This window comes from Myripristis murdjan, chromosome 7, assembly GCF_902150065.1.
Source record: "Myripristis murdjan chromosome 7, fMyrMur1.1, whole genome shotgun sequence".
Lineage (NCBI taxonomy): Eukaryota > Metazoa > Chordata > Actinopteri > Holocentriformes > Holocentridae > Myripristis > Myripristis murdjan.
Window position 1 is genome coordinate 19,749,051 of NC_043986.1, and position 576,716 is coordinate 20,325,766.

Here is a 576,716-nt window from a genome sequence, read left to right on the forward strand (position 1 = left end):
CCTTGGTAATATACGACAAAAATAAATGATCTGGCTACACATGAACCTTGGCTATCATGACATGCCCATCCTGTTTCACATTAGACACACAGACATACACAAAAACCCACAAGGTGTGCGCATGAACAAACAAGCCTGTGTCATTTGCAAGGTGAGCCGACCTGTTCCCCAGGGGCATTGTGGGCTGGCTCCTACATACTCCTGTGCAAACTCCTATGGAGCACTCACGCAGAGGACGCCAAGCAGAGCGAACCAAGATGAAGGCCCTTTTGTTGCTCCTGTTGATGGTAGGCATGAAATTCTTAATTATCTGCCTTTGTATAAGGAATTATTCTATATAGATGTACAAAAGTTACAACAGCTTAAAAAATTTAATTAAAAAAAAGTGCGCAGTGAACACTATGTAGCCACAGGTGCATTCATACTGTAAATTTCCTGCTCATAGCATGCGAGTGAATTGCGAGAGTGAATTGCTTCTAAATGATCATTTCAGTGCAGAAAGCCTGTAAATATTGAGAAATGCGGGGAAATAATGAATATATGTGCTTGCCATAAAATTCAAGCGTCATTATATCAGCTGAATGGTACTCAGGTGAATGCGTAGTTATGAAGCCATCAAGCAAAACCACTCTGACGCATTACAGTAAATATAAAAATAAATCTAAACACAAACCTGAGGGACCCTCAGCTACCGTCATTAGGCACTCAACTGCTGCTAGTTCAGTGTCTGAAAGCCAATCATTATGGCAATGCTGGATTTTGAATACATTACTTCTGTCATGTTGCAAAAAATCCAAACTATTGCTGATGGACTACAAGACAGTTTCCTTCTATTTTTATGTTCAACTGAAAATCAGCTTTGGATAACTTAATTAAACGTAATAGAAAGAGAAATATGCTTAAACTGTCTATGTTGAACAGCAATGCCTTACAGGACACTGTGTTCCGATAGTGGATAACAAAAACTGGGATAACGATATCTAAAAACGCAATGCACAACACAACACAACACAACACACAAGAAGATGCAGAAGAAAAAAGGAAGAAGAAGTACTAACATGGGTCAAATTAGCACCAGCTGAACTGATCTGGGTATCTACTGCAGGTTGGCAGCTTTTTCACTCCACGCACAGTTGAATGGCTTCCATTTTGTCAGGCCAACATCCTCAGTTACAAAAAAAGTTTTGCTGTCTTAGTAAAATATATTCATTCATTGTTGTAGCCTGGAGGAGACAGCATTTATAATAACTTCTTTACCTCTTCACTTGTTTGATGCCTGATGGAGGTCTGTGAATGAAACATTGCTTATTTGATTTCTAATTATTTTTAAATGCCTGACAGTGTACGGAAGTGCCTCCATTTTACAAGAAAACATCCTTTGTAAATGCAAAGGATTTGCTACATATGTAATGGACCATTTACACTGCTGTTTGATGTGGTTTTGAAGAGTTTTTTGGCCCATCAGATAAACACAGGGTTTTGTCTAATGTGGCTAATGTGTCATAAAAATCAAAATGGGTGTGAATTCACCAGTTATATTAGTTGCTGTGCTCTATTACCACACCCTCTTTCCAAACTCTCGTGCCAAGAATTTAAAGCCCAGTTAAATAGGTGGCTTAAAACAATTATAGTCAAGAACAGGGCACATGACGCATTGACCTTTACTATCTCAGTAGTGTGTGAAAAAAAGCAGTTGGCCTGACATCAAGACACACAGCCGGCTGTAACGGGGCAAAACACACACAATAAACACAGGATATAAACACAACATCAAAGGAGAAACCAGTTGTGAAAATGAAATTAACACGTTCTTTAAATGTTTATGATGATGACAATAATATGAAAATGAATACTGACTTTCCATGTTGTTGTAGGTCGCCATGACAACATCCCTGGCGAAGACCCATGGTGGCAAAACGAACAATCGTGAAAAGCGGGTAAATGTTGAGCCTTTCGGATTTTATAGTGATTCCAAAGACAGAATGTATTGTGTATAAGAGAAGTAGCACAGTCCAAATGTAATGGTCATTTTCCATCAAATAGGGACTCCTGCAACGCTCCAAAAGAAGGTGGGTGTTGTCCACCATTGTAGTAACAGAAGAAGACCCTGGTCCATTCCCCAAAGAAGCCACACAGGTGCTGTAAATATATCCTTGATTTCATAGATAGGTGGCTTGTTGCTACATGATAGATGGAATGCCCAATAGTGTTACCATTACCATAGAAAATATCTAGATGTATTATGTATTGTTATAAAACATTTCCTTGTAATTCAATGGGGTATATTTGATAACAGCTCTGTATCCTTCATTCTGACTTAGAGTTTTTCCTGATCTGGCCAGGGCCAGCATGCTGACAGGAACAGTGGTATTGTGTGTCTCCTCTTTAGATGTTCAATGACAAGTCAGATGCTGAAATGGAAAAACACAAGTTCCGCATAAAAGGCATGGGCGTGACTGAGGAGCCACTCGGAGTGTTTTCCATCAATGACAGGAACGGGTCGGTCTATGTCCACAAGCCCATCGACAGGGAGAAATACAAACTCTTCCATGTAGGTACACACTAACATTGATCTTGTTGATAAATAAATGGTTTGTAGTTATTATAAATTCTTTTCGATGAATCTTTACCCACAGATCGAGTTTGACATCTTGGACAGAACCACAGGCGAATTCATAGACAAGACACTGGCTTTTGATGTGAACGTGAAGGACATCAATGACAACGCACCTTTCTTTAAACCTAATGTCATTGACTCCACCGTGTTTGAAAATATTCAAGAAGGTGAGTGTATCGTGCACTTTGGGAAAATGACTCATGAGTTTTTCAATGATCACAGTCAGATTTGTGACAGGAGCAGGTCAATTTGTTTATCAAATCAAGGGTTAAGTCAATGATTTTACGAATGCAGTTTTTGCATCGATGAAAGGCTTTAGTTAATCAGATCTGCCTGCAGTTACCGAGTGTTTCTCAAGACAGCAAATTCAAACACATACACGTTCACAAAACATTCATGAAAAGCAACACCTCCAAGCTAAAACCTAGGGTGTGTGGGCATGATCAAGAGCTGTAGTCTCTCATTTGTACTTTTTCTTCAGTTCACATTCCCACCTCATTATACCACCATCCCTCATCTCCTCTGCTGCCATTCCTCAACATGCCTAAGGTTATTTGCCATCGCAGCTGCAAGCCTGGGACATGGATGAATATGGCTCCAATAACTCGGCTGTGGTCCTGAGTGTGCTGAAACAGGAGCCCAGCGAGCCCAAGATTGATGTGGAGCAGGTTATTGGCGACAGAAAAGGACAGCTTACCTTCAAAGGATGCTTTGACTATGATGTGAGGCTCACTGACATTTCTGTTTATTAATATATACACACACATGCACACACAAATACACTGGTTTGTCAATATCATCTCAAAGATCCTTTTTTTGACATGTATTTCAGAAAGCAAAGAAGTACAATATCATTGTTCAAGCAAAAGATCTTGGAAGTCCAAGCCTCTCCTCTACAGCTGTTGTCAACCTCTATATCCATGACTCAAACACTCATTTGCCAACGTTTAAAGACAAACAGGTGACACCTGCTTTAAGTGGTTTCGTTTTGATTTCATTTTGATTTTGATTTTTTTTTTTTTTTTTTTTTAACACAGGTCACTCAAGCACAAACTGTTGTTTGGTGAAATGTTTGAGTGACATGCAGTGTTAAAGATCAAAATGTTCTGCCTATTCAGTACCACGGTCAGGTGAACGAAATGGAGATCAATAAGGAAGTTCTGCGAGTGGCAGTGGAAGACAAAGACACGCCAAACACCCCTGGCTGGCGTGCCAAATACTTTTTCATAAAAGGGAATGAGGAGGACCACTACAAACTTGAGACTGACCCCATTACTAATGAGGGTATTTTGACTGTAATCAAGGTAATTCTGCTTTTCTCCCTCTAAAACTCATTTTATTCTTTTACAATGGACAGCTTTTAACCCATTAAAGTTTGAACCATTTATCTTCCTGCACTGCTATAGACTTTACCATTTGTATACTTTCCAGGGGAAGGATTTTGAGAGGACAATGTTAACCAGTCTGCAGATTGGAGTCGAGAATGAGGAACCCTTGTTTGTGTGTAAAGATAATTCACCCAATGCTCCAGTCCCACCTCCCAATTCAGTCAACATCACAATCAAAGTGATTGATGTCAATGACCCGCCTCAGTTTGACCAGGTTGTAGCTGATGTGTATCAAAGGGAAGAGGAGGAGCCAGGGAGGGTGTTGTACACGCCAAAGGCGACTGACGTCGAAAAAAACAAAATCAGGTTGGTGACTGCGTACATGCCACTTTGTTTTTTGTCCCACCTGCATAGGTGCCTCCTGACCTAAGCAAGCCAGCAGCCATTTTGTGCCTAAGCTCTTCTGTGCAAAAGTGAAGACTTTACATAGATTGCAAGGATGTAGTTTACCAGCTACAAAGGCATAATTCTGATTACTAGGTTATAGAGGGCTAAATATATCACCGTAAAGAGTGACCATATGTACTTCTGCACTCTAATGCTGCCATTATTTGTATTTTTTTCCTGTTGTAATCAGGTATGAGCTGATAGAAGATCCAGCTGATTGGGTAACCATTGATCCGGAAACGGGAAAAATCACTTCAGCTAAGAAGATGGATCGAGAGTCACCCCATGTCAATGAGAACAACATTTACAGAGTTCTCATTATTGCCATCGATGACGGTAAGAAAAAACTGCATAGTGTATTGTTCCTGTAACAGTAGGGTCCACTTGTTAACTGAATCTGAGTAAACCTAAAAATCCTCCACGTCTGGCTGTAACACTGCAAATTCTATCTTTACTGTGCTTAACAGGAGAGCCTCCAGCCACAGGTACAAACACCATCCACATCCATCTGGGGGATATCAACGACAACCTTCCTAAGGCCACACGTGACCATCTCTTGTGTGGAAACAAAGACAACAAGATCATGGTGCAAGCAATGGATGATGATGCCCCTCCTTACAGTGGGCCCTTCACCTTCTCCCTTGGAGGTGATGACGAAACTTTGAAACAGCAATGGAAACTCGACCCTGCCAGTGGTTAGTGCATGCTCTCCTTCCTTGCTCATGATTTCATATCTCAATAGGAGCCCACCTCAGTAAAACCATCTGGGTCTGCATTGCTCTCCAGGTAACGCAGGTGGGCTTGTAAGCCTGAAGAGCCTTCCTTATGGAAACTATTCAGTGCCCCTGGTGATTCTGGACCAACAGGGCATGAAGGCGGATGCCGTTGTGGATGTGGTGGTGTGTGACTGTGGAGATGGAGACATGTGCCGCGGGAGTCTGCCAGTCACATCCAGTTTTGGGGCACCTGGCATTGGACTGTTGTTGGCAGGATTGCTCTTAATGCTGTGTAAGTGTTGCAACAATATATACTGAGGAAAGTAGGCAGTTTCACATTATGATTATACTATTTCCAACTACATTTGTGATAAGCCTCCAAAATTTTCAGGAAACACAGTTATTCAAGATTGACAACTTAGTCTCTTTAACTCTGCTGTCCCCATCGGTAGGTTTGTCACTGCTGTGCAGCCAAGCTTTGCTCAAATATTAATTCTAGTGAAGATTCTAAGGTTTCCAAAGATGACAAACATTTCCTGCTGAATTGTGGGGAAATGTGCATAAAATTATACATAAGGCATCTAGATATGTTTCATTTGATGTAATGGTGCCACAAAACAATGGCAGCCTTGGTTTAAGTATTACACTCAATATAAGTGTGATGTAGCTTCAGTGTTGCAACCAGCAGACACAGAATATGTATGCGCCATTGTTATACAATATGGATATAAGCTGTTTAAAAGTCATTTTCTCCTAAATGCAATGGTTTCTATGGCGGAATTGCATATCAGCTGTTAGAATGCTCTGCTGCTCCCCCCTGCTCCCCACCATCGAGGTTTATGCAGAGACTGTCAGTTCTTGTTGCTGAAAACATATTAATACTAGTAGAATGACATGGTAATACCAGTCCTGCATCCGTGAGTACGGAGATTCACAGAAATATTCATTCCCTAAGAAGTGTAAAAACTCATAAGAAAAAATCTGGACTCAGGCTTTCATAATTCATACATCAAAGGGTTAAAGCTACTTCAGAGTTCAAGGAGTTAAACCAAGAATATTCAGTCATATCACAGGGATGAAAAATGAGACTCTTTCATTTACCACCATACCGTCTTTATGTGGAAATGGGTCATGTTTGATGATGTTATTTTTGATGTGTCTGCAGTGCTGCTGCTCGTCTTCATGTGTCAGTGTAAAGATAAGACCTTCCAGCGCATCCCTCTCACTAACGATGAGGGCAACCAGACCCTCATCAAGTACAATGAGGAAGGAGGAGGCGCCGAATGCAAGGTGTGTTTGCTGTGTGCTTGGGGTGGGTGAACAGACAGATGACCGTGGTCTCTCGATTACCTTTAATTTTTATAGACATTTAGTATAATTACTACCCAGTGCGACTTGTAAGTGCAGCCCATAGAGCAAATGCATATTTGTATGTCAGTGCAAGTAGCCCAGTGAGAGAAAAAGTGCAAAATTACCATATCACCATATTTGTTGTTGTCTGTTTCCTCCTCGATCTGTCTCCATGACCTTTCTCCCAGGCGGAGCCCACTCTCCTCCTGACTCCTTCAACTAGTGTGAATGTGACAGATGGATTCAAGCAGGCCACCATGCAGGTAGGTTGAACAATGTTGTTCTTTGCTCCTTCAGTGTCTCATTCTTCTTGTGGCTGACTCTTTTTGTGGTACATCAGTACCTCAGGTGTGTCAGGGTGTGCTCAGTATCGGGGTGTGTTTTGCAGGTGAGGCCCTAAGTGGTGCATATATAATAACCATAGGAGTCATTGAAAGAAACTTATATGTTTCAGAGAAGGAGCTTCCAGTCTCATAGAACCTGTGAAAAAACACCTATCAATCTGAAGTGACAAAAGATGAATTAAGACTTTGACCTGTGCACGGGTTCATATAATGAGTTTTTATTCTCAGTCATACAAATTATTGGAAATTTTAATGCTAGGATAAGTTTACAGGGTTACCCGTTAACACTAATGAGACTGGGACACCATTCAAAGAAATTGTATTTAATAGCTCTAAACATCTGCATGGACTTGGTATGAATAATGCTTGATTTTGCCAGAAGTATTGATCTCAGTTAGCTACTATAGAAATATGATTAATGGCAGAACACTGTGGTGTGCTTTTCAAATGAGCTGATTGAATTGTAATGTCATTACTGTAGTATTTCCGGGTGCTGAGGAATTATATGAAGGATGACTCATTATTTTTTGTTAAAGAGGTTGACCTAAGCCTGAAGCTGTACATCCTTGTTCAGTAATTCCCATTTCCAATTCCCAATTCCATTTCCAATTTCGAGTGCTGGTGACAAAAACACTTCACATTTATATTACACCCTAAACTTGAATTTCCCTATTTTCTCAGCGTGACTACATGGCTCCAGTGATGACCCAGGACACTGACTTTTACAAGAGCTCGCGGACGCATGGCACCATGGTGAGTTACAGGGCCCTGCGTGAAATAGTTTCCTCTCCTTTGCGTCTTCTTTGAGGTTCTACAAGACAAAAGATGAGAGGAGAGAAAGATCAGATCAGAGGAGTGGAGAAGCAACAGGATTTATTGAGATGATCATTTCACAATGTCAATATCTCGAGTTCATATGTCATTAAAAATTAACTGGAGGTGACTATAGTGAGTGCTGATAGAATAAGAAAATACTTTTAGGAGGTAAAACTGATCTGGATTAAAAGGTTTAAAAGGGGTTAAAGAGACACCAAAAAAAAACAGGTTGAAATACATTGGTTGAGGCAGATTCACTCAATATAATTAACCACATCTGAGTAATAAGTTGCAATTGTGGATTAGAGGTTCTTGTTGCATCATGTGCTACGCTCCTTGTCCTTGATTAACCTCACGCTACATACCCTACAGATGAACTCCATGGGTGTCTCCATGGGTGGGCAGCAAAGAGTGGGAAAAGCCAGTGATACTCTGAGAAACCAAGAAGGGCGGGGCTCGGTGAGTGACTACTGCCTCTCTTCCATCCACAAGAGGGCCTCATAACCTTTTCTTTTAACACTATGTGACACACTTATTTCCTACAACCTATAGTACAACACACATGCTGGGTTTCCCATCTGAACAATTCTACAAATAACTCTACTTTGTTCAGGAGTGTGCATGTGTGCTTTGGTCACATATGTACAGATAAGGTAAACATACATTTACTTGTGTTTATTACCGCACTTCCAGTACTCCGTGTGGACCACGAGCAGGATGAACAGCCATCAGGTAAGTGATGCTGTTCATTGCTTTTTTTTTTTTTTTTTTTTTAGCAAGTACAGAAAATATATTCTTCATTAACTGCTCTGTATACAGTACTGATATTCATACTAACATATATTGTGGCAAGCCTATGCATTTGCATTTTCTAACACTAAATTGTGATGCCCGTTTTGTTGAACAGAGTGGTTCATCAAGGTACTCCCGCAACCTCAACCAGATGTCGAGTCAACACATCGCAGATCACATAGGCAGGGTAAGATCCTCTACTGTGCGGGACACAAAGGGGGCTGAAGCTGATAGATGTGTAAAAGGGTGCTAGAACAGTCCTAGGCATGCTATGTGAGTCCCATTATACGGAGCCTTATTTTTTTTCTCACAGTCACTGATTACACACTCAAGTGCATGGGTGGGACTGAGCTGTACAGACCAGAAAGCTTAATGTTCTTATCATGAACATGGGCAAAATGAGGTTGTTTGTCTTGGCTTTCAGCAGTGAGAGAAGAGTTTCAAGGCCAAAACTTTACTCTGACCCATCTACACAGAGCCTGCACAGTGTAATTGTCCCAGCTGCTACAGATTTGTTGTGGCATTACCTGCCTTTGACGAAATTACCTCCCCTTAATTCCACAGAGGCTGTATGTGATTGATGGAAACCACGTGGACCACCCGACATGCCGTCCCCATGAGTATGCCTTCGAGGGACACGGCAGCAGGTGCCAGTCACTGGACCAACTGTCACTGGGCCACTTGGATAATGATCTGAATTTTCTGAATGATCTGGGGCCAAAGTTCAAGACTTTGGGTGGCATCTGTCACCAGAGAATGCAGGAGAAGAACATTCAGCTCTAAACAACCTCGCTGACATGGGATTTCCACATCAATCCGCTCTATCATGGCTCCACGTTCAAAGGGAATAAGGATCGATCACTCTGCTGGGAAAAGGATGTTGTGCAATTGTGCTTGGATTTTGTATTTTAAATTCTGGACATGAGCTGAGCATGTCACATGTTTGGAGACATATATTAGCTTTAATCCATCAAACATGGGTATTTCAAGCCTTTATAATTGTTTTCAAAGCCTTTATAATTGCATAGTTTTGTGAAGACAAGCGGAATTAATGCAGCGCACAGGCTGTGTCATGCTCTGATGTTGTCATATAGCATATTTTGACCGGGAATGGGTGTGTTTCCTTGGTTGCTACTTGCCACTTCAAGGTTACCAGTTGACAGCTCACTGCTTTCAACGGTACATTACTCACAGCTCTACGAGTTTTGTCAGATCTGTTTGTTCTCCAGTAATTCTGTAATCCTTATAATCTTGGATAAGGGACAATTGAGAAGATCAGCTGTCCAGCTTTGAATAATGGTATTTTTCCTCTTGATCTCAAGAATGTAAGATCTGTAAACCTCAGTGGCCTGCTGTTTATTTGGTGGCATGGAATTAACACCTTTACACTGTAGTTCAGTCATTTTTATATTTCTGTCACTGCTTTGTATATTTTACACAAAGCAACTACTTGCATTTCTAGCTTTCATTTATTCCTTTAAGAAAAAACAAACAAACAAACTGACAGCTTAAATGATAGACACTAGTGATGGCTAATCCAGCTTACTCTGTAATTAGGATTTGAAATGGCTTGCAAGCAATTTTTGAGGGTCATAGTGTTATAGCTGACTTGCACTTTTCATTTGCAAAAGTAATCACAGATACACATTATGGTACACACTATGGTATTGTGTTAAAACCACATCTGCTATAATATGACATCTCATCACAGTTTGTTTTTTAAATAGGGTGATTTTTTTAAAATTGTTTTTTACAGTTGGTTTTGAATAAAATTTTGTTCAGGAAGTTGTCTGCTGGCTCTGAGACTGTATCTGAGACTGTATCAGGTCAACTTGATGGTTCAGTTTACATCATTCATAAACATGTTTTGGAGTTTCATGATGCTTAAACAAATGACTTTGCAACTCAGTGCGTAGGCATTTTAATTAACTTAGAGATATTTGAACACAACCTTGATGATTGTGAGGCACATTGCACACTGAGGGAGAGGCTGTGGTTGAGGGAGTGGTGCTGGCAGAAATGTCAGCGAGCCTGTCTTGTGATGGTAACACCTCACCTTGTACAGCTTACTTGTACTTGTGCCAATATTAATGTGGCATTTTTCAAAACTGATGATAGCAGCTATCTGGAGTGTAATAACATCTGACTTTGCATGATGGCTGCCCGATCTTCACCTCAATATACTTTAACACAAGATGGCACTCTCCTCAGTGCAACTTTGCAGCACTATCTTTCACAGAATCTGTTAACTGGTGCACATCCATGCCCCTCAGGACTGTCTGGGTTTTTCCCAATCAGAACCGTCCGGGTTAAGGGAATGCAACATGGCTTTCCAGTCAGGCAACAACCAACAGTATGAGTTGTCCAGTTATCAACAAATCAATCAGGGCAGCAAAAAGGACCCATGCACAAAAACAGGAGCACTGCCATGCTAACAACAACACCCATAGTATGAGGCAGGGCAACCAGGCTGTCACAAACTACAACAGAAACACACTGTCAGCACTTCACACATCACCCTCACAGGAAAAAAAAAAGCCACATACTACCTGCATGAATTCCATTCGTTAGTGCTCACAGCAGTTGTCATGAAGTGCCCAGAAACACTTCACTGCATCATACCTGTGACCACCGACCTCCCTCAGTTTGCCTGAGTTTGCCTGTCAGTTGACTGGGAAAACATATCAGTAGATAATGCTGTGGCCCTTGCTCTCCACTTACTCATTGAACAACTGGACAACCCCAACACCTATGTCTGCATTCTCTTTCTGGACTATAACTCAGCTTTTAACACTGTCCACCCCACTGAGTTAGCAGGCAAAGCTGACAGATCTGGGGCTGTCCACTCCCACCTGTAACTGGATTTTAGATTTTTTTTTGTCAGACACACCTCAGGTGGTTAGGGTGGGTAATAGGGTATCAGCAGTGCTGAAAATCACCACCAGAACCCCCCAGGACTGTTGCCTCAGCCGTACACTGTTTTCCCTCTACACACATGGCCGCCTGTCCAGACATAAACTTAGCTACATTTTCAAATTTGCCACAGGGAACAATGAATTACACTACAGGCAGCTGGTGGATGAGACACTTGCCAGTGGGGAGGAAGACAGTCTTATTTGTCAAGACTGAAATGACCAGGGTGTTAATCCTTGATTTAAGGAAGAAAGCTCCCCCTCCGCAAGCTCTGTTGATTAAAGGTACCGAGGTGGAACTTGTTGACAGCTTCAGGTTTCTGGGCCTGCACATCACCAGCAACCTGAGCTGGTCAGTAAACACCTCGGTGACTGTCAAGAAGGAACAGCAGTGGCTCTATTTCATCAGGTCACAGTTGGCCTGAGCCATCAGCCTCTTACCCAGGCCTGCAGAGGTCTTCACCAGAGGGATTACTGTGTAGTATGGAAACTGCCCACTAAGTTAGAGGAAGACCCTCCAGAGGACAATTAAAACCACAGAGAAGACCTGAGCAAATGTAAAATAAACTCTTGAACTCAAACTTTGCTCTGGCTACACCCCGACCCAAAAAGTTCAAAATTCAAGCGGCATGGCTTTATTTGAACATGTTATAGTTATTATTCTTCTGTAATCCCTCCTTAAACCATTGCTGCGTGGTAGAAAGCCTTCAATCTGTTCTCACTCAAACTGAAGTGGTGGAACTTGTTTTCTTTGTTTGTTTTTTTAAGTCGCTGACAAGCACAGACAGTAGATGTGATCAAGGTACAGCCTATTTAATGCTTTATTCTTTCTCTTATTGCTTTTTCTTTTCTTTTCTTTTTTTTTTTTTTTTTACTTATTACATGGTGTTGGAAATAATTAAATTCTGATTCAGTCAGGCTGAAACTTTATCAAACAGTCATATTTTGTTTGTTGTTCAAGTCATCTCTACTGAAGTAGGCTATATCTTAATTTTTACATGACTTTGCACAGAAACTTGACCCACTTTCAATCAAGGTTAGTTGAGGACATTTCAAAACTTTAACATAGAATATACCTTGCTATTTGTCTCTGCCTTGTTTACTGACATTGATACTTCTTGCACCTTTTGTAAACATATTATAGGAACAATTTCTCTCTCTCTTTCTCTCTTTTTTTTTGGTGAAGTATGTCCTGTCCAAAAATTTTAACTGGACATGTTTTGAACCTACTAACTCTGTCTACTCTTTTAATCTCAAAGATATTATTTGTTACTATGATAATCCACATGATGGTGCTCCTGAATATGTAGTTAATGTCTTTATTCTCCAGGCATCTTTTTATTCACAAACATAAATTTTCTAGACCACTCAGATCTCACATTTTCTGCTGGAACTGAACTCACTACTCAAATCAATCTTCCTCAGTGAGTCTTAAACAACAAAAAGTAATAAGCCACTGGAACATTATGAAACCTTTTCCCTGAAACCTCTGACTATTTTTATATCTGTGTATATGTGTGCTGTGCTATGTTTTTTGTTCCTATTTTTTAATATAACTGACCTTTATTATTTTGTTCTTGTTTACCTTGTTTTATAAAATCCTGGTTGAGGTGTAGCACAGATGGAAATATTAAAATCTGAGAGTGAGACCTGGTTTGACCCACAGTATCCAGATACAAACTGACTCTAGGTCATAAAATCTATGTAGTTTTGCCTCTGATACTCAGTGAGTGTTAGTGATTATCTTAATGAGCTTAAAATCACTGCTTGCCTTCTTTCTCGTCTAAAAAAAAACATATAACAGCTGTCAATCTCCCAAGCTGGGTGTTGTCCAAGGTTTCGCTTATCATTTTGTTGCAGCAAATGATTAGAGAAAAATTAGAGACAAATCTTTGCTCAGAGCTGTATGTGGGCTTTTGGAGCCCCGCCCTTCTGTCAGTTTTGTCTTGGATCTTTAATACTCTCTAAACAATATACTATAAATACTCAATTCTATACACCTGCTGCTGATAGAATAACTGGTGGTCCCACCGGTGGGGTGAAGTAGCCAAGCTCTCACTAATGCCCTGTTGGGAGCAACATAAAGTGACACTAATGAACACAAGGCAGTAACTAATGTACAGACAGTGAGAGGTCTGTCAGGGGCAGTTTACGCTATCGTTTGTAGGGCATAAGTGGGGCCTAGGCTAACTATTACCCACTGAAAATAGTGGCCTGGAATAGAAACGTGGTACTTTAACTGGTTTTGTCAGAACAAACCAATTTACTCCCACATACAGTATTACTCTTACTCTTCCATTTCTGTCCTCCAGCTGCTAGTGGAATAAGCCAGAGTGTGTAATAATATGTGTGGGAGTACAGTTGTCTTCCCAGAAAAATGTTTAAATGTCAAATACTTTCAGATGTGTTTTGTCACATCAAAACGGAAAGCCCAACCCTCTTTAGATACAGTATGCCTGGTGGAACACACAAGTCTTGTTGGACAAGACGCATGAGTCTTTCACCAGCACTTTGTTTTCCGATGGATTAGAGCACAGTAATATGCAAATACTATTCATTCTCACTTTTCCAGTGGGACAGCGTGAGGCTTTCATCACTGCAGATTTCATGTCACCATATTTGGTATAATCCTAATACTGTTGCTCCACACTTTTAATCAGTTGCACATTGAATTTAACATCTTATTTCTACTCTCCTTCACAAATGTGCAATAACTAATTGACTAATTATTGAATGTATTTTGATAACACAATGGTATAGGGTGTTTTTGTGACTACAGCATTTTAAATACATATCATAATGACAACCTTAACTCAGTCAAGATAATCTGCGGATTTAAGTTATCAGTGGAAACCTGCCAGTGTGGTTGCTGCTGTCATGAACCACAAATGAATGATTATGTTCTCAGACATTTGGGATGGTTAAGTGACACTTCCCTTGTTATTTCACCTTCCTTTACTGCTGTAAAGAAGTATTTATTGCTTAAGAGGTATCTAATAATGCAGACAGGTGAGAGAGGTCATACTCAGCCTGCCTCTTCTGGGAAAATTGAAAGCACGCTCCATTACAATAATTCACTATGGTGCAAATAATACTGATTGAGCCTTGACTTTTATTGTCAGTTACCTTCTTGTCCGTCAATGTATCTCCAATACTGTCACACAATAAATCACAATGAATAAATGCTGAAAACATGCTTCCGAATAAGCAGACAACAAACAAGCAAACAAAACATGTAGAGTAAAGACTGACTGACTACCATAAAGACACAAGAGAGCACTGGGGCTCTAAACTGGAATATTCCATGCACAGAGGGGAAAAAAAAAAAAAAAAAAAAAACAGTTCCCATGCTACTGTTAGAACAACATGTGTGTTATGTTAATGTGATTGCATAGTTTGCATTTCAAAATGTCACCATGTCTCTGTGTTAAGTACAAATGTTTCTACAGGAGGATTAAGGGCACATTCTTGCAACTGGTGTAAAATTTCATGATGGGCAAGAATGATGACACCCGTCCTCCATCCATACTGAGTTCCTGACTCTCTCAAAATTTGATGCTTAACCAGCGTATCTAATCCCTGTTGGCATCCAGCAGTCACTTTAGAAACTTTCATTGCCTTAGGAAAGAAGTGGTGTGCCAAGTCTTACCCTCTTGTGTTAGATGTATTAATGCACTAATTAATTTTTATTGTGAGAGGAGTTGTTAACAGGTATCTGTGATGTTCCTTGGGAAAGCTGAGATTTTGTGGGCAGTATGAATATTTCAGGAAATAGGGTGAAAAGATGGGGGATGTGCAAAAATCTTTGTGACTTCTTATAAAATCCACATTCCCATTTAACATTTTTATACACGCACTAAGTGAAGTTACTGCTTCAGCTGATGGGTGGCATGAGCCAACAGTAATTGTGTTTTTTTTTTTTTTTTTTTTTGAGTGGAATAACCCACAAAAGATAACCTGGCCTGTGTGTGTACAGATGAATTTCAGTAATTTTACCTGTCTGTGGCGCCTCACACCAGTTAACAAATAGTCTCCCTACTGAGATGCATGGTAAGGAAATTTATTCACACACACTTTCACACACTTCTTCACAACTTTTGAAGATGTGCTCATACCAGTAGAGAATCAGACAATGACATCAGAAACAAGCAAATAAATAAATAAATAAATAACTGGGAAAATGGAAACTAAAATTGAACTGAATAATTGATGATGCACTCCCATGCACCTTATGTCTCTCTCGAACTCATCACAGCAGGGAACCTATGGTAAACAAACAAGCAAACAACAAACAAACAAACAAAAACATATAGACTGTGAACATACAAGAACATAAACATAGACATACATAAATACAACCTAGTTTTCCCTAAGAAATGCATGTACATGGGCCATATGTCCAGAATTTCCCTGGTTGGGATCAATAAAGTATATCTATCTATCTATCTATCTATCTATCTATCTATCTATGTACATATAGGATAAACATATTCATATAACATACATAAACCTGGGACATAAATTTTGTATATAAGACATTTATACATAAAGGAAGTGTTCAGATCTGCTCATGACAGCAAGGAGCATGCTGTTCTTGTTCTTATTCTTGTTTTTAGTAGAAATAGTAAGTCACATTACTTGTTGTAGTGGCGGTGAATTATTACTATTATTTCGATAGCTTCACAATAAGATGGCCGTCAGCAAACAGAAACCCAACACTGCTTTGTCTCAGATAGACAAAAGTAATTACATGCTACATGCAAATACTTATAGGCAGGAGTTCCCTTCAGGCAACGCAATGAAAGGTTTATGATCCGTTCTTGTTTACTTAGGAGCTACACTTCTGAAATGCATTCTGCAGGAATGATCACAAACATAAACATTTAATAAAATTTATGAAATTTAAGAAAATCACACACAAAGAAACACACCGACTGCAGACAGCTGTGTACACACCCAGGTACAGGTAATGAGGGTTTCTGAGTTTTGGGCTGATCTTATCAGGTGTGTGTCAGGCCATTCATTCAACACCAGAGACTCAGCCCTCCCACTCATACTGTAGTCAAGTAGTAGGTGCATTTCGGTGCCAGTGCATTTAAGGATACGCCACTCTCTGGGGCTTTGGACTAACCTCTTCTGTGACAACCTATCATAATCTATAAGATGGAGAAAATACATATTAGCCTTCTCATGATGCTGGTAAGTACCAATCTGGGATGGGAGCTTTTCTCAACAAAAGGTTTTGCTGATGTATTAAAAAGTATACAATATACTTTGTTCCAAGAGTCTTTTAATTCAGAGACCATCAACAGGACTTTCAGATTATTTCACATCAAGTACCTTACCTTACAGTGACATTTTACCAGGTACCATACTTTTTTAGTGAAGATAATTTCCGTTTTTGAATTCCTAACAATTCAGATAATGTGGAATATTTTTTACTGCTTTCTTATGTGTGTTTAAATTTGTACAGGTATATGGGCAAATTTTCTGTTTAGTAACGTTTGGCTCTACTGTGCAATTAATGCCATTTAGACACAAGAGCTCAAACTAACATTTAACAATGACAATGGCAGTCACTGGAGCAGCCAGTGTTGTTACTGTTACTGACACAAACTGACTCATCAGAGTTTTATTTCAAAAATATATTCAAAAACATACCCAGCTGCACTTACAAACTTAAGCTTAATCAGAATGTTTTGTGCGTGTTCACACTGTCTTTGGATTGACATTGGGTGAATAAAAGCAGTGGCATTAAATATGTATTTGTTTTTTTTTAAAACAATATATTTATTATTTTACATTAAACCAGACAATAGCAAAAGAAAAAAAAGAGAACAAATTATACACGATAATTACAAAAAAAAAATCACACACATACAGAAAGAAAACACACACAAAAAAGAAAAGAAAAAAAAAAAAAAAAAACAGAAACAAAACAAAATAAAAAGCTATGCAATATCCTCCAGCATTATATAGAGAGCCACATCAGTTTGAGGTACTTCCATTGCCATCATCTCTATTCATGTCCAACACATCAACATCCCTTAAGTAATTAGTGAAAGGTCCCCAAACTTTATCATACATTTCAATTTTCTTCTTCAAAATATAGGTTATCCTTTCTATAGCGCAACAACTGCTCATTTCTCTAAGACACTGACCCACCCGTGGTCTTTGATTTTTCTTCCATGATAAAGCAATTGAGCGTTTTGCTTGGAGTAGACACATATCTATAAGAGCTATTTTACTTTTGGGTATGACTAGGGTGTTAGGATATAAGCCCAAAATAAAGAGTTTTGGATATAAAGGCAGCTTTACATCTAGCATTTTATGAATGATTTTCAAAATCTCATTCCAAAATGCTGCAATTTCTGGGCAATCCCACATACAGTGGAAAAGTGTGCCTTTAGATTGCTCACATTTAATGCAAATATCCGAGATATTGTCATTGAACCTGTGTAATTTAACTGGTGTTATATAAATGCGCATCAGCCAATTATATTGCAACAATCTTAACCTGGTATTCGCGATTTGACTATGTGCTTCAGCACATATCACACCCCAGTCATCCACTGAAATATCCTCCTGTAAATCCTCTTTCCATGCTCTCAGTCGATCATTAGAGGATTCGGATGAGCTTGAAACCAACATATCATACATCACTGAAATGCGACCTTTGCAATGACAATTCTCAGATAACAACTTCTCCATTATAGAAAGAGATGGAGTGGTTAATAATTGATTACGTGTTGATGTTAATATAAAGCTTCTTATCTGTAAGTATTTGAAAAAGTCTCTGTTTGGAAGGCCAAATTTATTATATATTTGTTCAAATGACATCATATTACCATCATGATACATATCCCCTACCTTAGTTAAACCTCTAGAAGCCCAATATTGGAAACCTTGATCTGCTATACCTGGTTTAAATTGGTCATTTCCCCATATTGGGCTAAAATATGTATTTGTTTAAGAATATCATGTGTAATATCTGTCAATAGTTCTCCAAAGAGGAGGTTTGGTGGATAAAACAATGACAAGATAATGTTGTTTTATCTCTTCAAAGTCATCAGAATGAACTCTGCAGTTGATTACTATTTCATTTAGTAATAAAATGTTTTTTTTTTTTTTTTTTGAAAATGTAAGTCAGACAAAATGAATTCATAGTCATGTCCAGATTTCATGTATTTATTATTGATTTACTTTTTTTGTGTGTGTGTGTGTGTGTGTGTGTGTGTGTGTGTGGGGGGGGGGGTAACACTTTACAATAACAGTACAACAATTAACGTTACTTAACGTTAGTTAATGTTAGTTAATGCTGTAATGGTTAATTAACTGTTAGTTAATGATTATTATGGCATTTACTAATGTTAATAATATCTACAATAACCCTTAAATAACATATAAATTAATACCTTAGCATGAACAGCATTAGTTAATGGTTAGTTAACTGTTACTTAATGTTTATTACCTGTTACTTAATGTTTATAACGGCATTAACTAATGTTAATTGTTGTACTCTTATTGTAAAGTGTTACCTTTTTTTAAATTTTTTTTTTAATTTACCCCCCCCCCCCCACCCCCCCCTTAATTTGATTTACTTTGATTTTTTTTTTTCCCTCACAAATTCATCTCTCTCTGCCTCTAGTGTCTTGCAATCCACAAATCATCTTCAGATATTTTAAGGCGGCAGAAAAGGAATTGGATCATAGACTCCTTTTCTATTGAGGAAGAAAGTACAGGACCTTTCCCATATGAGCTGGGCACAGTGAGTACATCGTCTGGCTGCTTGGATGTGAACAAAACATAAAGCAAGATGCGGGCATACAGGGATACAAAAATCACCACTGTGTTTTACTCTCTGACAGATTGAGATTGAGAAAAAATTCACAGTTCTCAGACTTCATGGTCAAGGTGTGGATAAGGATCCAATCGGCCTATTACAAATCAATCAAGGAGGAACAGTCACTGTCCATAAAAAAGTGGACTATGAGCAGTACAGAAAACTTAAGGTTAGATGTAAATCATTAAAATGCTATCATTCTGTTCTCATGTGTATCAAAATATCGATCTGCATGTGTGTGTGTGTGTTTGTGTGTGTGAGTGTGTATGTTTGTATGGCAGGTGAGTTTTCCTCTCAGTTTTACTCTTCTCACATCTGTAGAGTATTTATTTTTGATAATCTCATTACAGCTGACATTTGAGGCTTATGATGAGCAAAACGAAAGGGTAGACACGCGACTTGGCATGGAAGTAAAGATTCTGGACATCAATGACCACACTCCCACTTTTGATAAACAAGAATACAAGGTCAGCAAAAAAGAATCAGATTCACAAGGTAACTTTTGTTTTTCACTTTTGCCCTACAACATAGAGTACACAGAAGAAGTAATCTTTTCTTTCATGTTGTTGCAAAAACTCACAATGCCCTGTGAATGAATAACTCTGCTTCTTCCGATGCTGACAGACACATACGTGGTTACTCTTTTGGCAACTGATCAAGACTCTCGTAACACCCCTAATGGCACATTTGATATGAAATTAATCTCTGTCACTCCTCAATCCTCTGACCTGGAGTTCTCCTTAATACAAAATGGGGAAACTGGAACCATTGATTTTAACGGGTGCCTGGATTATCAGGTGAGAGAGGGCAAGACCTTCCTACACATTGGTGGGGTCAAGATCTTAGCATTGCTATTCTTTCAATGGATAAAGAAAAATTATTTGCCCCAAAAATAATATTGTTTGATTAACTGGTTGGATATGAGTTTTTTGTTTGTTTGTTTGTTAAGAGCCTGTGTGCTTTCTCCTTATGTAGAAAGCAGAGAAATACACTATCCTAGTGGAGGTCAAAGATCGTGGAGAAAAAATAAAGCGTTCCAGCACAGGCACTGTCATAATCAATATAGAGGATGAGAACAACTACCTTCCTGTCTTCACAGGACAAAGTGTGAGTAACTAGCTCTTTTCTTTTTTCTAGTATAGATGTAAAATCATGTAACACAAGGATGCATTTTACCTACAGCTGTATGATCTCTTTTACCATTAAATCTCCATTTCCATTTACCTCAGGGTCCAGGAAAGGTGAAGGAATATGAGAAAAACGTGCTGGTTTTGAGACTTCACGTTACAGACAAGGACACAAAAGGTACAGCAGCCTGGAAAGTTAAATATACAATCCATGGAGACACAAACAACAACTTCAGGATTACTACTGATCCTGAGACGAACGATGGACTCTTGTATGTGGAAAAGGTATTTTGTTTTTGATGAAAGATCATACTTGCCATCTTCTCATTGTCAAAAATAATGACAATAATGATAATTATAATACAACATCAGCTTAAAGGGTGTTAAAAGTAAAGTGGACCACCACAAGCTTCATCAGTGCCTTATGTCCTGGAACTGGAGCCTTGTCTCAAGCACAGCTCCAGGATCATGGACTGTGATTTGGTAACTGTGAGCGTGAGCGTGCACAGAACGAGAGCATGGTGCATGTGGACAGGACATGATTGGCACTGAGGTAGCGGTGCTTCCCTGAGGTCACTGGTTGCTTGATTCACACAAAACGAAATTTAACAAATGAGACTACAGCTCCAGAAACAGTGCACTTAGATTGCAAACAGTGCAATTAGAAGCTTCAGTGATTTTCTTTTTTCCCCAAAAGAGTGTTATTGGCCCCACTGACTGGATAAATTGCATCAGCAATGTCAACAAATCATTTTATCTATAAATAAGGATGTTGATAAAGACAAATAAATAAATAAATAAATAAAAACATTTGTCTCTACACTTACATTCAACCCTCATTGCTTTTACAGGAACTGGACTACGAGGTGGATGCTCTGAAGAACCTAACCATCAGCGTTCAGAATGAAGCTCCTTATTCCTCATGCAAAGTTCGCAATCGTCTGAGCTCTGGCAAATGGGATGTGGTCACTGTGAAGGGTGAGCTTGGAAAAGGGCAGGTACCGCCTCCCTCCACCATCCAAGTGACAGTGAATGTCGAGGATGTCAACGACCCTCCCATCTTCACAACTGCTTTCAAACAGGTGAAAGTGAAGGAGAATGTTCCTGTGGGATATTATCTGGAGACTTTCACAGCCATAGACCTGGACGGCACTCATGCAAACCAGTTTGAGTAAGTCATGAGACACTAGCTTGATGTCACAAAACAACAATTTCATCAGCAAAAAGTGTCTTGATTTAAACTTAGGATGTCAATGGATACTACAATGAATGGAAGTTTGTGACAGATCCTAAATATGTGCTCTAGATACTCAAAAGGAGATGATCCAGGTGACTGGGTCACAGTGGACTCCAAGACTGGAAAAATAACCACATCAAAGATCTTAGACCGAGAGTCTCCCTTTGTGAAGGACAACATCTATAACGTCACAATATATGCTGTTGACAGTGGTAAGGCTCAGAGAATCTGTTTACACATACAGCAGATTATGGGTGCTTTCAGACCTGTCCCGTTAGGAGCAGTTGTTCCGAAACAGGGAGCGTTTCCCCCTAAAGATCGGTTCGTTTGGACATATGTGAACACAGCAATCGCGCTCGGATGCGGGACAAAACAAGCGGGCCGAGATCGCCTAGAAGAGGTGGTCTCGGCTCGATTCCATTCGAACCCTGGAGCGGTTCGTTTGCAGTGAGAACATAATCGACACAGCAACCGACACAACTCACTCATAACTGTGGTTCAACCAGCGTCAGAGCCCATCTTCGTCGGCGATTCCTTGTCGCGGCCCGTCTTCTTCTCAGTAGATGCAGTATGATATTATTTTCCCTGCGCACTCTTGATTCCCGGTAGAACGGGATGTTTTCCTCCGTTACAGAACACCGGTACATTCAGTAGCGGTTTTAGGCATGGGCGAAGCGGGCATTTTTTTATGTCATGTGGGGGGTGGCACAAGCGCAAAAAAAAAAAAAAAAGAAAAAAAAAATCATCAGCGCCGCTCACCTGTCAGATCCGGCAGACCTGACCAGGTGGGCGCGGTACCGGCCCGCCTGATGCCGACCAGTGCCATGGCCGGTGGCTTTTTATTCAAACAAGATTTTGTCCATATAAAAAGTAGGTAGGAGTAGTAACACGAAAGGGCGCAAGGCAGTAATTTTGCCTAGGGCGGCAACATGGGCAGAACCGCCACTGGGTACATTAACCACAGAAACACAGAGAAACAAACTCTAGCCACACACGCTGAAGATGCTCCATGGTTTTTGTTTTTTCCGGGTAAGAACGGAAGAGGAAACTTCTTCTTTCGGGGTAATTTCTGACCAATGAGAGAACAGTTGGTTCGCGCATGGCATTTGTTTACAGCTTTGAACCGCTACAGACGGTTGCCCTGTGAACACAAACGCTCCAAACGAAAAACGAAACAACTGTATCGATTTAGCCCCTGAATCGGAACAAAGCAAACGGGCCACAGGTCTGAAAGCACCCTATGACTGAATAAGCAAGAGCAAGCACATTTTTTAGAAGACATTAAAATGCAATCAACGATAAGATGAAAATGTAGGGGATGTTTTTACAATTGCCAGGTACGCCTCCATTGACGGGCACCGGAACACTCGAAATCTATCTGAAGGATGAAAATGACAATACTCCAGTCCTGGCTGTACACACCGTGGACATGTGCATCTCTGACGGACCCTCACAGGCAAACATCACAGCCTTTGACATCGACGGAGACCCCTACAGTGGACCTTTCCGTTTCGTACTCCAAGGAGATGTCAAGGACAAGTGGAGCGTGGTCCCCGACATCGGTGAGCATTAATTCTGAAAAATCCTTTGCGGTTCAAAAGTAGCTGGGATCACCGTAAGCAAAATGTAAAGCACTACCCCTGCTACTGAATCACGCTTTCAGTGACCTCTCCATCATAATTTACAAATCACAATAAAAAAAAAAATAACCTGCCATTCCACTAATTCATTCCTCATGTGCAGGTTATACAGTTAACCTGGTGAAAGAAGACATAGTTTATGCCGGGCACCATGAGCTGCAGCTGGAAGTGTTTGACCTGCAGGAGCAGTCTTCAGTCCACAATCTGTCAGTCACTGTGTGTGACTGCTTTAACCCCATGATGCCCAACTGCCGCATTCGCAGACCCACTGGTTCCTCAATGGGAGGAATGGCGATTGGGATGGTTTTAGTGGCCCTACTGCTGTTTCTAGGTAGGAGGCACGTCCATATCAAATTTCTTTTAATCCAGAGTAATGTGACCATATTGTGAGATGAAACACTGTCTTCACACTATATTTTGATATTTTAGTAGTGAACTATTTAAAGCCTGTTAAATGCCTCATAGTGTTCAACGTGTGGTGAATGATGCTCTTTACATCACAGGTATTCTACTTTTGGGTTTTCTGGTGTCATGTAAGGATAACCATGAATTCATCCCGATTGATGATCCAGGAAACAATCTGATGAAATGCAACACTGAGAACCCAGGAACTGACTGCAAGGTTAGTACATTTATTGTAAGGCTATGGGTAAATAAAATTAAATGATTTCTTTCCATTTCAACCCTCTGCCTGCACAAAAACACTGTTTTGGCCATCAAAAATACACCTTCTGAAAAATGCTCCTCTAAAGAATCATTCTTGGTTAACTCCCATTTTATTTTGTTATGTGGATGGTGAAAACAAAACAAATACAATAATGCTGGTGTCACCAGCACAACTTTGCTCACAGCAGGGATGATGACCTCACACAGGTGTTATTTTGATGATGCAGGCATTTTCAAAAACTTGCATTCATGGTTAATCTTTGAAAGAAAAAAAATTGTTATTTTTTTATTTTCATAAACCATTGTATTCTGAATATTAATTGTAATACAACATTGGTTTGCTGCTGCTTCTTCTTCTTCTTCTTCTTCTTCATAAAAAAAGAATAATATTATCTGAAACTGCATGCAGGTGGTTCTAAACTCCATCATTCAAGAAGACGTTAAACAAGGGCAAACGGCCCCTGCTGATGTTTCAACAGCAAAACCTAGGCCAGTGAGTAAAATGTCCTCCATACAACTAATAACAAGCTCATAAATTCACATCATCAAACAGAAATGAGTTGCAATCACCAGTGTACAAATGTATGTTATAGAGTAATTTAAAAGTTATGAAATGAAATGTGACCATTTGCTCTGATGTTTTGTTTTTCAGTCACTAACAAGGTCAGAAAGCATGGGAATATCACCAACCTACTCCTATTCCATGCACCAATGGCACAGACAGTCCCAGCGAGGAAACACCATCCACAGGGTACTGCAATAAAACACACACTGTCTGTCTCTACCATCTGTGGGATCTTTCTCCACATCTCAGTGCACAGTTTTTACAAGTTTCTTGTCTTATGGCGCGTTCCTTTGGGTTAAAAAAAAAAAAAAAACGAAGTCGGAACAAAAATGTGTTGAGCCCAACTTCCGATATAAATGTGTTCCATTGTATTTGGTCGGAAGTAGTGGAAACAAACATGGACGCCCCCACGAAGCTAATGTTTCTTTGGCTAGTTTATGAACAAAAAAAGACTATTCTGCAAGCCTTTGTGAGTCACCAGCGCGCCATCAAAGACAATAAAGAAACACAATAAAGAAACTGATGCAGAATGACTTTTGTTTTGTCTAGAGCGCCAACATAGGTAGAGCCTGATTCATGTCATACATTTAACAAAAATGGCTGCAACATGCCTAAAGTATACATTGATGTTATATAACATTAAAAGTTAAGGAAATGTGAACATGGGCTGTAATGTTTTGTTCTTCAGTCGTTAACTAGGTCAGAAAGTATGGGAGCCCATTCCATGTACAAGGGGAACAACAGAGGGGGTGGATGGTATCAGCGAGGGAACTCCATGTTCAGGGTACGCCTACTGCAATAAAAAACAAACCAACTGGCCAACACTGTAAAGTAACCAGCATTAATAAACTGTAAATGCATGGTTAATTGTTAGTTTTCACATAACAAGTAATGAATTTATAATTAATAATGTTTACTTATTACATAGTAAATTTTATATGCTATAGTATTTGTTAATGATTATGAAATCATTTGTAAACCTTTAAGAAATCATTTGCAAAACATCTGCAAAAGTTAAAAGAAAATAGATGGAGCACGTATTTGTAACACTTGTAAACGTCTAGAAACATTATTTAGATAATATTAAGGACTTTTATAAAGCCATCCAAACCCAACTCTTGACCAGTCACCATCTAGCTAAATAATGTTTACAACCCAGTTATTAACCATGAATGAAGTGTAAAATATCTGGTCTAGTTCCTAAAAGCGTCACAAATCCTTTGGTAATCATTAACAAATACTTTATATAATGTTTAAAATGTGATAATGTGCACACCAATAAGCTGTTAATAAATACTTTACTATGTTTACTATGTTTTAAGTAAACATTATTATCATTTCATTGTCTGTTAACTGTAAATAATAACTGAAGTTTAATGAACTATCACTTTACCATTTGTTAACGGTTTTATTATACAATGTTAATGTGTCTAATATGATACTTAACAGTGACGTTTTGCAGATCTTGAAGTTCCAGTGTATATCAGATGTTGTGACATATATAATTAACAGTGTTTTCCTAACTTTTCAGCCACTAATTCAGTCAGCAGGAGCAAGACAGACCTATACAGACTATCACATGAACCAAGAGCAGAGCCGTGGAGCTGGATGGTATGAGCTAGGAAACTCCAAGGTACTATCATCCAAACAATTATATTTTCTCTACAAATCTCTTTTCATGTCAAACACTGCACTTATGACTTTTTTCTGACGCTCGGTTTGTGAACTGTTTTAAGTTGTAATGATGAAATTACCATGTTATTTCAAACAGTTCAGCTTTTACTCGGTATGTGACCAAAAAAGTCTCTGTTTCTGATCCCTTAGAGTTTGATGACAAATACAAAATATTCTGCATGGGGAAAGAACGGTTACTCTGGCCTGCTCAGTGTACTAGACCAGGTAGCTACAACAATTTGATCAATTCTACCTATCTGATGTTTGTATTTCTTTTCTAACATTGCCTCTCCTTTTTTATTATTTCCTCGTCTGCTCAGAGAATTTACACTCTTGAGGAAAAGGAAAAGAACTAGGTGATTATGCCCCTCACTTGTATGCTGATGAAGGTGACGAAACCAACACGGAGCTCGAGGCTATCTCCATCTCAGATATCTCCTTTAACACAGACAGTCTCCTCAACTTGGGCCCCAAGTTCAAACCACTGGCCTCGGTCTGCAGGCCTCCTGCCACAACCACCAGAGCAGGTCTTTTGAAATACAAGGACTGAGGACAGGGATAGCAGGGTTTGACAGGAACGTCATCCCAGTGTCCCAGGACAATCAAAAATACATTCCAGATGAAGAGAAATCCTCCCCAGGATGGTCTCGTCACATATGATACAGGTTTAGCTGATTTCACATTCATCACTGGTCGCTGGTCGCTCAGGTGTGAGGTGAGGACAAATGAAAATCTTCATTCTTCATACTCCGGCTTTCCTGCTGTCAACTCCAACTCTCACCGCTGGAGTCCACAGATATTCAGCCCCTGAAGGTAAAAGCCTGAACTTCACGCACATTGTATGAAATATAAAACAAATCTTTATGTCCATCATTTATAACCGCAACCTCACTGCTAGCCTTAGTGACCAGAAACTAACCACTTTTCTGCAGCGTGTCCTTCAACTAGAGCAAACATTTTTGGATTGACAAACTCCTTCAAAGGCCGTGTTTGAAACTGAGAAACTAACACAGTCAAACAAGCAATGGCGATAACGGCTACATGTCCTCTGCTGCACACACGGTTAATGCTCATATGCATTTGTGGGGTTAACTCGGGAAAAATTGGTGCTTTTTTCTTAATTTAGAGTCTCGTCTTATTGTAACTTTTTCTTGAATTGAAATATACAGCTGAAATGTCAATGTTGTCAGTGTTACAGTCAGATATACAGTAACTTGCATTTCGCTGGTCTTGACAGCACTGTGAGTTTCTGGTTTCAGAGAAAACAACAACTTTATAAGACGTTGTCCTCCTTGTACTTAAATTCCAATTATTCATCTCATCCTTTGATTGGTGTTTTATGGTGACGGCTTAACTTATGACTTAGTCTAGCAACAACTATTACTAAAAATGATGAGGAAAAGGACAATATTTACAGTTTGGGATATTGCCCACTTTTACTTTGTGATGGTTAAAAAAAGGATTTTGAGACAATCCCCAGACAATGCTGGAAGGTGAAGTCTTGACCCCCGTTATTTAGATTATGTGAAATAATACCTTTTCATTCCATTATCAATCCTACACTGATTATAGCACAACTTATTTTCAATAATGTGATGTATTTGGTAACAATGGCTAAAAGATATTGTTGACAGTAAAGACATGAATCTCTCTTGACTTGTCTCTGTTGAGCATGCTTGAATGCGATTGATTTGTCACAAGGAATGTTTAAATGTAAAATTAAATTCTCATTATAGGGGAAGAATGTATATTTTATATTGTATAAACTGTTCCAAACAGTTCCAATTCCAAAATATTAAGATCTGTCACTATTAAAGCCAGTAAAAATATTGGAAAATGTAGAACACATAGATCCACAGACCAAATAGTTCCAGGTCCTCTTCCTCAGATGAAAAATTACTCAGCAGCCAACGATTAAAATACTGTGCAGGAGCCTTTTGGTGTGCGGATCTATCTGCTCTACATTTGTTAGTTACTTTCTGGATCCAGCACCCATTCAACAAAAAAAATAAAATAAAAATAAAAAAATCAGCCAACTATAGACAAGTTTAATTTTGACAAGCAGTTGAATAATATGTACATAATAGTTCTGAAGCTGTTTTTTTTTTCTTATGGTGAAAGTGTATTGCATAACATCTGATAAAAATTGAATTGTTTGTGAAAAAATCCATTTTCTGGGATATTCATGCACTGTATGTACTGTACATTGCAATAGGTGTGTTTTAATAAAATTGTGTAGTTTTAAGTTTCAAGACATTTAGTTTTTGTTGTGCTTAGTTTGAACTATACATCATTATATTATCCATTTTGATATTAATTCAGCTTGTTTTAGAGACAGATAAGGACCTTAGGTAACCCCTAGGTAACCCCTCATCCGTATTATAATAAATGTGCCAGTTACTGTTTCTAAAGAGTTTTTAGCTGTTCTGAGGCCTTAACCAAGCCAAATAAGTGTACAAGAAACTGTCAGTGGTTTCGACTAGCTTTGTTTTTTATGTGGTCTCTCTCTGTCTCTCTCTCTGTCTCTCTCTCTCTCCGTCTCTCCTGCTGGCATATTATAAATGTGTTTTGATATTTGATGTGAAACTGTTTTGTTGCTATGGAAAGAAAAGACGCTGGCAGTCAGGGTGGCACATTTCAAGGAAACCACATTAGCAAAAAAAAAAATCATGCAACGCTGGGCACGGCTGTTCCATGGAAGTCTGACGCTCTCCGGTGACACTGGCATAATACCAGGGAAATGTTTGCAGATCATTATAAATCTTGCTAAGCCGGTTTCTGTGTGTGTGTGTGGGTGAGTGTGTGTGTATGTGTGTGCGTCTGTCTACCCGAGTCTGTCCTTGCATGCAACAAGAAAAACATGGAGGCACACTGTGTGTTTACTGTGCAGAGTAACCCATGCCATAATTTCCTAAGCCATTATGGTAGTAAGCCACACTGAAGCACTACTTGACATCTGATGGCTCTCAGCTACTCTCCACGCTACTTCTGAGGACGAGACCGCTTAATGCATTTGAAGTCAGATGCTTTAGAAAATGCACATTGGCGAAAGCAGACACCAGACAGACTGTTTACTTGCTTGAACTGAAATTTTGGGAATGACAGTGCACAGCATACAATACTAAAGCAACTTTAATAAGCACAAGTCAGCGAGATTTAGTCAGCTTCAGTCGGTCATGGCCTGCCAGCATTTTCTCAGAAACAGATATCAACAAGAAATACATACACACCCAACCATGGGAGTTGACAAATCCACACAAGTCCACACAAGCGCCTGTTGGGCAATAACTCCAGGTGATATTAACAACCTTAGCATTAGCTGGAAATGCTAACAGTCTCTGTGTTACTGCCCACTTCTTTTTTTTTTTTTTTTTTTTTTTTAACCAAAAAAGGAGTTTGAAAGACTGTTGTGTTTCCAAATATTGTACTGTATATAATCACAAAAAAAATCTTGATATTTTGATGCTGGTAATGCTGCAAACATACAGGCCATTTTATAAGCAAGTGAATGATATGTCAGCACAAATCAGATTTTGAAACTGTTGAACTTAATGCATTTTATTTTAGTTTTAGAGTTTTTTGTTTGCTGTTTTTTTTTTTTTTTTTTTTTTTTTTTTTTGGTATATTTACACTGCATTTGCATCTTTGTTTAAAGGAAAGCGTAATTGTGTGAGCTCTTTATAGAGATTCCCCCGCCGCTGTTTCAATGAATGAATGCACTGTTTTAAGTTGTTTACTCTGAGCTGAATCAAGCCTCAGGGGGCCACTGGCACAGATGGCAGACAGGGCGCTGGGTGTGAGCTACTGTTCCACCAGGAAGCCACTCCAAGCACAGTGTCAGATGATCTCAACCACACCTGGTATCGCTGTGGAACTGAGAAAGTCATAAGTAGTACAAGTGGAAGTGTCCTGTGTGCCCTAGGTAGTTATAAAGTGTCGCTCCCTTGTTTCTGGAAAAATGCTATCTGGTGTTAGATAGATAGATTTATTTCTGGATTCGGATGATAAAACAACAATCCAAAGGATGACATGCTAAAGTACAAAACTTATTTCCAGCATGGTCCTTGGTGTTACACACAAGAAACAAATAAACAAGAATCAGACAAACTCAGACAAAAGACATACTGAGTGTTGGTGGCCTCAGTTTCCAAAAAGATGCTCCTCCTGCCAAACCCCATCCTCAGCACCACATCCAGAAAATGATCAAGCACTCGCCTGGTCCTGTGAAACATGCACATATATAAATATAAAACTGACTGAAATCTGCAACGGGGGTGTCGAGAGAAAGAAAGAAAGAAAGAAAGAAAAAGAGCCTAATTATTCCATCACCAATTAGGCTATCATATCACTTTGAGAGCAAACAGCATGATACTGTCGGGTCAAATGAAGACAAATGGGTCATGTTAGTTTAAGCAATTATATAATGAGGATATTGTTGTGATGACAGTTTGGATACCCACACTGTCTATGATGTCAAGTGTTATTAAGTGGTAGGCCCATAAGTTGTTGTTACTCAAGTTGCTAACTGAAAGGATTAGGACAATGTCCCAGGAGGAGGTCTGAGATTTATTTTGACCACATAAATGTAGTGTGTAGTTCATGACGTTTGTCTGCTCTTGCCCCTCCAGAGGTTGTTTCAGACACACGTAGTCAATTTTCTGGTCCATCTCTCTTGCGTGCTGAGCTGTGGAGAAAGGGAACCAACTTCAAAATATAAACTGGAGCACAAACATAAAGAGTTCTGTTTTTTTTTTTTTTTTTTTCCCAACGTGAAGCTACATTCAAAACAATTTCCTCAAGCTCAAATGACATCCAGTTAAAGTAGCTCAATAAACAGGAAGAAAATGTGACCCTGCAGCTTCCATAACAACGCAGGGCTGGCATCCAGTTTCCACTTCAAGTAGCCATTCACTCCCTAGTGTTTCTACACATTAGTACAACATATCAATTAGCCCAAGAATGAACCTTTTCTTTCTACCTCTCAACTCCTCCAGCCACTCCGGTGCTCTTCATTTTGTCCCATTTGATTACTGCCTCCTTTGACCACAATGGATTTCACAGCTCAGGGCCCACCAGCCTTACATTTTCAACTAATATAGTTTCTGTCCATCATTAAGTTTAGATTTATCTGATTAGATAAGGTAATACCATTCCTTTTTTGAAAAAGAATTACCTCTATCCTTGTAGTCACTTATCTCAGCACAGAAGTTTAGCCAAATTCATAACAAAAGATGAACTGTCTTTTTTGAAGCCAGGTTCAGGTTTTTATCAGATTGAAACTCAGACCTATTTGTTTGCATAGCATTTTTCTCCAAAAACAAATGTCTACTATAAACAGTGTATGAGCCCTGAAACACGTGGCCAAAGGACTGTGCTTTCACTTTCAGCAAATCAGATTCGCACCGGCAGCAATGCCCTGTGAACATTCACTGTTGGCTCAACACAAAAGCAATAGTTTCAGTCACTCCTACAACTCATTCCGCATGTTTTGTTTCCCTTCCTTGGGCTAAATAGGTAACTGAACAAAAGTGAAAGACTATGGCAAAAGGTAAAACGCCTGTGAACAACAGTGATGTTGTGGCCTTCACTCTACAGAACTTAAATGACTTTCAGTTCTCCCTGACTGAACTGACTACTTTGTTTTTGCTTGGTTTGAAAAGGTGCTCTGTCTTTGATGTATGATGCACGCCCTCTGGTGGTTCATTTTGGTATTACGTCTACTCTCATTTACTAGGCAATGATAAAGTGACAGCTTTATCATTACTCAACTTTTTTTAAGTGTAGCAATTTAAAGTCTGGCATATGTGATAGTCTGACAAGATGCATTGAAAGGTTGACAATTTAATAATTTTCTGTTACAATTACAAAAGTCTTAAACAACCAGTGAATATTGTAGTTCAAATGATTTCTGGTCAATCTACAGCCCTCAAATAGCCCTCAATATGCAGTGCTTTAACTGTCCCTAGTAAATTTTTCATGCACAAATATAAAATATCCTTCCATCATCTTAACTTTATAGTTTAAATGGTGTATCTACCCTTGTCCTCAGTAACTTGTGTTTTAATTTATGCACAAACATCTTTCAGAACATACTAGTGAGAGAACCACATATAGCAATGCGTTTTGCTGGTGGCTTCTTCAGGCTGAAGAAGCCTGAAGAAGCCATTGCTCTGAACTTAAATAAAAGATCCTCATGACACAGTCCAGTGTGCGGTATGCTTCCACTATATGTGCTTCTCTCTACTAGTTTGTTCCTTCGCCACACTACCGTCACCTCAACTGTCGCTGTGCACGGGCATTTTCCTACTTCTTGATCTTTCAGAACATGTAATGAGCACTATGTGGCAAAACACCATGAACAAAAAATAAAAGGCAAACAACTTCCAAAATAATTTATTAACCACAATTTAGACATATTTCATATGTTACAGTCAAAATAGACCAAACTAAACATTTTTTTTAAATAAATCATGAAGAAACTAATAAGGAAACTGTTTTATCACCTAGTGGTTTTAGCTTCCTCCCCAACCCCACCTTGCAGGTAACCATCGTACAGCTCTCTGAGGTGGAGGATGAGCTCCTCTGTGTTTTGTCCTGTGAGAGCCGACACAGGGATCACCCTCTGGGTCACTTGGCCCCTTAGAGTCTCTAGCTTCTCCTGAGCCTCGGGCAGGTCCATTTTGTTGGCGATGATGGCGTGAGGCCGGCGGGACAGACCGGGCTCATACTGATCGAGTTCATAGCGCAGGTGCTGGAGCTGAGTCCATGGCTCTGGACTAGACAGGTCTAGAACAAAGAGCAGGAACCGACAGCGCTCTATGTGTCGCAGGAAAGAGATGCCCAGGCCGCGGTTTAGGTGGGCCCCACGGATGATCCCTGGGATGTCAGCCACTGGACAGAGCGAAAAGACAGAATATTTATAAAACAGAGTAAGAAAATTGATGTTCTGATGTGTTGTGCAGTGCTTGTACAAAAACAGAAATATTCATCACAACACAACTTATCCAGTGCATAAGCTGACTAATTCTTTACAAAAAAAAAAAAAAAAAAAATCAATGTGCCATATCACAATCATCTTGAAATCAAATACCTGCTACTTGCTCATGATCCCTGTACTGGACAATGCCTACATGTGGGTTGAGCGTTGTAAAAGGGTAAGCAGCTACAGCAGGCTTGGCATTGGAGATAGCTCTCAACAGTGATGACTTCCCTGCATTTGGAAACCCAACCTGCAATGGTTAAAAAAAAAAAAAAAAAAAAAAAGTAGGAATTCATTATTTTTACAGTTTATCTGCATATGTGTCAACATTGTCAACATTTGCAGTGCTGACTGAAAGCAATAGGCCAAACTTCTAAAATAGGTAACTAAGCACCAAATCTGTATCTCTGAAGCCTGACCTTTAATGGTGAAAAGTAGGGTGCCTGGTCTTTGGTGGCAGCTGATGTCACCACTTGTACTCTGTGGGTGATGACAACACCTGCCACCAAAGGCCAGGCACCCTACTTTTCACCATTAAAGGTCAGGCTTCAGAGATACAGATTTGGTGCATAGTTACTCTTTTACAACATCAGCTTGAGGAACTTTTTTCTGACCAGTCCAGCGTGGGCCATGGTGCGCAGCTCGAGCTGAAGGGCCCTCTCCTGGCCCTGCATTCCTGGAGTAGCTGTCATCGGGGCTCGGTTCTCGTTGGACAGAAAGAATCGGTTCCCCTTTCCTCCAGCTCCTCCAAACACAGCTACGTACTCCTGGCCATGAGTAGAAAGGTCCACTATTGTCTTGCCATGCTCCTTCACAATGGTCCCTAATGGTACCTTTGTAGAGGAAAAAATATTAGTGTGTCAGATTAAGCACCACGGTTTACATGGTGTAATATGCACCACAACTGTTTGTAGGTTACATTCCATCACTACAGGCCAATCAATCAATCAATTACAGAAAAAAGACCCATGTATAAATCCGTACTGTCAGTGTATAAATCGGCGCACAGTTCATAAATTTAAATTCCAAATCCACGCCAGGGGATCTGCAAACGTAATTCGAAGGCTCTTGGATTAAAAACCATATGCACAGATTTCTAAACAGAGAGAACAGATTTACACGTGGATCTTCATTTCTCAGCTGACCACAGGGGGGCTCCGTACATCACTTAGCAAATGTGATAACTCACAAAAATGTAGGTTGGGCTGGCGTTCCGACCGTAACAGTTCTTGCTGCCGCCGGACTGTCCATCCTCTGCCTTATAAACCGGAGCTACTTGCGCCAAAGACTTCACAAACCTGTCAACTAAAAACATACAAAATAAGGTATAACGTCTTGTGTCTTATGGATCTATATGTCATATCACATGAGTGTATGTTGTTTGTTAATGACAGTGAGTGTCTTATGCCCAACACTTAAGTCATTACAATTGTGTTACAGACTGGCATTTATGGGATCTTTTGTTGGTAAGTGCTGCTTCTTTTTCTTTTGTTTTTTTTTTTTTAAATTATTGATATGACACATAAGGTTTGTGTATGCTTACTTCCAGGGATATGCTGCCTGGAGAACGTCACTTTTCAAGCCCTTCGGGGTTTTTGGGCAATTCTCCCTCACATTTCCCTGTTCATTTTATTTTGCAACTTTTATAAAGTTTCTTATATGTGTGAATAAACAAACCAAACCAAGCATATTGTAGTTTGATGCAGAATGGAACCTATTTAGACTCTGTTAGTGACTATGCCAGCATAAAACTTTTTAATTGTGTTATTTTTTAAGTCTATTAAAGAAAACCAGGGATGCACCAATCAGTTCTTGAGGCCAATATGTATAGATATCTGTTATCCACCTATAACAGCCCACAGCAATATGTATTTTTGTGCGAGATGTAATGTAGGTACAAAACAGGTTAAACTTTGCTGACAGGCCTGTCTTAAGATAAGTGTTCTTTTGCAAACAAACATCAAGCTGTTTTTTTTCACTCTGCCAATTTCACAGTTGTATTAAATGACAATACTCCTAAAAAAATCATGTAGGTGCCAATTTCACAATCGACCAAATATAGACAGTAAAAATAATATTGGATCGATGCTGATATTGCTTAATAAAGCTGGCATCGATCAGTATGATAGTAAAATATAGCCTATTAAACCATTCCCAAAGGAAACATCAACATGGCATTGTTGTCCTCACTAGAGTCCACTTACTTTCCAGCATGCATGTCATTTCAAAATAATGTGTGAGTGGTAATGTGTCAAAACAGGATGGGGAAGATGATGACAAACAGATCAGTGTCAGCCTCAGGACTTATTCTTGGGACCAGTGGGACACAATCCTCACCTTTAATGATGATGTTTCCTCCATCACCTCCGTTCCCTCCGTCCGGTCCGCCCCACTCCTTCCGGGGCTCGCTGTGGAAGGTGCAGGCTCCTTTACCGCCGGAGCCGGCCACCAGCTTCACATTGCGGTGGTCGACAAAATAGCGAGTCTGTGCGCCACAAGCAAAACACAGTGTTAGACAGACAGCTGCACTCACACCAAAGCAACACACTGGGATGTGAAAAACAAATGGTATAATGCACACAGCTCTCTCCCTCTCTCTCTCTCTCTCTCTCTCTCTCTCTCTCTCTCTCTCTCACACACACACACACACACACACACACACACACACACACACACACACACACACACACACACACACACATACCAGTTTCTTCTCAGACAGCTCTTTCTTCCTCTGTTGTCCTCGGACTTTGGCGCACAGGGTCCAGGTGGTGCAGACATTTCTGATACCTCCGGCAGCTGTCCGCCTCCAAGCCCCGGACACCGGAGACACACAGCGGCTTAACAAACTCCAGTCGTTTTTTCGGCACATTTCTCCTAGCATGTATCCTAACACTAAGTCTGGATAAAGCCGCTGAAGGGCTCTGAGTCTACACAACGTTGTCAACATCGTGACATTCGGCACAACATTAATATTCTTCTAAGAGTAACTCGGCTTGGCAGTGTGACCTCCACCGCCTGTCTCGACACAAACACACACAGCAAGCCATGGTTATAAGTCGAGAAAGGCGTCGGTTACTTTTTCATATTACTCAACAATTTTAAAACATCGTCTTGCCAAGTTACAGGTCGGACAAAACTGTTCAAAAGCACACATTACCCACGTTAGCTTGCACGCTACTGCTAATTTTCTATCGCTGCTGTATGATCCATGTGTAATGACAAGTACGGAAGCTGGAAAGGGTCTGGAAGGACGTCGTTGAAACGCGGTTTGTAGTTGTCCCATTAGGTAAGCCTCAGGTTTCCTAGGTGCTCAACTGTAATAGTTGTGTTGTAAAAGTGTCTTTATTCACAAAATGTTATCAGTGCTAACCTGGTTTGGTTAAGAATCAGAGCATATCTTGCACACATGCAGTACTTCATTGTGTTGTTAAACATTTAAAGGGTAGAAAGTAGTGTTTTTAAGGCCATAAGCTGATTTTTGTGGGGTATTTCCTCAACAGTAAGCACTCGCCTAGCATATGCAATTACTGTTACTGGAAAGTTTTGGGAACCCAATCAATACTCCTGCAACCCAGATCCGGATGATTATGATAGTGATGTGTGACATATGCATTTCTTTTTGAAAAAATATACAGCACATAGCCTGACAAAAGGTGAATGTCAGTTTATTTCATATAATAAACAGTAATAAAAGCTGAAAAGAACAGGCAATGCAGTCTTACAGTAGATCAGTAGATAACATTCATATTTGGAGTACTCACGCCAAATCGGTCTTTCATTCTCTCTCCTCCCTCTCTCACATTCTTCTTTCTCTCACGCACATGCACACACACACACACACACACACACACACACAAAACAAGGGCTACCACCCAGAGCAATGATGACACACTACAAAGAACGTGGAAACACTGTCATACACATTCAGTTCACAGCAAAATGAAAGTAACATTGACACAGATACATTGTAGTGTAGAGAAGCCTGTGATTGTCACTTTGGAGTGGCATATAGTTATTTAGCTGTTTGACAGCCAGTTATCCCCGTTTCTTATGATTAACCCTTGTGGAAAGACTGCAATTGTTGAGCTGGCCACCTCTGGGATAAGTTGAGTTACTACAGCATTAACAACCATTCATATTAATAGTTATTACTGAGTTATATTACACATTATTATCCCAAAGCTGGACCCTCACAATCATATAACCCTTATTACAAATCACATTCCCATGTAATAACCTGTGATTAGTATAATGACCAGAGGTGCTCTAAATCATTTGGAAAAAAAAAAAAATCTGCTCATAGTGTAAATGATGATAGATAGATAGATAGATAGATAGATAGATAGATAGATAGATAGATAGACAGAGAGATAGATAGCATTAATTAAATTAAACAATTAAATGAATAAATAAAATAAGGCTAGTGTGCTCTTGTAGGACATTTTCATGTACACTTGTCTTACAGTCGACACTGCATCCCCCTCCATGCTTATGTTCTTGTTATTAAATATTTTTTCCTCTAATACAGAAGATGATGAATAAAAGTTTTCACTGAAAAACGAACACTGAAGTAAGCTTTATGTTTGTCAACAACAACCTTACGTAATCTGTAAATACATCACATACAAAGTACAAAAAAAATACTTTTTCAAAACATAAAAAATCAGTTGATACCTGCAACAAACGTAATAAAACACAAGCCTAGACTTTGCCATCTTTGAACGTCTAGAAACTACAAAGAAAGTCCACAATGAGAACCAACCTCAACATGACTGAGTGTATTGCACTTATTGAAGTAGACATGCAGGACACATTCTACTGTTCTGTCCCTGTGTTACTTTGGCTTTTTGAGGATCATTTCTTAAAAACAGCTTGAATTGCACACAACGACAAAAAAGTACACCATCACTGTAAAAATTTAAATCTGACAAAGTGGCAAAGTGTAATAAAATCATAGCTAAGTGGCATTCTGTAAGGTGTGACACCTCCAACCTCTGCACAATAAAGACTTTTGTGCGTGCAGAACAATGCCATAAAAAAAGAAAAAAAGTTTAGTGTCAGAATACTACCACTATGCATGATTATCATGGTCAATGATACACACGCCTAAGTCTGGATCAGTCAGCTACCTATGGTGACTATTACCTCTGTAAGACATATGCAGATATTAAGACAGAGTGAAAACACAGAATGTTAGACCACACAGTAACACATCACAGCTTGACTAACACAGACAAACTTCCCTGATCAAGTCAGGTATAAGGACCAACATCACCTTCATAAATTAATTCCCCTTATCATGAGTATCTATTAGGGATGAAAGCAAGAGCCGGACCTAGTCTATTAGATAAATATCAAGGAGCATTTCCTTTCGTTACAAGTCTAATTTGCTCTTTTATCACCACCGTCTCGCAAACCCAGGACCTCCCTTATGCACCCAATATCGGACACCCAAGGGAGAAAAAGAAAAACAATAAAATTCAGGGGCTGAGATAAGGATGAGTGAAAGGCAAACTGAGATAATAGGAAAAGCAAGATAAAGGTATACAGAGGCAAGGTGCTGAGGCATACCCCATGTCTCTGCAGTTCCTTTATGTTGCATCCTATTGTAATCTATATGGAAGATTTGCATCAACTGTCTTTACTCGACACACACCCTGACTCTCCGTAGGTTGGCCAGGAACCCTCACACACCTGCAACTAGGACCCTGTAGTGAGCAAAACTGATGAGGAAAGCATCACAGATTATTTTTTCTAGAAGGTTGATGAACATGAGGATAACAAAATGATGCAGCCAGGTCTTCTAATCCACAACTGAGCACAGCCCACCTCTACTGAGTGGAATTTCCAGAGCCAATCCTTTATTGTTCCCATCACCAGGAAAACAAAACGGTACTTTATTGCTGATAGTTTCCATACTGACCCTGAAAGACACAAAGAACATTAACATAGCATCATTACATTGCATTTTATACAATCTGTATGGGTTATTATTTATGTATTTTTGTGGGCTCCACTACTTGAAAAGTATGCAGCAGTTGTGCGTTATGTGTTACACCATTTAAAAATTTGCTTTACCTCAAGTAAAAAAAAAAAAAAAAAAAAAAAGATCAGAACTACCTGGTACCATGAATTTAAATGGCAGAAAGCAATCATCAGGCACTCTTTGGCATTGTACAAGAAGAGTATATAAAATATTGGCAGTTTGAATCATTAACTAGCTGACATGTGTCACCTCAGTTGAGCCTTCATCAGGGATTGTGTATTTTTATGTGTTTTCCCATTATGGGAAATGAATGTTGGGCTGTGATGAAAAATCAATTTAGGAGAAATCTGTGATCTAATGCGGTGATTTTCAAAGTGTGGTTAGAGCTTCGGGGAGTCCCCAGCAAAGTGTAGAAAAGATTTATCTCACTATATTTTAATTCATTACAAATTGTCATTTTTCAAGTATGACATCTATCTAAAATCATTTCAAACTGGGGCCTGCACATTAATGAAAGTCAACTTGCGTATCCGGTACATGAAGAAAATGCAAAAACCTGTGAAATAATGTACCTGTTCATACGCGTAGGGTCTCTGCGTCTGAGCTCCAGGGCCTCCCTGGGACGAGCGGTAGGACCCGTACTGCTGGCCTTGGCCCTGCTGATACTGAGAATACTGTGTGGAGCCACCCTGGCCAGGCCCTGGAGGAAGACAGTGCAATCAGTTTAAGGGTGTGTGTGTATGTGTGTGTGTTCATATGTCAGTGACTGGGTAAATGCACATTTGTGTGAGCTGTCCTGACCGTATCCCTGTGGCTGTCCACTGTAGCCCTGTTGAGACGAGTACTGCTGCTGGCTGAAGGGCTGCTGCTGGCCAGAGCCCTGCTGATACTGGGCCTGCTGCTGACTGTACTGAGCGTTACCTGCAGGTATACATGGACATGCATGCAGGTAAATATTAACCCTGTCAATCAGCAAAATAATTTAGATTCTGTTGGAGGCACTAAAGTAAACACAACTGAAGACAGTATGTTAAAAGCAACACATTTTTGTACACATTGTTCCTAATAGATAAATAGATAGACAAGGAAGGGAATGACAAACAATAACAGTGAACTGGTACCTCCTTCATAATAGTGTTGTGAGGATTCATCGAAGGACCTCTCGTAGCCTTGCTCGCCATATGAGGACGGCTGATATGAATACTCCCCATGACCTGCAGAGAACAGGATTTGACATGCAAAAACAATTCTGCAAAGATAGCAAAACCCAATCCCATACAAAACAGAGATTATTGTTCTCACAGTTTCGAGCGACAAACTTTCGAAATACATGGGCAACAACAAAACGACAAGCACAAACGACATTTGCGAGGCTTCTCAGAAACACACAAAGCACAAAAACACCCTGCAAGTAGTTTGCGCTCTGTCCTCAACACACTGCTATAACACTTTCTGAAATCTGAAATTTCGGCACACCAAAGGGGACAGTATGGACACAGACACACTGGGAGGAAACAGAATTGAGACCAACGTCAGCCCCTTGCAAATTTTTTAAAATACTTTTCAGCTCCCAATGAGGGAAGGAAAGAGAGTGAGAGGAGGAGAGTTTAAGCTGCAGTGATGCTGTAAATCTGGCACAGGCCTATGGGATGGTGCAGGAGGAAAATGGCATGTACATGAGTGCATGATCTGTGAAAGGTGTTGGTGCATTTGAGAATTGTGTGTATAAAGTTTGAGGCTGTGTATGATTACCATCAGGGTAATACTGCTGGTTTATGGGCTCGCTGGAGCTCTGAGTGTGTCCATACTGCTCTCCGTAGAACTCGTCTTGTCCCATGTACTGCTGTGCAGATCCTGCAAGACAGGTGACACCATGATTGGTTAAACAGGTGGTTGGACCAATCGGCCACTGTGTTGGTAACTAAAGGGGCCAGGAGACTTGAGCAATTGGAAAGCCAGAGGCTGTGTGTACGGGTGTGTGTGTGTGTTTGTGTGTCTGTGTGAGATAAGATTATGATGGTCACCTGGTCTGTGATTCCTCATTTAGCGAAGAAGCAAATCAAACAAAATGATATAATGAAAGAAAAAATGAAAATTATTTTGTTTGAAACCAATGCTGAAACAATATCTAGTTTTACTCTTTGACCAATGATGTTCTGCCATGGAAAAGCAATAAATAAATAAAAAAAAGAATGAAAGAAAATCTGAAGGAAGCTGTTTCAGGCAAGCAAAAATTTTGGAAACACTCATTAAAATTGGATAATAACAATGAATAATTCCATGAAAATGATATGAAATGTAATTTTGTGCAGAAAATGAAGACTACAGAAAGCCAATTATCAGGGAGAATCTGATCTCTGCTTGGTGGTGGTGTGCAGAAACTCCAGATTCCACTCCGTCCCTTCACACTCTGTCTGACAAACTCAGAGAAATGACACAACTGTCTGCAAGAGGCACAGACAAACCATGAGCAGCCTAATCTCCTTTACCAAATCACAATGGACAGAAAATTTCCCAATTACAGAGAGGGGCTATGTCACAGAAAACATTTTCATCTGAAGTTCTACAACAATAGCCAAACAATCTCATAGCAGCATATCTTATGATCCCCGATATCATCAAGGAGCCACAACTGATAGATAAGCCCTAGCAACAGCTTCACAACCAATCAGAGAATGGCTGGTGAGCAAGTCGCTCAGCCTAACTTTGGATGCAACAATGCCATAACACAGCCCTATCTCGAAATACTTCAACACCTCATGCAAGGATAATAGAGAACCAGGGTAAATGAGGACTTCCAACCTCAGACAAGAAGCATGGCCGGTTACCCGGGAAACAGTCTCCCATCCTTTTCAAGTATCTGCTGTATGAGTTACATGCCTCATGCTCATCCTTCAAAAGACACAGCGGGACGTGGTGAAGCTATTATTAGGCACATGCTGACACAGCATGAGTAAAATGATTTACAGAGACACGGACCCAATGTGACAAGAGTGATTTATCTCCAGTCTGCCTCTTAAAGTTGCAGGCAGGCCACTTGGACAGTCAGAATTACCAAGCTTCAATATCACTGTCACTTTATGGCCTTCAAAGTCCAACACTGATACAGTGGTAGCATGACAACACTTATCAGGAGAAAATCCGACCCCGTGTAGCATCCAAGCTTTGCCTTTCCATCCACCTGGGAGCCCTGAAAGACTGCCAGGCATAGCCACACTTAATGAAAACCCGTTGAGCATTTCAATCCAAACAATTGCTACCTCTAATCACAGCAATCTACTCAAGCACACACACACACACACACACACACACACACACACACACTACTCATTGAGCCCAAGCTAAATAAACACTGTTCTAGAGGGCATTGCCGGATCGCAGCAGCATGAAGAGAGAAGTCATCACCACCTACCTTGCTGTGAGGAGCGGTAGGATCCCATGGGTCTCTGAGACATCATACTGTTTCCTTGGCTGCCTTGAGCCATCATGCCCATGGTCTGCTGTCCCTGATAGTGTTGGCCCCCAGCCTGGGCCGAGGAGTAGTGTGGGGTGGCTGACTGTTGGTGCATCATGGAGACTGGGAAGGAGGTGGAATTACCGGGGAGAAATCTCATACATTAATACACACAGGCTTTCAGGAAGAGCAATCACCAGCATACACAACATCCTAAGTAGTGAGACTGGCAGAAATAGGCATAATTCAACTGAAAAAATAAACAAATGTAAAAGGGGGTCCATTGCAGTCAGGATTCAGGGAAAATCAGGGGGTCCATGGCAGTCAGGGATCTCTTAAAAAATCTCTTTGAAGAGATGCTTTCAAGATGCTCTGAGGTATAAAAGCAAACAAAGCCAGTGAGGTCAGTGCATAAACAGAGATAAATACACAAGGACATCCAAGGAGAGAAGGGCTGCATCTCAGGGTCAGGGGTCAGAGATTAGGAGAGGTAAGCCTGGAGCAGGGAGGTGGGGAGAAAAACTACAGAAGGAAGAACAGAGGGAGGCAGGACCCCTTTATGATGAACTGAATGTGTTTGGTTTTTGACAGTCATACTGGAGTGTTAACATTCTGCATGTGAGCATAACTTGTGTTCAAGAGCAAGGGGTTATCATGACTGCTGAGCATCTTTGCTATGAAAACATTTCATAAATCACTTAACCATCTATCTTACCTCTTGTTTGAATAAAAAGCCAACAGGAAATGAGGTTTCCTATACCTTCCACCTAACACTTAAGACACATAACTTTTAATATCACTCCCTTCTTCCCTTGTCTTAATGTTAAATCTTACATTATATCTAAGGAACAAATAAGGCTTTGAAAATTATCAGTGCTCAGTATCTACTGCTCAGTATTCCTTTTCCATAGCTAAGCATGGACAGGACAGGTTCCTTGTGGCTGGACTCTTCTATACCTGGCTCACCTTGGTTGGACTGCATGTTGAGGTTGCTGCGGGAGGAGGAGGAGGAAGAGGAGGATGAGGATGTGGAAGAAGAAGAGGAGGAAGAGCCATAGCTGGGCCCGGGGCCCTGGATCATGCTGCCCTGGGAGGAGGGCACAGGGTGGCTGTAGCCGGAGGCTGAGGCCGAGCTACCGTAGCTGCTGGCTGGCAGGCTGAGGGATGTGGAGGGAATAGCCGACTGCACCTGACCAGACTGCTGCTGCTGCATGGGGGCATGGCTTGGGCCTAACGACACACACGCACAGTCAGAGCAGCCAGCACACAATCCCATGCAGTACCACATCATATTCATCATGGAAACACATTCAGTTCATCTTTACTGGAAGCTTGCATGGAGGCTAGAATGATGAATGATTTTAATTATAGGTGCAAAAGAGTTTATGGATTAGGAATAGAAAGGAGGCACAAGTAGCTGGTATGGCACACAAATTTGACGATGAAACCATTAGCTGGACTTCAGACCAAAGGTGCTTGCAAGCAATGTCAGATAATGAGATACAAGACAAGGTATATGCAGACAGACATGCTGTCACGTCAGGCAGAGGCAAGCGACCAAAACAGGGACGGACAACAAGATGGAGCTGTATGTGTGTGAATATGAAGTTTGACTTGGTGTGGGAAAAAACGTGCAGATGGACAAGGGTTTATGCACATTTGTGATGAGCTCTCACCATTGCTCATTTGACTCTGCATCATTGATGTGGGGGGCAGCCCTGAAGCTATGTTGTCATTGAGGTTGCTCTGAGAGTGTGCCCCACTCTGGCCCATACCTCCAGGACCCATAGACATGTTGGGAGTGGGAGGCTGTTAAGTGAAGAGACCAATATGAATCAGTTATTGTGACTGGCAGAATTTATGAGGGTCTGATGACAAAGAGAGACAAAATGAAGAGCATAATGTATTCGGTGTGCCTCTGTGCTGCCATTTATTCATTTGTTTCCTTTCTGTCCTCATAGCTAATTTCAGATACCAGTGACTCAGTCTATTAAATGATCCACAGTACAGTTGTAAGTGATGAGACTCATTTTGCTCTTTATTTCCCATGCTGTCCAACATTTGGTTTGTGAAGAGATCATTTTGTTTGCCCTATCAACTAATCACAGTTGACAAATTAGATGGGAGGCTGCCTTTGTGCCTAAAGTTGGTTTATCCTAATTTAGCATCACACTATGATTTCAAAAAACTTTTAATTGAAGTCATATCCAAGAACTGATCTATTTGTTTCTTTTGTGCATCATTATGATGAGAGGTTACAGACGGACGTGGATCTGCTATGTTGCATGAACTCCCAAGTGTTCTTAAAAGCTTATGACAGACTCACCGCTGGTAGTAGTGACTGCATGTTCTGATTAGAATCTGCTATTGTGGCCAAGTAAACAAGGTTTCTGTGCAGGATCTGCTGATACCTGTCAAAAAGTGAAGAGAGATGCAGATTCCACCACAGTGTTCGCCTTTGTACTTGTTCGCCTCAGTATGACATTTGCAAGCCATCAAACAGAAAACAACACAGGACACCTACTGGGTGCATTCCGCTGTCTTGCCTTTGCTTTGGTAATCCATTATGCATTGTATTAGATGATGATTTTCATCCAGCATCTATTGGGAGGGGGTGGGGGGCAAAAACAAACAAACAGCCTCAGTTCACAGCAGGCCTACAGAGTAAATTACACCATAAAAATGTGCCACATTTAAACATTGCAGAGAAAGTGTCCTGGATTCTCAGACTTTCCACCCGCCTCTAGGAACATTTTTTTCTGGGTCATTTTTTTTTTCTCATAATGTTGTAGAGCACCTGCGTATTCACACTTAAAAAGGTTCTCACAAGCCTTATTTAGGCTATGGCATCGGTCGAAAACTCAATGTGTGGGAGTCAATGTGTGTGAGTAGGCACCCGACAGACAAAACACATCTGTGAGAAGCCCAGTGGTTCAACCAAGGATAAAGAGAAACAGTCTCGGCAGCGTATGGCTCAGGATCGTCCTGCGTTGCTCACTTTCCCTCCATACTACAGTCTTTATTCTCATTGGATGCTTGTATTTTTGTCACAAAGTGGCTGTCCAGCATCAACATTTACACCCAGCCTAATATGGGACATTGCTTGTAGCCAGTAGATAACCTATAACTCAAATCCAACAATAATAACGCTACGCTTTAAAATGACCAATCTTGCACATCAGACGCAAACCACATCGCCTTTATCCGATCCACCTACAAAAACATTAATCTATCAGGGAAAAGCAGCGAGAACAACCTCCTCGCATGGAGAGCAGTGAGTTGAGCCCATGCAGCGGTCCATCAGCATCCTGGCTTTGTTTGGCTCGCACCTTCAATTGACTGTAACGTTACAATACCAGTTGCCATTTCTTCTGATATTCACCACAGGCTACTTTCTCCGCACTGGCGGCGGACCGCACTCTCCCATCCAGACTGGAATAAATTCTATCACAAACGCCCCGACGCACCAGAAAAGCTTTTACCTTCTGAATCGTCTGCTGTGTCACCTCCCCTTTACTCCTGGGGCGCGCCGATGAAAATGCCACCGACATTTTGTCATATGGGAAATAAAAGCGCTCCTTTTATTCTAATATTTATTATCTTGAGCGCAGCCCTCTATTTGGCTACATAGTTTCCCCATTACCGGGAGATAGGGGTATTGAGAATATCAGCGCTTTTACACCTGGAGAACAAATTGGAAAGCTCTCGATTTTTCTTAACGTGGTTAAATATACAATTCTGCTGAAACTGTGTGTTTTTTTCATATGCAAAAAATTTCATAAACAATAAACTAATGTCTAAAGGGGAAAAATCCCTCTCCCTCAGTTTTTGGTATAGCCCGAACAATGAGTAGCCTACCACTTTCCTCACTGTAGAGGGGGTATCCTTTGATTCATGAAAGCCAATGAGTCTACATTTTTCACGCTGCACAGTGCGCAGGAGCTCCGTCAACCAATTGTGAGGAGCGGCTGCAGAAGTTGTTTTCGCCCCAGACAGGCTTTCTTAGGCTAGTAGGCTATCACCTTGAAGTTGTATGTTCATGCATTTTGTGCATTGTTCATGCAAAATACCAGCTGCATGTTCTCACAGGTTTCCATTTGTGTTTACCAGACAGTAGCGGATGACAGCCTGTTATCCGCATCCTCTCAAGCCACTAATCTAAGCATGGTGTCCCAAACTTTCTCCATATTTGTCCAAAACCCATATGAAAAATGATTCTGTTGCGAGTCAGAGGCGGATAATGTGCACATATGAAAGGTGCAAATCAGAAGGTTCAGAATTAAAGGTTGACTATCATCATGGGCATCAGGTCGGAATGATTGGAAGTAGAGTCAGGAAACTTCATTCCTCTGAACGAATGTTTATTTCTTCAAATCAAGGAAATGTATTCATGAATATTAAAAGGGCGGAATAGACTCATAGACTCGCTTTGAATCTGAGAAAAACAATATTGGAACGAAACACAGGAAATCACAGTCTCACAGGTAAATGTTAAAGAAATAAAGTTCTCAGTTCAACTAAAATGGACATGGGATAAAAATTAAAGAGTAAGAAACTATTACCAGAATTGTCACCCCTTGCAAGTGACAGAGTGAATGAGCAGTTCAGTATTTAAATATCGAGTGAACAGGTGAACTTGAGGTAAATGAGTGATGAGAAAGGTTTCAAAAGTGGAAAGGAAGTGAGGTAAGGGAATTGAGGTAGGTACCAAGGTGCATTATGAACTGTGAGGCGCTACATATGGTGGAATAGGGAGTGAAGGCAGTGAAAGAGTTACAAGAATTTGTTTTTCCCTTTACATAAGGGGTAAAGGGAAGTAAAATTTCAGTATAGCCTCCCTCAAGGATCACTGATAGCTCTTCACCCCATGGACTAGATGTTACAAAAGCAAATGAATAGACAAATCTGTGGAAATTACAAAATGAGTAGATATTGAAGGTTTTTTTTTTTTTGCCTCATTTAATACATCTCTATATGGGCACCATTAGTTGCACTAAGCACATCAAAACAGTACTCGATTTCTTGCCATGTTCGCTGTAGCATAGCCTCATCAATGGTGGCAATGGCATCAGTGAGCTTCTGCTTCAGGTCATTGATGTCCAATGTGATTAAAAACTTTGATAACCACTGAGTCCATAGAGCAAATCTGATTAACATATCTCAGTTGCTTTTGTAGTATATATTTTCTTTTAAATTGTAAACAGACTGTGGACACCATGTATAGCTGATTGAGAAGCATGGATGCTGGCTGGAGAGTGAATTCTAATCTTGTAGTTTAACACTCAGATTCTCTATCCAAGTTTGCAAAGGTCACTTATGCATGTATACCGACTGACGTTGACAATAGATCAACATGTCTTAATATTTACAATAAATATGTAAAGCCTCAGCAAACAGACAAAAATGCATCAGCAGTGTCCCGTTTATTTACATTATAATACAGTTTCACTTAATTGTTTCAAAGTGACAAAAATAAAGCAATATACGGGAGTTAACTGTTTAAAGTCTGTAAAGCTTAAGTTCATATCGTGTTGATATTTACAGTTATTTACAAACACATGTCTTGAGATAATCTACAAATCATGAACAGCAACCCAAGGGGCAAAAAACAAGCAACAAAGATTTATTCTTAAACATTAATTCAAATGAAAATTTTAAGAATCAAAAATTAAGATGGCCCAAAAAAAAAAAAAGAAAAAAGAAGAAAAACCATAAGGCAGAAAAGTAGCCATCACCTCCTTCACAGTTTGCCAACACTCACCAAAAAAATTAAATCCCTTTACAAACCAAATATGACAGTCATTCTGATAATTCATAGTACATATGGGGGACCTTTTAGTGGACAATGCAATCCACTTCCAAAACGAGGCCTGAGGACAGAAAGCACATGAAAGAAATGGTAATGAAGCATACCCAATAACTGCTCAAAAAAAAACAAACAAACAAATTAATTGGCAATCATGTTGCACATAGAATGCCAACCCTTTACTTTGCATGTTGATCATGTTTGTTGTTTTGCTTGATTTGGGATTATGACCTGTGTCAAACTGACCTTTACTGTCCACCCCTGGCTCTATTAGAGGGTAAACTCTGAGCAGCTCCCCGTCCTCTCCGTCCATAATATCCACCTCTGAAGCCTTGACCCCTCAGAAACCGGCCAGGGACGCCAAAAGTCTCCACATTGCGCTTACGCTCCTCTGCCCAACTTCGTCTGAAAAGGTTGAGAAAACTGAGGGCATGTACTTACACTTTTAACATAGACGGGACAGTAAAGTCACAAGGGATTGGACATGGAGAATGTGGGTCTCTAGGATTTACCTGGACTTATTATCAGAGGAGATGTTATCATAGAAAGACTTTGCTTTGTCATAGTAGCATTTTGGCCCCAACTGATCATCCTCTGCATTCTTTTCATTAGAGTGTGAATCTTCATCCTCTTTTTCTTCTCCCTCATGATTTGCCTCTGAGGAGGGGGTGAATAAACAAGTACTTGTAAACACCCTGGATGGGACATTGGGACTGTGAAAACCCCAGTTAGCTGAATGTCTGTTATTCAGAAATAAGACTGGCGTCGCAAAAGCAGCAAAATCGCAGACAAGCAAACCCAAAAACACTAGTGCCATTCATGGTCACCTTCTGATGTAACCGACCTCTCATATTCACCCTGTCCTGCTTCTCCCGCTCCAGCTGCTCCTTAATGAATTGTGCATTTGAAGAAGCAAAATCAAAGTCTGTCTCAAACTTAAGGGTTTTGGGTGGAGCATTCCCCACTATGAGTTGGCCTCTACTACGGTTCCGGCGCCTTCGAGCTCCTGAGGATGTAAGAGAAACAAAAAGGGGATAATGCCTTTATGACTACAGTGTCATAAGTGGTATTTCTGTGTCCTGTTCCAAACAGGACTTTCTAGCCCAATAATTCTAATTAACAATTTCAACAGTCTTCATTTGCGAACAGTTACCTTGTCTTCTTGGCGGTGGTGGACAATTTTCATTATTTCCATCCAACCGTTTTTGAGCTGTTGCACTCTGATCACTGGACACAACTGGGCCTGCCTTTGTTCCTAAAAAAAAAAAAAAAAAAAAAAAAAAAAAAAAGTCACATGAAGGTGCACTATTCAAATCAAACAATAAGACAATATAATGGACAAAGTGAAATAGGACTATTCCCTGGAGGACACAACAGTGAAATTGGACTTTGTTAAGCAAACAATGTAGCCATTTCATTTGAGCATGCAGGCAAACATGTGACAATCAGGTGATCATATTCTGTATTTTTGCTCATCCCTGCAGTCCTGCCTGCTTACTGGTGGGCCCAGCGCTCCTTCTGGTCTGGGAGCTTCCTCGTCTAGTTGTCTGGGGCATCCTGCTCTCCCAGCGCTGGTCCTGGGCTGCAGTCAAAGCTCTCCTCTGCTGAGTTGGGTCTACACGCACAGTTTGAACTGCCTTTTCCACCATAGGGCCCCTTCTAATCTGCGGGCCTTGAAGTACAGTGCCTGCATTGAAAATAAAACCATCAAATCAGTATTTCAAGCACATGCCAAAAAATATTGCAAGACTACACTTATGATCAGGGTGTGGTTTTATGCTGACTTTAGCAAGTAGGAATTTGCTTTTGTTGGCTTACCAAGACCAAGAGCTGCAGCATACTGTTGATTGAGGAGGGAGCTTGCAGCAAGCTGGTTGTAGGATGGCATCTTTAGTGGACTGAATGGTGCCTGGGCTGAATAGAGGGCTGAGGAGCCTGCACTGGATGACTGGAAAAAAAAAAAAAAAAAATCCAACTCATCATACCCTACAGGGACCATTAAATGCTTGGTCAGCTCTTCTTAGCTTTCTTCTGTGGTGGTGTGAGCCATGCAATCCCATACCTGCACTATTGCTGGATCGTGAGGCAGGCCATGGTGAGATCTCGGAGCTTCACACAGTGTGATGTCTTTGATATCACTTCCCCGGAAAGTGATGTACTCGAAGATGTCATCCTTGGCTGGTGTTGGCCTATCAGTAGGTCGTCCCTCCGTTCCAAAACACTTAACTAATCAAGAAAAGTGTATCTGATCTTAAACTTCCAGGCTAAAGTGACATTATTAAACTCACCTCTATTGTTTGAGTAACAAAGAGAAAAAAAAATGACACAAGACTAGACCTGCTCTTATAGGCTATCCGGCATACAGGTCTACACAACTCACCTTTAGCCAGCACTACTGTGGAGTTCACTGTATCAATAGTATACAAAATACCCTCATAACGATTTTGAGCTTTGGAAATTAGACCAATTTTACAGCCAATGTAAGGCTTTGCTGAACTCATTGCCACCAACGATGCCGCACACTATTTAGAAAGAAGTTAAATGCAATAAGTCATGTCGAGCCAACATTAGCCCTTGTGAGGCGACCAGAGAAAATTTATAGAATGAAGTCCCCAGGTGAGCGGGTGGACTGCCACGCCCACTCATTTAGGTGGACGCACCTGAGTATAATAAGTCATCTACTGTGGGCGTACTTCGCTGTCTCTTGTCTCTATTGGTCGCCATAAATGGGCTTTCTGACACCAGGTAGCCTATAAATTCACGGTGATGTTTGTGTAGTATTTTTAGAAAGAATTATTAGACAGCGGGGTGGAGTATGTGTGTGTGTGTGTGTGTGTGTGTATGTGCGGACCGGGAGGGGGGGTGTCTTAGTTGTGCATCAGGAGTTTTCCCTCATAAGTAAATAAGTTAATAGTGTTTTAAGTGTTGAACGTTGTGTTAAATACACCCCTCAGGCGTTAGGAAAAAGTCTGCGAAGACCGCTGCACGACAACTAAGTGTGCAAACTGATTACTGCAATCCCCCGCTATTAACAGTTATCTGACATCCAGATACTGTCATCGAGCTCTGGTGAGCGCCGGGGCAACAGCTGCTCTCCTGAAGAAAAAAAAATACAACGCAGCCATTTTGACTCGTCAACAAAAAACTCAGACACATATAAAACGCTCCGGTGCTGTGCGTAAACCAGCAGACACTCATTCTACATCAGTAACACTGTCTCAGCGAGCCTCTTCCATGTGACAAAGTCCCACCGAAAGCAGCTCTCTGTCTAGTATCCTTGTTTTCCTCTGGTGCTGTCTGACGGAGCTGGCACTCTACACTGCGGCTTTCAACCATTTATTCCAAGCTTTATTTCTAGCAGCAGCCAATCGGAGCTCCGGGGAAGGCCGCGTCACGGAGGGTACATCCAATCGGCGCATGCGTCTCACGAGCGAGCGTAGCTGGGCAAAGATGGCGGCGGGCTCCGATTTGCTGGATGATGTTTTCTTCAACACAGAGGTGGACGAAAAAGTAGTTAGTGATCTAGTCGGATCTCTGGAGTCGGAGCTCACAAGAGCAGGTCACGTTAACACCCCGGCCAGGGCCCAGTCTACAGCAAATCACGTCGGCAACTCAGCTGTAGGTAGTAATTCCAATGTTCAGGGTAGCAAAATGGGACTTTCACAACAAGAGCTCGCTAAAGCAGGTAAGATAGCTGCACACTCCGGTTAGCTAACGTTAGCTAATTATGATCACGTTGTTCTGCTGATTGTAACGTTACCCAATTTAGCTTCACTTTTTCTTTCACGAAAGTAATGCTAATCAGCGAGTTGCATTAGAAAGCGTCAGGCGTTCGCATTGTTTTCATGTGTTTCCGCTGCCGTAGGGACAGGAGTGCAAGGAGGTGTCATTAACAGTGCGAGGTCCCACGGTTCAACCATGGATGGAGCAGCCGGGACTAACGTTACATCAGCAGCGGGATCGAGCGTGACAGCCGGACAGAGTCAATCCAAGGCGGAGACAGCTGGTGGTGTTGTTACGGTGGTGCCTGATCCTGCGGCGGGGATCGGCAAACCTGGACCGACCGGTGTTCAAACTTTGAATGGAAGTAACGTGGTGATGAACTCGCATATTCCCGGAGGCGCGCCGAGTGACAGCAGCGGCAGCAACTCACTCCCCCCTGTCACGGTTGTCAACAACGGACCCGGGTCTGTGACCAAAGGAAACACAGTGGTTTTGTCCGCAACATCTAGCACTATTATTCAAACCTCTTCAACGAATGCTGTCACTTCGACCGTGATCGCCTCTCAGCCCACTTTGAACAGTGTACCAACAGTCACACTCGTGAGGCCACCTATGCAAACTTCCACTGTTACCTCGCAAAGCGGGGGGCATCCCAACATGGGTTTACCGTCAACAGTTGTCAGTGTTGGCACCACTGGTCCGGTCAAATTCGAGTCTCCAAAAACCATCATTCAGACTACTGCACACGTCGCGGCTTCCAGTGTTGCGACAGGCGCAACAGCGACTGTGAAAAGCCCGACTGTTTTGCAAAATGTGAGGACTTCAATACCATCAACAATCGCTGCTGCTTGCCCTGGTGGAATACGAGCTATTGCTCCTCAAGTGTTGGCCCCCCGACTCACCCAGCCACAACAAAACGCTCCAAACATCCAAAACATTCAGCTCCCGCCAGGTAAGTTTGACGCGCTGGAAGCTGACAGCTTGGGCGCATGTGGAATTGTTCCTTTTGCAAGTTCTTGATGTTGCCTGTTAAAATGCGAAACAATGCTACCACTTGGAGAGTAAAAAAAAAAAAAAAAAAAAAAAAAATGATGTCAAGCAGCACTAACTTTGTTAGAAAACCTGTTGCAGCATGTCTCTCATCACAGTTCTACTAAACACACGGACACTTTTTGCTCTTTAGTTTATCTGAGAAATTGTCTTAGCTGTTGTTATTTGGATAGCCTTGGTGCCTGCTTGATTTGTGGCTCCAGAGTCAGTTTTTGTAAGCTGAGGGGGTATTATAGCCTATCGACTTTCTTTGGAGGCAAACAGCAAATCACAGATGCACAAGTTTCTAATTGCAGAACAAACTCAGAGCCTTGAGTGACAGTCAGCTAAATTGTTTTTCGTACAGCATGTCAAACCATCACATACTGTTGCAATCTATTGATTGTCCTTCCATTGTCTTGTCAGAGATAAGAGCAAACAATTAACATATCAACAGCTGTTGAATGTTTGTTGTAAAGTGCACTGCTCCTCTCCCAGTGTATTTTTAAAGAGTCATATGCAGAGTTTAAGGGCTGGAGGTGTGTGGTTGTGGCCTGACATTACTATATGCTTTTACACATGCAGATTTTGCAACCTACCTATAGGTTTTTACATTTGACACAGAGTGTAAAGATAGCTGGGAAGGCAAGCCTTGACCTTTGACCCTCAACCCTTCCTTTGCTTCTTGCAGGGATGGTCCTGGTTCGCAGTGAGAGTGGGCAGCTGCTGATGATCCATCAGCAGACCTTGGCCCAGGTGCAAGCCCAGTCACAGTCCCAAAGTGCCATGACACCACGACCTGCAGCCCCAACCAGCACTCCACCTGTCCAGATCACTTCTGTACAGGTACCAGCACTTACTGGACACATGGACGCAGGCAGACACAGAAAGTGCATATTTATAGACAAGCATCTGATTCCCCCTAATGTACCCACTCCTGTGCTTTAGGCCCAAGGGGCGTCCCTGCTGGCTCGTCAGGTGACCCCTACCACCATCATCAAACAGGGCTCCACAGTCCAGACCAGTGTGCAGGCCACCACAACTCTGCAGAGGCCTCCTGTGTTGCAGGTAGATGGATGCCCTATGGCTGTTATGACTCTGACAGTTAGACTCTTGTACATGCATGACTTGACCCATGACTCAACACCATGACATGGTGCCTCAGACATCCCGCTTCTCTGTCTAATCACAAATATAGTAATGTAAGTCAGGAAAGCACTAGCCTAAAGGTTAGAGAATCAAGCTTGTGACAGCGAAAGTCTGCTAGTCTGGGGGCCACCTACTTAATACCCAGTCCAGGGTACGAAATCAACAAGTGCCAAATGCCAGTCAGATTTGTCTTTGGTGGATAAATCAACAAGGTTCACTTGCTTAACTGGCCAGTAACTTTTTGACACCGCATCATTTGTATAAGGATGTAACGATTCACTCGATTCAAAATAATGATTGATTCAAATATATGATTGAGAAAGATAATTATTTATATTTCTGAGGCATAATCAGTGGAAAACAATGTGTTTTCTTCTTGTCTTCATTACATTTTAAACATTTATCTTTAGACCCCTGCTGTGGAGAACTGAACACTCAAACAGAGGTGTAAAATTGTAAAGAAAATGTGTTGTAGCAGTTTTACCGCAACTAAAATAAAATAATAATAATAATAATAATAATAATAATAAAAAAAAAACCTGGAATCTTAAATAACATAAAAAAATGTAAACTCATGAAGATGGGGCATCTTAAATCACCAGGTGCTCCAGACTTAAGCTTTTTGTAGTCTTACTTTATTTTTCTCCACTGTTTGGCTGTGCTCTGGATGCCCTGCTCTTCCAAATGCAGTGAATTTTTTAAAAACTTTTTAAAAATTTCTAACCACTGATCTGTGATATTTTACTGTTGATCTATAATATTGTTATTATATCAGTGCTTCTAAAAGCTGAATTGAGATCCTGTTGAATACTGTAAAACATTAATTGAAAACTGAGTCAATCACATGAAAACACTTATGGATCATTAGATCATATTGTAACTCCGCTTGTAGACAGATTATACCAGCCCCTGATACTTTTTACTGCGTTTTTCTCCTGCAAGCAGCGGGCGGCTCACTTTCCGTTCTGCCTGTGGGAGAAAAGCCGCCTCCTCTGGCTGCTGCTGTGTCAGTAGCTGCTGTGTGGAGAGCGTTTACCCATCACGTCCTGCTCGCTGTCCCAGGATAGCGGCAGTGCTCCAGCTGAGTTACCAGCTATGTTGTTTGTGAAACTGTGCACAAGAGGCATTCAAGATAGATATTTCCACATATACTGATCACGGCTTGTACCTGTTAGTACAGTGTGCAGTTTACATTGTTTTGCCTTTTGGTAGTTTTGTTAGATGCATTAATGAACTGAGTGCAGCTCTCCACAATGTGCATCATGAAATCTGAAGATGCACATCACCACATTTCTGCATCACAAAGTGCTGTGACAGGATATATTCTTGCACCCCTACATTTGAATGCCTCAGTTATGCACATTCTTTGGTCTTTGCCTGCTCTCAAACTTTGTCCTGCTGATCAGTGTACACTCTTTCTGTGAGGAGATTAAATCAACGCAAAACAGTTGATCTGTATCAAACAGATGTTTGATTGGCTGTTTGTCATTGCCACGTGGTGACACATAGCTGGCGTGATGCTGCACGCACAAAAAAGACCCACTGTGTATGTGAGAGAACAAGTTTTAATTTTAAACTCCACATCTGCTCTCATTTGTTGAATATTTCACACAGTAGCTGATTTTATACATGAAATAGCACTGTAGATACAATTATAAGAACAATAAAAGAATATGTATGATTTTGACTGCTAAAAATGATTCCAGGGAGGTATTTTTTTTGTTTTGTTCACAAGCCTATGGCATGCGAGTCAAAAAAGGCTGATTGCACTGTTCAGCTCCCACGTGTACGTTTACACTCAGTGGCCATTTTATTAGGTCCCCCTGTACAAGCAGTTCAGTGCAACAGCTCTGCCATAAATTTTACGTTTTAAGGACGATTACAATGTTCAGTTTTTGTTGACATTGTTGAGAATGTGTAAATTTAATTCTGTGTTTATTATAGAGGTTGTTGTTTGCAGAGGTCTTGTACTGGATTACATTATATTTGGAAGTGTTTCTAATTTTTTGTCCTCCCCATTTATATACATGAGGGGGGAGAGAATATTGGAAACACCTCTCAATAAAATGCAGTTCAGTACAACAGCACCACTAACCATGAACTCGGTGCCAAACATATAATTGATTGAACACCTCTATTACTGTGACAAAAAGAAAACCTGAGCATTATAGGCATCATCAAAGTAAGCCTTATGGTAGAACAGTTGTATTGTATTAGATCGTGCAGGTGTACCTAATAAAGTGGCCACTGAGTGTATGTTACTATACAAATATCAAGCAGTGCTGGAAAAAACATTCATACTTAGCAGAACCCTCATCCGGGAAAAATAAAAGTTAAGAAAAATCAATTTTTGCTTTGGCCAGAGCTATGACAATAACGGCATTGCCTCAGTATCGTGGTATGTGATGCCTACTGCGGTGGTGAGCTCATTATTGTCATCACTGCGGTAAACTGCCAAACCATAGTGATGCACTGCTTTTTCACCCCAGCAAGAAAAAAAAAAATCCATATCATCATAGCTCTAGTTTTGTCACAAATTGATTCCATTGCCCCTAGATGAAACTTGTCAAATTTATTTTCCTGACCCTGACATTTTGGCTGTTCTCATCCCATGACTGTCTCCATTGACTCACACAGAACACCATTATGCTGGGTGGAACCGCCACCCCAGGACAGGCGCTAGGAACACCCACGGCGGTGCAGCCCGGGTCTGCAGGCACAGCAGTATCACAGAGGGTCGGGCCCCCAGGGGCCACCGGGACCCCAGTTGCTCCTACGGCCATCACAGCTGTAAGTCCTAACCTTGAAGGCCTCTGTCTGTGTACACATGGGGAAAGATTCATTGTTGTTAATACCTTTTTGAAATTTTGTTCACAAGACTGTCATAACCGTGCCATGATAGTTGTTACAAACATTAATGAATATTTCTGCCTGTTGTCATTAAGTGTCATTCAGTCAGTTATGTCATCTGCAAAGCTGCCACTGCCTAGTCTAATATCAAGATGTTTTGACGAAGACATGTCAGCTTTGCAGGGAAAGTGCCAGTATTGACCAAATGGCCCTTAATGACAACAGTCATAAATATTCACTAATGTAAGTGACAGCTGTCAGGTCTTGGTTATAATAGTGTTGTCAGTCACAGGAACACAATTTCAAATAAAGTTTTCCTTGATTGTCTGTAAGAACTGATTCTTAACTGTGCACATTGTATCAGGAAAACACAAAAGTGATTTTGGGACATTGTTGCATTTCTATACAAGTCCACATGTATCTATATTGTTTGTGTGTGTGCATATCTGCAGGAGACACTGGAGAATGTGAAAAAGTGTCGAAACTTCCTGTCCACACTGATCAAGCTGGCGTCCAGTGGGAAGCAGTCCTCTGAGACCACTGCCAACGTCAAGGAGCTGGTCAAGAACCTGCTGGTAGATCTCTTGCTCTTCCCTCTCCTTTTTCTGTCTTTATTTTGTTTCCTTCCTCCCTGTCCTGTCAGCCCATCTCGCTTCTGGGTCCTCACTTCTTACCCTTGCATCTTCATTTCTTGTCATTCTTTCTGTCTTTTCTTTTATTTCCCTCCCTCTTCATTCCCTCTCAGACTTGTCTAGTCTAATCCATTGTGTGTGTGTGCGTGTTCATTGCACCACAGGAGGGGAAGATTGAGCCTGAGGATTTCACCAGTAGGTTATACCGGGAACTCAACTCCTCACCTCAGCCGTATCTTGTGCCTTTCCTTAAGGTGAGTCATGTGGCCATGAGCAGATAGACAGCTACAGTGTGGTTGAGGTTGCCTGTTACAGCCCCTTAGTGGAAATTTAGTCCTTGAATTACCCTCACTCTGCAGCTTGAATAGTAAATTGAGTGTGTTGAGCTTGTATGGTCAGGTGATGCTAGTGAGTGGACATTTTTCAGGCGTTGAGCATGAGTGCTTGTTGTGGGGCCTCACAAAACCATCAAAATACTGTCACAGAGGCAGTGTCAGAAATGAGAAAGACGATAGGCGTAAACTAATAATGTCACAAATTTTGTTGTCAGATTGGTGGCGAGATTTTCGCTTTTCCATCAACTTTGTAGTAAGCACATCAGTCTTGTCAGTAAAGTAATTCTGAAATCTCCTATTTATCACTCCTTTCTTCCCCAACTCTCTCAACACAGAAAATGGGGTACAGCATTGTCCGCATATACAATTGTCATGTGCAGGATAAAATAGACATATTTACAGCTCTAGATTGCTGTTCCAGTGCTTGCTTAGTGGGATACACCAGTCCTGTTTAAATGTTGTAGAGGGGCTGGCTGTAATATTGTAAACCCAATTTTGTAGGAAATGGGAAAGAAGCACTTAAAAGAGGTGTTCATATTATATATATTCAGTATTTTTGATCACTTTGTATTTAAAGTTTTGCCACAAAATGTGTTTATTTTTTTTTTTAATTATTATTCTACATCAGCAAGACATAGGCCAATTTGTTAGTGTCAGCTTTTAAATTTGAACTTAACATAACTTCAGAAGCATTTAGGAAGTTCTGGCTGGGATGACAGACACTTCATTCAAGCCTCTGTTTATTTGTCAGTCATTGTTTTGAGTAAATAAAAAGTGTCCCAGTTATTAGGGATACAATGATATATTGAAATTCAATATTGTGGGAGAAAAATGAATTATGATGTTTGATATATTTTATTCTGCCGCAGTAATCACAAATGAGATAGCTCGCCCATCACACTTTTACAAGCTGTCCATTGAAATATTACTTGCACTATGCAATGACAGCGTTTTTAAATTGTTTACATTCCAGCCAATGCTATTGCTCGGAATATTTGCGACTCAGAAAGAAACCAAATTGTATTATTTTATTGTGCTCTATTTAGATATGTGGTTTTATCAAATTGTGATGCTCACATTACATATTAAATTGCAATGTGAGATGCGATAACAGTATTGTCCAATCGCTACTATTTATCTGTAGTGATGCTTTTCTTGCTTTACAAAGAACAGATGTACTTGGCATGGACTGACTTTGCCAAAATGAATAAAGTTCACCTTCTCTCCTTCTTCCCGTGCCTCCAGAGAAGTCTCCCAGCACTGCGTCAGATGACCCCCGACTCAGGAGCCTTCATTCAGCAGAGCCAGCTGCCGCAGGCCAGCCCGCAGCCCGCTGCTGCAGCCTCCACAGCCCTTACCGCCGTGGTGCTCCGCCCCCCTCTCTCCACCGCGGCCACAACCATGACCAGCACTGCCGGGACCAAAGCCGCCGTTATCAGTCTGACTCAGACTCCTCACAGTAAACCTGGCCTGGTATTTGTCAACTATATCTGACTTCACTCTGCTTTTATACCAGCATGCTCTTGTAACTTACGGCTGGGCAGCATATCAATATTATATTGATATTGTGATATCGTCTGGGATTTTGGATCTCATAATATCGTGATAAGACACAAGTGTTGTCTTTATCTGATTTTAATGGCTGCATTAAAATAAAGGAATGCAGTTCTCTGAACTTATTAGACTGTTGTAGCTGTTCTTTTATTTGCCTGTACCTGCTCAATCATCATATCTAATCCTATAAATCATTATAGGATTAGATAAATATCGTATGAATAAACGATAGAATTGTCCCAGCACCTATCATTCAGGTGTGTATAAGAACCCTGTGCTTCAGTGTCAGGATCTTCTGAAAGCACCAGTAGTCATCCCTATGTTATAACAATATCAATATTTAAGTATTTGGTAAAAAAAAATTGTGATAATCATATCGTTCAGCTCAGTTATAACTGGCGACCTGAGTTTTACCCTCTCTTTCTTGTGCTTTCTTCTTAATCTTGTCTCTCGCGGTATTTCTGTATGTGCAGATAGTGCCGCAGCAGGGGACGATGGGGAGGCCCCAGGTGACCCTGGCTCAGTCTCCCATGGTTACACTCAGAGGACAGCCTCACAGTCGCATCATCATGAGCCAGCCGCAGGTGGTCAAACAGCTGCAGACAGGTGTGTATGTGTGGTTATGTGCAAGAGATGGCTCTTCCATTCCCACGTACGTGTGCAGTCATTTAAAATTCCTGGACTTCCTCCACACAGTGGTCTGAATAGCCTTCTGGTTAATTGTTTATCAGTGCTTCTGGGTATAAATCTGTTATAAATAATTTGCAGCTGTGTGGCTACAAAACAGCCTCCTGGTGTGAGGTGGTTTTCCATTTGGTAGCTGCTGGACAAAACTCAGTGGCTGAACAATGGCAGTGAAGAAGGTTGGTGACAGAAACACTCTGGCAGATATGTATTGGCTCTGTGTGAGCCTGGCTGTGTGTTGCGTGTGGAGATTCCAGTAACGTAGTAAGTGCTGCCGTATTCACAGTCCTGGCTCTCTGTCCAGCCCATGTTTAGTCTGGCACCCGTTCACACTGTATGGTATGGAAGCACTGCCACCTTGTGGGTTTTTTTGGTAGTTGCAGGTTACTGATTTTTGTACAAGGCTGCCACATTTTATTCTGAACCACAGAAAGTTAATGTAAGTAATTAATAGCGTATGTTGTTGCCTGCATGTTATTCATTACATCTCAGTTTAAATCTTATCACTTCTGTCCATTTCTGTGTTTGTGTCTTAGTTCCAGTGGTGAAGCAGACTTTGGCTCCAGGCGTTAAAGCAGAAGTCGGAGCTCAGTCAGTTCTCACAATAGCCCAGAAGAACAAGCTGAAAGAAGCTGGAGGAGGAACCTTCAGGTCTGTCTCCCATCCACAGTCAGATCAATAACTTCACTGTCTCTTAAAAACATATCTCTCAAAAACCAACTTTCATGTGTTTCCAGTTCCCCACCCAGTGTTTGACTGTGCATTCTTAAAAGCTTGTCTTTGTCATGAGGCGTGTTTATTTTTGCATTGATATTTGCATTTACTTTGCTTTATTTATTCATTCTTACTGGGGCAAGTCTTGTTCAAGTGTCATTCAGGTTTTTACTGTAGGTACCCTCTTCATTGTTTTTTCAACTTCATACAGACAAATAGAGAGGATTATGAGTTTGATTTTGTAGTTTTCTCAGGAATCTATTTAAGGAAACATGAAATGTTAGGATTTAGTTATTTTACATGATTTTTAACTTGTGTGATAGTTGATATCCTGACATTTTAGAGTGTTTTCTGTGACATAAAACTGTGACCTTTTTGCATGCTCATCATGGTTGTTTTTAACAGATACTTGCTAAAAACTAGTGTAGAACAATAGTCTGGTTTGGCCTTACAATCTGAAATTGAGATTTACTGTAGTTTAGGCTATGCTCTCTAATCTAGTGAGTACTAAGGCAAGTAATTATCTCAATTAGATGAGGAGAAAATAGTGCTCTGAAAGCAGTTTAGAAGGGTAAGTAACTCCACGTAATGTGAAAGTGCCCAAGAGGAACGTAAATGTAGGTTATTGGCATAATAGGAAGTCTAAAATATTTGTGTGCAAGAAGACTCAAAGAAGACATAAATTCTAAGTTAAAAAGCTTTTATGTATAATGGGATACAAATGATATCTGTTAGTGAAACGGCCATCGCTATCAAACATTCCAAAGAAAGGGGAATGCACTGCAGTTTGTTTAAAGCTACATCAATCAATATTACATGCATTTGTCTCACAGTAATATTAATAGGACGTCAAGTATTTTTTATTCTAGCTTTAAAAATTTCTGTACTGATTTGAATAAGCTGCTCCTCTGCCTTTCATTCAACTTCATTGGATGACTTGGTTGAACAAATTGTGTCCGACTTTGAAATGAGGAAAAAAAATTACTAAAACAAATTCATTTAAATAGAGAAAACTCATCAAGTGGATTAAAAAAAAAAAAAAAAAAAACTTTGGCTGTCTCCACACTCAAAAATATTAGAGCTGAATTATCAGCATGTCATAATTATTACTGAAACAACTATCCTGCTTCATATATTCCATTTAACATATATGTAACATATAACTGAAATATATTTATCATCTACTTCCCATGTCAGCGGATACTCTATTGAAGTTGGTGGGACTACCAAACACACAGTGAGTCCGTCCCCACAGTGTCTTCTCAGCCTTGTCCCAAACTATTTATGTGAACAATATTTTACAGCTTCAAAAAAGCCTCAAATGTCTCGGAAATTTCTCCAGTCAGTGCAACGTAATCCATTTTTTGTAGCCACTACAAAGAAACTGTTGGTCCAAAAGTTCAATATTTACCGTATTACCACTGTGATTGCCCTGCAGCTGTGTGGTCGGAGACTCTTTCACTTTCAGATGCGCCTTTTCAGCACCTGCTGCTACGTCTGAAAGTAAATGTAACTTCTCACATGTTCAAGTGTTTTTAGTCAGAAATAACAAAATGGATCCTGAGCCTTTTAGTTGAATATTTTAGAGACCAAGTGATACAGATACTTTGTGCTGCTGTGGCAGAAACGAAGTAGTCATGTCAGTAATGTAACTGATAGTTTATTGCATTTTTTTGGGGGGGGGGGGTAAAGTTGATCTTGGCTGCATGCGTGACACCTAAAAGCTAAACAAAGGGCGAGAATGTCACATCATCACATCTCAGGTACCATGTATAACTAGACTTTCCTGTTCCATTTGGCACCTTGTATGCTCAAGCGTAACTACCATTGTAGCTGCACAGTAACTACAGTATTTTTGACAGCGTTCAAGGGCAGTGTCTGCTCTCTACTGTTGGGCAGGGCTGCGTCATATGCCAAAAACTTACCAAACTCAGCACTATAGTATGTTTTGTAAATGGATTCCTCTAGTAAAATCCTGTGAATGTTTCTGCAACACTGCTACCAGTACATTTTCAAACTTGATAACTTTGACGACTCCTTGGGTTTTTTTTACTGATATTTTATGTCAGTCGACACAAAGAGATTCACTGTTTGTTTTGGCAGCATATCACCCAAATATAGCGTTTCGGCTAACAGGCTACTGTGTTCTGATACCAGGAGACAGCCACCTTACCAGAGCACTAATAAATGGTGGGGTGGTTTTATTATTCCAGTATGTTCTGTATGTCAGTTCATACACCTCTTTAAGGGAACATTTGCCATGTTGTAAAATTGTTTTGACACGAAAGTTGTGTTGATTGTGAGGAAGATTATGTTGTACAAGCTGTTTGGAGCTGTAAAAAGATGCTCTTGTTAGCTTCAGCAGTTTGGGAGAAGGTTGAGATGGAACTACAGGGGTTAGCCCTGTGTCTTTTGTGGTCGTACCAGCTCCAGGAGAATCTCCACTGACACTGGAGCAAGTACATAATGACATGGCTGCATTATTTAAATTTTTTTTTTTTTTCAGCGAATTATCCCTTTAACCTTGTTTCTCACATGTATTGTAGGACCTCAGGCTGTTTTCCAATTACAATGAGGCTCATCAGCTTTTATTTCACCCAGGGATGATGATGACATCAACGATGTGGCCTCAATGGCAGGAGTCAACTTGTCAGAGGAGAGCGCTCGTATCCTAGCAACCAACTCTGAGCTTGTCGGCACGGTGACCCGATCCTGTAAGGACGAGGCCTTCCTCTCCATCTCTTCACTGACCCGAAAAGCTCTTGAGATTGGTGAGACACGCACACACATAAACCTTTGAAGAACACGTACAGCAATTACTTGTTTTGTATAACAGACAGTGTTGCACCCCACCTGACACGTTGTATCCTCACTCTTGCTATGACAGGTAAGAAGTTCGGTGTCAGTGAGTTGGGTCCAGACGTGATCAACTATATTTCCCACGCTACACAGCAGCGGCTACAGAACCTGCTGGAGAAAGTGTCAGAAGTGGCACAGCAAAAAAACATAACCTTCAAGGTAAGACAAAACTATTGTCTTAGTGGTGGGAAAACCTAGAAATTTGAGTGTCGCTTACTGACACTCAAAGTTTCTCAGTTTCTCCTGTTCTGATTTCTTCTATCCTTCTTTACATCATCCCATCTCCTTCCATCTACCCTTCCATCAGGAGGATGAGCGGCACGAGCAGGTCAGTGATGTGCGGGCCCAGCTCAAATTCTTTGAGCAGTTGGACCAGATGGAGAAGCAAAGGAAGGAGGAGCAGGAGAGAGAAATCCTCATGAAGGCTGCCAAAGTAAAAATACATGAAAATCATCCACCCATCCATAAATTGAACATGTTATTGGTGCCATATAGTGCCCATTCTGATTTTTTCCAAATATTTCCTTTGCTACTACAGTCTCGGTCACGGCAGGAAGACCCTGAGCAACTTCGACTTAAACAGAAGGCCAAAGAGGTGGGTGTATGCTAACAAGAGTATAGACTATGTGATGGTGTTTGAAACCTTAATGGAAAGTTTGCATGTGTGAGTGAGATGGGCCCGTGACCTGTGGTTTTGCGTGTATTCCAGATGCAGCAGCAGGAGCTGGCTCAGATCAGGCAGAGGGAAGCCAACTTAACGGCGCTGGCAGCCATCGGCCCAAGGAAAAAGCGGAAAATGGACTCTCCTGTTAGCGGTGCCAGCATAGAGGTGATGAGCATGTTACCATTTGGCATAGACAAGTGCTGCTGTTTTGAACCGGGTTAACTTTTGCAAAGAAAGAAAATCGATACAAGATTCAATATTAAACGCTGCACTTTTTCTGTTGCCGCTTCCCTTTCACCCTGCAGGGCTCAGGGTCTGGCCCCTCACAGTCAGGAGGCTCCAGTGGAGGGGGCTCGAGACAGTTTCTGCGCCAACGCATCACCAGGGTGAACCTCAGGGACCTGCTCTTCTGCCTGGAGAATGAGAGAGGGACCAGTCACTCACACCTGCTCTATAAAGGCTTCCTCAAATAGCACACGCATTACCATAACCAGCTTCACTTCAATGGCATCGAGAAAGGAGCGTCGACCACCAAGTCAGACCCTTTCTGCTGATGATCCGTACTTTGGTCACTCATCCTTGAACGATGAGAGACCTCAAAGGACAGAGAGATATCTGAAACACCGAGGAGATATCAGGTGTTCCAGCCTCCTAAAAGCACAGGCCTTTTGTACAACACAGAGATGGAGCAAGAAGTGAAACTCTGCCCTGCTTTCAGTGTGCCTCCCAGCTCTGTTTGCTCTGTAGAGACTTGTTGCTCCCAGCCACACCTCGCCTCACATGCTGCCCACAGTCAAAACCTTGACACGGTCATTGCAAGGACGTCAGATGTTTTTGCAGCGATTTTTTTTTTTTTTTTTTTTTGGTGTGAAACACGCACATTTTAGTCACATGCCGATGAATGTGCAACATTTAGGTGTAACTTCCTGGTGTTACAGTATCGCAGCAAGGCTCATTTTCTTGAACGTCTAAACACAGACACTCTAGCTGAAATGCAATGACGGCCATGTTGATTTTAGTTCTTACGAGACGATATTTTAATTTAACATGGATTTCTAGTATATTTTAGCAGTTTTAATGCCTGTGGATTGTTTTTGCCTAGATTAATATTTCTGTCATTCGCTGACTTGCCTTCTTGCCAAATTAAGCCATATGCATCATAATTGTCCAATGTCGCGATTAGTCTAATCAAAGTCTCTTCATCTCCACACCAGTTCTCCTCTGGGTTTATAGAATGTGTGTTTTACTGTTCTTTCTTTGTTTGACTTGGCTTGATTGGAAACAAAAAATGATTATTTATGTTATATACTGTGTATAATGTAATCACCATTGTATTGGTATTTGACCTTCTGGACAACTGTAGCATTCTTACTGTGAGTGTCCCTGACGCCTGTTGATCACAGGCAGGCCAGGATGAAGGCATGGATGAGATGATGTTCAAAGAATATTTTTGGAGAAACAAATCACAAAAAAAAATGTTGATTGCAGTTTTTTCAGTGAAAGACTTTTTTCGAGGTCGGATGTCCACATGTCGATATTTATGACTGGAGGGAGGTCATAGCGGGTAAACGTGGAGATGAAATGCAGAATAAGGACTGCGTTCTGACAGATCAGCTTTCTAAAATTCGTCGATCAGATGGACGTACCCACTTTATAACTTTTTATATTTTTAGTGCACATACTAATTTTGTTCTTTATAACTTTTGTCATTATTTTATGAAAGAATGTCTATTGGCAAATTTTATTACTGTATATACTTTGGTTTGTTATTTGTAGATTTATTAGCTGAAGATAACTTCACATTGGGCAAATTTGTCTTTCACTGCTTGTCAATCAGTATTGATACCATTGCCCAAGTAACTGTTACACCTTACTCTGGATTCATACATTTTTTTATATTAACACATGCAAAGTGGAGACAGAAATATATGTATCAATATCTTGTAAATTTTGCACAGCTACTTGTTGATATGTAAATATTCTAATTAAATTGTTTTTAATTGCTATTTTATAAAGGATTGAGAGAGAATGATCTCCATTAAAAAAAAAAAAGAAGAAAAAAAAACAACTTTGTCTTAATTGCTGGAAGAGTGATTGCTCTTCAAGTTCTCATAGCTCACTTGGAAGTCCAGAATACTAATGAACGCCACAAGCTTTGCTGTGGCGTTCATTAATATCAGATCAATAGTCTGTTATTCCTGGGTGCAGTGTCACACTGTTTGGCAGTTTACATGTTATTTCCATGGCCTTTGTTAGTCCTGTCAGAGAGCACAAATCAAAAGAGGCAGAAAACGAAGACCCCCTCTAATGATAAAAGATATTATCTGATTATCATTGTCTTTAGTCTTGCTGTTGGTATGCGACTAATAGTTACAGGAGTAGATGGACATATTTATTTATGTATGCATTTTGGCTGGGTCAGCGGTCATAACAATACCGATGATGGAGTTAATTCATAAGAAAACTGGCCATTAACCTTGATTGTGATTCTGATCCTGATCATGTGATAATCAGTCACTGTGGTGCACGTTCTCCCTTACAAAAAAAAAAAAAAAAATCAAGTGAAATAAACCATGTGGTTTTGGAAAACATGATCTACAACCACATGTGATTTAAGTTTTTCATGTGATTGTCATGTTGGTTTTTCCACATTATTCTTTCACATGTGACAAAGCAACATGAGAAACACATGTTCCGAAGCCACATTTGATTTCATGTTTGTGGAAATTTGAGCTCAGAAACCAATCACGTGAAAATGCTAATTCCACATGTCTTTGTGTGAGCAGTTTTCCTCTAACGTGGAAAATTTCAGTCATGTGAAAATAACAAATCACATGTGAGATTCTTTTCACATGTGAAAACTAAATCGTGAAAAGTTCAAGTTCACATGTGACAGTGTTCACATGTGAAAACTAAATCACATCTGAATCCGTTTGTTCAATATAATTTCAGCATTCTTCTGTAGGGCTTTTGTATTTTTTAATTCAAATTTTCATTCCTACTTTGGAGGAGGTTTCATCATCTTCATCTTTCTGCAGTTGGCAACGATTTGGTTAGATATTCTTTTAAATTTAGAGGAGCAGTCTTATGAAATTTCGGTTTAGTTTAGATATTTTTAATATGTCAACATTTTCCGACTACTTACTAGAAAAATCTCAAATTTTAGTAAATTCACAATGTCAGAGTAGAGCATTACTAAAATCACACTATCAAACACAAACACACACACACACACACGTTTGAAGATAAATGAACACCTCATTCTTAATTAAAATTTATTTCTTTGATTTATTTTTTCCACTACCTATTATTATCTTCACTGTTAATGCATAGTGCTAGTCGAATGCAACAGTTTTGTTCTAAGTTTGTTTTATGTTAGTATTAATTATTAGGGCTTTGCGATTATTTTGAAAATGTATGCAATTGAAGGAGAGGCAGTTGTACATAGCTTGGCCCTCCTACCTCCTGCACATACACTGAAGCACTTTCTTTTATACACATGTTGTCATTTTTCTTTTATCTATATTTGTGCCAAGACATTAGGACCACACACAGGAAGTTTTGATCACAGAACCTGTGAGTGGTGTGGGCCTACAAAATCACTGTGTGTGTCTGTCTAGTGGATTGTTCTTCATTTTAAGATGTCAGATTTTTTTTTTTTAACATTTTATGAATCATGGCGAAAATAGAGTATTTTGAAAATGCAAAATCACTCCACTCCAAACTATCTTGTTATAAATTACGTTTGAATCTTCCCCGTCAATTAGCAATTCTAAAATACTCAAAAGCAGTTCAAATATCTGTTTCAAATACAACTAACTGTAATACTGACCACAGGAAATAATGATCATGGTTTATATGCTAAACATATGAACCTAGTAGTTTGCTCATCAGGTCAGGTGATGTCACTGTGAGTGTATTCTAACTCAGACCTGCTTGTTTGTAAGAGAGATCTTGTGTTATGCTCTCTGCAACTGGCTATACAATTTGCCAAATACACACCTACTTTTTCCCTAACTACTGACAGTATTTAATTAAAAAAGTAATAAAAATAATTTAAGGGGATGGAACAAGTCCCACGGCTGAACCTCCTTTACTTCAGATCATAGTCAATGTAAAATGAGGCTACTACATGAAACGTTACACTAAAGCATTCATTTCTTCTTATTCTGCAATGACTAAAAGAATTCTTGATCTATAAATAATAAGGTTTTAATCACTGGCTTGGATATGCTCCTCACTGCCTCCTAACATCCTTTGAAGTGGCAGCAGAGTAATAAGAAGCTCTTTGTGGACAAAATGCGAGCGATGTGACGTCTCAAACCAAAACCTGACAGCTCTGGAATCCATTTCAAGGTCGTGGTTGAGTCACATTGATTGCACCTTCAACGCAGAAAGGCCACTCCACTTGAAGTGAGCGACAGACTGAAGGTGGAGGGGGTAGAAGAAATTGTCAAAGCACAAGCTCTCGAGTAATGATGTATTTCCTCATGCAGCTTCATGTGTGCATTCAATCGTGAATCAATCAAACGCATCCAGATCGGACAGGAAACGCATTCAGTCACCAACAGAAAGAATGATGATGTTTTGGCAGATGATGTTTCAGCATGCAAACTCCAGCAACACTAATCTATGAGATGCAGTTGACAGCTGAACTCTCTCAACTATATGTCAAGTCGCTGTGATGATGCTGAAACTTTTAAAACTACACAGTATGAGGAAATATAAATTTTGCCCTGACTGTGATTATGCAATCTCAGTCTTTGTGGATGAAACTAAAACATGTGAAAACATCACTGATTTTCCCTGTATGTATTTGTTATTTATAAGATTTTATACAGGCCCACCAATATTTCTGAAGATGGACAGTGCATTTATGAACCAGGCAGTGTGTCATTATTCCAAGAGTTCATTTATTCATCCTTATGACTTTTTCCTTTTCATTCTGTGCCAGTAGATTTTATATCTTGATGACAACATGAGCTTAACTCCCTGTTCTTGGGTTTGAGATTTGAGGTTTTATGATCACAAATATTGTCACACCCAAGAATAGTTATGGAATTTCACTGTTGAAATTATGCAGCAGCTGCCGTGACACTCTTTTCGCTGTGGGATAATTTAAAGTAATCTGTGAAGACTTACGTTTGACATTTCCTTGGCAACAGAGTAACATTGACACAGAGATGGATCACAAATCACCTCAAAATCATGTTCCATGCTCCATATTTCCATGACACACAGACAGCAGTGTAGAGGAACGTGGGCAATTTGGACAATTTCTCTTTGCACTTTCCCCCTATAGCGCTGCGTCGTTGCTCATACGTCTTTGCTAATGGCCCTCCGAGCTGAACGCACTATTGTCCGTGTCCATTATCTTAAAGAATTACCCATGATTCATCATTTTACTTGTGAGCGCAAAAAAACAGTGGCACTCATCCTCAAGACTTGAGCAGCATCCTTTTGGCAGGTGTCCGGTTTACCCTTTGAAACCCTTTGAAAAAAAAATGGGAAAAAAGGCAAGTAATTTGTAAAAAGTAATCAGAAAAATTACCTGGAGATTAGCAACAAAACAAGCAAAACAAAACAACACAAAGAAAGAAAGAAAGAAAGAAAGAAAGAAAGAAAGAAAGAAAGAAAGAAAGAAAGAAAATAACATACATAACATACTTTTTAATATACAGTATAACAATAACAACTATACATATAGTTCTCTGGACATTTTTCTCTAGTTTTTTTTTTTTTAATTATTATTATTATCATTATTATTATTATTATTATTATTATTATTATTATTATTATTGTTAATTTTCTTCTACTCCTACTTCTTTCTTTCTTTCTTTCTTTCTTTCTTTCTTTCTTTCTTTCTATGTCTTTCTCAAGGTTCAGGCTGTGCTGTGCTGAAGTGCAGGCCAGGTGGTCTCCAGAAGGGGGCACTGTTGCACCACTTTAGAATCAGCTTGTTGCATGTCGCGTGACCATGGTTCCAGTGATGCAGATCCTTGACCACACCACGTGTTTTACCTGAGAAGATGCTGGAGTGTCTGTAAACAGTCCAGTCATTTCTGTGGAAATAGACACTGACATCGATGTTTTGTTGTTTGGTGCCCTCACTGCTATCTGATTTTATGCAAGCCTTGCAGCCGAGGATCTGAGGATCTTGAATATCTCTGCACACACACACACACACACACACACACACACAGATGGACATATCCGTTAAGGATCACGCCAAAGCACTACCTCATATTCCTTCAGATTTGCAGGATTTGAGGCTTACAAAGTTGTTTGTTTTGCTCCCTCTGCAGACAAGGTATCTCATGCCTGTAGTTGGCCAAATCGTTGTCTTCGTTGTCTTGATATCCATGCAGAGGCAGACTTCTAAGTCTTCTCCGGTATGAGTTGTCAGGCTATATTTGCTTATGTTACTCTGGGACACTAAACTCAATTCCACTGTCTTGTTTGATTTTGCATAATGAGCTGCTGTCTGCTCACAGGATAACGTCTTTGAGTGACAGCGATGAAGAAGAGCGAATAGACTGTTCACATTTTAATAATATAGCCTTAAAATGCTATTCATAGTTTTATACATCTTGAAATAAGTCAACACACTTTGATAAAATTTTGTTCAGTAACTCTTAACTCAAATGCAGATAATGCAGATTATTTGTGGATACAATTTATGTGACGCTTATGTTCCTTCAACATGATAGAGTTATGTGACAATAGCATGAACTGGACATGCCACTTGTTGTTCATGTTAACAGGTTAGATAGCCATTACGTTTAAACATGTCAATGTGTAACATCTAAGTTAAGGGTTAGGGCATTGACAGCAATTTGATTAAAGGGTAATACCATTTATTTATTTATTTATGTATTATTACCCCTAATTCCCATGAAGACTCTAAGTCCACCATTGTATTGACAGTCAGGAGCCATTCGCCTGCAATTTTTTTGTTCTAGTGCAGGTTTGTCTTACTTCCCAGAGGCCACGGGCTCCCATTGTTTTAAAAATCCATTAAAAACAGCTTGCAAAGACATACTGCTGTATCGACAGTTGCAATCTATCATTTTAATTGAGATGACTATTGTAATTTTTTTCTTAACACGGCTTGACCACACAGCTAATTACTGAGTTTAAAGCGGACCAGCCTCACTTTTTCTATTAGGGTGGATTGTTAATTCCCTCTGATGACAGAGTGCAAGAGGCAAAATGAGCGGGGTGAATTCTGTCTGGAGGTGTGCATTGATCCCTTCATATTTGATTCCGGCACAATGGGGCTGCTTTTGACAGGATTTCAATGGCAATGTCTCAAGTCGTGAGGAAAAGTTAACATAGTGGTCTCATTTAAAATGATGGATTACGATCATCAGTGCAATGCTGCGCCCTCGCAAGCTGTTTTTGATGGATGTTTGAAGACAATGGGAGCCTTTGACTTCCTGGAGGAAAGGTAAACCTGCGACAGAACCAGGCTCTATTTGAAAATACTTGTCTTAATAACCTGTGCTAAGTCTGCCAGGTCACATTTTGCTGGAAAGCGCATGACTTGTACTGTCAAGCTTTGCTGCCATCTAACGGTGGTGGTTGCATGGTCCAACTAGCACACATCCACACAGGTATAATGCCACTTGCCTATCTTTAGTTTTGTTGTACGTTTTTTTTTATTATTATTATTCTGTAAAGCACTCTGAATTGCCTCTGTGTATGAAATGTAATAGGGATCATTTTTACAGCAAGATAGGATATTGATAAACGTTACCCTCTGCAACACTGAAATTTACTCTCAGTGGCCACTTTATTAGGTCCGGCTGTACAGTCTAATGTACCTCAATGCAAAAGCTCTGCCTTAAATTAGATAGATAGATAGATAGATGGATAGATATACTTTATTGATCCCAACCAGAGAAATTCTGGATATATCTATCTAAAAATTATACCTGTTAAGAAAGTTTAATCTTTAATAATATTCGGTTTTTGTTGACATTGTGGAAAATGTGTAAATTTAATTCTATGTTTATTACTGAGGTTGTAGTTTGCAGAGGTCTTGTACTGGACTACATTATATTTAGAGGTGTTTCTTATTTTTTTGTCCTCCCTATTTATATACATGAGGGGGGACAGAATAGTAGAGACACCTTTGAATAAAATGCAGTCCAGTACAACATCAGCACTGTTCACATCAGAACTATGAGCTCAATGGCAAAAATAGAATTGAATGAACACCTCTATTACTGTGAAAAAAGAAAACCTGAGAGTTACAGGCATCATAAAAGTAAACTTTATCACAGAACAGTTGTCCTCAGTTACATTTTCATTTCATCAAAACCTCTGGTTCCTTCCACTGAGAGGAAGAGACAGCAAATAGACAGCAGCAGCTTGTAACTGTGGCGAGTGAGTTTAGATTCCTCGCAGACATTGATGCAAATAGGTAATAAATGCAGTTACACTGACACCACCCATGTAGGATTCATGTGATATAGCACCCCCTGCAGGCGCAACACTCCTTGATGTCTGACAACCGCAATCAGTTGTCATACTGACAACACAAGGTAGACAAGAGCGGGATATTTATAAGAAACCCTGCAGAAATTACTCATGGCCACATGTGGCATGGCTTCAGTAATAACATTCCCAGATACATAGTGCAAAGTGAAACACACTCATGGCTAGGGCTCAGTGTGGGTTTGATTCTAGGGCTTGTACGTTGTATATTACTGCCACCAATACTTTTGCTATGGTACACTCTGTACATACATTTCATGAGAACAGAATGCAGAGGGCAACGTGAAACTAAATTGAAACAAACAGCTTATAACATTAGGGCTAGTTAAACTGTTCACCAGAAGAGACTCGATAACATATAAGATTCACTATAAAAATTCTCTTCAGTATCTAGGAGACAAAAAGTTTGCTGTAATTTCTTAAGTCTGTCCCAGGTTCCTCCTTCTTTTATCCGATATATCATTACATTCATGTTTACGACCTCCAGCAGAGGCAATTTAGAAGGATTTTACAGTCCTGGCTGCTCCAACATATTTTACATTACACAAGGTTTAAGTAAGATTTTGGTCATAGTTAAAAAAGAAAAGAAAAGAAAAGAAAAGAAAAGAAAAACATTTCCCAGAATTAAACTTCTATGCATGAGTGGGGAATTGAACCCAGGTCACCAGTGTTAAGAGCTGATGAATACATGCATTAACTCCACCGTCCAAAATACCCTCTCTTCTCTCTCCACCATGTTGCCTCAGTGTCAGACCAGTTCCTGTTTCAGGTCATCTATCCTACATGGAAACTATATGTTGTGGGAAAACACATTTCTCTGCCTTTTTTATGGAAAATATAGTTATATTTTATAAGACATGGTCCTCATTTCATGCAATGCTGGGAGCCCAGTCTCTATTCTCCTTTGGACACTGTTTCCATCTTCTGTTCATAAACTCCTTCAACTGACCATTGTAAGTCATTTTAAACAATTACTATACTATAAAGTCAAAGCTGTGACCAAAATGGATCAATTAAATCAAAACAAGGCTCCATCCTTTCCTTGCAGCAATTAAATGATAAAGCCATTTAAAGGGAAAAAAGGGCTTGTTTTTACTACAAAAGCAGTAATGTAATTGTATTGTATATGCAGACTAAAACATCGCCTTATGCAAGGAAAGTAGTCAGAAAATGTCTAAAACTGAATTTGGAAATAGTGTTAGAAATGAACCAGAGCATGTCAAGATTATGTTTTATCTCACTGGATCAGAAATGCCAGTTTGATTTCCAAGTTAATATTTTACAGGGGGAAAAAAAAAAATCAAGTCTGGCATGACATTCCATAGCTGTCAAATCTGAAAGGTTTAGATCAGGCTTATAATGAGACTCATTTCAAGCTTTTAAAATCCATTTTGTGCAATTTTTCACCAAGAATTCTGTGTGTGTTCATATGCTCATATAAATTAGGCCTATATCAAAAGATTTTTCATTGTTTGTTATTACTATTCATAAATAAGGTTCACTCAAACGATCTATGTAAGGCTTATGAATTTTATTTGACGGCAGTAGCTCTGACTGACAGTTGTGTAGTGATTTGGCAACCACAGGGCGAATCAGGAATAAGGTTCTCAAAATCTAATTTTTCTCTTAAAGGTCAGGGTAAGGGTGTAGGCTGTGCTTCCTGGCACTGCAACCATCAAGAACGAGGGCTGGGAAAAATTTCATTAGTATTTACATGACACTTGTGATTGGCATCATGTATGTGCATAATGTATTTTTATGTGTACTGGGTGATGTTGCCGCTTCCAGCAGGTCAGGTGTGGTTATGCAGCCGTTTCTTGAACATGTCAGACCATATTGTAAAACCATTCTGATCTCATTTGAGCATTTAAAAGGAATAGGCTGCGCCTGTCTGGATTTCAAAACCATTCTTATAAAGATGGAGGGCCCAGCAATCACTCAAAATACTTACATTAGCATTGATTAGCAATGACTTTGTCCTCTATGAAATGGAATGTGCCAACATCACAAAAAAGCATCTTGCGCCACTACACAGACAAGTCTTTATTCCGCTGTCTCTTGTATTTTGACTACACTTACTATGGTAGCTATGGATTTCCTTTACTCTGTTCATTCTAGATGCAAAAAGGCAAGAGGAGAGAGAAGGTCCCCAAGGGCCGTGAAACAACCTCCGCCTGTATCCTCTGCACATAATTGAACAAATTAGCTATGAACAGCTGTTACCTGTTAAAATGACCCGCTTTCATTTTATCGCCATGGACAAGAGGTCTGATAGCATCTGCACGCTACAGCTGTCAGCCATTCTGATTAGCTCGCCGATTCCTGCTTTCAATATATCATGACAAACATAATTACTTCAACATCTCTTTTTATGGATTCTACAAATCGCCAGGCGCACAGAGCATGCCAAGTGCCCATCAATTACAGCCACAGTCTGCTGATGGTCTATCCAGTTGGCTGCTTCAACTTTGTCAGACCATTTTCATTAAAGAGAAAGAAGGTCTCTAATGTAACCGTAAGAGAGAGTCTAATGGTGATACCGTTCTTTAAATTAATACGGAGGGCGTCATCAGTGGAGAAGTGTGTGAACCTCAAGGCCTGACCTTACAGCCACACCGCAAGGCCTCCATCTTTAGGTCATCCTGCTCCAACTACAGAGAGCCTGAGGGGAGAGGACCTACTCTAACATGCAGCTGCAGTTATGTGGCTGTAACTGTATGGTTTTAATCGATATCATGCAGGTTAAGTACCCTGAAGTGACTGGACAGGACTGAGCTAATGAGGGTTTTTAAGAAAGTGGTGCACTGTGATCGTGCAATACTCAACGCATTCTCTCCAACAACAGCAAAAAAGAGAAAGTAGTGTTTGGAGTTAACAAATTACTTGCCAGCCTCATATGAGGTTCACCACAAGCTATAATGAAATGAGGACAACTCCAAAGAAATTCATATTAGAGGGGAGGAAATCTCCATACTTCAGAGCATCAAGTAAGTAAGGTTTTATCCCTTTGCTTAAGGTTACCAATTATTATTAAAAAACAAAATGTATGTACGTTTGCATAACACTAAGCCCGCTCTCCAGAAATTTTGTTAAATAAGCACAATGTCTAACTAAAAACTGAAATATATGCTTGATGCATAAAAAGTGAGAATGTATTTTCTTACGACAAAAGCATAATGTGGAAAAACTTGGTGTATTTTTTTTTTTTTTCAAACAAGAGATATTTATGTTTCTTATGGTGTGGTGGTGTTCTAAATACAGAATAGCTGTCCAATATCTATCCTGCATTTAAGCTGCATCAGCACTGCAGCTTCTCCTGCAGCTTGTTTATTTGTCAGATAATGCAAAGAAGAACCAGTGGGCACATCGTGACACAAAAGACATCTAAGATCTATAGGGCAAAAGTAATTCATTCCTGCATGTGCTGAGAAGCAAAACTGACTTACTTTGGCTGCATCTGTATATTTTCAAACGTATCACTTGAGGCTTGTATCATCACTCTTTCCACTCGGCAGCCCATGGAATTCGTTATAAATGAGGGCATAAAGGAACATCTTTTGAAAAATGCTCAGCAGCCAGTTTAACTGTTTGAAATGCCGCACATTTTACTGTGAGCCAATAAATCCCAGCGTATAGGCAACTTAAATTTGTCCTCTTTGATTGCATAACCATCAAATTGGCAGGTCAACTGTTGATTTGTACTGCAGGCACAGTCATAAACAATGTGGGTTTGACCATTACATCATCGGCAATCACAATGAATAAGTAGTTGTGTGATGATCACAGGTTGAGTGGGAAGGTGTCTCTGCAGCCACATATCATTGCTAGTTTGGCACAGAAGTCACTGAAATGAACATATTACAGTCATCCTTTTGGGCACAAACATTGCTCTTTGGTTTTAAAACTATGTGCAAAACATCACCCGTCCAAGACACTGAAGTGATTGCGCTAAACATCATGAGAATTAAAATTTAAAAGAACTCAGAAGTAACACAAAGCTAGCCAAAGAAGACAGAGACTCAATTAGTTAAGTTCCCCATAAGGGAGAGTGTAAACTCTGGAGGCCCTATCTTATGTGAAAAAAGGAGACAATGGAAGATTTGAAACTGAGGAAGCCAATACAAAAGGGATTTTAAAATAAGACATTTCAGACCCAACAAAACATTAAGAGACTTTTTTCCCCTCCATCAAGCTCTCTCTCAGCTTGCCTATTGTACTTTCCCAATTCCCAATGCTGTATCTTTAGATTAATATTTCAGGTCTTAGTCATGAAAGGAAAGCAAGACGTGCTTTTATTGTTGCGCTAGGACCTCATAAATGAAGCATGTCATTTCATTTATGAATCAAAAATGCTATAAATAATTGTTTATGTAGGTGACTGTGTTGATGCAATGATTTCAATATCAAGGAGTGTACCTGTTTTATCTCATACATCAGACAACCAAACTGTAAACACAGGGAGAAAAGTTGTCACAGCAACTGCTCATATAGTAGCTCCGTCAGGATTATAATCTGTATCTCACAGCTCTGTGTAGGTAAGTACTGACAGATGGTCGGCTCATGTTGACAGCACGTGTGTGAGTGATAGATAGCAACTCTGTGAATAGCTGTGGAGCGTAATGTGATTTGGATGCAAGAATGGAATCTAAATCTCATTTCAGTCAGTACGATGGGCCCAGCGATCCACTCCTTTATCTCCATCCCTCGCTAACCATAATGCGGTCAGCTTCAGCTGTTCTCCCCGGGGCGTGGTCACCCTGACCCAGGAGGAGATGCTATAACATCCAGTTGGGGGCTTTGGACTGCCTGGCACTGAACCGACCCCCATCATAACACTCATCAGCTACCTGCCACTGTCATCAAAATGTCCCATTGACTGCCCTCTTTGGAGCCGCTATATCAATTGAGCAACTTCTTTTTTTTATGTGGTGACTGCTGGAAAGGGCAGTCTAAGGTTTCGGGGGCTGTTTCCCCACAGAGTTTGTGGTCCTCTTGACTGTTTGAACCCTCTCGTTTCTCCTCAGAGCCCACTCCTCCCCTACTGAGCATTACTGTCTGAGAGGATTAGATGAAGAGTTCACCGAGGGGGCATCAGGCAATCTGCATAGCCTAGCCCACCGTGCCTGTGAATAAATCAACATTGATGTAAGACAATAAAGCCAATGCGGTATGGCTATTTGTTTATTCTTATTACACCGTGCGATGCATCCCCCCCCTGCCCACCGCTCAGAGTAAACGCATTACTGGGAGAGGACTCAAAATGCAGACCACCACTGCCATGTCTGTTTCACTAGTTTGCTGCGTCTGGGTCCACAGGCAGTCTGCAGTCCACTAAAGCAGCCATTAGATGAATATCCCATCAGACTTAGGCCATTCCCTCCTTTCCCCATTTGCTTCTGTCCCTCACATCCCCAGGCCATCATAGGGGAAATGAAAGTCACAGATGGAGGGTATTTGGAAATGGTATGGATAGATGGATGGGTGACTGGTCCATGTCTACAGAGCTCCCTCAGGGCATTTCACTGTATATACCTGGCTACATATGATGTCCCATAAGCACCAAAAGCACTATCTCTAAATTCACAGCCATGGTGTTGTTAATAACAACATCAGTAGATCCGTTTTGAAAAAGAGGGATCCATGAAAATTCAAACATGTTGCGGCACTACATTTTAGATTTGCAGAGAAATTATTTCATTATATCAAAAAAAAAAAAAAAAAAAAAAAAAAAAAAGGGTGGGAGGGTCATCTAGTTTGCTAGAGGTTCTCCTTTTCATTCAAAGGCCGAGCTCCTGTGGCTGGAAATTGGACACAATATGAACAAATTCTCAAGGACTGAACTTGCAGAGGGAAAATATCACATTTGTCTGATAAAATATGAAAAATCAAAACACATCAAGCTGTCACACATTGTCAGCCCTCGTGTCAAGGCTTGTCTTGAATTCCTTGTGTTGACAGTCTTTGGCAGCACTTAATATTAGGATCATAAATTTGGGCTTTTATTGATCGATGATTATTTAGGAGTGTGATAATATTATTTGAGATACTTGTTGGCCCTCCCATCATAGGAAAATTTACTATTGTTACTTATTTTTCATAATTTTCAAATCAAATCAAATCAAGTTTATTTCTATAGCCCTATAGTCTTAGAAATTGAAATTAGTTTGAACATCCAATTGGTATCAATCATCCTGTCTCACTCGGCTGATAAATTCACCACAGTGAGGAAACATGAACTGGGAGTGAGTTAATTAGTTACAGTGAAAAATCTCAGGGCTTTGTAGTGTAAAGCTTAAACTGACACAAAATCAGAAAATGTTTTTATTTTGTTGTCAGAGTGGCATCTGTGTTTTTGTCTGTCTGTGTGTGCAGAGATATTCTTGTGAACACAATATCCTCAGAACAATGCATCGCAGAGTCTTCATATGTGCTCCACACAATCCCCCTATAGAGTGGATAATGGGATTACATTTTTGTGAGCTCTTTTTGGTATACATTTACATACTGATGAAGCAAAACATATTTTTGTTTATTTATTTATTTTGCAAAGTTTTTGCAAAGTTTTTTTTTTTTTTTTTTTTTTTGTTAAGTACAAATCCTTTTTGTTTTGAAAAAGAGAGTTCATAGACATTAAATTGTGCATTGGTTAAGCTAATTGGTGCATTAATTATCTTAATGTACTTGTTAGTATTACTGGCTATGTTTAATATATCAGAATGATTATGGTGGGACACTGGGCAGCTCAGGCTATGCTTTTTATTTCCCTTTTGATTTGTCATCAGAGGGCTATAAATACAAATAAATACAGCTATTCATGGTTTCTACCAGCAGCTCCAGATTTTGCAGCCATGTGAGGGTTGTTTACAAGCTGAGGATCCCTTGAAGTGGGGTAGAAGCACTTTTTAGGGCGGCCGAGAGAGCAAAGATAGCATTAGTGTATGTAAAGGAGAGCTCTTATTATTAAGAGACAATCCTGGCTACTTTCGATCCAGCGGTCTGGTAACAACACATCTCTCTACAGCGCACCAGCATGGTGGAATAAGCTGCACACAAATCTGAAAATGAGTGTTTCATTGAGTGTGGCCTTAAAGAAATGGTTACAAAGCACCATGTGGCTTCTTCAGTTTCTTTTTTTATGATAAAGATTGTTATATGTTGATTGTATTCTCCTGGTTTGTTATCTTGTGTTTTTATAAATACACCTCCAGGCATTATGTGCTTTCATTGTCAGTGAGTTTTAATGTATGTTATATCTGCAGTGCAGTGTTATATATGTTTTATAAACACCAAATTCATTCATTCATTCATTCATTCATTCATTCATTCATTCATTCATGTGGCTGTCTGTTTCTCTTGTTACTTTTGCAGCACATCAAATTTCATCTTTGGTTATGTATCAAGTCAGAAAAATTATATGACTTAATCATTGAAGATTTACAAAGTAATACAAATTCAGTGCTCAATAGAGCAATGGATTTTTTTCTGCCTGGTGAACATGCAATTTATAACCTTGAACACATAAAAATATTCAGTTTATTATTGCTATTTATTTGAAGACTTTTATTAGAATGATCAGTTTCATTGGTGCTTTGATGTAATGTTGTATAGAGCTAGGTTGACCTGTACACAGATCATTTCAGTGTTAAATAAGCTTTTACAAGATGTAGTCACCGGTGATGTCAGGGACATTAATGTCACAGCATTAATTCTGAGGTCAGGTGCATGAGAGTGAAAAAATATCGCTCTTCATCTTCCCAACTCACACCCCAATTATACTCTGTGACAATGCCGTCTCTCCTGGCAACAATCACAAGACCTGTGAGTGTTTGTGTGTCACAGTGCACGCACTGTCTCTCTCACGCAATGTCTGTCTCTGTCTATATTCTGGCCACAGTGAATGCAGCCGGCCTGAGATGTAATTTTCAGTGACCTTCTGTGTGTTTAACGATAAAAATCCAGGACTGTTTTATTTCCCCTCCAGTACAAGAGACAAGTTGTTCCTCATTCAGTGCAATATGTGACTTTGGTTCAGGTGGTTCAAGTCTGAAATCATTTACTGTAGGCTCACCACTTGTCGTCCATGGCACTGATGACCTACAAAACTTTGCTGGCGGGGGAAAAAAAGTTGTATTACATGATCAATATAAATTGCAAACCACCCACTTGTATAAATCCATACTGAAGGCAGCATGGAACAATTCTGATAACAATATGATTACTACCTGGGTTAATCCATACTGACTTGTCCTGTCAACCCTCAGTATTTCACTACTGGGAGGCATAACTTTTTTTTTTTTTTTTTTTTCATCTACAGCCCCCTTTGACTTTTCTCTTTTTCTCTCTCTCTCCAAACTTTACCTTCAAATTTCTTGTCAAGAAAACAGTGTAATGATTTGAACAGATCAGACTCTTTTGATGGGTGGGGTATTGATGTGGCGAGAGAGAGAGAGAGAGAAAGAGAAAAAGAGAGGGAAAATGTGAGTGCATGTACAGTATGCGTGTGAGAATGTGTGAGTGTGTGCAGCCGTGCTCACTGGCAGACAGCAGGGGTTATTCTGTCTGCTTGTGCATTGACATGCTCTGACAGGCCAATCGATGAGGAGGAGATGCAGTCTGCCGTCAGTTCATTGACCTGCTGTGCTAAAAGAGTACAAGTGGAGGTCATCTCATCTGGCTCTTCATCCAGCCCTGACTGCCTGACTTGCTAACTGATCTCCTGCTCTGCCTCGGCTTTCCTTTGCTTTTTACAGTCGCCAACCAAACTTTCAACTGAGAGTTAAAAAAAAACAAAAAAAACAAAACAAAAAAAAAAAAAACAAGGTGAAATGTCAATAAACAGATTTTACTTTTACTGCTGACAAGTAGGGCATGTTAAAATGAAGTTAAAGCACCACCAACTAGATATTGTTGATTTGGGACTGCATTTTTTTTTTTTTTTTCCAGTGGCTCCTTGCATATCATTATCTTAAGTGCCCCCATAAAAAAAAAGTAGGCCCAAGAATTTTTACTGCCTCAGGCACATACATGTCAATACAATACTGAAATTATGATAAGAGAGCAAAAATGTGGTATGTCATCCAAATGGACTGCTTTCAAAAGCAAAAAATGTACACCTTTATTCTGTAAAATGTAAGCACAAGGACATTCACTAACAGCTGCAAAGTGGTACTTAATAAGTAGAAAAAACTCATTTACTCCAAGTACATTCACACATTGTGTATCAGCAAAAAAAGAACAAATAAAACAAACAAAACAACAAACAAAAATAAGTAAAATAAAATAAGTATTTATTTCAGTGCAAAGCAAATGTTTAAAGTCTTAAAATTCCATGTTAGATGCTTGTAAAAAGTATCAAAGCTCTGGTAGATTCTGTTTCAATGGCGTGAATCCCATGGCAACATCATTTTAAGTTGCAGCATGGGCATAAAGGTAAAAAAAAGAAGTGGAATAACAGCTGCTATTTCTTTTTATTTTCATATTGAGCTCATTTCTCATTGCATTTCATCTGCCACAGCTGGGAAAGACTTCATTACCACACCTTGGAAGAAGGCCCTGTTAGGCAGACTTGACAAATGAACAGGCTTAATTGTGTTGATCATTTGTGCTTATGTTTGTACATGACTGTCACCTAACCAAGTTGGAATATGAAACTCAATCATCCACCAATTAAACCACTGCAAACAGAGGTACGTCAGATTTCAACATTAACATGGTGGAGAAGTTTCCGAGATTAATCTGTTTATGCAAAACCATTAAGGCCGTTTATATTTGAATCAAGTATATTTGCACAGTGCCATGACGACAAGCATCTCAAATGCAGTCCGTCCCAGTGAGTTTGTGTGTTAATGAGATGCATGACAGCATGCAAGTGTGTATGTATGCATATTTTATGTATTTATATATGAAAAGTATACACCTATAATTTTTTTTTTATTTTTTATGTGTAATGCATCTTTGCAGACAAATTCAAATCTAAGAGACAACAACTAATAGCATTTTGATCAAGGTCACTGGAAATCAATCTCATCTCAAGATGACTAGCTGGGACTCGACTTACTTCAACAGAATAGTTAAGCAGCAAAAAGACAATCATGACAACTTTTCTCAGAGTGCAGATGTGGCACATTAAACAGCTTTGAGCCTTATGAATTTCTAGGTGCAAGTGTGGTTGTTTGCACTTTAAACGTAAAAGCACATTGTTTGTGACATTTAAAATAATTTGTATCACTTTCCTCCATCTCTGACATTCTTGCTGTGCTCTGTCACCTGTTATTAATGGGTGAGTCGTTTTTTTTTTTTTTTTTTTTTTTTTTTTTTTTTTCAAAATTGTAATTGTCAGTTGACATGCAGTGCAAATTAGACAAAACAGGTGAAAATGTTTCTTTCAGTTTATGTAACAAACTGTAGTCAAAACAGGTCCTGACCCTTTGACTAAGCATCACATTAACAGATAGAAAATAATCAAATAATTTCATCAAAGGCCTAATGAATGCATGGAAATGCCGCCGCACATGGCGCTGAAAGAGAAAGAAGGGACAGGAGACAGTGTTCTTATAAGGAGAGGAAATTTTATTTATAACACAGGGTGCTGACGGGGAGTCTCCAGCTCAGCGTCTATATTACAAGGTTGATCTGCAAGGCTGCGTATGTACTGTACGGTATTTGGAAACCAAGATTGCAGTGGCACTAGAAACACACGCTTGAAACAACAGACTCTTTCCCTTTTTTTCCCATTTTTTTCTTAACTTTTCTTACAAAATGGTACAAACAACAATACAAAATATTTGTGCTGTTGACAGTTTACAAAAAAGTCTTTTGACTTGATAACTGTGCAATTATTTTTTAATTTTTTTCTTCATTTTCTCCCCACCCTCTTTCTTTCCATTTGAACCTATGTGAGTATGGTACACGAGAACTCCTTCTGGACTGCAACCTCGGTCATGCGGGCTGCGACACATTTTAAAATGTTGTATGGTTACTGTTATAGAACTCATCTGTCCATTATAAAAAGAGACACATGCAAAAAAAGCTCCAATTGTACAGTTACAGTTTGCCTAAATTGGTCTGTTTAGCTTCAAGCAAATATTACATTATGTACACTGAAACTTGAGCATTGGGAGAACTCGTATGAGACCCTGCTGCCTGTCTTTGAGGTCCTGGCCATGGCAGGACAAAAGTCTGACTGCTGCTGGAGCCTCCCGTCATGTGTGTCTCCATGGTCAGGCAGTGTCCAGGATGAGACCAATTGTCCGTAGCCTAACACCACTCAGAGAGCCGGAGGAGCTCTCTGCAGGGCCAGGCATACCTCTAGTGAATAGGCCTTGGGATAAGGTAGCCATTCTTATTAGATCATGACGCTAACACGGCTGAACTGCGGCAGTGCAGCGGTTCTTCCACCATTATCCTTTATCCTTCACATGTATTCCAGAGCCTTCAGTTTAGCCAGAAAAGATTAATAAGACAAGTGGACCCTATGGAACAAGTTTCCCTTACATCCCTCACAGATTGCATTTGAATGGCAGGTCAGGTTTGATTGACTCTGTTGATGATTTGCTGCCTCGTACCATAGCTAGTCATTGATAACATTCAGTATAATAATGGCATTGTGTTGTGGATGACATAGCTATGAAGGTCATTTGCCCTGTGTAAAGTGTGTGGGGCCTCCTGCTCTGTTTAGCCCTGAATCAGGTCTGAATATCGGATAGGCATAAGGGAAAACAAGGCTTTCATGAACCATGTCTTCATGTATGCTGGATGGCCTTCAGCAATGTTGGAGCTCCGCAGCTGAATTAGAATAACGCTCGGAGGGCTCATATAATATAGAACACTCACATATATACAGTAAGGCCTAGAGGGGTGCGCGTGGTAGTATAGACTGTACAAGTTGGCTTGAAAGTGGAACGGCTACTTTTTTTTTACTACAATGAAGTCAACCTTGGAACAGGGACACACATAAACAAGTATGGCTGTAAGCTCATATAGAATCTTGCAGATCCTCATAAATGCAAATGGCTTTTTTTTGTGGTGAAATATACCTTGCCAAGTATTCTTTTGAAACAACACAACTGTGAGTGTAAGAAAAAAAAGCAAAACAAACAAACAAAAAAACAACATATAACAAAATAACTTGTTCCACCCAATGTGTAAACAACAAAATAAAATGTATATACAACACTTAAATGTCAGAAATAATCATGAACGTAACAGCTGTGTTTATTTTGTGAAGATATTCTTTAAGCTATGTTGAGAAGCAATAAGAAAGATAAGAGCTTATCCAGCAGCAAGCTGCTTCCTGTGGAAGCCACTCCATTTCCCATGTCTATTTCTGCTCCGAGCTGACAGGTGTCCTGAAAATCACTGCTGTCAGTTTTCCGCGGCACAAGGTACAAGTTGCCCTCATTTATCTGTGAATCTAGGAAATTAGATCCCTACCCTGTTAACGTTAATAATTATCTATCACCTTCATCCCCTTCGTCTGTGGCCAACTCTCTGTCCCATCGTCTTTGACTTCAGTGCAGCGTAACAAATGTTGTCTGGCCAAACTCTCCTAGAGCGAGTAGGTGAGTAGGTCCTGCTGGGTGACGATCAGGTGAACGCAGCGGGAGAAAGAGGTGCAGGAGTGGAGAATCTTCCCCCATCACATCTTATTAAGGACATTGTAGAGGCGCACTCGTCAAGGAGAATTACCCCCGGGGATTCATCATCTTCTTAATTAATAGAGGATCTGAAGGGTGGATTAAACACACAACCCTGACCAAAACCTATCAAATCCACAAGTACAGTGGGGAGATACAGTGGCAATCCCAGCGCTGACTGTTGAAGAGCTTTTTCGCAGAAATCACATTCTTTCAGCACTAGAAAGCCTAGGAGTTGCTGTTTAGACAACAACATTTAAGAGCATTTCAAAATGGCACTGTGAAGATAAGAGATGATTAAACCTTTCTATCACTCACCAGCATCTCCGAAGATCCCTGCGTGAAAGATTTTGCATGTCTAAATAATTTAACACCAAGACTAAAACTCTTGTTTCATTTCACAATACACGGTTCGAGGGACTGAAATGTGATTAAAAATGCCCATGGGTAGTGTTTCTTTTTTATTAAAAGACAACAAAACTGTCTTCTACAATAAAGAGCGCGATCACCGAAGCTTTAGTTATGTAACTCTGCTTTGATAAAGTGCAGAACTTTACAACAGACTTTTCCCTCCTTCTAACTTCTTTTCAAAACCTCTTGAACTCGCAGCCAAAAATTTCAGAGGGAAAATTCAGATGAATGAAATGCTGCCTGAAGAGAGACAGATTTTGAAGGAGCTAAATCCCTGGCTGAAGCTCAGCTCTCCCAGTTTTTGCGACAGGGACTGGCACCAAAGTTTATATATTAAAAGTTTGTCATAGAACAACGGTGAATCAGCAGAAAAAAGAAGACATAAAAAAAACAAACAAAAAAAAACAGATAGATTGGGTCTCAGAATAGGGCTCATACAAGCTGACAATTCTGTATGTAATGCTGTAAGAGCCATTTGAAGTCCTCTGGTGCTTCAAAAATATATCTTTTTCCTTCCTAGCCTTTGTACAGTTTACATAGTTTTCTTGACACATTTACCACACAATAACTGGTGCCATGTTGATTACCTTTGGGTGTGTAGGGATAAACATGCAAAACCCCAAATGACCTTAGGGATTACGTCGCCTTAAATAACCCTCATATACACTTCACATACCATTATAGAGGTAACACATGTGATCAATCTTATCAAAATGTAGCGACAAGCCTTATCAAGTTTTAGGTGCAAATAACGAGAGCTCAAAACAAACGCAGCTGCTATCAAAGCCACAATAAACAAAGACACACAATGCTTTTTCTTTTCTAAGACAGTCCCACAATGTAATTGTTGTGACTTCGATAATCACATTCAAGTTGACTGTGACCTAGGAGCACAGATATGCCTGACTTGAAAAGTAAATGATTTGTCCACAACTTACAAAGACACACTGTTGGCCTATGTACAGCATGTCTACATAAAGCACCCTCAAATGCCAATGATGCCAGTCAACTCTCCTTTGAAATCAGCACTGACATCTCCCGCAGCTACCATGGCCCTGCAGGACAACAGAAATGACAAAGGGAAGGTTTGAGTTAAAGGGTCAGGGGTCATATGGCGGGCACGCGAGCCCGGAAAATGGCAACCAATCCTGAGTTAGCGGGAGTCTGCTAAATATGCACCACTGAAGGCACTTCTTAAACAACAGTGCTTCTGTTCTAAGTAATTCAAGTTCAAGAAAGAATAAACCAGGACCCTGCGTGCAGGAAGGACTTTCATTTCTGTGTTCTTGTTCTTTTTTTTTGTGTGTGTTTCTTTTCTTCCCCTCAGACAAAGTAAGCAGCTGAACCTAAAGCTTCTGCAGAGGGGCGGGCAGGGGCTGACAGCGAGGGAGAAGTGAAAACCCTCAGGAACATGAAACGGCTTGAATTTAAGGGGGAGTGCTGACAAAAAAGATAGAAAGAAAAAAAAAAAACCTCAACAAATAAAGAAAAACAAAATCAGACAGGAGTAACCAATGCCTACATCTAGCATAAAACTCAAAATAAAACAAAACAAAACAAAGCACGAGATTTTGGAAATACAAACAATGAGAAGCCTGCAATTCAGAGCTTCCGTTGCAGTCTCAGACAGGCTTAGAGCAGGAGACGGTTGAGAACAGCACCCAAAACTGACTCGCGGCGGGTTATCTGATTGGTTGGTTGGTCAGTCAACAGTTGGTCAGTGTGAGTTTGTTGTCATCGCTGTGTGTGTGTTCAGTGAGGGCCCTTCAGCCCCGTGCGGTAGAGGGACAGAGCATGGCAGGCCAGCTGACGGGACGAGGGTGTGTGTGTGTATATATGTGTATGTGTGTGTTAGTGCGTGTGCATGTGCGACTGCGTGGATTTAATCGTCGTCCCCTCCTCCGTACATGTCGGCCAGCTTCTTGAAGCGGGGGCCCCAGTCGTTGAGGTAGTCGTAGTCCTGGTCCCCCGTGCTGGAGGAGTTGAGCGAGCTGACGGAGCCAGCAGTGGAGCCGCTGCCCTCGTAGTCGAACACCAGCAGGGAGTCATAAGGAGGGGCCGTGGGGTCGTTGTCCGCCGCCCGAAGACCCTGTGAGAGGAAGATGGTGGTCAGTATGCACAGAAAACATGCAGAGGGTGGCTGAAGATGGTTGAGATCTGTCTGCACCACTGGTGGTCACAATCTACATTGCATACAAACTGGGTATCTATGCACAGTAAAATACAATATAGTTTTTGTATTTATGATGCCTTATTCCCTGCTCAGAGCAAGAACACATGGGTATTGCATGGGTACTGGGTGTGAGGCATTGGGCATTGCACAACCTGCGACATTCTGAAATACCCAAAACAGTTTTGACATGTATTATTACTATGAACTGGAGCCTGTTAGCATAGCGCTGTTACCGACTCAGTGCTGAAAACACTGAAAGCAACATTTCAGTGTTAGGTTTAGGCATATGACTCACTCATGCATGTTGATGATTGCTATAAAGAACAGAATTTCATATATCTTTTTAATTAGCTTGTTTGCTGGCTAACTCTACTTCATGGAACACACTAGTGGTAGCATCAGGCTCCAGTGCACAGCAGCACTTCTGAATTCTGCAATACCACAAAATAAATAAATAAATAAATAAATGTATTGTTGGTCTGTGACAAGAATAAAGCATTACTGATGGATAAAAAAAAATCAAACAAAACTATATTGTATTCTGTTGTGGATGGATGACATATGTTTATGTGTTTTGTTGTGGCTTAAAATGTTTTTATTTGCTGTGCCCAAACTGACTTCTGTCTGAGAGGCTGCCAACTCGCAGCCAGATCTCAGACCATGGGGACTCATTAAGGGGGGAGAGACCAGGTGTGGGACTCAGACCACCTTGTGTCAATAAATCCAAAATATTCCTTTCATATCGGAACAGATAAAATGGGAAATAATGTGGGCCCTCAGGATAGGCAGGTGATGAGGATGGACTTCAGCCACTCCACTGGGGCACAGAGGGCCACTGTGGACAGGAATATAAAAAGAGCTTCAAAACCCCCAGGGGAACAGTGGGTGGCAGAAACACCATGTGTTTGTTGTGTTTGTGTTTTACCAGACTGCTGGAGCGAGATCAGGTGAGTACATGTGTGAGTGAGAGAGAGAGAGGGAGAGGAAGAGCGAGAGAGCGAGAAAGCGGAAGAGAGAGAGCGTGAGAGAGCGAGAGAGAGAGCGAGGGAGAGAGAGAGAGTGTTAAGGCTGGATGGATCAAAGCTGAACAGCTGCCAACACCTCTCGAGTGTGAACGTGTTGTCACGAGTCTGTCAATCAGCATTTTCTTGCATGAGTGTGCCAACATGGGCTGTGTGCGTGCATCGCGTGTGCGTGCGTGTGTGTGTGTACCTGGCACTGTGATAACAGCTGTCAGGTAAAACTAAACTCTTCTACCTTGTTTCTACCAGAATAGTGAAGCTTACAAATTGAAAAGCATTTTGAAATGCGTAATCACATTAAATATTAGATCGATGGAAAGTGAAAGCGATAGGGCATTGCAGAGTGGGAGTAATAATGTGATGAGGAATGATGAGAATAATACATGTTGAGGTGTGTAGGCCTCAGAAGTCATGTCGTCATTTTTTTAGCATTTCAAGACCTCCTGATCAAACAATCCGCCTCCTATGGGAGAAATGAATGGGGTCTTCCTGATTCCTTCAAAACATTTACATTGACATTTGGATGTTTGTTTGCATATGAAACCACCTCACTGTCATATGCCTCTGTGAACCTGGCAAGTTGCAGCTCACATCCATGTCTTTCCAGACTCATAGTATTTATAGTGAAGATTTTGAAGGAATTTAATAAAAAGTAAGTGTATTTATGGTGAAATGGAAGTAATCACTATATTGACATGTATGATTCCAGTGAATAATTTCCAGCGAGAAACATGCCGTCTTCACTTAGAGCCTATTTTTACAGAGGAGTACACATGGAGCAAAGATTATCACCTGAAGCTCAGTATCAGCAAAATCAACGAGCTTGTAGTGGACTACCAGGGGAACAGGATGCCCCCTGTCCTGGTTGTCGTCCAGGGAGAAGAAATGAAGTGAAAACGCTGAGTTATGGTGTTGAATAATGACCAGAAACGTGTTTTTTTTGTGGAGCCATTATATTGTCACAGTGAAGATGAACTTTTGGATATAAAATGTCACGACTTCATCATTTTATTTTATTTGACATTTGGGTGAAACTTTGTTATAGTTTGAGTTTGAATTGTTGAGTTACGGCCAGAAATGTGCTTTGTGAGGTCACAGTGACCTTGACCTTTGACCTCAAAATCTAACTGGTTCATCACGGAGTCCAAGTGCCACATTTGAAGAAATTCCCTCGAGGCATTCCTGAGATTTTGCATTCACGAGAATGGGACGTACATACAGATGTATGTAGATACTGACAACCTGAAAACATAAAAGGAAACATTTTTGCTCATCTTAGTACTGCAGTTGGACAGTGTTCTGCTCTCTTTGTATAAATGCATTAGTGGGGCACGCCATATGTCTGACCTGCCTCGCACAGGCATCAAATGATTCTTAATGATTTCAGCATTAAGCTAAGCTACAGTAATTTTTATTTAAGTATTTAAGTTTGCATAGTTTTCTCTAGTATCTGACACAATGGACTGTTTTGCAGTGGGACAGCAGTGGGATGTGTATACGCACTGTATGTGAGGCTGTGTGTGTGTTTGTCGTGTGGGTGAGTTGGCGGGTTCACAGTTTACATGCTGTGGTATGACAGTAAATGCCACTGTTGAAATTAGATGGCAATATAGCAGTGAAAGTTGACATTTATCATCCGGTTATGAGCTAGAAGACTTGAAATAAGCCTGGCTTTTTAGCTTAGCTCCCTTTGTGGAATATCTCCCTTGTGGAGTGTCTACGGTGCTCCAGGCAGTTCTTCATTTGGGTTTGGTACTGGTTTACATTAAACCCACCAAAAAAAGTAAAACAAATGTGTGTCTCATCTTTTCCACATGTGCAACTTAAGTGAGCCTACTTTTAAGGGCATGGACAGGAGTGGCACAGGAAGGATCACTCATAATATGTCACACAAACACAAGCTGCAGAGATTCTGCCACCTCTTAATACTTTTGTTAAGATCAGCCAAAGAAATATATATATAGGTAATCAGGCATTTTTTATGGCTCAGCAGCAGGCTAAAATGATTTTAGTTGTTATAAATTTATACAATAATCATTTGGGTTGGAAAGCAGCAGCAGACGTCAGTGGATCCATTCCCATTTAAGAGAAAAACATGTTCCAATTAAAACATCTACGTCTTAAATGTAACATCTATATAACATCTATGCGTGAAATGCAAATGCCATCTTAAATCGCTGTGACATGAATGATTATGTAAAAGTGCCATGTATTTACCCCATTTGAGAAAAAGGTGGTGGATCTGGAATTCCATTTTTGGGCAAAGGTTACATTTATGGTTACGTCAGACTTCTGAGGCAGGTTGCTTGTGTGTGTGTGTGTGTGTGTGTGTGTGTGTGTCCACTTGCGTGTTTCTAAGAAAGCTCACCTCATGGATGAAGTCCCCTATATCTCCAGGGTGGGGGACAACGGGTCTGATGGGATACTGGGACTCAGGGATGATGGGGCGTTCGTCCACCCTGCGAACACCAGGGGGCTTGCTGATGATGTGCTCCAGAGAGTCAGGCTGCTGCAGCTGGCTCAGGTCATAGTCCTGCGGAGCCACAGGGAAATTCAGAGGTATCAGAGGGACAGCTGTTCAACCTGGAGAGCGTGTCTGCGTGTGAGTGTGTGTGTATCCATATGCCCGTGTGTCTGTGTTTGTGGCTCACCTGGTCCTCTTCTCCCCCGCCCTCTTCGTCGTATTTAAGGATGTTATCTCTGACATCATCTTCCGGGTCAATGAGCAGCTGCTTGGTCTGCCTCTCCTTCTCCCTGCGCTTCATCCACACCACAAACAGCAGCACCATGCCTGCAATAACACACGCAACAACCATACCGCGTGAACACGATGAACAGGCAAATACTTCGCCCTAGTTATGAGAATGTAAAAATAACTTCATATGTTTCATCAAATGTGGGCGGCTTCCAAAACATGTATTGGTGGTGAAAAGAGTAGATCTCCCACGTACAACAGCAAGTTTTGAATTCTGCTGGAAAAAAGGCTCCAGTTGCGAGTGATTTTGCCTCTAAAACACAGTCTATTTGAAAACCGTATGAGCAATGCAACCCACAGCAATAAAGTAACCCAGCAGCATGAATCATCAGCAAGACAGATATCAGCAGATATTTACCCTAACAGGAAAAGAAGACTAAAATGTCTATGTCAAGAGATGCAGGAGAGGATTCCAGCAGCCAGGGCATTCATTTCTAATACAAAATTCAGTACTGTACATGTTTATGTATTAGAGCACAGTGAATGATTTATGCTTGGGCCCTGAACTGTGCTGTTTTAGAGAATGGAGAATCAAAGCAAGTCACAGGCAGCTCTACCTTCTGGGTTGTGTGCATGTGCCTGGGTATGATGCATGTGAGAGAGAAAAGTGCCACTTACTGAGCAATATGATGATGCAGATGAGGATGGAGATGATGGCTCCCGTTCCCAGTCCCGCCGCCGCCACGGCCCCCAGAGTGGTGCAGTCTCCGTTCTCATCGCAGGGACAAACCTTCACTTTGATGATCGACTTGTTGGACAAGGGGGGGTTCCCCGAGTCCGACACAATTATGGGGACCTCATACACCCCTGACTCTAAATACACCTGGTAACGCAACCCGAGTCGGGCATAGTCCCCTGTGTTGAGTGAAGAAGAAACAGAAGAGTTACTAGATGTTAGAACTGATCATAACTGATAAACACACTCACAAAAGCATAAGCATTTTCAAACTGGATCCTTGTTTACTATCATTTTACATCATACTCGGGATTTCCTGGGTTAATATCAATGCACAGAATAAGGCCCGATCAAATCCCATCATATTTTGATGGGTTGGTATTGGCTACATGATGCCCAATCAAATCCAGATCAATTTATTTATGACAAGAGCTACTAAAGTGTAAAAATGCAGCCATACTGTAGGCCATTTACTATTGATGCAGTTGTTTAATGAAGTATTACGTTTAATTTGGTTTTACTGATTGATTTAATGATTGATTGACTGATTTGCTTTTACAGATTTTATATCAATCAGAGTGATGGTTGTGGGACACAGCTTTTTAATTGTGTAAAAAAATGATAATGATATTGGCAGGAACTCAGTACCAGCATATGTAGCAGACAGTCAAGATTAAATGACTCGGATCAGAGGGAAACAAAGGTGATCAGGACATCCCTCTATCATACTGACTGATTTGGACCAAAATTCTGTTGACTGCTTCACAACAGAGCAACTAATATCACGCTTACCAATACAGTCCAGGCTAGCAGGCTTCAGAGATCAACCCCAAAACCATCCAGGGTATGTCCTTTTTAACATATTGACACTCTGTCACTCTGTAATGAGACACGTTTTGCACTACTTCCCATATACACTCCTGATCAAAATCTTAAGACCAGTTGAGAAATTGCAAGAATTTACATTTTGCACTGTTGGATCTTAAGAAGGTTCTAAGCAGAGCTTCAAAATTCAAAAAGAAGAAATGGGAGTGAGACAAAAAAAAAAAAAAAAAAAAAAAAATGAGTAAGCAATTTATTGCAAACAACCATTAAACTGAAATAGGTTGTTCATCAGCTGATCAAAAGTTTAAGACCACAGCCTTTAAAATCCCAAATCTTGGCAAAAATGTGGATTCAGTGTCATTTCTGTCAGGTATCCACACTGTCATGACCTCCTGATGGCAAAGGCAAATAAGCTTTCTTGGTAATCACCTCAAAAGTTTGTTTCGGCATGCAGAACTGCATGAGAAAGGTGGCATGTCTCATTACATGGGGGCAATCAATATGTTGAAAAAGACGCGTTTCAGTACTTTATGGATAGATGTTTGGAGCGTCCCTTGGACCTGCTACAGGATTGTATTGGAGGGCAAGCAAGATACAAGTAGTTCTATAGAAAAGTAATAAAAGAGATTTTGGTGAGAGCCAGTAAGGGCCGCATTGTTGGAGCTATGCTCTAAAACAGCAACAAAACTGGTGCCCAGTGGCACTGTGTAACCTTTTTCATACATTCCTTAGTACTGTTGTTGTTGTGAGCCAAAACTGCCTCACCATTGATCCTAGATATGGTCCAGTTGCGTCGGACACTGGGGGGGAAGGTGGGCAGCTCAAAGACAAAGGGTCCAGCATTGGGATCTGTATCAGCATCAGCAGCCGTGATGTTGACACCTTTGGTGTTCCTGTTCATCCGTTCACAGATCTGAGCCTCCCTGGGTACCAGCGCCGGGGGATTGTCATTAATATCTATCAGATAGATCTGCAGAGTGCCTGTGCCACTGGCTGCAGGAGAGCCTGGAAGCAGGAGAGGCAGAGAAAATAGCAGCATAAGGGGAGAAAATGATGACAAGAAGAGATGTGTGGAGTGAAAGGAATGATTGAGTGGAGAAAGGGACAGGCGATGAAGGCAGATGAGGAGAAAGCATATGGTGAGAGAGAGAATTAATGAAAAACAAAAAATATGAGAGAGAAGAGAGAGATGAGGTGAAGGGAAAACAATAAATATATAGTAGTCGCTCCGCTCTGGAGTGAATGAGAGGCTCTCCAAGATGGAGGTTGAAATGATGCAACAGTGAGAGAGGCAGGGGTGCTGGGAGCCAGCGGAGAATTTTTGCTCTTGACAGAAAAACTTCTGACAGTTGTGTTTTCCACCTCCTCTTTTCCCCTTGCAGCCAAATCAAACCCTTCACAATCCATCCTAATACATGCACATTTCACCCAATCAGCGAGTGAGGGGCTTAGGTATAATAATGATGATTGTAACACAATCAAATGAGTCTATGTCTGTATGTATTTTTAAAATACTTTGGGAGTCACCTATGAGTTTGTACACAAAGATAAAGATCTGCCTGCCTGCCATACCAAATGTGTGCACACACTCCCTCTCCCATGCGAAAACAAATTCCTCCAAAACTGTATAGAATCAGCTGAACCGTCTGCATTATACATTAGTTATTGAGACAACACTTATGCCACATATAGGCTGGCATCTGCGCTCATTCATCACTCTTTGCTTGTATCCTTTAAGACTGTACGTTCAGTGCTTATGCATGGGAAGATTTCATCACTTTCATACTGATCTGCCTAGCAACATCTAAACATCTGCCTTGGATAAATAACTCCTGACTGAGTATACAAATAGTTGAACACACTTGAGAATGCTTCACTGAGTTTGCCTCCTTATGACTGTAAGGAAATTTCCTGATGTCCTTATTTGGTCACATCATTCCGTTAGCAAGTGCAAGCAGTGTGAAAGCAACTGCGGTGAATGCAGGCTGTAGTGGCAGTGAGTTCATTATGTTCATTTAAACTCCATATACAATCATTTTGCTTTGTTTGATCCACGTGGCAACTATGAAAATAGGTTGTTTTCTTTGTCAGATTGATGAAAAATAGGCCCATTTGCAACTGTGGGAAATTGAATCTGCAATTTTTTTCATGATTCTTGTATAGTAAAAAATCAGCGCTTGTAGCCCTAATGAACAGCTGATCTTTTGATGAGAGGCATTCACTTTGTAAGTCCCACTTCTGTCTAATTTAGGAATCTGTTCGCCACACAATGTGTTTCATCACGATTGGCTAACAGCTTATTAGGTAGCCCATCTCTATGCTGTCTTCCTCCCTTCTGCAACATGCTTTACAGATAATAAATCTTTGCATGCGCCTATCTTAATTGCAAGAGGATATTATTAAGGATCTTCAAAAGTGCACATGCAGATGTGCACATGTTGCTAATTAGGTAACTAGGAAAGTGGCTATATTCTCTAATACACATCACATAAACTCATGGATTTTGTCCAACACTAACCCAACCCACCAAAACAACAACAAACGAAAACTAAAATTAACAGAAGCAGTGGAAAAGCACATACATTAAAAACATACAGGGTGACAACACATATTTTTCCAGTAACCTACATAGCAAGTAACAACAAATGGACGTGCACATGATCAAACAAAATATTTAACACTAATGTTACATTTGTATCCACTGTAGCTTCAAGTTTTAAGATTGTTGAGGTAATATGAGAGGTTACAGATTTTAGGATGATGCAAAGTAGGCAAGCACACTGTCATTCTTAGACCATTATAACAGGCAGTCTCTTTTTCTCTCGCTGTCTCAGTTCAGCTGAATTGAATTGCACTGAATTGAATTGAATTGAACTGAAGTGAATTCCGTTATCGTTTCATTGGCATGACTGCATCACGTACAACACTGCCAAAACATTGTGTGAGAAAAACAGATGAAGAGGTATCAAAAATCCAGTCTTATGACAAAATTAATTAACTTTGACAATATTCATATTGTCTTTGCTGTAGACATAAGTGCATTTTTGGATAAAAGAAACTGTAATTATTTAATAATTACAAACATTGCTTCAAGAATTTGTGTAATCAAAGGAGAGAAGGAAAAACTCTCTCTCTCTCTCTCTCTCTCTCTCTCTCTCTCTCACACACACACACACACACACACACACACACACACACACACACACATACAAGTTCCATCTGAGGCCATTTGCATTGATTGAAAAGAGCAACAGACCATCAGCAACAGCATTTTAGAGAATTGAAAGTAAAGAATAGAGGCTTTCAGCAATCAGCGAGCAAGATAGCAGAGCAGGGCAGGGGGGGAAAAATACATGCATATATGTGTGTGTGTATGTGTGTGTGTGTGTGTGTGTGTGTGTGATGTGAGCTTGAAAGACTAGCTGTGAAAATACTGCACTGAAAAACTGGAGGAAAGTCAGAAGTGAGTCCTCAGCAGTATAAGCTCAGGGCTGTTTATTGAGCGTGTGTCAGGGGGCGACGACCCTTGGCTGCCTCCAATTACGAGTCATTTCCCTGCCACGCCCCACTGGCTGAGCCAATGGTTAGAAGGGAGCAGCCCCGGGGTCTGTCTCTGGGTTGAGATAAGGGCAATGTAATTTACAAAGATTTATGCAAAGCTGACAGATCTGCCAATTAAACATGGCAACAGAGCAAGACATTTGACACAAGAGGAGTCACACATCTCAATGTGGCTTCACAAGAGATAAAGACAAGGGAGTAGGAGGGGGTGGGGGGTCACCGTGCCCCTCAACAATTTGAGTCCTGACCACCTGGTGCTGCTGCTATTAATATTCCACAACACTAAATAAGGTACCGAGTGTACAGATGCTGCAGGGTGGTTAGACAAACACCCAGTGCATGCATGAAAAGGCAGTGTAGAAACTTGTAATTATTAACTGCCAGGTATGGTAGTAACTCAAAATGTCATAAAAATTTTGCTCTAAATGGGTCAAAATGTAGTTCCCAGATGTTGTAATAGCAACAGGTTATTATATTAATATTATTATAATTATCACTTTACGACTGCCACATATTTTTTAACTAATAACAGGGTAATTATATTATACCTCGAGTCATTATATCCTTATTCTGACAACATACGACTATTATTAGTCATCTTTGCATTGTTTGTTAAAATTGCCTTAACCCTTATGATAATTATTTCCAATAATTTGATATTATTACAATGATCATACATACATGAACATATAAATTCATAGATTTACACACACGGAAACACATACATATTTAAATCTACACGTGCACACACACACACACTCACTCATACACACATGCTAGGAGGCACATGCACACATATGCTAGCAGGCACAAACACACACACACGCGCGCGCACACACACACACACACATGCTAGGAGGCTTCCCCATTCTGCTGGTTTGTTAATCCAAGCCATGTATGGGGGACATGTGGAAGCAGCTTGCCACAGCTGATAGGAGAATTATGTGGGTTTTAACCAGCTAAATAAATAATTATGTTTGTGTAAATTCCTCAAAAGGATTTGTATTAACTCTCTTTTTTTTTTTTTGATGGTGGCTCAGAGATTTGAAGCATGGAAAAGGGACTTGTAGCAAGCTTACCATATGCTGTTTGAAGAAAAACATAAACAAAAGCATAGGTGTTTTGAAAGGAAAAAGCATGTGTCAGAGGGCTGTCTGAGGCAGACAGATTTTGCAGGGGGGCAGACGCGTTAATATGGTAGCGGCACGACTGTACTTCTCACCATACTGTCACCGCCTCTCTGTCCCCCATCCTGCCATCCTTACAGTCTCACACCACCCCCAGCACTTCTTACCATAATCCCTCTCACATTATGACGACTGGCACTCCAGCAACACCCACATAGTCAGTCTGATGCAGCCACACACACACACACACACACACACACACTCAGACACGCACTACCACTTGAACCGCTGGCATCCCATCTTTTTATCTAGCTATCGTTCCAAAATCTGTCAAATCTCATGGCAAGAGGGCTCTAAATATTTACCACTCAGAGGCCACTCAGATTAAAAAAAAACCCCAACTACTACCACTACTGCTACTAATAATAATAACACCAAAATCCCCCATAGAGCTGAGCTTATTCCTGTTTCCTTTACCTGAGGGTGCAAATGGAAGTTTATAGGCTAATAAGTTTCTGAAGGGACAAGGCAGACTGAGAAAGTAAGGCAAAGTTATTGAAATGATGAAGAAGGACAGAGAGTGACAGGAACAGGAAGACAGGGAGTAAAAATCCGGCTGGTGGAAGCGAGAAAGCGGATGTTTGTGAAGTCTTAACGACGGGAGTGTGTCAACCCTAATATATTTGCTCTCTAATCCGGCCCCCTATCCCCTCTCAACAAAAACAACACAGGAAGTTACACATCATGGTCTCTGACACTGTCAATCAAGGCAAACAGATGTACCCAAACAAGCGCACAAACACACAAACTCTCTCTCTCTCTCTCACACACACACACACACACACATATATATATATGTACATACGTAAAACCACTCGCACGCACTCACACATGCTCACACACTTGTGTTTCAAATCCGCCATGACTTGAGGTAAATACACCAATGCACTGCACGTCACCGATAAGGCAATTTGGGAGGGAAAAAGCATTCACTATTTGTTTGAGAAAAAGCACTTGCTGCCACTTGAAAAAAGAGAGAGAACTTGCTTGTTTGCTGTGATTGAGTTTGTGCTCGGTTAAGCTTGGGGTTTCGACTTTGAGGCAGAACAAACAATATATGCTACATGAATTGTGATGGGCAGAAAAGGGAGAGGAGAGGAGGGGAGGGCAGGGGAGAGGAGAGAGTGGATCGATACGGCATGACCAAAAGGGCTGTAATGGTTCAATAAACCCACGGTACGGTTTTTACTACCTTTTTTGGGTCTTAATTTTGGTTGTGGTTCGGTTTATTTTGTACATTAGGAAGACAAAAACACCACCATTTCTCTGTATTTTGCAAAAATACTTTTTTTTTTCATTCAGAGATATGGGATGACACTATACGAAATCAACAAATATTCTTTCAAAGGCATATATCTACAATGACACTTAAACTTTAGTGTTTGGTTGTGTGGCTCTCCTGCAACACACACAAAATATAATGAACACTCACGGTCTTGTAACTCTCTTACTCTTACAACCCCAGAGTTCAAACTTGAGAACTTTGTAGAGCTTATTGTGTAGCGTTTTTTTTTTTTTTTTTTTTTTTTTACGATTCGATTTTACACCTCTATTGAGCAACTGGGTGAATCCAGGACTGTCATTTATAACCCAGCTGCTCCTGGCATGAGCACCCAGCATCCCTGTATCCCTGTATCCCTCCCTCTATGCCCACACAAAATGTTTCTTTTTTATTTATTTCTTATTTAATCTTATTTAATCAAGTTCGTGATTTTGTTTTCAAGACAGAACTGAAAACAAAACAAAACAAATGACAAAAATCAAACAATATAATTCGGTCACACGCTCCAGCTGTCACACAATCAACTATTTTTTTTCTTCTCCCGGGGAAAAATCCTGGGAAAGTCGACTACTTGCTCTTTTCTAGCAACACCCAGTTTCTCTTTCACAGTTACATGCTTTCATTTGCTGCTGCTCTGGAGTAACTGGTTAAATGTCAAGGGCTCCTCCATAGTGGGTGTTGAGGCAGGCCTCTGTCAACCTACCACTCACAAGTTCAAGACTAAACATGTAATTATGTAGTAAATTATAAACAAATCACAAATGTTACAGAAACTGTGACATACCATTTCACTGTTAGCCAAGGGAATATGGCTTCCACGAACCCTATATCGCCTTATATAAACTTGAATAATAAAGAAGCATTTGGTCTTACACCTTCACCTGGACAGCCAGCACCACTGCAAGTGTTTTTAAAGCAACACCACTGCTTTAAAATCACCGAAGCAGACCAGACACCATAATTTCCAAGTAATTTCAAAGTGTTTTGCATACTGTTCCAATTTCCATTTACGTGCTGTGCCAGAAACTGGTTCAATCCTGAAATGAGTTGAGAATTTATGCATGGATTATTTAAAACTTATCAGTCCTGAGATCTGATACCATAATTACTGAATTTCAAAGAGAGTAAAGATATGAGATACAGGGATAGCTTCTAAAGCAGAAGCTTCCAGATAAATATAATGCAGTGTGACTTCCCTCCTTGTTGTTGAAGACCAGCCAACTTTATGAATCATAATGATGAATCTGAAATTTAACTCCTGTAATAAAATGCAAGACGCTGTGATAAACCGCATCAAATAGCTTGAGTGTGAAGGGGTCAGCAAAACAAAATGTCCTGTTCACAAAACACAGACTTGAGTGATATGAACAATACATACAATGTGTATGTAATCTGTATGTGAGATATCTGAATTGTCCACTGTTTTTTCCATTATCAAATGAGAGACATTCTTTGCCATGGGCGATAATTATATTTTAATATTTTTAGTTTATAATAATTCTTACAATATTAATTCCGAACTTCAGATTGTGTTGCTTAATGAACTGTGCAGGGGCTTTAATATATTACGAGGAAATGACGACGAAAGCTCCATGAAAATAAGAAGGGGTGAATAAATGAGACTCTGGACTGAAGAAAGAACCTTGATCCCAGCTATTTTCCATTTTACTGAATGGCTCAATGATGCACTGCATACATAAAAACAAACACTTACCATTGTCCGTTGCCAGGAATGTGGCTTCATAGATATTGTTTTTGACATAGATGGACTCTCGGTCAAGAGTTGCCGTGGTCACTATCTGACCGTTGGTTCTGTTGATGGACAGCCAGTCAGCGGGGTCGTTCAGCTTTGAATACCTAAACACACACCGGGGCAGATCAATGGGAGAGTTAGCGCTACTGTTTGCATGTGTACAAGCGGTTAATACCCCCCCGGCCCCCCAACCCTTTCCTTTGTGGTTCGGCCTCCAAGGGCAAAAACAGATTGCCCACACACACATACTCACAAAATCGCACCACCCTGACCTTCACACCGTTTAATTCTTCATTGACTTCTTCTCCAGAGCCTGCAGCCTACAGTCAATTTCACCTCATTTTCCACTCCCCTGTACCAAGCGTTGAAGTCAATTACCTCCCCAGTTAAGCACTACTGCAACTGTGTGTGTATGTGTGTGTGTGTGTGTGTGTGTGTGTGTGTGAGTGGGTGGATATAGGTTGCATGCACAGATTCAAATGAATATCTTGCTTACGCTGGAAAAGAGAAACTGTATGGACTGTATGACAATGTTAGAAACTGTATATTTTTCCATTTTCTGTGTCTGTTTGTAAGTGTGTGTGTGTGTGTGTGTGTGTGTGTGTGTGTGTGTGTGAGCGCACACAGCGAGGGTGTGGGTGAAAGGCTGATATGATGTGGGTACTGTTCATCAAACAAGAGAGTGGATGTGTGAGCAGGTGAAGACAACACCCTGGGATAGAGGGCAGGAGAGGAACAAGGGATCAACTCCAGGATTTAACCCCAATCTCACTCTGATCTATCCGTTCCTGTTTCCCAGGCTCTGTTGCTTTTGGCTTGCTCCACGATTTCAATTCTATCTGATCTCACTCAACCCGCACTACCTCGCCTCATCTTCCTACGCTTCCGTATTCATACATTCCCCCATCCCTGTCCGAATGTTCTCATCTTTGTCTCTTTCCCTCTGTGTTTCAGGGTTCATCACCCGACATCTCTCTGGCGGCAATCTCACTTTTGTATGTGCAACATCGTCTGAGCGCTGGTGACTCTTTGGCCTTACCCAACGAGGTTTCTGCATCTATCCGATTTCATTTACTGAACGTCTCTCCGGGCCATGCAGTCATGTAGTTATGTGACATATATTTTCAACTTTAAAGCCACCTAAACTGAAATGGATTTGACTGTAACCTTGCTTTTATATTCTGTGAATCAGGTGTGCATACAGTAACTGCGCAGCCCACTTGTTTATTCATGTGAGATTAAATACTCCCTGTACATTCCTGCCTACTTGGAGGAGAGTGCATGCCTTGACTGGAGGGATGGGTGGAGGTGGGAGGTGGGAGGGGTGGGGGGCTGACAAAGGGTCTAATCTCATGTCTCCTGCAGAGAGGGTGGTGGGATTTTCCCAGCAGGCAGTGGGCAAGATCCCAGGCGAAGCGCAGTGTGGGGAAGCGGATCAGAGAGATGACATTCCCGCACTCCGGAGTGGTTCACTGTGGCTAGCCGGGCCCATGGCCACTGACTGGCAAACTGTGAAATCACCACTGGGACCAGAGTGTGTCCATCACAGTGGGGGCGGGATAAAAGGGCGGAGAACACAGTCAGGGAAGGTTGGGAAAGGAAACAGGACTAGGGAGAAGGGGAATTCCCACGAAGCAGCATGTCCGTATGATGTGCTTTTAATACCCTCATTAAGATCAACTTGATACTTACAACCCAACGATAATTTGCTACAGTGTGTTTCGTTCAACTGCATGTATTTTGGCTCTGCCAAGCCAAACAGAGTATCTCCGTGTGCGGTGGAAGAAAACTGTTCTCTGTCTTTCCAGTGGGGGGCAGACTAACCTGAGCTCCTCTCACTGAGCAAGGGAATTCATAACTCTTGGGGGGTCAAGAACAGAGGAGAAGAAAACGGAATAGAGAAGGGGAAGAAAATGGTGTATGAGAGAGAGAGAGAGAGAGAGAGAGAGAGAGAGAGAGAGAGAGAGAGAGAGAGAGAGAGAGAGAGAGAGAGAGAGAGGGAGAGAGAGAGAGAGGAGAGAGAGAGAGAGAGAGAGAGAGAGAGAGAGAGAGGGAGGGAGAAATCAAATGAAGTTTCTCCCAGTTCCACCACTAAGATCTATCAAAGCCCAATGGAACCTATTCTTTCTCAGGTTATCATAAAAGGCCATAACTCAAAGGTTTGTTCCCAAAGCCAGGCCCCCGGCCCTCCACTCTTTAATTAAGTCTCCTGACCAGTCCACAATGCAGAAGTAATAAACCTTATATGAAGAAAATTAAGTCCACAATGATCCTTCCAGCTGAGCCAATGCATTAAAAAGACAATCCACTGTATAATTAGTCATTTTCTTAAGGGAAAAAAAAAAAAAAAATCAGGTAGGTTAAGGGCGGCTCAGTGGGATATTGAATTGCTGATCTCAATCTCTAGTTTGCTTCAGATGCCCATTTCCCCCTAATTAAATTCTTTGCTCTGGGATCAGGCTTTTCTGATGGCATTCAATTAAATGATAGGGCTACGCTGGCCATTAGAAAGAAGCCTCAGAAAGGACCCAGAATGTTTTTGTTTACAATCCCAGCTGTCAACAACACTGCTGTTGGCAAATGGCAGTCCCAATCGCTAACTTTTTAATGAAGTGTTGTGCCACTTTCTATTTTCTGGGAAAGGTAAACAGTTCCTGTTTACCCCACTGCTTTTTGGGAGGAAATATCTGGTTAAAATGTTACACTTTGAGTGAAAGTTTTACCATTCCTTCCTGTGTCTTATTTCCAATGCATCCCCAAGCACTCCTCTAGCCCAAAGTTTCTCTCATTTGGGAGTTGGTTGGCATGCGAGTATGGCTGGGTATATGATTAAGCCTGGCAGGTTAGTGATCTTAGCAAGCAGCAGGGAGAGGTATGACATTTATTTTTCAAACCCCCGACCCTGAGGATGAAAAATGCATGTCTCAAGCTCAGCCAAGGCGGTTTGGGTAATCATTTATGCCAGTGTCTCCAATCCCATGTCTCGACCTTACTGGTCGGTGTCTGACAGGTGATGCATGATACCTTACTCTCCTGCCCCCCCGTCCCTGTCCACATCGTACCCTCCAACCCCAAGAGGACACTGTCAGTCCGTCCGTCCTCTGATAAGCACCTGTCAAGTTCAAACCTTGACCTGACCCCCCTTCCGCCATGTCTTTTTCCTCCTTACTTGGGACATTTACAGCTCTCTCTAAATCTTCCCACGGCATCTCTTGCTTGCCTATCACCACCATCCATTTAAGAAGACATATAGCTCTTTGTCATATGCAAAGAAGTGCCCCATAAATTACATGCAACGTGAACTGGTGTCAAAACGAAATGTCTCTTCCTAGTCACATGCAAATAGACACGTCAACTAACTATTTGATCGATGGGGACAGGCGTGTACACTGAGATCAGGTCTGTGTGGAGATGAAAGCATAATACAGTGATAGTACAGAGTCAGCATAATACAGGGTTTTTTGCTGATTGGCAGGAGTGATCCCATGATTATCTATTTTGTCTCATGGCTTTGTTTTTGGTTCAGAATAAGAATCCAAGAGATGAGGGGAACAGCTGTGATTAGTGTCCTTGCATAACAGTTCAGAGCAGTTACCTTTTATGGAGCTGATGTAAGGCAGGGGGATTGATAGAGATCCTATCCAGATGGATGTGAATGGATGATGTGGAGGATTTGCCATCCCAGAAGTCCTACTTGCTCATTTGATGAGAGCAAAACAAGGAAGTTTGGGGTGTGTGTGGGTGCGCATGTGTGCGTGTGTGTGTATGAGTAGGTATGTGTGAAGGAGACCATGACAGAATGCAGTTTTGCTTGTGCAAGGCAAACTTATTTCTAAGATGGACTGCTGTATCAAAGTGGTCTTGGAAAACAAGGAGTAAGCCAGAGAGGTGAAAGTGAATTTAACAGGGTGAGAGAAGGAAGTGAAAAAGAGAAAGAGATATATAGAAGAGAGGGAGGGAGAGAGAGAGAGAGGGACAGAGAGAGAGAGGGAGAGAGAGAGCCCAGCTGGTGACTTTGGCGTCTTCCTAAATTATAATGTACACCCAATTTACTCTCATTTGCTGTGAAATTAGCTGGGAAATTTGTTTAGATCTTTTCCCCGGAGAAAATGGTAAGGAAGGGGCTGGTGGAGTGTGAGGGTTGGAAGGAGGTGGTATTAATGTCATATGCACAGCCATGTTATCAACTCAATTGCCATGCAATACTGTACCAGTTATAAATCACATTAATACACCCATTGTATTGTACCCTAAAGACAGACTCTATGAGGAAACGTGTGCACTCCTGCATTTGCGTGATCATAATCTAAAGGCGCTGCTCTTTGCAACGTCGATACGTAGCCAAGCGAACTTAATAGATTACCTCTGAGTTTGAACGGCCATAATGCAATCACTGCTACTGTCAAGTTGACAGCAGGACTGAGGAAAGGCCAGCTGGTCATTTAAAGGTTGGCTTACATTTAAAAGCCACAGAGCCTTAGTGCAGAGCAAGAACACTGCAGGTGGACAGAATGCTGTGTCAGGCCTTTGGGCTCAGGCCAGCTGTTCTCCTCCTCTCTCGTCTCCCTCACTCTCTCCCTCTCCCTCTCTTTCTCTCTCGCTATATGTGTGCGTGTGTATGTGCGCACCTGCATGCATGTACTAATGCAACCTATAGAATATACACACCTCTGATTACCCTGGAGGCTGGTGCTCCCTATTAACCCTCTTACCCTCCTTACTCCGAGTTCTGTGTTGGCTCATAAACTTTGCACAGTGAGACTTGGAGAGATGGATAATGCCAGAATATAGTCCCATCCCCGAACCTTGACCCCTAACTACTGAGATGGAACCTGTCCAGGAGGCATTTTAGCCTGCTGCTGGTGCAGATGGAGGGAGGATTTTTGCCAGGCATACACTTACAGAGCAGCTAGCTACAATTTAAGGTTCAAGTGGATAGCACTGTTCCAGACTGACCATGCACAACAGAATCTAATCTTCCACAGTGGGGGTGACATAGTGAAATAGTATGCCCACACTGCAAAAAACATCCATCTTAACAAGTCATTGAGTCTTATTTTCAGTCTTAAACACCTTGTAGGACAAGTGAAAAAATGTCAACCCACTTGCTTCCTGTGCAGTTTCACTTGTATAAACAAGTATAAATATGGCAGAATAAAGCAGAGTAAGGCAAATCAAGAAAACAACAACTGATAAAAAAGGAAACAATCAGCACAGGAAACAAGTGGGAGTATCTCATCCCACTAACAGATTTTTCACACTTGTTTTCAGAAAAAAAACAAGAATATAACACTGCATGTGAAATGCAACTACATGACTTGCAGTGCATTCTGTAGTCTGATTTCAATCTGGTCAGTCCGTACCTGATGCTCTGCTGCATCTGCAGTCGGTCGGGGTCTGAGGCTGAGAAGGTGGTCAGGCTGGTGCCAGCGGGGACGCCCTCCTCAAAGCGGATGTGTTTAGGGTTTGTGGGAAAGTAAGGAGGCTCGTTGACGTCCTGCACAGATATGGTGACCCCAGCTGTGGACTGCAGTGAGGACTGGATGCCACTGGCCAGGTGGGCCTGGTTGGACACCACTACCGTCAGCATGAAGGCACGGTTCATCTCAAAGTCGACCGGCTGGAAGGGTGAAGGAAGGGCGAGCAGAAGAAAAGTCAGAAAAGTGGCGAAAACTTTCAAAGCTATTAGTTTCCAGTGCTTCCGTAAGAGAATACTCAAAGGCAGTTTGCAAAGCATGCCATCTAGCAGCATCGTGTCCATCAGCACTCTCACACGCACATCCTCCATAGTATTACCTTCACACAATGCAATATGTCAGATTCTGTTTCTGTCTGAACTTTTTGAGGTCAGTGGGAAGAATAGCTAAATGTCAATCTAGGTAATGATGAACACATTCTCTATATGTGAAACTGCAATCTCCACTATCTATTTTCTGGTAAATAAAGGGAGAAAATAAATCTCTTTCCTCATTTCTTGGGTTTATTTTTGTCTTTCAAGCGGATCCAAGCAATGCTATGCATAGCCGGGATAAATGTTATGGTGACTGCAATGTTAAAGCCCCTATCTTCATTTCTCCTCTTTTCTAATGTGGCTGGAAGAATCTGCGTGGAAACTTGTATATGATAAAGGAAATGATAAATTAACAGATATGGTGCTGAGCAGTCCTTGGATGAACTGTGCCCGTTTTATCTCTAAGCTCTGAGGACCCCACCCCCCTCAAATTAAAAAAAAAATAAATAAATAAGTAAAAAAAAAACATTTTGAGCATATGTGTATGGTCTGTTGGGGGTTCTGCTGGCTGAACCTAAACCAGAGTGACAGCTCTGCACTCTCCTAATGAAGACTGCACGTTCAGGTTCAAATAACAGTAACAAGCCAGGAAAAGAAAAAAAAATAAAAAGCATTGCTGCTTGTAGATGCCACTCGTACATTGCTAGATCGGCAACTGATGATTTCCTCCAAAAGGCTTGTGCCTGTTGCTCTTGATGGTGATGATAATGACTTTGAGCACATCTGTATGTTGAATTGCCTTAATGTTATCAGTGGACTGTGTGGAAACATTGCGCTGACCAGGCAGCTTGGCCGACAAGTGCATTGGAGTAGATGTATGTGTATGTGTGTGTGTGTGTGTGTGTTACAGCATGCCTGTGTGCGTGCATGTATATACTATGGGTATACTATGGGAGTGAATCTAGGCACATGTGTGTTTGTCTGTGACCCTATGGTGCACTGGGATCCCATTTACAGGCTGGCCACGCTCAAGGCTCTTTGATCCACAGCCAGCAGTATTCTGAGCACAGGGAGGTCCTGAGCATAGCTGTAGGCGGACTAAAACACACACACACACGTGAGCACACACACACACACACACACACACACACACACCCTGAAGGATGCCAGAGGGGTGAGAGGTCAGCAACATGGCATCCATCTTTTGCCCATAAGCCATCATACATCTTACATCTCCTCTACATCACTCCGCTCATTCCTCTTTCCCTTTTACTTAATTTGTTCCGCCTTACTTTAACATCCCATCTCCCCCTCTTTTCACCTCTGGTCCTCCTCTCCCTGTGATCTACAATCCGCCTTCAGCGCACTTCTCTCCTCCTCTCCACTCCCTCTGTCATTCTCCGTGTTCATCATAAGCTGTGATTTACATATCTTAATGACTCATTCAAACCGAGCGGGTGTGTTTGTGTGTTTTTTTTATGCGTACTTGTTTGTGTACCGACTCTATTACCATTCTCCAAAATGAGAGTGCCGTCTCATAACCCCCCTGGAGAATAGTCTAAATGTGTGACATGTTCTGGTTAAGACCTCAGCCCTTGTTTACAGAAGAGCCTGGGTCCCTAGTGGGGGATTGCAGCATACCTAGATGTCAATGGGATTTGATGATGTGTCTGTAGCAGCTGCAGCGGCCTTAGAAACAGCAACACCAAGGCAGAACCTTCTCGCAGCTTCTCAGCATTACCTATCACATTTCGTCTGATGTAAAACCGATTAGGGTTGCTAACCATTCAAGCTCCTGTTCCCTGTAGCGAGTCAAAGCCTCTCTGTTTACTCGTTGAGACAGTCTATTCCTTGTTCTTCCCAGGGGGCGTCCTGTCTCTTATTTTATGATTTCCTGATAACCTCCCATGGGCCACTACTGAAGCTTACGGCTGCCCGGCTGCCTGCTGAATCTTACATCAGGGAGTGAGTGGAGAGGAATGGATTATAAAAGGCAGTCATCTAGAGATAATGAAGAGAAGCAAAATGCCAATGCTCAGTGCTCAGGGTGCTATGGGAATTGCAGGGAGATGTTATTGCTATTTTTCTAAATATTATTGTGGGATATTAGATCAGATTTGGAGGAGTCAGAGACACGAGGAGAATACCCCTGGGTCCTCAGGGTCATGTAAATAAACAAGTTCTTTCTGCAAAACACATGTGACATTATAAACATATTTAAGCCATTCAAGGTTGAACCCACACAGACATGAACAAATCCCATATAGAAAAAGTACATACATTGTACACATATAGACATACCAAATACCTCTTTATACATGTTAATATCGTATGCATAGAATGTAAACATGCCCTACTTTTATATGGATATGTACTATTATCCGTTCTGCAATTTCCCTGTGGATAAATGGGTCGAATAACGTAACAACCCAAGCTTAACGTTAACGTAGCAAGCTGTTACAAGACAAGGCTTTGTTGTTGCTGTCATTTACCACAGCTGCTAGAACATTATGAGTGCATAAAAACCATTGCCTTTGTAATTGAGAAATCAATACCTAATTTGCTGCAATGGTCTCGCCAGCTATTGTGTTTAAGTCTGTGTGTGAGCGTATGTGCTGTTTCTGAAGGGCACAAGAGCCTCCAATCACTCAGCTGGACACGAGGGGACTTTTGAAAGACAAGACCCCAAATCCGTCCTAAGGTCCACCGGGGAAACGGGGCTGATACGCAACACGGAAACATGAAAATACTTTATCTTGCGACTTAACCTCTATAGGGGTCAGAAGCTGGGCTTTTGCGATGACTGTCTGGCATCTTACCTTCACCACGGTGACCATGCCATCGTTGGAGACGGGGTCAGTGCGGATGGTGAAGTGTCCTGAAGGGTCTCCGCTGATGATCCTGTAGATGGCGTTCCAGTTGGGCGAGTGAGGCTGGTCAGCATCTATCACCGTCAGGTTTGCCACCACCACGTCCACTCGATTCTCTGGGACCTCACCAGAAAACTGAGGAGAAAGGCAAAGAGTAAAATGTTTCCCCCTTTTATTATACGCCAGCCTACATATCTGTACTCTGATTATAACTGAGAGATGCAATCTCATATAAGCAATTTGAGGGTGGCGTTTTTTATGCCATCGAGTGCCTGTCTCTCTTTTTTCTCCATGCAGCAACTAACCCTCCTTTCTGGTTTTCAGGTGCCATAACTTTAATGATCCCACTCTTCCCACACCTGAGTGGTAAACAAGCAGTAAACACACAAGCAGTCGCACACACATGAACACACACAAGCACACACACAAGAGCGCTGTTCCAATTTCAATGTTTTTGCCTTTCCTGCATTCCCATCCCCATCCTTGATGAGCAATAATATTCCATTCCTTTGAAAGCCGGAGTGACAAGGGAGGATAGGGTGGATGAATAGAAAGGAGGCTGCAGTAGGGAGGGTTGAAACAGCTGTTTGAGTCTGTATGAGTGGCTTTTAGATGTCCCTTTGCTGTACAAACACATGTGCTTTGTCCTGATAAGCCTGATGAGGAGTGAGCCGCTGTCTGTCATGTGTCTGTTATGGTGGGGATTGATCAAAGCCAGGGGATAAAGCGCACAAACGCGAAACAACAACAGCAACGGCCACTAGATTGCTACCCCCCAAAAAACTCCTACCAATCCCAGCCCCACCTACAGTACAGGACCACCCCATCATCTCTGAACAATTAACAAAGGGGGTCAGAGGGTGAGTGTGTTGTGTGTTGGCGTGTTTTGGCCTCAACGGGAGGCAACAGGCGATGTGGCACCACACAGTCACCGTGTCGCCATGGGTAACAGCCGTGAAAGAGTCACTGAGCCGCTTATGTGAGTGTAGGATATCTAAGAGCAAAGCCCCAGACCAAACACTCCAACAGACCATAATACCCTGCCTGGCAACCCTCACATCAACCCAGCAAACAGCCGACAGCAGCGGACAGATTAGGGGGTTGTGTCAGGAGAGCTGTTCAGAGACTCAATGACATTCTTAAGACAACAGACAAGTCCGGGTGGTCTTGATGCACTGCCTACATTGGATAAGTAGCCAGGCTGTAGTATGTTTGTGTGAAAGCGTGTTTGTGTGTATGAGTGTGTGTGTGTGTGCATGCCCGCGCCTGCGTGCGTGTGCGGTTTATTACTGTGGTCTGGCTCAGGTACTCCCCAGTGGCAGTTCAATAAAAAAAATGACTTTTTTTCTGAAGGAGGTGGCATTAAAAACGAAGAGAATCCATAACTCCGCTTCTCACTCAGAGACAGCTCTTGACCTCCTAAGGGTCCCTGAGGGTCTTTCTCAACTCGCAGTAACAGCTAAAGGCTTGTGTTAACCAGGTCTGATATGGAAGACTTTGAAGGGTTTAACACAGCTCTTATAATCAATATCCCAGTTTAAGATTCCTCTTCTCATAATCTCTTTACTCTGTTAAACCGTACAATTGCTCTGTGTCTCCTTCTCTTTTTGACCCTCACTCTCTTTTTGGTACAACAGCAGTAAACTGGCCCTCTAATGGCATCATTTTCAATAATGGATGGTTATATGGTAATTGTGATTTTTGAACAGACACGCACCCATTCTTTGTTAATCTCTCTTGGAAAAAAAAAACCTTTGAATTTGTCACCGTCCTTGACTGTAACTCTCACTGATTCATTAGCTGAGTGCTACTTTGACTGTGACTAAATCTAACTTGTTTGATAGCAGGGCACAGCAGCTGTGTCCTTTCCGATAATTAAATGCAATAAGACAATGGTCATTGTCAGCAGAGGCTGAGGTATTCTGTGATCAGATATTCAACACTTTTCTCTTCCCTTCTTTCCAAGTGATGCTGTATCTCACCCCTAACTGTTGAAATAAAGGAGAGGAGGGGTGCAGGGGAGGAGGCTCTTTGATTATAATTGGCTCAGAGTACAGTTGGCTTTCTTGCTACACTTGACAAAGCACCTCATGTCAACACCCCCATCCCACTGTCACTATCTTGGCAGTGGGGAAAGAATAGAGGAGACAGAAGGGAGGAGACAGGAGAGATGTGACAGGGAACTTTATCATTGGGACTTGAGGATGGGTAGCAGGATGGAGGCCAAGGAGGTGCAGCACAGGGATACCTCTGATTACCTAATCAGAAAGTATAGGGCTTTCAGTACTACAGTATGAGACCTCCCATAGTCAACGGGCTGTAGACTAGGTTTGCTATGCATAAACAAACAAACAGACAGATAACTTTCTTCACTTTATCCCATCTATCTGCAAAGCACAAATAATGCATACATGTATGCAGCCCTGAATAAGCACCCAAAGCCTTCACATCCATACACATACACCACCCTGTGCCGCCTTGAAAAATAGGCCAGCTTCTGATAGGGATGATGAAATATTAATCATCAACATTAAAGACAAATTCCCCAAACTTTCTATTTCTGGGACACTTTGAAAGATCTATGGGGTTTATTGCAAACACTAAATATTTGCATAATGGCCCGCATTCTCAACAAAATGGCTTTTATGTTATCCCACCACTAAAATGGATGATTTATGAAGAGAGTGGGTAAAAGTGCTCTGCTCATCACAGCTCCAAAACCTCCACTAAAGTTTATCATCAATATCCATGATAGCATTAACTTCCCTCCATGGCGATGATGGAAATGCACTTAAACATGCTGGAGTACAGTTAGGGAATATCAATCAATTACTGGCCACTATCATCAATATGCCAGCGTCACTGAAGAATCCTAATGCATGGGGGATGCCGAGTCAGGAGAGGCCTCTGATTTACAATGGGCCATGTCTGTGCTTTATCACTGCTGCTGTAGCAAATATCTCCTAAGAGAAAACAATCCTTCATGCGTTCTCCTCTCCCCATCACTCTCATCACTTTTTCTTCGACTGTTTTTCATCTTCAGCTCTGCGTGGGGGTCCACTCATCAACTTCTCTCTTTGTTCACCTTCTACTCACTATCTTTGTGTTTTTTCCTCTGCCCTCGCTCTGTGTTTCCCCTGCTGCGTATGATGTAGCAGCTCTCTGATGAGCTCTACAGCTGACACATGCTTAGCGCCAACGCTAACTCATTATCATAAGGGTTTTAATAGCCCCCAGGGCAAATGCTAATGCTAACTCCTCTGCTACCCGCTTCCAGAGCCATGCCTACTGCTGATACTGCCAGAGCCGCTATCACCGTCATTGCAAAGCTAAGCACCTTATCTACCAAAGAGGCCAATCCTCTCGCCACTAGTGAAAGTACACACTCACAAACACACACACACACACACACACACACACACACACACACACACACACACACACACACACAATATTGATGCCTGAAGCAATACTGATACCTAGATGTTCAAAGACTTTTGGATCCACGACCCAGACATAAAGCATTAACCCACAGACTGACAAACCTTTTTTGGCACTGTTCACCATTTCAATATATTTATGTCTTTGCCTAAATTTGACCCCCATCTCTTGCATTAACCTCTGATTCAAACCATTCAAATAGCAAATCAGAATCCAGTTGTCAGTGGATACACTAAAGTGATTCGGAGCTTCCGGTTCCACTGCCTTGCCAGAAGAATGATAAAACACATGTGGTACTGTTTGAAACTTCTTGGCTTTGGACTTGAAAGTCTAAAGCTGAGACTGGCTCCTTTGCTTATTATCTTTGGATTCAGCGTGGATGTCTTTATCTTGTTGATGTGGTATGGATGGAAGAAAAAAATTCACGAGCATTTGGCGCCGATTCTACCTCTTCTGCGTCCTCAAGTTGTTTCTGCCGTGGCAGCAGCTACCATGGTTACCCGATAATCTTCTGCACTTAGGATCTGTGATTTTCATCATATTAATTTACAAGCAGTGGGGTCATGTCAATTCAAACGGAGGGGGCAAATTGGTGTCTCAAATTGTCTCAAATTGTTTGAACCCTGACTTTTTTGCTGGAAAAAATAAAAATTGTATTGGACAGTTTAATTAGTCATAGCACTGACAAGTTATTTTCTCTAAAAACGTGGCTCCAATGCAGAATTTGGTTAGTTATAGCCCGAACCCCTTTTATACTAGTTAATTCCAGTTGAGTTGCATCCTCTGAGACAATGTGGTGGCTCATGGTGCTTTTTTGCCCTGAGAGCTGCCTGTGCTTCAGTGCTTCATAAACCTCACCTTAATCACAGCCTGACAGGCAGGACAAGACAGTCTACATTGCGGGCCAAAATAAATAAATAAATAAATAAATAAATAAAATATCCTGTGGTCTTTCTCATGTCCTGGTTTGATACGATGAAAACAGGCACCAGAAACCTTATTCATTTTTTCCATATACAAAAAATAAATAAATGAGTAAATAAATAAATACAGGAACTGGAAGTGCCCTGGAAGCCCCAACAACTCATTGCTCTATAGCCCTACCACCTTAGCTGTTCCAACTGACCCCTGATATTTAGTGGGACTGAAGGAAACGACCACAGGGAGATTAAACCCTGAGAGAGTGGTGAGGAAAGTGTCTTTATTTATGTTTGGACAACACCGATTCTTCCTTTGACTAATTCTTTCCGTGATGGCCTGGCTGAATTGCGCTGCCAGTGATATGAAGCATTACATACATTATTTTTGACTTTCATTTTTACCTTGGTCTCCAGAACGACCTTTTGTAATGTAATCATCATTCTAAATAGCATTACCATGACAATAATCATCATTAACGATATGCTGGCTGTAGTTTTCTTGCTGATGAAAGTCAATGATATGGATTACTTTTCTTTTTTTTTCCTGGGGTATGTATATATATGTGTGTGTGTGTGTGTGTGTGTGTGTGTGTGTGTGTGTGTGCGCATTTATGCATTCTTTACAAGGAAATGAGGGTGAACAACCTTTGCACTTCATTCTCACCCTTTCTGTTCTTATGTAAATCTTCCTGTGTAACATCAAGCAATTAACCCAACACTCAAGCCATTCCTATCCTTCTTTACTTGCTCTGTCCCTTCTTCCTTGCCTCTTCCTCCAGCCTTTTCATTCTCTCCATCTCCATCATGGCCATCATGCCCATCCTCCTCCTTTCCTCCCTATCTCTTTCCTCCTCTCTACCTCTACCTTTTCAAATTCCCTCATCCTTGGCATCCCGGCCGCTCCATACTCACAGTTCTGGAGGTGAGCATGGGAGGGTTGTCGTTGATGTCTGTGATGGTGATGATGGCAGTGGCTGTGTTGGACAGGCCAAAGTTCAGGTTACCCTCCATGTCCGTTGCCTGCACGATGATAGTGTACTGGGAGACTTTCTGTAAAGATGACAAAGAAGACATGGAAGAAAATTATGCATTTATTCAATGTGCATTTATATACAGTAAATCTGCTATAGATCTCCTCCTGTGGTCTATACAGCAACAGCCAAGGACTCTGATTCCCAGGAGGCAAAGACTGAATGATGTTCTATAGGAGCTGTCCATGGTGCTCATTTGAAACGCTGTATCACAAGGATGAATTCGTTCACACGACTGAGTTGCCCATGGTGCTGAAACCTCCTCAGCGGAACCTATCCAGACTTTGCACCATCTGAGAGCCGCACTGGGAAGCCTCCCCATGGGTGTGTCATAAAAGACACTGCTTATTCAGTACCACTGATGGACAGATGTGAAGACAATGATCCAACTGACAGAGATTAATGAAGTATCTGTGAAACAACAATATGAGAGAATGATAAATGCCATTTCATCTTTGGAAATGGCACGGTGTCACTTCACTCGAAGCTGAAATATGGCTCTTATATTTGTGTTTCTGTACGAGTGCATGTCTGCGCACTTCCAGGCGTGAGACTCTCCTCTTTCCTTGCCTCTCTGCCTCCCTCCCTCTCTCCCTGAGCCTCCTCTGTCTCTACTTCTGTCCTGGGGTGTAGTTAATGGGCTGCAGGAAGGATGGAGCCCTGGAGCTGCCTGTCTGGATAATGCGTCTCGTCACTGAGATTCCCAATTACATTCCCAGTGTCTCTCTCACCTGCTAATTACTGAGTAAATATCCCAATTAGGCCAGGACGCCACATCAGGAGGATTAGACAGCTCCTCTCAGCTTCTCTCATCTCCATGCTAGACAAGATGCTGAACTCCAACCTCGTACACACACCCTCATTAACACTCATACTCACAAATATGGACTCAAACAAAAACACACACAAGCACGGATGGCTGCACGCACGCACACATGAGCACACCCTTGCTTCCTCGCTTCTTGTTTGGAAGCGGTGGCTCGCCTTGACTGTCCCATCAGTGAGAGTGTATGGCGTGCGTGTACACATCGCTCTCGCTAATTAGACAAGGGAGTAATTATGTGGAGCTCCTCTGAACCTCTCAGCACTGCGACAACACCACATAGCATGTACTGCTTTCTCCAGAGGACTGACGACTGTTACTGTCAATGAAGCTCTTCTAAGTCCACCACAGATCACTGGAGACCTCTAAAAGGGAAGTGGTGTAGCAGTTTATTTAGGGGAGGAAGAGGGGATTTCAAAAGTAAGAACAGAGCCGAGTGGGTAAAAGACAGCAGGAGATAGTGCTAAGCAGTGAGGGAGGAGGCCCGCCAAATTTTAAAGAGCTGTTTTTTCATAGCATGTGGCACATCCGCCACCCCACTCCGATGACGAGACATGGAAAAGACACAGCTGAACTTACAGTGGTCCGCAAAAGCACCACAGCCTGCGCTGTAGCAGCACTCATCCTCCTGCTAAGTATTCATGTTTATGTATTTATGCACTCTGATTTTTTTTTCCTGCAAGGGTAGGGACTTTCATATCGCACTCTAAGAAAAACAGCAGGAGAAAACATTCAGAGGTATTTCTGAAAGGTAGAGAGAGACTGTGTGTATATGTTTGTATACACTGATGTGGAAGTATAGGAGCATTATTTATGGGCATATGTGTGTGTGCACATGGATGTATGTATGCATGTGTGCTGTGTGTGTCTGTGTATTGGGAGTAGGAGTTTAATCCCACATTAAGGGTGACTGGCTGGATTAGCAGTGTACAGATAAGACAGAGTGAGAAAAACAAGCAGAGGTTCAGCAAAGACATTTTTCCTCCATGTTTCCCTCATACTTCTCTTGTTGACTCTCTCTCACTCTCTCTCTCTCCCTCTGGCACCTTCATTTCTCATCCTGCTTCCATGTCTCTATCACCCTATTTTCTCTGCTCTTTTCCATGCCAAATTCTCACTCAGTTCCTTCCTCCAGCACTGTCATGCTTTCCGTTCTTTCACTCCCATCAGTTTCCTTTTTTCTCTCTCTTCCCATTGCTTGTGTTTTATTGAGTGTAGATGTGATTATATGGGCTTTTGTATTTGTCTGACAGGTGTCAAGGGCATTCTATCTCTCATATTCCCTCTCTATCTTTCCCTCACACACATACACACACATACGCTCACGTACGCAGACGTACACACAACACAAGAAGCCCACTGCAGCGTGATGTGTTGTTAATAGGTCTGTCACTGGTGACAGTTTGGGAGGATGATCTGTCTCGGAGATTTCTTTGCAGAGTTGTCACTGGCACATCCGTGTCATGTGAGAATAAACACATTTGGATCTTGTCATAACGTTTACAGCTCCATAAACAAGGTGACCGCAAAGGAAGGCAATTTCAAAAAAAAAGATGAGTTGTGTGTGTACGGGTGACAAATGGCCACAAAACATTTGTAAGTCATATATCTAAAGGGTAAACAATGCTCTTGGGAACCACACTCCAGAAGCAAATATTTAAGGTCCATCCTGTGGGAATCATTCATTCAGAGTGTGCACTGTGCTAAAGAGTCAACAGTACACTGAATGACCGAAAGAAGTTTGCTTAGCCATTTGCAATATAAAAGTCCTCTTCACATTCATGATTTTGTTTCATTTGGCACTGTTTCGCCATTCTCTAAGATTTCCAACAAATGTTCCATGTTTGGGAATACACTGGAAGAGGAGAGACTAACCTCGCGGTCAAGGCCCGCTGCCACAGTCACAATGTCTCCAGTCTCACTGTTGATGGTGAACATGTTGGGGATGGGGCTGTGCGGGGTCTGGGACAGGATTCGGTAGCGCACCATGCCGTTAGCTGTGGTGTTGTCATCGGCATCAAACGCTGAGACGTGCATCACGTACGTGCCTGAGGAGGAAGAGCGCGCCAGTCAACGTGTGTGTTTACACAAAGACATACACAGTGATGCAGTGACAAATACAAAGGTGGGAAAACTATGACATCCAGTGAATGATCATCATAACAACCAAGGCATCACAACTACCAATATGAAATAAACAACAACAACAAAAAAAACCAAAAACAACAAAAACATCTCAGATATGATTAAAGCTAGCCTTTGAGCGTTAAATACAATGTTATATAATAAAGTTTATAGTAGCTTTACCCACCTTTTTATTTACAGAAAACAGTTTAAGCACATTTTCAGGTTAATCTAATTGACAGACAGTAACTGTATATTACACATTATAGCGAGTCCTATCAAGGAACAAGCCATGCAACAGGAGTGATATACTGTTATACTGTATATATAATGTGTGTGTGCACATGTGCACATGTTTGTGTGTGTGTTGGCGTGTGTGTATCTCTCCATAGAAGTACTGTCTACCTTATGAATACACCTCGTTTGCTGCTCTGTTTTTATGCCCTCATATAACTCTGCTGGATCACTGCCTGTCACCCATTCTCTCTGTCTCTCTGTCTCTGTCTCTCTGTCTCTTTCTCTCTCTCTCTCTCCCTCTCTCTCCCTCTCTCTCTCTCTGTCTCTCTTTCTCTCTCTCTCGTCTCTACCCAATGGCTTGTAGACCATTCTAATTGCCAGAGATAGTGATATCATGCCAGTGACAGCCTCTGTCCGAGGATAATTGTAACCGCAGCTCCCATTTCAAACTTCATTACATTTCAAAGCAACATTTGTCAATGACTCGGCCAGAGGGAGTACTCTAAAGGCCTCTCAGTGAGAGGGGAAAAAAAGACAGCGGGAACAGAGTGAGTGAGGGGAAAAAAAGGGACAGACTCCATATTTGGTTTGATTCCAAGTGGAGCGAATCCTCTACCCATCGCTTTTTCGAGAGATGGAAGGATAGAGAGACAGAGATGAAGAATCACAACGTGTCACACATCGCCGGGGTAATTTCATTAAGCTGCACTCTTAGGGGGTTTAATGTGGACCCTTTGTACGGGCGTCCTAAGCTGTGCCTGACAGGATTAGGTCCCCATAATGACTCTTTAATTTGCAAACTAATTCAAGTCTGTAATTGGCCTTCCATTGAAACCGCTGGAGCTCTAAATTCTAAAACTCTTTTTTTTTTTATGATTATTGTTCAGCTGAATGTCATGCATGCCACAGAGACGTGCTGCTGTGTGAGGGAGGGAAAGCTGAGAGGCAGGGGAGAGCAGCACGACAGACTAACTTCAAGTTAGAGAGAGAAAGAGTGAGAAAGACAAACAAGAAAGAAAGAAAGAACCTGGACACCCCTTTAGATCACTTCTGGTGCAAGAAAGTGTGGCTTATCAGGCTCTGGTACACATACACAAAACACACAAACACACACAGAGAGCTCATCTCCCCAATTCTTCCGCTCTGAGGATAGACATAAAATGACCCAGTGGTGCTACAGCGTGGTACATTTAATCCTCAATCTCCTCTCCAGCCTGAGCACCCTCTTTGCTTTATGGCCACTACTACAGTCAGCTAAATGAAAAGCCACTGTGGGAGACAGATCTTCCATCTGTCTGCTGCAGTAAATCAAGTCGAATGGAAAATTTTCAGTTGAATCAGAGACTCACTGGTTTGGTCACACTATTAACAACACCACTGTTTTATGATTTACCAGTCCCTCTAGTCTTGTTTACCTACACACATTCAGCCATTCCGTTTGCTTTTTTTTTTTTTAACGTTATTAAACTGTAATTGCTCATTATGCTCGAGCTTCAGTCTTCACATTTTGCTGCTGCACTCAGCCACTTGTCTGTCCATCTGTCCATGCATCCGGATATGAATACCTGGCTTGGAGCCTTCATCCACAGAGCCATTGTAGACCTGGTTTTTGAATTCAGGCCTGTTGTCGTTCATGTCGATGACGTAGATGTACAGGTCGATGGGGTTCTCAACCTGGTTCCCATTCATGTCCACAGCGTGGGCTCGCAGCTGGGAGACACAGAGACAGAAAGAAAGTCAGGTTACATCAGTCTCATAAAGAATACAGAACATGATCAATCATTTAATAATAATTTATTTCATGCTGAGTTTTTTGTATTAGAACATACTGTTGTTTTCATGTTTATATTGGCAGCCAAATCTCTGAATAGAGCTATTTTTATAAATGGAATATGCATCCAGCATTAGGTTTGTCTTGTCTTTTCATTATTCAAACATACATTTATTCCAGCGATACATTATATTTGCATCCAGTGTGTTTGCTGTTTTTTTTTCATCATCATATTTAGAATCTGAACTTACTGCACATGACCAATGCCCTTATCCTTTACTTAGTTTTTTTTCTAACTGACTTAATTCACTGGAACAGACAATGAAGGACACAAAAAATGATAAGTAAAATTGAAAAATGTAACTTCTCTGCCATTTTGACAGGAACAAATGACAGGTGGAACTAGTTTCATGATGCTTCATGAGGGAACGTAATTAGGCAGAAAAACATTATTCAACTAATTGGTTGTGTTGCATTTGCTGCTTTGTATGAAAGCAAAAGGTCTACTCTTTCTGGCAGCTGTGTGCTCATAAATTCTGGCTACTCATCTTACACCAATCCTCTGCAAATTTTCTACACATTCCAATTCAAGGTATTAAAGAGTATTGCTCTGACTGTGACTTTTCCCTCAGTGGACATTCTCCAGAAGTTGGAAAATAAGTTCATCTAACTTGACTGAGGAAAAACTACTGGGCTAAAGGCTGGTAAATCCACCTCAGTGGCCTGTGCCAACTCACTGGAGGCACCGACAATATCTGCCTCCTTCCAGGCAGTGCTTGTCCCAATAGGAAGGGAGAGAGAGGGGTCATACAATTCAGCAAAACCCCAATGGGGCTGGAATCAATTTGTCCTCAGATGACATGTTCAGACAATACTTAATGGTAATGAGAGAGTGAGTGAAAGCTTTTGGGGGCATTGCACAATCAAAATTGTGTTCTTTGGCTAAAGGGATCGGTTCTTATGGACACCAACTGCATTTGCAAAATAATAACTGAACTCCAACTCATGTGGTGCACTTGGTTTGCACTGCAAGCTATCCCAGCATGCACTAGTCAGTGCATTGCTGACTTGTGACAGACAATGAATGGAGGCAGAGTTGGTTACCTCAACGGCCTCACAGAGAGGTCATTGTGAGAAAGAGGGGAAACACCAGCAGGGGTGGTTGAGAATGATGGAGCTATAATCCAGTGGGATTTCCAGGTCCAGACTGATAAATGAGTATTGGCCAACCAATCAGACACCGTGCGATTAGCAATTCCCAGCAACATCAAGAGGAGGGAACATGAGAAGCTGCAGCATTTCCAGGGACAGAAAGAGAAACCGGAGAAGATGAAGGGTGGAAAGTGAAGACAAAAGACAAACGTGAAGATAAGTGGTCGTGTTAGCAGGACTAGCTGGAAGATATGGCTCCAATAGATTCCAGGAACAACAGATGAGATCTCCGTCCAGAAGAGTGTGGTGCTACAAACAGCTAAGATACATGCAGAACCTTCAAACTCCCAGATCTCCAGTTCAGATTGAGGAAGATAGACAGACCAGCAATACGAGTGAGGGGGAAACTCATGTATGCTGTTTCATTATACAGCATAAAAGCTTCAGAAAAGTTTCCCAAAACCAACAGCAAAGATTCCAAAAGCAATATAAACTAGTGTCATAAGTGCACTTCAAAGATATTGTTTCAAAGAAACTGCCTTTGCAGCCATGCAGCTGCCGCAGAATCCTTATCTCTGTTACACATAGCCTCCAGTACTTTTTATCTTGGCAGAAACCAAAACAAGAAACATCTCATTTTATGGTAAGCTGGCTCTCCTTTAAAATCAAGGTGTTTGTTTCAGGATCACTGTCTTGCATCCAAGGCCAACACTCTGTCTGGTTTGTTTGAAAGGCAGTCCTAAAATCTCTTAACCTCTCTCTGACTCCACTAACATAGTCAAGTCGATCTCAAATTCAGCTCAGCTGTGCACAGATCAATGGGATCGCCATCTAGGATTTCACACAAAGTTTTGACATGGAATTAATACTGAAATCAATACATGGTGTAGAACATGTCCAGCAGCTACTTCCCTCTAATGAAGTCTGAAAGAAAAAAATGAATCAAATGAATCAAAATGAGGCAGCAGGAAAGAAATCAGACAAAATAACTGGATTATCAGAGAAATGTGAAATTTAAATAAACATTTGTGGTTTGTTTTTTTTTCAGACCGCAAGTAAAGGTCACACTAACCAAAGACCAAAGTGGCATAACAAAATCAACTGCTCTGTTCTCTCTGGAGCTGTTTTGATTTATTTCACCTTACCCAGGATCTTTGTATCCCTGAACATGACTTATTCAGTGGTATTTCTGTCAGCTGCAAGCACTGGGGATGTTTAGTTTATATCACATGAAGGAGGAGCCCCTGAAATTCAAGACACTATCTACATCCTGTTGCTAACAACATAGGCTGGTGAATATTTATTTGGTTAAAATGTCAGAGATCAAAATCAGAAAGCAGCCTAAAAAAAAAAAAAAAAACCTATATGGTACAGATGAAGAACCCTCTGCCCTATTTGATTCTAGGGGTATCTGTCAAAATGAACACTATGGGATGAACAGAGGAAATGTGACAAAATTGGAAGGGGAAGAGGAGAGGAAACTGGCCAGCAGAAAAAGTGAAAATATGATAGAAAAAGAGAGACAGGCAGGAAGGAGGACAAAAGGTTGGAACATGAACAGATTTTTTATTTTTATTTTGTCAAGCCTGGAGAATGAAGGTAAGGGGACTCTTTCTTTCTCGGAGTGTCTGATGAGAGGACTGCTACCTGGGCACTGCATGGCCATGACAGCCAGATTACTGAAATAGCCTCTAGCCAGTGGTGTTGTCTCCTTGTGGCAGGAAATAGAATAAGGAGCGCTTTCCACCAGTTTCTCCCCCTGGGACAGGTGAAGATCCTCTCCACTTCTTCTGCCTCCGTCCTCTCTTCTCTCCCGTCCGCTCTTTTCTCCGCTCTGCACCTCCACCAAAATTGTATTCTCAGGTCTCCCTAAGGTTAATTTGACTTTACTTTTTCCGCTGCATTGTCTGATCTGTCCTGCACCCAATATCCGTGTGCTGCCATCACATCGCACTTGGCTGTAACAGGCTAGGAGCCAGGCCCCTTATCTCTACCCACTCCTACCCCCCACCCCGCATGCACCCACACCCTAATTCAATAACAGCAGGAGTCAGAGATTACTGCCATGTTTAAAGAAGGCAAAATGTAATTCTGGGTCCACATTAAAGTTATTATCTTGAAAGGCAGGGGGAGAAAACAGACCGTACCAGGCAGGGCTCAGCATTTGGCACAGAAGCAGCATCCAGATAGAGATAACAGTAGACCCAGAACAGTGAAGCTCCAAGGTTTTTTCTCATAAGAATGCATCTTGTTGCATGGCTGGTTTTGAATTTTGAAAGCTCATTGTTTTGAAATAAGGAGAACTGGACCGAAACTTTGTTCTGTCCTTGCATGAAATATGAGGTAAACAAAAGAAACTGCACAAAGTCAAGTTGGAACTTTTGTGTTTGCTTGGATAGTGTTGCTAACTATTCAGATCTTCCAGGTCCTCACAATCTTTGGACCGAGGACGGGTTAGCGAGCCATGTTTCACAGAACACAATCTGCTCACTGCTTGGATTCTTACTGAGATGCCCTGTTGTGCTCTGTGTGCAAACTCGCAACTCCTTTCTCCCTCTGTTCACAGAAACATCTACCTTGTCCAGTTGGTATGGTTCCCCCCTGCTCCTTGTGTTCAACATTCAAAGGAGACTATTCTTCTTCCACAGCCAAGATGGAGTTACACTCTAACTTAAACAGACCTAACAAAGCTTACTCTGTGCCAACAAATCACCTCACTGACTGGCCCCTCTCTCTGGGTGTAAATCTACTCAGTCACCACGAAGAGGCCGGGCCTGCCAGTTCTGTAACTTAAAGTGGGCGCACATATAAATAGAAGGATTTAGACATGCAGGTGCACATATAGAAAAAAAAGACATAAACACAGAAAGGAACACATAAACACAGCATTGTTCAGCATGACATCAAAGCCTTGGATAAACACAAAAGCTTGCATTGTTCTCAAAACTGATAGTTGTTAGGTGGCTGGGTGTTTGTGTGCGTACGAGAAAGAGCTACAGAGCGAACAAGTGAGCACCCAGCGAGAGATAAAAGTGGAGAAAGTAAGAGAAAGATGGAGCAAAAGTGTGTATGTGTGTATGGTTGAGAGAGAGAGAGACTTACATGGTAGGAAGAGCGTTGCTCTCGGTCCAGAGGTTTGGTAACAAACATCTTTCCAGCCACGGGGTCGATACTGAACACTTCGTTGGGTGGCTGGTCTGCTCCCACCCCAGTGATACTGTAGCGAATCGAGATGTCCCGATCCTGATCTGAACGAATCTGCAGCACAAAAAACAGAACAATTCCTGAGGGTTTCATAAACAGTGTTGGGATCATTACTAAAAAAAATGTAATAAATGACATATTACTTGTTACTTTTCTTAAAAATAATTTCTTTTACTTACAACTTCCCGCGAAAAGTAATTTGTTACATCACACTGCAAAAACGCTCCAACCAACAGGTGATTTAGACTCATAGTTTTAACAAATAAAAAATCTGTCAGTGGGATGAGATAATCCAACTTGTTCCAGTGCAGTTTCACTTCTTTCAGAAATTTAAATATGTGGAATCTGTCAGTGTAATGATTACCTCATCCCACTGGCAGATTTTTCACTTGAAAGTAACAAAAAAATCAATGCTGAACTTGAGCTAAAATGACCTCCTAAGATGGATATTTTTCTGCAGTGCACACCTTGTGCAAAATGCTCACTGGGTTAATAAATACTGTAGATTTAGTCCCACATTACCAGCAGAAGAATTCTAAATAACGACACTAAATCTTTCATTTCACGTTTTTAATGAAAACAGCGGCTACGCCAAAACCATGTAACGACAAGTGCGAAAACACACAAGTAATGATGCAGCTGTTACATTAGTAATTTCATAGTAATTGCTGAAGTTGGACAAAAGTGCATTACTTCACTACATTACAGGGAAAAGTAGTGGGATTACACCAATGCGTTACTGTAATCTCTGTTCAATAACTGTCTTCTAGAGGAGGCACATGTCTTGTTATAGTCTCTTAATGACATACAATGGATAATAGCGGCTACGCCTCTGTTTTTCTCTTGTAGACAGAAACATAAATACCATCTTAAGTGCACAGTCTCTGCAGCCAACATTGGTGCAATATGTACTGTGAGGTGTTTATTATTCCAGGACTAGTTCATGATATACAGCCCCGGAGTTCAATAATTTTATATTCGTGCTATCATCTCTCCAATCTGATACTGTACATTATTCATCGAAAAACATGCACAGCCACCCTCACACACACACACGTTCACACACATTAATCACAGTTTGGCATTCCTAGCTACTGCATGCTCGAAGATTTCATTAGCTGTGCCGCATGGTGTGCTATGCATTCTGTGTGGCAGAATTGGCCCGCTTCAAGGGAGAAATTCAATTCAATATTTCAGAGGAGGAGAAATGAAATCAACATACAGTATATTTACTGTGTCTTTGACAGTTAGGTAGTGTTTTATAAAGAGTTGCCGGAGCTGTGCTGAGAACACCAGCGTGTTGTAAACAAAATTGACAATTTAATAGGAAAATGAAAATGTGAAGTTGTAATTGCGGTGTAATTAGGGGAGAGACAGCAGGCAACATAAGAATAAACAATTCCTGAGAAAGCAAAGATAAGCCAGAGGAAATAATAGTCTGAGAGTGTTACGTCAAATACTAGGAAACACACAAAGATGTGCTCATGCATACACACGCATAACACATATACACACACACAAACATACTCATGTGCACTGTGAGCCTTATTTAATAACGGTGTGAGATGGGAACAAGAATGCATTTTTGGTAGACGGCCTGTATCTTCATTCGGCTTTCCTTGCCAGATAGAGAGCTAATAGGTGCACTAAGTGCACTGCTAGGCCTGTGATTTGTACTGAAGTGCTGGGTAATTGGGACTCATTTGGTGGAGTTTTTCAATTTAGTGCACAAATAGGGTCTAAACCTCCAAGCTTCCTACCTCCTTCCATTAACTACATGACAACCTGTGAAGATCAGCCACTTCATCAAAATGACACCATCACACGCTTATACCAGTATTGAAGCACATATACCCGAACTCACACCCACACCCATAGACACACACAGATGCGCGTGCACACAACTGGCCAACCTTTTCTTCTAATCAATGACTATTTCAGGAGAAAGCCATGAGTGCACCTTAAGAGTAAGACTCTGTCCAAAGTTGTCTCCATCTTTCACCACTCAAGGAACCAATTTAGCCGTGCTTTTGACACGCCGGGAATTCTGCCCTGCTGAGAAAATAGCTGGAGCAACTAACAAGGACAAGGGAAGGACATACAGTATTAGACAGGTGTCATCTCAGCTGCTCCTAGGAGCAGAATAACAACCTGTCACCATCACCAGCACTGCCATTATCGTCATCACCTTCCTCCTCCTCTTCCTTCCCACCTCGTCATCGTCATAAACATCCTCATCATCACCATCATCATCGCCATGCCATCGTCGTCATCGCTCCCTCAGATAGACCTGGTCAGATCGGATCTATCTGAGGGAAGTCAGATCTCATGTGATCAGATAGAGACACCTTCTCTGTAGGAATGCAGGAAGAGCTGTCACAACATCCTACTAATGCTATTTGTGTGTGTCTGTATTTGTGTTTTCTTTGGGGAATTTGGGGAGGAGAATGTCAGAGCGCTGTGCTCGTATCTCGGTGAATTATTGCTGACAGTTATGGTAATTAACGAGCTGCAGGCATCGACTGCTATTACTTCAAAGAACCCCCCTACCCATTAAACAACAACAAACTAACAAATATCCAGCTAGCAGCTCGGCTGAACCCTCAGTGTACCACCATTACCCTCCTCTATAGGCAAAGCAAAGGGAGCACAGCGCGTTGACTCCATCTACCTCTTCCCACTGCAATAGAACATACAAGAAATGATTACACACTCCGCTGCCAAACTGTCTCCCCCTCTCGTTCATCTCCCTTTTCTCTCGCTCTCTCTCCCCTCTCATACTTCTCTCCTTCTCTCCTCTGTTCTCCTTTCCAACTCCTTTGCTCTCTCATCTCCACTCCTCCCCTTTCTTCGCGTCTCGTCTCTTCTGCTGTACTCACATCTCTCTCTCTCTCTCTCTCTCTCTCTCTCTCTCTCTCTCTCTCTCTCTCTCTCTCTCTCTGCTTCAGGTTTCTGTGGGGACAGAAGCCATGCATGAAAAATGAAATTACTTCAATCCGTTGGCCTTGGCAGTGGCGTATAAATCCTCACCAGTTAGGAAGTGATAGCTCTCCATAATTCCATTTGGGTTTTCCCCGCCCCCCTGATTTCCCACCCGTTTCCAAGTCCTCCTGCTTGGGGGGAAGAGATTCAGCTGCATGTTTCCACAGTCATTCCAACCAATTAACTCTCCCTCCCACAACGTTCACGTAGTCGCGCTGAAAAACCGTTAAGGGACAGCGCCAGAAACATCACACTCTTCTGATTCCACCAAATATTTGCACGTGGCTGCATGTGTGTGCATACACGGTGTGTGCGCTCAAGCGTGCACAGTTGCGCTTGCTTCAGTGCCCGAAGATTTTGTTTATGCCAACCAACGATTCTGAATAAAGCTCAGGCTCGAACATTGTTGCACCCTCCAATTCTCAACACAAGGCTTGTTTGGACAGTTTGGCGTTCATGTGGAGCGAAGTGATGACAAACTGCTGCTGCCATGATGTGCCCTAATGATTAATAATGTTTGTAATAAATCACACGCATACACATGCATTTGTGCATTAAGGAATCCAATAAAGGATGTCAAAGGAATGAATCAGCTAACTGTCGCTGCATTTTATCAGTCTCCTCCCTTTATCACAGAATATTGTGACAGGCAGGATGTCATTTAAATTGTGAGCTGCTCTCGCTGTCACTCTGCCATTCTAGCTTTAGAAGGGGAGGGTGTGAATGTGAAAGGAGCTCAGCTTGAGAGGAACACAGAGAGATTCACATAACAGCATAAGCACTTTTTTTTAGTTCTTTTAATGAAAAGTGGGAAGCTCTCTTGCTCTATCTCTGTCATTCACTACATACACACACACACACACACATTTATGCATCTCTCCATTGGGTAATAAATGGCGAAGGAAATCATTTGTAAGAATGCCAATAATAATCAAAAATACTTTTCTCTGCTTTTCCTTTCCGTCACTGTTTTTCGCTTACTATGTTTCTCCTTCCATTATCATGATAGCCAGAGAGAGAGAGAGAGAGAGAGAGAGGGAGACAGAGGGAGAGAGTCATGACTGTATCATCCTGCATCAGAAACCAGACACTGTCTAAATGACCTATTTGTCGACAGATCAAAGCAATTCCCTTCGTTACTGACAACTTGTCTGGGTCTTAAAGAGATCTTATCAGTGAGCTTAGCTCCCTTCTGCCAGGCAAAACTGAATCAAATGAGAAATTATCACGCCACCAGGTCTTCAGGGAAAACAGGGCAGAGGAGATGAAGAGAAGGGAATGAAGAACGCCGATGAGTGCTGTTCTAACACTACTGCCAGCAGGGGGGAGCGAGGAATTAACACTCCTCTTAAACATTCATGCATACTGAGATTAAACAAAGTGTTCAACTGATGTGCAAGGTCATCATGCAGCTGCTTGAATATTCACATATCCTGATGTGCATAAATTACGTATTTTAATAATCTCTTTAGATTTTATGTATTGCGGTCCACTGAATCCACATTAGAATCAGTTTTGTATTGATGTACACTGGGTGCTGATAGGAGAAGATCTTAATTCCCCAGGCCTTATATATGTGCTCTAAATGTATTTCTTTCAAATTGAAAAAAATAAAAAAATAAATAAATCAAATCCCAAATTTTTTAAAAAACCCCAAACAGCTCCATGTTCTCTCAATCCTAAATAATCAACATAAAAAGAAGGCAATTTCCATATCCATGTTATATGCTATATGTTATGTTACAAAACAAACAAACAAACAAACGAACAAACAAAAAAATCTCAAATAGTGTTTATGGTCAACATGCACGCAAAGTTACTCTCTTATTCAAGGAACACTTCTTATCAACATTATAAAAATGACCGAAGATGGCATTAGCATTAGTGTTGACGTGAACAACATTAGTCCTGGTTCCTGTTGCTAAGGCAACGGCTATAAACTTTAAACTGACAGAAGAGTTTGTTAAAGTCAGGACAGCTGATGCACGGTAAATGGAAACATGCTCTGTTTTCACCATAAAATTAATAAAATTATTGTAAAAATAATCTTGTGGCTTTTGATCATGATACAAAAAAAAAAAAAAAAAAAAAAAAAAGCTGTGTCTCACCTGGTAGGTTTCTGGTGGCTTTGCCAGAACATTTTTCAATGACTTTGTTTACAACAACACAGCTAATTAGGATTAACTCAGCTCACATAGGATTAGCTAATATTAACATTAGCCAAGATAGACTATGAATTAACTTCCAATCGTTTCTAAATAACTTAAGCAGCATGCAGATTTTAATTAATTTGGGGCGTTAACTTGAACTTAGCCCTTTGTTGCTGCTGGGAGCTGTATGTATAGCAACAGAATCCACTTATAGCCATACAGCTCCGATGCATCCGCAGTAAGTTATAATCTTGTGTTGCACCACATGAGTTAGCAGTTTCCCTCTCTTCAAAAGTTTGTTTTAGTGCCCTTTTGGTGGCCTTACATGAGTTTGTTTGGCTAGCCTCGGCTGGTTCTGTTGTGTTGGTGTTTGAAGTTTAAACTCAGGCAGTCCTGGGCCTCTCTGCTTCATGTGATACCAGAGCGTACAAGAGCATATTGCCGTTGCATTTGTTTCCCTCAGCATTCAAGCTTTCCCTCTGCCCACGCAACTGTCACCATGGCAGATTAGGAGAGAAGGCGCAAGATGTAAACAAAGGGAACGAACATGGAGAAGCTTAGTGCATGCATTGGGACGGGACGTATGCAGTGGTGTAAAAACATAAAATGTGTGTGTGAAGATACACCCTAACAACGTCACGAAACAATGTGCACTTTCTCTTTCTGTTCCACCGCATGCAGGAAAAGGACTTTATAGGATGGGAGAGGGAGGAGTTCAGTGTTTTCAGAGCAGCAAAGCGTTATGCATGTGTTAACTTTTCACTGGGCCTAAGGGGCTGCACATTCCCTGCTGTCTGAGGAAGTGAGGATCCGACTGATACCTGGGTTCATGACCCCAGTTAAGCTGTCTCCTACTGCGCTACATCTGGCAAACCTGATTCACACTCACACTGACTAAAGCAAACACAAATACCACCCTGAAATCGTGCACTGGATTACCATCAGATCTTCTTACTGTCATTCTGCTTTGGACGGATTTTCAAATAATGCCTTGATTTGGTAATAGAGAACAGCCATCATGTTCATGACTACTTCCAGATTTTTCTCTCTGTTTTACTCGCCTGAAGCAGAGGAGGGGATATTTGAGAGCATACGTATCAGATGTGGCTGGCAGTGGTCACAGCATGGAAACAAATTGGCCACATGTTATCATTCAAACCAGAGGATGGTGGAAGCATAAACCACATTAACACTCCTCTATAAAAACACAATTGTGGCACAGTCATTTATGTTAAACTGACTCACTTTGCATTCAGTTTCAAACACATTAAAAGAAAGACGTTCTTTTGACTTGACTTCATGCAGCTTTGTACATAATATCTTCCAGACAACTTCAAACTATTGGAAACCTCTCTCTGTGAAGCTTATTTCAAAAATGGAAAAGACATCTACAGTTTTCGCTCTTTCACAAGAGCAAATGAAAATTTTCTTATTTCCGCTTCAAGCCCTCAGAAACTAATGGCACACCAATAAATTTGAAGAAAATAACACACCACAAGAGATGTACTGTATAAAAGCATCCTGGAGACAGAGCTACACATGGGCTTATGAAAGTTATCGAGAAAAAAAAACAAAAAAAAAACACATTCATGAATGGGGAGAGAAATCGAATTAGGTTCAGTGTTTTCAGTTGATACTGCCAGAAAATCTTCAAAGCATAAAGTATCAGTAGTTGGCTTAAGCATGCCTCGCACACACACACACACACACAAACACAGACACAAACATATAGGCACACACACAGACACACACATACACACAAGCCTGTCATGACTGTGCCAATTAGGTGCGCTGTGGTGTGCTGGTGTTTCAGAGAATGACTGGTTCAGTGAGCAGTAGCCTAACAGTCTGCCACTTGCAGCAGACAGCAAAGTCACAGCAAACTCCTAAAGATGTGAAAGCCAGGGAGGAAAGCAAGGCCGACCACAGCTCTAAAGCCAAGCAAACAGGCAGAGCTATTCCAAACACAAAGACCGAAGGGAACAAACAGAGAGATATGTTCCTTCACCGCTACAGTAAAGCCTAACAGGCAGACAGAAATACAGGTATTGGCCAACAGGTCACAAACTAGCTGGTTAGCTCTGAAGTAAAAAAGCACCTACAAGAGAAAGGTGTTGAGGTGGCAGTGCAACGCTGATACATACCACGGATACCATCTCTCCGATGCAAAGATAAAAAGACACATTGTGTGTTTTGCTTTGAGTCAGCAAAGCTTCCGCATTAAGAGCTTTCCCATGGCCTTTTTAAAACTCTGACTTTTGTTCGACTTTGATGTTGAGTGTTGTATCTCTTCAAAAGGCAGGCCAGGATTGATGTTGAGCATCCGAGTCTGAAGTTGGGATTTTCAAAAAATGCACTTACCACCTTAAACGTAAAGCGCAAAGCGGAAAAACATCTTGCTCATTAGCTGATCAGGATGCATGCGAGCGTGGAAACGTGCCTCTGGCTGGCTGACAGAAAACGAGAGTGTGTGTGTGTGTGTGTGTCAGACAAAGAGAAAGAGTGACAGAAAGGGAGAGAGGAAAAGACAGTGGGAGCATACGCTATGTGTGCTTTTTTGTAGTTTGACTGATTGCTAGAAGTGACACAGGTGAGACTATTAAAAGACCTTCCACCACATTAGTGAAAAGAACACGGTGTAATGGGAGTTAAGCAGTGAATGACTTTTCCAAGTATTGCCGTGTGAAAGGAGTCTGGCCCTTAATAGTGCAGACCTATGGCAAATTAGGGATGCTTTTCCCCCTGGAGGTAACAATGAAACGGTTCGCCCTCACTCTCCTCTGCCTTGCAGGGAGGATGAAAAGAAGGCGGCCATTATAGGGGCAGACAAAGAGGAGCCGCACCCCTTAGCTTCCGTTTCGCAGGGTTAGAGTGTAAAGGCTACCGTCTCACTCTGCCTTCTCGCTCTCTCTCACTCTCTTTCATTAGGGGGATTGATTGAATCATGAAGTGTGATGAATGCATGAATGACTTCTCCAGTCGCTCCCAGAGGCTTTGACAAGGACAATATCAAGGGCCCCCCTGTTATTCCCTTTTCTCCCTCTCCTCCCTCGCCACCTCATCACCAGGAAACCCAATCTGGATAATTAGAGTAAAGACTGTGGGAGACTTTTAGGGGATAGAGCGACAGAGACAGTGGTGCAAAATGTGCTGCTATTGCACTTTTCTCAACCATTTACCCCCACCTCCCTCTTCCTCTCTCTTTCTCTCTCACTCTCTCTCTCTCACACACACACACACACACATTCATCTACACTGTCTACCTTGCATCCCCCTCTCTCTCCCCTCTCCCGCTTCCTCCCCTCCTTTCTTCCCCTCACTTTCTAAATCCATCAGGCAGCAGTGAAGAGGAGAAATGCAGACTGGAGGGAAAATAGAGGGAAGCAAAACCTAGAAAGAGAGTGAGAGAGGACAGGGGGGGAAAAAAAGAAAGTGGATCTGAACTGACTGCATCAGCAGAACTCTGTAATGGGGTGTGAGCCCTGTTGGCTGGAAACGGAAGCGGCGTGGCCAAGAGGGAGGTGGCCAGTGCTTTTTGAGGACAATGATTGGATATTTAACCTGGCAGGAGATGTCTTCATTGCGAGGCTGCATCTAGAAAGAGGATAGAGCTGTCTCCACTGACCAGGCATGTGGCTTTGCCTTGCTCCGCCGCTGCTGGACCAAATTTGTCTCGCATTGTCTTTGTCAGTCTAGTCTTGAGAAGCGTCCAGTTTACACCATTGCTCGGCTTCCAGTAGACGCACTTGGAAGGCAGAGCGTATGTATGGCTTCCCTCCAGACTACAGGGACAGGCACCTCGGAGGGCTCATCAGGTAAACAGATGCCCAAGGACCCAGATGTTTGAGGGGAAAGGGGAAGGAGGACGGGCGGGTAGGGAGAGGCGGGGGCAGTATGCACGTTTGATGTTGACTGGAAGCCCGACAAAATGAGACTCTTCCTGCCAAGGCTGTCTATGCCAAGCACAGGCAAGCTGAAGAGGGGCTGGACCTTGCCATGCTGCTGCTGGGTGTTGGGGAAAAGTTGCATGCTCATATGTACAGCAACAGAGAGACACACACACACACACATAGACAGTCTGACCACAGTCTTTCAGTGTGTGTCAGAATGCTTCCCAGGAGGTGCTGGCTCCCACCAACCCAGTGAGGGATGCTGCTTGGCAAACTCCATCTCAGCCAGTCCAGCTGTCATCTTGACAAATGAACCTTGGACGAGTGAGAAGGTATGAGCGTGCGCGTTTGTGTGTGTCTCACGGATGCGCGCCTGTGTGTAAGAGCGCGCATCTGAAAGATGATCTACAGATGGCTCATGTTTTTTTCTGTTGTTTTTGCTTTTTTCCCCACAAAGCAGCCAGGCAGTTTTCTCTTGATTGATACAGATCAGAGCTTGGAGAACCGGTGGAGTTCAGTTTCTGTCAAACTTCTTCCAGTCCTTGGGGGTCATCAGGAAATGACATGCTGCAATTCTGGTCATGCACCAGCACCCCCTGCGGCTTGACGCTTGAGCACTTTCTGCAGCGACACTGAATACACAGCGAAGCCGCAGGAATCAGCTTATATAAAATAATATTTTGCATGGCCTCGGGTGAACCACAACGCTGCGGTGCCAGGCGCTGTAGAAGGAGCTATGCATCACCTCTAGTTTTATGAACAATGTGGGATGTTAAAGCTTTTATAGGACGTTAGGAGGAAATGTTCTTTTCTCCTGAAAATGAAGAGCAAATAAAAGCGTGTAAAGCAGCATCGGGGAGTGCTCGCCAGAAATGCTCATAAGCACGATGCAATGAGAATCCTACAAAGTTAAAGGATGAGTTATAAAATATTGGCAACTTTTTATCTAGTACTAAACTGTTTATCTTAGGAGCAGTTTCATCTCAAGATGCTGTAAAGCATTTCATTGCTCAATGAGGATTTTTATTATGCACACACACACACACACACACACACACACACAGTGATGATGTATGCTTATTTGTACCACATCTTCTTAGATATCTGCCGCTCCCTCTTTCACTTTATGTGTATATGTGTGTGTTGTATGTGCCGGTGCTCCTGTGTGTGTGTGTGTGTGTGAGTGTGTGTGTGTCTGTGGGGTTTAGCAGCAGACAAAAATACTTTCACCCCATGACGGTATCCATTATACTTGCATGAAAAGATTCTGACAGAGGCCTTTCATTGTAAATGACAAAGTAAATAGGATCAGATTATTCTGGTACAGGCCTCAATTTCGATTTGCCTCACATTTTACCTCCAGGAAAGAAAGAGCCAAAGAGGGGAAAATGGAAAAATACAAGCACATTAAGCGAGATTAGAATTTTACATCACATGACTTGCATCCAAAAATGCTCCAATTCAATTCAATCTCATGCCCAAGGACTTTTTCCCTTGCAATTACTCTTTTCTTCCATTTCCCCTAAATGCTGTTGCTTTGTGTTGAATCAGATTTTCTTTTTGTTAGGCCCGTCCCTCTGGCGCACATGCAAACATTACCGAGCAGAGGTGGATTTATGGCACTACCTGACAGGACAGCCGTCACGTCTGCCTGTCTTTCTTTCTCTATCCGTCTGCGTCTCGCCTCGCTTGTATGTCTGCATTTGTACGTCTGATTTCCTCTTTACTTATCCACTTGTCTGCTTGCCTGTCTGTCCATCTCTCTATCTGCCCGACCTGTCTGTCAACCTGCCCTTTGCGTTTGACTGTCCTTGTCTCACAGCACCAAGAAACATAGCTCCTGCCCCCACTTCATCCGTGTTCCCCACCTCCCCGAGTCCCCTTCCGAATGTCTTTCTTCCAATTTCACTGTGCATTATTTTTTCATGTCTTAGGAGGAATAGAGATTCTTGGCTATCCTTCATCCTACTGATCCACTGGGTCGCCGGGGCCAACCTCCAGGGGACAAGACAGAAGCTGTTTGTTAAGCTGTTATTTATCTCCCTCATAAAGTCCTCCTCATCTCCTATTAAAGAGCCCAGAACTCTTGCCCTTGACCCAGACGTAACTCTTGTGTCTTTTGGTGAGATGATTTACTGTTTAATTTAACGCTGCCCCAACCCGAAGGGAGCTTGCCTAATGCTGCCTGGTGTCATATCAGAGAAGAATGCGTGGGGGGATTTGTGTGAGCATTTGTGTGTTTATCTGTGTCTCTTGGTGTGTTTATCTATTGTATGTGTGTCTGTGTGTATATGCGTGTGTGCGTGGAGTGGGTGGCTTTTCCCGTAAAACCGTGGCTCTGGGCCTGGGTGTGCGCAAGGAGGCCGTGGGAGGGAGTCTTCACAATGAAACATAGACAAATGAACCTTGTCAGGGTTATAAACTTAAAAACAAAACAAAACAAAAAAAAAACTACACTCTGCACATGTCGGATGAACTTGTTTACGAGGACTTTTTCACCTCTAACTTTGTAATAATTGGATATTAACAGTGAAAATGACATTTCAGTCTCACTTGCCTGAATACAAGGGGAAACATGGTCCAAATGCTGTTGACAATTAAATCAATGTAGTAATAATTTGTTTCCATGTCAATACCAGGAGATTGTAAGAGACTCCATTTCCTGGGCTGATAAATGTAATTACATTGATCTGGCTAATTTCATTAGAGGAGGGGAAATGAACTTCATAAGGTATTTATTATATGTCGAGGCAAGGCTACCGTGCAAAGAGGGGCGGTTTGGCTCGGAGGGAGCAGTGGGACTACGATGAGGAAATGCAGCTGCTGAATGAATGTGACCTGAAAAGTTATTCTCTTCCTGCATCATGACCATTTCACACCTCCCTGCGTGAGATACTGATTTCCCTTCATGTGCTCACCACCTTTAATACCTGAAACTCACGCTATCCAGATGATGGTCAAATTGCCAGGTTTCACTAATGGTCCGACCTGTCAAAGCAGATGGGAAGGAGCATGTTCCTCCGTCACACTGACTCCATTAGCATGAGTTACAAAGTAAAGCACTCTCACCTTACTTCCTTTGTCAGTCTCCTCATGCTTTTGCTATCTTAAGTCACATGTACCAGAATTGGGCCAGGATACAGCGAGCTTTAAAAGTTAACTGAAAGGATTCAGCTCCATTTTTGGCTGTCACAAGGGCTGTCTTTTTTCATACGAGTGAATGTGCATTATGCCTGAAAACCATTATCCCCTCATCACACTTGCATGTGCCAAAGCTAGATCCAGCAGTGCATGCACGGTGCAGTCAATATCTGAAACAATCACTAAAGCATGAAATGCTTTATTTGACTGTGAAAAAAAAAAAAAAAAATAGATGAACCAGAAATATCAAAATGTGTGTTTAGCTAGATGATTTAAAACGTCTCCAAACAGAACTGCGCTGGATGAAAATACACAGCTGGGGTTTGGAAAGAAAATACCCCATGTGAATTCTTCAGGAGATGAAATCAAACAAAGAGGTTTTCAAACGAGCCAAGATGTGTTATTGAATAAAACAAAGAGCAAATGAAACGCTGACATGACTGTTTGGGCCCTACCCCAGATGGACAGAGGTTTCTCCCTCCCTTTTCCTCCCTTGTCATTCTCTAAAGGAGGCTGTGCCATATCTGAAAGGAGTTTATTGTTTCTCTCTCGACTCCCCTAACTTGATGGTGTTTGTGTACAGTGTGTGTCAGTATGTGTGTGTGTCAGGAGTTGTATGCCTGCCAAAAACGGGCCTCAGCAGAGAGCGAATACAAGACTAAACATCATTCTTAACCAAATACGCTTGAGCACATATACAGTATACACTGTACAATTTGTTTGATAGACTCAGTGTAACCACACAATTCAGTATTTTCACAGCCTGAAGTTATTTAGCCCATGAGTTCTGTGCAATTTAACATTCATAAAGCATTCCATATGGGAAGCAATGTGGTTTCCTAGTTACCGAGTTCTGGATCGGGCTGTGATCCTTAAATACTCCCAACCCTGGGTTTCTCCCCTCCTGCGGTTTCTCTGGTGGACTAGGTTCAAAAAACAAGATGGAGTCCTGTACTTGGCTTAGTTTCTCTCTCCCTTTGTTCGGGGATAAAGCAAAAACGCAACCAGACAAAACTCCAAACAATGAGCGTGTACAAAGGCAACGACGCGGCACACGCACTATACTGATCCTTTGTTTGCTGCCTTTGTAGGATAGGCGATTTTTTTTTTCCCAGTGTCTGTGTGTGTGTGTACGTGTGTGTGTGTGTGTGTGTTGGTGTACACAGGCATGGAAGCGTTCACCCACAGACGTACGTGTGTTTGTGTGTATATATGATTGTGAGCGAGTGTGTGAGTGTGTGTGAGCGTACGTGTTAGCAGGAGGGAGTGGACAGGGATGAAGGGGCAGACTGGAGCGATGCAGAGCTGGTGTTGGCTGGGTGGTGCGGTAGCAGATGCCAGAAGGCTTCATTAGACTCGAGGGAAGAGGCCATGAACACCAGTTCTCCGGGAAGTCTATCAGACCCAAACACAAACACAGACGTGCCTCTAATCCTGGTCTACCCCTACATTCCCTCCCTTGCTCGCTCCCTCTCCCTCTCTTTTTCCTCAATCACAGCCGCCCCTCTTTGTCTCCATCAAATTCTCCAATGCAATCAGCTCCAGCTTACTTGTACAGTATGTTGCTCTTTGTTCCTCCCCTTTTTCTTGGACTTTTTTCTCTCTATTTCGGGTGTTTTTGTTGTTGCTGTGTCTGTCAGTGGAGCGGAGCAGTCATTAATCACTGGTAAACGTACGCAGAGGAGAAAGCAGACACCTCAGGGGGGAGTTTTCTCATTCTGTTCGGAAAACACTTTTCTGAACGCGCTCCAGAGAGAGAAGCAGAAACTGGAGCACAGGTGCTGCAGCGTGCACAACAAACATACACAGATGCGCCGCAACACACGCACTGCATCAGATACGATTTCCTGTATTTTGTGCGCTGCTTGAATTGCAAGCTCCTGCTCTTTTCATTCATTTTCTGCAGTAACTACGAGAAAGTAGCTGCAGTAGAAAATGTCTCCTATAAATTACATGTCAACAAACGGACGTATCTAATAAAACACTGTTTCTTTTCCTAACAAGTGATGGCGTTTTAGACAAATACTCATTTGTGCCCATTTATATGGCTTATAGCTCTTGCCGCTGCAGTTTCTCTTGATGGTATGCCTGTCAATATAATGCCCCGTGTTTACTGAGGGACACAGTCCCACTTAATTGGAGTATTTGGCAACTTTGTCTCAAGGACGGCCATAAAAGAGTACAATTTCTCTCCCAAAGAAATATTATCCAATAACATAACGGTTTAGCTGAAATTGCAATCCTCTTCACATTCCTTATTTCAGCTCTCAAAATAGACTGTCTGCTCTCTCAAAACTAATATTGCTGTTAGACAAACACTAAAATATTACCTGGAACAGAAGAGCAAACAGAAAAAAAGGGGAAAAAAAATCTTATGAAAGGAACTGTATGATGAAGTGGAAGACACTGAACAGAAAATTGAAGAGGGAAAAAGAGGATAAAAAATGAAGTGGTTAAATAAAAAACAGAAAGGAAGGTCAGAATGATTGGAAAAAAATAAAATAAATAAAAGGTTGATGATTAGAGGAACCTTTGTGATACAGTACACCTGATCGTAGTCCTTGCAAGGGAACAGCTATGTTTATTTTTATTAAGTGCTATTGTACTCTTGCCATTTTACAGTCTGTTAACAGTGGAAACAGGCAGATATGTAAAAGGAAGTACACTGAATTTCACAGAAGAAAAATCATGGAAAAACACGAGTTGATTTTGCTTGTAAAATCAATATTTCACATATCAAGGTGTGATGTATACTGAGAGCCCTTTAAGACTCAACTGACACATAAATTGAGTTGAGTTCACTCATCGTTCGCTGGATTTGCTGATAAATTATTAACGCTGATTGCAGGTTTATTGTTAAATCCAAATTGTCTTTAACTGAGCCTCAGTTTTGCATGGTGCACCTTAAGAAACATTATCACAGGTAGCCAGAGGTGACTACTGCACATAAGGGGGAAAAAAAACAGTTTCACCTGTGAGTTCATGCATGCATTTCAAATCCAAATGTATTGCAAACTTCTTCAAAACTTTCTTGAAAAGGTAGCATATGTAAATGTGCTGTGGATTCAAACTAGGAAAAATACACGACATGGATGGAAGTCTTTGCCCAGTGATGCAGACATGTTATTTTCCTGCTTCTAGCTTCACAATTTGAAGGCATATTTAATGGATATGGCCAAAGTCAGAGGATGCTATAAAAAAAAGGAGAAAGGTGAAAGTCTTTAACAAAACAAGTTTCAGTGCAGCTTTGGGCACTTCTGGTGTTCCTAAACATCTTCAGTGGCCATTTTGCCTGTGATGCATCACTAATGTAGGAAATCATCCAGTCGACACACAGCACAGTGTAACTGGACAAACATGAGTTGGTTGTTCATACCCGCTCTTGCTCCTTGAATAAATTGTTGTTTGATCACGGGTGTGTTAGGTTTTTGCTGACACAGTTGTAATGGCGGGTTAAGGGAGTTGGATGGTGGGATGGGGTGAGAGGGGGTTGGGGTGGTAATGTTGAGTCTTTATTTACCCGAGCAAAAGAAATCAATGCCCCTCTGCCGTAGGAGAAGTGTGCAGATCAATGGAAGGTTTCAAAAAGCCTCTGTGAAAAATCAATGTCTCTTACATGCTATTGATGGCTGTTTGGCCGCAGAAGAAAGAGAACGACAAAGAACACCTGTTTATTGTGAAAAATTACTCCGCCCCGCTCTTTCTTTCTGTGTCTCTGCCTCTGTCTTTCTTGCACTCTCTCTCCTCTCCTGAACAGTCTCTTATGTTTCTGTTCCCCCTCCATCAGTCTCTTTGTTACTCTTCTTTCTCTCGTCTTGTTTTAAGCTCAGCACCACTCATCCCCATCTGTTGTGGAGGAGCACTGTGCTGCTCCACGGACGCAGACAGAAGTCAGTCTTCAAGAACAAAGGAAGGAAATGTGCAGCAACCATCAGGCCACATTCCGTGCAACTCTGTAACACAAGAGGCTGAGAAGAGGCTAACCTTAAGACAGCGAGTTAATTGCACTTTGATGAACAAAGGCGCAATTTGAAGCGTCGCATAAATTATTTCAGCAGTGCCATTAGTACTAATCAGTCCGTAACATCTCTCTGAGCCCTGACACCAGCTTGGCCTTAGCCAGGGATTCGAGTGCAGTTCAGCTGAGGCTTTGCCCAAGCAGCCAACATCTCCCCCTTTAGCCATGTCAGTAGAGCTTCTGTCATGACACCTGCCCGATTCTGTGTTGGCCTGATCAGAGTGACAGTGCTGTGGATCTACGGAGACGCCAGTGAGGGCTTGCTGTCACCCTGCCTGTCCCGCTGACAGCAACTTGGTCGGGGCAGGGAGAGAAGCAGTGGGATGGCAGGGAAGGCCGTTGCCTGCATGTCACTCAGTGCTGCGCTGGATGACAGAACAGCCCATTAGGAAAAGGATTGACTTCACAGGCCATTAGGGTAGGCATCACACAGCCACACCACACAGAGCACTGAGTAATGGCACAGTTGGATAGAGAGACAGGAGATGAGATGAGAGACAGAGAGAGAGAGGGAGTCAGAGCAAGAGATTGAGAGCACAGTTCTGCAATGAATTTCATATCAAAATGAAATTTTTGATTAAAACATTAAACACTGCAGACTGAAACAATGTCTGAGATGTGTCACCTTGTTTACATTAAAGAGTCATATCTAAAAATGGGATTTAAGGAAACCATTTTATGATGAGACACAGCATGAAGTGATGTTAGATATTTGCCACTGGTTTAATCGGTTTGTTGCTTTGAGCTGTTTTGAAAGTTTCAAATAATTAAGCGTGCTAAGAAAAACGAAACAAAGAATAAGGCTTTAATCCTTCAACTGAATGAAATTCAAATGAAAAGGAATCCTCAGTCTATTATAAAAGAGGACCTAACAAATAAACAATAAATGAAGCAAAATCAACCTCATGCCATTAACCCCCCAGAGCTACCTCCTTGTTAAAATCTCCCCTCTCCGCTTCTCAGCATGGCCCTGCCTGCCCTCCAGTCATCATTAAGAAAGAGACGGGAGCCTGAGAGCCAAACAGAAGCATCAACACGCATCGCTTCTCCTCTGCTCTGAATGCTCCACTCCCAGCCTTCCACCAGCTCCTAACGGACCTATTTACTGCACAAAGTGGATTGTGTTTGGCTGCACACTTCACTTCCAAATATTCCTTTGATATAGTCTCTCTTTCCAGCCCATCCTCTCTCTCACTCTGGTTTTGACCAGCTCATGGACAAAGCCGAATGTCTGGCCAGTTTATGGCTGTTTTTAGGACTGTCGTGGGGCTCAGCAGGCTCAAATGAGAATGCCAAGCCATGCCAGGCTGATGGGACCCATTCCAGATCTAGACGTACTCCTTCAGCTCCAAAACAAAGAGTTACAAACTTTCCGCTCTTTGACTTGATGTTTTTGTTTCACCAAAAAAAAAAAAAAAAGTTTCCTTCAAGCAGCTCCCCAGGCTTTTCTCAGGGGATTGGATGAAACCCAGTTGAAAAACAAAGAAAAGAAAAACAAAAGAAAAAATGCTTCTTTTGCACAATTTAGTACCCAAAAGAGATAAACTGTGAGAGTTCTGTAAACAGCAAGGAAAAGCTGATGGCTAGATATTCCAGATAAAGAGAGAAGGAAAGGAGGAGGGAATGAAGCAGCAGCCTCTTGGAATGATGTTTTTTTGATGAATTACAGCGCACACCATGAGCCTGGAGTCTTGAGGTTTCCTATGAGGGAGACAAACTGAGCATTCTGTTGTGACAGAATCTCTGAATTTTAAGCACTCTGCAACCGGGGCCTCTGCACAACAACGCATTTACACAAACGTTTATTTATTCATGTTTTTTTTTTTTTTTTCGACAGGCTTTTACAAGCTCGACCTCCAACCCTCTTCCTGTTTTGTTTATATTTTGTGCTTCTCAAAACTAGCAGTTTTGTGAAAATGTAAAAATGCTGTGATGCAAGTCACTTGTGTTCTTGTGATCTCAAATCCTAAATGAGAACATCTTTGTTAAATAATGATCAAGCACCAACAGCTGAAGTGTTTAAGGTGTTCCTCATTCTACACTCATGTATGCACACAGGAACACATGCACAGGGTGCAGGGCGAAGGCAGGGTTAATTGAGGGGTTGGATTCAGGAAGTTATCATCAGATCCTTCTTCCCTTTGTCAAGGTTGAAAACAAGACTGTTATCTGCAAATTATGTGGGGCCATGAGAGATGAACCACAACTGTGCTCTTTGTGGCCTGAGAATAGCAGCTCTTCTTACTTCCTGACTTATAGATTAAGTAAGACTTATGGCTTCAGTAAAGATTCTGTGACAAATTGCATTACTATAAAGGCGCCACAAAAATAGTACTGAACTTTGGGCAACCTTTTTTGAAACAACCTGACAAAGGAAAGCATGGATGCATAAAGGGGCAGAAATAATCAGTCGTTTCACTGTGAACCCAATGGACCAGACACCATGGCAGAGTTTAGAAAAACAGGGCTGCTAAGCTGTTATGAAAACGGCTTTGTGTCTGATGGGAAAACCTCTTGGGCCAATCAGTGCTATTTAAATACCTGAGAATTTTATGGCCATAATCACATCAGAAAAACACAACATAATCATCTGCAAAGATGGTGAGAACACAGCAGTTATGCTAATGCCCTTATATTCTATTTCTGTCCTACCGTCCATCACACACTCGCAATCACCATTAGCCGTAAAGTGTTCTCGACAAATCTCAGCTGTACATTGGGTATAAATCAGTGATAGGGCCCATCAAAGCTGTCACTTACGCTGACGAGCATCTGCGGGAAGGGTCCTCGAGAGTTTTCCGGCACGTTGATTGGTGGGATCACCCAGTCCCGCTTCTGTCTCCGCAGCCCCTTGGAATTGGTCCGGTCGTGCCTTGAGAACATGATGACAGAAGGTGTGGCCTGGAACGCCTCCAACTTCTCCTTCCTCTCATTAACTTTCCCCTCCTCTTTTGTGACCTTTAACGACAAGACAAAGCTTTATGTAGGAGCTGGATATGTGATTAATGGTAGAAGTAACTTTTGTGATGCTCAGACGTGAGCCTGAATTTAAAGCTCATGTTTCCAAGTCTCAACGTGGAATTTCAAGTCAAGTAAAGCCAAGTGGTAACAAGTTAGGCTAAAGTTCAGTATTAGCAGAAATATCAAACTGAAAAATTCAACTTGATCTAAAATACCATAAAAAAACAATGCAAAAATAATTATTGTTTACATTGCAAATGGTAACATGATAATTGATTACATTTTTCCATCACTTGTTGATAGGGATTCCATGTTCTCTAACCCCTAAATGTAACATCTTGGCATACCAGGTATCACAGAAAACTCCTGCCTTCCCAGTCCCATTTAACACTTTGTTGGATTGCCCATGTACTCTTGACATAATATTTCTGACAGCACCACTGATACTACAGGCACTTTTCCATCATTTCTGGGCATCCAAGATACAGAGTGGATAGAGAAAACTTCACAAACTAGATTATTATTATTCATGATCAAGTTATAAAGCTCTATAAATAATTTGTGAACTGTTATTCTTTTAGCAGTTGGGTTATTGTGTTTGGCTGTAAGTGTCACCATGAATTGTGTTAAACCTGTCATCGCTCTTTATAATACCAATAACTGTGGTGAGTACTGTCTGCAAGGCAACTAAAGACAACTCACAGTACACACCCCTGGCTCCAGAGCTTCCACAGCCAAACCCTGCTCAAGCAGTGCTCTTTGCCATGGCCAAAAAAAAAAAAATGCAGAGATGATATAAAAAGTGGTACATGCAAAATGTGCCTATATATGTTGCTTGGTTAGGGAACTACCTATTCTACAATTTAAGTAAAATGCTGAACATTAGGACACACTGAAGAAAAGATAAGATAACATTTGATTCCTCTTCTAATATTTCAAGTGCAGTTCTAAGGCTGCAGGCACACTGGCATCCTCATTTTCATGCTTTGTGGGCATCCATGATTCAGACTTGCTTGATAAAACTTCACAAACTGTGTTGACAAGCAGCCAAGACATGGATGAGGAAAAGCTAATTAATGAAATTCAAAAAATGCACTGTAAAGAAAATATATTGCACATCCATTGCACCATTGCGGCAGTGAAATGCAAATCTTAAAGCTTAAAAGCTTAAAATCTTCTGCCTGCAGTGCACCACCGAAGCATCAAACAAGGCATGTCAAATGATGCCTGTCAAAACTCTCATCCGGTGCATTTTAGCTTTTATGTACAGGGCCTAAGTGGGATGGAGCAACATTTGAACACATGTGAATTCTGTGCATCTGATCATGTTTATCAAGTTATATTCATACTCCAACTGGCACTGTTTTGAAAATCCCCCTTTCATTTAATGTGTGTGTATGTATGTATGTATGTGTGTGTGTGTGTGTGTGTGTGTGTGTGTGTGTGCACGTGGAAGTGTGTGCATGTGCAACACTGTGTCTACATGTGTCTGTCAGAGTGTTTGCATGTGTGCGGTTGTATGTGCATACGTGTGAATGAGGTCACAAAGCTTGCTCAGACCTTGCCATTTACATTGGACTGTAAAAAGCCAATTAACAGTAAGCATGACTGTGGCTGGATTTACAGTCCCTCTCACTAGACGGGGGCAGCTGAGTCATAGACACACATTTCCATCATACACTCCCCTCAGGCAGAGAGAAATGACCACCACAAACCTGTCCTTTTGAAAAATGCTCAGCTAAGACAGAATCCTTTTTTAAAAATCTCCTCATGAACATTTATAGGTATATGTGCAAAGAGTGCTACAACTATCAAGCATATCACAATAGTTTTTAATTCCACCCGTAGTGTAAAAAAAAAAAAAAAAAAAAAAAAAAAAAAAGATTAATAACCAATTCTCCACTCTGAAATATTGAGAAACACATAACATTCAACTGCAAGTCCTGCTTCAGGGTAGATTCTGTCATGGTGGTTAAAATCAAACATATGTCACTGGAAAATAAAATACAGTAGAAGAGCAATAATTGCATTCTTCAGGGCTAGTTAAGACACCAGAGAGCAGACAAGCAGATATGTTGCGCCTCAAGTTCCTGCACATAATATAGACTGACGTGTTTACATCAAGGTTACCAGAGTCTATCATCTCAAGGATTGTTTTGAGCCACTGCACCATATGTTTACTGTCCCGAGGGGGACACTATACGCTGTACACTATATCCAAGTGATCTTAAGGTTACATGTGAATTCACATTCAGCAGAGTTGCTCCACAGTGAGTTTACCAACATATCTCAGGGTTACAAGGCAGTATAAACATGTCAAAAATTCAGTCACGACCATCATTGTTCAAGCTATACATCAGTTGGTGCTCCCCCATCTCAATCACATTCTCCTGAGCCATCCCTTGCTCTCACTCGCTCCCTCTTGCCCTTCTCTCGCAGTGTTATTGTTTTTCTCCCTCTCTCCTCCCAGTCAGCGGGTCCTGACAGCTTGTCTCAATAACAGCTATTCCTCAAGCACTGGGCTGTGTAAGGTGGATGGAGCGCTAGCAGGTAAAATGCAGCACAGAGCCAAGCCCACCGAACAGGCTCACTACCAGGTCCCAACAAATTCCCTGCTCTCATGTCTTTGTCATGTCTGTTCTGGGGCAGGGATTTGGGAGAATATGACAGAAAGTTCATTTTATATTCCACATATAGCATCACTTGTTTCAAGGAGAGTGAATCTGGCAAGAGACAACTCTTAGAACCTCTTAGATAGAAGGAAATGAAATCTGGTCAGTGCTAATTCAGTGTAGAGGCCCAGTTGAGGGAGGTAATGGTCCTGATGAAATTAGCCCTTGGTTGGATGGTGAACAGGAGGAGATGCAAGAGCACAAGAGGAGATGCTAGATAGGAGCCTTATAAAGAGGTTGGAAAAAAAAACACAATTGGAAGCCACTCACTATAAGAAATAGAAAGAAAAGAAATTCCTATCAGCTCAATTACAGTGCAGTCAGTGCAAGCCGGCGTGCTCCCTGCTCTGTGCACGCATGTGCGTGTGTGTGTGTACGTATGTATGTGGGTGGGTGGGTGCTCATGTAGGACTACGAGGAAAAGCTAGGCTTATGAATTCAGGAGCATGAGAGAGGACGGTTCAATCACCATACATTTACATATAAAGAGGCTAGTGTTTTTAATACCTCTTCCAATATTTCATTTTACCTTACCCACCTCTTCCCATTTCCTTCCCTTGTAACATGTAGTTGTTCAGTTCCTCCTCAGCAGTTGACATTTGAAGATAAAAAAAAAAAAAAAAAGAAAAAAATACAACACAGGAGCAGGATACAGTGTTGGAAGAAGAGAATGGCTCCTGGCACACATTGAAAGTTGAGGGTCCTGTACACTGCAGTCTATAAAAAAGTGTTTTTTCTATGTCTTTTTCTGTTTGTTCTTGCCTGGTTGGGGTCCCTCAGAGGGCTGAGTTGTATCTGCCAGTGGAAACAATGCTTTCAAGGCTGACTTCATTAGATGGACACCCAGGAGAAAAGCTTTTAAGGCCGCTTTAAAAGAAATGTGTCAGACAACCTGGCATATGGTGTGTGTTTGTATGTGTGTGTGTGTGTGTGTGTGTGTGTGTGAGAGAGAGAGAGAGAGAGAGAGGGAGGGAAAGAGAGAGAGAGAGGGGAGGTGGGGAGAAGGAAAGAGAGAGAGAGGGGTATGGGGTGATGAGGGGGCGAAGGTGTCATGTTCAGTTTCATCAACCAAGTGCTACATTTCAGATATCATGTACTGTGCAATACGGGGCACTTAATAGTGACGGGGAAAGGTGTTTGCACAGTGAAGAATGTGGATGGAGAAAATATTATATTCTGAGGAAAGAAAAAATGTAAGATTTTTCACTCCACATGATGACCAGGGGTGGGAAAAGTACCTAAATATCCCGCTTGAGTTTATTTGAGTGTGGTGTAAGTCTATGTGGGTACAAGTAAAAATGAGCTTATTCAAAAAGTTCTCACAGTAAGAAATTACCAAGTTTCGTTTTTTTTATAAAACAGAACGATAACTGATGTGATGCTTTAAGGTCAAGGCCAGTGGTTTTTAAAGTGGGGTTTAGGGACATTTGGGAGGTCCCTGAGAGGCAATCAGGTGTCCTTGGCAAAAATAAGGAATAGTTTAAGTTTTCTATATGTGAATTAAATAGAAGTCATGACTATACAAAAATGTTTAAGTGATAGGATTTTAACATTATGTTTAATCTCAGCTAAAAAAAACGTTTTCTTAGAAATCTGTCAGTGTTCAAGTATGACATTTAAACAATTTAAAACTCAGCACAAACCAAAATATATATTCATATCAGGACCCGTATAGGGCAAAATCACTTCATATGCAAGTCTCAGGGAAAGTCAATATATTGGTCTGCAGCATAATAATGTCTGAAAACTCCTGGTCAAGAGGACACACATAAAACTCGATTCTTGTAATTGTGAATGGAAATAATAATAAAAAAATAAAGTAATGCCAGCTTACTCCTCTCTTCTTGGCTGGCAGACTGTTCGCTGCAAATGGTCTATTTACAAGTGACTATTCACTCCACAGTTGGCCAATTTACAACTGGACAGTTTCTGATGTAATGCCTGAAAAACCTGCAACATTCTAATGTTTGCTATTTAAATGGTGCAAAGTAGAGTGCTTCTAGTGACGGTGCAATTATTGATTTTAACAGATATTCAGAACATATTTTATATACGACTATTCAAAAAGCTACTCAGTGACTATAATGAGTTGCTTCCACATATTCTGGCATCAGATTGTCTCTCTTCTTTGCCACCAGGGGAGCTGTAGCCCCTGATACAAACAAAAAGTTCAGCATATTCCTGAGCATGAGCAGCTTGCTCACATCCTCATGATCCAAAAAAAAAAAGGACTCACCAAACCCTCCTCCTCCTCTTGCCATCTGCACTACCAGCATGTACCAGCCACTGGCCAGCCATCCAAACACGCATGTTGCCCTACTCCATGTTCGGTGTACTGTGTGACAGGTTCACCGAAACATGTGTGTGATGCGTTCCATACGGTCCATATTCAGGAGAGCAACGTCTTCCTGAAACACTCTGCCAAGCGCAACACGGCTGTGTGCACAAACTGGGTTTGTCAGCGGAGCGGGATGAAACAGATGTGAGCCCGGTCTGGACAAATGTATTCTTTTTCTTCAGAGAGAGGAAGGCTTAGTGGGGTTGACTGCAGGGGATGGCTGCCCCACATCCTACCAGTTGTGGTGGTGGTGGTGGTGGGGTGAAAAGGGGGAGCTGGAGCAGGGGAGGAGGAGAGAGACATGTTTGGGATGGAATGAGGAGGATGAGGAGAAGGGCTGCTGTCAGAAGCAGATGTGACCCCCCCACCTAAATAAGTCATGCTCCAGATCCTTTTATCTACACATGCTAACAGGTACTAGTGAGTTCCCCGAGGAGAAACATGGAGAGAGGAAGAGAGTGAGCGAGAGAGAGAGAGATGCCCACCACTGCCATAAGGGGCTTAAGCCGGGCTTTTCTCCAGCCATGAGAATATAGTGGAATTCTGATCAAAGCCAACAGCTGTCTCTCTGTCTCTTACTCAGACTCATAGACACAGACAGATATAGTTATATATAAACATATGTCTTGCTGAGAGACAGAGGGTGGGAGAGAGGAGGAAAATAGAAAATATAAGTATATTTTAACCTATGATTGATTAAGTCTGGACAGGGAGGTGTCTGTGGACTCACTTAATCTGTTACAAAAGATGGCAGATAGGGAGGGCAAGCAGGCTGAAGCCAGATATCAGAGTTTGAAACAGCAACTTAAAAGAGTCCAGAGACTTACAGCAAGTGTTGATTTTCCTCTATGGCCTCCCACACACACATGCAGGGCACACACACACACACACACACACACACACACACACACACACTTGCAAACATGGCTCGTGCTTGTCAGCACATCCAAAACGTAAAGGCTTCACGCATAAGACAGTCTGTACCCTCAACAAAGACACAGCCACACACAGACCATATGCAGCAATGAAAATCAACAAAAAATTAACATAATTCACACTTGATCTGACATAATCTTTCACAGGGAAAAAAAAGAAGAAGAAGAAGCAAACAAACATATTCTCGCGCACATACAAGACATGCGCGCTTACGCACACTAGTGCTATGTGAACAGGAGTCAGTGAGTGTGAAATGGATGCGGCCCCCAGCCCCGGTGCCATCAGACTTAGCCAGCTGGCTGCGGTCCCAGCTCTTCCCCTCCCCGCCACAGCCTCCCGAAACCCCGCACGCTTTGATATCAGCCAGCCCCTGGCTACCCAGACATCTGGAAGTTATTATTCAACAGAGCACGCCACAAAGCGCCATTTCCATAATGAAACATCACATTGTGTTTCGGCGCCCTGCTTTCTGCTCTTGCTCTCTCGGCGTACCAGTTTGTTTCAGTGTGTTGCGTGTTTGGGACCTCTGACCCCGCCCGGCTCTCTGTTTGTTTGTCTGTCTGTCTGTTCGTGGCACCGCCATATCTTCATCACACTTTGTCAGCTGACTCACCGGAAAAAGAAATGGCCAGTCAATTGACCCTTTACACATTGGAGCTTAAAACTTAAGCTCAAATCACATCAAGCAGTGAATCATTTCAAGCAGCCTCAGCAACAAAAAAGTGAGGGTGTTGTTGGCCAGAATACACGTAGCTAACCTGTAACAACACACTCATCCCTCCACCCACTCCCACTAATACATCCGCTGTTGGCCGATGTCCCACTCCACCTCTCTGTTTGTCTCTGTGATCCTATGACTGCCTTTCTACTTTAATTTTTTCTTTATACATACTCCAAGGAAAACTATTTAATGTTGTGATTTTAAATGTCAGCAGCAGCGTTCAATATCTACATCTTTTAAATACTGTCATGGAAGCCAATCTAGCTGACAAAAAAACAAACAAAAAAAAAACAAGCCCATTCAAACATTCAAAGTAACATACTGGCATCACAAAGATTTTTAGTCATCGTAAGTTCACCTTTTGCTAACATAACCATCTGCTGTTCACAGCTCGCAATCTTGCTCGACTCATGACTCCCACTAATGGCAGCACGGTTCAAACGGGCTACAAAAGTCCATCTAAAATGCTGTCAAGAGCTCTCTGTTTATGTCTGCATTGACATTCTGTGATAGCACACCACCTGTATTTTGCAGAATAGTGACTTGTTTGTTTACATTGGACGGCGGTTAACATGAGGGGTGAGTATATCTTACTGATGGTTGGCTTCCAGTGGCAATCATCACTTAAGCAGAAATTGCAAAGCTGCCTCCTATCAGCATTTCTAGGCACTTTTTTTTTTAAGGAAGAATTCTACATATATGTGGTGCCAGCGGGGTCACAATAATAACTTGCGCACATGAAGAACTGAGGTGACTGGCACATATCTTAAGCTGTTGAAGTAAGAACTAACTGAGTTTCTGCTGAGAGAATAGACAGCTAAGCTTGAATTGAGTTTAGATAGAGATTAAGCTGTTGTTGGGGGTCAACGCTAGACAGTGGTTATGGTTAGGGTTAGATGTGCAAACATGTGCAAATATGCTGGTGCAGGAGCTCTGTGGCGTATGCTGCTTCCTCACAAAAAAATAAAATAAAATAAAATAAAAATCCCAGGTTCAAGCCTTTGCCCTTTTAGAGATTTGTATGGATTTCCTCCCACGTTGCAAAAGACTTGCAGCTCAGGTGTAATGTAAGACCACAACTGCCCTTAGGTGTGAATGTGAGTGTGACTTTCTGCCTTCTGCCCGGTGAATAGTCATATGACCTACCGCCCTCAGTGACCCCAAACATGAATAAGCAGGTAGAATGAATGACTGAGTGTTTTTAAAACTCATTTGTCATTCACCAAAGTTTCATCTTTCACTATGTAACTAGAATTAGAAATGTTCATTATAATTGATCATCATCATTGTTGCAACCATCCTTCAAAATCAACAGAGCAGCTTGATTTCTTACACATAAAAATCACCAGGGTGCTGCTCTGCTCTTTATTTTGCTGGGAGCAAAAGGTTTTGTGCTTACAGAGTTTTTTTAGACACTGTTGTAACATTACCTCCATGCCATTTATGCCATTTTTCCTTTTTCTCACCACAACAAATGAAACATACTTGATGACTATGTGGAATCATACTGTACACATGGCCCATGGCCACCCTCGCATACCAAACAACAGAATGCTTCAAAGCTTCAGCGGCACAAATATATAATTGTTATCTGTCCTCACACCTCACAAATCCATCCTGCTTCAATTAAGATTCCACAGCTCTGTGACTTCCGCAAAACTGATTTTTTGAAAGGCTTCTATAGCCTCCCGACACAAAATTTATTGCCGTGTACGCCATGAAAGAAGCAGATTTTTTATTTAATTTATAAGTCGGCTCCTTTGTAACCAAACACTGGATTGAAAAGGTGCAGATGTTATGTATTAGTGTTTGAAAGTGTGGTAAACCACACACAAATGCTCACTTTTTCAACTACTGCAAGTTTCAGTGGGCTGTTTGAAGTGAAACAGCTGGTAAATACCAAATAGTGAAGTCAGCGTATTGAGACTGGGTGGGATCCTTGTCAGACATTTTAGTCTTTAAGGCACACATCTCTCTCAGCTGCATTCGATCCTGTCAGGAATTTACATGTGTGCTACCCACCTCCCGTGTAAGCCCTCTAGAATTGCGCTGCATTAGTGAACATGGGGCCCATCATTGCGTGTGTTGTCGTAACCTAATCTGATTAACACTTGCTGATATCGATCATCAGATGCGGCTGTGGTTGGTCCTGTAGTAATGAGGATGGTGGAGCTGAGGTTGCATGTCCCAGCTCTACCTGCTCTTAAATAGTGTCAGTGGAAGCCTGGGGTAGCCAAGGCGCAGGATGTTTTCCAATAACAGCTTATGTCAGAGAGTAATGGTGCTCTCTATCCCTGTGGCAGGGTGATTCTATCGCTCTTCACCATGTGCTTCCACCCCTCTCTGTCCCAATCTCTCTCTCTCCCTCTCTCTCTCTGATGCCCCAAGGAGTTCTGACCTGATTCTTAGTCGTTACTATCACCAGACCACTGGAGAAAATATGCTGGGAAGAAGAAACTCCAGGATGATAATTGATATTTGAAGCAGTTTGTGTGTGTGCGTGTGTGCATGCACATGTGTGTATCTCACCTCATTTCCTCTCTCTAGGGGTGAAGGTGGGTCAATCAGTGCCAGTTGGACCACAGTCTCCCAGACATGTGTGCTTGGACCACTTGCGGTCACTTTGAACTGTACCGGTTCATCCACACTGGCTCCCTGTCCCCGGGCGAAGATGGACCCGTCTGCCTGCACGCTGAAGTTGGGGTCACTGGTCTGGAAGAGCACCTCTTCATTTCCCATGCAGTCATCAAACTTCACTGCAGAAAGAGGGAGAGAGAAAGATTCAGACACCAAGCAGAAAGTACATTCATTTCTTTTCATACAGGAATCTCATATGTATATAACACAGAAAATAACGAGGACCAAGCTTCCTGTTGGAGAGATTACAATTATGGCTGGCAAGTCATTGATACACTTGCAATATCTCACTATTAGTGTCCAATAGTCGTTGTTAAAGACAGACCGGTGAGCAGAACAGTGGATAGTTCACCCCTGCAGCGTTTGAAAAAAGTGATTTGAGTGGTTTGCATGCAGTGGTGGAGGAGGAAGACATTGGTTTTGACAGACGCTGCAAATGGATTTATCATTGCAGGAGAACCAAAGTAGTGTATGTAAAAACGCTCACAGTCTTGGCCTGAGGACAGGCAGAATAATAAAACAGTGCCTCCAGTCATCATCTTCAAATAAAAGCCGTATTTATGAACATGATGCAACATTTTTGAGAAGTACAAAGTTAAAATAAAGAATATATGTAAGGAGAAATGTGTAGTAAATTAATCTGCTGCAAAGTTTCATTTTTTTTTCTCCGCAAAATATATTTTTTGTAGCATATATTTGTGTCCACAAAAAGCTGCCAAGAAATCCACAAACACCACAAAACTTGGACGGATGTCCACTACAGCTGTCACAATATAAGATTTTTACTATAAGATTATCATGGCCAAAAGAATGATCACGATCTTACTGCGATAACTATCTAACTAACTAGAAAAAAAAAATAGAAGAGTGCATCCAGTAGATTGCAGATTTCATGGGAGATTTTCATTTCTTAGTCATCAACTTTTAAATATTCTCTACCCTTTTACCTGTGCAGCTGGCACTCTCATTTGGAAAAAATTACTTTGGCATGCTGTAATGGAATTTGTTTTTTGTTGTTGTTATTGTCATTTTTTTTTCCAAAGTGAGAAATTTTACACTTTTAATCTGAGGTAAAATTGCTCCACTTGTGGTCTTGTGTGTAACTGTGGCAGCATGACTCAGCTCTCAACCATGATGCCATCTCTCTTCAGCATAAAGGCCACACAGCTCATCCCACCATGCTCTTTTTATACCTTCTGTTCATACTAAGATGCCCTCCGGATAAACTGAGAAACATACATAGACGTATATGAAAACCACAGACCTGCTCACACATTCACATATTCACAAATCTATACACACACACACACACACATACACACACACACACACACATAGAGTCCATGAATGTACATATTTAACATAATGTAAATATTGCACAGAGCCTCTCACAACAGACACACACGGTTTTCCACAAACAGCGTTGAGGCCTCTCCTTATAAGGAGAGAAATAATAGTTTTAAGTAAACATGACATGAAATGACCCATAACGGCAGGCCCTGCTAGATGCATGTTAATTATAAGGATTATCACTCTTCAGTAAGCACTGCTCATTCCATGTAAAAAATAAATAAATAAATAAATAAATAAATAAATAAAAACACCTCCCTGCGCTCCCATGAAGAAATATGTCTATATCCAGTTTCACTAATTACGCTGAATCATTAAACGAAGGTAACGCAAAGCCCATTAGGATGTATGAGCAGGGACTAAATGAAATTCTAACCTCGCTCATCGGAGCCTCTGTGCATTTTACACATGCTACTGATTTCAAACAGTGGCTAATTTCCAGTAAATGAGATTGAAATGCAAAAAAAAAAAAAAAAAAAAAAAAAAAAAAAACTGATGCACCTCCCTTAGAACTGAGCAATATGTACACCAGGAATAAGATAAGGTGGGGTACAGGTATTATAAAAGCAATAAACTGTATAGACAGAAATGTAATCAGAGGATTTTATGAAAATAAAGATACTAAATATGTTTGATTGGTATATGCTCTATGCATTGGTGTGTGAGAGTTTTCTTTTGTTTGTGCTGTTTTGAAGATGAGAGGTCACATCCAGGTCTAGCCCATGCTTTGGCATAAAGTCTCCTAGACCAGTGCCTTTACCCCCTCCCCTGCCCCACCCGCGGCCTTCTCTCTCAGGGATTAGAGTGTCTAGACAGCATAGCGAAGAGGACCCTGGGCTGAGGGCTGTAACTTCCTGCGGCCTCTGCACTTTCTCTCATCCCATATCTGTGCAACAGCTGAAGCACGGCTTCCATTACAGAAAGCAAACTGTGAGTAAAACCCGGCTCTTTGTTCCGTGTCCGTGAGCAGGATGGCCCTAAATGTACGTGATCACGTCGGTAACCTTCTTTGCAAGGCTGGACAAACAGACAGTAGCTGAGTCAGATGAGGACTCTTCAGCAAAACTCTGTCCACTCAATGTAGCAGGTGTTGGGGCTACAGAGGCATCTTGGTCTAGACAGGAGGAGACAGGCCATAAGAGATGGATTACATCAACCCATGAGGCTGAACAGCCTCTAATGCTCATCAGAGTCTTTTTATTGTCTTTGAACATTTCTAAAAACAAAAAGGTTGGTTGATGTCCTCTGTTTGCCTCATTCTCCTCCCCTTTTTCTATAGTCCTTTTCCTGTTTCTTCTTTTGTCCTCTTCACAGCCTCTGACAGATTAGACTTGGAGGACCATACAGTAACATATACACCAGTTGGCAAACATGTGCCTGCGCAAACAGACTTTTGGATGGCCGCCTGATTGTATTAGCAAACAGGAAGTCAAAAATCTAACTCAAAACAAGCTTTATTGTAATGGTAAGTGCTCATATCTGCGAAACAGTCAAATATTGAAAAATAACAAGCAGCAGGTGGTCCATTGCCCCTTTCTCTCTCTGTCCTCCAATCACTGTCTCATCTCTCTGTAATCTGGGCATGTGGCCAGCAGTGCAGCAGTGCTGCGGTCATGGTTGGCAGAGGCCTGTGGGCTGTGGCTTCACACTGAAGGAGGGGATGACAGAGGGGGATATGTGTAAGCATATCAAAGCTTGTATGCTCACATTCAGTTTTGTTTGTTATTTAGAGTGGGCATGTATGTGTGCATGTGTGTGTGTGGTGAGGCAAAATGACAACATATGAAAACTGAAAATGAATGGTGAAGTAATGCAGGTGTGTAATCAATTCCTGTGTGTGTGCAGTTCACAGGACAATGCGTTGCAGGAATCATTATTTTCCACAGGTGTGTACATTGTAGTTCACCTCTTCCACCACACACACACACACACACACACACACACACACATACATGCACATACACACACATTATTATGCCCATTCATTTGTTTTGCCAATATCCACAAAGAATCTGTTATCTACAGTATCACACACTTCAATAAAAGAGTGAATAAAGCTTCAGGTGTTTGCGTGTGTGTGTGTGTGTGTGTGTGTGTGTGTGTGTGTGTGTGTGTGTGTGTGTGTGTGTGTGTGTGTGTGTGTGTGTGTGTGTGCACGAGGTATTTGCCTCTATCATTGCCTGCCTGTCTCAGCAGTGACAAGCTGAACTAACTGCTCAAACAGCAGCGCACCAATTGAGCGGCAGGCCAAGCATCCAATTGGAATACCCAGAGGCTCTCGCTGTTGCACCAATTAAAGATAAAGACAGTGCCAATTTTACCTCTCCATCAACACATATACACACACCTCCGCTTTCACACAGTTGGGTCGATACCACTATGAGACAGATTATAAAAACCAGCCCACAACAGAGCGATGAAGCCCGACGGCCTAGGTCTGCACATTAACAAGTCTTCAAAAGCAGTGGGGCCAGGTCTTGCATTGATCTAGGAAATAACACCGATGCCCTGCTATGCCAAGCCACCAGCCCAGCACCTCTCCACTGGCTAGTCAAAGAGAGCAATCTCACCTCTAAAATGTAATGTAAAGTAATATAAAGGCCACGCTACATGCTTCTTCCCACAGGGGTGAATACATTTTATTTTCTCTCTTTCAATATCACAGTCAGGAAAGACAGCACAGACAGGAAAAGAGCACTTAGAGTGTGTTGTTTATGTGGGCATGCTGGGGAGGATCCTGGATGAGGACAATGCTTCCATCATTTTTTCCCTGTCTTTCTCCCTTACCCACAACCCCACCCCTACACCTCTCCCTTTTTATTTCCCCCTCTCGTCTAATTAAAGTTCCCATCTCCCCCAACAAGACAAGGACAAGGAGGAGAGGAGCGCTGAAAAGAGTTGTGACCTTCTTGTGGCGTTCTCTGGACCAGCGTGACAGGAAGTGGGTGACAAGTGTTGAAAGGGAAGTGAGAAAAGGATACAATCGAGGCAGAGAGAGAGAGAGAGAGAGAGAGAGAAAGCTGAGTGCTGACAGAAAGAGGGTGAGAGGAGAGGAGGAAGAGATGGGGAAGGGCAGTGGGATGGATGAGGGGATGGAGAGCGCGTGAAGGCGGCAATCAGAGAGACAGCGAGACGGAGTGAAAGGACACAAAAGAAGAGAGAGGGAAAAGCTTATAGGCAGATTGCAGTGCAGCGAGAGTGGAGAGCAGATGCGGAGCGGCGGCAGAGTGTATAGCTGCAGTTGTCTGAATGATTCAAAGTCGGGAGCGTTTGACTGGATCGTATGTCACCCTGCCCCACGAAACATGTTTAATCAATTCTGCATCATGCTGATCCGGGCTGTAATCTGCCCCATTGTGGACAGGAGACCCCACTGTGTCCAGGGACGGAAGTAGAGGAGGACGCAAGAGAAGAGGAAGGGGGCGAGAGGGATGGGAGGAGGGATGAGGTGGTGTTTGGGGGCAGTTGATGGGCGCCTGGCGTTGGGATCTTGGCTCAGCCTAGAGCGGACTGGCTCTCTCTCACACAGCCACATTGGAATGGATGGGATGCTCAGATGGCTGTTTAAACAGGTTAATTGGGCCGGCCTCCCGTGAGATCGAGACAGATGGATAGATGGATGGAACGAGAGAGTAGAGACAGAGAGAAGGAAAAAAAGAGAGAAAAGCAGAGCGGTGGGGCTCGGAGAGATGGAAACAGAGGGAGGGGTGGCGAGAGAGGAGTATGGCTGCTGATCAGAGAGGCCGTGGGGAGTGTGTGGTCTAATCAGAGCAGACTGGCGTCCTACAGCGGGTTGGACGCTTGCTGCCTGACTAAAAAGGGCCAGGTCCACTGTCCACCACTGATAGACAACGATGGAAGAACACACCTCTGATGCAAGTGTGTGTGAAACCAATGTTAGCACCCCGTCAGGGAAGCTGGTTCATCCCTGCATCCCTCCGAGATGCCTCTGAAAGGACTTCACCAGGGACTAGCTCCCTCTAAAAGACTGTTGTTAATGTGCATGCACACACAGAGACACATGCTGAAAGGGAGTTGTTGGACATGCAGTGGATACACAGCATCACACTGCCTTTGTTTTGCACCTTGTACGGCCAGAGATAGAGCGCAGAGAAAATAGAGTGTGCTAAAAATGGTTTTCCAGCTACAGTATTTCTTTGCCCATACAAACAGAATTTTAAGGTTTCTCATCTTTCATTTTTTCCCGCAACCAGTTATGGAAAAACAAAATTAAATAAAAATAAAAAAGTATTTAAATGAATGCAATTTCCAATGTATTTCTAAAGTTAAAGCTATTAATCCTCTCTTTCAAGCTTGTATCAAGGCAAACCTGCCTTTATGAGTCTGAATACTGACTGAACTTTTGTTTTTAGTGAATTTACATCCACATGTATTTGAGAAATGAGCCCTGAACTGTTTAATTGACAAGCTGAAATCAAAAAACAACTTTTAGCATAATGAAGTGGGAAGAGCTTTTAACTTTTTTTTTTTTTTTTTCTTAGGCAAAGTTACCACTGGCAACACTGTGATGGGTAACTTTAATTATAGCCTCTGTGCTACAAAGTTTGTGTTATCTAACAGTTCCATAGTGGAAGAGACTGAGCATGCTTGTGTAGTGGAGAAAAAATGAAGGTCAGGACCTGTGTGTGTGTGTGTGTGTGTGTGTGTGTGTGTCTGTGGCCTATGAATTTCAACAAGCTTAGAATGCTTACTGCAGAGAGCTGAATTGAAAAGGGAGAAACAGAATAAACTCTTATTAGTTTTCAACAATAATGTTTTCATTCTGGGGACACTTGGTCTTGATTATCATGTTGTGTTAAATCATAGATTTTTTTTTCTCCTCAAAGCCTCGCCAGCCTCGCTTTTGCAGTGCTGGACAGTGTACCATACAGTGAAACAGAGTGGTGTGTGTCCTGGATATGGATGGCCTGTGGCGTCTTATGTAAAATTAAGCAGCTTTACTCTGTGTTTTGTTTGGTTGAACACCGATACACTTTACTTCACCGCTCCACTTTCTCCGGGTGAAAATCCAAAAAGTCAGCATAACATATTAGGTCCTAGATAGAGCTTGGCAACATTTTACCCTGAAATACCTCTTGGTTTGCAAGAATATCCTGTCTGTTCTGTGTCCTTCTACATTCAATTTTATGGAGTGAGAACACTTAGACACAGGGTAAAATTCAGGAAAACGCGAAGCTATTCACAGCAGTCTGCATACACAAATCAAAAAATGCACAAGCATACACACACACACACACAGAAACACACAGACACACCTACACAAAGAGATTGTTTTTGGCTAATCAGCATCTCTCTAATGACAGATTAGTATTCTTCTAAACAAGCGCAGAAGCGCTTGATTGGTCTTCATCAATTCTCAGCCATCTCTCCCACCAAGGGGAGCTCAGTGGAGCCTGAGCTGGTATCAGCACTCCAAACAATCACAGTGTGTGTTGCTATTTGCATGTCTTTGACTCAGATGCACAAAATCAGAGTAACACACATAAACAGACCACGCCAATAAATGCCAACAAACACTGCCCAAAAAAAGCGCTTGCATGAAAAACAGGTTATCAAACCAGCCTCACATAAAGAAACACACCAAAAGCATAGAATCAAATAGCCAGAAATACCTTATATAATTGCACGCATCTCTTGACACCTATTCGCCCATGCTCTCCTGTTTAGTAAATCACATCCCATTGATTAAAAAAAAAATAATCATACATTTGCTTCACTCTGTACTGTTTTCATTAATTATTCATTCCCGTCTTATTCTCCGTCTGCCTTGGGTGTTTGTGCAGAGATATGAAAAATGGGAGACAGACAGAAGGAGAGCAAGACAGAGAGAGTGAGAACAAGAGAGAGTGAGAGCAAGAGCGAGAGAGAGAGAGAGATAGGAAGAGAAAAAGAGAGAGCGTAAGAGAGAATAAGGGAAAAGGGAGAAAATCAACGAGTCTTTTGGCAATTAGGGCTGGCTTTAGCGGTGATTAGGAGAGAAAGAGTGGGAGAGAGTGAGGGATCAGGCTGAATAAAGTCTCTCCCAGGAAGAGAAAAGCCCCTCTGTCGAAAAAAAAGAAGAGGGGGGAAACAGAGGAAGAAAAGTAAGCACAAACTTTCCCAACTTTCCCCGCAATAGCGGTTTGTGCATGCTGTGGGTCATTTTTGTGTGCTGGAAGCCGCAGTCAAAACATAAAGCTCAAGGGAACATGTCTCTGGTCTGCACATCCATCTCGGTTTGGAAGCTGGACAGCTAGTTATGTTGTTCTGGGGCTACATAAACACACACACACACACACACACACACACACACACATGCATGCATGCAACAGACTCAAGCAGGCACATTTTAACACAGTCAAAAGGTATTTACCCAGCAAACCACGGCTCATATCCCTACGCTCCTCTCATTTCCACCCGGCAGCCGTAACTCCACTTCATTAAATTTGGCCTTTTACCCTGGCTTTCTGTGGTTATGGAGGGGGGGAATCTGTGAAGCACTTTGGTGGTTGCGGTTCAGTGCGTTTTCTGGATCGATAGCCTACAAATTCAATGATGGATTTGATACGTACAGTATAGGTTAGTTTTCCCAGGAGCCCTGCTCGGGATTCTGTATCACTTTGATGCCTAAAGCCCTGCAGCAAGAGATCTGATACAGTCTGACCAACAGGACTTAACAAAGTGCTAGAGGAGTGTAGCAGACAGAGGTCAGCATGTGTGAGTCTGTGCATGTGTGTGTGTGTGTGTGTGTGTGTGTGTGTGAGAGAGAGAGAGAGAGAGAGAGTTCGTAATGTGCCTGGCGTCTGCAGGACTGCCCATGGCCCTGTGTCCCTTGGGAGGAAGAGATGGTGGTGGAGGCAGTTTGGTAATGATTATGTGAGGCTGGAGTAAGAAATAGGGGAGGGCTGATGGCTGTCTTGTCTTTCAGAGTGTACAGTTCACTTTGAGAGGGACTGCTGCTGTCAGCGTTTTATAGCAACTCAGGGCCTGCAGGATTTGGGTTTGCTTTCACACATTCTAATTTGTCTGGCCCGCCTGTACCCTCCGTGTCAGTTCAGTCGCCCTCTAAGAGCCACCAACGCTCAGGTGCCATTTGTCTAGGATACTGATCCCAAGGTCAGTGAGTGCATGCGACTGTGCATGTGCGCATGACTGTCCTTCCCTCTCCAACACCGAATATCTATCAACCTCCCCCGAATTCTCTCCCAGTTACCACCCAGTCCCTCCTCTGGACCAACCAACCCCCATCAATTTGGAAAACAGAGCAGGAGTAGATCCACCGCTGCACAAGCGCAGGCAGCTTAGAAAAGGTCGTCAGCACAAAGGATTCAACTTCTGCCATTTCTTTTTTTTTTCAATATTTGCCTCCAAGCATCAAGTGTGCTGTTCTAAAGAAAAAGAAATCATTTTCACATTGTTTTCTCAAGCTTCCCCAAGGAAGCAAACAGCACTAAATTGCTTTCCCCAGCTGCTGCAGGAAATAGAGGCTGTATTTCTCAAATCTAATCAACATCTCTCCATCAAAACTATAAGAAAATGTTCTATATTTTCAAATGTGCAGAGCCTAAGAAATCCCTTGTTGCCTTAAAACCTTGGAAAAATATACACATGTAATTACATGATCTGTATGGGGGATGAAGGGGATGCTTTTTCAATGTGTAAGAGGCTGTTTCACGTTTTTTCTTCTTGGAAAGATAGCCATCAGACTGTGATCCCTACAATCCAGGGGCTGACGGTGGACCAGGGTGGCTGGACCGTGCAATTAGTGGTTCTTAGGTTTCACTGTGAGAGGAACTGAATTGAGGGTTCAACAAGCGGCCAAATCAGGGTCAGTGCTCCAAGCTCTGCTGAAAAAATAACAGCGACAGGGCCTGCAAAGACCACGAGCTTCAATACCTATCATATTAACGCCTCTGCATTGGCATGAAATTCAATAAGGCATTGACTGATTCACTCTTTTATTGCATTTCGCATTTAAAATTGCATCACTGTATATTGATTTGTCTTGGTTTCTTTAACTTGAAACCAGATCAAGCGCTACTTTATTTTTTGAAAGCCAAGACTCTTCCTGAAGGAAACACCAAATCTAGACAGTTATCGTTACCATGTTGTCACTGTCAGTGTAGTCGTGATAACAAAGGGATAATGGCCAGCAGTATCTCTTGTTACATGAAATAAAATATTGTGAATTTCAGAGATGCGGGTCGAATGAAAATAAAACTACAGTTGACGGTAAGATAATTTGAGTTGCAGAATGCCAGTGGTCCCCTTTGTGTGTGTTTGCGTGTGCAGGTTGCGTGGGCTATTGCTTTTCTGTGTGTGTGTGTGTGTGTGTGTGTGTGTGTGTGTGTGAGCCCTCAAGCATCAGTATGGTGTCATATAGCCGAGCTAAAGCAGAAACATTAGTCACTGATGCACTAACAAGATTTTCCTGAGGACGTGTGTGTGTGTGTGTGTGTGTGTGTCTGTGTGTGTGTGTGTGTGTGTGTGTGTTTATGTATGCATGCGCGTGTGTGTGTGAAGATTCTCCACCATCCAATGTCTTTCAACGCTTCTGTAGGCTGTATTGTTGGGCTTTCCAAAGAGGTGACCAACGAATCTTAAAACTGTCAGCTAATTGTTTTCTTAGGGCTTGCAGGCAATAGATAAGCATATCCTAAAAGATGACTGAGTCAGTGTTTTTAGTGTATTTGTGTGTTTCTGTAAGTGTGTGGTGTGTGTGTGTGCTTATGTCCGCACACAGTTTGGCCTGATCCAAATATCTGTACAGTGGGTGAGAGCGTGAAGTATAGGAATGCTTTACTGCAACTGTCGATAAGGTGCACATTGGTATGATGGGCCAATTAGGCCTGTCAGGTAACACCTATACACACACAGAGACACACACATGCATACACACACACACAAACACACCATGGAGAGGGAATTACAGAAGCTATCGGCTGGAGGAGGCTGGCAGACAAGGGCTCCCAGAGGTACAAACACAGACAGTGGTGTAACAATCTCCCACCTCCCCACCCCCTCAAACAAATCCTCCAGTACACACACACACATACGTACACACACGCACACACACACACACACACACACACACACACACACACACACACACACACACAAAGGCACACACACAAGCACATGCACATTACAAACAAATGCACATATATCATTAGTCGGCCTGTCAGAGTAGCGGTACCAGCCTTCATTGCAGATAATTTTTTTGCAGTCTAGCGGGAGCAGGCCCTGCAGCTTTCTTGGAGAAGTGATGTGCAACATGTGGCGCGTGTCTATGTGTAGGTTTTTGTGAAAGGGGGGAGTGTGTGTCGGTGTACAAAAGATAATAAACTTATATATACACATAAACAACATGTGTGCGTGGCGCTGTGAGTGAAATGTGTGTGTGTCTGTGTGTGTGAGCGCGGTCTGCTTACAGTATGTGCGCTGCGTACGGGGGAAATAAATTAGCAGCGCTAGCAGGTTGCTCTGACAAGTCCTGTTAATGAGAACATCCTCCAGAGCCTTTTGGGCCAGGGAGAGAAACCAGAGGCCGTGATCATCTGTTCAGCCAGGAAGATGGCATGGAGGGAGGGAGGCTGGAGAACAGCAAAAAAGCCTGCACAATTAGACCACACCATCTGCAGGAGTAGTGCTAATGTGTAGTTGGAACCATGAGCGGTGGAGAGAGGAAGAGAGAAAAAAAAAAACAACAACTGAGTATACTGCAGCAGAGGAAGATCAAGAGGAAGATGGAAAAGTACTTTTACACAGCAGAAAGCAGGTACTGGCATTGCTTGGTTTTTCTGGACTAAAGTATTTTTCTGTGCTTAGCATGGACATTTGCACACGTTGTACTGCTAATGTTGAAAACGCATGTAGCATTTGTAACTGAAATACCCTCTAGGCAAACATGCTGTAGTGATGTACAGCATTGTAGCAAAGTCAAAAACTGCCAAAGGCAGTTGTCCCCATAGGGTGTGAGAGCTCCATTTGAGTGAGTGAAACTACATGATATGATGGCGCTATCATGTATTAAAAATCTGGAACCTAAAAGAATACTGGAGACGACAGAAAGCCTGCAAATCTTTCACAATCAGAGAGTATCACAGTGTCCGTGCGGCACATTGTGATATTTACGCTGTGTGTGCAAGTGGATGCATGCATCCATGTGCATCTGTGTGTGCGGCTCTGTGTGTATGTGGGGGCATGCATGCTTGTGTGCACATGCACGTGTGTATGTGTTAAGTTGCCAATTTGGCTGCATTTGACTCACCTCCACCTGGCTTAGTGAGGCAAAGCCAACTGGCTCTGCATGAGTTTGGAAAATCACAAACCAAGTAGAGGGGCTTAGAAATGCATGAGGCGCTTCGCTGTGTAGCATTACCATGATTCATCTTCACAAAACTGCAAAAGCTCCTGATAATCGCTTTAGCTAATCCTTGCACGCATCGGGCAAACAGGCATGGAGAGAGTGAAGGGGAGGTTCTTTAACCCCGGGGAGAGGACTGAGCTGGGTGGCGGTGCTGGTGCTGCTGCTAATGTGGGTGCAGTGCAGAGGCGTTGGGGTGGGAGGTGTGTGTCTGTGTGTCTATGTGTCTATGTGTGCGTGTGTGTGTGTGTGTGTGTGTGTGTGTGTGTGTGTGTTGGGGGAACTGGCTTAGACAGAGCTCCCTGTCTGTCACACCGTGTCACTTGTAGAAACCCTCACAACTGTATCCATGTCAAATTCAAAGCACAGAAAAAGCCCAGTGGAAAAGAAGCCAAGATAAGAGGAAGTCGCAATGGAGTGGAAAGACTGAAATGATATTTTATGGTTGGTGCTCAGAAATTACAGTTCGGGGTTTGGTGCAACAAATTATTGTGGGTTCATGTTTAAGATGTTATAATATCACCAATGGGAGGAGGTGGACTGTGTGTGTGTTGAATGTGTGTGCGTGGATGCACAATGTGGCTCTGCGTGTCATTGTCTCTATCGAAACATGTTTATCAAGACCTCTTTTGACACAGTCATTGCCTCTCATTCTCAGTAAGCCCGGGCTACAAAGCCTCACCTGGGTTCTATTCCTGGACTTTGCATGCCTCCGGTAGCAAGACAGCACAAAGGTTCACACCAGACTGACACCTTCCCGGGACTTGGCCTATAGACATGGCCACAGGATCACCTCATTAGCATCAGAAGGTGCCTGGTCCCTGACAAGTGAGACTTCACTGCAGTGCTTTCACAAAATAATGAGCAAATATAACCTCTAATGGCTATATATAGGTAACAGTGGACTCCAGAGACTCGGAGCAACAAACAAACACTGAGCAAGTTGTCTCAGGCCTCTCGAAGTTCGGTGAGATGTGGGCGTGGGGAGTGCACAAAGAAAACAAAAGATGACTCTAAGAGGAGGAAATGCTAGCTGAACACTGTTTGATGAGAGCTCTTAGCCTGTAGCTATAGCGCATTAGGCACAGATCAGCCATAGCCAGCTCCCACACTGTTAATGCGGAGCACATTACAACTGCACAATGAGTTATGATTGCCATTAAAGAGCAAATGATTCAGACTGCACAGCTGGACTTAAAGGGCTGCCACTGCTGCGCCCCTGTCCCTTCTTATTCCAGCCCACGCATTGCTGCCCTGCTTCACCAGACATAAACACTCTACTAGACTCGCCTTGGCGCCTTATTGCTTTCTCTTTCTATGTTTGGCGAGCATTGTCACTTTCACGGAGGCATATAGCCTATGTTCTCCTTGAACGTTTCTATGAACCTGTGACTGTAACTTTGCAGGGAAGAAACCCATGCACTGTGAAGGGGAGGACTGTGTGTGTGTGTGTGTGTGTGTGTGTGCGTGTGCTGTAATTGCTGTCTCTTCTTAAGGGGAGATACTAAACTGACATACTGGAAGTGCATGTCGCAAGAAGACCTGCCCCTACTCCGCCTCAGCTATCCCTAACTCTCATCTAACTGTAACCCTAACCTTAACTGAAGGCAATGATTAGTAGCAAATCAGAGGCAGTAGGGTGGGGTATGCATGTCCAGTATGTCCCATGTGCATTAAGAGTATCAATTACATTTTCTTGAGGCTTAGAGAAAGGTAGCCTTTTTAACAAAACTCATTATTAAGCCCTCTAAATATTCTTCAGTTTTTCATATACTTCAGTATAAATAAGAAAAATGCCAGGTGACACATTCTGAATTCTGCAGGCTCTCTTAATTAAAACAAAAAGATGTCAAAGCAGCCAATACAGCACAGTAACAATTTTTTGCTGCATATGTTGCAAATTGTATTATTATTATTATTATTATTGTTATTTAGTTGTTTTCTGGCAAAAATTCAAAAACAGACAACATTTGGCATTTGGAGTAGCATTTGGCTCCCATGTTTTGTGTTGGCTTCAGTATTTTAAACAGAGATCTGTGATCAAAGATAAGTTTTCCAAATTGGCCAATATGGAGCAATGGGAAATTTATCGAAGTATCCTCAGAGACAACTATATTCCTTTCCTTCTGTACATGAACATAAATATACAAATCTCTAATATCTGACAAACTTGCTTGCATGACTCTAGAAGCAGCCTCAGACAAAACCACTCAAGTAACCCACATCAGGTCAGGATGACTCCCATTTTGCCCTCTTGAGGGCATCTTTGTTCTTATTCAAATTCTTTCTTTGTCTCTGTCTGTCTTTCTTCACCAATGCTAGCAGGAGTTCCAACGGGCATCATGCATTTTGTCAAAGCTTGAGCGAGAGGTAGGTGAGGAAAAGGAGGGAGAAACAAGGGGAAGATGTGAGAAAGGGTAGAATCACAGATGAAGAGGCCTCTTTTTCTATTGGTATCTCTCTCTATCTCGCCCACATGATCTATCTCTCCCTCTGGGGCCAGTAGGCTAGCTGTGAAATGAATGAGAGGCAAAGCGTGGGCAGGCACTAACGCTAAGATAATGACTGCGTTTTGTCAGTCCTCGCCTTGAGCTCCGTCTCTTGGCACATGAAAGAGGAGGTGGATGGCAGGACAGTATGATGGGAGAGAGCCTATGCGGCTCTGAACTAACAGTACTGAACGCATGTTTCTGAAGACTACAGGCGTCTGCTGGAGAGAGAGTACAGCACAGCATTTGATTCAGCCGTTTGATCCCCACAAACACAGCTAACTCGCTAAGAGAGCTCTCAGACTATGTCAAGAGTTTTTTGGTGGTCAGAAACCTCAACCGCTTCTCTCCATCTACTCTGCAGCTGGGAGAAGCTGTGAGCAATTACAGAGGAGAGAAAAGTTTCCGTCCAACAACATGTAATAAGAAGTATTGGAGGTAGGAGACTATTCTGATATTTTTTATAATATATGGTCCCCAGTGAGCTGCCTTGACCTCTGTGGTGAATTCTTATTTAGCTGGAAGAAAATAAAGGGAAAAACCTGCATCTCCTTATGAGGCTGTGTTTCTCACCGTGCGACGTTAACCAAACGAAACCATCGTAGCAACAATTGCGGCTAATTATGTCTGCTGTTTAACATCAGAGAAACAAACAAATAAACAAATAGACAGCAAATATTAAAGCTGTTCTCCCTGGGTAAGATTGAGCCTCATTTATTTTGAGTCCTGCTGGAACATGATTTGTGACTGTGCATGCCCTTGCTGTGCATCAGATATCCGACAGATGCTTAGTGACGACTAAGCCACTAAAGACAACACTTAATGGTACAGTCACGCAAACATGGGGGGAAGCAAGAAAAACAATAAGCTGTGAGAAAAATCATAAAGCGCAAAGCTTTGAAAACAGATAATTAGATCTGTGACAACAGAGCACAATCATTGTGTCAGCGGGGATGGAAATGCCTGCATTGCACGAGACAACAGCACAATGCGCCTGTCTAAACAAATCTAACATATATCAAATTCAGCGCCTGAGTCATCCTTTGCATCATGCAAGCTATTATGAATAACGATGCCAGCATGATGAAGAGAAAACTTTATCTCTCAGCATCGCAGTGAGCTTTTAGCGAATTCTTCCCTGAGTCATCGGGTCTTCTCGCTCTGTCACAGCCAAGCTCTTGCTGAAAAACAGCACAGCAAAGACAAAAATCCTGTCAGGGCCTCATTAGACTGCTCATTAGGAAGCTGGATTTACATTCAAACACTGTCTGTGGCTGGTCAGTTGAGTCAAGTCTCTCTCTGCAAGCCGAAGGGCTCAAGGAGGGCACAAGGATGTGTCATTATTAGTTCCATTACATTTACTCTGACTGGTCTGGATCTAACTTCATGATCCCCGGGTCAGACAGCCTTGGGCCCCATCTGACCTCATGGCCTCTTGTCCTCCAAGGTGCAAGTTTGGATTATCTCCATGCCGTAAACCATTTCTTCCCTCTGTGTCATGTGACCCTCGCCTGCAGGCTCCTGACACTTTAATTGGAACTAAACCATGAACTTGACCTTTCAACTTTCAGCGCTTCGCTGTGTATATGCACAAGATGTACAGCTGTAGAAAACACTTGAGCCGAGTTTGATCTTCCGTCCGCAATCTAGGAATGCATCCGTTATGCGAGTCGGAGAACCTCATGGGCAATTCGGCGAGTCATTAAAATAAATGTGTGAAATTATTGCTGAATACATAAGCAGCACTTAAAAGAGATGAAGAAAACTGTCAGTCCCGTGTACATCAGGTTGAGGGTGTGAGACGGCATTAATGTCTGACGGGTTGGGCCCCAGATGCTGCATACTCCAGCATTGGCTTCGGTCAGGGAAGGACATGTGGAGGAGGTGGCACTGTCTGTTACTGCCAGAATCAGCTTTCTGCCTCGGCGTTTGGCACCTAGCTGCCTGGCAGGCAAGCTACTGACTCTGCATACACGCTTTCCTCTGCTCTCTTTTCATCCCTCCTTCAATTATCCATATTCCTCTAAAGACTTTTCTATACATATCCCTCCACTTAACACATGCTCCCCCATGTTCCAGCTATCACCTCTTCCAGTTCGCCATTCACCCTTCCTGTCTTTATGCACAGGACGATATTGGAAAGTGCGGGGAAACAACAGTCTGCAGAGCTGCGGCAGTCGTACATGCTCATGTTTGTGAGCACTATATGTCTGGATACGCACATATGTGAGAGCGCAGGAGAGAAAAAAAAGTGCGAATGAGAGAGGTAGGGAGACAGGGAGAGAGAGTGAGAACACTGAAACAAATTCTTTGCAAATCAATGTCAATGTGACAATGGGAGCGAGGAGGAGAGTGCCTGATAATGAGGTAAACAGAAAGCACTCTAAAGCATCTCTTGATTTGTTTCCTTCAATTTCCCATCAGAACAGGCAAGGGATACACGACCAGGGAACAGCAGGCAGAGACGTTTTAATCAAAATGTGAATATCACAGCCAGGGAGGAAAACCTGCAGATCAGTGATGCTGTTTGGAAAAGAGAGGCCGGGTAAATAGAAAGCAGGGAAAGGAGGAAAATAAGGTGCGGAAAGATAAAAAGGCGGTATGATATCATCTCCTATAGGTGCTGTTGACACTGGGCAAAGGGAGGAAAGCAGAAGAAGGAAAGCAGGAGAGGAAAACCGCAGACAGGAGCGGAAGAGGAGGAGCGGATGCAATTAAAAGGCGGGGTCAGAGGTGAGGGAGGGTTGCCGAAGATTAATGCCCCTGGCTCTATACAGACACCTCCTTACACACAAACACACACACACACACACACACACACACACACACGCCCTGCTAACTTGATTCAAGTCATTGTTTCTCTTTCCTGCTGTCTTTCCTTCTGCCCCTTTCTCTTGTTTCAAGGTCCTCAACTCTACAATACACAGTACAATGTTTAACACCTATTTCTGAATGTGTCAAAAAAAAAAAAAAAAAAAAAAAAACAGAAAAAACAGGGATCTCTAATTGTATACATTTCTGTTAACAATATATTTTTCCAGGTAACATCAATCAAACAAAACATATGCTAATGCAAAATGCAAAAAAATGATATTTTGTATTCAGAAAGTCAGTCAACAGCCAGCTCTGTTTTTGCCAAAAAAAAAAAAAACTCTCCACAGAAAAACAAAGAAAAAAACAAACAAACAAACATTTTCATTGTTATGTACGGCCACCGCTCATTAGAGGTCTGTGACTCACACCTTCTCTGGGAGTACTGCCGCCGTCGAAGTCGCTGTTCAACCACATAACCATTACAAATTAAATCAAACTGAACAAACAAGTCCCCAATTACATTAAACGTTTTTTTCCAGACTATTTTTAAATGGTCAGATTGAATAATTGAATAAAGTAAAAAGCTTAATTAGTGTTTTCGTTCGTGTTTGTGTATTTTTCTGCTGCTCTTTGCTATCACAGTGGGTTAGAGAAATGGCACACGCGTATAGAGACATAATGAGTGTATCTTTGTGGCATAATTACTGGGTGCAACAGCATCTGTCAATACACGTGAAAGGGTGAGACTCTCCACACACAAGTTTAAAGACACAGATAGAGGCACGCACACACTTAGACAGGCGTGGGCACACACACACACACACACTCAGATACAGACATACACACATGGCATGCCAGAAAGCATAAGCGGTTTGCATAAGATCACTGATCTGTCCATTCAGCTGCTACACAGCGAGACAAAGGAAGAAAACAGCACTTTTGTTTATGCAGCTATAAAATGGTGAGCTCGTGCCTGGAGGGATAGAAGAGGAGAGAAGGCCACATCGATATCAGCCAACTGACTATTTCTTGTTATTGTCCATGATACTGCGTCTCTTTGTGAGAGAGGAGACAATAGCCTTTGACTACTATATGAAAAGTGCTGGAGGCAAAATGAGGTGGGGAGTAAAATCAAATTGATATGGCTCCAAACAGGATTAGTCTTTGCCTCAATTACCAGATGAAGATGTAGCGATTTGCTGGTAGAGAAATGCTGGGTGTGCTGCTATTTGGCTGAAGCTGTGTGCTTTATGATGCCCTGGGGGCCTACTGTATTTAGTCTACAGTGCAGTCGCTTCTCACAACGAAATTTAGCACATTTACCTTCTATTAAAAAGATCGCAGCAATAACATCCATTCACTTGTGAAGGAAGATTAAATTTTAATCTGAAGCTGGAAAGTCATCTTTGGCATGTGGGTTTTCAATGATCACAATGGAGGTTGCAGGGAAACGTACTAAGTATACTGTCTAGGAATATACTGTGAAAATATAGGGAAAAATCTACTGTACTGCATAAAACACTGACAGCACGTTCCCGAGATGTGGCATTCAAAGTGCAAACAAAAATTGTTACTGGTGAGACTGAAAACCCTCAAACAACTTTTGACTGCAAATTTGCAGTAAATTGAAGTCAATAATCAAAGGCTGTCGTTTAAAAAGCTCTCAGTGACCTGACTTCACTAAGTCCTCTGCTGTGGTGTACAGTCAGCCATGACAACTAACACCTATGGCCTCAGGCATAATTAGACTTTTGCCCTTCCAAGCGTCATAAAAAAGACCCAGTACCAAATCGAAAGTAAATCTGATTATACCACCCAATCAAAACGACTGAATGAGCAACGACTGTAAACAGGAAAAAAGACCACAACAATTAACCGTGTTTCAAGGGATGCACCCTACCCTCGCCAAACAGATTTGATTATTATTAGATTCAAAGCACTTTTCAACAATTTAGGCTGATTATTTTCAGTCTTTTTGCTAAACTTTATTAAATACACTTACTTGGTGTGCACAACTATGACATAGCATTTAAAATATGTTTACTGGTGTAATTGCAGGTTAATGGCCATGCAAAAATCTAAAACAAATGTCCTGTGCTAGTGACCTAAGCATCTCTCTCTCTCTCTCTCTCTCTCTCTCTCTCTCTCTCTCTCTCTCTCGTCGCTCTTTTCTGTCTACAAAACACCCATCCAACATATAATAATATTAGCCAGCTGTTTTGAATAATGCCATATGAATAAAGTAACAACTATTACGATTAGTAACTGTCTAAGTTGGCTACATCGTGTTAGCTAGCTGTCTAGAAAAACTGATTTGATGATAAAAAAAAAAAAAAAAATTGCATCCTGTAATAATAAATGTGCAATGTTATGCCATTGTCATGTCATAGCCAATGGTTAAAAAAAAATGTATATAATATTGATAGTGTTGATATGATATAGTATTGTATAAAAATAATGTAGAAAATAGTATTGGTTACACTACTGGCATTTGAAGTGTGCTCAACAATGAACTGGCTTTACACTCAATAAGGATTAAATGTTGTCTGATGACAACATTTGGGTGCATAAGGGTCATTTCTGACCCATTTATGGAAATTTTGGCTGGTAACACAAAACATTTATTTCCTTAAAAAGTACAAAATGTAAATGTAAAAAATGGAATGGGACAGTTTTTTTTATTATTATTATTTAATATTTTCATTGCAAAGATACTCCAAAAAACAACTAACATAGGTAATTTTTGACCCACTTATGTATCAAAGGGTTAACACATGCACAAACCCCAAAATCAATGCTAGCACACAAACAAAAAGTGTTGCCAGGGCCGAGCCAACAGAGGCTGTTTTCCAATTAATCTTGTTCAGCAACACTCCAATATGGAGTACCAATTACTACTGGCAAAACTTGAAGATGATCCCCCCGGAGCTCTTGTCCTCAAGTGAAAACACACCTATTCACACAAGCACTCGCAGGAAAACACAGCCACAGAACAATAAGTGGCTACTAGTGCAAGCTGTTACTTATTAGTGAGGCTACTGGTCATTGCACTCCAGGAATGCGAAATTGATGTGGCTGTTGTAGGGGAGGAGAAGAGTCCAGCCCTTCTGGCTTGCTTCACAGGGATTGAGAGCACTTGGATAATTCAGGATAGAGCTGTCACTGACAAGCTGGACACCGCTGCACACCGGGAATAGAATCAAACTCCGACTCCTGCTTCATACAAATAGCAACTGATGAATTAGGAATGAGCCCAGAACAAGGCTCAAAAAAAGCCATCCCTTGTAAGACTGGACTGCTGGAAGGGAAGAGGAGAGGGGCGGGGGCCCGCTGCACAGAAGGAGCAACATGGAGCAATATCCGCCTGTATCTGTGGAGACTGTGTACAATGAGCTTCCTGGTAATTATACGGGCAAATTATTCTGCTTTGTCTTATCCCTATTTTTGCCCCTTGATTATGATCCTATTAAAAGTCCTTGTAAAGTGTTCCATTGTGTGGCACTAAGCTGGCGAAGATGGACTTGCCATCCAGAGAGAAAGAAAAGACAGAAGAAGGAAGCAAGCAAGAGAGCAAGACAAAGCAACAGAAAGAAGGAGAAAGGAGGCTGGAGACTGAGGAAGAAGTGTGGCGGCCGGGAGCTGGAGTTGGATGGGAGGAGAGCTGTGTAGTCTATCAGTGGGTGACCACGGGTGGGGGTGTAATCAGAGGGAGGGAGCAGTGCATTATTATTCAGGGTGGGAAGCAGGCAGAGAGAAGCTGAGAGGTAAACCAGGTGATGGAGGAGCCGATGATTCCCTTGCTTCCCTCTCGCTGCCCCCCGGTCCACCCCTGTTAAACCCTGAATCTGGAGCTGAGAAAGGAGGAGAGCACAGCAGCAGGTGCAGCGCTACCCATCACTATCGCAATGGGGAACATGGTACTGCATTTACTCTTAAATCAGAACACGGCAGGGGGGCAACACAAAGCTTATTTGTTTGTGTGTATGTGTATGTGTGTCGATGTGTATATGTATGTCTGTGAGTGAGTCTGTCTATCTATCTATCTATCTATCTATCTTGTGAAAAATCACCATTTTAACAAGTCATGTAGTCTCATACAGTGTACTCAATGTTAAAATCTTGTTTGTTTGTCTTAATCAAATGAAAAAATCCGCCAATGTGATAAAATAATCCCACTTGTTAGTGTGATTGGTGTACAGCAATCATGCTGATGTTGTCTTGCTTATTTATATTATTATTATTATTATAATTATTATTATGTACGTTTATTCGCTCGCCTGTAACTCAAACCATTCAACGGACACATACTGTTGCATATGTCAAACCCTGTGGGATTATGTGCAGATGTGTGCAAATCCATAAATTTGCAAATTTGCATAAATATGCATATTTAATGAGTTATTGCACATTTAAAGGATTGAAATTGCATTTTTAAAGGATTAAAAAAAAAAATCGTCACCTATTTCCACCCACAGTTATGCTGCAAAGCCATTCCATATGTCAAACCATGTAGAATTCTTCATAGATGTGTGCCATATACACACGCACGCACGCACGCACGCACGCACGCACGCACGCACGCACGCACGCACGCACGCACGTACACACACACAAACAAACACACACATATGCGTATGTGTATATGATTATCTTTGGAGCTGACCCCCTTCACTTTAATCTGCAGGTGGCAAGCAATACACATGGGAACTTGGCTTGAGTCTTGGGAGTTGTAGCATTTATTCACTGACAAACAGCTTAAACTGTATACACACATTCACAGCTATACTGCTAACTCCATACTCTTTGCTCTGGGCGCCAGCCTCACGTTGCCAGCCCGTCTCTCTAGTTGTGTCCCAATTCAGGGGCTGAAGCCTTCCAAGGCTGCATTTGAAGACCGATTACATCACAGTGGCGCGACAGGCTATCCCATTTCAAAGGCTCCTTCAAATTCGTCCAAGAAATGCAGACTTCTTTTAGCTGAATTTGGAGTAAATGTATCGTGGCCCAACATGTTCCAGCATTCATACTGGTATTGAAGGGAGGAGCGGAGAACAGCACATATATGGGAAAACAACAGTACATTTCTCACAAATTGTATATGCTACCTTATCATTAAATTCACTCCTAATACTTTTTGACCTGAGAAATCAACTTCATAGATTTCAAATATTACAAATATTGGTGGCAAATGTTTTTTGTTGCTTTTTAGTTGGTTTGTTAGCTAGTTAGTTTAGAAGCTCAATAAACTGGTGCAAAAGCAACCTAAAGCTGGCCAGCTTACAGCTTACTTTATGTTTTGTTCCAAATGTTGCCCGGCAGGCATCTGTCATTTTTTTGTCTGCTCAGGGTGTTGGTGAGCAAGAGTGGAAGGAGGCACAAAGAAATGAATGTGGCATCCATGTGGCCCCAGCAGCACAGCATTAAGCTGTAAAGAAAGATCAGCACCTCGATTTCATGGGAGCATCCAAACGGTTTCTCTCCCTGCAGCTGGTTGCTAAGCGACAGTGGCAAAGGGTGGGGCAGCAACAACGCAAGTAGGAAGACATCCATAGACCAGATCGTCCCATGTCAGAGACCCCTCCATCTGGCCTTCACAGCCTACAAAGGACATGGCCTTTGTAGACCATGAATGCTACCTCCCTGGAAAGCTGCAGCCCTTGAACTGGGACTGGGAACTGGGACCTATATTACTTATAATGTGCAAAAAATCGCCCCACTCTAAAAAACCCTCCCCAAAAAACAATGATGGGTCATGGACCCTATAGCCAATATATCCATTCACCCAAGAGTAATGTATAATTTATTAGTTATAAAACACATTGCAGTCAAAGACGCCCCATCAATTCCCGTGTGGGATGCACTGACTGTTCAGCTTTCTAAATGCTCAGTATTACATGGCAATCAAACATGCACACTCTCATGATGATAATGCAAAACCAAACGAACCATGTTGTCATCTGATTGCAATCATACACATACATAATGACTAAATGCTCCTTTCCTTCCAGTACAGTTTCACTTGTTTAAGGAATTTCCTGGGAGCAAGTATGAATATGCTTAAATATGCTGAAAGAAGGCAGTATAAGGCAGATCAGCCCACTTGTATCAAGAAAATGACACTTGAGTCAAGGAAATTGTGGAAACAAGTTGATTGGCATTGGGAACAAAAAAAAATATGTCATCCCACTGGCTGATTTTTGCACTTGTTTAAAGAAAAACATGACTTTAAAAACGAATGAGATTAAATGACTTGTTAAAATGGAGATTTTTCAGTCTATCTATCTATCTATCTATCTATCTATCTATCTATCTATCTATCTATCTATCTATCTATCTATCTATCTATCTCATTTACACTTGGATGCTATCGGACAGCTAAAGATCCAAGTGAAGTGTAAATGCATCCAAGATACAGCAGGGATGGATTCATGTCTGAGTTCTCAACCATCAATGCTTCATCTAAAACCTTATATCTTGACCTACCATTCAAGCAGTGGCATAAAAGAAACCTGAGAGAACTCCATTCATATGCACAAGGAAATGGAAGAGTGGGTTTACCCTATTTGGTGCCCAGTTTGTCCAGCTTCTACGTTAGGGGAAATGACATGATATTGGGTTCCACATGAGAGAAGCAATGCAACAAGGGTGCAATTGTTCCCGCCAATAACTGGCAATGAAATAACAGAGTGTAGTGATTCAGATTCTAACAATCATTGTTATCTACTGGCAGCTTTACTGTGAAGTATCTTAATCCTCATCTGCAGGTTCAAGGGTAAAATCAAGCACACCTACGGGCTTGACATTATCACTGGCATTGTGTGTGGGTGTGTGTGAGAGGGAACTGCATATTATTTTTTTTTTTTTTCACAGGATACGTTTAGTAGCCTATTGGCCATGATGGTAACAATTTCAACGATGGAAATGGTTTGTGTTTGGTCTTTCTGTGACATATTCACCAGTCTGGTGGCTGTCTTTTTCAATCTGGGTAAGAGGCACGTGATCAGGTCGATTTTAGCACAAAATTGCACTGACTTGAATGCACCACAGACACTGCAAAAATCCAATGTCAAGTGCCATTTTTCTGATATCCATTGTTTCAGTACATTTTTTGCAGGAAAAAAAAAAAAAACATTAAAAATCATTAAACTAAAACAGCATTGGAAACAAGTGGTATTATCTCAAGTAAAATAACATTTTGACATTGAATATGATAGTAAATGATTTGAAGGAGATTTTATTTTACTTTATTTTATTTTATTTTATTTATTTATTTATTTTGCAGAAGGTGCTTTTGGCATATAGAGTGCATTTAGAGTCATTGCTGGAGTGTAAGTGAGGCCATGTGCCTCCTGTCCATGTCTAAGAAAAAAGTTATTTTGTGGAAAGATCAAATAGTTAAATCCTTTTGGGTCTGAAATCATATGAAGTCATCAGAATTTTGTGTGGGAAACTGCAATTGGATTTCTATCCATCTAATGAGGATGTACTGATGTGAACCAGTGTAAATGGAGTGTGCACAAATCATGTCTACATGTTATCTGGATAAGAGATGCTTGAAACTACAGGGGTAAATTGTTTGGATGTTTGTTTGTGATTATTTATTTGAAAATAGTCATCCACAAAAAAAGTATGAAAACCTTTCTTCCAAAACAATACATGTAATACGATTTAACATTACAAGTAAAACCGGTACTGTAATTACAGGTAAAAATATACAAATCCTTAAAGTAACAGAGCTTCCACAAACACATGAAATACAGTACAAGCATTGCTGGTTGAGAAGGGCAAAAGTAGTATAATATTAGCTATTTACTACAAGGTTATTATGTACTTTTTTTCCATTATCAGTGTCTTAAAAGATATAAACCAGATGGGCATTAAGATAAACAGTCTGTTCCCCTCCATCTGTATGATGTGAATTGAGATGGATTGAAGGGATGTACACTCATTCATTCTTGAGTTGTTGTTGCGCCAGATCTCAGGAGGCCAAAGAATTACGGTCTACACTAGAACAATTAAGTCTGCCTCCTGTCCAGATGCTATCAGAACTGCACAGAGCAGTAAACAAGCCCAGATAGGACGGGCCCCAGGAACTGGAATGAATCACAGCAAGGACTGATACCGATGCTGCTCTCTCTCTCTTCTCCACTGCAGATAAAAACACCGCAGCTCCGGCCTCACGCTTTACATCCTAGCAAAGAGCTTAGCCGGTCAGAATGTTCAATAGGCTGCATGTTCTCCAAAATGGACTGATCTCTGGATCATAGAAACTCCGATGAGCTTGACAAAAAAAACATCTATTTTGGGTGTTTCAGTGGGTGTGCACATGCATGTGTGTTTGTGCAGGCGCCAAATAACAGAGATAAAGATTGTGTGTGCCTGAATATTTATTTGACTGCCCATCAGTGCGTGTCTTTCTGCCTGCGTGTTCCTGTGTGTCTGTGTGTGAGCTTTTCCAGAGTACAGAGGCTGTACAAGGTACAAAAAGCAGAGATAGAGATGACACATGGGCAGACAGACAGAGCTGAGATAGGCTCTGTCAGCCCAGAGGTGGCTATCCGCTCCTTCACAAGCCTTCTCAGCTTTCCCCACCAGATTAACTGTCTGGAACAGTCAGCCCAGCTCCCAAACTGACAAATGTCACCCCAAATAGTATTTGTGACTTGTGATTGATTTGTGAGGTTCATCTGCCCTGCCAAAAAGACACAGCAAAGCAGGAGCATCAACAGTTGTTTTGCTTCATAAAGGCTGTTTTAGGCGCTGACATAGCCAGTGGTTCAAAGTAGTGTCTCTGAATTACAATTACTGAGGCAATTGTGTTAAAAAGTCAAAGTGACACTGGAGAGGAGACAGAGCTGATTGAGGTCAAACAGCTCAGAGCAATAATGAGGTCATAATTGAGAGCTGGTTAGTGTTGAGATATAACAACGAGGTCAGGTCTGAAGCATTTGCTGTGCACCTTTATGAATTATATTATTTATATATGTATGGCTGATATTAATCAGCAGAACTATTCTATTTGGCTTTTTTGCCCTTACTTATTTTCTTACTTCCTATCTTTTCTTTTCTTTTCTTTTTTTTTACTGTGTCATTTTGTTCATTGCGGGTAGCAAGTGAATTTCCTTTCAAGTGCTCGCAAAACACAACATACAGAGTGAACTTGTTCGTGTTTTACTTTTTCATTTTCAGTGCCTTTATTTTTCTGCTTTCCTGTTTCTGCCCTCAACCCCCCAATGCCTCTTCTCATGCCAGTGTAACTATTCTTTGGAACAATTTGATGTATGTGTGTGTTGTGTGTGTGCGTGTGTGTTCGTGGTGTGTGTACCAGTGAGTCAATGTGTATGTCTTTGTGTGCTTGTTTCTATGGTTGGCTGGCTAGATGACTAGTGAACTTCCTGACCGCATCCAGAGAAAAAATACCTCTTTTGAAGGAAGCATCTATGAGAATAATTCCAGTTTGTATTGTGTTTCAGCCCATTCAGTACACTTCACACATACTTTACATTAAAACCAGCCATTTTCAAAAACATATCACATGTTTAGGCTTTTGAATCCAGTTCCATTCATTTTTGTTACAGTACAAACTTTCACGGCTTTGAAAGGTGCTTGAGAATCCACAGCGGTGAACATATTGCCCTATTCAATTTTCGTCCAAGTTGCTTTATTGTAGCACACATTATGAAAAGTTTGCAGGTCTGTAATGCATTCACAAGCTGATAGGAGGCTCTGACATCTGGGACCTCTAAGTCGGCTGAGAATGCAAACCCAGAAGACAAACCATAAGCAAACATGAGCATGGAGAAAAGGGTGATGTGGATTTGGCTGCTTCTGTCTTTTAAAAAAAAAAAGTTAATCTGGATACCAAGTGGAAGATTAGTCTCTCTGACTTGGAAGTCCCGGGTGTCAAAGTTTCCCATTAGTACATGAACGCACCAGAAGACCTGCAGAATTTTCAAAACAACATATGTGATAAAGAAGCTCTGACAAAAATAAACTGGGGCGAGACATTCACTGGATGGATATGTCAAGTAAGTTTCAAGTTGATTTTTGTATCATAGCAAAATGAAGTGAAATGAGTGGCTGCCGGGAAGCATGGAAAAACACATTCAAGCAAGTAATTCAATAGTAACATATACGTGAACTGGATTTAAACAGGATTAAAAACTGTAACTGCCCTTTGAATTTAAGCAACAGCAAAGGCATGCAGGGGAAACATGAACAAATAAATAAAAACAATCTAAAAGCTCTGTTCATGCTATTCCCACTGACATCTGGCAAACTTAACACTGTTTGCAACATATCATATTGCACCATCATCCTGACATTAACAGCAATTAAAATTCCATATCATGAATAGAGTAACATCACAGCACCATTGTGTGCAGGCTCTCTCTGTTCCACATTGCGCTGCTGCCTACAGTGGTACAGCGAACAGTAGACAGTTGTAGACCTAGGAACTCTGTCATCCTTTATTGAAGATGACATGTACTTTTAGCACACATCGCTCCCAGGCTTTCTCCCTTGTGCGCTTCTCTTTTTCAAAACGCACAAGTCAGAGCGCACCCTCAAAAACAACAAGAGAGTACGACTCTTCCAACACATGAAATGCATATGAGCTCACAGCAGGTGATTCGGCAACAACAAAAGACACTTATGTGCATACATAGAACCATATATACACACGCGCGCACAAAGGCACGCATGCACCATTACGTACATGCACTTCACACACTCACAAGGCTGCTCTCCCCTGCGTCGTCCTTGTTAGAGATGCAGAGGTGTTGTAATGACGGCCATAACCATTCTGAAGCTGTTAGTCCTATAGTACCACCTCAGCCCCTGAGTCTGCTGGGACGGCTACTTCACACGCTCTTTTATTGCCTTCATGGCCATTAGTATCCCCATTATATCGCTGTCATCCTCATCATTTACCTGACAAACGTAGCCTCAGCAGGATCTCTCTCTCTCTCTCTCTCTCTCTCTCTCTCTCTCTCTCACTCTCTGTTATGCATGTGCACACACACACAGACTAAAACAATTTCCCTCTTTTGCTGATTGAGTGAGTATTGATGAAGCTGGATGGCTGCGCTCTAACAGATAACGAGGCAAAGAGGACCAGCAGATGAACTATTTTGCTTGGGAAAATATCCATCTATTACAAATTAGCAGCCTGTAATCTCTCACAGGGCCAAAAAAACATAAGCCAGAGCATAGGGTGGTGAACCCCTTGAATCAAAAACAGCCCTGATTTGCTCTCTCTTGATGCAGACAGCAGGTCGTTCTAGTCCGAGCAGTTCAGTGGCTGTCCCAGGACTCCTCTGGGTTGGATTGGATAGTAAATTGTGGTGCAGCAGTGCAGTTTGGGGAATGCAGCGTTGAGATCAATACTGAATGATCCTGGTGTGCTGACAGGCTACTGCACGTTCCTCTCTGGACCCTTCTGTCTGCCCTACGCCTGATAAGTGCTGACATCCAGAAACATGACACTACAGTGGTGGACAAGGGTTTCTGTGGGTGTGTGTGTGTGTGTGTGCGGGTAGAAAAGGAAGACAGATGTGAGCAGAGGGCATTATGGGTGCCTCTAAGGATTGCTCTGTTGGTGTGTGTATGGTGTGTGGTGGCAGTGCTTCAGGACAGCATGGCTGTGTGTGTTGGATATCTGGAAAATATTTCACTCCATTCCTTCACTGGAGCAAATACTACTCCAATGGACAGCACACACACACACACACACACACACACACACACACACACACACACACACACACTATAATCCCCTGAACGCCCCTGTTCCCCGTATTCCTGTGGCAGGGGGATTTCCTCTGATGCAGGTGCCTTGGCGTGTGCATGTGTGTAAGTGTGCGTCTGTTTGTGTGAGCAGGACAAAAATGCAATTACAGAGAGATTAGAGCAGATGATGTGTTGGCCAAGAGTGCCAAATACACACATGTTAAACCAAAGATTAAATCATAGAGGGGCAGCAGTGTGCACGGTGATGCATGGTGCAGCATAAAGTTTGTGCATGAGCGTGTCTGTGTACATCTGATTGTCATGTTTACATGCCTTCCTCTATCCTCTGTCTTCCTCCGTCTCTCTCTTCCTGTTCAATTTCCTTCTCTCCTCCTGTCTCTCTCTCTATTCCCTCTCATACCTTGGTCTTGGTCCTCCATCTGTCTGTCACTGGAACACACAGTTTTTCTGCTCCTTTAAGTGATGTAACTGTCTTGGACTAAGTAAAAGAAAAAAAATGTGTGTCTAATCCCCATATTTTCCTCTACTGAGGCAATAACATAATAATCAAAACAAGCATCAGTGGCACCCGTCCCGTCAGTGACCCACTCTCAAATCTCTCTCCTTCTCGCTGTTCTTCAACAAATTAATTCAGTAATCAATTTTTTCCCCTCTGAAAACTGTCCCTTTCCATAGATGTCAGTACATCCTCCTCCATATTATGTCCTAATGAAGTCCTTTGAAGTCCTGTTCAGTACAATGGTAATGGCTAGACACAAAAAAACAGGGAAACAGACAGAACAACAGATCAGAGGCTAACCGATAATGAGGGGACAAAGATATAAATGACTGAATGTATGGATCAAATGAATGTTAAAAGGCTTTTTGCTCCTCCATTCAGAGTGCACATGGCTAATTGTCTGGACTATATCCAGCAGCAAAGGAAATCTTCAGATCTTTCCTTGCACAGCTCAGGCTCACATAAAGAGTACAACTAGGCTCCAATAGGCAAAACTAGCCGAAATACGTGCTGCTTCCTCACTTTAGCTAAACACAATGATGCACGCTGACAAACACATCAGTAGCTGGCTGGGAATCTGGACTGCCATATTTGAGGTAATAGATTCTCCATGTCAGAGGTGAATGCTCTGCCTCAGGCCATTCTCTGCTCTTTCTCAACTGAAGGATCATTTCCATTTGCCGAAGTTTGAAAGCCTTGTGAGTTCAATGATAGACAGAGCCTTCAAACAGTTACTTTTGAATAGACTGTCTGCCACTTGTGTGGTGCACAAGTTATCTTTTGATTCTCTACTGAATATGAAAATGATTTGCAAAATGTGTGGTAGTTATGGCATCAATTCTGTATGCAAGCAATCCAAAGAATAGTCGGGGGTCAAATCTATTTTTGCATCAAAATGGGCATGTATAGATATAGAGGAAAATGAAACACCTACACCTCTCTGTAAGCTATCACTATGATATCATTGTTTTTATCAGAGTCGACCTCATTTGCATTTATGTGATATGCTTTGGCAAAAACAGATTGCTTCACACCAGTCCATTTTTGGCAGTATTTTCTTAGGCATTAAGGTCCCTTTTTTGTTATCTTTTTGTCAGAGAAGCAGATATAAACTATAAGTTAGCACTTAGTACAAGTTCTTTGAGACCACACACCACATGTGTTACTTTTCAACACGCAAGATGTTATTAACATATGTTCAAATGCATTCCCTTTAACGTAAATTGTGTTGAACACGATCAGATTGCTGTTACAGAAGGTGAAAAAGATGCCCAGATGTGTTAAAAGTAAGATCAGATTTTAAAGAGTGTTACTGTTTCACTGAGTTTACTAAATGTTTTGGAGTAACAGCAGTAGAGTACTCCTGTTAGTGGCTTTAAATATTCTTGTGCTCAAGCATGTGCATTTCAAAATGTATGGCACATGGCCTACATGCACTGAGAGGCTGTGGAAAAAAAAGAACTTGCAAAACTTGGCTCTTTTGCTCAAAACTATGTTTCACAGCAAAATAACATTTAGTACGCCACAGCTTCCCAGTTTTTCTCTGATTTTAGTGCAGGGTACAGAGTTTTGTAGATCTCATCTGCCCTTCCAGGGCCCACTACTGATACGCTGCGGTGTCATGTTTTGTGTCTCTTACTACTTCAATTTCTTATTCACACTGTTCTCTCTCAATGTGTCTCATTTCCTCTCTTGCTCCATCTTGCTCACTCTATTCTCAGTTCTCCCAATTTCTGTTAGATTTTTCATACAAAACATAAACTCAGGCTCACTGTTCGGTCACTCTTCTATCAACCTTTTCTCCAGCTGCTTTCTCTACTGTTTTATCAATTTTTTGCTCTTTATATCCTCTCACTTTTCTTGTGTCAGTCACTCATCTCTCTCTCTCTGTGAAAATGTTTTCTCTGTTGTCAGTATATAATTATATTATATAAGTCTTCAACACACATCCACAGTAACAAGTGGATTAGCGGCATTAATACAAAATGCAACAAATAAATACACCAACTCATTCATCTGCAAAGACCCATGAAACTACAATTAGTCAAGACAAAACTGAGTCATAGTTCGCTGTGCTGTGGATTCACATGTTCATGTGATAATAAAGCCAATAGAATTCTAAACAAAGGGAGCAGGGAATGATCAACCAGTGATGGAGCATTGTCTTTTCTCTACGCACAACAACACAAAGGTCAGGGACTCTCCTGAGCACAAAGGGAAAACTAGCATTGTATTAGCTGAGATGCATCTAGAACAGGATGCATGTGTAAAGAGATTAGCACAAGCAGAGGTTATATTGTAATTGCAGCAAATTAATACAAAATCTGACATTTTAAATCACAATTTGCAGTGGCCTAAAATTCAATATTACTGATATTGAATTTAAGTTTTACCTGTGCACCTGTTTCCCACTTTAAATTCAGTTTTCCCTGAATGTTGACTGGAAGTCAGTGCTTTGTCCAAGGCTGCCAAGAGAAGACTCGATCATTGGCTAAGCAGATGAACAAACCAAGGTGCCACATGGCTTGTGGGAAGAGTGTTAGCCCACTGTTGGCTGCCATGTGCAGGGTAACTGCCTTTCAGTCGTCACACGGGGAATAAAAGTCCCCGCGGCTGCTTGGGTTCCTCTGAATACAAATGAAGAAAACTGAATTTGAATTGGCAAAACCAAATCTGAAATTATAGCTAAAAGTAAAATTTAATAATAATGACATTCATTTTCAAGCCACTGCATCCCATTTGCAGACTGTGCCACAGAAATTCAATTCTTGAATTAATTTATTCATTTTTTTTATCGTCAACAGTTCAATATGAGCTTGATAAATTCAAATTTTTGCAATTCAAATAAAATCTCTACTAGCACTAATCTCTTAGTCTCTCTAAGTGAGAGCAGGGAGAGAGAGAGAAAAAAAAAAAACATGCAGAGAGCTCCTCTCATTTCCTCCACACTGCAGCTCAACAAATGGTTGGACGGAGGGCAGGTTGAGCACACAGAACCTATGAGCACGCTTTTCTTATCCAGGGCGAGGCGTTGTTGATGTAAACTGTCAAGTCTGGAGGAGGAGGAAAAATGAAGCTAGCACAATCTTTTTTTCCCTCATCCTATTCCGGGGATGTCTTTGAAGAGAATGCTTTGTTCAGCTGTGTTATTACATTATCAGCCGACAGACAATTTGTTTGACAGCGCTTCTAGGGAGAAGTGTGATGTGCAGTACACATTGTCTCATTCCCCTTTCCCTGGTTTCAATTAACAGTTTTCTACTCTCAAAACAGTCACAGCGTCTTTCTTTTTTTTTTCTTTCTTTCTTTTTTTCTCCTTTTTTCCGGTTGTCTTTTCAGTAAGTCAAAAACAGTCTATTAGGAATCGCAGTGCCGGCAAGTTCACTCACACGTTAATTGCCCGCATAGTGAGAGACGGAAAGAGGGAAATGTAAGAAAGAGCAGGGAAGAAAGCCCACAAATCCCCTCTATTCTTGAAATGGGGTAAGTATTTTCAATGGATACAACACTACGTGAGGGAGGATGCATTCAGTCATGATGTTTCGAAGACAATGCCTGTCTCACTAACGTCACGTTTTGTCCATTTGGCGATAACAGACAGCAAACTCCGTTCCGACATAAACAAAGTGTTGGCAGGACTGCTGTCTGGGCCACTTTGTGATCTGCTGTTTGCCGTAGATACTGTAATGCCTTGGCTAGCACATCATCAAAGTTAATATGCAGCGTAAGAGGCTTGGCTGCCTGTGGAGTCAAGTAACCGTGTTTCATTTGGTCTGACTGTGGCACAGTTTCCATTCCACTTATGTTGTCATCTGGCGAAGAAAAATAAGGTCAGTAGTACATGCACACAACACAGAGGCTACATTTGTGGGAAAAAAAACTTATTATTATTATTACTCATATAAAATAATACTTGATCAGGCAGCTCTTGATGCAGGCAGAGAAAATGTCAGACAGTGCAACTGGTCTGCCCCCGTCCTTACTCTGTCAGTGTTGCAAGGAGACATCCATTACAGATATTTCAAATGACAGATATGTCACGACTCAGGAGAATGTCAGAGCAAGACACGTCCGGTGGTATTTCCACCTCTCCTCTCATGGCTTCCCTCTGCCTTGTCTCCTGCAGGATGACAGAATAATACTAGTTCCTTTTGAGATGGAAATATTCGAGAGGTTCTGGAAGGCATGTGGCAATACTTCATTATGATTCCTCACTGAATAAAACCATTGTGTTAACACTTCATAGGTCTAGGAAATGTCTGCTGCTCACACACACACACACACACACACACACACACACAAACACACATATATATATATTATGTGTGTGTGTTAGTGTGTGTGTGTGTAAATATATACATACATACACACACACACACACATGCACACACCTATATACATATATTGAGCATATATCGAGTACATGCTCACACTCAAAGGTTGTAGCGCCTGACTGACAGAGTTATACAGGTTTTGCATGAGAATGCAGATAATGCAGTGAGATAGCTGGGGAGAGTGATGTCAAACAGACAGGCCTTCAGACAAGGCACTGAGCCTCTCTCTCCCTCTCGATGAACTGACAGCCTCTGGCCTGAGATTCAAGCGGCGTCAGGATGTCAAACTCAACAGTGTTTTGACACACACTGCTGTCCTCAGCAGAAAAAAAGGGGCAAAACAGCAGTGAGGGCTTTTGTAAACACAAAATTCACAGTCCATTTGTGTTTTTGTTCCTATTGAATGCACAAACAGACCTTGCAGACACACAGAATGCATGCACTCGGGAGATGGGGAGGAGGAGTTAAAGAGAGAGAGAGAGAGAGAGAGAGAGAGAGAGAGAGAGAGAGAGAGAGAAAGAAAATCTATTACTGATAGTGGTTTGGAGCTTGCAGGGGCGGTGGGCAGCAGAGGGGTCCATTCACGTGCCTCTTGTCCCAGTAGAAGAGATAAGAGAGTGGTGGAGCTCAAGTAACTCTGTAATTGCACTGCACACACGTCTGCAGAGAGAGGTTTCCCACTGCTGAGAGCCCCCTATACACATATACACATCCCACCAAACACTGTGCTGGTTGGAGTCATTTGAGTTTAAACTAATCCCAAATAGATCACCTCTGTCATCTGAAAAGTCTGTCGGGATATACTAGTGTAATCTGTGTGTCCAGGAGGATGGAAGGTTCTGTATATGTTTCCACCATAAACATCATATTGGGAGTCATTTGGCCTCAGTGCACCATGTGAATATTCGTTCCACACTAGCATCCCGTGCAAACCTTTTTTTTCTTCCTGACTTCTGTCACAGCAGCGCTGGCGTGAGGCAAATTTGTGATGTTATTTGGGTTATTTTATTTTCCTGGTAGGCCACCATGCCCCCAAACTCCACTAGTTCTTCAACACTGCCTCCCCAGTGCATAGGCCACCTGAGACATGGCAAAATCAGAGTAATGAAGTACACAGTGCACTGGCAAAGGCATCAATCAGCTGACAGCAGGCGACAGACAGCAGAGGGAAAGCAAGGAGGAGCAGGATAGAAAAAAGAGAGATGGGAAAAAGAGACATACAAACTGAAGGAGTAGCTGAAATTGTGAAAGAAAATGGAATGGATAAGCCTTTGGAAAGCCAAGAAAGAGCACATGTCCATTATTTTAAAAAGTGTGAGAGAGGGAAAGTGAAAGATAAATGTGAATGAGATGAGAAAAGAAGAACACGGCCAATAATTTGAGACCGGATACACCCTTTGCGGACAGTGTCTGGTTGGGTTCCCTTCTCAGACAGCTTATTAAACTTTCATGCTAAAATGAGTCAATATTAGATATGACATTTTCAGGGTGAACAAGTCTGGGGCGGATATGGGAATAGGGTAAGGTTCTTGTTGCCATGGTGGCCAAATGACCAGCTCTGGCTGGAGATGACCCAGACAGGAAGGAAGATACACAAGGTGCCTCCATGTCAGCAAGATAATCTTGCCTCTATTTCAGCTGGAAGCAACAGAGTGCCAGACCACAACATCAAACACTGCACAAATTGAAGCTTCTGAAAAAGTGATGAGGATACATATGCAGAAATTCACTATGATGTGAATTAAGGAGGGCCTTTTGCTGAAATGAGAACATTTAAAGGGATGCATTTGCATTAGCATCATTCCATTCCTAATTTCCTCTCAAAGTTTGTTTGCCACCATTACTCCAATCGGCATGAAATGGATTTTCCCTTAAATTTCATCTTAGGTTGCTTCAAAATTAGAGAGAAAAAAAAAACAAAAACATAATATATGACAATGTCTCATTTGTGTTCTGCATCTGCTGGCTGCGACGCTTCACTGAAGCTACATCACAATTACACTGAGTGCAATATTCAAACCTAAGTTGCTGTTGTTTTATGGCTGCATCATTACATCTAGCTGTGCATCATTTTACACACATTTCCCTGGCATTCAGCAGGACGTATCTGGCATCTTTACAAACCTTGTCTCCACTAGAGTTTAAAATAAAGTTCTGTGGGTTTGAACAAAGCTTGGCCGTGCAGCAATGATGAACCCACCGATGGGGCTGACAGGGTTGCAGAAGTGAGCCTCAGACAGATACAATAGGAGGATAAAAAAGAGGTGAGGTTGCTTACACAATACAAAGTGCACTCTGCGGTACTGTAGTAGCATGAGTTCATCTTTCAAAATAAGCAGTAAACCTGTACACAATTCAGCTCCCATATATCTACATTACCCATCTCCTCCGGCTCCTCCCCCTTTCAAGCAGTCTGTAAGTTTGAGCAGCAGTTGAAGAACAGTTGAGACCATTTGGTAATATTCAATAATTCATATCAGGCTGTTTCCAGGCCTTTTCACTCAATATGGGTTATTGTTGTTACAAAAAGCAAACCTCCCCGCCTCTCTCCCCCTCTTTCTCTTATACAGAGAGCCTCATGAGCACGTAAACACACACGCACACGGGCGCACACACACACACACACACCCTCTTAGGCTGTTGCTCTTGGAATACAAATCCCTGTACAGCGTACACTGAAACAATTTCCTTACTCCTTACACTCTTAACCTCTGATTTCTCTTCATTCCTCAAATCTGTGCCTCTTTTCTTGCCTTGCCCTCTTTCTCAGTTGTTTAAAAAGCTGTCTTGATCACAACGACAGTGACTGGGATCAGGCTGTTCTTTCTGGACCCCCCCAGCCCCCAGCTCCTCGTTCTCTAGCTTGGCTCGATCACTTTCTCACTCGCTACTTGCCCTTATACATACAATGCAAAGGAAAATCAGTAGTGAAGATGGTTGCAGAAAAGATCCTTGGTTATTTCTATTCCTTTGAGAAGAATAAAGCAAAGATTACATGTGAAAGGCAAAAAAAATGTTGCAGCACAACTCCACAAACACAGACAGAAGTACAATTTGTTCCATTATACTGCTCAAGATGTTCAAGGGAAGAGTTATTGTCAAAAGACAAGAAAAGGCACAGCAAACACAATAAAATGTGTTTGTTCGATGTATACAAAGACATGATGCTTAACGTTTGGGAGACACAAATGTCATCTTGTGCTCTTTCATCTCTCTCTCTCTCTCTCTCTCTCTCTCTCTCTCTCTCTCTCTCTCTCTCAGTCTTCCTGGCTAACCTTTACAGAGGTCATTTGACGGACCAAAAACTGACCACACCGGAGCCAGCCGGCTAGCCATCGCATCTCCTAACCTTTCCCTTCCTTGCTTCAAATAGGAAATCAAAGAAACAGAAGAAATGGTACAGGAGGGGGTGAGAGAGAAGAGGAGCTTTAAAAGACAGACATGACAGATGAGGGAAGTTAAAAAGGGGTGGTACTGGGGGAGAGGATGGTTCAAGAGAGAGGTGAGAGAGATGATGGGTGGTAAAAGGTGGAGGTGACACAGGCTCGGGCACAGAGCTCTTTCTTCCACTAAAGGTAAAGAGGTCGTGATGGTGGAGGAACAGCAGGAAGTCAGAGGAACTGGCAGAAATGACCAATTAGTGCCGATCGCTCCGGAGCAAATTTCTTGGATAATGATGTTGAAATCGCTCTTTGTGTTCATTCGTTCTGTCCTTATATGCTTTCTCCACCGGTGAAAAACGTGCTCACATATACATGTTAAAAAAACTGAGCAAACATGCTCAAGGACTCCTGTCAAGTGCATTACTGTGGTTTTGGGTAAGACAGGGCTGAACTGAGTGAGTTGCAGTAATTAAAGGATGAGCTTATTTACATGCTGTTTCTTTCATGTGGCATTAGGACTAAACACAAATTAAACATGCCACATGCAAATTAATGCAAATCATGGCCAGAGGTGTGATCTCATTGGAGCTGTCAGCATATGTGTGCACTGAGCAAGCACATCTCATTTCACTCATTATACACTATCCACTCAACAGGCTTTGATCTGCCAATATCACTATACATGGCTGCCCAAGAGGGCAGGGCTGTAGACTAAATCAAACATACATGCTTCTTTTTCATCTCTTCTTGTTCAATCAGTAGATACATTTTGGGGAAGTTTCTGAAAATAGCTAATGATAATAAGGTGAGTCAGTACTCTGCGGCAGATTAGCTGCTGCCCTGGTTTTAAGTTGGAGAGGAGGAGATAGTGTTAGGTTTTAATTTCACACCTTAAATTGCATTCCGGCCATTTACTCTGTAACTGCAGCTGGTCATGAGAAGAGAGAGGAATGTTTGATTTTATTCATTGGCGTCGAGAGTGTCATGCGCAGGTTAAGAATCTCACCTATAACACTGTTGTTTTGTAGCCTGGTGGGCATAACAGTGCTTGTCTTGATCATCATGTATGTATGTGTTTTGTTGCACGTGTGTGCAAGTGTGTCCGTAGGTGTGTACATAACTTTATGCGTATGTGTGCTATGTCTACATCATCCGCTGTGTGTCTGCAAGGGGAGCTGAGATGTTGGGACTTGGCATCTCTCCTCTTTAATGAGTATCTCTGGAGATGGCAGGTGCATGTTCAGCCATTCCTTTACAAGCTCAGCAACAAACAGGCCAGCCCTCTTCCTCCCTCTGCAATTACCACTGTCATTAGCAGAATCACATTATCAACAACACCAAAGAAGCAATATTGCTAATAACTTCACACAAAACACTTCCAAACTACTGGCATCAGCATGCTACAGCTAAATCTGTCACTGGAATTACCATAACAGTACAAATAAGACATGAAATATGAAAACTGATGACAAAGAAGGCAAAAATAGATGGGCAGTTTTTCAGATGCGCCTCTTAGGGACTGGGCCTTTGCCATCGGGGCTCTTAGAACGTTGGCACCTCTTTTAGTGTTATGTTTTCTAAATTACTTTTCAAAACTCACTCTTATAGATATGCTTTACATAGAGATAATTATTGCATTGGTTACCAATGTTTTTTTTGCTATTTTTTTTTTATTCTTGGTGGACTTTGTCTTTTTTTCATCTTACATCTTTGTAAAGGCTGTTTTATTGTTGTAAGGTGTTGGCAGACGTCTTACAAAAACAACAACATCGAGGCTTTTATGCTCGAATGGAGCATGGCAAGATGTCTGTGGCACAAGCTGCCATCTCCATGGCAACCAGCTGGACGCATCTCCGTTTAGTAAAGATGGCTGCTGGCTACTATACGTTTGATTTGGCAGCGGATGAGGAATTTTTAAAATTTGCTTCTGAGAAAACATGCTCCTGCAGCTTTCCAAGGGAGTGTAACTGTGTGTGTGTATGTGTGTGTGTTTCAGTGTCTGTGATAGTGAGGATTGTTCCTCACCTGTCCAGTCTCTTCAAAACCAGCCATTACAACCAACATTTATAATGATTATTACTATTTACATTTGTTTATTTATTTATTTAACCACTAATATTTTTATTCCCTTTGACCCACCCCCCCAAAAAATCAGTCACACAGTTGTTACCACCTTCATGGCAATGACGGAGCTCTCGGTCCATCCAGCTGCTGAAAATGTAAGACATTAAATGACAGTGTTTGCTGCTTGACAAAGATTCAACAGGTACGAGACAACCAGGCAACACCTCTTTATGTCTTTATAATGTCGGCAGCACAGTGTGACCAAGTGTATCTGTGTTTTCTTTTAATTTCTATGCAAATAACTGTTAGTAGCAGTAGTAACAATGGTGATAATATTAATGATAATTTCATCTACATAACATCTTTTTCTAAAAGCAAGTTCCCAAAGTCTTTCACAACCAATAAAACCATGGACAGATAAAATGAAGTAGCTTTGAGGATGACACCGAGCTCGCTAACCCGATCTCCGTGTGCATGCTGTTCCAAAATGTGCAGACACTGATACAGTAGCCCCTTTGTCCTCGGGCTAGACTTTGGAACAGCCAGAAAGCTACCTGCGGATCTCAGACTCTGCTCCTGCCCATACCGGGATGAAAGATCTAAAGTGTAACTAGGAGCCAAGGCCTTGTCTTGCTTTAAAAGTAATCAAGGAAATCCTAAAATGTAAAGCTGACAGGCAGCCAGTGTAAAGAGGAGGAAGCAGGAGTAATGTGATTGTGTCTTTTAGCTCCAGTTAGAAGTCTGGCAGCAGCGTTTTGCACAAACTGGAGCTGGGACAGGAACAGAGAGAGCTGCAGTAGTCCAATCATGAGGATATGGCAGGATGAATAACCTTTTCTAGGTCACTGTAAGATAAGAGTGGTTTGATCTAAGAAATATTTTTCAGCTGGAAGAAACATGGTTGGACTACTATCTCACAGTTTCTCTTCAAAAGTGAAGTCAGAATCCAAATAACACTAAGCACAGGGTTTCATTTTTGCAAACCAATCATCTATTTTTTTTATTTTTATTTTTATTTCTTTCTTTTTTTATGTAGTGAGCTAATGGAGTTTTGCAGACCAAACAAAGCCCTCTCAGACTAGCTGTAAAAATTTGAGATATCTACTTGATGTCTCAAACACTTGATGTCCCTATCATCCGTATAGCAGGGAAAAGAACCACTGCATGATGAGTTATTGATCATTTGGGAGGATTATAGGGCCTGAGTTACCAAAGACATCCTAAAGTAGGTTTGCAGGAGTGACGCCGAATGAGCAAGAAGTAGACTTTATAAGGTAGACTGTTTCCATCAGAACCTGAAGCGAGATTTGTTCAAAACCTCTCACAGCAGAGTTATCGGGGAAAAACAGCTAGCTCGTGGTTGTGAGGGGAGATCAGACACCTAATGTTGTCGACCGTGGTAACAGAGAATAATCGCAGCTCGTCACACTTTACAGGAGATGCCTGAGCAGCAGAGCCAGAAGGGGAGCGAACACCAGAGTTGATGACTTTAAAAGAGTTCTGGGATCTTGACATCTGCTTGTTACAAAGTTGGAAAAAAAAACAAAAAACCTTTATTCTCACATCTTCAACACACGTCTGCTCACCTTTCATACCCTGTCGGATATACTTATCAACCCAAGGAGGAACATTAATGTATCAGGTGCAACAACATTGAGAATGGTTGTGCAGGTGCAACTGAACGAGTCAAATGAATCCTCTGTCCTCTGGGGATGGACGTCAGAGATGGTTAACGGTGATCAGACGAAAGCCTCTGAAAGCTTATTTACCACCAACTGACCTAAATGAGGAGTAGCTTCATTAGTGGTAGTTGTAGTGGTGGTGTGATTAAAAAGAGACCTCGCTGCTGCATGTAATGATGCTAGGGAATCATGCCACGGCAGAAGCCTCCATTTTCACAATCATTTCAGCCTTCAACTCACCATGGAGTTAGATAACAAAGCAGGCATTTGGAGCCCATAGTAATACTGAATTTGACTGGGCCTTCAGCAAAGCCCCAGACACCAATAGGTGAGCACCATTATTATGTTTACTCTTTAAAGCCGGAGTGGTAGCAAGGGAAATCATCTACTCTTCTCCTCCACTCCCAATTTCTCTCCCTCTCTCTTGCTCAACTTAGTTCTTTAGACTATAGATAACAAATGCCTCCAGCGAGGCGCAGAGAGGCATTTAAAAGCCAAACAGTAAACATGTGTGGAACTTGAAACTCTGAGGAGGGACAAACTGGTGGCGACATGCAGAGAACTTTCTTCAGCTGCTTTAAGTTTCAAGGTTGAGCTGTGGGTTTGCTGTCCTCCTGGAAAACACAAGGAGACCACAAAGTGGGATAATTACCCATTGTCAATCCCGAGGAGGTGTTTGTGTGTTTTCGGATGTGAGGCGTGTCTGTTTAGATAGATAAAGGAGAGCCGGCAGGTGAGAAACGGAGGCAGAGTCTCCTGGCATTATTGGCGGATTGATTTCTGATTGGAGGCGAGTCCTGTTATGCTGGCGGTCACAGGAAACAAGAATGCGGCGTGAAGAGCACTGGAAAGTTCAACGTTTGCTTCGCTGAGCTCAGAAATCCTCCTCAACACTGGGACCGGACTGAGGCCCGGAGCTCAGCAGAACCGAGGCGAAATGAAGCCAAAACAAGCCTGTCATGCCATAGACACTCTGTTTGGGTTGGTTAACCTGCTTACACAGCTGGAGATGCAGAGACCATGGGGACCATTAGGCTCACTAGGTGGTCACTTCTAGATGGAAGATCACACACTGACTGATGTTGCTCTCCATCACATACACAAACAAACACTCAGTCAGACACGCATAGGGGGAGAGAGAGAGCGAGAGAGAGAGAGAGATGCACCCATAGCACCTTCTGCCTCCACTGGGCTCAATGATTCAGCCAAGCAGGGAGTGGGCTCATCCCTTTGAATTCCATGAGTGGCTGGAGCTCAAGTCTGTTCTGTGTTTTCCTCTCGCCTTCTCCTGCCGCGGTTCGTCCAGGGCTGCAGGGAGCTTTATTTACTGGAGCTGACACGCCAGGAGCAGCAGAGAACCCTAATTGCTTCACGGCCTTCTTGAGCTGCACAGTGCGTTCACTCTGAACACGGATATCTCAGAAAGAGACAGAGGGAGAGAGAGAGAGAGAGAGAGAGAAAGAGAGAGAGAGAAGGGGGGGGGGTCGTGGCGTGGAACGCTGCCCCAGTCCAGTTTTAAAGACAACTCTAATGCCACATACACAGAGCGATGCACTGACTCACACGCACAAACAAAGACTCTTGCTCTATGAAGTGTGAGCAGCGCAGGCTCTTTAATAACCTGGCCAGACCGCGCTGGGTGCCGGAGAGAGTTTAAGCACGCCACGCAACACTGACACTCAGTCAGCCGACATAACTCAGCACACACTCTGCTCCGACAGAATCCTCAGGTTTACTGTGTCTTCTAATGGCTCATATTACAACAAGGGACCTATTGCTAATGCATTACTCCATATCTCTTTAATACATTACACATTATCTTGATGTACGGCGAACAGAGAGACAAATGCACATCATGCTGAACTACTCACGCTAATCAGATACTGTATAAACCCTGAGCCCAATTGTTTGAATGATAAAGACTCCTGTATGTTAATGCTTTAATAAGCACCGGCATTGGAATTAGCTTTGTCCCTGAAGAGACTTCACACATTTGCCTCAGCTATTAGTGTATGTTAGACAGTGAGTCAGCTGAAGTCCAATGCTAGTTTAAGATAAGATCTAGCGGTTTAAAAGTAGCACTTCCCCATAAAACGTTATCTGGCTTTATTCATGAGTGCAAGCATCAAATATGCATGACGGTTAAAAGTTATGACTTCAAATTTTTCATGAGCATGTTATGAAATGATTAATAATACATTACTAACATGTGTGGTGTAAGCTAATTGATTCACTTTTGAATCAAAGAATTCAGCACTGTGTGGTTTTGCACTGTGGAGACACCGGCATCTTGAGAATTTACCTTTCAGTTTCCATTCACACTGGCTAAAACTTTACATACCTCAGTCACTTCCCTTTTGAACACTCTTACCCAAACAGATATGAACAGAATCTGACAGGCTAATTAATAATGAAAGCTCCTCTGCACCCTGGAATCCTATTCCCACAATAGGATTCCTATTAAAGTTGATTGACCCCAGTTCCCAAATGCCATTCTGGCCCGGCTCAGCACCAGCCCTCTGCCTTCTTAGGTGCCAGGGCAGGTTAGCTGATACATGAATAATGCCCAGTGGACATTAACAGTAAGAAGTAGGGCAGAGGATTCAGTGGTGTGCCCCTCTGCCCACCCTTGCTCTCAATCCCCTCATCAGCAGGCTGTTAATATTTAATTATACAAGCTTCATTTCACACTCTCTAGTCGAAACCATGGGGTGGAGATGGAGAGGTGCAGTGGAACAGTATAAAAGTGAGTGATGAAAAAGAATATTGAGGATTGAGAGGTGGAGGACACAAGAAAGGAATGCAGAGGAAGAGGAAAAGTAGAGAATGGAGGAGAAATACATATAAGTGCAAAGGTAGTGGCAAGCATCCCCTCCACTGAATTTAGATTTTATTTTATATAACCAGAAAAAATTCTTATTTGCCATGTTGGCTTGAGCAAGAGGTGCCCATGACAACTAGATGAAAGAAGGAAAAAAAAATCCAAAGCAAAACAACACAACTAGCAGCATCCCTTTCACCACCATAACAGATGAGGCATAAAAGCATAATTAACACCATGATGTTTGTGCTGAACTGTCCTTGAAAAAGAAACTGAATCCCAATCAGCACCAGGTCTGCCGTTCTATAGCTGACCCTGACCTCTGAACTCCAGACTGTGGCAGATGAAGAGAAATTTCATGGCAATCAAAATAAAGGTTAAATAAGTAAAATAAATCACTAAAGTATCACAGAGATGTGAATACTGTACTTTTGTGCAAGCTGTGTCAACGACTGCTGATAAAGGTTCTGTGTTTTGCTATTATTCCATTTGTTGTCACCATTAATAGTGATGTATGTTTATTTTTTCAAGCTATATTTAGAATACACTATATCATTTTAAAACATTGCTCATTTTTGTAATTAAAAAAAAAAAAATGGTGTCCCTTAATTTGTTAAATCTTCAGTGGTGCTTCTAAGTCAGCTGCCACCGTAATATCAGTCCAATGTCTTAATCTGCCTTCCCTCCTCATGTTAATGCAACACATGCAGCTCTGTCTTCACAAATGGCTTCATTGATCTCTGCACCTACAATACTCTATTCCTTTTATCTTCCCTTTCTCAGGCTGCACAAAGGCATTTCCAGACTGCACTGGCACTTCTGTGGCCCACAGAATGCATTTGAAAACTTTTTGTGAAGTTCAGACCGCAAACTCGCAGCGATAATTCAGTGTCAGACTTGAACGTTTCTAATCTTTGAACCATAATTAATTCTAATAACGGGGGATAACAGGGATCGGCGCTTTCCTCAAATCTGCCCCCGACCATATGACTGCTGTTTTTCCAGCAGATAAGTACTGGGGCTTTTTACAGTTTATCTGACAGAGCATAGGACGGTAATGATATAAACAGACAAATTAGGCGGCTGTGTACATTAGGATTCCTCTCTGTCTGCCTCCACACTCTGTTTACTTTTTACACATGGCCAATTTGGGCTAGACATCCCCTGTCAGGTTTCACAGGCTAATGATAAGTAAGGTTGAGGCTCCACTAGAACTTTCTAGCAATATGGAGGTGATGTTACGGTTTTCACAGAATTATTCAAGGAATATGGAACTTGCGTGTCGAGTATTTAATGTTGAAAATTCATCCTAATATTAGACCTTTGGGCTATTTCCTCTTTAACAAATCTGTTAGGAGTGAGATCTTGCAGATGAAGTGGTAGAACATCAATAATTTATGTGCGAGCCTTTTTATAGCGCACAACCCTTGAGATTCATAATTCTATTCACATTATGCCTTGGAAAATAGTTAAAGTTTTAATAAATAGGTATTAAAACTTTAACTGATATTAATAGCACCAATTAAAGGCCAGACTGTGGAGTTATGCATCATTTCTGTACTGGTAGAGTGGAAAACCCACACAGTAGAAACTTCCCTTGGCTCTCTGTCTTTCATTTTCTCGAGCTCTCTCTCCCTCTACCTCACACACACATTTTTATCTCACTTTATCATTGTCTCCTTCCCAAAGAAGAGATAATAAACAGAACTGACACGCCATTGCGGGCATTGTGTAGAAACGTTAACATCTGCGCAAACCTTTTATGGCCATCATAAATAAAGAGAGCTCCCTCCGATATAAATGTGCGAGACACAGCATTTTACTCCAGCTCGTCATTCCATATTCAATTCAGTGAACATTACAACTAAGAGATGAGAGAGCTTGGCCATCCGTGGCTTTGATTGATGAGCAATTTTGCTTGTCTTCCACATCATCTTTTCATCCAGTGTGCCAGGTCAAATGGTGTGTGTTAGTCAGCAGATAGTCATTCATTTCGGTTTATGAAGTGGAACCTCTGCTGGATGGTCATGCTGTTAAGCGTATTAGCATGCACATCTCCTTGCTACAGGTTCCAAGCACATGCATGGCAGGCTGTTTTAACCAAGACCCTGTTTCACAGGTGACTGAAAGAGCCAGGCGTGTTACTGCCGTTTGTCTCCATAGACTCTGCGGTGGAAGCGTTCCATGTCTTTCCTCCGCCAGGGCCAGCTTTAGCAGCACTAGAGGGACAATCTCTGAGGGTTTCTCTTTTTTTCTTCTCCTTTTCTCTTTTTGGTTTACTCTGATACACTTCTGTGCCCAGGGAGATAAGGTGGGAGGGGGAAAAGAGAGACAGTTTCCTTTGTTCTGCAGAGCTGAACACAGGACTACAATTTTCCTGCTGGAACCAGGAGAATGGGCTGACTTAAATAATGGCTTATGTGTCCTAATTTGTGTAGGGATTTATTCTACTGCTTGACCAGCGTAATGCTAGAGTGCCTGCAGAGCTGACCAGGGCTAGCAGCTGTAGAGGAATGAGTGAGCACGGGGGAGAAATGAAGACAGAGAGGAAAGGGAGAGAAAGAGAGCAGGCGAAAGGGAGAGAGACAGACAAACAGACAAAGGGACAAAGAGAGAGAGGTTCTGCTTCTTTGCTCCCGTGATTCCCGGTGAAATTGATTCTCATACCTCCAGAGATCTCCCACTGTCCCCTCTCTCCCCTTCTTCCCGCCTCTATTACACACCTGTCCAGAGGATGAATGATCTACACATTACCCATGAGTACCGCTGACCGGTACACGCATCAGCGACTCCCAGTGCTCAGGGACCTCACAGACACACTGAAGAGACAGGGAGAGAGAGAGAGAGAGAGAGAGAGAGAGAGAGAGAGAGAGAGAGAGCAGGGGAAGGGCAGATGGACTTGGGAGAAGAAATGATGAAGGACGGAGAGAGGAAAGTGAGATGGGGAGGTTAAAGCAGAAGATGGAGATGAGTAGAGGAAGAGGGGAAATGCTTCACTCGATATAAGATGCTGCTTCAGGGAAGCGTTGTAACCAGCAGATATAGTGTATGTATGTAAAACTGTGGTACAATATAGAGAAAAAAAATCTAACTTTGAAGCTACATAATGGGAAATTTAAAGAAAAATCAGACTTCAAGGGGTTAAGTAATGAAGTGTAGATGGAGAGCTGGCCTCTGGTGGGCAGGGTTTGTGTGTGTGTGAGGGGTTAAGGTCCACCAAGGGGGGTGAGGGATGTGTGTGGGGACAAATAGGACGGCTGAAGATTGTCTGTGGCTGCGGCTCAGCACTTCATCGCCGCTCTCCCAGGAGAGAGGTGTCACTCGTGTGGAGAAAGAGAGCAGACACTTTAATGAACGGCACTCTTTATCTGAGTCTGAGCAGTGGTTTATTACCTACTGAGTACACACTATGGAGCAGGCTCCATTTCCACGGCAGTGATCCCCAGAGTCGGCGTGGAGGAGAGGGGATGGAGGGGAAGGCAATGGATAGCGAGGAAGGAAGTTCATATTTGGTGCATTTTTTTTTTTTTTTTTTTTTTTTTTTAACAAGCCCTGACATCTCTGGCCTCTGTGCCATAACAGAGCCCTGGAGCATGGCTGAGCATCACTGACTAGAAGAACATTGATGTGGAAGGCTGCAGGACAACCACACAATAATAACACCCACTGGGAAGGCCTCGCAGTGGGCTGAATTCCCTGCTACTTCCCTCTGCATTTCTAATAGACTGATGGTAATGGGGAATTTTATTCCAGCACGTTCTCTGTAAGGTCAAAGCTCCCAGGTTTCTGTAGGTCCAATTACACAAGAGTTAAATATTACCAGAGTTGTATTATCAGGAGGCATCAATGTTACAGTGCACCAGAGAGGGACAGAAATTTACTTTTGTGTGATTTAGGAACAATTTAAAGGGAAATTAATTCTCTATGTGATTGTTCTTTGGGTGGTAAAACATGATTTATGGCCTAATGACATTGACCTCTGCTCATTTCTTTTTGTTTCGTGATAATGGACAATCTGAAATGTTTCAGTAAAAACTGGCTTTATGTAGCACACATCGGTAAAATCTGGGATTAACATCAAGTTATAGCACATTAGGGATATCATAATTGTGGCAGTTCATCTCACTACCAGTGAAATTCAAGGACTCTTGATTCTTGCTACCATATCTAAAACATAATTCTAATCCAGTATGCTTTCCTTTCCATTAAGAAGAGGTGACTGAATCACAATGTTGATTTTTGAGGTTCTTTGCTGTGTTGGTGGCAGTTTCTGTTTTTGTGTGAAATGCACGGTGATATTGTTCACAGACTGGTTCATGAGGATCAGAAATGCGGTCGTTAGTACAACACTAGTATGTTGTGGAAGAAAAGTATTTTCACATATGTTTGTCTAAAATGTCTCCTCTCCCCTCATCATCACTCTGCTGTAGTTGTCGTCTATACCTTTCTGCTGGTACGACCTTTTTGTTCCATCGTTTCTTGGTTCATATATATGTGTCTGCTTCCCTGCTGAGCTTTCCTGCTCAAGTCAAGTTTGAATTTCTTCTCTGGCCCTCCTACGCTCTTTTCATTGGCCATGTTTGTATCACTACAGCCTTTGCACCAGCAACAACACATCTGTATTGTACATTCTCCATGACTGACGTCCTTGCTGCTTATTTCTGAGCTCAATTTCTTTAATTCCACAATAACAGGTAACATTTTCAAATATGTGGTAATGGCTTGGTACCTTAGTATTGATTTCAGTGGCACCCATACAATGCATGGCTTCTACGATAGCTGAATTTTGTTTAAGAAATTATACACCACTGCAGCATTGTGTTTTGGTGTGTCTTTTGAGCCCAAGTTCTCTAAGTGTGTGTTATTTGAATAAAATAAATACCAAATATCACTACTACAGATCTTGGCATGGTGACTCCGTGGTTAGTGCTGTCACCTCACAGACGAAAAAATTGCTCCAGTTCGATTGCGTGGCCTTGCCCCTGTTTCTTCCAGGCACCATTAGGGGAGCAGCTCAACTCCCCTAATGGTGCCTGGTGGCTTTAATTGGCCTTCTCTGGCTGGGAGCAGAGCGCAGGAATCACTACCCACTAAAAGAGAGCGCTGAAACAAGAGTGATGACTAAAGTGTGGACATACATGTGCACACACGCTCAAGCAGACACACAAAGAGAAGCCTGCACATTCACACAGACGCACACACACAGAGTAAGCTTTTAATCCACCCGGGAACTCCTCCAACTCTTCCTCTTTCGGCCTTTCCTGCATTGAGACATAAATCCATATGCCTCAAAACCTGCCGTAAAAAATCAAATCCTATGTGAATACACTTTTCCCCCCACATAGAGAAGTGGAGAGGCGGGTTCCTCCATCCAGGAAATGATTGTTTGATTTCTACCTGTCGGATGGTAGTGTTCAGGGGCTGTTTGACACAGCTCCCTGTTCTGATCTCAGCAGGGGAGAAAGGGATGAGTGTCACCTGAAATAGTAATGATGTCCTAAAGAGGCCTCTACCACACTGCAGTAATACAGATGGTGAAACTGTCATATTCGTGCCTTTTTAATAATTGCGCTGATACGATAGGCACTCTTGCTCCTGCATGCCATGTACAAACACATTTCCTGAAAGATGCGATGTGTGGGACTTTTTGAATTAATAAACTGCATCTTTGTGAAATGTGTGATGACACATGCTAATGCAAGAGAGAAAACAAGCTGTTACAAACAGTAGCCCCTGCTATGTGCTTTTATTTGGTCTAATTTGAGAATTCTCAAGCCCAGTTTCACATGAAATCCCTTCTGGCGAACTGGGAAGTTACGTTTCAAAAGCAGCAGGGAGGAGAGATAATAAAATATGCAGAAAGACAGCAGCATGCAGGGGCTACTGTGGAGTGGATGCTATCACAATTCATTTGACATTGATACATTTAGTGAGAATCCTACGTGGGGTGCCTTTAAATCTCATAACCAAAAACACTGAGCTACAAAGTCAAAAATATTCTGTGTTCCACTGTTGACTCTCCTGGGAGCGATTATAGATGTTATTATTCTCTAGGACAGATGCTGTTTGTACTGAGTAGGCTATCTCTAGAGCATTGGGGGATGAGAGACAGACAGACTGAGAGAGAGAGAGAGAGAGAGAGAGAGCAGGCAGACAGACAGATAGACTGTAATACTGCTAGCTAAACAACATGAACTTCTACTTTATCTAATGAGCATTCCTGAAAGACAGAGACAGAAACCACTCTCTGTCTCACATTGCTCAGGTGGGAATAATAGTGCTGAGGACGGGGAATTGCTAAAAGCTACGTAAACATACCACACACCCATATCAACTCCCTCAGCTACCCATAGCCTCAATATCACAAACAGACCTTGAAAAAGGCACATGAAAGACAAAAAAGAGAAAACAGTCTAAAGCAGAGGAGGGGCTGAGGGTAAACGGGAGGGAGAGTGAGTGCGCAAGTGATAGAGGAAGAAAATGAGAAGAGTAAAAATGAACTATACAGTGGAAGCATGATCCTCTTTAGCATTTAAGCCGGAAGCGTTTACTGAGTGAGTTAAGAGTGAGAGTCTCCCACTGTATATGTCTGAAGTGCACGGAAACAAAGCTGACAGAGAAGATCAATCCACACAACTCAACACATCCCAGCACCAGCTGTCACTCTAATTGCCTCTCTCTGCTGTCATCTTTAGCATCAATTCCATGCTAATGCCGTGCCAGGTAATGCTGCTTATGGGGCTACGCAAGTGTCGACTTTCTCTAATGAGCATTTAATTTCCATATAGAGCACAGGCGTTTTCTGCAGCGGCTACAGACCCTCTGCATGTGGGGTTCAGGTGTATACAGTATGTGTGCCACTATGGCCCCGTGCCAGGCTGGATTCTTAATGGGCTAAGCAGTGTTTACTTTTCAAAGACTCGCACATGAATTATTGATGGCTGAGAGCTGATTTCTTCTTGGAATTAGCCTAGAATAATCCATCTGGGCCTACCTCGCTTCTTAGGTGCCATGTCTGTCTCCAGGGTAAATGGGCTGACTGGAAACTTATGTAGCTTCGCACAGTAATTTGTTATTCTGATTTCTGCTGAGTGTAAAATGGTTACTTAAAGTGGGGCAGAAAACCGTGCTTAAGGAGACAGGCGCTGTGTGCACAGTGGGAAGCTCTCCAAACGGGCTTGGGTTTTCTGGTCTGTGGAGCTATATGGCCACGGACAAGGAAAAATGACTAATATGTGCTGCAGAAGCACTTTTTTGTTTTTGAATGAATTGAAATGAACCTAGACCTGAGTGCCTGTTCATATGGTAAATCTAAATTGATAGACTTGTTTACACTCTTACACGCCAAAAGTAAGCAATCTACGCCTCTATCAAGCACCATTTCTTCATGATAACCCGAGGTGTTTAACGTAAGCTGACAATGGAACAACCTGCAGACGCTGTTGTTTAAAGGCAGTTGTTTTCCGCGGCTACAGTCTCAACAAAAACGATCACTCCTTGACTGATTTGACAAGTTGTTTGACCAAATGTAATGTTTTTTTTCAACCTCTGTTTCAACCTCTGAACTGACCTAATCGACCACGATTTTCATGAATATTTTTGAACCAGTAAGATTCCCTTTGAGGCCTTTTGCTCTTCTGCCCCACACTGCCCACACATCTCCTTCAACTTCCTCTTCTCTCACTCTCATCACTTTTTGGAGCTCGTGATAATGCCTTTAGACATAGCAGTCTTTCCTCTGTTGTCGTTTTCCTCTAGAACACATCGACTCCCTCCTCCTCCTGGTCGTGAGATGTCAGCTGATCGTTCCCTTTGGTTGCTATCTCTCACCCCAGACATGTCTCCCACAGCTCAGGACTCCCGAGGAGCTCGCTCAGCCAAAACCCCGGCACACCCTGGAGAACTTGGGAACCTGGAGCTCCCTACTTCCAAGACTCTGAGCAATAGTTTGCATGATTTCACAGCAGGGAAGAGGATGAATCTTGGGAATTGTGGGATGCTGGGAGAGGATAGGGGGTATGCGGGGCCTGGTGCATTGATGCAGTGCGTACACCTTGCAAATGGCACTTGGCCTTCTGTCTCTGGCTCTCAAAAGGAAGGAAACATTAACATAAACACCTATAGTATACATACCTATAAGTCATATATTACATGCTAAAAATCCTTGTATGGTAAAAACTGCAAGTTTTCAGAGAAAGTGTGAGATTGAGGAAGAAATGTGTTGGAGAGGAGCTGGGGGAAGAGAAGGCACTACATATGAGTCTTCCTTCCTGCTGCGCTCCTGTGTGAGATGCCAATTTGTCCAGACCCCGACTCATTTCTTGGCCCTCTTTGGTGTCAGGGAACGAAAAGGCTTTGCATCTGAAGTTTGGTAATAAACTCTTGGATTCGATCCACCCCTCGGACAGAAATGAACCAGCCTGAGAGGAAGAATAAAGATACCGTTCCTCAGCAGTCTGTCAGAGGAAGCTGGCTCTGCTTCCTTTCCTGCTTGTTTGCTTTGTTTTTTTTTTTCGCTTTTTTTTTTTTTAACCATTTCAACTTATTTATTTGTTTATTTTTTGGCTTCATACTACCCATCTGCCATTGCTGTGGTGACATGTCTTTGAGCAGTTGACGAGGCTGCGTATGAGAGCACCAAACTGTAGAGGGAAAAGGAGCCTGCCTAATTAGCGTGACTGTGGACTTGGCGGAGGGTGACACTCGTTATGTGTGTTGCCTCATTATGGGTCTTTATATGAATATGCACACGCACTCACTCAGAATTTTATAGCCGCCATTATATGTAAACTGTAGACACTTGAATGCGTGGAGGGGGCAAAATAATTCCAGAAAGTTGCAATGTCTGGTTATCGCATCATGTGCTTGCTAGTGTGGCTCTGGGTGCACAGGCGGTGCAGAGGTGCAGGTGCTTGTTTCATGTTTCATTGTCTCAATGTGTGCACCCGTGTATGAACGAGACCATTCCATCTCACCACGACTCTCTGCAGCTATCTCTCAGGTAATGTGTGTGCACTCCTGAGCAGAGATTGATGTACTCTGTCTTCCACTCCCTGTCCGTCCCTCCTCGCCTGTATCCCTCTGTATCACCCTGCTGAGCTAATCCAAGCTGGCCAAATCCCTCCGCCGCGCAGCCCTGCATAGGAGCCGTCCTGCTGCGTGCAATATGCCACCCGCCTCCCCAGCAATGCCAGCCCTGTAGGGCTTCACTCCCAACTGTGGCGTCTCGTCAGTAAACAGACAAAGATGTATGAAGCCTCTAAGTGACTCGGAGCAGGTAGGGTTAGAACAATAACTTGTTGTTGGAACATGACAGAGAGTTATCAGCTCTGTGGGATTGGCCGTGCTCCCAGGTGACTTCAGCCACACAAGAGGAGCAGGCAGCGACACAGCCAAGCATCTCAAAATTCATACTCCGACCTCCCAGACACCTGCGACAGATTCGAAACTGACACACCTTTCATTTCAATTGTCTTTAATGGAACCGGCGTGCCAATGAGAGAAGAGCTGCGATAAGCTGTGGTCTATCTGTGTGTAGTCAATTACCCTTCGTCTGTACGGATGGCCTGAAAACTCAAATCCTCCAGTACAATCAGTGTTGCACCCAACTGAGCAAAACACAGAATATCAAATTAAGTTCATCTGTCAAGGGAAAAACCCAGTGTTCTCATATCTAATTGCCAGCTGAGGCTTTGGAACAGGATTCTATAAGAAAGAGTTGTGATCAGTTCAATTCTGTCTCTGCTCTTCTCCTTTTTTTTAATACTTGTCTCTGCTTTTTTTTCTGCCCTCTGTCTCTGCTGGAGAAATGTTTCAGAGCTCAGACAGCCTTAATGAGTCCAATGTGTGGATTTGGAGAGGCTCTCTTTGTGTGGTTTTGTCTTTATCTTCATCTCTGGCTAACACTCAATTGCTCAAGTTGCAAGGTTTACCATGGCAAACAAAACACATTATCAGCCTCTTGTGAGCAATGATGGAGAGCATTTCACCACTGAGCTCATTGCACTGCAGGAAAAATGCCGTTTTTTTCCCCCCCAGTGTACAGGTGATGCCATTCACCATCCATATCTGGCATCTCCAACCCTATGACAGAGATTTCAATTAGGCTTGTTGAAGCATCTGCAGTGAACCCAGAGGTTGGCATTTAAATCCCATATATGCTGGACCCTATTAGCTGGCTTGGGGGAAAGCAATATGGGCAAGATCAGCTCTAGGCTGACCCCTCTCTCCCACAGACCGCACACAGCTGAAAACAAATGGGTCCAAGTAATTGTGGCTCTCATTGCAGGGATCCAGAGGAGCACAAACAGCACGCAGCAGAAAACAAACCACGGCATGTTCGCACACACTTGCCCAGGAATTACTGTTGCAAAGGCAGCCTATGACAGTAAATGATTCTGTTAGCATAAACAGGGCGTTGTGCAGTGTGGTTCACTGCATGTAATCAAACCATTGGTATACCTTTGCAATAGTTTGGTGGTATCTCAGCTATATTCAATTAAAGTCAATTAAAACATTGTGGGGTTTTCCTGCATTGTCCTGCATTTCCTACATTGGCAGAAAATGGCAGGAAATCTGAGTCCACTACACAGACCAGTATTACATTTTAGACTGTCCAATGGATCACATTAGGTAATAATATAAAGTAATGACTTGCTTATTTGAAAAATTAACTGGGTAATGATTGCTTGAATTGAAAAACATGTTAGGTTACAAGCCACCACAAAAAAATTAACCTGAGTACTCTAATACATTTCTTTCTGATGTGATACCCCAACAATTGAGCTGCCTAAGGAATACTTTGAAGAATAAATTCAAAACCTCTCAAAAATTAGATTAAAGTCTAAGAGGGATGAAAGTGTGGATTGTGATGAAACTGTCCATCGACAGAGGGTCGTTCTATCAGTGGTGACAGGAGAGAAAATGTGTTGGAGCAACACGGGGCATGTCGAGCCAGCCAAAGTGAACCACATATAAAAATTGTTTTACACAAAACAGGAAGTGCACAATTTACGATTTCTATCAATCTTTGAGGAAACGACATGCGGTGTATGATGGCAAAAAGCCAAGGTAATACTGGAAATGTCCAGTTAGCATTATGGGAAGGCATTCTTCTAGCCAGCAGACCCTCCTGTAGGCACTGCAGCTGTCACTACCCAGTCAGGAGAAAATGCTCTGAAACACTGAAACTGAAACACAACGACTGCACCATCAGTTTAGATTTTTTTGTACCAACGTCCTGATCTTATACCCCTCAAGCACAAGGTTACCAAAAATAACTGATTCCATTAGTTTTGTTTATTGTCCATATGAAATCCCTGTAGACAACTAAGGGATATCACTCTGCACCACTCCATGTGGATGTGTCCCACACCACAGCTTTTTTTTTTTTTTTTTTTTTTTTTTTTTTAGGTTTTGGTTTTGTTTTGTTTTTCTTATTACTTACCCACCTGAGGAATTTGTTAAGTTATGGTACACTGCAATTTGACGGCTGAATATATATATATATATTTTTTATTATTATTATGTGTTTATTAAGACAGCAGATAAAGCAGAAAAAAATAAACATCTGGCAAAAAAATATATTCTACATGTCTGATTCATCATAACATAATGATATCTGATTCATTCTAATATATATATAGATAGATAGATAGATAGATAAATAGATAGATAGATAGATAGAACACTGAAAAACTTCCTGTTCCTTTCCGGGTCGTTTCAGTCATGGAAACACGAATAAAACTGGATTTAAAAAAAGCTAAAGAATTCAAAACTAGGACAGTGCTGTGTTAATCTATGCCAGGACTTGTGTCTATAAAAATATTAAATTTGAGTAGGAGGTGTGCTAATTTGGCCACAGTGACAAAGGGAAAGCAGCTGCACTTTGGCACCAGCTAAGCCTCTTTTTGAGCGAGGCAAAGCCCTGTTTGTATTTTTCATAGTGATGTTTTGTTCAGTTTAACTTCTTTCGACGCCCATGATAACCAATTACCATAGACTGTTCAGACTGGGCGTGATGCACCGTTGAGCTCGGACTAAGCTGCGGACAGCTTGCGATCTAAGTGAAGTTCACCAGAAAACACACTGAAAATACGTTGTAGATGTTCAAACATAGCGAGAGAAAAAGAAAGAGGGAGAAATAACAAAGGGTGCAAAGATAAAAGCTTGACAAAAAATAATTATATTAGTTGCAAGGTCAGGAGCAATTATGAAGAGAGAGATGGGGTTTCTGCAGTGCAGAGGATTCACGCATAACCTGCGCTGGAAAATATGCTTCTGGGGTGAACAGCCAAGCTCCTGCATGCCAAGCGTGTCCATGGCTGGTCTGAACCAAGCATAAGGTGGGATTACCTGGGGAAACTATTTTGGCTATAAAAGAAAAAAAAAAAAATGGGTAAGTTGATTGGACAGTCCAATGTTATGGCCTAGTTGTAAAGCTTTGAAATGGTTTTAAAGCTGTCCATGTTAAAAAAAAAAAAAAAAAAAAAAAAAAAAAAAAAAAGGAATGTAAAAATATATCCATCTGATCACACTGATTCACAGAAAAACGCTCTATCCCCTTGGCCTGACTGGAGTCCTATAAATCCACCCATTTTGCTCATATTAATTTTCAGGTGTTGGGTAAGCTCAGTGGCAGGATATCATCTCCACGAACAGCAGGTGACAAATCAAACTGGGGAGGGGGTGCTCTGTCCAGAGAAAGCTTGAATGACCAACAGTAGCTTGATTCACTGCAAACAGATTTCTTTTAACCACCTCCATCCATACTTGTGCTAAAAGCAAGGAAGAAAAAAAACAAAACAAAACAAAACAAAAAAGTTATTTGTCATTGCCATTTGGGGCTGCCGAAGCATGAAGTTATGAAGCATTTATAAGTTTTATGAAAAAAGTTTCCTTTTTTTTTTTTTTAAACTCCTTTCATTTTCAAAGTTCTACCAGTCAGACCATACAAAATAAAACCCTGTTTTTTTTCCATATTTTTTCTATGAAGCATCCAAACTGGGTTGCTTGGAGTGGGTTTAGGTCAAAACTGTCTGTGGTGAAAATACGCAGGAGGAGTGATGGACTTTATGTGCAAAGAAATTTAACATTCCTTCTTTTTCCTCCTCTGATAATACCAGATAGAGTTATCAGGTTTGTGTTCACTGTATATCTGTTCACAGTGTTTGGTCTCTAGCCTGAATTAAACATTCCATACAATATATCTCAAATAACATGGCATTTTTTTGTTAGTGTCAAAGAAGGCCAAGGGTTAGTTTGCACGATCATGACATTTTGTACTATTGGACCATGCAGCAGATTTTTTTTTTTTTTTTTTTTTTCAGTATTTTCAACTCGTTTTTTGTGGAAACTTTAACTTCACAAAAGTATATGTCTCTAGAGGGTAGCTTTGCTGTAGTTCAACTTCTTCCACTGTGAAGAAAGCAGTAACTTGTAAAACTATACTTAAAAAGTAGCTTCCCCTATACTGGCTTTAAGGAGGCTTTGCGAACCAAGAGATACATGAGAGGAGAGCAGCAGCAGCAGCAGCAGCAGCAGCAGCAGCAGCCACACACTGGAAGCAACGTGTATGCATTTCATTTCAATTTTATGTCTTTGGATACCCAAAGTGAAGCTTAACAGGTACTTTCACAAGAGGGAGAGAAATAACTGAGAATGGAATATGTTGCACTTGAACAGAGAAAGGAAGATGCTGAACAAAATGTAATGAGGCAGAGACTTTGTGTGCGCATGTGTGTGTGTGTGTGTGTGTGTGAGAGAGAGAGAGAGAGAGAGAGAGAGACAGAGAGAGAGAGAGAGAATGTGGGAGCGTGTAGATTCTTCTGCTCTCTATGTAAGTTGACAGGTAAATTAGCATGTGTGGCTAACAGGGCAAGAAGCGGCCAAGCCCTCCTTTGCACCCTTTCATTCCGACAAACAGGCAGCTCGTTGACCCGACCGTCGCCTCTGTCACTCCATGCCTCAGCATTAGCATTTAAACACACAAACATACACCCTCCCACTTTGACATCGACACACTTACTGACATACTAACAACAGCACACTCCACTGCATCCACACACAAAGCTGCTGTGGATGGGCATACGGGGAAGGATAACTTAATTTGATAAGACTTTGAATTAATCAGAGATGCGTCTTGAAATGCTCAAATAGGTTTTGAGATGTCAGCCTATTGATTGATCTTCCATCATGCTTTTTAGCAGAAATGAGAGGCAGTGAAAATTCATGGATCACAGCATGCATCTCAAATAGAATGTGTGGAGTTGTTTACAATCTGCTCATCAAGGCAAGGGGTAAATCTCTCTCATGCAGCCTGCTTTTTTCTCCACCTTCCTGCACATAGCAGGAATCAATAGCCAGATTGCTCGTTCTCTAAATCTCTCTGTCATTAGTTTTGCCTCCAATCTCTTTGCTGTGTATACCCTTGATGCCATGTTTGAGTCATAAATCAAGACTGAGATCTACTCTGTGTAAAGTGGGAGGAGTGGGGGCGTGTATGTGTGCATGTACATGTAAATGTGTGTGTGCAAAGGCATATGTGTGTGCCTGCGGTGTATACGCGCACATACATGAGTGTTTGCGGATGTGCAAAAGAGATACCGCAGTGGGGTATTACCGCATATCAGCGTGCCTGTCTCCTCATAGCGGGTGTCTGAATGTTTCATCTAATCATTAAACGCTGACAGGCTCCACAAAGTAGCACCATTGATCCCCTTCAGAGGGATACGGGGCCTGACTTCATTAGCCCTGTTAGTGCTAAGCTGCTTTACCCTCGCTCACGCCTGGCTTAACCTGCACATAGACAGAGAGATAAATGCAAAAAGGAGGAGGCAAGGCCGGCAGAAGGGAGAGGATAAGAGGAGAAGGAGGTGAAACAAAAGGAAAGCAGAGACAAAGGCGTTTAGAGAGCATGGCAAAAGGTGTCAAAGTCAGGTACAAAGGATGAGGAAGTGAGGAACGGGGGGGGGGCACGGGGCGTGTGAACCTGCGGTTTTCAGAGGCGGTGAAGGGGATGAAGCTCAAAGTGGCGTTTGAAGTGAGAGGGCTCTCCAAATGCTGAGACGAGCAACGCAATCAATTAACTTGTGTTGCAATTAATCAATTATTACGCTGGCCCATCGACAAACAGTGCTTAGCTGGTCATACCTCGTGAGGCCCCAATGCATCAAAGAATTAGCATTGACCTTTGTGCACATGTATCCGCACTCATGCGCAAGCTAATTTATGCTAGCACATATGCATTTAAGCGCATAAAGATATGCACACACGTCTTTGTTCCCAGCATACTTCTCTCATACATTCATCTGCTTTCACTCCTACCAGCCCCCCCACCCATCCTCCCCTCCACTCTGTCTTTTTCTCCTGCCAGCGGAGGTTTTTGGCTGGTTTAAGTACGCCCACAGGCCCCCGAGGGACGGCCCATGACGGATGGGACTGCGTGAGACTCCGATTCGATTCAGCCCATTTGATAAATTTATTGCTGGCATTTTGAAAATGAAATTAGAGGAACGTCTCCTGGAGACTGTTTTTCCAGCACAGGTGCCATAAATATACTTCATTTGGCAGAGGAGAGAGAGGTGGAGTGTTAGGGGGTGGAGAGGTGCTGGATAAGGGATGTGGTGGTGCTAGTGGTGATTGGGGTGGGGGTGGGGAAGGGGGGGGGGATTGGGGCTGAAGAGGAGGTTGGGTGATGTTCCACTGAAAAAGCGAGCTTAGGTTTAAGGTTAGATTATAATGAGGTCCTTTATTAATCATGATACTACTGAGGGGAAACAGCAAAGGTTATTCAACCACTGCCTGAATACTATCTGGCCTTAAACATGTGCACACACTGTAGCTAAGCTGGGTGCATAGCTGCACATGTACTGCACATTTACCAGATGCAAGGCCTGCATCTCTAAAGCTGGCTGCTTAAGGATTCAGTTTGTGGAGAATTTACACTGCCAGTGCACACAGATATCCTGCTCTCTCCACTTTTCAGATCAGCACACACACACACAAGCACACAAACACAAGGCATATACATATTATCTTCACCTCAAGGCTCAAGCCATCTATAACTCACCAGTGTTGGGCAGTAACATATTACTCAGTAACTTGTTACTGTAATTTAATTACTTCCCCCAGTTATGAGTAGTGTAAGGGATTGCAATTTACAAAACAGTAATCATCAAAGTTATTAAGGTAAAGTAACAATGTGTTACTGCATTACCAGAACACAATTTGTTTTTATGTTTTTTTTTTTTTTTTTTTGACCTAGGTGAGCTATCTTATGATGATGTGGAATCACAGCAGATCAGGGGAGGTAACGTCAGCTAATAGTCAAAAATAAGGATTGAGGATGAGGGCGAGGCATGCTTTCAGCAGCTGGCAGCATTGTCATTATTTTGAGTCTCTCTCAGTCAAAACTGGAAAGAACATAGCTGTCCATTGTAAACTTTGTGCCGCCAGCAAAATGCATTCAACTTTGACAAATACAACATCTAATTTATTGACGTGAGTGATGTGGCAGCACCGCAATGTAAAACTTGTTGGAAAAAAAAAACACCGGTGCTAACAAGGAGGTCTCTACTGCCAGCGATGCATGCACTCTGGCTAAACAACAGAAACTGGATTTCAGATCAGGACACAGTGGAGGAGAGACGTGAAGTAGACAAGATCTGAAGAAGATCGTCAATGGGGTATATTGCAGAGGAGATGGTACCTATCTCCTCAGTTGACTCTGCCTCACTTTGACACATTACAGAGAAAGTACCCACGAAGAGCAATGTCAAGCTGCCACAGAGAAAGACATTTGCTGGCTACCTCAAGAGAGAATAAGATGTGATGTAATCTAATTTGAAGGCCACACTCAAGAGGTAGACTTTGTTTCCAGCACAGTTGACATCTAGACAGCCAACAACAAAAGCTTTCGGGATGTAAAAGTTCACAGGATCAGCAGTTCCACATTGGAGTGCAACAAGGCTGCCTTAGCATGTAAAAGAATCAGAAACGGGCACACCGTTTAATGATACTGGGGCAGAGATACAACAAATTGCATTCATCTTATGGACCGCTTGGCAAAGTTGTGGCCGCTGTGACAGACATTACATCAACTTTTGCTGAGATGTTGTCAATTCTGAATCTGATTTTGAGCTGGAGGGTGTACATCGTATGCAATTAACCTCATTTCAACCGGTGAGAAAGACTTGCGGACACCAAGGCGGTATCGCGAAATGCACAGCTCTTTGGACCGAGGCAAGTCCATCAACAGCTGCATCAGAACATGTGGAGAGAAAGTCAGCTGCAGAGAGCTTCTGGTGCCATCAACAAGGTGGAATTCTTTTTTTATGAATCACCGAAATAGTCTGTGCATCAAAGTGCTGCATCGTCATGAACCCACTTACAACAGCATTGGACATCTTACAAGGGGATAATTGTTGTTATGGCACTTTATTACCCACCCTCAAAGTCCTTATGCCAAGGACACTTGCCTTGAAAGACTCTCAAGGATGACGGCTGACCTTCGATATGCCATTGTGAAGATATGCCTATGTTCCTAAACCTCTTATCTTTTTGCAAATGTATTTGGGAAAAATGTATTGTATTGCACCATTCATGAACAGAGGGAACAGATCTTACTGCAATATTTGTTTTTAAAGCAGTGAGTAGAATTATTAAAACAATACTAGTCAAAATAATGATATTCATCATCACAGCGAGAGAAGATTAAAACAAATAAAGGGGGTCAATAAATAGCCTAAAACAAAATTAAATCTGTGATATTGATCCCAGGGAGGAAGGAATGGTTTTGGTCAACAGAGAATAGCCTAAAAAAAAAAAAAAATATTTAGATGAAAAATTACATAATGATCATATAAGATAAGGGGCAAATGTAACATAGTAATAGACAGAGTGATGTAACTAAATACTCTGGATACCAATTAATAACTAATATTATTACTTTTTAAAGGAGTAATAAGTACTGTATTACACTTCCCAGCACTGGAATTCACAGAATATGAATAGGAACAGCTATTTTTCTCCATGGTATCCTAGATGTGTGGGACTGAGAGACAAATTGAAAGCTTTTGTGTGTGCTTCTCAATAAATGGTCTTGAAGTGGTTAGCTGCAAAATGGGACATATTGGACATGCTGCAGAACAAAAGCAAAGAAAGACCCATTCACAAATGCACTAAATGCAGACACGCATGTGGACACATACACTCAAAAAGGTGAGCCTGCATTCGTTGTCAGGGTGGCGTGGCCTTATTTATCTCCCTCTCATTCAGAAACATATGGGAGTGCGGCTGTGAAGGGATGATGTACACCATGCCAGCCTCTGCTCCCCATCCACATTCATCAGAAAGAGAGGCGCAGGCAACCCACATCACTTACCTTTATAGGCCCATCTGACAGTGTCGTACACCGCACAGTCATCACATATACACGCACAACAGTGTGTGTGTGTGTGTGTGGCTGGGGGGCTTACTCAGTGTAACCTGTCACTTAGATGCACTCTATCAGTGACGACTATAATGTATCTACATGTGGCTAGATCCAATGCTCTGCGAGGTAAAGACTTTTCCATGCAAATGTTCCCGGGACGTGCTCCTGCTGTTTAGGTGTTTTAAATCTAAATGTTTTGCACATCGTATCAGACGCACTTCTGCTCTGCTGAAAAGCCACACAAAACAACACCTATGTTCTTGTAAGCGCGGCATGGCACCGAAGAAAGTTTCAACAAAATCAGCGGGGAATTCTCTCGTCTGATTGTCTGATCCTGCTTTGCAATCACAGAGCGTGACACACCCTCTGCCATTATCTCCATTATAAAGAGTAGAGGGCTGGGACTGCTCGGTGCATACACCTGCATGCTGCCACTCAGAACAAGACCCCCGGAGCTGTTTAGACAGTTTGACTGTCTGGGCATATCATCCCACCAAATCAAAACAACCTACAGGTACATTCCTATAAACACTGCTCCCCATGCTACACCTCCGCCTTTCCCCAAAGATCCACTATGCAAAATAACCACCTCCCCCAACCTCACATTAACATTCACAGATTGAAACTGTGGAGGAGTCAAAACAGAACTGTGATTAGTCTGAACATAAGACTTACAGAAAGCAATAAACACAGACTTGTAGGCTGTCTGTCATTACTGGATAGCAGGATAATTTACTCTAGGTGTCAGTGGGTGTGAATGATTGACTTTGTAATCAAACACATTGTTCTGTCACAGCAACACTGAATGACTCAATTTCAAATCAACATCAACATCCTGAAATGTTTTTCATCTCATTAGCAAAATTTGAGAACTTGCACACGCAGGCACACACGCATAACCACACACCACGCATCTGAGACGACGTAGGGGGCCACAGGTGACTGATTGTATGTTATCTTACCTTTTTGTGATGACACTCTGGTATCTGTAGATAAAAGAGAAGAGAGAGACAGAGGAATGTGTTAGGATGCGACAGGCTCCTGTCTCGCAGACACACAAAATGAAGGAGATGACAGACAAAGCAGCGATTTGCTGCGAGGGAAACAAGCCACCCAAGAGGGTAAACAGACGGGGGGCGTTGCACACAACCGGGGGGGTCTCTCATCTCAGACCTGCAAAAAATACCCACTTCACCACACTCATCCACACACTCATGCACACTTAAGCGACACTGTATATGCAGCAGAGGTACACAGGTGTGCGCACCTGCACCCAGGTTTTCCCCACTCAACAAGGAGAGATCAGGCAGGGGGGTGAGGGGGATACATCTGAGCAAACATGTTGAAGAGAGTCAAGAGGCCTTGAGAAGAGAGATGACAGTCTCCAGACCCCTGAAAACCCGTGATCTCAAACACAATTTACCTTGAGTGTGCATCTAATAAGTAAAAATAATGCCTCTGAGGTGCAGGGCAAATCAAATCCTTTCACTAGGCATTTTCAGTTCTTACTCAGAGCCCATGAGAGGCACTTAAGGCCCACAAGGTATGGATCAAAACACGCCCTGTCTGGGGGGACAGATGTAGAGCAACTCAATTTGGAGCCTGGACCATTTTCAGGAGCTCTAACAGAAGGAGGGACATGAGTGAAGGAGGAAAATATAGCAAATTTAGCTTATTGTTCTCATAAAATATTTACCAGGACACTGTTTGTAAGCTCCCAAGGTTTCATTTTTATTTAATAGACTTGTCAAGCTTGCTGGGATGCAGGAATAAAGAACAAAGAAAAAAAAGATCCCCTTTTATCGCTTTGCACTCTCAGCAGTCCAAATCCTTGAGCACATTTCTCTACTGGCCACATGCCCAAAAAGCCCAAATGGCCACAGACATGGGAGGAGAATAATTGAATCCGGACGGATTTGTGGTGTGCTGGGCTGAAGGAGTGATAATCCACCGCTTTGCCTAATTGCCAGAGTAAAGATGGCGTCCATTGTGGGGGTGGCGTCGGTGTTTATCAAAGCAGTGTGGCATGGGATTGGACTGAGCACTGAGGCTTTACGCACTTTTGTTTTGCGAGGTGTTACAGTGGATTTGGGCAAATATTGGCGCTCTGGTTATTGCATGGTCTGACTGTCTGCTATGCAAGTGTCCATAAGCTCTGCGTGTCTACCCTAATCTTAAAAGAGGCTTCACATAATTAGAGTTCGTGAAGCACTCTCACAGTCCAGTGCAGTCAAGCTTATCACTAAAAGACAATCCTCGGTCCATTCCCTTCTCACCCCAAAGGCTTACCATCTCTCACCGCTGTTAAAGCCTAATAACACGATAAAATATTATCCAACATGTCACAATCACCAGCTCCTACACTATTCATTTTGTCATTTGTTAAGTCAAAAAAAAAAAAGAAGAAGAAAAAAAGACCATGTCAACTAGATATGTCTTGGCAAGTACTAGCTGTGCGAGTGTCTGTCTCCAAAAATTAGTAAGCCAACTCCTCTTGGGAAACGAGCAACTTTCCAAAGATAATCAGACATTTTCAGATGAAGACAGCTAAAATGAGAGGAGAGAGAGAGAGAGAGAGAGAGAGAGAGAGAGAGAGAGAGAGAGAGAGATGTTTTAAGTAACAAATATCTCAGTAAATTTGGATACAGGGGTGTTCTGTCTAATAAATATCCTGAAAATAGGGGAAAAACAACATCCTCTTAATGCGAGCTTGACAACGATAAATAATGCAATGAAAACAGTTTTTCACCTTTTTAAAACTTGTTGATAAGTGGAATCAACATCTTGGTGATTAGTGTCAGCACTCATACAGTAAATACCTGCTGTTTGGGGAGGCAAGAAACCCCTCGTCATTGATTATTCCATCCTTCCCAGCTATCGGTGGCTTATATGGATTTGGAGACTAATTTGCAGTGAATATGTGAGTGGCGTTTTGATGTGGCCATGCACCCTCTGCAACTCTCCAGCAGGTTCGAGTATTATGTAAATTGGGCCACACGTCAATACAGGGGTCCTGCTCAGAAGGACATATGCAAGCTTAGGAACGTCAAGGCTGCCCGGAAGCATGCCCGGGGACCCTAATAAATACATTTTTAAACAAATTTAAAACATGCAAAAAAAAAAAAAAAAAAAAAATACAGAAACATCTCCCAACTCTCACTCTCTTCGTTTAGTTTAGAAAATCAGAGAGAGAGAGTGGCAAAGAGAGGATTCAGGATTTATTTAGTTACTTCAGTGGAAAGTGATTTCTATAGTTTCAAAGGAAAACAATGCAGCAAATATAGCCCAAGTATTCTTTAGTGACACAAACAGCCAATCCTGGATGGTTACAGTATATTCATGCTGACATTTATAACATCCGTACCCACTGCAATTATCTCCATGGATGTCAGATATTAATTAAAATTAAGTCTGTGGATATTATCTACTTTCCTGTACTATGTGTGTGTGCATTCTTGATTCAGTACTAGGAGTGCTATTTTACAGTGCGGAGAAATAGGAAAAACTGACATGACATGAAAACTGTCAACTGGCATTTACACCGAATGATGGCCTACATTTCTTTCCACTGTACCAAGTGATGAAGCTTTTGTACTCCTGGTAAATGCAGAGTGTAGTGAATGCCCCAAATAGGGTAAACCTATAATGGCACTGACTGACATCCACAGAAATTGGGTTTCCACCAAATCTCTGGAGGCTGAGAGAAATAATAAATTAAAGGAAAAGCATTAACACCTATGGCATCATCCTCTGTATTTGTTGAGGGACCTTGGCTGTATTTAAAATGACCAGTCAGCTACTTAACAGGCTGTGTCCACAGGGTTTTAAAGACGAGCTGGCCAGAGTCAGAGAGCTGTAGTAGTTTATCTGACCGAGGGCCAGAGAGGTCTTTCTTTGTTTTATAATAAGCAAAGCCTGCAGACAATCATTTCGAGGACTATCATCACCGACGGCGACAGCAGCTTCAAAAATAGTATCTCACAGCTGTGGGTATGAATCCCCTGCTTCCTCTCTTTGCCTTTCTCCTCCCTCTTCCCATTGCGTTCTCTTATTCCTCATCTTGTCCTCTCTTTTTCATTATTAGTCGCTATTAAGCACTCTCTCTGCTCCTCTTCTCCTGTATGATCCTCCAGATATGAGGGCATTTGGATCTTCAGAGATGGATTCAGCTGAGTACCAGTAGAACCAGAGGGACTGCGAATGAAGGATAACATTTTTACTTTCTGATTGACACCCTGCATTTTTTTTTAATGATGCAACTGGATTTCTCCAGTTCTCACATTTCCTTAGGACTATAAACTCAATCAGCACATACAAGATAATGTCAATTCTCAGCAAAAGCAATAAGATCAATACAAATTACAAGGATACATCAACAACAGTTGTAACAGTTTAACAATTTATATATAATTAATTTCAATGCATGGCCCTCACCTCCAACCTGAAACACAGATCTGCAGATGTCCAGGAATTCCCCCACATCTCCTGCACTGTATATCCATCCCACACTGATTGAATTAGACTGCTATTGGAAACCTGTCTCCCACTGACCTCTTAAAGTTGTGGCCTTCCAGCAGTCTGCTCTGGGAATAGCTTTAATTACAGCTCGAAATTGGGTTCGATTTTATCCCCATCATGAAGTGAGGAATCCTTGCAGCTAATCATCGCTTCATCAAGACAAATGAAAAGCATATCATCACTGTAAGGTGTTCCAAGTGTGTGTGTGTGTGTGTGCGTGTGTTCATGCATGTGCGTTTGCGTGGCTGTGCATATGTGTGTTGGCTTGAATGCAGGTGTGTGAGGGTTTGAGCTGTGTGTGTGGAATGCGGCATGCAGACAACAGAGGAAATAAACAAATGCACCTGTCTTCAGATGATTAACCTTTATTGATATATCATCACTGTAATGTAATTAGGATAAATTCCTACACTGTAGCTGCTCGTCTCTTAATCACACTCATTCGTGGACAGTGACAGCCCATCAGTCAAAGTTATGAACTCAGGAAGCCGCAACGTGATGGATGTTGACCCCAGTCAGTTATGACCGCTGACCTGGATGTTAATGATTCCAGGAGGACTAAGTGATGGGATAGATAATCTTAGGTAACCATGACCAATAAAAAATGGGACTATGACATATTGGGGAAGCATTGGTGGACCTTGAACACGGAGGTTTAATAAGGCTTGAACAAAGAGGAATTGGAAAACCCAGCCTGAGCTCCCAGATCATTACTCTTTGAAAAAGCATTTTATTACTCTTACGTGCTTACACTGACGCCACGGTTTGTGCCAGACATCCACTGCAATATCACAGCTATTCAAGTTCCTGTACAACTGCAAATGTAAAACAGGCACTTTCTCTTTCTCGGGTTATTCAATTTTTGCGGAGTGCAGCGCTTGCAAGATAGCTGCATGCCACTTAGCACTCCTTGGACTTTCTGTCATCTGTGCCTCCATGCTTGTTAAGGCAGGTAAGAAGCTGTGGCGAACTGCTATGTTGCATCCTGAACCTCGATGATGGAATACTTTTTTCCCTGCATCTCCTGAGAAAAAGGTCAGCATCACTGTTATTCTACCACTGACAGCAGGTGATTGGCGTAAACAGGAAGATGTCACCTTTAGCAGGAAGCTCCAAATTACAGTGCTGATGAAAGTTCACTGCCAGCCGGAGACCATCCCCCTGACAGAGATATTGCTGACACTTGGCATTGCCTTTATTCATTATTTTTGTTCTATGATGTGTGTGTGTGTGTGTGTGTGTGTGTGTGTGTGTGTGTGTGTGTGTGTGTGAGGGAGAGAGAGAGAGCAAGAGCAAGAGAGTGCTTAAAGTTAGACTGCAGAGGTTTGCTTCAGGAGTGTGTTGCAGAGATTTGTGGACAAACTGCAGCCAAACCAATCAGAGGTATTCCTCTGCCTTTAAGTCTCAGTGCAGAATCAGCATACCAACATATGGTGCCATCTGTTGTGCCGCTCTCCCAAAATGCTTTTGATGTTCCTAGTTGACAGTATGTGATGGCTAATCATAATTTTTTAAATGTATTTTAAAACTGGAAGCTTGTCTGTATTTGTATTGCTTGTAAACACTGGAGAAAACAGGCACTAAACTTTAGGATCGGAAAAACGGAAACGGCACTCTTTTTAATTAGCAAGTCCTGCTTGTCTTGAATATGTATTTAACTGCAATATTCATAAATGACATATGAAAAATAATTCTCAAATGTTGCTTTTTAAGCAAACAACTACTCATAAGCCCGTTCTCCTGAGTAAAAAAAAAAACAAAATCAGTGAAAGCTGTCACCAAAACAGATGACTGAGAATTACACAGGTGCTTCTTCTTACTCGCATACTGTACACACATTTTTTATTGCTGGTAAAACACTTGCATACCATGATTAATTATTCATAAAACAAATGTTTTAAAAGCATGTGCTCCTGCTCTTTTCGGAGAACAGAAAAAAAGGTCAGAATACATTCCGAGGTTTTAATTAGCCAAGAGTTACAAGGCTGAGCGTAGCGCATGCTCATCTGCTAGGTGCTGCACAGGGAGAGAGGGGAGAGAGCTGCCTTCTTGCTCATTATGTACTAATGAGTTGTCTATTAATGAAAATGGAAAGCATTTATTTTGTGAGCACAAAGGGTTCAGCTGGATTAATTACTGCACTACAGCAACAAAATGAAAACAGAAAGTGCAGCATCACTCTTGTGTGGCACATTACCCATTAACCAACTGTTATCAAGGCCTGGCAAATGGTGCTGCTCGACACGCAGCAGGAGCACAAACTGTACACACAGTCCACTCAAACTTCATATGAACTGCACTTATAACATCCAGTGCTCTGCACAGATAATGCACAATACGCATGCTCCATCTCACATGAATCTACACATGTCCACCAACACAAAGTTACATCATCCCGTCATCTTAATACAAACACGATTAATGTGGCATTTAAGCTCCAGGCCTTAAACGTTGCTCATTCTGTGTGGGGCAATAAAAAAGCGGTTCCAAACTAATTGCATCGTGCCCAGATTCTGTGCTTCTTCCTGTATTCACACCCACAGCCCTCTCAGTCAATACCACTAGAAATCTGTCATCAGTCGCAATCAATAGTAATAAAAAATAACAATGGCAAACCGGACAAATCTAATAATTATTTAAAGAAATCCAATATCTTCAACAAAATTAAACTGTTCCTTTTCAAAGAGGTGGAGATTTAGAGCTGTGGAAAAACCCCACTGCATGATTCCCATGGAAACTAAGGCTGGGAACACAGTGGAGGATAATAGGGGTGATTAACACCATATTTTGACATCCCAACAATTGGAAGGAGAATTTCCAAACTGTGGCTTGATCGGAACTAACAGTGACCTACAATGAATCTAAGTCACAAGCTACACTGCAAAAAAATCACTTCAAAAGTCATTTAGTGTCATATTCAGTCTAAAGATAAAGAAAATCTCACTTGTTTCCAATGCAAATCAACTTGTTTCCAGAATTTTCTTGAATAAAGTGTCATTTTCTTGATACTAGTGGGCTGATCTACCTTATTCTGCCTTGGAGCAACTTACTTATACTTGTTCCAAACAAAAAATCTTGAAACCCAACTAAATATAAGGCCACTACTACAACTACCACTTAATCTTAAGAAGCCTGCTGTCCTCCAGCTCTCTTTGTAAAGTTTACAGTCCATACTGACTGGATCTCCAACCACAGCTTTACACAAAAGCATTTTTTTTTTCAGTGCTTATTAATGCATGTTGCATTCATGTGCATATTAATACATATTGATTCACACTGGATCACCCAAGGTCCAGTGTGGTCAGAGGGCCTGACATCACTGACATTTCAGGAGTCAGCAGGATCTCAGTTATATTACTATGTGTGACACCTTGTCCTTGCCTTATCGTGCAATATAAGCATATTTACAATTGAGAAATCCATCATTATGTGTGTGATGTAATACAGTTAATACACTTTTCAAGATCAGTTAGGACTTTAAAAGTCCTCTAGTGTGATCACAGACTGTGGTGAGAAGAGGGGACAGAGCGCTAGAGGGAGAAAGCAGGATACATGAGACGAACTGGTTACATAACCTCTTCCCAAATGAATGTAGTAGCAAAAGCAGAATCACTGGGATGATAATATAATTTTGTTATGCAGCATTTCTTTTTCAAAGATGACCAGAATCACTCTAATAGCCCGCTAATAGCTTGATTTCCCAGTGGGCTCTCCTTGGAGAGGTCAGACAGTGAGATGGGGTATGGAGAGTGTGTGGACTCTGGCAGCCTCAGCAGATGGTCCTTGATCAGATATTAGAGGCTGGGCAGCGAGGTCGTCTGGCCGTGGGTATTCTACCCTGCATGCCTGCGGGAGTTACACTCCCTACGCCCCAGCCTAAACCTCCGGCTCGAGCCCTGGTCCCAGCGCCAAATGAATACTTCTGAATTCCAGCCAGACTGCAGGGACTCTGGAGCTGCAACAGACTGCTGTGCTTCAGCCTTGTGACAATCTGGGAAAACCAAACTCAGAAATAGGCTGTCTGTCTGCTGTTGTTTATTTAGCCCCAGGAATTTGTTTCAGTTTATTTGGGTTGCATATGAGTTGATGACAAATGGTTATGGTAATTGTATCATTGTCTATTCTCCTGTAAAAATAATCACACTGAAAATCAAAATCCTGCTTAGTGGTTCTGAATAAATGCTATCCTGCCTTTCCTTTCCTTTACTTTATGTAATGTGGAATTGTCTTTATTCAAGACTAGTAATGAGGATGCTTTTAAAAAGCCACGTTTCAAAACATCAAATTGTACTTACCCCGTCTGAAGAGATAGAAGGCAAAATTGCAAAAGAGATCAAGTCTTTTTATTAAATTGAATCATAATCAGAGAACATCAATGTGCTCTCGTTTTAAAAATAAATATGATAAGAAAAATCCCTCTTAGACAACTCTGATTCATCTAATGGCATTCCTATCCTCCCTTCTTGTTCAATCCGCCTCTATCTGTCTGTCTGTCTTCCTCTCCTCTGGCCACAACCCCACAGAGGAAGCTGGGTGAATAAACACGACAATCTGAACTTTATTTATCCTTTCCCCTGTGACAGTGGCAGTCTAAAATGGCAAGGCTTTGGATGTGACCTTCAGTTAGAGTGGTTCTCCATCAGTCATCACTTCCACCCACAGATCAGACGGTGGATGTGAAGTAGCAGCCGCCCAATCCCTCCTCCACATCGACTCCCCCTCTGCAACCTCCCCCACAGCTGTGCACAAGTGATTTCTCTTCTTTTTCCTTTCTGTCTCATTTTTTTTCCCCCTCCTGTCGCCCATTCTTTTCCGTCTCTCCCCTTATTCTACCCTTGACCCATCTTTATCCGGTGCCTTTCCTCTTGTTGACTCTCTCTTCACTTCATCCTTTTGTTCACCCCCTCAACATGAGCTAAAATTACTCTTTAACTCTGGCCTCCCCTGTGGTAACTCCTCCTATTAAGGACCACAGCTTTACTGTAGGTGGATAAGTGGCAAATACCTTAAGCGATGTAAGGGCAGAATGCTTAAGAGAAAAAAAAAAAAAAAAAAAGTGCGACCATGCCTTCTGCATACATTACACAAGTTTCCAATGTATTACTGCTGGCATTCGATAAAAATTCTGCAGTGCGAGAATGAAAGAGGTGACAAAGGGTAGTACATGAGTAGGAGAGTGAAAGGAAGCACTTTAACCATGACTATGATGTTGTTTAGAGTGAGAACACTGCTCCTTGTTGGGGGTATTTGGCTCTTGTACCACATTGTCAATGCACTGTAGCCCGGGCTACCATTATGGCCACTAGCTTATGATTATGTCACAATTTTGGGAGACTAAGTTGTCATTTTTTACATCATTTGTGTTCTTTGTTCCTCCTCATCTCCGTGAATCAGCCGTGATGAGCGTTTAAGCTTCAGCTCGTCTGATTAAAGCATTAAAAAAAAAACAATAGTTAAAAGTGCCCACTTAACATAATGTAGGAATAAACTCCCCCTGCTAATACTCATGAATCGTCTCATCAGCCTAAACCCTCCTTCTATCGGTGGTTTTCATACATCTAAAGCCTGTTTACTCCATCAAAGATATTGTCTGCATGGGAAATAATAAGAGCATCCACTTTGCTTAATATCAGATATTTTCCTGGTCAAACACTCTTGAAATACAGCTTAATACCCTGAAAGACATAAAATAATCCGTCGCCATGTGTTTCAAAATCAATACACACACACACACACACACACACACACACACACACACACACACACACACACACACACACACATAGTAAAGAGACAAAAAGCGCTTCAAAGAAGCATCAAATAATGCTACTTCATCAAAGAGGTAGCATATGAAAATACACTATTTTTTTACTACTTATTTATTACAAAAAAACTCGAATAATCATCCTAGATAAATAGACAGCAGCAGCATGCTTTCATATTTAAATCATATTATGAGCTAAATGCAAGATACCAGTGGAAAAAAAACCCTGTAAAGTAGGGTACAAAAGATGCAGCCTTCTTTGTTTTTTGTTTTTTTGGGGGGTTTTTTTGTGCGTTTTTTTTTTTGTTTTTTTTTGTTTTTGTTTTTCTTGTGTTTTTTTTTTTTTTTTTAAGTTTTGCTGTTGTAATGGTGTTCAGAAAACTACAAGAATTTTTATATACACCTTCTATTAAGCTATAATGTTATTTTCTAGTTTCAAGTATTACTAAGTAACCTTTTTACTTACTTATGCTGGTTTGATAACATCACTTTAGTGGGTTTTTTTTTTTTTTGTTTTGTTTGTTTGTTTTTTTTCCAAACAGGTTATTTTACTCCTGCATGCAGTATATACACACCACGTTCTCTTTATTGCATTTAGTTTATTAATTTAGTGGCTCCTGTGGCCATGAGCGGTAATTATTAAGTCATTATTTTTTTAATTAGTTTGTGTATTTTGTGGATGAATGATTGGTTGAAAGAGTTGTTGCTCATTGCTTTTAAGAGATAAAGCCACCAGAGTGATCTGCAAGTTGCTAAATCTAGTGACAAATCAGCATCCTGGTGGCTCAGCTGATCAAGGCACATACCATAACAAAATAAAAGGAAAAAATGCTACCCCCTTAAAAAAAAAAAAAAAAAAAAAAAAAAAAAAACACTAAAAATAATAATAAATAATGATTTGCTTACACATACAAATACTGCCACCTGTGAGTCACCTTGAATCATCATACATCCTCTCACAAGTAATCCTCGAGACGAGTCATCATGTTTGTGGGCTAGCCTGGCTGATGAAGAGTGTGTGTGACAGCAAGGAGCTGCCACTACTTAGTCTGGACAGGCTCCACTCATTTGGCAGCATTCACTCATATTCCGAGCGTGGTTTCTGATTGGCTCGCATGTTTGAATCTGCATCATCTCTCGCCTGCCAATCAAATGAATGCACACTTCCCTTCAGCCTGCTACGCCATCATCTGTGATCAGGACTCTTTAGTTTCAAATTGTTAATACACAACCAGCATTAGAAGCAATAGGAGTAGCCTTCCTGGTGTCTTTGTGATAAGCCAACAACATCAAAAGAGCCATTGTTTTCTGGTTTTACCACTGTCATATGTAGCCTGTGCACACACCTAAACTCAAGTCACATGCAAGTCTCAAGTATTTTCTTCAAATAAGCCACAAATCTTCAAATCTGTGATATGAGCTTTCTAAAAGTCTAAATAGTCCACATATCACAATGTAATTCCTCATAATTGGTGAAATGCGTCACTTTCTGTCACTTTCCGCCGCTGTTTGTTGCCATCCACAGAGGCTGGAATGGGACAAACTTGCAGCACTTATGGGCAATTTTCCTCTTGCTGAGCCCCCATCACACCTACTTAGACTGAAAATAAGCCAGTTTTATTGTGGATGTACTGCAGCTTAAATTTTCTCTTCAAAAATGTCTGCAATATGCGTAGTGTAGTGTATGTTTTCCCCCTAGTAACTGTCAGTGATTTTATTACCCTTTGTTAGATTACTGTAATCACGCTGCATATTATCTGTTACTCCCCTCTGCAGTGCTAACAGCTGACAATGCAGCAAAGGGTAATAATGACATGGTTACGCCATGACACGATTGTGCAAATTAGCAGCAATACTGGGCCTTTATTAGGGTTCATTAGTTGTAATCCCCTAAAGGCCATGGTCAGGAGTCATCACAGGGAGTGGGGAAGAAGGGACTTTAGGTCACATGCAGCCTCAGATCACATTCACTATGTATGTGATCTAATGACATATACATGTGAAATGTGTGTGTGTGTGTGTGTGTGTGTGTGTGTGTGTGTGTGTGTGGGTGAGCAGAAAGACTGAGATAGGGACACAGAAATTCAAAGGCACACAACAAGAGAGAGGAGGAAATACCGGCTCACAGCGTTGAAAGATTTTGAGGACAACAAAAACACAGAGAGTTAAGGAAACTAAGACAGATATATGCCCAGTGGGATGGAGAGTAAGATAAATAGAGAGTCAGAGATGAAGGGAGAGGAGGAGGGGGGGTGGGGGGTTGGAGGAGACATGTGGTGATGCAGGGCCAGCCCAGGGATCAGCACACTCTGTCACACTGTCATACCCAACGGGCACCAGTGTCAATCACACACACACACTCGGCACCATGAGGAATAACACATCCTCACACACATACACACAAAACACACACTTGCACGCGCAAACATGCAAGTAAACGGATGCACAAAAAATGCTCACAGCTTGTCTAAGGTAAAAGAACACACACACTAGCCTTCAAGGTCACATTTCCCTCTTCTATACACACTGAAAAGTGCGAGAGTATGCCAAGAAATAATGCAGGTTTTATGAATGCCTGTGGCCAGTCGGGAAAGTGAATTCATTATGTACAGTCACTACACTGTATCAATAGCAAGAGCTTTACAATATTTTCAAACTCTTTCACAGATAACGGGAGAAGATAGAAAGACAGAAGCAGCAAATGAGAGAGAGAGCAGAGAGAACACGAACTGCCTCGGAGTTTTCCTGTGAAGCACCAGAGATTTGAGACGTTCTTTAAGAAACGTCTTGGCTGTGTCTTGGAAGAGACTGACACCGGATGAAAATAAGCCAGTGCTGTGGTTTTCTCCCAGCGCCTTGCGATGTGTATTCAACAGAATGGAATTTTATTGGTACATTTGCTGACATGAGCTCTTTTGAGCCACTTACTGCGTGTGTGTGTGTGTGTGTGTGTGTGTGTGTGTGTGTGTGTGTGAGTGCGTGTGTGTGTGTGTGCATTTGTGTGTGAGTGGGTCTCTGTGAGAAAAAATGAGAGAAAAAAAGACCTAAGAAGATGAATTCATCAAAACATCAACACGAAATGAACCAAGTGAAGCAGGAATGAGAGAAAAGAGAGGAGAGAGAAAAGAAGAGCATTGGGATGTGTACGAAAAATCACCTTATGATCATCTTTACAGGAGAAACTGATTCACCTCAGCCTCCCACTGGTAATTATAAATAAGTCATCTAGGAATTTTTGTGGGCTCCCATATCCGCCTCTTGGCATCATGAATTGTACGTGTGTCAACAGAGTTGCGAAGTGGATAGAGCCACAGGTTCCATAAGTACATTTCAAGCTGTTTTTTCCCCCCATTTGAAATTTTACTTTTAACTATAATCACTACAATTACTCAACACTGAATCATGGGAGTCTCCTGGATAAATAAACAGCACTGCAGAGTTATGTTACGGCCAGAGCTTCTAAATGTTTCAACCTCTTTTCTGAGAAATACAGTAATCACAAGCCTCCTCCTCTGTTACTTGGGTGAAAAGTCAAAAAATATATTCCCATACTGTATTCCAGATCAAAGGTCACAATCAGGAACGAGCTACTGCTCCATAGTTGTTGAAAAGATGGAGGAAAGTGTTTTTAAAGTCAACACAAGGCAAAGTAGCTCAGCTTGCAGCAGAATTTTAAGCTCGGCCACTAATTGTTTCTTGCGGCAGCGCTCTATGGGATTCACAGCTGACTCACCTCCTTATGTTTTTATGTACACAGTCTTGCACCTTTGATTTTTTTTTCTATTTTTTTTTCCCCAGCGAATCCGAATTATTGCAACAAGTTCTCTTTTGTTTGAACTGCCCATCCCTGTGTTGGAAATGCTCAAAGAGGACATCACATTACATTGCATTCGGGAAAATTAATGGGATTTTTACTCCTGGAGCCCTGGCCGCCCACTTCACAACTCTGCACAAGTGGCAGAATGCCGAACGCAATGATTTCCGCAGTCCAAGAAAATAAAACTATAATAATTATTATTATTGTTGCTGTTATTATTGTTGTGTTATTATTAAATAAGCCTTCAAAAGATGACAAATACCTGCTGTAGTGTGTTCAAGGCTGATTTTACATTCACAGATGTCAGCCCGTTCCTACATGAATTTGACATAAGACGCCTTCTCTTATAGACTGTTGGTGCCTTCTTTCATCTTTCCATCCCTCCAAGGACAATTTGTATTGACAAACACTACCGACACCTGCACACATCATAAAGGAGCACGCACCGCACCAAAGCCAAAGACACTTGAAAAATCTGTCCCCATGGAGTCTTCCGGGAACTCATTTTATTCACAGCATTAAACCTGTTATCACATGCACACATTAAACTGTGCCAGCTTGTCCAGAAGTACAGAGGCAAAGCTTTTAAGCAAATGGCAGTTGTGTAAACTAAAATGGCAATGTTGAAAGTCAATTCAATAATAGCTGAAAGCCATTACAACATTGTCATTAACAAGGTTGCTGGAAATGCAATTAGCCCCCTCACATTGCTCACGGCAACAAGCAGGGAGACTTTTCGAAAAAAAAAGAAAAAAGAAAAATGACAGAGAGGGGCCTGAAAGAATGAGGCACTGTCTAAAAATACAAAACTGAGAACAAAACTGAGAGATAATAGAGAAATGGAACAAAAGTGTGGGGGAGATAAAGTCAAAACCAAAAACTAAGAGATGATAGAAGAGAGAGCAGCCCACACAATAACAGGCTATTTTCTCAATATTGAACTATTCGTTTTACTTCGGTGCTGCCGGTGAATGTGAGCCCCCCTGCCCCTGACCCTGAACACAGAAACACAACAAAACCTTTGATTAGCCACAACAACAAAACACTCCTCGGCTATCATAAACAATGGAAAACTGGGCTGAATGAGTCAGGATAACAAACTTCTCGAGATCAAGCCACACAGGTTCTCTATAGTAACCATGTTAGTGTTATCATCACAAGAAAGATATTCTCTTTTCGCTTGGTTCAAAAAATAAAAAAAAATTTAAAAAAATCACCTCCTTGACATGGAGCCTACTATTGCAATTACAGTAGTATGCTGTTGTTTAAAAATAAATATATTCCCTTTCTGAAAATGTTCCAACCCAGTAATCAATGAAGAAGCAGTTAAAGTCGATTAGAGCTGATAAGAAAGACATATAATACAATATATAGAGAGGGAGAGAGAGAGAGAGAGAGAGAGAGAGAGAGAGAGAGAGAGAGAGAGAGAGAGCACTGGGGAAAAAAGTAAACAGAAAAATAACAGTGAAAAGCCGAGCCGTGCTTTCAACTAGGCGGCAGAATTCTTTAGGTTTTTGGAGCCGTATTTGATCCGTGATCTCATTTAAATTCCCGCAGACTTCTCTGTTTGATCAAAGCTAATGTTGGGAGGAAATCTACCTTTCCCTTCCCTTCCCCCAAGGTGTCGGCGCTGTGAGGTTGTGTTTGCTGAGATGTTAGTGAAGGAGGCTGAGGTCAGGGCTAAATGAATGATAGGCATCATTGTAACACAGCAGACTTCCAGCAGGTCTCCTTGGAGATAAGAGCCAGCTGTCTATCCCCAACGCGTTGTTATCAAGGTCACCACTCTGCCTATGGAAAAGTCACTGCCGCTCAAAGTGTCCACGGCTTATTTTGCATCAAAAACCCTCTCGCATATCAGGTATTTTGTGCTGCAGCAATTTCTCTCCCTTGGGACATCAAAACTCTCACGCATCCAATATTTAGTGACTTCTCATCTCCTCAGGCCTAAAATGGCACAAGTTATGAAGTGAGGGATTTCGACTTAAATGTGGCTGGGAACAATGTAAGCGTGTAGTGGAACATAGTTAATCCATGATCTGTGTGGATCCTCCCCCATGTGGACTGCAAATCCCGTCACAATATTTAACCCACATAGTGAAACAAAATGCCAATATATATATATTTTTTTTTTCAAGTATTAATTCCCTCAATTTAGAGTTTCAGTGAAAAAACAGATAAGAGAGACGGGTGCTGTGTTTTACTGTGAAGTGCAAAACGAATGCGTATGGTCATGTGAAGAAAGCATGCTGTTGCAGACTAGCGGAGGAGGGGGAGAGCTGGAAAAAAGCCTCCTGCGTCACAAATTAAAGCTGAACTGAAAACAGGCAAAACTGGCATAGGGTTGTAAGATCTGTCTACTTTTTTTTTTTTTTCTTATAACTAATCCAAAAAATGATCCAATATGTAATTAAAAACAGTGACTCGGTCTGATCTGTTGCACAGCTAGAACAATGAGACATTCATCCACACTACTTACGACCAGAAAGAAAAGGGTTTTTTGGCTTTTTCCAAGCAAAGTATCTGTTTTGATGCTGTTACTTCACAAGCTAGTGGTTGTCATGTTGTTCATTACACAAAATATTACTGCTCCAGACACATTAACTGCATAGAAAAGGGACAGTTTATTTCTGAGGCAGGCGGGTACTTGACAGCCAATCAGGGTTGTACTGCCAGTTGATCACGCCGGCACCCACAACCATTTGTCAACCTTTTGACATCACAACCCTTCCCCATAAATCACAATAGTTATCTTTTGAAACCATCATTTACAACAATTACACATTTCTACTGCAACAAATGAAGGGAACTGCATGTCAGTGCAAGTCTCACTAGTGTGACCGCCTTTCCTTGTCACTATGGGTCTATAAATATGGTAAAGCTATCAGACAGTGGCACCACTTCATAAGGAGATTCCTGGTGTATAGTATTTGGCACTGGGCTGTTCTTGTGTGGGGAGGGGCCAGTTGGCTGCCACTGATATCCCAGCACAGCGCTAGGGCAGCAGACGGGAGGGTAATGAGGAGGCAAATATGATTAAAACCATCTCCTCAGGCTGCCATGGACCTGCCATTAAACCAGCGGACACTCCTCACACCTAATCCATCACACTGCTTAGCTCCCACAGAGAGCAAGAAGAGAGAAGACTGTTTGTTACAACACCCCCAACCCTCCGATCCCTCCTCTCGAAAACATAACTAACACTGCAGGAGGCTAGCTCTTTATTAAAGATCTACCATGTACTATAGAGCACACTCAAACGTACTCTACAGAAGAACCTGGCATAAACCCGGTGGTGTAGAGCTGCCATACAATGCATGTAATCCCTCTAAATGTGTCCATGGCTCTTTCCCAAAACATAAGGAAGCTTCTTATTTAGGTAACATTTCTATAATAGGCAGGAAGTTTAAATTTTACATCTCATTCAGGTAGGAAGCAGCTTTTTAAGGTACTTTCTTTTGGCCAATTTCGAGGGAAGCATACATATGACTCCTTGGCTAGAACAGGAAATCACACAATGTTTGACAACATCAACTAAGAGGAGGAATGAATTCTCTCCAACATGTGCTTTAAATTAAAGAAAAATTTCCCAGATACAAACTTCAGCTTGTGAAACAACACATCTGACATTTTCCATTTTTCCATTTTATGTGAAAAAAAGTTAGAGCATAATCACATTAAATCACTCAAATTCAAAGAGCCACTGAAGCTTCAGTGATGTGACATCGCCTAGGAACACTGTCTCAGGCTCTGCTACCAACAGTCAAACAAGGAGGCTTGTTAGGAAGCAAGGAGGTAGGAACCTTCCTTGCATTTAAGACAGAGCCCATGTGTGTCCTGGTGGCTCGGGTGGCCATGACATGCACCGTGTGACAGTGACACCTTGGCTGCAAACCCAGCTGGAGACCTTTGTAACATGTTGTTAACCTTAATCATTGCAATCTTCGCACAAACAAACAAATAAACAAAAAACTTTCCATGCATGCTTGTTCCCCTCTTCCTCTACCTTAGGCCAAACAAACACATGCATCATGCTCTCTATATTAACCCATAACTATGGTTGGTCTATTTCATTGTGGTAGTTGTATGATAGCATTTTGACAATTTAAGATAATGTTGATAATATCTGGTTAATCTCTTTTACCTTCTTCCACAGTTCCATTTCACTCCTCTGTATACCTACAACTCCTGCAGCCACATATTCAAACAGCCCTGCCATATAATCCCCTAAAGACACAAGAAGCATGGATTACAGCTAGAAAGAATGGCTCCACGGGCGGCTCGCTGTTGAGCAGAACGTGTTGGATTGTTGTGCAAAGCCTGTAGGAGAATAATCAGCAGGAAGCATAGGCTGTGGAGAAATAAGGCATCCTCTGCCCTTGGCCCTTTAAATGAGCCCAGCAGACCAGCTGAAAGATGCTGATGCCTCTCTTTATTGAGGAGAGGAGAGGAGAGGCAGTGCCATTAGCAGAATGAGGTCTCTAGTTTTGCACAACCTGAGTGAAACACTAGGGTCCTAGAGTGCTGGACAATTATGAGTAGAAATGGAAGAAGCAATAACTGCAAGGTTTCATATAATGGCCAGTACCTTAAAGAAATGGACAATATAATACTTTACTCAACAGATCAACAAAAGCCTCCCAGCATTAATTACACAAAAAGTTGCAAAACTCTTTGTAAATGGGCAGCAGTGAACGACCAAGTTTCTAAAAGCCCACTCGCTCCCCGTGGATTCACAAAAGTGAACACTGAGCAGATCTGCAGTTTTATATACAGTAGATAACAGCAATTCTGAAGCGACGCTGGCTAAACGATGAGAGAAAAAGGTACAGCACCTCTCCTCGTGGCCTTTCTTTTGTGTCCTTTGTTAAAAGAGTATGCTAAAGAGGTCGAGATGAAAGATATCTGGGCCAAAATTAAATATAACCAAGTACAAGAAAAGTCAGGGTCACTGAAGTCGCACAAAATTTTGGTCTGTCTCGCAGGGACTCTAATGGGGGACTCGCGTCAGAAAGGTCAAGTATAAACAAAGGTGGAAAATAAGGCTGAGAGATATGCACAAAATCAATATTATGATAACTATATGAAACTATTTAAACATTATCTACCAGTTTCTATAAAATGACATGTTAAGTAATCAAATTAATTATCATGGCATTAAACTGTATGGTAAGAATAGAAAAAATAAGATTACATGTATATCCATGTTTTTTACTCAAGTTCTTTCAGATCTCATTTTATTAAAGATTTTATTGGCATTTGCTTTTTATGATGGATTTATGATGAGCAGCACTGTAGATCATGCAAAATCAAAGTTGAGGTTAATGTTACTGGTTTAATACACAAACCGTTACAAACATTTCCATGAATTTTGATTTTGCAACAGCATATCCACGCACTGATTGAGTCATCTTGTGAAAGAAAACTTCACTGATCACCACACATATAAATAAGATACCATGCAATATTGAGAAAATGATTTGGCCCGATTTGCCTGTAATGATTGAGCGGTTTTTCTATTCAGGCTTCTAAATATCTTCTACCCTTTCCTCACAAAGAACTCAATTTGTTTATTTGTACCATGGGAATTAACCTTGTCTGGAGCTAGATAAAAAGCAGACTATCCAGAGTGAGAGTGCCTGACGTGTGTGTGGAGGCATTTTTCTGTCATTACCATTGCGTGTGAAAAATACTGCAATTACAGAGAAGCGCAGTGCAGTCCGTCAGCTGATGGCAGAGGGAGCCAAGACCAGCAGCCTCATTACCATCTCTCTCCTTCATGGACATTAAAAAAAAAAAAAAAAAATCAAGGGAGTCGGTGAAGCTGGGGCTGCTGGGGAAGATTGACTGGTCTGTTTAGGCTGGCACAGGAAACAGGAACTTTTTACACACAGGGCCGGGGAGCTCTCTGGTCCAAGTTTGGATTCCATGTGTCTTGTTCCTGTGTTTGATGGGGAGTTGAGAGGTTTTGCAGAAAGATGGAAAGGGTTTGTTTTAAAGCTATTACTGGAACCAGAGCCATATGTTTGGCCTGGTCCTGATATCCTCCTTCATGTAAGGGCTTCATAATTCCATTTTCACTGCCTAATGATGACAAGCCAAGTATGTCACCTTTGTCAGGGTGGATCCTGTGCCAGTCCTGGGCAAAGTTTCCCAGAGAAAACATTTACCGAGTTAAACATGTGTGTTGCATTAGGGCTCTCCCAGGGGCAAGTCCGTTTAGCTGGGACACAGAGAGAGATGAGAGCCAGATAAGTACAAGACCTTAATGTTTTATGACACTCCAGGCTGCTTTCATCTCCTCGGCACACACTCACACAAAAATAACAGGGTTGGGAGGGTTGCTTTATGAATGTATTCCCTTAAAATGACAAATTACCTGTTGAAAAATGTAGTCTGTAACATACTCTAAGAATCACACTATAAAAGTTATGTAAACATTAAACAAAGACAAAAGAAAAGATATCAATAACATGATTGAGCTATCATCCTCAGAGCTGGTGCTCACTTCTGATGCAGAAGGTGCCCTATTTGACTCCACTGTCTTCCCCAGAGAGAGCCACCACAAGCAAAAGCTGGAGGAACCCCAGATAACACCTTTTCTCCTCCTGCACAAGATCAATGAATTGAGCAAATGTCTGTAACTACATATTTGCTGAGAAAAGTAATCTCGGAGAAGTCACGCCGAGCCTTCTCCAGGCGTCATCCAAGTCCAATCAGTTTGACAATGGCCGCATATTTGGAGCTGCATCTTGTGAGACATGGAAATCGTCAGGTTTGCAATGTCTTGCACCGCCTCTGCAGCTACTGATGACCGCTGTGTTTCGGTTCATATACAAGCAGCCTTTGCCACTGCGCTTCAGAAGACCCTGGTGATGCTGTTTTATCCGCCTCATTGGTGGCAATCAGGCTGAGTGTGCATGCGGTGCATCTTTGATGAGGTGAGAGGAAAAATCGAAGCTCCTCATCTCCATCCATACCCAGAATTGCATTCATATCCAAAAACTTTACTCCGCCATCGAGCTCATCTGGAGCTGCCTCCACAGTTGTTACAAATTCATGGAAAATCTTTAAAAAAAAAAGTTACTTCCATTGCCCGTAACTGTAGCCCTGACTATTTATTGTATTTTGTACTCTTCATGTACTTCACTGATTTTTGCAGCAAAGACATCTAAGGTATGCCGTTCCTTGACTTTTGCACAGACCAGTGCTGCAGACGTCCTCTCCATGGTGTCCTCTTCAGTCCAGTGGAATGTCATGCCAAAGAATCTTCTGTTATGTACAGTCCTCAAGTCTGCTCCTGTGCATATGTGTAATTTTCTGAAGTGCTGCAGTAAAGCCTGCTTTTATGGCAGCAAAAATATCCCTCAACAAGCTTCTTGAACGAAGGCCGGTCAACCAGGGAGAGCAGCTGGACATTGTCAAGCACAAAGTCTAGTATTAGCCTGCTGACTGTATTTAGTATTTCCAAGCTCAATTCTTGCTTGCTTGAAGGGCATGGGATGCAGGAGGACCTCTTGTTCCTGTGAATGTTCACAAGGCTGCTCCGGTGGACAGAGCGACATCTTTGCTCAGATGTACATGGCTTGGATGCCTCCTCATGTCATACCATTTATCGTAATATGTCACAATTTTAAGACTGCCTCCCAGCGTTGATAATGTGCCCCATGTTGTTCCACACAAACACTATTTTTCCCACATTTGGTTTGTTGGCCAAACAAGTCAGAGAAAAACAAGCTTGAACAGAGACAAATTTAGACAGCCCATCAGTGAGCCATCAAGTAAGCCATTGACTGTCGTTGGCGCTAACAGGATTTCATTGCAGTTAATGGCTGGCAGCAAAATGCTTCTTTAAATTAGGTGCGGAGTCTCTCAATGCCGACAGCATTTTAACTGCAGCCAGACATAGTTTACACTGGACAATGATGATTTTGTCCTTTTCTGATTTAAACACAAATTTATGTCGAAATTTCCAACAGGAGACATTGTGCGCTCGTCGTACCCTCGTTGAGAGGTCTTTGCACCGATGCTACCATGCTACATTATGCATTGGTAATAGTTATTTATTTAAAACATTAATCTAATTAAATATAATATTAAAAAAAAAAAAACATTTATTATATATATTTTAAAATTTAATCCTGAAAAATAATCCCTGAGGGTTACACTTTATCACTGTTATTATTATTATTATTATTGTTATTATATTTGTAATATTTGTACATATAATTAAGTCCAGTTAACCTGATTCAATTTCCTTGAGATGCCTATAACTTGAATAACCCGACGAATGAGAATATGCATAGACATGTTGTTGTTGTTGTTGTTGTTGTTGTTGTTGTTGATTACGTAATGCCTGTTACTGTGTTCTGTTACTCCAGGCCAAACATTGTGTTACTAAAATAAGTGCTCACACATGGAACTCAAAAGCAAATACACACAGACACACTCTTCATCTCTTTTTCTATTTCTTATCTTCACTAAGAAATTTCAATTTTGTATGCGTGCTCACAATCACTATACCCACTTTGAGGGAGCACTGTTGGTACTTCCTGATTTTTGTTTCCATAGAGACAGTCACAGAACATTTCCTCTGCACTGATGGATTCTAAAATAACGTAGCAGTCATGATGACACGCAGATCAACCCCGCTGACAAGAGCGACAACTTTCTCCTCCTGAGCCTCACACTCCATCTCCCTTTTACCCCTTTTCTCATTCCACCCAGATTTTTACATGCACACAAATCTTTAGCACTGATGGATATATTGACTTTTAAGTACGTGTTCAAAATTTTCCTCACACACACACACACAGCACTGAACTGCAGCACATGTCACAGCCAGTGGTTAAAAAAAAAAAAAAAAAAAAAAGTTAGTCTAGTTACAGGCCGGAGTGCCATCATCAGGCTTTCTAGTGTCATCAAAATTGCCGATGACAGGAAAATGGAGTCTACTCATGAGTAAAAAAAAATGCGACATGCATGGCCACAAATATTTCTAATCCATAGCTGTTGCAAGGAAGGCAATAAATCATAAAAGAAGGATTTCTCTCACACACCTGGTCTGCTGCTACAGATTTACAGCTGAGCACAAAGGATGCTCTATGGCATACTGACACTTACATGAAGCACCTTTTATTTTTTTTTATTTTTTTCACCTCAGCCTGTGGACCTCTGGATGACCTGTATGCTATTTGTTGCCAGCCTAATGAATATGCCATTATTAATTATTTCTTGTGAGAGTGAGAGCAGGAACGGCGGCGCAACTGCATGCTGCAGGGCACTAATGGGAAGACTCCACTCCACTTCCCTGTGCCTGTTCCTTTTGAAGTGGTAATGGGCTTAAGGTGCGTGTAATTTCCTGCCGATAGCGGATATGGGAGAGGGCCACACCTGGGTGTGCAGGATAAGGAAGTGGGACTCGGGGCTCTCCCAGAGGTGCTGCTCGCCATCCCTGCTATCTTCTGGCTGATAAAGGAGCAGGTGTGGCACTGAAGTGGGATACTGATAATGCAAGCTGAAGTGGTCTCCTTTAAACTGTGACAACATGAACTGCCCTGACACTTCAGCCGGCATGTGTTGACTTAACAGTTGCTGGGTTGATTAGAGCAACCAGTGACAGGAGCTGAATGGGGGAATAAGCTGGAAAATCCTTAGGCGATGTTTGGCTACATGGGATACTATAGAGGAGAAGCTGAAAAGCATAAATATTGATGATTCATGAGTATGATACTGTAGATACTGTGAACTGCACACTAAGCCCGTGGCACTCAACCTTCTTGCTGACATATCACATTTCAGAGAGACACAGTGATGAGTTGACAGTGTGACACTGATAATGGTAAGTATACACTGCTGCACTGGCTCAACTAGGACTGAAAAATGGGGGAAAAAAATGAAATTTCACAATATATTCAACTAAATACATTTACACCAATGTTGTGACAATATTGTAAGGATGGGGACTATTGGTGTGATCATAAGATATTTACACACAAGATTTTTGATAAACAGTCATTAAGTTCAGAAAATTGCACCATTTTGTAGAGTTTAGAATCAGGTGAAGACATGATATTATGATATCCAAAATCCCAGATCCCCAAAATCTAGTCTCATATCATGATATCGCTATAATATCACCCAACCCTTGGCTCAACACATGGCATCTGGTGAATGTGTATTTACAATGTTGTTTGATGTGATTTGATGTTATGCCACTCCATTAATGACTATTTTGAAAACCTCAAGGCACCCTATAGCATATCAAGGTGCATCGCGCTCGGTGGAACTTTACTATACCCGGGAAGAACTCCAGTGTGCACTATGGAGTGTGCAGTATGATAGTTTTGGGGTATGTAGGTGGCTGGGAGGATGGATGGCAGCCTGTGTGTCCTCTGCAGTCTCCCGTTGTAGGCCAGAGCTGAGTTCACCTTCATCTATCAGCAGCATCGCTGTGACCACTATAACTCATCCTCACCTACACAACAAGATATGGAAGGTGAATGTGGAGGTGGAGAGAGAGAGAGAAAGAAAGAGAGAGAGAGAGAGAGAGAGAGAGAGAGAGAGAGAGAGAGGACGGCAGGGGAGAGAAAGAAAGGCAAGAGATTCTGGAGAGATAGGGGAGAGAGGTGGGTTTCTTCTTTTTCTTCCCTGGTCATCTTGAATTATTATGAACGCTGGTCTTGCGTAGATGGTAAAAAAAAAAAATAATAAAAAAGAAAAAATTGGCACAAGCCAAACACACAGGCACACACACATATCCACAGATGTGAGCATTTGCACACAAATACATATGGACACACAAAGGCACTGCTGTCCATCAGATGCTGGCACTATTGGATTACCTGGGGACACACTGTCTGTCTTTATTGCGGAGGTCCTTGTCGATTTAAGTTGCTGATAAATTGATTATGCCTCCAGGCCACCTGCTGGGCGCCGTCTGGCAACAGTCAGGCTCAATAGTGAATCAATAATGCATAAACCGGTTATCATAGCCCATACTGACCTTATCAGGGCATAGAGATAAAAAGCAGAGCTCAAAATATGGCGAGCCAGAAGGAGGACAGGGTTAATCATGTCTGACCCCGTCTTTTTGTAAAAAAAAAAAAAAAAAAAAAGGCTAAAACAACACCAAAAGCTTTGTCCACAGTGACGTCTCACCTTGTTGCAGCCTATTCTGGTCCTGACCGTCGCTATCCAATGTCAAGGAGGAAAGGTATGTCACTGTTCACAAACACTTTGATGGCAAAGAGGCAGGAGTGTGTGTGTGTGTGCGTGCGCGCCTGTCTGTGCGTTCGTGTGCGTGTGTGTGTCTCTTTTCGTCCGAGCAGGTGTTCCCCATCTCCTGAGGAGTGTTCTACATACAGTCACCTTGGGCAGTGTCTGTCCTGGTACTGAGCACAGAGCATTGGGACAACCTGACTGGCTGGCTGGGGGATTCCTGCTAATTCTCAGACACAAAAGATAGAGAAAGAGGGAAAGAGAGAGAGAGAGAGATGGAAAAACAGAGAAAGCAAAAGAGATAGACACAGACAAGGGGCAGATACACAACATGCAGGACAGACAGGACCCAACATTGAAGCTGTTTATGAGACAGGGCTAGGCATTTTGCGTATTTGCATTTTTTTTTTTTCTGTGGTTTGGCATGTTTCTGTTTCTGTCTACCAGAAATTAGGAAATAGCTGCTACATGGAAAGATTCTCAGACAGCGGGGAAATAAAAAAAAGAGGGGAGCAGAAGGAAACGATGAGGAGAGAGGGAAGGGGTGGGGAGACGTTGGGGATTGAAGGGTCTCTGTCCTTGTCTCCAACTTTCACCCTCCTCAGCAGATCCTGTCAGATGAGAGCAGAGTGCAGGGCCGTGACTGAGAGTGGTTAGTGGAGCAGAAAGATGAACAGCGGCGAAGGAGGGGGGGGTACACTGCAAGAAATGTGCATCTTAACAACTTATTTAGCCTTGCATCCAGTCTCAAAAATAATATTAAAAGAAGAAACTGGTGCAGCATCAAGTAATTCCTCATGCTTCGTGCACAATTTCACTAGTTTCTGTATTTTCAATTATCTTGCAGCAAGGCAGAATAAGGCAGAGCACTATTTTGTATCAGTGCAGTAACACTTGACTCAAAAAAAAACTGCTTGAAACCAGTTGATTTGCACTGTTACTAAGGACAATTATCTCATCCCATCAGCAGTTTGAAGAAAAACTCAACACTAGATTACATGACATGTTAAAAGGGACATTATTTGTAGTGTGGAATAAAGAGAGTAAGAGAGCCTGAGAGCCTGAGAGTCTGAAGGCAAGAAGCAGGAGGAGGAGAGACGGAGAGAGACGGAGAGAGAGGGTGATAGATTGGGGATGGGGGGTGGTAAAAGAAACAGAGAAAAGAGCAAAGCATAGCAGAGCAGAGGAGGAGGGGGGAGGGGGAGGAGGGGAGAAAAAAGGAAGAGGGAGGGAAAGTCCATTTTCAGGCAGCGTGGGGATTAGGGGCATGACACCAATCCAAACAAAGCTAAAGACTGGAAGAGGAGTTAATGGAGCACAGGCAGATGCACAAGGGGGAGTTGATGTTGCACACACACGCACCACACACACACACACACACACACACACACACACACACACACACACACACACACACACACACACCCTTGATACAAAATAGCCTGTTTTGTGTCATAGGCAAGGGTGGAACAGTACTACCATGTTCAAATGGAACAAATGTTGCCTTTCTAATTTTTGTGGTTGTTGTTGTTGTTGTTTATTTTTACTGAAATGGAAGAACAGTTTCCGATGTAAACCCACTTCCAGCAAGTAAAAAAATTTTAAATGCACTTGGGGTAAAAGAGGAAAAGATACTAAATTCCATCAAAAGAAAAAAAAAAAACATTGTTAAATGCAATACATGAAATTCTTACGAAAAGAGAGGACAGGCTTCAAATTAGATGATTATTATGATCATCTGAAAAAGAAAAAAGAAAGTAAGAAAAAAATTGAAGTGCAAAAGCAAATTAAAGTCAAATTTCTCTTCTCTCGCTGACTTACTGTGAATAGCTCCAAAATTTGCCAGTTTACACCTGAGGTTTATGGAGAGCAAATGTGTACTGTGTGTATGTTATTTAAAAGGGAGCTGATTGCAACACTTAGGCAAAAACCTACTTGACTAAAAAGTGAAATTACACCAAAAAGTGCAAGGACAGGAAAACATACAGTAGCTGCAGTAAAATGCAATTAATTATTTGCACTTGTAGTCGCAGAAAGAAAGGGAGCAGGACAAAGAGGAGGAGGAGGAGGAGGAAGTCTGAAAGCCAAAATGAAAGATGGAGCAGGGAAGGAAATAGAGAAATATGAGATCAGTGGGAGAGGTCAGTACTTCTGGGATGAAGTATCATAGAAATGGATGCCTGAGAGTAAACACATAAAAATAAAAGCACTCTTGAGCATGAGTGTGGAAACACACACGGGGATGAACGCACACATGAATGAACGCACACACAAATACATGTAAAAACACACCCAAACACCCGGCGCTCGGTATTAAAGCTGTTCTCCTGTGAAGGAGGGTCTTGACACACCCCTTTGTGCTTCAAAAATCTCTCCAGCATGTGATTGGCTGTTTGAAGCTGTGATATGACAATGATAAAGTTGCCCCTGAGATACCCTCCCTGAAAGAGAAAAGGTGCTTCTGAAGATGGAGAGATACAGCAGTCGTCCTAAGACGGAGCGGAGATGTGAGCGTGGAGATAACGGTGATACAGAGGAGATCTGCTCCTTATCATATTTCTGAAGGGTGAGGGATGAGAGCCTGTGTCTTTGTGAGGAGACCCATTCAGTTCAATAGCTTCTGTGAAGACTGACACACCTGTCTGGTAATGTTCTCTCTACTCTTGATCTTTCACTTCCAAGAGTCTCTCTAGCGCTCCTTGCCATCAGCGCCAGAAAAGGGAGGCGACCGCTTTACCATTTGTCTCTCAGTATAGATGGCCAATAATCCTCGCTTATTAGCATTATACGGAGCTATAAAAATGCCAAGGAGTGACCATAATAGCCTACAGAAGTGGATCAATTCCAGCAATGCCACCTCCTCAGTCTATCTCAGCCTTCTATATCTGTGAGATTTTAACCTCGCTCCTCGTTTCTACATAATGTATCACACCTTAAGAAAACAAAATCTAACTTTAGCCTCCACTCTGAAATGACAGCTATAAAAGCAATGTCCTGCTTTGCCTGAGGTGGAATTTAATGCCACATACCACACAAGCCACTAGTAAATGCCTGTGCCGTGCCATCTAACAGAAACACCTTCTCCCCTCTTCACTGGAACACAGCAATACTAGAAAATGTTCCTTTTGTTATTCCATTCCCGTTTCCATTAAAACTGACATTTCATCTAAACTGAACCCTCCAGGGGAAAGTAAGAGTTTGGGAGGAGATGAAGCAATAAGGATGTGTGTGTGTGTGTGTGTGTGTGCCATAGTTTATTTTTGTCTGCATCTGGATGAGAAGGGAAAGAATGACCTGTGTGTGTACGCAGTCATGTACGCCCTGTGTACGTTTCAGTGCATGCGCATGTGTATATGCATATCATGTTTTTTAAAAGGCAGTGTATGAGTGTGTGTATAAAGCCTGTGTGTGTGTGCCTGCCTCTAAATCCATCCTGTTCTTTCCCCTGGATCAAGGGAAATGTCATTATTTGTAGCCATCAGTGATAAATCAATGTAATTATGTTTGGAGTCTCCACTCTGCTCTTGCCTATAATGCATAATTTGTAAAGTCATAAATGACATTAACACATGCTCCCTCTAGATCTCCCCTCTCTTAACCCTTGATGGTGTGGCCTCTTTGATAGAAAATGAATTATTCTGTGTGTTGTGGAGGACTGTGAGCTGCGATGGCGGCAAAGGATGTGATACTAGGATAGAAACGAGCAAGGACAGAGGCTGGAGCCCTCTTCTTGTACCATGGGACACGAGGAGTTGAGTGACAGGGTTGGAAATGGAACAAATATACACTCAACCTCAAATTCAGACATGTACATAGCTCCAGATACACAAGCGCAGGCACGCATACCAGACAGCTTCAAGCGAGCAATGCCGAATCTGTAGTTAATCCTCACACAAACACCCAGGGGTCTGTTGGGGGCCACTGTGTGGAGAGGCGATAGAGAGACATGCCTCCTCTTATATACCTCAGGATGGGATCAGTGGAAGCAAATTCAAAACATTTAACTAAAATTCTTCAGCAGGCAACCTCCAAGTTGCATTACTTTTGCAGGAGAATAGAAAGAAGATATAGAGTATCTTATGGCAAGCATCAGTGAGGAGGAAATATTGATGCTGACACTCTTGCACTCAGAAATAATAGCTAATCACAAGCAACATACCAATTGAATAACTGTGCATATCAAGCAGCACTGAATTGAATCATTTGCCCTTCACTCTCCATTCCCACCCAATGATTTTAATAGCTACTGTGTAATCACAGTAAGGAGAAAGGAGAGCATGGGAAATAAAGGGCGAGTAAATAGGAGAGGCACTGATTGAACACACATACCGTATAATGACACGGTCTGTTCGGTAAAAAAATAAATAAATAAAAAGAGAATTAAATAGGCAAGAATAAAATGTTCAGGATTTGCTGTCCTTCTGGAGATATTGAAGCGAAATGTGAACTGACATGGGTTTAGCCTTGTCTCATTGTGTAAACTGAGGTGACACACTGAGGGCCATATTGGAGCTGTATCTTTTGACAGAAACCCCAGACAGAAGACAGAGGCAGATAAAGGGCCCAATCAATACATGAGGAAAGTGAGTTCAGAGTGGCGGCGAGAGAAACTTTGTCATTGCCTGTCACAAGGTAGCCCGTCCTGCCAATCTGATATCTTTTCATAGAGAATGAAGATGTACAATGGCAAAGACAAGTTTATTTCTCTCCAGATTGAATATGGTGTCTGTGAATTAAACAGAGAGGCAGGTGTTTCTTTGAGGCCACCCGTTCCTCTGTCACACATTACTCCTGAAGAAATCCCCTTTGAAATCGGGTCTAATGACACGACCAACAGAAACTTTGTCCATCGTGGTATTGATAAGGTACACAAATGTTACCACTGACTGATGGAGCATAATCATCATTTCAGGACTCCATTTGCTTAAAGGATAATTCCGCTATTTTTCCAACCTGTGCTTTGACGCTGATCTGGACAGCGAGAAACTTATAATAATCAATCAATCTGAACCTATCGGTGGCAAAAAAACAAGCACTTTTAGTGAACATAATTTGAAGGGTGTGAACTCGCCCCGTGTAATTACATTGCAGCCTGTTTCGTGGCTGCAGGCTGAAGTTTTCTCGCCCCATAATGGACCAATTTCAAAAATTTCTGTCCCCATCAGTCATTTGGACCCCAAAAGGTGGAAAAAATAGGGCCCAGGTTGAAAAGTACCGGATAATTGGGTAATATCCATGCCAAGAAACTGCACGCCAAGAGATTAGCATGCCGTTCAGCAGTTTAGGAGCCTTGATGAGAGGCTAGCATTTTGTTTTTTTATTTTTGCAGATGGTCTTTTATTCGCACAATAACGTAAAATGGGTTAACAATATATCTAAGAGACATTATGTCTAGCGTTAGTACAATGAGCCGGGAGATAGAACTGGTCTCCATATGCTTTGTCACAGGGCAGCCCGCTAGCCAGGTTGTTTCAGCCCTCTCCTTCCACATCAGTCCTTGGACCTTTTTGTGTGAATCTGGCATTTCCTCCCCACCCCTCCGCACATTCCAAGGACATACAAGTCAGGGAGATCAGAGACTCTGAATTCCCCTCAAATATGGATGTAAGCATCTGTGGTGGCCGCGTGATGGACTGGCAACCTGTCCCGAGTGTTTCTTTGCCTTTTGCCACTAGCCAGTGTGATCCTAATGAGAAAATGGCAGGTAATGAGAAGTGAGGAATGAATGCCATCTCAGTCTCTTCTTCTGCTTACTATTCATTATCCCCCTCTCTGCTTTGTATGGCTGTGTTTTTGTGTATGCCTTCATGTACAGTATCATCTGCTGTTATTCCCTATAGAATATTTATGCTGACATCGACGTGCCACAGCCTTAAGACCTTAATGTGATTCCAAGTGAGTTTGCGGCAAACCCCTCTCCTTTGCCCTTTCAACCCCATCTCACCCAGACCTCATCACTCTACAGCAGGCCCTACACGATATTTAACATAAACTGTTGGGGTCTTCTAACTGTAGTAGAGCTCTGCACATACCCATAATTGTTCACCACCATCTTCAACAAGCCGACACACAAATGCCTAAAAATGTTTCTGCAGTAACCTTTTTTCCCCTCATTAAGTCTGCGCCACATATTCGCTGAAATACTGTCTCTTTCTCTCTTTGAATCGCTCCCTTTAAATCAACACTAACAAGCATTAATTATTTATAATCATAGCATTTACAACGGAAGAAAATCAAAATCCAGCAGGCACTTATCGTCACTTAAAGTTCAAATAAGTTAGAGGGCTTCCACTTTGATTTGATGGCGATATTCACACTGCCAGACCGTCGAGGAAACCGGGGGAAGAAACTGGGTGAAGGGTGAGGAGACGGAGGGGAAGCAGGAGGTGGAATGGAATGATGAGGAGAAAAGTGGCAGACTGACAGAGCGAACGATGAGCAGGAGGGGAGAAGAAAATGCAAAGAATATGAAAAGAGGGAGGCAGACTGCTGGTGTTAGCGGAGGGCAAAGATCAGGTCATGCAGGGCAACCTTAACGGAGGCTAAATTAGTGGACTGAGGGGTCAGCTAATTAAAGGTGGCTCAGGCTAGCATAATTCCATCTTAATAACTCAACCTCTTTTTTTAAATTATTCATTAAAAAACCTGCATGCGGCCACCCTTCCTTCAGAGAGGGCAGAGCCAATTCACACACAGTATGACACACATACACACACACACAGAGGTTACCATAAGTGAAGAGCTCTTCCTCCCCTCTTCTCCTTCTCCCTTCTATTAAAGGTCTTCACATATGGATGATGATGAGCGTAAAACTGCTCTTTCATCGCAAACATCCTCAGCCTGGCATCTGATAAACACTTCAAAAGTGTTGTGGGGAATCATAAACCAGCCCAAACTGCTTAAAATTCTGCTCTCATTGCGTGTAAAAGGTTATATTAACAGCGTCAGGCTCTGTATCTTCACCTTTATTTGACTGCACCGGAAAAGCGAGGCCCCGCACATCTCTCCTCCTCTCCCTCGCTCGCTCTCCCCCCCTCTCGTTTTCACTAACATGTTGCCTCAGATAAGTAATGTAATCTAGGAAAAGGTTACGTCTCTAAAACAGGGCAATCATATTAAGAGCTAATGGATACATAAAATCAAGAGCTCATAGGTGATGATTAATCAACTGCTGAAATGCACTGGGCTTAAATCAGTTTAGACTGAATTAATCCCCAACCAGCCACTGCTCTCCTCCTCTGGGCAATTTAGTGAGAAAATACAATTATAGCCTATGAGTTACACCTCACTGGTTCATCTCACCTCTGTGTTCCTCCAGTGTGCCATCCCATGCCAGTATGACTCAGTATGTGCCTGCCACAGTGCTGGCTCAGTACTGACATGATTAAAAAGAAGAAAAAAAAAAAATTCTATATCAAATCCAATGAGGGAACTTCTCCAGCAATGCGTGCAAAGTGTAGCGAGTGGCTCCATACTCGATGCAGTAGATTAAACCCAATTAACTTCAAGTCATTTTGCTGGCTAGCCTTTCATTTCCCTATCTTGTCTCTCCGGTTATGACAGTGTCTGCTGAGTATGAGAAGTGAAACTAAGCTTTCAGAGGTATGATAAAGAAAAGGACACATGCTGGGTCTCATTCTATACTGCTCTGGGCTCTGTTCTCGCTGCTTTAGCATAGAGCAAATTGTCGGCGGGCGAGGGGGATTCTCAGGGTTTTCTCCCCATTCCCGATCTGACTTGAGCAAACTCTCATCAAATAAAGCCACACACTTCTCCTTCAGTTCTTAGTTTCCATTTACCCCCTCAGCCAGAGCAGTGTAGCAGAGGTAAAAGCAAGAGATGTGTTCCTTTGAGCCCCGCTGCAGAGTGGGTCAGCCTGGCAGAGCTCTGCTGCAGGACTAGCTTGATGCGTCTTTGATCCTAGCTGTGTGTTTGTGTGTGTGCGTGCCTGCGAGCGTGCGTGCGTGCGTGCGTGTGTGTGTACAAGCACACAACAAAGTTGCTACTGAGCTAGAGGTCTTGGTGGATAATAGTATTAGGACCCCAAGAAGCATCGTGTTGCCCAAGGAGAAGAGGCATTTCTACAGAAGTTTTCACAGCAGTGCAACTCTAAATCCTCACAGCACCCTGAAAAAGGCTGGCCATCACACAAGCGCCCAATATCCTGCATCAGATTATGTGTCTCAGATGCTGCAAATTCTGATTCAGTTTGTGATAAGTCATAAATGGATCTCCACAACAGCTAACCTGTCCATCAAAAGCCAAGTTTCTTCAGTGGGCTTCCCTGAGTGAGATACTGAGCAGCTGGAGCTTTATGATCGTAGGTCATATTTTGGGAATATTGTATTGTATTGGTATATTTTGTGCTATGTTGCAACGTACACCACCTCATACTCACCAAATTAAAAATGGAGAAAGCTTTGATTGTTGCAGTGTAGATGCAGCCACAACCTCTCTCTACAACTGTGTGTCTCCTCTGAAGGCAGACAGTTGCAGCCAGTTGCAGGCAGCCACGGCGCTCTTTTTCTGCACCATGAGTTGCATGCTGACACCACTGGCTGTAAATTCAACTAGAGAAAATGATAATCCCTAGCCTAGAAGCATAAATTAACTTTCCAGACAAAGGTCCTGTCAGCATGCGAGTAAATTTCGCCCTGCAAAATCCAACGTGACTGCCCCATTATTCCTGCCCTAAGAATCAATGATGATGAGCTGCAGGTGGTGGTATGTAATGTAACTGGCTGGTGGGCGTGTCTGTGTTGGCGTGTCCTGGCTGCCGATTGGCCTGGTGAGAAGGTGAATTTAAAGCCAAACGACTGGGGACAACTGGGCTCTCTCTCCTTCCTGGCTCCAAACTACCAACTGTGCCTGCAGCAATCTAGTCGATTCTCTTTCCACTAATGGATGGACTGTTAGTGCAACATTAGACCTTAATGATCTTGTAAAAGTTTTAGATACCTGAAATTGTAAATAGTGTATATAAATAACCCGGTAGGTGTCCTGGAAGTGTAGAAGTGGGTAGCCATTTTGGCTGGATGACCTCTTTTTCTCCTGTTTTTCGCTTGGGGGAGACAGGTTAGAAGTTTGCATTTCTCTTAAAACTTTGTAGAAAGGTAAGCACGTTCTTGGGTTTAGATCTATTTTGTTTGTTATTTTGGCACCGTGCTCATCCTGCAGCTGTTTCTTCCATATCCAGGTTATCCAATATAATAAACTACTGGGAGGAAACGTCAACACCAAATGTCCACGCCGGTCATTTCATGGCAACGGATCACCTCACCTCGACACAACACGTTATGTCCCGGTTCCTCCTAGATCAAGTGTACCATCAGTACACGTTATGTCATAGGAAGCCGCTCTCAAGTGAGGTACGTAAACATGCAGAATATAGATGTTAAAATGGTTAAGTCATTTATCTGTAGTTGATACCAGAACATTGCCTTTGGATGTCTGAAAAGGGAACAAAGTAAAAACAAATCCTCTTGAGAGTGTAGCAATAATGGAGCAGGAGTTATTTAATTACTACATGGTAATTTGGCATTGCTGTATGAATTTTGCATATGTAGTAAAGAGAGGGATTTCTTCAATGGTATATTTGTGTTTTCATTCATGTCCACACTGGTCTGGAAATGAATGTAAGTGCGTAATACAAAGCATCACTTCTGCCTCCTTCCATCTGATGATATTTTTAATGTTTTCCACAAGAGGGGCCCTGACACGGTATGTGGAAGAACGAATGGCAGGCAGACAGACTGTCTGGCATCCGCACACTCCACGCAGCATCAGCAGAATCCTTAAAAATTTAAATGAATGTCTCCACTTCACTGATTCACCTCTCCACTCACACTCTCTCTCTATCGTTCGCGTTTCTTCACACTAAAATCTACAAGATGTGTCATGCTTGTTCTTGTCCTCTACAGAAATTTTAAAGCAGCATTGGGCAGACTACTGTAGTGTTTGTGGACATGTGTGTGTGTGCCTGTGTGTGTGTGTGTATGGGTAGGTGGGTGTGGGTGTGCATTTGCGTGAAAGCATGCTGTTTATTAGTTGCTGCTTATTTATTTGTTTCTGGATGTGTGTCTGGGAGAGTGTGTGCTTGAGTGTGTGCTCATTCTGTCATTCTAGTTCCCTTTTTCTCAGATGCCCACTGAGAGTAGCAAATCCACTCAGAGAAACAAATAGTACCCCTGTTGTGAGTGTGAAGTGGTCACAATGAGAAAGAGGTGAGTGAGAAAAAAGGAGAAAAAGAGCATGTTTGTGTGTGTATGTGTGTGTGTGGACGCCCACAAGTGTGTGAGTGTGTGAGTTTGCGAGGCCAGGTACAAAATGTTCCCTCTCTCTGTCTCTCTCTCCCCTCCATCATCTATCTACATTTGCCATCCTTATACACAACCTGACACTGAGGAATAAGGTCCAGCCCCTGAACAGCCTCTCTCCTACAGCCCTGTCCCTGCCCTCATTTACATGCCTTTTCATGGGGAAAACATTTGAAACACGATGAAACACATTTGACACTAAAAATGAATTTCGGTATCTTTGAATATACTTTTTACCTGTGAATGCTACAGTCGTTTGCTGAGGAAGGATCTTGCTTTAGAATCCATTTATCCTTAAAAAAAAAACCCTATAACTCAGCTTCAGCTTCCTTTGAAACACACATATAATAGCATGCAGTGTTGAGTGAAGGAGTTTCTGCTGCGGCTCACAGTTTAGTCCTGCTGCTGTTATTACTGCGGTCAGTGCCTTTGTACTTGGATCCATATTCAAATATTGGGGATTTATGGGTATTGATGTTTTTTAACCTCTTTCTGCTGACATGTTAGAATTCAAAACAGCATTCCTGTGTAATGGCAAAGCAGTGATGTGGAGGCATATTTTATGGATACTGTTTGAATGTCAAAATGAGAAAACCACTAGCACAGCACAAGAGACAAAAAGCGCAGATACGGAGCGAGAGGGAGACATAGGATTAAAACATATAATCAGAATGAAAGAAGAAAGAAAAAGAAAGAAAGAAGGAAAGAAAGAAAAAGAAAAACAGAATCAAAGTGTGAAAGAGAAAGGATTGAGCAGATTGAGGGTACATTGCTGTATTTGAGATACATATAAGCTTGATTCATGCAAATCAATGTGCTTGTCAGCTCTAAGACATGGCCACAATGGCCCTTTTTATTCTGGCTAAAGCTCAGCACTCCTCATGATCGCTACGGGGCAATAATTATTGAACATATCCAGCCAATATGCCCTGTCTGTGGTTACACCACAGTGATAGAATCTGTCAACCCCCACATTTAAATGACAGAAGCTCGATAAAACTGGAATATCAAATAAAACTGGTGCTCTGCTTCGTCTTGCACACGTGCCCAAGCATGTGCACGCTTACATTGTACTTTCTCATTGATGCCTATTTTGAATTCCACTCTGTCAGCTCTCTGAGCATGGCTACACACCAGCTCTCTGAGCATGGCTTCACACCAGCAAATGAATTCAGTAGGTGGTGATGTGTGCCAGGTACTGCATGTAATAACGCATATTAAAATTCCATAATTGCAATCTAATTAGAGAGGTAATAAAGTCTATTCAAAGCCCTAATGCAGTGTTCTGTGAGCAAAGCAAGCAGAAGACTGCCATTTTAATATCATTAAGTCTAACTTTCCTCCCTTGAGATACCTGAGGGTGTGGAAGATGAGGTGGATTCACTGTGCTACTGTGGCGACAGCAACTGCACCTTAGATCAAATTTTACTTTGAAAGTTTCTGTGCTAGAGGAAAACTGCTCAGTTTTAAGAAGACCCAAGTTCTTTGTTCTGCTAAGGAAGACTGAACGTTACCACGAGGAGATCAAGCAATGACTGAAGTCTACGGACTCCAGGTCATAAACCTTTCCTCTTTCGGGCTTTTATCACTGCACTTTTACTACTTCTCTTCTGTTTTATGACTGTGCAAACTAAACTAAACCAAACTAATATACAATGGATGTGCTTTCTCTAAAAGTGTCATGATCTGTCGTAAAAAGCTCTACATGATCACAAAATGAATGTCCAGATGATCATGATTTTTTTTTTTTTTTTTTTTTTGGTCTTTCAAATGCATCACCGGCAGACAGTAGCCCACAGTAGCATCATGCACACAGGCGCCAGGTCTTTGTCAAAGACACATTCTCCATCCCCCATACAAATGTGAATCTAATGGAGTGACGCTGGCAGTGTTTTGGCTGTGTATGGACTGTACACCTCATATACTACTCAGCTCTGTTTCATCCTGTCAGCAGTAAAATGCTACCACCTTCTGCACCATGTCCCAGATTTGGACCATTTGCATAAACTGCCATCTTAAATTATTCACAGCTGCTGTCTTGGCTTTTCTGACTAATTATAGTTTGAGCTCCCAAGCTTTCGTTCTACCAGTTAGACAGGGAAAGAGTCCCCCACACACGTTCCTATACACACACACACTCACACATACAGTGCGCACCAGCATGTATACACACATCCGTGCACACATATACAACTCATGCCTAAACACAGACTAGGAATTACAGTGCATTCATACCAACTTTGAGTAAACACAAACACAGACACACGACGCGGGCCTGCATCATCATACACAAACAAGACAACACCGGTGCAAGCACACAAGCCTCTGCAACATATGTGCCTTAACATCACTTAAACATTTATTCTATTTCTAAACAGTATGGGTGAAACCGACTGCGGCGGATTAATCAAACTAGGCTAGCACTAGCAGACAAACCAGCATATTTGCATTGCCTCTAGAACATCGAGCCTTTCCTCCGCACTCACTGATTTTCTCATTATCAGCTAATCTGAGTTCAATAGTTGAACTCCACAATTCCTTAATTACTATTAGGTCCTCCTCATCCCTCCGAGCAAATGCTGATTTATACTTTCATTAGAAAGCGTTAGGTATTTCTTCCTTCCTTCTCCTCTTCCTGCCCGTCGTCTCATTTTTTTTCCTGCCCTTGCCCCTGCCTTGTGTGTGTGCGTGTGTGTGTGTGTGTGCATGGTCATGCCCGGGAGTGCTGCAAATGCATGCGATTCTGTGCGCATGGGTTTGTGTAATGCATTCTGCATTCTCTATTCTATAATGTGTACATATAGTTGATGTGTCAGCGCCAAATATACAGCTGCAGGGCATGAGTCATCACCCTCTGGAAGCCACTGATAAATGCTGCCGAGAAGGTGATCACACTGCTGGCTGTGAGAATCTGCATTAACACGTGTACCACACACACACTTGCGCAGACATATTATACATACATACACACAGGTGGTCACATGTATGCCCAAGTGAAGGTTTGTGTGTTTTACGCATCATCAGAAAGCCTTTAATCTAATCCAGGCAAGTTCCTCCAGTAAATAATTGAAACGGTGACTTAGTGTGCAGGTGCAGATAGTAGCTCTCAATCTTTCCCCACTTAATGCATATTCCCACTGTCACCCATTGCTTTTCGCTTACTCCCCTCACGCATCGATTTAAACCCATCCGTGCTTTGTGAGGAACTATCCTGGAATCGCACGCACGGTTCGCACTTCTGACTTACACAATAGGAGATTACATACCAGGCATTTCTATTTCCGTTATTTCAAGTGCTGCTTGCTTTGTGTTGTGCACACCACATGTCAGCCGTGACAAAAGTTCAGCAAAAACACAACGTATCAACAGAAAAATGAAAATGTTTCCGGCTCCTTATTCTGACATGTAGAACGTGTTCCCTCCTTTCTTCGCCTTTCCTTCCACACACGCGCTGTTTCTCTCTACACTCTGTGTCACCTGGGGAGCTGTTTCGTTGAATAACTATTTACGCATTAACATATTCTATTGCCCGCTCACCTGCTTTGTTATGCAGGAGCCAAGAACTGGTATTAAATATTAAACCTAAGTGCAGAGGAAAGAAGAAGACATGTCACCCCCTCTAACTGTAGATGCGGGTGAGAAAAAGCAGCATTTTATGTCTAACCTATGTGAATATTGGAGGAGAAAAAACGGGTAGTGAGAATAGGCCTGAGTGAAAGCAGTGTGAAATCACCCTCATAAATCATACTGTTTACCATCAGTGACATATCTCATTCATCAGTCTGAATCCATCAATTGTTGTAAAATATGCCGGCACGATGGCAGGGCTCGATGATGAAACTGCTGATGTCTGAAGCAACAATAACCTTGTGTGAGTGAGTATGAATGAGTGTGTGTGTGTGTGTGTGTGTGTGTGTGTGTGTACGTGCTCATGGCTGGGCCAGTGTGCTGTGTTTAAAAAGGGCTACGCCGCTCTCAGCGTGCGGCTCATTGCCTGGGCCGTGACCCCAGTTTGACTCTTACTGGGCCCTTTTTCCACTGTAGGAACCAACAGGAACCCTTTTGAGGAAAAAGGGATCCTTACCTCTGTTTCCACCTGAGGAACCAGTCCCTCTTTTCCCACAGAGTTCCTGGGCCCCAAAGCAGTCCCTGCAGGAGCATGTATACAGAGCTAAACAAGTAAAAAACTCTGCAAAGTAAAAACCCTAACTACCACTCCCTGTTGAAGATAGCTTGCCATTGTCATTAACCATTTGCCTGATAAAGGTCTAGTACTGAAAAGTTAAATGTATCACTGCAAGTTAAACAGTGTGCAAGAGTTTATTTGCAACGTCCCCCTCTAAAGCACCTGTCTCATGAAACAGATGTGCAGAGTTTTTTTTTTTTTTTTTTTTCTCTTCAGACTACTCTCCAGGTTCACGAGGCCTGTGGGCTGGAGTTTCAGCACTGCACATTCCCGATTGATTAAATGTAAGATACAAGCAGCATAAAGTGTAAAGTATCACCCCTGACATTTTTAAAAAGTGAGAAACTGCAAAGAGAAAATTATCAAGAGACCATTCTATTAAAAGATTGTTTGCTTAGTAATTGAGGATGATAATAATCAGCTAATGATCGGCTTTTTTTGAGGCTTCACACCATGCCTCCATTGGTTTCCATTACTCTAGGTAAAAGTTTCTTCTTTTCAGTTATTGCTTTTCCAGCACTGTCAATCTCATCTCCACCCTCTCACATCTCTCATCCAGAACCAAAGCGGCACAGTTGTACGTTATCATGAAGATAGCCCCCGGCTTCGACGTCTGCCATGTTTACTGATTTGCTGTTGTCAGTCACAGCAGAATGACCACTGTTTGCTGTTGCTGGGGTGTGGTGGAAATGCAAACTCACAAGAGCTTAGGGAACTCACTTTGCCCCAAAAATCCTCTTGTAAGAGCAAGACCCAGCGACTTTGGCATAAGAGGGAAAAAAGAGTAATTATGCTTTGCTACTTTTGGAAAACACTGAGTGAAACAGCATCTTAGTTGAAGATGAAATGTACATTTCTCCTAGAGACAGTAAAGCTGACATTCTTCCAGACAAGATGACACTTTTCTTTATATGGCCATCCTGAAACTTGAGAGACTGTCTACCACTCCAAATGTTTTGACTTAGCAGGGATAACAAGTTCTCCTTCACAGGAAGTTTGTAGAGGCTTGTAGGATCAAGGTCTGACCAACAGCTTGACGTGTGAGTTTCCTGTCTGTGCAAGAATCTGTGGACACACTGTCACTTTGTCAACCATGGCGGAGATAATACTGTAAACATCCTTTCACTCCGTTTGTGTGATGTCAAGTGTGAGAGTCACTTCACTGTCCTCCAGAATCACAAACACACACGTACACACACAAAACTCTACTGCGTGTATGTGTGTGTGGGTATATCCTCTGTTGTTCTTGTGTCACGACAGTGGTGAAAAATGTGTTTGGTTTGTGTCTCTGCCCACACTGCACAGGGATCAGGACATAAAACCTCCTATCTGTTTCCCATGCTGGCAGGAGGACAAGCAGTCTAGCACTTCCTGACAAAACTTCCACATCTACTGCTATTTCACAAATTCACATCCATACCTCGTTCATTTGACAAAAGCTCATGAGTCATCCTCAGAAACCCGGGATTTGACGTACGTTGGTCTTCACTTGCTAAAGAAGTTTCTTTTTTTATCTGACAGACAAGCTTAGAAAGGTAACTGAGGTCACAGTTTCTCATTGCAGCCTGTTTGCTTTGAGTATTTTCCTGAGCCATATCGTTGAGACAGCGGGGTTATACATGTTGGCCCACAGACACGGGTGACACATGCAGACAGGGGATCTATATATAGAAAACACGGATCTGACACATCACAAGCCTCGCACAGCCATCATCCAATTTCATTTCCACGGCTCACTTCACAAAACAGTCTGGACACTGTTGGGTTCCAATCATTTGGAATAGGGACATTAGCGATGGCTATGTCCAAAAAGAAATCGCAGCGACTGGATCAACCATCTGTCTATCGTTAGCCACCTCGTCCTGTCAGACAAACGAACCACGTGACGCAGTGTGAGACCACCAAAGCTAAACAAACAGTATCAGCTGTGTGTTTTTTGAGGAAAATGTACGCCATACCACATTACAGTGCTAACGTCCCGCTGTAGCCCATTGGTAGGGAGATCTGTGCCATGGAGGGCCAAGAGGCTGCAGGTTTTCATTCCAACCAAAAACTGCACCAGGTGATTTCACTGATTACCTCACCTTCAAGCAGAGAGGAGGAGCTAATCAGTGATCGGTGTAGTTTTTGGTTGGAATGAAAACCAGCAGACTCCTGGCCCTCCACTGGCACATGGTCCCCCACCCCAGATCGAAACCATGCCCGTTGTTCCTGAAAGGACGCTGATTTGGTCCAGCCATTTGATAGCTGTTGGTGAGGCTCTGGCTGGCGTGTGCCCAGATGGTTTTGCAAGTCAAACAAAGTGATCTTGCAAAATCAGCTTGCTACTAGGTTAATGAATGAAAGCAGTGAGGGAGGACTGGCATATTGACATCTGACGAGAGTGTCAGAAGTAAAAAATGGACAGTTTTTGCGATATTCTCATCCTCGTCTACCTTATTTGCCCTCTTTAGAGGGGAGAAGTGCCACTCTCGCAGTCAAACACATGAATGCAACCCACATGGTCCTGACACTTCATGTGAACAGCTCTGTTTACTGACACTGCCAAACACTCTGTGCTTCAAAACGCGGGTGGCCTCAAAAATAAGGAAGCCACTTGATAATAAATATTCAGAGTTTCAAAATGAACACTGAGTCATGCCAAAGCAAAGTGCAATAGCTGTGTTTTGTGCACCATCACAGGCCATTCACTTGCACTGTAAATAGGGGTAATGTTGCTTAGGTCAAGTTAGACTTTCATGGTCTTAAAAGTGTGTAAAATTAGAGCTGTTGAGGGCTTTACCATCTGAAGCACCACTGACTCCTCACTAGTCTAATTACCTCAATGATCACTCAGTGTTGTGCCTGTGCATGCGAAAGATAGAGTGTGAAAGAGTGAGAGAGAGAGGAAGAGAAACATATACAGTACTGTACAGTAATGTCCCTGGTTCCCCGGCTAATTACTGTGCTGAATGTAGTTACTCAGGGGAGTCTTTCTAACCTTTACACCTCCCTAAATAATAGCTCTAACACCAGCAAGCTCCAACTCTCTAATCTAAATATAATTGGAAGGGGAGCGCCATTTCCTTAGCAGGGAATATGAGTCTTTATAGCCATCTTCAAATTGAACTCTCCCTGCTGCATATCTGATCAGTGTCGCCCTGGAATACAGCTTGTGTGATAGTATCTGTGGGATCTTTCCACTTCAGTCTATTTGTGGACAGGCAGAGCGGGCTGACTCTTCATACAACTGAGGTCAACATTCATCTTGTGCTCAGACTGTATGGATACGTTTACCTTTACGGCTGTGTTTCCGTTATCCGGTAATTGCCGCGTTTTTACTGGGAAAAATCTGTTGAAGCCCGGCATATTTAAATCTCTGCGGTCACAACGGTAAAATATCTCTAAGTGTAATTTGAATTGTATTAAAACAGGCTAAAATTAAATTTCAACATATCCATCTATTTCAAAAAATGATTCTTCATTTTTTGTTATGAATGTGTTGGCCATATAGCCCATGCAATGAACCAAACAACCATTACAATTGTGTCACTGTTGACACGTGTGCACAAATTGAATGCCGTAAGAAGTAAAATGATATAAGCCAGCTGTAAGTTATGGTTATTTTTTTATTATTATTATTTTTTTTTTTTTGGTTTGTTTTCAAAGAATTTTTATTCTATTTTACTTTAGCTGAGAAAAGTTCATGGCGAACGGAACAATTATTTGATTTCAGGTCGGCAGCAGCACAATGTTGTTACACTGTTACGAGCCAGACAGGCCTACATGTGTTGTTGTTTTTTTTTCTTTCAAATAATTTTTATTCTGTTTTATCTATTTTATCTGAGAGTATGTACACCTAAAGCTGGAGGAAATTCTTTGTGTTTATGTGCGGACCCAACACAATAATATTTCTTTATTTATTAAAGTCTATCGGGGCACCCCGGTGGCTCATCGGATACGAGCGCACACCATGTTTTTCTCTCTCTCTCTCTCTCTCTCTCCCCTGCCCTTTGTGTCTCCCTCCACCGTGACTGTGAAATAAAGCAGAAATGCCAAAAAAAACGTATGTAACTGTATTGATGGGATTTTATTTGGAATATAATTTTTAAGCAAAGGCAGCCTACTTTTCCATAAAGAATATTATAAAACTACATGCCTTGATGAAGACATCCTTCCCATGAATTATTTTTAAGATCGATAAACACAGATAATATTTGACCGGAATTTCTCCCATTTATCCAAGACAAAGACATCTTCCGGGACGTGTAGACATGCACCAACGGAAACTCTGATTTGTGGTCTCGTTTGAAATGTGTCTCTAATATACACACACTGAAACTTGATTTCTTTTTTCCAGTGTAAAACACAGATTGTTCATATATCACTTCACCTGGAAATATAACTATCCAAACTACCTGACACTTGTTTGATTTGCGAGCGCTTCCAGGGCCAGATAGGTAAGCACTGGAGAAGTAATGTTTTATTACTTTGTTCTTGTCTGCTAATGTGCCTCTCTGACCACCGCTCAAGGTGGTTTGAGCGATGAAACGTTCAGTGTGTCTTGAGTGCGTTCACGCCTGCATTCCTATTCTATCTCAATACTACGCTGACCAAAGTATTGCCATGACATGTCAGCTTTCTAAATATGGAGGCATATACAATAGTTGTCACATACAACTATAATCTTGTGAGTGTACTGAGCATGTGAATTGCCCTGTGACCCTTATGAGAGAAGTGCCAAGACCTTCTGTCAGTGAGCAGGGGATTGTGGGAGCTGCAGTATAGAAAGATGCAGTGGGTGAATAGCTTGCAAAATGCAGGCTGCGGCTCAGGCTGAGTGCAGCTCTGTGGCTCCCCCTGATTAAAGACCCTCTGATCACAGCAGGGTGGCTGCTGCTGCTCCTGCAGGAGATGCCCCTGTGTCCTCTGCCCTGCCCTGATACATACACACGCACACACATAAGCACACATTATTTATATTACCCGTGCATTTTCATGCATTTATATGCATGCACACACATTCACAGATATAAGGATATGTGCACATGCATGCTACAAACTAACACATGCACCAACACACACAGACACACACACACACACACACACATACATACACACACACAGTCACATTGCATTAATATGCTAGCCTTTGTCACTGCTTTTGCCTTTTTTACCAGCGCTGCAGGGTATACTGCTCCGTATGAAAGGGGAGACAACTGTTGGAATGGGACTTGCCCTAATTCAACATGCAGGCAGCAATTAATGAGTGTTTACACACCATGTTTGTGTGTGTTTTCCAGAAGAATCTCCTCCTCTCAAAGAAACCCACGTGTTTACTGAAGGTGATATATGAGAGCACGGGGCCCCATGAAAACAACCCAAAATAAGGCAATGCAATCGGCTTGGCTCACACCTGCCATGTACCTAAACAGTTAACCTACCTTTTCCCTCACCCACTTCTCTCCTCTCTCTGCAAATCAATGAAAGTTGCTACTTTTTTTCATCGGCCTTGTAATACCAGCTTATGTTGGCCCTTAGATTCTTAGTCAATGCCTCTGGGGAGGCATGAGGCAGACAGACAGAGAGGGGGAAGAAAAGGAAAGGAAAGAGAGATGGCTAAGGAGAGGGAGTGTGAAAGAGAAAGAAAGGGGCTGCTATTTATGTAAATAAAGAACATTTCTGCCTTACCTGGTTTGGAGGAAGTCAGCAAGGCACAGGGAAGGGACATGTAAAGGAGAGAGTCAGCGTTAGGAGTGCATTCATAAATACATGAAAACATGCACCAAAACATGACTGGGTATAAAACAGTCAAAATGCATCCAGCTGCAGTCATATCTGAACACAGGCTTCATTGTTCTTTTCTTCCTCAGCTAGATGTTGCACGGGGAATCAAATGTGCACAGTGGAGCAATGTCTCATGGGATAAACGAGCAAGCCCCGTCTTCTCAGTGAGCTTCCTCTTCTCTCTTGTTAGGGCTCTCACCTGACTCTCTCTCTCTCTCTCTCTCTCTCTCTCTCTCTCTCTCTCTCACACACACACACACACACACACACACACAGCACCAATAGAGAAGTCTCTCACACCTCGCAAAGATTCTTTGAGTAATAAAACTCCCCCAAGTCTCTCCTTTAACAAAATATCTCCATGTCCCCTGCCACAGCCCAACAGTCATGCATCAAAACAGCACAAGTACTAGTCTGAATAATTTATAATTGGTGATTGTAAGAGTCTTGCATAGTGTATGTACTGTAACTTTCTATCATGACAGATTTTTTGGTTGTCCTATTAGCTGGCAGTGGACAGATTGTGATTTACACTGTGCAGCCATGCAGCGCTGTTCTCAAGCCTGGACAGAGGGCTAATGGAGGCACGCACACAGCTTTTATTAGCTGTGAAATCCAATGGCATCAAATATTAAACACTTCATTATGGACCACTGCTTGTCTTGTTCCACAGAACAGCCACTTAAACCTACAACAGCCAGGAGAAAATAAAGAGAAAAGGAATATGTGATGACAGCAGTAATTACTGGAAATCTATTTTATAAGATGTGTTTGTTGGGGGAAATTGCACTCTGTGTGTGTGTGTGTGTGTGTGTGTGTGTGTGTGCGTGCGTGTCCTTGCACATGTGTGCGAGTGTGCACAGCCACGTGTGTATGCATGCTTGCGTGTGAGCAGCTTTGTGTGCTTGTACTCATCAGAGTATCAGGCAGCAACAAGCGCCACCATGTCATTTGTTAATAATTAATCCTCATATATCAAAACAACAATCATTCTCCCAGTGGACACAGTTGAGTGTGTTTAATGAAATGAAATGTTCCCATTACAACTGACATTGTAGCCTTCCTTAAAGGGCTTATGCCAGTCAGAGAAGAAGTGGGAGAGAGAGAGAGAGAGGGAGAGAGAGAAGAAGAAAGGAATCTAAGATCTCTCAATCATATTGCTGAGCCTTTCAGACTTTCAAATCCAGCGAGCGAATTTTAACCTTATGATTCTTGGGGGAGGGGGAGAAAAACCCGCAACTGGGATGCATTGCTCCTTTGTGGGAAGGAGGCTCATAGAGATGGCAAGCAATGTCTAGAGATGTGAAAAAGATACACAGGAGTGTTGAACCGAGGGTAAAGTGTGTGAAATGTGGCAGTAGACAGATGAAGAGAGAGATTGTAAAAGACATGGACAAACCAAGAGAGGGTAATGCAGACAGAAAGACAGAGGGAAAAAAAAATAAATAAATAAAAGACTGGACAGACAGCGAGAGTACAAGACAGGGAATAGTAAAAAGGAGCCAGACAGACGGTCGTCCAAGAACATGAGTGACAGCTCCAGCGATGACCTCTGAATGATTTATCCCTGGACATTCTTCTGTCTATCAGAGCATCAGAGGCCATTAACATCAGAGAATGCAGTCAATGGGGATCTAGTGGAGCCCTGGCTCATCTATCATTACTTAAAGGTTGACCTGCAGGCCGCAGGGATCGAAGCCCTCACTCTTTACCGGAGCCCTCCTGTGATACAGTATGCAGGTATTCCTCCCAGTTAGCCAGAATTAAAGATCCGCTGTTTTGGATTTTCTTGTTTTATATACATTTTTTAAGAATGATCAAACCCGCAGCAACATCTAACTTTAATCAATACTAATCTGGCCCACCTTGACCATTGTATCACAGAGCCTGAGGAGCAGTATTTGACTTCAGAAAGTGCAGGCGCTGCCTCTGAATCCCAAGTGTCATTTGGAATTCATAAAGTTCCCTCTAGCTGGTTTTATTTGTCTGCTACAGCAGGGGTTAAAGTCCACTATTCAAAAAGTCTTAAGAAGTACAAAGAGTTTTTTACTTTGCCTGTGTTGAGAGGGAGCTGGCATACAATTACTCCGGTTGTTTTATTCATTCATGTACTTTATTTTATTGAAAATTATTTCACTTCAGTAAGCGTTTTGGCCTTTGGGTTGAGAAAACCACGGTAGGCTGAGCCAAGATTGACATCGCAACCCCGGCAACTTTGGAGCCTTGAAAGCCCACTCCACTGTAAATGCACTAAAAGAAGAAAAGCAAAGAAAAAAAAAAAACAGCACAGAATGATTATAGTTGTGCTGACATCTGTTTATGCCAGTGTCAGCGCTGGGAGAGGCTGCACTTACAGTTATGCTCATACATTTTCATCAACCAAATTCAGTGCTAACGGACCATTAAAACAGTAATAGGATAACAGCAATTAAGCCCAGGGCCATGGGACACACAGAACTGCTAGAGATAAAAGCGATGAGAGAGAGCGAGAGGAAAGGAAAGATACGCATGGAGAAAAAGAGAGAGAGAGAGAGAGAGAGCAGAGTGACAACACAGGCTAAAGGATTATGTTGAGGTATTGTTGAGGTAGAGACCTGAGTTTTAAACCTATTCCGCAGTGCAGGTGGGGGATCCAGGGGTGGGGGGGGGGGGGGTGCAGTGAAAGAGAGGGATGAGCAGAAGGAAAAAGTGTTTAGGATTCAATTAGCCTTGCCTCTCCTCGTTAGGCCGGGCCAGGCCTGACAGCTGGAGGAGAAGCAGGGAGGCCGACAGGCACATACATCCTGTCTCTGCTGTAGCAGGTGACACCTCAGTCATTTGCAGCATAACAGGAGGAAACCTCCAGACAACACCTGAGGAGGATTATTTACTTATTATGGGCATCAACTGATAGCATTACTCTCCATGGAAATAGATGCATCTCAGAGCTTCTGAATGATCTGAGTCAGAGTCAGATCTGAGTTTGGGAAAGCATCAACGGCCACAGTCGCATAAAAGCAATCTCACGCCGCGGCATGTCACATTCTTTGAGTGCAATTTCTCTCTTCGGTGCTGGCCTTGGCTTGAGAATCAAACCAAAATGTCAGAGCATAATGTTGTTTTTCCTCTGTCTCAAAAACAGCATCAAAATGTTAAGGTCTTACGGCAGACAGCTCAAACTCCACCACCTAAGCGTGGCGAGGATGTGAGAGAAAGCAGCGTACCATCGGGGGCCAATATCGGAGCCGAAAGTCATTTCCGGAGTGTGAATGTTTTGCGGTTGATGCCCGAGTGGACTATGCACAATACAATCCTGGCTCGAGGAGACAGTGGATTATGATGGTGCACCTTAGTTAATAATTCAGACACAGCCAATAATTAAGTCATAAACAGGACCAACTCCTGCCCTCAAATCAGTTAGGAGCAGGCAAAGATAGGAACCATTGATTTTTTTCCATGGCCCTGGATGTTGCGTGGATCTTGTCTGCAGACTGCCAACTATGTGCATCAATACAGACGTGCCTCGCTTAGCGAATGGCACCCTTCAAAGGCAGAGAGGGGGAGGAGGGAGTGTTTGTGTCCATAGGTGAAAGGGGTCATCTTAAAAGACGTTTACTTGCCCCGGTTTTCAGTCGATGAGAAACTCGGTGTCTCCAGGATGATAAGGATACGTGTGTGTGTGTGTGTGTGTGTGTGTCAAGGTGTGTGTATATGAGCGCGTGTTTGTGAGGGAGAGAAAGATCGCACAATGGCAGAGATAACGCGTTCAAAAGCCAGCGTGGGATTTGACAGAGAACATATTTGTCTGCGTCAAGCCAAAGATGAAGATGTGGCCTCTTATCTCGCTTCTATGCTGGGAACGATTCTGCCATATTCTCCAAGAACGGCAGATACGAAATGCCCTTTTACGCAGAGAAGATCAGGAAAAATCGTTGAATTATAATAACCGACTTCAGAGCAAACTGAGAATCAATCCAGAAAATTTGGTCCTCATATGCATCGATCATGTCTTCGCCGGCCGTTATCGAGTGGTATCTGGGCGCATCACCATTTTCCTTGTTAATATCAGTCCATTAATTATGTGTATAGAAACTCATCAGGCAAGTGACAATTTGGTAAAGAGGTTATTATATGAGTTGGTGTGTGTGTGCCCGTGTGTGTGTGTGTGTGTGTGAAGGGCTTTAGTGTCTCATGCTGTGTCAGTGAGAGGCTGAACATCTTCTATTAGATCTCTAATAGAGCCCAGCCAGGTAGGAGCACTGCTGCCTAATCAACCCTGTCACTACACACATCACCGCCGCTGTTTATGTTTTCAATTAGGTTCCACGCCGGCCCACATACCGTTGCGTGTGTGTGCGTGTGTGTGAGTGTGTGTGAGTGACAGAGTTCTTCCAATCAGTTGTGCAGGTTACTGTGCACGGCGCTCAGCAGGTAATCATGGGTCTGTCATTGGCATGCCAACTCTGATGGGCGTTCACTATTAATATTTATGGTGCTCGGCATCAGCCTCATGCCGAGCTCTGTCACAGCAATCACCCCAGCTTTTAATATCCCCGTCCAGATCAATTCTGATTAGCATTTTGAGCACTCGCTGGATCCACCCAGTCATTGTCTGCTGATCTTCTCATTGTTCCCAGGGCCGAAGACGGAGGAGAAGCAGAAGAGCGAAAACACACCTGACACTGAGTTAAACCAGGGATGAAATGTTTACCGCCTAACAAACACAGAGTCGAGCAAAATGGACGTCTTGTTCTTTAATGAGGAAAAATGAGGGTAGCGGGGTTGAAAATATGAACAGAGAACTCGCGCAAACAATAAAAAATGGCATGGCCAGTGGAGCAGACACATGGCGGGCCTCATGCCAGCGGGAGGCTCAGATATAAAACCATTAAAAAGGTACCCAGATAGGAATTTGCATGTCTTTGTTGCTGGTATGTGAAGTGACATTTTCTGGCGTTAGAGGTAGGTTTCCGAGGTTCCTGCGAGCTCGGTCTCTCCTCTGCCGCGGCGGTGGTGCCATTTCATAAACCTTTGTGTCGACGGAGGCTCCTTTTGTCTTCTCCGAAAGACAAACCAATCTGCTTATCTCAAACTCCAGAGGGAGCGAAGGCGTTTGTTTCTACAGATCGAAATAATACGCCGGAGAGGATAGTAACCTTCCGAACAACTGAATGGGTCGGAGGAGGCGGGCTTGCATGCGAGTGTGCGCCTGTGCATGTGTGTGCATGCGCGTTTACGTGTAAGCGAAAGCCTCCGCTGGCCTTAAGGCGGCCCCACAGATGTTATTTGTAGTGACAGGAAGGTTTGTTCTCTCTGCGTTCCTATTTATCACACTGAGCTGATTGTATGGCTGCGGCCAGATCCCGCAGAGAGGACACAATCACCGCCACAACAGATATGCATGAGTAAGCAATACTGCTCTCTGAATTCACAGACACAATCTATCAGCTTGGATCAGCAGTCTTCACCCATAAAAATGGATATAAGCAAAGAGGGGCAGCAGATAATATGGCGAATATGGAGAATTTTGTTTGTTCCTTTTCACGATGTATTATTTATGAGGGATGCGCTGAAAGGTATGGGGTAAATCTTAAAAGATCATAGACATTCCCCGAGCTCCAAGTAAGAAAAATCATCTGAAAAACAAACAGTGATAGACACGGTGGCATTCTGGAGGAAAGGAATGGGAGAAGAGGCGGTGGAGGAGTGGGAAGGAAGGGCTCTCTTTGGGGAACAAAATGCTCTTTGCGGCTTTAGTGAAAGTAATGACTCACCAAATGGAGCACTTTAAGGAAATTCACACTGCTCTCTCTTGGCTCTCTTCCTTTTCCATTCTCGCTCCTCTCTGCTTCCCTCTCACTCCTCACTGCACTGTAACATTGTCTTTTTGCCTCTCCTGGGGAACATCACAAGACTCCCAGAAAGCAGAAAGAGAACTTCTCTCCCCATCACTCTCTCTATCATGTCTGCTCACACACACACACGCATAAAGACACACACAAACACACACACACACACATGCAGGGCAGTACACCTGCAAATCCCCGGTGTAACTCTTGACCTTTTCACATGAGTCATGTTTCCCATAAATATCTTCTTTTGTGTGCTTGCTTTTCAGTGTGTCTTTATGTGCATGTCTCTTTGTGTCTATGCATGTGTGTGTGTGTCCGTGTGTGTCTTTATCTCTCTGTGTTTCACTGCAGAACTGACCTTTCCATCCTTGCTCTGTCCCAGATTAGAACTGACACCTCCCTCTGCTACAGACCAAACTGATACACATACTGACACCCTCCCTCTCTCTCTCTCTCACACACACACACACACACACAAACAAACACACACACGCATGGAGACACACATGCATGCTCATGCACATCAACATGGATGCTGACACACACAAGCACACACAATCAAGACAGGACAAATGCATAAAATACACATGCACACACACACACACACACACACACACATACACACGAGGTCCAAGATACTGAACAAAACACACATGCACTTGCGCATACTGTACATGCACACATTCACATAAAAAGTTCAAATGACATACATGCACAATTTTGCACCAACAAATATCCATGTAAGCACACGCACACACACACACACACACACACACACACACACACACACACACACCTCCTTCCCTGTGGTCCATACTGGTGGAACTCTGGTGCTGGTGGAGAATGTGGCTCTGTCTCAGAGGGAGAGAGACCAGAGAATAAAGCTCAGTCTGAGCTGAGCAACACTCCATTTCACTGATCACTGAGCAGCCTCTCAGCCACTGCCACAGGGGGATAAGCTCACTTACCTAGCCTGGGTGTGTGTGTGTGTGTGTGTGTGTGTGTGTGGGTGTGGGTGTGAATGTGTATCTATCAGCGTGTCACTTTTTCTCTCTCTGTGAGTGCGTGTTCACGGGAATATATGTGTGCACGTGTGTGACAGGGTTGAGTTCAGTGGGCTATGGTTGTGCTGCTCTGAGCGGCAACAGTTACAGGGCGACTTGCTCCTTGGACGATGGTTTTTAAGCCCGGTCATTTAACCGGAGCACTGACCCTCATCGCTCATTGCTGTGGCGACAGCAGGGGGACAAAGAAGTCAAAACCTCGGGGTTGCCCAAGGTTTGGGGCATGGCCTGTCCTGCACGAACATCAGATTGGTGTGCGTATGTACGTACTGTATATGCGCGTGCATGTGAAAGCCACATGAAGAAAGATAAAGTTTTGCTTGCACAAACACACCTGTGCCCCCTTCATCAGAGACACAAGAGCTGGCCATTTTACTGTTGACCTTGTCTCAATTTGTTAAAACGTTTGAGCTAGTCAATATCTTTTCACATAAAGTTGCTATGGAGACTAACAGGAGCACAAAAATAACCAAAAGTAAGACCGGGGAGAAGAGTGAAGCTGCCTGCACAAATGTCTTAAACATACACATATATACTGGATTTTTTTATGCTGGTCTCATTCACCCTATTACCATGAACTGGTATCAACACACACAAGAACCAAGTCATGCATGAACATGACGTTCATGTTCATGCATGAACACACACACACACACACACACACACACACACACACACACACACACACACAAACACACCTTCCACACCCACCCTCTTCTTCACACAACCCCACACCTTTTAAATTGCTGTATTTTGCTTTCCAGTCTTAGCTATTTGCATGAAAGCAGGAATCAGAATAATGCCATTGGCTGTTTCATAAAGCCATTCCCTGCAGAGAGAAAAGAGTCATAATCGAGAGAACAAATGATAAGAACAGTGAATATATATTCTGTATGAAAATGAGACAAACAGAAAAAAAAAACACAATAGAGATAAAGAGGGACTAAGAGAAACACAGGCAGAGAGACAGAGGGAGAGAGAGAGAGAGAGAGAGAGAGAGAGAGAGAGAGAGAGAGAGAGTAAGCCAAGGTCTATGTGACTGTGCCAGGAGAGTTTACATTTCATGAACTCTTATTGTCACTACGTGAACAGGTGCTAAGAATAAAACTGGTGCGCCTGTGAATGTCCAAAAATCCATACAGGGAAAATATTAAAAGAAGCTGCCTCCAGTGCCTGGTACAAAGGAGCTAGAAGACAGAGGGGATGAAAGAGAGAGGAAGATGGAGGATAGGAGTTAATAGAGAATTAATCCAAAAGGTGGCTTCCAGCCAGAGGGTGTTCTACGAAGCAATCTGAACATTGGGATGTTTGCAAAAAGGTCATACATTTTTCCAGTTCTTATTTTAACATCAGTACCGACAACTTCAGCCTTTGTATCTGATTTGAGCATCAAAAGTTTGATATTGACATTTTAATCCCCCCCAAAAACACGTTGAGCTCAGGTAATGATTCTTTAGTATCGCTGTCTCAGGAAGCCATAAAGACAGAAAGCAAAGATTAAAACCAACGGAAGGAAGAAAATGGTGTGACTGATGAGGAGCTTTTATAAACACGCTGATTCATTCATCTGCAGGCGCCGGGAAGCACTTCCTTTGGGAAAGAGGGGTCAAACACATTAGCTCCCTGCACTGAGCGAGTGCAGCGCTTTTAGAGAACTGCTAGTGCCATCCTGTCAAGGATGTGTCACCTCTGTCTCGTCCCCTGAGTGTGTAAGGACAGAGTGACAGACCTCAGGGGAACATGCCCAGGAGGAGAGCTAACTGAGCTCACTGTTTATCCCACCTTTATTAGAGTATTCATAAACATAACAGCGCCAGTGTTTTTTTCAGGTATCACCACGCTCCCTCACACACGCACCATATGTACTGTGCATAAGGTGTGCAGGGACAACTAATAATAATAAAGCTTGTAAAATGAAGCTGTGGATTCCGCAGGGATCTGGAAGTGTGTTTTTAATTAGCGCTGTGTAATCACATGGTGCCTGGCACTGGGATATTCAGAGTTAATAAACTTTGCATATTACTTTTATGTTTCATGCATTTTTCAAAAATCCCTACAGCCCTGTATCAAAGGCACGGAGGTCTTGCTAATCACAGCCCAGCTTTTTATGAACACATCAATAGTATTACAAAAAAATGGCATGGATTAACATGACTTTAATGCCTGCTGCTACATGTAGTTTTGAGGTCCGGTATAATTAATGGAAAGGATTGTAGTTTACATTACATGGTAAGTTTCCCCTAAGGAGTCCTTATGACCCACAGAGTCGATGAATAATCACACGCGCTGGTAGGATGGTGTATTGCAGCATGGTAAGGCATACAGACATCTAAGTCGTGATCAATACACGAAACTCTACCATCAACAATCACTTTTCAAGGTTAATCAGAGTTCACAATTAGCTTCATCATGTATTTTCATGTAAAGAAATACATGATGCAAAATGAGCTTATACCCACAGGTGAGGAAAAAAAAATCCTCAAACTGAGATACAGTATTATGATGTAAAAAGATTGTGTTTTGGGTTAACCCATCATCAGCACAAAAAAAAAAAAAAAAAAATTCCAAGGGGGGTACAAAGGCATTTCATGGGCAACAACTGCTGCAGATAACCAACACAAGGAACTGCAGACATGAACAAACATATTGTATGACCACGCATGAATCAAATCTATTCTCAAACACCATCATAACAAATAGATCATGCACTGTACTTTGTGAATGTTATCATAAGGGCTAAAACTGAATTCTAAAACCTCAGGATCCTCTATCTGGCCTGAAGGTCACTAATATAATATTAATATGAATATAAAAATGGGAACATTTCAGGGCAAGTAAATAACGAACTCTCGCCCCTTTCAAAAACAACAGTGAAAGTGCCCGTAGGCAAGAACGCAACCCTGCGCTCGGAAGCAGGGCAGTGCCGAAAAAGGGCAAGCATGCCCAGTGAATACTCCCTGGGTAAATAAAGGCTAACAAATCATTCTTATAACTCTTTCTTACTGGAGGTTAACTTTCCCTACACACCCCATTTCCCTGCCAGACAAACAGTCCCACAGCCAGCCTGGCACTTGAATTAGGAGGAATCATTGCGTGAAATGCACACTCCAGCTCCATGGCTTGACACCGAGGCCCTGAGCAGGAAACTGTGTGATTGGTGGAAACCATCCCCTTGCCATGGCCAAGGGAGACGAGGTCCCCGGCGTAAATACAGATCTCATTTATTACATCTTATTGAAATGTTTCATTATGCCCAATGGGTAACAGTTACTGCACTGTCTGGTTCTGGAAGTAGTACATAAATTCATAGGGGAGATTGGTTATTGCTTTCAGAATAGCTCTCTGGAGTGGAGTTGGGGCCATACTTGGTGCGGAGAATTGATTGAAATGGAACGTCTGAACGTATTTTTTGCTTTTTTCTATTTATTTATTTATTTATTTTTCTATGTGAATTTTAGATTCTGTTTTAAGTTCAGGTTGCGTGTGTGTGTGTGTGTGTGTGTGTGTGTGTGTGTGTGTGTGTGTGTGTGTGTGTGTGTGTGTGTGTGTGTGTGTGTGTGTGTGTGTGTGTGCGTGCGTGCGCGTGCGCATGCGTTTGGGCCAATATACCGAAAGGGATCCAGAGTAATTACTATTTCCATCACAGCAACTGCGAGCTCCTTAAAAATCTGACAAGATCAGATGAGGTCATGGCACTAAACTTTATGTCACTTCCCATTTCCCCTGTAACAGGTTTGTAAGCAATGTTATCACAAGGGCTCTGGAGCTCAAATGGACTGGTATAATCAGTTGGCTAACATGATTTGTGAAATTGCCTTTTTTTATTAGAAACACTCCATTACATCCTGATATAAATACATTAAGTGTATGAAAGGTGCTAATGTATCTCCGTCCTCGCCCCTCTTCTCCGTGGCCTCCTGACTCACCCCTGCTGTTGCCTCCCTCTCAAGCCAGGGCCTCAGAAAAACAGCATGCGTGCAAAATTTATTGGATGCGTTGACACCCCGTGCCTTGGCTTGGTTGGTGGCTAAATGAAAAGGTATGAAATTAAAGAAATTAATTCTGCTCTTTGACTGGCTGACAGCCTCGGTGCCTGTCACTGTGGCTTAGTGTGATATTGGGAGGGAGAGGGGAGGGGAGCGGGCATGGAGAATGAGAGAGGCCTGTAGTGAGGAAGCCAAGTCTGGACATCAACTGTCAGGCCTGGACATGACGCTCAATGGGCCTGAGGGAGACCAGCAGCACGAAAAGGGGAGGGGGGTGGAGTGGAGAATAAAGAGAGAGGGAAAAAAGACAAAGAGACAGAAAGATAGAAATAGATGCGATGGCTGGAGGGAGCTGGAAAAAATGGGGGAAGAAGAGAAAAGAGAGAGAGGGATGGGATGGGATGGGATGGGTGGTTGCAGGCGGGGGGGAGGGTGGGGGTACCTTCAAAGTGTTGAAGCAGTTGAAATTTATTGCAAATAACTGCTCCTGATGCTCCGCCGTTTCAATTTCACACAACACAATTCCACAGCTCTGGAGCAAATGTGTCCCTGTCAGCATCGCTTAGGCTTCCGCTCCTCTCTGCCTCGCACCTCCGCTGCCCCTCCATCCCTCCCTCGCTCCCTCCCGCTGCCTTTCTCCTACCTCTCCATCACCTTCGCTTTCCACCTCTCTGACTCGCTCTCTTCACCCCCACCCCGCCGCCACATCACCTTTTATCCCTCCCATCTCTTTTTAATGTTCTTTTTAAATGGTGAGGCCACTGCCGACTGACAGACAGAGATAGAGGGAGGTGGGAAATGGCCAGTGATGAGAGAGGGGGAAAGACAATAGAGAAACAGAACAAAAGAGGGGGGGGGGGGGGGGGGGGTGTTGGAGAAGGAGACGGGGGAGCGAGTAGGAGGACGAGCAGCTTATACAACGGGTACAGAAAGTTAACTTTTTATGGACTCTTACTGTCACTAACAGACAAAGAAAGAAAAAAAAAAAGAGAGGCGAAGGGAGCCATATCTTGATTGTGCCAGCCAATATACAGACCAGTGTTGAAGCAGAAAAGAGATACGCGGCAACCAGAGGAAGCCTATTAAAGCTTTGGTAATGAAAGACTCACTGTTCATTAGTGGGCTGACACCGACCAAACTGTCCTTTATTTAAGGTTTTGGCATAAAACACTTGCTGCAGTCCCCAGCCTACATCCTCGCCACAGTGGGAGAAGAGAGTTAGCGAAGAATCCCATTCATTTGGGCCATGTTTTGAATTATTTATCTCTCAGATGAGGAACCAGCTCTGGACCTGTAATGAGGCGCAGGTCACTGTTTGGAAGACTCTCACTTTCATCTTCCACAGTCAAAAGACCTCTTATCCTAAGCAAAAAATGCCAAATAAAAGCTTCTGTGCAACTAATGCTCTCTCTCCTCGCTTTCTGTTTCTTTCTCTAACACAGCATACACGTATTCACAGCCAACACACAAACACACAGCCGACACACAAACACACACGCAAACGCACATTGATAAAGACCCCACAGCACAACTAAGCCATATCAGTCAATGCTGATGCTCTTCCCCGCAGTTATCATCATTGGGATGAGAATCAGCAGCGCTCGCTATGTGGTGCACCACAGTTGGATTAGCACTCTAGGCTTCAGCAGCAGCAGCAGCATCACACCAGTGGCAGCAGAGGCAGCCGAGTATCTGAGTGGCAGAGAGAATCAGGCGGGGAATCAGCCTGAGAGACGGGCGCTGAGGCAGAGAGAGGAGTGGCAAAGACAAGGAGGCAGAGGAGAGAGAGAGCGCAAGAGAGAGCTGCACTCAGTCTGCAGTGGTTTGATAAGCGTCATTATTTCATTATCTCTCCTTGGGCCTAGTCCTGAGCTGACGCACACAGACACACACGTATGCACATCTGTGCATGCATATATACACACATGCATATACACACAAAAAAAGATAGAGGGGCAGAGGCAGAGACACAGAGAGAGAATGCAGATTAAGGACATTTTCAAGAGGAGGGATAAGCAAAACAGGCAGCAGCACTATCAGAGAGGTTAGTGAGAGAAAAACAGTTTCTCTATATTTCAGTACCAGCCAGTTGGTTTGACCCTGTTTCAACAAAGTCTGCATACCTCTTGGTGACCTCGTACACATGCAAACTCCTCTCCAACACATGCATACTCACATGCACACACACAGCATGACGTGTCAGCGATCCTGGATCCCAGGGCCCCTCGCATCTGCCTGGATGGCATAAAAGTGGCATTTTCTGCCTGCCTGAGCCATCTCCTCCTGACCTACCCACAGGGTTGGCCGCTGGGCCTGGCAACTTATGCACAGAACATGTACATAAGCAGGAAACACACATAGGCCCAAGACAGAATCCTAAGAATGATTGAATTCATTCATTTCATGATCAATAGTGTTTTTTTTTTGTTGTTGTTGTTGTTTTGTTTTTCCCATTCTTACAGCAGTGGTTCCCAAAGGAGGTGCCATGACAGAATCTGCTTATTTCACATTTTAATTTTAACACACTTTTAATAAACTTTAGCTCATATGGTGTTCATAAGCAAATAAAAGAGACATTGTTCAGCTTTAAAAATATCAAACTGAATATAACATTAGCCCTACTGAATATGTTGAAGAGGATTTCAACCTCCATCAAACAAGGGGTTGCAAGAGAGTCTTTGTTTCCCACTTGGACCCCTCTTGTATGCTGCTTGTTGTCATCAGCAATACCTGCTAGTTCACTAGTTTGAGCAGCTACTAATGGATCGCACACTGAAACTGAAATCTGGTGAACTGTGTTTGGATAGGTTTTGATTGCTTATGGGACATGAGTATCCATCCCTCTCAGGAAGTGCCACCAAAGTGCTTTTACCTTTCCCAACCTCCTACCTATGTGAGCTGGCTCTTTCTATCTTCTCTCACATATATGTCAAGAACAAGACACAAACACAGCTGTCAGTGAAGGACCTGTGAGTTACATTGTCCACTATCTCCCCCCACATTAAGAGACTCTGCTCCCAAAAGCAGGTGCACGCGTCCCCCTAATGTGCCCAGCATCGTTTTTACTTTGTTTTGTCTTTCTATACATTTCCCTAATGGTGGTTCAACTGCTTATTCTGTTATGATTATTCGTAAGTTATTATTTCTTAAAGTTGTCAGTAACGTATTTGGTTCAAATGTAAAATATAATGACTCAGAATGGGGTTGAAATGAGAATTTCATTTTTACAAAGGTATTATTTTCAGCCAACACAAAAGAGCCCACTTATTATTCATATTATTTCAGTCATCAATAATTTTCAATGAAACGGTGCAGGAGGTTTGATAGGCTTATGGAGGGTGCGGTATTTCCAGGGATGCCAGGGTGGTTAAAAAAAAAAAAAAACATTTGGGAACCACTGCCCTAGAGAATGAATTGAATTGCCGTTATGCTGGGAAAGGCAGCATGGTGACACATCTGTGTTTTCACTCTGCACTCAGGAATCTGTGGTCAGTGGAGTCCTCTTCCTACCCGACAAACTGCTCCAATTTACACTAACACTGCAGACACAGCAGCAGCTGCAGGAGCAACTAAGTAAAGTCAGGGATTCCATGACAAGCTGCCAATAGGGTATGTTATGTAAGCTTACCAGTTCAACATATACCTGGCTGGGAGACCTGCTGTTTTAGTATTGCATGACCACTGTGTAAATATGCAGCTATACCTACACATTCCTGACATGGAACATGGATTAAGATTTTCCTGTTTCATAACAACTGGATGCTACAATTCATGTTTCTATTGAGAAACACTAGCATTAATGCTAATGACTGGAACCAGGATGCACCCAATGATCCCAGAGATCCCAGCGGCCGTTATTTCCCAGATTCCAAGTTCCCAGGGCCCTGTGCTCCGTTAAGTTTCATGTAACTCACGTCCCATATTCCCTGAGTTCAATGTTCCCCAGAGTCTATGTTCCCTAAATTCCATAACTGCATTTGTAGGAGCATATGCTTAAGTTCAATGTTCCCATGGGGCCTGTGTTGACAAGGTCCATAGTTCCCAGGATGCTATGTTACAAAGGTTCCATGTTCCCGAGACTCTAATAACTAAACACTGGTACTAAATACTGTTATTAAATAATGTTACAAAACATTAGTAAAGTTGGTACTAGTGATGGCGTGTACATTAGGTGCATACAACTGCAGTTTTCAGTGGGGATGGTTTGAGTTTGAAAAAAAAAAAAAAAAAAAAACACTGAGGAAATTGGCTCTGGGAAATTAGGACCTTAGGTAAATAGGGCCCTGCAGAGCCTTAGGATAGGAAGGCAGTGTGTGTGTGTTTGCCCTGTGTGTTTTTTAAGTCAAATGAAAGAGTCAGCAGGTCATAGGAGGGATGCATCAGAATCATGCCAGTCACTCACAACTGACAGATCAGTGACAGCCAAGGTCCACACTCCTGACATGTTTGGGTCATGTCAACACAAAGGGATGACAACAGATGTAGATTCAGTGATGCATATTCAGAGTAGGAATACACACTGACAGGTATGTAGTGCAACAGGAAACACATGTACACACAGAGCCACACACAAACACACCTGTACGAGAGCACCGACAGCAACACAAACACTAATGCAAATGCCAGCAGCTCTATCCACGCTGGACGTGACTCACGTACCTGTCACACATGATGTGAAAAGACGTGGTCATGAAGGATGTGCTGTCAGCTAAATACGCTCACTTCCTGCTTAAGTCAGTGATGGTTAATAGAGCAGAGAGGGGGTGATGAAGGGGGTAAACGAGGTGGAGGATGGACTCTTCCTTCACCCAGCTATTGTGCTCGAATGATGCTGGAAGTGTGGTCAAAAGCTGTCAGGTGTGAGTATGCGTGGGTGTGGGCAGTTAGGAAGACAGGCATGTTTAAATAACAGGAAAAAGCACAGCTGAGAGCAGACTGCGGATGATACAGTAATAGCTTTGACATTTTTGCAATGACATTTTTATGCAGCTCTACAAAGTGCTAGGTACAAAGGGGTGAGGAGCTGAGAAGAGAAAGGAAGAGACATAAAATGCTCCCCTTGGAGATAAAATGCAGAAATGTTCCCATTAAAGTAAGAACACTCAAAAAATGAACAATAATTTGTACTGTTCAAATGGGGTTTGTGATCATTTCGTTTCAGTATGAGCCTTGGAGTGCTTCTCTCCTCGGTGACCCAGCTTCCTCTCTGTGTCCCTGGGGCAGGCTGAGCTCAGGGGAGGGGGTTGGTGGTGCTTGGCAGGAACCATGCGGCCATGCTTCAGACCTTCATACTTCATTAGTGTCTCCTGTTTCCTCCCAACTTTTTTTTTTCACTCTCCCCTCCCTCTCCATTCTGACCTCGTTCATTGCCACAGACTCTAGGGGAACCAGCACTCCCTCAACGATGTCCACCATAGGAAAACACGTGTATGTGTGGACTGTGTATGCTTCTGTGTCTGCATGTGTGAGGTACAGGTGTACTGCAGGGTACTGTCCACTACTATCCACGACTAATGCACGAAAGGCCCCCTTGATAACCCTTCATCATCATCAGTGTGAACTTTTCCAGAAAAACTACAGAAAACTACAATATGTCATTAATAGTTTAAATTTCTAGCTGTGCCTGTGGTACAATTGTGATGGTATTCATCTCAAAGGAGAGCTGCTTCTCTTTGCTCAGAGTACATTTAGAACGCTTTTTAAATAAGTCCTATGAGTGATTCCACTACAGGCCCTGGGCCCATAGTTACACTATATGGATATTAGTACTGGGCCACCTACATATTACACCTACAGGTGTAGGTGTAATAAATCTACAGTTATTAATATGGAGTTGGTCCCCCCCTTTGTAGCTAGAACAGCTTCTACTCTTCTGGGAAGGCTTTCTACAAGATTTTGGAGTCTGTGTGTGGGAATTTTTGCCCATTCATCCAGAAGAGCATTTGCCATCTGGTGGCTGTGGTTCCTCAACACTTTGCAATAATGCCACTTACTAGTTGATCGTGGAATATCTAGGCGGGAATTTTTTTTTTCACAAACTGACTTGTTGCAACAGTGGCATCCTATTACATTACTATTACAGTACCACACTGGAATTCAGTGAGCTCCTTAAAATGACCCATTCTTTCACAAATGTTTGTACAGGCAGACTGCATGGCTAGGTGCTTGATTTTATACACCTGTGGCAATGGGACTGAATGAAACACCTCAATTCAGTGATTAAGAGGTTTGTCTCATCCATGTAGTGTCATTCTTCACAGAGATTTAGGTTTAAGGTTTAGTTACTCTATAACTTTAGTTGGATCATGTGTTTGGCTGTATATCTCTGTTTGTTTGGCTGTGTGTGTGTCTATCCGTCTGCGGCAGGGTCAGGGTACAGGGTAACTATGCTGCTCCCTCACTTTATTCGCTTGAAACATGGCCACAAAAAAAAAAAAAAAAAAAAAAAAAAAAAAAATCAGGACATGTGTGTTGTGTTTTTTGTGTGAGTTTACACACTGGTAAAAAGAAAGTCAGCAGAACTCACAGCAGACACATGGCAAAAAAAACAGTAAAAAGTGTCAGAGCAGGGGGTCAAAATAGTTGACCAAGCCTGTTACTATGCAGACTATTTGCCTAATCTTCACGGGTATTTAGTATATGTCTGTGTGTGTGTGTGTGTGTGAGAGAGAGAGAGAGAGAGAGAGAGAGAGGGAGGGAGGGAGAAAGAGAGAGAGACCTTTAGCAGTAATTTTGAATTTTGCTATTTAAATTCATGCTCTTTTTTAAACATGGTTTCTGTTGAAAGCCATACGACTTCTGGCAAAGACCCAGAAATGGCTGACATTATACCAGAGGCATAATGTGTGTATTTAAATGAAACAGATACAGAGGGAGCAAGAAAAAGCTAAACTCGAGAGCCTTTGGGAGTCTTATGATTTGATTTATGAGATTCATGAGATTTATGATTTTCTATACTATACTGAACTGTGTTACATTTGAATCATGCACTAATTTATTTTCTAATTTGAAAACCCTTTGACATTACAATTGGCTGCTGAGCCTCTCCCATAATTTTTGCTCAGTATATAGGGTAGCCTATCGTCCGGAAATGGGGAGATACACCTAGTACAGATCTGTACTCTACTGAGTGCACTCTAAACCTGCTTTTTTTTTTTTTTTTTTTAAACCTGCTTTTGTCCTGCTAAAAGCAGCAGGTGCACACATGCACTTATATATAAACTAGGACCAAAATGAGTAAGTGGCTGGGCTTTGCAGACCAGGCTCTGTGACCCTATTAGCAGAAATGCACCCTTCAACCTCCCCATTTCACTCTCCTACCCTCATTCCCTTATTCTGTCCCTCAGCCTACCCCATCCCTCACTGCGGTTTCCCAGAAAGCCCTTGACTGACCAGGAGACAGATAAACAGAGCTTGCATCAGAAGTGAAGCTGAATTGGTTGTGCAGAAAGAGAGTGACAGGCAAAGCAGAAAGTTACAAGGGGTGAAGACATAATTACCATTGCATTGTCACAGTGCATGGCAGAATTCTGAATTAAAGGAATGCAATAGCAAAAATAAAAGAAATAGTATAAGAAATGTCAATGAAACAACATCTTATGGCACTCAGAAAAAAAGAAAAAAAAAAAACTAATGTTTTAGAACATAACAAAACATGTCAAAGCATTCAGAAAGGCATGGCTGTGTTAAGCCTGTATTTATACTGTTCAGTCTGTGGCAGGCTCGACAATAAGTGCCTCTGTATATTTCTGAATGATGATTTTCTTTTTCAGTGGCAGGTAATCTTGACCTGCTGATATTTCTATTCCATGCTGAATTTCCTGGATAAACAAGTTTTAAAGGGTAAATCCACAAGGAAATACGTCTTCACATGGGGCATCGTGTATCTATTTATGTGTGGAAATCACATTTACACCAACAAATTGGGAGAAACTCAACTGCTATCTCATATTGATTGGATCTAGTGTACCGATTTTCCAGTGCCAACTGAGCTTCAAAAGGCTGTGTGAGGTGCTGATAATTGAATGAAGTTACCTATTCCCCTCTTCCTACACAGGAGACAAAGGGAACACAATCTACAGGAGCCTTGAAGCATTTCTCAGATAGCAATTGGATGCTGTTGTCTCTCACGCCTCATCCCACTTGAAGCATCCACTATAGTGTAAATAGAAGGACGTTACACTGGCTGCATTTTGATAAAACATTCAAATTAACTGCAAGGGAAAAATTAAATGCCAGGAAAAAATTAGGCAATTTAAGGTGTGCAACATCAGCCCATAATGTCTATTTAACCTGTTCAGAGCCATCCATTCCAATGGTGATAAATTTTCAAGATATCTAGATGTCTAGATATATGGCTACTGTCATCTGATTCTAGCCAAATGCACACACTTATTTGATTGGATGTCTGTAAGCCAATCACAGCATTCCACATCATCTAAAGTGGACCACAGTAGAGGCATGGCCTCTTTTTCAGCAAAGCATGGCCAGCCGTGATGCAAGGAGGAAGCACAAGTCACATCTTAATCTATTAATCATATTGTTTAAGCACAGAATTTGTGTTTAAACAGTGTTATATTAATTATACATGTCAATGAAAAATGCATAGCTTTTACTACTCAAGATTTATTCAAAAACCACCATCCAATGGAATGGACGGGGGATCTGAATGTCACCGGGAGGGAAATCGGGAAATTAATAGGGAAATACTGTTTTGATATATTCTGACTGTTCTGATTTGATTGTCTAATGATACGTTCAGCTCATAATGCATCCTACTGATTGTGTACACAGAATATTCCTCTCAACTCTGCTTTCTAGCCTCTTCTTTATCAATAATGTGTTAAAATAATACAATATATATATGCAATGTGTTTTAAAGCAACACTTTATTTGTTGAGTTATCCATTAAAATAAACCATGTTAAATAAATATTATTTTTGTTGTTGCTGTTGTTGTTTTGTTGAAAAAAGGTCTCATAGGATTATGTATTGTCATTTTTACAGTATCACATCCTACTACATCATCATCATCTCACCGTTGCTATGGGCAACCATTTTGTAGTTACATGGCTGTGCCTAATTTTGCAAAGCTGTATTTTTACATTTGTACTTCCAAATGTAAAAATACATACCAGATTGTTACATTCTTTGCTTAAATGAGACAAAGAAATGTTTTGATTTCTTCATTTGCCCACCTGTGCCTGCTGATGTTACTGCCATCCATCATGACAGCCAGCTCTGTCTGAAAGCAGATGTCAAGGAGCAACTGGTCATGTGAATAAATCCCATACACATGTCCTTTTTAAATTCCATGGGAAATTATTGCTTTTTTGCTTTTTTTTTTTTTTATAATATAAAATGTTTATCCACCTCAAGTGGGATATTTGGGATATTATTAAACATTTTCTGTTCTCATCAAGCTTTTATCCTTCAATATGGCAAAGGGTGTATACAAAAAGGGTTGATGGAAATGTGGTTAGTGTCTTGCTATGAATGCTTTGAAAACACAGTTAATGCCAAAACCCCACTCTCATGGCTCTGAAACCTGGAAGATTCTTTGTGGTTCATACCAGACCTTTTTCCCAGTGCCGCTAACCATGTGAAGCGAATAAAGGCACTCGCATTTTAAGGGCAAAAAAAAAGAAACAATCCCCACCGCATGTCCCTGCGCCCCAGGAGGAAGTGGTCATGTTGGTCCCTCTATCGCATTCACACAGTGCACAACATTTCCCATGTTCCCTTCAAGAAAGCTGCACACCCACATGCTCACATTGTAATTACTGTGGGATGGAAAATATGGTTAGAAAAACAAATGTTTACTTGCCGTGGTAGGTGACTGCCACCAGGGATTTGCGTGCGAGGACTGTAAAAGCGAAGGTATTTATTCAATACATTCAGCTACCTTTAACAGCTCAACACCGTGGGACTTCCGGCGAGGCCTTGTTGCTGAGATAGATCTCTGATTACGAGACAGAGGAGGCTTTGGTCATGGGAAACAAGAAAGAGACACAGAGGGAAGATCAAGGATAAGAGCAATAATAGAGAGGAGAGAGAGAGAGCTGAAAGGGAGGGACGAACGAGAGGGGGAACAGATTGAAAGTGTCAGAGCCCCACTTTACAGCAGATGGGGATTTCACGATGCACAATTCTCCTCTCTTTCTCTATTTACTATTCTACCACTTAGGCTTAGCGAGAAGCAACTCTTTAGTGAGACTGTCATGGCTCTTGTCTAAATACATTCATATTCCGCTGCACAAACAAATGCAACGCAATTCCGCGCGGTAATATGAATTCATCATCAACAATATATGGCTACTGGTGTCTATAAGAATAAATAATGACAAACACACGGGCGCAAAATATTGTCTTTGCACGGAAGCAACCAGAGGCATTACAGTGTAATTGGCTTGACGCATACACACTCACATACACACACCCTGCTGTCTTCATCCTCAAGGACTGCTGTGGGTTCATGCGTAGAGCACCCGGTGTGGTAATGAGGGAGAAAACTAATATTTGGAGTGCATTAATACTGTTGATCTGAGATGGCGCTGGGGCTAAGTACACCAGCAAACGCTTGTTTGTGAAATATGTTGGTGTTTGCGTACCGGGAGCACAGTGGCGACCAGGCAGAGAGCATCACTCAGCCATACACTGGGCAGCTGAACCCGAGAGATACGCTCATACATACCCAACAACAATCCATCCTCAACTCTGCATTACTTTTATGTGCACAGATACACATACTGCCGAACACGCAGGAGTACGTTATGAGCATAAACAAATCACACACACACACACACAAGAAGAAATAGCCGCTTCGATGGAGGGGTACACATTCACAGATGTCAGCAAAAGAAATTGAGCCCATTTACATGTTTGCTTATATGCCCGCTCACTCCATCTCCACCTGGGCTCGCTCCCTCTGTCTCTTTTGATAGTGATGACATCAGCCGCTCTTAGACAATACAGTCCTAAGAGACACAACAGTCACAGAGGCAGCAGCAAACATGATTACAGTCAAGTGCCTTCCCTACGCAATACAACACTGCCATTATCAATCTACAGAGATAGAAACACAAATATAGCCTATATGGGGTAGGTGCTAGAATTTTATGGTTTCCCTGTGGTCTTTTATACGAGAACGAGGGTTTGAACAGTCGGCTACTGATGCCTATACCATCACAGTGAGTAGAGCAGTAATTGCTGACAGGGAATATGTAAGTGATAATGCACGGGGAGAGGTGACACCTCAGAGTGCATTATCTCACTTGGCCTATACCACGGCCGCTTGCCAACAATTTAAAAAACAGGGACAATAAAGATTTTCTGCCTCCGCTACTTTCATGCGGGTCAGACTAATATCTGGAACAGAAAACCAAGATGCTCCCATGCGATTCAATTGATGTTACTCAACTTGAGGCAAGGCATTGTAGACACTGGGGATTTGCCAAAAGAGATTGCATACGGCACTTATCTACACAAAAAGGTCTTGTTATTGGTGTTTACATGACCCCGCTGTTCACTGCTGAAAAGCAACCACAATGATTTGGAATCAGAGTTTTAAAAATGAGGCACGTTGTGGTGGCTAATAGTTACGGCTAATGTAACACAACTAGTTCGTGTAGCCGTTAGATTACTGTGGTTATGACTAGCTCCTTGAGATGAATGTAATTGTGTCCTTTGATATGGGCCGGTGGATAAAAGTGTTGACAGGGACTGTGTTTGAGGTGTTTGAGGTTTTAACAGACACTTTCCAGCCAATTAGGTTCATGCATTCAAAGTGACTGTGGTTTAGGGTCACTTGAGGGAATCCAAAAGATGTGCATGATTTCATTCCCAGCTATTTGCACCTACAAGTGTGTGTGGACTGCTTACACAAGTGTTAAGGTGAATCTACTGAGCAGAAGGCAGTAATGAGGCAGACAGACAAGAAGAAAGGAACGGTGCCTTTAAATTGTTGAACCATAGCTATTAGTCGCATTCCCACATGTGAGATAATGTGACACAATTTCTAATGATGCTTTCTCTCCTGCAAAGTGGTAACAGGACCCCAGGGTTGACCTGCTGTTCCCATTGTCTCCTTGTCTCAATCACCAGTGTGTCATCGAGGCCAGTGCCAGGTCACGCACGCACACACACACACACACACACATACACACACCCCAATTTGTCTTGTGACTGAGCCAAAGCAAAGGTGACAGGGACGACGCCACAACAAGAGTGACTCACCCTTTCAAGCTGGGCATAAAAAACAGCAGGCATTTGCATTTGCCAGCCCTAGGTTAATTCGTTTTGACTGCAGAAATAAAAGAGTTGTTGCAAAAACCCATTAATTGCCTCTCATTGTTTTCTCCCTGGCTCTTTCTGTCTTTCTCTCCCACTGCTTCTCTCTGCTCTCTACCTAGGAGAGCCAGATCCTAGTGGACAGTGTATGTCTCTATTAATAACACTCTGTTATTTTAGCTCGCCTCTACCTCACTGGACCGCCTGATTAAAAATGAAATGAGAAACCTAATGAAGCTGGCAACTCTCTGGCAACCCAAATTTCCCCAGTGTGCTAAAGGACCAAATGTGGCCCAGTCCTCACCTCTTTCGAACCCCCCACCCAACATCCCACACACGCCAGTGTCCCTTCCCAGTCCAAAGCCTCACTAGCTCACCAGAGCCTGTCTGGCAACCACGGCTGTCAGACAGAGTGCATCTCCAGCGCGGCGGTGTCAGGCCGCATCAGGGCCTGGAGCAGGCATTAGCACATGTGGCTAACCAGGGAGGGTGCAGATTGAATTAGGAGTCTGCCTCATGTGGGCAGGATGAGCAGAAACACATGTGTCGCTGTTGCTGATTTAATGAGCATATTAAGCGCATCAGCAGATTCACCATAGCACTTTTCTGCAGACTTCCACATGTTGTTGAAATGAGGAACCCTATGACGGGATGGGAGGAAAACCAATGCATCTCTGCTCTGTTCCCCTAAAGAGATGTCAGCACAGATGAAGATCTCTGGAAAGCATCATCCATTCTGTTAAGATATCCTCTCTCAGTTTAAGAAAGAGGAAAAAGTCCAACACTTGCGATTTCTCTCACTGTGTATTGTTGACAGGTAGGTCACACGTTGAGGCGCAGGTGAATGAACACACGCTGCACCAGGATGGCACCTACGCCGTTACCAATACTGTTCCCAGATAATCTCTCCGTGGTAAAACTGAAAAGTGAAGTCCCCACAGCTGATGCGCCCAAACACAAAGAGAGCTGCAGTCCAACAACAGGGACAGCAGACAAGCGGTAGCAGTTAGCACTACAGCATCCTAGCTAGCATACTTCAGTTGGCCCAGATCAATAGTTATTTACTCCCTCCAACTGGCTGGGGACAAAAAAAAGGGAGAAAGAGAGAGAGTGGGAGCATGTGTGTGAGTGAAAGAGAGATGCTGAGTAACAAGGCAATCAATTTCATGGGGAGAAAAAAGAAACTAACTCCAATGCTGCAAGGAAATGAGAAAGTATCTGAACTCAAAAGCAACTAATAAATGTCAAACCATGTGTTCTTTCATAATCACTCCATCCATCTTGCTCCATATGCTGCACGGGCTGTGTCGCAGCCTTCGTGCGAGCATCCTGGCATAAACCAATCAGGTAAGACCAGGCCTCTGGATCTAGGTGATGCTGCATGGTAATTGGCTGCTTTACAAAACAGGCACCAGTGGTGGGGGAAGGGTCATCTACAGGAGTGTGGGCGTGAACCCATGCTTGAGTACATGTATGCATGTGCATGTGCGTGTACAAAGGGAGGCGTGCAATCGAGGGTGCTGGTGAGATGACGGTGTGTACAAGCGAGAGACTGCATTGGCAATCCTGGGCTGAAGCTGCGAGTCTGAGAGGGCAAGGAGATAAGAGGAGCACAGCAAACAGCAAGTCAGACCAAGTAATGGAAAAAGGAGGGGTTGAACAGCCAGAGAGAGGGGTGGGGGTGAGGCGCTGGGAGGGGCGGGGGGGGGCTGGCGATACCTGGTTGGAAATGTGTAAAAGGCAGCCTGCCTAGCCCCGGACATCGTTGTCATAAGCAACCTGTGTTCCTCTCTTTGTGCCTGGCTGTAAAATCTCTGAGGAAGACACCCTGGACAGACATTAGAGGTCAAATCCTATCCTTCTGCACCAGCACCATAACTGAAACTAAATCAAAGCTAATGTTCAAACAATCCATCCACAGAACACTGCTGAATATGTTACAACCCGGGCCTGAGCACTGTGCTGTACAGTACATTAAAACCCTTCATTACCATGAATAAATCTCCTAACAAGATATGAAGTGCCACTCCACATTGGGCTCTCCTCTACACAAGAGCCCAGGGATGTGGAGGGAAAGGGAGAGAGAGAGAAAGAGAGAGAGAGAGAAAGAGAGAGAGAGAGAGGGAGAAGGAGGGAGGGTAGCCCAATCACTGTCAGTGCCTATGAATTATACACGAGTTGTACTTTTACTACTGTCTGCTCACTCCCCCGCTTTGTCACTATCAAATATTCACACCAACATCTTTGTAGGCCGTTGTTAATTACTCCTCACAACAACAAAAGGTCTCAATCGGATATTGCTGGTGCCAACCTCCATTAGCAAGTGATGAGGCTAACAGATAGCACTAACACTCAAACGGTGGCTGCACTCCTTCCTATTCCTCACATGAGACAGAAAAAAAAAAAAAAACACTGATAGAGACTCCATATTCCCTGCATGTAGGGTTTTCAGGGGAAGCCAACGCCTAAGATGACCCTGCTCTCCCAAAAGTGGTGAAGGGTGGAAAACAAACAGCATGGAGCCTCTTCGGTTTTCAAGCACTTTTGGTTTACTGTAGTATTTTCAGAGTTTACACACAGGTTACATAATGAACAAAAACAAGCCAGGCTTGCAGATAGAGACGGGAGTGAACTACTCTAAACAAGATATTGCAGTGGGCGCCCGTCCACCCAGCCAAGAGACTGCAACAGTCCACTCCCGAGGTTTAAATAGCCTAAAGACTGGCCAATCTACCTTAGCTGCACGGGATTAAGTTTCACTGACTCAATTAAGAATTCACATTTGATGAAACAACACCAAGATTAATATTAATATGACTAGAGTTCATTGTACAATTATATATCAGCAAAAAAACAATAAACCAACTAAACCAATCCCCTCCTCATCAACCCACTTGGTTGAGTCCAATCAGGTTAATCAGTCTTACGATATAAAAACACACTTTACATAATACAGCCTACTGGTTTTCTCCAGTGTGCGCATTTTTAGGGCCCGAGCACTGGAACAGTGCAAAGCCCTATTGTATTTTATCCTTGTTATTGGTCGTCCAGCAATTATATAAAGCCTAGCATGAAGTACAGCTGAGCGATATATCAATATCACATCGATACTGTGAAATGAAACTTAGGTATCATCTGGGATTTCAAATGTTCTAATATCACGATGTGGCATAAGTGTGGTCTTTTCCTGGTTTTAAAGCTGCACTCTCTTGTGGGAAAATGTGCACATTCACCAACAAGACAGAAAATGTACACATCTTAAGATAAATCTGGTGAATGTGCAGAGTTCCTAGTAAATGTGACTGTGAATGTGAGCAAACAAAACATGATGTAACCAAAGAGAAGTCTCTGAAGCAGGTCAACCTGTGTGTTTTGTGTGTGTTATCTGGTGTGTTGACATGATGAACGCATAGTTACAACAAAATGTGATACAACAAAGTACTGATCTCTGAATGTAATATACAGATTTAATGTGAAATGTCACATCCAATCCTTGTTCATATTATTAAATTGTAAACGTAATATGCAAAAAAGCTGAGGGTTGATTGAAGTGAGGCCCTTTAGACCAGGGTTGTCAGACTCATACGAGGTAGGTAGTAGGTAGAAGGGCTGGATTACTTTTTGTGTGTAGTGCGAGGTCTAATTAATTTATCATACTTTATCATTAGTCATTAATTTATCAACTTACCATAGAAACCGCTTGTTTTTTTCCTGTTACACATCATTGATGCTGAAGGGTTTTCAATGGCCCCGGGACCGACAGGTGGTCATTTGAGAGGAAAATTCAGTGGGTCCCCAATAACATGTGTTTTTTTGACAAATTGTACTGTTAAACTTGTGTTTTATATTATATGGTGGTAATTATGGTTATATTACAAAAAATCCAAATCTGAAAACCTTACAAAACAATGTCCACATTTCAGTATGACGAAACAACAATCCCTCCCTCCATACACACACACACACACACACTCACATGCTTGCTCGTGCGTGTGTGCTGTGCTCCCCTGCTCAGACGGTATTCATTTGGCTGCTTTCTCCAGGGTGAGAATTATCTTTCATTTGGAAGAATCTGTTCTTTTCGGTCCGTTCACCAAAATGATTCGTTCAGTGATTCGGTCACTCGCTCGCTCAGCAGCCTCGCACGCCTTCATTCTCTCGTTCACTGACCGGCATTGATCCACTGATGGAGACTGATTGAAAACAGAGCGACTCGGCTAGCTTACCAGTCAGTTCAGTCCCGGCTGTGTTGAAAAGACGTGAAAAACTGCTGCCTCCCACTCACACAAACCTGGAAGTTATGTAGAGATAATCCATTTGTGTCTTGTGTGATTTTTTGAGCATCTTCATTTGCATTAAAAAAAAACACACTTTACCTGCTTAAGTCGCACATTTTCTTGCGAACTGGGTTGAAAACGCAGGAAAACGCAGGAAAGTTTGGATGCACTTGCTGTGTAACTCCAGAATGCACTGGTGTGCTGCGGGGATAATGAGTTCTTTATTTTAATGGTTTCTCATTATTTTAATGGTGAATCTGTTTTGAATCAGCCTCCTTTACTGAATCGTCAAGTCCTGTTCAGTGAACAACAGACAAGTAACAACAGAGCGGGTCACCTGGACGCATTGATGCCGATCATCACTGACGCACACTCACATTTATAATAATTTGATACAAATAATTCAGTTACAAAAATTATTTTGGTGTAAAAATTTTCCCTTTCCTGACTGGATGAGACGTGCTCATGGGCCTCTGACGTCTCAGCTTTAGACTAAACTAACAAAAAACAACATGAAATGAGCACATGATCTATAAATGAATTAGTCTAATGATAAGAACGATGTAGACTCAACAATAAATTACATTATTCCACATTCATTTCATTTTATTTTATTTTATTTATTTATTTTTTTTTTTTTATCAGTTGAATCTGAACATAAATTGATTCTCAAAAATTCTGCATTTTGCACCTTTAAACTCAGCACTGGGTGTAATGGGTCTTGCTGCACACCTGAGTAGACTTGAAGTGTACCTACAGTACACACACACACACACACACACACACACACACGCCATCTATGATAACGACATTGCTGATATCTCACTGGGGCTGACTGATAATGTCTGGAAACTTGCAATCTCTCAGTCAGGAAAAGCATTTCTCTCCTTAACACAACCAGCAACATCAAACAGGAGACACAGGAGAACACCTGAGTCCTGACAAACACCCTTTGAAAAAGCAGCGCGTTCACCGAGGGGAAGAACAAAGTGAGGAGGCAGCGGGAGTTTTGCCCCCAGAAACTGAAATTTACACACCTTAATCCTGAGCTTAGCGCTGACGCAAAGGGACCTTGAGCTGTGTGGCTTTATGCCGTCGGCCGGGCTAACAAGGCTGCTGGGACGCGCGAGAGTCGCAAGGCACCGAAAGCGCAGAAATGCCTCTTAAAAGTACCGCCTGAATTTTCTCACAGTGAGCCTTCACATGCCTGACTGAGGGCATCTGCACGTTTTGTGTAGGTTTGCACATATGTATGGTAATGTGCAATAGTGCCCCTGCATGACTCCATTTCTCCAGCCTGAGTCAGTCAGGCCTTGACCACAGTGAAAGGCAGTGTGAGTGCGTATACAATATCTATGTGTGTGTGTGTGTGTGTGTGTTGGGGGCGGCGGGGGAGGGGTTGGGGTTGGGGATAGATGGTGTAAACACGCCAGCCTACATGGATTGGGCTAATATCCAGTTTGTTCCCTCTCGCCTGAGCTCCACGGTGGCTGCAACGCAATTTCTTCCAATTGACCTCCCTGCCACCGGCACAATCACTCTCCACCGGAGACACGACGGCCCCGGAATACGGAGCAGCCAGCAGCGCTAGCCTGGCGCTGGAGGAGCCTGCGTTGGAGGGGAGGTGGGGACTGAACCAACCACGAGGCGGAAATGAGATGAATTAGAGAGCGAGAGGGAGGAGGCACGGCGAGGTGAAAGAGTGAATTTATTTTGTGCTGTAGTGGCAGTGACAAAGCACAGGCATTTAGAGATTGGCTAAGGAGGAAATTAGAAGCATTACAGCCAGCACTGTTTGTTTCTTGGAGTTCTATCTGTCTGACTTTTTAGCCGTTTCTGGCCTGAATTGCATTAATTAAAGCACGGAAGTGAAAGGAAACAGATAAATTAACACATAAAGGGCTGACCTCAGCTGAAAGCACTCGGGTGAAGGATGCTTGCTAGCATCATGACAGTCACAAGAGAGCTAGAATCTGTCTGTATACAAAAGTTTATAGCTAACATTGCAATAATACAAACATGAGGGAATCGTCCAAAGGCCAGGAACTAGATTTATGAGAGCAATAGCCCAGCCAAAGGCTAAAAGGCTTTATAACGGCAAAGGATTTCCAATAAAAGTGAGGTTGGAGCCCACTAAGAGCAGCACTCTCGAGTAATAGGATTAGCAGGAGTCAAGAGCACGGCCATCTTAACTCTTTATGTTGCAGAAATCGCTGAGAAGCATCTCTGCCATAGCCAATAACACTGTGCTGATAGTGCAAGAAAAATCATGTACCTGCTCCATGACTTTGGGCTTGGCCTTTTGAACTCAAGGTTACACACACATATTGTTCTCACACACACACACACTATCTACTAAAGCAAACCTATAAACAGCCAGAGGCTACCTGAGCAGAACAGTCATTGTGATTTGTAAAAAAAAAAAAATCCTCTGGATCACGTCCATGCTCAGCAACGGAGAGGCAACGAGAGGCAGAGGAAAAAATTGATGGACTGGAGTTAAAGAGATGTAGAGAGACAGTTGAAAATGAGTAATATGTCGAGTAATGAATTGATGGCTCGCGGCTTATCTCTCATTCTCACTCCATTCAACACAAACTGCTGACTGCGCTGTGTTTCCCCCAGCTTCTCCCCACACCCCCTCACTCAACCCCCCCGCCCCACCCGTGGCAAGTCTCTGGGACCTGCTCTCCTCATTTCTATAAATGTTAAATGAAATTATCGCAATGCATCAGTGAGTTCATTTTTCCTGCCGAAAATCACTTGGTAATCTGCTCTGCACATGAAAAGGAGATGCCAGGGCACCTGAAGGTCGACCACATTTCTCAGCTCTCCATGCACTTCCCTTTTTCAAACATAGAAGTGTAAAATCATTGATTTTTTTTTCTTTTTTACCCACCTCCCTCTTTCTTTTTTCCCCCTACAGGCTTTCCCTCTCTCTCTCTCTCTCTCTTTCTCTCTCTCTCTCTCTCTCTCTCTCTCTCTCTCTCTCTCTCTCTCTCTCTCTCTCTCTTTCTTTGCTCAGCTGATTTTGTAAGAACCAGCGGGTTTGGCTCTCCATTAAACTCAGTGAGCCAGCCAATGATGAGGGCACCCCAAGTGTGCCTGTGTGTGTGTGTGTGTGTGTGTGTGTGTGTGTGTGCATGCACACACATGAGGCATGTGGGCGTTTTTCTCTGTCCCTCCTGTGTGTACGCTTAAGTGTAACCGTCCTCTTTACCCACAATGCCTAGCAGGCTCATCCTGCATCCTTCCGATGCTCCCTGATGACTGCATGAATCTTCCAGTCCCTTGGTCTCCCTGCCCAACACAGAAACACATCAGAGTCCCTATGTACCACTGCAAAACAACCCCCCCCCCAAAGCATTCGGAAAGCTGACGTCTTCCAGCCCCTTTTCCCCTACAGAGACAAACTCAGCAGCGGAAGCGGAAGCACCGCTGGGAATTGAGCTGCAGGAAGATAGAGGAGAAGAGAGGAGTGAGTGATGGAATTATGCAGAGATTTAATTCAACTCTGAGGAGATGGCAGCTTAATGTATATAAATGCACTGTGAGGAGAGGGATGAGGGGAGAGAGGCAGCTGCTGTGTGGGGGATCATCACGGCTATCTCAAAGCTGAGGAGCGGAGACATAATACAAGATAATTCAATATATTACTACCCTTGTTACAGTGGATGGCCCCCAAGCTAAAGAGGGTACACTCTGGCTTTCAGTTTGTTGCTGTTGTGGTCATGAGGAGCTGATGTCTCATGGCAGGAGGAGATAAACACACGAAAAATAAAGCCTCACTAATCTGTGCTTCCCTCGAATCATCATTTCGATGATCAAAACAAATTACATGTTATTTGCTTACAACATACAGTACACTCTGCTAAGCCACGCATGTTGGCAGTACCTAAGGTTCGCGCTTCCTAGACAAATCTTTAAAGAGACGAAAACACAAAGTTAGATTCATGTCATGTACGAAATAGTCTGGCCTAATCAGCCAAGAAAATGAATAAATAAAAGCAAACCTTTCTCAGGGATATTGTTCTGATTTGTTATTATCAGCTGTAGCAGATATTAATTCAGATTTGTAAAGCCTATATTTATTTGTATGCCTTTGCGGCTGTGTGCTTTTGCTGGATAAAATGCTGCTGCAGAGTAGTGCTGAAATGATTTGTCCATTAAGTAATTATTCAATCGTCAAAAAATTGATTGTAATTTTGATAATTATTAAATCATTCTAGTCATTTATCAAGTAAAAATGCCAAAACATTTGCTTATCCAGCTTCACCCAGACCACTAACAGGGTATGATTTGCTTACTTTTCTTTGCTCATGTCATTACAAAATTAAAACCTAGGGTTTTTCTTGGCGGCTGGTCAGACGAAGGACGCAAACTGAAGACATCACTTTGGCTTCTGCTAATTTCCCATGAGCACTTGTAATTATTTTTTGACATTTTATAAGCTAAATTATTAATTCATTAATCCAAAAAAAAAAAAAATCATTAATTAACTGGGGGTTGGGGTGAGTGCGGGAGGGTGGCTCCCACTGCTAAGGGACCACGTCTGTCCTGCCCACCTCTTGTCTCCATGTCCAAAGTTTGGATTCCTCCTCACTGTGCGGACAGCTAGCCACTGTCCCATCCGGCTACGATGGACTCCAGAGTGTCAGATCTGGGCCACGCAATGACACTTGGGGCTGGCTTTCATTCCACCCTCACACACTGACACTTTGTTCACTGTCACACTCCGCTAGGACGTGCTAAGAAAACAAAGCTAAGACTGTTCAGTCACTGTTCATGCCATGCACAGGCACACACACACACACACACACACAGACACACATATAGGTACGCACAAACACATATGCACGTGCGCACACTGACTCGCACTAAAACATAGCAATACACACACACACACACACAAATGTACCCTTCCTTTCTGTAAACTACTCAGCTGGAAGAATACTGTGTCAGCTATTGCACAGTGGGAGAGGGAAGCATGGAGATAGACAGAGACAGAAAGAGAGAAAATAAGCTCCGATAAAGAATAGAATATGTAGCAGAGAATTCATGAGAAAGGCAGTATGAAAGATGCACTACGACATGAGGGAATATGAAGAGCAAGGATCGAGTGAGGGCTAGGAAATAGACGGCGACAGTACGAAAAACGGGGGAGAGGGGAAAAAAAAGGGGGAGGGGGGGAGAGAAAGACGGACAAAAAGGCAAAGCGTCAGACTCCGCTGGTCCATTTGGCATTCTTCTCGCTGTCCTGTCTGTGTCTTGTCCAGCTACTCAACTGTGCAGTTCAGCTACTCAAAAGCCTCTCACATAGCCTTTCACATTGGGCTCTAACATTCTCTTCCCCTTCCTCCCCTCTCCATCTCAATCTCTCTCTTAACCCCATAGTCCCACCTCATCGCCTCAGTGTGTGACTGTCCAACACGCTTTTGGCACCGCGGAAAGTGTTTGTATGTCTGAGTGCTTTCAGATGAAACCCTTCCTGCACTTCTTCGGCAGACTTCCTCAAAAAAAAAAAAAAAAAAAAAAACAGGCTGTGACAGGGTCTACTTTTCTTAAGGCTGGCACTTGAGGATTCATGAACTCGAATGGAATGCAAAGTATGCAAAACTAATCCTATTGACTGTACTAAACACTAATCATGCATAAACAGACAGTGCTCCTGTCCACCCATTATCTCTCAATCCTACTATAACCCCATCCAACATCTTGTGAAGTGGGGAGAGACCACTGTTGCGTTATAAAAGGCATAGGGTGAGTTTAATTAAACAATGCTAATGAGCAACTAATTAAAAGCTTTCCGATCAAAACAAGCCACTAATTTCCTGAAGCAGAGATGGATAATGAGCACACTACAATCACTGGCAGACAGGCAAACCCACAGAGACCTGAGTAGATCAATTCCCTTAGTATTAATGACCACTCTCTGTTCTCTCTGTTCTCCCTCGCCTCTGTCTTTCTACTTTCTCTGCTCCATCTCTTTCAATATCTCAGGACAAGCAGGGAACGGGCCAAGAGTGAGGGCTGACATAAAGACAGGAGGGAGTCTTGAGAAAGGCAAACCTAGTTGAACATTGACAGAAACATCAAACATGTTTCTGATGCCAAATCTCTCTGTTTCTCTCTGGCTCTCGCTCTCGCTCCCTCTGTCTCTCTCTCTCTCTCTCTCATGCTATCTAACCTAATCTCATTCTCTGGAGGTCTCACTGGTATCAGATTTTGCACTCTGAATGGCAATTAACTGTATGCAGCCTCCCCTGGATGAGTCTCTCCAGTCATGCTGTGGTCTTCGCTTTCTGCCCACCTTGACAGGTAGGTGACCATGACTTGCCTCCTCTCCCGACGCTGAAAGAAAAATCCACTACTTTGCTGACAGGGACACTGTCACAGGGAGACTGCCGAGACTGGGAGTGTCACCACATCCATAGCTACCCCGTTGCCATGGGATATGCTATGGCATATCTCATGGTGCATCCCATCTAGTCCAGCTCATCAGAGGGGAGAGAGTGAGAGAGAGAGAGAGAGAGAGAGAGAGAGAGAGAGAGAGAGAGGAGGGATGGGAGAAGAAAGGAGGGAGAGATGAGAGAATGGGAATGATATGAGTGTGAAAATTCTACTGATAGACAAAAGGAGCCCAGAGGCCTGTTAGATAAGACAGGCGGACAGGAGATGGTGAAGAAAAGAAGAAAGAAGCAAGATGGGAACACAAAAGAGCAAGGAACCGATCGGAATACGGTCGGATTCAGGGACGTGATGAATGGCCAGATAGCATAAGGCAGGATGTGTGGAGTATGCAGAGATAGATCTAGTGACGGAGAAGGGAAGGAGATAAATAGATGGATAGATAGCGATGCCCTCTCGGCATTTTTCTTCCTTTTGATCCTCTCCTCGCAACTAAAGAGATTATCAGTTTCTCAGAAACGCCTCAGTCAACAGGGAACAGAAAATATCATCTGTTTCCTCTTGTCTCTCTTTGCTCTCAAGCAACACTACAGAAAGCCCTTTCACTGGAATGCTTGTTATTTAAATCTCTATATGGATAATCTGAGGTGACAGCGCTGTATTAGGTCTGTTTGCCTTGCTGTGGGTGTGAACACAAGGGGAAATGGAGAGGGCCATCACAGACACGGAGGTGTTTAAAATTATGCAAAATATGAGAGATACTCTTAATGACAAACCTGTCAATCTTCCTCACATCAAATGAAAATGTTGACTTTGAAGTGAACCTGTGCTTGGACCTTTACTCCTGCTGTACTAATTAACAACTCAATACTTCTGAAGCTGGTAAACGAACCTGAAATATGGGTATCCTTGATATTTTATGCAATCAGCCTTGACCTATGCAATGCAACAAGCACACACGCACAGCTTGTGAAATTTACTGCTCCATCCTCCATCTACTCATCACTGTCAGTGTGAGCCATTTAACCAGGTGGGAAGATCAAAACAGCACCTCCTGTGACCTGTATCTAGAGCTGCACCAGCTCACATAATATACTAATTGTAACATATACTGCATGTTAGTCTTTACATAAACTTCAGTAATAAAAACATTTTTAACACAGCTATGTTGGACAACCAATTCTGATTGGTCAAATAAAGCATTTTGTTGAATAGAGAGCCGCTGTTCAGGTTGTTGTCAAGCTGCCGCCTCGTCACTGTGCCTTTCCATTCCAAATTAATGCAGTTCATTAAGCCTTGCTGCTGTGTCTTTTAGGCTAACATCAGCAAGCTACATATAAACAAAGAAGTCCGGTCAATAGGTGAACTGCAACAACAACAGTGTCAAAAAGACATTTACAACCATTAACTTCTGTTAACTGACAGCTACTGGGCTCCAACCACTGCAAACAGGGACAAGTGGAGCAAGATACATTACCTCAAGCCAGGTGACAGCAGCAGTGCCTCTCCTGGCTACCTGTCTCAAAAAAATTTACATTTTAATTGTAATTTCTTTACTTATAATACTGACACTAGTATGGAAAGAGCTTTAACTAAACAAATGCAATGAGATTTTTTCTGCAGCAGAAGCTTGAGGACCAATAAAATAGAAGTAAATGGTTAATGATTATTTTCTGTGAATATACTGTATTGACTTCTTTCTGTAGGGCAAAGCTGGGTAATAAGTGGGATAATCCACTCTGAGGTGGTCCTCTCCTGAAAACTGGTGACCTTCAAAGAGGAACCTATCTCCAGGTCATTATTTTTTTTTTTTTTTTTTTTTTATAGGAGCACCACATCATGGATTATCCCTTACACTGATGACCCACTTTGTTAAAAATACAAGAGACTGGATAGAGAAGGCACAAGCCTGTGATACCATGAAGAATGCCAATATGGATCCATGCAGAAGTATCCATTTTAAAAAATGTTGCATTAAAAGATATTGTATTTCACAAATGAGATAATCAATATTAATGAACAGATGCATTCATTCAGACATAATTTTAAGGATGAATTCAGTACTTTTGTCTCTTATTCAAACGAGATGACCAGAGAGCATGAGAGACATACAAATGAGCTAGCGAATACTGAGCCTGTTGCCTGATGAGTCTGCCTGAAGCCCAAATGATGGAATCATACGGTGATGCATATGAAGCTGCTCACCACTAAACGCTATGCTAATTGCAAGCACTGAGACTTCCATCTACATCAGAGAGGTGAAAAAAGACCATTTCCGTTTTATTTCAAAATTGTTCCTGGCGTCAGGATGTCTCAGACAGACAGACCTCCCAATAGAGGGAACATGTCGAATTGTGGAGGCTCTACACCTGCAGCTGATGCTCCAGCCCAGTCTCACGCCAACAGAGAAGGGGTGTGAAAGGACAAGGTCGCATCCAGCCTTCCATTTGAATGCCACACACCCAAAACGCAAAAAGTGAGTCATTCAGTGCAATTCTGTCAAACCGACACACACACACCTAATCCAGTTAGACTCACTTGAGCGGTCAGGTGCTAAACAGTGATGCTGCGTGAGGCAGATTCTGATCTTGAGAGTGATTCTTTTTTAACCATGACCAAACTCTCTATGGACGGGCATGTACATGGCCACATGAATCGGCTTTGGGTCAAGGCTTGCCTGCATGAACGGTAAAATAACAACGTCCGTGTTACAGCTTTGTAGTGAACTGTTGGAGGAAGGGCAAATGATCTGTCCTGGGGCTATTGTTACATAGTAGGTCACAGAGTCCACATTCACTCAAACACACACAGAAACACACATAAAATACACACCAGTGCACCGCTATGTCCGACTCTCTAACCCATCCCTCCTCACATATTCAGAGACAGGGGAGGAGGGCTTTTACAAACAGTGCGGCAACAAGCGGTGACAGCTGTTCAGTGGAGCTGCTGTGCAGGCTACTAGTTCTAAATTATATTTGGTCGAATGGAGTCGTGCTCATTAAATACACTTTGTCTTGAACAGGACAAACAGATCACAGCGACACATCTTAGAAGCACACCGTATCGAAGGTAGAAGTCAAAACACACAAATATGTGCACAAACGCACATAAAACAAGAATAGTCTTAATAAAACCCACACTTCCGCCAACATTCACATTTCCGCAATGTCAATCATTTCCTTACTATACAAAGGAAAACATTCTGCCCTTTTTTTTCCCCCCTCCATTCCTCCTCTACACAACAGCAGAGAAATAATGGGTCATTATATCTAATGGGGACTAATGGAGATTCAGTGTACATCTGTGTGTTTGAAATATATCAGTGACCTGGATTTGTGCTTGGGGATATTAAGCATTTCCAGTGTGCATCTCTGACGCTCCAGTCTCTGTAGGATCCAGCATCACTCTGTCAGACAGCTACCGCATCATCACACTACATACATCTACCTCCTCTCTCTGCTCCACACATCTCCTGTCCTCCCTGCTCCTCTTTGCTCCTCTCCTGTGAGCGGGGAGAAAGAGGAAAGGCAGATAAGCCTGGTTCCCTCAGAAATTATCTATCACAGCTTGACAATGTGTTCTGCATTGCCGCCTGAGAGATGTTGAATTTGTCAATCCAGTTGAACTGGAGGGAACTTGTGAGCTCAATTTTAGCTGTCGTTTTTTTTTTTTTTTTTTCAGGAGTCAATTACTGTAGGTGTGTGCATATCGCAGTGCTGCATGGCTAAAATGGGAAACAAATTGTGCACAACTACATCTTTTATTCTTTTTTTTTTTTTTTTTTTTTTGGAATTGAGGTTAACCCAGAAAGACAGAATAAAGAGGTCCTTCACAACCGATCAGAGGACATTCATCACCTGCAGCCAGGCAGACCAGACTTGTATCAGGGTGAGATTGCACTCTGGGGCGAAGTATGGCTTTCTTCCCGAGTTGCACATTAGATATACTGTATATCTCCACTAGAATTCAGCAGTGCTGCTATGAGAACCACAGCTGGGCTCCAAGGCCATCATAAATTATAATAAAAGAGGCATGGCTAGACCCAGTACCCTGTTATCACCAAAACTGCGGTAATAAAGCACAGAAGTAATTGTGGATAATGCGTATTTATTGCATACAGCCTGCAGGAGGTATGCTTATTTATTATCTCACTGTAGAAGAGGCAGATTTCAGTGGAAGCTGCGGAGGATGTATCCCAGTTATCTACAGTTACAGCGCTTGCACTTTAATCATAGGCCACTACAAGCTACCACCACTACTTCAACCCCATCTACAGATGATGGATGCAAACGGCTCTGTCTCAGTATCCATTCACTATTTTTTAGATTGCTGGAGTGGACCTGGGACCTTTAGGGCCCCTTCACTCACACGGGCCATTTCCATGACATCGAGACACTGTAAACACTCTGTACTTTCCAGCGTAGTCCTCCTTTAGGTTGACAAAGTGTTTGTAAGAAACTTCTGCCTGCTCTACTCTGTCTCTGTGTATGCCTGGGAGAGATGTAGTGCTGCTGTGTTGCGCTGATGTTTTATGCTGTATCTGGGACGCATCACTTAGTAACATGCCGCGGCCTAACTGGATCACAGATGAAGTGATATGATTGGAACAGATGGTTCTAGGTTCGCTCGCTACCACTCAGGCGTCCCGAAAAGGCCCAAAATAAATTCATGAAAGGACAAAATTGCCAAAGGAGACAATTGCCGAGGTGCGAATTGCTTCCGTGAAAATGCCCCCATGACATTGCTGAGGTGACACGTCTGTTATTTCAAACATCATGTAATTCAAACACTTGAAAGTCTTCTCATCACGCAGGCACACATGAACGCTCACTTCATGCTCCGCTGAGTCTGACGCTAATGATCTGTGTTTATACCAGTCTGGTCTTCAGTAAGTACAAGCTGGTAGGAAGCGATCACTAATTCTGTCTCATCAGAGATAGATAAAAATCCCCACTCTGATCAACAAGACTGACTGAGAGCAGAGTCATCCCAGAGCTTTATGAGATTGCGGACGGGCTGAGCAGAGTGGACAGAGTGACTAATGTTACATCTGCTACTACAGGACTGATTGTGACACCTGGGAAAAGTGCTGTGCTGTACATGCTGCCTCTCTCCAATCAGGGAAATATTTCTCTCATCACACATCTGAAATACAATCCTACATTATTACCCGCCAGCATCCTAAATGTCAGCCCTGATTTGTAAATGATATGCTACTCCTAATTACGCTGATATTTCCAGGAGCAAAACAAACCTCTCTCACTCACTCTCTCCTCTCGCCTCCCTGTATCTCTGTCTCTCTGTCTCTCTCGAAATTATTTTCAATTTAATTTTCTGAATATTTTAAATGTCTCTGCATTTGCAGGGAAATGAGCAATCCCATTACCATGGAGTACACTCAAAGCTCACATTGGAGAGCACTCTCCTAGCGCAGGAAACATCCTTTTTTTTCTGACACGTTTTCACATCCTGGCCAGGACACCAGTGTCCCGAAGGTTAAAGCAGCAGCCCTTGGACCAGAAAGGGTCCAGCTCAAATAGCGAAACCGGCTGAGAAAATCTGGGTAGGGGAAAATTCATGAGCAAAGCACTCCCCTCCCTGAAGAACTTGAGCAAGGCAGTAAACACTCGATTGCTCTAGTGGAGCTGCAAAGTGTTGCACAGCAGCAGCGTAGGGCTACTCCCAGGTGTGAGTGTGTGAGTATGTGCAATCCTCTTTCTCACAGAAATACTTCCAATGTGTCCTCACTGAATTACCTGGTTTAAAAAAAAAGCATAAAATATAAATTGTCATTTTAATAGGAATCTTTCAGCTGGTCCTACAAATCTAGAAATGTCTGTATTATGTTGGACTTCTACATTTTTACACTATAGCACAATTGTTGAAACTGTGGTCCTGCATCCATTACCATACAGTGTCAAAATGCCTGTGGTAGAGAAGTGCTAAAGTGCTTTGTGATAATAAAGTATTCGGAGGATGTGCCGTGATGATATATGAGTGTACCACAGGGGTTAAGACAGCCTTTGAGCTATGTCAAATGAGTCTTCTGGCTCCAATAGGCAGCATTGGCCCTGAGGGTCAGAGAATAGGTCAAGCTAAAACATCTCAGGGGAGATGAAAGATTGTTCCAACATCTTAACCCACTGGGTATTACTATAATCATTAGGGATGTTTTTCACAACATAGCCTTGGGATAGAATAAATGAGCCTTTAGACAGAATAAATGACTGGTCTGAAGAAGCCCTTGCTTTACCACTGTAAGGGCAGAACTCCATGAGTCCCCGGCCTCCATTAAGAGAGACAATGTGTTTCTCTTTAGTGGCCTCCCCACGGCCCTCTCTCAGTATGAGATGAGTTGAGTCTTCAGCTGCGGCCACCAGAGAGGCATGCAGACAGACACAGAATTCGGCTACTGCCATCCAGACTTGAAAAAAAAAAGAAAGAAAGAAAAAGAATGTCAGCGTATTTGAAGATGCTGGGTCTGGGGAGAGAACGCATTAGGGCTCCAGACAGTCCAGGAGAGGAGCGTGGGCTAGTCAGCGCTGATCTGAGAATCCCGACAAAGAGCCAGCTAGCACAGGGCAGTCTCAGGCATCCCATTAGCCTTTGAGTCTAAATGTCAGTGTCTCCGCTGGCCTAGTTCAGCAGGCTATTGCCCTCTCCCCTTGAGGCCCACAATGTAAAAACACAAATAGAAACAGGGAAAATGAGTCAAAATGCCAGCTGAGACTATTAAAAAGAAGAAAAACATTCTTCTTCTCATAGGAGCCTCTTGCCGGTCCTGCTAATGAGTCATTCTTCAGACAACGTTGTGCATGGGTGTGAAAAAAAAAGGCTAAAGCCATGCACTGAGATGTTCTTTCACGACAGGTAAAAAAAAAAATAAAAATGGTTTTTATGAGATAATATTCCCAAAGTTGATCAAAGATCAGGGTGTTTTTTTTTTTTTTTTTTTTTTTTAATAAAATACACACAAGCGAATAAATATAGATCTTTTATTTGTTTTATTTTGAAACCAATCTATAATAAGGTTGAGACGAGATGGAAGGGTGAGATGAGATGCTGAGAGGGAAGCTTTTATTTATTTATTTAGCTTTTATTTTGTGTAAGTTACATCACACCTACTTGTGCAGTGTGTGTGTGTGTGTGTGTGTGTGCGTGCGTATGAGTGCATGCGTGGGCGTTTTTGCATTTGTGCGCTGTGCTCCTCCTGCTTGCTGCAGCCTGGGGCCTTGCCCTGAGAGTGGCCCTTGATGCCTGAGTGCTTTGTGTGACATTTCCTGGTAAAGGCCACTGTAAACAAAAGCATCTCCACAAGGAGTAACAGCACAGATTCTCCTCCTCCCTCAGTAAAGCCAAAACCCTGTGCCCATCTCTCCCTTCCAGATTTGTAGTGCAAGTCAAACTCCACATTCTTGTCTCTTTTCCAGAAAGTAAGAGTTGAGCGGAGAGAGCACAGTCTCTGGACTCTTGAGTCTCCTAGCGTTCGTGTAAGCTCTACTCTGACTATTATCAACTGGTGAATGGCTCTCCAGACACTTAGCATACTTGAGAATAACAGGGCCCCTTAAAGAGAGCAATAATCTTTTTACTTAGCTCTAAGTAAAACTCTGCAAGTAAACTATTTGAGATAGATGCCACAATTGGTCTATTAAGGAGCCGTAACGCTGGAAACAAATGGACACTGTGGAGGACAGTTTGTGAGCCAACAGACAACTGCAGACCAATTTAAACACTCTAAACATGGCAACACAAGCTAACTGGTGCCAAAAGACTCACGCAGCACGCGACTGGCATGCAAAGCACTTGTTCTCTTTCTCTCTGTCTCTGCACTAATTGCATGCGTGCTGTTTTAGCAGGCATAACTATACTCTAGCCAATTTGCTGAACAATAGGCTCACATTAACAACCTCTGCATTGTACTCCCGATCCCAATGCATATCCTGCTCCCTCCTTTTCCCTCCATTTCTCTCCATTGTGACTAATAACACACTGCCTGTGCGCACTCTTGGTTTAAACTTGAACACCACTAACTTTGCATTCAAGAACTTGGAAACACACAGAATACACATGCAGCGCACACAACCATACATGATACATATACATAGAGTATCAGCAAATAGGGGAATGGCTAGAAGAAACAGATGAAAATTGTTGGCTTCCGTTGTTGCCACGGCAACTTCTTGCTCCCGCAGTTTCTATCCACATTTTAAAAAGGGCAAAAACAGTTGGAGTCAATCTACCTCCATCCCTGTGCTCAGAAAACATCCATCCCATTCCATCTTATCTCATCCCATCCCACACAGCAATTAGCTAACCCGAGCCTCCTCTTCCTAAAATCAGATGCAGCATTTCCCTGTGGCCCTGGTTCACCCAGCCATTAAGCACATTCCATGCAACTAACCTCCTTTTTATTAGTCACCCCCCCGCCTCCATCCCGCTCTTTCCCAGCGAGGTCGCCCGGGTTTGAGGCTAACCTATTCGCCATTGAGAATGCTCCTCTCTGCAGTGCAGTGTGAAGGTTAAACTTTACCAAAGGGAAGCAGGGTTTGAGAACAACTGGCAAGCTCCCATAAGCTGCCGGTGTGGTCACAGTGGTTTCAGGCTGAGCATAGTTAATGATAACATTTCCCCTCTGTCTCAGCGACACTGGGAGACAGTGACTGTACACACAGACACGTGCAGGCTGCGTGTGGCGCGGGATGCCATCTTTAAAGATAAAAACAAAGACACTTCAAGTTCGCAAAGCCCTGAGACAAAGATTATGATACATATTCTTATTGCTGCGGGACCGAGTGTTGTTCAAACTTTATTTAAAATTCTAGCGAAAACCTCAAAATTTCCAAAGATGCCACATATGTCCTGCAGAATCACAGTGAAATGTGTATAAAATGACGCCTAGATATTTTCTATCTGATGTAATGATGCAGCCATAACACAATGGCATCTTGGGTTTGAATAAATCACTCAATATAAGCAAGATGCAGTTTCAGTGAACCACTGAACCTAGCATATACAGAATATATATGCGCCAACATCATAAAATATAGAGGGAAAAAAACTTTGAAGCTGCTTAAGGGTAGTTTTAAAATAAAATCAAAGGGGTTAGCATAAGAGCATAAGAATTTCATTAAGATGCCTTCTAGTTATTTTTGTTTGGATATAAGATTAAGTCATGCTGTTAACAACTTTAGGTATACTGTATGTTTTTAATTAAACACAGAGACAGATACATGGAAAATAAACAAAGACATTCTTAAGCTCAATTACCTCTGGTAGAATTCAATGGGATGTGGAAATGTGCACATTGACACACGTGCGCACACATGCACACCGGCATACGAGAGGGAGAGTCGCAGTAGGAGAGAGAGAGTGGGAGAGAGACAAAAGGACAAAGTGAGCCACACTGAGGCCGATAAAGAATGCAAGAAGGTGGTTTAGCAGTGGTTGTGATGTCGCCGGGGAATTCACACAATAGTTGACTTCCATGTAGAGAGAGACAATGAGTTCAGCTTCATTGACTTCTACAGAGGCAGTGAAGCACAGTAATTACCACAGCTCAGACAGAGGAGGCGCTACCACTGCACACGCACACACATACACACATTTAGGCACACACGCATGCACACACATTACCTTAACTCCATTCTTAACTAATGCACACAGGCACACAAGAAAGATAGAACAAGAGATAGTCTATTCTTCAGCCCAAGAAGCAGAAGAGCAGCAGTGTTAGGAATTGCAAGTGATAGAGGCAGATAAACAATATCACAGGGCTTGGAATGTGCTACAGAGTAGGAACACATAGAGCGAGAAGTATGAAAAAATGAGGAATGAGAATCCCCAAACAATCTAATCTGTCCTTGAGTGCCCTCCTACTGCAGCATTGTTCTGTCAGAGCCAGATAAGTTGGGAGGCGCTGCGGTGAGTGAACAGAGGAGAGGAGAGAAAAGAGAAAATCAATGATAAGAGTCTCCACTTGCCACAGTAAAGGAGTGAAGCGAGTGGAGACAAGCTGGGGAGGCGGGGAGTTTGGGCAAACTAAAGCGGAAGGAGGGAACAGGGAGAGGGGTGTGATTTCGAGAGGTCAAGGGGCACTAAACCTGGTGTGGCTACTGGTTCAACTCTACCATCAACAAAATGCACACACCTTTACTATCATCTCACGCGCACTCAGTGGCTTGCACATGCGTTTGCTTTCCAGAATGTTCAAAAACGCATTATAATTCTCGGTGCTTTTTTGAAAAGTAATAGGCGATAGAGTCAGATAGAGAGAAATGGAGCCCATTCCTCTGGGTCCAAGATAAGCAAACCCCTTTCCTCCTGATGATGACATGCGAATATTTTATGCTTAATGTGCAGACGTCTCATCAGATAGGTGTAATATATACAACCTCTTTGTCTTCCACCTTAGGTCATCCGTCCGGGGCCTGCTTAATTCATTAAACGGTATCTTAAGTGGCAAACCGATGGATTTCCATTATTCAAAAAGTTTCAGAGCAGGTCATCCAATGCGATCGTGCTTGAGCACTGGTGTCTGATTTAAAGTTAAATATTAAGAAAATTTTTCTGCAGCCGTTACATGGATGGAGTTGGGTGTTTTCTGTGCTCATCTCTGAGATCAGTCTCACTACAAACACTCAAAAGAAAACCATTTGCCACGACTCTGTTCTGAAATTTCACTACACTTCAATAATTTCTCTTTAAGCATTCAGTGTGGTTAGGTGGAGAATGCTTGCACATACATACTCACATTTAAAAAAATACAAACACATAGCCACACACACACACACACACACACACACAGAGAGAGAGAGAGAGAGAGAGAGAGAGAAACATACACCCCAGGACCCGGTGCTGCACTTCCAATGGGACAGGGAGTCCCCACCATCCTGAGAGTGGATATGGAGGTGGGCCAGACCACTTAGTATTTGGCTGTCTGTTAGGACAGCAAAATGGATTGGACCAAGAACAGTCGCAACATAAACTGAGGGGGGCCACACACACACACACACACACACACACACACACACACACACACACACTGGCTGAACTAGTTGGTGAATGAAAATCCTCTGTTCCTGGGTTGACGCTAGAATCTCTGCAGACAGTGGGAGAGAGAAAGATGTTAGCAAAATGAATAGGGGAAAAGCCATCCGTGCAACAGAGGACAGATCCATCAACTCATTCCATCAAGGTCTGCCAAGGGGAACTTAAGGCATTCATTTGCCAATGTTGCCAGTTCCAGCCTTAGCCAGTGGGGAGGTTGTTGTGATCTGCCTCGGCAACTACTATAATGTATCTCTGTGTCTCCTCTCCCTCGGTAGCCAGGGGGAGCTGCATGCTGTTTGTCCGCAACTCTGATAATTTGCCAATGAATACTGTAACTTTTAATATGTCAGTGTAGGAGGTGGTCAGTTTTCTGAATATATCAAATATTACTGTGCAATTTGTGCCAAAATGTGAATACTCATCAAATTGTGGATTTTTTCCCTATCTATCTATCTAAAGCAGATACACAGAGACAGAGGGGGCGGGGGTGGAGGGGTTGAGAGGCATGTGTTCTGTTAAGCGGAAGGAGTTTCTTTGTTTCTTGGCATAGATTAGTGCTTTGGCTGTGAGGAGAGGACAGCCCAATTTGTCAAGAGAGAGCATGGAGCTAATCACATCAAAGGAACTGCTACCCAGGCTAATATCAGCCCACAAGCAGGACACCTCATTCATTAGTCTGCATCTGCAGGACAAATCACTGCTGTGCTGACATATGAAAACAATATACATGCAAACAAGATCATACCTGGCTAAAGTGACGCTGGGCGACTGACATGAGATTTACAAAAGCTGGAAATATCTAATCTGATGTATTCGATGTGACATCATGTTTAACTAGCCGAACTGTTTTGCATACAACTGATAATACTCTAAATCACCTCATACAGTGGTGTTCCAATGCACACTGCGGCAATTATGTGCATGCAAATGTATGCTTCCGAGCAAAATGGCTTTTTTTTCTCTGTAGCACAATTCTACTAAGAACTTCTTAGCCTCTCCTCTGTTATAAAGAGGTTCCAGCTCATAAGAATAGCATCTATAAGAATATTCTACCTTCCAAGCTATAAGAGAAGAGAGCTATGCCCTTCAATGCAGTATCATTTATCTCAATTTGTCCTGTCCAGTAGGTATCCCATCCGACTCAGCATTTCTACACACCCTCCCATGAGCAGACAAACCCTCCTGTAGAGCTGTGCTGGCCAGAGCCGATTACAGTCGAGGCAGGATTCAACTTCCTTCCTAACCGCTGGTCTCCTGGACCAAACTGTTGCCAGTCACTGGATGGAAACCAAGCTTCTGGGGTGCTTGGTTATTTAACTGAGTTAACGTGCGGTTTATGGGCAGACAGTCAAAAAAAAAAGAAAAAAATACTGTTGTGTTCCATCAATCTGCAAAGCTGGGGTGGCCCTGAACTCTGAAATGCTCTCCCTCAGGGACAGTGCAAATCTGTTGTTTCTTTTAAGTCGCAACTGAAAACTCACCTGTTTAGATTTGTATTGCCTTTTCTGGCACTTTGTAATTATGAAAGCATTCTTTTCATCTGTGTATATATTTTATTTTGTTGCTGCTGTTCTTTGTTATTGTTACCATTTTCAGCTGTTATCTTTTATTATTATGTATCGACTTTTTTTTTTATTGCATATTGATTGGTAAAGTGTCCTTGGGTGCCTTGAAAGGCTCTTATAGTGTAAATAAAATGTATTATCATTATTAAAGATCCCCAAAATGACTAAAAAGAAAGGCTATAGAACACGGCATTGCCGCACTGAGAACATAAGCCTTGAAAAAGCCCCCATAATTCCTTAGACTTCTCTTTTACCTGGTTAAAGAGACATTCTGGGTCTCTGTTTCCACTTCTGCCTACCCTGTAGAATATTATTACATTTTCCCAGGGAAAGCGAGAAGATTAAAAAAAAAAATACCAAAACAAAACAGGAGGTCGGTGAAATATGGAGCTCTCTGTGGTAACATTCAATCGTGCTGTAAAAGGGACTTGTATAAATCATATTGGGACAATTAAAAAGCTGTGCTGTCCTGTTCAAATTCAGATGGACAGCTCAAGAGAACATGAGGGATGGTGGTTGAGTCTTATTTGCTGAATTCCTCTTTCCACAATAAGTAGGGGCAATAATTCCAGGCTTTTGGATCTCTATGGAGGAGAAAACCTAAGCTACTTAATGTTAGTGGAGACCTATGCATGTTGTCAGATCAATTATGCCTTTCCTGTCACATCATATAACTCTACATACAGTAGCTACAATGTGGCTGATCACTAATGTTAACTAATGGTAACTATCAGATGTCCAAATATTTATTTATTTATTTATTTATTTTTTGTCTTTACTTTGAAATATGGCTGATCTCAGCGTCCTGGGTTTGAATCCAATCTCAGGCCCTTTGCTGTATGTCGTCCCCTCTCTCTCACCTGCCTTTCCTGTCTCTCTCTACTCTACTGTCTACTCTCTAAATAAAGCAGAAATGCCAAAAAAAAAAAAAAAAAAGAAACATGGCCCGGTCTCTCCATGTTTTCACTATCCACTGTTTTTTTCTTTCACTCTTGTTCAATGATAAAGAGGGGAAATGATGATGTTTTGCCAGATTCCCTAAGGTTTTTAAAACATGCAACCTGTGATAAAGCAGGATGACAGTCTTGTTGTTCACAGAATTTGACTCTGAATGGCGTAAGATCATAATTGTCACCGTGTAAAAATCTTTTCAGTTCACATTGCCCTAGTCCTGTCTGCTCATGTGATGGGCCATCACACCGCCTGAACGTACAGACAGACCTTCAGCTCATTCATCCTAAAGCACTGCCTGAAATGTGTTTGTGTTTGTTTACCAGCAACACTGTTACATACCTAATAAGGTGGCCACCAGTAATGAAGAAGACTATAAAAAAACTTCATGACTGGCAGCTAATTCAAGCTCATACATGTTACCTGTCACATGGCTGGAGACGCTGTTATTACACTCTGCTTCTGTTCTGTAAATCCTTTTCATCCTAGATTGCTGTTGTTGTTGTTGTTGTTGTTGTTGCTGGGAGGTACTGCAGCATGATGAGGCCCACTCTTTTTATCACCATCCCACTGAGTGTCTTTATTCTGTTTTTTTTTTTTATTTACTTTTCCTCTGTTCATCTCAGGAATTCAACAGAAGGAAACACAAACTTTCTCCAGTTAAATCCCCATCAACCCTATTTTTGCACACACACATGCGTACACACATGCACGCAAATACACCCATACACACTGACATAAACACACACAGAGAGAGAAACACATTACTGATTTCAAACCTATTCTCTAAAAGCACAACAGGAACTGTCAAAATGTTGTCGCTAAACTTCGTGATTCACCAAACTATGAATAATTTGTGCATAAATTAAGCAAAGGGATAATGAGAAATGCCACGCTTCTGTGAAAAGAGGAAATGGAACGCAGCAGTGGCCAATCAATTCTTGCAGATTGGAAATAGAATCAACTACCTCATGTGACATAAAAAAACACACAGGGATGAAAAACCTGACTAGAGAGCCAATAAGCTTTCATGGCTCTGGTGTCTGACCAGCAGTAAACGAGGGGGACGGTTCCTCTGTGCAGACATGGGGAGATGAGCCGGTACAGATAAGATGCACTCCCTCCTTAGTAGTCTGTCCTAGCTGGGGGGATTCAGCCTCTCTGTTCTCTCCTAAGCTTTGAAGCTTTAATGCTTCTGATCTGTCATCTATCTCACGCCTGCCATGCTGTCCAGTGTGTGTGTCTGCTCACGAGCAGGATGCTGTGACAGCACTGCAGCCAACACACAGTGGGAAATATGGCCGGGCCTGTCTTGTGGTACAAGCAGGCTATGCTAATGTAAATTCATTAACCTGCTCCTAATGCAACAGTTCTATTAACTGGCTGCTGTGCCAGAGCTGTCATTTTTGCCAGATTATCCCTGTCAAAGCCTAAAACTGATGTATTTGTAAACAACAACAAAAAAAATCGACCTCGGCTAAACTTTACTGATCCAGTGTATTTCCATTTACCACTGGCCACTGCAGTAGGCTGTCAATCACTTCCTCAGATGGAGCTCCCTGTTGTTTGCAAGGCACTGACCACAAGAAGAAGTTGAAGAGGGGTCAGCACTGCTTAGAGTTCAATGGATCAAGATTTTGAATAATACATGACAAGGCGCTGGTGGGTCAGCAGCAGTCCTGAGAATCAACCCGTGAAGACGCCCGCAACGGATCACAATATCCGTTCTTGCTCCTATACCCGCTCTCCGTCTCTCTGTCTTTCTCTCTTTCCCCAGCCTGGGGGTGTCTGCCTGGGAGGCACGTCAGCGTGCATCTCCCTCCGGTCTGTCTCTCTGCCGCCATGGCAAATCAATTCTTAATAAACCATCTGAAGGCTTCCTCTGCTATACCTTTCATTTCCCCTCCTCAAAGCTGCGGGGCAAATTAGCCTGCCAAGAGGAAGAGAGGGAACAAGTGGGAGAAGAAAGCACGAGGGGTGGGGAGGTGGGGGGGCGAATAAAACGACCCAACACCTACAATTAAATTAACAAATCACTGTTCTTAATTAATCGGGGAATTACAAGCAGAACTGCGGGTTTGAGACGTGACTGACATGGCTAGCGCTCCCTGCATCTGCTTTTGTTGGTGCTGCTGGGGTGGAGAAGTGAAGAGAGGAAGAGGAGGAGAGGAAAGGCAGATGAAAGCTTAATAAAAACTCTCCGCAGAGCCCCTGAGCAGAATAGCGCGGCTGTTGCCTCTACTCCTCCTCCTCCTCTCTTCTTCAGTTTCTACTTCCTCCCACTCTCTTATATATCCAAGCCATTCCTCCCTCACATAGTTTCTCTCCCCTCCTACTCCATCTCTATCCCCTGACTATCCCCCCTTATCCACTCGCTGCCCCTCCCCTCCCTCACTACCTTTCCCTGCTTCTCAAACCTATGTTTGCTAATGAGGTGTGGGATTGACAGCTGGATTACACCATTGCTTTGTAATCCTTTCATTTCTGCGTTTAGGATAATCACCCTCCAGACCAGGGACCTTCCTCCTGCCTGCAGGGCCAGGCAACAATGTGTGTGTATGTGCATGTGTGTATGTGTGTTTGTGTGTGTGAGAGAGAGAGAGAGGGAGAGAGAGAGAGAGGATACATGCACAGTATGTGAGGGCATGTAACTAGCCTTTCCCAAAGCCTAGTTCATAGGGAGCCAATGATGTGTTTTCATCTAAACTGTTAACCAGCCAATAATCCAACAGTCTGCCAATCAACATGGAAGACGCCCTACATGCCACCACTGAGTTAAAAAACAGAGCAACGCCTGTCCATCCGGGCCCTGACGTACAGAGCAGAGAAACTAGCCTGACTATCCGCTTGCCTCCCTGTCTGTCTGCCTGTCTGCTAACCTGGCTCCAGCACCTCCCTCTGTCCCGTTCTACCCGGGAGAAGAGCAAACACTGTCTTCTCTGAGTGCGGCGGCTCTCCCGGCCCTTCTCCTCCTCCTCCTCCCCTTCCCTCCCATCCCCTCTCCCCTTCCCTGCTTTCCCCTCTCTCCCTCACAGGAGCTTGTTCCCCCAGCGGCCTCAGGATTCACTCTGTTTTTGATCATCCTCAGACTCAGAGCTAGACAACTTATCTGCTTCTCTATGCTCTCCCAGGCCCAGAGGAGGAAAGCTGGGCCTTTTATTATCGTCGCTCTTTGCCTCTTCCTCTGATGTGCTGAAAAAAGACAATAGACAGTGAAGGAGAGCAAGAAGAAAGGGACTCTGACCAGGGTGCTTTTAAAAGCTTGTTGGTCCCAGGGCTTGAAGCGGCTGGCTCACTAGCCTACATTTAGTCATGGCGTTTGACCAATAGCATTACAAGGCCTTGTTACCCTTACAGAAATTGTGCAGTGTCACATAGCAATTTTCAGCATTCAGCCCCTGGCTCACAGTGAACAGTGCTGTCCCATACATAGAATATATAAACAAATGGATAATTACAGTGCATCTGCAATTTTAGAATAAGTAAGCAGCCTTCATATGACAGGTTATTATATGAATAGCTTCCTCATCTCAGATTCTTTTCTTATTTTGTTTTGAGTGATGCATAAATTATAAAATAATTTCACTGAATTGCAGATACATCAAGCTCATGAGACAGCAATTACTTGGACTTTTCAGAGAGTAGGGGAAACATCTTAAAACATTATTATCTATTATTCATTTCCACCAAAAATAATGCTTCAACTACTTCTCCTACTAGAATTTTGCTGTTTCTACCATGACCGCTACAATTACAATTGCCTCCGTGACTTTTATTGTTATTATTACCATTACAGTCAAGACTGATAGACAAGGATGACTATAACTAAGACCTCTACCACTACTTCCAATTCTTTCATTTCACTGAATTTCTAATTAATTAATTTTTTTAACTTTTCAAGCTGAAGCAAGTACACACCTTTTGTTGAGAAAACGTAGATTTTTCTAGTTTAATCTATAACAAGTGCATGAGACAGTAATTACCTGGACTTTTCAGGCAGTGGAAAACGCAAGGACTGTGCTGCTGCAGAGCTGAACAACAGCAGATTAGGGATGATGAATATCACTGTACATCTAAATCCAATAATTATCATCGTATTTATTTATAAATACTGTGCATGTATTCACAGCCCAGAAGAGTGCAAATATTAACTGGCTAATTGAGTATGTGCAAGCTATTAACGATCCATGACAAGTATTGCCAAGGCTACAACGATCTGTGTATCACACCTTCAATTGTTAAAGCGTAGCACACCACTGAGTTTCACACTTGAAATATGTGATATCCATCTAACATTTCACGCTGTCTCCCATAGCCAGAACCAACAAACATGAATTTGGCCCACCTACAATGTGATGTCATGCTGATATATAGCTCCACAGAGCATAAACAAGCAGAAAAAAACAAAAAAAAACACGAGTAGCAACAAGGATTTAGAAGAGATTAAAATATGTGCTGTGGTTTACAGCTGAAAGCACTGCTATAATATAAATCCAATTTTGAACATTAAAATTCAGAGATATACAGTGCGATTCTACGAAATCAACCTGCTCTTCATCGTCAGTGAAGCTGATCCAACACACCTGAAAAGTCTTTATGAGCAAAGAGGCGCCTCCTCATGATCAAATAGTAGCTTCCTCACTATTGCCTGTAGTGTATCATACTTCTTTGCTTTCCTTACTTTGTCAATTGATTTTTGGAAGTTTACCATATCCTGATGTTACCACCACTCCACACACTTACACACACACACACAGACTCATGCATGCATGCAAACATGCACATGCACGTCTTTTCCTCATGAACTGTTAATTATTCCTGTCAATATCAAATGTTTTTTTTAGCATTGGATGATTGATTAAAGTCGAGCTATGCACCATCAGAGATCTGAGCGGCATGTATTCTTATCTCATGCATCGCTGGTTGTTGCTGCACTGCCGGTACGCTCACCGCTCCAACAGCTCCATCAAGTCATTCTCTGTGTGTGCAAGTGGTGTGGAAAATAACCCACAAACAAACCAATACATTAACTGGCATTTTCCTTTTAAATTAAAGATTTCTGTTGGCCACTACTAACAAGATTATTCCTGTGGTTCAGCGACCCACAAAGCTGGATGGCAGGGTGGTCTTTTAGTCTGTGAGCTTTGCCCCGAATCTCCCCCATGACCAAACCTGCAAACTTGTATCCACTGCAATACAGTCAACCTCTACCTGTTCCAGGTGTGCCTCAGTAACTACCTGACCTGAACCCCAGCCAGAGGGAGAACACAGAATTTTTACACTGGCCAATCAATGAAGTCTACCGAAAAAAAAAAAAAAAAAGAAAAGAGGAACCATCATCTGTCTACAAGAATCATCAGACATCGTCTGCAAAGAGCAGAGCTCCTCTGGAGCCCCCTTTGTTAGCCCCTTATTAGCTTTTAGCCTGTTGAATAGGCAGGCCCAGACACCAAGGGACTGATCATTGTCTTTTGATTAATTAACATTACTGGCACTCTGTTTGTCGACCCCGACTCCTCTCTCTTCTTCTGCCTCTATCCCCTGTGTTGCTGCACGGCTTTCTTATTCAGAGGTGATGATTCAACTGTGTGCTGAACTTAAGAACTTAATGGGGAGAACATTCACAGGGAGTTCAGGACACAATTAGTGATTACCAGAGAGCCATGTCTTCTGAGGGCTTCCATCCTGCGTTTCATCCTCCCTTAACAAAGACGAGGGATCTCCCAGCAAAGGGAATAGCATATGAGGCCCTAATGCTCTTGGATTTGTCCTGCCCACATTCTCAGAGAGATCATACACTTCTGCTGGTTGATTAGAAAACTGTGAGAAACCGAGAGAAGTCTCTTTAATTAACAATAACGATCTGTTCTCGGCATGGGGAAAACAGGCAGAGTGGAAAGATAATGGGGGCTGGGTTAGAGGTGAAATGTGGGGCCATTTTTCATTTTCTTATTCTCATATCACTATTATGAAAGTCTTTACTATATATCACAATGGTTGTAAATGAGGTGCTTAGTGAACCTCTCTTTAATTACGTTATGTTACAAGAAAACTGGAGTTGAAAACTTAAAGTTTTTGAGGAAAAGACAAGAATATCACAAATTGAGCTCATGCATTTTTAATTTGCCCTGTGGTTACAGAGTAATGAAATTCAAAAGGTGAGAAGGTGAAGCTGAGGATTTTTGACAGAATCTCCTACTACAGTACGGTGTCATCCGTATCCCTCTCACTATCCCCGCCTATCTTTATCACAGTGAGGGAAAAAAAAAGTTGGAAGCCATAATGGCTGAATCATCACTTTGTTGGTCGGCTTCACACTGGTTTCATTTCTAACTGAATCAATTAGGCTGTAATTAAAATACATCCACAGCCAAACAGAGGCTGTGGAGGAGTGAGGAGTGAGTGGGCAGGACAAGGACGCCACAGTGTCCAAGGCCCTATACTGTAATAGTGGGCAGCCTGGGAGGGGGTATCTGGATCCCATTTGTTTTAGTGTGTCACAACAGCTCTCTGATTGTGTGTATGTGTATGTGTATGTGTATGTGTGTGTGTGTGTGTGTGTGTGTGTGTGTGTGTATGCATGTGTGTGTGCATGCATGCGTGGGCGTGTGTGTTTGCATGCATGTCTATGACTTGACAGTAACATTTTTTGCCAGCCGTCTTCAACAACAACATTTGGGCCACTGTCTGCCTGCCCCTGTTGGTCTCTACTATCTCAGCGCAAAAAATTCAAAACATCACAGCCCACTGACTTTACACACAATTAACTAATTTGTAGCACTCAAACTTTCCATAACCAGTTAAATACTGCTGCTGCATGCCAGTTTGCAATTATTGGCAGGGTAACTTAAAACATCTGTCAAATCATTACCCACATGGCTGTCCCTTCTAATCCAGCATCAAGGCTGACTGCAAGCCATAGTGCATCTTTTTTTTTGTTATCTGTTTGCTTATTTGTCTGCTCTGATAGAGCGGTGTTGTCTAAAACTGGATGATGTGACACAGCCATTCAGCCAGGTTGGATTTTCTTTTACAGGTCAACGTGCCCAAAGCAGCAGTTCTATTGGCCAGCTGTGTGACTTTGCTCTTCAAAATTCACAACATGGGCCGAAAGGGACCCAATTATAAAAATGCATTTCTTATTAATATAATTACATAATATTACAATGTAATACTTCCATGGGGAAAAAACTGCCTCCCAAACAAATATTATTTCAATATATTATTTAACCTTTTCACATTTTATTTAACATAGTCCTTTGAGATGACAGAATCTCATTTGCAAGCGAGACCTGGCCAAGGCTAGACAAAGGTCAGTTAAAAACAAAGACAATCTGTTCAGAAATGTGTTGTGTGTAGAAATAATGTGCATATGTAAAAGTTCTTCATATCACTGTTTTATTATTAGAATATGGTTTATAATTACATAAGACCTTCACCAAGGCAAATATAATCCATTAAAATATGGCAAACATACGGTAAATTTACGCCAAGCCAAAGCTGATGCCGGGGTGTCAGCCTGGCAGGCACCTCTAAAAATCAGTGTTGTGTCCCAGTGTGTGTGTGTGTGTGTGTGTGTGTGTGTGTGTGTGTGGCTGAGTGTGTGTGTGTAAAAGTCAGTGGCATGGTGGATGGCATTGTGCATGTTGCTTCAGGGTATAAAGCCTTATCCTTTTTCTTCCTCTTCCATCCTGTTGAGAAGAAAACGTCTCCCTCCCTTTCTCTCTCTTTTTCTGCCCCCTCCCACCTCACGTCCTCCAGTTTCTCCCTCCTTCTGACAGCCACCTAGCTGAAGGACATGGTCAGTGTGACTATTGAGGAAAGAGAAAAAGGCCTTGTAGGCTTATCTTTATCCTGCTGGTGTAATCCCTGTCCACCATATCCCAGGCAAAAGCACAGCCCTGGGAGCACACTGCATCGCTCTTGCTCCTCACGACAAACCATTTCACCAAAGACAGCAGGAGTGCCTCACCACAGCCTCTGTACATGTCTTAATCTGACACCACCAACAAAAAAAACTCCCATATATTGAGTGTGTATGTGTATATGCCTATGCGTGCACATGAGAGAGTGAGAGATAGGGAGAGCAAGCAGTATCCCCTTGTCATCTCACAGCTTTCATAGCCCATACTGGCCATCTGTGCATTAAAGAGCTGGAGTCCAAGCAAAGTATTTAAACAGGTTTAATGTGTTCAGGAGGGCCATAACCTTGGTCCTGCAGGACCCCATAAGGCCTATCATACCAAGGCAGGAGGTCTCTTAATATACTAAGCAGATGACAAGGATGAAGAGTTCAAACACGCACAGCAGAGTAACTCAATCTGCAGGAAGTCTCCTGCTTTTTTTTTCTTTTCCCCCCCTCTCTGTTTCCCTCCCTTCCTCTCTCCTTCTTTGTCCCCTCTCTTGGGACAAGGGGAGAAGATGTCAAAAATCTCATTAAAAAATAATGGCCCCCACCTGTTTGCTCTCTTCTTTTCTCGTCTTCTCACGGTCGCCTTTCTAATGACCAGACTGCAAACGCCTGGCGGATGCCTGCCATCCGTACAGCACTGGACAACTGCCCCAGTGCACACGCACGCAAAAACACACAAAGGTGCGTAACTGTTCCACAGCATGTGCTCCCGGGCCAAACCGCATTAATCAAAAGGAACTCCTGCAGGTGTGACGTCTGCCCCCCTGCTTATCTCATAAACCACTCATGTCTGGACCTTAACAGGGAAAGAAACACTCGGCCAATGTGGCTAAATCATCTCTACGAGCCTCTGTGGAAAATCCACACGCGATCCTCAAAACTATTGGATGCATACATCAGGGCTGAGGTTACATGTTCAGTAAATTTGAGTCAACTGGCTATTTGTTACAGCTCCCAGAGGTCAGATTAGCCTCTGGCCTGAGGAATACAAAGCAACACCTCAGTATGTCTGCCGTGTATTCGCCACGTCACAAGACACCCAACAAATGTCAAGCCCCATGCATTTCTCTAATTAATAACCATGGCAAACTGATTTGTCTGTTTCTGTCTCCGTGACTGTGAATATCCTCACAAAAAAATTACCCGTAAACCATGTAATGGTTGAAACAGATGGAGGGGAGAGACAATGGATTTGTGCTGTTATTTTGCATTATAACAGAGATTAGATGGTTATATGGGAGAGGGTTACAGAGACCAAACATGAACGAATGATTCAGAACAACAGCAAGAGACAGAACAGAGGAGAGATAGGATTTTGCAAGAGATTATAATAAAGTAAGATACCATGATCCAAAACTAATAAAGACAGAGAGAAAACAATGAGAGTGATTTAGGCAGAAACAGAGAGAAACAAAGAAAGCTATATTCCAACAATGTTAATCTCCATGAGGAGGCCTGTCTGCTATCGACTCAGATAGCACTGCATACTGTGCATCGTGCAGAGATTTGGGGCAAAAGGTAAACAGGAAATCAAAACAACCTAATTCTGTTTGAGGGTGAGGGGGGAAAAAGGGAAAATTGATGTATTGTCCGTCTCTCTGGAGCCTGTGAGAAGAAAAGACATCTTTTATTCAGGTTCCTATGAGTCACTCCTTCAAAGATGACTTCTGTCCCCACACGACCAGCACTCTGAATCGCTAAAGAGAGTGTGTCAGGTTCAATTCTGGGGAGAAACCCAGCTCGCCAAAGCTAAATTTACTCTTGTTCTCGGTGGATTATTGATAAACGGCGGTGGATTCCATAGGGTTATTTGTAATATAGACTCATTTTCCATGTGGAATGAGATAGGCCTGTGGGAAATCAAAATGGAGGTGAAATCGATAATTACTGCATATCAATTTATGTTTTTCCTATTGTAAACGGATATTCAGAACATAATGCTTGCAGCGTAGTAGCAGAAAGTTGAAGTGATTTCCCTTTAGGCGTGCCGTCACACTCTTACTGTACATGATTGCCTGGCTACTGGTGAAAAAAATCACCCAAAAACCCTCACAGGAAAGCTTCCCAGACCAAGGCAAGTGAGAATCATCACCCAGGGCCTCCAGCATGCATGCTGGCAGAGATTTCTGGAGCCATTATCCTGGAGAAAAATACAGCTCAGATCAATTTGTTTTATTCAGAATGTGAAGCGCTCTCAGCCAACTCTCCTGGTTCAGAATGAGCAAATGGTTTGGCCGGCAGTGGGAAACACACTGCGCTGGAATATTCTACAGATATGGGAGAAAAAAAAAAAAAAGTCGGACTGAAGGGCTATAGAAATGATCTGAAGGAGAGAGCACACTCACAATACTTCTAAAAAAAACATGCATGTGTACAGTAGCAAGCCCGAGCCTGGCCAGGAACATTAAGGAGAGATGCGGTCGCCTTTGTACAGTCGTCCATGCCGTGCGGTCTGGCTGATGAGCCACTACAGGGATCTAAATCACCAAACAGAGTCGAGTTTCAGTGAATTTGGTGGAAACAAAAGGATGGCTGCAGAGAAAGTCAGCAGCTCTAGTCTGAGAAACTGCACTGAAGATGCCGGCGTGCTGAGTTCAGGTATCGACGTGCCCAGAGAAAGCACATCCACGCATCAGCATTCACACATTCCCTCTCTCAATCCCTCTCTGTCTCACACACACAAACACATGAGCGCTCAAACACACACACACACACACACACACACACACACACACGGAAAAGCGAGGGCTGCCCAAAACCACCAGTAACCCAAACAAAGTCCAAGGTCAGCAGAGTGGGCTCACTGAGCTGAAACCGCCGTCCCTGGCTTTCATTACCAAGAATAGAATCAGCAGAGGGATGCAGGGACACATGGGATGAGGTTACGTTGGCTGGCAGTGTTTATCTGTGTGAGTCTGGCCTCGGCCCAAATCATATTCTCTCGCCTATAGAATACAAAACACTCCAAACACAGTGACAGCGTTTGTTGGCGAGCCAAGTATCAAACCTTCAACTCCATTCAACAGCCAGACGTGTTTTCCAACAACACTGAAACTGAGTCTAACTGAATGGGGGCTTACTGATTCTGATTTTGGATCAAAGGGCATGGTGTGTGTGTGTGTGTGTGTGTGTGTGTGTGTGTGTGTGTGTGTGTGTGTGTGCGCGTGTGCGTGTGTGTCAGTCATACAGAATGTGATGTTAACCAGGTGTGGCGGAGCTCTAACACTAATGGTGCCCTGTGTGTGCAAGTGGTTAAGAAGCTGTCACGGCTGTAATGAAAACCAGACACAGAAGACAGCAGGGGTCCTCAACATTGAACTTTTGCAATGCGCACACACACAGACACACACACTCATGCATACACGCACGCATACCCACAAGATAGATGACATCTCTCACCCCAGAAACCATGACCTCATCTTTAGTGTCTCCGCTCTTGATATAATGCCCCAAAACCAAACATGCAATTTTAAAACTTACAAAAACAACAGGCTGCATTTGCTGCTATAATTTAAGAGGGAAAAAAAACTTTCACTTCTAGCTCACACTCACCAGGATAAGTTTTCAATGTTGTAAAATACTGTATTAAGTCAAAGTCATGCTGCTTCGACCCACTGCTCCTCCAAGGATTTCATTCAGTTTAAAAGAACAATTAAATATCCTGCTGACAATCCGACCTTGTAATCTATCAGCACATAATGAGCTGCATCCATATTTTGTGTTGCTTTCAGCCAATATCTTTGGTAACTGGCAGGGGTTTCCCAGATAAAAAGAGATCGAATCAATTTACTCAGCAGGAACAATGCAGTTTGCAGAATTGATAGCAATAAATGTTTATTGGACAGATAGTGTTGATCAATGAAAACTGCTCAGCTGGCCAGCGCGCCCAGGATTCTTAGAGAGCTATCGAAGTGAGCATCACAGGCTCTGTCACTGAGGGGAGAATTCATCCAAGATTCTTCAAAGAAAAAAAAAAAATGAAATGAAATGAAATGATGAAATCGCTCATGAAAGGAAACTGAATTAAACAAATGTGGTACAGTAGCCAAAACTTCCAAAAAAAAAAAAAAAAAACTTTATTTCATTCTGTCTAAAACAGGGATACAAAATAATGAGGAACATGGTCACATTATGAGAATCTCAGTTTTGACACATAAATGATAAAATTGTGGAATGTAACATCCCCTCCATCTCTCTCTGTGCTAACCTCCCTTTGAGACTGTGGCCCAGGCATCCTCCCCATCATGGCCAAGGTCCTAGTTCTGTCCTTCCCATTATTCTCCTTGTATCTAACATGTATATATGTGTGTGTGTGTGTGTGTGTGTGTGTGTGTGTGTGTGTGTGTGTGTGTGTGTGTGTGTGTGTGTGTGTGTGTGTGCGTGTGTGTGTGTGTGTGTGCGTGTGTGTGTGTGTGTGTGTGTGTGTGTGTGTGTGTCATTACTCCTGCCCCCGCCTGACGGTTCTGGGTTAAACAATGTTATTATTAAAGCCTTTACAGTGTAGCTTCCTGCCTCCCTCCAGTGACACCCTTACCAACTATAAATCAACTGTCTGAGCCCTGTAAATCATACACATTGTAAGTGTGTGTGTGTGTGTGTGTGTGTGTGTGTGTGTGTGTGTGTGTGTGCCTGGCCACAGCTGTGAGTGTATCATCCCAAAGAGGAGGCTATGTGACCTCAGCGAGATTCTTTAAAGTAACATAGAGCCACAAATCCACTCATTGGTGTATTCATTTCAATTACCCTCCTTATTTACAGCATTATCTTGTATCTTTTACTTCAAATTATCAAGTTAGGCACTCTGCTCAGCTCTGTTTCTCTGTCCCTTGTGTTAAGAAAACAAGAGCTTTACTGTTTAAAGCCCCTGCAGATTGGAATAATTTACCTGTTGATATTAGATCCACCTCATTATTTGGTGTGTTTAAGCATGTCTTCTTACTTTGAGATGGATTTCCCTTGTTATCAATGAAGGTGTCGCTGTTTATACCTTATATTCACCTGATGGTATTTGGTAATGCACTCAAACTCTATTGTTTTTCTATTGCTCTATTATTCTATTATGGGCCATCCTCTGAATGTAATGTTTTCAGCTTTTTCATTAATTAATGTATGTCGTTTGTCTTTGTTTTTTGTTTGTATGTTGTTTGTCTGTACATTGCTGTAGTGATAACTGTATTTCTATTTTTTATGCATGTAGTGATTGTGATACATGTTGGGACCCCACTGAAAAAACAAGATCGTACATCTCAAGGGGTGTATCCTAATAAAAAAAACATTTTTGACAAATGATCAGCATTGGAAAATTCTGCCTCACTGATTCGTTTTATGGGGTCAGAGTTTGTTCAATCTGGCAAAAAAAAATAACAGTCATCTTCTTTAAGCCTTTTTGAAGAAGTGTATGGATTATATGGAGCTGATTTTGCAGTGGCTTACCTTGGGAAATGCAGTAAAATCAAGAGTATGCCTCCAGTTTTAGACACAAACTAAATCCCCATTATTTAATACAGCCCTGTTGGACTACTAATGATTAGTTGATGTATCTGAGCAGAAACCCAGAGACGATTTCTCCTCCCAGAGACCGAACCAGATAAATAATGCTCTCTGAAATAAATGGCTCCTGTGCAGCAGTGATGGCTCATTCTGTGATTGTTTGTGATTGTGTTGACACCCCCTGCTGGGCTGAAGACTTTACTACCACATGATGAGTGAACTCGCCACCAGTGGCCATGTCCCACAGTCCCCTCCCACTCTCAGCCCGGCTACAATAGACCGAAGTTAATGAAACCCTGAAATTAAGCCCTATACCTTTATCCAAACTCATAACACCTCTGCCACAGGACAAACATGCAGACATGAGAGAGCAAACAGCCACAAAATAACATGATGTGGCCTGCCGTAGAGTATATGCCTGGTCTAATAAACATTTGACCTAAAGTTGTGCTTGAATCTCTCATATAAGTGATTGATATCTGAGTGTGTGTTTGAGACAGAGAGACAGAGAGAGTCTAGACAGCTGCATCCACGGCAGTTCTCTCGCAGCTAAAGAGAGTGAGAAATATATACCATGCAGCTGCCGAAGACACAGTCGACCCACAAAAGAGCTATTGTGCGCCCACAGCAAAACAATACAGCTTAGCTGAGCTACGAGGAAAAACCATTGGGATCAATAGAGAATTGCAATTAGCCTACATTGGCAGGAGCGGTGCCAGATTAGACACAGGATGTCGATTCCATTTCCTGCACTATCGGCCCCTCAAACTAAGTTGGTTCACAGTGTAATTGCAACAACACCCAAACAAAGGGGTAAGACGTTGTAGCGTGAAGGTGACAATACAGAATGTGATAACGGGGTTGATAATGGTGAGGCTGTTGATGAGGATGAATATAATGGTTTTTATACATTTCAAAAAAGTGAAGGAAAAGAAGGAATGCTTGGACAAATGCCCCAAAAAAGAACAAAAACTGAATCCTTCAAATGAGCCATATCAAATTTCCCAGTCTCATTGTGGTGCAGTTTAATAAAATACCTAAAAATGGTGCATATTATATGTAAAAATTGTGCATGACATTCACAGTCACAGTCGATGGATTGATAATACACAAGCGTGTACTTTTAGTGTTAAAAAAAATTGCAGTTTTCTATGGCTCTTTGTTTGAACCCTTCAATTACTCCACTACAAAACGTCACGACAGCAGGCAAATTCACAGAGTGAGCAGCTCCTGATCACATCGTCTCTGTAATTCACAGCTGCAGCTGTCTACAATACATCCAATGTCAACCTCAGCTACACAGATCTTTTAACTGAATTTCATCTTTTCATCTGTCTCATTTTTTACAATCATTTTCTAGATGCATTAAGCCCTATTTTAGTAGTGTGAGGCACCATATTAACAGCATCTTTCACATACAAGCCTGCTACCTCTCGACAAACACACACACACACACACACACACCCCGACACATGTACAATCACTACTCCAGCGTAATCTTGTGCTTAAATGAAACACACTGAAGGACTCAATCATTTCTGTCCCAGAATGTGAGCTGACCTTAGGAGGCCTGCCATGAAAAGGAATCACATCACTGCACACGTTTCCTTTCACTGGAATTAATGCTCTCATACTCACAGTGAACCTCGCTGCCAAAATGGATAACAACTCACACTCTCATTACAGGCCTTACCTTTAAGTATGTTCTGGCCTTGCATTACATCCCTTGAAATGAGCACGGAGTAGAAACTTTGTGAGAAGCCAGGTCGGCAGGGAACTGTGGAAGCCTGCTCTCCATTAGTCCCCTGGGAGGAAGAGAATACATTGTCAGACATCTATAAACATGGATTCCATTGATTCATTTTTTCTCTTTGGCCCTGAGAGTGAAAGAAAGCAGCAGTTAGCAGAAAAATATTCACACTTGATCCAACAAGTTCATGAACTAAATAGGTTATGCTACCAAGTATAGGTGCAGTTATAAGATATAAGATGTTAAATGTTTGGCATGATTTGCCTCGTAAAGAAATGGGCAGAGATGACAAAGGGATGGTCCATTTCCACATTTTGAAAGTACTGTGCACAAGGTGTGGTGATAAACACAAGGCAAACACACGAGAACGTGGGTAACTGCATGAATGCAGCAAAATTTTCTCACTCTTGACCATTAATTTTACATTACCAGAGGGGTCCAATGAATTGAGCAGTAGCCGAAAATAATGGAATGGCACCTGTGTGTGTGTGTATGCGTGTGTACATGTGTGTCTGTGAGTGTGTGAGAGTGTGCGCAGGTCGAATTGTCTTTACACTCAAAAACTTGAGGAAAAATTCACAATTGGTGGACTTGAAGGAATCGACCCAAGCCACTACAGGCAAACGGCTGAATGTGCACAGACTCACATCAGAGCCAAGGCTGGCTGGAGTCTGAATGGAGAAGACAATAACCCGCCGGGTCCCTGGTCCCTTCATGTTACACTGTGCACTGCCTCATCTCTATAGGAGAGGGATAACGCAAAAGGAAAAATGCCCATGTCTTATTTCCCTATCCTTACATAATTTTAGAACAACGCCTTAAGCCCGAAAAGCAGAAGTAGGAAAGCCCATGGAGCCTACTTGCTGCGCATTAGTGTGGACTGTCGGTGCCGTATTAATTCTATTAGCTTTTATTGATTGAATAATAAAAAATCCTTTTAAAACATCTGCTTACAACTAATCAACTTACAAGTTTAACATCTTGTATTTCTAGAGTGCTTTACAGGGGAGAGATGAGGATGTAAAAACCTACTATTGAAATTGCCTACCTAGTTATAATAAAGAAAACACAGTTGCTATCGCAGTGTGCGCGTGAATACAGGTGATTAAATTGTGCAGTGATTTTAACTTAGGCAGCCTACAGTGAGGATCCAGCAGCAATCCACACATTTTTAACAAGGATGACAGCGGGCTCAACTGGATCGTCTGCTCTTTTTCGCTTCTTTGATTTCCTCTTAAAAAATGTCTGTTCATTAGAGAGCTAGTTAATATACTTGTAGCGAAATAACGCCCGGCTCTGCGCTGCGCTGCTGCACCGCACCGGACTGCCACTCGAATCCATCCGAGTACCAGCCACTTTACGAGCATACGGGCTATCGCTTGGGCACCCTGCACCCTCGGAGACGCTGCATGTCGTACTCTCACAACTCTTCCACGATCTTACCGCTGAGAAAAATAATGTGGGAAATCTCACCCAAAACGTGTCAAGAAGAAGGGCTGCTGTCAGGACCAGAGCGAAGTCAGTTCTCATCGTGGCGAGCGAGCGAGCGAGGGCTGCCTGGACGAGGAAACAAAAAAAGAGGGTCGATTCGTGCTTCTTCTCCAGTGATTGTATAATTTCCCCCACTCTTGGTCAGATGGCTTGTTATGTCCCCCCTTGTTCTCCGTGAGTGTGCTGCAGCTCTGCCCCGAGTTCCCCGGCTCTCTCATCTGCAGGTGAGCGCTCAGCTCAGCACCAAAGCGCAGCCAGCGTCACTCTCCAACCCCTCCTATCACCCGGTGCAGGAAAACTCCACACACGCACTTAAAGCAACACTCGTGGTAGCTTTAGAGCAACCGAGCAGACCCCTGATGTTTGTCTGAGGACTCCTCTACATTTTTATCCCTCTTCTATAACGTCCTTTTAGCTCTAAGCCGATAATGTAGTGGCAAATTAAAACGCGGGTAAACTGCGTCAAGAGAGTCGGTTTTTGCCGTCATGATCTTTTTTTTTTTTTTTTTTTTTTTTTTTGCCAAAACTTACAAGGCCGCTTAATGCCGCTTACAGATGTCTGAGAAGAAAAAGCCCCACTGATAGTTGACGGATGTGCAACATTAATACATCGAGGTTGATCATCGCACAGCTCATGCTCCCTGAGTATTATTTTTTGATAAAATTCTGGCAGCTTTTGCTGAATTAGGCTGCTTGGCTTCCCTAGACAAAGACTACAAGGCACTCGTATTCTGTATTTCACTCGATTATTAAACAAGCAACAGTTACAGTGTTCTTTGTCTCTTTTAGTCTTTAAATATTTGATTTATTGGTGTGCTCCGGGGTAGTTTTTAACCACTGTTGTAATGTTCATGTATGTCAGCTGTCCTGTGTCAAATGCCACAATAACTTAGATGTTTAAGTTAGACCTTTGATTGTGATGAAACCACAGTTCCAACTTTGGCTCACTTAAGTGAGTCTCTGCGACGTCTATGATGATCCACACAAGACAAATAACCGTCAATGTCAACAAAATCAATTCGTTTCGGGGAAATACTGATGCGCAAGCCATCCCCACAAAAACGCCATGTTTTAATGTAGCATAAATTTGATGACTTATTAGGCATACTGTCATGAATATCTATTCCATAGAGTCAATGTTTATGTCAACCTAAAAGGCTGCTTAAATTAAGGTGCATTTACCCACTATGTATCACTGATATTGATGAAAAAGTGCAGCTTATCAGCTTGATGGCTTCTTCTCTGTGGGAGAAACAAAAGGTGCAACAAACGCTCCTTTTTTGATACTGAGTTTCTTTTTTAGCATCTTGTCTGTATATGCTTATAAGCTTCATTGCAACAAGAAAAAGAAATGGTGGAAATGGAAAAGAAATGTTACCCAGGCATCACAGCAGTGTAAAGTGAATGTACTTTGCATAGAATATCAAGAGGAAGTTAAATAATGACAGGTAACAGAGTCAGAATGATGATTATTCACTAGCAGACATTTCATTTGACTTGGCATACTGGCTTGATGTCAGGTCAATAGTATTAACTGTGAGTTAAATTTGTGCAAGCATTAGAAGCTGAATGGTGAATGACTTGAATGGTTCAGATTTTCATACTGATCCAATAATTTTTGCTGATTATTGTGAAGAATGAAATATCATTAGTGGATATTTGTGGCATGTAGTAATGGATGCACTCTTCAATAATTTATTTTCTGTGATTAAGTATTCTGACTAGGAGAGGGCAAGCAACTGCCACAGCCTGCCGCCGCACTTTAACTGCATCCCAAGCCTGGTACCTTTTTTACAAAAGGAAAAAAAAAAGAAAAAAGAAAAAATCAGGGATGAAAAGGAAAAAGTTTTTAATGAATGTGCAGTACTGTATGTTGACCCTCATGCAGCTAAAAGCATCTGTTTTGTGTTGTGCTTTTACACTCTGTTGATACCGCTTGATCCCTGTGTTATGGTTGTTCTTCACTGGAGTTCAACCACAGTGTAAGTGGTCATTTCTGCAACATTACCAACTAAGCCACCGATGGTGAAATGCCATATAACAGTAATTTCTTTTTATACATACTGATGCAGTTACAGTAGTGGAGCTGGTAGACCACTGACTTGCTATAGTGCTGCAGTGGCTAATGCAATAGTACTGTCTAGTCGTCTAATAGCTTCTCTGGGACTCCTAAGACTACTGCATAAAAATGTTAAAAGAAAAAAAAAGAAACTGAATTTAATATGTGAACCTGAATCCCTCACAAGAAAAAGAGACACCCACAACAAGCTTTTTTTTTTGTTGTTTAAAAAAAAAAGGGATCAGATAAAAAAAACATTTGAACCTTCACTTCCCACTATACGTGAGGCCATGTTGATACTTAGCTTGTGTGTGTGTTTGTGTTTCAATGCCATTTACCTTTACTGACAGTATGCCTGTACAATGTGGCCTTGCTTTTATATAAAAACTCTCCCTGAATAAACAGCACAATATGGATGATGGTCTTGCCTGTCTGGCCTTTGAACTACTAATGATCCTCACATTCAGCAGCCTCTGATTGACAGCTTGTTCTCCATCTTCTCAGTGAGCCAATGGGTTAATCCTGTCAAAAAAGAGCCAATTTTCTCCTTGTGACATGCCGGCATTTTACCACCTCTCCCTCTCTTCTCAATCCCCTGGTCCCACAGATGAGCTCGAACACTCCTATCTCCAGCCCTTTTTTATTCCTGATGGGCTCTATGACATGGTCATGGTTTTCGTCCTGTTAAATGCTGAAATTGGCAGGTTTGTGTGAATGTGTGTGTGTGAGTCCCAAGGTAATTCAGAGTCTATGGTAATGTGAGGCTACCAGTGAGCGAAAAAGGTGAGAAAATGTGTGGCATCTGGGGATGATAATAGCTACAGTGGCTATATCTAAACATACAATATATGGATGTGGATGCACACACTCTGGTCAGCATTATAATAGGGGAGTTTTATAATTTGATTCAGTGTGTACTTTCATCTTGATTTTGATCACCCCCAGTTTTATTTGAATTTTAATTGGGTTTCAGTTAGAATGCGGAGACTGTGTTTGTTAGCTGTAGTTAACTTTTTAGTTTGGATAAATGTTAAGTATTAGTCTTTTTATTTTCCTCTTCTGTTTTTTTTTTTCTTTTGTCTGTGAGCAAAGAGATGTTAAAATTATTTTCTGTACAGATGGCACAGTATAGCCTCCATAATAATAATAACAATAATAATAATGCATTCCTATTGACAGATGCTCTGTGCTCATGCATGAGTGTTCTCTGAATTTCACTCTCATTATGGGAGTGAAGACTGAAATTGGAAATAATTTAGATTCATTTTTATTCTATGGCAGTTACTTTTCAGTGGTAAAAGTGAACATTCACTTAGCTTCAGCTTACTCATTCATATTTGTAGATCTTTCAGTTCTTGCTCTTGCTTTTTGTTGCTCTAACGTTGAAATATTTTAGTCCTTACATGCTGCTTTTCTGCAGAGGTGGCAAAATAACAGACATTCTTTACTCACATAGAAGTACAGACACTTGAATTAAAAAAATCCCCTGGCAGAAGTACTGCTTTGACTTCTTTACTTACTTTTGACAACTGCCTGTTTCTGTTAATTATTACTGAGGTAAAAGCATAAGTGCAAAGCTAACTTCTCTCTGTCACAGACATTGCTTTCACTTGACGCCATGGATACACCAAGTGATCTTCTTTTCTATGTGTTATTGTCCCATCCATTTAGGCTTAGGCTGGTCTTGATGTTGAGAAGGTGCATAATGCAAAACAACAAGCATGAAACAGTCCAGACCCCAGTGCTCCTGTGTGCGTCCTTTTAAACACCCCCACCAGTGCTGTTTGTCCACCACATGGTACCAGCTCAGCACAACTCCACTGCAGTCGACTGTCCTGGCTTTACTTTTGTCTGGTTGATGTTGTTTTTGCACTGCAGATGCACCGCCTCATCAGTCACTTGTGGGCATGTTGACTACTGTCTTTTCCCCTTTCTTCCAGAGCCCCACACAACTGTTGTGTTTTCCAAAATTCAACAAGACCAATTAGAAATGGCTGCTTCACATGGACGATATGATTGTAATTAATAGATTCTCTGAAAAACATCATGTTTTACATGGACAGATAATCAACAACAATACAAGTTTCACGAGTCTCACTTTGGGTTTTCTTGGTTGCACAGAGACTGTGAACCTTGACAGACTCATGCATCCCACTAAACATCTCTGTAGGTGCAGGGATGTGCATCGCTCTGCATAGCCCACGGCGACAGTACTACGCACACTGTGGGAAAAATAATCAATAATTCCCCTCGAAGGCATTAAAACTAAAATAATGAGGCAGTTTTGAAAATGTAAGGAGTAGAAAGCACACATATTGGTGTTAAAATCTAGGGAGTATGGTAGAAAGTTGTCAGCAAGATAAATACTCAAAATCAGCTGAAGTAGTGTAACAAAGTATTTGTACTTAGTTACTCCAGCCTTTGCTTTTCCGTGGGCTGAAAAAACTCAGTAACAACGAGGTTATGAAGCTTTTTGTTGAATAAAATCAGAGATGAATGATGGTGAAACTGCAGACAAGGCTGTCTGTCTACATTCCTGGAAAGCTTGTATTTTGCATTTACAAGGTTTTCACGCAACGGCGATATATCGTTCTTGTTTGTATTCCAAAACTCTGTTATCTTTCTTCTTCATCTATTAATTCACTAAAAGATAAGGGCTTGTTGAACTATGGAAAGGCAGGTAATCGGAGCAAACAAAAATTCTCTCTCAACCCAGGCCTGGCATTTCTAAAAGGCTCCCTTTACACCTGGTATTAACATGGTTTCTCAGTGATCAGATTGTGAGTAAGACAATCTCTTCCTTTGTTTTGAGAACTAAGAAAAGGTGCATACAAAAATGCCAGTTCCTCAGCACTTCACATCCCTGAGGCGTATGTGGAGAAGTTACACGTGACAGTTTGCTTTTTGCAAGGGAAAGTGAAACCTGAACCCACTGTGGGTGCATGAGACGCATTTTAACGCCAGGTGTAAATGTAATCCAGCGAAAAGATATCTGGGCACAGTCTAGGTTCGAGGTGCATGTTAATGCCAGGTGTAAAGGGCGCCATATAGTCAGCTACAAGATCTTATTACCAAAGTTGTCTCTCTGACTGCTTTTCATGTTTGACTTAAGACTGGAAATATACTTCTAACCTAATTAAAAGAGATTATCAAGATGCTTCAAACTAGTGCTAGATTGTAGAGCCAAGTTTTGAGTAAGTGAACCACAGATTGTTGCAGATGGATTCTATTTATTCAATTTCTAAAGTTAAAAAAAAAAAAGATCTATATGCAGATTTTGAAAGGCAGATTTTGGGTGACACTAAAAATACAGTTCAATGATCCATTATTTGTGTGATTTTTTTTTTTTTTTTTTTTTGAAAAAGGCAAACATGAATGATCTTAGATTTTACAGCCCCAGTGCTCCTTTCTAGTGTGAGTACATGGTCTTGTTAGACGTGCTTTGAAGTGTTAGGTTTCTGGAAGTTTCCCACTGTGGCATTCTTCAAGAAAGAACAGTTGACAATGTTCAACCATACAGTGGGCTACTGTATGGTTGAAAAGGAATATCACTGAGTTTCACTTTAAACAGCATTTTCTAGTGCTCCCGGACAGTCCTCCTTCTCTTAGTGAATGCTCACTTCTGTCCCCTGTGCACCAAAAGAAATGTCCTCTTTTATATCACTGATATCAGCCAACATTCAGATGAATCACAACTGTGCAAAAAGAGGTGAAAAAACATTAGCAGAATGTGTTTGCGGGAATGCAGGTAACCCCTTTGGTACGATACTAAAAACAAAGAGTTCATTTGGATGTAAAAGCTCAAGCAGGTTTTGAACATGCACTCTGCCAGCAAGGCAGCTCCAGGCTGTACCCGAGGATCTTTTGTTTAAAGCTTCAGGAGACTGTTGTCCATTTTCACAAATGTGGCAAGAATTGTCCGATGACACAAAAACAACATATTGTGAATTATCAAAATGAACAGAACTGCTTTTAAAAGGTAAGGATCAGTGGAAAGCCACTATGGTAAGTAAGTTATGAGGCACAGGAGAAAGTCTTTAAGTCTTCACATGAAAGAAAAACAGAAAAAAAAATAGTGTCGGGGGTAACATGTTACAAAGAAATGCAGTACAGTACTCGGATTCCTTTTTTGTACAACTTACTGCATTAGTTTTTTGATTCAGGTACTCAATTATTTATTTACTTTTTCAAACAAGGATTCCATTACCATTACTTTACATCATTGGGTTGGTGATGAGATCCCTGATCTCGCAAGACCTGGTGTGTGGTGGTGGCACCCCGCTGCTGAATTAATAACATTTGACAGTAAAAAAGTAATAAAACTCCACAACTGAAAAACTAGAAGACCTGGAACAGTAGATTGATGAGTGCTTCGACCGACTTGGCACAATGGGCAAGAGAGGAAGAGAGGGATCAACAATGAGCTCTACACCTTCTGCCAAACACCTGACTCATTTACAAACTCACCCACCCACCCAGACAGAAACTTCAAACTGCTTTCCAGAAATTAGTGACACACTTATATGCATAGACCAAAAAAGTGTCAGCTCTGGATTTAAGGGTTTCCCTCATTCAACTGTCACACCAAGAATTTCAGGGGTTAAAACACAGCTTGGAGTTCAGCCAGATCCACAAACCATTACAAAAAAAATCTGTCCTATAGCTCTCACTGCTGAAATAGCAGCCGTCACCAGAGACAGCATTTTATCCTGTATGATCTGGGCTACAAAAGAACCTGTATTCATGTGGTTTCTATTGGAATGTTTTTAGGGTTGTGTTTTTTCAGCCTCGTAGGCTTGGTGGTTTAATGTGTACTTTTAATGTATAATAATTTAATAAATACATTAAAAAGAGGTATTATCATTATATCATATCATTAATTGATGATGTTATTATCCTGTAGAGCAGTTGTTCTCAACCTTGGACCTGGGGACCCCCAGGGGTTCTTGAGGTGGCTCCCCAGAAAAATGTGAAATACTTTAATTTCACTATTATTTATTGATCGTTCACTAGAAATTAGCCAATGATAGAATGTATAAGAATGACTGTTCATTTCATAGGTTTCACACGCTTCACTGTTGATCTGCTAATCTCATCCAGTGGGATCCCTGAGACTACATCTTATCAAATACAGGTCTTTGGAATGATATGTGTCAGTTTGGGGGTCCTTGACACTAAAAAGGTTGAGAGCCACGGCCATAGAGGTAATTACCAGTAGCAGACAGCTTTTTATCCTGACGGTGTTTAGAGACACAGGCAACGAGACAGGCTACTTGCATCAGCCATCCACAGAGGACTTCTGTTTTTAGTAACACTTAAGTACTAGAATGCATTGCTTTTCTCAGTAAGTAATGCTGTCATGTTTTGTTTAATGGCATCAACATGGTAATGTAACACATCACGTCAAAGAAACATGCCCAACGCTAATAACGCTAATTAGCCATGCTACAATTTCAGTAATACAATTCCAGTATAACTTTTTAAGTGTTACTGATATAAAACGTGTCACTTAAGGTCAACTGTGCACCAGCGGCATTAGAGTGAATATAACAGACATTTATATGTGTATTATGTTCCATACTGTAAAATCATCTTCAACCCAAAGGAAGATTTCTTGTTTCTTGTTTTGGAGGGTAATTCAAGGTCCTCATAAAAAGTTAGTGCATTCCCAGTTTTAGTAAGAATTTTAATTTTCATTTCAGTTAATGATTGTACTTCTCATACACACACACACGCATATGCACACACACACACACGCACACAAACACACAAACACACACATATGCATTTCATCATACAAAGCATCCCTTGACTAGCGCATTTTAAAGCAGGAACTGGCCGGCACAAACACATGGAGAGACAGCACTTATCAAAATCTGTCAGCAGAAGTTGCAGAAGCTGGCAGCAATGGGAGCCCTTATTTCCTCAAAAACACTATCTATCTGCCAAACTCCCATACAGGCTTGCCACAGTACTGTGTAGAGGGTAGTTCATTATGTCATCTCATATTATTCAAAATACTTAAATAAACTCAAGCCCAAGCAGTAGTAAACAGCCAGACAGCCTGGGTCTAATGGCAGTAAAAGAAAGTAGAGGAGACAGGAGGCATCATTCGAAGTCCTCCATAAGCATATTCTTAGGGACCCAGTCATCTAGCTCTCCTGATAATGATGCTTTCATTAGCTATTGTGATGCCAAGCATGTTCCATATGCTAAAGTTGGTGGAGATCAGTCTCTCTTTCTCTCAGTCGCTCTGACTAAAACTGACTGATTAGGTTGCAGTTTGATTTTTATCCTTTTGTATTCCTGTCTCCACTCCACTCTAAACCCATTAATGCAAATCTCAGCAAGAAAAAATACAGAGTAAAAGTGCAAAGGGTAAAAAGTAAACCACTGAGTGTGGTACCAGTCTTTATAAAAACTGATGATTCTGTCTTTATCTGCCACCAGGTTCCTTCCTTTCAGTCTTAGTCACATCTAAGAAAACATGACAGTCCTTTTTTGGAAAATTACATTCTGATGGAGGAGAAGGATATGATCCCATCCATTTCTCCTGAGTTGTGTGGCCACTGGGGTTTCCTCCTCCCGGCCCTGGTATCCTGTGATGTTGCCCTCGGTTACACAAGAGGCGGGATCCTTGTAGGCTGATGATAGATTCAGAGACACGTTGACAGCTCCAGAACAATGACCAACCCAGAGATCAGGGAATTTCTGGCCTTGGAGCAATACAGAATACTATTGTTTGATTTCCCATCTTTGATGGAGACGCAGTGGAAACAAAATGCAGCTGGCTAACCCCTTTGCCAGAGCAGTCATATGGAGCCATGTGATATTCAAACACCACAAAAGCCATTCCAAAAGTGGTCAGCTGAACATTGTGGAGCAATGGGTCCAGCAGGCTCTAAAACCAACGTGGTAAGTGAGTGTTTTGTCAGGGGAATGCATCATTTTGTCATTTTGTTGTTAGAGTTGATTCACTGCTCATAAATGACGCATGAAAAACATGTTGATGTTTCAGAGCTGGAAAGTCCCCAAATTTTTATATTTGTAATATGAGGGATATATATATAGAATTTATGTAGTTTTATGTGCAGTATATATGTAGTTCTTTGCATCAGTGCATTGATTGTAAATTCTATCGATTCAGTTGCATCAATCTGCTAAAAGAAATCATATGAATCACTCTGACTTTCACCTGAGCCAATATAAAATGCTGTGAATCAATTCATTAAAATTCTTTAAAACATATATGTGGTGCAGATATAACAGAATACAATGAATTGCATTTTTTTGTTAATAACTCTTTAAGTAAATATATAGTCTGTAATTTTTTTCACCTTTTAGAAGAAAAATTCAGTTCTTTTGGACTGAATCAAACATTGACTTGAATTGTGGTTTACAAACTGACTCATGACAGTAAAGAAAAATTGCTTTCAAATCAAATCACCAACTAGTGAACTGTGAATCAAACTGAATCTGTGCAAAGCCAAAGAGTCACACCTGTAGTATCTTTAACACTCCTACCTCAACTACTACTGTCCCTCAGTGGGTTGAGACAAAGAAAATCAGATGTGAATGATACTAGCTCTCATGTAATTTATCCTCTTCTTTCAGGGGCAGCCGTCAATCACACCTCTGGTCATGGTGGACCTGCATTGTTATGACAGGTCTGTCCAACAAGTGCAAATCATATTCCATTCCCTTTGATTAGCAAAAGCTTGTCATATATTGTTGACAGTGTGGGGCACCTGGAAGCCCAAAGATGGACAGTTACTTTCATGTGCAGCAGGCATGATGCATGTGCCACGGCCCGTGAGTGGACAAATAGGTAAGCGTTAGGTAGTTGAAGCGAGAGGAGTTAAAATGATTTCTAGGCAGGGTGAATTTTTAGCAGCTATGGGAGGCACTCAGAGGAGATGCCCCTAAGGCTGATAGGACCCTTTGATCAGAGATGGAGGGACACGGCTGTTAAAAAGCAGCATCTACCCCCCTCCTACCTCCCCCTTTCCCCATCCCTCTCTTTGTATTCCTCCTTTTCTCTATCCCTCTCTCTTTCTCTCCTTTGCTCTTACCTTTGCTCTCCCTCTCTTCCCGCCCTCTCTCTCTCTCACACACACAGCGAGGGGTCAGAGTAGCCATCTTGCTTCCACCACGTTCCAGTCTATCTGCTCTCCAGGCGGTTGCTCAGTCATGCCCACAGGAGGCTGTGGCACTGGACAGACGGCCCCTGGCACTCCCTGACACCAATCGCACCCTGAAGATAGGCAACATTAATAATTCAGTCAGCATACACACACACACACACACACACACACACACACACACAGTCGTGTTTCCGTCACTTCAGAGGACATTACATTGACTTACATTAATTTCCTGGAGACTTATCCTAACCTTAACCCTAACCACTACCTGCCTAACCACAACCCTGACCCTATAACCTTAACCTAACCCGAAAGTTAGCTTACCTTTAAATCACGACTTCAACCTAAAATTAATGATTTTCACTTGCTTGACTGTGTAAAGAGATTTACGTCCCCACACCATTAGTAATACCTGGTATGAACACACACACACACACGCACACACGTCATGCACCAGCATATGTGCATGCATGTGCACATGGCCACCTGCAGTGTACATACACATTATACATCACACAAATTTAATGTACATACAAAGACAGACAGGGAGAAAAAAAACATAGCCACAGCTACAGACAGATTGCACCCAGATTTTTGTGCATAGCTGTTCACTATCATATTTCAATTGCACAGCAAACTTCTTTTTTTCCTGAAAACACTTTCTCAGAGATTTGGCTTTAGTGGTACACTTTATGTCTTTTCCAGGGTTGCTGCAGTGGGGGGATACTCTGCCACTGAGCGACAGTGAGTAAATTATTCCATTCAATTATCTGAGCATTTGCCCAATAAAAATACCATCTGGGTGCTTGAAATAGATTAGTTTAAGGCCATACTAAATTATTAAACTATTCCCAGTGAGTGAGTCCCCATTCCCCTTTAAATGAGGCAGACTTATGGGGTTCATACTAAGCCTCTGGTCGTCAGACGCACCCAGCACTTAAACTGTGTCTGCCTGGAACTCTGCGTCACGACTCCCAACAGGAACATGAAAGTGGGGTCCACCAATTGACCCTCACTTTTTTCCATTGCCCAAACAGTTAACCTATTTGCCAGACTAACAGCATGCGGCTCGCCATGGAGTAGTGAAGGCGGAGTTTAATGTAATTCGTGATAAAGCAGTGTGGATGATGTTAGTTCACTGGCTTTGGCATATAATTCAAGACCTTAAAACATTAGATTATCACAGACGCGATCTCCAGCACATCAGTTACACATGACCACACACACATACAAATGATTTCCCTGTTTTTTTTTTTTTTTTTTTTTTTTTTTTTTGTCTTTGTTACAGAAACAGATTTAGTTCTGTCAGTGGACAGACCTACAGCACAGTATCTCATTTATTTGAGACAGTCCCTATGGAAGTCCAAACCAACATGCGAACATATGGCTGCATGGCAAAGTGCACACGCTACTACCCTCCAAACCACCTTAGCTCTGTACTTCAGGGGTTTGAATAGCTACATAGCACACACACGGACACACAAAACACCCCAAAAGCCTTCAGCTCAGCATACGAGGAGATGAGGTGTGTAACTGCTCAGGCATCCCAAACGGTTTAACCATGCCGTGACCTGTAAAGCAGGAATAAGCCAAACCTGCCTGGGCCTTCGCCATTTCACCGAGGGGTTTCTCAGACACCTCAGTTAATATGAGCACTCAGACCACAGGACTGAAGCTGACATGGAATTTATGGTGCATTGGTTTCTGAAGGTTGCCAAAAATCAATTAAATAATGCTCGGAAATGATATTACAGATTTTATTGCATATTCAATCTCTGTCCCCAATGGATGGAAATTGGTGGTAGATGGATACAATTTGTGTTCTTTGGCAGCAAGTGATTATGTTGGGGTGTCTTTGTCATTGTTTTTGCAAAAAGCTATCACTGTTGTAAATTTAAGCTTCACAAATACTCAAGCCCCATTGTATTGGGGTGCCGGGAACGAGGGAAGACCACAACAGACTGGAAACCTCCCTAAATCACACAGAAAGTATCTGAAGCTATCTGCATGGATAGACTGCACTATAGGCTTAAGTCTGACAAATAATATATATCGCCAGTGGAGACAGAATCTAAAGACTGTATTGCCAAGATCAACATGGGTCAATGGTTGGTTGAGTGTAGTATGCTATGTAATTGGACAAAATATAATCAAACTCAATGTCGTCTTGACTTTGGTCCCTGATTATTCATCATGCACATGGAGGATGGATGACAATGCCTTCATCCTCTGGGCAATCAAAGATTCTATGATACCTTTCTTGCCTTTGTCATTTTAAACCAAGCAATCTTTTCATCTCTGTGTAGTATTACAAAGCTGGATTATTTTGGTAACTTATCACAATGTGCAGCTCAACAGGATGTCTGTATGACTGCTGTGACGATTTTATTCACCAATGCTTATAAAGTTGTTGATGTTGATTCAGTTTCCAGCATATTGACTTACCTCACAGTACAGGCACTCCATGTGTGTATCCTACAGGGAAATATGATAGTTAATGCTCAAATTCCCTTTTTTCTTTCCATATACTGGCAAAAACAATTCTTTCCGTTACTGTGCACAAATTTGATCTACGTGGTAAGTGTTTTTTAGTGTGGTTTGCAATAATGGTTGGGGCTCAAATCTAGATATTAAATTAAGGGAAGCTATACAAGACAGAAAATTATACTTATATGAATATATTAGTGTGAAACTATTGTCAGATTTGTTCAATAACCATAATAGTTGGTTTCACATGTTTTCAAGGAAGAAAAGTTTTGTAACTCAATAGCCTTACTAATTCAATGCAGTTGTAGTTCATTCTAGCTGCAGTCAATACTGATTCCAAATAGTTAGCTGATTCCTTGAACAAGTATATATATGTACTACATTTTTTTGTTGACTGACAATGACAGCTGTTTTGCTGTATGAAAGGATTGTCAGTAGGCATGGGCTCTTCACGGCACCTCTCTTGCAGATCATGGGGCTCAGGTGTCCTCGAGCAAGATCTCTCCACAAGTGGATCCTTCATTCATCATTCCACCTAGCATAGAAATGAAACAAAAAAAAAAAAAAAAAAAAAACCCCACAACAACAAAGCACTGTTACCAGCACTTTGGATAGCAGGGATGCGACACTCCATCAAACAACACATCATCAAAACACACTTTGAAAGAAAAATAACTTCCTCCATCTTACTGCAGATGATAAGAGCCATTTTTCAAAGACCAACTATAATGGAAATTATGAAAAGGCAATTTCACCCTTGGGTAGAATTGGGTCGGCCAAGTGCAATGCTGGTATTGTGCTTTAAAATGCTGGGTTGTAAACACTGAGACATAGGCCTGTAAGTCATTGAAACATTTCCTGAGGGCATGGTTAATGTTAGTCTTAGTGCAAAAGGGTCCACAGTTCAGAGAAAAAGAAGAGGAAGAATGCGTGTTATAATTCTGGTCTGTTTTCACCACTGTGTAAAAATGAAGCTTACCTTAACTCTGTCTTTGGCCCACCCCACTCTCTGTCCTCGCTACGATTAAACCACATGAGATCTGTTTTCATGTTTGTGTGATTGTGTCACATCTGTAGCACTGACTAGAGCCAAGTCATGCTGTGCTGGATTTGCATATGTTTAGAATGATGACCTTGGAACAAAGTCACACCCACACACTAAGATACATTCCCTTGTCCATGACATGAACGTAATGTGCATGTCCCAGCTTTGTCTTTGTGGGAGGAAATGTATGAAAATCTATGTTAGGCCATTATGGTTACACTGTCCTCCGGTAGTCCTTGGAAAATATGGGGTTATTCAAAAGATATGACCTTTTTCTTTGAAAGATGCATTCTTAACTTGAACATAAATTGAATTATAAGATGTTTCATCTAGCCATTTGTGAATAGAAACTGAGAGGATATGCTGTGAAGCAAGGAACAAGATAGACAAAATCCATTCCAGGCCTTGTTCCATTTAATTTTGTCATACTGTGCATTATACTAATGGTCAAGCCATTGCATCACATGATTTGAAAGGAAAGCTTCACTCAGCTCATTTGCTTCCCGAAGATAGATTATACCAAAGTACATGGTGATATTTTCATATGTTTATGAAAATGGCTAGCACTTAATTTGATATTTCACTTACAAAAAAGGTTCTTTTTTGAGATCTTATTATAAGATATTGTGGTGAATATCACAAAAGCATTTCTCTCACATGGCATCAGTAATAAATAGTGAATTATCAACAAGGTGCAATGGATAAAAATAATGCTGAGCTGCAATGCATGTCAGTAAACACTACATTCTGAAAACATGACATCAAACTCTCGTCATTTTCTGAATGTCTTATTTTCATATGGAGAAACAAGGATTACTATTTATGCAGTTTTGCCAGTCAAAAGCTACTTTGCCCCACAACCCACTTTCCCCACCCAAAACCTTCAGGTGAGAATCTGCTTTCTCCTCTCCAACCTTGGGTTGATAACACACTATTTGGGAATTAAGGAAGAACTTCGCCTCAGCCCTGGGCTGGATTTGATATATCCTACATAAGCTCCCTCTGCTCATAACTGTGTGTGTATGTGTGTGTAGGAATGTATTTACACATATTGCAGATCCAGTCCTATGAATTATGCATATGGTTGTGTAGTTATAGGGCACTGCCAGCGTTTGCTGCACTTTATTGCATGGCTAGAAGAAGTTAGGCATCCGAAGCAGGCAGTGTGATATTCTTGCCAACTCTATCTCCCATTTCTGCAGCTGAATATAAGAATTAGATATTAAAAATGAGTTAGTGTATCAGAGATGTATAGTACTACAGGGTATATGAGTGTGTAAGATAGCTCTTGTAAACTTGGCTGATTGAGTGTATTTACTTAAGCCAGCTTTCAACAGGTTCACTATGTTTGTTGTTTTATTCAGGGGAAGTGAAACAACAGGCAGTCACGCTGCCTAATGTCCCGCCATAATCACCATGATAAATTAAACATAAACAGTTATACTAATGAGGTCATTAATTAAGCTAATCAATGCATTAATTAGCAAATATTTCTATGTCACCATACTTGTCTTCACATATTAATGTGAACTCAGTATCTTAAAGAATGAAGTAGCTATATTAAGAAAATCATTTTTCCTCGTCAGTATGCAAATTTATGCAGCAAGGTGCTCCAAAATCTAATCAGATGATCTACTCTATAGGGGATATGAAGCATGAATCATTAAGAGTTGTTGAGTTAATGTGTTCACAGAAAGATGTCCACACACGTACAGGCACACACACACACACACACACACACACACAATGATGCCACCATGATGTACAGTACCACGGCAATAAGACATAAAACAGCATTTATAGCAACGGTAAAAACTTTCAAAGGCTTGCACAAAGCTTAGCTCAGTTGTTGATGGTGACTATTGCGGTCTGAAAGCAGACTGGCCAGGTGTGTATGGGGTCAACATCATGTCTCTTTGTTGTGCTTGTGGTGTGATTAACCTGTCTGGCACCCGCAACTCTGGCTGGACCCAGGTCAGTGACACTGTTGGCAGGGATTGTTAACCCAGCTGGTGTCTGTGACTCCAGCTACTTAATGCCTGAACTTGGATCAGTTAGACTTATTAGTGCATGGCGGCCCACCTGGGAAGATGAACTCAGGTCAGTTGGACATTTAGTGACTGACTAAGACCCATTTCCCTCTGGTTACTGCCGTGGACCCTCGAGGACGCGTCTGACCCCATCGAGCATGCTCTGCGTCTAGTCCGCACAGTGTCCAAGCACATACTTTCTCAAGGAGACGGAGAGGATTGATGTGGAACCTGACAACTCCCTCCCCCACCGCCATTCTACACACGCACACAAACAAACACACATACTGTTATGAGAGGTGAGTCAGTTGAATTAATGTAACATTGTCTAGGGCTGCTCACTCCCTAACATAAGTATGTGTATACCAAAAAGAGGAAAACTGAAGATGGGCAGTTTGTTGGCTGGGTCACCTGGGTTTACCTGACCAGAGAATGGGCTGAACCATCAATGAGGGGTCCCTGGCGTGGTCTTCAACATTGGCCAGCCCAAGCGGAATATGGGTTCAGTTTGTTTGTATGAGCTGGTCAGCCCGTAAACAACACAAAACAAAACAGTGGTGGTCGGTAACAAAACAGGTAGATGGGTTGTAGCCTCCGATGTAGTGGTCAGGTCCGGAATCAAAAGTCTGTGAATAATCAATGAGACCAGATTACATGGGAAGGAACATAAATAGAGGATGTACAGTACAAAATATATGAACCACTGGGGATTAGACGTCTGTGTAAGTTTTCAGTCATCCAGGTCATTGTTATCCACATAGAGCTGAAACAAGGTCAGCTGGACTTGTCCATTCTTGAGGACGTTTCACTTCTCAACCAAGAAGCTTCTTCAGCTCTGACCAGTCCTGACCATCTTCAAGAATCCACAGTAAGTCCAGCTGATCTCGATTTTAACTCTATGTGGATACCCTGGGGATTAGTGTGTGCATGCATTCACTATATGCGATTGCATGACTGAATATGCCCTAATTACGATGTATGTACCCATTGTATCTCTGTAGGGGGAGCCACTCAGCTTTTCTTGACTTGTTTTCATAAGGAGAGAAATGACTTCATCAAATGAAGCAACCGCTTTGATATCTGTATGCTATTAAATATGAAGTAACCATATGCATTAAAAAATGAGTAAACTTCAGAATAAAGCTGTTTCATAATGGCTTTATGCCTTCACACATGCAGAGCAAACTACACTTAGTAAACTGCACCAACTTCGGGTTGATAATTAGAGAGAAGGACTTTACTTAACAGCGAGTGGGTTGTCGCTCATAGCAACCCTTTGGTCAAAGATGTGTGTGTATGTGTGTGCGGTGTTGAGGCGTTAATGAGAATACTGTTAGTAAAATGAAAAATACTCTACAAGTGAGGTGACAGGTGAACTCAGCAACGATGTGTCCACATTTTCCATTTAATTCCTAAAGTTCCACTGACTTGAAAAGAAATTAGAGACATTTTTGATCTTGTGTTGGAGATAAGATACCTGATGTCAAAAGGAGATTGAATTGTGTTGAAATGATATTCTCTTAATTGCACACAGTGTCCAGGGGTTAAAGAAATTATGGATCATGGGAAGGGCTATTCTCAAAATTGAAGAGAACAAGGATGAATTTCTATTTAGAATAATGACAACAGCATGCAACAAGGTCCTGACCATGAAATGGTTAAAACCAGATGAACAGATGGATGTAATGTTTGAAATATTTGGAATGGAAAGGGTAACTTTTTCTTTAAGATTACTGCAGGATGAGTTAAAAAAAAAAAATGTGTTAACTAGATGGTGTTATATGTCCTCTGCTTGTAGAAAACAACAGCAGGAGGACACAGTCTAAATGCATAAGTATTAAATATGTAACTTATATGAATGTGTTTTCCTCATCTTTGTACAAGTCATGTACTTTAAAACTTATAAAATTGTTGCATCCCACACCACCAAAAAATAAATAATGAAGCTTTTTTTTTCATAAAGAACTGATTCATAAATGAAATGGTGTTGAGTGCTTTCACTTGTTTAATAGCATTGCAGTGCCACTTCAAGGAATTTGCCACAGTGCATTTGAAAGTACAGTGTCTCCCTCTGACGAATATTACTTTTGAAAAAAAGATTTGTCCATAAAATTGAGGATCAGATCATAAAAATGACATGCTATTAAAACTTTCAAACTGAGCCAACCAGTGACAAGAGGATGAAAATAGATCAGGTACCTCGGCTTCTGACTCCTGTGGCTTAACCTGCAGTATGAACGTGGCTGTATCAAGGATAAAACAAGAAAAATATACGCACATTACACAAACGTATGGATATAAGCATTACATATGAATATGTAGCTCTAGATTTGAAACCTAATTAACAGAATTTTCTTATTCCAAATTCTGCCACACTTTAACACAAACGGAATATTTAATACAAGACACACAATCCGGATGTCTCAAGCCTTACTTCAGTATGTCTTCTGCTGCTAGCTCTGGTGACTTCCTTCTTTATCAAAGAAATGTTAACTTTTAAACTTTCGACTTGTGTTCAATTTATATCAACACATACATAGTCAGCAGCCAAGAAATAACTAAAATCACACTCCTCATGACCCCCATTACACGGTGCTTGCAAAGCACTGAACAGGACTGATTTACTGTGATTTGAGGGAAGGGAACAAGTAATGGAAAACAGGGTCTTGATAAATAAGCTAATAGCAACACGGGCTGTTTGAGACAGAAAAAATATGATACAGTTACATTATACTACTGGCACTGAATCTTTATTAACAGCTGATGTGTATTCTTGGTTTTCAAAATAGCTTCCTTCACCCTACTTCTGGTAGCTCTGCAGCCTTTAGACATTAATAATGCTGAAGCTTATTCTGTCCGTATCATAGGTGAATTTTTTGACTGACTCTCGTCCTTCTACAACTTTCATGTCTATGTGAACAGTCTGTTGATGTTTTTTCTCTTTACAAGTTTCTCCTTGTGCTCTGCATCACCCTGCAGGTACACTGTACATCTGAGATATTGGCATTGTTGTAATTGCAACACGACATCTCTACTGGGATTTTACTTGAGCATTTAATGCCTCATCCCATGCAGATTTCAAATCATAGACAAGGCTATTCCAAAGGGGGCAGAAAGAAAAGTGCTACTGAGAAAGACGGTGAGGAAGGAAAGAGGAAAACATTCGAAGAGATAATGAGAAAAAAAAAACACTAATGCAGAAACAAATATGTTCACAGCTACAATTCAAAAAAAGGGGCAATTAGCAGGAAATGATATGAAAAGATGCCTTTAGAGGGCTTAAAACACGTTCTTCACAGTGTATATCTAACTCTCCTCCCAGGTAGTTTCACCAACAGACAAACAAAATTAGTTTTGGAAAAAAAAGGATAAAAAATAATACATGAGTTACAAATGATGATTTGCATCATCCGTTCCGGTTAGGCCTATGCTTTCGAGGCTGAATTCAGTGTGTGGACTCCTCACAGGAATAAATCTAACCCACACTCATATGTCACAGATCTCATATAATGTCATACACAGTAAAATGGCATCATCATTAAGTATCTACTTGAGTTTACCTTGTCTAAATGATACCTAAAGCTGGGACAAAGATTGGCCTCATAAGCTCAATCAGTTTTTTTCACCAACTCTCTGAAAAGCCATATACTTCTACTGTCTCCTTTAACTATGTGAGCTCTCTCAAGGTGAATCATTTTGTTCTCTTTATTAGAGTAGATAGAAGGTGAATGTACACTCTTCTGACCAAAACAAAAAAATAGATTATCATAGGTAGACTTTGAAAAATTAGCAAGCTTTTGATTAGATTTAATACGCATTTGGAATGAGAAAAGGGTGCTTGTACACGTCAGTCTCCCATTAAGCAACTAATCTTTATTCAGCCAGTCAATAGTTTAACCCAATTCGACTTTACAACTGTTTGTGTTTTGCTGATTAAATTTTGTACATTTGGAGACAGAGTAGATTAAAGCAGAGAGAGGCACAGATCAGTGGAGAGAGAGAGAGAGAGAGAGAGAGAGAGAGAGAGAGAGAGAGAGAGAGAGAGAGAGAGAGAGAGAGCCTGTAGCGGGAGTGGGGGGGTGGTGATGGGAGTTGGGGTTGGGGGGCTTTGATGTCAGGACTATGTCTTTGAAGCCTGTTAGCTTTGTGATGTGCTTTAAACATTTGCGTAACTGGACAGAATTCCTACACCAGGGTTCTCGCGCTACCTTTGCCTCACCAATGACTCCCTCAAGTCCTGTGAACCTGCACTCCCTTTCACAAGGTTTACTGCAGAGGTGGGAGATTCAAGATATATTTTCATAAGCATACGGTCACTAAATGAAATCTTCATCTTGTTACGATGAAAACAATTTGTCACCACACAGTAGGCTAAGTCCTTCTCTCTTCACTCCCATCTCCTCTCTTATCGGCTCTCTCTGGCTCGTATGTTGCAGGTTTCAAGAGACACTAACAGCAAAACAGGTTGCTCAGTTTCTGACACATTTGCCACTGAACAACACCACAACAAGCTGTGGTGTCTGTGCCGCTTCCTGTCACCTCCCCTCTTGGTGGCCTAAACCAAACACAGTGTCACACCTGAGGCACAGGGCCCATAAAGAGGACTAATCTGCAGATGCCAGGGTGTTCTGCACAAAGTGCTCTGCTATGACAGTCCGTTCCCCTTGTAATTACAGCATCTTGGTTGGGACCATTAAATATTCATATGCCATTGGCTGGGAGCTGCTCCAACTCTGCTACTCCTGCAGCAGCTCTCCTTACAGAGAGGAATAATGCAGCCTTTTCTTTTGTTTTCCTCTCAGCTCTCTCTTTCTTGCTTAAACTTATTACTTTTAACTTCCCATAATTCCTCTTATAACTTTCTGTTTACATCTTTCTTGTATTTTTGTGTTCCAGATGTTCCCCTTTAGTGACTATGTATAGATGTAATATGTCTTAGACATCAATATCCTGATTATGCCATACATAATAATAATACAGTCAAGTAGTCCAAAAGAACAAAACAAAGGCTGTTCTTATTTTATGTGCATTAAGGCGATCATTTATCAAAAAATGTAATTATATTCAGCATATTTACAGTGAGGAGAGGCAAGAATCAGATGCTGTTATGATGTTACAGACAGACTTTAAAGGGGTGATGGAGGGAGGGTGTGGACACTTATTAACACTAAGGCAGGGTCCCTCCAGGATTTACAAAGCAACACAATGTGACTGGGAGCTGAAAATCACTGATACACAGGATTAAGTATGAGAATTACTAAAGCAGAGCTCCCATTTGGCTTAAATCTGTGTGAAGGAGGTGCATTTAATATGAGAGATGGGTCAATTCAATATACTCAGCTTTATTACTCCTGTGTGTCTTCCAAAGCTGGTGGCCCAAACACCAACAGGGTAAGCCAAGGGGCTAGCATAAGTTAAGGGATCAAAATGGTGTTTACTCATTTCAGAAAATTGCAATTTCAAACCACTGAGATTGCATACGACACAGGATTTAACACCATCTGCATTCAAAACATAATTTGGTAACACTTGACTGAAGGCATACAAATTTGTTGAGTCCAATATGAGTATGCAGCATACATACATATCCTGACATAAATAAATAAATAAAGAAAGAAAGAAAAAATGAATGAATGAATGAATGAATGAATAAACAACCATTTAACAAATGTGCTATAGATGAATGGGTTAAAAAGTGAGATGTCCTTGTTAAGCTATTTATGCAATAAATGTTTTTAAGCAACACAGAATTGAGCTTGCAATGTTTACACGGTTATTGCTGACAATGGTGTTGTGAGTGTGCATCATTTACTGAAGACACTATTGCACAGAAGAGAGTGGGCGGGGGGGCAGGCACCTTGTTGGCCATTAGAAAAGCTGCTGGCAAACTTGTTCAATGAGCTTTTGCCTATTAGTTCAAATATCCCCTTAGCATGGCCCAAATGTAATAAATTTTACATCAGGTATGCAAAATTGCTTTGCTAACTCAATCTGTTTCAAACTAAAATGCCCATTAAGAAATAATGTTTTGTTTGTTTGTTTTTTTTATTTTTTATGTGGTTTGTGTACACAGATTAGCAAGACTGTAACAATGAGAGAACAAGCACTCAAGGTTAGGGAGTTTGGTGTTAGGGGTGAAGAGTCAGGATGACTGTCAGACTGACTCTGACTGATTGATTGATGTGTTCATACCTCACACCTGATGGGTGTTTGGAACACAGATGTCTCTCATATTTTCCTGTTGATAGAATGGGAACAGTCACGTTGCTACATGGACGGTTTTCCATTGCAAGTCAGAGCCAGACTGACAACGCTCTGACCCTGTGACAATGGGAGGCACAAAGGTGGCCAATCACCTTATCGTATAGAACACAGTACAGAATACACAGTGAAATTATTCTTAAATCTGGAGTAAACTTTAGTTGTAAAACAGATTTTTAAAAAAATCATGCTAATTTGCTAATTCTGCTAATTCTGATGTATGGAATTCCTAATAATAGTGTGGGGGGGATCTGAAGTTGTTAACAGCATCACAGTTAAGTAGTAGGTAATTACTTATTAACTGCAAGATGATGCTCCTGGCTTGTCAGTACCATTGCCACATTTTCAATCAGTCTGAAAAGGTGGGAAAGCGTTATGATCAGGTCGGAGCTGTTTGAATCTTTTTGATGAATTATTCATGTTGGGATAAGCAAAGGTCCAGTCTACCAGGGACTTAGCCCTGGCCTACCCCTTTGTGACATTGTACTCAGGCCAAATTTCTCCACCTGCAGGTGCTGGGTCAACAGGAGAGTGGCCTCATGTTAGTTGTTCAGGCTGAACCAACCCAAAGCATGTGATAACCTGGACCACCAGGCACTTTCCTACAAGCTCCACTCTCAGACATGGCTGCAGAAGGAGGCCCAATTCTCCCTAATTCAGGTGGGGTTCCTGTCCAGTACTGACACTGTGATACTCCATAGATGTTTCTGAATTGCTCTTAGTCTGGACCCTCACCTGGGACCAGTTGCCTTGCCAGACCCTAGCAGGAGCTAAATGACGCAGAAAACACAGCTTCTACGTTCACATGATGAAACATGAAACATGATTTCTAATCACAAGATTTCAGGACAGGATTTCAAGACACAGTTGGGGACTGAAAGGTGTCCAGCAGGATGACCTAAGGCAGTGGCGGTTCTGCCCATGTTGCCGCTCTGGGCGAAATTACTGCCTTGCGCCCTTCCGTTCGAGCTGTGTGCGTGTGCGTGCGCGTGCGCGCACGCGCGGAGCAAGAACTTCCAAACAATAACGGCCGCTACCGGTGCCCCTCTGGCGGCTACACGCGCCCCTCCCAGAGCAGGGGCGCCAACACCTGCACAAATACCTTTTTTTTGGAAAAATACTTTTTATATGGACAAAATCTTGTTTGGATAAAAAAAAAGCCACCGGTCAGCATCAGGCGGGCCGGCCGCGGCACCGGCTTGATGCTTACAGGTGCCGCGCCCACCCGGTCAGGTCTGCTGGATCTGACAGGTGAGCAGCACACACAGACTGCCATCCTCTCATTATAAATCAACTTTTGTTCATACGCGGCTGCAGCAGCACAACGGACAATGACACAGACAACATGGTTGATTATTGAGTGCGCAATGCGGCCATTCGCCGGTAATTGCGGCATCAGGCGAGCCTACCTACTGGTTTATATGCAAGCACAATACATGTGTATTTGCTTAGACCCCAATATTAGACGAGGGCGTTTTTTCAGGGCATTTTCAGTGGAAAAAATATTGTCTTATATTCAGATGAATACGGTAATAGAAAACTGCTTTGCAGCGAGGATGATTTTTTTTTTTTTTTTTTTTGCGCTCGTGCCGCCCCCCACGTGACATGAAAATATGCCGCCCCGGGCGGCTGCCTGCTTCGCCCGTGCCTAAAACCGCTACTGACCTAAGGTTTCAGTCTCTGCTTTTTGCAGATGACATAGTTCTGTTGGCTTCATCAAGCTGTGACCTCAAGCATGCACTGGGACAGTTTGCAGTCCAGTTTGACGTGCAACTCCAATGCCATGAATCTCTGATAAAAAAAAAAAAAAAGTGGTTTGCCCCCTCTGAGTTGGGAGTGAGTGTCTCAGCATCTTGTTCACAATTCAGTCACTGTAGTAGACCATTGTGGTGAAGAGGAATCTCACCCTGAAGATAACGTTTACCAGTGAATCTATGTTCCAGTCCTTACCTATAGTCACAACCTTTGGGAAGTGACCAAAAGAATGATGTCACAAATACACACATCTAAATATTTTGCAGGATGGCTTGGCTCAACTTTAGGGATAGGGTGAGAAACTCATATATATGAGGAGCTCTGAGTAAAGCAGCTGCTCCTCCAGCTGCTCCTCCACATTGAAAGGAGCAAGTGGGGTGGTTCAGGCATCTAATTATGATGCCTCCTGGGAGCCTTCCTGTGGAGGTGCTCCACATGTCCAACTGGGAGGAGACCCCACAGCAGACCCAAAACACACTAGGAGGACATTATCCCCCAGGAGGAGCTGATGGATGTGGCCTGGGAAAAGGACAGGGCCACCAAATGAAGACTTGAATCAGAGACCTCGTCTGATGAGAGGACCCCCAGGAGAGCCACTTACTTTTTAATGTCTTCACAGCATGGCGGCTGTCTGAGTGGAGGGGTTGGCTGCACGGCTGAATCGTGGAAATACATCCCACTGAGCACAGAGGGAAGCCATGCAGGGCTCAGACCCAGAAGTGTGCCCTTAAGTTTGTGCCTTGGACATCACCTTCATAAATTCCTTGTGGAAGGGGTTCTTTGATGCACTGCATGCATGCAATTCCCTCTCTTCTATCCATGTCTTCATCTCCATCTTGCAAACGCATTCCTCATCTTCCTCCTCACCTGTCATGGTCACCCATCACTGAGAGAAAAGATGAGATGGTTGTGTGTGGTGAGAGGGAAAGTAGAGCATGAAACACAGAAAAAGGGGCTGGCAAACAAGAACTCTGCATGCTGTTGTCCCAGACATAAAACACATTCTTCATGATTGTTCCTGTGGGATAGGTACCTCCCACACTCGCAGCGTTGTTTCCTCTTAGCATATGATATGCTTTGTCAATAGTGAAGCTAGCAGCCAGCTTAAGCCATGAAATTCTGAGTAGCTGGTAGAACAGGTGATGTGGGAAGACCGCAAGTGAAGGCAAGGGAGACCCAAGTGATAAATTAAGGAGATCATTGCTTGTAACGAGGGCTGAGCCATCCACAACGGAAACATTGACACCAAAGTAATTAATAATAAAAAAAAAAAAACTGGTGAGGATGTGGTGAGTAAAAACTGAAATGGAACTTATTCTAAACAGCTATTTTAATTTCAGCACATGAGGCTTATATTGAAGTATATTTCAGTATCAACTAAAAGGAAGTAAATCTTGGCCAAAGCATCTCCCTAGAAGCTTGCATTGTGATCAGCTTACAAATTAGTGTTAGATTGCATAAACAGGCCATTATTATGTTAATAGTAGTGATAATAATGATAATTATAATGATAATAACACTGAAAATATCTTGGAAAAAGCCTTGGAAATCACTATATTTTGTTCTGCAATGCTGACAGTAAGTTTTTGCCCCTGGCTGTGTCTTGCAAAAGTTGATACTAGTTACATGGCAGCTTATGACTTCCAGAATGACATTAATTATAATCACACAGTCTTGCTTTTAGTAAAACAAAATCAGCCTTACCCATTTTCAAACTGAGAATCTGCCGAGTAACCTTCATTACATGTTAAATCCACAGAAGCATGTCAGGAGAGTTGGGATGTGAAGGCCTTTTGTGTGCAATATATTTTGCCTGATAATGTTGTGTTGCAAACATTCTGGCCCTGGTCAGTTTAAGTGTCTTGCTTATGATTTATAGCTCATGAAATTAACTTGAAACATTGCTGAAAGTAATATTCAGCCTTGACAGTAAGTGAGTGAAAGAAGATAATCAAAAAGGATTATATTTTTTTCTCTTCACTTCAAGAAAGTCATATACTGTATCTATTCAATTTTCTCATCAAGCCCAAGGTATTTCATGCTACCAACACAAAGAGAGAATATAATTTTTTTTTTTTTTTTTTTGAGTCATTTCTATTTGATTAATGGTGTTGGAAGTTGAATAAAAGTGTATTGAAATAATCAAGTGTTTTTCCCCTCTGAGTATAGTGAAAATAGCAGGCTTCCACTTGCTGTTGGGAAATGAGCAGAAACCTAGAGACTGCTGCAGCAATCAGTGAGAACCCCTCTCTGAGGAAGCAGTGCTCTGCCGGCTGTAATAAATTGGCTGTTTATTACGTTACAGGAAATTAAACAGTGGCCCAGGAAAGGCTGCACGTTCAATTTAAACTCCCGAGGAGAAGAAGAGGATTAAAGGACCAATAAAGTCACTCCACCATTTCTCCAAAGGACAGTGGGATGCCTCTGAAAAAGCCTTACGTTTTTGATTGCCTTTGCTACCCTTTTTTCCTTTAATGTCAAATTTGTTCTCTTATCTTAATCCTCATTAACAGTGTTCTCCTGCTCGAGCCGGATCTCTGCTAATGACTTAAAGGAGTCTACCTAAACACTTAGACTCACCGCTGTGCTTACCTTTCATCGCTCCCTTTGAGAACTAAATGTCAAGGAGAACAAACAACGCTTATTGTTATGGTGATAAGTCATGCTGACGGCACCCACGGTGCTACTATAGGTAGAATTATATTCTCAGGTCTCTGTTCTCAGCTCACACACTCACACACTCACACACACACACACACACACACACACACACACACACACACACACGTTTCACGTTATTTGAAAAACATTGCATACACATCACACATATATTGCACATTAATACACAGAACACAGCACATAAACACCATAACAGGAACAAAATGCCTGCTGCTCAAAGTAAGAGAATGTGCAGCCATCAGCAGTGAATGTTTTATTGTAACAGAGGGGGAAAGGGAGACAGTAAGTGGTGAGAAGAGGCATTACATGTTCATTATGTAGTTCAGCTGTCATCGCAAGTTGACCCTACCTCACCCCCACACTCTCAAGACCAACAGGGAAAAAACAGGGACCAACTTAAAGATGTAGTGTTAAAAACAGAAAAAAAAGAATATATCATTTAATCTGTATAACTTTGTTATGGAAGCAGAGCAGTGACAACATGCTGTGAGATGACCTCATAACATCTGACAGACATCTGGACAGCTTCCTGTTTCCATATGAGATAATCAGAATGCCTGTACTTGCTAGAATAGCAAAAAATGCACCGAAATGGAGAGAGGCGATGTGGGAGAGTATGAGTCAATCAGCGAGAAAAGCAGGCAGAACAGCAGGATTCTGTCAACTTTCTCCAGCTCCAAACGTATTGTGGTGAAAGGCCGGCTGCAGACACAACTTGTGCCTAATTCATCAGTCACTTTCAAGCTTGGATTTGGGATGATGTTCAATGGGTGGGCAAACAGGCAGGTGGGGCAGGGGACAACCCAAGTGATAAAAAAGATGAAAATACAGAGTGTCACAGGCATACATAAAAGCATTCACATGCAAACACACAGACAGAGACACGGTCGTCCACACAGGAAAACACACAGGTTTGTCTGTGATGTCACAACTGTAGTGTGCTCCAAGAGTGCATTCATATTTTCTTTTCTCCACCATATTTCGTTGCATGCACCCTACAGGAAAACTGTAAGTAAATGTTCCTGATGTTCACTGTGTTACAGATTGTATTTCTATGCATATTTATGCATGCCTCCTAATATTCCACCTTGCTTAACAGTTAATCATTATCATAAATTAAAAATGCTCACACTGTGTTTTTCACTGGCAGAGGAAAGCCACGGTACCTACATGTATGTGTTCTCTACTAATCACTGTGAGCGCAGGTCTTTCACAGGTGACACACCTCATAATTTCTGTATTATACGTTTGCAATCCCTCTTTCACCTAGCCCAACCATCATGCAAATACTCATCAATACACCAAAAACTGTTTGTTTTAATGGTTACTAAAGTAGCTTAGTGTTAAATCTGTAAAATACTGCAATATTGACCAATTTTCCAAATATGACCACTGTCCATAGCAGCTGACTCATGTACCATAAAATACAACATGGCAGTTCAGCCCTGTGGTTCAGCCAAGTGCATGTTACCTTGACGACTAAACATCTGCAGGTCTGTCATTGTAAGTATCTGGGTAAATTGACAGAGGAAACAGTCACAGTCAAAAAGGTTGTAAAAAGATCACTAAACTAAGGAAGTGAGGTAACAGGCATTTAAGGTACAGATTTTACTGTACTGTATTCGCCATTTGTTAGCAATACTAACATAAAGAACTGTAAATCTGTAAATATCTTTGCCAAGAAAAATAAAACTAGGGCGGCTTTCACACCTAAAATTGTTGGTCTGGACTTAAACTTTTTGCAAAGTTCAGACTTTATTTTGGCAGCTGTGAACACTCAAAAAAGGTTGTATAAAAATCAGGGGGTCTTTCTCTGCTTTTAACCAAACTGTGGCACCAACCAGCTGTGGTGTAATAGTATGTCAATAAAGTCCAAACCAAAGTAGTCAAATTGCAACACTGAAACTGTGTATTGTGGCAGTTTAACAAAGAATGTTTTGCTTTTAGCGTGATAGCGGTTAGTGGTGTTACTTTCAAACATTTCAGTGCATCTCTAGTGGGCTTTTTATGAATTTCTCACAAGTTCTTATCCACTGAAGAAGAACCAGTGACAGCAGAGCCTAGTGTTGCATTTTAACAGATCATGTAGGATCAAAGCTTTATCTATTTGCTGGGTTTTTTTTTACCTATTGGCTATTTTCAGAGCAGTTTTGGCATACTGCCAGCTACTATTCACAATGCAAATATTAGAGGATTAACTTGGAATTATGGTAGTATGAAGTGAACCTTGATGCACACAATGTATCACTTTAAAATCAATAGTCTCCTAAAGTTACGTTCCCATACAAACCTATATGGGTTTCGTTTGTTTTTGATGATCTGATCTGTCTTTCAGTCTTTTCTAGCATCTCCAGGTTAAGTTTAGGTACAAAAACCACTTAGGTTAAGGTTCGGGGAAGGTTAGGTTTAGACATGAAAATGACTTGGTTACAGTAATATAACGCTAGAAAAACATCATTGTCACTTGACAGGGGACTTGAACCTGGGCCACCTGATTGAAAGCCATGTTATTAGACCCATCCATCACCGTGCGTTCAGGCTAAGTGATTTCAAATGTTTTTATGACATGTCACAAATAAATGTAATCCACGACAAAATACATTCCCCTCAGAAACAAGACAGAGAACGCAGTCTAGCTGTATGAGAATGTAATTTTCAGGAGACACGGTTGGATTTTTAATCCATCTCTGGTGCAACTCTGGTGCAGGCTTTTTCAAGACTACATGCAGTATGTGAAAATACCCTGAAACAATCAGAGGTTACTAAGCCACAGGGACAGAACTGAAGCCTTCTCATTTATAGGCCTGCTTGATTTTGCCTACACACCATCCACAGAGGCAGGTGTGTAGGCAGGTGTGTGAGCTCTACTAATAGTTGGCTTTTATACAGCTGTTCAGGAAATCTTCAACTTCTGAACTCAAGGGTTCTCAGGCATCATGCCTGTTTTCTGGCATGCTGCTGTTGTAGTTTCATAAAATACTTAATTTAAGACAATATACACATTGCCCCTGGACAACTTTCAGGCTCTGGATTTGATTTGCTTTAAACCATGCAGAACATGTTTACTGGGTTTGTTTTGAGTTTGTGGAGACAAGGCTGCTCATTTGTCTCGCGAGAGTTGGCAACACTATTTCTTGTCTTTACATTCTTTCGCCTCCTCCTTTCCTGCCCTCAATCACTCCCCCACAGCCATCTTTTCTTTTCCATCCTTTAGTTTTCTGTTAATATTTTTGTCTGATTTGTCCATTTCTCAGTTTCCCAATTCTCCATTCTCCCTCCATCTTTTCCTGTTGTGATGAGAAAATGACTGCCTCTCCACAGAGTGGATCCTCATCTGCTTTATTACACAAGTGAGAAAAAGAGGCAGGTTATTCCATCATTGCTCTCACTCAGCTCCCATAGACCAAGGCAAAAATAATAATGATGATCACATTGTTATTTTTTGACATAGAATAACAGGAATGCCACTCAATAGCAGTCTGTCTTTTTTGGGGTTGAGGGGCCAGGGGAGGTGTTAAAGAGGGCTATACACACAGAGCCTCAGTGGAGGACAGAAGAGTGGAGCATCGAAAGGCTGGTCATGAATAAATATGACACCACATTTTTTCTTCTCCTTATCAAGGGTGCCCAGAGAGAGGTGGAAAAGGAATACAGTGATTACTGCAACTGCTGCTGACTCTGTGACAGCAGATGTCTTGTTGATGATAGGGCACACCACTACATGAAGACAACATACAAATCAGTTGAGGGGTAGCATAGAACCTCATAACATTTAACCAGAACCCGGCCATTTAGGACTAGGATTCTGCTCAAGTGCAGTCATAATAATGCACAACGTCTCATTGAAACCTTGAATGCCCTCTCTGGATTTCTGACCACCGGTGTTATATTGGTAGCCTGTGCAGTCTTATTATAGAACGCTGCCGGTATGACTGGTGACTCACAGCATATGCGGTACATCAGTCAGACTATGTGCTACATGTAGCTGTTAACACACCATTAGGTCTGTTCGAGATGAATTTCAATTAACGGAATCATCTTCATTCAAAGTCGACAGCTCCAAAGCAGAAACAGCAGCCTGATGTAAAAACAACCACCTAACCAAACCATGCATCAAGATAATGCTCATGTGCATCTGCCTATTGCCATGATGATCCCCCCTGCTGTGTCCGAGAGGCTTAGCAGGAAGCAACGGTACTTTGTGGAATTGAATGAGTAAAAGACAGAGGGAGTGAGTGGCAAAAATGACAAAGGTAGAGACATGGAGCGAGGCTGCATTTGCAGGATGAATTGTTTGAAATAATAATGGTGTTTAATGCTCAGGCAGGGCCTCTTGTGGAAGGGGGCAATAAGCCCTGTCAGCCCTTGCAGTATGTTTCCTCAAAAGGACTATTCTCAGCACACCGGCTCACTCATCAGCTCCCTCCGCCCCTCTGCACACCCACACCCCCTTTGCCACTCTCCGCACTGCTCGTGCATTCTCTTGCTCTTGCTTTGTTTATGTTTTTGTTTTGCTTTTGTTGCTGTCCTTTTTTCTCTTTCCCCCAATCTCTCCCAGGTGATTAAACAAAAGCTTACAAATCGCTGTCTTTAGCCTGGAGTAGCAAAGGGAGAGCAATGCAGCAGTCACTACAGCTTAAAGAGATTGTGATCCAACACCCAAAGCAAATGGGAAATGGGAACAGAAAGGTCGACTGTGTGGAAAAACACTACACAAAAAGCACTTTTTTTTTTTTTTTTACACTATATACCTCAGTCTAATGTTATAGCTTTAATGCAGTAAGTTCCTACTTACCACAAAATAAATCACATTCACAATGCGCTTAAGGTGTAGAATATGGAGGTTTCCTCTGATGTTCAGCATTACAATGGCAAATGTCAGAGAGACTGCATGAATACCAAGCAAAAAGACTGACATCCTACTTGAGTCAGTGTCTGTTTGATTGGCATCCCTGAATGCTGAGGCGTACATATTGCTGTCTTTACAGTCCAGTATGGCACAACATCTCCGCAGTCTATTTTCTTACTGAATGCAGGTGCACGTCATGGTGATTGACCTCATCTGCAAACAAATCTACTGCAAAGAGGAGTGGTCACCCTCCCATTTTTCCCCATGGAGATCATCAACAAGGTGGGAGTGTGTATTTTGACCCTTGAGTCAGCTATCACCCACTGTTGTTGACAATCCTGTGGGAGCACAGGAGACAGAGTGCTCTCTCCCCTTGCTCCCACACACTCTCTCTTACTCCTCACTCTGATGTGAAGTGCACTCCAGAAGGCTGCTGATGATTACCTGAATGCTTCTCTATCCTTCTGCAAGGCTTGCTACTCTTCTCTAGGCTCTGCCTTGAATGGTGCCTCTCCTGGTGATGGAGATGAGATGAAGGGTTGCAAAAATGGGACCAGGATATGGGATCTGCTGGAGGAATTACAGGGAGAAAAGGTGAGGCTCCAGGAGTGGGAGGTTACCCAAGATGAGCAAATCAATGTATCAGTTAAAGAATTACTTAATCAAATCACAATTAAGAGACTGAGGGGATTTTAAAATACTAGCACTTACCTCTGAGAGGGAACATAGATAATCTATAGAGCCAATTTGCCAATGGATTTGTTGACTATGGTTGTTGTAAAGCCTGTACAACTGTAATAGGCTTTGAATTTTTAAAGTTATTTCCAACCAAGTTCCTGTGGCTTCCTCAGTTTTTTTTTCATCTCAACTTAATGTGTAAATCTATAAATCAGTGTTTCTAATCCTTGATCTCCACAACATGTAGAGTGCAGGTACATCTCTGATCCCAGCGAGCAGCCTCAAAAAGAGAGCCCTTTATCATTAGCCTGCTTGCTAGATTAATACTGATGTGGAGTTATTACCATCCTGAAACTCAGATGAGAGTGAGAGGATGTTTCCCGTAATGAGGCAGCCATCTAAAAGCACCTGTTATATCTGTTTTACCCATTATATGTGTGAAGAGGAGAGGAGAGGAGAGAAGAGGGGAGGAGAGGAGAAGAGAAGAGAAGGGAAGAGAGGAGAGGAGCTACTGTGTCTCCTGTGAATATGCCAGGTGAGATTCATTGGATATGTGTCTGTCTCTCCTTAATGGGCACATTCCCAATTAGGAGGCTGAGGCTAATCAAAAGCAAGATAGGACTGTACCCTAATTCCCTCTGTCTTACTCTTCCTCTTTCTTCCCCTTTTCTTTCTCTCTCTCACTCTTTCTCTCTGTTCTCCAGAGAACAAAGTACCTACAACCTTTTTTTCATTATTATTACAGTGACATACTTGCATCAAACGGATACTTTTCCTCACAATTTATGGTGGAAAGTCAGTGTTATTTGGTTGAGCTGAGCACCAGAGGCTATCATGTCGACTATAGAGAACTGTGTCACTGAGCACTATGGGATCAGATACACTTGGCTGGATGAGTCCCCTTAAGATTAAGAGTAACAACCATTTTATTCACAATTGCTGTCATTGCTCACTGTGGCTTATGCACTCTGTAAAATATGGTTCTCTGGCGGTTCTTTTTTGGAAATTAAGTTCCCGCTAAACACCTACACTAATAGGTTATTTTAAAATGGTTCTATAATTCACGAGTATATGTGTAAATAACAATGTATGGTCTGAAGAGGGCCTCTTGCACCAGTGCGTAGGTGCTCACAGTTTGGATAATAACCTCAAGTAGGATGGGCACTCTCAAAAAAGCACTGCTATTTTACTGGGGTCATGCATTTTTGACCCCATCATCTTTTAGTTTAGTCAAATGGCAAAGACAAAAAAAAAAAAAAAAAAAAAAAAAAACAATCTTTAGGATTTATCCTCCAAGAGCCAAAATACAGATACAGTGGAGTGAGGAGTGAGGAGTAGCTCGCTGCTGTGGGTAGAAACTGCTGGAGACATCTAGGAGTCGCTGAGATGCTGAAGTAGGGAGATATCTGTGATGCATGTAATGAATCAGTGAGACTCCCAAGAAAAAAAAAGGCAATTTATTGTCATAAAAGAACTATGTTACATACCATGGAAGAGGTTGATGAAGTTGACGAATGACTGAAATAGCAACAGCGGCAATAAACACGGACAAGAGCAAATCTAACTCCCACGCACCCCCGCTGCTTTCCCTCTTCTTTCTAACAACATGAGCGAACAGGAAATGAAATTGATTCACCGTGAACCATGTGACCACCACCAGTCACCAAAATGAAATATATAATAACTCAACATATTCTGGCCCCTTCACTGTGAAAGCACTCATTATATAGAAAAGGAGAAGCAATAGGAATTAACAAAACATCAATTTTGTTGATTGTTATTGCTTTTCCTTTTCTATATAATGAATGCTTTCACTGTAATGGGCTACATTGTCTTCCTCCTCCCAGCAGTTTCACTATTGTAGTGGCTGTATATGGAATTGTTGATGTGTTATTGGTTCTGTAATGGTTCCATATGGAACAATTATCACTATTTGGCATTTGTAAATACTTCTTCAATCATAATTACTGAATAGCTGGTATAGATCAAAAACAACATCTCCCTCTGCAGATACACTATATGGACAAGAGTATTGGGCTATAGCTCTTAATCATGTATTCAGATGTTTCATTCAGTCCCATTGCCACTTGTCTGTAAAATCAAGCACCTTGCCATACAGTCTGCCTTTACAAACATTTGTGAAAGAATGGCTCATTCTAAGGAGCTCAGGAGTTTGGTGTGGAAGAATTTGACTGGCCTGCTCAGGGCCCCGACCTCAACCCCATCCAACACTTTTGGGATGAACTAGAATGGAAATTGCGAGCCAGGCCCTCTGGTCCAACATCTGACCTCACCAATGCTCTTCTGGATGAATGGGCAAAAATTCCTACAGACACACTCCAAAATCTCATAGAAAACCTTCCCACAAGAGTGGAAGCTGTTGTAGCTTCAAAGGGGGACCAACTCCATATTAATGCCTATAGATTTAGAATGGGATGCCATAAAAGCTTCTGTAGGTCTAATGTGTTGGTGGCCCAACATTTTTGTCCATATAGTGCATATTATGATGGTAATCGTGTGGTACAGCCTATGGGGCAGTTAAAAATCTTACTTATAGCACCTTTAATGCCAACAGACAAAAATAATAGTCGTGTGGTGGTATCCGCCTTTAAAAAGATGTTTACAGCAATTGGGACTGATCCCTGCAAGAGCTCATACTAATTATTCTCCATCACATTATCAAAATAGTAATTGGATTTTTTTTTGCTGCAAGGACTAATCAACTATTTGTCACTAATTTGGAGCCATGTGGTATCATGTAGGGATGGTGCACTGCTGGTACACTTTCACAAAGAGTTTCTACATAGTACTGGTTCCCCTCTGAGTTAGAACCAATATTTGGTGCTGTGAATCAGCATTCTGTCTTAAAGTGTGGGGAAAACATAGACTCTGCCCCTCCCCTCGACTCTACATCCGTCAAACTTCCAATTTGGACATGAATTTCCACCAGTGCACAGATCTATTTACCGGTTCCACACGGTTTGGCAACCGCTCCACAGCCGATGTCACTGGAGAGAAAAAGGAAAGAGAAGAAACATAATGGAGGCTTTGTTGCTGAAGCTCTGTGCTGTCACCTTCCGGCAAAATCTCCAATGACAAGCCCATCTCATAGAAGGCATGAAAGGCCGAGTTTTAAAACCGCCGACGAAAACTTCAGACACTCCTAATCATTTATTGACTTCTTTGTTTAGCAACAGTTTCACTCTTTGCTCTTGTCTCAGCGGAGCAGAAGTGCAGAGATGGAGTGAGATCTGCTGTCACAAAGAAACTAGATTTTATTTGAACAGAGCAGAAGCCATTGGCAAAGTCTGGGGAAGGGGATGAGATTACCAAGAGCTATGTGACTTGAACAACTCTTGTCCTAAGGCTTGTTCAAACTGATTTGTGCTGCGCAGAGCTCTGGAGAGATTGTGAAAAAGACACTCACAATTTTTTTTTGTTTGGTCAAAAGTCTTTGTGTCATCCATATCAAAACAGAGAACAAAGACAGTGTGTGTGAGAGAAACATGTACAGTGCAATAGTTGAATAAAAAAAGCCTGCCAAAAACACTGAAACAAAAACACGGCCATTAACAAGTGATATTGGATATGGTGACACTGTGAAACAAGTACATGGAGGAAAAGCAAAAGACGACGTAAAGGTCGGAATAACTTCATTTTTTTTCATAATGTCAGCCAGCACTTTGTGGAAACGTGTTGTCGATGTGTATGGTAATGAAAATGAATTATTCTATCCAGGCCTAAAGAGGAGATCTTATCATGGCCTATTGAGAGGCTTATCAATACCCCTGCTTCAAAAGAGAGGGCTAACAGCGTAGGCCTGAGAAATATCTACAGATTACTGCAGCGGAATCAAGGAATAGCCCTCCTAATGAGGGAGAAAGTCATAATTATGAGGTAAATAATAAAACTGTCTGATATCAGATAAGCCTGAAATGAATTTTTCACCCCTGGCATGATTTTTAGCATTTTTGCCACATCATACAGTATACTGTACTGTGCCTGACTTGAAAATGTGTTTGGTGTTGTCAGTAATATCATCATAATTCTCTGACTAAACTCCCATGGAGTGGTTTGGAGGAAATAATACAGTATTTTGAGTGTGCCCACATAAAATTCTCCTGACTATTCTTATATATAATCTGACAGTCATGCAGAGATCTATAGCTTAATTGAGAATATTTGAGCATTCTGCAGCTCTTATATGAGACCTATTGTTCCAGGAGATTCAGCTGTTAATATCTTAGACTTATTGTTCCTTATCACCACGCATTCAACTTTGATATGGATGGAGTGAAAAGCAGATTTAAAATTCACACATCACGACTGAATAAGCAAATTCACTTTGAAGCCAAACTCCTATCTCATAAGGTAGTAATCTTTCTCCCTTTCTTGCACTCACTTGGATGGAGCTCACAAGATGAAAGGTAAGGTAGCTGCTTGTCAGAAGCCATTAATGTGGGAGTAAAAGTGATTATATGGGCATCTCTTTGAAAATCAGACACATTGTGGTTAAGTGCTTGCAATAGATGCAATTGCCCATTTGAATACTCTTAGCATGTTGCATTTAGCTGAAAAGCAAATAATGCGGGGGAAAGGGGTAGGAAGAGGATTGAATAGCAGTGATGTGACTTCAGGAAGCAAAGAGTGAGTGGGATGATTTGCCACAGAATCCAACTTACATGAGGTTGTAGCAGGGTTCACCTACTGGAGCAAACCACAACACTTGTTCATATCACTCACTTTCCATAAAGGGAGATATGATTCATGTTGCATTTGGCGGCCATCAGAAAAGGTTTATTACCATTTGTACTATAGTTTCAAGTAAACAAAAAGACATATGGTTTAAAATTTGCATCAAAGACTACTTTTTGTTGCGTCCCTAGCTCTGAGATGAGGAAAAAAGGGAGACAGAGTTGTGTTCAGGTTGACTTTACTCTGAAAATCTTTTTTTTCTTTGTCAAAGACAATTGAATATAACAAATATTCACTCTACACTCAATACTCCGAATGAGTTATGAGTTACCTGTTATGAATCCATAAGAATCCATGTTGTTGTTTTGAGCAGCTATGCAGGCTAAGTCTCGTGAAACACTTGATTTATCTTCCAAAAGTGTGTTTCCATTAAGGGTCCACAATTTCCAGTGTCTCTTTCCACGCTTAATCACCCGTGTTAGCCTATACACAAATAAGGTGTTTCTTTTTGTGTGCTAGTCCTTTTGTTCCCTTCCATCATTAACAGAAAATAAACTTCATAAAAATGTATCCAAAGAATCTTACTCTTAAATATAATAGACTGATCAAGAAAAATATTTTCATTGAGCATCAGTTCTCAAATTCTACTAATTCATCAAATTCTACTTTGCCATCAGTATTAGTCTGTTGTTTTCTTCTGAATTGGCCCAAGTCATGGAAATGTCTCTTCAAAGTCTGGATGCTTATAATAACATTGTGAGCCATAATAATAACATTTGCGAGTTTTTTTTTTTTTCTTGTAAATTTATAATCTCACAATTGAGTTTATGAGTTTTTGCTCTCATAAATGTATGTGTAATCTCAGAATTTCTCGCAAATTTGGGACTTAATTATCTCAGAAGTTTCAAGTTTTTTCTCTTAAATTTGTGAGTTTCTTTTTATCACAGAGAAAATTCATTTTTTTTTCTTGGAATATCACCCCCCATACCCTGACTGTGTATTTTTTTTCTCCCTGCAGTGACCCTCATACATTTTTGTAAATAACCCCATTATTCCCTGTACTTTGAATAGCGGCTGTAGCTCTGCCAGTAGCCGTCACCAGTGTGAGCGTTTATAATTCTGCTTTGGAGAGTCTGTGCTCAATCGAGCCTATCAGCTGAAACACTGGCCAGCAGTTTTTGTTCATTCCGGTCTGAAGCACAAATAAGAACAAAGCAATTATGTTTACATTTGCAGACTTCCTCAACCACAGACAGTGACAACGCAGCACCGAGTGGGCCTACACCTGCTGAATTCTACTGCGGCATTCAAACGCAAATAATTATTTTGCTTACAAAAAGCTAACACTGCAGTGCACACTAAATACAATGCTGCTAAATGAACCCCTTGTTTTTTCTTCCAAGCAATTGAAAAATCACATCAATATGTATATATTTTTCCAATATATTATATTTTGACAGAGTTACATATCTATGCATCAACAATATAAAAAATGTGTAAATCAATATAGGTCTCAAAAACATGTTCTTAAAAAATCTATTAAGAGCAAATGTATGCATACATAAAATAACATTAAATAACAACAACAATAGAGAGGACATTTGAAATACATCTGAATTGGATCATTTTTGCACCGCTGACGCATGGTGTCCGCTGCAGCTCCTCTGGTGCATGACAGTGGGCACCTGCCTTTTCAGTCACAAAAAGAAATGTACAAGAAAAATATTAATTTGGATAAAATTGTTTCTAACTGTTTCTTTTAATTTGTTTAAAAAAAAGAAAGAAAGAAAAAAATATATATACAGTACAGGCCAAAAGATTGGACACACCCTCTCATTCAATGCGTTTTCTTTATTTTCATGACTATTTACATTGTAGATTCTAACTGAAGGCATCAAAACTATGAATGAACACATGTGGAGTTATGTACTTAACAAAAAAAGGTGAAATAACTGAAAACATGTTTTATATTCTAGTTTCTTCAAATAGCCACCCTTTGCTCTGATTACTGCTTTGCACACTCTTGGCATTCTCTCGATGAGCTGCAAGAGGTAGTCACCTGAAATGGTTTTCACTTCACAGGTGTGCCTTATCAGGGTTAATTAGTGGAATTTCTTGCTTTATCAATGGGGTTGGGACCATCAGTTGTGTTGTGCAGAAGTCAGGTTACTACACAGCCGACAGCCGTATTGGACAACTGTTAAAATTCATATTATGGCAAGAACCAATCATATATATATATATATATATACTTGTCTGAGAATAAAATGATTTAACAGTTATTCCTAGGGTCCTAAGCACAACTACTCTTCCCTCCGCCATTTTGAATTTATGATGCGATATCTCAGAGGGACCAAGAGATAAATTATATAGAACCGTGGACAACACTTTGGGGGTCTGCCACCTGGTGGTTTGGACATGGTACTACAATTTAAATGGTTCACAATGGCCTCCAAATATCTGCCCACCATGCATGAAAGGGTTGATAACTAGAATCATTCTAATTTGCTGATGATTTGTCAAAAAAAAAGAAAAAAAAGAAAAACTTGTTAGCTACCATTTTCTATGGCCTACCTGTTGTCTTTGTTGAAGGATGATAATCAAAGTGTCTAGAGGGGGCTGAATCTCTGCAACTCGCAATTGTTTGATAGTCACCATGGGTGGCTAACCCATGCCGACTTCAGGAGGAGGAGAGAGGAACTTGCTCCTCTTTACATCAAAGGAGAGATGGTGGAGAGAGCCGCTGACTTTAAATTCCTGGGCACTTCCATCTTCCAGGACCTCACATGGACTGCCAACACCACCTCTGTGGTGAAGAAGGCACAGCAGCGGCTCTTTTTTCTAAGGACTCTGCGGAGAGCGAACCTCTCCCAGCAGCTGCTGCTGTCCTTTTACAGATGTTCTGTCATAAGCGTCCTCTCTCATGGCATCCTAGTGCAGTTAGTGAGCTGCACCGCGGCTGACATGAAAGCATTACAGAGAGTCATTAAATCAGCAAAGGACATTATCATCTCATATCTACCTTCTCTTGGAGACATTTACAGGACCTGATACGATGGGCGAGAAACACAATACAGGACTCATGTCACCCAGCCAGCCACATCTTCACACTGCTGCCCTCTGGAAGACGATGCAGCTCTGTGAAGATCCGTACCTCCAGACTCTTGAACAGTTTTTATGCTGTTAAGAACTGAACTATATTAATAATACCAGGCTGTTGAGAAATCTGGGGACTGTACAATAATTTCCTAGGCAGAGTGCAATATAAAAATATTCACTGGAGTGTGCAATATACTGTGTAATGATATATTTTTGCACTATAACTATTTATTTAGCATTTATATGAGAGGCAATGGTTGTGTATGTTTTTATCGTCTTTTAATTTTTATCCTGTACCTTTACTCTACATACCACTGAAGGAGTTGCATTGAATTTCATTGTAACAGTTGCTGTTCAGTGACAATAACAACATTCTGTTCTATTCTATTCTATTCTATACTATTCTATTCTGTTCTGTTCTGTTCTATTCTACGTAGCCATTGACAGTTTATTTTTTAAAACTACTCCTATTGTGTTCAGATTATATAAAAAAATATTGTGTCATCTCTGTTGAATTCAAGATCCATACTCATGTATATAGTTAGAAAAAAATCAACTGCAGTACAATTCCCCTTTGTTGTGGTAGTTATCTTACAGTTTAGTAAACTGAGTTTACTACAGTGTTTCAGTTTACAATCTATAAGCACTTGTTTGAAAGCCATACCAAAGGTCTTGTTTTTGTGGCTCTATTAAACAGGGACTCTTCAGATTTGTGACAGCTGATTGTCAGCACATGGCCTCCAAAGAACTTCTTTAGTTATTCAGTAGCTGCCTTTCCATTGTCATGCCAAATGCAGACATGCTGGTGATTGCCGAGGACAGTTGCATTTCCATTGTCACTTCTGGTCTTTGCTCTTGCCAAAGTGGGCTTATGTCGTAGCCGGTTTTCACGGGATAATGGCCCACCGAATACCCATTGCCCAGACAGGGCTCACTGAGGTCTGAGGTGGAGTTAAGGGTCATAAGTGGGGAGACGGTGCAGCTGATAAGTAAAGACGTCAGCGCAGCAGCTTGGTTTTGTTGCAGAAAAATAACCGAGAAAAGAGAAATGGAGAACAAGCAGCAGTTCTGGTGAGACTGTTTGGGCAGAGCATAATGTCCAGCGTGAAATAGTTGGCTGGTGCTGGCTGTGCAGACTTTAACCACTCCCTTCCTACCTCCCACTTGTGTGCATGGACGCGTTGAGACTGTGGGGCAAAATGGTTTTCGTTCTCGCGGCTGGAGGATGAGGGCCATTAACACCACCTGGCTTGAAGATAGCCCTAGCTCTTAGTGGCACGACAGTGGAAAGACGGCTAGTGTCTCTTATTTATTGCTGATATCTTTCCAAATAAACTTTTTGCATTTTATTTGTTGCCAGTGAGAAAGTCTCCCTGAGAAACTTTCGAAGCTCATCAATCCCATGGCTGAAGGCTCTCACATGTTCACTTACCATTATGGAGGCATGTTCATTGTCAGTGAGGTCGCACATGCACACAGAGGAGCAGCTGTCTGATTGGCTACTTATCACCATGACATCAAGGCATTCCACTGGACAGGAGTGCTGTCAAGTTGATTCTGTCCAAGCTTTCGTTTTCTGCAAAGAGGGACGTGTGATGCAAAAGAATCAGAGGAAGAACATCGGTCGGGGCCCAGAGAAATAATACTGTTTGAGGTTGTTTTTCATTTTAAGATCATGGAGCATGTCTCCTCTGATATTCCCTTCACTCATTCACGGATGTGTTCATTTATTTATGGATCTGGCTAGGCAACCAACAGAGAATTCACATCAGCCTTCCTCCTGAGGAGTCCTGTCACATCTACATATTTTTAATAGCTCATAACTCAAACAGTCCTGGCTTGTCACGTCCCATCAAAAAGATGCAACACTTCCTCTGACATCTAACTTTCCCCTCAAAACCTTTGGGTCTGTGTCCCATTAACCCCTCATTTCCCCTATCCGTTTGAAAATTTACCGTTTAACCGGTCATTAACGTGACACAAGATCTTCACATCTAGCACACAGATTAGCCACTGTTGCACTAGATGTGCCGTAAAGTGAATAGCATGTTGTGGTTTTCATATTCTAATCTATTGAGCTGACGGCTAACAGACTGAAACTGTTTTGAGTGAGAAACAATAACTATTTGTATTATGATTTATCAGTCATAGATCCAGGCTTGATATAAGTATATAAGTAAATTAGCTCGACGCAGTCAAATTGAAACTGTAATAGGAGGAGTCCATGCACACATCTCTCCTACCACGGCTGGCCTGTTGCCATATATATCCTATCTCTTGCAGCCTGGAGGCTAAAACGCAGTTATAACAGCCAAATGAATCAGGGCTGCAACAGCTTCCTGCCAGCTTTGATTTCAAGTCAATATTTATGCCCAAGATTGAGACAAGGGGAAAAAAAAAACGCAACTGCCATTAAACAGGATTTAGCATCAGCACTTAAGACACAGTCGCTGCTCCCAAAAATATTATGGTGACACAGAAAGAGCTGAATATGCAAAAAGTCCACCTTTAAGTGTTAATTAATTAATCATGCAAGTCACCCTGGAAGTGTTAATTAATTGCAAATTATGGAAGTTAAAAGGAGTTCTGCAGGTCTCGCTCTGCTTTAGCATAACAAACCAACCCACACTGCCGCTCCCAGCTTCAGGAGGACAGTGTCTGACGTGACTCCACCTATGGGCACTAAGTGATGGCTGAAACTGCTGCCTCGAAGGACATGCACCACCCCCTCAGCACCAACCGCCCTACATCACTTTTTCCTTTCATAATGGCTTCATTCTAACAATTATCCTGTTATCCTCTTATTCAATGAGATGACTGCACTTTGTCTTTATGGTGTAAAAACAGGATACTAATATTACCAAGAAATGGCCTGACATCCATGAGGACAAAAACAAACATCCATTTCTCCTCAGACACTCGGCCCTCTTAGCATGGCTCCTGACACTGCGCTTTCATTGGAGATAGTGCAAACACTCCATCTCTCCTTTCTCAATGAGCCACCCTATTTGAGCCTGACAGGAATGAGTTATGAGATGCTATGACTTTAATCTTTTGCAACCACACAAACACTGGTTGACCTTAATTTTTGTGCTTATAAAGCTTGGCGCTGCACGGTATTAGTCTCGGATTCTTGTCCTGCTCTTTTTGCCCCTCTCTAGTTTTCCCTTGGTCTGTCTTTTCCTGTTTTGTCGGCAGCCCACTGGCCATGATTTGTGCCATCAAAAGCACAGTAGAAGGTAGACAGGTAAATGGAAGCATGTCAGTGAGCTGTCTTTGTCTGCAATGAGTATTGGAGTTGTGTGCAGAAGTATTCTTTTTTCTATTGCTTTATTGTTTGCCTGTAGGATAAGGTCATTTATATCTGAACTCCCACATGCTTTCTCTGGACTTAAACCTTTGATGAATAGGCTTATTGTACTATTCAGCCAACATAAGATATAATCACATTAAACTCAAATGTCCTTCAGCAAATACAATTGAAACTATTTTAAAGCATTGTATTTTATGGTACATTCACATGGATTGTATCAGATTTTCTGCTCCCCAGTTTCTTTGCAGGAAATGTAGTGGAAACGGGATGCCAAAAATGAGAAAGTGGCAGCCTTTTTGTTTTAACCACACAGAATATGATAGTGCACCGGGGGTGGGGGAGGAAATTGACAGCAATTGACAGAAATAATAGTGATTTGAAATGAAAGTCTATTTGAGGGTAAAATTACTCCAATTTCAATAAACAGTCCCACCTGGTCCTTTAGATGCAAGCTGTGCACTAGGATGCAATCGATGTCCTCTACTGCATCAACAGTCTCGTGATATTGTTGGCAGTCTCACTTGGAGAAGAACAATGATCAACATAGCAGGCAAATAGCACTTATTACTTTGTTTTCTTAAAGAGATCTAAACCTGAGAAATCATCAATGAAATGGAGCTGAAGCTTTAAAAAAGAGAATGAAGTAAATGAGTTACTGCTTCATGAAAGCCAATAAAATTTTGCTTAATAGCAAGCTGCTGAGCCTGACCTGCCGGTGTTAACAGAAAAGGCATTATATGTAAGCATTTTCCAATTTACTACAAAAGGAAATTCTTTACTAATGATTTTGGTAAGCTTGTGTCTAACTTCCAACTTGACTACAAAATATGTGCATTTTAGACCAGCACTTGGCTTGCTATGGTCTCAAAAGACAAAAGTTCAAAAACAATCAAACTCTTGGCAGTGGATTGCAATCCCTTTTACCAGCGTACTGATGATAGCATCTCATTCTTGTGTCCAAAGGATGCTGAATTAAATCTCTGGGTAAAATAGGTTGCTGTCTAAGCCACCTGATAAAATCAGAGAGCATCTGAAAAAAACATCATCCCTTTCTACTCTTAACAGTGTCATGCATATTACAAAGCAGCAATAAGGAGACGTTTTGCTGGAGATCACATCTGCAGAATAATGAATCATTTTGATCTTGGCACACATTTATTCTTTGTTTCATATCTGAAACAAATTTATGGCACTTTGTTCTGATTTACCCTCAACTGGACATAATAGGCAACACAGAGACTGTAGTTTCTAGGACTGATCAAATCCAACATCCATTTTGACAATCTAACTTCAAAATATGTTGAGTCTTCTTGCACCTTCACTCCGTTCACATGGTTAATGACCGAAATATCCACTCCTGCGGTTCATTTGTTTCTTATCTGGTTCTCCTTTTTCCAGCTTATCAACATCAATCAGGGGATGCATGATGGGAAAGTTTGTAACCAGCGGTGATCTATGGTAATTCAGATGTTTTCCCCTCCTAGTCAGTCAAAGCACCAACAATTCATTCTCTTCTCCCAGAAAGGAGCGCCAGCGTGATGTTAATCATCGAAGTCGTTCATTTCCCTTAAACTCTGGAGCCAGCTGGAGGCTGCAGCAATAACAGCACTCTGATACCCCTCTCTATAGCTGCTTAATCAGGATATTAATTGTCCAGCTATGTCCCCCTGTTATCAATCTCTACCAATCACACTTTATTAAATAAAGACACAATTGCCTTCTGGCACACACACACAGCAGTAGTCTTTGTCATTATGTAACTCCATTTGTCTTCTCAAGAGACAAATTCTGCAGCTCTGCGCACATAGTACATAAATATGTCTGACTCGAGACAGATAATTGATGTACCGCTGGTAACTATCGACACTCAGACCCAGTACAGAGCTGAGGTTTCCCAAACAAAATCCATTTCAGCCTCAACCTGTGTCTGTGTGTGTGCACTCATGCATTCCTTGTGTATATTCATAAGTCCCAGCAAAATTAGGCAGAAAGTTGAAGCTAACGCATCTGAAATACCATTCAGGGCTTAAATAATATAGAAAAGGAACAGCTGTAGCCTAAAAGTAACAGAATTAAGATCATTTTGGTTGAGCAGATCTGTTTTGCTTTACGCGTCCCATTCTGCCAAAGAAATAATTACCCAGAGTAATCTAGGCCGGCCACACAATATGGTAAAAACCTCGGTGAAGAGGTTGAGAGTCGGGATGTAATAGAATGCACTGTGGAAACCTATTTTAATTTCAAGTTGTTTACTGAAAACAAAATGGTCAGAAGTTGTTTCTCTGCTGAGAGAATATTGAGTTCATTTGTGAGGGAGTAAAGCAGCATATGCCTAATTTTATTTTGGGAGAACAATTCACAGAAGGCAGCCACACAGGCCCACTTTGTTAGCCAAATAAGACAGTTGTCACGGTTCTATTGTGTTTATTTATTTATTTTCCCCCCTATGGTTTATTTTTTCACTTCAACCTCAGTCCAACTCTATGAACATCACAGTCGCTATAGCTTTGTGAAGAGGCCTGAAAGCGATACAGCAAACAACAAAAGAGGGATATCAAAAACTAATTGATGCCTTGGTGTCCTTGGGGTCCGGCAGAAGTCATACAGGGGATTCCTTGGACACGAGAACCACTGCACATCCAGATGGCTTCATTTGGGTTTGATTTCAGGGCTCGGTTTCATGTAAATGTCAGAATGTAGAACATTCCCGGCTTGGAATCACAAAGAAAAACATAAAAAAAGAAAAAAAAAAGTTTTGTTGCACTTTGTTGGTTCCTCTGACTGAAGGCTAAAAGAAAGTGGGACACAAACATGTTTCATAGAGAGGTGAGAATTTTCACACCATTTCCTATGTCAGAGAAATTTCAATATTTCATGTAGCCCTGTTAGAGCAGACAAAATGTAATGCTGGGTTCAAATTAATTGCCTTTGTGCTGATACTGGCCTCTCACAGTATGGCTTTTATCAAAATCATCATCTAATGGCTGAAAAACTATGGTCAAAGCTTGCACAGCTACAGTAGCAACAATTCACTCATATTGTATTTCATGAGAGGTTAAATGACCCACATCCATTTTCCTCCCACACTCGCCACCCCCTTACTAGCACTACAGTTAACATAATACTGTAGCACATTACCCAACAGAGCCGTGATTGAAAGAAGACCACAGGAACAGATCTGCGCCTATTAGCTATGTCAAGGTTCATTCGTCATCCTGCTGACCCTCCCACTCACCTTGTATACTTGGACGACCCCATGTCAGTCATTGTTATTACCCTCTGCAGCCAATCACAGCCTGACCTTTAAATCACCCTCAGGCTGCCCTGCCACTGAGCCTAGCAATAAGGTCATTCAATATGCAAAATGTTTTGGAGCCATGAGCAAATGTAAAGTCCCTGCATGTCTCATTATTTTACCAGCACTGAAATTATTCTGGCATGGTGCCATGAATGGGCTGTTTCTCAACTCTTTCTAGTACACGGTATTTACCTGTCCAATGATCTCCCAACATCTAACGTCACCACATTTGCAAAACTTAATTAAAACATGCCATATCCATCTCACTTTGTTTTTATTTTTGTCCTAAAATAGCAGGAGAAATAATTACAACGTTTAGCGAGAAATACTGTATGGCTATGGTAAATGAGAAAGTGAGAGGCAGGGGGAGTCGTCTGTAGGTTGTGACCACAGGTTAGTCTTATTACTGTTATTCAACAGGGATAAGTGCAGGCAGCTTACAGAGGTCACAGGTCATCTATGACTGCTATTCACCTGAATTGCAGTGGCGCAAAAGCATCAAATTAGAGTCTCACAAACACGAGGTCACTGATTACAGGTCACTCTTTGTATTTGGACAAGGAGTCACTAAATACTGGAGGCTTTCGAACCTTTTGCGGTGCTCTTTGTGAAGCACACTTGGGTAGAGTGAAGAATAGAGAGCCCATTTTGTTTTAGATGAATGCACTGGGTAAAAAGGACAATTGTTACAGTCGCCTTTCTGGTTTGGTAATCATCATCGACATTTTTTACACAAGCGTATACAAGTGTGTACCGTGTCACATCTCTCAAACAAGTGTTTAACCAAATGTTTCATCATTGTTCTCTTAACAAGCAAGTTGGCAATGGAAGTGTGTGTGTGTGTGCGTGTGTGTGTGTGTGTGTGTGTGTGTATGTGCGTGCTTGTGTGTCGAGGGGGGCTGGGGGGGTTGGAATAGGTAACTGATGAGAACCTATTGCTATTCAGTGGACTCACTGCACACTTAAAAATCATGGCCACAGGGAAAGCTCATTTAAGTATAACTAAGGGTTCATAGTCAGAATTTGAACTTTAAGCAGTTATCAAGGCAATGGACAAAAATCTGTCCTTTTAAAAGTCACTTTAAGGTAGATTTAAAAGAAAAAAAAATGTATCCCCAGTGAACATACCTGGTGAAAAGGGGCAGGCAGACGGAGAGAAAGAGAGAGGCAAGAGATAAACCAGATGAATTTGATCTCGATTCTCTCTATCACTTTAACCTGGGCTGTCTCCCCTTCTGACTCCTCACGCAGACAATGGGACATTAGGCAGGCTTCTGCGGGTGTCATTGGGAGACTAATGAGATGGCACCAAGCCCATGAATGGCTCATTGGCATGATGCACATTACTGTCTGTAAGTGTTTCTTCATCCCGTTATAGCCGGCCATGCAGCAGATCTTCTACCTGTAGCAGAGGTTATGATGAATAACAAAAATACGCAGCATGATGGTACACAGTATGCTATCATTGCAACCAAATGCTAAGACTAAAAAGTCATTTCTTATACATCCACCTGGCGTATTCAGCTGTAGATGGCACCCACTTGCCATTCCAGATGTAGAGGTTTAAATCATTTGAGAGGCCTGCTGATATCCTGATTGCAGGAAGAGAGAGTGACGTTGGGTCAAACTCATTGCCACAAGCAAAGTAATGAATTAAAAGGACAATGTTAACAAACCCAGCTAATTAGTGATTAGATTCTTACTTGTTTTACACAGAAGGGTGTTATTTAAATGGGCTCAAAATCATTGTTTGAGTGAATGGGAATCAGTGCATAGGGTATGGTGTAGAAAGTGAAAAATCTTCAGTATCTGTGGTGATAATCAGGCATTTAGTTGGTCAAAAACAGAGTCGTTATTTTACTTCTGATCTGTCGAATAGAATCACTGGTGCAGCGTCCATGCAAAACATGCCTCTTTGGGATGGGCCGAATGGTTGACCTCCAGTTTTTCTGCTTGCAGCTTTCTGGAGAACCGCAAATCAAAACAACACTGCACTTCCTTGGGTCCTCAGAGATGCACCCGCCAAGTGTGCAGCCAATCGGATGTATGGTTGAGAAAATCGATGGCCAGACATACAGACAAAGATTCCCTGCATTTTAGTTAGATAGATAGATATCCACAACCACTTTCACATTTCAGTTCCCAGTATGTATTCCATAAATAGTTGATGTTATGCCGCTACATCAGCCCATGAGATCCAGAGCAGCACTTGACCTGTCTTTAGATAAAAGCCTCCAGATTGAAAATAGTTACTGCATTTTGTGATGTTAAAGGGGGGCTTTTATTGATATATGCACAAGTATTGCTTCACATTTGAACCAGTTAGCTTGCTGAAATCCAAAGGAAAAAAAAAAATCCTCAACACTCCAAATGTGGGTGTTGCCCAACCCCTGAAGCTGATCTCCAGGCTGGATATGCTTCTCTGATCCATAGGCATGGAAAGCAGGGCAAAGAGAGAGCAGCGTGAACTAAAAATGAGAACACAACATCGGGTGGTGTTTCAACACGGGATGCCCAGTCAGACTTCAGGGAGGTAATTAATTAACAACAACAACAACAAAAAGGTCCAGGCAAGGACCTCCAGAGGCCCCCTATGCTTCCTCAGATCTGTGGCCAGGAGATGCAGGGCCGGGGTGGGTTTATGTGGAGCGGGGATCCATCCAGACGAGCGCCCTTCAAACTATCACATCATGTGAAGCAGACATTAGGACAAACCAAGTTTATAAGACTTCAGAATTAAGTCCAATAACATTTGGAACTGAAAGCCACTTCAACCTGGCGATATCAAACATACTTTCTCGCCTTTCAAACACCACTTAGATCAATGGTCTAATTAATCAAGCACATTGTGCAGTGATATATAGATATTGGGAGATAATGTCAAATTGAATAGCATAAACTCAAATGCAAATTTGTCTTAGAAGATAAGATGAGGGGAGATATCTGATTCATGAGTTAACAAATCCTCACTCATACATTTGATGTTCTGAAATCACTGAACATCATCCCATCCCTCTTCGGTGTCATGATGTGCCAGCGCTGACAACGGTGTGACAGAGAGACGGCACTATCACTGTCACACGGACAGTGAGATGTAAAGCAGCAACAAAATGAGGTCTATCTGACACCCAAAACATCACAAAGGGTACCGTATCATTGTGAGAGCCGGGTGATGTGTGAAAGAAAGCCACCGTGGTATGTACAGAAAAAATGCTAAACTTGTTTCCTGACAAGCTCTGTTACATACCAGATCCTTTCAGTGGCCATCCACTCTCAACTATTGCATATTGAATGAAATAGAGTGAACTCTGCAATGATGAGCCGCAGGATCAATGCAAAAAACATCACGAGCTATGAATTTAACCTTAGCAATCGTAACGGTAACAGTAAAATTACCAGCATCCTCTCAATTATACATAATGCGAACAAAACTTTTAATATATGGTCCCCTCTGTGTATTGGGCACCAGTGGATCAATTGCCTTGGCACTGAAAAACATTCTGTGTTGCAAATAACCGGTGCCAAATATGCAGTAAAATTCTGACAGAAAATTTATCTTCATAATCATGAAAGAAAATGTTCCTCCCACAGTCCCTGACCACATACAGCCCCCAATATAGATAAATCTACTAACACCATTATGAGGCCAAGAATGAGATTGCTGACCAAGAACTATGGCCGTCCTTTAACATGTTTCCCTATCATGTATGCACTGTATGGTAAGAGGACATGCTGTTGCATGAGGGTGCTGTAGCTGTTTTATTAGCTCCCTCAAACTCAATTTCCATTTAATTTGTGAGCTGGCTCCCTGAGTCTGCGCCTGGCAGCTAAAGGTGTAAATCTGGCCTTATCTGGCCCCGGCATGCACAGTTCATATCCACACACCCCGTGCCAACAACAGATCTATAATTCATGGCCAAACACACCCACGTTATTGGCTGCCCATGTATCAGAAAATGCAACACAGGAAAAAGAATTCAATGTAGTGTCATCCAAACAGTTGAGAAGGCAGGAGGGTATATTTTTTTTAACTCCCAAGAGGCAAACCATGTCACACAAACTTCTCTATACTCTGTTAGTGCACGCACAAGATTGGAACGTGATGTTATGTTACCTGACCAAACTTTCTACATTCATATTCTGCTGGGTGGCTCCCTGGGTCATCTCACCAAGGTGAGCCTCAACAGCAGCTACTGGAGTGCTGACCTTAAAGGTAAGAGAGTGCTGTATTGGACAGATGGGGAATCATTCCTCCAATTAGGCTAATTGGAGGAGACAGGATGGGGCAAATAAGCATTGAATAAAGTGAAATCAACAGAAAAGCCTTAGGTAAAAAAAAAAAAAAAAAAAGAAATAGAATAGGCCTTGCACAGAAATCCATCTTTAGGCGATTTTCTGCTTTCAGTTGAGCTTGTGACTTTCTTTACATTAAAAAAAATAAAGTTTCTGCAAGAATGGTGCCTGGGTACTGGAGCAGTTGTGTGCTTTTGATGAGTGCTACTGAAAGCCCATACCATGGATCATTATCCAATCATGCTCTCTAGTTCCTCTGTGTGTGTGTCCTGCATTGCTTGCCTGCCAGACACTTCAAAAACTGCCACCATCAATAGCAAAAAAAAAAAAGTCTCAAAGAAGTTTTAAACTTTGCTTAAAGAGCTGACTGACTAGTTAGTCAAGAAGAAATGAAATCCATCGGACAATTTCATTCCGGTTGTTCTTTTATTTTTTTCTTCTTTCACTCTTCAATGTGGAAATGTGAAGTAAAGGACACTGAAATGCCAGAAATAAAGGAAGATAAAGACTGTACCAAAGAACAAACAGCGCTTAGTGATAAAGAAAATGTCTATGGCAAGTCAACAGGCATCCCTGCTGCATCTGTCAACACCCCAGCAGGAAGTGAGGTAGTGTCAGTCGGCATCTCACGCTCCCTGTAAGAAAAGGAAGGGGGGGAGTTGGGGGGGTGAGGCTGCGTAGGGAGGTGATGCTGGAGGGGATTTGTGGAATTTTCGACAGGCCAGTCTTTGCCGGGCCGTGTGAAAGTGAGAGGGGAAATGTAGGGCAGAGGATAAGGATTGAGGGCTAGTCCCTCCTGTGTCCTCTTTAATGAGCACGACTGTGCCAGGAGAAGACCGTGAGCTAAGAGAGGAGGGCTTCGCCACGGCAGCACAGCGAGCACCATGGCCAACCCAACGGCTGGATAAACTTCCTCAGCCCACCGAGGGCCCAGCTGGGGAACACACAATGAGATGAGAGAGACATCAGACACTAAGTAATTAGGACCACTTGAGAAAAGAGGTGGAGGGGGATACCACCGCTAAACACCTCATCCTTTCTTCCTCTCCTTTTCCCTCACTCCTTGGGGTCATGCTTGTTTTCGCCTTGATATCTCTGTTAATGAATGAGCGCACCGTCTATCGCCCAGAGGGGACTGCTGTTTGTGTCTGAAAGGGAAGGGAGGGAGGGAGAGGGAGGGCCACACAGTATTTTGTTTTTGTTGTTCTGGAGCAGCTGGAGGCAATGACGGGGAACACAATAACAATTTTCATGCGCCGTGCAAATGCATAAGCACTCGCTCATCACAAAATCATCGGCATACAAACGCAACTGTAAACACACACCTGCTGTGACGTACAGTGCATAAAATATCACATCATCACCTGACAGCATACAGCATGTGCCATCATGACGGACAAATGTGCCTCCAACCGCTTGGGAATGCAAATGCATATAAACCCACAAGTATGGATAAAAGAAACACTTAGTTATAATATGTAAGGAATTGGCTTTTAAAGCACATGTTTATGCCTTTCCAGCAATTCACTTGATTGATACACAGCACCTCCTTAACTGAACTTGATCTCTCCTTTAGTGAACCTCATCCATTTTGATCTAAGTGGCACATATACACCAGACCCCCCTCTCCCAACAATGCTGCTTATCCTATTCACTCCATTTGCCTCTTACAAGCCCTCCATCCAAGTGTCCAGATGTTCTATGTATTCATGTACCTGCTGAAATATTCACACCTGGTCTCCTCTTGCTTGGAGCCACCCAGTCCCCTCCACAGATGTGTCCTGTCAATCCAGATAAAGAGGAACATGGCCAGCTAATCACAGCGCTGCTGTGCTGCACCAGCCTTGCTCCCGGCCTTCTTACAGAGACATTTTATTTCATGTTATTTTATTTTTCTCCCTTTCCAAGGCGTCTGTACGCCCACATTATAATTTGTCTCCTTAGAGCCTGGCCAGTCAGGTTCAAGTGTGTGCACTACCTGCGTATGTAACGGCATCATAAAGCGTGTTTATGGTGGGTATGTTTGTGGAGATCATTGGAAATGTGGAAGCTGTTATGCTGTTAAACAGATTGTGCCATAAACACAATAGTGTAGGTGTCAGGGGGAAGAGAAGGGGAGGGTTGGAGGAGTGCAGTAATATGTTGTATATTATATCATTATACTATGCTAAGCACTGCAAACAGGATGATTAATATTTCATATTCTAAACATAGCTTTAATGTATTATTGGCTGTAAACAGGTAGCACAATGAGTGTTTAATCTGACTCACCAAGTTTCATCCATGGAAAGGTCAGAAATCAGCCACTTGGAGATCACAAGGTAGCTTTTTTATGTTTCAGAGTGATGTATTTGGATGTTATGGGCTATCTTGCACATGCATAGAAGAGGAAAATGAAATTCAGCGGACCAAAAAAAGAAAAGAAGGAAAAAAAGAAAAAGAAAGAAAAAATGCTAAAGCCTTGCTCAAGGATAGAAAGTATCAGTTCATTCAGCACATCTCGCCTCCACCATTTGATGCATTCTGAGCGAATAAAGAGATCATGGATACTAGCTATAGATAAAGAAAGAGAGATCTTTAAAAGTGAGTTTAGTTTATTGTCTAGTGGAGTGCAGACGAATACACACAATGAAAGATGCAATGAAGATCAGGCCAAAGATTGTAGGCATCTACAGTGTCTGAGCCTAGAGTGTGAGTGGATTTAAAGCCGAATCGAGGCTCTATGAGTGAGGATGGAGTGGAACAATGACCATATGTTGAGCTTGGTGCAGCCGCAGGGGGGTCGATTGGTGAATATTTCATTAGAGCTCGAGCTAAAATCTGTCCAAATGAAAACATACATATCTCCCCAAAGGTGTGGCTCAACCATATGTGCATGTTTATTCATATAGCAGCCTTGCTGTTTGGATAGAGTGATGGATATAGGTAATTACTTTTCTCTGATCCCATTACCCTCCATGCTTTTAATTGTGGTAAACACAGGAACCAAGTCAAGTTAACTTTTCAGGTGAATTGATAAACAATCTGCAACTTTAAGTTCTATTGTTTGGATTTTGTTTTGCCCACAATTATAATGCCGCTGCCTTTCATTGGTCAAGCAAATTACATTTTTCATCTTGGCTGTTTTAATCTGGTTAAATAAAAATAAATGTGAGATAACACAATACATATTAAAACATGCTGGGGATGTGCAGAGGATGTGGCAGGTGCTGAGTTGTTGATGACACTGATGTCATGGCAGGAGGAGTTTATTGCAGTTTTGTCATGGCACATTTCTCTCTTGTGACAAGGGATAATTAATACTTTCCAGTCTTCATCTCCCGCTACAGCAACAACACAAAGAAGTGGAGGGAGAGGAGGAGGGGGAGCGAAAGAGGGCAATAAGCCCCAGTCAAAGCTCTTTATCTTTGTTTTTCCTTTCTCATCTCTCTACCTGTCTCTCCTATCTGTCCTCTGCTGTCTCCCTCTCTGAACCTTTATCTATCTGTCTCTCAGCTCTGCAAAATCTCCCCTCTTCCTCCTCTGTCATTATCTGCCTGTCTTCACTTTGTCTCCCCCTTGCACCCTCTCCATCTCTATAAACTGTTGTCCTCCCTCTAAGTATTTTTCTTTATCTGTCTGGCACTCCACTGCCTCCTCCCACAGTACAGCTTCATACATTCACAGGATTGCGTAATTGGATGTTTAAAAACACAGATAAAAGAATATACCGAGCCATTTTACCTGCACATAACCTGTAATTGTATCTACTAACTACTGTGTGGTATATGATGGTGGCTCATCTAATGCTATGATGTGAAAGCTTTGAATTCCATTTCTTTTAAACAAGTAGGTATGCCAGTATCTTTTTTTTTTTTTTTTTCAGTAGAGAGAGAATTCACATTTACATTTCAATTTAGCACAGGCAATACATTCTCATTGATTTTTTTTTTTTTTTTTTTTTTTAAACAGAAAACTCACATTGAATAGAATATTACCTGCATTTTAGCAGGTCTTTTTCATACAGGGCTTTTCAATATTCTTCAGACTCATTGCCAGACCCAACATCTCATTGTATTCTCATTATACTGAAGAGCCGGCTTTTATGAGTCAATTTAAAGATGCTTGCAGCTATCTGATTTCATAAGCTGGAAGATCCTCTACTTTATATATAATTTTACCTGTTGGTTGACATATCATGGCAGGTACTAAATGATAAATTTGCAGGTATCACAGTGATTGAGCAGTAAGAATACAGATGTGCATAGAGTTAGGTAAGCCTGTAACTATATATATACATATAATTTTTTTAAGCACGTATTATACCACAATGACCTCGCTTCTCTGACCTGCACTCTCAGGGAAGAGAGATGAGTCAATTTAACATTCCCATACACTTAAGATGAATTATACATTATAGCATATATGCACTATGCCCTTAAAATAACCAGATAATAATGTAGCATAATTTCCATTCGATGAATCTGTGTCATAGATGGTTATTGTAAAGAAAAAAGAAAGAAAGAAAGAAATGGTCCATCTGCTTCACTGCTCTTCTCTCCTACTGTATCTGTGGGAATATTTCCCCACAGATACTTATTACATTATTCTTTACATCTTTTTTTTTTTTTTTAAATCTATTTTAACACAATCAGTTCTTTCTTTGTCCTTCATCCTACACATATCTTACACCTTTATTTTTGCACATTCTGTTTTCACAAGCTAGATGTTTGGACTTACATAATTCCCTGCAAACTTGCTGGGTCCTTGCTTGAAGATGTGTGGCAAGTTTTCTACCATAAATATACAAGAAGCCCATCCACTGTACCATTTACAGTAAGTTAGTAAACGGATATATAAATTTGTTCTCACAACAGTCGTATCCATATAGGCAGCAAGGTTGTACAGCGAGCAGGGAGACTGTTCTTTAACTGCAGGGTCTGGGTTCAAAGCTTTATGTTGGCAAGCATCTGCACTAACTCCCTACCAGCTGCTGATCCAGCGCTCTGACCTTGCTGGTGAGCAGGGCAAGGAAAAGAGACTTTCCACATGGAGATCAATAAAGCTTCATATTATCACATTACATCACTCACACTGAGTCGGCAGAGTATTGCCAAACACGCGGTTTTCCACAAAGGATGATTATTCTTCCTGTGGGTGGTGATACCACAAGCCAGGGAAATAAAGTGTGTACTAGCCAACTTTGGGAGCAGTGAGTTTGACATCCTTTAGAAACATTTGCTCATGTGTGCCTTCCAAATAGGCAAAAAAATCTATATTTGATTAACTCCTAGGTGGAAATAGCCGGCTTACAGTCGTAGCACATAAACACAAAGAAATGCAGAGTTGGTCAAAGGGTCCATCTGAGTTGAGTGAAAAAAAAAAAATCATCTGTTTTGCACATCACAGGGGCTTAAGCTGTTTATTTGTAAGGCAGTTTGCAGAGATAGCAGTATGTGTGTGTGTGTGTGTGTGTGTGTGTGTGTGTGTGTGTGTGTGTGTGTGTGCGTGTGTGTGTGTGTGTGCTGAAGGGTGAGAAGAAGGCAGTTTTAATCACCACTAACCCGCACACCCTGCTGACAGCGTCAGAGAGGACCAGTCTCACCTTGTTCCTATGATCAGCCTCATCAGCTGTCTGCTTAGCCCTCCATTCATCTCTTTATTATTTATTTACCTCTTCTTTGTACACATATATTCTCCAGAGAGCACATCCTTTGAGCATTTAAGCAGGAGCCCTACTAAAGTACCTTAGCCCAGGAACTTTTTCCTCTTTCTTCTTTTTTTATGCTTTGCATGCAGCATCAAGTTAACTCCAAGTTTAACTTGGCATCACTTTCTTTCCATTTGACAGATCATTTTAAAAGGTACGGAGACGACTGATTTAAAGTATCGTTTGGAATTGGGGGTGATTGATTTTATCTTGATATCTCTTGGGCTAAAAACAGACAGCTCATTTATAAAGGATCATCATGCTGATAGGAGGCCAATTAGAAAAGCAAATGACAGTTTATTTGATGGCACTGGTGTTTGGATACAATAAGGACATATAGACAATAACAATACTTTCTTGGGTCTTTTCTAGTAATGCCAAATCAAACCACCTAAATCGGCACTGGGATATCTCTTTTCATCATCTTGGCCAGACACATCAGCATTCACATTTGCTTTGCTCATGCAGCCAGCGGTAACAGACATCATTCATTAGATAAGGTCACACTTAGCAGAAACCAAGGTCACCTTCTGCTCCTTGGTTAGTGTCAGGGGTCCTCAGACGCTGCTGTTGGCCATGGCATGTGACACCACCCTTGGGCAGGAAACCAGAGAGTCCCTCTTGACTGCCTCATCCCATTGCCGGGATGAATGAGGGCGGGCTTGGGAAGGTTACTTTCAAAACACAATGAAAGGCAATCAGATAACAGTTTAAAACGGAAACATTTACAAAAATGCAATAGTAACCGAAAAGGTGTGAAGTTACAATACAATGACTATTCCAATAAGCAAACTGTAATACATTTGTCGGGAGTTTATTTTCAGGCATATAGAGGAATGTTTGTCTTTTTATTGTCATAATCAAAGTGTTTTTTCCTTTTCTGTTCCTTAGTTATTCAGAAAAACACTATCTGTCTGTACATGTATATTCTGGGCTAAATGGAAAATACACATGTAATTACATTGCTCCAAATCCTTTTAAATGTAATCTGTCATTCCCCAACAGTGTGTCTGTGAGGGGGGAAATGAAATGGTACAGGCCCGCTATTGTAGCTTTCACCCAGAGACCTAGAAATGTGAACCCAAATCTAGAAACATATAAATAAATTCCCTCAGGAGAATAGGGATGGACCTTGTTCCTCATGGTGAGAAGAAAACATTTGTCAAAGCATCACCCTCCATCTTTATCTGCCTCTGCTGACATGAACACACTGCAAGTGTTAAAAATAATATATAGATGTAAGTTGAATCCTCAGGAATTACTTCAAATGTGATACTGATAACAGACATGTAATCTGTGTGCGGAAAGGTTGGCAAAGAATGTGGGGCTTGAAGAAAACAGCAGGTCAGGATAAAAGGCCTGCTAAATGATTCACAGTCGTATGAAAGAGAGTCAAGCCGAAAGTCACCCCACAGTACACATATCGTCCACCTGGTGCTGGCTTCAGGCCCAAGAAGACTACAGAAACACTGGCAGGTCTAAAGGTGCAAGAGTCAGGGCAGATTTGACAAAATTATGCAGACAATCAGTGTGTTAGTAATCTGCTAATTCCCTACATATGACAGCTATCTGCTATCAGAAATGCAGTGTAAACTAGAAACCCAGGTTAAAGGAAGATTCAACCGTAAAACACATTAACACTTTTTAAACAGAAATATGCCCGTTTTACCTTGCGGTTGCGGTGATGTTTCACTGTTTTCTAGTTTAATTTCCTTTAGTTTCTGTTAGTGGAATCATGACAATACAATTCTGCAGAGGAAGACTCTGTGAGACTGCTGGAGGGAAGGAGGGGAAGGACAGAGCTCCTTCAGGTCTGGAATAAAACTTACAACCAACACAAATATTCATTAGCATAATTGTTTTCATACCTTCTCCACTTCCTCTGCTAGTTAAGCTTCATCAGTTTGTCCCTGGCAAATGTTTCAGGTTCTCAATTTAATACCTCTGCAAAATAAATTCAAAATTCAAGTGACCTTTACTTAAAAGAAGGCTTTTTTATTCTGTTAATAATGGGAGAAAAGAAAGAAAAAATAGACAAAAACTCTGTTAATGCTGTATTCAATGGAAAGAGGAAATTAGAGTATCATTTATAAAATTTGGGCATTTATGCTGTCCATTATTGAAAATGGGGGCTCTTTTCCTGGGTCTACCCCAAAGAAACAGAATTAGGGTTGTGTCTTCATGACAGCATTAATTTCTCTCGAGTTTACTTCGTGAACCACATGTTATTGCAGGTTGGACATCTATGAGAGATTTTCTAATGTCTCACTTCCATTTGAGGTCCGTGAAAGCAGCAGCCTCTTGCTTCGGTGGAAGTAAACAAAGCTAGATGTTGCCTGTCATGGTAAATGCTAAATAAAACTTTTAGAATGCACGATTTCCAGCAGGTTTTGAATGGACAGTCTCCAGACGACAAACCAGCAGTCCATTTATAATGGACTGCTGGTTTGTTGAAGGAGAGCAAGAGGCCACGGAGGTGCATGAGTTTTGATGGTTTCTCCAAAACACAGTTAGAGATAAGGCCAAGGCTAAATGATGAGCATCAACAAAACAAAAGCCAAACAAACAATAACCCCAAGTGCAGGCTATGCATACATTTTATTTTTATATATAAAGTGAAGTGAAGTAAAAGTGAAAGTAAACAGAGAGATCAATTCTTAAGTAAAGTAGATAAATACAGGTATACATTCACAAGTGAATTTCACTCCAGTTTCCCCATCCACACGGACACATCAAGCCGGTGTTTACAGGTTTACACCCCTTGCAGATGGTTTCTGAGAAGCTCCTCTGGACTGAAGGCCAAAACAGAGAGAAAAGGTGTGTTTTCAACATTTACCTGGCTCAGTGTGGACACGGCCTGAGAGTGTCGGCTGGGCTTCTTGAAAGGGTGCAAGACTAATATCTGAGGGTTTGAGGAAACAAAACTCCCAAAAAACATAGCAACATCTGTACTTATGTTAGACATTATGTTGGTGTCTGGTGGCAGGTCATGCTCCGACCAACACTTCTGTGGGAGGATTATTCAAAAGGAAGTCAAAAAGAGAAAACAACAACAACAACAACATAAGAGCACTTGGTGGACAGTGCCTCAGGCAGGTATACACATACACAATGTGTGCCCATCAAAGTGGGCTACAGATGATTTGTAGGCCAGTCTTTCTGCAGGGTTTACTGTCCTCTAGGAAGCACAAAAGAGCACGAGAAAAGCGCCACTGAAACCACAACAGAGGTGGAAGTGTGTGTCAAGTTGGCGGGGGATCAAGGCAGGCGATCCTCGCAATTTTCACACATAATTCCAACTCCGAAGCACAGACAAAACAAACAAGAAGGCTCAGACAGTAGCATATTTGTCTAAAAACATTTGGTCGTGATACTTGTGGATAGGAAACAACCTAGAAGAGATATTTACTGCCTATATGTGGATCTGTTAATCATCCATTATCCATCGCTATTCATTCTTATTCAGAATCACACGGGATGGAGCCTATCCCAGCATGCAGTGGGCAGAAAGTCACAGGGCTAACACACAGACAGACACACACACACTCTTACTCACACTGGAGAATATGTGTATTACAATCTACACTCTTACAAGGACGAATAAACTAAGACCACACTGTGAATACCACAGATGCATTTTAATGCCAAGTGTAAATATAATGCAGCTATATCAGACCTAGACACGATTAAAACATGAGCTGCATGTTAATTCCAGGTGTGAAGGTGGCCATATGGTACATTGACAACACTACAGTCAACCTTAGCTGAGTTGCCTAGGCAAGACTTTTTTAATTTGGAAAATGCCTGAAACACCCGATGACTTCAAGTTACAACGCTTCATAAACCCAGCCATTCAACACGAATCCACTGCAATTTGACGGCAATGATACATCTCAATAAAACATCACCACACTCTGTAGAGCAGCAGGATCAGTCACTGGATCAGAATATGAAGCGACATTTCTCTGAATCCCCATGAGAACATGCAACAGTTCCTCTCTCTACAAACCAGTGCATGTGACTGTATTGATTAGGCTGAGGACATACAAATGCAAAGGCTGCCAGCCAATGAGCAGGAAGACATACTTGCTGCAGCTGATGAAGACAAAGAGACCTCCCGGCATTTGGCCATTGATTTCAAGTCTCAGTGGTCAATGGCAGATAGATACCAGGGCAGAGGCGCCATGCTTCAGATCACACATGAAGAAGTCGATGTAATGATATCGGCTGCGGTGTTGTACAGAGGTTAGGGCACCATAAGCCAGACACTCTGATAGTCGCAGTCAAACACCATGCGGTTATGATTGATGGCCTGGATGTGTGCAGTGTTCATCTCATTTTTCCTGCTCTTAGGTCTGGGTGACGAACACGTGAAATGCACTTCAGATGGATTCTCCCAGTTATTGCAACGGATTCTCAATGGATTCTTATACACATATTACAATCAATCATATGTGTGTGTGTGTGTGTGTGTGTGTGTGTGTGTGATAGATAGATTGACAGATAGCTAGATAGATAGGTTCGGTTTGTACTGCACTTCTTGGGACATGGTCTCAGTTTTGGTTTTGATTTCGGTTTCGGTTCAATTTATTTTCTAGATTAGGGAGAAAAAAATGTATATATTTTTTTCCATTCAGAGATTTTAGATTTTGTTTGTTAAGAGATTTCATAACAATATATGACCCTTAATTGATAGATAGATAGATGGATAGATAATTACATGCATTAAAACCATAAAACCAATCACTTCTGCCTTATGACATATGCTCACATAATACTGTACATTTGTGTCATTAATGTAATGCTGTTTTTTCCGTATATTAATGCAAACCAAACAATGCGATCAGCAGATAAACAGAAAATGTGTCTGAAGAGAACATTGTTAAAGTCGTATACATCTCGCAGGCTGCATGCCTCTCGTGACAGAATCCCACACAACTGACAAATTATCTCCCTTAATGCTGTTTACAGAACGCCTAACAAGTGTTAAATTTGTACCACTAATCGGGGGAACTGTGAAACCAAGGCATTGTGCGCAGTGTAGTAATCCATCATAGAATTCCATCATTGTTATTCTGCTCCAATCTCATTACCTCTATTCAACATTTAGGCATGTCGAAGACGAAGACTGGCACTACAGTACACTCAAACACCATCTCAAAAGCACAACGTGTGGAGGAAATAAAAGAAACACTGCAGTGCTTTCATTTTTAAGCTCGCTTCTTCCATCTCATAGTGGCATCTCTCAGATGTATGAATAATACAGTAATAAGAAACACAGCCCAGGCATTTCATATTCATACCAACCTGAACAATGTATATAAGCACCTTTGGATTTCATGCATCTAAAATTATACATTCCCAAGGTTTTCTGTTCCTCCATAGCCAAGGAAATTCATTCACTGACTGTTTCATAGTATCTCTGCCAAAGATGTTATTGAGAAATTACAGTGCAGGAAATGAGTCAGGAAGCACTGTGACAGTGGCCCAAGTGGATCCAGGGGAGATGTATTATTATGATATTTTCTTGGAAGAATCTGGAATTGAATTCTGATTCAGTGGAATATGATTTTAAAGTGAGGTTATTCTATCCCCTGATAGATGATACACAGCCAACAGTCACGCTACACAGAGCATTGCAATAGATACATTGGGCACAGAGCTGGCCATCCACAACACCACCAAGCTGCATACAGATAAGGTCAGAAAGAATGGGATCACTGGGGCATAAACACAACAACCAGGGATAATGGAAGGTAAACCACTGAAACTCAGTTAGCTGCATTTTTATATGCGGAGAAAAGTTTGCCTACTATTTCAAAATAATAAAAAATCTCTGTAATATAAATTCATAGTATGTATTAAAGAATCAGATAGATGTAGGTTCATGAATTCATGAATGTATCGCAACTTATATTACAATATATAACATATACACAAATATGTTACAACTTAACTAACCCTTACCCTAACTTATGATCTTTCTAAAAATATTGTATTGGTTTCCATGCAGGACAAACTTTCATACATAAATGCAGTGAAACACACACACACCCACACATTAATACATGGAACACTTACATGTACAGTACATGTGTTAAATATTTTAGAAATACTTAAAATACTGCATTGCACATGGTATGTTTGTGAGTGTGTCATGTTTCTATGTGTGTTAAGTGTTTCATTTGTATGTGTCAGAGTCTAGTGTGTAGTGTCTCTCACTTGTGTGTCCCTGAATGTCTCACTTTTGCATGTGTGAGTGCATCACTTTACCCAGAGGGCATCTCAACCTCACAGAAACCACAAAAATAGGTGGACAGTAAGGTGACCAAAACGGCCGTTATGGCAAGGTGAGATTGCATCATGACGAAGAGCTGGAAGCAGACGTTAAGTGAAAAATACAATGTGTTACTTTTGTAAAGGTAAAGTGATTTTGGGATACAGACCCACAAAAAATGCATCATCACTGCCCTTGGTGAAAACATAAGGTTAGTTATGGAGTGAAAGTCTAGCAGTATAATAGATACCAAAACATGTTATATTATAACATAACTTATAATCATATACCATCACTGTACATCAAATTCTTTCTCAGCAGTCAGGCAGACGGGTGCATCTGAGGAGGAAGACAGCAGTAGTTGAAGGGGAAAAAAAAACTCACTGGAGCAGCACAATCTCCAGCATTTTCAGCATTTTATTTAAATAAAGGCACTAACATTTCAATGCTGTCTGCATCATCATCACAGTCAAGCAGACACAACAGTTACGGTGAACTGCACATATAGTATCATGGTGGCAACTGTATATGCAAGACGCCTTGTGGGCAGGTACATTTAAAACTAAAATATAAATATTTGATTAGAGCCATAGATTCCTCCAGGGCGAATGGGTGCACCATTGCATCACATCTGTCCTCCAAGGTCAGATTCAGTTCTGATGGATGACTCTTCAGGGATGAGAGGGAAGTTTCTCATTGGTTCCCTTTTCATTGTGGTGTATAAAGTGCACGCCTTTGTGCACCTTCATGCATATTTTCTTTACTTTCTTTTCTTTAAAAAAGTGGACCAGAAAATCCATTTTATTTAACAACCCACAATCTCATCATCTAGCTGCTGTAAAATTACATATAAATTATGGGTAAAATACTCTAAGAGTCATAGATCCTGATAATTGTGTCACTGCAACATCAATAGCAGGTGGTAAGAAAATTTCATTAGGTGAAAGGTGCTATTTATGGCACACCTGTACATGATGGCCAGTGAATCACTTGATGGTGAACGCGAAAAGAGCTGTGGGTGATGAATCTGTGCTCTGTATCCTGGGAGGTCATCCACATGACACCAAGAGCGATTAGGGGCCTTGTCCCCAATCCATCAGGGAACAATTGGTTGTATTTCATCATCGCATCCACCTGTTTTTTCCCCCTTCCTTCCCCATGGGGAACCACTCATCAGAAATGCAGCCATTTCAGTGTGTGGTCATGGAGAAGGTCATAGTCCAACTGTACGCACACTGTCTTTGTGTGTGTGTGTGTGTGTGTGTGTGTGTGAGAGAGAGAGAGACAGAGTGAGAGACAGAGTGTGGCTTTGTGTCTGTGTCTGTGTCTGTGTGCACTTCCATCCCTGTTGCACACACCGCAAAGACAAAGGGAACCAAGGAATATCTCAACCCCGTCTGTCCCTGAGGAGTCATCCATCAGAACTGAATCTGACCCTGGAGGACTGACGTGATCCCGCGGTGCCCTGGATGGATTCAAGGCTCTGCTGCTGGGCTCAAGGAGCTGCAGGAGTGGTTGGACTCATTAGGCATACTGTACATCTGACAGGTGTAGGACTCAGGGGATCCTGTGGCTCTGTCCTTTGGTCTTGAACACGCATCAGCGTCTGTGTCTTGTAACCCCTCTGACTGCCTCTGGAACTGTAGTGGTGTTTTGTTAGGACATTTTTGTTTGGCAGGTCAATAGATTTCACTGGGTAACAGATGCCAGAATAAACAACTAGCCTAAACATAACTAGTTGTTGCAAAGACGTATAGGCTATTGATTCATTCTCTGCCACTCTAAGTTGTGTGTGTTTTTTTTTCTTTATTGTTCCAAGCATACAGAATCCATATAAATAATACCCTTTTCACTTTAGTGTTCCCTAAATCAATTGAAATACTAGGTCTATTGCCCAAAAACAAAATTATATGTCTTGCTGGTTGACCAAAGAGAGTTACAATCAGCACAAGAAACACAATGAGAGAGTCGATGAAAATTGGGTTGTTTTTTCATTTTCATTTTACTCTATATTTTTTTCACACTGCTGAGGCATAGAAATGCCCAATAAGCATGGGTCCCATATCCCCAGAACGCTAACAATCTTGCCATTCACACAAAGATATCCAGGGATGACCATTAAGTGTGCTAGGGCTCCACCCCTCTTGCAAATCCTATTGTGAAATATATATTTAAATGAAAAACATTTTTGTTATTGTTGTGTTATGTGTATAAATTTCAGGTGTTACTTGCACATAAATAATTAATATAGAAAGGTGCGATGACTAATGCCTACAGTCTTTGTTTATGTGCTGAAGGGCATACTATTCTCTGCCCAGCGGCAGTATGTGTGCAATATGTTTAGTTTTTCCTGGTAACCCCTGATTAGTTGATACAGCAAGCCAAAAATAACTGGATCTGGGGCGCAAAAATTTATGCCCAAGCAATGTTGCCAGATTGGGCAATTTTCTGGTGCAAGGGCTATTTTCTGGTGCAAGGGCTACAGGAAATATGATCGACCAGGTGACTTTTCACACATCTATGGTTTTAGGTATTGATGTGCAGCCATTGATTAAACCCCAAAAACCATCTCCGTTCATCAATATTACACATTTAGAAGTTTTTTTTTTCCATGAAAAAACATTCCTTCAAGCCTTAACATGGCTTCAGTATAACTCTAGACCATGCAATCATTAAGTATGCATGTAACTATGAATATACAAATAGTTCCTGCCCACCCCTTTGCCCACTCACATACCAGCTTGCAACCTGTATCATATTTTATAATCTATCCATGTAAAAAAAAAAAAAAATGATCTAGTCTCCCTGTTACACTAATATTGTTAATATAAGGCAGACATTTTGAGTTGGTCTTGTTGATTTTTTGAAAATAAAACACTCGTGTGAGACTGCTCTGGAAAACCCTAAGCAACACTTGTGACAGTTGTACCATAGTTGATAATCTAACCATGTAAAAATATTTTTTCAGTGAATATCTTAGTTACACTAATATTGTTCATGAGAAGCAGCCATTTCAGGAGTTGAGGATGCCATCATTTACCTGTTAAACTGTGTCTACACCCACCTGGACAATCCGGTGAGCACTGTGAGGTTCATGTTTTGTTTTTTTTTTTATTTCTCCAGTGCTCTCAACACCATACAGCCAACTGTACAGGGCAAGAAGCTGGCGGCAATGCAGGTGGACGCCCCCCTGGGGTCCTGGATTGTTGACTACCTGACTGACAGACCACGGTATGCACGCCTGCAATGCTGTGTGTCGGACAGAGTGGTTAGCAAAACTTGGGCCCCACAGGGGACAGTCCTGTTTCCCTTCCTTCATCTACCATTCCTGCCATCATCAGGAGTTCTCTGAAGACTCTGCAATAGTTGCATGTATCAGGAATGGTGAGGAGGCTGAGTACAGGGTTGTGATGGGCAACTTTGTCACGTGGTGTGAGCAAAACCACCTGCAGCTCAATGTGGCAAAGACTAAGCAGCCGATGATGGACCAAGTCACCGGTGACCCCTTTTTCCATCCAGGGTGTCTGCGTGGACATTGTGGAGGACTACAAGTTTCTGGGAGTGTAAATAAAAATAATCTGGACTGGGCAAAGAACACTAAAGCCCTCTAGAAAAAGGGCCGGAGCCACCTCTACACAGCCTCCTCCTTTCTGAGGAGGCTGAGGTCCTTCAACATCTGCCAGATAATATTGAGGATCTTTTATGAGTCTGCGGCGGCCAGCGCTCTCTCAGCGCGGCAGGTTGAGGGCAGCGGACACCAGCAGCCACAACAAACTGATCCACAAGGCTGGTGACGTTGTGGGGGTGAAGTTGGACTCTCAGCTGTCAGAAAGGAGGATGCTGTCCAAACTCTGTGGCATCTTGGACAATGTCTCCCACCCACTCCATGACACACTGGTCAAGCACAGGAGTACATTTAGTACAAGACTTATTCCACTGCCATCACTGTGAGCTGTACTCCCTCGTAAACTGGACCCCCCTCGAAATCAGGCGCAACATCCATTGGCTTACGTTTGTCTATAAAACACTCCTAGGCCGAACCCCCTCCTACCTCACTCGCTTACTTCATCTTCGCTCACCCCCTAAGCTCGCCACCCGCTCAGCCTCTAATATCCTGGTATGTATTCCTAGAGTCCAGACCTCAATCGGCCGATCCGCATTTCAGCATGCAGCTGCTGAAAGCTGGAACACGCTGCAAAAAACCCTAAACCTAGACACATTTATCTCCGTCCGCTCCTTCACTGAAACCCTAACTAACATGCTAGTGCACTCCTGCAGCTGCTTTACCTGAGCTACCTCCACACCGCCATTACAGTGGTATCTGTCCTCCTCTTGTCCATGCTTTATTTTCTGTCTCTAACCTGCTTCTTTACTTTAATTATGCAATATTTTATTATCTGCCCCGCATATATGTGTGTATGTATATATTTGTCTACTTGGATGCACCACAGAGCGCCACAGGAAGTCATTCCTTTCCATCAGACTGTTTAACGCCTCCCACGGAGTATCACATAGTGAGTTATCTGCATACCTGTACACTATTTATACTTAACCATTTAACTGTGCAGTAATTCATACCTGTAATACTTGACAACTATTCAACACCACAATATCTCTGTGTATATAAGGTGTATATAGGTACACTTTTTACATATGCTCAGTTTCTTATTTCTGTATTTGTTGTTTGTTGTTGTAATATTTTGTAGGATTAATACACATAGTGAGACTGAATGGACATGCTGCACATACCTTTGATACAAAAAAAAAACACTCAAGCATCCGACGGAGCGGTTGCTAATGATATCGCATGATATGTAAAGATGATATGGAAATGATATGGAAAGCCCTTCAGTTGACAGGCTTAGCTGTTGAATTTGTTATGTACCAAATCCAGCTGGGCCGGGGTACATCTGAATCTCATATTATATGGGTGTGCACAAACACCTTCACCTTCACTAGAGGATTGTGAAAACACCTGTCTGGCCACCAGGCTGTCCTCTACTTTGTATGGCAAATGCATAAGGCCAAAATACACAGCCCTACCTGGGGTCGTAGCCCCACCCAGTGGAAAAGTCACACCAGGCCACTTATGATAATAAATCTTTAAATAAATTATATAAAGCATGCATTTTTGTTAAGTGTCTTGGAATGTGTCATACTGGTCACATGCTAATGCCTTGCTTGTCCTGAATGAACAATTATATCTCAGTATATCTCAGTACAATACATCAATACATGTCTCAGCCAGATGTGATGAGTATAAGGCTAGAAACAGAACAAAACCTGCCTATTAAAGTGGTTATACTGATTGAAAAATACACACTAAACAACAAAGAGAAGAGCAGTCCATATAGAAATGCCGATAATTGCACTTTTGTCCAGAAGACCGCCCTCACCCTACACATCTCACACACTCCTTGACAGGTGCACACTCATGTATACACATGTACACATACCTGGGGCCAGATGCATAAAACTCTGTGTGGATTCAACAGGTTGAGAAGAAGCAGTTTTGTTTGGTGGTGTTAACAGTGGCAAAATAAATTATGTAGAACTGCAAAGAGAAAAAGAAATGATGATACTACATGCACAAGACAAAGAAGTGTAACAGTGTGCACAATGCAAGTGTGTGAGCTTCTGAATGAGAGGGGACCCCAGCTCAGCATGGTCAGCATTGGCAAGGTCCTCTAACAGCACCATAGCCACCACTGTGTCATTACATACAACCATCATGCACCACTCTGCCTATTTAAAGCATTTATAATGACTATTAATTGATCACATATGTGCCTCAAAATCAATCAACAATCACATCTGTGTATCTGACACACACAGTGCAAGACATATTTTCACTTAAAGTAAAAAAAAAAAAGATAAATAGGCTTATACAAAATCATACACACAAAAATCACAAAAAACAATAATGATATTGTGTAATTTCCCTCTTTCATATTATTTTCTGCCACTTTCCCATCAGCTTGCAGCCAAAAACTTTGTGAATGCATGGTGTGAATTGTGAGTGGAGGAACGCACATTCTCCATGTTATTCCTTATAAATGCCCATTTCTGTGTAGAAAATGGCATATGTATGTTTTTGTGCATCGTTTATGCATCTGTAACTGCAAGGCACACCACAGTAGAGCAGTGGTTCACACACAGCCCTATATAACCTTACTTCTACAGAGAGTTGAAGTAATGTTTGGAGTGCCTGGCACTAGCAGGAAAGTTGCTGTTTTTCCTAAATTAGATTTTTTTTTTTTTTTTCCACTTTTTCACTGTCTTTCTTTTTAAATTCACACATTTCATGTGGAACCATACCAGTTCATGGGCTTTCTCAAGATAAAAATCAAACAGTAGCCGCCTGTGGAGTGGCCTACGAGGGCAAGATGAAATAAAAAGCAGAATGCTCTAGCAACGTGCCACCAGAGAGAAGAGGAGAAAACATTGCTCTCTGAACAGCTACTGTAAGATATATAGTGTCAAGAAAAAAGTGAACGCTTGGCTGACTCTTTTTCTTTTTTCTTATCCATTTTAAGTCCTACATATATTGATCAGCACATGGGTCATCACACATTGAGTCATTTAACTCGAATGAATTAATAGAACTGATGTAAACCAGAGGGAGAGAAAAGCTGAGGTTGAAGTTCCTTTATTTATACAGTCACGTTGTAAAATATGAAGACATCACCCACTGCCTCTGATAGAGACAAAGCACAGAGCAGCAAAACAAATCACTAAAATACCACTGCATTTCATTATTCACATAACTAACAAAGAGTCAACATAAATGAATGGGGTTGTGGGCACAGGCTGATTTACACACTCGGGATGTAGAGAATAATTTAATCACTGGGTTTTATGCCTAAACCTAACCTTGCCCTAACCTTAACCAAGTGGCTAAAGGTAATGAAACGAAGAATATGTCTCCCTTGAAATTTAATCAAGAATGAAGCTTCATTGTATGGGACAAAATATGCTGATTAGACACACGTAATCCATGACAAAATATGTTTCCCCCTGAATGTAATTAAGAATGCAGTTTAGTTGTTAGAGAAAGTATTAGTCGGAGACAGGTTTGGAAAAAATAAAAGGTTGTAAAGAGGCATTTGTACCCCGTGTCTGTTCCTGTGTCCTAATTTTATGTTACTGCTCTCCCTCCCTCCCCTGGCAAGGTCTCATCGCTTATTAACACATGGCAAATGAAATAGTTTGATCATTAGCGAGCATGATGCCTCCAAGAACTTCAACACACAGAGGCCTATGTTTTTTAGGTCTCTTTTCTCATTCCTGTTTTTTTTTATCTTTCTTATTCAGCTAAATGCTATCCTGTCTCTCTCTCTCTCTCTGCATGAGTCTCTCCTCTCCCTCTGTCTCTCCCCCTCCATCCTCAGCTTCACAGTATCCATCCCTGAGGGCCGATCGATAGACTGCACCAGCCTTTCAATGAGCTCTCCCCTGTGCTACAGGAGAAAAGAACCGCCGTTCAATCGAAACGATAACTCTCTCCCTCTGTTCCTTTTGATCGCTCTCTCTCCCTTTCTATATATACAATCTCCCTTCCTCTCTGTTTGTGCTTGGCGCAAGGGGGATGATAGGGAGGCGGTATAGGCAGCGGTCAGAGGCCACGGCTGGAGGCTTGTTTGATGATCAGTGGGGAAGGATGCTGAGGAACCATCACGCCACAGGCATTGTAAATTACCTCTGTGTAATGCAGAAGAGATACAACAGACAGACAGCAGGGGAGCAAAGAGCAGGTAGGCACAGTCAGCCATGTGGTCAGTGTGAAAAATCCCGGAGAGAGGCAATAGCTGTCAAATAAAGCAGTAGTCAATATTACAGGCCCTCATAGGCCTGCTGTGGCTCAGTCTGGAGCCTGACACTGCTGCAATCTGTGAATGTATACGTGTGTGTGTGCGTGTTTCTCTCTGTTTTTACCTTTCCCTCACTCAACACAAGCTATAGTGGGATGGTAATGTGTGTCAGTGTATATGTGGTGCAGTAGCAGCCGTGTGTGTGTGTGTGTGTGTGTGTGTGTGTGTGTGTGTGTATGTACAACCCAGTCATCAGCAATGGACAATTGAAATGTCATGTTTCTAAACTATGGAAACACCTAAATGTCACATTTCTGCACCAGTTGTCAGGTCGAGAATAACATCGGCACACAACATTGTTTGCCACTTTTGTCATGGTTAAGGTAAGGAAAGAGTCATGCTTAGGAAAAGTTTTGTTGTTATGGTTAAGGTTGGGAAAAGGTCATGGTTAAGGTTAGAAAATGTTAGCAAGCTAAAAACAAACACCAGTCTTGATTCACACTGGAATCAAACTTGGGTCTCCTGAGTGAAAGTCATGTCTTCGACTGACCCATCCACCACCCAACTTTCCTTAACGCGGACTTTGCAGCCACATTGGCTCTAAGTTTCAAGGTTCATATGAAACATATTTTTAGTTCTTAAACGTACACATACAGTGTACCTGTGGTTTGCAGAAGTGTAAAATGCCAGCATTTTTTCCTAACAATCAAGCTGGTATGGACACTCAGCTTGTGGAGAGAGTGTGCACAGAGGAGCCGGTGAACAGGTTGGTCATAAGATTTGTGGGTGTGAGACATTGCTGCAACTGTCAGCATGTTTATTTTCAGAAATTTATAACCACCCTTCCTCACTCCCACTGGGAGTTATGAGCGTCACAGCAGCTCATAAAATCTGCTTTACTTTTGGTTAAGTGGGCAGCTGTGATATCCAACTGTGAAACATATGTGTTGTCCACAGTAGGTGCAGTGCAGACCTGATTTGTCAATCACGTAGCTAATAGTGATGAATCAGTGTGAGACAGCTGGAGGATTTGGTGACCAAATTGGAGTTACCTCTATTCTTGTGGAGAGGATGCTGTTACATTAACATGGCAGTTGGGTTAAAGGTACACTATATCATTTTATGATGCTTCAGCACCATCTGGTGGCTATCACTGTCTGCATCGGGAGTAATAAACTAAAATGTTTGTCATTTATCATAAAGGCAACAACACACATGTTAGGCTTGCACATGAGTTTAGAAATGTTTAAGGGAGCTACAAGCAGTGACAGGTCCAGCAGTAACATACATATTTGATGGTACATATAGGCTACATGTTGTAATGCTCTGCTATTAGCGCTGACAATAAGAATGAAATCAACAGAGCTTAAAATAATCTAAGCAGTGTTTGTTTCAAGTGTTTGTACATAACCATAACTAAAGACAGCATATGATGCTTTTTATCCGAACAACCAATGTAAAACCTGATTGTTAACTGAATATCAGGAATACTCACCATGCCTTTTATAATGCCCAAATTCAGAGTCCTTGTAGGTGCTTAGGCAAAAAAAGTCCACTTAATTTTATTTATGAGTATGCTTGGATGTGCAACATTGTCCTTTTTTGGCTTTTTACGCCATTTGATAGGAACGCTAGAGAGAGAGAGAGAAAGAGAGAGAGAGAGACGAGTTGGTTAGTCAGTTTTATTTATATAGCACATTTCAATACAACAAAGCGTTGCCCAAAGTGCTGCACAATGTCAGACAGAGAGGAAAGGCAGGGGAGAGAAAGGAGATGACATGCAGCAAAGGGCTCAGGCTGGAATCAAACCCGGGTCGCTGCAGGAAGGACGCAGCCTTGGTGGTACACGCTCGACCAGGTGAGTGCCATCAGGCGCCCGGTGTCATCAGACGTTGTCCTTCACTGAAATGGAGAAATTGCCTATTCATTTGTGATGCTGTCAAGTTACTCCATCAGGACTCATAAATACGGTGTCTTCAACTGATTGATGTACACCTTATTGAGTGAAACACGAATGTTTGGATGTTTCGATATTCTACAACTTAAACATGTGTAACTTGGGCTTGTGATTTCTTTTGTCATGTGGCCTCATCATGTTGCCCAGTCAGATGTCGTATGTTTGTGTGATGTTCATGCACTGAAGATGGCCCTTGTTCCATCCCCGGGCATTCAAGAACCTTAAGCGCAGGAGTGTTGGCTAACTCATGAGTCTACAGACTAACACGGTTAGTAGTGTACCACACAGTCGATTTTTCCCAAAACAAAACAGGCAGGATGGACCAGACTGGCTATTTCCAGAGCTTTAAATCTCAGCAACCATCGAGGTAACACTGGATTGACTGCAGGCCATTAATCAGCAACATTTACAAATATGAACACACCGAGCAAGTAAATTATACCATATTGTACCTTAAACAGGATATGAATCTCAACCTGTTCATCTCACCTTTTAGTGTGTGTGTGTGTTTATGTGTGTGAGAGAGAGGGGGGGAGAGGAAAACAGACTGGAGATATGTGCATCAATAAAACAGTAATATGTGCGAGAAGCTAACACAGTGCTGCTTGCTGCACAGATGACTTTTTAATTGTGCAATTAATGTTCAGGTAATAGTCTTCCAGAGGCAAGTGACAGGGGCAATACTCTCAGCGAGGCTTTTAAGCTTCTGATGTGAGAACCACTTTAAGGGGAATATCTTAAAACTTAAAAATCCACAAGACTGTTAACATGGTTTGGGAGCTTAATTAATATTAGTGAGCATATGTCTCCCAAAAGATTCATAACCAAAGCTCAAGACAGCGATGGCATCACTTTGAAATGCTCAGAGTTAAACTACTGACAATAAAATGTTATGTGTGACTTTAGGAATCATCTGCAAGAGGCCTAAACAGAGACTGTTAGCAGCTTGAGAGTTACAGGTAAGCTGCGAGTGTTCAGATACTCTTCCCCTACCTATGTCTAGTTTATACCTGTTCAGTGCACCTTTCTGCCCTGACGTGATCCTAGGAAGGCGTTTATCCTCAAAATAGTGTAAAGATTTTACTGAGTCATGTTCCAAGAGGTTCCTCACATCAAATCTATACTAAACAAACAAACAAACAAACAAACAAACCAAAAAAAACAACCACTGGATCTTCAGTGTCACACTGTACATTTTTCTGTTGTATAAATTAATCTCATGTTAAGTTAAGCTCATGTGATTTTACAGCAGTTCCTGATTGTATGATGTTCTGGATCATAATTACTAAATGTTTCCAGTGGCATTACTGCAGCTGTGTGTAGAAAAAGGCTCATTCTATTTTACCGACTTCTTCACACAAGTATATAAATTGGGTTTTCACATGTTTTGTGACATGGATATTATTGAAATGGACCAGTCCGATTGATCTGCGCAACACAGAATTGAACAAAGTATTTAATGCCCAGGAAAAGCGTGTCTCACCTTTTCACCCTTATACAGCCATGGCTGCTGTGTTGTTCAAAGGCACTACAGGCAGGGATAAAAAAGAGAATAATTAATAAGATAAATTCCATTGGAATATTATTCTCTTTCAAATGCCAGAGTATAAAATTAAATGTAATTACAATCATATTGTATTATGACTGTTTGATGGAATAAAAAAGTTGCAACAACCAGCCAAGGGGAATCATGTCACACCTGTATTGACAAAATTTATAGCAACAGTTCACTCTGGTCAGTCAACTGTGTAATGTTTTAACATATGTTTCACATGGTAGACATATGCTCAAAATACTTATATGTTATGTATTCTAATTAGAAAATTGCACTGGACTGCACTTGATTTGCATTATGGTCTTAAAGGAAAATTCAGACGCAAAATACATTAGTGCTTTTTAAAAACAGGGATTACGTTACATTTTTGGTGCCATTTTATTGCTTTACGATGTAATTCTGTTTTTCCATCGGAAAATCAGCAGATGCATTGTACTTAGGGAGCAACTGCAGCCAGGGGCGCCGGGGGAAAAGTTAGGACAATTCCAAGGGCCCTTGCCTGACAGGGGCCCCAAAAAATAGGTAAAAACTAATATAAAATTATTAAACCATCATCGAGTAAATATATATATATTTATATATTTTTTCATGGGGCCCAAAATTCCTGGCGGCACACCCTGGCTGCAGCCCGTGACAGCTGAGTTCCAGTGAAACTTAATGGGAAAAAGGAGTGTGATCTCCCTTTTCTATGCTGGATTTCTCCCTGTGTGTACAATGAAACCCTTGCTGATTTATTTTTATTGGTAGACATTGAAACTTGACAACTAACACTGCTGTTTTACATACTTGATTATTTGTTTGTTTGTTTGTTTGTGTTTTCTATTTAAAAAACATTGAAGGTGTGCTGAAAATATCACCCAGTGATGGAGTTGGCTTTTTAGCAACAAATTGCAAATATAACATCAAACACTAGAAACACAATGTAAAAAAACAATCCAAGGTTTTCAATAGTGTTATCTGTTTTAGACTGCACTTGACACTTTTTGTTCACAACAGTAATCAGCGAGCCTCTTTGCATGCATGCCTTCCACAGGTGAACTAGATGCCATTTAGACTGGCTGAATGGCTCGAACCATTTGTAACTGGTTGTTATGAAATTTCCAGTGTAAAAATTAATTGTGATGCACCTCGGGCAAGCACAGTGAAGCCAGGATATCTCCACAGGGGGTGGAAGTAAATGCTTGCTAATGCAAAATAGTCCTACAGCATGACAAATGCTAATTGAAAAAAGACATTCAGTGTTGCTCGGTTTTTAAGGGGTAAGGGAAGCGAATGGCAAAAACCTAAATACTTTTTCTCCAATAATAAGTGCAATAAGTGTAACTCACTGAAAATGGACTCTGTTGTGATGTATTGGGATGGCTGTTGTAGACCAAGTGTTATTTGGTTTTCAAAGCCTTCATGCAGTTCAAGTTAAGGATAATGGACATGTTTCTGTTCATTATCTTTCATGAAGAGCAAGCAAGAAAGAGAAAGGGAGGAATGAAGGAAGAAAGGAAGGAAGGTTATGGAATTCTGTCTTGCCAAGGTAGCATAGGGCTACAGTATGGACCCAATCTCCCTTTGCATTGGTTCATACCCTGAGATCACTGACTGATTCCACAACATCTCACAAGACTTGTTATGGCAACACATGAATGTCCTCAGGGTGATAAAGTCTTCACCTGTGGTGCAGTGGTGGTAGGATGACCTTCAGCATGGAGGAAAAAAAAAAAAACACAAAACAAAACAATTCAGGTAGCAGGTAATATAATGGGCCAGAAAAATTGAGTTTGCTGATTCTAACTAAATGAAAAATTAGTTACATCTTCCTCTTTTTATCACATCAATTCTTGATACTTATATTTAATTTAAATAAAAAATTTCACATTTTAAAATCACCTTTTACACTGTGACTTGAGTCAAGAAGCATAGAGCTTTAATGACTATTAAAACCCTTTGTCCTGTGTCTGCACTGTGTTACACAAAACACCAGATGCCATACTTATGAATACGTGACAAGCCTGACTCCTGTACAGCCTTGTGCTAATTCAGATCATTCACTTAAGCAAAAGAATAACTTGACAATGTTCATGCAGGGTCACAGCCCAATTACTGAATGTGAACTTTCCTGAGTCTGCTGTACAGACCACATATATAAGTCAGTAGGTGTCAAGAAACTTTGCTTGCCTTAAGGGGCACTCATAATGCATGAGCAGGGCTCTCAGTGCCTGATCAGCAGAATGATGACATTGATGCTCAGCCTTGCCATCCCCGCAGCCCTAGCTCCCCCCGCTTTATTACATGTCCAGATACCATCTTTAATTCTACTTCCTTTAAACAAGGTTGATGTGAGGGTCATTAAACCTCCATTCATGACGTTAATTACCTGATAAGGCGTGCTGAGGTAAGATGGACAGAGAGGCTTTCAGCAGAGAAAAAGTGGGCAAACCAGCTGATATCCTCCAACAGTGAGCTGCTGTACGCATTATTCTGCAGTCTAATCACATGTCCCATCATCCCATATCCTAAAAATGCCAACAGAGGGCTATTTAGTTACTGTGTCTGGCTGTATGGGCTCTCCAAGGCAGGAAACTTGGATTAACCTAGGGTAGACTGTGTGTGTGTGTGTGTGTGTGTGTGTGTGGGTATGAGAATGTTAAATGCCCGTGAGAGTGAGAAAAAAATCAGAATCAACAGCAGGCGTCCCTCAACCGTCTCCCCCTCTCCCCGTCCTGTCTCTACCTTTCACATTTTCTCCTGAACACCTAGAGCGTTCACTCACAGGGCAGCAATAAACGCTAACGAAACATAAAGCTAATTCACTTTAAACTCCATCAACCGTTTTCCCCTGTTGCCGGTAACACCCCACTACACTGCCTACATTAGACAGGCTTCCTTGCATGTCAATAGACAGCCATCTGCTCTGGCTGCCATAGCGAATAGGGACCCAGCAGAGAGTTTTACCCATAAGAGGCCTAACGTGAATGACTTAGAGACAGACAAGATGGTCAGAGGCTCACATATGGACAGAGCATCTTTGTTTAGAGTCTGCAGCTTCACATATAGAAAGAGTCATCAAATGTATTGTTTTCTCTTTAGCTCTGACCTGAGTATAACCCGGGCTTGACCTGGATATGACCCAGCTTCCTGTACATGGAGGCATTAAAAGCAATCTGTAGGGGGGAGAGGGCAGCATGCTGCAAGAATTTCTGCTGTAAACATAGTGCCAAAACAATTAGGGATTTGTTCTGTTTATGATAATTTTCAGAGACAATCAGACACGAATCCATAACACACCACAAATTCTGCCTACAATGTTAACATGCAAAACCACACTCACCCTTTTTTTTACTTTTGCTCTCTGTGTTGAACACACCCACATTGATTCACCCACATGCACCCAGAGGTGAACACATACACACACACAAGATCTCATCTTAGTGTGTGAGTAGTCTTCAACAGAAATTGTTGAGGTTGAAAAGGCGCTGCAGTGCAATCAGTGCAGATGAAGGGGAGATTCAATTAAGTTTCTCTGCAGATGAAATGCCATGAACACAGTATAACTCTCCCTGTCACCAACCATGAATCACAATAATCACACAATCACACAATAATCACAATAACAGCTTCATAACAGCTTATATTTGCCTACAATGTTGAGTAAAAATTATTTTTCTAACCCCTGGCTATGTTTTAATTATGTAAGCACTTGCTTTGAATCATCTGCCCACTCTGGAGACATTTAAGATTAACCTGATTTTAAAATCCATTTTCAGGAATTTCAAAGACATTTTTTTCAATTATAGATTCCATGACTCCATTTCCTGATTGCAATCTACATACAAAGACATAAGAGTGCATATAATTATTCCCAACGCAATTATCACCAACCTCACTTCCTCAGGCACATTATTTCCACCTAAGGAGTCCCAACCCCCGTGCCTTCACAGACAACGGACTGTCGCCATTTCTGATAGAAGGTGTTTCTGTCTGAAGACACACTGTAAAGTGAAGAGAGGATATGAGAAAAATACTTCAAACACAGAGTGAAAAGTCCCCGAGGACCATCAGTCACAAGACCGCAGCACTTAGGAACTAAAATAGAGCCAGGCAGAGAGCATAATTAGGCATTTTAAGTGCTTTACATAATACAGTCAGTCATAATGAAGGCCCTCTGGGAGCTAGAGGTTGGGCGGCTATTGTCACTCTGCTGTGCCGCAGGAGGAGCATGCACAAGACGGTTGGAGGAGAGAGATGGAAGGATGAGGGGAACTGAAGAAATGAGTCAGTCATAATGGAGAATAAAGCAAACAAACAATACTTACAATGCACAACAATGAAGTAGACTGAGTTAAATTAATCAAATTAACATACAGTAACATTAACCATGCAGAAAATAAGCTCAATGTTTCCACAATTATTCACAGTTGCACAATTTCTATTATGCCTGTTACTTTTTTTTCTTGCTCCCCCAGAGTGAAAGTGCATGTCAAGACAAAGATCATCAATAGAAAATGTGATTTTGTAAAATACATGATAAGGACAAAGTAGTGCTGTTCCTTAACTATCTCCATCCTCTCTCTCTCTCTCTTGCTCTCTCTCTCTCCCTTTCTCTGATGAGTGCACCACTTGATGTTGACGGCAGATTGATACAGGCTCTTAATGAATGATGTTTTATTAATGGTCCCATAATCAGATTACCTGCAGGCGGACAGGCTCCATCCATCTCTCTCCCCTCTGAGGTCTAACAATGAAGGAGGAATAACACATCTGGAAGAACAGAGACACGTCTGGCCTGCACCTACCCATAATCAGCTACAGGAGCTCTGCTTGTACGTACAATGTGCTGCGTGTCTGGGAGACAGGCAGGTAATGCATGACAATGTGTGTAATGATCACAAACATGAATATGGATGTTAGTGAACTGTCAAAAACACAAAAAGCACAGCTGTCTGCATTTCTTGTTTGCTTGTTTGCCTGGTTTTGATTGACAGCATCATAGATCATTGAGTACACAATACATTTGAGGGAGGAGGTTTGCGCAGACATTTTGAGGGGAGGGGCTAAAAATCGACAAAATGGCAACCTTTCCATTGGCTTTGGCCCCACAGCTACTGAAACCACACTCCTCTGAACTACAGAAAGCAGTCCACCAAAAGCTAAACTAATTACTATGCCTCCTCACATCGGTAAATCTCACTCACAACTGTGGGAATCCACCTCTTAAACTGATCAGCACAAACAGCGACCTGATCACTACAGGTAAACAATGCAATGATAAATGAACTTATCAAGCTGGGTGCTAAACATTATTAATGGAAATTATTTTACACTTTCGTTGTTTGGTTGATGTGTTATTTTACCTGCAGCTTTCAGAGTAATCAGTTCATGAGGCGGGGGCAGAGCGCTGTAGTGTGTGAGTGGGTGAAAAGGTAAGATAACATCATTAGACACAACAATGCATGGAATTTTTAATTTACCGGGTTCCTGACTCCATTCTCATGTAAGAGTGAGAAATATACAGGGTGGGAAATTACAGTGTACACCAGGGCCAGTATAATCACCAGCAGGCACAGTTTGCATTCAGAGCAAGCTTGAGAGTTGAGGATTGAGTGGGAAGACTTATACAAAAAAAGGCTTTGTTTTTATGTCAAGCTGCTTCTGTCTGTGAGAGTAGCGCAGAAGATACAAATGGCTTTTTTTGTTTTGTTTTTAAATGTCCTATGAATTAAAATGGCACTTTAAAAGTAATCAAAGGTCAAAAAGAGGTCAATAAGACAAAGGCTCATGCCCTACCTGTGCACATTCTTGGCTATATGTCTGATAGGCTCACCTGCTTTGACACTGACTTCACTAAATCTTCCTTCCACTCCGCTTTGAGAGGACTGGGAGGCATTTCCTAATTAGTCCATTAAAGAAGAGATGGAGATATCTCACCAGCTAAGGGTGAGAGGGTAATCAAAGGATGGAGGAGCTGACTTGCTAAAGTAGCAAGACCAAAGTAGGCCTAATCCCTCTTATGCCATGCAGGGTTACTGCTGCTGTCAAACATTGAAATTTGGTGAAGAATACAAACCTTTGGAAAAAACATATAGCTCTGTGAAGTGTAATATCTCGCATGTAGCTAGTTATTGGTATCTATCCCTGATTTGGATCCTAATAGTTGGAGGATGCACAGATTCACTATAAGATCAGCCTGTCACCAAGTCACACAAGGTTCTAGCCTGAATTTGACATCTGGCTATGTGAGTCTACCTTTGAGATGCTTTGAGGTGAAAGGTAGCAAAGTGCTTACAGGCCACTTAAAGAGCCAGTGGCTTGATCGTCCTCAGATGCATTGCTGTCCAGGCCAGCTGAGGCCAGACTCCTTCCCACTATCACTTGCTCAGAGGATTTTCCCCTTACCTGCCTCACCGCAGAGGATCCCCTCTGCGGTGAGGCAGATGTGGGGACATCTTTACTGATTTATTAAACTACCTGGGGCTCACTTGTCTCATCAAATTATTCAGCCAATCTGACTTGTTGGCTCCCCAAACTCAAGGGAAATGGCACAGACTGCCTCATCAGCACCAGTTACTGATGGACTGAGCCATGGAGAAGGGGCGGGTTGGTGCTTAGGGCTATGAGAGTGACATCCAAGGTGGGATTTTGATTATCTGGCTGAGCCCATAAAGAAACCTGGAACCAGCCCACTTACTTAATGTCATTAAACTTTGTACTTACCCACAAAGTTCTGCAGGGAAGTGGAACCTGGAAGTATGCCTACAGAAGTATGGAAAATGGGAGACTCTGTGTTCACTTAGTTTGATTCTGCAGCAGTTTCCAGTTAGCAGGCAGGGGCAGCAGGAAAGTGTACATCAGATGTGAACTTTTTAAGTGTGATTTATGGAGCTGCTGTGATTGAGGTGTCAGGATTTATGACCAGACCCGCTGACAGCAATTACTCCCCAAACACTAATGCAACTGAAAACTCCCCTTTGATAGATCTGGTTATTAATGCAAGTACACAGGTACGCAGCCACTAAGGGCTCCCTGGAAAGGTTAGATTTATCATGGTGACATTCTTCCTGTATTATGCACCCACATTCTCCTTGTGTGGCCACGGGACAGGAAAAGGAGGCGGAGATACCCTCCAAAAGTGCCTTAACTTGGTGCATGTGGAGTAAGGGAAAATACACAGCCATCCTAACACAAATGTATGACTTTGTAATGGCAAGGTCACCTCCAGAAATGATTTGGCAATTATGACTTTTGCAGAAAGTGCAGATCTATTGAATCACACATCAAAAATAATGAGGGTGCTGTCATGTTAGCTTAATGTGGATTTTCAAAGAAGTTTTAATCTGTCTGTGAAAGGAAAAATAAGCAAAGGTGTGCTGAGAAAAAAAACGTTGTTTGTCAAAAGACTGAAAAAGACCAAATGTTCTCATTTAGTCATTCTGAAGTGCTGCCAGGAAAAAAGTCTGGATGAATAATCTTTTTTTTTTAATATATTTAAATGTTGTTTGAAATTAAATCACACCAGCCTCCACTTCAGGACATCAGAGTGCTGTCATGTACTTATTTGTCACATTTTTTATACTTACCGGAAAACACACTTTTGTGCAGCACTACACTCGCTTGTGTGTGTCTGTGTGTATGTGTGTGTGTATGTGTGTGTGCGCATGTGTGTGTCTGTGGGGTTGGTACTATTTTCTTGCAACCAGATAGATTTTGTAACACTACAAATTTAGGAATGATCATAGATGAGAAGTGCTGAGGAGTCGTTTATGTTTTCAACAAGACAAGAGAAGGAATATCATCGCAGCTAAAATCTCCATCTCAGTAGGTCAATTAGCTTCATATTCTGTGTTTTCTTAAAACAAGTGAACAAACCTGCAGTGGATGAGGATAATCCCACTAATTTCTGGAATTTTAATGGGAACAAATATAAACACTGCAACACTTCAGTTTGTAGCCCGGGTTTCTATTTGCTTTAATCATCAAAAGCAACCCGCCTGAAGTTGGGACTTGCATCTATTCAAGACCTGCTTTTATTTCCTTTTGCACAAAATTCTTGCTCAGCAAAAACTAGACAACATAATCAAAAGATACCAGAACATTAAGGATATAGAAAAAATGGAAAAATATCTCTCAAAGCCTCCCAAGGCTATCTTTTTTTTTCTTGTTCTCCTCTGTATCTGTATCTGTTTCATTTTATTACCACAGACCCGGCCGATAAAAGAGACTCTGCGTTTAATTGGGAAGTCGCCTTTTAATTGAAGTTTTATGGGATGTTGAAACAAGGCAGAGGAAGTCAGATCAGACCAAATGATGTTGCATTGAAGAAAATTCTGGAACCATTTTTTTTTTTTCAGTGATGACAGTCTGTATCAACAATCCATTACAACTCTCTACTATTACACAGATTTCTTGATATAGCACCTGGAGAGTAAAATGTGATGAGGAAAAAAATGTAATTCATCTTTGTTAGGAAACGGCCAGTTCCCAAGAAAACCGAGGATGAAGACCCCCCACCCGGCCGGTCAATGACCTTAATGAATGCATGTTTGAACCTGTACAGCTGCTGAGCCGTAGCCAGCCGAGCGCACAGCCCGTGTTTCCTGTTTCCTACTGCATCCAGCACCTTGGGGTTGATGTTTTAATGGAGTGTGGGGAGGCAGATTCCTGGTGTTTCTGCATGATAATCTGGACTCTCCAGAGCTCTACTTAGCCTCATGTGCTGACTGCGAATGCAAGACGGACAGGAAGGGGCTGAATGCTGAACTCTGCCTATGATTCATTGGTTCAGTCTTTCCAAACACTGAGCTGAGGGTAATGATGCAATGCACGTTTCAGGAACAGGCTTCGGTAGAGTTAATGAAAGCCTGTCCTGCTGTAGAGATGTGTTTTTCTGTGTGGACAGTGGAAACCGATCTGATGACTGAGGCACATCCCCAATTCCCTGACGATCTTATGATGCAATTTGTAGCTACTGTTTAATGTAAATGCTGCACTTCACATGTATCACTGCAGTCAATTTATCTTCCATTCGTTTTTAGGTGTCAGTTTGTTCTCCTTTATAAACACCAAGATCTGTCCAATGAAGTACAGTTTGCAGAGGGAAATTCAGAAGGGAATAAAGAAAATCAGTAGGGAGATATACTGAAATCTACTGGGGGAACATTGTCAAAACTCAATAAGGAAACGCAGCAGGTTTTTTTTTAAACTTCATGAAATGTCTTTCTCGTCCACAGATGATACGTAGAGATGGCTGCATATAGCCCATGGGGAGCTCTGCATGTGAACGTGTGAAGATGTGAAGACTCTCTAGAGATTGATCATCTTTATTCCCCCAGGATTAGACACACAGAAATACATGGACACACACACACACATGCACACACACACACACACACACACAGATGAAATATGCAAGCAACGCATTCGCAACCATGTCACGTATGAGGGAGAGACAGACAAAAATAAAACGGTGTTAGGAAGAGAGTCACCATCCCCCAAAGTTGTCATTCTTCTGTGTAAGCATTTATGCAGTTAAGGCAGAGAAATAGCACTTGTGGGGGGATCAGGCCGAGAGAGGAACGGCAGGCAGGGGAGGAGAGACAGTGCTGCAGGTGAGAACCAAAGCATGCAATAAAGATTAGGGAGGCAGGGTGAATTATCAGGCTCCATGGGTAAGGCATGGAAGGACCTGACAGATCAACTCATTCACCGGTTCAGCTCCTTCAGTACAGGGACACCTGCATTAAAACCACAGGGATGAGGAGGGAGGTTCCCCACAGTGTATTGACGGTTTGGCAGGAAAAAGGTTGAGCCTAAGGGGCGTTTGACCCTGAGAGCCCATTTTCATTATTTAGAGATGTTACGTTGCTTTGTCATCTACTAGGAAAAGAAAAAGAGGGAGGAGAGGGAAGTGAGTGAGAGACGGGGAGGTGGAGCACAAGAGTGAAATCTTCTGCTTTGCATTCTGCCTGGTAAAGCACTACAAATATATTTAGATTGTCATCAGTTGAATTCAGTTGAGTCGAAATGCAACACCCTCCTGCCGCGTGGCAAAATCAACATCTTTTGCACAGGTGACACTGTCATGATGTGGCAGTGATTGCATATTTGCCATGGCAAACAGACACACTGTTCGCGTCGCCGTGTATTTGTCTTCACCTCATTATATATTCTGATCGAATAAAGGAGGCCATTCAGCGGTGCTGTTCAGTACATTCTCTCTGAAATTGTCCTCTCATTTTGTCATTGTTGTGCAATCTACAGCACGGCCCGGCCAAACCAGCTCAATCCATTTTTTTGAATTACCGCAGGGAATTACAGCCCCATCATTAAGGTAAATATATGGATTGCCTCACAAGGTTTCCTCACTTTCACGTTTTCTTTTTGATTTTCACGTGTTTATGCTCTTTCTCTTTCACCGCGTCAGTCGTTCCATCTTCATTTCACTCACCATGATCATATTTTAAGTCTCGGGCATTCATCGCATGCATCTAACAATGTGAGAGCATTTTGCATTTACAACCAGTGTCACTGAATACCAATTTCTTTCTCGCTTCATCAACAAATTTTAATTACTCTCGGGCATTTCCAATCTGTATAAAAACATTTCTCCCCAGGTTAATGAAACAATGTCTTTGAGAAAAATCAATTGTTCCTTCTCTCAAAAACCAAGATGACAAGTCTGTGGTAGGGAGCTAAACTCACACTGCTGATGAATGCCCAGATATTAAAGTTTCAGAGCCTTGTGAGTTAATGTTTAATCCTGGAAGTGTTAGGCAGGGAGAGCAATATGTTCCTTGTCACCCCTTAGGCTAGTTGGCAGCCATGATTCTCTGTGCAGCTTGAGTCAGGGCCTGTTTACTAGAGGGGGGAAAGGGGAAGGAAGGGGGAGCTGGAGATGCAAGGAAATCACAAAAACGCTATTGCCAAGGGACGCTTTTCCACAGTGATTTTTCGTTCCTGGAAGCCAAAACATGTGAGGACCACAGATGCTACTGGGTGCATATTCCTTGAAGTTAGCAACAGTATACTTATATAATCATACAAGGAACATCCATCCCAAATGTCACTTCAGACAAATGCTCAAGATTCCTCTGAGCCTGAAAAGGAGCTTTATTCGGCTGAGTGTATCCAGTATCTAGGGAGCGCTCTCAGAGTTGGGATGCTATGCTCTAGTAGACTCAGTGAGTCTGATTGAGGCTGACATGCACGCACACAGATAAACTGTTGGAGAGTGACAGAGATTGATGTCGACCACTGTGGATTAGCAAAGACAGATAGGGTGGACAGACCAAAGGCAGGGGTTTTAAGAAGTTAAATAGACTTGTGTATTTCAAATCAAATTTTTGATCCCTTCACAAGGCGCAGAAGCCTCATTGTGTTGCTGCTTTTATATCATAAATACAATGCAGGGATCATGACAGCCTGGGGAGTTGACAGATATACAACATGCAGGACTGTGCTGGCAGTCAAGTCAGGAGTAGACTGTGTCCATGGCTTCAACATCTCAGTGAGCACATACTGTAACCTCTTACAGCTGCACTGGATGACTGAGACTCGGGTGATGATGTCATCTCACACCTGTTATCCCTGATGAAACTGCTAAGTGGATAAAATTAAAGGGACGAATTGATTGGCCTCAATTCACCACGCTAACGTTATAGATCTGATTGAAGATTGAAAACAGAGAAATGGAGCGATATAGACTGCTTGAGATGGGCTGGAGAGTCTCTGAATTTATTTATTTATTTATTTTTTTGTTATTTATTTATTTATTTATTTATTTAAGTCATTACTGGTGAAGCAATTATGATTTACAAAGATTAACATTACATGGCATCACATACATACAATACTAGAATGAGACAAGCATTATGTTAAACAGAGACATAGGGCATAAGTAGGCATAGGGATGAGTTGATATACACAAACAAAAGAAAAACAAAAAGAGAGAAATAGAAAAAAAGGGAAAAGAAAGAAAAGTAAAACAACTTGACAGTTTATTTTCTTTCACTTTAAAGTTTATAGTTTATAGTATATTACTGTATTTTATAGCTGGAAAGAGGAAAAAAAGACAGTGGAAAAATCTACTTTTAATTAATATGTGTGTAAAGGTTGTTACTATGTTTAGATACGATAAATTGCTTGGTATAGAGTTGTAGGGCTTTATAGTCTTTTCCTCTTCGTTTTAATGCTCCATTTTAACTGTAAAGCACATTTCATTGCATTGAATTGTACAACATGGGCTGTATAAATAAAGTTTGCTTTGGCTTTGGGCTTTGTGTGCACGAGTGTACCCGTGTTTAGCATGTATTTCTGGATCTGTGTGTGCATACATGCCAGTCCAGCAAAATCGCTTTTGTGCTCCCCAGCTCGCTCCTCTTTGTGACTGATAACTCCCGGCCTTCTCCCACACCTCTGTGTTTATCTGGTGTGGTCACTCTACACAGCTCTCCACCTGCTCTGCCTCTCTGTTGAGCCGGAGCTGGCATTGTGCGTGTTCCCCCTGCCTAAAACACCCCTCTGTTCGACTAGAGCGCTCTTTGTATAAAAGACATCCCTCTGTGTCCCTGGAATGGTTCTTATTTGCAGTCCATCTCTTTTCTGTTTGTCACTCGTTTTTCTGAATCTCATTGTCTCTCTACAGCCAATGTTGGCCCTCCAAACAAAACAGGGGAGGAAAAAAAGAAAACATTGGAACTGAAACTACATGATTGTTTTCCATTGAAATGCAATCAAGCATTTGATGAGTTCTTGTCCTCTAAACCGTTGCCACTGTTTTCTGTTCTGCCGATATCTGCTGCTACTGATACCGGTTTCTGACAAAAAATATATATATATTTCAAGAGATGAGAAGATATTCATAAACTCCCAGTGGATTTGACCTGAGACCAGCCTTTAGAATATCACACAAAACCTCATTCCGTCTGATAGACAGCGATTTAGACAGAGAATTTTCCTGTTCAGATCAGTGCTTCGCAAGTGATACTGAGCGCCTTAAGAGGATTACTGTATATCAATGATGCTCCATTTTCCATCTGCATGGTAAACCATTTAACATTAAGGCCACTCTGCTAAATATAGTGCTTAAAGACCGTTAACCGGGCGCTTTGTCCTGCTTCCCGGTGATGAAATTAAGGATAAAATCTGAGAGAAAAGTGTGTTTCTTTGCCTTGCAGTGTGAAGAATGGGCGTGGAGATGTGATTTACAGACATGGCTGTCAGATTACTGGCTCCAGCTGTGGAGAGGAAAGGCTAATGCATCCACAGTGTTTTCTCTCGGCTCTCGGCTCTCAGCTCCCGGTGCAGCACAGCACCGCACAGAGCAGCCACAGCCTTTGTCACGCTGTGGAGTCTGGGGGCTCTGGACATGGCTTGTTTCCTTCTCTGCCTTCCTAGGCCCATTTTGTCCTCCACCTCCTTCTCCTCCTCCTCCTCCTCCTCCTCCTACCTCAGCTCAATTAATCTAGGGTGTCTAAATGACCTGAGAGAAGTCACTGCAGATGATTGAAATTACTCCTCGCACACTGCACTTCAAATTACAGCTACTGAAGACCCTAAGACCTCCCCCCCTTCCTCCCTCTCTTTCTCTCTCTCTCTCCCTCCCGTCCCTGTTTTTCTCTCTCTCTTTCTGTTGTCCCTCCCTCCTCTCAAGATGACTGCCGCACTTCTCCGCAGGTCAGATGCGACATGATTTAATTAGATTCCTTGTTGCTGTGCTGTTTACTGCTTTTGTCAAAGGTTGTTGTTGTCATTTTAACGGAAGCTGTAAATTAAATGCGGATTAAATGTGGGGTGAACGCCAATGAACACATGCGCACACACACCACACACACAGATGTATTTATGTGTGTGTGGTGAATATATACATTCACAAAGTATAGATAGATAGATAGAGATATAAACACACACACACACACACACACACACACTTTATGTCTATGTATGTATGTCTGTGGGGACAAAAAACATGAGGTTATCTAACAGGATACATATATCTTTTATTTATCTTTTTCATAATGTTCAAGTGATTCAGTTATCTGATTTTTTTTCACATTTCAAAAGAATAGTCTTACATTGTTGTTTATTATTGGATCTAAAACTTTGCAGTTTACGCACTCAAATCAAACTGATTCTTTACAAAAAAGAAAGATGGTTCTTAGATTGAATCGCCAACTAGCAAATTGAGAATCAAACTGAATCACTATGCTTTGCAGTTGCAGCATCACTGAGCATTACTTGAGAAAATGTTGTTAACTCAAGACTGGAGTGGAAGGTGACATTTGGTGGCCTTTGTAGTTAAACACAAGATGGAGGATGGAATAATATTTGAGTTCACTTTCAAAGCATTGTTAAACTGTGAGTTGGAGCACTGGCGGGTGACCTGTTACGATGTTTTGTGAGTTGTACTGACTGAAATGAATGTTGTCTCTGGCCAAGGCAGTCAGGGCTCAGCTGTCCGGTCCTCAGCCTCAGAGGGCTTCAGGAGTCCTGACCCTGCACTGCGCCTCGGCAGCCAAGCATTTCCAGCTGGACCTCCACAACTCACCAGCTGTAAGGTCTCGGCAACAACCCCCCAGGGTTAGGAAGACCTTGGCTGGGAAACAGAGAGGGATATTGGAGCTTTATGACAGACTACCACCGCAGGAGAAAGGAAGAAGAAGTTACGTTCAAATTAAAATGCTATTACCATCCCTGCACCGACTCGGAAGCAACAAATGTGGGAGGTTACGGAGCCTGGATCTATCCTTTGAAAATGAATCCTGTTTCAAATTTCAAGAGATGGTGCAGAAATTAATGAGGTGTTTTATCATTTTCCAGCTTCAGCTGGTCTACCTTTGCAGTTAATAAAACCGTCAATATTAAAAATCCTTCCCACGGTGGGTGTAATTTATTTCACTGTTTAGTACTTGGTTATTTTCCATGTGTTATGTCTTCCTTTTTGATACAGTAGTATAAAAATGCACCGCAGATATGGAGATATCTGTGAAGCAGTCATTGTGTCAATGTAATAATGGTGCATTTGAGTTATGTGTCTAGAGAACACGGATGGCGGCCCCCATTACCTACACTCCCTACCATCTGTGCCACGTCTCACTCTGGGTAATTCTGCAGCGCCTCTCTGTCTCTCTCACTATCTCTCCCTGTCTGTCTGTTTGTCTGGAAGGATCTGTCCCTCTCTCTCTGTCTCTGTCTGTCTCTTTCATTATGTCTCCCTCTCTCTTACTCAAACACACACACACACACACACACACACACACACGCACACACCCTTACTCATTTTGCAAAAGATGTCTGTCTACATTAATACTATTTATAGAGCGTGATCGGGCTGATATTAAAGAGCCTGTGGCCAAATGAACCTTTCTGAACCTGTCTAGATTATTCTCCAATAAGGTAAAAATTGATCCACGTCTTTCATGAGGCTCAAGCTGCAGTGCTTGGGGGAAAAAGTTTCATGGAGAAATGTTTTTCTCTACTTATTGTTGAGGAATCGGCTCTGACATATACCCAAGAAAACATAATGGAAAGACTCACAATTGATGGGTGCTGCAGTTGAATATGAATATGAATGTGTTTAATGAGCAATAATTCTTTCTCGAGTCTTTATTAATTCTAGATTTGCTTTGGCAAATATAATTGTTTTTTTGGATTGATTCCCAGGTACTGTGTCATGAAGCATTCGTTATTCAAAAATGCAAGTCAAAATAGGGTCCTCGTGTTGTAATCTGTGTAAGATAAATAATGCTGAAAGGTTTTAGAGAGCCCTTTCATGTCTGCTTGATGTTAAAAGGGCTTTTTCAGACTATCATTGGAGAGCAAGAGTGGGTTATTTTAGAGGCTAATTTAATTGCCATGGATGTCACAGTACATTTCAAATGTCTCCCCATCAAAAGCTACAGTGAGAGGAAGAGAGACTGCAGTGTTTATGTCGCTCTCAGAGATTATTCCTTTGGCATAAAATTAGTGATTTGCCTTGCACAACAACAGATGCTCTATATAAATTATTTACAAAAGTCATTAGAAAATAATTTCTTGAATGACAAAAGGCAGGGGGAAAAAAAGCATTTCAATGATGCGGCATGCAAGCAGAGCTCTTTTAAGAAATTATTTCATCATTTGTGTATCATAGCCAAACACCTGTAAAGTCCCACAACAATAGTCTTTATGTTCTTGGGCTGCAGTCACAATGCTCGGCCCATGTCCCTCTGAGAAGGCTGGCTCTGCGTGGCTCTGGCTCTGGTGTTTGTTGATCCCAACATGCTCTGCATTTCTGATCATGTTTCAAAGGTGATGATTGAAGTTGTGATTCTCTCACAGCTCAACTTGACTGATGTCGTATAATTGGGCTGGGTATCTGTTGTTAGCGTGTGATGAAAGACCTCCTCTCATCCACAGCTGGCCCGCTAACTTTGATGGCATTTCTTTTAATCTTCGTGGTGCGTCCCCAAAACTCATTTTAAAGTCTAGATTTACTGATGAGGCAACACAAAGTGGGTAAACAGCAGCTTAAAAAGAAGTTTGCTATTTCATTCCGCTATCATTTTAATGGGGTAAACTTTTTTTTTTTTTTTTTTTTTTTTAATAAACGCCAAATGTTCCTCTGAATAAGGTGAGATAACATGAAGTGAGTATTGTGTCAGATTTCACTCACCGTCTCACAGTGTTCAGCTCTCTTGATATAATTATTTTCTCAGTGATTGAACGGTCCCTCCTCTCCATCCTGTTCTTGTAAAAGATGTTAAAAGGAGGAATTCATAGGCAAAGGTGTGAATGGTCATCTGTGTGGGCAGGTAGCTCTGCAGAGGTTGAGTGGAGCCGGAGTCTGCTGCGTTGTGGCAGCTCGAGACGCGGGGAAGTTTGTGCATCTTCTCTATTTAGACGGACAATTTCAGCATTTCTCCGGCTACGTGATGGAGGAGGATACTTAAAGGGAGAGGCACGTGCAAAGATGGAAGCCCCGGGGGAAAACTGTGATAGGGCGGAGGGGTTACACATCATGGTGACCTTTTCTCCTCCAGGTAGCAAACAGTGCTTAATCAGAGGAGTAAAGAACTTAAGGCTTAATGAGGAGGAGAACAAGTCTGTCCATCACGCCTGTCCATCACCACTGCATCACAGCCTGCTGCAAACAAACTTTTGCTCTCTCTGAAACCTATCTGCATGTGCAAAGAGTGGAAGACAGCATGAGAAAATCACAGAATTTTAAAATCTCACACTCGAGATACTAACTAGAGACTACTGATACACGGCGCTGTCAGTCAAAGAGGTAAGAGGATCAGTTTATCATGTCAAAATTTTCCACTAGGGAGTTTTTGGAATGTCTAACACTGCTTTTCTTGAGACCTGTATTTTAAATATAATTTCTATCATCAAGCAAGCTGGTTGTGTGGATCAGTGGCTGCATTTATATTAACCCTAATATCCCACTAATAGTCAGAATAACAGCCCAATCACAATAAAAATGTCTCAACCTTTGATAATCTGTTCAATAGAAAAATATTAGCTCCTAATTACCAGGTAAATGCTTAAACTGATTGTTTCACTCTAGTTGAAATAAATGTATTCTCTCTGCACCTTTGCCCCAGGTGGGGGGAACATTAGGTGACGGGTTTTCGGGAAGGACAGAAACATGGCGAGAGCAAAACACAGCCGAAAGATTAATTCTTTAAATGACTGCTGAATGCCTGCACAGTTGAAAGGCTCAAACCCGCGAGTGTTTGAAAAGATGAACAAAACCGGAATCCACCAAACCATGGAGTCCCCGCTGGAAAAGATCGAAGGCTGCCTATTACAAGTCAAAGCGGCAAAAGTTTGTCTGACCCAGCTGGTTTTCAGTTTTACAGTCTGATGGACGACCAGGTGGGAGAGTGAACAATGCTAAGCATGACTTTGCCTATATTTCATTTATTTCTCGCGCAGACTGGACGATTCCCAGCAGATTTTGGACATGTCAAAAAAAGTTTTATTCTGACTAAATGGTTTGGGGCATGCAAACGCACATCTTTATTTTTAGTGTCCATGTAAACAGTTAAGCTGGAAACTCTAAGTAGAAGTTGATTTCAGTTCGGCTGAAGAGATATTGTCTATGTAACAGCAGCAAGTGAGGATTTTGGTAACAATGTAACGTAAACACAGAGTGCGAAAAGTCCTTGATTTTTCAAGGAGTGGTTTCGAAGGCTATATTAATCCTCCTTTAACCTTAAAACACAGCTCTAACTTACTGCAGCAAGATCACCCCCTCAAATGATACTATATACATTGGCTTTTAAGTATTGTTGAGGTGACTGATTATGGTTTTGACTGTGTACTTCTCGTGTTTGCCATGATTTTACTTCTGACACTGCAAAGTTTTTAAAATTAAAAAAAATTGCTGTGACTTTCAAAGTTTGAGAAATATACAAGGTTTTAAATGTATGCCATTTTTTATTCATTTATACAGTTTTTTGGGTTTACTGGGCATTGATGCGTCTGAACGTTTGTTTAGACATTTGTTGCATCTGACATTGTTGCTTGCTCGGTTTGTCATCCTCTCGCTAAATGATGCGTGAAAGTGAATATCCATCTTCCACGATCAAAAGTGTTACATACTGGCAGGACGGTGCATGTGTAATAAACAACCTAGCTGCCTTTAAAGTGAAATACCAAGTTTGGCTTCATCCCTCTGCAAGAGAAAGTTTCACGCTTCTTTTCCGTGAGAGACTCGCTCACACAGTCCCACCGTGTTTGAAAATACTGCTGCCTCCATACTCTTTTGCCTTATCCACCATCCATGTGCTCCTCTAATGAAGAGACATAGCAAAAAGAAAATGGCTGAGTGTGGAATTACATTACATTTTCCCAGTAACAAGGGGTTACATTTTAAGTTTCACTAATTACCTTACAGTTTCGGCCATAATAAAATTCATTACAATATTCATTATTATGCTTTAATATTTCAGGCTGATCTGAGATCAACACTCGAATATAATTTGGTTTTCAGTTCTGTACTCTCCATCTGATTAGCACTGATTTAGGGTTAAGTACCACAACAATTAGTAAAGTAATGTGATTACAATTTGTAGAAAGTAATGAGTAACTTTACTTAATTACTTTTTTCAATAACTTTGGTTGTAATCGCAGTCTCATTCCTCCAAACACACACACACACACACACACACACACACACACGCACACACACACGCACACAGACGCACACACAATTTAAAGTTGCAGAGCACAATCTTTACATAGAAATGAACATCCATCATATTCAAGCCCCTTACAAGAGTTTTACATGTTGCTGATTAAGTCTATCACCGCCAGTTAAATCACTCTTACAGTTTGTATATGCGCATGAACTTGGTGTTTTCAGTGAGAACCAAAATTTTGTTTTCAGCAAGGAAGATGGAAAGCAAAAAAAAAAAAAAAAAAAAAAAAAAAAGTGAGGCATTTGTGCACATTAGCAGTTTGCTCCAGAACCGGGTTGCCTGCTGTGTAAAAAGGTAGAAGAGCACACGATGTGATGTAATGAGCTTGTTTGTGTAAATGAGTGGAGGAGGACTGAGGGGGAGTTTGAGGAGGGGCTGAGGACCGTGAGGGGGGTGTGGGGCTGGGGGGGGCGATGTAACACAGTGAAGTGCACAGCGCGAAATCACTCAGAGAGAGACGACATCCAACAAGAAGTGAGACTGAAACAGAGAAATGCGCATTCCTGCTTCCTGGATATGATCAAAGTGTTAGTTTTTAAAAAGGTGTCATGGATTCCGCCACACACAGGACAAAGTGTTAATGTCTTCTTCATTTCCATTAATTCATATAGGAGGAGGGGGAGAAAGGACTCCAGATATTTCATTGCGTTTTCATTAATCTGTCCATTCAAGTACAACATTACAATATTGAGTATCCATGTGTGTGTATGGGTGTGTATGGGCATGTGGGTGCGTATGGGTGCACGCGCCTGTTTCAGTCCCTCTGTTGATGCACACAGAACAAGGTTAATTACTTTTCTGACCTTCTTAGGGAGCTTAAAGGAATATTCCAATCATAGCCTGAATAGATAGCGCAGCCAGAGATGCTGAGTCAATGGCCAAACAGTAAAATATGAAAAGCGGCTGAATCTTTTAAGTGTAACCTGATTTACCTTCGCCATTATTTATCAAATGTTTCAATAAAACTGCCGCATCGCTGATTTAGTGTCACAGAGGCGAGGGATACTTTGTACTTTGATGAAATACTGTATGTACGCAAAACCATGCATTTTTATAAAAGTTGCACAGGTAGGGTTAGGGTTAGAAAAAAGAAAGAAAAAAAAAAGTTTACATATTCATTTGTATATCATAAGGCCAAGGCTGGACAGGTGAGTGTCTGTCTGCAGGGCAATCACCTACGCACAACACTTGATGGTTTATTGATATTGCATTCTGCTCTCTATATTCCTACGATGCCATGATAATGCAACCTTTTGTTGACCCCAGTAATAAATCTAATAAAGAATTTATCCAAGCTCTGCATTTGGTCAAGGATTTTGAGGTCAAGTACATATCCCACATCTTACCATATTCCCTGAGATATATCCCATTAAACACAATGAATGTCAGTTTTGGGGATCCGTTTTATAGCCATTTAATGACTGTAGCAACTAAAAGCAACTACATGTAACAGTCACTGGGGACGGGTTGTAATCTGAGTGCCAGGAACCACAAGAGAAATGCCTTCTACTCACAGTGACGCCAAGTGTAACAGCAATCGCTTTTTTCAAATGGCACACAAGAGCGTACGCGGAAATAAATGCTTTTGTTGGTCTTTTCTGTCAGTGCTGCTGCCCCGTTTTTGGTAGCCTACTTATCTTTGTAACTGCAAAAGGAAATGCATTCTAGCTCACTGAGCGGTAGTGCCGGCTAAACTGATACAGAATATGGAGAACCAGATCTTGCTTGCATCTGCTTTTTGCCAAAAATTAGCGTCTTTAAAAATGTGTGCACAGCCTCGCTACCTGTTTATGTGACTGAACAAAAACTACAACAGGAATCATTTCAGAGGTTGTCACCCCAGTGATGAATAGTTGCCATTTGTGAGAGCAATTTGATTTCAACGGTGCAATTCAAACTTATTTTCAATACAAAAACGCAAAGTAGATGTGGACAGATTCTGCGTGGATTTAATTTGAATACAATTCCCTAGAGATGAGAAGACTCTGCTTCTTCCCACCAGCTTGATTCTTTCAGGCCGTCTGATTGTAGTGAATCGATTGAGAAGCGGGTCATTTAATTCATGATGGTCTCATAGCCAACAGCAATTTGGGCTACAAAATATAATGTAAGGTGTATAGGGTCCTCAGTGGATTTGAGCATTTGCGTTGTAAATTGCGCCCCATTTGAAGCTTGTATTAAAGGCAGTTTGACCAGCACTATAAGGTGCATGGTAGCAATAATATCATCTATACAACTGCTTAAGATGGAGATGCCAGTCGTGTGCCTTAGCGCGGGCTCTCGTCGTCAGACTATTTGATATGCATTCATCTGTCTTCCTGGCTGATCTGTGTTGGCAGCCGCCCTCAATCTCTCCAAGCTCAATTTGATCTCCAGGATAAACAAACCCACAACAATTAAAAGAGATATGAGGGTTGACAAAATAATTAACATGGGGCCAGTGTGACTCTGGGGGGGATTGCGTGCAGTCAACAAAAGACGAATAAACAAATAATCATTTGGGTGGTTGAGCACCAAACATATTAATTTTGTGTGCGGCAGAAAATATTAGAGAAAATAATCATCAGCGAAATTGAAAGATATATTCTCCGCACACCCACCCACTCATGTTTTAAAGATAAACAATGATTCTCCGCTGATTGACTTATCAACGTGTGTCTGATGATGAAAAAAAAAAAAAAAAAAAAAGCGAGCGAGTCATCTCCGCTCCATGGAAAGTGAAAAGAATCTTCCAGAAGCCTCTCGGTGGTCTGGTCTGTAAGTTTGGAGCATGCGGGGATTAGCGTTGCTGTAAGTGTCTCTTGATTTCGCATTGGTGCCCACGGCTACGGCTTCCTCAGGTGAGCGGGGAGGCATCTGCTTTGAAACGTCACTGATTTGCCTCAAATCGCTTCAGGCTTTGAATAATAATGATCATCCTTGCTAGTGGAAGTTTAGAAAATTGCCAAATCTCTGGTGATTAATTATGATAGTCAAGAGTGTTGAAAAGCAGGTCAGCATGAGCTTTAAAATGCTAATGTTTATTACTCCAAAGCCATTGTAGGCCTAAACGCTAATGTCTATACCAGAGTATTATTTCGGCTTCAAAAAGGGAGATCATCATCGCTCTGTTGGTGCACTGGTACATACACACACGAACATACACAATCTCATCATCCATTGCCGACTGCAACTAAAGCTGGATACTTATCTGTGTTACCCAGGGGTGAGAGTCAATGGGGGCCAGCTTTTAGCAGCTGCATGTGTGAGTGCCATGCTGTCCCTTGGCTGCATCTGGGCAATAGCACTGTGGAAGAGCAACTGATGGGAAAAGTAGTCTGGCTGTATTGGCGAACAGAAGATGTGTGACTGGCTTTCATGATGAGGTAAACAAACTCCTCCTGGACCGTCACTCTACACACATTTCCTGCACACAAAAATGGACGGCAACGGTGATGTGTGACGCATGTTTGCTCATATGCACACACACACACATACACATGCACACACTCAGACGGCTGAAAAACACTCACATGCACACGCACACACAGATAAGCCAACACAATAACAACACAGCCCTCAGGACTAGGCTTGAATAGCCCTTCTTTCTGTTGAGAAAGAGAAAATGCCGGGCTGATTATGATTACCAGAGATTATCCCGCCTATAAAATACCACCGCTCCCTCAGGCAGGGAGCACAGAGCTTCACACCATGATCAATAGCACAGATTAAACTCAGATTAAGAGCCCAGTAACTCCTGACGCTTTAATTGCTAAGTTTACAGCATCGCTATAACAGAGGCACTGAAGCCCCTTGTCTGCCTCTGTCTCTATTTTGGGGTCTTTCAGCTAGAACAAGACATTCATTTTGCTCCTCTATCTCCATGTTAACAATGCAGTCCCTGAGAACAACAGTGCACCTTGCACATCTCTTTCACAGCCTCTTAGAGCCAAATACAATGTGGTCATTAGTTACCTGCGGGAAGCTGAAAATCAGCATCAGAATGGGTCCAATACTCCCACACACACATGCAGCTAAAATGGCCCCAGTACCCCAGCACTCTGTTCATTTATAACTCTTTGTTTCCATTTAATTACGGGAAGAGCTTTTTACACAAGGGTCTCCATTCAATTGAGATTGTCTGACCTTGGTTTTTATGCAAAACAAGAGTTTGCGCATCAGCTTGAGTGCCCTCTGCTTATATGCAGATTTACTTAATGCATTCATGTACAGCAAGTACATGTGCATGTGCATGTATGTGTGTGTGTGTGTATCTGGGTGTGCACTCTTGTGTGTCGGTGGCGGTACGATTGTGACATGTTGTGCATGTGGGTGCGTATATCGCCCAGGTCCTCGGGTCTTCTTGTCAAAGTCTGGAGCTTTTCACACTCTGCAGCCCCTCGGTGTTGTGAGGGAGCAGAGGGATGGGTGCATACGTCAAAGTCGCCACCTCTCCCTACTCTGCACCCCCCCCACACACACACACACACACCCCACCCCCACCCCCCTCATCCCTGGAGGGTCTCAGCCCCAGCTGGAGAGCTACAGATCAGGCTGAGCCATGAGAAATACCCCCTGAGGAGCTGTGAGGTGGACCTGGGTTCAGCTGGGGCAAACACTGCTAAATGCCCTGGGATGAGCCAAGATTGGACAGGTTGGGTCAAAGGAGGAAGGGAGGTGGGGAGTTCATGTGTGAGTGTGTATGTGTGTCTGTGTGTTTGGGTGGATGGGGGTTATGTAGCTCGTACATGCCGATTTAGGTCATCTACGACAGGCCAGACTCATGAGTAGAAATGTGAGAAAATGACTGAAAACAAGTTGTAAATGCCACATGATTATGCCATTTCTCAAACCCTCCTTTCCCACATTTTGCCCCATCCAGAGTATTTACTCCAGTTAAATGTACCTTAAAAGCATAGATAAGGAAAAAGAGTGGGAGAAATGTTTTAATTTGTTGTGAATCTCAGTTATAGCAAGGGGTATTTGGGTATGAAGAGCAAACGCTGGAGAAACAGATAATGTATGAGTAGAAGAGTGAAAATGAGGTGAAGTGATAGAGAGGACAGATGTGAGCAGGATATTTTAAAATCTGCTTGTGCAGCAACACAGCGGGGGAATGGATTTAGACTGAAGAAATTAAAATCTGATAAAAAAAAAAAAAAAAATCCAAAGTGTGAATATTTTCTTATCATCTCGTTACCTCGAGGTAATGTGAGTAGGGAGGGGGAGATACCTTCAGTACAGATTTCATTCCCCCCAAAATTACACTTTGATCCCTAAACACTGCTCCCACAAATGAGATGAAACTATTCAATTTCACACAATTTAACTGCTCGCTATTGACTTGCTCATGAAGAAACCTTATTTGTAGGAACAGGCCAAGTAAGAAAACTTGAGCATGCTGTGTAATTGAAAACATGGCGGCATCGATATAAAACGCTACATTGGTGAATATTTCGTAAACAAGATTGTATTATAGACTACAATTACCAGTGAATACTCATTCATATACTGCAAAAACTAGTTTGTGATCCTGCAGTAGATGATGCACTGGCTGCTGTATGTGTTTATTTGTTTTGCCAAAGTTGCCTTGTTGCATTAATTGTCTTATATAACAGATCATCATCATTTTATTTTAGCACAGCCTTTTTCCTCTTAACACTTAAAACTACTATAACACTTTTTTAGGTCACAACCGCCAGTGAGATTCTATTTAGCACTTATTTTATTATTTAATACTAGTACGTAGTACATTAATGCTAAGTATTTCCAGTAGTATTTTAATAAAAGTTTATGAACAACTTTTGTGGTCTTGAACAGCTGCCATCGTTGTGTGTTGATTCCCTCAGGAGTGATATTTATTATAATTTATGCGCTCGTCGCACTGTCGCATGCTTTGGATAAAAGCATCCGCCAAATGGAATGTTATTATATTTTATATTGGTTATGAAATAATGTATGCAAAATGTGGCAATTTTACAGCTCCTGGTCCACTATTCCCAGCTCAGGTGGTAAATTGCATTGCTTTAAATTTGAATTTGAGTTAAGTTACACCAAATGGAGCCATAGCAACATAGCGGCCACCTGTGTGTATCTGCTACTGTCAGGTGTGCAGGGATGGGGAGGTTATTTTGGAAATGTTAAAGAAATGTAATCTGGTTCCACTACAGTTGAATTACAGAGACTTTCCAGTCAACTGAGCCTTTATAACGGCGCCGCCATGTTGTGACCTCAGAGGCAGTCCTACAACTAGCCTCAGATGTCTCTTCCACTTTAACAGACTATAACACATGAAGTTTAATTATTTGTTTTAGCACAACTTTTCTAAAATATTTATGGATGTAATCTCACAATCAAAACCATATCCATTTGAATATGAAATAATCTGTTTTGTCCTGAGGAATCTATAATTTGTGTCAATAACTGTGACAGACTCCAGCTGCAGGACTGAAGCTATTTGAAGTGAAAAATACAAATATAATGAAGTTGCTCTGACAAGATTTTCTATTAACATCAAAGGGAGATTTGCTTAGGGGTTTCAGTCTGTCAATTTCTTGCCTGTATAAATAATTTACTTACTTTTCATTTACTGCACAGCAGCACAGGGAGAGGTGCTCCAAACAGACAAAGATCTTCTGATTAAAACATGCAGGAGGTTTTCCACCGTGAGTTTTTCTGTGTTTTTATTACTACTGTGAATGCAATTATTTCTTAACAAGTAGTCAAATCACTTAGCACGCATTACCTCCTCCAACAATACCCCGCATAATGGTTTTCCTTTTATGATTTTCTTTGTTCTTTTTTTTTTATTATTATTGTCATTCAAAATCATGCCTTAACTTTTTAACAAAGACATTTTAACCTAACTCCCACTCTCAAATACAACCCGGATTAGATGAAAGTGATTTTCAGCTCACCTCAGGGCGATCATTTAGCATAAACACTTTCAAATCGCATAAATGCAAAATCAGTTAAACCCCCAAACTGCTTTCCAACTGCAGAATTTTGGACTCATGAGTGAGAAATATCACTGGGAAATAGTTGTTACTCTCATTGCAACAGGTTCAGTCCTATATGGCTATGTAAAGCATAAATCCCAACCCATGTGAGCTGTGGCAGCGTTCCTCGTCTGCACAGTCTGCTAATTAGTCTGATTCAGTCTCTGTGTTTTATGTTTGCATGGGCCAGAGAAATTAACCTCGAGGATGAGCTGGACTGTATTTCCTCTCCTTGCATTCTGCCACAATCAGTTTTCTACTCCCGGGCATCAGAAAAGCTCTGTCCACTGCGTTTTCAGTGTGATCTCTCTGTAGCTGGCATGGCGGGTCAATCCCATGTCAGAAGACTGATGTTTTTAAACTTCCCTTCTACCAGGCCCTCACCTCTTCCTCCCAGGGGGACACAAGGCAGAGCACTTAGCCCCGGGATGTGCAGACGACAGCAGGCTGACCTTGTAGCAGTCCCAGTCGGCACCTCCAGGGGACAGTCTTTGGTTGGCAGGCAGACCCTCAGTAACCTAACACCCCCAGCCCCTCTTACATCGCTCGGACTCGCAGGCCTGCTCCCCTGGCAAGATCCTGTGACATTGCTAAAAGCCAGGCTCAGAATGGAGGTTGACATGAATTTGAGTCTGGAAATGATTCAAAGTGGGGAGAAAAGAAATGCAGGACATGTTACACCATGGTGGCTGACCAGAAGGAGACGCAGATGAAAATGAGGAGAAGAAGAAGAGAATCAGGTCCAGGAACTTGTTGTGGGAGGCAGCAGTGCTAACCACTGAAATCTCTACAATATGGAGTTAGGTGTACCAGTTGGCGCTGAGTTTCCAGCTTATCTGTTAAGTCACTTATTCAGATGGGGGAAATCTTATTTTGGAACATAGCCCTTCATCTCTTAACTCTCTCAAGTGCACAGCAACTTGAAACTAATCAAATAAATACAATACAATAGACTGCATTGACTTACAGCACATTTTTGATGATGTACATTTTAAATAGGATTAAGTTAGTCACATAACTGCAAATATCAGTATAAATATCAGCATAACCACTTGTACAGCTATTGTTTTACTCAGAATCTAAGTTATTATGGTAAAGGAAAAGATGTGCTCTCAGTAAAATGTTTATGTTTCATTTTCCGACTGAACAAGGCCGACCATAAGAGGTCATGGCTGTTAAGGCCCCCAATATCTTATCATCCTCACTGCTGTGATTGCATAATGGACTGTGGTTAAGACGGAGATGAAAACAGGCTGGATGTCCGACCACTCCGAATTCAAAAAATGTGGGAAAATCTGCATGACAGTCCTATGAAAATGTGGCCGGTAAGGAGGCATTTATGTATATTAACCTGTAAAGTAGCCTCTTTAAATTCATGGAAATCTGCAAGCTTACCCCCCCGCACCACACACACACACACACACACACACACACACCATCCCCCCTCCCTCCCCATCTGAACTCTATGCAACCAATAATTCTCTCCCTTCTTTTACATCCACTACAGAGTCACTTTCCCGTCAATATTTCAAATGGAAAAGTTTCCCACTTCACGCCAACTTTCTGTTTATGTATATACCTGTATCATAGATAATGTGCTTTTGGAAAGAGAGAAAATTACTGCTCTCATAAGTGGACATTTCAGAATTTACAAGTGCTGCTAAACTCACCAAATTTATAACAGCCATTTCCATGTAACCTAGCCAGCAACGCTCCTCTGACATTCTTAGGCTGCTGCATTTGCATCTTTTGCACCATCCATCCACCTGTTCTTGTGATCCAGTAGGCGCGCAGTATGCAACAATTCTGAAAATGACAAATGATCAGAAAGGTTGTTTGTCATCTCAGTTTGTGGACACGAAATAATGAGATACAAAAAAAGCACACAGGCATATTGTTCTGGCATCTTCAATGACTGCAACAGTGTTGTTGAGCACTGCCAGAGGCCACTCCTCTGCCTGCTAATTACACTGGTGTGACATCAGTGTGGGCAGTTGGGTTGCTAATACTAGCAGACCTGGGGTGCTGTTTTCTTTCTGAGGCCTGCCAGCAGAGTGATGTGTTAATGATAATGATATGTGCGAGCAAACACTCGAGCAAAGGACAACCGTACGAGGATTTGAGGTCACATGTATGAATAATGCATCACAGCTAACAATCAATGTAATCAAAATTTAACAGAATTTGAAACAGGGGAGATTGAAATTTGTATGTTTTTAGGAGCTGAGCAGGACTTATGCACAGAAAAATATGCGAAACTAGACCCTGTGAGCAAATGTAGGAGGTTTGTGTGTGTGCGCGTGTGTGTGCGTGTGTGTGTGTGTGTGTGTGTGTGTGTTCTCTGAAAGAGGTTTGGGTGACCTTCAGGGAACAGGTGTTGGTGTCAGTGTTTACTCTGTCATGGCACATTGAGCAGCACTGTAAAAACAGACACTGCAAGGGAGGGGAGAGAGAGGGAGAGAGAGAGAGAGAGAGAGAGAGAGAGCACTTGATCGTGTATGGAGAGGATTCGGTGGGTGGATATGAGTGGGAGGAGAGAAAAAAGATACAACGAGATACCAAAAAGACATATTAGACATTGTATGCTTTTAACAAGACAGGTGATATAGGGGCACACACGCCCACACATACAGTACACTTTACCGATGGGGAGGAGGAGCATCTGTAAAAAATCTCACTTCTCTCCAAGGGCTTTTGAGATGCATATTGCTGTGTGTCTGGTATTTCACTTACCGCTGTTGCCAGATGTGAGGCGAATGTAAATATTCTCAAGATTACACTGTAAAAAAAAAAAAGAAAATACATTTTGAAGACCCCTGAGGTGCATATGAACATTTCAAATAGGAGCAGGTGTCTAAAAAGGAGGGTGTCTTACGTTACGTTCAATTGAGCTATTGCCGTTACAGAGAAACCTTTGTACAATGGTGCAATGTCTTTGGTAATTGTGTAAAATTTCTATTAAAGTGATCTATCGTGGCGTATTATTGCTGCAAATAATTGAAACTTATTTTTGGATCAGTTTTAGGAGGTGCTGATGGAAGTATCTGTATATATGAATTTGTACACTCTTGCCCCTCCCATTAATTATTTTTCATTTTTTATATATATAGGTATCACTTAGTCACAACAGGACAATTCACAAACTGCTTGGGAAACTTGAGAGTCTTCAGTTCTTTTGTTTTGGTCCTTTGAAAGAAGCAAAGACATTTCATGGTGGGTTTCCAACACAAAGAGCAAAAAGCAACATGCCTGACATGGCGCACAACACTGAAAAAGTCCTTGAGCGAGGATTAGCAGGTTACAACGTTCCCACTGTTTAATGGTTTGGTTGGCTCCTGGGCTTTTCATCCAGAAAGTGTGCTTTACAGTGGGTACACAGGTGCTTTATGGGTAGAAGCAGCACAGCATCTATTTAACATGTGACAAGAATCAGACACCATGTTGCGTCAGACTCAATTGCTTTCAATTTTCCCCCCGAAACATTCATCTGGACTATTGTTACAAGCAGATCAATATGAGTAAATAAAGACAGAGTACCATGTGATATCATTCCAGTCAGCCACCTATAATCATTAAAACAAGCAGATCTGATGTGTGAGTGTGCTCAGCGTGCACGTGTACGATATTCAATATAGTCTTTTTCACATTAGGACAAAAAATGTTAGGCTTAAGCAAGACATAAAGCTAGACTTATGCATCCTCGCGTGCGTGTTTGCAATGCGTGTGTGTGTGCATGTGAACATCCTGTATGTACATGTGCATGTGCTGCACACTAAAGCGAGGCGGCGTTACACACAAAACAGCAGCCTCCGTAGTGCGAGCATAATGAGATTTTGGGTTCTGCTAATCGCTTCTTCTCCGTCTTTTTTGTTTTTCATCCTATTGTCGACAGAGAGAAACACACATTCTCACAAATCTGTGTTTAAGAACAGATCAAAAGTGTCTGTAATCTCTAGCTTAGGATGCAGATCTTGGGAAAACTGTTGAGCTTTTTCGACTCATTTCCCAAGTTAATTATTGCGAGTCCTAAGACAATAGAATGCCTGAAGCAAGTTAACAACATGGAAAGAAGAAATGAGATGCTTCAGGTCATTTGAGTTAAAACTAGGCAAGCCAACTGTAGGTAAAACAGTAAAATATCTACCCCAATTATCTGAGTTTGAATTTGGGACAGTTCCATTGTTTCCATTGTTTCTCAGCCAACTGCATCCTGCAAAGAGCAGGCCACGAAATTATGTTGTGCCGATTTTTCTGCAGATCTCGAATTGACTCCTCAGTTTGATTCCCATTTCAGGTAAACTGGTCTCAGAAGAAGGGTAACCTCATTAATCAACATTAGCTCAGTGAAGTGTTTAAAGCACAAGTGTTAGGAAATGAATATGTAGATCACTTATTAGCACTGATTATGCATACATTATCTGGAGAATTCTTATTGTTCGAAAGATGGAAAAAAGAATAGCATCCAAAGCAGCATTTAAATTATGAGCATGATTGCGATTTATAATAAGCCAGAAAAAAAGCTGGAATTCAACCACAAAAGCCTGAGTGTAACTGCGCTAACAGTAACAACAATGTGCTGCAGAATCTTGAATTATCTTGGGTCTTTCAGTCATGACAGCCCGAGAAACTCATTTTGAGAGGCAAGAGTTTCTGCAAACACAACCACTGACATCCAACATAAAAATCCAGAGTTGAAATAATACTGCCTTCATTGATTGTTGCAATCATCGCGCATTCTGCGGTTGTATTCTGAATGGTAAACTGAAGACAAAACAAGGTGGAGGAAAGGCAGAGAAAAGGAGATGAAGGCAATGTCGAGTTGCTGACACTCTTTTAAGTTTTCCCTTTCCAGCAGCCTTCTTTTTTTTCTCTCTCTCTCTCTCCTCTGCTGTATTTTTCCAGAGGAACATCAGATTCAGCAAACAACTGCTGTCAGCAAACAAAGCAAACAAATTACACAGTCAGTCCTGATTGTAACATAGTGGTGATGGATGATGATGTGCCCTGAAAACAGAGTAAGAAATGTTCCCTGTTTATTGTGGCTGCTGTTCTTGCAAGGCAGAGGAATATTTAGAAACTATTTTTAAGTTCCTCACACTCAAAACAAGCTGCGGTGTATATATATCACATTTCAGTGATGGTGCTGCAGTCCACATAGCATGCCCTTAATTATCTGGAAAAATTAGTTGTCATAGAGCAGTCAAATAACAAATAGCCCCCTTTCTGTCTCAATGTGTCTACTCTCTCTCTCTCTCTCTCTCTCTCTCTCTCTCTCTCTCTCTCTCTCTCGTTTGTGTTCTTTCCTCCTCCTCTCCATCCCAGTGAGATATCTACAGGAGGACGAGCATCTTGTGTGACGGATGTATTTAAATCGTGGGTAGTGTTCAGATAATTAGCTCCTACTTCAGTCAGAAAAATCCAATTAAGTGGATCTATATCCCCATGGTCTATGGATTTTGGCCGGGGACAAGATTTTTCAGCTATATAGTCAAAGCTGTGCAAGTGTGAGTAAAAAAAAAAAAAAACAGCCTTTGGTCTCAAGGGAGATAAGCAGGTAAACTGTGGCAGCACAGACATGGTAATCTTTTAAGTGTTGTACGTCACCGTGGCATAACGTCGCACAGCTACCTCAGAATAGCTTGTCTTCTCAGATTAATAACCATCAGCACTTTTTCCCAATCATTCAGTTAAAAGTGCTCTCCTCCCAGCCCCTGAAATTAACCTCCGCCATATGCCTCTGACTGACACATGGACCCAGAACACATGTTGCGTGCTAGGATGTGTTTGGATTACCCGGCATTAAACATCTGTGTTTTTCTAAATGCCACTGTTTGTCGCCTCTGAAGTGTCTCAATTACCGCCGATGCTATCGGAGCATAAGTGGGCCCACATGGTGTAGGTTGCGGGCTATTCGTTAAGTGAGCCTTTGTCGTCGAGTTCCAGGGTTAATGTGAAGTGTGGGCTAATCCACTGGCCACTCAATAGCTTTAACAGCGCATGAAATCTCTTTTGTTAGTAAACCTTGTGCCTCTGGCTATATCTGAAATTGATCGCTGTCCCCCTCTCCCCTTTTCTCGTCATGTGGCTTTGGTCGAAGGAGTATCGACAGACATCCCTCTTGAGGGAAAATGGGCAAGGGATTGCTGCAAGCAGGAATTAATGGCAGCAGGATAGAGAGAGAAAGATGTTGAGAAATGTCTCTCTATGAATTGCTGCATGAATGCATCACTGTATATATTATGCCTTGTTGGATAGATACCTGTATTGCACATGCTTTATGCATGGCACTCAACACATAAATACCTCATCAGGAAAGCATTTGAACTGTGACTATATACAGCTTTTCCAGCTGTAGTAAAAATAGTGCGAGTGCATTCATCCAGCATTGCAAACATGCCCTCTGAGGTGGGGGCAAATATTGAAACAGATGTCAGTTTGACTGCCGCCCAAATATCCATAGTTTCACTGCTGCTCACATATGCAAGAGTTGGCATCCATTATATCCAACATGTCCATCAGAAAAACATGACCAGTCCAACCATTTGCTTTCATTGGATTATTGGAATATTGACTAACTGGATTTAGCCAGGGAGGCAACTCATTTGCCCATTTAATGTGTGTGCATACACGAAGGAGACGGCATTTGAAGACATATTTAAAACATTCTGTCTTCTCCTTAGCCATATGCGAGCAAAACTTTGACAAAAGTGCATGATTTGTATTCACAGAATGGGTAAACAAGTGCAGTAAGACCTGCTTGTTTGCAATATGTCATCTGCAATATGCCATATGTCAGGGTAAGGCGCTCCTCTGCTACTCTGTCGTGACTCAGACCCTGGAACGGCGGATTGGGAATCAGGTGAATGAATGAATATCCGTTCACCTCAGTTAAACCGCCGCACTAGAAAATAGTAGATTCATAGAATTAAGAGCAAAAAGGACAAATGAAATCTTGTTTATTCACAATGACCTATGCAGCCAGTCCTTGATAACTCAGTTTGCGACATTTGCTGAACTGAAAAATTGATTTTATTCAAGGGCACACGGTGGTTATCTGTCCAGAAATAAATCACTGATAAAATTGCACCAAAGTCTCTCAATTGTTTTCAGAGTAGATCAAACCCAATAGCGTTTGTGTTCGCATTAAACAAAGACTGTAATTCATTTGCCTCCATAAATCCATCCAAGAGTTTATTGTGTTTATTGTGCCTTTTTGCCACAATAGGCAATCCATTAGACATTACAGTGTTAAACCCACTGTTCAGAGCTCTGATGAGAGTATGTAAATTGTTCTGCAGTACTTTGAATGTTGTATTTTGTTCACAGCTCATAGCTTTTATCCCCCCCTTCATTCTCCCTTGCTTGCTATTGGATGTTTTGGCAGTGATCACGTAGACAAATCCAACAGATGTTGTGGAGGCCATTGGAGTGAAACTAGCAAACACTTATTTGATTGTTTTCTTGTTTTGCAGAATCAATGGGGACTTTTCCTGCCCTCTGCACAGGAGAGCATGCAGGGAGGAAACTTTTCTCAAGTGACAGGGAGAAAATAAAGTTCTGGCGCCGTGGTGTGTGCGCTTGGCATGCGTGCATCCTTCCAGGGAAAACAGCAAACCGCAAGGCTGTGAGTGAGTGAGTGACAGCTGATAGCTCCACGTCAAACTTTAAACAGCTCTCTCTCCTCTCAGTCGGACATGTTTCTGACTATGATCAATCGGCGTCAGTGTCTTTAGCTGGAGCCGTGTCCTTCTGTAGTGAACCCCGCACAACACACACACTCACACACTCACACACACCATCCCCACCCTTCCTCCCATATCTTCACACCACTCCCCTCATGCTACCACAGTGTCTTCTGATCAGATCAGCAGCTGCCTTGGAGCCAGCTGGTGGGTGCTGGTGGGGAAGGGCGTGTGTGTGTGTGTGCGGGGGGGGGCAGCTGTGTGGCTCTGTGACACATGACAAGTGCTTCAGCTCTGATCCATTTCCTGTAAGGAATCATTAGCTGCAGAAAACGCAGCTGTGTCGTGCAGGTTCACAGCTCAATCGCTACAATCTATCCCCCCTCGCCGGCTTCTCCCTCAGAACGGGGAGAGACAGAGACGTCTCCCCTCCACCATCTATCCCTGCTTCTCTCTCTCTCTCTCTCTCTCTCTCTCTCTCTCTCTCTCTCTCTCCATCCCTTGCTCTCTCATTTTCCATACATGTTTATTTATTTCATTCTTTAACAAGCTGACCCTAACAAGCGCTGACAGCGTGTCTGGCATCTGGGCCCCCTCATCACTGTCACCAGGACGACCTCCTCCCAAGTGACAAACTCGTGTCTAAATGGGGATGTGAGAGGCTGCTGGGCTATGTTTAACTAGCAGGGCACCTACAGAGACAACATTATCTCAGAACTGTGAGGCAGCCTCGCCTCGCCTCACATTTTCAACGCTGCCTCTGAATTGTTCTTTTTTTTTTTTTTTTTTGACTCTCTAGAAAATTGATTGTGGAGAGGCTTGGGGTATGTGAGATGAAAGCTGCGTTGTCAAGCTGTCGGTTTCTTTGTTTGACACACAGTTTGGAAGTTGAGTAGGTGACAGAGGAGGGGGGTCTTGTGATGTTACAGATGATGGCATTGTTCCAGTTGCCTGTGTCATCTGCCCTGCTGTTTTTTAAAGACGGTGTGACCTGCCACTGCTTTCACAGGGGAGAGGCTGGGGACAGACTGGATGTGCGCTAGCCCCGCCTCACACCCTGCCACTGCAAACATATTTTCACGATATATTGCTCTAAAACAGAAGTATTTTTCAAATAGATGAGGGAAGCTGGCACACTCTCCGGCTTGGATCTGGATCCCTGTTGATCACAATAATGAATCTCACTGAAAAGTAACAGTGGAGGAGGATGGTACTGCAGTGGACCAGTGATAGACTGCGTCTGTCAAAGTTACCTTACAGCAGACAAATAATGACGCCTCCTAGTCGAATTAGACTGATGAAACCATTAATTCTGTAAACACAAATTACACTGAACTTTTCAAATCCCCAACAAACTACAACGGCAAATGCTAATGAACAATTTATCTCAATGAATTCATTTGTTTCTCATTAGTCAGCAGTCAGTGTTTGGATTTTGCATGAGCATTGTGTTCGTCCCTCTCCTGAGTGCTCGCAGAAACCGGGCATACAATATTTTCTCTCTGTTCTTTTATCAGCATTCCTGTTTTGTTAAACGTGAGGACTGCTCAACACAGGCTTGAATGAGTAACAAGGATGGAGTTTCTGTTATATAAATATTGCATTTTAACCTTGTCTTTGCGGTGAAGCATCCTTTCTGTTCTAATTTTCAGCTGTTTCTGTCTCCATCTGGAATTTATTAAAGAATTAATTTATTTAACGATAGTGTGCTGAAAAACAAGCTTCCCATGTCTCTCTCCTTTGATCAAGGCTAAAAATGTACTGGCAGTCTTTTAGCTTATAGTGTCTTGACTACAGTGTTTGGCAACCAAACAAGCAATCAAATAAAATCAAATCAAATATTAATGATAATATTAATAATACCACTACTAATACTACAAGAGGAAGATGAAGAAGAAGAAGGAGAAGAAATAAATAAAAATAACAAATACTATTGTCCAGTTTTAAAATTCAATTAAAACTTAAGCTTAGCTGTCACATACTGTGTGCCAGTCGAAGAATGTGTATACATATGATAAAATAATAAAATATGCTCACAGTAATGCTCTTTTAAATGAATACACTGCATGTGTCTTAGACTAAATGAACGCCTATACACCAATGAAGAACTTTGCTCTCGTGAAATTCACTGAGTCATACATACTGACGCAAGAAATGCAGAAATGCCGACGCTTTGCTTTTTTTTTTTTTTATCTTAAACCTTTACCTTAACTTTTTAACGCTGCAAATCAAAGGCAACCTGACTGGCAATCCAAGGCAGAGGCACTTGCACACATTTTCCTGCTTTTATCTGATTTTGTAGCTCCAGCAAACCACCTGACAAGCGTTACAAGGTGACAAGGCCTGCACTGTGCTCTGCTGTGCTGCTCTGTCCTTCAGGCACTGTCTTTTTATCTGTGGCCAGCCATCGGGTCACAACATGCACAGGCCTTTAAACAAAGCTGCTGGAATACTTTGCTAATATTTCTCTTAATCATAAATATGTTGTTACACAAGTATGCATTTAATCAGGGCATCACCAAAGCATGAAAATTAGAATTTGGTTTTATAATATAAATTGTGCGTCGACTCGCTTTTGGTAAGTGCTCCCCTCTTGTATTTGGAGTCAAAATTTTCCCATTTTGCCTCAGAGAACCGATGCTTAAGAATAGCTTACTTTTTGTGTAATGAATTGCTGGTCCAAAAATTTGTGGAGAAGATGAACTGTTGCTGTGAATAGAAGCTGCTGCTAATGCTTTTATGTCTCCACTTATCAGCAAAGTTCCTGTGTGGATTAGTTCTAATCCCCTACCAGCTTGGCCACAATGGCTTCATTAAATAACCCGACATATTGTAGCAAAAATGTGTTTGTTATATAATGAAACTGCTGAGGATATGCCAGGAGAGTGCAATGAAGAATACCCCAAATGAGAGTGGCACATTCAGCTTAGTTTAGCCTAATAACACACTGACCAGACTTGTTGTTGCGCCAGATTATTATAGAAAGAGAAAGGGTTTTTTATTCCATGCTGTACGGCATTAATAAAGATGAATTAAGATTCATCAAACAAAAGGGAAAATAGGGTATTTGCTCAAATGAAGACAAAAAAAAAAAAATCTTATTTAAAAAATGGCCACTGTGCATAAAGTATAAAAGCTTTGGTAAACTCAACAGTTTCCAAGATAAAGTAGTTAATTTACAAATGTCATGTTCTGTGCTCAGCTTTATTCTAACATTAAGGGTTTTTTTTGTATCTGTTATCTAACAAATACATTTAGATATCATAATCACACTTGTCTTCAAAGTAGCATGCCACTTAATACAAGCTTTCACACAGCATGCATTATTAATATTCTTACAGAGTTCAGTGCAGTGGTGATCAAACGGTGCACAAACACCACTCTAATGTTTACCGTCCCTCACCAGCCAGAACAAAAGAGCAGGATCACATACCGTAAACTATGAGGTCACATCGCAGCAATAAGCCTTGTGAGAAAATTAGAAATGTGAGCATTACGGTTGACTTTTGATGGCACCCGTTGTGGTTGGAAATCATTTTCTCTTTCAGAGTTGGCAGCGCTGTCAAAAAAATACAGCTCACTGAGGTGTAAAAGTTCAAAGAGACATTTTACATGACCACATCGTCCAATGGTGTCCAATCATATGTCACGGAGGGCCGGGAGCCTGCAGGGTTTTATTCCAGACAATCACCACACCGACTGATTTCACTGATTAGTTCCTCCTCTGCGCTTGACGGTGTGTTAATCAGTGAAATCAGCTGCTGTGGTGTTTAATTTAAAGAAAAAATTCTTGGACCTCTGTGAAACATGGACATCACTGACGGCTGTGTCAAAAACGGGCCATTTGTTCATTCAACTCATTGCTCACGACATGATGTTTGACATATAGTGTTGGCAGTGTAGGTACTGTCGCTTCCAAAAAAAATTAAAAATAAAAATGCCGGAAATATTCGTGTGACGCATGCCACCAACTCAATTCTGTTGCATAAACGAACCATGCATTAATGGCAGTGGGTTGAATTCATGATTTGCTCATTCATTCATTCATGAGTCATTGCAAAGCAGTAATTTAACATTGCGGTACACTTAAATGCTACTGCTTCATTAGGAGAACTAGTAATGCTATTTGTTAAATGCAAACATGGGTTTTTCAGTGGCGAGACAACAGATTGTGCACATTGTCGGGTTTTATTTCTCCTGTGCCTAATTTTATGGAGCATATTTTAACAACATTTACATTTGGAAACTATTAGAGGCCAGTGAAGTACCTCTACTGAATGGCTCAGTCATTTTTTCTTTCAGTGAGTGGCCACCCATGACCTTTAAATAGCCCGTGGATGGAAGCCATGGAAATATTTAGTAAATTGACACAACTTTTTTGAGTTTGATGTTAAGATGAACTATATGCAGATTTCTCAACCATTATAATCCAATACACAGATTTACTAAGTAAACTATTAAAAACAAACAAATCATCGGCAGCTGCAGAACACAATTAAACTGTTTAATTGTCGTCATGCTGTTTACCCTTTTTTTCTTTTCTTTTTTTTTGAAAAAATGAATCTAAGTGTGGCAAAAAGCCTATGAACTAATGTTTATTTATTCTGAGCAATGGGTCTGCTCAGTAAGTGAGTTTAGAACATCATCATTTCGTAGAAAAAGACCATTTCAGTCCATTGTTTAGAAACGTTACTGTTTCCGAGAAAACAGAACTGCTCTTCCTAATCTTTCATGAGGCAGCAGACAGACACAACTTTGCTTAGAAGTTGAGAGAGTCCACACTCATTAAAAAGATATGTATTTATTTCAAAACAAAATATTTGTCTCAAGTCATTTATTTGGTAGTCAGAGAGATAGATTGTGTAAACTAAGTGCTTTTATTCATCTAAAGTATTTGTGCTGATGTCACTACAGACTGCAGAGTTTTCATCGCGTCAGTCTCACAGCTGTGGCACTAACCTTTACAGGGCAGCTGATGGATCGTAAAATACGACTCCTGCTGTAGCCATTCTTCTGCAATGTTTCTTTTACTATTTTATGTTTCTCTACTATTCTGTTGTCTTGAGGGAGCTTCTCAGTAACAAGTAGAAGATAAATTTCAAGTTCCCTCACTGCTTGATAATGTCAGTTATGTCATTATACTACAATGGATTGTGTGATTTTGGCTTTGAATGTTTTTTTTTTTGTTTGTTTGTTTGTTTTTTTTGTTTAGATTTCCTGTTGTCAGGGTTTAATGTGTTTACTGAAGATGTAATGTTATTGCAGCAGGTCTCACTACTGGAAATGTATGTTAGCAGCAACAAAAGCAGCGCTGGTGAACTGCTTTTGGGGATTTGATTTGACTGCATTACTTGCTCACAGATAGCAAGCATATAACTAATACTGAGAAAATGTGGTTTGTTGTACGCCGACCTCTACCATCTCTAACGTCATTTACAGTCAGGTCCATAAGTATTTGGACAGTGACACAATATTCATAATTTTGCCCTTAAACACCACCACAGTGGATTTGAAATGGAGTGATCATGATGTGACTGAAGTGCAGGCTTTCAGCTTTAATTTAAGGACTTGAACAAAAATATGGCGTCAACCATTTAGGAATGACAGCCAGTTTTAAACATTATCAACCCAATTTCAGAGGCTCAAAAGTAATTGGATAAACTATACATAACATACATAACTATAATTATAAGATTATATTTAATATTTGAAGGAAAATCCTTTGCAAGGCTTTCTGCCTTCAGTTTGGTCTTCAGCAAGTGAAAAGCAGCTCAGCTGGGTTGACGTCTGGAGAATGACTTGGCCATTTGCTTTCAGTAAGTCTTGGGTTGCTTTCGCAGTATGTTTTGGGTCATTGTCCATCTGCACTGTGAAGCTCCATCCTGTCAGTTTTGTGGCATTTGGCTGAATCTGAGCAGACAGTATAGCCCTATAAACATCAGAATTCATCCTGTTACTTCCATCAGCAGTCACATCATCAGTAAACACAAGTGGCCCAGCTCCACTGGCAGCCATACATGCTCATGCCATAACACTGCCTCCACCAGGCTGGACAGATGATATGTACTGCTTTGGGTCATGAGCTGCTCCTTTCATTCTCCACACTTTTCTCTTCCCATCATTCTGGTACAAGTTCATCTTCGTTTCATCTGTCCAAAGAACCTTGTTCCAGAATCGGGCAGGCTTTTTTAGATGTTTTTTTGCAAAGTGTAATCTGGCCTTCCTGTTCTTGAGTGACACCAGTGGTTTGCACCTTGCTGTGTACCCTCTCTATTCATTTTCTCGCAAATGTCTCTTGACTGTAGATTTGGACAATGATGCACTGACCTCCTCCAGAGTGCTTTTGACTTCCCTAGATGTTGTGAATGGGTTTTTCTTCACCAGGGAAAGAATTCCTCCGTCATCCACTTTAGATGTCTTCTGTGGTCTTCCAGGTCTTTTGGTGTTACCAGTGCATTCCTTGTTTTTCAGGATATACCAAACCGTTGATTTGGCTACTCCTACAGTTGTTGCTATCTGTATGATTTTTTTTTTTGTTTGTTTGTTTGTTTGTTTGTTTTTTGAGCCTAATGATGGCCTCCTTCATCTGCATAGACACCTCTTTGGATCACATTTTGAGGGCTATGATAAACAGGTACCAAATGCAAACACTTGGAATGAACGCCAGACTTTTTATTTTCTTCATTTGTCATGGAATAACAAGGGAAAAGGCCACACCTGGCCATGAAACTGCTTTTTAGTCAAGTGTCCAATGACTTTTGAGCCTCTGAAAATGGGGTGACAGTGTATAAAACTGCCTGTAATTCCTAAAAGGTTAATGCCAGATTTTTGTTCAAACACTTAAATTAAAGCAGCAAGACTGCACTTCACTCACGCCTTGATTACTCCTTTTCAAATCCACTGATGTGGTGTACAAGGGCAAAATTATGAATATTGCGTCATGGTCCAAATACTTATGGACCTTACTGTAGTCAACAAAATGTGCAGGTTTCACTCAACTGTCTCAAACTATACTTTGCAAATTTTGGTCTGTCCTCCTTGGTCTGCGCTTATTTTGAATAGTAATGAAACCATTGCCATTATGACTCATTAACAGCAACAAATGAACACTGCATTGAATATGGGTTTATGTATTCCCTCTGATGAGTTCCTTAGTCCTGTAATGCAGGTTTATCCATGCAGTAATTTAAGGACACCAGGCATCAGGTTTTCACGTCAGATTAGAGGTGGGAATGTGCCTGCTAATGAAATTAAACGGTATTCATCACAACTTTTTGTTTTGTACATTTTCCTCCCCCTAACTATTATATCAATTAGATGCCTGTAAGCCAAAGCTACAATGTTGTTACTGTCAACACCAACAAATCAAAGGAGAATTAAATCAATACCTTTAAAAGCGCACTTCCGCCTGTTATGCAAATAATCAATTCAGAGAAGAAATCAAACCAGCTACATTATTCATGTGCTAAAATTGCAGTCGGTAAGGCGTAGTGTAAAGTAACTCATACTGTATGGCAGCACCAGCACTCCCGCTCACTCACTTCCTGTAAGTCTCTTTGTTTCTGCATTCGGAGAGCATATGTTTTGTACAAGAGAGAAATTGGCAATTAAGGACAGTAGGGTCCTTTGAAGGCATTGCTTGACTCATATTTTTTTTTTTTTTTTTTTTTTTGTCACAGCACATTTATGCTGCACTTGCAAAAATACGCCGAGCCTGTGAGCACTTGCCAACGTGTGCAGAGGCATACTGCTATTGTCATTTTCCAGCTGCCATGTACAGTGCTTGCAGTATGACACACACTCTCACAATGTACTGATAAGGCCCTGTCCACCAGACACTCTCTGATATCCAGTGCAGAGCTGATAATTGAAAAAAAAAAAAAAAAAAGGGTATGAAAATGGTGCCATGAGCAGTGAGAACAGGGTGCAGTATTTGCAGCATCAGTGGGAAGGGCTCTCTATTCTTTTCCCCTTTGATTACAAGCTGGATAACAGAGGCAGGACCAGCATCTCATGAGTTAGCTTATCTAGACTATTGGTTGGTATTATAATGTAAAATAAAATATGGCCTGTAGGCATCAGAGTAAATAACCGCAGAAAATTGAGATTATCACAAGAAAAGAAGAATGGTGTTATAATGATTCAAACTATCAATGACTTTTCTTTCTCTTTACTTTTATCTCAAGGCTGTCCAACCTTTGAATGTTGTGGACTCACATTGACCCACATATACACACATTCTTCAAACTGAGGCATTAAATATTAGTTAGCAATCAGGGTGTCCACAGAGTGAAGTTAACCTGGAGATACATCATCATAACAAGGAAGACAGAAGCATGAGTCAGACTTAAGCTGGACTCAGCTTGCATTCACCTCCTCTTGCTCCCAAGGTCATAATTAATTGAATGAGAGTTGTGTCTATGGGACAAGTTCCACTCAGTGATGTTAGAGGACAAAAGGAGTTCTCCATCAATTCCTCTGAGTTGCTAACTAGTTCTCCAATTACCTGTTGAGAGAGGAGATGCAGGAAGAAAACGGGCAGACAAGCTGCATTTCTGGACTTTTAAATGAGATGTAAGGGCAACCTAAGAATTGTGTGGGCCTCAATAATTGTCACATTGTTCATTATAAGCACTGAACTATGCTTAGGTATTCACTTGAACTCTCAAGAGCTCTCCTGAGCAGCAAAGCATGTGACAGCTTAGCCAAACCAGCGCTTTGCCATAGAGGTGAATAGGAATCGCAGAGACACGCACATAAAAAAAAAACACATTCTCACAGGTTCTTGCAACTTTAATCAGCGCATCCGTGCTTGTTTTATTACACCAGAGATTCTCAAATAGTTTTGCCTGAGGCCACTCTTGGAAACTGACAGAGGGCCAGGGGCCAGTTAAGGCGATTGTCTATTTTGGCTGTCAACCTTTCAACATTTTACTATCATCATTCCTCTGAAAAGAGCAGTAAGGTATGTTGGTTCCATGTGAGAGAGCCAGAAACATCTATATGACCAACTGATATCAATCCTCCTACCACTACACCAATCACTAATAAATAATTTACATACCATCATTCTGTGCTGTCAACATGCTGAGAGAAAGCATCACTTTTAAGAGAAAAATGAGTTCAATTTTTTGTCCTACAAAACCATCTGAAACATGAACTATAGACTCCCTGCAAAAACATTTGTTGCATACAGTACAGCCAGTATATAATACCGGCCAGGTTGTACACTGACATTTCTGACAGGTCCCCATATTTGGCCTAATTTCTGCCAGTGGGAACAGTACTGAAACATTTTATTAAGGTAGAGTGTGCATAAATATTCTGCCTAATTCTCCCTCCCTCCCTTTCAAAATATGAGGATTGTGCATAAGGGGAGGGGGTTGAAAATTGATTTGTCAATATCAGCTTAAGATAGCATATGGTCCTTTTTATTCCAGTAAACAAAGGCAGTACCAATTATGCAAGGTCTGTCTGTGAATGCCTGTAATCAGTAGTGTAATGGAGGGTATACTCACCTCTTTTTCTGGCAATTTACAGTGTACCAACCTATCAGCCAAAAAGCCATTTAAATATATGGAAGAATATACGCACGATCTCTTGACTGTAAGTTACATGGAATGATGTCCTTGTCCGTATAACTCATATCTACAGCCCCCCCCAAAAATTAAATAAAAGTAGTAGTGCCCATGTAAACACTAGTTTCTACAGAATTCACAACCTATTAAGATGGACAATCTTTGCAGTGCACAAAAGTAGACTTTCTGTTGTCTGATTGCTGCCATAAGCCCACATTTGCTAACATGCAGACAGATACTGTAGGCACCGCTGCAGCATGCACAAAGAACAATTCTTCATCTACACCGCAGGAGGAACTGTAGTTCGTACAGCGTTATCTTTGCTGAGGGGCAGAACTGCCTCAGATGTCCTCTCATGTCGTCAACTATGACCTATTTTTGGAATTTAATTATCTTCTTCTGTAAGTAATAGTAAGAGAACGGACAATATCCAGCCACCTCTGAGGACAAGAACATCAGAGTTAATGATTCTAGATCAGCGCTATTTGTTCAGCCTGCTGCTGTAAGTCTGCTCTGTTTCCTAGCATTTAGCCAAACAGGTGACCTTTGAAGGATTTCTGACATCTTTTTGACAATTCACTGTCGGGTTTTCAGGATCAAGTCTCCAACTACATGTGTGTGAGCTGAGCTAGGGCACATCAGCCTCTTTTTAAAGGTGGTAACCAGTCCACAAACTGTGTGTAAGACATGGATGGACAGATACATGCTGGGAGACTCCATAGGCCCATAACCGTGGAACAGTGGGTTTTGTCCCTGTCCCGAGGCAAGAATCACTGCACAGGAAGTCATACTGTTTGCCCTTGATGAAAAAAAAAAGATCACTGTGAGAATGTAGGGATTACCGTTTGATAAAGGGGAGGAGAAACATAATAGATTTTTCAAGTACACTGCAGGGTCCTTAACCTTTGCCACTTTTTGCACTGCTATGATCAATCTCTGTCTTTCTTTACACAGCAACAGTATATAACCTTTATGGGAGGTATAATTTACACCTCATAAAGGTTCAATGACATTCAGTGATTTGGGTGGTGGGGAAATTGTTCGATTTCATTTGACATTCATGAAGCCATTTACAACAGTGTATAGTGGTATTATCATCAGCTGTGTTCGCTGTGGAGCGTCCTGATCATGTAAAATGGCCACATAATCCTGCACAACCAGAGCAATCATCAGATCTAATGACTCCCAAGAGATGGCTGCCCATACCATTACAGATCCACTGTCATGTCTAAGGCTTGGCAAAAGACATAGCACGTTGAAGGCACACTTTGGCTCTCACTGAAAGTAAACCTACCCCTACTTTGGAGAAAATGGGTAAAGACAACCCATCAAATCGTCTTTCTTTGTTGCACAGCTCAAAGTTCCAGGTTTTGTGCTCCTTATACCAAGTTTTGCATCTTTGTTTGTCAGCCTTGCATATAAGCTGTTTCCAAATTCCAAGTTCATGGTGGACAGTTTCTGTTTGAGTGTGTCACCGATGTCTTTTTTCAACTCTAGTGATGCTCTATAGTGATGCTCTATAGCACGTCTCTGCCGAGCAGAGTCAAAGTCAATACATATGTGGGACTGAAATGCCAGGTTATCCTGTTTACACTGAGCTTAAATCCTGGATGTTGGTGGGATTTGGGGTCAGTGTAAAAGGAGTGTTATTGGACTTTTTTTTTTTTTTTTTTTTGTGACTGATGCTCCTGCAATTCAGGCATTAGCTATTTGATGTCTTTGCAACACTGTTACAAAGGCATTGCTTTCAAAACTCATATAAAAGCGCTGTTTGTCAGACATCCTTTCAAAGATGACGCATACTCCCTACTGCAACTTGACATTCAATTTAATGAGCCTGCTGCGTGGCTGTTTTGACTAGTTCCTGTGTAGTCTTTGTAATTGTGATTTCGTTAAATGTTAAAGTCCTTTTCTATGACGTGTTTTCTTCCCCTTGTATGTAGACATACGCCAACACACATCGACGTATGTGTACACCAACTTGTTCTCAAGCTAGCTGTCCTCCTTCTGTCAAAATGAGAGCACAAACACCTCCAGTCTAAAGAGTGATACTGCACTGGACCCCCGCTTCAAGTCTCACAGGTCTTTCATTCTGCGAACAGGGAATGCTTACTCATGACTCTGCAGATTTTTAATAGACTTTAGGCAAGTGTAGCTCCCGGCTGCATAAAATCACTCACCAAAACCATGGCAATAGCCTATACAGCAAGTTGCAAAAATCTTACCCTGTAACCTTTCTCCAGAAGTTGTGCAAGATTTGCTACTCACTTGAGTTTGGGCACAGGCCTTCCTCTCTCCTTTGTGCTACAGTTTGTCAGTAACCTCCCTCACCGTCTGTTGTTCTGCCTCTTGATACTCACTCACTCTCATTCTGATGCCCTCCAGCCTACAGAGGGTAGGCATGAAAAATCAATCCCCAACTCACCTCACTGCCCTGCCAACAGCCCTCTCACATCTAGCCTCGAAACCTGTAACACCTTCCCTTCTGCGTTCCCCAATCTGTTAGCATGACAACAGGGGAGTCACAACTCTCAGCCCAAGAACCAAGCAGCCGCTACAAAGCCACGGTTCCCTGAGACTTCCAGCTCACTGATTCAGCTTTCAGTAACATCAAGTCAGCCCCAAAGTCTTCAAATATCGACCCAAAAGCCCCAAACTCATCACATGCAGGCAATCAGGGCCTTAACTCTGAGCATATTGGCCCAAATTGTTGTTATGTCAACAGCTGGGCCCCTGGCTCTTTCAACACCTAGAAATTGATCCAGAAACTGACAGCATATCAATAGTGAAATGGATCCCTGTACAGCCAGCTTTTATCAGCATTCTGAATCACAGACCCTCTAATTGTTAGCATATTAATGTCATTCTCTCCCAAATATCCTGACATGAGGTGGCCTCCAGTGTAAACTGAGCTCACCTTTTCAATTTTCATAACCATGAAACAGTTATTCCCTGCAGGAAATTCTTGGAGGGAGAATGATAACCCGGGGAAGTTTGCATCTACTGAATGGAACATGAATATTGGGTTGTAAGATCTGTGTGCAAATCAAGTCAATATTCAGTTTGGCTCATAATTCAGTTTCCAAGGCACTACTCCCTTGGCATATCCAAAGTGAACATTTGTTACAGAGTATACATGCTTTGTCAGTGTAAGTTGTAGGATCCATCTGGCTGTTATGTAAGAATCAGTCAGAGTCATAAGAATTAGCACTGGGGAATAGTGAAGAGCATGCAGGCAGCCTAAATGGCTCATCAGACAATAATTGACCTCACACAGTCATTTATCATGGCACTGCCCAAAGGTGCAGTGCTCACAAATGTTTTGAGGGCGTACAAACTCTTACCATTACGTACACATCGCAAATCAATTCATAACATAAACACGGGCAATAGCTGCAAATTAAAACGCTATCAAACATGCCCGCATTTGTTATCACTCTGACTAATACTAATGAATGGGAAGAGCTGAAGTGATTGCTCCTGAAAGTATTTCAATGACATTTACAGTGCAAGGATAACTGTCGAAAAAATACCTCTATCCATCAAACCATACATTTTGCCCAGACAAAATAACCATTCACTGCAGATTTACAAAAGTATGGCATTTGGGTGTAAAGCTCATATGACCTCATGAAATGTAACAAAAACAAAATTAACAGCAGTTCATTCATTCATAACATTCATTTCTATAATGCTAGGTAATTATTTCCTGCCTTACTACCTTAGTGGCACCAACTTTTAGATGGGAACTACAGCATGGGGTTAGAGTTGGAAAATGGACTCACTTGAATCTGACATTGTCATGACATTTTTTTTTTTTTAGAAATGAAAAGCAATAGATAAAAAAGCAAAGCTGTGTGGGGCATGTGCACCCTCAGCTTGAATAGACATGACACCAACTCTGTAAAAGCACCTGTAATGAGAGCTAAACCCTGTAAACCTTTTCCCAGGTGTCTCTTTAATCACAGCTGCATACAAAATAAAACCCAGCAACTTGCTGCTTGTCCTCTCAGTTGGGGTTTAAATTTGAAACTAAGAGGGGAAGGAGCCTGTGGGCAGATGAGATGCCAGCGACTGGAGACACATAACTGCTTGGCGTAGACATCACTTACAATCTGCCAGATATCAGTAATTAATTACAATGAGCAAGTGGCATGATTTTATCAGCCATGAAAAAAAAAAAAACTCTGGGAATTAGGAAGAGTTTATCAGCCTCTATTAATGCATCGTCAGGAGCCACTAATGGGTTGATGAATATATTATTCATCCTCATTTGGACGATCAGTGGGGGTTGGGGCTGTGTTCGCCGGCTACTGGGCAATGGAGCTGAACACCCCACAACAAAATGGCTGTCAAACTCAAACACCCATGCAGGCACTTAAGATTCAGGCCAATAAAGGATGTAGTCGAACATTATTGCCCCGTCGCTAAGGCAAGTTTAGTTTGTTGCAGTTTTTTTTAATTGTTAAAAGATGCACATAAGCAGGCCATAAACTAAGCATGCACATGATTACCTTTATAAATTTGTAGCTCTTGAAACAGCAGAGATTACTTTACAACTGCTCCTTGTGTTCTGTGAAATCCATTAAATAATTTGCACCGTTTTTAAAAGCCAAGGTAATAATGTATATGCAACTGTCTACCTAATGTTCTCTTTGTTTGTTGTGTTTAGTATCCAGAGACTTTGTAAACAAATAGATCTTGAAGGAAATTGCAGGGAGGGAGTGTAATAAACCATGGGGAGATGTAGGCTGAATATTTGATCTCGCCAGATAATTACCATTGTAAAACAGAGCAAATTAGTTAAATGCAGGAGTTTGTTTTTGGGTCAGTGATGCCCAACCACCAAAATCTGCTCCTTTCTAGCAGATTTAATGCATGACTTAAGTATTATGTTACAGCGATTGGACACACACAACAGCACACACACACACACATGCACGCCCCTGAATGTCAAGGAACAAATTACACAAAGGTGCTACACAGCATTTACTTGAATATGAATCCGTTACACTTCACCCCTTTTTCTCTGTGTCACAACATTTATTTCATCCATCGATAAAGTGTCTCACCTTGGAAGATGTGACAGGCTGCACACACGCGGCACAGCTGTGTGACACTTTCTATTCGGAAGCGTGACCCTCTGCAGAGCCACAAATACGAATGCAGGTCAGTGGTAATACGCACACATTTCAAGTAATTGGCTCTATTGTTGTAATACTGACAGTTGTGTGTGTTTTGATAACGGCTGTTTGCACTGTTATAATTTATCTTATTGTTTTTCTTTCTTTACTGTATCCTGATACTATTTGCCGCTGCAGCTTCCCCTCAGGGATCATTAAAGTTTCATCGTATCCTAATAAACACCATTCTTGGACAGGATCTCCCAGCAGCTTTTTTGTGTAAAAGAGGAATAACGATGCAGTGTAGTGGACCTTGTAAACAGATTAGCACACACATTTTCTGTCCCTCTGGGAGGCTGCTTTTAAAAAGCATATGAAATTGCAAAAAAATAGTATTATACTCAACATAATTTGGCCATACCCCCCCAATTTATGTTATTATGGTAGTTACCGCACATTTTTTGGAAATCTTGAAAACAAGCTTTAGAGCATGAAACATCTATTGTGATTTATTGTAAATAAACAAATAAATAAGTAAAAAGATGGTCCAACCACACAGAATAGGAAAAAAAATGTTGTCTAATATAGTATGATTTGTATACAGTAGTTCCATCCTGCACCCAAATGTTATTTTACTGCAAGTACAAGCTGATGGAGTGATGCATTTTCAGTTTATGAGTTTACAAGGAGCACCTGAAAGCACCATGCTCAACAAAAATCAAGGGAGACAGAGTATACCAGGCTGAGGAGAAAGTAAGGGACAGTGGATGTTTTGCTATTCTGATATCAGAGATGGAAATTGCTTTTCTTTCTTTGGGACTGAACTTGATTTTTTTTATCAGTTTCTGTTCATTTTTCTAAGTGAAACAGCCTTCAGCCTCCTTCTATCTGTTGTCAAGAATGATATGTTTACAAAGCAGATATTGCCCCTTTGGTTGGCTTGTATCTCCAGTGAGAGAGAGAGGGAGTGTGAAAATAGGTAATACAAATGGGCCTCACAGTTATCTTCAAAGTGAATCCTTTTGCTCAGATCAAGATGGGATGCATATGATGTGTTTGCATAGTCACTATTTTTGAGGTTTCTCTTGATAATAGTCATCCATTTTCCTCTATACCAGACCACTGGAGTGGAGAGACTCACTCATATTGACACATCTGCTGCGGTTATCATTCATGCAGATGCATGAAAAACCAGAATGATTTAGAGGGAAATGAGAAATATTCTGACGGATTCATTTTATTGTGTTTGCTGTCGACGGTCAGCGATCTGCGACAAAAGCGTCTGCAAATATATGAGCCATTCTTGTTTTACGAGTCAGATTTATTCTCTGACAGATCAACTTTCTTCAAAATGTCAGTGTCAAGAGACCCGACAGCGTCAAGTGCTCAGGCAGATTCATCGTTCGGCTTCTTTGGAGAAACTTTTCCACTGTTTTCTCTTGAAACTTGAGATCATTTCAGCCTCAGAAATGTCTGTGTTGCCATTCAAACTGTGAAATGAGACTGGTGTTGTGAGCATGGTGTCATCTTTCCTTAGAGAAAGTGTGTGCAATAAAGTGAATTCGCCACAATGCTCTATACCGCTCTTGCCTCGGGAAAATGAGACCATGTCTACAACAGCTCAGGTAAATTTTACCTGAAGTTCATGAACTAGCTGACACTTTACATATGAACTGCAAGTATAGATGAGACTGCGGTGTTGTGTGTTTCGCTCTATAGATTAAATGTTTATTACAAACCTCTGCCCACATAATTCCAGATCCAAAATACCCTGTGTTTTCTACATTATCATCACTGTCAAATTATGTGATTTAAGTTGATTTTACACGCCTGGATATTTTGTCCACTATTCTCTAATGCGGGACTGGATCCACTGAATTCAATTCTGCTGCCACTTTCTAACCCAAATAGTTATTTTGCTAACAAAAAGCTCACACTGCAGCGCACATTTTTTTTTTTTTTTATATACCGATGTTCAGCTTATTAAAAAAAAGCCTTGTTAATTCGTTTTTCATACCAACAAATGTCCAAATGTCCAAATTATTTTCAAGTAATTAGGAAACCCCCATTCATTTTTACCGAAGACGATCTATTTCTGGGAAAAGTCAACAAAGAGACAAACGACGACATGACTTCTGAGGCCTCAAAGAAACTATGTACAGTAAGTGTGTTTTCTCTTGTGGTGGTGTTGGGTCACCTTGGAGGTGCAGCTGAGGTATTAAGAGATTAGGGGCAGCACCTCGCCCTGCAGAAGGATCCGGTCTGTGGTGTGCAACCGCATGCTCGGACCTTAATTGGCTCTGGTGGCAGAGAGTGGCCTGCCGTTCCCGAGCCATGTGCCGGTCAGGGGTCGAACCCATACAGCCATGTCCTGTCATCCTTCCTGTCAACCTGAAGGTCAGCGCTGGAGACCAGTGTGGGAGGGAGGCGAGGTCTTAGCCACACACCACTGTGTGTGGACAGGTGTACCACAGCCACTTTAGGGTGAGACAGGTGGTTTTTTCAGAAGGAGGAGGGAAGGAGGAGAGGAAGCGGAAGAGTTGTGAACTGAGCTGAACATGGATGTCTGGCTCAAATTTCCCTCACTTCATCTACTGCTCCTTTTCCGTTGGATGGTCCCACCAAGAGATTTTGGGCTCCCGTCTGAGATGACAGATGTTCTTTAGGATGGTAGCAGGGTGGACAGTGTGGCCAGGGGAGGGCAGGGATGGTGGTGTGGAGAGTCAGCCAGGGTGAACTGATGGATGCCGACAGGAATAAGAACGCAGAGACTTTAGTGATTAAAGCTCCAGGAGAAAGATGTGCCTCTAAATCCAGGCTTGAACTTCTGCCTGGGGCTAGGACGCACCAAGGAGAAGCGCAAAAGGAGAAAACCACCAGAAGACTGTAGATGATACTTCACCGTCCTCTGTGCATGAGACCTCTGTGTGATAAGAGAGAAACAGAAAGAGAGAAAGAGAGAGAGAGAGAGAGAGAGAGAGAGAGAGAGAGAGAGAGAGAAAGCCGCCTCCTCAAAAGGGTTACTCTTTACAAAATGTTACTGATTAAAATTGTGCATCTAATAAGGGAAAAGTAATTAAAATTTCCTCCCAGACATCTTGTGTCGCAGGCAGAATTTAGCCGGCTGATCTGTGAGGCAAACAAAGATAGAAAGTGAGGCCAGAGGGTTTTGCCTCAATAAGATATAGATTTCTATTCTGTTAAGACTGAGCCCCTTTTAAGCTGCGTTGATTAAAACGTTGTAGCACACATCGCCTTGGCGTTCCCCTCTACTTGTACAGCAGTTGTGCTTCGGAAAGGAGAGAAAACACGGCTACAACAAATAAGTACATATTCCTACTTTCTACTAATACTTTTAACTTTCTTGGCATCCCTGGCCTCCAATTGGCCTTTTAACATCACTTATAGGTTGTGTCTGAGCGCAAAATAAACTGTTTTAGTTGTTCAAAATTCATGAGCCTATAAGTGCTTCTCAGATTTGCATAGTTAATCCAGGGGAAATAGTGTGCAGGCTTTTAAGTAGGGCTCAATTATTTTACAAAAAATAAATAAATAAAAAACTAGCATGGCAGACGATTGACTGACTGAAAATCATCAATTTTGAAGCATTTGTTTTAAGTAGTTTCTCAGGGTTTTAGAGTGAATTAAAAGTGATATTAAAACAACGGGGATTATTAGTAGTGGACCTCTTCTGTAAAGGACTTGTATTACTGAGATAAATCCACTGCTACAGCCTCGCCAGACAAAATGTTGCCACTTACGATATTTTCAACAATACTGAGTAATAGCAAGGTGTACATAAAACATATAATTGAGGAGGTTTGAGAACATGAATTTAGAATATAATGATAATGGTAATGATCTTTACTTTAATTCTGTAGCATCTTTCAAAACCAGAGTTTTGAAAGATAAAAGAAATACAGCAAAAAATTTTTTTAAAGAACATCATATAGTCAAAATGCAATAAAAAGAGGGATTTCAAGAAGTGGTCATGAACTTAAAAAAAAAAAAAAAAAAAAAAAAAAATATATATATATATATATATATATATATACACACACACACACACACATACACACACACGCACGCATGCACACACACACACATGCACACACACACACATACATATATAGATAGATAGATAGATAGATAGATAGATAGATAGATAGATAGATACACACACAAAAGTAATGACAAAATCAAAAGAACAACATTAAAACATCTGAACATATATTATAAAAAATATTCAAATGCCAGTCTGTTCAGGTGGGTTTTTATAAGCTTTTTTTCAACTGAGGTGGTGATCTGATAGTGAGGGGAAGTTTGTCCTTCAGTGTTGGAGCTAAGACCTTAAAAGCACCGTCCACCTTTTGTCTCCAGCCTGGACCGTGGACATTTACACAGCATTTGATTCTCTGATTTCAAATGTTGGGTTGATGTGGAAATATTGAGATAAATATTGCGAATATCATGACATTCTGATGAGAAGATATCTTTATTAAACACTGGATATTGCTCAAACCTACTGGAAGCTTAAATTTAGATTTTCTTTGTCTTCATTGCACACACACACACACACACACACACACTTCTGTGTCATTGATGGTAAGATAGCACATTGTTCCACACCTGTATCTGGTGTTCATATCGAGTTATAATGATTCAGAACCTTCGATGCCTTCTGTGTCTGAATATTTAGCACTTCCACAAAGATATAAAGATATAATTGGTGGCTCAATCATTTAAAAAAGAAGAAAAAAAGAAAAAAGAAGAAGAAGAAGAAGAAGAAGTAGAAGAAGTTTGGATGTCAGGTGATCTTTACTGATCACGGGAAATGTCAGCCAGCTCCACTTCAAGTCCTGCATCTCAGCCACATCAACCTGACATAATGATGCAGTGCTCTCTCTCTCTCTCTCTCTCTCTCTCTCTCTCTCTCTCTCTCTCTCTCTCTCTCTCTCGCTGAGCTTATTATTAGCAGATTGGAACATACATTGGAGAAGTTGCAAAAGTTTTGATAACCCCTCCAAGTGCACATCAGTCTATCTTGTCACCCATCAACAGTTTAGGTAATGCATTATACATTAATATCTGCAAAATTCAGAGCGTGTCTGTTTTTTTGCCTCAACAGATCAATGATTAGGATTTGAGTTAGCATTCCATGTACCCTTAACTCCATCTGCGTACACACACACACACATACAGGGAGAGAGAGACATAAACACACACATACACATACACACACTCACGTAGCTCAAGGTGAGGCAGCTGTCATAACTTAAGAGTTTCATTCTGTTTACGCCTGTGCACCCGTTTAGGAATAAATAGAACGGTGTACCTGCCATAACCTTTTCACAATTAAGTTAGAAATCTAAAATTTGATATTTAAAAGTGTGGCTCATTTCATGTGCAGTCTGTTTGAACCAAAACATCCTTAAAATATCCTAAACTGACTCTAGATAGCAATCGCTGTGATGTAGAAACAGGAAAAAAAAAGACTCATTTAGGATTCATATCCTCATGATCAAATTGCTCATTTTCTCCATCCGGCGTCCTTGTATGTTTGACATTCCCCTCGGCTTTATGCATGGTATACTGCAGGCATGCACATCTTCTCCTGCTGACTGAATTGTGGAAGAACCAGAGAAAACTATTTGTCATGTAACTCAAGAAACATAAGTTTTCTGGAGAAAGGTCAGACTATGACCCTTGTAAACATAGTCTGGCTACTACATTGATCCCTACAGCAAAAGTCATACATCCTCTCATACTTTTTTCCCAGGTCACTAATCAGCTGTTCTTCCATTTTTAAGCAGCTCAGCCTCCCTACCGTTCAGCAGGCTCCATAACAGGTTGACTGGCACTTTACCTAATTGTCCTGCCTTTTAATCAATGTTTTGAAACAACAAAATACAAAGAACTGATCCAATTTTTCAGTTATTCCATTTTTTTTCCAGAGGCAATGCCACTGCATCTTCAACTTGCGCTTATATTTTTTATTCATAAGTTTATTTCATCAGGGACCACGTACAAAATATATTAAAATCAAAAAGCAAAGATGCTGTGTACCAGATGAAGCTAAATATTTAATTTCCATCTGCAGTCCAAGGGCAGGTAGATGTAAAAAAAAAAAACAACAACAAACAAACAAAAAAAAACAAACAACAACAATAAAATCAGTTGTAGTGATGTAGCTGAGCACCGGGTGCCTGATTTTGGATTTGAAAGAAAACAAATGCAGAGGAAGAGAGGGCTTCCATCTTATCATGTCTCTCCAACAGCCTGATTCTTCAGTCGCTGCCGAGTCAGTGCAAACACAAGCCCCCACCCAACGTGCAATTATCCCTCATTATCTTTCAGCTGTTTCACTAATGAATCTCATTCCCATAAATGCTGTGCACAAACCCTCGTCCCCTGCATAATTGATACACCTGTCCTCTCCCCACCTTTAACCACACCTCTTCACTGGAACAAGTGACAAATGCAATCCTGGACTTCAAGGTCTCGAAAGAGATCGATTGCCAGGATTATGCAAATCGCATGACAACATAATAAATAAATGCAAGACAAACGCACACACAGAGAATGTATTAGCAAACAGATCACTCGGTCCACCTTGCAGGATTTGAAGTCAAAGACACTCGATTTTAATGCCTACTGTAATTTATCCTTAGGATTCATTTTCATTTTTTAAAAAAATGACATGAATAACACTAATTTCTTATTAGATTTGCTGCACATACCACTTTGAAATGATTTTTTTTTTTTTTTTTGTCAAATAATACACAAAGATGACAGAGATGGAAGTTGTCGCAGCTGTGTCTATTTTTTTTTTCTGCTTTACAAGGGCAAAAATGAAATATCCAATATTTAACAGCTCCGAGGCTGAACTGGTTTGACCAATCTTAGAGGAATTAATAATAACCTCTCAAGCGAGTTTCTCTGTATGAATAGTGTTACTGAAGTCAGATTCAAAATGGCAGCAGGTCAAAAAGTTATACCTACCAGTCAAATTTCAGTCAAATCAAGACTACTCCAGTTATTCAAGGCATGTAAAAAGAATCTACACCAGCCGGCCAACTGAGAAGCAATGAGGAATGCTGCACATAATAAGGTTTGAGGCATCACTGCACATGATTTCTGCGCATATTTTCACTCTTACATATTTTCGTACATAGTTTCTCATAGCGTCTTTGCTTTTTGTTACGTCATGTTTCACGTGTGGGAACAGAGATGAGAGCTTTTAAATAATGCTGACTTTCATGGTCTTTCACTCGTCAAATAGCGACTTGGAAAACTTGTTGTCAAAGTCCTTGAAACAGATTGAACCATGATGAACGCTATGCTGCTGCCTGTTGGCCTTACCAAGCTTACATCCATTCTAGATGCTGAGTTTGAAACAAAAAACTATAAAGTATGTTGCAAAAATGGGAAGAACCCCAATAGCTGTGTCAAGTGGAAATCTTTCGTTTTGTTATGTACATGATTTCTTATTTACAGCTAAGCAGCTTTAAAAGTCCAAAAGAAAATGGATAAATAAAACACCAAAGTGTTCTCTAAAGTATTTAATATCCGTTTGATGCTGTAAAAGAACTATCTTCTGTGAAAAGAAAATCTCACTGAAAGGTAGTTTCTTTCCTTTTAAGTGAAAAATGTCTCTTGTGATCTTATATAACCTATCACAGCAGAGATCAGCCCTTCTGGCTAGTGACCTCTAAAACAAAGCGATGCCTACTCATGTCTCTCCCTGGCAGGCTGCTTATACAAAGTGCTGAGCGGCTCTACAAAAGAATGATTTTCCCTTTTCAGGGTTTAGGTCATGGGGTGTCGTTTTTGTTTTCTATAAACTGTGGTCCTGGAAAGCTCTTTGAGACTGTGGCAGTAATTAAGGGCTCTCCAACTTGAACTTGGTTGCTTCATTTGATTAACTATCAAAGCAGGCATAGAAGCTGAAAACTGCTGAGTATTTCAGGAGAAAAAAAATAGAGAAAAATCAGAGAAAACATGGTAAAAAAAAAAAAAAAATTATGTAGTATAGAAACATGATATTGTTATCTAGTAAAGATTTATAGGAGATTTACCGGAGTCTCAAAACACTTTAATTCGAAATCCAAACAAATGAGTGTGATTGTGCATCCTTCAAAAACAACCAAAAAAAAAGTTCTAGGTCACCGCTTGAAAGCATGTTGTTTGCTGAACCAGACGCGCTTCATTTTTAGTGAACATTACCGGTGAAGTGCTCAGTCTCGCCACAAAAAAGTGTCATTTAGTTAACTCAAACCACAAAATGAGTCCTCCAGTCCCTGATTGGGAAATAGCTGATGGGTCAAAATTGGAGAAGTTAGTACAAAGCAGAAGATATGACTACCAGCCCTATCTTACACCTGGTGCAAGGCGGCAGCAAGCGTGATGAAAGTGTCTTTGTTCATGTCCAATCGGCACCTGGCCCATGTTGTATAAACAGCAAATGCACTGTGCACCCATGGGTGTGTTGGTCTTAAAATGAGGTGTGATCAGGCACATTGCACGATCAACGAACAAAAACCACGTCAGAAGTCAATGGCGACCCCTTTTTTCCACTGTAAAAATAACAAAATGCTTAAATGAACTTGTGCCATGCTCTTCACACTCCTGAAGGCCTAAATCGTTAAAGTAGAGTCCTATACATCAACCTTTACTTACCTTTATACGGGTAAGAATCCAAACTATCACTTTAAGATGTCCTAATGTTGCCCTTGGAATTTGCCACACAAATGTAAGCTGGTGCCAAGGTGACCAGGTAGCTGATGTTTGGCTGGCTGAGTTACACTAGCACTAATAAGTGCCCTATCATTCCCATGCTTAAAAGAGAACAAATGCTTGTCATCCTCCTCACTGCAGTCATTTGCAAAACTAATTAAAGTTTTCCCGAACACAGCCCCACCAAAGCTTACTGTGTGGTGCGAAGAGGGGGGTAGACTATTCCCCAAGCTGCTTAAGGGCTCCTTGCTGGAAAAAAAAAAAAGAAAAAGAAAAAGAAAAAAAAAAGTGGCATTTGGTTAACTCAAACCCCAGAATGAGCCCTGCAATCCCTGGTAGGTTGATGAAACAAAAGCTGAGGAAATTTGTTTGGTTTGTTAACATGACATTCATTTCTCGCACACTTGAATGCATGGTGTCGTTATGGTATACGCTGCTCTATAAACTGCTCAGCTGGGAATAGGAAATTGATTTTTTTCTCTCTCTTTCTGCCGCCAGGGAAGGAGAGTGAAACTAATGAGTAGTAAGTCTGCCCAAACTACGGTCCATGATGTGCTGCAGCCTCCTTGGCTTACCAAATGTCTGCATCTGTCATGCAGACAAATCTGCTGTTTGTGTGGGTCTAACCATAATCATGCACACGGACAGGTGGTGGTTTGAGTTTCACTTTTCAACCTCTAATGTAATTTCCTTCAAGTCTAATGAGCTAATTCATGGTTTATGCATAACAAGCAAATCTGGGAGATGGAGGTTTGATGTTGTTATCCTCTCTCACTGTGTCATGATAGGATATTAATGAATGAAAACTATTAGTCTTGCATTTTATATCGCTGCTTGATAAGAGAGAAATGGATAGTTTTTCCAAAGAAATGCATTTTTCATAGCATCACGATCTGAAATTTCACATTCAGCCTTGCAGCAGCTGCGGCGGGAGAGGGTATCTTCCCCCTCCCCATTTTCGTATTTCATTTCAAGATTATGTTTGGGGTGCATAATTATGACACTCATTAAAACCTCCTATGCTGAAACAGCGTCAAATGGGAGAAAATATCCTTGGCAGCAATCCAACTCATTAGAATCCCTGATGACGCTTTATGGGATCAGCTTTTTTATTAGCAGCTACTATTTACTATACAGCAGAATGGAAATATTACTGTAATAACTTATAATTATGTGCGAGTCCAACTGTTAATTTGAGTCAGTGAAGGAGAGGCAGATTGAGAAGCGTGGCTCCCAGTGCCAACAGTCTCAGAGGTGAATGGAAATTGTGACAGCTCCAGCCTCCTCACCACGCTCATTTTTTATTTATTTATTTATTTATTTATTGACTATTATTATTATAGCCCAAGCACTAGAGTATGACCTATAGGTGTAATGATACATTCAGGTCACAGTTTGGTAGAATACACAATAGAGAGTTCATACATCAACATAATCAAGGTATCTAATCTCAAGCCTAATAGCCAGTTTAGGTAACATTAGCTATTCTGCACATTTTTCCACAGAAAAGAAAAACACAAAAACAAATCCTGGTAGCAAACAACAACAACAACAACAACAACAACAACAACAACAAAAAAGCAGGTCACCACCTTAAAGCTACACTATGTAAAAACTGAGGGTCTTTTAGACGCAGCTGATAAACAAAACATGGAATTAAAATGCAACATAGTGAGTGAGTGTACATGGCTTTCACCACTGGACCGATGATGAAGACTTTTTAGACTCAAATGACAAAAAAATGTGAAATAAGTTCGCAATTCGATGTCTGGGTCTGCACAGCTCTCATCGACAGCTAGACATGCTGGTGCATTATTTTATTTATTTTTTTATTTTTTTGTCCAAATCAAATAAAATTGAGTTTTAATAAAACTGATGCACTTCCTCTAAGGGTTAAAACTAGAGTTCTCAAATTCTGCCTGAACCTGAGCCTACCCGACCATACCCGACATTTTCGGGTAGGGTAGGGCCTAAAATATATGTGAATTGGTCGGGTAGGGTAGGGCTTCGGGTTCTGGTTCTGTGGGGGATTTTTTTTTTTAAATAAAAATATATAATTATGTGCGGTGTTAATGATTATGGCGTTTCACTTTTATGTGACTGGTGGAGAGAGTGAGAGACTGGATTGGATTTGGAGGCTAAACTTTCAGTGACTGACAGACAGGCAGCTGCACGAGTGCCACGCGAACAAGTGAGAGACAGAGTTGCAGCAGTATCCCGCTGTGCTGGCAGACTCGGCAGAGTCATAAATCAGACAGTGACAGAGTGGCCAATTTCTCCACCAATTTAGCCATTCAATCTACAAAATCTACAATCTACAAAAGGTTTTACTGTCGCCGTTGAAGGACGAAATATAAATGACGCAGGCATGAAGCAGAAGGAGTTTACTGCTAAATTAAACCATTTTGTGCAGAACTACAGTAATTTTACTAACTTAGCATGTTTTATGAACAACTGAACATGTGAAGCTGCCTTTCGCCTACTATTATGTTCGTTCTCTCACTGCTACTAGAATTTGAGCCATCGGCGCTGCTAAATAATGGCGAATTTGGTGATCTTTTTTTTTTCCTCCCCTTTCTTTTTTTTCGGGCTTTATCGGGCTGTTGGGCCTAAAGTTCGGCTAATTAGTAGGGTAGGGTAGGGCCTCGGGCTGGCCCAGTAGGGCCCGGTTAGGGTAGGGTCTTAATTTTCAGGCCCAATGAGAACCCTAGTTAAAACTTTGAGGCATTTTGCACCTCTGGCCTCACCCAACCAGTGCTGTAGCCACAGGTACTTTGCCACTGACAGCTGCTAAATATTCCTGCTGTGATATCATTGATTCTGGTTCAACCCTTAGAGGGCAGTGCAGAGGCTGTTTCCTACCTTATGTGATGCAGTGCTCATTTACTCTTTTAAATAAACTGTGTGTGCCAAAGGTGCTTCAGCTGCACACACATTTGCACCATCTGTGCTCTTTCAAAGTAAAAACATATTAATTGCACAGAAATTTGAATGATTTTCTGCAGGATTACACTGTCGCCCATTCTGTTACAGCACATGTTGAGCGAGCTGTCATGTTTTGTTGACATGAATACTATTCTTCACAACATTTTTATTTAGTGATGCCAAGTTGTGTGTGTGTTTTGTTTTTCTTTTGTCTCATACAACTCAACTGCCATGACAATCCTTTGTCATGGCATGGCAAATAAATAAAGCTACTCTTGATCTAATCACTCTAATCACCCTCATTTGTAATTACGCCTGCAGCTAGAGTGCAAGCTAATTTTTGACTGAAGGAAACTGAGCAGTACTATATTCACGCTGGAAATCCACCCTCGATAAAGGCTCTTTCACTACACGCATTTTTGCATTCTTGTGTCCACCATGACACATCTAATGTATCTAATGTAATATCAAACGGCTGAGAACTGATCCCAAGTAAAACAATGCAAAGATCCAACATTTTCCTCTTGAAAGCCCTGAAAGTCATTGGAAGAGCAATGCATCACGTCCAAACCAAACTATAGTCAATAGCATCGAGCCAGTTGAATCAGCTTGAAAAATGAGTACGGAAAACCAAGCACACAGCCTATGTCCGACTTCAAAGACTTCAGAGTCTCTGCTCACTTTCTTGAGACATTCATTGGGTTCCAGACAGCTTGGAAAGAACATCCTCCACAAGGACACAGGCATCGACTTGCCGTTCTTGGGTCTGATAATCAGCTAATGTGTATTGTGATGTTGTTGAATCACTACATCTTGCGATTCCGTAATAACTAATTCTCTCACAGTCAAAAACATACATCAGAACTTTGGAAAAAAAACCAACAACTAATAAAATTTGAATTACAAGATCCTTGACAAGTCTGGGTTATTTTAATTCAAATCTCTTAAGATAATAGAAAACCCCTCGCTCCCAAGGAGATTAACAACCTCTCCACTCCTAAGCGACGCATTACCGATTTTGAATGTCTCTTTAAAGCAAGAGAAATGGAAGGTCGCTATCCACATAAGTACCATTTAATCTTAGCAGACAAAAGGCGAAGGCTGTATCTTAGGTCTAGATTATGTGCAGGTGGCTGCAGGACTCAAGTATTATAGCATCTTGACTATCCACCCAAGGCTTAGATGTTCTCTCCCCTTGTGCTGCTGAATTAAATCCACCGCAGGTGAACTCTATCTCATTCCTAATTAAGAGTGTCTGTCCATGTGTGATATTGTTTCTCATTTCATAACCCCAATTCTCCCTGAACAGAAAAGAGGATTGAGGGTGGAAATGTTTGCTTTGCGTGCGAGTGTGTGTGAGCGTGTGCGCTTGTTCCTGGGAGCTCGGATGTTCGGAGGTGTGCGTGTACGCATGCACATGCACTTATCCTGTGCATGTAAACGTGTAGAGCATGTGAATCTATGGGTATATTTTCTATAGTTGCAGCTGTAGGCCTAAGCGGGCTGCACGGCACACTTATGTAAGGCACCTCTGCACCGACAATGCAGGACACTAACAAGGTATCATCAAGTTCATGCACCTCCGAGCTCTCACATGCCACTGCTGCCAAAACTATCAGCACTGACTGTCTGTTCTTGCATGAACTTGCAGGAGTTTATGTTTTCTATTTACAGAATTGCCCATAAAGGTCAAAAGGTCCATGTAAATGCAGTTGGTGGGAGGGTGGTTGTGCTGGCCTTTTTCAAGTTTGTGTGTGTGTCTGTGTGTGGATTCCTAATGTATGTCAGCACCGTACACAAATTTGAGCAGCAGTTGTGTGAATGTTGATGGTAAATCATGCAGACATTACTAATTGACTAAATAGGGTAAGAAAGTGGAAACAAAGGACAAGCACGATTTGTTGGCGCCGTCCTGTGCGCATCTGTGGTTTAACCAAAACGCATGTTAAGTAGCAGCTATTTAATTCAGCACGAATTAGATTTTGCTTTGGCTAAACAGGAAAATTGGTTTACCATCATTTGCTAGTGGATCATGGACACAGAATTTCTATCAGTACATTCAGAGAATTTCACAAACGCACAAACACAATCTATTGTCTCCCTGGTGATGTGAATTTGAGCGTCGGGTGATAGACTGCGCTGGGGCTGGGGATTGGCAGGATCTCAAGATGGCTCTGAGGCTTCTCTCACTGCCATGCTTTATGGTTAAGCAGCCAGCAAATTGGGAAAGTGGCTTTATCTAATTAGAAAATACATTCCTTTAGCAAGCAGTCCCCCAGGCAGAATCATCATTATTTAAGCCGGCTGGCCTTGAGAGAGAGGCGGCAGGCGGCATTCAGATACATATCTAATGCTCACCATGGAAATGATGATGTGCAGCGGATATGCTCATGGTTCAATTATTGGATTTTTTATTCTTCTTCCCCTTCCTTTCCCTCTAAATATAATGCTCTCTTTCTCTATCACCCTCCTTAGTCTCCTTAGTCTCTCAAATCTCTTTTGTATGGTAAAAGGCTAAGTAATAATTATCTCACTGCCTTTTCATTAGACAATTTTCATGCTGTGGTGGAAATGGTCTTGCAGATCGTCTTTGTACGTTGGGTGCAATGGGTGTAACAGTCACCAGGGGAAATTGGTCTAAACCATGTTAGATGGTGGAAACACACACTCACACCACGATAACAGAAACCCAAATTCTGTGATATTTTGAATTCGATCAATATGAAATCATGATTCACAACGCAACTGCAGTCGCCTTTGATGCGGACCATGGGAGGGATTAAAAAGAAACCAAGAGGACTACCGCTAGGTCAGACTGAGGGTTATGAAGCAGCACTTTTTAAATCACAGATTACTGTACACACACTGACACACACAGAAAAACACACACAGTCAGATTCCTCATAAACATGTTACATCAGTCCTTGAAGGAATGGTATGCTTAACTATGTAATTTCTCTTTAAAATATTTTTATTGTCATCACTAGGTGAACAAAATATTGTGAAACTGCAAGACTCCAAAGTCCTGGTGATTGGTGCATTCCTCCTGAATCAAATTATCAGTTTTTCTGGGGATTATAAGTTACTAATGATCCAATCAGGACACCACCTCAGTTTTCACTCCTACTGCCGTTGTTTGATTGGCTCTCCAGCTGCACCTCTTCTCCTCCACTAACCTGCCCTGCAGCAATAGTAGGTGTTAGCTCATTAGCACGGCTGTTCCAGATATAAATCCAGCATTTTAGAGATTATTATTTTACCAATTTAATGTTATATCAGCATAGGTAAGGGCTTGCAAAGCATGTCAATCTAATATGGATCTTAAGCTTGCGATAGCATCAGTCGTGGATTTTCTCACATCAAATATACTATTACAAACCTCCAAAATGTATGTTTTTAGCAAGTGAGCTCTACAACATTAGCTATGAAAAGAATACAACACTAGTAAAACCTGTTGCTGTTTCAGTTCCAACAATTTGCTGGACAGCTGGTTGGGCTTACCAGGGTCCAGACAATATTGTTACCCTCCAGAGGAAGCCCACGGAGCCCTGCTGGAATGTATTAGTGTAGAAAATTCAGCCCCTAAAACTCAATTTTATTACTTATTGACTTTTAGGAACCCCCATATCTTAGTGGAAGATGAAGTTAGTACGCAAGAATAATACTAAATAAGAAAATCCCCCTTTTTAACTGGATTGATGGTCTCTTTAACATCAGTGTGCAATGCACATGCCTGTATGGTGCAGTAATGTGCACTCATTTTTAGACTTATGACTCACTTCCAAGTTGTGTAGGTGTGTGTTTTTTGTGCATGCACTCTGTGAGCATGTCCTGTGTGTGTGTGTGTGTGTGTGTGTGTGTGTGTGTGTGTGTGTGCGCCTGTGTAAAGCCAGCTTGGAGACTTTGTTTGTACAGTGAACAGTCTCACAGTATCTTAGGCTACTCTGAGCCCTCCTATCACCCAGCACTGTTAATGAGGCCTCTGGGAATGGACACAGAGGTGTGTGTCAACTCATAAACCCTTTAAAGTTGCAGAAGTGTGTGTGTGTGTGTGTGTGTGTGTGTGTGCATGTGTGTGTCTGTGCGCGTATGACCGCGCATGTGTTTGTGTGTCTGTTAGCGGCACAATAGAGTAATTTACAACAGGGATAAACCTATGACAGATAAATAAAGCCAAAAAACCATCATGCTGTAGATCAGTGAATCTCTCCGCTCTCTGGTGGATCAAATCGTCCTTACATTTTCGTTATCGATCCTTTCGCCCCCTCTCACGCTACTGTAAGCCTGTTTGTCACTCTTTCAGTTTCATTCTCTACGGGAGACATTTCTCAGCAGTGTCCCTTTTAGACAGAAACAGCGATTGACCTGGAGAGAGCGGGCCACTGATGTGAGGGGCTGCAGCTGCAGAGAGAGGGGAAAGGTGGAAGCTTTTTTTTTCTGGTCAGTCTGTGCTTCTGTATAGAAATTTTGCTCCTGAATGTGAAAGAGGACTGAAAGTGAAAAGAGAAATGACAGCATCACATAAGAAAGGAAAGATTGATTTTCAACATGCTGTTAGCATATTCTTTCACTGGTCCAATACAGAGGTAAAGCCAGTGTTTACTTTAATGCTTAGAGTTGCGCACCTTTGCATCATTTAAACTTTAATGTACTTATCTACAATAAACAAAAGGAGCTTTATCAACTTATTCTCCTCTGGGATTTTTCCTGCGTAGAGAATTTTCTGGCAGTGGCCCACCTGATTTTCTGGGCCGCTGATGAGAAAGCCTGAATAAGTGGGGGAGAAAAAATTACATAATTGAAAAGCTTTTCAAATCGGTTTTTAAGTTGTTTGATTTTTTGTCCAATGCAGTATTGCAGCCATTAGAAGGCACTGCAACAAATCTCACAAAGCAGAGGGAAAAGATTTGCTCATTTTTACAGCCCTGCTCTACCACTCCAGTTAAAAACGCTGACTGGTGGTATGAGCAAATATAGTCTTACGTAGCCTAAAGAAAGTAAGTTAAAAGTATTAGATAAGGAAATAATCTATTAAATGACTTTACTTAGCTCAAAGGTAAACGCTATCTCAATTGCAAGCAGTATTCTGATTAAATTTACCAATTTTAACCTCAATAAGTACTACAGTCCTCTTTAGACGGGTACCGTTAATTCTCACTATTGCTTGAAGCCCTGTTCAAGAAAAAATAGGTTTCTGAAGGTAATGTACATGGAGAAAAAAAACCCTGCATGGCTCCACAGTAATTTCAATCATCGATCCAGATGTGTTTTTTTCATTTAATGGTACTGATGGAAGAGTGTAATTGTACGACATGCACGGCTGCACACATCACTCGTGTGCTGGTAAAAGATCATCGCAGGAAAATAAATAGCTTTGCAGGCGAGAAGTCCACATTCTTGTTCTAAACAGGCTGCAAAGTTTGTGACCACGCCACAAAAATTAATGAGATGTCTATCCAGATTTTATTATGTTATGCTCCCACACCTTACATACTATTAAAATAAATGGCTTTTACTAATATTAATGTTCAGTGTCACAGTGTTTACTTTTTACTGAACACATTTCTGTATTTTTAATGGTCTGAAAGGTCTAGTCAAGTAAAAATGCAAAGGTTTGTGTCAAATTTCCCCCTTCAACCTCTCACATTTACTTGCAGGGCTTTTCCCACTGGCCGTCAAAGACCCAGGAAAAACTTCCAAAAAAAAAAAAAAAAGTCTTCAAAATGTATATTTGAAGATCCAAATAGACTTTATAATAGACTTCATGTGAGAGAAATGTAAATTTTGGCTTATATGCTTCTAAATATCATGAAATTTGAGGTGTTTTTATACAGTAAAAAGCTATTTTCCAAGTGACTGCTCATTTTTGGACATGAGTGACAAAACTTGCTACCGGCACTCTCTTGATGAAATTATGCTGAATTGTTTTTTAATGTATAAATAAGTTTCATTTAATTTCCTCAGCTGAAAACTGGAAATCTGGAAACAAAGTGACATTAAAAAGGCAGCAAAATCTTGAGGAGCTTGAGAGGAGCTTGACATTAAAGTTGAAAACATGAGATGAAAATTTACACTTCGGAAGCAGGAAGCAGAAATTTACTAAGGAGCATAAGATGTTTCACGCAGAAATGGAAAGTATGGAAATATGAGGCAAAGTGGAGGAAATACTGAGTTACACACCTTAAAAAAGGATCAATAGATCTCTTCAGGTTTTGTGTATAAGAGGGCTCTCAGTCAAGATTTCTATGATGGCAGAGTTCTGCTAAATGTGTAACTGAGCAAGATAATTAAATAAAAATGAACAGCATGAAAACATGCCTGCCTGGGGTAGTCGTTGGTCTACATTCTTGAAATCCAGATTTTCTCAAAGAAATTGATTAAAATCACCCCTGTCTGTTCATAACACAATTAACATGCAAGCAAAAATTAATTATGCACAACCATGATTGAGTTTTTGCTTCTAATCACGACAATTTCAGGCTTGACGAGGCTTAGATTGGCCAATTTAAGAGGAGGTTAATGGGTTCCTATTATGGTTAGATTTCTCATTGCATGGTGACTGTGCCTGAACAACAAGAAGGACTTGAGTGTCCAACTCTCTGCCCACAAAGGAAACTGTTAAACTGATTTTCATTGTTGAGAACACTGCATTATCCTCTAAATGCAAAAATACAGATTTTTTTACTTCAGTGTATTGAGGTCATTGTAGAGTATGTACAAAGGTTAGAGAAAGTGCTGCCAATCTAACAACACTAGCAGTGGAGTCTGCTGCACGGTTTTGCCACCACAGCAAATGCAGCTGATATGTTCTTCATGTCAAAATGAGTGTGATAGCACCTAATTCCCGAGGTAAAACAGCAAGGCTACACACCCTATAGTGAGAGTAAAGCCATTAAGCTATGCAGTAGGCTTTCAACACACTTACAATCTAAAAAAATAATCACAGCGTATTATTTAAAGCCTGCAAAATAATACCTATGCAAACTACTTATTACCACAATATGTAATTTATTCAAGTATGCTGCCAAGGACTGAAACACTGCCAACTAATTTGAACCATTATCTATGGCCTAACTGCAACATCAGTTTAAAAAAAAAAAAAAAAAAAAAAAAACACAGTGTCATGATCTGGAAATCTGGAAATAAACAAATCCCTCCAGTAACCCTTGACTGTGACTGGCACTGAACACAACTGTCTACATCTAAAATGATCACTGCAGAACAGAACAGCCTGTCTGAGGCCGGCAGACATCCAAGAGGGTGAACCAAGTAGGAGGTTAGACTCAGAACATTTACTTAAGTTTAAAACTTCCCTGCTCGTATAAATATTGGAGAACCAAGTTTGATTAGCATTGGTGGTAAACAGTCGCAAGTGAGGGGGGAGAGCAAAAATCAGTAAGGTATCATATCATAATATTTTCTCCCATGATGCAATATCGATACAGTTAATGATAATAATCAGTGTTTACTTGGCTAATATACCACTGTTATTATAATAAAGTCCACTGAAATCTGTGGTGAATGTCTTGGACAATATGTTGAGGTTTGTTAGCTGAAGTAGGTCGTTGAGTGAATACAAGAGAGACATGCAGGAGCAAGCAGGCAAGCAAGCTCAAAGGAAAACAGAATTATTTAATAATAACTCTAAGGACAATTAGGAGCATCGGAATTCACAAGCATGACACGCAGCAAAGACAACGATCGGACCAAGAGCTGAACAGAAGACAGGACTTAAATACACAAGGAACCAATCAGACAACAAGACACACCTGGGGAAGGGGCTGAGGGAAACACTGGGGGCCCGTTTACACATACACGGGTATTTTTAAAAACAGAGACATTTCCCTTCGTTTGTGCCCTTCTTTTACACGCAAACGGCGAATTCGCCTCTGAAAACAATTCTTTCTAAAAAACTCCGGCCACAGTGGAGATTTAGGAAAACTCCCCTTTCGCGTTTGCATGTAAACAGAGAAAAACGAAATTCTTGTGAAAACGATGACGACACGGCCCCACTTCGCGCGTGACTATGACGTTTTCAGTCATGCGCGAACAGGAAAACAACAACAATGGTGGGCGCCAAAGCGTTTGTACGCAGGCGCGCGGTGCTACTCTGTGGTGTTACATTGCAAAGTTACACCGCCACCTACTGGCCTGGCATGCACACTACAGCATTTTCAGTCATTTTTTGCGGATCCGTGTGTACGAGGATCGTTCTCACAGCGTTATTGTATAAACATGGAACTTTTTAAAAATGCAAAGGAATGAGTTTTCTGTTTTCATCAGAACTGTTGTCATGTAAATGAGGCCATGAGGGATCAGGAAAACCAGGGATAATCACGGACTCAAGGCAGGTGGGGGAACTGGGAGGGGCAAACAAGACACAGGTGAAACCACTAATGGGAGTGACACAGCAAAGGAAACTACACCAAAACACAAGGAATAACACAGAGAAACAAAGGCTGAGTTAAAACCAAAAGTTCAAAGCACAAGAAACTCACAACCTTGACACATAGACACAAATGGTACTTGTAGCAATAAGGTATATATATATATATATATATATATATATATATATTTATCTTGTAATGTTTGAGGCTGAACATGTACAACAAACTTTGTTACTGTGATTTTTAACAGTCTCAGATTATCAGAGTGTCCATATGGAGAAATTGTTGTTTTGCCACCATTTCTGTGACCACTGCCAGATGAAATTTGTTGGCGTCAGAGCCGCATTCTTATGGCTGAGATGTGATGCGGATCTGATATTTGGGAGTTTGGAGATCAGAATTATTTTTATTAACCAGCTCTACACAATTCAAAGCTATATTTCTGTTTTGAAACAATGAAATATGATGTTGTTTTGGGTTTATGATTTTAATCCTTGTAAAAAATATATGATAATAATAATAATAATAATAATAATAATAATAATAATAATAATAATAATAATAATAATAATAACAAAATCCTATTTCTATTTATATCCCTTGAACCAACATAATCCGGGGACCCCCAGTGGTCCATGAGGGGGGTGCAGGGGGTCATTGGGAATATTTTAATTTCACTAATATTTAATTGAAGTTAGCCCAGTGAGAGAATGTATAAAACAGACTGTTCTCTTCACTCTTCACTGTTAATTTGCCAGTCTGCAGTACAGACAATTATGGAATAACTAAATCTTATCAGATAGAGATCCCTGAGACTACATCTGATCAGATACAGGTCTGCAGCCTGATGAGTATCAATTTGGCAGTCCTTAACACCAAAAATATGGAGAACCACTGCTTTAAAGACTAACAAACCACAAACCCAAATTTGGTCTCTGGTGGCAGGTGATGTCACCACCCATAGCGATGACATCACCTGCCACCAAAGACCAGGCACCGTACTTTACACCATTAAAGTCAGGCTTCACAGAGACTTGGATTTGGGGTTGAGTTACCCTTTAAGAGAAGGTGCATTTATGATTCATACGCACAATCACAGGCACAGTTGGACATTGGTCACATTAAAAAATAATTTGATACCAAAAGTTCTTTTCTACACAGAGCCGGAGCTTGACTCTCTGGATATAACTCTTTCAAAGAAACACAAATTATACTTTCAGTCAAAAAGAGTGTTGCTTCTCGCACTAGGCAAGGCTGCACATTATTCCATAGCAACAGGGTTGTTTTTAGCAGGTATTGATTACAAAAGGTGGGATAGCGGCTGTAGGCTCCATAAAAAATGTTCATTATTATTGCTCAGACATGGACACACTAGCACTTTAAAACTTGTAGGTGCAGTCATGGTCTAATTGGCAGTAGAGTATTTCTTTCTTATTTATCTATTTATTTGCTGGCTTAGACTTTTGGGGTCAGTGGAGCACAAAATTGCTGTGCAAATATATATTATTCACTACATGACAGATTTATCGTCTCCATAGAAACTGGCCTCCATTTTCTGTCGTTAAGGCAATTACCACACAATAAGGTCAAGAACAGACGTAGGGTGAGAGTGTAAGAGAGTCATGTTTAAATAAAAAGATAGCACGTTAGAGAATGTGGAGGAGAGAGAAAGAGACGGAGAATTAATCTTAATGAAGAGATTGACAGGAGCGGTGTCACAAAGTCAGAAAGGTTATTTAGAACGAGAGAGAGAGGGAACAGGCGATGATGAGAGGCAGGGAAAGGAGTCGAGCGAACTGTAGAGTAGGCTGTGTGTGCCTCGAAACACAGCAAATGATTAGCACACACAGAAGTCTCCTCTCAAATAACAGCCTGTGCCCACATACACACACACACACACACACACACACACATGCACACGTGTGTTTAAACAGGCACAGACACCATCACTGAACAGCATTATCTGTCTTGGATTGTATGGTCAGCTAAGCAATAAAGTAATGGGAAGCTCGCATGACTCCAGCTGAGATGACATTTCAGCTCCGGCTGTTTTTCCATTAATGTTGTCCTATGAGGGTGGTGTTGGTGTGTGTGTGCACGTGTGTGTGTGTGTGTGTGTGTGTGTGTGTGTGTGTGTGTGTGTGTGTGTGTGTGTGTGTGTGTATGTGTGTGAGGTGGTGGAGGTGGGGGTCTGTCCTCCCTGATCCTTACCCACTCAAGTTGAGATTGTCAACACACTGACCTGAAATGCACAGATAAGGTCCAGTGGGTGCAATTGCTTTCCAGAAGAGACTGTTTCCATTTGCTGGTGATGATTTCATTCTTTTTTTTTTTTTTTTTTTTTTAACCTTATTGACAATGTTGGAGATGTTACCCTTCCATTCATGCACATATTCAATCTCCATGCATGTATTTAATATCAAAGAAAAGGCACTTCTTATCTTGAGATCTTTACGCCCTCTCAGTTTCTCTCATTAAGATGGCTTATTATTGGATGTCTTGAATGTGGCCCGTCTCTTGTTTTGCAGCACATCACCAACTAGTGTTTGAATTTGTTTTTGATGGGTCACAATGGATGACCGTGTTTCCTGGACTAGTGAAAACCGTGGCATGTCACGCTATCAAAAATCCAACGTGTGAGTATTTCATGATCATATTTCAAAAGCAACAAAGAAACTCACAAACTGATTAAAGAGGGGAATGTCCACAAGAAAAATAGTCCAATAATAAAAAGTGCACAAACAAACATTTTGGTCCTAGACTATTGATCTGGTCTATTCAAATGGAGGCACACACCTATAACATGTGATCAGTACCCATCAGTGTCGCGTGACCCAAAAATCCCAGCTCTGACACACTCACAAAGCCCAAAAACTTCAAAATACATACAATGGGATTTTGGACTTATGAAGTTAGTGAGTGTTTTTGCCTCTGTTTTCAGACAGCAGGTTGTCACAGATTACAAGAATTTGCGAAACATTATTCAGTGCACACTAATGGCTCATTTCAAAAATTAAAGCATTCATTTGAAGTCGTTTGATGGTCTGCAGGCCAAAACTGCATGAACTGAATTCATTTGCAACTTTGCTGCCTCAGTCTAAACTTTTATAGTTCGATATAAATCCTTGAGTCCTTGGGCACAAGCATCTTTAGCATCTCAGCTCTGCACAAATTATAGACAAGGATGTATGGTCCTCTCATTAATACCAGTACATATTCTACTATTTGTAACAAACTGGAAACAGCAGACATGAGACTCAGAGATCCTGTGTATATTTTGTTATCAAATTTGCCCATTTTTTCTGAACAGATAAATACATAATTTTGTTCCTAAAGATTACAAATAGCTCATAAAAAACGGATTTCAGTTACTCTTGGGTTACATTGTTGCTGAAATCTATGCAACATTAAGTCTGGCAGATAATTTAATCCCATTTATACACTGTAACAGGAAATGTACCAAGAGCCTCTACAGCTATTAACAATCATTATTTGTAACTGTCTCAAATGATTTGTATTATTCTGAAATCCTTTGGAGGAACCCAAAAACTAATCACCTTTTTTTCCCAAAACGTCTGTAATCTGATTATAGTGTTGATGTGATTATAGCGATTTTTTTCCCCAGTAATTGAAGTTTAAAGATGTTCATTATCAGATTACTTTTTTGCAGGTTATCTTTTAATTCCCACCCTCGATATTACATGGTCTCCAAAAACTAGACAAAAAACCCAGGCAAACACAAACATCCAAAAATATAACTAAAGGAGAGCATAAGATGGAAATGGATATACATTTTGGGATGCACACACATAGTATGCAGCCTCTATTATTATTTTGATCTTCTACAAGATCACTTACTTCTTGTAATTCTCATTTTTTGGTGCCTATTCAGAGGTGTTGGGTGTGCATTAAACAAAAAATAATTAAATGCGGCTCACTTTGACAGCAGCAGCAGTAGCAGTGAGGTATGATGAAAAATGTTTATCAGCACAAATGAAAAACAGTTATCATCACAGATATCACAAAGGTTTAGAGTGTATCACACACACATACATCCATCATCACCATTGGTGCAACGATGTTTTTTTCTTTTAGCCTCTACCACCATAGAAGTTCTCATTATTGTACTGTGCTTTTTTGAGGTGGTTTTGATGAGCAGAGAGGAGTCCTTTCTTTGTAGCGAGCGCCCGTCCTTTCATGAGTCTTTGCCGGGCCTCCACACCTGCCTGGTTCATTACACACAGAGGTGGTTTTGTGGACTGTGCTTATGTCTAACTCATGCCGTGTAAATCCTCTCTGACCTCAAGCCCTGCATTTTATCTGTCCGTCTCTCCGTCTGTATGCTTAGAGGACAGGAGAAGAAAGACGGATCTGCCAGTGAAAGAACAAGGAAATGAAAGACAGGCAGACAGAGTTAAAAAAAAAAAAAAAAAAAAAAGCATGGGATAAAATAGTGAACAAGCGATTGTGATGAAGACTGGTCAGGGAAATGTATGTGCTCACCAACCATTCATTTTCCAATCCCCACTCTTCGCATCCGCTCAATCTCCCTCCATTACAGCCCAGATGTATCCCCCAGCCTGTGAAACTCTAGTATCACACAGTCATTTCCATCCCACACCCTCCTCTTACCTCAAGTGTCACTGGGAAATGACAAAACTGGAACCACGGCAGAACTTTCTGTTCCACACACCGCAGGCAGAAAATTGCCCTCTCTTCACTCTTCTGGTTCTATTTCATCCAACTGTATCTAGGCTGTGTATACGCATGTGCATTCACTGAGATCCATGCTACACCTTGTCATGTTTTTTTTTTCATCCTGTATATCCATTTGCCACATTTTCCAGAGTTTGTATGAGCATTACAAATAACGAAGTTGAATATTTTGCATGAAAAATGTGAAAAAATGGTCTTGTCATGTCCTGTCTCAATGACATCCGGTGCAAGTTGTATTTATTATTTGAATCGAAATTCTCTGTGCCAGAGAAGGAATAGCAATCATTTCCTGACTTTCCTTAAATGTCCATAATCCCTCTTAATTCTGCGCTGGCTCTAGTAGTGATAGCAGTGAGGCTGTTCACGGTGTTGTTTTGCTATAGTCTAGTTTATTCAGATATAGCAGCTGCCATCCTAACACACCCACACAAATAAACCCAGAAACCACCTTCAGAAATACCTTCAAAATACTATCTAAAGCTGTCTCTTTCATGTGGAGGTGTTACTATTTATGGGCTTTGTCTCTGCGTGTGGACAAATCTGTTTGCATAGGCGCGTGTACATGCACGCGCGTGTGTGTGTGTGTGTGTGTGCGTCTGAACATATGCATCAGTGTATGCATTTGTGTTTAAGAATAGCGTCTTTAAGATGTACTGTAAATATGAGAATGAGAGAGTAACTTAGAGAGTAATGCTTTATTTGAAATCCCAAGCTGTCTCCTGAGGTGTCCTCATTAATAACACATTTGTGAAAATTAAAAAAAAAAAAAAAAAAAAAGTTAACATATCTCACATTAGGTATTTATATTTTGAAATATCACATATTAATATATAATAAGATTTTCTAAATTTGGAATTTGCTTGAAATGTACTGATAAATAACACTTAGTTGTTTATCTTGGCATGTTTTATTTTTGTAGTTTCCTATTGTATTCCATCTACATCTTACCCATTTTATTTATCCATGTTATTTGTAACTTGTGAAACACTTTGCAGCAAGGTTTAGACAAGCGCCATGCTATCATTATCATTATCATGATTATTATTTTCATTGCTATTATAACTATTATCTTCATCATCATTACTGTTATTATTATTGTTATCAAGGCCAATGAGTGAAGAAGAAAAATCAACCAGTAATATTACTACGTGTCTAGAATTTGGTGTGTGATACTTCAGTCTACTTAGTCACTTAAATATGCACAGTTTTTCTTCAACCTCATCAACAATAACCCTGGCAACTCCAGACAGCTGTTTCCCACCATTAACATCTCCTGAAGCTGCACTCTGCAACAACATCTGTTCAACACACACACACACACACACTCAACCTCTGGGCTCATCACATCTCCAGCTCCACCCCCTGCCCAGGACCCTTGAGCTTCTCCACTGCATCGCCGAAGTCATTCAGACAGAAGCTGAGGACACGATTTGCTAAATGAAATCCTCCACATGTTCCCTGGATTCCATTTCAACTTTTCTCCTCAAGTTATGAATCACTCTTTGCATCCCACTGATTGCCATAGTTATTATGCACACTCTTCAAACTGGAAGTATTCCTCATGGACTCAAGATCGCCCATCCCCCATCTCAAGAAGCCAACATCCAGCCCCAGGGGTTTTGTCCCACAACAGCCCTACCTCCAACCTCCCCCTCCATCCATGGTCCTAGAAAAGACAGCTCCTGCCACGCCGTGAGACAGTGTCAAACTCACTGACCTCTTTCTGAAGTCCTTGCTGAAATTTTGCTCAGCACACAGCACCAGAGTGTCTTTACTCAATGTCATGAATGACCTCCAGGTAGTGACAGATACCCTCCCCTCTTGCCCTCAATTCTTCCAGACCACAGTGCAGCATTTGACACCACTGACCATGCCATTCTTCTCCACCTCAATGTAGAGTCCTCTGGCTCTACAATGAGCTGGTTTTTATCCCAGTGGTAGAAATGACTACGTTTTCCTCAAAGGCTAGAGATCCAGAGCCAGTTTTATCACTAATCATATCCAACGAAATCCTCCTCCATCCTGGTCTCACTCCCAACTCATCAAATACAGCTGCTTGGGCAGGAACACTGGGTATGAATGTTCAGGTACTGAAAGTAGCCTTGGGCAAATTTGATGCTCACGGATGCAGACCTTGTGGACTGTATCAGTTTTACTAAGGAAGGCATTTTTCAAATATCTTGCTCAAACAAATCCACTAAATCAGACTTAATTTCAGCCCTCAACTAACCACAATTATGCACTTCAAGGCCAAGGAAGAAAAAATTCATGACCCCTTATTATTATGTAATATGTGGTCATGTGTACATACAGAAATTGCATGGAAAAAAAGAAAATTCAATTATATTCCAATCTTGTAGTATATATTGACATTAAATAAATCTTTAGATAACAAAATTGTGGGCAGATCTTCTGCAGAACCCCATTAGGATTCATAATAGCGCTTTGTGACTGCATCTATAGTCTTGCCCAGTCAGCTGGAATGTGACAAGTCGAGAGTGAGTCCACTTTGTCTATTCATTGTGTTTCACCAGCAACCAAGTATTGGATTGCACTCCATTTATGCTGACAATACTCCACTGTACATTAAACCTGCTCATGTTCCTCTGCTCCATGTGCTTTGACAAGCAGATATTGATGTTCCTCCACCAGATGGCACATCCCACAAGGTCTAACATTCACCCACAAGGCATTTCATCTATGCTGGAATGTTGTCCACACTTTTAGGCCACACTCTAGATTTGATTACTGAAATGCGCTTTTAATTGTTATTATTGGTAGCAGTCCACAGGTGTTGATGAGGGTGTGTAAACATCAGAAAATTTCCCCCACCAGCTCTTCTAAGACTAAATTCAAAAGTCTTGTCCTGACTTTCCTGGGCATCCAGAGAAATGTCCCACCCTACTTCAAGGAACCTCTTACTCCACAAGCTCCCATTCACCCCCTCAGGTCAAACAACCTCCTGCTGCTCCAAGCTGCACACCTCAGGAGAGTGCACTATGTGTGCGGCTGCACACCGCTTGTGGAACAAACCGCTCGACCACCTGAGGGCACCTCAGACTCTGGGCTCTTTTAAACCTTAAAAATCTTTATTTACAGAAAGCGGTCTGCTGCACACAAAAGGTACACTGCTAATTGTTTGCATTACATTTAATTTTCTGTCCTCATTATTAATACATGTTGTTATTTATGTTTTATCAAGCGGTCTTAAATGTAGTGGCTATAAATAAAATACATTATTATTGTTAGTAGTAGTAGAAATAGCAGTAGCAGTGTTACTGGTGGTGGTAGTAGTAGTAGTGGTACAACTACTATTAATAGTAGTAGTAGTAGTGTACTAGCAGTAGTAGTAGTAGTAGTAGTAGTAGTAGCAGTAGTAATAGTAGTAGTAGTAGTAGTAGTAGTAGTAGTAGCAGTAGTAATAGTAGTAGTAGTAGTAGTAGTAGTAGCAGAAATACTACTAATAGTAGTAGTGGTGGTGGTACTACTGGTAACAGTAGTAATAGTAGTAGTAGGAGTGGCACTAGCAGTAGTAGTAGTAGTAGTCGTAGTAGTGATAGTGGTAGTAGTAGCAGTGGTATTATTATTAGTAGTAGTAGTGATAGTAGTAGTAGCAGTAGTAGTAGTAGCAGTAGTATTCCAGAAAATCACAATGCTCTGATTTTCATGTGAAACTAAAAAAAACAGAAAAATGCATTTCATAAAAGTCTGTGGATCACTTTTTTTTTTTTTTTTTTTTTTTTTTTAAAAAAAGCAAGATGTGGAAATGTAAGTGCCCTAACCATCCTCCATATGCCAGCATGCAATTTCAATTTTGCTCTCATTTACATGCTTGCAAGGAAACCTGTTCTTAACACTTGCACACTGTCCCATTAGCACCAGAAATCATGACAGATGAGGGAAACTGAGTAACTTTTATACCAGATAAAAGAAAGTTGACTGTCCAATATGGAACATAGTGTGAAATAGAATGTCACGTGTATAGTATGTGCAATACAGCTATTTTTATCTGAATGTTGCCACCCTCTGATGATGTACATCTTGCTGTTGGTGAGCTCACCTGGAGCTAGGGTCTTATCTCCCTCTGCTCCGATTTAAAACCACAAAAGTGAGAGTACTGCCCAGGAGTGCCTCCAAAAAGCATGCAGTTTTGAGTTACGGGTAGGTAGGTAATGGGAACTCTCAGCCTGCAGGTTATATTGGAAGCATGAGTTTTCTCATCAAACCAGAGAGGATGGTAATATAGTTGGAACGGACAAACCTCGAAGGGTTGTGGTGATGGTGTGGAATAAGAGGATGGTCATTGGGGTCCATTAAGGTTAAAGATGGTGATGTGAAGAGTTAGAGAAAACATGCTCTAGATGAGCAGTTAGTTTGCTTCCATTAGAAGTTGTGCAAACATATGAAATTCCCCGAGCAGTGTGGTAAGTGTTAGTATGGCCAAGTCCCTGTGTGATACAACCTGAAAAGATGGAAGAACTTTCAACAGCATCGTGTTGAATGTTGCACGTTTGTGTGAATTAGTTCTTCTGCCTTGTGAGTTTGTTCTATTTATTTTGAAAGAATAATGATGTTTGTCAAATACTCAATGAAATGTCTGTAAATTCACAAATATCTTTCCAAAAAAAAAAAAAAAAAAAAAAGATTAAAGCTTCCACAAGAACAGACACACTAAACAACAGTGTGGCATAGCTTCTATTTAGTAATGTTGACATAAATAAGTTTAAGTATATGCATTGCAACAAATAGCATAATGCTCAAAGCAGCATTTGCCACAGTAAGCATGCTTCTGGCAAAAGCTTTTGAAAGCAATTTTGGGTGCAGGTGGTCATTTTTCAGCTTGTGTAATAAAATTGTGAATATTACTTTCCTTTGAAAGTCTGTATCATCCCAGGCCATTTCTTATTTAACCAACAACATTCAGCCTAATGTGAAGAATGTGAAGAGACAGTCTGAGTGATCTGTAAAAGGATTTCAGAGAAAATCAGCCGCAGCCTCACCGAGTGTATCAGCCAGCCAAGCGTTGATAGCCTTATCAGAACACTCCACAGAGAGCTCACAGCCAAACTTTTTTACTTTTTACATCACTGTGGCGCTTCTCTTGTTTTTTATACTCAGTTGAAAAACAGAACATGTGTGTGTGTGCGTGTGCATGTGCATGTGTGTGTGTGCGTGACTGAGAAACAGAGAAAGAGACAGAGATTCTGTAATGAGTTTCCATAAAGCACTCTGGATGTGCGATCATTGTCGTGATTTTATGAATTCGTCATAAAAGAGTGAGTAAGTGTCACAGCTGAAGGTAATAGAACGGGATGCTGCATTCAAAATGAACAACAGTCGGAGAGATAGGGGAGTACGAGAATGCAGAGAAAGAAGGATGAAAAGATGGCAGCGGCTCCTGTGATGATTTGGCTGATGAGAGCAGCTCGGCTGGTGCTGTTCATGTGTGTGCTGTCTTTACCATGAGACACACAGAGATAGAGGTTCACTGTGAGAGAGCTGGCCATGTCTCTAAATAAAACACGACATTGATTTATGAGTGTGAGCCCTTTACAACTGCAGCGGGTCTCCACAATCACCCGCACACACACACACACACACACACACACAAACACACACACATGCACATGCACACGCACATACACACAAACACACAAGCCCAGTGCAGCAGAACCCACTGCGTGCACTGTACATCTCAGCAATTCCACTTTACTTGTACAAAGTGCAGCTCAGAGGGCTGTTTTTTCCCCCTTTCTTTTTCTTTTTTAGATTATTCATCCTACAGCTACCTTCCTCTCATACTAAAAAAATGCTCTTCAGCCTGCATCATCCCAATAAAATGAACTTCAAAGTGAAGAAATGATTAAATTAATGAAAACCAATCACACTGTGTTTCGCTGTGAACATGAAAGCCAGGAGTTTGTTGTGTAAAACGATTGATATTGCAGTCCCCCCTGCAGTGAGGTTTGAATGCAGAAGTGGACACTGTGATTCTAGTAAGTAACGTCTGTCAAGCCGTAAGGAGGTAAACATTCAAGCGGCAGCAATTTCCCACTGGAAATGTCTGTTTCAAATGTTTTGTGGTTACTCGGGAAGAGGTTTTGTCCGCTTTGTTTGGATCTGATGTGCCTGTTGTTGAGCAGCATGCACTGCAGACTCACATACCAACGATGAACATAATTTATTGGTATAATTCAATACCAAGCTTTTCAATAGAGTGTTGCTGTTGCAAACAGCGTAGGCTGAAAAAGGTCAACAACATACTGCAGGTAACAGTATAAAACAAAGCATAATCAGTTTTAAATGTAAATGAAGCCTCTTCTTTTTTCTGTGTTTTTAACTGCAATCTGCTCGTAATCTGTGCGTATGCCACCCTGGAGAAGCACTGACTAAAAGGCAACTCCTTGCTATATATATATATATATATATATATACACTACCAAGTTTGGACACACCTTCTCATTCAATGTTTTTTTCTTTATTTTTTTTACTACTTTCTACATTGTAGATACATACTGAAGACATCAAATATATGAAGCAAGATACATGGAATTATGTAGCAAAGAAAAACGTTTTAAATAACTTCAAATATGTTTTATATTTTAGATTCCTCAAAGTAGCCACCCTTTGCTTTGTTGACAGGGCTGCAAATCCTTGGCCTTGTCTCAATGAGCTTCATGATGTAGTCATCTGAAATGGTTTTCACTTCACAGGTGTGCCTTGTCAGGGATCATCTGTGGAATTTCTTGCTTTATCAATGGGGTTGGGACCATCAGTTGTGTTGTGCAGAAGTCAGGTTGGTACACAGCTGACAGCCCTATTTGACAACTGTTAAGATTCATATTATGGCAAGAACCAATCAGCTAAGTAAAGAGAAACGACAGTCCATCATTACTTTAAGAACTGAAGGTCACTCAGTCCGGAAAATTACAAAAACTTTGAATGCGTGCAGTCGCAAAAACCATCAACACATGAGGACCGCCCCAGGAAAGGAAGACCAAGAGTCATCTCTGCTGCTGAGGATAAGTTCCTCCGAGTCACCAGCCTCAGAAATCGAAAGTTAACAGCAGCTCAGATCAGAGACCAGATAAATGCCACATAGAGTTCTAGTGGCAGATACATCTCTACATCAGCTGTGCAGAGGAGACTGCGCCAATCAGGCCTTTATGGTCAAATAGCTGCTAAGAAATCACTACTAAAGAAAAGCAACAAGCAGAAGAGATTTGTTTGAGCCAAGAAACACAAGGAATGGACATTAGACCAGTGGAAATCTGTGCTTTGGTCTGATGAGTCCAAATTTGAGATCTTTGGTTCCAACCGCCGTGTCTTTGTGAGACACAGAAAAGGTGAACGGATGGATTCCACATGCCTGGTTCCCACTGTGAAGCATGGAGGAGGAGGCGTGATGGTGTGGGGGTGTTTTGCTGGTGACACTGTTGGGGATTTATTCAAAATTGAAGGCACACTGAACCAGCATGGCTACCACAGCATCCTGCAGCGACATGCCATCCCATCCGTTTTGCGTTTAGTTGGACGATCATTTATTTTTCAACAGGACAATGACCCCAAACACACCTCCAGGCTGTGTAAGGGCTATTTGACCAAGAAGGAGAGTGATGGAGTGCTGCAGCAGATGACCTGGCCTCCACAGTCACCGGACCTGAACCCAATCGAGATGGTTTGGGGTGAGCTGGACCGCAGAGTGAAGGCAAAGGGGCCAACAAGTGCTAAACACCTCTGGGAACTCCTTCAAGACTGTTGGAAAACCATTTCAGGTGACTCGCTCATGAAGCTCATCGAGAGAATGCCAAGAGTGGGCAAAGCAGTAATCAGAGCAAAGGGTGGCTATTTTGAAGAATCTAAAATATAAAACATGTTTTGAGTTATTTCACACTTTTTTGTTTACTACTTAATTCCATATGTGTTCATGCATAGTTTTGATGCCTTCAGTGAGAATCTACAATGTAAATAGTCATGAAAATAAGGAAAAAAAACATTAAAGGAGAGGGTGTGTCCAAACTTTTGACTGGTAGTGTAAATACACACACACACACACACACACACACACACACACACACACACACACACACACATATAAGCGGACTGTGTAATTTTTTCACACCCAGCAGTGATTTGAAAAGCTCATTCCACGATCCATTAAATTAACAAAAGACCTTTTAAATGAGGCAAATCAAAGAGCAGGCTAACAATCAACGCAGCTCTGAGAATAGCATCAACTGCCATGAAACGAGCCCAAAAATCCCATGGATAGTAAAGAATGATGGTCCATTTCTAAAATGAAGTCTTTGGGAAAGCAAAATAAAGAATAGCATGGCTTTTGCAGACTTTATACCACAAGATATGTGCATGCTGCCACACTAGTTTTCTAATATCCGCAGTGTGTATGAACATGGTTGACAGAGGACAGGCCAACAACAAGAAGTAGATTTTGTCATCAGTGAAACATTTTAAAAAAAAAAGAATTTCTGAAGTTTCACAGCTAAAATACCCCATATAAACACATAGCTAAAATATACCATATAAATCGCTGTTTATGTGCATTTTGAGTTGCATCCAACCCCTCCTAACACCTAGAACCACAAGAAACAGGCTAGAAAAACTGTTGCATATGCTGTTTCCTTCCTTGTTTCTTTGATGATTCCTTTTTTTTGTTTTTTTTTTTTACATTTGTCTCACCCTTTTGACCTGAGACGAATCATCCAAAAATGGGTATAAGCTGGTGAGACTCCTGCTTATAGCGTTTAAAGAAACCACTACAAAACAGCAGATAGCAGGGAGCACAAAGCGCCTTGAGTTGTCAGGCATCCTACAATTATGCATTATGGAGAATTAGCCATGGTTTTAAGACAGAGACAAAGCAAGGGGGATCTAGTGCTCTAATGTTCTAAAAGCTGAAACTGAATAATTGTAATTTCATTTTTAGATTTTCAGCCCCCTCGTTTTTCTCATTCAGTGCCACCATCTCGCCCCCCACCACCCTCCCACCCCTATTTCCCCATGTCTTTTTTCCTTTTAGAAAGGAGGTTGAAATGTTTTTTAATGAGTATTATCTCGCCATGCAGGGTTTATCACACTTTGTTCAAACTTAACTGCAACTGCACTTTTAAAATGGCATCCATTCATATGTGATATTTCAAAAGCTGCAAAGTATCCAACAAAGGCTGCTATTATCCTATCTTTTCTCTAGATGGAAAGACTTTGTGGGATTCACGGCAGAAAACAATGGGACGGTCTACTGAAAGGTCTGCACAGCTGCGGACGGATGAAGTGAATAGATTGGAAAAAGTCACTGCCGTTGCCTCTGTACCTGAGCTGACTACTCCTATTGTATTTTATTAAAGCAGGGAAATGCTGTCCTTTTCCCTGCCCTGATCCTTAGAGAAAATCGGTGAGGATCAAAGAATATAAAACCAAGAGTAGTTACTATCTACACAATAGACACTGTCTTTTCTCATAAGCAAAGTGCCATCAAATGCAAACACAGGAAACTCCTCCATCTGCGCCTCGACTTCTCCCTGCTCTTTGTTTGAGGTATCATCACGGTTTAAAAACAATCGTGTGTATTGTTGCCACTCAGCTGACAAGTGGAAATATAGGCTGTGAGTGGCCACATCACTTCATTAACTCTTCAGGTTGAAACAGATGGCAATATCCATGGAAGCAATATATCATAAAAAATGTCTTGAGTTATTCATGACTTGCGGTGTCATCAGTGTGATGCCACCCTATTGACTCCCAGCAATACATTATAACCACAGAATATACACCAAATGATCACGAACAGACAAAAATGTCACCTGACTATGAAAGAAAAGGCGACATTCAACAAGGCTTCAAAAATGATGAAGTCCCCAATCTGTCGTTTCACGTAACTCGCTACATTTATTCACAGCCTGTCTTTGTATTCTGGTGAAAACCCTCAAGGCATACAAAAGTACCAGCGGCTTTTCAACATTTCACTCCATGACGGGTGAAAAGTTCTTCATGTACGGGTAAGAATTAGTTCCTGATCACTGGACAGCTGAGACAATATTAAGCCATATTACATGAGGAGCAGTACACTGTGTGATATTGGTGCTGGGATGCTACAGTCATGTGCTGCAGGTGCTTAAACTACACTTCAAAAGTATCCAACACAATTTTCCTTGTAAGCATGCTTGGTTTTGTTTATACTGAAAATTTCTCATCAAATAATAAGAATAAGGAACATGTGTCCTGTCAACAAAAAAACAAAACGTGTTTGGGATTCTGACATTTCTGATTTCCGAAAGTCGGAAATGAAACCATTCCCCCTTGTCAGGTGAGAAAAACATGTGATGTGATTTAGGGCAAGTAAACAGAGGTGCTGTCTCAGATTAAAGTAACACACAAACTGCCCGCCAACACCAGGGAGCTGCATCTTTGGATCCGAGTTGGTCTACAAATCAGGACTGAAGAGGGATGAGGATCAATAACCGACTCCAGATTGCAACAGGATCACAATTTCCTGAGACCCGGGTCTCACTGAGCTGCATCTTATCCACACTGCTGTCAGCGCATCATTATCATTAGAGGTTGCTTTGACTTATATGATATATGATGCGTTCAAGCTCTATTCAGTACAAATGAGTATCAGGGGAAGATAAATGATGTTATTACGATGTGTTCAAATGTAGTCTTGCAAATTTTGTTTTTTTGGCAAAGAATTAAATAGGTTACGTTTCTTTGAAGGAGAAATTTGTGGGAGCAGGCAGTTAGATAGTGGGCTAAAAAGGCTTTGGAAACAGTTATTTTTCAAGCTTTTGAAAGAAGTCGTTTGAAAGAAGGTTATATTAAAGATTGTTTCATAAATTTGTATGATTGAATTTGTGCTCATTCAAAGATAATATAATGAAGGCCTAAAAGACTCTCATGCAGGTCAGTTGAAACAAGATATAGCTTTCGGTATCAGCTCTCAGCCAAATTGTTATTTTAACCATCAATATCGGTGTCGGCCTGGATTTCACAGTCAGTCTAGTATAATGGCCCATCCACTCCATTCAAGTTTTGTGGCGCAGCTGCATTCAAAATATGTGATCACAGTCTCATCAGTGGGCAAACAGTGACATTTCACCCCCTCCATCCTGATACGATTATTACCACTGACAGTGCAACATGTGACAGATACTGTTGCTGATACTCAGTCAGTAAGCAAAGTGGATTAATTATAAAAACACCAATGGCAGGCATGTTTTCTTCAACAAAAAAAGTGACATCAATTCCAAGTAAACCTTGCACAGTGAAAAAAACCACCACCGGTTACCACACAACAAATACACATAACAGTGAAACACTTTGCCAAATCTTTCAATCAACTTTTGATTCCCCTTGGTTCATCTGTTCTTTGACTGACTTTATTTTTCCTTTTTTATTTCCCTTGATTATTCGTTCAGCTCCATGTTCACACAATGCGAGGATGCCTTTGACACTGCATTTGAAACTTTGTAATTTTCTTGTTGTGCTACGCATCAAAACACATGAAAACATGAATACATAAGAAGCGCAGCAGATGGGTTTTATATGTTGAAATGATATATGCCACAGCGAGTGCAGTATTTAAAGTTTCATGAAAAGGGCTGTGATGTCAGTCATACTGCTAGAAATACTGGATCAGTTCAGCAAAAAGAACAACTCTGACTGCCAAAAACGAACAATCATAAAGTGTCAAAATCAACGTGCTCATCCCACAAAGGCAGTCACTTGATTACAGCTCTTGATGGTGCACCAGTAAACACAACATACCACTTAGGGACATTATCATCTGGCTCCGTGCCCTCTCAGAGCAAACCTACAGCAGAATCAGTCATTTGGACGCAATTCCTAACCGCAGCTCAGTGCTGTCAACATTGCTCTGTCATGCAAAGCGGTAGAAACTTAAATGTACTATTCACAGTGTGTTTGTACACTGTCAAAATTAGGAACTTCACCGAATGAGGCATAGTCATGGAAAGCCTGCTAAAACTGAGCGGAATTGATGTGCAAAACTGCAGAGGGTTGATTTTTAAGGGAAAGCCTTTCGAATGAACTGGCAAAATGAAAACCTCAAATAAGCTTGTGAGTCGGTTTCATGACGAGAACCATGACAAGTCAATCAATCAAGTTATGTGCTTATTGCATGTTTTTTGTTACATCCACTCAGCAATTTTGCATAGTGTACCACCTTTAATGGGAGAAAAAGAGAAAATCCAAGAAACTTAAGGATGTGAGAAGCTAAAAATTAAGTGATACAGGAGTGAGTGACGAGGTAACTTTCTATGAGTCTTCCTGGCATCCGCGAATCCCCTCTGTTCTTCATTTTTAAGAATGTAATATGTTCAAATATAATGTAGCCTGTTGATGTGCAGATTTAATTACCGCAACTTACTGCACTCTGATTACATGAAAAGTTGAATATTTCCCGGGAATCAAGCAAGGTCCCTAATAAGATGCATTTAGCCTTTAATGTATACAAGATTCTGTACTTATACATAAAAATGCACTCCTTGCTATCCGGTGCAGCCAGCATCACCTCTCCTTACATCTTCTCTGCTCCTGTGTGCCTACTAGTTTATGAACAGAGCTCTAAGGGTTCACTGAAGATCACATCTGAAAAGGGAAGCCACTGGTGCATACGCTATCGGGCTGCGCCACGTGTGTGGAGATGTGGCATTTGAGAAACGGCGAGCTTGCATGTTTAAAAAAAAAAAAAAAAAAGGAAGAAGGAGGAAAAAAAAGGCGGGGGGGGGGGGGGGTTGGGGGGCAGAGAAGCGACAAAAGTATGGTAGCGTTCCACCCGCCAACAAAGCGCTGTGCGTCTGCCTGCTGCTCCCGGGGTGCTATGGTGGAAAGGGGGTGTTGGGAGGGAGGTGTGACCTGTCAGGGAATGGGGGGGTGGAGGAGGGGGGGGGTTGGCTGAATGACTTCACATCACCCTTTCAGCTCCAGCAACTTCCCATTTATATTGTAATGCAAATCCAAGGCCTGTCCCAGATGGTGCTTTTCCAGCATCATGGGTGCATAGAAATATGATTATTTATCCCAAGCGCTCCTCAAGTCTTTAACCCACGCTTCTCCCTCTGCTCCCATCCCTCCTTCCACTGGCAGTGGTTTAAGTCTGTGCAGTGTTGATGTGCCTCTCCCTAATGATGCAGCGGTAAAATAACTGGAAAGCAAATTTGGGAAGAATTCAACAACAAAGTGCCTGAGAGACGACAAGGAAGTAGGAGAGAACCAAACCAAAGTGAAAAAGTCAAGAAAAGTGTGTGTGTGTGTGTGTGTGTGTGTGTGTGTGTGTGTGTGTGTGCGTGTTTGTGGTGTGGGTGAGCAGGGAAGGGGGGGTTGGGGGTGATCAGGTAGGTGGTTTCCTTGGCTGAGCGTTGGGCTGAGAGGCGTAAGCATTAACTCTTGTAGCTCAAGAGCTGCAAAAGTCCTACAAAAAGTATACTTTTATACTTTTTGTCATAACTCACATCATTCCAATCATTCATGACTTTGTCGATCAGTTTGTTCCAAACGACTTCATATTCTGGTTTCTGATTTAATTCGCGCTTTTTAAACAAATACCAACGTACTCAGTCAAAAACACCCAGTTCTGCCTATGCAGTGTGAACAGATGGAACTATATACTGAGCTCATGTTTGCAATGAACTCAGCATCACACATAATCTGGGTGGCACGGGTGCTCTGTCAGTCAGCTTGAAGGAGACAGACGCAGATGCAGCAAACACATTTTTCTTTATGTGCTCTGTCGACAACCCTAAATACTGTTCTTCGTAAGGTGATGTTCAAAGTCAAAAATGCAATTAACTCTAGCTTTATGATAATAATAATGTGTGTTTTTGATGACAAATCAATTTTTGAGATGATGGTTGTTTCTAACAGTAATTTTTCTTGGGGTCTCTTGGGAGCCCAGTTGGTAGTCCTTGTATGTTAAATATGTGGGATAGGATGAGGGTTAATCACCGCTTTTGGGCAAAACACAACGCACAAGCACATTTCAGAGTTAATGGTGTTTTTCTCGCTTTGCTCTCCTGGATTTCATGTTCCATTGCAGACAGTACCTCCTCACGGCAAATCCCCGCTTTCACTTGTGAGTGTGTTGGCTAGTCTTTCCTCTACAAGAGCCCCAGACAAGTGATTTATTAAAAAAAAAAAAATCAACAAGACTGATTCAAAACTCCAGTATGACACAAGTTTTGCGAGTCTCACTTTTGGTATTTCCTGGTTGTAAGCAGCAACTGGCAGGACAACACTGTTCAGTTTCTCTATGACCAGTCAATGGTCGTTGACAGGTCATTTCACGTCACATTTTAGTATCTGCTCAGCTCACTTGGAACCTCGACGGAGGTGGTTCCAAAAATAGCATCCATTCTACAACTCTTAAACTTTTGCTCAATGGAAGTCCGAAAAAAGGTTTTACAAGGTCACCTCTGTAAAATAATTCAGCCCTTACTGTGTGGCACACAGGGAATGATGCAGTCATTAGACACTTCAAAAGATGTTTTACATATGTTAACATACAAAGAATTAACATTAGACCTTGTATAGATTCTACAGTATTAAAATCTCATGAAATACGTAGGCAAAGCAGTAGGTACTAGTTTGTTTGACCTTCTCTGATAACACCGAAAAGCTCTGACTGACACAGAGCAAGAGCAGAAGTTATATTAGGCCTAGCTAAGAGCTGTGAATATGCTGCCTTTGCAAATATTACTCTGTGTTGCCTACAGTTTTGCGAGTCCATTTTCAGATTGCTTTTCTAGTATGACAGCACTTTGTAGTCCTTGTTGATGGGATCAGCTCGGCGAGGTTATGCACAGTAGCACAGACAACATAGCTCGAGGTTTATGTGTGTGAGACAGGAGCATCCTGAGGGATTGTGTACTCTGTAATCAGCTGTGTACTATAAGTCGGTCTGTTATATTGTCAGCATACCTGTGCTTTCATCATAACATCTTTGCCAGATCTGCTGTCTGCCTCAATAGCGTTTAGATAGCACTTGACACTGCCTGCGCACAGTAATTAAATCACAATCGTGTGTCAGACCGACCCCTCCAACCTCTGTCACCTCATTATAGTATAAGTTTTGACAAATGTGTGTATCTGTAACTTCAGTTTCTTTGACAAAGAGTTTGAATGATGCTGCAGAGTAGAGAATTGTTGAATTATATGGATTACTATAACATCATGCTTACCAGTCAAACAGGATGCCTGCAGGCTGTGCAGGAGGGAGGCTGCAGCCCAAATTGTGTCATTTTTCAATAAAAACAAAACAAAACAAAAAGCAAAAATAATAAAAAGGAAAACTCTCACACATTCCATATGGTTTCACATTTGTCTCCCCCTAACATCCCAGCTCCCCGGCATTATACTTAAATCACAATGTAAAATACATATGCCATGCACCCTAAATAGCAATTGGAGAGGCAAGTATCCACATGTTAGTGGTGGCAAGTATCCAAGAGGTAGTAGTGGCAAGGCAGTCTGGTGGTTAGAGGCCAGACAATGTGGGTTCAAGGCTCCATGTTGCAAGAATATGCTCTGTTTAAGTGTCCTTGGACAGTTCACTGGATCCCTACCAGCTCAGTGGCAATGACCTGTCACTGACCATGCCACAGAAAACCGCCCTCCATACATTATTATAATTATATCTAGTTTAATGAATGGTATGAATCATACAACTCAAATACAAGTCCTCCTTGGTTTTAAAACACTTTACATTAGATGGTTGTTTGATGAGTCACCCACTTACAAACTTCATCATAAAACCACTGAGACCTACATTACAGTGCAAACAATATCCTGAAACCATAGAGACATAACAGTGTCTCTACATCTGCATGCAGCTGGCTTATTTCCATAATTTATATGCCTTTATTTTTCTCAAGCCTCACAAATAGAACAAATTAAAGGCAATCCAACTTTTAGCAATGTAAATGGCTTAATGGAGCTATCCCCTGTAATTGCTCCACTCAGTCAAGCATTCATTAACTGTGCGGATAGTTGGCTACTCTCGCTCTCTCGTTTTAACAAATAACTGCAACAGCTTCTCTCCCTAACAACTTTCAGTTGAAATTGTTAGTGTTTCGTTTATGATGCTTTCTGTAAGCAACACAAATAAAAGGGTAAAAAAAAAAAAAAGAAAGAAAGTTTGACAGAGGACCTGGAGCTCATTTTCACTGTCACTCTCTCTATTTTATCTTTGCCTGGGTTTGCAGCAGAGCTCAGACAGTGCATAGTAGATATTTATGCTTTCATTGACCCTGGGTTGAATTGCAATCATAGAACAAACCAAATAGGGTTCAGATCAGTGGATGCAATGCAATATATCTCACCGTTCCCGAAGAGAGGAAAATGAAGAGCAAGCTGACGGTCAAAATAACCTCAACTCCTTTGGTGTGTGTGGTGAAGCATTTCATCGGTTCTAAAAGCGCAAGCAATCAAACCTATTTCAGCTCCTCTTCAGATACCTGACTACAATACAAATGGCAGAATAAGCCATTGTGGACTGTTTCAATTGGAATCACAAGCTCTTTTGCTGATGAGGCTGTTGTTTACTTTCCAATACACTTGCTGGTTTATCAGATGAGATGATGAAAACTTTGATAAAAGTCTTTATTCCCCATTCCACAATGACTGGGCTATTAGTTGATATTGTATCCCTCATATCTGCCCTGTTATCATTGCATATCACACTCCATGTCCCCCCATTTACCTGCCCACACAAAAGAGCAGTAGTTGGCCATAAGCCTGGATGGTCCCCATAGTTTCATGTTGTTCACCATCTGTGCTCAAAGCAAAACCTCACTAGGACCATTACAGTCAGGGTCCAATGAAAGAGACGAGGCTGGGAGGTGACTGGGAGGTTAATGCCAATTGAGGGAGTAAAAAAAAAGGGAGAGGGAGAGAGTGAGAGTGAGAGAGAGAGAGAAAGAGAGAGAGAGAGAGAGAGAGAGAGAGAGAGAGAGACTGGAGATATGTGCATTAATAAAACAGATAAAATAGGAAGAAGTGGAAGAATGGGAAACACAGGGTGGAGAGACAAACCTGTAATAGGAAAACTGGCACAATATTAAGGACTACAAGTAGAGGGCAAGCACTAGTATTAAGCAAGAGAGTAAAGAGAAACAGGTGAGTGATGAGAGTAGACTTAGCTGAGAGGGATGGCCTGAGGATGAAGAACAAACTAAAAAAAAAAATCCCAAGCTAACATTACTTGCAGAGGCGCTCCCTTTGCTTTTTGTCATAAAAACACAAAGCTTAATCCATGTGAGCCTGAGACCTGCAGCTTCTTGATCACCAATGAGTCTGTACCCTTTATTTTGGCAGGATTGATTACCCACACTCTCAGCAAAGCGACATCATAGCATAATGATCATGGCATGCTCTCAGCAAGGGGAAGTGCACCATCACCATCTATAGGCCACAGAGGCAACAACATCCTGCAGCGCCGTAACAACAGCTGCCTTTTTTACAGTGCCTGCTCAGCCAGCAGACACACATTGTGCCCACAAACACTGCTTTCAGAATCAATTACTCACACACCACAGGTCACAGAGCAGTTCATTATTGTTCAATTACCAGTGAATGTTCAATAGCAAGCCCATTGCAGTGGAAAAGTTTCAACCTCACTCCCAAGAAAACATGAGAGTGAGTATAACATTTTAGTGATACCATTAAAATGTGCAAGAGTACAAACAAATACACTGACGCAGATTAAAAAGAGCAACAAAGCTGACTTCTAATTGTATCAGCCAAGTGTTGGCCACCTCATTACCCTGACTCACCATTTATCTCACATCTATAGTGGCATTATGATTACATGTCAATGCCTTTCTCCAGTATATTGTGTAGCTAAAAAAAAAAAAAAAACAGTTTAAATGGAGAAGCTGCAATGTTCCCACTGACTCATACAGGTAGTTTAGCCACGCATTACCTTGGCTTTACACATTATTAGGTCACACTTTTTCACTTCCTCCCTGACAATTATTTCAGCAGAAACTGCTGGTAAATAGAAAGTTTACTCCTCTATTTCTACCTAATTTGGATATAATGTATATTTTTTTCTCTCTCCAGTTGTGGTAACTTTCTTTCATCATCCTTCCAATTCCCAAGATTCCCCAGATTCTCTGCCTCTCAGTGTCCAACTACAGCACTTGCTCCAGGTTTCGTCAGATGAAATTTGACTAGGTAGCTAGGACATAAAAGAGAAGATTGAAATCACAAAAAACAGCTCCAAACACTGAAAATGCCTTCATGGCTGATTTCTAGACCACCCAGGCGGTCACTCTGCAAGTGAAGTGTTGAACATTTTGACCTCTTGCAGAATTTGTACAGACACTTTAGCAGCCTATCATGGATTCAACTCATTTGTCATTAACATTTATAGATGCATGAGTATTTGTGTGAGTTGCACATCAAATATAAGGTATATGGTAGAAGCCTTTGAACATAAATGTGCCAGGTGACTTGACATTTTATCCTGTTGTGCCAAGCAGATGTATACACATAAAATATTATCTCTGGGTGGCCCTGAATATACATTTCTGAATGATAATCCTTATCATGCAATCCATTAGTTTCCAAAGGAAGCAGCATAATTCAAGAGGATTATGCTATATAAACAAGCCCCAGTGTTAGGGAAAGCATCATGGTTTGAGAGGAGAACATGGAATCTGGCTATGAACGGATACAGAGCCAAGTGTGTATTCAGACCACCGCAAGTGTCAAAAACAGCTAAAATATGCATGACGTGGACATCTAAACATGCATGCAGTGGCAATATGGAGAGATGAATTTCCATTTGTCCTTGAGAAAACCACACATTTAGTGTGTGACTGAGATGCAGTGACAGGCATGGCATCACAAAACACCTCCAAGGAATACCGTGAACTTTTAATAGACATCACATTTCAAAATTTCCAGTTCAGCCGTCTGGAGGTCTGGGAAAACCATGACACATCATCTGGCGAAGACTGGTATCATGGTTTCTGTCTTGGGGATGGAGACATTGAAGGCATTGCTTTCTACAGAAATGAATCCGTAATGATCACCAAAAACTTTGAATGTCAGTAACATTCAATACTCAGCTATCCTAAATGTCTGATGCTGCACAGCCATATTCAAAAGAACAGAGTCAACCTCCCAGTCAGACAGACATATACCGGAAAACATTAATCTTGCTTGCCTAGACTTCCATATTGTGTTTAAGCTTTGCTCCACAGCCCTCATGACTAGGCTAGGCACAAACACACACACACACACACACACAAACACACATGAACACACACAAAGTCAGATGGTCAGAGAGACTGATCAGAATGTCAGCCAGATAGTCTCACATAAGTTATGCATTATTGGCTCATATGTTTTAAATATGCAGTCTGGAGTTAATTGGACTAAATCAATCAAAATTTGTGGTGCAGTATATTCGCATATGCTCCTGGATGGTTTGACTTGTAGATGGAAAATAACTTAATTGGACATTTCTTAACTCATCCCAAGAATCATTTAACATAACTTCAATTAATGTAGTTTTACTCTAGTTGAACTCTACAAGCATTGCAAACCTAAGCCTTAAAATGTGTAAAATGTGTAAAATTACATGGTATATTCTTGATATATATTGTCCTTCTTTGTGCCAGAAGTGCAGACAATAAATTTAAGAGTCATATAAATGTTATTAATCCCCCCAAACCACTATGTAAACAAAGCCAGTAATTGGGTGACAGGAACCCACCAATAGCTAAGTTTTGCATAATGTAAGGTCATGTTTATTTCACACACCTAATCTAGGCACAATCTTTTAGCCTGCAATTTCTTGCACTTTGGAAAACAAGAAATGCTTGTGACAATCAGGCAAACCAAAGGTGTCGTATTAGTTTACTGAGAACATTGAGAAACATGGAAACCAAGGAAAATGCACTTAATAATTACAGAGGGGCAATAACAGGGCTTGTTTTGAATGATGACAATAACAATTTGTCACTGCTTTGCATTTGGTGTCAAAACAAAGATACAAAACATAAAATTACGAAAAGGAATCATAGCCGAATCACCATAATTGGGAACATTTTTCTGCTCTGTCTTTTATCTTAGTTGTTATGCAATATTCAGCATGCATTTAATGATCAGGGCGCGTTGTGAAAAAGCTAAGTTTTGATTGAGCTGCAGTGTGACTTCAACATTAGTGCGAACACTGTGCTCTTTTGAGGGCTGCTATTAGCTGCTATTGTTGCAGTGAAAAGAAGAGTGGCAGATCAACCTGATGTTAAAGCTCTTATCAGAACTGTTAATGCAGTCATTATGTGAAAATGATAATGGCTTATTTATCATACCATACATAATTCAAAAGTGTTTATTTATTAGCTTACTTTTTAAAATCTTCTGCATCAAACAGCCAAATGATGTTCTGTATATAAAACAGTCATAGTTTAATAAGGTGACATGAATATATTATAATGTGAAAGCCATAAATCAAGCGGCACACAACAATGGTGTCAAAATGTTGAATTATTTCTGAGAACACTGTATGTTGGATCACGCCTTTGTATCATCCATAAAATAATATTTCCTTCTTCAAATGCTCCCCGTAGACAGTGGCCTCAGAGAGGAAAATAAGAGAGAAAGAGCGACAAGAGAAAGTTGGCTGGCAAGCGCTTGCTCCCCTAGCGTCTTTTCCACCACACAGCCAAGATGGCCATATTGTGTCTCTAAACAAATCGAATGGTTGGCACTGTGACAAGCCAGCCTCTGTGGTGTACAGAGGCACCGAGTCAGCACGACTGTGCTCCTTCATTCCCAGGTCACCACATGCAGCAGCCAGCAGGGAGCCTCAGTCATGTTTACTCTACTGCTGGATGGCAACTGTGTCATTAGTCTTTTGGCTGAGGCAGAAAAATATAGCAGGGGGAAAAAATCAGCACATATGTTGAGCATTGACTGTTTTGAGCTTTTAAACTTTTTCAACTAATTGCAGTTGATCTTCTTTCATCTCCAATTTGATTCATACTTGTGCCCAAGAGTTTTTACTATTTATTTATTTGTTTAGTTTTACTGTCCCGTTTATGTGATGTGTTGTTTAGGCCTACAAGATGGATAACAAAATCCATAAACAAAGGTTTTGGATTGCCACATAGAAGAGCCATTTGTCTAGGCCTGGGTATGTGCTGGGTATGTACACACACACACACACACACACACACACACACACACACACACACACACACACACACACACACACACACACACACACACACACACACAGTGTTGAGGAATAAGTAGTTGCATGTAACTTGTTACATGTAATTAAATTACAGTTACTAATTAAAATGTTGGTGATTACAAAGGAGTTAAATATAAAAAAATATATATATATATTTTTTTTTTACTTTTTTACAGGGTAACTAGTAATCTGTAAGTTAATCTGTAAATCCCCCCTTCCAACTCACACATCTACATGAAAACAAAGCTGCTGCATTGTGTGCTCTGCTGTCAGACCAACAGAAGGGTCCAGAAACCTTTTTGCCGTGGGAACAGACATGGCTCCTCTCTCCGGGGTGATGAATGTCCTGTGTCTTTACAACAGCGCTGTAAAAGAAGAGCCACTCTGACAGAAAGCCACCCACACCAACGCACATGCACACACTGCAGACACACACACACACACACACACAGAGAGAGAGAGAGAGAGAGAGAGAGAGAGAGAGAGAGAGAGAGAGAGAGAGAGAGAGAGAGAGAGAGAGAGAGATTTGACAGCCCCACATACATTACTGACTTCCCCACAACAGCCCTTTACAGGCAAATAAAGGGTATTAGTGTAAGGGCTTTAAAACCTGTCACACCTCCAGTTATGTGTGTCAGATAGTCAAAGCTCCGAAAGAAAACTGTCCAACGGGGGATAAAAGAATCGATAAAGGAAAAAGTGAAGGTGAAAATGGAGTGAGATTAGCCATGTAGTGTTGTGCACTCACTGGAATGCTAGCAGGCTAATTGCTTAGAGACCCACATGAGGCGCTAAGATGGAGAGAGTGGCAGCAGCAGTAAACACTACATGTGTGTTTACTGCTGCTGCTGCTACATACATGAATACATATATACATACACACACACACACACACACACACACACACACACACACACACACATATATATATATATATATATATATATATAAAATATCTAATCCATAGATAGATAGATAGATAAAGATGTGTGTAGTCAAACTAATTTTATTTATAAAGCCCTTTATCACAAGCATGTCTTTTCATACCATATACATGTCATATATTATGTTATTCTACATCACTCTGTACTACATATCATATACCATACTATACACATCATATACATACTATATATACAGACTTCATAAACTACATCATACACATTTGCATAAGTATCTACAGATATTAAGTTCTTGTTTTGTGATAGAGAAAATGAGAGCCATCAGTACCATTTGTTAGTCACCAAGCTGCTCATTGCACTGCATTGCATCTTCTAGACTAAAAAAATATCTTTTACACAGCTACAGAGCAGTAATGAGCACTGGCTGAAGGAAAAAAAATTCTAGTTGTCATCCTTAGTCATCTAATTCCAATTCACACATGCATCAGTCCTATCTGTATCGTCTCACTCTCATTTAAAAGCATCAATGACTGTCCTGCAGAGAATAATAGCAGTGTTTGATTCAGCAGTGTGAATGTGGCTATTTTGTCTTTTTTCAGTGTGGGATTTATTTGCTCACATCTTTATTTAAAGTGAGTGTTAAATTATTGTGTTGCTTCGGCTGAACTAAAGCTTGCTATGTCAATGTGACTTTTCTCACTGGGATGAATTCTGAAAGATATTGTATATTAAAATATTGCTATTGTTATTGTATTTCACCATCAAACTCAATTCCACACTTAGTAGATCCTGTTCAAAAGTATCATGAGGAGGATGAAAAAGGAGGAAAAATAAGAGAGGTTCATTGTGACAGATCATGCCTCCACCGAGGCAAAGGCAGAAGTTTTCTGACAGACATGGTTGGGTAGCCTTGACCTCAAGGAGACGATGAAGCACTTGTCCCATCCCAAAATGCCATCGTTCACACTGGTTGGATATGACAGGTATGACTGCACACAGAGCTAACACTGAGCACACAGAGAGGAGGTGCACTGAGCAGACTGTCTAGTACATTACTGCCCCCTAGTGGTGAATAAGACTGTGGCAACAGCAACAGAGTGCTGCATGATTAATGCATGCTAGCTGATCAAAGAACATCTCACAGTCTCCTGCAAAGCAAAACTCACTCTCTGTTCCAGTGTCACAGTGTAATTCCTGGCATTTCAGGCTGTGGGGGGTAGCCTCCAGGAAATGTAAAGCAGCATGGCCCGTGATCTGAAGCACAAAAAACATAGTGTCAGCCTTGGGGCATGGCACGTTCTCCATCATCACTGTCATCACTCACAATAAAAAAGATTAAAAGAGAATTTGTTGAGAGATGGCAATGAAGATAAAGCTGTACAATCATTCTTTGGCGCAGTCGATGGCTGCTAAATGGAACAAACCCCAGCAAGATTGACCCATTATATGTCATACAAGATGCTTCAAAATGCATAGTATATGTATCGTGACAACATACACACAAACACATACACAAATAGTGACAGAGAGAGACACCACTACACGACAAATTCCAATTTATATCTAATCCAAAGAGGATAATTTAGTCTCAATTTGGGGTCTAAGGATGTTCTTATATGGAGACGTCACATTTCATGTTTACCATGACTTGCTGCTGTGTGTCCTGTAGTCATAACAACAGGAAATGTCACGGTTACATCATGTGACTCTTCTAAGGAAGACTGCAGGACGCACAGCAATCGAAACATCACTGTAAACAAGAAATGTAATGTCTGTATGTGAAAATGTTCTGACTTACCAACTTATGTCTGTTTAACGTGTTGCCCAAAGACACAATATCAAAATTTTGTTTAGAGTACAATCTCACCATGGATTTTTCACTGTTTCAGCTGTCTTAATCTGTTTTGAGATGATCCATTTTAGCAGGAGATACGGTGCCTTGCATTGATCCATGTCACTGTGGCAACAGCTAAACACCCCACAATGGTGCGATCCGTGCAGCAGATAGAGAAAGAAAGATATTAAATGGCTCAATAAGATGAGGGGATCCATCTATCATCATGGGGCCCTGGGATGATTTTCCATTAATGGATCAGGGAACAAAGATCAGTGGGTTGTTTTCTCTGTATTGGTTCTGTTCCACCAGCCGATGACAAACTCTGTTTTAAATCAAATCAAAAATGTTCTATGGATAACATAAAAAGGTGATATCATGAGCCAAAATGTAAAGTAGAGCTGTATTTCACTTTAATGGAATCTTTCCGGAGGTAAGTGCAGAATACTGGAAATTTAGGAGGATGAGTAAATCTTTTTCGAATATTTCATCTTCTTTGCTGTTTCCCCCCAATTATTTCTGTGTCATGGATTGCTCAGTCTAACCCTGAATTTCACCAATGGTTGTGGTACATATCCTTTTTATGATAAGCATATTTGTCAGTGCAAAAAAAAATATTGGTGTACACCCAAATGAGATTGACATGGGAATTTGCCTTATTGTTTTTAGCTCACAGTTTGTCAGCCATATAATACTTAGTCTGTTTGGCCTCTGTGCCAAAAAGTTTGGGCATCTGGTCTGTAATCCATCAATGTAAAATGAAATGTGTGCTGGTTGTGTGCCAATAGCTTTCTTGTACCATTGAGCCAATAAGTTTGATAACCGGTTCCCGGAAAATTAAAACTTGAATCAATTCGTTCAGTAGGAACAATATCATTTGTATTAGAAATGATAGCCACAAATGTTGATTTGACAGATATTGATTATCTAATCAAGTTATAGCAACAAGGCTGAGCGATGAGAAAAGGCCCTGTGGATATCATAACAACAGATGTGCTCTGAGAGAAATGAGCCAAACTCTGAGATGTATCTGTATTTTACTTTAACTCTCTCATTGTAAAAGGTGTTCAGTTAGCTTTAAATTTCCTTTTTTTCTGCACTGTATCCTTTATACAGCCATCATTTTGAATAGTCAGATGAAACCCTAACCCATGGATACATCAGGTTCTTAGGTTATGTGAATGTCTATCTTCATAACTTTCACTAGAGATCACAAAGGCATTGAAACCACAAGGTCCCAGGTTCAGTTTCCCATGACCCAAAATGCCAGGACCCTGAATCCTTAACAGCTCAAAGGGCACCGTGCAGTTAACCCTGCACTGCTAAGGTGAAAAAGGCAAAAAGATAACTTCCTACCTCAGAGCTGCAAAAAAAAAACCAAAAAAAAAAAAACGAGAGTGTGTTCATTTTGACTTTGTTTCCTGTGCTACAAGGTCTGCCAAAAATACACAAATTATAAAGATGAACGACTGCCTGAACATGTTTTCCATAATTAGCTGACACTACAGGTTCAATGCCGGTGTGTAGACCTATGCTCTCCTCTAGTGGTCAAATGTATTAAATTAACCTTGGTGACTATCCCTTCAAATATCCCAGTGGATTCTCCCCTGTAGAGGGCCCCCTTGTCAAAGTTTTCATACCCTTCATTCTCCTCCTTTTTCTCTCGGCCAATTAAGAGGAAAGTATACTCTTTCATATAGATTATCACATAATCAGCCAGTCTGATTGACTTGTTGCGTATACCAATAGAGAACTGTGTATAATGAGAACACAACAAGTGATATTGTGAGGAAGTGATTAAATGTCCCCACATCTTCCCCCAAGCAGCTAGAGCAGATGGTAATTCATTACCAATCACAATTTCAGATTATATTGCCCAGTTTTACAGTTATATCTAAAGTGCTATTCCAACAGATCAACAGATGGCATGGAATGTATGTTTGGGGATGCTTATGTAAGACTTCAAGATCCCTGTTCCTGATTCCAAACCAAAAGCAAAATAGAGAAGGGATGGGTAAAACTGTCGAGTTCATTTTGACTCAGCAAAAGCAATGGTGCCTGAATGTGAAAACTGAAGTATTTTTTAACATCAGCATAGCCAGTAAATTAGCCATTATGGCTGCTGTCACAATGTCACAAGCTGAACTGGGATTAACCTCATTCTGGGTCACTTCTCCTGTCTACAGAAATCTAAGTCCACCAGCGTGATAGTTATCATTGCTATTTCAGCAGAAAATGGACTCAGTACAGTTAAGACCTTAGAGTGCGACAAATACACATATTGTTTCTCCATTGAATCAAATGGCAGTATTACACCGGGCGACAGACAAAAACACAAACACAAAACAGAAAAGTCGAGTGAGTGCAATAGCATAGTGTCCACATGCAAAAGCGTTTTCTTCAATTATTCAGCAGCATTTAGGGAATAAAAGCACTCTCAGTTGTTTATGGTCCTTTTCATTAGGTTTAATTGGACATGACGTAGAAACACACCAAATCTGACTTCCAACCAGGGCTCTCATGATACAAGGAAACACCACTTTCCATGCCGGAAAGCACAATGTTTTTCAGAACCTCGGGGAGTTTAACAGTGTCTTGCTACATATCAAGCATGTGCTACATCCATTAAATTTAAATCACTTACATAACTAGTATTGTCTCTTAGCATGCTCTGTGCATTAGTGCTGGAAAATGCACTTGAAAGTCAATTTGACCCCCGCTGATAAGTAAGAAAATTATTTATTAAATTCACTGAGTTTAAGAAGCCATATATCTCATGTGCTTGTTCAAAGTTCTTTAAGGCCTTTTTCATGAAAGAATGACATCTTCCAGCTGTGCCATGAAAAATGAAGTCATTTCCCTAAATTAGGAACAGCGTCCATCAAGGATTCTGCAAACAATTTCACTGAACTAGAAGAATAGCTGTACAGTTACACAGTTATAAATCAGTGCTACCCAAAATGTTTTTGTAATAGAATTTTAGATTAAAAGCCCAGCTCTTCACATCTTTACAAAGCACTCGTGCATTTACATTGTGTGCTACATGTCTTCTTTATCATGCACTGCACTTTGGCTTACATGCGAGAAAGACAACAAAATCAGTTACATAAATACAGGCATGATCAAAACGGAAATAATCCTATCCTTGCTTTACAAACAAAATAATTTCATATAGCAACAGCAGACAGTTAATTCAGCAGAATCAGTGTCTTCTACCATGCACAAAAAAGGTGTACCACAAAATACACTCATTGAAAATACTACAGTATATATAGCCCGTGCAAATATTGTCCCTCACTACGGTGCCTGCTACACTGACTTCCTCCGAAAACGCGGAAACTCCCTGAAGCTGTGCCCAGGTGAGAGTGTGCTTCCTGGAGAGGAGAGTCCAGTATTGTCCCTGGAGCTTGGCGAGCAGCCCTGGATCCTATACGAGATAGAGTTGTAGTAAACAGAATTGATATGGCAGCCAAGGTGTTCACTGTGTGACATAAGGGGACTATCACAAATTCCCAGGCGGTAGCACACGCAGGAACAGAGGGAGCCCAGGCTTGATTCTGCCCTGCATCTGTCTGCCTTTATCTGAAAATGCAGCCTCTGTCTGCAAGCCGTGCTCCTTCTCTCCTGCTCCTCTACTGGGGAAGCGATGAGGTTGGTGCGGCTTGTTCCCTCCTCCATCGGGAGGAAAAGGGTGCTGTGGCTCCGACTGTGCAACATGTTGCTCCTGCCCCGGTGGTCAGCTCTGCTTTGTTCCCCTACAACATGGAGGCCCAGGGTCCCATCTAAAAGGCCTCTATCCCTCTTCAGTGAAGCCCTCTCCTGGGCGTCTCTCCTCTCATCCTCAGTGTTCATGGTGAGGAAGCGAAGCACCACTAAGTTTAGAAAGGCCCCGATGACCGTCAGCCCCACCAGAATGTACATGAAGCTGAAAGCCACGTAGGGCGTCTTCTCCTGGAGGTCCTCCTTTTTCTGCAGGGCCACAAAGTCCCCGAAGCCAATGGTGGTGAGTGTGATGAAGCAGTAGTAGTAAGCGTGGAAAAAGCTCCATCCCTCAAAGTGGGAGAAAGCTGCAGCTCCCACACACAGCGTTCCGATGCAGGACAGGAAGCCCACCAAGACCATGTTCTCCATGGACACCTCAGTGTGCCGAAAGCCCAGGCATTGTTTCACCTTACGTAGGAGATAGCGGACGAATGTGTTCATCCTTTCTCCCAGGCTCTGGAACATGACTAAAGTGAGAGGAATGCCCAGCACAGCATAAAACATGCAGAAGACCTTTCCTGCGTCTGTTCCTGGTGCTGCATGTCCATAACCTGAATGAAAAGAGACAGAAAAGAATGTAACATTTGGATTTATGGCAGGGTTTTAATGATATAACAACCAATGATCTACACTACATGTTTAACACGAATCTTTAATTAGAAAAAAAGCTTAGAATGTGGCATTTTAGGCCTATAGTGTGCATGTGTTGCCATAGCAAAACCACAGAATGCACTAATGTAAATAAAGAGCACTACAGACTTACAGCCACAGTGTTACCTGCTTAAAAGCATGCCTCATCACCAAAGATAGCAACAATTCAGTCACACTTACCAATGGTGGTGATGACTGTTATGGCAAAGTAAAAAGAGCCTGCGAATTTCCATTGTCTCCCGGCACGATGAGGCTCAGCTTGCAGCACCACTCGCTCGATTTCTCGGTAGTCGTCCTCGGAGAAGCGGTACTTCTTCTTCATCTCGCTGCGCTTCTGCTCCAAGATGCGTCTGCGGGAGCTCTCCGACTCGGACTCCAGAGCGTCAAACACCGCAGCGCCGACCAGCAAGTACGAGAACATGCAGAGGATGAGCGACAGGGTCCGGACATTTTGCTTCTTCATCCTCGCGGTCTGGGCGAAACTCCAGAGCTCCAGAGCAGACGCACAGTTACAGGTGGTAGTGTCGTTCCTCCACCGCGACTACATTGGGGTTCAGCCTGTTGCGTGAGACCTTGTAGCCGTGGGTGTGGTATCAGCAGGAGGTGTGTAGAGAAATAAAGCTCGGTAAATTATATAACAGGATCGGGATTTCGAAATTCTCGGCTCGGGCATCTGTTTCTGTCTTAAAAAGCAAGTGGCCTCAAATTTGTCTCCTCGCATGCGCAAAGCAGTCGCCAATAAAAAGCTCACGGCATTAAATTTTCCTCGTAAATCAATTAATAGTAAAATTCAGGTATCACGTTTTACTATAAATGTTCTGTTTTTATCATACGGACATTCAACAGGTTCCTGACTCCCACCTCGCAGATGCCAATTAAACATAAACAGGAGTCAAAGCATGGAAATGTTCAGCACCACGGACAGCAACAAGCGGGACTGCACATCCGCACTGGCTCTGGGTGGACTGCGCATTCAAGGTAAAACCCTGAACACCAGGAGCCCGAGATACATGCAATACTTGGGATTCCCACCAGTTTTGTTTGTTTTTTTTTTTTTTTTTCGGATACGGTCTAGTTTTTGAGCGATGGCCCCACGAACCCACTGAAAGTCCACAACATTAACTTTAATTTATTTTACTTCATGAAATGTCAAGACTTGCGCACCCAGGCGGTTTTAACTGCTGAGTGGACAGGCAACTTGAAACACTAGTTTAGATATTTAATGACCCTAGAATGACTGACGAGGTCTCAATTTGATATTAATATACTTTTATGGGGTTAATATTGCGTAATTAATAACTAATGATATCTTTGTCATCCAATGTAACTGAAAACCACGAATATCGTGATGCAAAGAAAACTTGAACAGCTTTATAATGCCCAAATCACTTGTCTAACTGTTTCCTTTCCTGGTTCCGATGCATGTCAGAGAATTGATGCATGTACTAAGTAAACGTCTTTGCCATACAAGATGCGCGTGAAAACCTATAGGTAATGCTGGTTGCCATGGTTACTGCAGTCGGAAACAGAGACTTGGACTGTCACTTAGATTGAAGCTAATATGTTAAGTGTGATGATCCTGGCTGTCTGCGAGCAAAATATGTAATTTCTGCAAATAAAACATTTTTTAAGCATCTGTTTCATCTTCATATTTGTGAATTGGCCAGGGTTTGTTATAAGGTGATAGTGGAACCATGGAAAGCAAACAGTATCAAACAGCTGTTTTAAAAAATGAATAAAGAGATGAAGCATCTTCCTTGTGAGCATCACAGGTATCAGCTGCAGTAACAGGCTGCTGCAGGTGGATTTGTGTGTCCTTTTGTTCCTCTCAAATGGAGCAACCTGCTCTCGGTGGCCCTGTTTTTTTGTTAAGTGGCTAAATCAGCACACTTAAGTCCCTGTTGTGATTCAAACCAGCTCTCAATAAATGAATTACATCTCAGCTGATAAGAGAGGAACGTGCAGCCCCAGCAGCCACCCATTAATCCATACAGCTGGTCTCACATCCTTGCCAAAGCCCAGGGAGCTGGAACAACGTGTGGAGTGCCATCAATCCCCAACATGGATGAGAGGAAGGACCGAGGAAATGTGGTTCAATTCAAAGACATGCTTCTTTAAAATTGGTTGGGTTTTGCTGTCTGTGTTGAGAAAACTCACAATCGTTTCCCTATCACAGAAACAAAGGAAAACAAGCAGGGTGGTAAATTATATAATGTCATTCTTCCTCTGAGCCACCCCCATCCAGGCTTGTCCACATGCTCTCTTTGAGGAAATATTTTGATCCAAATTCTGGACATTTGATTTATAGCATGGATGAACACATAATGGTCTGGATCACATGCCATCTGTAATACTGTTTGGTGAAATTAATTTTCACAAATGGGACACCAGGTTTCAGAGGAGATACCGTGTCATGGTAATTTTCTAAACTGCATCTGAGCACATTCAATATGATTATTATCATTATTAGCAGTAGTAGTGGTTACCTTCCTTTTAAATCAAAACATCATAATTCAAATTGTCTACTCACCTCTAAAGCGAGAGTGGAAGAAATCTGAGATCATTAGGTTTAAAGTCATTAAGCTGTGCTAACCTCTAATTTTCTCATTTTCCACTTCGTCGGTGTTGCTTAAGTACAGATCTTTATCAAGCCTGTTGCGTTCTTTTTTTTTCTTTCTTTTTTGTTATAGTGAGGATACAGTGTTAGGTGAACCACTGTTTCACATGTAGTTTGAGTTCTGATATAAAACAATGATGCAACAGGTTGACCATGATCAGTATTGTTTGCTTCCAATCAAGTGGATTTGGTTTAGCATGGGGGAAAAAAACTCCATCCCTAAATTTGATTAGTACTGCTGAACTTTTTATTATTATTATCATTATTATTGTTGTTGTTGTTGTTATTTCTCATTTTGGCCACACAAAGTGCTTATTTTTGCTTGGATTTAAGATTTGTCATTTTTGTAACACTTAACCATTTTGCCTCAATTAATATTTGCAACATCAATTATGGATGTCAAATGTTTTCATATTCAATTAGATTTTAGCTCATTAGGCACATTAAGTGCCCCTTTAGGCCCCCTTTTTCACCTCAGTAATTTGTTATGAACTATTGCAAGTGCTCCTTAAAAACTACCAAGGAAAAATCAATTAACCAAAATCTGAGAATCATTTTTGCCACATTAAAAAATGTCCACATGAAGCATTCAGGAATACGTCGGGTTGATCATCCACTTTTTACCCTGTCCTCTCACATTTCAAAAAGACCTCTTCAGTATCTGTGGTGATGCTGTGAATAAGCAGATGACACAACCATTTTAAAGATGCACGTGGCATCGTGCACAGAAAACAGGACATTGTGCCTGAAGGCATGTTTCTCCACTAAGTAAAGCTGATCCATCACTTCTGCAGGAAAAAAATGCAAATCTGGCAAAATGCTAGAGGAGGGCTTATAAAAATTAAGCTGCTCACTATATGCCAAGTTTTAGAACAAAATGATGGTGTTCAGCAGGGAAGCAGCCCTCCTTCTCATTTTCTCTCATTCCCGTGCTTCAACAGGGAAGAGAGAAAATGAGAGGAGACAGGACAATGAAGGAGCACAAGATGAGGAAGTAGGAGCATTCAGCTTAAGAATAGACAGAAAGTGTACGTAACCACTGGTCAGAAAAAGTCACTACAAAGACAGTAGGGAAAGAGACCTCAAGATACATGAATCAAATTGATTGAGAGACGGTTTGAGACCCAACAACAAGCTGCTGACTCCCTGCAACGGGTGACTCATTGATTGAGCTCAATACTTATGATACATTTGCAGCTGAAGAGGGAAGATGCAAGAGACACGAGGCTGGGCTTACGTGTCCCACCGAAAACCTACAGAAGCATTGTAAAACACAAATCCACACGTCAACGAGTATATTACTGTAGAGCTCTGTGGCACTAAGCTCCTCAAAATCATATTTATGTCTCCAGTTGGCAAGGAGAAGGTTATTCTGTGGTGCGAGGTGCCGGGTCTTAATTATCCCCTTGTCTAATTTGAGTGAGGCCATGTAGACAGGGCGCTTGCTGAAAAACAATCTCTTTATTGTGATTTAAAATGCAGGTTCCTTTCCTCTAACAATTTTAAACAAAATTAAATGAACCATCCACAGACTCAATATCCAATTCAAATACATAATTCATTTTGTACTGGATCTGCTCTTGTGTAAAGAACTTTATCGTGTTTAAAAAAAAAAAGAAAGAAAAGGAAATAAATGCATATTTGAAAGTGGTGCCACAGTTGGCATCTGAATGGGGCTGAGCCGTGACTCTGAGATTTGAGAGGTCCTAAAGGAGCAAATGGAGCACAGTGATTGGAATTGTCACTGAGCCACAATACACAAACTCAAGAGAGGCGACAGCAAATCTGACAACTGGACAAACGCTGACTCCACAAGAAAGCATCCGGTAAGCAAAAATTTTGTCCTGCATATGTGGGGTATTTGGGGATTGAGGAGGCTTTGGTCTCAAGATAAAAGAAAAACTGGCTTGGACACAAACAACATCTGCATTATATAAGACATCACCCTCAGAAACCAGGAGTAGAGCGAATGCATTTTCAGGAAAAAGCAGCAATATGTGCCACAGCAGTTTCTCAAGCCGAGCACAGACATGACATGATGAACATGAAATGGAAATTTGAGCACAGAGAGAAAAGATTACTATACTAGACATACTGTACTAGACACTAGACATATACTAGACAGTCTGCTATTTGATATGTATATGGCAGATGTATTCATTTCATCATGGATTCAGTAAAATGGACAAAATAAGTCAATGCAGCCTACAGTATGCAACTTACTAGAGTCACTGATGCTAAGCAAACCAGTTCCAGTTTCTAAAAGAGGGTCATACTCCTGGACTTTTCATGCGTAACAGTATATTGGATTTAAGGATAATGTTGGAGTTACGAAACATCACATACAGTCTGTGGTGTTTCTGTGGGGGATTACAGGATGCCAGTGAGAGAGAACAAAACAGACTCACATAGCTGCAGGTGTTTTTCCAGGTATTTTAACAGGAGGGTAACAAATAAAGCCACAGTACAACAAGGATCCTGGTATCCCAAAGGATACAACTTGTGAGTCCTGGTTACAGATCTACAGCAGCTGCTATTGCCTGCTGTAGTGTATTAAGCCCCACTAACACATAGTGGAGAGTAAAGGAAGTAAAAGAGGGTTAACTTGATTGTATCAGCAATTTAAAATATTTTGCGATCACCATTGAGTCTGAACCAAAGAGGAACTTTCCAAAGATATAGCTGGATGTAGTATAGTGACACTTGGCTGTATAAATGATTTACCTATCAGAACACAAAACAAGCTATCTCCCTCCCAAGAAAAGAATGAAGCAGGAAAGACAGGGCCGTGTGAGACATTACAACAGGTGAGGGTAGGGTTTATCAAATCTGATTCGTCATCAGCCGACTACTCTCAGTTGTGACAGCGATTACACCTAACTAAGATTAGATTTGGGACTGTGGTACAACATCGTGACAAACAACATCTACTTTCCACTTTGTATGCATACTTTGTACTTTAAATCTCTTTTGAAGGAATGAGATATAAATTCTCATACAGAGCTCACAGCTAAGGCTGAATGATGTTACCTGTGTTTATTCTGCTCACAATTTTGTGGCAGTTTCTACCATCAGACTGCTATTACTTAAATAAAGAGCAGCCAAGATATGGAAAGATAAACTGGACTGAAAGGATATTAAGGTATATAAATACTGAATAGGAATCTCATAACCAGTTACAGCATTTTTAAAACAATTAAAGCCTATTTTTGATAACTGGAGTATAATTAGTGTTCAGTCGGTAGCTGTTGGTGAGTTGTTGCTGTTAGGCACTTTTTTGAACTGGATTGTTTCATGTATTGCTAAAAAAGGTATGGAGGCCAAAGCTGAACAAAGATACTGGAGCCATGCCAGACTAGACAGATATACCACACTAAAGCACAGTTATACAACCTCTTTTGCCTCATGCATCTTTCTTCCTGGGCATAGACATTTCGCACCAAAACCCACATTTCAGCGAGTAGGTGCTGTAAGCCTGTAAATAAATCCATTACAAGCAGTACCTGCATATTAAATATTAAAACCCCATTCTAGCCCCACAGCATGAGAACCTGGGTGTAACACATTACTCACACATTACCTTGTGTCTGTCTGTCTTTACGTGTTAAGTCACCATGAAACCAAAATCTCCCGCTTTCTCATGTGTAGAAATTATCCATAAAAGAGTGCTGTGATATGACAATAGTCTTAATACACACACAAGAAAAAAAAACCCATAATCACCCTATTAGAGTGTATTGTAATAGAACAGAGTAGAAAAGCTGATGGAATAATACTGTGCCCTTAAGCCAGTGTGAATGGAGAATCGCAAACAGTTAAATATTTGCCCATCTGGAATACTTTAGTGTATGTGTGTGTGTGTGTGTGTCTGAGAGAGAGAGAAAGAGAGAGAGAGGGCGAGAGGAGAGAGTTTACACGTAATGCACACTATATTGAATATTTCAAAAGGCATGAAACGCTTCTTATCAGACACGCTGTGCTCTGAGCGTTTACACACGGCACTATCACAAGTTTGTTACAGTTCACGTGAGAGCGAGGCCAAGAAGAGCAAAGAGCAATACAGTGTCTGCAGTGCTGTGATGGCAGCCTGTGTAAAAGACACATCATCCTCTGTGCGACGAGCAGCCACACCATTGACTGAATGATACTGTTAAAAGTGCATCGTGTACCAATCAAACATCTCTACATCACTAATTACTGCATTGATTTTGAAATGTTAGATCACTGCATTTACATTATGTGAATTCTGCAAGAAAATAAGATTTTACAACAAAAAAGGGGAGGGTGTTATGTGGCAAAAAGGTTGCTCACAATGGCAGGTGGTAGAGCAGGAAAAAGGTATTTGGACAAATCACTTCCACCATGCTTTTCCTCGACAGCAAAGCATCATGGATGCAAGATAAGAGCAGCAACTTATTTTTAAACAGTAGCAATAGAGTCTATGGACTGTCTCAAAACTGGTCTCATTTATTTACAGTAATTTTGACAATATGACAGTGACAATTTGACAGTGATATATTTATGTTTAAAAAATTGGGAGTGCTGCCCTGGGTCAAAATAAAGAAAATATAATGGCAGAAAAAGAAAATGTGAAATCCGGTCCTCTTCCAGGATAAAGGCAGACAATATGTATTTTTTAAGTGGTTATGCTTCATGGTCATGTGGTATGTCATGATTACTGATGACATTTTAAATTCCACGTGTGTCTGCATGGTTTTCACACCCTGTTGAAGATGGTTTAGTCGAAACGCGTCGCTTGTGCTGAATAAAGGATTTTTACTTTTTCACAATCGCAGTGCCTGAGATTTTTGGACGGCTTCTCACATTATTGACTTCATTCATAAGGCAGCTTCACAGTCAGTTTGATTGTCTTTTATGTTTAAAAAAATGCTACTCGTGGCACCTTAAAATGCTTTTATTCTCGTTGCATTGTTTCACAGCTCTCGGCAACAAACTCAAAGTCACCAGGGGGAGCTAAAGTGGTGAAGCAGTCTTGCAGTTGCTAACTCCCTGTCAAATCCCTTGCACATACAATCAGACCCACTTTGGCTTCCTTAATCCATACATATCTGTAATCTATCCATGAGTTTCAAACTGAATGAGAATTAGGCTTGAACCCATTTTATGTAGTGGTGGCACTGGAAAGCAACAGCAGATACTGGATGCCTGCAGAGCCCTGCGGTTTCCACAGTAACTAAGACCAAAAATAGAAACCCAAACCAGCGACCATTCAACATTCAAATCCCTGTGATAATACAGGATTCTATTTATACCATCTAATGGTGTGATACACTCGTGAAAACATAGCTGTCCAATTACTGTCAAAGATAGATATCATGGTCCAATTATACATTCACATCTCTGATTCATTGTTGGTGCCAGTGATCCTTACACTATGAAGCCTGAGTTCAGTTTCAGTGTGGGAGATGTTCAAGACACTTATAATTACACCTTGTGGATTTGATTACTGGATGAATTCTGAATTCTGTGCGTGTGTGTCTGTGTGTGTGTGTGTGTGTGTGTGTGTGTGTGTGTGTGTGTGTGTGTGTGTGTGTGTGTGTGTGTGTGTGTGTGTGTGTGTGTGTGTGCTTTCAAGCAAGACAGACAATTGAGTTCTGGCTGATGTAACACAGCTGAAAACTCGGTGCTACACTCAGTACACAAGTGCTCTCCTTGCTAAATAAACTCAGTCAGTTTCATAGCAGCTGCCACGCGCCACAGGATTCGTGGGCTCGAGACTGGGAGGTGCCGTGACCCGTATTACGTGGTTGACACAGGATTACTGAGGTAGGTTAAGTTATAAGGGGAGAGAAGGGGGACTCGAGCAATCAAATAAATACTCTAGCTGCTGTTTAGTTCAAATACAAGAAAACAGCTGAATTTTAGCATTTGCCAGCTAAAAGTATCAAACTTCTAAAAATGATATCATGTTAATGTCACACTACTTTGCAAACAAAAAATCACCAGGCCTGTAATAATCAAATAATATCACTATATTGACTTAAAGTGAGGATGTAGTCACTCATTCAGAAGGCAGTTTAAAGTAGATAACTTTACTATTACTTAACCTACTTCATGGTATTTTTTAATATTTTGTATCAAAAACTGACTGCCGAAGGGGGGGTATTTTTTAAGGCAGAAGGAAGTGTACTTTATATCAGTGTACTAATTTAGTTTTGACCATGCAGCATTTCAGAGCAGCCACTGCATCACTGAGGCAGAATTCATGCTTTTTTGTGTTACATTTCTAAAAATGATTTGTAAATACACGCCTATAACTGCAGATTTTTTTATACACCTTGCTACAACCTGAAAGACACATTTCCACTAACTTTAAAAGCTGTCATATGGCTCGCACGCCAGTTGTATTTGTTTTTCATAAATCAGTGTGTTTGAATGGAGCACATATATGTATTAATCGGTAGATATACACTCAGTGGCCACTTTATTAGGTACACCTGTATCTATACAGAATCCAATACAACTGTTCTGCCATAGAGTTTGCTTTTCTGATGCCTATAATACTCAGGTTTTCATTTTGTCACAGTAATAGAAGTGTTCATTCAAGTCTATGTTTGGCATTGAGCTCATAGTTAGTGCGGCTGTTGGACTGAACTGCATGTTATTGAGAGGTATTTCTATTATTCTGTCCCCGCTCATGTACATAAATATGAAGGACAAAAAAAGAGAAACACCTGTCAATATAATACAGTCCAGTACAAGACCTCTGCGAACTACAACCTCAGTAATAAACTTAGAATTAAATTCACCCACAGTGTGAACAAAAACTGAACATTATAAACTTTGTTAAAAGGTTAAATTTATGGCAGAGCTGCTGCATTGAACAGCATTAGATTATGCTGGTGGACCTGATAAAGTGCCTGTTGAGTGTACAGACCTGGTTTGTGTGTGAGGGCACTTACTATTTCCATGATACAGAAAAAGAATAAGGACGGGCACAAGAGGATGAGTCAAAAACAAGAGGCTCCCTCACCAAACTCTTCCTTGCAGACTACAGAATCATCCTCAGCATCTGAGCCCATCTGAGTGAGAGAGGACAACAAAATAATAATAAACACAATAACAGACATAACAGTCCTTCCATGGCAAAGACTGAGGAAGACAAAGCCCTAACCTATATCGCTAGGTCTGCTTCCATCCAGTGACAGCTTTCTTGAAACTAAATGCCCACTCTCAGATCAATCCAGCATCCTGCTTTACTAAACACAGCTGCACTCCATGACCCTCGGCTTTTAAGTTCTTGCTGCCTTTTTCTTATTCTGAGTGCAGCATTAACAATCTCAGTGCCATTAGGTATGTTTGATCAGAAATAAGACGGTTTTGCAGCTTTGTTTGTTTGTTTTCAATTGGTCTTAAAGTCAGTGCCAGGTAGCATAGAGACAATTAGTCCAGTCATTTTATGAAAAAACCTAGGACAAATTGCAAGAGAAGCAAACTCAACTGATTTTGTATCCTCAGTTTGTCCTGAGTGAGGGAAAAAAAGTCCCAAGAAATCCCATTGGTGGAAAGTTTTGAAAATCACCTATTTATGACCACAAATTACTAAAAAACACTGTTTTTAACACACAGGGGAAAGGGGTTCAAAATTTTACTTTCAGATATCACTATAAAAATTCACAAGTTGATTGCACACACAAAGACAAGAAAAAAAGTCAATTACAAGTTCTTTGAATTATTCTGTTTACACATGCATATCACACATTATCTGATTTGATATGCGCTAATTGGAATATAAGGAATAAATGCCAGAAGAGACATTTAAACAGTGAATTATAAGGTTACTATATATATATAGTAACCTTGAATTAAAAGGTTACTACATAACAGTGAATTAAAAGGTTACTGTATATATAGTAACCTTTTAATTCACTGTTTAAATATCTGTTCTGGCATTTATTCCTGATATTCCTTATTAGCGCATATCAAATCAGATAATGTGTGATATGCATGTGTAAACAGAAAAATTCAAAGAACTTGTAATTTACTTTTTTTCTTGTCTTTGTGTGTGTAATCAACTTGTGAATTTTTATAGTGATATCTGAAAGTAAAATTTTGAACCCCTTTCCCCTGTGTGTTAAAAACAGTGTTTTTGGTAATATGTGGTCATAAAAAGGCGATTTTCAAAACTTTCCACCAATAGGATTTCTTGGGACTTTTTTTCCCTCACTCAGGACAAACTGAGGATACAAAATCAGTTGAGTTTGCTTCTCTTGCAATTTGTCCTAGGTTGACCCCAATTTTGGCCTAAAATTACTGGACTAAATGTTCAATTTTTCTTTCTGAAACCTGCACACATGCCCTGAACTCCCATGTTTAAATTTATAACAGTTTTGTGTGATCCTGTCTCGTATCCTTCTACAAATTATAGTAGGGGCATCATATTTATTTTCTGAAAAAGGGCAGTCAATTGAAATTGCTTTACTGTACATAGAAAAAAATGTGATGTCAGTGTTAAACTCACCGTAACTTACACCTTTCACATCTGGTTTGCAGTTGGCACCCAAGCTGGTGTGCTGCCTTCCCGTACTATCGGAAAACAAAAAAACAAAGAGCGGAACTCACATAAAACAAATAGCAAAGTGTGAAACAAACCTTTGGTAGGCCCCATGACTCGGGAGCAGAGGCCACTGAACCCATTTCAGGTGTTTATCGTAAAAGCGTTATATAATACAACGCATTTTGTTAAATACATCTACTTCAAGTCGTGTAAGCTTGCAAATCCCATGCTGCCGAGGCGCACTTGAAGGCAGCGGCAGTACTGCAGACTCTACCATCGCCGCTGCCTGCCGACGATGTGAGACTGGAAGGACGGATAGTTAGGGTCCTCCCCGCCGTAGCCTACTTGAATATACAATACTATCTCTACTCATGCCCGATCTTAGGGCTAAAACAGATTGCACATTTCTTTTGCTTTGGTTAGTCATATAATCATTTTTTTTTTGAATGATGGAGGACGACTGCGTGTGTGAATATGATTCGACCTGGGACACAGAGAGTGATGGAGACGACCCGGCTGGAGAGAGCCAAACCCGTCGCTCAAGTCAAGACAAAAACAAATCGTCTTGGACTTTAGTATGTGCGGTTTGTGCTCCTGACCAAACGATAACTTACCCGAGGCTCACCAAGAGCGACAATGCGCTGGTTGCTCGTTGGTTTGTGTGCACTAGGCCAGGTGTTTGCCATTATTCCCACGACTAGAAAACGTTAGCTAGCTAGCTTTCTGCCTCACCGCTGCAGGCTGGCTAAGCTAGCCAGCTAGCCGTTGACGTTAGCTGACAGTTGATAGGCGCAAACTATGACCTGAAATTGGGATTGTGTACGCCAGGTTTTCTTTTACGCATTCGTTTGTTGTCATTATTTTGATAAACTGTTACGTGAACGTTGTGAATCTTCTCGTTGAAGCAGGAAATGGGATATCTTGGCCTAATGAAAGTTAACATGCTGCGTTGAGGTTTGCTCGCTAATTAGGCTAGCCCTCTAATGACACCAATAAAGCCCGTAGATACTGGCAACAGCGAAGCCTTGTGTGGGCATTGGTCCGCTAAATTAGGGTTCTCTGGACGGTATTCATAACGATATACACTTTCTTTATCATTAAATGCATTCTGATGCTTGGGATACCACTAAATCAGTCTTTGTAAATCTTTGCAGTGGCATCATACTCCTAGAAACATAAGGGCGGCGAAGGATATGCAGAACTACAGACGAGGCTACCCAGTAAGTAAACAAACACCCCAAACCGGAAATATCCTCTCTATCAAGATTCAGTCTCCTAATTATTGGTTGTTATGTTGCAGAATCTTGCAGATGATGACTGCTCAGAGGACAAAATGAATAACTTGAAGTTCTATCTCAATCAGTTCCCCTCTGCCCCTGATGGTAACTCATTTATCTGGCTTCTAAGTTGCTCTCAGTGTGTGGACAAGTTTGGAGTCTAATCCCTTGATGCGTTTTTGCTCACTTTGCACAGATGTCTACATTGAATCATTTCATAAGGAATGGAAAACTGATTACAAGAGGCTGGAGAGAGTTCACTCCTACATTCAGTGGTAGGTCTTGCTCAAGTCTTGTGGGACATGTTTTTCCTCTGTCTACTTTGAGGCATCAGAGTTGAATAAAATGAATGTGTGTACGCTCAGTGTTTGAAATTAATATACGAACAAGTCATAGCCAGGGTCGAAAACTTAACTTCCATGCCACAGCCACTGCACCTGGTTACTGTGTGAATATTTTAGCCACTTTCACTGTGTCATTATACCAACATGAGCCTCCAAATGCAGCTGTTTACTTTCCAAGTGCCTGGAGAGGTAGGCAAACTTACCAACAAACCACAGCAAAATTTACCTGCATTTAACTAGTTGCGGTTTTCATTTTGTAAACTGGCTGTGGCAGTTAACCAGAACCGTCAGCTGATCCTGAAGTAGAAGTTTGACAGGAACCAGCGAGAGGTGACACCCCATCCAGTGATATTCTGAAGCATCTGACAGAAAGGTTTCTGACTTAAGACACTGATGGTGCAGGACATTTTTAAAGTGTTTTTTTGGCATTTCTGCTTTCTGGACAGTCACAGTGGGGTGAGACAGGAAAGACAAGACAGAGAGAAGGGGTGACATGCATCAAAGGGAAAGGGTCTGGGTTGGATTTGAAGGCCACTGCAGCTTAGCTTTAATACTATGTGGTACGTGCTCTGCACAGTGAGCCACCGGGATGCAAAGTTTGTTAAAGGCAGAATGAGTAGGATTTGTCACTGCGGTTTGTAAACCCAACATTCAAAGTTGGCCCCTCATCCCTAGCAAAGCTACCCGCCAGCTGTGAGATTTCATTTCCTAGGATGGTGACAGAATGAAATGTGCGTCCAAAGTGTGAAACATTATGTCACCGTCCTAGGAGCCTTCCTGTCCAACAGAAAACAGACCAACAGTGCGTTCCTCTTCATCCTCATCCTATCCTGCAGTGCTCACCTGCAGGTGAAAGCCAACCTCAGGTTCACTCCTCTTGTGCAGCTCTATCTGCCTGGAGATTTGCCTCACTCTGTTTCCTTTTTTCCCACAGTCCATGTCCACAATTTCCATAGCTTCCTATTGGATGGTGTGCTATCGATCTGGCACTGTGTACTATTATTGGCTGGGAGCTACACACCCACTAACCAAAGGCTGACTCCCAGAAGAGTCCCGAGCTCAGCAAAACAAGAAAATCCAGGCAGAGGGCAGGGTCTCGGCAGATACTCACATCAACACACACTTCTAGTGGGTCATAAGTGATGATTGAGAGCTATATTTTTATGATTCTATACAATCCTACTAATTTTGCCTTTAATTATTAAAAAAAAAATTACAGAGCACTTAAGTTGTTCTGTAGATTTCTGAGAAATGCACAAACGCTTGTGAGAGGAAAAAACCAGGAGTGGAGAGTTGAGTATTTCAGAAGCTCCAGCTGCACTGCATTACTAAAGTTGGTCACCATCAAGGAATGCTTTTAGCATTGTTGAATAATCACAGCTTAAACTCTTAACTGTATATAAGCTTCAGAGTGCCTGTTCATCAGATGCCAATTTGTTTTATGACATTTCTTGAACTCACCAATATAGGCTGTTTCCACTGCGAGAACCAGGTGTTAATTACATGGCGTCAGAACTCACCAAGAAGGAGATCGAGGTGAGTGGACAACAGAAGACAGCTGAATAAACCAATAGCCAACTAATTTGTTATGCATCATGTATAAATAAATAGCAAACTGCTCTCACTGTGAAACGTTTAATTAATGGGATTTAATTTCATCAGCTTTATTATGTCAGAACAGACTATCTAGCATTCAGATTTTTTTTCTGATGCAAAATCAGTTTCACCTGCCTACATCACTTTAGTTGTGTCAAGGTGTCTTGGAGGGTAATACCTTTAGGATTTGTCGTTCAACAAAAAGGAATTGCTTTCAGTAGAACCATTTCATATCTTCAGCTGAAATGAATAGGGACACATAGTTGCCTCTGCATAATAGCTAAGGAGGGCAGCTGTTGCGTTAAGCCAAGGCACAGAGTAATACAGTTTCTCCCAGCCCTCTTCCTTCCCTTTTACCAGCCTTTCCGCAAGTCACTACTATGTTACTGCTATGTTTTAAATTAGAAAGTTGATAGTGGGTTTCCTGGAAATATTATAAATATATATAAATTGGGTAAATATATATAAATAGCTGTGTTTATTGACATTAGCTACTTTATAGTATCATAAAAATGTCCTTGCATCTTCACCTACATAAGCCATTGACCCACAGCAATGTTTTTCTGCTGATTTGTGAAATGCATTATCACTGTAGGAAAAAAAAATTGCAACTTAAATGTTTATTTGCGGAAAGTTTGGACAAATACAGGTACTACTTTAGGTACTACTACTTTATCAGGTACTACTTCTTTATCTGACTGAAAGATATTTTTCTCTTAGGTTTTTGCAGTACGGCATCTCTCTTTCTGTCTGTTGTTAATTTGACTCTGTGCCTCAGGCAAGATAAGTACAATCAGGTGGCAGTGCATCCAATGAGGAGCTGTGTGTAGAGGTTTTTACAGAGGGGTGGGCGTTAGAGAAGAGAGGGTGACGGGGCCAAGAGGGGTCTTAGTGTTGGTGCGACAAACAGAGGTAGAAACTGATACCTGGCAATAACAACAAGCTGGTTTATAGCTCCATGGTAGAAAGGGACCTGTGAATGTCCACTCTCAAATTGCACAAAGTCTTTTTGCCACAGTTTAATGCATGTAGTATCAGTTAACGCAGCTTTAAAATATTCAAGCAAATTAATTTATCTTCATGTTTGCACCAAGGTACTATATATGTGATAAAGCAAACAGCAGCAATTGGCAACACAAGTAAGCTTTAGTTTTTATGTCGGCCATAAAGTTGGAACAGAACGGATGTTAAGCATGATTCAACTCGAGCTGAATGTGGGTGTCCAGTAAATGTGAGTTGAACCTCTTCATAAAAACTGTGAAGACACTCTGCAGTGTTTCATCTCATGCATTATCTGTATCCTTCTCAGGCCTTCAAGAAGAGCGATGAGGCCAAAAGGAGGCTGGTGGAGTCTTATGAGCTCATGTTGGGCTTCTATGGCATCCAGTTGGTCAACAGGGAGACAGGTGAAGTGAAACGTGCTGAGAATTGGAAAGAGCGCTTTGGGAACCTTGAACGGTAAGTTTCACACATTCAGTATTTCACCATCTCACAAGAATCATATTGTGGATTGTATTTTCAGTCTCAATTCTCACATCTCTCCCAGGAACATGCACAACAATCTGCGCATCACTCGCATCCTGAAGAGCCTTGGAGAGCTGGGCTTTGAGCACTATCAGGCTCCACTTGTGCGCTTCTTTTTGGAAGAAACTCTGGTCAAGAAGAACCTCAGCAGTGTGAAACGCAGCGTGCTTGACTACTTCCTGTTTGCTGTTCTGGACAAGCACAAGCGTCAAGAACTTGTGCGGTTTGCCTACCTTCATTTTGAGCCAAAGGACAAGTTTGTGTGGTGCCCGAGAAAGATTCAAAAACAGTTCAAGAAAGCAGAGAAAAGATCTGAGGCTTTCGGGAATGGCGATGGAAGGGACGAAGTTTCTTCACGGGTAAAAGGCAAAGATGGAGAGGCATCTGGACCACAGAAAGAGGATGCAGGTGGAGTGGATAATGTCACAGAACTTCAGAAAGGTACTGATAATACAGCAAGTGGGGGCAAAGACAAACTGCCTGAGGCTCTGTCTGAGCCAAAACCAGACAGTGGGACTGTTGGGAATGGAAATACAGAAGCTGAATCTGATGATGAATTTTTGGGGAATGGAAATGGCTGCCCTGACGACGATGATATCGATGAAATGGATCTGTCTGCCACTCCTGACACTTTGCCTGTGAAAGTTGAGACCAGTGTGGAGGAGGAGCACAAAGATGCCAGCAAACCTAAGGACACCATCCAAGAACCAGTCAATATTATGCAAACTGATGGAGACATAGACTCAGAGAAACCACCGAAGAAGAAGAGAGAGGACAACAAGGTGCTGCCTGACAACAGTCCTGCTGGGGAGTGTGCCAACGGGCAAACGGAGGACAAAGTTGTTTCCACTAACAAAGTCGCCGGTCTAACAGGTCCGTCAGTGTCGACACCCCTTAAGACCAAGCCTGAAGTTTCCTCTCAGCACTCACCCTCTCTTTCCTTGGGAAGGGAGGAAAAAATTCCAAGGACTGACTTTAATCATACATCAGATAAAAATAAAGAAGGAGAACTGACACAGGCAAATGTTCCCTCAACGAATGGCGCACTGACGGGCACTGACAACAGTGCTGATGAACAGACAAACGGGAAAGACTCTGAGACGATGGATGTGGAGTCAATCTCAGACCAAAACATGGGGAACTCATGAATATGGTGCTGTAGGAATTTGGAAACACCAATAAAATACACTATTAGAGCATAAGTTAAACGTAATTGAAGGACATTGTATGAGTTTAAAGCGTTTCTGGGCCTTATTTTTTACTCTCTCCTTTCATGTTTAGATATTAATTCTTTTTACTTTTGAGAAGTATATGAAATCATAAGCTCACATGATGTGGGATTGGTTGTGACTGTGATATTGTCTCTACATGGCTAATTCTACAATATTAAGGTAGTTATGACTAAGATTGTCAGCCATTAAACAAGACATATTTAATATTCCTACAGAATGAATTAAGCACTGTTACGGTTAATTTATGTCAGCGAAGCGCAGTTGTAAATGAAATGGTTTCCAAATTTTTTAAATACCTTAGTACTTTAACAACAATACAGGTTTGTTTTGCACTGAAAAATGGATAATCTGAAGAGGTGTTAATGTGTCAGTTAAAAGAGCATTTTGAATTGGTTAGCATTTTGCTGAATCCACTGTCAATGGACTTAAGACTGAATGTCATTCTAGTTTTGTTCAAGAATGTTGCACAATTTGTATGTTTTTCGTGCAGAGCTCGGAAGTAGACATTTGAATAACTGACAGCATTGCCAAAAATATGATAGACTGGTTGATTGTATGTATGTCTGCTTGGCAGTATTGAGATACATAGCTTTGGCTGAAATTTTGAGTCTACTGTATGTTAAAACTTTTTAAGATGAGAGCAGTACATGGAAATTTACAAGCCAGGGTGACTTATTGGTCTTGTTATTTATTGATGCGTCTTTTTATATTTGCACTTAATTTTCGGTACTAATTGTTTAAGTTATCTTACATGCTTATGATATTTACAAAACAAAATGGTAATAACATTTCAGTAGTGCTGCATTATTTACTCTTAATCATGTGTTTCCCAACTAAATACTTGGCTATTGACACCGCAGAATAAAGTTCTACTATTTTCTGATGTTCGTATGTAATTAGTCTATGTTTAGCCAAAGCTTAAATCCCTTCCTAGTTTATTGAATTGTGATTCTCAGGAAAACACTGGTAGATATCAGCTTTTGCTTATTTCTGTGGCTGTTTTCTTTGTTTTCCCACTCCAGCAGCATATAGGCGCAGATAGTCTTGTTTTTTCAGTAAACTAATTAAAACTCAGTGAGCTGACAGCCCTCTCACAGGCTGGAACAGTGCTCACCAGAGGGGACAAAAATCATCTTGAACTTAGGGTTTATCGTGATGAAACAGGAATTGTTCACACCTCAGGATCAGTGTTTTGAGTGTGATATCCTTACTCAGTCCACATGTGAGAAACACTAAAAATGGGGACAGTGAACACACATCTCTGTTTCTCAGGAGTTTAAGCTTGCTGCTTCTCATTGAGTTGTCCCAAGCAGCCTCTGAGATCCACCCGTTACCTGTTCGCTTATTATAAATAAAATGTTAAACAAATGTTGTTGGTTCATTTTCAGGCCTTATAAAGCCGAGTTAGAATAGGCTTGCACAGATGGGTATGAGGATATAGTCTTTTCATTAAGGCTGATCAGTATGCTCAAAAACAAGAACAATGCAAATATTTTGACATTGCAATTACAGAATGATTTACTATTTTATTGGAAATAATCATTTTTGCATAAAGTTTACAATTTCACTGGGGAAAAAATAAAATGGTAATGTGATAATTGCTGGGGTCTATAATGAGCAAACGTTTCCCTACATCTGAAAAGAACAATTTTTAGGCCCAGGCATCTCTGTACCACCTCAATGCTTAGTTTTGTATATTGTTACATTTATTACCTTTACCCAATAATAGCTGCCCTTTTATTAGGATATTACACATGGCATTATTGTGATTTTGACAGTCTTTCATTTAATTGCTCAGCCCTTTCATGTCAGGACTATAATGGGTTTAACATGATACCTATGATGGTCTAATAAATGAGTAATGGATGGCATTGCCCTATCACAACGGTCACACTCTCAAGGCATTCTTTTTCTTCAGGATAGCTGTGTGGGTGTAAGGCAGAGCCACATGGCATTGAGGCTGCCAAAGTGGAAATGCAGCTTTATTTACATCCATCCCATCCTCCACCACTGCACTCTGAACAAAAAAGGTTCAGGGCTGAAATGGTTCTGCACTGAAGCTGTAAAGAAACCTGGAAAAAGATGTCAAATCAGAGTGGGGGGTCCAATGTGGTTTCTCAGATAAAACAGTGATTTAATGCTGCATATTTAGAATATTTCATGCTTATTTAACTAGTCAAACGGCCGTTTGAGTCAATGTGCTTTTGCAGAGCCCCTCCACCATAACCATAGAACCCTTGGTGAACCCTTTTATGTGCAGCTGTAGGGAAGAGTGAACTTTAAAGGTCAGTTTCTAATTGGATAAAACACTACCACCCGCACATTACCAGCAAAGTTAAGCTCAGCCCCCTATCCTGGGCTCCGAAATGGTTCCCCTCTCCTTGCTTGTGTGTCCCACGGCAGTCCCACTCCCTCACCCCCCTCACACCTCTGTGCAGCACACCAGATTGAGTTCAGCCCCTTCGTCTGGAGGCTCGGGTTTATCTGGAACCAAAGTGAAAGCCATTCAGGAGCTGTGCGCCGTGAGGTGAAGGAGGGCTCCGTGGCGGACACCCGGGGGGGAGCGAACAAGGACTGGGAAACGGGGGTTTGACTGGTTTTTTTTTCCGCGTAAACTCGGATTTGTCGGGGCGAGCGGGGAGCCATGGCGATGTTCTCTGCTCTCGGGGTGCTCTTACTGTGCCAGCTTTTGACATCATCCTGGGCCCAGGTAGGGTTTAGCAAGTGCTGCATCCATCCATCCATCCATCCACCCATCCGTCTCAGCTACCCGCATCACCTTTGAATGGCACGATGTTGGCAACTTTTCTGCTGATTGTAAACTTTTTATAGTAGCGGCTTGTGGCCTTTGACACTGAAATCATGCCTCGATGTGGTGCCGTGATACTGATAAGAGAGATGAGAGTCGTTCCCCTTTAGGCCTGACATGTATATACATTTGGTCTAAGTGTTTGCACGGGAAACTGGCTGATTATTTGTTATAAGCCGTATACCTCCATGCTGGTCATTGCATTTGCACAGTGCCCGGTATTTTGTCTCGCATGCTCTTGTGAATTCTGGTGATATTTTTGCAGCCATCGTCTACCATCACCATATTAGCCGCATCTTGGCCTAATTGTCTGCAGGTGGCTGTGACTCTCGCAGTAGCCCACGAAGTTGGGGGTTATGTTTTCCCTGAACCTGTGGAATGCATGGCTTGGAGATCAGTGGCAGGGCGCACAATGCCAGCTTTGTTCATTCAGCGCCCATAGCTGAGTCTAATGCATGAGCTTATATGTAAAGATCTCAGTGCAATCAGGTTTCCGCATTTAAGATGCTCTGTGAACTATTGATTCATGTATGTTTTACAAAGGAGGCTGATGTAGCGTTCCTCTTGTGCGTAAAGCAATATTTCAGCTCCTTTACGCGCGTCTTTGTATGACTCTCTGAAGTTATGATAGTGACACAGTTTTACTGAATGATAGAGCCTATTCACATTTATTTATTTTTCCTCTGAGTAATTTTATCCAAGCCATAAGAAGCCATACACTACACATTTCCTCTTGTGCCATAATTCCATTAAAGCCAAATTGACAGATTTGATTTGATTCATGGCTACTGAAATAACTCTTGAAGATTCTTCAGTGGGACTTGAATGGTTTTGATCAATTTTGCCTTTCAGAGACCGGGCCCCAGAGGAGCCCCGGGGCCACCAGGACCTCCAGGGCCGGCGGGGAAGGACGGCACTGATGTGAGTTGGTCAGACTCCAAGAGTTTCCCTGCTTGAGACTAACCTGACTGAGTGAAGCTGTTGAGCTGTCTGAAATTAAAAAAAAAAAGAAAAAAAAAAAAGCCAATTATCCCAATAAGTAGATATGTTGATAGTTGATTGAGACTATTCTGGTCTGTATGGAGACTCTGTATTTCTTTTCCTTTTGTTTTTTTAAGAAAATGGTCAAACATCATACATTTTTAAAGCAGCATATACCATGTAATATATAGTACAATATCTCTATTAATAGAGATATCTCTATTAATAGTTTATTCATCCACTGACTCAGTGGCAAAATCTGAATCCCGCTCAGTTATCCATGCTATAAAGTATTTTCTTAGCTGAGACGTAGCTAAAATGTTTCTAGATGCTTAGTTTTACTACCTTGACTCCTCCCAGAGCCTGCATAACCCCTCCTCAGGTATCCCATCATAGGTGCTAATGCCTCCTCCCTAATGTCTGCCTGACACCTATAGGGAGCTGTGGCTGGCAGGTAGGCTGGGTTTTGGACAGCAAATAGGAGATGATGTATTTTGCAAAAAGAAACAGTGAAGGTGGGAAAATGAAAACAAAACAGATTGTAAAAGGAAATTGGATTATGTGCTGGTGAAGCATTACCTATTCTGTAAAGCCTTTCTAAATTCTTATTTCTTATTTCTTGTCTCACAACTTTTCTGTTAAATGGAAAAAAAAAATGAAATAAAATTTTTAGTAAATTTGGTTGTATCAAGGGCCAGGAAATCTCAGCGCATCTTAGCTCTAGATATTTCTGTTTCTCGAGCAATGTGAGCAATGCCCAGTCGCACAGAGGGTCCATTCATACATTCCCCAACCTTATGAGACCATCTAGAATTTCACTTCACACCTCCTCCTTGTCCCCTTCAGCCCCCAATCCAAACCAAACTGGGGCTTTCACCATGTGACCAGACAGCACTGGCTCTTTTTAGCACTGTTTGTTTTTCCCGTTAGTCCAGAGGCTAACCAAAATACCTTATATATTTAAGCAGACTGTAGACTCACTGCCCCTTTTAATCCAATTTATAATTTATGATCTTGGCATTCCCCATGATGGCTTTGATCTGAATCAAGTTATTTTTATAGACATCGGAGGTCTATAGGCCAATGTGCCAGTCATGTCCCAGAGAGCTTTTAGTAATCCCTCTTAAGTTTAGAGTGTTCTAGATGTACAAAAATGACCCTTGAAACTGAATAAACTGTGTATTTTTTCTTATTATGGTGTATTTTTTATCTGATTAACAGGGCAAACCCGGCCCTGCTGGACTTCCAGGGAAGCAAGTGAGTGTTGCAGCAGCTTTCCCCTACTGTATTTCATTTTGTTCAGATGTAAAGAATAGAAAACAAAGGCTCAGTTGATTATATAATTCAGTCCTTGTAGGATCATTGATACATTTCTGTCTTTGCAGGGTCCCAAAGGTAAAGCAGGAATACCAGGAGGCCCAGGAAAACCAGGCCTGCCGGGGCTTCCAGGGGTAGATGTAAGTGACCGACATACACACACAGACAGCTCTCACAGAAACACAAACACTCCCCTGCTGAAGAATGTTGCAGAAGGATGCTTTCTCCTCCTAGCAGCAAACAAAACACCTAAGCAACAATGCTGTAAATAATGCCACATGAAGATATAAACTGACTTTATATCCTATATTATTTCAAAACTGGGCCTTTGGACCCACAGCCCTGCTGCTTTTCATTCAAGTTGTCTAAGCAGGGACTTTTTACACGAGGAATGCAAGTGAGTGCAATTTACCACCTGATAAGACAGAAAAACCACAGCACCTCGGGCCCTGAGGACCACGATTGAAAACCACCGTCACAGACTGTAGATAGCGTGTAAAACAAAATAATGGCAGAATGTGAGGCAAAGATGTGTAATTGTCATACTTTCTCACCAGGGGTTGACAGGCCCTGATGGCCCCGCTGGGAAGGACGGCCCTCCAGGAGAAGCAGTAAGTATGTCTTAGTCTTTTGGCCCACCTGAGATACCGAGTCTACATTCCAGTATACACCTCTCTGAAATTCATGACTTCATATTAAAGACTGACCCCTTTACACTCATTAATACGCCACCTGAAGTCAGCCACAAACAGAGACACAGGAGCACACATATATGCAAACATGCTATTATTGGGGTGCTTTGGTACTGAGATCTTTGGCTGGGTCACGCAAGGCCGAGGTCCATGTTTCCTTTGTCGGCCTGGATTTGTCAAAGTGGCTCGGCCTCTTGGTGGGAATGTTTTTAATGAGGGATCGAGTGACGCTGAATCGTATTCATCTACTGCTGGCTGCTGCTTCCTTAATCCTGCCTGGAATGCACGCTGCTTCCCACCAACCTGTGAGCCCGTAGGAGACGGTGATCTGTTGCCCTGATGCTGAGGGAAACGGGTATTATCCTCTGAGTAAGACAGGAGAGGGAGAATTACAACACGTGGCATCAAAGTACCGCTACATCTTTTGATGAAACAGGCAGTTCCACGGGGCTGGGAGTGAAAGCTTATAAATCATGCACTGAATATCAGCTGTTACAGCATTAGGAATAAAGATTCTGGGATCTCAGCTGTGAGGCCGCAAATGCACTGTCAAGACAGATAAACTCCCAGGCAATTCAACTAATTAGCCAGCCTAATGAGAAGGCATGCGTCAACCAGTGTCCCTAATTACTCGGATTATCACTGTTATGGCTGGCTCACAAACCTGTTTGGTATTTTCGCAGAGCAGAAATGCATAGACAAGCAGGATCAAACTGGGGGAATTTGAAAAGTAGCTGGAGCTAATGCGCCATAGCACAGTGGCTCACTAAACCGGATACAGTAAACCAACCTCTGCTTCCTGCACATGGCAACATACCCAGTGATGATGAACAACCATTTTCACAACAGCATCATTTTTTATTCTGATTTTTCAACAGAGCAGAATAGTATAATTTTTAGATAGCTGAAGTATTTTAAGACACCTGACACATCTGTGTGTTTATGATTTGTGTGCCAGTGTAGACTCTGGTCTTGTTTGACCAGTGGGGAATGCAAAGTGTGACACCACTCTGTTAGGCCTGTTTCTTGGGGTCTCTTGACCTCTCAGCACACAGACTCTCCAAATACAGCTTAGGGGTGGGAAGAGTCACAAATTAGAGGTAAGTTCAGCACTTAGAGGGAGAAAAGAAAAGTAAATGCAGGCTTAAGAGACAGAGACGGGGGAAAGAAAGAACTTATCTTGTGACAGGAATAAATGCTGTAATATATAAACTTTTTGATTGAGTTAGGAGTTGGAAGAGGAAGACATAGGATCAGAGTTGCTCAATTTGAAAAAAAGGGTGGGAAAAAAATCCTGAAATTACCATTTTCTGTTTTATTTTTAATAGTTGGTTTGCAAAACATCTCTGATTTTCCAATTTTCTCATGACTGATTGCAGGAATAGTCACATCTAAGCAATCACATTTTCTCCACTTGATTTTTGGGAAAGGACACACCGTCACTGCCTGAGAATGTGACTCATACAAACCCATTTTGTAGTGCTTGCTAATATAAATTGAATAGCATTAAATGGCAAAATATCCATGTCTTGTTCCCTCACTGTCTCTCAGTCACAAGTTGAAAGCATTTCTGTTCAGTAGCACACACACACACCACACACACATACACAAAAATACAGCCTCACAATAACAAAGCGCCAGCTGAATGGTAATTCCATTTAGTGAGATAAACATAGACATACAGATTGCAAACTGTCGCGGAAGCTTAATGATGATGGATTTGTTCATTGATTTGGTTGGTTGAAAGAGAATTAGAGATAATTGTCCCTTCTCCCCATTTATTATGATATATAGTAAACAGTGGCTCCAGGTTTCGTCTGCACAGGCGCTCAGGACTGCTCATGAATGTGCATGCAAACATATGACAGCTGTGTATAATTCAATGCAGAATATCATATATATGTTGTATTTACCTGTATAATATGGAGGCAGAGAAAATGTTTTTCAGTTCAATTTGAATTATCTTGAGTTCTGCTGGATTTGCTCCTGCTGCTTATGCACTTAAGACACATGAGTGTACTTTTGTTTGAAGACTGTGTAGCCAATGAACCAATTGTCAGTCACATGTGCAAACGGAAAATTTGAATTTTTATTGGTGCCAAGTATGGATAAGTGTATTTTCGTTGCAATATGTAACCAGTCAAAGTTTATTGAGATGAGGTGATGTTATCTGAGAGGCTGAGTGTGCCTTTTTTTCTGCCTGTTGACAGGGTGATGCTGGACCTTCCGGGCCACCTGGGCCTCCTGTAAGTACTCCCACATACTGAGTAACATCACCATTACATAGCAGTTACTTCATGTTATCCGTCTTAGATATCCAGTTCACAGCACTGACCTGTGACAAACCTTCAAAGCAGCTATAAAGGAGGATTACATCATGCAGGGAACATTGACAATGTGAGCACGTCTTATCACCCTTGATGTTTGTGACTTAATTTGCCTTCCCCTGTCTTCCGTAGGGCAGAGGGAGACCAGGAGCTCCAGTGAGTACAGACCATTAACTCTTTTTACATATCATTGTTATGTGTGCCAGAGAGAAAAAGAGACACAGCTGTATTTGTATCATTTGTGTACATCACTGTCTTCTGTGTGTATGTCAGGGGAATATGCATGTGTATATGTACTTTGTTGTGTTTGTGTGCTCCATGTACATGCGCCCTGCAATTTCTTGCACAAAAACATTTTCTTTTGTTTCCAGGGGCTACCTGGAACAAATGGGTTGCCGGGCGGAGTCGGGCCACAGGGCCCAGTGGTGAGTATCTATCTGATGGTGGCAATTAAACGGCCTGTCATCATTATCAAGCTGTTACATCCATCCATTCTGAGTTGCATAATTGAATAGGTATCGATGCTGTATATTTGATTCAGCTCACAATTGTTTAAAAAAAAAAAATTCTATCAGTCGATCACATGAACAGTTAATGACAGCAAAATCCATACACAAGCATCCGCAGTTGGATCCAAAAGTCATTTTAGCTCTCCACTCTGTCAGAATCAGCAGGTGCGTCACTGGCCTAAATTTCTACACCATTTAGCCAAGTGGGAGAGTGAAAATAACCACTGGAGACGAAGGGGACTTTAATATGTGGACTGGCCTTGAGTTCCCACTTCCTGAGAGTGGAATGGGGAGATTTTCCCTCAGGGAGAACCAGGACTGATTGTAGTGACAGTGACCAGCTGATTTCAGCTGGGTCTCTTGTCAGGGACACTCATGAGATGTTGTAAATGGGGCTGACAGATGTGATTGGCTCTGACTTCGAAATGATGAGATAAGAATACTAACAATAACTAGAACGAGAGTATCATGTCAGCATAGGGATTTAGGTTGTTTTTGGCCTTTTTGTGATGAATATTGAATGGTATTGTATATATCAACAGCATTTGGCTCTAATATGACCAGAATTATTTTAAATAACTGATGAGATGTTAATCGCTGTGCTCCTCTTTCTTTCTGTCAGGGTGCTGAGGGTCTTCCAGGACTTCCTGGACCTCCTGGCCCTGATGGACCCCCAGTAAGTGGAATCTATCATCAATTAATAATTATTATATGTATTTAGGTTAAAGTTCATCAGTATCATTGCTAAATGCACACAACGTGGCCATGTTCTTTTCCACTGCCATCCAGTAGATCTCTTGCTGAAAAAAAAAATCAGCCAGCTCACTGGGAGAATGAAAATGCATTGCATCTCTCCAACCAAATGAACCTGCACTGAACCAGGGATGCATTTGCATTCATATTATTGCACAAAAAGATTTTTCTTAAAAAGGTTCTTACACACCTACGGTGCCTTAGTGACAGGTGTGATGGGAAAATAACTGTATAAATCAAAATAACAAGGCTTTCTGCATCTCATCACTTGTACTAACACTGAGTGCATAACTATTATTTGAACTTATCGTATTCTCTTGCTGAATTTTGTCGTCCTTCCTTTAAAAGGGTCTGCCTGGCGCTCTTCCTGATGGCAGCGGTGACCTACTGGTAAGTTTTAAATAATCCTTTCTCATCCACTGTGTTGATCACCAGTGGTGTAAATAATGTAAACTGAAGATATGCCCTCTGCCCCAAGTGCAGTGATCCTCAGTGTTTTGTCTCTGCCCCCTGCAGTGTCCTGCAATCTGCCCTCCTGGTCCATCTGGTCCTCCTGGGATGCCTGGATTCAAGGTGAGTTCAGTTACTATTGATATAAGTATGCTTTTTAATATGTCCCTGCTAATATGCATGACTAATCAATAGGACCCACCACACCACACTCATATTATTGTTCTCAATACATATTCCTCCACCTTGATGTCTGTATATATTTCTGACCCCTTTTTGCTTTGCTCATGTAGGGTCACACTGGGCACAAAGGAGACAAAGGTGAACCTGGGAAAACTGGAGAGAAGGTGAGTTCATTTTGACCATGCCTTTTACCAGGCTTTAAGGAATCCATGGACCCATTTCAGTGTTTTGATGTGTATTATATCCTGTCTCGTCTTTAGGGTGACCCTGGTCCACCTGGCCCACCAGGTATTCCAGGCACTGTAGGTCTGCAGGTGAGTCACAGAAACCAAATTCAGAGATATTTCACAATATTGTTCTCTTGGCACTCAGCACTCATCACTGCTATTATTTCACCTGTTGGCTGCACATCAGTGTTGTCCACTGGCATATTCAGTGTGTCTCTGAGGAATTACCGAATAATCCTAGTGGCTTTTGATGTTTGAAAGTATTTCCGTAACGCTTTGATGCTGTTTTCAGGGCCCACGTGGTCTAAGGGGGCTCCAGGGCCCGATGGGAGCCGTGGGAGACAGAGTAAGCAACACTTATCATAACATAGCCACTCATTTTTAGTTGCTGAATCCCAATTTGTAGTGATTTAAAGATTTAAATTGTGTACATGTGTTTTACTGTGGCTTAACACTCTGTTTCTTGTTAGGGCCTGCCCGGTTTCAGAGGCAAACCTGGTGTTGCGGGCATCATTGGAAAGACAGTGAGTCTCTCCTTGTTTGTAACACATCTCAAATAAATGATCATGTTAGTACGAGTGTACATCTAGAATAGACCTCTGGTCCCATCAATGAATAGCTGTGTGTGTTTCATCTGATGCTTCCAGGGTGATGCTGGAGAGAAAGGACCACAGGGATTCAAAGGACCCAAAGGAGAGATTGTAAGAAAATGACTTGAAGCTTGCATTAGAGGACATCAGCATTTTTTGTATTGATATCTCAAATATTTTGTTAGAAATTAAATACAGTAATGTCTTAAAAGAGATGTTGCCTTTCCTCTTTTGTACCAGTAATAAAGCCAAAAATCTGTTCCTTTCAACAGGGCAAAATCGGTCCTAAAGGAGGTCCTGGTGGACCAGGACCCAAAGGGGAGCCTGTAAGTGTCCATCTGAGGGTTTTTTTTGTTTTTTTTTTTTTGTTTGTTTGTTTGTTTTGCATCTAAAACAATGTTTGATAAGATACATATTATATCATGCTAACCTTCAGATTCATGAGCATCTTACTTAATGTCTTCCACAGGGTATTCCTGGCAGAGATGGTAAAGATGGTACTCAGGGACTGGATGGTGAGAAGGTAAGTTACATTTTTTTTCTGCCGGCATTCTGATTGTTTACATGAGTGGTGAGTCCATGATGAGTGTGACGTCACGGTGACAGTTTTCTCTGTGCTGGTAGGGTGATGCCGGGCGTCCTGGGGTACCTGGAGAGAAAGGACCCAACGGCCTTCCTGTAAGTAATGCACAGCGGAGGCATGTTTTCTGTTGCCTGTGCTATTGTCTCTTCAGTGCATAACAGGGAAGCTATGTGAACCAGCTATTACTTTGGCTCACGCTACAGTATACAAATCTACACATGTGAAGACAAAAAATCGAGGGAGCTATTACCACATCCAGTTTTAGCACCATTCCTGTTTTTCATTTCCTAAAAAGTCAGTCCTGATCGCTGTTTGTGGCAGTATGGCAGTACAGCCATTTTTATACTTCTCTCCTCCAGGGTCTACAAGGAAAGGCTGGTGCAAAGGGATCTAAAGGAGCAGTTGTGAGTATTAGAGCATAATAGAAAGCCAATCAAACTAAGAGCCAAGATTAGGACCATGGAAAGCAGCAAGCTCATTTTATCTTCTCTCACACCAGGGCGATCCAGGGATGACCGGAGAGACGGGACCCTCTGGAGAGCCAGGTATTCCTGTATGTATCTGATGGGCTTCTGGGGAATCATTTGGTTGCAGTCTCTTTATATATCAATTCACGTGACATGGTATTTGATTTACGATTCTGCGTCCAGTCAGTGAGCTCTCCTGACCCGTCACCATCAACTTTTGTTTTCTCCCACAGGGTGACATTGGGATCCCTGGAGAGAGGGGAATTGCAGGACCCAGAGGAGTAGCTGTAAGTTGTCATAGTTACAGTTCATATAGAGCTGATAGGCACATTCTTTGATATTGAGACACATTAGAGAATTACTTCACTTCTGGTGTACAACAGTTGCAAGAGCGCTGTGGCTGTTGCAGAACCCATGAGAACACATTGCCCCTTTTAGACCCAAATTCCAGCAACACTGCTGACCATCTATTTATTATCTACTAATTATCTATTCATAGGTCACACTAGCAAAACATGAGTAAAGGAAGCAGGCTAAAGCTGAAGCCGAAGTCTTAGATGCCAACAGTTTACTATTCTAATTATCCCTCTTAATATTTAAATGCATTCAAATTAGAAAAGGACGTGGATGGAAACCATCTCCCTTAGCAAAGCACCATGCATGGCAGCATACAACATGAATGTGTTCATACACTCATCCAGAAATGTCTAATAATACATCACCAAGCCACTAAAATAGCAGAATAGAGTATGTTGCCAGTTGGAAGGAGAAGTGACGGTGCTTCCAAGGTTTAAGCATATGGCTGCTGGTCCAGTGGCTCGCTAAAGTGGAGTCAGAAGTAATGGAAGACCAGTGGTGAGAGCAGGTATTCATGAAATGGGTATTCATAGACAGAGAGGTCTTTGTTTTCCTCCTCCATGCTGAGCAGACATTCACTTTTAAAGGATTCCTGCCTAGAACAGATAGGAGTTAACACACTGCGATCACACACCACACCACCTAATGCATCATGCAACACAAAACCCATTTCAAAGAGACATGTAGTAAATCTTTAAACTTAGACTTCAATTTAGACTTTGAAACACCCAATGAAAAGAGGTTATCTGTGTTGTGTTGCTGCTGGATTGGTATGACAATGTCGGTTTCCAACAGGGTGGCATTGGGCCAGCAGGCAACATCGGGCCTCAGGGAGTGAAAGGCTTCCAGGTGAGCTGCATGACATCACTAAGATCTCGTTCCAATGTCTGTTAACATGCTGGCTCTCATTAAATAACGGTGCCCAACTATGCCATCTCCTGCAGGGGGTAAAAGGGGCTCTCGGGGATCCAGGTCTTCCAGGTCCTACTGGTATCCGTGGAGGATTTGGTGAAAGGGTGAGTTTGATGTCTGTTATGAAGGAACTGGTGGGGCCAAGGATTCTCAGAAGTGTCTGCTAGTAGTTTCCAGTGTAATCCATGGCTCAGTACAATTAACAGCTACATCAGGACACAATCTGAGGAAATAAACTGGCATTTATGCAGGTGAGACTGTAGGATCTGACCTGCTGACCTGAATATTGGGTACTAAATCTATTAGAAAGGACAAAGTACACCCGTAATACTCACATTCTGTTCCTAAGGTCCACACACAAGTGGGCAAGAGGGGCTGCTTGGCTCCTTCTTCCTGGAATGCCCTAAAGCTTGATTTGTGCCTTGAAAATATGATTACCACGTTGGTGAATTTAAAAACACTTTAAAATATCTGGAAATACCTTCCATATGCATCTGTGACTGTGCCTGAAGTGTTTGCTTCTCTTACCCCACATTCCAAATGTTATTGCACTTTTATAAATTCACTCTGAGCATGTGTATTTTAACTGTGTATGTTTTTCTTATTTCTTTTGTAATATTTGATTTTATTATGTAGCATGTACTGGATATGTATTGTTAAACATTATTTTTTTTTATCTCTTACCTTATCTTGACCTTAGAGCAGTGCTGTATATTTGTTCACAAAGGCACACACACACAGACGTTCACACACACGCACATGCACATACACACTAATGAGACAATGAAACAGCGACACAAATGAAGACACAGAGAGAGACAGCTGGTATAGGTGGCTCTTCCAGCTATAATCACGGAAGGGTATGTCAATAACCAGGACGTCCCACCTTAGTCTCAGCAATGTGTACTCAAACTGTACCCAGGAGGGGGCTAGTGAACAAAGTGGCCTCCTGTTCAGAACCGGAGGGCAGAACAAAGCCTGTCTTTATGCAGCTGCTGGTTCCCCTCTGTAGCCCACCTCACCTCCCTTCATCCCCCTTCCATCTCCCGCAGCCTGACATCCATGAAGCCACGGGCGTTTGCCTAAATACTGGCTTTCATATATTCAGGAGTTTTCACAAAATCTCTCTCACTCTCTTTCTCCCTTTTCTCCCTTACAGGGTCCAGTTGGAGCCTCTGGCCCGAAAGGAGACATGGTAAGGACCTGAGGCACTGAGTTCAAGCAGGTCAAATGTAAATCTGACCTCCACTTAATTCACCAGCACAGAGCATTACTGGCATTTTTTGTTTCCATGTCTTCCATAGGGGCACGTTTGTTAGTATTTTATGATTCAAGTAACACATTTTTAGTCAAACCACTTAGATCTCTTGTATTTCCCGTTTAGGGTGTGGCAGGTAGTGATGGTTTACCAGGAGAGAACGGAGAACCTGTAAGTATTTTTCTAATCTCATATGTTCAGTCACTATCCACAAATAAGTAGTACCACTGACCCATATAAACTGCAAGTTTGCCAGTAATTAGTAAACTCAAACTGTGTTTTGATGCCTTTATTTTAAGTCAATTTCCTTATTTTTAGGGTCCATTTGGGCCAGTTGGCCAAAAAGGAGAGGTGAGTTATATCATTTTTTTTCCATTCGAAGTTTATAGCAAAGCCTTCTCGACTGTTTTCTACATAGGTGCCCATGCAAAGTATAGGATAGTTAGATAAGGGTAGTTAACTTAAATGCTGTGAATGGGTAAAAATCTAATTATCTGTCAAAGTATGCTGTGCATTTCATCTGTTTCTGCTCCCTCACCAACCATTAAAAACTGTTGCCTGGCTCCAAGCCGGTGCCCGTTTGTCAGACTCCTTACATGTGATTCTACCTCACATTCCAGGTTTAAGAGGATTAATTAGCGAGAGGTATTGCTGCTTTAGCTTTATTGGCCTGTTCACCATAATCACCACAAGGGAGAGGCAAGTCACATTAGGCTGCAGCACAATTACTGCAATTGAGACACACAGCAGTGATGGGCTTCACTAACTGTCTCAGGATCATTTACTGGTGGTGTTTTTTATTAGGGTAATTATCTACCAGCAAGACAGCATATGCAGCCTCCCCACTTACAGTCTCAAGGGACTGAGTTTGTTCCAGATTTAGTATTTAATATATCCAAGCCAAATTTTATTTATATGTGATATTTATATGACCTATATAGTTCCCTCATAGTACAGTATGCAACAATCTCTATTCCTTTGATTGAATCAGAGTTATGGCCTATGTTTGCTTTTTCAGTTTTGAAGAAGTGGATTTTTCATCTTCACTAAAGGTCATCAGAGTTATTCATCTGGTAACTCTATTTGTTCTTTTTTATTGTTGTCGATCATAGTCAGGGAAGCGTGGTGAGCTGGGACCCAAGGGTGTGGTCGGGCCACAGGGAGAACTTGGGCCAAGAGGAGTCCCTGGAAAACCAGGATCAATGGGCTTCCAGGGTGAACCGGGTCTGCCAGGAATCGCAGGAAAGACTGGTGTACCTGTGAGTGCATTGGTTGACTCTGTACATTACAACACAGGACAAACCTTCACATTTCTGATTCAATGAAGTTTTGTTAACTAGCTCATAAGGTAGTTGTTGCATTTTGTTAAACCATCCTCATGAAGAAACATGCATTTTGAAAATACTGTTGGCACTTGTCTTTCAGGGTAAACTGGCAAGCGAACAGCACATCAGGGAGCTGTGTGGTTCAATGATCGATGGTAAAGATCTTAATCTTAGTTGCCAGTCATTCACATGTCCTCGTGTCCAGAGAGATAAACAAACTGACCACAATGTTTTTCTTCTGTCTCTTCCGTGCCTTAGATCAGATTGCACAGCTGGCTGCTAATCTTAGAAGACCTTTGGCCCCTGGTGTGGTGGGCCGCCCCGGCCCTGCTGGAGCTCCTGGAAAGCCAGGTGTTGCTGGCTCTATTGGGCATCCTGGTGCACGTGGACCACCAGGATACAGAGGGCTACCAGGAGACCTTGGAGACCCTGGTCCCAGGGGTAAGATGAATTGCAGGAAATTGAGAAAAGATGAATCTATGTCAGTGTGTTAAGTACTCTGTAACGTTTTTTTTTTTACTTGGTAGTAGTACTGAAAGTGTTTTTTCCATCAGTCAATGCCCAAATTTTAAATTGTGCAATCACATGATTCTAATGCCTGTTAAACCAATGTGTTTCAACAACAGGTGATGTTGGTGAGCAGGGTGACAAGGGACCCGTTGGCAAAGCCATTGAAGGGCCAGTTGGAGACCAAGGATACCAAGGTATGTGGCCTGATACAAACATGCAAGCACATGCAAGCACAAGATACTTTGCTTCCTAATTTGAAGGTAGTAATAGTTATACTGACAATCAAGAATTGCTGGTGCTTCAAAACATTGCCAAGTTTTCCCTGCCAGTTTAAAACTGATTTTACTGCATCCACCGTGGAATCATTTGTGTTAAGCTAGGGACATATTGGAGGAGTTAGGATTTTCAGTCTTTGCCTTCATTTGCATAATCTTAAAAGATTTTCTGGAGGGTCTGCTGAGGAACTCACAGGAGAAACTGTCTTGTAATGTGACAACCCAGCATTGCATCTTTTGCAAAATCAACATCAAACATGTTTGGTTTTATCTCAAGTCCTAAGGACGGGCTGGAGATTGCAATACAAGAACTGTAAACTGTTGTAAACTATTGTAACCAGTCATGCAGCCTGATGTCCTCTAGAACCCTAAATATCAAATGTAACATTCTTTACAGAGAGCAGTGTGAAATTCAGCAAATTGCACTTGTTAACTGTGACACAATCTCCAGCTTTGAGTTGAGTAAAGTTGCCCTGTGTGTCCCTAGTTTTATTAACATAAACAACAAATTACCATAACAGTCTCTTGGATGCAAAATTGTGGGATGGGTTATCCATCTTCTTTGTATCAAATATTTTCTAACTCCATCCTGCAAGTCTGTCACGAAACAGTCTAGTACCGGGTTCATCGCCTGCATGCTGTGCCCACAGGTCTTCCAGGAGTTAATGGAATTGCGAAAGATGGGCGTGATGGATCTCCAGGAGATCCGGGTGAGCCTGGAGAAGCAGGCAGGGTAGGTAGGACTGGGCACCAGGGACCCCCTGGAATCTGTGACACATCAGCCTGCCAGGGGGCAGCAGCCGCTGGGAAATCCCCCAACCCCAAAAATCATTAAACAATATTTCTTGCAACCTGACACCATCCACCCCTTGGAGGAGGGGGAGCAAGTGTGGGGAGGAAGGAGAAGAGGAGGAAAGAGAGACAGATAACAAAAATGTCCTCTTTTTATAAATAATTCATCAATGACAGGATGGGAAAAGCAACATCAAAAGATGTGATATTTTGAGAGAAATAGAGGAGCATCCCAGGAGTGACATAAAACATCCATGCAACTAAGAGACTAAAAATCAAGATGAGATCCATAAATGAAGTGGACTGAAGCAGAGAAGAGTGTTTGGCCAAGAGCGAAGCTGAAAAACTGCATTAACTCCGAATACCATCACAGATGAGACTTGTCTTATAAACAACTGAAAAATGTAGGCCATTCTTTTTCTGAGTCCTTTGTGTGTAAAAACTTTGTACATGTTGTTTCCATGCCCCTGTTATCTTGGTTATCATCCCTCTTACAGAAAGCGCTCTTAGCACAACTGTGACTTGTCTTTTAAGTGAATGTGCAAGTAACATGGTCCTTTAATATAAATCACAGGTGTTACCTCACAATACAAGCTTACAGAGTAAAATATGGTGAAAGATACCAGAGGTGAAAAGTGAGTCTCTGTCAAGGAGCTGTGTATGTACTGTAACAGGAATTAAAAAAAAAACAAAAAAAAACAAATACCCAAGTGCCCAGAATTTGTGTATATTAATGCAAAACCTATTGAAACTTTTGCTAGTTGTCTTATTTTTTACAGCTTGTGATTTGTTTTTCTTCAGATTTTTTTTCTCCCCATGTTTTTAATTACACCCGAAGATAATAAAAGGTCTCCCTTGCAAGATTTTTCAAATACCAGCAAAAATGTGGATGGAGAAATCAGACATGGTTACTAGAAGTATCAAAGGAGCCATTTGTGTGTGTCTTCTTGTCAATTCTGCAATGATCACATCCACTATGTACTACCGGTGCTGTAACTATTAAATATACATGACTTTAAATACTATTTATTATTTGTGGGTGACTGTTGTATGTACAGTAAGATGCTACAGCTTCATGTTGTAAGAAAGAACAAATAAAGCCACTTTTCAGTAAAACATTACTCTTTTCTACATATCAAGTAAACCAACTGTATTTTTCTACACTATAATGAACACCATGCAAATGAAGCAATCCCATAAATTCACAAGTTGGCGAAAATTCAAATCAAAATTTCAGATCATAGATAATAAATATAATGAAGAATAAATCAATTCTTCAGCATAGATTCAAACTGGACAAGGTGCATTTGTATTAACACAGTTTAACTGCCAGAAGGACTTAACACTTTTTTTAAATTAACTGAAAAGTCAAAATTATAATCATAAATAACAAATGTACATCTGATTATAACTGAGTGAACTGGTGATAGAAATACAGCTGAAATCACTGAAACAGCATCTGACCCGTTTTCCATAGAGAAACAGCGCCACCTGTATACGACTCCCTGCAAAGCACTCTTCTACAACAGGTTGTAGAAAAGTGCAAATAAAATTATCAGCTGTATACAAACTGGCTTATCAATACATACAGTAATGTGATCTAGTGTGGTCCTGAGATGCAGCTGAGGAAAAAACACCCACGTTTACTAACATACATCACATACATATCTGGGAGTGAAAACTTTCTCGACATTTGAATGTCTATAACAACACAACAAAACTTCTGTGTAGGTTTTCCTTAAAAAAAAATCCTTCAGTACTTGCTGTTCTTCTCAGAAAGCTAGTATTCCATGGCAAGACCTAATGGTAAGACCCCAGCCATTGAAATAAATAAATATGCTAATACATATAGGTTAAATAGTGTGGGAGTCACTGTTCTGCTGCCAGAGGAGTGCTCGGCGTCTGGCCCATCTCCTGTTGGACTGCGACCTGGCCTGAGGCGGAGGCCATCTTAGGACTGAACTCAGTCTTATTACACAAGGCGTTCTGAAACTCCTGCAAAGGGAGAAAAGAGCAGAGCATTGATGATGATGTCAGTGTGTTGTTTTGTTTGTTCCTATCATCTGGGCTGCACTTCTCTTTTACATACTCCTGGTGTTTGCACAGTCAGTGTAGTTGGACATATACAGTGCATCAACACATTGATGTATGTCTTCCAACCTTAAAATCTTAAAAGCAAGGATTGTTTTCACGTAGCACATCTAGTGCTCTTTTGTTGTTTGATGCTGTGTTTTTGTTAGGGTATGGGGTTTAGGGTATATTTGTTGGATGGGACAACAATACTTAACAATACAATACAATACTTAACTTTTAAAAACAACTAGAATATAATTATATAAAGCAGCCATTGCAATATGACCAGGGGAAACGTAAGATGTAAGCAGTGGTAAAGTAGACATAGGATCATAGTTGTCAATTGTCCTGCATGACACTGGTATTCTCCTTTAAGGGGAAGTGAATCACCATCACATGGCAGAAGAAATAGTCAAGAATTTTATAATGGGCTATGACACAATAACACCTAAAAGCAGACTCATCTTTTCACAGTGGATATTAATAATTATGTAAAGTTAACTGTGTTACTTCAAGCTCAGGTGGCCTGAAGTGATGCAAATATGAGCTTAAGCTCCCTGGTCCAGGTTAAAAGCCTCAAATAATTAATCTGCAGGATGATTAGGGCAAAATACTTCAAGTCATAAGCTCCATGAAGCTTTTACACCAAATGGAAAAAACAAAAATATGTACCTCTTTGAAAGTGTCCCCATACACTTCCTGGATGTACTTCAGAAAGGCAGTGGCCCACTGCAGGGTGGTGGCTTTGTCCGTCTCTGGGCGACAGAACGGCACCAGCAAGTTGAGCTCATCACAGCACAAACGAATCCTCCTCCTGCACAGCAGCGCGAGCAACACACAAGTGTGTATCATTATACAAGTGATTCAGATAGAATATGAAGTGGGATCAAATTGCCTCTTTCATATAAGTGGATATTGTCTATGCCTACAGCTATATGCCTGTCTATGTGGCTAAAGAACCAGCCAAAACAGGAAAACAACTACTTGTGAGTAGGGGGATTTCACGTACCAGAGTAAAAATGTTTACAAGGTTCTCTTAGCAGTATTTGTCACAAAACACTGAAATGGATAAAGTTGCTTGGGAGCATGCAGCATTTCTTGCACCTCAATAAAGCTGCTTAAGATGAGACCATTTTTACCCTAGGTGCTACTAATATCATTTGTTACACTGACTATGGTTACTTATGTAATATCTATAACTCTCAAGAGGGAGTTGCCTGGTCACACATAATTATCAGTTACTGGTAGGGCTGGGCAATATGGACATAAAAATCATGATATATTTGATTGAATACACTGATAATGATATTGTGATGATGTTGTAGCCATGACCATTGGTGCATTGATAAGATATTTACATAAGAGATTTTTGATATGCAGTCACTATTAGTGTGCATATGATAACCAAGCAGGTAGGAGCAAATAAAAGGACAGCTATAACCGCCTTAAGACATCCTCACACAGAACAAGGCGCTTATCTGGGTGAAAAAACCCAGGGCAGAGCTGGGTTGTTTTACAATCTTCAGTTTATACTCAATTTACATTTTTTCTTTGCCTTTAACCCGGCTTTTCATCTTTACACTCCAAAGGCAAACTGGAAAAAAAGATAACTTCACATGCACATACTGGTGCTAGTTCTTGGTGACATCTTTCACACTGAGTTTACATTAGGTGTACCCTACTTTGTTTATGTGGGCCTGTTTACCTGCGCTCCCTCTCCTTGATGTTGTGTCTCTCCCTGCGCTGGCTGCTGTCTATACAAGGTGCTGCTCTCCTCCTGGTGCTGCTCCCCGCCTCTCCAGCTGGGTCTCGGACAGCCTTAGCAGCTTTGATGGACCTGATACGTTTAATGGGGGCGTCAGGCCTGGCCACAGCATTATCTACGTTAAACACAAGGATGAGTATGAGAGGTAATTCAATCAATCCATCAATCAGACTTTATTTGTATAGCACTTTTCATACAAACAAATGTAATGCAAAGTGCCTCACACAATAAAACACACGCACACACACACACACACAAAACTGTAATAAATCACTCAGCAAAACAGGAACTGAGGAAATGCTGTCATAAATCTCAACAATGTGAAATGAGTAAACACCAGAGGCACGATTAAGACCAATAAGAAATAGAAAAAAATTCTAAACAGCAAAACCCAATGGTAATAAAGGGATGAGGAAATAGAAAATAAAAAACTCAAAACAGTAGATTAAAAAGTAAATGAAAGCTTAAAACGGCAAAATAAAATCATAAAATAGCATGGGGGAAAAAAGAGGAGAGCTATAGAAAAGAGATTAAAAAAATGCAAAATATAGAAGGATATACCAAGGGGTAAAACCGACAAAAATTGGTAAATAAACAAATGAAAAATTAATTAAAAGCCAGAGTGAAAAGATAGGTTTTGGGTTTGCTTTATAAAAATATCAACATTCTCTGCTGCCTTCAGATTTTCAGGAAGGCTGGGAGTTTTTGTTCTGACTTTAGGGATACCAAATAGGCCACTATCAGAAGACCTGAGTAGTAGTAGTTGAAGACAAACACATCTGCAGTGTAGAAACAAGTAAATATGTAGAAATAGAATATAAGGATTAGAATAATGATTTTTACTTTCCACTTTCACCAAACGCTGCTCCTCCGCTGGGCTGGTGTGACTGACATACTGGGCTTTTGTAATAACTCTCTCTGGGCAATAACTGAGTGGGAAATTCTTTGGGAAGAGCAAACCCTGAGACTTGCTGGGTTCAACTATGTGAGGAATATGGCCAAACACCTTGAATTAAAACAGAAAAAAACATAAGTAAACAGTGCCTTTAGAATAATGACAAAAACACAGTAAGTTTTTTTTTTTTTTTTTTCCATCATACCTGCCCACAGATGCCAGCAATCGGGTTGAACATTCCTCCTCCGTATGGCTTTGACAGCTCAATAGGTTTGGCTCGATCAGCCCTCATCCACTTCTGCATTGGTGTAAGTATGGCTGCATCTTGAGCCTCTGTGGACTGCTGAAGGACTGTCAAAAAACTGAAAGAAAACAGGAGATTTTGCACATTGCCTATAACACTCCGGCATAACACAGTTATTAACAAATTGCACAGCACTACAGGGAAGCCTACTTGCTAAGAACTGCTGACTGAGCATCCTGAGGTCTGGGGATGTCACCGGGCATGCAGTTAAACCTCTTCTCCAAGCAAACTCTCGCTGTTGAGTAGGGTCGGCTAGATGAGGAATTGCTACTATTTGCAGGCGGCTCTGCCTGGGTCACACCGACTTCACTTTGAGCCCTGGCCAGCACAGAAGCTGGGACCTCTCCAAATGTGGTTGGTGTCTTTTCTCCTGGCAGTCCGCTCATCAGAGACTGCTCTTCAGTCGAAGTTGACAGGTCGATCGCTTGGGTTGTAGGGGAGAGAGAAACCACTATGGATCCAGAAGCATCTTCACTGATGTGAAACCTAGCATCTGATCCATCTGGATCTGCAGCCTGCGCCTCCATGTGTGTCTGCACAACGTGCTGAAGGTGTGTATACTCGATTTCTGTCATCTCTGCCAGACTGAGCTCAGTGCTCAAAATCTGCCCCTGATCAAGTGCCATGCATCCACTTTGGCCCACCATCACCCCGAGGGAGTCACAGCTATACTCTCTAGATGACGGTGACACACTGATGCCTTTACATGCTGTCGAAAATGCTGACATCCTTAAGCCTAGAAATGAGGAGGAAACGAGAGGAAACGCTGTCTGGCCAATATCAACATCACCATGACAGGATACAGGCGTGTAGCTGCGCCACTGACTTCAACAGATTTACCTAATTAGTAAAACTTAGCTAGGACACTGCCCTGGAGTGTGCATTGTAATGTTAGCCACTGTAGTTTAATTTCTCGCTCCGAAACACTTGGATTCAAACAGGAACGCCAAACTTAGCATAAGTTATCGTGGAAGTTAATTTGCTCTGGCTATTACGGCTGTGACTGATAATTATAAATCCAGGACTACGATAAGACAACCTACCATATATACTTAGCAAAGACAATATATTAAGCTAGCAAAATCGGTACAGCGTTAGCATAATCTAAATTTCCACACACAACTCCCGACAACTACAAGTGGTGCAACGTTAGCTATTTATCATCACTCACACGCGTTCACATTCTCCAGTGCAAACTACCAACTTGCCTGATTGATGACAGAGAAAACTGTGGACAGGACGCTGACAGTTCACTGACAAAACCAGTGATTTTTTGCTAAATTATTCACCTTTCTCTCTGAGCGAGCCGTTGTGTCCTCCACTGAACTCCTGCCCGGTGGTTGCCCTGGGCAACTGACGTCGTCAAGCGCTCCGTGCACACACACTGAGTGAGAATGCAATAGAAACTATGGGATGCAAAAGTGAGTTAAGTGTAAATTCAGCAGTGACAGTAATAATAAAAACTAATGGCAACTTACTCCCTGCTGGTTCTGTTCATTTACACCCAGTGGTCACTTAATAAGCTCTGTCATAAATTCTACCTTTTAAGAAAGTTTATAATGTTCAGTTTTTGTTGACGTTGTGGAGAGTGCAAATTCAATTATTTGTTAATTATTTAGGTTGTAGTTTGCAGAGGTCTTGTATTGGACTACACTATATTTAGAGGTGTTTCTATTTTTTTTGTCCTTCTTATTTTATATACATGAGGGGGACAGAATAGTAGAAACACCTGTCTGTAAAACGCAGTCCAGTACAACAGCACCACCAACTATGAGCTCAATGCTGAGCATTTTAGGTGTCATAAAAAATAAACTTTGTATTGGAATGTATTAGATTGTGTAGGTGTATCAATTAAAGCGGCCACTGGGAGTAAATGAACAGAACCAGCAGGGAGCAAGTTGCCCTTCATTTTTATTACTCTCGCTGCACCATCATATATCACCATATCATGCATATCACTGCATATCAGCATGTATTAAATGTATTTTATTATCTTATTATTATTAAATGTATGTATTTTATTATATTAAAAAAATATATTTCTACTTAGCAATTAATTTACAAACAAATAAAACCATAGGGAAAAATGCAACGCAAAGGCAAATACCAATTGTGGGTGTTTCTTAAATATACAGGGGATTTTTCTGCTTCACAACTTGCAGTGCTACTGTTCACAAAGTGAATTTGTTTTTGCTAGTACTGCACATTCTTTTGAGTATTTTAGCAGAGGTTTTCATTCCAAGTTAAAATCCACCCTAAAATGTAACTCACACACATACTGTAGCCTATATCTGACTTTTAACCATTTAACAAAGAAAAAAAAGAAAAAAGAAGAAAATTCTAATTGATGTCATTGAAACACAAAACCTGATAATAATTTGGATGATTGAAATTTACAGAATGTTTGATGAAGGTTCTGTGTTGCATTAAAAGGTATGACCATAATTCCCATATCCCATAAAATTACAATGGTATTATGATAATGTGTAAAAATGATGTGATTATGTGTCCTTAAATTTAGGGGGAAAAAATAGAATCTGGGATTTGTCTCTCTTGACATTAATGAACCACTCTTGTCTTATTTCTAGATTTGGGTTCTCCTAAGTAACAAATTTGAGTATTTTCCTCACTGTGAAAATCAATCACAACATCTTCTTCACAAAATGAAATCAGGCACATCTAAAAGGTTTCTTTCTCAGTTTATTGACTTCTCGCTTTCTAAAAGAACACTGAAAAAAGCCATTATGTATGAGCAGACAGCTGAACATATAAGCCAGATCAAGGCTACTGTACTAACAACACCATGGCTGTATTTAGAAAAAAAAAATACTGTACTGTACAAACATTTTTGACTTGAAATATTGATTTGTATTTACAACACAGAAACCGTGATACATGATGCTGAAGAGCGATTCATTCATTATCAATAACAGAAATAAAACAATCTATCTTGTATAAAACAACACAAGCCAGAACATAATGAACTGAAACACATTTATAACAATCTCCATGATACAGAAAGTCTGATCTTCTGCATGGCTTTGTTTGTTGTCAAAAATGAAACCTAAATCAGACTTGGACTATTTACACAAAATACATTCAGTGTGTAGTGCAGTGGTATTTCTCTGAAATGCCATAGCATATCTGCATGTTTAGTCTCTCAGTCAAGCAGACACCTTACTGCCCTGAGGGGTGTCTGTGTTGTCATTTATAGCATGTTTCTCCCGTGGCTTCTCATCTCTTGTTTTATTTCCATCACAGTCCATACTTGGATTGGTTTTAGTTTGTTCAAATGCACCATGAAACCTATTTTTACCAGTTTCATTGCCCTCCTTCTCTTCTCCACATACTTTGCTGGTGCCTACAGGTGTGTTCATGGCTCCAACACTGCTTCGCTCTTGCTCCTGTCTCTCCATTTCTCTGTCCAGTCCCCTTTGGTCTCTCACTGGTCTACCTCTATTCCACTCCCTTCCATGACAGTCTGTAGTGTTACTAGTTTGTTGTTTCTTGAAGGCATCAGGGCTGCTGATTATACGATTTGGAAAGCGAATGAGACCTTCTGTTGGAGTGGGGAGCAAAGGAGCTCTATGTTTCTGTGGTCTTACTGTTGGCTGATTCTGTGGGCTGTCAAAGCGAAGGGATGACTGCCCTCCACTGTCTGGAGCTGGACCCATGGGCCTGCAGAATAGATGACTAGGACCTTGGAATCTTGGTGCATGTTGAACCCTCTGAGTCTCTAAAGTACCTTGATTGTGCAAAAGCATCCTTGGACTATTCATTTGAGATGATGGTAACATATCTAACTGCCTTAAATCCAGGCCTCTTCCTTCTTTATCTAGTTGACCTCTCAGCCCTGGTTCCCTCCCCCTCATGTTCGGCCCCCTGTTGTGTGATCCTGCACCCCTCATATCAGACCCTTGCATGTTATCCTTGAGGCCTGGTTCAGGTTCCATTGTGTCCAGCCCATAACCCGTATGTGGCCCTCTCCTGTCAGACCTAGCGCTTTCAGTGTTTAGACTCCACCTCTCAGGCCCAGGTCCTCTTCTATCTGAGACTTGTCTTTCAGGTGCTGACACACTTAAATCTTGCCCTCTCCATTCATCATGCACCTGTGAAGCTTTTCCATCAGGCCCTGGTCCGACCATATCCGGACCTCTTCTTTCCCGCCTGAAGTCTTGTTCTGGCCCTTGCCTTCCTATTCCTGAGCTTTCCACACCTAGACCCCGCCTTAGAGGTCCTGGCCCCCTAAACTCTGAACCTTTTTTATCAAATCCAGGTCCTCTACTATCTGACCCACTCCATTCATCTCGTACACATGAACCTCTCCTATCAGGCCTTGGGCCTTCAGTGTTTGGATTTCTGCTTTCAGGCCCTGGGCTTCTGAAGTCTGGTCCTCTTGGACCTCGTCTATCAGGTCCAGGTACTTCCATGTTTGGACCTCTCATGTCCCCCTTGAAACCTGGCCCAAAACCTCTGTTATCTGGGCCCTGGCGATTTATGTCAGGCCCTCTCCAATCACCCCGCATGCCTGGCCCTCTGTGTTCTGATTCTGATTCTTCCATGCATGGGCCTCTTCTGTTTGATCCTACATCCCTGAAGTCTGGCTGTCTCCAATCATCCCCCATATTTGGACCTTTCATATCTGGCCCTGGTCCTCTCATGTCTGGATCTCTTTGCCCTCTAAAATCTGGTCCTGGGCCCATTCTATCTGTCTCAGCCCCCCCTCTTTCAGGCCCTCTCCACTCATTTACTGGACCTCTCCTACCAGGCCCTCTCCATTCATCTCCTGGGCCTCTTCTTTCAGGCCGCTGGTCTTCCATATTTGACCCTCTTCTATCAGGCCACACTTCCTCCATGTTTGTACCTCTACTGTCAGGTCCAGAGGCCTGGACGCCTGGCCCTCTCCATTCGTCTTCCCTATTTACACTGCTCATATCTTGCCCTGGTGGTCTTGAGCCTGCATCTCTTCTATTTAGTCTTGCTCCCCTTTTTCTTGGACCTCTCCTGTCAAGTCCTGGGTCCTCCATATCTGGGCCTTCCTGAAAAGTCCCAGGCCCACTAATGTCTTCCCTTTCCCATTCATCTCTAGGGCCTCTTCTATCATGTCTAGGGCCTTCTGCATTTGGACCTTTCCTGATGCCTGGGCCTCGAAAGTCTGGACCCTCTGATTCTCTCCAGTCAGGCCCTGGGCCCTCAATAGCTGGTCTTCTCCTTTCAGGCCCCGGTCCCCTGAAATCTTGACCTCCCTGTTCTCTCCTGTCAGGACCTGGGCCCTCCATGCCTGAACTTCTCCTTTCAGGCCCAAGTCCTCTAAAGTCGCGGCCGCCTGGTCCTCTCCTGTCAGGCCCTCGGCCATCAGCATCTGGACCTCTCCTTTCAGGCCCTGGTCCCCTGAAGTCTGGACCTTTCCTTTCAGGCCCTGGGCTCTCCATATCTGGAACTCTCCTTTCAGGGCCAGGCCCCCTGAAGTCTGGATCTCTCCTGTCAGACCATGGAGCCTCCATAATTGGACCTCTCCTTTCAGCTCCTGGTCCCCTTAAGTGTGGACCTCTCCTGTCGTCTGGATGTCTCTGTTCAGGCCCAGGCCCTCTGACATCAGGAACTCCTGGTCCTATCCTTTCAGGTCCTGGGCCCTCCATATCTGGACCTCTCTTATCAGACCCAGGCCCTCTTACATATGGACCTTCTGGACCTCTCCATTCAGGCCCTGGGCCTTCCATGCCTGGATGCCTGTGATCAGGCCCTGGTCGCCGGATGTCTGGACCTCCTGGTCCAATCCTATCAGGCCCTGGGCCCATTATATTAGGACCTCTCCTTTCAGATCCCAGTCCCCTCATGCTTGGACAACCTCGTCCTCTTGTATCAGGCCCTGGGCCCTCCATACCTGGACCTCTCCATTCACGCCCTGGACCCCTGAATTCTGGACCTCCTGGACCTCTCCTATCAGGCCCTGGGCCCTCCATACATGGATGTCCCTGTTCAGGCCCCAGTCCCCTCATGTTTGGACCTTCTGGTCCTCTTGGGTCAGGTCCCGGACCCTCCATACCTGGACCTCTCCACTCAGGCCCTGGACCACTGAAGTCTGGGCCTCCTGGAGCTCTCCTATCAGGACCTGGGCCCTCCATGCATGGATGTCCCTGTTCAGGGCCCAGTCCCCTCATGTTTGGACCTTCTGGTCCTCTTGGGCCAGGTCCTGGATCCTCAAAACCTGTACTTCTCCATTCAGGACCTGAATCCCTGAAGTCTGGACCTCCTGGACCTCTCCTTTCAGGCCCAGGTGCCCTGAAGTCTGGACCCCCTGGTCCTCTCCTTTCAGGTCCCAGACCTCTCATAGTTGGACCTGACTTTTCGAGACCTGGTCCCCTGATGTTTGGGCCTACGTGTCCTTTTCTGTCAAGCCCTGGACCCTCCATACTAGGGCCTGGCCTTTCAGGCCCCAGACCCCTTATGTTAGGATCTCCTGGTCCTCTTCTGTCAGGCCCTGGTCCCCTAAAGTCTGGACCTCCTGGTCCCCTGAAGTCTGCACCTCCAGGTCCTCTTCTATCAGGCCCATGGTCTCTCCATTCATCCTGCATACCTGGCCCTGATCCTTTCCTATCAGGCCCTCTCCATTCATCACTCATGTGTGGGCTGAAACCTCTATTTTGACTCCTAATTTCTGGACCCATAAGGTGTGGTTCTCTCCATTCAGCCTCCCTATCAGGACCACAAACATTTGGCCCCTGTCTCCTCCAGTCTGGATTTCTCACATCTGTATTGGGGCCTCGACCTTCATGAACTATTTGTTCATTCCTCATATCTAACAATGGACCCTGCATATTTGGCCCTTCCATGTCTGCACTCCCAAAATCAGGACATGTTCGTCCAATGTCTTGCCCTGAGCTCCTTGCATGTGGTCCGCTCCTTTCTACCCTTGCAAGTGGGCCACTTATATCACCCCTATTTTGATGAGGCACCCTGTAACTTGCCCCTCGCATATCTGGCCCTCTAAATTCATGCATCATTTCTGATTGTCTCGTGTTTGGCAAATGCCCACTCCATTCACCTCGGATATCCGTTTGTGGCTCACTAACCTGTTGTCCAGGTTCTCTCAAATCTTGGCTTGCACCTGAAACACTGGGCCTTTCATCACTTACATTTGGCCCTGGTATCCTAATACCTAAACCTCGCCCTGGACTCCTTCTCCTTCCATCTGGACTCGGGCCTCTTCCATCTGAAACTCTGAAACTTGGACCCCTCCTATTTTGTCTTGTGTCCATATCTGGATTCTGGCTTCTCAAATCTAACCCTGGACCCCTCATATCTGGCCTTGGACCACCTAAGCTTTCACCTGGGCCTGGAATGTTTATTCCTGTTCCACTCTTATCTGGACTTGGACATCTGAAGTTTTGATTCTGATTTCTCCCATCTGCACCATGACTTCTCATGTCTGATCCTGGATCACCAATATCCAGATTCTCACCTCTAACAACCTCAAGACTGTGCTCCCTGATAGCCCAACCACGGCCTCGGCCTCTGCCTCGACCTCTACCACGACCACGACCACGACCTGCAAAAACCGATCCTCGATCTCTTACATCTGCACCTGCATCACCTAAACCAGAACATCTTCCATCTGTCATATGTGGTCTGAAATCCATCATGTCTGTCTGGTTTGAATTTGGCACCCTACCTTCTGTCTGTGGACCCCTAAAAGATGTACCTCTCCCTTCCTCCATGACACCCGGTCTGTAATGTGGGATTTCTACCTCTGGTCTGTTTACATCTGACCTTAAGCCCATTGGACCTGGCTGTGGACAACTAGGGTCTAGGCCTCTCTTCTCACTCAAGACACGACACATCCCTTGACTTGGATGATTCATATCGGGTCTAGGACCACTAATTTCTGGAGCCCTAATGTCAGGCTCTGTATTACCTGACCAAGGACCCCTCGTACCTAGCCTGGAATCTCTATTGGTTTGACACTGTGCATTATTTATGCCTGGAGCTTTCCACTCATTCTGTAGGTCTGATCCTCTCATATGTGAATATGTAGCAGCCAGAGCATGTCTTTGTCCTTGCTCTTGGTGTCTCATACTAAGGCTGGGATCATTTATTTCAAGATTTACACCTTGTGTGCCTGGGCCTCCCAGAGCTGGTTCTGAACCTGTCAACCCAGTGCAACTCATCACTGGTCCTGCTCCTATTCTATCTGGATTTTGATCTTGAATGTCTGGGGCTCTAATGTCTAACCTAAGACCCCAGCTGTCTGGTTTTACATTTTGCATGTGTGGGCCTCTCATATCTTGATGTGGAACCTTTTTTCCTGGCCCTATGATATATGGTCCCTGGCCCCCAATTCCTGGTTCTCTGATATCAGGTCCTGGACTTCTAATTCTTGGGCCTGTCAAGTCAGGTCCAGTGATCCTCCTCCCTAGACCACTCATATCTGGTCCTGTTGCCTTCATTCCAGAGCCTCTCATATTTGTTCCTGGGCCTCTCATACCTTGACTGTTTATGTCTGCATCTGAGCCTTTCCTATCTGAGCTATCACTTTTCTTCCCAGGGGCTTCAACATCTTGGTTGGGTACTCTCATCTCTGAACCTTGGCTTCTTGGATCTTGTCCTGTGCCCCTGTTATCACGGCCTGTGCCTAAACATGATTGTCTTAAACCTTGATCTAATTCTTCAGGAGCTCTCATTTCCATTTGCTTGTCTACACCTTTCATATCTCTGAAACCTGGAGCTATAATATCTGGGCTTCCCATAACTGAAACTGGCCCTCCAATGCCAGGCCATTTCATACCAGCTATTGTTGCTTGACCTCCAGTAAACAGACAACCAATTTCACTCACATGTGGTGCTGAAGCACTGATATCTGGCCCAGGATCTTTGGTTTCCTCTGCCTGATCTGAGTCCCTCATTTTTATGTTACTAGGCTTCATAAATTGTGGCTCTGGATCAGGGCTCTGAGGAGAATCTCGAATAGGGGGATCAATTTCTCTTAAAGGAATTGTACTTTCAATTTTGTCTTTGAACATGAAATCTTGCTGAGAGGGCATAGACTCTTGTTGAGGGCCACTGTCTGTGTTGTGATGATCAGTGAGTGAATGTTTTTGAGGCTCCAAGGATTTTGGCAGGTCTTCATGCTCAACCTTAACATTAGCTAGATGTTCATGTGGAACTGGAGAAGAGTCTTTGTCAAGTCTTTGTTGTGGAGTTGCAAACTCAACAAGGTTACATTTTGAATTGGGTCCATCAGGGTCATTTTTGATTGTAACAGGGGTGTATGATGAGGTGTCACTCTCTGCAGCGGGTTCAAGGGCAGAGTCTAGTGGTGTATTACTGAGAACTTCTGAATATTTTGATTCCTCAGCAATTTGCGGAGAAGGCACCCTTTGCTGTCCTGGAGAAAAGGAGTGAGTATCTCTTCTTGTGGGGGATGATGGAGATCTTTTATGTCCATGAGAATGACGACGTGAGGAATGATCCCTACGATGGCGCGCCTGCCGTTCAGACTGATCTCTTGATCTGTGTCGTGATCTGTCCCTTTCACTTCTTCTGTGTCTATCCCTTTCCTTCCGCCTTCGGGAGTGGGAAGGAGAGCGTCGCTGGGACCTTCTTGAGGGGCTTCTGTGGCGGTCCCTTTCTCGATGACTCCGCCTCTTCGGCGACTGCCTGCGCCTCCTGCCATGGTATGAAGTACCCTTATGTGAGGCACCATGCCCTACTCTAGACAATGATGAGCCACGAATCTTCATACTTCCCCCTTGAAATACATCCTCTTGCATTTCATTGAAGAGTGATTCATCCTCTGGATCGTAGGCCACATCAGAGTCTTCAATCTCTCCAGCAGAGGAGTACTTGTCACTTTCCTTCGCATTTTTCTGTGTTTCATTTTGCTTTGTAACAACAGCTGTGTCATTTTCCAAAGATGGATCTGTAGTTGCATTTTCTGTCTTGACAGTTTCTGAATTCGCACTTTCATTGTTCAAAGATTGTGTAGGGTCATTGGTCTTGTCTGTTGGTTCTGAAGGCTTTGGCTCTGACTGATTTGTGTCATGCTGCAGAGACAAGGCCTGACTTGGAGGCAAAGATTTTGCTGGGGGAGACATCAGTGAATCAGAAACAGAAAAATGAGCCATGAACATTCCCACGGCCTCTCTCTGTTGACGCAGTGCCTCTTCCTGCTCTTTCAACTGACGTTTTTGCTCTTCAATCTGCTTATTGAGCTCCTCAAGCATCCGTTGCTGTTCAGTCAATGTTGCAGCTGAGATAACCACAGTACCTGTAGGGAGGTTTTGCAGGACTGGGGCTGAGGTGGAAGCTTGTACTGTGGTTGAAGTGGAAACTGGTGTTACAGTCCCTGTGTTATTTGGGACAGGGCATGGTGTAGGAACTAAAGTTTGGGCAGGACCAGAGGTCTTTTGTACATCCATCTCATTTTGCATATCTTCAAAGATAGTCTCATCTTCAGGATCATAGGCCACATCATCTTCACCAAAAGTTGAGGGTGCAGGGCCATCTGTTTTCACTTTTTCTATTCTATGTGGGACAACCATTCCATATCCCATTGCTGGATCGTACTCCTCCTCTGGGTCATATGGTCGGTCAAACTCATTTTCCTCCTCCTCTATCTTTTTGACTTTGGATTTCTGTCCATACTGTTGGACTATGGGATCCACCATTGGGCCAGACACTTGAGGGGGCACTGGGACCTTCATAGCACCTACTGTAGTTGTTGCAGTGTTTTCCTCAATGGCAATGGCAGAGTCGGATGGCTTGTTCCCAAACAAAGTCTTCAGGATCGTCTGAAGGGGAGTGTGATTGCTAGATGCGGTATCAACATTTTTGTCAGAGAGGGTATTTGAGGTGGACTGAGTGGCAGTAACAGAGGTTGACACAGAGACAGGAGGGGTCGCTCTGAGGGAAGTCAACAGAGGTGGTATGGTAACTGAGCCAGAGGAAGATGAGTCTGATGGTGAACCCGTGCAAGGAGGGGAACCAGGTGGGGTGGTGCTGACAGGGGTCTCTGGATTATAGGGTTGGAATATCTCCAGTTTGTCAGAGCCATACAGGGCTGGAGGTTTTGGGATCCACATGGGGTCTTTGGTCATATGGACTTTGGGTCTCTTCTCCTCAATTTCTTGTTGGAAGTTTCCTAGACGTTTTGGTTTTTGTGTAATTGCCAGTCCCAGAAGAAGATTGGGTCGGTTCTTTTCAAGCCCTATACAGTAAAGAAAAGGAAGATAAAACATATTTAGAGGTTATCTTAATTAAATAATGAGGACAGGTTCTGTCTTGTTACCCTAATCGTAAGTGCTACATTGTCATTTTGTCATTATGAAAAAAAAAGCATAGCCTAACCCTTTCTCCTTTTTTAGTACAATTCAGACACACAAGCAAACAAACAAGCTCACAAACAATGAAAAAAAAACAACAAAAAAAAAAAAAAAAAACAGAGTTGTGCATTTTGAGCTCCCTGCTAAAACAAGTTGTAAATCTAATCCAACCCTACTGAAAAGGTTCCCTCAAACAATACCAGTTCTAAACATTATTGCTACTTGAAACATCCCCTTCTTTCATCTTACTGTTCACACTCAAATACAATGCCATGATAAAGCACTGACAAAAAAGGAGACAGTCTAAAAAAGAGAAATTTCCATATTTTTCATAGTCATTTAATATGTTTCAACAAACACCCATGTTTCAGCGTATTCTGCGTTATTATTGTGTAAAATAAAAGGTATCTTTTCCACCTTTATCTTTTCCATAGCCTCAGTGATCCATTCTTTCTGAGTAGGTGAATGCAAAGAGATAGTTATTCATAATGACTGTCTTTGTGACCATATATAATGACAGAAATATATTTTTACTCTTTGAAGATACTCTGCTGAAGCTATGCAAATCTCCCAGTTTCCATGATTGTCGTGAGTGGTAGTTATATTAGTGTGTAACATTGCCCACGTAGTTATATCAAACCACAGATCCTTCATTTTACTGCTGTCCCATAACATGTGGACCAGAGTTCTTTCAGCATCACCACATTTTATACAAGCACTGGCATCCCTTATTGCCATTTTTAAATAGCTGATATAGGGTATGATACAGTCTGTTAAGTATATTAACCTGCCTTAATTTGTTTTCTGTGCAACGGAAGGGAAATATTGCAATTTTCTATGTCTTCCCATGAACTTTTGTCCTCTAATTGCACAACTCTTAAATTATTAATTTAAGAGTTCTTCCTGTTTGAACTAGTCAGCCTTAGGTATGAACATCTTGCTTCTGATATGGTTATTTTATGCAGATCTTCAAACCAAGTGTTTTTATTTTATTTATTTATTTATTTTTACCTTATTTTAAAGCATTATTATTATTATTATTACTATTATTATTATTATTGTTATTATTATTATCATCATAGTAGTACTAGTACTACTAGTAGTAGTAGTATTGTAACAGGCCTAAGGAAGACTATTCATCTTTTACTATGTTCACAAAACCCCACAGAGATATGGGAAGACTTGACCATCATTCAATATCTGACCTTACTTTATATCCACAAAGTAGCCCATATTGAGTAATGTTCTGACTGATGTGCTAAAGTGAAGCGTGCACATCCATTTGGTAGAGGATTATGCCATTACAACACAGTGATAATTTACATGTCTTTCTCCTGATGTCCAAACCAGGTTTGAACATATGCACTCACCCTAGTCAAATAATGCAAGAGACTGTTTACATCAGATTTTGTGTATTGATAAATGAAAGTCAAAACTCTGCCACACCTGGTCCCTCAAGAGGTTCCAATATAGACGGGATAGCTTCTTTTGCACTCAGTGGAACAAGGTATATGTCCTTGATACAACGGCTGCTATTGGCCACCACACCAAAACGTCCTCTGCTGCTGAAGTAGGAAAACAGGGAGACATATGCTACCTCTTCTTCCTCTGTTGCAGGGTGAAACCGGATCACACACAGTTCCTGAGGAACAAAAAATAATGAATATGTTTACAATCTTAGCATTTTAAAATATTGATGTGAGAGACATAAAGAGCAATATATACTGCTTGCCTTGTTAACAGAGGTCTTCAGTCTTGCAACATACTCCCACACAGTTTGAGGCATGATCCTTCCTCCAATTTGTATAGTGTCAGGAAGGTCCTGAGCACAAGAGATAATGTTACTCAGGTGTTTGGCAACTTAGGTCTAACCATACTTTATCATTCTCCTCTTAAAAAGATTATGTTAAAATGCAATTTTGGTCAATGCAATACCGCTTTAAGATTTTCAGCTGATCCTGACACCAAATATCCCTTGGTGACAAATTTGGCCACATTGAGCATGTTTAGGAAGCCTTTCCAGAAAATCTCTTGCTTAGCCAGAAACTGGGCAGTTTCACCATCAGGTGGGGAATGGGACACGACAGTCCTGAAAAATCAAACAATGACACAATAATAATCATGTAGTAATTGTAATGCAACGTGTGTTCTTGAGGGCTTCATACAATAATTCCATTGTTTTAAATACCTTGAAGATGAACCATAGAGTCTGGGATCTGCTGAAGAGGATGGCTTCATTAAGATAGATTTCGGTAACACTGACGTTTGTGGCAGTGAGGAAGGCGGTGGCAAGGGTGGGGTAGGGCTAGTGTCTTTGAGAGGGGTATAAAGGGATGATTGGCTCTGAGCTGTATTCACTGGACCAGAGGTGCCACTGGGCAAAACAGATGACCTGCTTGCCGCAGTGCGGGGGTCACGCCTTGTGATGGTTACAGTAGAGACAGCAGGAATTACAACTGGTGTATAAGCTCTCGTGCCTGTCTTGGGTTTAGGGGCGTCTGGAGTCGGGGAAGCAGGAGACTCCATGACAGGAGAGACAGGAGACTCTAAAACAGGAGAGGCTGGAGAATCCATTACTGGGGATGTAGGAGACTCCACAACGGACAGGGCTGGGGAATCAATGGTGAGGCTGGATGCAGGTTCCATTAATGGCGATGTTGGGGAATCCATGTCAGGGGAGTCAGGGGGTGCCCGTAGAGGGGAGTCATCTCCTGCACAGCCTCTCCATGAAGGCTGTGCAAGGCTAGAATAGCAGGACTGGCCATATTCACGCTTATCTTTTGAATCAGAAATCTTGGCCTTTTTCTGTACAGGTTCCTCCTCCTCAGCTGGTAACTGACCTAGAGGAAGAGAGCATGTTTTTCTGAGGAACTAAAAAACAATAATGAGTGACAATAATGTTTTTCTAGGTAATGTGCAGCTAATCTATTTTTTTCTCTATTTACCTGTGCATATCTTGCATTTTAGGTCAAAGAGGTGAGCTTTGTGCTCCGATGTTGTGTCCTTCAGCATACAGCTGAGAATATCTGGAACTGAGCTGTTCTGGGCTGGCTGACTTGGTTTGGTTTTGAGAGCAGGAGGAAAATTTTTCTTTTGTTCCTAGGGAGCAACAGACACAGATACAAATATACCAAAACAGGACATTATTGTTTAACTCAGCATATTTGCAAAAAAGTAAACATCCACAGCATTTCATAACTACTATGCCATTGTAACAAGTTTGTAGTACTGACAAGTCAAATTTGAAAGTACTCTGCACTCAAGACTCAAGAGGTGCGTCAAGCAATTAAAAAGATCAGAACCTAAACACTGAGGATCTCGCAGTCTGAAAGGATTGAAATTTTTTTTTTTTTTGAATCTCACTACATGGATGAATAGAATTATTTAGCCATGCTCTCAAAGAGTGAGAGCCTCATACTTTAGTTTCTGTAGTACTGAAAGAATAATGTGGAAAAATGATGACAAATAATAATCACAGTTCCATCTGTTTAATAAACATGAGGCAGATACACACCGAGTTTTTATCAGATCTGGTGGGATTCAAACTGGGCAAATCAACCTTCACTGCTTCAGGTTTCTGGAGTACACTCGGTGCTTTAGTGGCTGTGTCCTTAACCTACATTACACACAAGCAAAGGAAAAGGGCTATCACATCAGAGAGAAGCAATGCTTGTCCCTACTGAGATGTGATTACAAGAAAAGGTATATTATCTGCTTTTCTACTCTACAACTGCTGTACTCCACCTCAGTTGTTTCCTTTGTGCTTGGTTCAGGCGCCTTGGTGGCCTGCATATCCTTTTGGCTCATCCTGACCAGCCTGAAAGGACTGATTTCTCCATGTACAACCCGATACAACAGGCCCTGGAAAGGACCCATGATTGGATTGTTAAGGTTTGCAAAGGGAACACGTTTAAGTTACTGCAATAAAATGTCACTTCAAAAATGCATCCAATTATTAATTTTAATACTGACATGAGAAGGAAGAGCAGAAGATCACAGGACAGAAAAGGGATTTGTCACGTGTCAACTAACCTTGTTTTTGGGGTCTTTCAGATTGAACATTATAGTTCTGTACTTGTTCATGTACTTGCTGTCTGTGTTGCGAAATATGTCGAACATCTCCATCTCAATGTTCATGACAAGCTTTCCAACTTCACTCTCTGGCATCTCCAAATCCTCACAATCACAAACCCTTGATAAATGAAAAGGCAAGTTGTTAACTGTTTTGTTTTGATGTTTACAAGTATGAAGAGACAAGCACAATCCTTATATTGACCACACCAATGATTTCCAATGTTTGGCCCATTTACTACTATATTCAATCAATCAATATTTTGAAAATCACGCAGGCATGCTAATCAAAATCAAAATCCCTCCATTTTCAAATTTGAATTTTTGGTTGACACATTCGCTATATGATGCTCTGCTTCAGGGGCTAAGAAATTTGTTGCCCCTCATAAACAGTGGAACAAACAATTTGTGTTAAGTTTCCCCGGGAACCATTTTTCTTGCAGTGCGTCTGTTCCACTCTGCCTGGTTAGACGTCATCAAACAAAAACTAATGTAGAAAACTTTATGACAGTGATGGAAAACTGAGGTGAAGAAAGTGTCTAAAAGCTCATTTTTGTATTGTAGTGGAATGAATAGTCACCGGTGGCTGAATAAAAGGTAGGAAGGTAGGAAATAAAAGGTAGGAAAAAGATCAGCAGAAATGCAAAGTATATACATTTTGTAGTCATTACACTAAACATGTAAAATTACTGGTGTGGTCCTTCAAAATCAAATAGTATTCACCATAATTAATCCCTTCTGCCTTATGTAAATCTATTATCTGTACCCTTGTTTAGAACCAACCCCAAATTATTTCTTAGTTTTGAAAGATGTAATATTCAAAACTGCCTCAGTAGAGTGTTGCTAAGTTTTTGACACTCTCATGCATAAGGTGCATTTTTGTGTAGACTAATTTTCTCATCATTTTAGTTTAGTTCAGTTTATTTTTAAGGTGCAGCTATCACAAATGACATATAACTAGCCTGTGTGTGTATTTACAAGCATAACCCCTTCTACTAGTAGATTTATAACCTACTGCCCATATTGATATTCAAATATGCATAATTTAATGTACAGATGCAATTATACAATAGAAAATCACCAGTTAATTTTCATACTATAGTGGAGTTGAAAGTTCATTTGAGCACAAATATCCTGAAAATGTAACTTTTGAAAAATGAATAGTTGAGTCTGCTCTGTCACAGTGCAATGCAATGGAACTTAGAAATGTTTGGTAATGAATTTGTATTTTATTTATGTACCTAATATGTATCTGGTTAAGTCTAAATTTATTTATTATATGGTTATCAAACCATCATCAGTGTTACCACTTCCTAGGTTGACACTGTTTTTTTTTTTTTTTTTTTTTTTTTTTTTTTCCAAAGTATACAAGTTTACAGTCTATTTCTGATTAGGGGCTGCATGTAAGCTTGTGAAACTATTCTCACCTTTTGAACAGGATGCTGGTGAGCGAGCGCTGGATGCTCTGTCTGACCAGGTTGTTGGGCTGAGAGGGTCTGGAGGACGGAGCAATGGGTGCTGGAGACACGGGCAGATTACGGGTTTCATTCAGCAGCATGGGAGCTGAGGAGGGCTTCGCCCCTGATGCTGAGGCAGGTACACTGCTGGGTGGAGGCTGAGGTGCAGGCTGCTTCTTTGGTATGACAAAAGAAGTCTTGGTTACTCTAAGGGCCCCTGTTTCCTCGTGTCTGGAGGTTGATGTACTTGGGGCCTCTGGGGCTGGAGACGGACTAGATTTTGCAGGGGTGGCTGGTATAGGGAGAGCCGAGTCCAGAGATTCTTTCTTTGACACACCACCGCTATTTAACGGCTTCTTTGCTGTTCCATGAGTGTCACCCTGAGGCTGGGACGGTTCAGTGACAGGCCCAAAAGAGGGAGAAGCACCTGTAGAGGGGTCCTCTGGAGAGTGGTTCAGAGGAGTCACAGCCTCACTGTCCGCCTCTACTCTACTGTCCTTATTGGCTGTCAAAAAATAGAACAGCAAGGAACCAACATAAGATGTCACTCTCTAAATCACTGGTACATTGAATATGTTAAACAGACACACACACACATGGATGGACAGAAGATTCAAGACAGATGATTCTGAGAGTGGTTTACTATGAAGATCCCAATTCCTCACATCAGGAAAATGTTGCAAATTAGGAAAATGTGTGGAGCCTTTAAGTCTAAAATATAATGAAGCCTATTTTGTTTTCCTCTCTTTTTCAACTTCTGATCTGGTTAACATTATGCATGCGACTCTAAAATGTATGGAAACCATATCTAACAAAACAAAGTAGTGTTCACAGCTTCAGTATTTTGATTCTCAATATTTCAATGCAAAAAGAAGAAGAATTCAAATAAAATTTTCATAAAGAAGTGAAAATCTGGATTATATTGGCATCCAAGACTTTCAAGGTTATTTACTTGCAAAAGATAAGATTCCCACTTGAGAAAGAGTTTATTTATTCCATTTACTGTGTGTCTTATAATTCATGAAATGGCTATTTGTGCAAAGTTTTTGCATGGGAACAAAAAAGGACTTGACTGACTGTATCTCTACAGAGGTTCAGGTTATGATTTACTGTTCAGTGAATTCCCCCCTGAAGATTTGTGCACTGAATTCTAAACCTAATCGAGCCAAAGGGTGAGCGAGCTTTTTACATCAGGGCTGCTAGACTGTGGAATGATGTACCCGAGGTCAGGCTCACAAACTCAAAAAACACTCTTCAAACACTTTCTCAGGCTTGCTGTTATTTGAATGTGTATGCTTGTTCAAATACCTCTGTATTTATTCTCTGTGTTACTCATAATTTGATTTAAGCATACAATGTCATTTTAACTTGTTTTAACTTTTGCATGTTATTGATGATATATTTCCTGCTTATGTATTTCACACTTTAATGTTAATTCTCCTTGTTAAGCACTTATCCTTGTTTTGAAAAGTACAACAGAAATAGTAGCAGTAGTAGTAGTTTTGTGATTGCTGTTGTTTTATTGTTGTTATTATTATGAAGAGCTCACTGAAATGTATACGTCTCTCCCTAGGTACAGTGTGGACAGGGGCAGTTTTGGGGATGTCTAACAGTAATACATTTTTTAGGCAATCAAGTAAGCAATTTATTTCCCAAGATGAGTACATGCACTGCAGCTTAGGTAAAGTTTATAGTTTGGGTGGCAATAATGGCTCTTATGTATTTTTCTATTATTTATTTCATTGAAATGCTAAACTTGGGAGTAAAAACAAACAAAAAAAGGAGTGATAAAGAAACCACATCCAAAAGAACAAGCTCATTAATCATGTATGGCAAAAAAATAGTATATTTCTGTATCTGGTAGAGTTCAGAGAGGGTGGAAACCGTGCACTCGAAGCTTGAACTTCCATCACCCAACTTTATCTATAGGGTTATTTTTAAACATAGGAGGAGGGAAAATGGGATCAATAGATTCAATTTACTCAAAGCATCGCAAATTATGGATTGCAGCTTTTATGTTGTGTATAACGGAGGGATAGCACATAGAAAAAAAATGCTCTCTTTCAGAATTGTATGATAACCAAAATACAAAGAGACAGATTATATAATGCACAGGAGAGACACACATGGCAGGTAAAGAGACAGAAACTGTGTGAGACAGAGGGAACTTTTATGTAAGAGTGTTATGTTTGAAAAATATCTGCCTGATCAATGACACTCTCAGGTCCTCTTGACCAATCAAAGATCATACAAAATTTCCAGTTTATGTGGAATACCTTAATTACCTAAATATCTTACTCTAGCTCAGCTCACAGATAACTCCTAAGCCTCTGGACAATGTGGTGTGTGTTTGTAAATGTTTACTATCTCTCCCATGCTTAGATGTGAGGGAGGACAGTCTCCCATCACCTTGCATGGGAGACAAACTGCACGGAAAGGTCACCAGAGACAGCGTTTCTTTTGACATCTGAGGAAAAACAGGTTTGAATCCGGACGTTATGATACACTTGTCCAGAGCTGACCATGTTGTCAACTTGTCTTGTGCTTGTTTGGCATGGCAGTGAATTGCATTGGTCATGATGCAGCTGGAAAGATGCACAGCAGCAAAACTTATTGGCTGCAACCCCCCTCCTGCCTCCTTTGTATTCTTTACCTGTATGCAGTGTAAGGCTACTAAAGTTGCTCAGTGACCCCTCTCACCCAGCCAGCTCATGTCTCTCTTCTTCCCTCTGAAAGAAAGCTCATCACTATCAGATCCAGAACCTCTGACTTGCATCACTGCCTGCCTGAGGCAGCACAGATGCTGACGTTCATGGGAATGGGCTGTACAATAACAAATCATTTTTACTGATTTCTCTTATATATAGAACCCTCATGTAAAATTCTTAACTTGCTGCGATCCTTTGTCTACTGACCTTTTTAGCTTGATGTGTGTATTTATTGCTATAACAGGCAATGGGTATAAGATGGGCGATGTACAGTACAGGCCAAAAGTTTGGACACACCTTCTCATTCAATGTGTTTTCTTTATTTTCATGACTATTTACATTGTAGATTCTCACTGAAGGAATCAAAACTATGAATGAACACATGTGGAGTTATGTACTTAACAAAAGAAGGTGAAATAACTCAAAACATGTTTTATATTCTAGTTTCTTCAAAATAGCCACCCTTTGCTCGGATTACTGCTTTGCACACTCTTGGCATTCTCTGGATGAGCTTCAAGAGGTAGTCACCTGAAATGGTTTTCACTTCACAGGTGTGCCTTATCAGGGTTAATTAGTGGAATTTCTTGCTTTATCAATGGGGTTGGGACCATCAGTTGTGTTGTGCAGAAGTCAGGTTACTACACAGCCGACAGCCCTATTGGACAACTGTTAAAATTCATATTATGGCAAGAACCAATCAGCTAACTAAAGAAAAACGAGTGGCCATCATTACTTTAAGAAATGAAGGTCAGTCAGTCCGGAAAATTGCAAAAACTTTAAATGTGTCCCCAAGTGGAGTCGCAAAACCCATCAAGCGCTACAACGAAACTGGCACACATGAGGACCAACCCAGAAAAGGAAGACCAAGAGTCACCTCTGCTTCTGAGGACAAGTTCATCCGAGTCACCAGCCTCAGAAATCGCAAGTTAACAGCAGCTCAGATCAGAGACCAGATAAATGCCACACAGAGTTCTAGCAGCAGACCCATCTCTAGAACAACTGTTAAGAGGAGACTGTGCGAATCAGGCCTTCATGGTCAAATAGCTGCTAGGAAACCACTGCTAAGGAGAGGCAACAAGCAGAAGTTTTGTTTGGGCCAAGAAACACAAGGAATGGACATTAGACCAGTGGAAATCTGTACTTTGGTCTGATGAGTCCAAATTTGAGATCTTTGGTTCCAACCGCCGTGTCTTTGTGAGACACAGAAAAGGTGAACGGATGGATTCCACATGCCTGGTTCCCACTGTGAAGCATGGAGGAGGAGGTGTGATGGTGTGGGGGTGTTTTGCTGGTGACACCGTTGGGGATTTATTCAAAATTGAAGGCACACTGAACCAGCATGGCTACCACAGCATCCTGCAGCGACATGCCATCCCATCCGGTTTGCGTTTAGTTGGACCATCATTTATTTTTCAACAGGACAATGACCCCAAACACACCTCCAGGCTGTGTAAGGGCTATTTGACCAAGAAGGAGAGTGATGGAGTGCTGCAGCAGATGACCTGGCCTCCACAGTCACCGGACCTGAACCCAATCCAGATGGTTTGGGGTGAGCTGGACCGCAGAGTGAAGGCAAAGGGGCCAACAAGTGCTAAACACCTCTGGGAACTCCTTCAAGACTGTTGGAAAACCATTTCAGGTGACTACCTCTTGAAGCTCATCGAGAGAATGCCAAGAGTGTGCAAAGCAGTAATCAGAGCAAAGGGTGGCTATTTTGAAGAAACTAGAATATAAAACATGTTTTCAGTTATTTCACCTTTTTTTGTTAAGTACATAACTCCACGTGTTCATTCATAGTTTTGATTCCTTCAGTGAGAATCTACAATGAAAATAGTCATGAAAATAAAGAAAACGCATTGAATGAGAAGGTGTGTCCAAACTTTTGGCCTGTAGCCTACTGTATATATGCATATCTATGTGTACCTAATGAACAATCTTGTGTATGTCAAGAGTACACGAAAATAATTTCCAAGCAATATGATAATAAACAACTGAATGCTGAATCTTGTCTGGCCTTAAAATTTCAAATGTATGCCGTTCATGGTCTGTCATGTTCTTGCCTGAAGTAAGGATTTGCATTCTACTCACATGGTAGTATGACTACAAAAAGTTATTTGGTGAAATTAGTAAAGTAGAAAATGAATGAAAAAATTAAAAAGGAAAAAAATAAGTGTGCACATTTGTACCGCATTAACTGCAGTCTATCTAAGACTAAGATGAGTAACGTGCATGAATGTAACTTATATAATAAAGGATCTCTGTAGCTTCACAAATTAAGAGTCTGAGTAAAGACACATGAATTAGATTGTATTTACAATATTCCTAAAAACATTGTAAATAAAATCCTCAATTAGACAGGGGTCTTAAAACAACGACCTGTTAAGACCTGGAGGTCTGTACATGAGCCACAGACATAGTGGCCTCTTTTGGTCACATGTTCCTGTTTAATTGAACATTCAAGGGTTAACTTTGCTCAGCAATGATCCTTTTTTGTCTGTGTATCTTGATAACACATTTAGGTTCAAATGTCTAAATAATCTATCAATAATGTGGATGTATTTCATGTGTGTGGATGGTTTTCAGTCTGTCATGTGGTGGTGTTTATTGTATCTATGTACCTGTGTGTCTATGTGAGGTACTGTACAGATTGGTGGCAACAAATTTCCTTACTGAAGGACCAAAAGAATCTATCTCTCTATCTCTCTATCTACCCATCTATCCATCTAGTCAATGTCCAATAGTACAGCTCAGCAAACAGGAGCCCCATGAGAAATAATCCGCTCCTGCCTTAGGCCGCATTGTGGTCTGAAACAAATGTATCTTAAACAGATGAGGCATATGGAAGGAAGCAGTTTAAACACACTGAAATAGCAGCCAAACCTCAACAGCAAGGCTGGAAAACCATGTGTAGAAGTTGGGGATGGATGGATTTGTAGCCCCATCCATTCCCAGTTTACTCAAGGGTTTTAGGGGTTTGTGGTCAGGTGAGAAAGGCTTGCATCAGAAAACAGCTGGTAAGAGCAACCAGCAGGATCAGTCATCGCATAAATCTCTGATTGTCACTACCATGCAGTCTCTGAGCTGCTCAGTGGGTCATTTCAAGCCAGCAGTGTCAGTGTCTCCATGAAGTCTTTTGCTATTGATTGTTGACATTATTGGGTTAGATGGTGTGGGTTAAGTGTAGGTGTAGTGACAGTGTGGTGTTCGTACAGTGTGGAAGACTGTAGATCTGATCAGTGCAGACTGTGGAGGTTGGAGGTTGTGTGATGCCAGAAGTTACTGTTGAGCCCTTTGGGGGCGCAGTGAGACAAATTCAATACAGCATCTGTGATATGATGAACCTCAATCACACTCAGATCCATCTACCTCTCTTCTAATTTTCCAGTCAGGCTTTAATTAAGGTGATCACACTAGCTTAATAGAGAGTAGGACTACTTGTGATCCTATCTAGTGGTAAACTATTAACACTTATCAGATTACATTATACCATTATGCCCCTGTTAATCAATACTGCGATATGACACTAGATTTTGTCTGGGATTTTGGATGTGTTGCCTTTTCATTATGTTAAAGACTGCATTACTGTAACGGGACGCATCTTATTCTGTAATTTATTAGATTGCTCTAGCTATTCTATCATTTGCCTCTACTTGCTTGGTCATCATATCCAGTTAACCAATGACTGTTTATTAAAAAAAAAGCTTGCACTGACTGTAGAAAGTTAAGATCTTTAAAAGGACCATTCCAGTGCTTTTGCATGCTGTAGCCTTTTATGAAGCTGCATAGGTGCATACTGTACTTTTTCACATTTCTGGGGCATCCTATCGGCTCAAGCACCCTGCTGCACATCATCGCCTCTCTGCACTGTATTTCCTGCCTCTCTCTGCTGTGACTGTCCATTGAAGTGCAAAAACGTTAGAGTGATGTGATGATAAGCCTGCCTTTAAATCCTCTACCGCCTCCTGCTAACATTCATACCTGGTTAAAAGTCATATATGGTTCAGTTTAGTTTGTGAAACAATCTTTTTGTAGTGGATTATTTTCTTTTGTGTTGCTGCAATGATAAAGTAACTCTGACAAAAAAAAAAACAAAAAACTGAGCAAGATGCTCATTGTGCTGGATTATATTATTTCAAGTCTAAAAGATGTGCAAAGCAAAATTGTTAAGGGTCAATTTAAGTGACCCGGTTTAACCCAAACAGGAAAAAATGTGTGATAAGCAAGTAAATTGATGGTTGATTCTCCATGGTTCACATCATCAGCAAAACTCATCAATAAATTACATGTTTATTCCACATTTGTTGTCAGCAGAGTCAAAGGCATCTTCCCTTAAATCATCCCTCATCTGTTTGGCATCATCTAAAATGGATGAGGGCTTTGCTTTTCATATCATCTTTCATATCTGCTTTTCACACTGAAAGATACAGTATGGTTTGGAAAACGGTCGACTGTAATGCACCACAGATCTGAATGTAGACGGTCTATAACATGCTCAAACAGAAGTGTGTTCTTTTAATTCTGTACAATGCTATGCAGTCACAATAAGAAAAACTGAATACACAGAAGACCTTATTTACGTGACTTCACTGCTAAATCTGTTCACATGCGCGTGCATGTGCATGCGTGCGTGCATGTGTGTGTGTGTGCATGTGTGTTTGAGGGAGATAATCAGCAGCAGCACATAATAGAGCTGGGAGTGCAGGTCATTTTTTTGTTGCCTGTGATAAAAATATCTGAGGTAAGTTCACAGTTTTCTGACATTTGCCAAAAGGATTTCTTTGTGATGTGACTGGACGCTAACAAGGCACTGAGAGGACTGACTGTAACACCTCATGTCCTCTGACGATGGATGTCTATTTCATTTATATCAACTTGAGTCAAAACCCATGACTTCCTGTGATATACACGGTAGTAAATGCTGAACTTGAGATTACGACTTGAACTCGCCTGAAAACCTAAACCAACCTTGAATGTTACATACATGAATCTGTACCTATGAGCATAACTTCATCTCTGAACTGTCATGATGTACACTGAGCCCCCCCCCACCACCCCCCATCACACACACTAAAATAAAGGAAAACACAGATTGACAGAAAATGTGAACAAAATCTGTACATACAGTATGCAATGCCTAGTATGCATACCACCATGATGTTTCAAGGATACTGTGGTTCATTTGTCATACTGAGAAAGAACATGGCTATAATGTTACCCTAGCCTGAGCATCATGCTGCATTAAACAAACAAACAAATAATTGCTTTCTGTCAGTAAGACTAATTGTTGTGTTTTAGCATTATAAAATTTCTGTACAGGTGTTACTGATTTGCAGCATGAAGCATTTTAAATTTGTGGAAAAAAGGTGCAAATTACAAGTTCTCTATTTTATTATTGTATTATTATGTTATTTCAACATATTGTAAGTTTTTTATTAGCATGGTTTGACCTTACCCCAAATAATTATTAAGTATCCTATGTGCATTTAAAATGCTACTTTGGTTTATCAGATGATTTAGATCTCATCATAAACACAGATGGGCATATGAGTTGCCCAAAATCTGTTACTTGAAGGAAAAAATCCACTCCAAAACAGAATTCACACAATATTTGTTTGATATTAGAGAAGTCAATATTTGTGAACCAAAAATAGTTATTCCCATGGCAAGAATGAAAGATCTTATCCAGCAGCAGGCAGCCATGTGCCATGCAGGGCTGAGGCTGCAGGTTTTCAGGCCATTCAAACAACATCGGCCGATTTCACTGATTAGTTCCTCCTCTCTGGTTGATGGTGTGCTGGTCATTGACTTCAGCTGCAGCCTCAGGCTGAAACGAAAACCTGCATACTCCTGGCCCTCCACGGCTCACGATTTCCCATCTGAGTTTAACTCATTGAACTGTATCTTCAGAGCACTTCAGCCTTTGCATTCAAATGAGCTAAATTTCTTTGTAGTGCAAAGAGTATGAGCCACAAAATACCCTCAGATCCCTGTGAAATTCCCAAAGGTGCTATCGCTATGTCCACAAATTCAATCTCCTTTTCATTTTTGAAAGGGGCAGCTCCATGATTAGTGTCGTCATGACATCAAGAATCTCTTGTGTTTTGGGGACTCATTTTCAAATATAGCACAAACCAAACAAAATCATGTACACTGGAGTGAATTCTCCCTTCAAGGTGACTGAATGGATAAACTGAGCTCCACAGGGACACTCTCAGAAGTGATCATGGGTGACAGGAAGTATATGTCATAGTGCTTTGCTCAAAGTACATTCACTATCACTCATAAGACTGAGTAGCTGGTAATGACTTTATTGGTTTTTTGAGAAACCTTCAAATTATGTTGTGGAGGAGTTAACATGTGTCTTTACACCACATGCATTAAGTAGGTTTTTGTATTTTTCATGTGCACACCTGAATTCCTGGAATATGGCAAACACTTAGCTAAAGCTAACTTCAGATGACTTACTGCTGTGAGATCAAATGTTGGCTTTACTTACAATGTCGATTTCCTAATTTTGTAAAATGGGACACCATTGTGGTTCTTTGTATTATAATCACAATGTGTGATGAAATCTAGGAGATTTGATTTTAAATTTATGAACCCTAAAACTATTCAAACACTGTAGTTCTTTTATATGACAAACTCGATGAAAACAAACAAACAAAAAAAATCTCACAGTATTTGCAATGATATCTGAGCTTATACAAAAAGCACTATTTTACACCACTGGTAGATGATTCCTTTCTGCAAATAGAGGCACTGTTTCCTCTAAACAGCCTCTGGCCTCCAGAGGATGTTGGTGATGTGTTTTGTGTAGTTGTACTCTCTTTATTTGGCCAGTAGAGGGTGCTTGTGCATTACAATTGAGCTCTTTTGTAAGAGGAGATGCTGGAGTGTTAAGAGATCAGTGAGCTGATGGAAGGGCAGCCAAAATCAACCTATTTTACACAACACTTCTACAAAGGCTGAGGAAATTAAAGCTGCTTGGTCTTGTACAGGCAAAAGCAGTAAAAAGGTTTATGATGCAACAAAGTGCTATAGAGAGATTAAAGGGAAAATCAAAGAATATATTTTAATCAAAACCTCACATTTGCTGGCAGCTCCGCTTAGATTCTAAACTCCTTTTTCCTCAGACATAAAACTTCAACGTCCATCACAACACGGCTCTGATTATTCTCAAAACAACAAGCTTACTTCACACTCTCCATTGCTTATGGTTATATCTGTACACCGAACTTACAAAATAATAATTTCATGGACAAATAAGTTACTTTCTCAGGCTGGGACTTAGATGTAACATTAATATTGTCTGCCTCAGGCTACTCATACTACTTCATGTGTTCACATTGGGAAGTAGATCTGATTTTGGATAGGGCACAAAACAATAATGTCTGGTCACTGGAAATACAAGGGAGGGGGGGGAAACAACTCTAACTAAAAATGGAATTACTTAATCAAGACTGCTTTAAACCACAAAAAAAAAAAAAAAAAAAAAAAAAAAAAAACTGTGTTATACCTTCACTAATGTGTGACTATTTGGTAACAAGCTAAATGCTGATTAAGATGAAGTACTACAATTGAAAAAAAATCTGGTATCTGTACAATATAACAAAACGTTTATAGTATACAGGTACCTGTAATACTGACATGAATTACTTCAATGTATTAAACTGACATTAGTGTGCTAAATTGCTGGTATTCTAGGGCATCTTTTTAATATATGCCCAAAAAACGTAAAACTATACAATAAAACATAAAAAAAAAGAAAGTAGATCAGCTGCCTGCCTGTTGTATGAACACCTAAACCAGTGTTCTGGTCTTTGTTGGTGGAGAGTGAAACTGCTCTCTGATGCTCTTTGCTCCTCTATGGGAATGTATTAGATGATATAAATTTGGGAATAAATCTCACATGAAATTGCTAAAATGGCATCATGCCTGGATCAATATATGGTTTGTGATCAAAAATTTGATGAAAGAAGTCTCATACAGTATTATTCAACAATGTTATTGAGCAATATTATCAGTGTAATGCATTTCTAAATGCAGCTTCTCTGCAGAGAAGCACTAAGCACCTGCATTGTGGGTATATTTAAAATGAATTATTTTAATGACTGGAAAAATGTTTTTGAATGCAAAAAATTAAGTGTGTAATTCTTTATCTCTATATGTGATGGACCAACATTACCAAACCATGTTGTGTGCACACCAAACAGCACGACAACCATTTACTGTTAAGTCTGACTTAGGCTTTCCTATCTAAGAAGAAAAAAAAAAAAAAAAAAGCTAAAATAATTACATAAATTAAATTAATCTATGCAGAGTAATAATTCTGCTTGTTTCAGATAGTTTCATGTGTTTCTGGAGTTTCTAGAAACTATTGTAAATATACTTAACCAAGCGAGGACAAGGCATTTCATGCTGTATGTATCAACAAAATGATGTGATTAAAGAAAACTCTTGGAAGCAAACCGACTTGCCTTAAAGAAATTAAAATGATTTAAAACCACAATATTTTTTTTTTTTTTACTTTTAAGAAAAATAAAATTTTAAGGCTCAGTACTAGAGTGCATCTCTTCACAGGAAGTGATATATGATTACGACACCAGAGGGTAAATGATGCCTGTCTCAAATGCATCTCCATGACTATTTGTAAATTGATTTGTTATCAGTCTCAGACCCTCCAGCAAAACGTCTTCTTGTGTATTCCATGCAGTCACTATCTTCCCAATATTCCCCACCTGCCCTTTTCTCGCCCATTCACGTGAAGCTGTACTCAAACAGGTTTTTTTTAGGATTACTAACAAAGAACTCACCCAAAAATAAACAACTAAATTTGTAAATTTGAATTTCCGATCAACAGTCTGGCCCAGGTCATACTTAGTCTTAACATACATCTTTGGTGACTTGACAAGTCGACAGCTGGGACAGATCGCTGCACACACCTGGCACTGCATCTCAAATGCATCTCCAGTGACCATTTATGATTAAGATTCATGATTGACCTCTGACCTTTACCTTATACATTGCATATTTCACTATATTCCTGATATTCCCACCCATTCTTTCCCCTATCTGGCGTGCCAAAGATGCTGCCATTTCACTGCAAAAGAAAACTTGAACTTCACACCAACAATCAGCTCTATCAAACACTCCTTCCTTCCACAGAGAAACTGTGATCTTTCAAATGTTGTCAGGGATGCATTAGTGTTCATATTACAAATGCTGGAGTGCCCATTGCGTCCCTGGCATCTGCGAGGGTGGCTTGAGTGTTGGGATTACGTCTCCAAGATGCAATGAATCCAATTCATACCTATACTTACGAATGTACATCTGTGATCAGATCACCTGAGACGGATGTTAAGACCAAGTGTGGACGGGGTTCCAGGACTATCAAATGCTCCTTACTTCCCCAAAGCAATGAGGCACTATTCCTATGTCAGAGACTCATAGGGACACATTAGCATTCAGACTATAAATGCTGTGATGCCCAATGTATCCGTGTCCACCTCCAATGATGGTTTGATTGATCACATCGCAATGTGTTTCCAGGATGCCTTGAACCCCATTCACACTTGCACTTGGAGCTGTGATCGGTTTGCCCAAGATGGATGATAAAACCAAGTATGTACGGGGTCATTTTGATGCATCAAACTGTTACTATAGTGCTATTACTACACTAATTTGGGTAAATTTGAAAATGAATCTTCTTCCTTAGTCTGTGTTTTCTGTCCACATTAAGTCGGCATGAACTGTGAAAAGTGGGGCTTGTTGAAAATGCAAATTAGTATTTGTAATCTAGACCCTACTCCAGACACGCATATTCGATAAGGTACTTTAGGCATTTTGGGACGTCCTGTGTGGGTGGTGCATTTTTGGAAACTGGTCTGAAAATGCTAATGTGATGTATTGTGGATGGAATACCAAGAAGAGTTTTACAAGTTTACCCGGCCCAGTGCCGGGCCTCAGTCAATACCCTGAGCAAGTCATATCCCACTACATTACATCCTGCCAATCTGTGCCTGTTAAGTTACTAAACCAAAACAAAACAAAAAAGATTTGCTGTCTGTCACCTGTACAGAGCTTTAAACTGCCTTAAAAGGAGGAAGGAAAAGCTCTTCTTGAATGTTGACATAGTCAGTTTTGATTTTCTTCTTTTCCCCTTCCCTTTCACAGAGTGAAAGTTGCAAAACTAAATCCTAGTCCTCAGTCAAGGACAAATTCATCTGGGTGTATTAAGTCAGAAATGTTTGTTGGTCTATTGTGTACGCAAAGATTACACTAGAAAGTAGAAGGTCAATTTTTTTTTTTCCTATAATTGTCCACCACCTACAGCTCAGGTTTTGTAAATATGTGTACGTCTATTTTTAGAGATTCCGTTTTTTGGTTTGGTTTTTTAAGTTTTGAATGTCAAGGGCCTTGTTTAGGGGAGTCACAAGACACTTAGCACATCTCTGTTAAGGAATTTTGTTAATATGGTTTCAGAGAAAACTTGATCTACAGGCAGCCATGGTTGACTTTCTATACTTGAATTCAAGATAAACAAATTTATATGGCGTTACAGAAACATTTTGGGACATTATCTAGGAGTGTATTATCGCAACTTTTTCAATGTACATGACTTTTCCAAATTTTGTATGATTGTAGGGATAGTTGAAAGCAGAGCTGTGGTGTGCTGTTCTCTCCTTACTTAAAAGCGTCAACCTTTATAAAAAAAGTTTGCTACATGAAATATTGACATCTAATTACGTTGATGTAGCAACCCACTGAATAAGTGATTTTCCCATAGAACCTGCCAGTCAGCACCGGCTTACATTTTTCACTAAACCCTTATTTCGTTTTGAAGTAAATAAGTTGTCAAATGATATGTAAACAGTAGTGCTGTGTTTATAAAGTGTATTTGTTTGTGAACGGTGGGAGTGTTTCTGCAGTCAGTTTTGCAATTATCCTACAAATAATCAAAGTGAAATTAAACCATAAATCCCATGTGAGTATTTTTGTTTTTTGTTTCATTTTGTTTATATGACCACTCAGTTTATGATGGAAAAAAAGAAGAAAGAGTTTTGTTTCCCATAACCTGATGGACTTCCACCCTTATCTGTGCTTTAACATCAGCAGGTCATCAAGTATTATTCCATTAACATCTGACTCACACAGAAAAATGACGTCAGCATGGTTGAACCCACTGACGCAGACTATTTCATCCATTTTCAAATTTGTACTAGTCAGATCTAGCTATGTGACTAAGCCTTCAATATTTTTTCCCATTATAGTACTATTTTAGAACATTTCACTGTTTCTAGTTAGTTGTTTATTAAGATTTAGTATTTAGAAGTTTGAGATAGCAGTGATTGATTATATTCCATAATTCAGCTAACCATATTCCATTTTGTAGTATTTGTTTTTAATTTTGATTCAGCAAGCCATACTACCACCAAGATTACTGTCAGAGAGAGGATGTAATCAAGATATGAATCAGAAGCAGATGAATAAGTTTGTTTGTTTGAACACCAGTTACCAGTCACAACTTTTCCAAAACTATAAGCCACAACATAGTGCCACTTCAATGCTTTCCAATCTCTCCTGCACCTCCACAGCCTTAGCCCCTAAAGGCTTCACTGCTGCCCTGGGGGGTTGAGCTGGAGCTGCTGGAGATGGCAATCTGATAAGGCTCTGGGCCTCCATTGTCCTCTGGTTCAAGAACAGAAGGGAGAGAAGTCCAACACCAAAAAAGACCCTTTGGTGGTGCAAAAGTTGTGAAACTCGGCATCACTCCATAGTGTTGACTAAATATGTGGGTGGGCTGCTGACACACTCAAGTGCATCCTGCTTTGGCACAGGCACACCTGGCTTTCCCTCTCACTCTCCACTCCACTTATTCACATTTTTCAAAATGTGCAGTTGGCAGAGACAGGCTGACATGGTGTTTTAGTGCTCTTTAAGGTTGGGTAAAAGGCAGGGAAGCTGCCTTTCCCAGATTCCTGGTGAGCTTTTGAAGGCATCGTGATCTCAGAGCATATGTGTTCGTGTTCAACAAGCAGGGCTCCCACATCGTTTTACTAATCAAAGTCTACAACCTGCCATCTCATACAGCTCAACATCCTTTTCCAGTATGTGCAAGAATGAAGGTTTAGTGTTTTTGTTGTTTTGTTGTACAATGGCTGACCTGAATGTCACTGTTAATGTTTAGGCAAGAGGTATGTGTCATATAATGCTTATGTAAACAGGATTTTCTTTTTAATGGGTGTGGGGGTAAGGGGGTCACATTTGAGCTACAGGCAGTCAAGCCGAAAAAATATACACTTTTAGCTACATAAGATTATGAAGAAAATGTCCTTATATTTACTCAACTTTGACAATGTACACTGCCTTCAAATTCTAAGCGACTGTAGAAAGTGAATTGTGTGATGTTGCTCTTAACCGACTATAATATAGTTATTAGTTATTGAAATCTGGCTACGGTGATGCATAGTAGCGCCCACTATTTAGTGCAGTGTCCCATTGCATCCTGCCAATCTGTTTCTGCTAAATGAATTATAAACTGTAACTAAAGTGTAGAGAAATGTATAAATGTATATGAACCCATAAATTGCATTGCCATGTTGTTAGTGTATTTACTGGTGTAAGGTGAAGTTACTCATTGATACTGATCTGTAGTCAATTTTGTAATCTCCCCATAGATGGTGAAGGCTGAAGAAAGGTAAGGAATCCGGTCACTGGTCAGCACTTATAGGCAACTTCACCCCAAAGATGATAGTTGTAAAAAAAAAAAAAAAAAGTCATGTTTGTTTGTTGTGGTCGTTGCATGAGAAAATATAGGCAAATATGATTGTGTATCTGAATGTGTAGGCAAAAATTCAACTAGCCAGTAGAGGGCCTAAACCTGAGCACAAAGTTGTACTCATTGGTTGATCCATACAAATAAGTGCAGAATGTTCTAACAAATCCTAATGGCACCTGTCGCACCCCAGCCAGACCTATGAACATACTATTTTAGAGAGGAAGTAGTGTCAGGATACCCATCATCTAACAAAACCAGACAAACAAATCTTAAATCACTATAGTGTATATGAATGTGTGGTCAGCTGTAAGCAATGCACTGCTGTCTTCATTTGTGAGTGGTTTTTCAGTACTGATGGATGGAGCATGTTTTTGACACTGTTACTGACACTGGACAGCTGATACTTGTAAGTCATCTTCATGGAAATGTAGTAATGAATCTCCCGATCACTGTTCAGTGGACTCCAGGTGGAACCTCATTCTAGCATCTGCACTGGCGAATCCTCCAGTCCTCACTGTGTCTCAGTACAGCGGCAAGAACCAACTCCTGCTCCACACCAGCTGCCCAGTTGCTATTCAGGGCCCTTTAGGACACTATCCCAGGCTAACATGGATGTGTGTGTGTGTTTCATGGTTCATCCAAGAGAAAGAGAGAACAAGAGTGAGAGGGGTGTGTGTGTGTGTGTGTGTGTGTGTGTTTGTGTGTGTGAGAGAGAGTGTGTGCTATATATGAGTAAGGCACTGTAAGTTGTAGCATCGAGAAACTTGATCACAGACAGTGTTTTCCCTACGTTGCAAAGGAAGGTGTTTGTGCACAACACAGGGCACAAAAAAGTATGTGTGATGCACATGATATCACGTGCACTTCATGTGTAAGTGTGGCAATTATTTCAGTTTATATTCGGCATTTTCTATGAAATTGCCTGCAAAAAAAAAAAAAAAAAAAAAAAAAGCACCAAGCTGATGTCACTGAGCATGATGTTGCCTAACAATTATACTTTCTAGGAAGACAACTTCAAAATGAAGCCTATATTTATAAAACCCTTGCACCCTTAAGTTCTGATGCTGGAACAGTGGGGTACTTCTTTGAGAAGCTGAGTCATTTGAAGAAATCACAAGATCTGGAGAGGTGACGTCAATGCTTTGCCAGCTCTGTGGCACTGCAAAGTCTTCGAGCAGCCTTACCAACATGAAACGTATTCAGTTGTACTGTACACTTGTAACAGGTTTGTTGTGGGAGGCACAAAGGGATGCCAATAAGCAAGAAGTCCTGAGTATTATAAAAAAAAATATATAATTTCCTGTTCTCTTTAAATATCCCAGCTGTAGCTGCCAGAGCTCTCCTACATGATGGACAATTTTGCAATGAAAATTGTTCATCTGAGTAGAAACCTGCTTCTTCGCAAAACCTTGAAATAGCTTGCTTAGAATCATGCTGTCTTCACTCGTTAACACTCTGTTTTTCCTGTATGATGATATCTTTCTTTCTGAATATAAGGCGATGGAGGAGTAAAGGACAATCACATCCTAATTAGGTTGCACTTGAGCTGAAGTTGAAGAACTTGTCAGACTACTCACTGTCCTATGAAAATTATTTCCTGTAATTAATCTCCTTCTAGACCCTCTAACATTGATTACCTAAATGTTAATGAGGAATAGACACAAAATCACTTTGCCACAGGATCAGTCCGAGTATATCCAAGACCCTAAGCCAGTTCATAATTAAAAATGTTATGTGTCTTATACTGCACTGTGGACTAAACCATTGATAAAACAGTGTGTAAGCAATGTCTGAAGTGTCCTTAAAAAGGTGGTCAGGATGACATTCCTTTGAGTGTTCATTAAGAAATTTCTCCAAACTCAATTTGAAGCTCTCTGAGGAATGTGAACTTATATTGTGTATCGCATGTGGTTGAAAGTGACTGATTTGATGGGCAGCACCATGGCTTGACTTCTGTCAATTTAGGATCAAATGAATATATCTAGAATCCACACTACAAAAAAAAAAAAAAAAAAGTAGCCATGATAAATAGAAAAAAATTATGGCAATAAACATGCCCTATACTTCACCCTTGATGATAAGCCTCTCTGGAAGGATTCTGCACGTTCTCCACAGGCCTAGCTCACAACACAAGGCGTACTTCAACAATTAAGACTAGTTCCAAAAGCGTGACTGTGTTAGGCCTTTCTTTTCTCCAACCACTTTTCTCCAACTTGAGAACTTATCTCCAACTCCTTTTTCAGTGAACTGTTCGGCATGTCCTCCAATATGCAGGGTTTAAACCAAGAAAGAAGTCTGCGCAGGAAAAGTTGCTCAGGAGGAAATTGAGTGTTTTAGGAATCTAAAACAGCATTATACCCAAAATCAGACATAGTGCCTGAGAAGTTAAAACCCTGCTTATGGATATTTAGGTGACAACCTTTGAGTTATGAACAACTTGAATGAACTTAACGTAGGAATAGCGATTCAGCGCAATCATACCAAACCAAGTAAACCATCCTGCCTCTCAAGTACTACCTCACACATAGTCGCTGTATGTTGCTGAAGTGCATTTGTGTTTTTTAAGTAATGTGTAATGAGCAAAATTGAGGGTGCCTTTACTCGAACACTGCAATCATCGCTGTTCAAGATTGTTTAGGTTCAGCATGTTCGACAGTTTAGATTCAATAAAGGAACTATAAAAGTGAACATACTTACCCACTGCTGACCCCTGCTACTTATCAGTCCTCCCTCTGTGTGTGTGTGTGTGTGTGTGTGTGTGTGAGAGAGAGAGAGAGAGAGAGTGTGTGTGTGTGTTTGTATGTGTGTTTTGGATTCAAAGAGGAAGGAACAACTATAACTCCAGCAGAGATGACGTGTAAATGATGTTCAAATTGCTGTGTGATTCGGATGTGTATGAGCAGTGAATGGTACATACACGCTGTGTAAAACTGAGATGATGGTATGGAAGTGGCCTGAACTTCAGTGAGACTGGGGTCGCAGGTTAACGGAGATGCAGCCTCCTTCTGCTTTCCATCGCCCTCCACCTCCTCTTCATGCTCTTCTTCAGGTTGTGCCTCTGACTTCTGAATCACCTTACCCGATCTTTGACCCTGTGTTTAAAATATTCACACAAGTCACCCATATGATTAATCCATCTTTGTACATTAAACACTGACATCCAGTTAAATCAAAGCTAAACATGGAGAATGAACACCATGATGAGGACATTAGCTGTAAAGCTCTTGCACCTATGATAAAGGACACAAGGATATAACACAGTTTCTCAGTCATCTGATTAAAACTACTAACCTTTGCAGTGGGTCTGGGGGCTGCAGCTTTTCTCTGAGGCCGTCCCTTGGACTTGGGCGCCTTAGCACCCGAGAGTGACTTCATAGTAAGGGCTGCATGCTGAAGAATGCAGTCGGTGCCACAGTAAACAGAGTCTGGAAGTGCATGTTTGGAGCAGCCAGGTCCAATGCATAGAGGAAGGGAGCAGTCAGTCTCCATCTCAGCCTCAGGCTCCATCTTAGTTGCCTCCATCTTAGCTGCCTCAAGCTCCTCCACCACAGTCTCCTGAAACCAGATTCTGAAACTGAAACCACGATGGCCGCCACGACACTAAACTTCGCCCATGTAAATCAGACAACGGTTCTTGACTAATAATGCAACTACCATACATCAGTCCTTCATCTGAATTTTTACACAGCTGCAGTGCTTTGGGAAATAATTCTAGTTTGTCCAATAAATGATGCTGTTTAGGTCTCTACGTTTCCACTTGATGTTCCAGTGCAAAAGTGTTTTTCCAGCCATAACATAATAATTATCTCTGAAACATCTAGATTACACTTAGTTTTCGTATGTATATGTATCTTACTAATCATCAATTTTATTTTATATTCATGTTTTCACTTGCAGCACTGGTGGCAATATCATATTAACACATTTGCAGGTAAGGAAATTTTATGACATATAAGTTATGCAATAGTGTTGACATCCAGCCCATGTACAGATGCAAGACACAATCATGAGTCAATGAGAAAGGAAGGCAATGTCTGCACAATGAAAATCAAACCTCCCGCAGTATTAGTGCAATGTTTAGACAAAGCATGATCTCACACATAATTAAATAGTCACATGAGACTCAAAATACCCCCAAAACAGAAAAACTTATGTAGTAGAATCCCAACTATCTATTGCAGTGTGTACATGATGACTGTAATAATAATATGGCTACTTTTCAAGTAGGTTTGAGCAATAATTAAAAAAAAAATAGGGAGTAAGTTAAAATGTTTGCCTGACAAACCCCACCACCAATACCACACAAAATATGATAATCCAAATCAATTTCTAACCTCAAGGGCCTGCTGTTTTTCATCTTCTGCCGTTTTTTCACCAGGAGGACTGAGTGTCAGGCTAAGGTGAGGTTCTGGCTCTGGAGGCTTGGGCTGGCTCTTCCTTTTGGTGGTGCAGGGAGGACAGACATACTCTTGTCCTTTCCTCTCCATCTTGCGCCCCTGCGTCTCACTGATGCCAACACAGTCGCCGTGAAACCACTCCTGGCAACTGTCACAGCAAATCATGAATCTAGAAGTGAAAAATGTGACAGA

At 41.6% G+C, this 576,716-nt stretch overlaps 12 protein-coding genes and 1 long non-coding RNA gene across 18 annotated transcripts in view; 5 read left to right on the top strand and 8 right to left on the bottom strand.

Moving 5' to 3' along the window:
• Nucleotides 1-229: 229 nt before the first annotated feature.
• On the top strand, nt 230-10,246 carry cdh26.1 (cadherin 26, tandem duplicate 1). The gene is made up of 19 exons (XM_030056715.1): nt 230-287; nt 1,875-1,937; nt 2,044-2,136; nt 2,390-2,551; nt 2,637-2,784; nt 3,167-3,339; nt 3,450-3,578; nt 3,736-3,921; nt 4,049-4,311; nt 4,583-4,728; nt 4,860-5,087; nt 5,179-5,400; nt 6,274-6,398; nt 6,647-6,721; nt 7,484-7,555; nt 7,991-8,077; nt 8,312-8,350; nt 8,526-8,597; nt 8,975-10,246. Exons 1-19 carry the CDS (start codon nt 258-260, stop codon nt 9,191-9,193), a joined length of 2,532 nt encoding a protein of 843 aa, XP_029912575.1. The 5' UTR covers nt 230-257; the 3' UTR covers nt 9,194-10,246.
• Nucleotides 10,247-16,427: 6,181 nt separating this feature from the next.
• Nucleotides 16,428-26,500, top strand: cdh26.2 (cadherin 26, tandem duplicate 2). 2 transcript variants are annotated; one of them, XM_030056716.1, is made up of 18 exons: nt 16,428-16,521; nt 18,971-19,090; nt 19,191-19,334; nt 19,516-19,660; nt 19,790-19,962; nt 20,141-20,272; nt 20,395-20,577; nt 21,144-21,463; nt 21,599-21,741; nt 22,867-23,091; nt 23,273-23,500; nt 23,673-23,791; nt 24,245-24,328; nt 24,488-24,586; nt 25,089-25,184; nt 25,932-26,033; nt 26,225-26,299; nt 26,395-26,500. In XM_030056716.1, exons 1-18 carry the CDS (start codon nt 16,486-16,488, stop codon nt 26,428-26,430), a joined length of 2,460 nt encoding a protein of 819 aa, XP_029912576.1. In that variant the 5' UTR covers nt 16,428-16,485; the 3' UTR covers nt 26,431-26,500. The 2 variants fall into 2 exon arrangements, with proteins under 2 accessions (XP_029912576.1, XP_029912577.1); XM_030056717.1 differs by lacking the exon at nt 25,089-25,184.
• Nucleotides 26,501-32,451: 5,951 nt separating this feature from the next.
• mtg2 (mitochondrial ribosome-associated GTPase 2) lies at nt 32,452-36,286 on the bottom strand. Its single transcript, XM_030056729.1, has 6 exons — nt 35,758-36,286; nt 35,391-35,538; nt 34,243-34,358; nt 33,668-33,886; nt 33,165-33,303; nt 32,452-32,965 (listed from the first exon to the last, which is right to left on the bottom strand). Exons 1-6 carry the CDS (start codon nt 36,001-36,003, stop codon nt 32,574-32,576), a joined length of 1,260 nt encoding a protein of 419 aa, XP_029912589.1. The 5' UTR covers nt 36,004-36,286; the 3' UTR covers nt 32,452-32,573.
• Nucleotides 36,287-36,705: 419 nt separating this feature from the next.
• Nucleotides 36,706-46,063, bottom strand: LOC115362689 (calcium-responsive transactivator-like). The gene is made up of 11 exons (XM_030056728.1): nt 45,979-46,063; nt 45,021-45,097; nt 44,823-44,907; nt 44,173-44,305; nt 43,463-43,726; nt 42,455-42,619; nt 40,795-40,896; nt 40,164-40,256; nt 39,844-39,963; nt 39,615-39,742; nt 36,706-38,980 (listed from the first exon to the last, which is right to left on the bottom strand). Exons 1-11 carry the CDS (start codon nt 46,045-46,047, stop codon nt 38,954-38,956), a joined length of 1,263 nt encoding a protein of 420 aa, XP_029912588.1. The 5' UTR covers nt 46,048-46,063; the 3' UTR covers nt 36,706-38,953.
• A 1,837-nt stretch (nt 46,064-47,900) lies between these two features.
• Nucleotides 47,901-50,883, bottom strand: lsm14b (LSM family member 14B). The gene is made up of 9 exons (XM_030056730.1): nt 50,683-50,883; nt 50,365-50,528; nt 50,121-50,250; nt 49,801-49,989; nt 49,456-49,557; nt 49,147-49,308; nt 48,815-48,959; nt 48,549-48,707; nt 47,901-48,366 (listed from the first exon to the last, which is right to left on the bottom strand). The coding sequence occupies exons 1-8, from the start codon at nt 50,801-50,803 to the stop codon at nt 48,551-48,553; spliced, it is 1,170 nt and encodes a 389-aa protein (XP_029912590.1). The 5' UTR covers nt 50,804-50,883; the 3' UTR covers nt 47,901-48,366; nt 48,549-48,550.
• An 835-nt stretch (nt 50,884-51,718) lies between these two features.
• LOC115362677 (transcription initiation factor TFIID subunit 4-like) lies at nt 51,719-65,937 on the top strand. The gene is made up of 16 exons (XM_030056712.1): nt 51,719-51,987; nt 52,168-52,977; nt 53,746-53,900; nt 54,003-54,122; nt 56,841-56,993; nt 57,506-57,628; nt 57,850-57,939; nt 59,266-59,493; nt 60,048-60,180; nt 60,795-60,909; nt 63,574-63,743; nt 63,860-63,990; nt 64,139-64,264; nt 64,370-64,426; nt 64,541-64,660; nt 64,801-65,937. The coding sequence occupies exons 1-16, from the start codon at nt 51,720-51,722 to the stop codon at nt 64,966-64,968; spliced, it is 2,967 nt and encodes a 988-aa protein (XP_029912572.1). The 5' UTR covers nt 51,719; the 3' UTR covers nt 64,969-65,937.
• Nucleotides 65,938-83,569: 17,632 nt separating this feature from the next.
• Nucleotides 83,570-324,862, bottom strand: LOC115362678 (cadherin-4-like). The gene is made up of 17 exons (XM_030056714.1): nt 324,650-324,862; nt 323,120-323,231; nt 215,976-215,999; nt 152,920-153,146; nt 143,523-143,720; nt 124,480-124,635; nt 120,020-120,164; nt 117,969-118,141; nt 115,152-115,289; nt 109,828-110,013; nt 106,641-106,897; nt 101,239-101,381; nt 94,260-94,499; nt 92,612-92,848; nt 91,890-92,029; nt 91,607-91,771; nt 83,570-88,132 (listed from the first exon to the last, which is right to left on the bottom strand). The coding sequence occupies exons 1-17, from the start codon at nt 324,704-324,706 to the stop codon at nt 87,926-87,928; spliced, it is 2,805 nt and encodes a 934-aa protein (XP_029912574.1). The 5' UTR covers nt 324,707-324,862; the 3' UTR covers nt 83,570-87,925.
• Nucleotides 324,863-494,261: 169,399 nt separating this feature from the next.
• LOC115362695 (uncharacterized) lies at nt 494,262-512,421 on the bottom strand. Its single transcript, XR_003928507.1, has 5 exons — nt 512,080-512,421; nt 511,430-511,494; nt 509,942-509,990; nt 495,250-495,337; nt 494,262-495,090 (listed from the first exon to the last, which is right to left on the bottom strand). It is a non-coding gene; the product is annotated as an uncharacterized LOC115362695 (long non-coding RNA).
• Nucleotides 499,227-500,793, bottom strand: kcnk15 (potassium channel, subfamily K, member 15). The gene is made up of 2 exons (XM_030056727.1): nt 500,511-500,793; nt 499,227-500,230 (listed from the first exon to the last, which is right to left on the bottom strand). The coding sequence occupies exons 1-2, from the start codon at nt 500,791-500,793 to the stop codon at nt 499,227-499,229; spliced, it is 1,287 nt and encodes a 428-aa protein (XP_029912587.1).
• On the top strand, nt 511,747-518,806 carry ogfr (opioid growth factor receptor). Its single transcript, XM_030056720.1, has 7 exons — nt 511,747-512,040; nt 512,620-512,685; nt 512,766-512,847; nt 512,939-513,017; nt 514,556-514,622; nt 515,992-516,140; nt 516,229-518,806. Exons 1-7 carry the CDS (start codon nt 511,912-511,914, stop codon nt 517,352-517,354), a joined length of 1,698 nt encoding a protein of 565 aa, XP_029912580.1. The 5' UTR covers nt 511,747-511,911; the 3' UTR covers nt 517,355-518,806.
• A 1,276-nt stretch (nt 518,807-520,082) lies between these two features.
• On the top strand, nt 520,083-535,468 carry col9a3 (collagen, type IX, alpha 3). Its single transcript, XM_030056719.1, has 32 exons — nt 520,083-520,148; nt 521,100-521,168; nt 522,450-522,485; nt 522,614-522,685; nt 523,103-523,156; nt 525,448-525,483; nt 525,697-525,720; nt 525,936-525,989; nt 526,696-526,749; nt 527,175-527,216; nt 527,343-527,399; nt 527,570-527,623; nt 527,720-527,773; nt 527,979-528,032; nt 528,157-528,210; nt 528,334-528,387; nt 528,549-528,602; nt 528,746-528,799; nt 528,901-528,954; nt 529,219-529,263; nt 529,359-529,412; nt 529,560-529,613; nt 530,479-530,532; nt 530,628-530,699; nt 531,755-531,790; nt 531,980-532,024; nt 532,172-532,204; nt 532,966-533,112; nt 533,279-533,333; nt 533,437-533,619; nt 533,805-533,882; nt 534,614-535,468. Exons 1-32 carry the CDS (start codon nt 520,083-520,085, stop codon nt 534,796-534,798), a joined length of 2,037 nt encoding a protein of 678 aa, XP_029912579.1. The 3' UTR covers nt 534,799-535,468.
• A 297-nt stretch (nt 535,469-535,765) lies between these two features.
• On the bottom strand, nt 535,766-540,522 carry LOC115362687 (transcription factor-like 5 protein). The gene is made up of 6 exons (XM_030056726.1): nt 539,943-540,522; nt 539,694-539,850; nt 539,437-539,599; nt 538,534-538,708; nt 537,501-537,642; nt 535,766-536,750 (listed from the first exon to the last, which is right to left on the bottom strand). The coding sequence occupies exons 1-6, from the start codon at nt 540,518-540,520 to the stop codon at nt 536,625-536,627; spliced, it is 1,341 nt and encodes a 446-aa protein (XP_029912586.1). The 5' UTR covers nt 540,521-540,522; the 3' UTR covers nt 535,766-536,624.
• A 1,950-nt stretch (nt 540,523-542,472) lies between these two features.
• LOC115362673 (uncharacterized) overlaps nt 542,473-576,716 on the bottom strand; it is a 37,365-nt gene continuing 3,121 nt past the window's right edge. For 2 of the 5 annotated variants that reach the window (XM_030056699.1, XM_030056700.1), the window contains exons 5-17: nt 576,462-576,693; nt 575,419-575,682; nt 575,045-575,219; nt 556,612-557,146; nt 555,146-555,305; nt 554,858-554,974; nt 554,628-554,729; nt 554,059-554,212; nt 553,302-553,953; nt 553,049-553,202; nt 552,846-552,935; nt 552,560-552,755; nt 542,473-550,998 (exon numbers count right to left, since the gene is read on the bottom strand). In XM_030056699.1, the coding sequence (XP_029912559.1) occupies nt 542,957-550,998; nt 552,560-552,755; nt 552,846-552,935; nt 553,049-553,202; nt 553,302-553,953; nt 554,059-554,212; nt 554,628-554,729; nt 554,858-554,974; nt 555,146-555,305; nt 556,612-557,146; nt 575,045-575,219; nt 575,419-575,682; nt 576,462-576,693 (10,873 nt within the window). In that variant the 3' untranslated portion in view covers nt 542,473-542,956. The remainder of the gene's footprint in view (nt 550,999-552,559; nt 552,756-552,845; nt 552,936-553,048; nt 553,203-553,301; nt 553,954-554,058; nt 554,213-554,627; nt 554,730-554,857; nt 554,975-555,145; nt 555,306-556,611; nt 557,147-575,044; nt 575,220-575,418; nt 575,683-576,461; nt 576,694-576,716) is intronic. The other 3 variants (XM_030056702.1, XM_030056703.1, XM_030056701.1) reach the window with 3 other exon arrangements.

Coding starts and splice junctions, on each gene's coding strand:
- lsm14b (XM_030056730.1), bottom strand. CDS start 50,803: ATGAGTTCAGCAAAGCCTTACATTGGCTGTAAAATTGGTCTAATTTCC. Junction 50,251..50,364: donor ACGATCCAGCAATAGTGCAG/GTATGGGATTGC, acceptor TTTTTTTTCCAG/TCATCCAGTGCAGGCTCCTC. Junction 49,558..49,800: donor AAGGAGCGCTGGGCCCACCA/GTAAGCAGGCAG, acceptor TTTTTTTTTTAG/GAACAAAGGCAGGCCCAGTT.
- LOC115362689 (XM_030056728.1), bottom strand. CDS start 46,047: ATGTCGGTGGCATTTTCATCGGCGCGCCCCAGGAGTAAAGGGGAGGTG. Junction 44,306..44,822: donor TGCAGTCACTACTACCAGCG/GTGAGTCTGTCA, acceptor TTCACTTAACAG/CCTCCCACTCCCAACATGTC. Junction 40,257..40,794: donor CCAGCAGTATTACCCTGATG/GTAATCATACAC, acceptor TGTTCTCTGCAG/GTCATGGGGAGTATTCATAT.
- LOC115362677 (XM_030056712.1), top strand. CDS start 51,720: ATGCGTCTCACGAGCGAGCGTAGCTGGGCAAAGATGGCGGCGGGCTCC. Junction 63,744..63,859: donor CCGAAAAGCTCTTGAGATTG/GTGAGACACGCA, acceptor TTGCTATGACAG/GTAAGAAGTTCGGTGTCAGT. Junction 64,427..64,540: donor TTAAACAGAAGGCCAAAGAG/GTGGGTGTATGC, acceptor CGTGTATTCCAG/ATGCAGCAGCAGGAGCTGGC.
- ogfr (XM_030056720.1), top strand. CDS start 511,912: ATGATGGAGGACGACTGCGTGTGTGAATATGATTCGACCTGGGACACA. Junction 512,041..512,619: donor ACAAATCGTCTTGGACTTTA/GTATGTGCGGTT, acceptor AAATCTTTGCAG/TGGCATCATACTCCTAGAAA. Junction 514,623..515,991: donor TCACCAAGAAGGAGATCGAG/GTGAGTGGACAA, acceptor TATCCTTCTCAG/GCCTTCAAGAAGAGCGATGA.
- cdh26.1 (XM_030056715.1), top strand. CDS start 258: ATGAAGGCCCTTTTGTTGCTCCTGTTGATG. Junction 2,552..2,636: donor AGAAATACAAACTCTTCCAT/GTAGGTACACAC, acceptor CTTTACCCACAG/ATCGAGTTTGACATCTTGGA. Junction 8,351..8,525: donor GCAGGATGAACAGCCATCAG/GTAAGTGATGCT, acceptor TTTGTTGAACAG/AGTGGTTCATCAAGGTACTC.
- col9a3 (XM_030056719.1), top strand. CDS start 520,083: ATGGCGATGTTCTCTGCTCTCGGGGTGCTCTTACTGTGCCAGCTTTTG. Junction 525,484..525,696: donor CCGGGCCACCTGGGCCTCCT/GTAAGTACTCCC, acceptor TGTCTTCCGTAG/GGCAGAGGGAGACCAGGAGC. Junction 529,413..529,559: donor CTGGAGAGCCAGGTATTCCT/GTATGTATCTGA, acceptor TTTCTCCCACAG/GGTGACATTGGGATCCCTGG.
- mtg2 (XM_030056729.1), bottom strand. CDS start 36,003: ATGTTGACAACGTTGTGTAGACTCAGAGCCCTTCAGCGGCTTTATCCA. Junction 33,887..34,242: donor CCAGCCCAACCTACATTTTT/GTGAGTTATCAC, acceptor TCCTCTACAAAG/GTACCATTAGGGACCATTGT. Junction 33,304..33,667: donor CCATGGCCCACGCTGGACTG/GTCAGAAAAAAG, acceptor TAACCATTGCAG/GTTGGGTTTCCAAATGCAGG.
- kcnk15 (XM_030056727.1), bottom strand. CDS start 500,793: ATGAAGAAGCAAAATGTCCGGACCCTGTCGCTCATCCTCTGCATGTTC. Junction 500,231..500,510: donor AACAGTCATCACCACCATTG/GTAAGTGTGACT, acceptor CTTTTCATTCAG/GTTATGGACATGCAGCACCA.
- LOC115362678 (XM_030056714.1), bottom strand. CDS start 324,706: ATGAGAACTGACTTCGCTCTGGTCCTGACAGCAGCCCTTCTTCTTGAC. Junction 143,721..152,919: donor CCCTAGAGAGAGGAAATGAG/GTGAGATACACA, acceptor TTGTCGTTAAAG/GTCACAAAAGAGGAGGGGAA. Junction 94,500..101,238: donor ATTCCTGGCAACGGACAATG/GTAAGTGTTTGT, acceptor TCCTGCTTCCAG/GCTCTCCTGCAGCCAGTGGC.
- LOC115362687 (XM_030056726.1), bottom strand. CDS start 540,520: ATGTCAGCATTTTCGACAGCATGTAAAGGCATCAGTGTGTCACCGTCA. Junction 539,600..539,693: donor TTGCTGGCATCTGTGGGCAG/GTATGATGGAAA, acceptor TTTTAATTCAAG/GTGTTTGGCCATATTCCTCA. Junction 536,751..537,500: donor ATGGGGACACTTTCAAAGAG/GTACATATTTTT, acceptor CTCCCTTTGCAG/GAGTTTCAGAACGCCTTGTG.
- cdh26.2 (XM_030056716.1), top strand. CDS start 16,486: ATGGAGAAAATACATATTAGCCTTCTCATGATGCTG. Junction 19,335..19,515: donor AGCAGTACAGAAAACTTAAG/GTTAGATGTAAA, acceptor ATCTCATTACAG/CTGACATTTGAGGCTTATGA. Junction 26,034..26,224: donor ATGAGCTAGGAAACTCCAAG/GTACTATCATCC, acceptor CTGATCCCTTAG/AGTTTGATGACAAATACAAA.